This window comes from Homo sapiens, chromosome 11 (assembly GCF_000001405.40).
Source record: "Homo sapiens chromosome 11, GRCh38.p14 Primary Assembly".
Classification (NCBI taxonomy): Eukaryota; Metazoa; Chordata; class Mammalia; order Primates; family Hominidae; genus Homo; species Homo sapiens.
Window position 1 is genome coordinate 105,594,683 of NC_000011.10, and position 576,716 is coordinate 106,171,398.

At 36.1% G+C, this 576,716-nt stretch overlaps 4 protein-coding genes, 2 long non-coding RNA genes and 3 pseudogenes across 45 annotated transcripts, besides 12 other annotated features; 4 read left to right on the forward strand and 5 right to left on the reverse strand.

Moving 5' to 3' along the window:
- The first annotated feature begins 15,311 nt into the window (after nucleotides 1-15,311).
- Nucleotides 15,312-387,408, forward strand: GRIA4 (glutamate ionotropic receptor AMPA type subunit 4). 28 transcript variants are annotated; one of them, NM_001440383.1, is made up of 17 exons: nucleotides 15,312-15,341; nucleotides 16,226-16,403; nucleotides 17,594-17,752; nucleotides 158,299-158,538; nucleotides 267,342-267,526; nucleotides 292,837-292,890; nucleotides 303,587-303,745; nucleotides 309,132-309,299; nucleotides 310,515-310,619; nucleotides 315,753-315,863; nucleotides 324,030-324,236; nucleotides 329,717-330,087; nucleotides 332,059-332,257; nucleotides 339,040-339,287; nucleotides 371,265-371,379; nucleotides 379,628-379,762; nucleotides 384,893-387,408. In NM_001440383.1, exons 2-17 carry the CDS (start codon nucleotides 16,316-16,318, stop codon nucleotides 385,055-385,057), a joined length of 2,709 nt encoding a protein of 902 aa, NP_001427312.1. In that variant the 5' UTR covers nucleotides 15,312-15,341; nucleotides 16,226-16,315; the 3' UTR covers nucleotides 385,058-387,408. The 28 variants fall into 28 exon arrangements, 27 of the variants coding, with proteins under 27 accessions (NP_001427312.1, NP_001427315.1, NP_001427317.1 ...); NM_001440386.1 differs by lacking the exon at nucleotides 371,265-371,379 and adding an exon at nucleotides 377,232-377,346; NM_001440388.1 differs by lacking the exon at nucleotides 371,265-371,379 and adding an exon at nucleotides 377,232-377,346 and having other exon boundaries at nucleotides 324,030-324,215.
- Nucleotides 16,367-16,567: a silencer, noted in NCBI's record as "peak1445 fragment used in MPRA reporter construct". NCBI's record gives its function as "represses an SCP1 promoter by STARR-seq MPRAs in K562 erythroleukemia cells {active_cell/tissue: K562}" and the evidence as "EXISTENCE:reporter gene assay evidence [ECO:0000049][PMID:32103011]".
- Nucleotides 112,184-113,137, forward strand: HSPD1P13 (heat shock protein family D (Hsp60) member 1 pseudogene 13; annotated as a pseudogene).
- Nucleotides 124,934-125,043: an enhancer, noted in NCBI's record as "active region_5461". NCBI's record gives its function as "activates an Ori minimal core promoter by ATAC-STARR-seq in GM12878 lymphoblastoid cells {active_cell/tissue: GM12878}" and the evidence as "EXISTENCE:reporter gene assay evidence [ECO:0000049][PMID:35858748]".
- Nucleotides 125,054-125,103: an enhancer, noted in NCBI's record as "active region_5462". NCBI's record gives its function as "activates an Ori minimal core promoter by ATAC-STARR-seq in GM12878 lymphoblastoid cells {active_cell/tissue: GM12878}" and the evidence as "EXISTENCE:reporter gene assay evidence [ECO:0000049][PMID:35858748]".
- Nucleotides 158,422-159,621: an enhancer, noted in NCBI's record as "CDK7 strongly-dependent group 2 enhancer chr11:105623830-105625029 (GRCh37/hg19 assembly coordinates)". NCBI's record gives its function as "activates an origin of replication core promoter dependent on BRD2, BRD4, P300/CBP, MED14 and CDK7 cofactors, with strong dependence on CDK7, by STARR-seq in HCT116 cells {active_cell/tissue: HCT116}" and the evidence as "EXISTENCE:reporter gene assay evidence [ECO:0000049][PMID:35650434]".
- Nucleotides 205,226-205,729: an enhancer, noted in NCBI's record as "NANOG hESC enhancer chr11:105670634-105671137 (GRCh37/hg19 assembly coordinates)". NCBI's record gives its function as "activates a minimal SCP1, AML or CMV promoter by ChIP-STARR-seq in primed H9 embryonic stem cells {active_cell/tissue: H9 hESC(primed)}" and the evidence as "EXISTENCE:reporter gene assay evidence [ECO:0000049][PMID:30033119]".
- On the forward strand, nucleotides 229,952-230,088 carry RNU4-55P (RNA, U4 small nuclear 55, pseudogene; annotated as a pseudogene).
- On the reverse strand, nucleotides 372,485-385,004 carry LOC124902743 (uncharacterized). Its single transcript, XR_007062873.1, has 4 exons — nucleotides 384,898-385,004; nucleotides 380,446-380,619; nucleotides 379,576-379,725; nucleotides 372,485-373,864 (listed from the first exon to the last, which is right to left on the reverse strand). It is a non-coding gene; the product is annotated as an uncharacterized LOC124902743 (long non-coding RNA).
- Nucleotides 380,144-380,249, reverse strand: RNU6-277P (RNA, U6 small nuclear 277, pseudogene; annotated as a pseudogene).
- A 25,808-nt stretch (nucleotides 387,409-413,216) lies between the features above and the next one.
- On the reverse strand, nucleotides 413,217-427,605 carry MSANTD4 (Myb/SANT DNA binding domain containing 4 with coiled-coils). Of its 9 annotated transcripts, none has more exons than XM_047427709.1 (4): nucleotides 427,513-427,605; nucleotides 419,264-419,359; nucleotides 415,774-416,385; nucleotides 413,217-415,428 (listed from the first exon to the last, which is right to left on the reverse strand). In XM_047427709.1, the coding sequence occupies exons 3-4, from the start codon at nucleotides 416,233-416,235 to the stop codon at nucleotides 414,853-414,855; spliced, it is 1,038 nt and encodes a 345-aa protein (XP_047283665.1). In that variant the 5' UTR covers nucleotides 416,236-416,385; nucleotides 419,264-419,359; nucleotides 427,513-427,605; the 3' UTR covers nucleotides 413,217-414,852. The 9 variants fall into 9 exon arrangements, with proteins under 9 accessions (XP_047283665.1, XP_016873905.1, XP_011541324.1 ...); XM_017018416.2 differs by having other exon boundaries at nucleotides 427,154-427,605; XM_011543022.4 differs by having other exon boundaries at nucleotides 426,280-427,558.
- Nucleotides 427,080-427,199: an enhancer, noted in NCBI's record as "active region_5463". NCBI's record gives its function as "activates an Ori minimal core promoter by ATAC-STARR-seq in GM12878 lymphoblastoid cells {active_cell/tissue: GM12878}" and the evidence as "EXISTENCE:reporter gene assay evidence [ECO:0000049][PMID:35858748]".
- Nucleotides 427,530-427,639: a silencer, noted in NCBI's record as "silent region_3868". NCBI's record gives its function as "represses an Ori minimal core promoter by ATAC-STARR-seq in GM12878 lymphoblastoid cells {active_cell/tissue: GM12878}" and the evidence as "EXISTENCE:reporter gene assay evidence [ECO:0000049][PMID:35858748]".
- Nucleotides 428,030-428,099: an enhancer, noted in NCBI's record as "active region_5464". NCBI's record gives its function as "activates an Ori minimal core promoter by ATAC-STARR-seq in GM12878 lymphoblastoid cells {active_cell/tissue: GM12878}" and the evidence as "EXISTENCE:reporter gene assay evidence [ECO:0000049][PMID:35858748]".
- KBTBD3 (kelch repeat and BTB domain containing 3) lies at nucleotides 456,416-482,665 on the reverse strand. Of its 5 annotated transcripts, none has more exons than NM_198439.3 (4): nucleotides 482,630-482,665; nucleotides 481,825-482,025; nucleotides 464,183-464,427; nucleotides 456,416-459,773 (listed from the first exon to the last, which is right to left on the reverse strand). In NM_198439.3, exons 3-4 carry the CDS (start codon nucleotides 464,413-464,415, stop codon nucleotides 458,168-458,170), a joined length of 1,839 nt encoding a protein of 612 aa, NP_940841.1. In that variant the 5' UTR covers nucleotides 464,416-464,427; nucleotides 481,825-482,025; nucleotides 482,630-482,665; the 3' UTR covers nucleotides 456,416-458,167. The 5 variants fall into 5 exon arrangements, with proteins under 5 accessions (NP_940841.1, XP_006718830.1, NP_689646.2 ...); XM_006718767.4 differs by having other exon boundaries at nucleotides 481,822-482,025; NM_152433.4 differs by lacking the exon at nucleotides 481,825-482,025.
- Nucleotides 482,458-482,577: an enhancer, noted in NCBI's record as "active region_5465". NCBI's record gives its function as "activates an Ori minimal core promoter by ATAC-STARR-seq in GM12878 lymphoblastoid cells {active_cell/tissue: GM12878}" and the evidence as "EXISTENCE:reporter gene assay evidence [ECO:0000049][PMID:35858748]".
- Nucleotides 482,588-482,697: an enhancer, noted in NCBI's record as "active region_5466". NCBI's record gives its function as "activates an Ori minimal core promoter by ATAC-STARR-seq in GM12878 lymphoblastoid cells {active_cell/tissue: GM12878}" and the evidence as "EXISTENCE:reporter gene assay evidence [ECO:0000049][PMID:35858748]".
- On the forward strand, nucleotides 482,980-504,013 carry AASDHPPT (aminoadipate-semialdehyde dehydrogenase-phosphopantetheinyl transferase). Its single transcript, NM_015423.3, has 6 exons — nucleotides 482,980-483,211; nucleotides 484,785-485,010; nucleotides 495,875-495,996; nucleotides 496,634-496,795; nucleotides 499,901-499,972; nucleotides 502,061-504,013. Exons 1-6 carry the CDS (start codon nucleotides 483,029-483,031, stop codon nucleotides 502,223-502,225), a joined length of 930 nt encoding a protein of 309 aa, NP_056238.2. The 5' UTR covers nucleotides 482,980-483,028; the 3' UTR covers nucleotides 502,226-504,013.
- Nucleotides 483,008-483,247: an enhancer, noted in NCBI's record as "active region_5467". NCBI's record gives its function as "activates an Ori minimal core promoter by ATAC-STARR-seq in GM12878 lymphoblastoid cells {active_cell/tissue: GM12878}" and the evidence as "EXISTENCE:reporter gene assay evidence [ECO:0000049][PMID:35858748]".
- Nucleotides 497,054-497,313: an enhancer, noted in NCBI's record as "active region_5468". NCBI's record gives its function as "activates an Ori minimal core promoter by ATAC-STARR-seq in GM12878 lymphoblastoid cells {active_cell/tissue: GM12878}" and the evidence as "EXISTENCE:reporter gene assay evidence [ECO:0000049][PMID:35858748]".
- Nucleotides 504,014-517,776: 13,763 nt separating the features above from the next.
- LINC02719 (long intergenic non-protein coding RNA 2719) lies at nucleotides 517,777-537,434 on the reverse strand. Its single transcript, NR_135099.1, has 3 exons — nucleotides 537,384-537,434; nucleotides 525,032-525,224; nucleotides 517,777-517,941 (listed from the first exon to the last, which is right to left on the reverse strand). It is a non-coding gene; the product is annotated as a long intergenic non-protein coding RNA 2719 (long non-coding RNA).
- Between the last annotated feature and the right edge of the window lie 39,282 nt (nucleotides 537,435-576,716).

A 576,716-nucleotide genomic window follows, 5' to 3' on the forward strand; every position in this document is an offset into this window, starting at 1 on the left:
AGTTCTTTCTAAATCCTAGGTGATAAAATAGATTATTATATATTTAATTCTGATCTAAAACACTAATTATAGACAAAGATTGTCAGAATACAAAAATAAAACAAGACCCAACTATATGTTGTCCACAAAAAATCACTTTAAATATAAAAACAGAGCTAGGTTAAGAATAAAGAAGTGGAAAAAGATATGCCATGTTAACAACTGATAAAAAGAAATTGGGGACCAATATATCAATATCAGAAAAAGCAGACTTCAAGATAAGGAAAATTACCAGGGATAAAGACGGGCATTACATAATGATGAAGGAGTCAAATCTCCAAAAGTATTGTATGTGTATGCACCTAATAACAAGGCATTAAAATACTTGGTGCAAATATTTATAGGACCACAATGAAAAACAGACAAATTCATCATAATAGTTAGAGTTTTTAATGTTCCACTCTCAGTAACTGACAGATCCAGCAAGAAGAAAATCAGTAAGAATAAAGACGTGATCAGTACTATCATCAACATGATCTAATGGATATCTATAAAATAGTCTATCCAATAATAGCAGAATATACATTCTTTTCAGGCACACATGGAACATTTACCAATATAGATCACAAATGTACAATACCAATGCAAAATATTAATAATAGGAGAAACTGGGTGTGGAGTTTCTGGAATTTTTTATACTCTATAATTTCTCTGTAAATCTAAAACTATTTTAAAACAAAAATTACATTAAAAATGCAGATGAGAATTTTCAGTGTATTTAGAACTGTAATGTTCTAATAAGTACATTATACATGGAAACTCATAACAATGGGTTTTAGATCTCTAAAAATATATAAAAAATTAAGATTTCAAGTTTGTTACATATTTAGAAAGAAATGCAATTAAGTTACAAAATGTATTTTCAATACTAGCATAGATATCTTTTAATTAGCAAAATAGACAGCTTTGAATATATCAAGTGTTGTTTCTAATTATGTAATAAATTTCAATATGTAATATATGATTTAATTATATATGAAATAAACACTCAGAAAATATTTTGGTACCTGTTACAGTTTGTTTGATCCCTCCAATTCTCATGTTGAAATATGATCTCTAATATTGGAGGTGGGGCCTAATGGGAGAGTTTGGGTCATGGAGCCATATTCCTCCTGAATGCCTTGGTGCCTTTCTTGTAGTAGTGAGTGAATTCTCTAATAGTTACCACTAGAGCTGGTTGTTTAAAAGAGCCTGACGCCTCCCCTATATCCCCTATATCTTGCTTCTTCTCTCATCATGTGATCTCTGCATGCACCACCTTCCCTCTCCTTCTGCCATGAGTGGAAGCAGCCTGAAACCCTCACAAAAAGCAGATGTTGGCACTATGCCTCTTGTACAGCCTGCAGAACCATGAGCCAACTAAACCTCTTTTCTTTATAAGTTACCGAGCTGCAGGTATTCCTTTATAGCAACACAAAGGAACTAAGCAGTATCTCTATTATGTTGTTAACAGTAACACAAAGGGTCTAAGAGGTACCTGTATTATGTTTCTTAATTATGTTGGTGCTTGTCTTAATAGTAGATTTTAAAGACTAATATCAATGTTTATATATAGTCAAAGGCAGTTTCATGACTATCAAATGCTATGATAAAGAATTATGAAGGGCCTAATATTAACTATTAAAAAGCATTCAAGAATAATAAAAAATCTGCACAAAATGCCACTTAACATTTCAAGTTATTGTTTATTGCAATTCATTAACAAACCAGTCAATATACAAACTTATATAATGGCAATATAATTATTTCATGACAGAAGTCAGTGGTCTCCTGTTGACAAATGACTACATCATTGCAACATGTCCTTACCACTATGTTTAAGGTAGTATGTGGCTTAAAGTTTACCTGATTTAAATGTGAAGAGCTTTCTGTAAAGTTCACACTCCTTCATGTAGAAATCACAGTTTAGTATTACTCTTCCATGAAAATAATATAACATTCAGGAATATGAGGCAATGTGCCATCTTCTAGTACAATGTAAGTCTTCTTAGACTACTTCAGAGTATCTGAATTATTGAAGAATTTCAATCTTTGTATGTTTTTACAAGCCAGTACAAGAATTAATTTTTCCATAGACTAGACATGTATTATTCTTATACCTAGATTATTATTATACCTAGAGTGTAACCAAACCAGTGAAAGTAATTAAAATGCTTTTTTCTGAATCCGATAAATACACATTATATATTGTGTTCAGGCATTGCTTTACTTTTTGTCATTTATCTTTTATAAACAAAACCGTTGGCTGTTTGAAAATTTACAAATTGTTTTGCTGTGTAAAATATAAAGAAACCATCAAGTTTCAAGCCCTTATTTCATATTATATATTCATTACCTATTTGAGATTATTTAATTTCTATAGATACAGACTAATCAGTTTTAAATGGATTCTCACAGAACTGAGTTTTACCCTTATTATGTTTACAGCACTCTATCTTGTACTACAGTTACTTGTGAGTTTTATATCTCTAGGCAGGGTGTTTTTATGCACTTTGGTATCTTTCCCCAAAACACAGCATCTTCACATTGTAGGTGTTCAACAATCATACAAACTTTTGTATCTCTCTTCTCTTCTGCTCTCCCTTACCCTCCCCTCCCCTCCTCTCCTCTCCCTTCCTCTCTTCTTCTCTCTTCTTCCCTCTGTCCCTTTTCTTCTGCGAATAAAATGGAAGGCTTATAGGCTGTGGAAGTCTTATAGGTGTGTCATAGAATACTGACCTCAGTTTTGGGGATAAACAGATGATGATTGGAGCTTCCAGAAACTTTTTGGCCAGTCAAATCTATATTAAAGTAGAATTATCCATGTCTTCTCTAAGGGAGATTCAGATGAATTGGAGTCATTATCTACTGTCTCACAGGCAGTTAGCACATTGAAGGATAATTAGCACTCACTGCTCATCTGCAAGGCCCAGAGGACAACCACAAAAGTGATCCACTACATGGCTGGATCCACCACATAGCCAGCTGCAGAACATTGCCCATTACAGAAGAGGCCTATGAAACTTTTAAGAATTCTTCTAGATGCCTGTGGAGCTTGTAACTCAGCCCAAGGCACTATCAACTGAGGGTCAGAGGACAGGGAAGTTGAGTGGGTTTCCTAACAGGTGACTCTTCAATTGATCACCCCCAAATTTTATCTTCAGATACTCTGTCCCTTTGCAATTGATGTGCTTTGCAATAGCTTCACTTTGGCGGTGAGGTCACTCTTCCAACAATGCATGTGAGTTGTGTAAATCAAGACTCATTATTCTTTTAATACTCAACACGAGAAACTTTTATTACAGCCAAGATCTGTACCCATTGTTATAAGAAATTTCAATTTAAAGTTGTCAATTAAAAAGACAAATTGTTTAATAATCTCAACTCTAGAAAAGTGGTAAATAATTATACGAATCAGTTGACATTTTTATTACTAACTTCTGTAAACAGAGTTTTTCACAAATGAAAACTAACAAAAGTGTGGAGAAGTTAGCAAATAAAAAGTCATGAAGAATTCAATTTAGCCATTTGAAACATAAAACCTGATTTAAAGAAAAATAGAAGCAAAAATATATGCACAGGAAGCTCAAATTTCTTCTTAAAAACTGAAACAATTATTTTGACATTTGATACAAATTCATAACTCGGTATTTTCCTTATAATTTGCAGTTAGTTATTTTTATTTTTATTGTTTAATACTTCAAACACTTATATATCTATATCCAAGCCTGATATCGATGTCTTCAAGTACATTTCAATTTTAATTTCAACACCTCATGCCATAATCTGGAAAAGGTGAAAGGCCCTACTTCAGAAAGACAGGCTCTATCCCAGATGTTGCATGAGCTCTGAAGGAGCTTCCCCTCTTACCAGTTAAATGAATATAAACTGAAATGTCTTCAGCAGAGTATGAGGCTAGCACCTGGGTGCTATAGAAATGCAGAATACTAAGTAATTGCATTTAGCTGGAGAATCACAGCAAAAGTGAATACAAGAAGAAAAAAATGAGGGGGAATAAACATACAAAAAGAGAAGATAAAAGTTATTTTTCAGATAGAGAGAATGGTATGTTCAAAAATATAGGAGCAAGACATTTTTACTGAGTTTCATGCTGTCATCTCATTTCCTCTCAACTCACTACAACTAGATTTTATCACTCACTGATAAGCTTAAACTGCTTTTGGAACTTCATCAATAGCTTTTTATGATGAATGACCAATTTTCTGACTGTGTTACGTGTGATCTCTGTAGCATTTGGCACAGTTATCATTTTCTCTTCTGGATACTCTATTTTCACCTGAAGTCCCTGACATCATTTTCTCCTGGCTGTCTGCTTAGTCTGATTTCTCTTTAAGGTGGGCTTCTTCCTTTTGCCCACCCTAGTCCTCTGGAAAAAGTCCTAGGTCATTTTATTTTCCTATCCAACACCCTTTCCCTGAATTTCCTGTCCCTTCCATCTGGTAAGTGACCGCAGGTAGTCTGATCTGTCCCAGATTTACACATCTGGTCCACATCTCTTAGCTGAGCCTTGGATTCAAATGTTCTATTGCCAATAAGATGTATCAATTATGTATCTATCAAAGTAACGAATGAATCACAAAATTAACTGGTTTCTTACCCCCAACATTTTCATTTTATTATGTCTACATTGCATCAAAAACTCATTAGCCCATTCACCAAAGCTGGAAACCCAGCAGCCATCTTTTCTCTTGATCTCTAAATCCCACACCTAGTCATTTCATGCAGTCCTACCACTGCTCTCTCTGAAATCCATCTACTACTATGTGCCACTGCTTTATCAAATTATGAGAAAAACACAGTTTACGAAGTTTTAATATGCAGATTTACATTTTGGGGTAAGACCCCTGGTCCCTATGTTAGCCTTCCATATGTCCATCCATCATACATGAGTTTTTCATAAAAATAGTGGGATTCATACAATCTAAAAGGGTTAATAAGGATGCCTTAAATCATTGCTTTCAGCTTTTCTGGGCCGTTACATACTACAAGATGCTTTCAAAATGGTAAATTTCATAAACACAGGTCTTTAAATTCTAGATATTTGCCATTATTTGCAATAAGAAGCGGACTGACTATAAAAACCATATGACAACACTGAGGTTTGTTATTAATCTAAGGCAAATTACTTGAAAGAACTGGCAAGCTTAAGAAAAAGACAGTGTTCTGCATATGCTGACTCGTTAGGGAAAGTCATTGTCAGTAAGGTGTTATATAACAAAATTATGTATACATGTATATATTTTTGAAGCAGTTGTGTAGAAACAAATACTTTGTCCCTTTAAAGTATAGATGACATTTTAGCCATTGAGAAAATAACTGCTTTTTGGTAAAAACAATTCATATTATAAAAAAAGTCATTCTGAAAATGGATACTTGGGAGTTTATCTATCATCATGTGGTTTTGTTGCTGACAAAAATGTACATGTATCTCCTAGGAAACAAGTCCACTTAGTTGAAAAACTCAGGAATATAGTCTTCAAATAAACAGTTCCTGTATATTTTAAACCTATTACTAAAATAAGACTTTTGATAAGATCACAAGAGTAATTGAATGAAAATTTCAACACATCAGCTTTTAGCAATTAGTGTATAGGATTGAAAAATAAATGTGGTGACAAGGTAAACACAACACAGTAAACTTGTTCTAGTTGGATTTATATGTTTTTATGGTGTATTTTTCAACTTTGATAGCCATTAAAACCAGTACAAAACAAACTGAAATTATAACCCCATCTTCAAATATCTGTAGCATAAAATATTAAAGCAAAATTTCAGAATGAATAGAGTACATTTGATCACATTGCTCTCACAAAAACATCAATAAATAAAATATACAATAATATAAAGCATATAATCTTATTAGACTTTATTAAAGATTATGAAAACAATTAACACGAGACTAAGACATTTATCAAGTAAAATTCACTTAAAATACCTGTATTTTCTACATTTCAATTTTTATATTTGCATGATCTTATCTTCAAATACATTGTGTTGAAGTGCAAATATATATATATATAAAACATATATAGATGTAATTTATAAATACTGCTAAATATATATTGGGACATATGCTTATTTTATTTTACTATTGCAAAGGTGCAGTTAAGAATTTTGATACTACTATGCAATGTTCAACGTCCTTCATAAGATTGAGGTATACACAGATGCCTTGTGTTTTCTATGCCTATAATCTGTCTCACCCCAGTTCTAGCTTACTCTATGCATCTAGAATGAAAACTCTGCAAATGCCCAGAAAGTCTACCAGTAGAAAACATACAACCCCGCTTCAGTGCCTTTTCATAGCCTGTCTGATACTCAATTTTTCTGTCCATTTGATATGTTCCTTCTCTGCCCATGTTACCAGGGATTTTGCTTATTTGATATGGATTCTACCTCCAAGCAAGACAATCTGCATGCTTTTATACTTGTTCTAGAAGCATTTTAATTTGTTTGGTTTTGGGTTTTGTACATTTTCTTTTCTTTTTTCTTTTGAGATAGAGTCTCGCTCTGTCACCCAGGCTGTAGTACAATGGTGCCATCTCCGCCTACTGCAACCTCTGCCTCCTGGGTTCAAATGATTCTCCTGCCTCAGCCTCCCAAGTAGCTGGAACTACAGGTGCACACCACCACACCTGGCTAATTTTGTATTTTTAGTAGAGACAGGGTTTCACCATGTTGGCCAGGCTGGTCTCAAACTCCTGACCTCAGGTGATCCTCCCACCTCAGCCTCTCAAAGTGCTGAGATTACAGGCATGAGCCACCACTCCCGGCCCTACACATTTTATTTTCTCCAATTGCAAAGCAAACTTCACCCACTTTTCTCCATCAATCCATGAAACTTAATATTTCATTTGAAAGTAATCTCCCTTATTACATACTTAATATTTATTTTCTTAGGGTAGGCTTCATGTTCACTTTTTTGTGATTTTATTAAAATATATCTCAAGTAATATTTTACATTTGTACCATACGATCAAATATTTTACTTATGTGCAATATCTATCCCTACCCACAAAATTCCTATGAGGAATCTAGTTATCAATTTCATCTGTAGCTGCATCCCACCCACTATTTCAGAACAGTGAGAGATTAGTAGATATTATCAATCTATAATAACAATACATAAAAGCATAACCAATTTGATTTAGTATACATGCACAACAGATTACAATTTATTGGCTTTAAAAAGTCTGTATTTATCACTTATTGTGATGATTTTAAAGGATATATTAAACCATCAATATCAAAATGACCACAATAATAGCAACAATAAATTTTAGTTTGAATGATATTGTCTGGGATAAAAGTATGCAAAAGAAAATAAAAATCACCCAGAATTCTACAATCTCTAGAGAACCACGAATAATGCTTTCTCTAATATGCATGTGGCTTTATATGCAGAATAATATCATATTTCATGTAATTTTAAAATATGCTTTCTTACTAACACTATATTTTTTATTTCTTCCAGAACGAAAGTATTGAACAAATATTCAGATTTCAATGGTATATTTAGAGACAGTAGTATTCAGTACTTTTATAAATGCCTTATCTATAATCTCTACATTAGACTTCTAGGAAAACACACATTGCATGAGAGTTTCTGAAGGGTCAGGAAAGCAGAGAGGTTTGTGAGCAAAACCGTCTTGAAAGTGAGGTCATTATGGCTCCATGTTATTTCTGTTAAAAATGCTATGCAAAATATATTCAGTCACAGCCAAGGATATTTTCAAGGGAAGGTAGTAGGATAAGGTGTGACTAAATATATACAACTCAATCTCCTCAGGTGCTAGAAAAGAAATGGGGGAAAGGAATCAGAAAACAGGAGAGAGAATGTTCAGTACACAACTTAAACTCAACAAACTGAGATGAATATGATGAATAATAGGAACTTGGAGATGGAGGTGTGACTCTAGTGTAAATCAGTTTGAATTGTTTTAAGAACCAAGATGGTTATATAACTAGAGTGTCCACCTTTATTTTCTTTATTTAATATTTTACCCTTCCCAACAAAGTAAATATTTCCATATGAAATAAATAAATTTCCTTCCTTCGTCCCTCCCTGCCTCCCTCCCTCCCTCCCTCCCTCCATCCATCCCTTCCTTCCTTCCTTCCTTTTTCGAGATACAGTCTTGCTTTGTTGCCCAGGCTGGAGTGCTGTGGCGTGATCTCTACTCATTGCAACCTCTTCCTCCCAGGTTCAACTGAATCTCCTGCCTCAACCTCCTGAGTAGCTAGGATTACAGGCACCCACCACCACGCCAGCTGATTTTTGTATTTTTAGCAGTGACAGGGTTTTACCATTTTGGCCAGGCTGTTCTCGAACTCCTGACCTCAAGTGATATGACTGTCTTGGCCTTCCAAAGTGCTGGGATTACAGGTGTAAGCCACCGCACCCGGCCTAAAGAATTAAATACTATTTATCTAACTTTGTTACCATGGCATTGTGTTAATTGTCTCAGTAGTTACTGATATTTCTACAAAACTGTAAAAGTACATATTTTTTCCTTCCTAAATGTTGTATAAGCTTCAGCTTAAATCAGAGCCAAAGCAAAGATAACTGGTACAAACCAAACTCTTAGCTTTTCTCATACATATATATGAGAAATGTATAGTCCAAAAAGCACAGGCTCTATGCCAAAAAGATGTTGTTTTGAATTCTGCTGCACCATTGCTAGCTGAGTGACACTGGGCTGGTTACTTCATCCCTCAGAGCTTTAATTTTCTCATCTCTAAAACAAGGCAAATGCTATCTCAATTGAAAGATTGTTTTAGGAACTAAAAATTGCATTATTATATCATAGTAGTTGCTTAATAAAAGACAATTATAATCACTACTGTTATATTGTACAAAGTAAAATTACATTTAAAAATACTGAATATGTATTTTGTGAATGTGTCCAGTGCAGATGTTTAAATTGGAAAACATAATTTAATATTCACTTTACAAAATCTGAGATATCATTTAAAAGAATTTGATTATCCAAATAATTTTATTAATTTTCCATCAACTGCCTGAATATGAATCACGTTAACAAAATGACCTGTGACTCATTAGGATAAATACTGTTAACAAGGAGGAAAATGTATAGCTCAAAGCTTCATTTTGTGTCTTTTGTCAATTTATGTAGCAAAATACGTATTAATGTCTGCTCTATGCCAGGCTTTTCAGAATCTGGCTTTTTTTTTTTTTTTTTTTCTTGAGACACAGTCTCGCTCTGCCGCCCAGGCTGGAGTGCAGTGGCAGGATCTCTGCTCACTGCAAGCTCCGCCTCCTGGGTTCACGCCATTCTCCTGCCTCTGCCTCCAGAGCTGCTGGGACTACAGGCGCCCGCCACCACGCCTGGCTAATTTTTGTATTTTTAGTGGAGACGGGGGGTTTCACTGCGTTAGCCGGGATGGTCTGGATCTCCTGACCTCGTGATCCGCCCGCCTCGGCCTCCCAAAGTGCTGGGATTACAGGCGTGAGCCACCGCGCGGGGCGCCAGAATCTGGCTTTAATCAAACTCCTGAGCCTGATTGGCTACTAATCCCCATCATGATTCCTACCTTTGGCTACTCGTTGTTCAACTAATACACAATCACCTCTTCCCTTTGTCTGGAATGCGCCTCTGTTTCTTAGCTCATGAAAACCTTTCAGCCTTTTATAACCCAGTACAAATATTTTCTTTCCCTGATGCTTTAATTGACTATTCCTCTCCTAGAATAGGCATTGAGATGCAGAACCAGCAGTGGGATAGAAGTAGATTCTTGCTTAATATAATATGATTTTTGCCTAGAAAGAGATCACATCAGGTTTCTACCACCAAAGCAGGGTTTACAACATAATTCTTTGTACTCATTTCTATGTGTGTGTTTTTGCATATATGTCTATGTTTGCGATCCTTTACTTGTTGGGAACAAATACCGTGATGAATAAAACACTTTCCGTTCCCTCATGATACTGTGATCCACAGAAAATGTTCTAGAAATATATGGTGAATGGATGAGTGAAGGAGGGAAAGACTGCCAAGTTCTACTCAGTGACCTCTTTCAATTACAGTGACTTGAGAGAAGAATGAGGAACATAAAACAAGAAAAGTAATCTTTTTGGTGTAATGAGGATTCTGTAGTCCTGGAAGAGAGATAATTTATCAGCATTAAAGTCACGCACAATGTCAATCAGTTTCATGGAGAGACCATGTGAGGTAGACAGATGACAAAAGATTAATCAAGCAACTGCTATAGGGCAAGATTAGTGTGCTGATTTCATGCAAGGTTGACAGATAGATAAAAAGGTAAAGCAATATATTCTGTGAGGCACTAGGGTATTGTTCCTATTGCTGGAAAGTGACAGCAGCAAAATATATGAAAACTGGAAAGTATCAGCTTAACTGGAGAAAAATATATAGGCACTGAAAAAAACTAGGTTTTGCAAAGAAATCATTAAACTAGTAAATACACAAATAAATTTATTAAATTGTTGGTAGTCATTTGAATAATGTACTCACTTCTTTTAGGACAGAATATCACAAAAAGTGCCATATATTTATATTAATGTTTGTGAAATTTGATGTTTCCTAGGAATACAGATAACTAACAATAATAGACATGGGTTTTCAGTAATCACCAGTAGCTGAAAACAAAAATATAGTACCAAAAATTCAATTGTTTTTGGAGAACTTAAGTTTAGGTTTAATATAATAGATAAATGTATTTAACTTGGCTGTGGGAACTAGGTTTCTTAATGTTGGAGAAGTAAGGTACGGATAAGCAAGAAGGGAGATTAGAATGAATGCTGTAGTACTGAATTTTAGTTGCGAACATCGGTAACAACTCATTTTTAACTTAATACATAGATAGATGGATAGAGAAACAATTATAGGTATGTACACCAACACGGGTTATACATGTATAACCAAGCACTGTCCTATGTGAGAGTCTGGAAGCAATGACAACTCAGTAACAGTTAGCAACCCCATTGCTAGATCTTGGTTTTTAAATACCAATCTGCAATGAAAAGAATCAGGACTCCTTATTGAAAAGGCTCATACTAAGGCTAGGGCAAGGAATATAAAAGGTAATGTACAGACAGCTTCCTATAGTGACAATAAGGCTGGAAATGTTCAGAAAACAAAAGGATGGACATATATCAATAGCTCCTAATGTCCAAAGCTGGACCAACTTGAACAGCACAATAAATAACAAATAGCATAGTATCAGACTATATAACCCAAAGTATAAAATAAACCTAAATTATCATCAATGATAGACTGGATAAAGAAAATGTGATACATATACACCATGGAATACTATGCAGCCATAAAAAAGAACAAGAACATGTCTGTAGCAGGAACATGGATGGAGTTGGAGACCATGATCCTTAGCAAACTGACACAGGAACAGTAAACCAAGTGATGAGAACACATAGACACACAGAGAGGAACAACACACACTGGGGCCTTTTGGAGGGTGGAGGGTGTGAGAAGGGAGAGGATCAGGAAAAATAACTAATGGGTAGTAGGCTTAATATCTGGGTGATAAAATGATCTGTACAACAAACCCCCATGACTCAAGTTTACCTATGTAACAAACCTGCACATGTATCCCTGTGCTTAAATGTTAAAAAATAATATAAACACATAAATATACATGTGTCCACACTGATTTAAATTAATGACTACGTTTTTTCAAAATGGGAGAGAAGAGACGATGCTTCAATACAAAAATTTCAAGTAATTTATGTAGATACTCTCCCCTCGTGGAGAGTAGGATATAGTTAGTTACTCACTTCCAAGGAATACAGTATGGAATAAAAACAAACAAACAAACAGTTAATTTAGAGTGGATAAAATGTGCAAAAACACTTTAACCAACTGATGAAGGTTAATGTCACCAGTGACGTCAGGGGATATCATGGATTCCATTGTATGATGTGTTGAGAAGAGCATTTCACCTGTATGGTACTCTTTTCTGAAAATCCATAACCCCAGTCTGATCCTGAGAAAAGTATCAGGCAAATCCCAATTGAGAGACATTCTGCAAACACCTATCCAGTACTTATCAAGCTGTTGATGTCATATGAAAAACGAAGATGAAACTGTCACAAAACAGAACAAGGAGCTATGACAACTAAATATAATGAGGTGTCCGGAGCTAGATCCTGGCACAGAAAAATACTCTAATGGAAAAACTGATATAACTGTAAATAAAGTCTGGTGTTTAATTAACAGTGACATACCTGTGTCAGTTTCTTATTTTTGACAAAGGTACCAGAGTAATGTAAGATGATAACATTAAGGAAAACTGAAATTGGATGAAGGGTACAGGGGAACTCTCCGTAGTTAATTAGAAACACTTATGTAAATAAAATTATTCCAAATGAAAGGTTTATTATTAAAAATATGGGTTGGTTTCCTAGCATCAGATTTCTGATCTAAAGTACAAATCTGGTCATTTTGCCCCCTTGCTTATAACCGTTCATTGTTTCTCTGTCTCTATGAGACGAAGACAATGCTTCTGAGTGAGATGGTGCCGAGCCATCTCTTGCTTTGCTTTCCAGCCGCACTTCCACTACTTCCCCTCATATAACCTGAAGTCTAGTTTTACCAAGCTTTTAGCAGTGTCTAGAAAGACATAATTTTTCTCCACTTGATAATCCCTACAAACACATAGCAACTCAGTTCAATTTTATTTTTCTCTCTGTGAGTTCTCCCTGAATTCCCTCAAAGTCAGAGTTAGACACTCTATTTTGCTCACATGGCACTCTGCACCTCACTCTATAAGAGCCTTTATCACATTTTGGGGGGCAACTCATTATTGACAAGAGTTGCCAGTTATGTGCCAGAACTGTGTTGAAAGTTTACTTATATCCTGTCAGAAAAGAAATGTTAGGTAATATATCCAAGTCAATACAGCTAAGAAATTGAGGGCCTGTAATCTGAAACCAGTTACTAATTATTAGTCTGAAAGCCTGAGGTCTTTCAGGTAGAACACACTACCTTTCTGAATGCTAGGATTCTTGTAGTTTACTTTTCAGCTCCCAGACCCCTCGTCACTCCTTAAACTCATTAACACAGCAGGTTTTAATAAAGACAGCCCAGTCTCTGAAATCAGACAACTTGAGTCCCATCCTTAGTTATGGTTTCATCACTTACCAAGAATATAATCTTGAGAAAGAATCTAAATCTTTAGTTGGGTTACCTAACAAATGCAAGGATACCTAAAATTTTCTGTAGATCAGGTAATATATGTATGGCTTCAGCACAATACCTTGCACATTAGTGAGCATTCATAAACATTAAGAGTCTTCTAAGAATATCAGGGATTTTGTTTTGTTCAACTTTATATCTCAAACACTTGGAGAATAAATACACATCATAGGTGCTTAATATATAACTATTTGACATATATGTACATCTATATACATGTATATACGTATATAATATATGTATATATGATATTTCTATGTATCATACAGAGAAAATATATTTGATACATACATTTATAAATATATGTGTATATAATACAGATAAAGAGAGTTTAGGTTTAGAAAGTAAAATAGAGGTTTTAACTACTTGGGAAAATAGAAATTAAAAACAACTGGATTACTATTTTGGAAAAATATAGTTGTGTCATCTGTGGTTATATTAGTCCAGGTGTTATCATGACAGTTAAGTGGGGAAAAAAAACTTGTCCTGCATCTATATCAATGATGCTATTACATCATATGAAAACTGAAATCTTTCAATTTTGAGAAGAATTAAAGTTAATAATTGCCTCTGGATCAGGAAGAGCTTCACTAGTTACCCAAGCAAGTGATGAGTTTAACAGTTTGGTGGATTTTGAAATTTTAATTTAACTTGAATTTTATGTGTCATACTCTATTATCCTTTTTCAAGAGAAAACAGAATGCTATTATTCACAGCCTTGTTTTTTAACACAGAAAAATAAAAAAAGGAAAAATGCTTCAAATTTCACTTGACTTGCAAGACTAAAACTTCACAAACTAAAATGACAAATGTATGATTTGTAAAATACAGTTACAATTAGGTTTTTTTTTTCATAACAATCTGTGGTGAAATGTAACGGGAAAGCAGACACTTATTTTAAAGATGCAATTTTAAAAATAAAATTCAAAACTTAGGAAATAGAAAAGCACTCAAGTTTTAGCAGGGATTTTAAAATGTCATCTACAAACTACAAATACAGGTAATCAGTGACACCAAATAAAGTATTTTGAAAGAGTTAAGGTAATGTATATTTCAAAAAGCCGTTACCAGGCTTTCTGTAAGTCCCTTGCAAGAATTCCACTTTAAGCATTGTAGTCTCAAATATTATATCAGGCAAACCTAGGCATTTGCTATATTCTTTTTAAAAATTTAATGGCAGACATCACCCTAGGTTCCCTAACGTTTAAGGAGAACCTCTCCTTCTAATGATTCTCTCACACAGCTTATTGGAACAGGAGATTGTATTTACTAACTAGATCAGGAAATCTCAAACCATACAGAGGAAATCAGAAACCGGTCACTCACGGCTACCACAGTGACTGCTTCTGAGTGTGGTTCAAGCTCAGTCCAGGACAGGCAGATGAAAGGACAATCTTAAAGGTGACTCTGGAGAGCAAGTGAGACTGTAACCCCAAAACTTTCTAGGATAATTCATTTTCACTTCTACCCAGTCAAAACAACTATTGACATCATCACTGAAGTGCTTAAGTCTACCTGGAGGTGGCGTGGAGCAGAGTGAGCATTCCAGAGTCCCAGACAAGAGGAGATGTGCACGAAACACTATCTTCCTGTCAGACACCTGTGCCCACTGCCCCAAGCACTGCCCCTCTGGTCCTTCATCAGCCTTTGCGCTGTGTCCCTCCTGCTCCTGCAATGGGCCACAGCACAGAAGGAAAGAGTCCTCCGGAATGGGTGACTGTATAGAAAGCAATCGAATCTTTAATCACTTTTCCTACTTTACACTTCACGCAGTTCTTATTCCTATCCCTGCTTCATGCCTTTCCAAGAGAATGTTAGAGGCCTCTTTCAATTTTCATTTCTCAGTCTTTTCCCCATCCCGTTCAGTACCCTAAACTTCGTCAGTTATTTAAAATAACCTTTTACCCCCTCCTCCCCTTCCCAGGATGTTTCAACTTCTCTGGCTCTCTTCCCCATCCTTACCTCCTCCAATTCTTTCATCCTGGTCCTGGCCTCTTAAACCCGCCAGGGGCTGCCCTTTGCCTGTCTTTTCTCCTCCCATCCCTCTCTGAACCCTTTCACCTCATCCATTCCCTTGTCAGGCTCTCCAGATTCCCGGGCTGTTTGCTGGTGAGAAATCTTTGCTGCAGCGAGGACCGGAGTCCCCCGCGCGCAGCCCAGTGGCAGAAGAGGGCTAGGCTGAGAGGGAAGCCAGGACTGTAGGAGAGGGAGGCAGCCCGTCCTCCTCACGAACCTGCAAGGATGCGGCAGGGGCCTGGGGGCATGGGGAGGTACTAACCCCCCGGAGCCCCCGATTGGGGCTTGCAGACCTGGCCCGTGGGCGGATTTTCTGCCTAGCGCAGCCGAGAAGCAGAGGTGCCAGGAAAACCAAGAGAGGGGCGCTGGGGGTGCCCATCCCCAGAGTCGGTCCCTCTGCGAACCGAGGAAGAAAAGAGGAGGGAGTCAGCGAGTGGTCAGAAGGGAAAACCTGACACCAGACTGGCTCCGGAGCGTCCGGGAGACTGGGGCGCTCCGGTGAGCACCCAGGGGGTGAAGCCAGCCGAGCGGTGGGCGAGGGGCGTGCGGAGGGAGTGCGCGCTCGAGGAGGGGACGCCAGGAGGGCAGCGATGCTCCGGGCTGGTGCAGGCTTGCTGGGGGATGTCGGCTGATGCGAGCTGGAGAGCGCGTGTGGCGGCCGCGGCGCCAGTGTTTGTGTGTATGTGAGAAAGCAAGGGGCGAGCGCGAGTGCGAGTGAGGCAAAGATAGAGCGCATGTCTCATCCCTGCGAGCAGCCACTAGACGCTCCACCACCATCTTTTGCATGTGCAACATTTGCAGCCGGACAGAAAACCTCTCCCAGGGCTATGGAGACTGCGGGAAAAATCTGGCGGCTCGCGATGGATTGCTAAGGAGAACTAGTCATAATCTTAAACCACCGAAACCTCTTTCCTTTTTTTTCTTTCTTTTCTTTCTTTTCTTTTTTTTTTTTTTTTTTTGGTTGATTTTAATTTTAGCGCCATCGTCTTCAATGCTTCTCTGAACAGCCTTTAGGAAGAGTGCGAGAGAAAGAGAGAGAGCGCGCGCCAGGGAGAGGAGAAAAGAAGATGAGGATTATTTCCAGACAGATTGTCTTGTTATTTTCTGGATTTTGGGGACTCGCCATGGGAGCCTTTCCGAGCAGCGTGCAAATAGGTAAGGTGTGCTCCGATGGGGTGTGCATGTGGCTGGTTGTAGCAGATATCCGAAAGTGAGTTAAATGAGTTGCTGATAAGCAATTCAGGGAAACCTTCAGCAGTTCCCTTCCCCTCTGTTTCCCTCCTCTTCCTTTCTCTCCTTTGCAAAAAGACTTCCTCTTTAGTGCAGGTTCCGTTGGAATACACCCAGGGCAGCCCACCCATGCGTTCTCAGCCCATAGCCCTATTTCCACCTTTACCTATAGTCGCTTAAGTAGGATTGAAATAAGTTGGGGGAAAGTCTTCGGGGAATTTGGTTGTATTTTATATGATATTTATTTCCATCCCTTTCTCTAAAGCATAAAGTGATGTCGAGTTTGTTTAAAAAAGAAAAAAAAAATCCACTTCTTCCCATTCTGGACGCCGCAGCTTTCTTGCTATTACAGAAAGACACTGTTTGAGGAAAAAGACATTTCCACCCGCACGCCCTGCCGTTTCTTGCTACCAGTTAGCAGATTCCAAAGTTAGATCCCTTTCCTGGAAGCTTCTCCCCTTTTATTTTGTTTTCTTCTTGAAGCTTTTGCCCTTATTTCTCTACCTCGACTCTGTTTCCAGGGACACCCTCCATCCTTGGCTTTTCTTGCTATTCTCCTCTACTGTCTTTTAATGGGACGCAGCTATTGAATTTCTTCCAGCTAAGCCCAGCCTCAACACTGCATCATTTCTCGTGGACTGTGCATAAAACGGAGTTAATTAGGCTGAGTCCACGAGCTGGAGGAAAATAAAGTTCATTTCTTCTTTCTGATTTCCCTCTTCCCTGTGTGGCACTATATCCCTTCATTTCCGTATTTTAATGTAAATCTCTTTTCCGCTCATCTGCATGCATCTTAGAGAGAGCTGCCCTGAGGTGGCTGATGTAGCAGTGTGCTGGGAATCAGGGGGAGGGCAAGGGAGAGAAAGGAACATTCACTAAATGGTCTCAGAGGTCATTGTGAGCAAGACACATTAGGACAAGAAAAAGCTGAGCTGCTCTAAAGACTAAATACTAAGCATGCACCTTAGGGACAAAGGGCAGTCTCCCTAGATGTGGCAGGTATAGCTCTTTAATTGTATGTGCTTGTGAATGGCAGTAGATTTGACTGTGCTTGGGGTGGGTATAATGTTGACAAGAGGAAACAGTGAATGTGCTTTTCCTGCTGTTTTTAATAGGTGGTCTCTTCATCCGAAACACAGATCAGGAATACACTGCTTTTCGATTAGCAATTTTTCTTCATAACACCAGCCCCAATGCGTCGGAAGCTCCTTTTAATTTGGTACCTCATGTGGACAACATTGAGACAGCCAACAGTTTTGCTGTAACAAACGCCTGTAAGTAAAACATAAGCTATGAAAAATTAGAAGAGAACTGAAACCAAGCAATGGAGTCCTCTTCCTCTTTGTTATTTAATTTTTTTAGAAAGAATTTCAAGATTCCCACAGTTGCCTGGTTTCAGGACAAATCAGAGTTAAAAACAAGACTTCGTTTCAGGGATATTTAGTTGTTTTTTTTTTCTTTTCCTTAATTTATTTTTCTTTTCTTTCTTCTCCTCCCTCTCTTTGCTTCTTCCTGACTTTCTCTTTTATTCATTATCTGTCTAGATCATTCAAGTTAAATTTTCCTTTAACATTTTAGTGTTATTCCTATCATCCGAATGTCAATTTAGTGAAAATTGTACTCAAGCTAGTTTTTTATTCTTTTCCTTTGGTTTTTCTTATTTGCTTTTCACTTGAGTAAGCATAGGTCTTGCTTTTAAAGAAGAAACATGAAGACTATGGAAGGCTTGCTAATAGTGAGAAAAAGAGGGGAGTGGTGGTGTGGAGGATATATATTTGAGTCGGTTGGTTGACGCTGCAGATGATCTGGTGATGTCACTTGAGGCTGCCCTGCCCTTATATTCTGGGGTGTAAATGTCTCTTACTATCACATAATGCATATATCCTGTGGATATAACTCCATGAATCCTTACCTCGATGCCAAATCACATTAGGCTCCCATCCACCTGAATTCACCAACCAACCCAGCTTTATCTATTATTCCACACAATGAAACTAAACGGGTGACCTCACCTAATGCCGTAAGAAAGCAGTTGTACAATTCCTCCCACTCTCACCAGGACACTGTATAACTTAATGTAAAAAAAAAATACAATCAACTGTGCATGTTAGTTTAAAACACATTGAAACATGATCAGTCAATAGCAGTTGTATTGCTTTTTCCTTCTGGAAGGAAGTGCATGTTTCAAATACCTCCTCACATTTATATGCTAATTTACCACTGTTTTAAATTCATAAATTCAGATAATGACTATAGATTATTTAAGAAGTAGGAATAGTTTCTACATACAATTTTGCATGTTTTCACAGTTAATAAAATGTTCAAGCTGAATTGTAAAGCCTTTTTGTCATATCAAGCTGGGAACATTTTTATTTAAAATTCTTTCAGTACAAGAAAGTGTGCTGAACAAAGAAACAAGTGAAATTGAAAACAGAGTTTTTAAATTTGTCTGGAGGACATCTGTTTCATCAACTTAAATTATTTAATTTGTATGTGTTGGCTGTTAATTCATATAGCAGATAACATGATAAAATTTTCTTAATTTTTGGTGTCTCTTTAACCGTTAATTCTTTTTAGAACTTAGTTTCATGAGGAGCTTGAAGCATATGTCACTTTTGCAAAGTGAATAATTATATTATTTTTCAGGAAGGCTATAGGTTCTATGAGTTACTACTTAATTTTTAAAAATCTCTTGACATATTTGGTGATAAAATCAATATTGCATTAAAGCAAAAGGGTGTTATTTTTATTCAGAAGTGCACATAAATTAGAACAAGGTTTGTGGGTAGTCCTTTTTGTAAAATTTCTCAGTTAATAGTTTTATGTTCCAAGTTTTAAAAGGGATGTCAGCATTCTAAGTAGTTCTAAGGAAAGCATTCTTTTTAATACGTAAATATTATTTGTTTATTTAAATATTTTTCTCATGTCTCTCCTAAGATTCTGTCAATCTTACTACTTTTAAAAATAATCTATGATCCAAATACATGTGAAGGTACTTTATCAATAGTAATTATTTTAACATATTAATTATTATTATTAAATTTTGAAAGATTTCCTTACAAGTGGCAGATATATGTTTTATTTTGTTTCATTTTTACAAAGTAAGATCTTAAATATTCTAAAGTTTGTATTGTGACTTCCAGTAATGTAAACTATATGAGGCTAATCCTCTTTTCCTCCTTTTTGTTTGTTAACCTCATTTGGGATAACTGTAACTAGTATTATTTTATTTATGTAATAAAAATATATGTGAAATAAAGTGTTACTGGTAAAGTACTTGTAAACATGATAAATATTAGCAAGTTGCATACAGAATTAAAAAGTAGAAAAAAATATGAAACGTAGAGTATGTTATTCCTTAACATATAAGGATTGAGAAAATTGACACGAGTAAACTTTAAGTCTGTTTATTTAGAATCCAAGAATAATACAGTATTAGTGATCTAATATTTGTTATAATCACATACAATTGATTTTGCGTATGTTTAAAAATTTTTTAAGAAAACAAATTGTAAATAAGGAGAGAACATTTTCTAGCAGAGAAAAGGAAAGTTATTTTGACAAATGAGCATGCTGAAAATCCTTAAGGCAAATCTAAGCAGAATTTGGGAAAAAATCAATAGTCAAGAGTGTGGGTCAGGTGATTGGTGTTTGTTGAATGGACTGACCGAGAGCATACAGACTCGTGATTTTCCAATCTAATTAAAGGTAAAACGTAAGCAGTAAATATAAGGCAACCTCATTTATCAAGCTCTATGCCTTTGAGTACAAAAGGGTAAAAATAGGTCTTGAAATTTAATATTCTAGATAATTAACATGAAACTTATTCCTCACCATGATACGGACTGGATTTTTAAATTTGTCATGTTAGATTAAATATAAAGACATAATATGTGGCTGGTTAAGTTTATTTTAGTCATGATTTTTCTACAGTGGCTCCTTGTAAAACTGGAGGATCTGATCTGTCTGTGAATAAGGGCCATTAAACAGTATATGTTTAATTATTTTGTGGAATGTATACTCAAAAAAAACACAAAGAATAAAGCGTGTTAGTTATCTAGGGTACAGCTTATTTAATGCTGGTTCATCTGCCTCAAAACTAAATTAGTGCTCTAAGAATACTATGGTAACATAAACTATTCTGTGTATAGAGTTTACATGCTCATAAGTCTAAACCTGATTAACTTAAACTTATAATTTTTGGTATAAATCCCACATTCCTGAGGAAGGAACAATTTTGGCTTATAGTTTATTCCAACCATTCTATTGTTGGAAAGTCACACTTTGATGAATATTAAACTAAAATTATATGAAATACAGATAATACAAAATTATGACCTATTACAATAACAAAAAAAGTGAGTGTAATAGCCCTTGTAGTCAAATTTCAAAATGTAATTACAAGTATACATTTTTTTGTGAGGTATCCAAAATATGAAGTATGACGGAATGGACATTTAAAAAATAAATTTAATATAGGCAACTTTCTTTAATTAAAATGTCATATTGTTGTATCACAGGTAGATAACAGAATAGTTATCTTTGCAAACAAAAATGCTAGTTTAATTGGATATGTCCATCACAAAACATTTGAGATAACCCAAAAGCTGGCTGTTTTCTCATATTTTTTCAATAGTTAATGGATAGAGATATTTTGATTTGGAGGATGAGATATGTTCAGTTTGACCAAGAGTAATAACAAAAATACTAAATTAGTCCATCTCCAAATTTTGCAAAAGATAAATATATTTTAGTCATTTTGATTGTTAGTTTAATTCAGCTACATTAGAAATCCTGTAAAAGAATCAGCCCTTTAAAAAGGCAGTCCCTGTCCAATATAATCCATAAATATTCAGATTCTGAAATGAGTCATTTAAATCTCAGATGGCAATAAGAAGTACTAATAGAATGGATCAAGTACTCATGTATTATCGTCTTGGTGAAATAATAATAGAATTTTATAGACTGTTTAAAACTTTTTAAACTTTGATAGAAAGGACTAATTGATTAATATTTTTCTTATTTTAAAGTGATTTTTTTATCTTGTTCTCTTTTTCTAGCTAGAATCATTTTATTCAATTGTTTACAAGATAATGGATTGAAAAGCTGTAAAAATCACAAATAGAATCAATATTATGCCCTAGTAATGATGAAAAAGTTTCTTTTTTAAGTTAAATATTAATTCTGTGTGGCTGATTTATTTGTGGACTCTAAGTATCCAAAATGAGCAGTACTTTACAAAGTACTTGTAAAAGTATACGTAAAATAGAGTTGTTTAGTTAATTTAAATACATTGAAAATATGACACTAAACCTAGTAGGCTCTGCAGGATTTTCCACTTATAAAGTAGGTACTTAATAAAAACTCACTGAATTTAAGTGTACTAAATAATATAATATTTTTTTGTTTAATTCAACTATGTTTAAATATTTTTGCACGTTTTCTTTTCCAGGATCATGAAGCCCTAAAAAGGCATTCTAAGAGTTTACACTGGACTAATATAATAATCTTAAACATGCTAAAGATAAAATTCTGATGATTTGACTTGCAAAGTTGTTAGTAAAGAAATACTAGAATTAAATACTATTTGACTTTTGCCTATATTTAGGAAAATGAGTGATGTGACTCAACTGTGACTCTCATTAGCTTTTCTTATTTTGAATTGGTAGCAAGCTTCTAAGTTGATTTCAGATAATTCTTTAGTTTTATATTTTTTCTCTCTTACCTTAATTTTTCATCCTGAGATTGAGAAAGATATGAGTCATATTCTTATAGTTTTTCTCTTTCTTAAGTGATAGGATGATGCATAATTTGTATATATTTGATGTATTTTAGAGTTGTCGTAGGATTAAGCTTTCATAAAGCTGTCAAAAAAACTCCTAATTTTTTTTCAATCTGGAAAGTGTTATTTTTCAAGGAGGAAATATTTTACATCCTGGCATTGGGAAATATATATATATACATATGATTATATATATAAAATCTTATTAGAGCAATATTATTATTCTGGATTTTAAAATGAAGGATAAATAATAATACACCTTACACTTTATGACAACCATATATTTTTTAAAACTATATATGTGTGTGTGTATATATATTTATATATCTTTTCATATATATATATGATTTTATTTAACCTCAAGCTAATCTTACAGTGAGACAGTCTAAAAAGAAAGTAATTATGTTCTAGATAAGACAGCTTCGGTACAAAGGAGTTACTTTACTTTCTTCCAAAGACTATCTAGTAATAGACTACAAAGCCAGAGCTTGAACTAATTCTTATACCTACTATCCTAGTGCTTTTACCGGAAGGCCATAAGGGTGTGAAAAAGATAACATCTATATTGAGCCTGCCTGAATTAAGAAAGAAAAAGGAATTGCCATTTATCATTTCTCTAATTTAATTGCAAAATTTTGAAGAAAACAGGGCAAGACAGTTCTGGGCAACTTATTCATGAATCATATGACAGTGAATGATACAGCAAAGGCTGAAGTCATATTATGTAATGAAGCCATTCATTCATTCATTAGATAAGATAATGAATTATCCATTTACTCATCAAACATGTTTATCAAGAGCAACTCTATTCAAGACATTATGCTAGCAGCTGGCAACACAAAAACTTATAAGAGTAGTTGCTGACCTTAAGGAGCTGATAGCCCAGTGGGAAAGAGAGACAAGTCAGTGATTACGGTAATGATTACAGTACAATGTGGTAAAGTGCTATGACAGAGAAACATTGCTAGGAGAGAGATGGACACGGAAATGGGAAGGATAATTACATCAAACTTGGCATGGCATCCTAAGGATGATATTGCCTGATCTGGGTGTTAAGATCTAGTCGAGTCATTTGAAAAAGAACAAGGAAGGAGAGCATGCCTCGTCAAAGGAGTAGTGCACGAGGAGACACCAAGTTGTGGGACAGCCAAGTGTCTTTGAGCCATTGAACATGGATTAGTCTGGTAATAGTATTGAATGTGAGGAGGGGAGTTGTGCTAAGGGGTGAGACTTTGTAGATCTCAGAGGTTATGTAGCTATGGTCAGGACACTCTTCTGAATACAAAGAGGGACCCATAAATGATTGGAACACAATAATGACATTAGCAAACTTATGTTTTATAAAGAACAGGCTAGGTTGCAAAAGGGAGAATCAATTGGAAGAGGACAAAATAGGTACAAAAGACCAGTTGACTGAGTCTTAAAGTAATACGATTTACAATGATGGCTGCTGAGTTAAAAGTGGAAGCATGGAGGAGAGAGAAAAGCACATAGATCCAACGCAGAATTTTTGATGGAACTTAGTGATTGGTTGGATGTCTGTGTGGGAGGGTGCAGGGGAAGTGTGGTAAAAATAAAAGATGTTTTTTCAGCCTTCTGGCTTGGGCAAATGTTTAGATAGTGAGTAAAGAAGCAACACACAGAAGGAGCAGATCTGAGTGGGGAGGGTGACTATACAATGGACTTACTGATTTTGAGGTGTTAAAAATACATCCAAAGGGGGCTGTGCAATAGAGATTTGGACATGTGTGTCTGGAGCTTTTGGGTTCAGTCTGAGCTGAAGACAGATGATCAGTGAGCCTTGGAGACTTGGAAGTGAATGAGATCACCCAGAGAGAGCAGAAGCAGTGCCAAGAGTGCTGAAAGTCAAACCCTAGGAAGAACCAATGTTTGAGGGGAAGAGAGAGGAAACAGGTAAAACAAAGAAAGCTGAGGAGAAGGGGTCACAGAATTCAGAGGAAAATGAGGCAAGAGTAATTTCATAGAAGCCAAAAGATAGGGAACCTGTCAAGTAAACAGTGTTCAACCTCGTTGACAACTGCAGAGTTTAAAGAAAGAATTGCAAGGATAACTGTAATATCTTCAACATAGGTTTTTCCTTTTCTTTTCAGAATGTTCTTTTGTATATGACCAGAAAAAAAAAAAGCAACCCCATAGAGATTCTAATACATAGGTTTTTGGATATATTGGCCTAGAATGTTCTTCTTTCACTTAGAGATATGGAGAGATAATCTCCTCTGGAGTTTTGAGCCAGATGAGTTTGAATTGGCAGCCTGATAGTGGGCAAGTTACGTAACACTTCTGAGTCTCGATTTCCTAGTCTGTTAACACAGATAAATCACATATATCACACATAAATTTTATGAATATTAGAAAATAATTTGGAAAATATTCCACATGTAGTTAAAAATCAGTTATTATATCTGCATTTCATTTTCTGTGTCATATGGAAATTGTATGTCTGAGCCAATTTTAATATTTCAAGTTATTTATATTTTAAATTTATATTTTTAAAAGGCATTTTAAATAGATTTTTTGATATTTCGTAGAAAATTTTTTGACTTCTCACTGAATTGTTAATTTTAAATCACGTACAGAAGTCTAAAGCCATATTTGTCAAAATTATTTTTAAGTCTTAAGAGAGGGTAAATTTATCTAAGATCTTTGGGCCATTCAGAGAGAGGATTGTTTCACTGATAGATTAAAGGAGGTCAATGAATTCTCCTAATTTTATGCAAAATTGTGTGTACTTGTGCACAGTGTGTGTGTGTTTACAGAGACACAATCAAACTTTTGAACAGCTTCTCAATGAGTTCCAGTCACAAAAAAGGCCCAGTACTTCAGCCCTAAAGGAGCCACACATAAATTAGATGAACAAACAGCTCTTCATTCCCTATCTTCATCATTTTAGAAGCAGAATAGATTTTAGCCTTGAAACTAACCAGGAATTTTTTTTAATGAAATCCATCTCTACTACCTTCTTCCTTAACATAGAAAATAATCAGTGTGTCTAAGCTGGAAAACCCCTTGGCTTTGTCCTCTGCCTCTCGCATTGTCATCCTATAATTTTTATTTATTCTCTTACTATCCAAAGTGTTACATATTCTACATCAGCTCTTTCTATTTTCATCACCATTTACTTTTCCCTACCATCACCACTCCTGGAACACTGTGTTCTTGAAGGTCATCAGTGACTTACAAATTAGTAAATCCAATTGTTATTTCTTATGCCTCGTTTTCTCAGAATAGTTTGCAGGATTTGACATTGCTGACAACTCCTTGTTCTTTGAAACTCATTCCTCCTCTTGTAATAATAATAACTACTATAATGGAGTACTGTGTGCCAGATTTTGTGATCTCAATTTTTACAAAACTCAGAAGTAGGCATTATTATTATTTTATAGGTGAAGAACCTGAAGATTTGCATAGCTTAGAAAATTTGTCTAAGACCTCAAAGTATCCAGGGCATCTGAATTTAAAGTCAGTTTTCTTAGCCAATACAGGATTTGCCTGCCATTCATACCACAGCATCTTGATCAATACAGTATTGACAAAATACCCAACATTCAGTGTGACTGTCGCCGGTTAACCTTTAATTCTGATTTCAAGATGTTTTTCTTAAAGTTACCTCTGTCACAACTTTTACTTACCCCAACAAATATGGACATATTGATTTTTCTATGTGGTTTGTAACGCAGCACAAAAATTTCAGAATCCAAAACTGTAACACTCCCATTACTTTATATTGCCAAATTCATGTCATAAACACAACCAAGTGTAAAAACGACTAAATGACTCTTTTAACTGTTATGTAAACAGTGTTGGATGCTTCATTAGTTGGCCAGTCTACATATTTTTATAGAAAAATTATTTGATTTCAGGATAACTGCAGATATTCAAAACTATTTTCCAGAATGCTTCATTTAAATATTTACTGAGCTATCAAGTATTTTCTTTCCATTTTTTGGGGGGGGTCATATTTTTGGATTTCAAATAAATAGGGTGATGACTGTCCTAAAGAACACCATGCTATCTCAAAATTGCTCATTTTTAGAGCATCATCAGGTGCCTCCGACTTAAGAAAACTGTTGATATTGTCAATAAAAAGTTTAATGTTATGTTAGAAATAAAAGATAAAAAATATTTGAGATGTATTCCTTCTTTCAATAAGCCACTGTTTTTCCAGAAATAGCAGAAATTATACTATAAGCTATAATCACTATTTGCTTATTTTTGTTGCTGATATGTTTATTCCAAAATGAGCAGACTTTAAATATATTATGCCCTGTGATTTTCCCATTTTTTATATTTTTATCTTAAAACTCACACATACTTGTAAAAATTTCAAATACTTCAGAAATCTTAAAAAGTTAGAATATTCCTTAATCACAACACTTGGAGCTAATCAGACTAAACAGTTTGCTAGGGATCTTTCCAGACTTTTTTTTTTTCTGTATAGACCTAGAGAAACAGATATTACTCTAAACATAAGCTTCTAATATGTATCTAGAAATAAAAGTATTTAATAAGATAATATTTTATAGCTATATCTTATTAATGGTTTATTTCTGTTAATCATAAAAGGTATTCTTTTGGTATTTAAGAACTGCTTCATTTTCTTATACTGCTGCATAACATGCCATTGCATGAAGTTTCTATGATTAATGTATTCAATCTCCTCGGGATCAATATTTAGATTATTTCCAGGTCTTTGATATTACAAACTAAACAACAGTAAAACTTCTTGTACCTGAGTGACTATTCCTGCAAGATCAGTTCCTGGAGGTAAAATTGCTATATCAAATAATTAAGATTTATGCTTTTAATGAATATTATCATATATTTTCAAAATTTATTTAAATTTACAACAACCAGCATGTGAGAATAATTTTTTTCTATGACTTGCCAACAGTGACGATTATCAGTTTTTTGAATCTTTACTTGTCCTGAAGGGTGAGGATGATTTCTCATTGCTGCTTTAATTTACACATTTTTGGTTAATTGAGAGGCTTAAGACAATTTTATTTATCAGATCTGTGTACTTCTTTCTCTGTTTTTTTCCTTTACAAATGTTTTCTTTCTCGGTTGTGAGAGTGTTTTACATACTATAGAAATTAACCCTTTGTCATATACGTTGCAAATTATTTTTCCACTTTCCCTTTGGCTTCCAGATTCATTGATGATGTCTTTGGCCACACAAACATTTAAAATTTTTGTTTAGTCAAACTTGTGACTCATTTTCTTTATGGCTTCAGGGTGTTGTGTTAGCATAAAAAAGGCATTCCTAGCCTTACAACTATAGAAATATTATTCTACATTTTTTCTAGCATTTTTATAATTTTTAATTTTATATTTGTAACACTAACTCTTCTGGAATTTATTTTCTTACATTAGAAACTGATCTTTGTGAGGTTTTCTTGTGTTATTTATTTGCATAAGCTGCTCTTTTAAAAGTGCTTTGAACTGCTACATTTGTGCAAAACTGATGCTCTTTTTTGACTGAATTTGAGCTTGGACAGAAATTCTGCTGTTTATCTTCTGAAGTTCTCCTATTTGTCGTTCTTCACTTATTTACCCCTTTCTGATAGTCTTGCTTCTTCTATTATTTCCTTTTTTTTTCTTTCTTCTGATTGTCACTCACCACCTGACCAAATCCCCATGCCTCTACCTCCAAAGTACATCACATTTTCACTTTCTCCATCTCTATTTCACCCTCCTTGTCCAAATCAATGGTTTTATTTTAATTTTTTTACTTATATAAATTTATGAGGTAGAAATGCAATTTTGTTACATGTATAGATTGTGTAGTGATGAAGTCAGGGCATTTAGAGTATGCTTTACCTGAATAACGTGCATTGCACTCATTAAGTAATTTATCATCATCCACCCTCCTCTAACCCCCCCATTATTCAGAGTCTACAATGTCTATTAGTCCAAACTCAGTTGTCCATGAGTACACATTGCTTAGCTCCCACTTATAAATAAGCACATGTAATATTTGATTTTTCTGTGTCTGACTTGTTTCACTTAAAATAATGGCCTCTAGTTCCATCTGTGTTGCTGAAAACAACACAATTTCATTCTTTTTTATGGCCAAGTAGTATTCCATTGTATATATATATATATATATATATATATATATATATATACCATATTTTCCTTATCCAGTCCTCCAGTGATGGACACTTAGATTGATTCAATGATGTTGCTGTTGTGAATAGCTCTGTGATAAACATACAAGTGCAGGTACCTTGATAATGATTTATTTTCCTGTGTATAGATACCCAGTAGTGGGATTGCTGGATCAAAGGGTAGTACTATTTTTAGTTCTCAGACTGAAAGTTGTGCTAATTTGCATTCCCAATTGGCACTACTTTAATAATTTCATAATTAATTTCCTGCTTCTGCTTTTTACCTTTCTCCATCTACTTAACATATTTGAGCCGGGGGTACCCTTCTGAATTTATAAATCAGAGACTGTTTCTTTTGTACCTAGAACCCTCCAATGACTTTTCATTGCTTTAGAATAAAATTCCAACTCTTTACCATGGCCCTGCATGAACTGACTCTTGCCTGCTTCTTTGTCTTGTTCACCATTCTGGGGTCCACTCTGGTCTTCTTTCGTCTATGCCCTTGTACCTGCCATTCCCTTTTATTGGACTCCTCCAATACAGTTATTTGCCTAACTAGAGTTTTCTGAACTTTTAAGACTCAGGTTAAATGTCACCTTCTCAGAAAACTTTGCTGGCTAACCTCTGTAGCCAAATTTATCCCACACCAAAACACCAATCACTCTATATCACATTGCCAACCTAATGATCATCTTTTTTTTATCACAATCTGTAACTATTATTTCCAAATATTTGTTTACCTATTTATCATCCATATTCCCCACTAGAATAAAAACTTTCAGGGCTGTGTCTGACTTTTTAAACGTCCTGTCCTCATAACCTCTCACAATGGTTGATGCAAAATAGGAATCGGTAAATATCCTTGAATAAATGAATGAGAAATACATGGTGAGTTTTCTCTTCATTCATCTTTGGGGCATCCTTCAAATAGCTAACACTTTTCCTGTGTTATATTATCGAAAAATCAAGTAAAGAATATGAAGACAATGGGATAGTAGATCCAAAATAAATATTACATATTTTGTTTATCATAAACATTTTTTCTCATTTGTTTCCATTAAATTTAATTTAACATATGAGCTGAGTATAAAGAAAATATATCCTAGAAGAAAGAAGTTAGGACTGTTAATGCTAATTGACGTACATTGTGCTGATCAGATTGCATTTTGATAAATTTAAATCTGGTAGAAGATAAATTCTAGGTGCATATAACATTTAGTGTCTGCTGACAAAAGAAATTCAAAATGCTGATACAAACCACTTTCAAAGTAGGAGAAAGCCCTTTTGGGAAGCCCAGGTGAACTAGCAAGCACACTCAGGAGAATCCCATCTGTTCAGACATTGGCTGCTTCCTCAGTACTTCTTGGAACTAGGAAGCTCTTGGAAAGAGAAGGTTAGAGTCAAATGTATAATGTTATTCCTTTCAGTTCTTGATCATCTACATTGCACCTTCTATGGTAAATCTCATGAGCAATTTGTTAGTTTCCATAACCCTTTATTCCCTCCTTATTTGAAATTAGGTTATCCTTGGTTAATTACTTAATCTTTAACTATGTATACAGTCTTACCTAGGCAAGTTTGAAAGGGAATTCATCACTTTTTGTTCCAAAAATTTAACATCAATACAAAGTGATCCCTTTTTTCCTCCCCAAAAACATGCACGTCTCCTGCTTTCTTAATGGGAAGTCTGTTAAGTCAAAATGTTACTTTCTTTTCTCTGACAACTAGGAAGCTCATTTCCAAATTTACTATTTAGTAATAACATTACTCCTCATTTTAAACAATTTTCATTGGTTTTACATCTTTGATTTTTCTAAAATCATATTATAAATGTATATGTATAATATATGCATACAAGTATTACATATAGAATATATATACTTTTAGACTATGCACATTATTTTTGGAAAGTAGCACAGAGATACTGTGATTATAAATTTAAAAATGTGTGATATCCCATTCAACACAGATGTTGGTCAGATTTTGCTTAAATAATCAAATTTCCTTTTTGGTAGTCTCTGTATCTTGTATATGCCTTGGAAGATAGACAGAGAGAGAGGCAGACAGACATATATAGACAGATAGATAGATAACCTGTCAACACTGTTAGACTGTGACTTCCGTGACAACGAGGATGATACCGTACTAAAGACTCTATCATGAAGGCCTATTACAGTGTCTGGAACATTAATGTTCTGTACTCATATGTTTGCAGACTGTTTGTTGGAGGAAGTAGGGGAGAAAGAGAGAGAAACTGTTTCTTGATTGGATATCTATAACAACAAATTCTTAGCCAGAATTGAATAACACAAAACAAATCTGGTTAATTTTCTTATGACTCACACTCGTCACATTTTTTAAAAACAGGTATCACACATCCTTTTAGTGATTTCCCAAGCTAAGTAACATTTCTTTACATAACATAGTTTCTAAAACCTTTAACATCCAAATTTTGGCATTCTGGATGTCCCCTGGACTTATTGAAATTTTGTTAAAATATAATAACTTAAATTAACTCACACAATACACCCCTGTTACGATCAGTATAGAATTAAACTCCACATTCCTGACACTCATGATTATGGCCTGACCTGTTCTGTCTGGATGGGAATATTACTTCCAATTATTTAGGCATTGTACGTATAAAGAGTTGTCCAAGATTATGTGGGTCTTAATTATTCAGTTACATCATTATATTGGTTCCTGTTAAGTCTATGCTCACACTCTGCTCTTTTTTCCACACAAATTGCTACAAATTAACCTCTCCATAGAACATTTTTAAAAATTCACAGTTAGAAATATTTCTTATGTTCACTCTTAAATTTTAATTTGTTTGGAAACATCTAGACCGTCCTCAATCTTAATTCAGCTAGCTATAAACTATTTTTAAATTCTGTGGGACTCTTTACTATATTATTATCCATATTGCTGATTAAAATGCAGAAAAGGTTGTGGTATAGGATAGATGTGGGATGATGCCAGGATATGAATCAATACATTTTAGGTCCGTGTGGGCAGTTACATGTGGATTCTTTTAAAAATAATTAATTTGATCAAATTTCTCCATATTGTCCACAACAGTTGCCATTTCACTACACTGGTACATTTTTTAAAGTAAAACAAACATAAGGGCCGTGAAATCTTGCAGAAATATTTCAGTGCAACTACATTGGATAAAGGAGAGCACACATACACACATACACACACACATACACCCTGCATTCAGATTGAAAAGAAATGACAAAAGATATACAACAGAAAATTCACATTGGAATAAATAAATAAGCCCAGTAAACAAACTATAAAGTATATTTAACCTTAATAGTCAGAGAAAATCAAATTGAGATACACAATTTTACATAATAAATTAGCTAATTTTGGTGGTACAGATGAAGAGAATGTTAAGTCACTCAAGATATCTGGGACATTTAAAATTGATACAAAGCCTTTGAAAATCAATTTGTAACAATTTATCAAAAGCCATTGAAATTGTGAATCATTTGACCCCATGAATGTAGGAAAACCTCTAAACACGAACATTTCATTAAAGCATTACCTAGCAATATTTAGTTGGGGAATGGTTAAACTAATTAACATGCAGCCAAGCTGCTTAAGGAAGTCTGTTGATCATGAGAGTTCTCCATCTGACTTGTGCCAACAGTTCTAGATTCAGGAATTTTTTATGTAGACTCTTTATATGCTTTTATTTTTATTATTTTGTTTTATTTTCTTACAGAAGGGGCAGGGTCATGGTAGAAGGATGTTCTAGTCAGATGCAAAAAAAGATGTCCTCAAAATGTAATACTGATTTATGGAGCTCATAGAGCTAGTTGAGTAATTTTTTAAAGCACGAGTTATTTAGAGGAGCATAGATATTCCACACCAGTCCTGGCTAATGTCCAGGTAAAGATAGGTGCATTGTTTGTCTTGTGCAGATATTTGGAAATTCTAGTAAATGAATGATACAGGAAAACACTGCTGTTCATTTTACCCCAATGTTTTGTATTTCCTTTTCTTCACCTCTCATAGGTGTTGGGGGGAAATTCAGAAATTATGTGACAATCTGCTTAGTCTTTGAAAGACGCATGAGATTCTGCTATACTCTAAAGAGAAAGAAAAATATTTCAGGTAGAGAGAACAGCATTACAGGAAAAAGTGTAAGGTGTATGGATGACATTGGAGAACGATAATGCATCTGGAGAATAGAGTAGGGGTAGGGGGGATGGCAGGTAGGTGGTGGAGTGGAGGGGTTGGGAGAGGGACTGGACAGCACTGCGAGGCAGGGAGGGGCCTTGTAAACTGCCCTGGAGGATAGGATAAGGATGTTATGCCATATTCTTCCACAGAAGACAGCAAGAATTATTTTAAGCAGTCTATAACATAATTATGTTTGTGTGTTAAAAAGACTTCTAATAGCACGGTTCATCATTCATGTATATAGCAAAATGTGGTTCCTTTCCCATATCAAATACACTAAGAAGCCGTTTCCTAGACAAGGAATGTTATTTTGTTACTTCAGTTGCTGTTTGTAAGACCCATTTTGGTATGTAATTCTGCTCACTGTTTTTCAGCAAGAACTGTTAGTTCTAGCAACAAATACTTAGCTTATCATTGCAACCATGTATCTTCCGAACTGCAAACCAAGTCGGTTATAATAAACAGGTTGGAAAAGAGCTGGCATTTGGTGGGAGGAAAGTAAACAAAACTTAAGCACCTTCTATAATATGCATAGAGGCAATAAAATCTCCCTACAGATTAATATAGATGCCGATAGAACACTATATAGTCTACTACTGATTAAATATCAAGCATCCGCCGCCTTTTTAAAGTTATTCTTGATAGAGGTTAATTATTTAATTTAGTTGGCACAAATAAGAATCTGTACTACAACCGTGACTTGCCACTCAATCACATATTACAGAGTAATAAAAACTTGTTAAAAAATGAGTTGAACAATTGCAAGATTAAAATAATAATTAGTACAATTACCATCATATATATGTGTGTATGTGTACACACACACAAACACACACACACACACACAGAGCCTGCCAAAGGGAAAAATACAGTGAGATAGTAACATAAATAGTTTGCAAGATATGGTTATTCCTTCTCCTCAAAATAATGATTTATGAACTTTCATGTGCATACCTTTGCCCACCATTATTTGCAAATTTATTTCTTAAAAATGAAAATACAGCAAACACATATAGAGTTCAGAATAACTTTATAAATCACTATATTTGTTATGCATCATATATCAGATCTTTCATGTACATATATAATATATACATGCTGATACGGTTTGGCTGTGTCCCCACCCACATCTCATCTTGAATTGTATTTCCTATAATCCCCATGTGTCGTTGGAGAGACCCGGACGTTGGAGTTGAATCATGGGAGTATGATAGTAAGTGAGTTCTCCTGAGATCTGATGGTTTTATAAGGGGATTTCTCTCTTTGCTCGGCACTTCTCTTTCCTGTCTTCATATGAAGAAGAACGTGTTTGCTTCCTCTTCCACCATGATTGTAAGTTTCCTGTGTCTCCCCAGCCATGTGAAACTGTAGTCAATTAAACCTCTTTCCTTTGTAAATTACTCAGTCTTGGGCAGTTCTTTATAGCAGTGTGAGAACAGAATAATGCACATGCCTTTAGCATTTTATTCTTTATTTCACAAAATTTGCTAATGATTGTATGTTATAAAAACAAAGTCACTGTGAAAATAATCCTCATTTAACAGAATTGATAAAATCACAGATTAGAAAACAAGTTTCAATATTTTTATTGAGAGGACATTGTTGCTAAAATAGTATTTTATTTTCAAAAAAGCAATGTCTTAACCTCTTTATATTTAGAAAACGCCATCATCTCAGCCCAAAATCTCTTCAAGCTGATAAGGAACTTCAGCAAAGTCTCAGGATACAAAATCAATGTGCAAAAATTATATCGTATCATATTTTAAAGGGCCAGTCTGGGCAAGATGGTGTGAAACCACTTCTCCACCAAAAAAAAAAAAAAAAATTAGCGTGGCTGCCACTGCTATATAGTCCCAGCTACTCAGGAGGCTGAGGCAGCAGGATCCCTTGAGCCCAGGAGTTGAAGGCTGCAGTGAGCTATGATTGTACTCCAGGCTGGGTGACAAAGTAAGACACTGTCTCTAAGAAAATAAACTAAAAATAAATAAATAAATAAATAAATAAATAAATAAATAAATAAATAGAGACATTTTCCATTTCCATTTAGTGATAGTAATACTCTAGATTTTCAAAATTATTAGACTGCAGGCAATGGGCTATTAGGCAGAATAGCTAAATGATAAATATTATTATATGGCTACTAAACTCATGATTTAGAGATTTTTAACATATGGGAAATATGTAAGATAATGGTGAGGGAAAAAGATAGGTTCTCTTTTGATTGCAATTTCAAAAGAACAATAATATATAAAAGAGACTGAAAAAGACTATACTCAAATGTTGATAGTGATTATTTTTCTTTTGTGTTATAATGCAGAATTTCCATTTTTAACGTACACTGTTCTAAATTTTTACATGTTTACAAAAAGCATATATTAACACTTTTCTTGATTCATAATATCTAAATAAAAGAAAATGTGGTGATTTTGTTACAAAATGTTGAATTTGTCTTGCTGTGTCCAAAGGAACAGATAAACTAAGGGAATCTTTTGGCATTTTAGTCTTTATCAGCGTTTGTTGTCTAAATATCTTGCCCACTTGGTAATTGCCATGTTTGATCTCTTTGGTTACATACTTCCATTAATTTAAAATGAAAATAAGCTTTAATGAACTAAAATTATCATCATTACATTTGCTTACTATAGCTCATTAAAAAAGCCAAGAAAATTTGTGATTACAAGCATTTGTCATCGTCAATTGAAACCTGTAACTTAGCAACCATATCTTATTTTCAATTCTGTATAAAAGACAGTAGCTGCATGAGTGAGCTGGTGGCTCTTGGCCATCTGGTCACTTTCTTTAGGTAGTTTTTTCTGACCACCCCAGATTGATTTAGGCTCCACTTTGCTATGATCTCAAGGCACCTTGGACTTACCCTACTACGTGATATTATTATTTATTTGCACTCCCCACATTGAATGACTGGAATGCTATTGTATTTGTGAGTAAATTCCTAGTGCTTGACTCATGGCTCAATGCCTGGCTTATAATAGCATTAAATTAACACCCACTAGGCCAGGCACAGTGGCTCATGCCTGTAATCCCAGCACTTTGGGAGGCCAAGGTGGGTGGATCATGAGGCCAGGAGTTCAAGACCAGCCTGACTGACATGGTGAGACCCCGTCTCTACTACAAATACAAAAATTAGCCAGGCGTGGTGGCATGTGCCTGTAATCCCAGCTACTCTGGAGGCTGAGACAGGAGAATCGCTTGAACCTGGGAGGCCAAGGTTGCAGTGAGCTGAGATCACGCCGCTGCATCCCAGCCTGAGAGACAAGCAAGACTCCTTCTAGGAAAAAACAAAAAAAACAAAACACCAACTAAATATGTAGATATGAAAATGAAGGGATTTAAGGATTTATGGTTATATATTAGTGTTTTAAATCAATTTTTGAGTACCCAAGTAAGGCATTAATGAAAAAAATGATTAATAATTTTTTTTAAAAAAATTTTAAAAATTAATTAAAAATGGAAAACAGTTTTTTATGGACTTCTCCATCTGAGTAGGTGACTGGTGAAGGATCATAAAGATCATTACTCATTCAAACACACTGCTTTCAAGATTTAGAATCAAAGAGTCCTATAATGAGAGTCTTCAAGTGAAAGGGACAGTCATACAAGCTGTCCTCCATCCTCCCTCTGAGTTCTTATGTCTCATGTGGATAATTTCACTTGAATTATGCTAGGATGCCTGTCCATGAACAGGGACATCACAGCTCTTTATTTAAAATTCTCGTCTAAACCCCAAAGATTCTTTCTCACTTCTACTCCCCACCTTGTTTATTACAAAGTATCTAGACTTACTAAAATCCTCTCACTTTTACCCAAAGACAATTTTTCTGTGTCTAAAGTAAGATTTCACTCTAAGGACATAGGTCTCTTTGCTCCTAAGTAGCTCACAGTCTAGTGAAGACCACCGAAAATCTCAGTGCAATGTGAAAAAAGCTGTGATTATATTGGGAAGGAGGCAGCCAGCCCCGCTGGGGCTAGTGCATGTATCTATAATGTACTTTAAAAGATGTTCTCTCTTTTCATGAGCCAGAGGATAGCTTAAGATAACAGAAGAAAGAAAAAGACTGTCCATTACCCAGACTAATTTGATTAATGAAGTAAAATTGGACCGATATACTTAGATGTCAGAATTTATATGGAGAGAAATGAGCAATTAAATAAAACAAAATCCTTTGGCAGCCCCAGATTAGACTCAACAACTGTGAATCTGAACCACTCATATTGTCTCATAGATAACAAACTATTTATCACTTCTATATTCTATATTCCTTATGCATCTGTGTGTGTTTGCTACCAAGTTATTTGCCCCTGTTAATATGCAGCTTCTTTAGTGTTCAGTTGTAACTTTAATTAACTGAGTGTTCACTTGGCAACTGTCTTGCTTTCTTTGCTGTGCCACACACTTTATTGAAAAAAAAGTCAGACTTGATACTGGGCCTTACAAAGCTTATTATATGCTGGAAAGACAGAAGCAACTTGTTATGAATAAGGTGATAAGTATGTGTTAAATCAGAAGGTGTTGTGCATTGTATCATAATTGCCAAAGAAATACTATTAGGAGGGGCCAGATTTTATAAAAATAAGACTTAATAAAGTGGAGTTTAATCTTGAATGAATGAGGAGGTCAAGGAGGGGTATAAAAGAGTGTTGAAGAGAGCAAATAAAAAACCCTAAGCTACAAAAAGGGATGAGGTGGCACAGGAAAGCATCTCATTGGATATGAATGAATAGTGTTGGAGGGAGGGAAAACAGGAGGGCAAAAGCCTAATTATAAATTCAGGACTTTAGAAGCAAATAAAATAAAAGTTTGAATTTGATAACAGGGATGGTTTGGACAGGGGATTGATAATTCAAGAACCGTAATTCTGTCATGGGTATGCAGTATCAATTTAGAGAATAAAGAGGATAGACACAAGAAAGTGAAATGGACTGAATTAAAGTCTTACTCCTCTCTCATCTCTTATAATTTCTTACTGTTTTGGGTTCTCTTCAGTCTAAAGTTTTAGCTGACACCCCATCTCATCTCCACATAAGAACCTCTACTCCAAATATGTCTGTTTACACTTCCACTTTCCCAGTTTCAAAGACCATAGCACTGCTTTAATGTCTGTCCCCATTTTTTTCATTTGTAGAAACACTTCCATTCTTCCAAAATTGGCTCTCTGGTGTAGAAGAGCATAGCCTCTGCAGCAAGGCCTGGATTCAGCACCCAGCTTTGCTGTTCATTAGCTATGTGAATTGTTGACAAATTAATCATCCTCTTTGAGTTTCAGAGTCTAAGTTATAAATTAATGGGAATGACAACTTGCCTTGATTTTACTAGAAATATCTAAAGCAATGTGCATTAAAATACATCATATACAGTGCTTAGGGGCCAAGCATTGTGGCTGACTATAATCCTAGTGCTTTGGGAAGCTGAGGCAGGCAGAACACTTGAGGCCAAGAGTTCAAGACCAGTCTGGGCAACACAGCGGGACCCCGTTTCTCCAAAATAATAAATAATTAAAAAGAAAGAAAAAATTTTGTAGAAAGTGTTAAAAGTGTTTAGGCATGGACCTCTAAGCATTAATATAACCACAGTAAACACAGAAATAATAATTTGTATCATTCCCTGAGCCAAGCCTCATGTATACAAAATAAAATGCACATTTCAATGGCTGATGGAGGTGAGAGAAAAGGGGTCTTGAGAATTGTAACTTGGGAAGATGGTGCTGTTCACCAGGAAATACATATGAAATAAAAGGTCCTAAAGCAATATTATGAGTTTGTTTTGGAGCTGACTGAGTTAGCTGTCAAGTGTATCATAGTGTGTTATGTTTTATTTTCTGTTACAAGAAAGGTAACTTCTATAGGTGCTCACTAACGACTCAATGAATTAGTGCCATTTGAAAAGATGAATTTATTATGCCATTATATGGATTTCTGTTTGAAAATGAACTTAAATTCAAAAGATTCATTTTTAATGTGCATGTGTTTCACAGCTGACAATGTTGGCATTTCTTAGAAGATTTATACATATTTCTACATATTTATTTTTTGTCAAATTCAAAGAAACTAATTTTGAAATGTCAATTTACAATCTGTTCAATAGACTATGAGCTTCTTGAGGGCAGAGTCTATATCTATTTTTCCTTTATATCCCCTGAATATAGTTCATAGCACAGTATATTTGTTGTAAACCCTTAGTAAAAATTGTACTAAACCCTTAGTAAATATTTCTGAATGCAAATGTGCATTATTATTCAAGCTGTGAATCTGCAGATCAAGTGTAATTGCACTGGAGTTTAGAGACTATTAAAGAAAAACAAACTTATCTTCCATGACCATGCTTTTTTATCAAAGAGTCTATAGATGTAACTCATTAGAATAACTGAAGGCAAGTTTAGGAATCTCTAGAACCACAGAAACACAAATTCTACATTCTTAAGACCTGTATTTCAGACTTAGTTAAATAACAATATCAGAATCACAGACCTGGAAGAGACTCTCTGAAATCACATAAATGACAACCAGTTTACTATTTACAAAACTTTTCCATTAGCCTATCCTAATGGAGCCTCAAAACGATGCTGAGAAAGAACTAGAAATGACTTGGAAACTGAGACTTTTAGAACTAACCTGGTGCTTAGTGCACTTATGTTAAAAACAGTTTCTTCCACTTCCCAGATACCAAGACATTAGGCGGGTTACTCAATCTTCCTAAGTCTCAGTTTCCTGATCTGCAAAACAGAGACAATAGTAGTAACCAAAAGGGCTGCTGTAAGCTTTTGAAAAATTTGCTTGTGGCCAGGCATGGTGGCTCATGCCTGTAATCCCAGCACTTTGGGAGGCCGAGGTGGGCAGATCACGAGGTCAGGAGTTCAGGACAAGCCTGGGCAACATGGTGAAACCCCGACTCTACTAAAAATACAAAAATTAGCAGCATGTGGTGGCACGCACTTGTAGTCCCAGCTACTGGGGAGGCTGAGGCAGGAGAATCACTTGAACCTGGGAGGTGGAGGTTGTAGTGAGCCAGGACTGTGCTATTGCCTTTGCACTCCAGCCTGGATGACAGAGAGAGTCTCCGTCTCCAAAAAAAAAAAAAAAAGAAGAAGAAAGAAGGAAAGAAGGAAGGAAGGAAGGAGAAAGGAAGGAAGGAGAAAGGAAGGGAGGAGAAAGGAAGGAAGGAGAAAGAAAGAAAGAAAGGGAAAGAAAGAAAGAAAGAAAGAAAGAAAGAAAGAAAGAAAGAAAGAAGAAAGAAAGAAAGAAAAGAAAGAAAAAGAAAAAGAAAAACTTGCTTCTAAAGTGCTTAACATAGTATCTGCTGCATATACCAAGCTATTCCTATGAATACTTTACTACTTGCCAAAGGACCCTCGACCAGAAATCAGACTGTAACCCAAGTCTCTGTTTACAAATTATATGATTTTTACCTATTTAACTAAACCCATGCTTAAGAGTTGGCCATTTTCAAATCTTCAGATTCTAACAGTCCCCAAATTTCCTAAGTTGCCTGTATTATTTTCTGGGTTTGCTGCATGATTTTGAAAATAAAACATTGTCAGTTATATTCTAGGTTTAGGTGAATGTCAGAAAAGCTTTAGAAAATCCATTCTAAAAAGTACACATTCTGTAGAGCTTGCACCAATATTTTATGAAATGATTTTAGGGTGTGTAATTTGGGAGCGGTGTTTGAGGATTATGGATACCTTTGTCTATGTAACTATGATGATAACATTTCACACATGTATAGTACTTCACAGTGTTTCCAAAACGAGGCACTAATAAATTCGGTGATACACAGTGTTTCTGGTAAGTGTATTGACAGTTAAAACTACAACTTTTCTTTCCTAAATATTTGCAATAAAATATAGTAGTCTTATATTTAAATATTCTCCTCTAAAATAATAATATTAGAGACTTTAAATTATCTTTAATTTTCCTTGGAATACAAAATGGTACTGGGGAAATTAACCTCTCTGTAGGAAATTAACTGCCTAAGAGTAAAATAAAATGTCAGTATTTGAATTACAAGCATACTAGGAAACTTTAGCTTAAATATATAATTTGTGACTTGGAAGAAAAAAGTCAGGATTAGAAGAAGAAAGACAGTGTAAAGATCTGTCTTAGTGCTGATAAATGGTAGCTCCATAGTAACTGCCAAGCATAAGAATATATATTATATTTTTCATTGGTTTTACTTGAGGAGAAGTGGCCAAATAAAATTGAAATAGGAATGTAGAAATTACACTTTTGATAAAGGGAAATACTCCGAAGGACATTTTTAAATTTCTGTGGGACTCACAGGGGTGAGTCTTGTCCTGGATTCATGCCATTTCAAATAACTAGAGGCATGAGAAGAGGCTGCTCCTGCCCGCCTGCCCGAGCTGTGGCCTCAGTCCATGCGGAGCTTCCACCTCTGAGCATCCCAACCAAACAGTCCCTTTCAGTGACCCTCATCATCAGTGCACTGGAAATTGTGTTAGTAATTAAGGACAGACTTTGGCCTTGAATATTGAGCAATATGAACACATTTTCACTTAGAATTTAAGTATCACAGTAAATCCTAACCTCATATATTTTAACTGTTTTCTATAAATCTTATTCTGAAATAAAAATAAGGTACTCAATGTCGTTTAGAAATAGGAACTTATAGAAGATAATCTCTGTAGCACTGATAAGGAATGCTGCCAGAAAACCTAGAGAGCTGAATATTTCATATGAACTCAGAGGCAGCATTGCCTCCCAATTCTGTTTCCATGCATGTGTGCTGGAAGAACTCAAAACACTTGCTTTTAGTTATCTAGTGTATTTATAATCCATGAGCATGAAACAGATTTGGAATACAAAATAAGGAGCTTCCAATACAAAAAGAGTAAAAGACAAGTACCTTCTTGCTTTTCATCAGTTCAGTTCTTATTAGATGATTTTTCAAATTGGATGTCTAATAGTATAACATTTTCATGTTTATTAAAGACAGGTATTGTTCATGAAATGTACATTTTAAGGCAATGGGGAATCAAAATTGCAAAAGTGGGAATAGTATAATATTCTATACTTCTCTCATAATTTCCCATCACTTTCATTTTTGTCCCTCAAGAATATCTTGCCATTTTACATTTTGTTCAAGGTCAGACTCTTTTAAAGTTCAGAGTGACTTTTTATTCAAAGTCTCCTTTACTTTCCTTACCCTACCTGACACACATACCAAATCAAAACATTGTATGTTTTTATCATTTTCTTTTCTCCATAGACATAATCACCCAAGTGATCTCTACAATTCCAGGCCTAAAATAGAAAGGATTTCCACCACCTCTCCCCTTTTTCCCTTGTGTTCCCAGGTTTTGGAAGTCCATTTTCTAAAGTCTAGCCTCATTTAATGCAGCCATATGGTGATACTTCCTCACTGGTGTGACAAGGTCATTGTTAACATATGCTTTGGAAAAAAAGGATGCTTATTTAATCCATGAGCTGTTTGTAAAGGGAAATCATAAAACGATGGCATGGAGTGACAGTGTCCCTCAACAGCGAACCAATTCAAATAAACCACAGAGGCAAAAATGCACAGGTCTAACTGCACTTGGCTAGAACTGAATCAGTGCAGTGTATGTAGCTACCATCAAACCATCCCATTCCCCTCAGTCTGATGTGTTTGAATTTTACCACATAATCATTCAATCTGCTGCCTTTTCAGTTGGTTTTAACAGAACAATTACCTCAGCATGTTGCAATACAAAATGATTTTAGTGATATTGTTAATCTAAAATCTCAAGTAGGGGACAGAGAAGAATTTAGAACGTTTATAAGATTAAAACTCTACCAAATGCCGTTTAACTTAGATATTTTGTGCTCTCCATTATTGTGGAAAAAATAACCATTTAAAAATAGTTTTATGAAGCTAGATAATTTTAATGATATGAGGTATGATTAGAAGCTTTGTTATCCTTAACATTGGAAGTGGAAATACATAATTATGTTAATACATTTCATGATATTAACAATAGAATTCTACACCTGTCACCTTTAAACAATCCTTTTGCTTACAATAACATTATATACAATTTTATTATAATATAATTGCTATTTAAAAAGTAATGCTTTTAAGTTGGATTGAATTTCTCTGAGGAATAGTATCACTGGATTTAGTGCACATTGTGTAAGATGAATTATCTCAGGAAATAGGTTTGCATTTGTTAGCACAATTTTTTGTAAATATTCACTGAGTGTCTACCGTATGCATCATACCATACTGGGCACTGCAGAGAATTCAAAGAAAAGTCAAATAAATACTCTGCCCTCATGAAGTTTCGAGTGTAGTAGGAGAAATAAAACATGTAAATAGATAGTTAACATGTAGACTAGAGAGTGGTAAATACCTGCCTGTTTTAGGACATGTTTTAGGAGAGTGTCTCCTGCATGTTTCAAGGACAGAGAAATTTCCAAGCCAGGAGAATATGGCAGTGCATCTTTGAAACCTAAGCAGATTTTTAATAACTCATATTCGAGGGCTATTATAGCATATTTTTACTTTAACAAGTAGGTAAGAGAAAATGCAATTTGAACATAAAGATTCTTAAAAGCTAAGCCCAGGTGCAAATGACCATGAAGGAGGATGGCTTATCACCGATGAAAAACTGGTTGCAAGTTAACATAGATAATCTGAGTCTAAATTCTTTTTTAATTTCATTCATTTATTTTTAAATTGACAAATAATTGTGTATTTTTAATCGTGTACAACATGATGTTTTCTAAATTCTTATAATGGTATATTTTGCTACTAATATGTTTTGTGCGTTTGAACTAATGTCACAGTGTTACCTGATAGATGACACAGGTTGCTTTTTCTGATAGAACTATAGTAGTTCTTAATGCTGGGATCTGCAAGAATGCGATTATGAAAAACTTCCCCCAAAGAAATCCCAAAGTTGTCAGCTGGAACACTAATGGAAGCCATGCATGGTGATTGATGTTAAACCAAAGTAGCAGGCAGGTCATGCTGATAGGAACAGTGAAAGATGGAGTGAAAGAGATGGATCAGAAATATTGTGTTCAACTACAGGCTAACAAGGCCTGGAGCATCCACAAACAAGGCCCAAAAGCAGAGTGTAGTTGCAGCTACCCTGAACCTGCTGACAACTGGATTCTCTAGATCATATTGTTTTATTCCGTAAGTAATACGTACATCACTTTTAAATAAATATGATCAGGGCAAAGTAGTGATGTTTTCAAATACAGATTTTTCTCATCTGGAATCTGTGCCTTACGAGGTGCGCGTGTATGTGTGTGTGTGTGTGTGTGTGTGTGTTTTCTCCATACTAGTTTCTCCCATAGCAGTGCATATTTGCACTCCTTTTTAAATAACATATATGACAATTTAGCATTTTTTATTAAAAATCACTATTCTCCATTTACTCTATTTCAATGTCTCTTAATTGATCCTAGTTTTTTACAATTTTGCCTTTATAATACCTCAAATTTACCATCATTCTTTCACTTTATCTGTACTCTTAGGGAATTACTTTATTTCTTTTTCTATCTTTCCTTGAATGATCAGAGCTCACTGTCTCTTCCTTCCTCTTGCTTTCCCAAGATAACATTTATTCTTTGTTTTCCTTCCTTATCATCCTTAACTTTTTTATTAGTGAAGTTGCCGACAAATCCTTTTCTATTACCTAAGCTATTTTCAAATCAGTGTAGTACACACGTAGGAGACAATCAGCAAACATTTCCTTAAATACTCAATATTTCAGTAGCATGTCTTCATTTTCTCTTAAAACGATGAACCAACCAAGAAAGCAAATAAACATAAAGCCAAAAATGCATCTTATTTCCCTTTTACTTGGAATGGGAATACTTACTTAATCACATTAACTCCATGGGGAGGAGAGAATATTCATGCTATGTCAGATCTAATTTAGTGTTCCTTCTCTTTCCAACTCTGAATTGAGCATTTCTGCATTCATTAAGTTCACTGATTTACTTTTGGGATAAAAGTAGAAAGATAAAGTTGGTGAAGGAACAAGTACAAATGCAAAATATATTTTAAAATTCTTTTTAAACAGAGGGAATTAATTTCATGACTATAAGTTAGTTTTATGACAATATTTGAATAATAGCTGTAAAAGGGATCTGAGGTCTCTTGCCATATGAAGATCTCAGCATCGCAGTCATATTTCCTATTCATGACTAGAGTCAATTATTTCTCGTATGTCACAGTATTTTTGAAAATAGAAATAATATTAAATGAAAAATTCCAAGAATTTTTTCTAAGAAAAGTTCAATATATCTTACATATTCAATGTAGTATTTTATTTCAAAATCATACCCTGTACATTTTTAATTTACAATGATGTTGCTATCATACTTTTCACATTAAAATAAAACCATGATCATTATAAACTAATTAGGAGGTATCTATAAATAATGTTGTTTCTTTTACCAGGAAAATTAAATTACTTTCCTAAAGTGACATGATGCAGTTTCAACACAGCTGAAATTATTGATCTGTATCTTTTTAGTTAGTGTCCAGTGTTCTTCCATTGTTCCATAGTAACCTTACTGATATAAAAGTAGTAACAAATCATAAACTTTGAATAGAGCAGTAAACACTACACTTTTCACAGCCCCTTTTACAGATTACATCTTAATTTCCGCTGAAATATGAAAATGACAATGAATACATGTTTCCTATTTTTTTATGCTGCTTATATCTTGGCAGCATTTGTCATACTTGTAATGATTTTTTAAATCAGTAATAAATGATTAATGGGAAAAATAGGTAGATAATATTTTTATTATGAAAGCATCAACATTTATATTAATTAATAACTACATTTCAGCTTTTGAAATACAATCTAGTTCATTTCTGACAAATGATCTGATGCAGATGTTTCCCTAACATTCAGAAAAGGAAAATAAAGGGAAGACATTTGCTTACTTAAAAAGCTAGATGTTTCATAAGAATTTCAAAGCCCAAAAATGCAAAACAAGAAAATTAATTTTAAAATCTCATATTTTTCTTGTATTCTCAGAATTTCTTAGCAACACATTTACACTTTTGTGTTTATTTGGATGTATATTTTTAATTATAAAATTAACATACCTGGGGGTAGACAATTTGAAAAATGCGGTTATAACAAACAAAACAATTAAAATAATAATTCTACTATCAAATAATAAAAATGCACATACTAATTTTACTATTTTATAGACACTTAATTATAATATATATTGTTCTATTCCAGATTAACATTTTATTCTAGGCATTTTCCCATTGGATATTATTCAAAAATACTCTTTTAATTACCAAGTAATTATTTTATGAATGTTAGTAATTCATGTTTTAAATGTTTTTATTTTTTCCAGTGTTTGACAATTTTAAGTAACAATTTGACCACATTTCTACTTATTTCTATTTAATATATTTCTATTTTAAAGGTTCTTGACATTTACTGTGAAATTGCTTTCCAAATGGACATATGTGTCCACAGGCAGTGTATGATGACATCCTTTTCATCACATTGAATATTGTTATGCATTTTAGAATTAGATAACTAGTCATAGCTAATTATTTTCATTTTGTTTGGCTCTCTTTTTAATATGTTTCTCAATATTCCATTTCCTTTGCTTATTCTTTGGTTTTCTATTCCTTTAACGTGTAAAAATAAATTACATTAATTTGATGTTCTGAAGCCTCAAACAGAATATGTTTTATAACATTATTCTTAGCCTAATTATTATTTTTTATGATAAATAACTATGTTTACAATCATGGAACATTGCTCTATAGCTATTAATGAGCACTTATAATGTTTATGAGAATGTTTATCCAATATTTGTCATAATTTTGAAGAAAGTAAAAGTAAAATAAAATAGAGCTTTCATTTATTTTTTAGATCTAGAATTTATATTAGCATTTAGTGAGTAACTAGTAAGAATAATTATTACCCTCATATGTTAAATAAAATTCTGAAATTATCAACTATATTAATTTTAATCTGAGCACTACAGACATTAGACCTAAGGGCAGGTCTTAAGTTAAACTTAAATTCTTCTATTGCATTCAATTTTTGCCGTCACTCACCATAGCCACTATCTTCTCAGCCCACTCTTGTCACTCATGCTCCTTATAGCAGTTACTGTAGCAGAAACTTGGGAATAATTTTTCTGCTTAATGACTTAGCTAAGACTAGAATATAGAGTGTATAAATGGAAACAGACCTGGCAAGTAAGACATCTCTGATTTGGAGGATATATTTTTTAGTCTACAAAGAATCCTTGAATACATCAAGATAGAGCATATCTTACAAACATATGGGCAACCATATGACATCATCCTGTGTCACTACTAGTTTTGGTCATGTGAATCCAAAGGGCCCTTTGGTGATGTTACTCACCAATACACTTCCCAGTCATATAAAATTAGATACCTTCCCATCCTTAACCACTTTTAGTAGAAAGAATGCCCTTCAGTCCACACTGTGTTACTAGGCCCAAAGCAGTGTTACTAGTAGTCTATTTCTTACAGCATACAAAACTGCTCTGTATCAGTTTGCCAGGGCTGTCATAACAAAGTACCACAGACTGTGGCTTAAACAACAGAAATAACAAAGTAGCACAGACTGTGGCTTAAACAACAGAAATTTATTTTCCACAATTCTGGAGGCCGAAAGTCTGAGATCAAGGAGGCAGCAAAGGTGGTTTCTTCTGAGGCCTTTCTCCTTGGCTTGTAGATGCCATTATCTCCCTGTGTCTTAATATGGTCTTCCCTCTCTGCATGTCTGTGTCCTAATTCCTCTTTTTATGAGAACACCAGTCATATTGCATTAGGGCCCACCCTAATGACCTCATTTTAACTCGATTCTTTAAAGACCCTGTCCCCCAAATACAGTCACATTCTGAGGTACTGGGAAGTTGTAACTTCAATGCAGAAGCTTTAGAGGCACACAATTTATCCCACAACATGTCACTTGCAAGACTTGCTGTGCTGTTGCATATTTAGAAAAGGAAAGGTGGTCAGTAGGCAAGCTGAGAACACATGTTAAACTGCATCATTCATGGATCTTGATTGAAATCCCTTATTTATGAAACAAGCTTGTATGTACACTTTGAGTCTGTTAAATATTATGGTGAAATTCCATTTATGCAGTGGGTCACACCCAAGACTTCCTGAAAGGTTAGAGGTGACCCTTGCTCCTAAGTTGGGGCCTAAATCTTGGCAGTCATAAAAAAGTATTTCTTAACTAGGCTATATAATCAACATTCTCAATTTTAATGAAAAAAAAAAAAAAAAAAAAAAAAAAGGCTGTCGCCAGCACCTCTTCTCACACACTCATCTACCCACCAAAGTTCCAGAAAACACCAGATGTATCTAATTGGTCTAGACTACATGTCCTAGATCCTGAAGTTGGGACTTCTGTTGGACTCGTATTAATACCAAATAAGTTTGCTTGATATTGTTGAATCAAGTACACATAGCTTAAAATCTTGTCTATGTTTAATTCTATTGCAAAGCCTTGTCCCCCACATACCATAACTATTCAGGTAAATTTATTTTTGTGAAAGTATAGCATGATGTCAGTCCATTCTGATACTGCTAATAAAGACATACCAGAGACTGAGTAATTTATAAAGGAATGGTTTAATTGACTCACAGTTCAACATGGCTGGGGAGGCCTCAGGAAACTTACAGTCATGGCAAAAGGAAAGCAAACACAACCTTCTTCACATGGCAGCAGCAAGGAGAAGTGCTGAGCAATAGGGGGAAAAGCCTCATAAAACCATAAGATCTCATGAGAACTTACTATCATGAGAGTAGCATGGGGAAACCACTCCCATGATTCAACTACCAACTACTGAGTCCCTCCCATGACAAGTGGAGATTATGGGAACTACAATTCAAGATGAGATTTGAATGGGGACACAGCCAAACCAAATCAAACATCTCATATCTTATATTTTATTTCAGCTATAGATCATAGCTCATTACAGTTTTCTATATTCATCATTCTATCTGTTTTTTGCTTTCTGAGAATATTATGATAACATTCAAGGAAGTGACATCAATGTTAAGATCAAGAAAAGGAGAAGATCCTATAGGATTCCTTAACATTGTTTTACTTTAGGAAATAATTGTCATCTATCAATTGTCAGCACCTCTAGGTACAATTATTTAACCAGCTTTAAAGCTGACTCTCTCATCTATTTTTACCCCATGTTTCTTTATGATTTACTCAGGGATTTTAAAGACACTCTGCCATATGCTTTGCTCAGGTGCTGATATCCTTGGCTCTCTTTCGTTCCTGGTCTCCTACAACAGTAATGGTGAGAATTAGCCTCATGAGACTAGTGTTAAGACTACTCAGTGGTTATAGAAAAGGGGGTAGTGGTTCTTCTAACAAAGTGTTAGATGCAATATTCCTGCCTCAGGTTTTTAAATTTTTTTTGGTGGTGTTGTTTTTTGTTTTTGCTTTTTTGAGACACAGTCTTGCTCTGTCACCCAGGCTGGAGTGCAGTGACATCATCTCTGCTCAGTGCAACCTCTGCCTCCCAGGTTGAAGCGATTCTCCTGCCTAAGCCTCCCCAGTAGCTGGGACTACAGGCACAAGTCACCGTGTCTGGCTAATTTTGGTAGTTTTAGTAGAGACAGGGTTTCACCATGTTGGCCAGGCTGGTCTTGAACATCTGACCTCAGGTGATCCACCTGCCTCGGCCTCCCAGAGTGCTGGGATTACAGGCATGAGCCACCACTCCTGGCCCTTGCCTTGGTTTTAACTGAGTTATCAATATGATTGACATCAGATATCAGAAGAGTATGAGAAAAAACCAGCATAGAAAAATTTTCAAAGGAAATTATTTACTACCTGATTTTGAAACAACTCATCTAATTTAAGGAGAAAAAAAATGTGTGGTGGGAGAAAGGATTATTGAAAGATTTTTTCGGAGAAAGTGACTACCATGCTATGAGGTCTCATGCCCCTCTTTGCTGTCCCAAAGCCACATCAAGCTCAGTGGTCTATAATTGTTGAGTCTAACACTTTATCTTTTTAGGCCAGGCACCTTTGGCTCGCGCCTGTAATCCCAGCACTTTGGGACGCCAAGGTGGGGAACTGCTTGAGATCAGGAGTTTGAGACCAGCCTAGCCTACATAGTGAAACCCTGTCTCTACTAAAGATACAAAAAAAAAAAAAAAAATTAGCCTGGTGTGGTGATAGGCGCCTGTAGTCCCAGCTATTCAGGTGGCTGAGGTGAGGGGATTGCTTGAACCTGGGAGATGGAGGTTGCAGTGAGCTGAGATCGTGCAATCGCACTCCATCCTGGGTGAAAGAGCCAGACTCCATCTCAAAAACTAAATTAATTAATTAAATAATTAAAAAATACCATTTTTATCTTTTTAGAAAATCAAAATTGTATTTGAATAGTTGAAAAGGGATTGCTAGGAAATACGGTAAGGGCACATTGGCATAAGATAAACCTTAAAGAAATTTTACTTATGCTGAGAGTTAGGAAATGATAGCCCACACTGTTACATCACAATATGTAATTTTAAATAATAGGTATTATTTTACTTAGGTGAAAGAGAATAAATAGTAATCTTTAATATATGTGCTCCTGAATCGATAGGAAGGAACAGTGTATAAGAAGCAAGTAATAAGTTTCTAGAAGGTCTTACTAATTCCTTCTATTTTGGAAGTGGGAGGCCTGGGAGCTAAGCAGTGCGTGACTGGTAGGAGAAACGAGAAACTTCCAGCTCTTGACCTCCACCCCACTCCCAGCCAGACAATTGCAGGTGCCACAGGGCTGAAGAGGCGCAATACGACCATTCTATTTTGGTTTGCAGATGCAGCTTCATAATCAGGAAGGGTGGTGAGAAGGCAAAGCTGAGCCAGAAAAGAGATGGGTCGGGGGAAAGAAGTGAAGAGATAAACCTTGTAGCTGCAAAAAGACACTTTACATAAGTCCCATTAAAAAGAATTTGTGACACAACAACTATCTTGCTAGAGTGAGCTACTTGTGCCAACACTGAAGAATGACAAAATTCAGATATGCTCCTTGGCAGGGGAGTCAACTGATTTGAAAGGAAAGTGAGCAGAAATAACAAACCCAGAATGCAGCTGTCTCTTGCCTCAGGGCCTGCTTATACCCTCCTTCAAGCAGCTGAATAACCAAATAAAGCAACAAGTTCAAAGATTACAGAGAAAATTCCGACAGCATCTGTTTCAACAGGGAGGGGAAATCAAAGACAATTCATCAACACTATTTTGGGGCAATTAATAGGAATGGGTGGAATTGCCCAGATTAAGAAGTGAAGATTATAAAAACAACAAAAGCAACAAAGAATTTTAGGGTAACTCTACAAAACTTCCTTTAAAAATGACAAGAAGGACACCACTGAGTAGAATTAGCATTTTTAAGTCAATGAATAAAAGAAAAGGAGGATACAGTGGAAAAAAATAGCACACAATGTAGAGCTGCAGAACCAGAACAAAAGTAATGACAGATAAGATATTATAGCCATGAAAGATAGTGTTGATCGAACATAGAAATAATTTTCTGAAGACAGATAACCTAGAGCAGAAAAAATTTGCAGAAATGAGTACAAGAAAGCTTATCTTGAACAAAAGTTCAATCTCTACATAGAAAGAGTTTGTTATATTCCAGTGAGCTGGTTAAAATTGGGGTAAAGAAAGATTTCCTAGAAGCCATGAAGGAAGAAGAAGGAGATTACCTACAAGGCAAAATAAAAAATCAGTATGGTCTTTGACATTTTCCATTAATATTAGCTAAGAGATGGTACTGTGATATTATGTACAGGAATTGAGGGAAACCCATATTAGCTAGGAATGTTTACCAAGCAATGTGCTTACTTAGATGTGAAAGCAATATCAAACATGCAATAATTTGGAACATAAGTCACCTATCACAGTCTCTAAAAGTAGTACTAGAAAATGTATTTCAATAAACAGAAAATTTGGTCAAATACAAAACTTAGTAGGAAATTTATCGTATTGAAGATTCAGAGGAAAATATAATTGTTTACACAGTAATTCAAGATGGACGTGGTGGCTCCACCTGTATTTCCAGCACTTGGGGAGGTCTAGAATGGAGGATTGCTTGAGCCCAGGAGTTCGATACCAGCCTTGGCAACATAGTGAGACTCTGTCTCTACAAATAGTTAAAAATTAGACAATCACCCAATAGCCATGGAAATCCTAAGCAAAAATAACAGAGCTGGAGGCATCACACCACCTGATTTCAAACTATACTAAAACTGTAGCCCTATACTACAGGGCTACACTAACCTAAACAGCTTGGTACTGGTACAAAACAAACAAATAAACTAATGGAACAGAATAGAGAACTTAGAAATAAGACTGCACACCTACAATTATCTGATCTTCGACAAAGCTGACAAATATAAGCAATGAGGAAAGAATTCTCCATTCAATAAATGGTGTTGGGATAACTGGCTAGCCAAATGCAGAAGGTTGAAACTGGACCCTTTCCTTATACCATATACAAAAATTAACTCAAGACAGATTAGAGACTTAAATGTAAAACTGAAAACTATAAAAACCCTGGAAGACAACCTAGGCAATACCATTCAGAACATAGGCTCCAGTGACGATTTCATGACAAAGATGTCAAAAGCAATTACAACAAAAGCAACTATTGACAAAAGAGATTTACTAAATGAATAAATTAAATGAAGGAGCTTCTGCACAGAAAAACAAACTATCAGCAGAGTGATCAGACAGCCTATAGAATGGGAGAAAATATTTGCAAACTGTCATCTGACAAAGATTTAATATCTAGCATCTGTAAGGAACTTAAATTTACAAGAAAGAAATAAACCCATTAAAAATGGGCAAATGACATGAACAGACACTTTTCAAAAGAAGACATCCATGCAGCCCATAAGTATATGAAAAAAGCTCAGTACCACTAGTCATTAGAAAAATGCAAATCAAAACCACAATGAGATGCCATCTCATACCAGTCAGAATGGCTATTACTAAAAAGTCAAAAAATAACATGCTGGCGAGGTTGGGGAGAAAACGGAACACGTATACATTGTTGGTGGGAGTGTAAATTATTTCAGCCATTGTGGAAGACAGTGTGATGATTCCTCAAAGATCTAAAAACAGAAATACCATTTGACCCAGCAGCCCCATTATTGGGTATATATCCAAAGGAATATAAATCATGGTTTTATAAAGACACATGCACATCTATGTTTACTGAAGCACTATTCACAACAGCAAAGACCTGGAATCAACCTAAATGCCCATCAGTGACAGACTGGATAAAGAAAAATGTGGTGCACATACACCATGGAAAACTATACAGCCATAAGAAAGAACGAGATCATGTCCTTTGCAAGGACATGGATGGAGCTGGAGGCCATTATCTTCAGCAAACTAATGCAGGAACAGAAAACCAAATACTGCACACTCTCACTTATAAGCGGGAGCTCAATGATGAGAGCACATGGACACATAATGGGGAACAACCCACACAGGGGCCTTTTGGAGGGTGCAGTGTAGGAGGAGGAAGAGGATCAGGCACGTGCCTGTAGTCCCAGCTACTTGGAAGTCTGAGGTGGGAGAATTCCTTGAACCCTGGAGGTTGAGGTTGCAGTGAGCCATGATTGTGCCACTTTACTCCAGACTGAGTGACAAAGGGAGCCCCTGTATGAAAATAAATAAATAAATAAATAAATAAATAAATAGTCATAAATTACTAATGATTATTGTTGAAAAATGGAACCAGGTTTAATTCTGGAAATAAAAGCAATAGAGTATAAAAATAATATCAAATTATATATAACTCACTGTTACAAAAATGTGTTTACAAAAATACAGATTAGAAGATAAATGACATAGTGGAGGAAAGTATGATAAAAGACACTGTGGAGAGTGGAAGTCGATATAGTGAGATAAATAAGCATGTCATCTAGAGTTTTTAAGGTAACTAATTTATATTTTTTCCAAAAGGAAGTAGGGAAATGGCTGAAGAATACACAACTGTGGAGCAAAAGATAGAAAATTTTAAAAATATTATGGAAATAGAGAAAACTTAAAAGTATAGAATAAGATTATAGTAATTGGATATTTACACAATAATAAATATTCTATTTTTAAAAATTGGATAAATTATTTAAATATTATTTAAAATAATGCTTTTTATAGTATATAAAATAATGCTTTATACGCTAAAGTTTACACAACCAATTTGAATGCCTCAAAGAGTTTAAAGATAAAATATTTGCAAAGATATCAATAAATGCAAAAAGAAAAAAATTTGCAAAGATATTAATAAATGCAAAAAGGAAAAAAAAAGAAAGAACTAGGAAGGGAAGGATGCAGAGAAAGAAAAGAAACAATCTGGAGAAAGAGAAATCGAGAGAGGCTAAAAGGTAGAAAATTGTAATAATAAAAACCAACAAATGAGTGCCACTATTCTCAGCATTTGGCCTATGCCTGATAACTCATGCAATCATTTTAATAACATCTAAGATAGGTACTTAGGTTGGTACAAAAGTAATTGTGATTTTTGCCATTACTTTTAATGACCGAAACCAGTCATTAAATAAAAATTACTTTTGCACCAACCTAAAATTACTGCCGTTTTACAGACTGTGGACTAGAGAAGCTAACGGATTTTCTCAGGGTGACCTAGCTTATGAGAAGTAGGACGGAGGTTCCAGCTGGGGCCATCTGGGTCCATTGCTCATCACCTTCACTGCCACACTCATGCTATTGTGCCTATCAAACAAAGCTGATGTTAATGCAGAAAAACATTAAATAAGACCAAAAAGTTCCCTTGCTACTTACAACTCTATAAATAAGTCACAATGAAGTTTTCATAAATAATATATCAAACTTTGTTATTGACATATATAAAACAAAAACCATAAGATATCTTAGGAAGAAATCAATAGAAATGCATTAGTAGTAATATATTATAATAGATCAGAGAGTTAAGTAATAAAGGTATAATATATTTTAAAAGACAATTAATTATTTTGTTTATCTCAGCTAAATATCTCGGAGAATGTTTCAGCATGTCCATTTATAAGATCTTTCAAAACTTTGATATAGAATGTGAATTCATTTAGAAAACAATGTGTGCCATTAAGATTATTTCATCCAATTCTTGGCTTTTGATTTTGTCTTAAATGATGTTTTTACCATTCCATTGTTCTCAATTCTATTTGATAGACAAGGTTTAAGATAGAGCCAAACACTTCAGCTTTCTCTTTGATCTACATTAGTACTGGCCTATACATATAACCTTTCTTCTTTGTTGTATAACTAAAAATAACTTATGCAAAAGCAACATGCCTATTTCATAACAAATTAGTAATTCTTTTAAAAGGATAAAAGTCAAACTTTATGAGATTTCCTTTGTGGACATTATTGTACAATACTACTGCGAGTTTTAATTGGCTTCATCTTTCAGAAAAATAATTTTATTATATTTATCAAGAATTTTTAAATGTTTATAACCTTTGATCTGTAAATTAATGACTATCTCAACAACACAGAGGTAGATTTGAGCATTATTTTTAATATTGTAAATTATTCTAATTTCACAACCTAAATGTTCAAATATACAGGAATAATTATTGAAATAATGAATCTCCCATAGAATTGACTCATATAATACACTAAAGAAATGATGCTTACAATTTTGAATTATCTAAGAAAATAGCTTTGAGAGAATATGTTAAAACAGAAAAATAAAATCAGAACCCAAACCAACATGTGTATAATATAATTTCAACCACATAAATAATTGTCTGAAGAAAAGGCATTTAGAAAATAATGTGCAAAAATATTCATTGAATGAGTGTTGAGGGAATAATTAAATGATGTTTCATTAAACTATTCTACATTTACAAATGTTTCAAAATTATAACTTGAAAATGGCAGAAATACTTTCTTTTATTGGTTGTTGCAAGTCTCACTTCTTTTGGGGTTCATCCAGTCTTCATTTTTATGTGGAGGCCTTGAAGATTGTAAATCTCAATGAGGGTATTTTCCCAGAAGAGAGTGACTATCAGATAAATTAAAGCAACTTGTCCTATTTCCATGCAGTGGGAATTCCCAGTATCTACCTTATCCTTAGGCTTCCTTATAATTAGAGCAGCTCTCTGAAAATGGAAAATAGGACACCAGTGGTGACAATGTGTAAAATTTAAATATTTTATTATGTAACAACCAAGAGTCTGAAAAAAAAAATGTTTCCATGATTGAAAAAGACTTGACAACAACCTAAAACTCTTGAACACATCAAGACAAGGAAAACAGTTTAGATTCTAATCAAAGTGTTTCAACTTTTGGTGTGCATAAGAATCTCTAGTTAGGAAGGGCAGACACTTTTTAAAAATATGAATTCCTGCCCTTGAGTCTCTGCAATTCTGATCCAGTTGGTCTAGTGTAGGGCAAAGGAACTGGATTTTTTTCCTGAGCATCCCAAGGCTATTTATGCAGATGGTCCATGAAATACGTTCACTTTAGACTTTCAAATGACAAGCTGGCTTTTCCTGTAGAAATCTCAGATGAAGATTGTCTATAAATATTCTCACTAAAATTAGACAACACGTGAATAATAAGAAAATTATCTCTAACAGGCCCCTCTTCTAGCAAGATTATATCGGTCAACAGGGTAGACCTCAATATGTTAAAGTAGGTGGTTGTTTGTGCAAACATTTTACACTTTAATCAATTGAAATACGTGATTTATAGCAAATCTAATCTTGTAACTTTTCTATTTACAAAATGAAATTTCAGGGAGATCAGTATCTCATGGATATCACTTGTCAATTTTCAAGTAACTTATTAAATACAAGTGAAATCTACTTAACTTTGGTAAAATAAAACTTCACAAAAGATGAATTTTTATGCCTAATTTATAAAGTCACTGAAAATACCAGTATAAAGTGGCAATCAATGTAAATACTTTTTTTCAAGTAATATTTTCCTTAAATAATGCATACTTTGATTTGGCTCATGACCTCTTCGAAGTCTACAACTGTATTAGGTAAACTGAAGCATTTGTGCACTTATTTCTGAATCTGTGATTCCCAAACCTGCATTAGCATCATCTAGGATATTTATGAAAATACTCAGATATATCAACTCAGAAACTTTGGTGAAGAAATGGAAGACATAGTAAGACGGACACGGGAATCTCTCTCCTCTCTCATTTTTTAGAGAAAACTTTTCCAGATAATTGTGATGCTCAGTAATGTTGCAGATCACTATTTGGGATGTAACTGGCTGGGTTATGCCTGAACTGTTGGAGTCCTTTCCTAATGAAGACCTATCTTTTGGCTTCATTAGCCACTGGAGTGCTTTTCAAATACACTCAAATTGTTTATGACACTGTGATAACACTTTATATTGTCTCCATATCACTGCACTGTTTTCCTCTGCACACTTCTGCTTGAGGTTCCATTACTTTGGCTCAATATATAGTAACATTTGTAGTAGCCTATTGTCATTTATCATTCCCATATCAGCTTAGATGTAATGAGAATTGCTTCAATGCCAAAAGAATGAATAACACTGGTCCCTGAGCTAATTAATGGGACTCTGTCACTTGCTGACCAACACAGTACTTAAGTATTGCTGATGAAACAGGTCCAAATACAAAGTAATGCATTTTAAACACCTTTAACTTAATTTAGAGCTTCATATACTACTGGAGCCAGAGTTGAGTGTTTCAGAAAAGTGAAGTTAACTTTCTGATATTTTACACTTATCAGGCATAAAGACTCCTTTTCTGTAAAGGGTCATTAATACAGTTACTGAAAAACCCTTATGCCTATAGAAAGGGATTGAAATTTACTGATATTTTATGACAAACATTCAGCATTTTCATTGTATTAAGAAGAGGACTCAAGGATTTTTTTAAATCAATGAGTAATAAGGATATAAAACATAATTAGGTTCCAAGTCATTCTAAGTTGAAGCAGAGAAGAATAGAAGAAAGAAAATTAGAATTGTAGAAGATTAGAAAGCACAGGAACAAGAACATACCGAGAAAGAATGAGAAAATGGAAAGAAGCCCATCAGATCCTTCTCAAGCTTTTTATCTAAACTGACTCGAGGTAGGCTGGGCTGAGTAGAGTTTTCTATTTTAACACAGGCTTCCAGTGTAACCAGTAAGATGAGGACACTCAACTTTGACTCTTAGGATTTTTTTAACGGAGTTTCTTTTATTTGTGGTTAATCAGAATGAAGAGAATAGAGTAGCCACCCAATAGTTTTACAAAATTGATTTTCCAGATGATGTGAAGCTATCAACTAGAGCTTTCTGCCTCTTCATTTCAGATAAGTTGTGGCCTTTTTTATTTTCCAGGAAATTGGGCTTCTTTTTTATGACAATATTTTATGACTCATGCTGATTCATACATGTATTCAGGGTGTTAATCAATCAATTATGCTACACCATAGTATCCCCTTATCTATAGGGAATACATTCCAAGACCTGCAGTGGATGCCTACAGCCAAGGATAGTACCAAACTCTCCACATACACTATGCTTGGATTTATTTTTCTTCTTTACAGTTTCACAGATGGAAGATTTGTTCTTACTCTAGATCTTAGGAACCTCGGCATACATTTTTTTTCTTGCTTTATTTATTCATGTTTGACACAGAGTCTGGCTCTGTCACCCAGGCTGGAGTGCAGTGGCACGATCTTGGCTCACTGCAAGCTCCATCCACCTCCTGGGTTCATGCCCTTCTCCTGCCTCAGCCTCCCGAGTAGCTGGGACTACAGGCACACGCCACCACACCCGACTAATTTTTTGTATTTTTAGTAGAGACGGGGTTTCACCGTGCTAGCCAGGATGGTCTCGATCTCCTGACCTTGTGATCTGCCCGCCTCGGCCTCCCAAAGTCCTGGGATTACAGGCGTCAGCCACCGCACCCGGCCTTTTCTTGCTTTATTTATTTGAGCACTTTCATCCTTTTATCTGACGGTAGCACACTTTCCAGCTTCTCTTTCACATGAATTGCCAGCATCACTACCCTTGCACTCTGGGACTAAGTAACATTAGGATGACTGGAACACAAGCACTGTGAAACTGTGACAGTCGATCTGATAACTCAGAAAGCTACTGAGTAACCAATAGGCGGGCAGCATGCACAGCATGGTGACTCTGGATAAAGGGGATGGCTCATGTCCCAGGCATGACTGAGCAGGAGAGTGCAAGACTTCATCACATGGCTAAGAATGGCATGCAATTGAAAACTTATGAATTATTTAATATTTTTCAATTGTCATTGACAACAAGTAACTGAAACTACAAAAAGTTAAGCCTCAGATAAGGACGGACTGTTGTACTGGCCAACCAATAAGGTTATATTAGGGTGAACGTGAGCGAGTGTTTTTCAGAAAAATATTTCTGGGTAAACATAATAGGGTCAGTGCTGTGACAGAAATGTTCCCAGGATGTGAAAATTCTTGGCTGTGGAAAGAAAAATCAGGAAAGGAAACATGGAGTCAAGGAAAGCATCCTGGGGAAAATCCTGACTTAAGTCTTGAAGAATGAATAAAAAGTGAGCAGGTAGGAAGGTGGCATGAGAGAAGCATTTTGAGTTAGGCTTTGTTTTTGCTCTAGAATACAATTAGTTTGTGGGGGAAAATGACCTGAAAAAATAAGAACAGTAAAAACAAATAAAGAAAATGTAGTATGTATATGCAACGGAACACTATTTAGCCAAAAAAAAAAAAAAAAAAAAAAAAAAAAGAAAACAAAAAAGAAGAAGAAGGAAATGCTGTCATTTGTGACAACATGGATGAACCTGGAAGACATTAACTGAAATAGGCCAGGAATAGAAAGTCTGTGAAATCTGAGAAAGTTGAATTCATAGAAGCAGAGAGTAAGGTAATGGTTAGCAGAGGTTTGTGGGATGGTGGGGCAGTGGTGGTGGGGCTGGAAAGATGTTGGTTAAAGGCTACAGGATTTCAGTGAAATAGGAATAAATTTGGGAGATCTATAGTACAACATGCTGACTGTGACTATAGTTAATGACGATGTATTGTATTCTTGAAGATTGCTAAGAGTGCCCCCACTGAAAAAAAAAAAGGTATGTAATGTAACGCTATGTTCATTAACTCAATCTGGCCACTCCACAATTTATAATTTAAAAAATAATAACTTAAAAATAATCGTAAGAACAATACTTTTTTATCTATAATATTATGTGTATATTAATATACTGTTAACATTTTGAACTGCACACACACACACATAATGTTAACTTTCTTATCTTCTTATCCTAGCTTTTTGGGTGGGATTGACAGTAAAAAGAAGAGAAAATGATTACTGTGTCAATCTGGTATAATTGCTGGCTACTCAACTCACAACAGCTACACCAACAGGAGAATAAGTCTTTCTATGACATAATACAGGAGTAACCACCAGATAGATCAGCAGAAGTAGTCTGCATACATTTCTTACAATGACTGAGAAAGTTCACAGGGATGTGACAGGTCTGAGTACCTAGTAAGTCCCCAAGTAGCAAGTCTTGGTACACAGACTCCTAAATACAACTTCAGATGAGTGAAGTTGGTCTTCATGTTTTGTCCTCACAAACCCCTCTCAAAAACCTCCTCTGTTCTCTCCCAAGGTCAAACTACCCAGATCATATATACTTCTGACCCTAATTTCTGTTTATTTAATTTGTGTCTGCTTTACTCATCCTGATATCATTAATAAAAGAATGGGTGTTTGAGCATGGCAACCAGGAGAAGGAAAACCTTGTAGAGACCCTTTTCTTAATTGTGACTAAGGCAATATCCACATAACATAATTCTCCAGGTAATCTGTCCACAATATTACCAACACCCTCATTTCCCTTGCAACACAGTTTTTTAAAAGTATTAGAATTATACTTTATAATTTTCTACATTATACACATGATTATTAGTGTGATTCGAATATAACAAAGTTCTTTGTTTCATATCATCATTTTGGATATTATCACTTGAGGAAAATAACTGCATTTTGAAGACTTTGAGTAGTTACATCTAACCTTTTTGTATAGTAAGGGATAGTTTCTTTTTTTTAAATTATACTTTAAGTAATGGGATACATGTGCAGAATGTGCAGGTTTGTTACATAGGTATACATGTACCATGGTGGTTTGCTGCACCCATCAGCCCATCATCTACATTAGGTATTTCTTCTAATGCTCTCCCTCCCCTAGTCCCCCACCCCTCAACAGGCCCGGGTGTGTGATATTCCCCTCCCTGTGTCCATGTGTTCTCATTGTTCAACTCCCACTTATGACTTATGTGGTGTTTGGTTTTCTATTCCTGTGTTAGTTTGCTGAGAATGATGGTTTCCAGCTTCATCCATGTCCCTGCAAGGGACAGGAACTCATCCTTTTTATGGCTGCATAGTATTCCATGGTGTATATGTGCCACATTTTCTTTATCCAGTCTATCAGTGATAGGCATTTGGGTTGGTTCCAAGTCTTTGCTACTGTGAATAGTGCTGCAATAAACATACGTGTGCATGTGTCCTTATAGGAGAATGATTTATAATCCTTTGAGTATATACTCAGTAATGGTATTGCTGGGTCAAATGGTATTTCTATTTCTAGATCCTTGAGGAATCCCCACACTGTCTTCAACAATGGTTGAACTAATTTACACTCCCATCAACAGTGTAAAAGCATTCCTATTTCTCCATGTCCTCTCCAGCATCTGTTGTTTCCTGACTTTTTAATGATCACCATTCTAACTGGCGTGAGATGGTATTTCATTGTGGTTTTGATTTGCATTTCTCTCATGACCAGTGATGATGAGCTTCTCTTCATATATTGGTTGGTGGCATAAATGTCTTCTTTTGAGAAGTGTCTGTTTATATCCTTTGCCTACTTTTTGATGAGGTTGTTTTTCCCTTGTAAATTCGTTTAAATTATTTGTAGATTCTGGATATTACTATCTGATATTTTACAAACCTGACAAAATGAGCAATGGGGAAAGGATTCCCTATTTAATAAATGGTGTTGGGAAAACTGGCTAGCCATATGCAGAAAACTGAAACTGGACCCCTCCCTTACACCTTATACAAAAATTAACTCAAGATGGTTTAAAGACTTAATCGTAAGACCTAAACCAATAAAAAAACCCTAGAAGAAAACCTAAGCAATACCATTCAGGACATAGGCATGGGCAAAGACTTCATGACTAAAACACCAAAAGCAATGCCAACAAAAGCCAAAATTGACAAATGGGATTTAATTAAACTAAAGAGCTTCTCCACAGCAAAAGAAACTATCAACAGAGAGAACAGGCAACCTACAGAATGGGAAAAAAAATTTGCAATCTATTTATGTGACAAAGGGAGCATTTCTTTAAGGCGTTTAGATTTTTTTTGTTTGACTTATTTCCCTCAAGGTCATAGTATTCGTAGTGAATGTAGCTTTCAATAATCTTCATTGAAATGATCAGAAATATATGTGTTTAACATATTAGTGATGTTTTCTTTAAGAAACAATATCAGTATGTGTTTCATATTCATAATTTTAATAGGAATAAACTTTTATTTACAAAGACAAAATGATATGCTGGAATGAGCTAATGGGTGGAAGACTGTCTATCAGAAAATATGTACTTATTAATTCAATAATGAACCAGAGAAAATAACATACATTAAAGGTACACTGATAATTGAATGAAATGGTTTAAAGTCCTGAGTATAAACTACCATATGACCTGTATATTTATAAAGATGGGTTTATTGCTCCAGAAAAAAAAAGGGTTAAACCAATGAAGTTCAGTTTTTAAATCTTTCAGTCTAATAAAGGCCCTAGAAAATCAATACAGAACCAAGGAAATAACATTATTGGATGTGGTAACCTTCAGTTCCAATAGTTAACTCCAAATGAACAAGTCTACACTAAGAAAATAATTATTGTTGATTAATATAACCTTAAGCTTTTCTCAGCCATTTTATCTGCAACAAACAAGCTTTTCAAAAGTGTACACTGCTTGTGTGATGGGTACACCAAAATCTCGAAGTCACCGCTAAGTAACTTATCCATGTAACCAAACACCACCTGTTCCCCAAAAACCTACTGAAATAAAAAATAATCATAAAAAACTCTAAAAAGTTAATATATTATTCAAAAATATTTTACAAATATTTTGATACATTTTTATCTTTCTTAGTTAACAAAAGAAAAGAAGTTATTCTTCAATGCACATTGGTCTTCTATTGATTTTCCCTTAGTGTTACTGGTTGAGAACTGCTAACCTTAATGTCATAAATGATCACAAAAGCTGGAGAATAGATGCAGGGGCTGGCTTATAATACTATCAGTGAAAGGCATTGCTTTTTAGTCTAAAGTATCTTTCCCAATCCCTTGGAAAATCAGATTAGATGTGTCTCTGATTGCTACAACACTTTTCAGGTTCATAATCAGTCACCTACTGATGGCACCCAGAAATGTTTCTGATTTTTATTTGATCATGATAGTACAATGTACTTTGTAGTCTGTATGGAATTAGAGGAACTCATGTAATATAAAAAGAAAAAATAAGATTCAAATATTAGTACAGATGGAATGTATTTTTTTCTTTAAAGGAGGTATATGGAAACTCTATTTTTTTCTCAATTTTGCTGTGAACTTAAAAATGTCCTAAAATATAAAGTGTATTTTAAAATTTTATATTTTATTATACCTTTTAAGTTACTTATCTGTGTGTACAAGTATTTTTATCAGGAAAAATTCTCATTTTTGAATATCTTTTCAGAGAAAGTGTTAACAGCATATTTCTTAAGTATAGTAGAATTTTTTTAAAGTTTAAGAAATATTAACATTAGTGTCATATTGTCTCACCTTAAAAGATGTTTCAGTGTCTGGTCTTTCCTCATTCCAATTATCAGTACTATTATTGAAATAGGTATAGAAATTAATAAAATACATATATTTCTAGTATTCAAATATGAAATATGCATTTAGATGAGTTTGCTGCTTGCCATGAGTTTATAGAATAAAGATAAGATGAATTTTTGTTTTTCATCCTGAACAGCTTTCTTCTTTTTAAACCTCTAATTTACATTGTAAACATGAATTTCAGAATAACAGGAACTGATCTTTAAACAGAGTATTTCAAATGGCCTGGAATTTATAAAATAATATATTGCATCATAAAAGAATCTGGAATGTGTATAGGAAAACTAAAGAAAAAGTCACTATTCTAGATAAAAAGAAGTAGACATGGGATTAATGGAGGTGATTTCTGTGGGGACATGAATCCAAATATAAGTAATATCATACAGAAAGAAATATACTCATAAAATACTCATAAACAAAGATGGAAAAATACTCATAAACAAAGTGGCAAGTGAGAGAAATTATTTTGGGAGTGATAGTTGACATTATCTTTACAAGAAGAAATGTATAGGGATATAAGACTCGGCTCTGAAAGGAGCAAAGACCTCCTTAGGTCTTTGTTGAATTTTTTGAGGAAATTTCTAAGAGATGTTATTTGTGAGAAAGTAACAAAATATAATGAACTAATAATTTTTTTCTTACATGTGAATGGAAAGGATAGGTAGGCGATTAGAACTCCTGTTGAAATTAAACTCTACATTTCCAAGTCAAGATGACAGACAGACTGAATCCATAGGTTAATCTCTTCTCCTTCCTAAAACCCCAATAAAATGATATTCAACTAGTAAACAGACATAAATCTACATTGATGACAATAATGGGATAAATTTGTCAGAATATTCTAGCATGTTCACAGAAACAAAGCTAAAAAGGAGTCAATGAACTTGGCCAAAGTCCAAGGAAACTCATGAAACAGAAATACCTGAGGGTTCCAGTGCATTAGTTGCTTCCTCACCCATCATCCATGTGGTAGCTGCGGGGATTGTCACCCAAATTTCACCTATGTCATCTTCCAGGTAAACTTGTTCTTATTGGCAGAGCATGGCTGTCACAAGAAGCTACAATGCCAAGTACTTACTTATGAAGACTCTCTTACATCTTAGGCATGCGATTTGGCTCAATTCTGAACAAGTGGAGGTGGAGAGATATTAAGAGACTTCTAGGAAAGGTTTATCTCACTGTTGTAAAGTGTCTCTGAAGAAAACATTATTTTCCTTCATTGCATTTATTATATCTACCCAGAATACCTGGAATTGCCACAGTTATTTGTGATTAGGGAACCAGCTTAATGCTGAAGTGAATTTATCAAGGATGGCAAAGAAGAAGGACAAAAATGAGTCTGTGCCCTAAGTAGCATCACTAAACTCATAAATTAACCCTAGAACAACATACCTCTATGTTTATAGATGGTCCATACTGTGTAAGCCACTTTAAGTGAATGTTCTTTTACTTGCACCCAAAAGCTCCTGACATACAGCTTAAACTAAAGCTTGTTAATTGACAAGCTCCTTCTATTTCCACTGAGTTCTAGTCAATTTTTTATTTCCTAATTCTAAAATATAAACAAATGGCAGTAGACACCAGACTTTTCAGGAAAGCCTGTATCATAGGACTGAAAGAACATCACAAAAATTACCACAGAGGAAAGAGAGAGATGAATAGAAGATGCACTTAAAACAAAAATTTCTAACTAATATTCTCAGAAAAATTCAATGTGATATCAAACAAGGTCATGATAATGTGAATAATGTAAGATACTACTGAAATTAAAAACAATGGTAAAATTTTCAAAATAATAAAAATATTAAAATTCAAAGTCAAAGAAAGCTTCCAAAAGTAGAACTGCATACAAAAGAAAAACCGTTAAACAAAAGAGGAGTCAGAGAGAATCAATTCAGGAGTTCTAACGTTTGGTTAATAATATTTCTAGGGGAAGGAAAAAATGAAGAGAAATTTAATTTGAAAATATAAGCACATAAAGATAATTCCCTAGATCTCAAGAATTTGAAATTCCAGATGGAAATATCCACTAGGTGTCCAAAACACTGATAATAAAATTAGAAATCAATTAGAACCCAAAGGATAAAGAGCAGGTGCTAAAAAGGAAAAACTAGTTATCTACAAAGAATGAGATTAAGAATAGCAGCAGAATTCTCATAAAAAGTATTGAATGTCCAATATCAGACTAAGAATGACATTACAGATCTAGGGACATTTTTACCCTAGATTTTTTTGGGCTTAGAATACTGTAAACAGTAAAACTATCAATCAAATTTGAGAGTAGAATGAATATATTTTCAGATATGCTTGAACACAGAAAATTTATGTTACAGATATTGTTCTTGGAAAATTTATTTTTAAAAATGAAGGTATGGGGTTCAGGAAACAAGGAGAACAATAAGATGAAGTCTCATGATAATTTCTCTAGAGAATTAAGAGTCTATATTGTAGGACTGGGTTTTCTGAAAGAGACAGAAAAAAAACAGTTCTTAACACATAATGTAATATTAAACAGATAGGGATGGGGGGAATCGACTATTATGCAGGCAAAAAGTTGAAAGAAAAAGAATGTCCATGAAAAACTCCAAGACATATCTATATATCTATATCTCCATATATAGATACAATTGCAGTCATTTGATACTATTTGTTACTGAAGTGAGAGAGGTTTCATTATCATAATAACGTAAACATGACTTACTTATTTTCAAAGTTTAGGATCAACCTGTAGATAAGTTTATAGAGAAGGTAAAGAAGACCTAGCTACAATTTCTGAAGAGAAAGTATGTGTTCTTAACCTTGACTGTATAGAAGAAAAAATTCAAATTTCAGAATTAGAAAGGTGGGTGTGAAAAACACTGAAGCAAACGCTAGAAGCCCTAACACCAATTTTCAAAGTGGAAGATGAGATATTTTCTAGTGTGACATAATAAGGAATTAAATATATTACTTAATGATACATAGATTATCAATAGATACCTTAGAAAGATGAAATACTATGTTAGCAGGGTCTGGAGAGAAAAGCATGGGTAGACAAGAGTTGTATTTATATCTATTACAGTAATAAGTTATGCCTTCAATTGATATACATAGAAAGAGAAGTATAGGAGTATTATATAGAGATATAATAACATAAAATGAGTATTGGTTTGTTTAATGAGGTACAGTCACTACCCCCTAGAAATTGCTCTAGATTGATACTGAAGACACAAAACAAATAAACATAATACATAATATTATGTAGCCCTTATTTGGATTTTGATTCAGAGTTTTGGGGAAAAATTCATTTTGAGATAAGTAGAAAAATGTGAAGATGGGCTGGATATTAGATGAAATCAAGAAATGCATTTTGTTAGATAAGAAAAAGGCATCATATTACATAAGAAAATGTTCATACCTTTAAAGAAATTCATGGTTAATTTTTTATACATGTTGACGTATAAATTGATGAAAAAAATTACATCTCGACTTTGTTTTTAAATAGTCCAACTGAAACAGAGAGAAAAAGAAGAGGAATAGATAAGCAGCATGGTAAATTCTTGGTATTTGTCAAATTTGGACGATGGAATATGAGGTTTACACAAATATTTTTTGAGCCCACTTGTCCCTAGGGAACAGGACTAGAGAAAGATAGGCAAGAGATTTTCCTTGTCATTATAGAACTTTCTACATATTTTTTGTTTTTTCTTAATCACGCTTATATATTTCTATGAGGAAAGGAAATTTAAAATGACTATATTTTTTCCACACAACCACTAATGAACTGCAAAGTTGGATTAATAAGACCTTCAATGAAGAAAACTGTGTGTGTGTGTGTTTGTGTGTGTGTGTGTGTGCACATCAAATGAATGTTTAAGAATATAAACTCAACAGAAGTTGGCACAGTAAATGAATGCAATGTGGCAAAGCAGGCAAGAACTAACAAAGCAGATGACATTTTATTTGAGTCATAACGTAATCATTGTTGATGCACTTATTGACTAAACTAGATTAAAAATTTGGCAATTGAATATGTTATTGTATTTAACCCTTCTAAAAATATTCATTTTACAGGTGAGAAAACTGAGTTTGATCAGTTGATTAGCTTGTCTGAGTGCATGTATCTCTAACTGGCAAAACTGGAAGTTAAACCTAGGTCTGCCTGTTTCTAAACTATAAGCTTTTCCACTGATAAAAAATAACCAAGATCAGATAGAAAGGAAAGGAGAACTGCATTCCATGAGGCAGAAAGGCATGGAAACAGATACAGAGGAAAAAACACTGTTAGTCTTTGGTGGGGAGAAGGATAGGGTGGGAAGCGAGAATGTCAGCAGACCAAAGTGGAGAGTTCAAGTTAGAGACGAAAAAGGAATCTGTCAAATCAGTAAGAAGAATCCATAGTGTGCAAGCAACAGCAATATATAACTATTGAAATTTTAGAGAGAAAAATGGTTTTACTTCTTTACTCATTCTTTACTCATTCTGAAGTGAAACTTTGAGACAGATGGAAAATAATATGTAACAAAGCAAGTGTTCGATCACAAAGGGGGCATCCATTGCAGAAAGATCTATTGATTAAAATAAATGATGTGGCAGAAAGCTACACATTTCAAAAAAAGCCAGTGGTTAAAAAGCAGAGACAGTAAGTTCCCAGGCTGAGACTGAGGTTTTCTCAGAGTTACTGAGAGCAACAGAAGGGCCCTCTGTGTTCTTTAAACTCCATATGTAGACATCATTGTAGCGACACTCACACTATCTCTGACACCAAATTACAGCCATGACACAGAGAGTAAATACATAAAATAAGAGTATCTCAAAACCAGTGAATGGGAACAGTCTTGCCAAAAAATAATCACGACAGATAATCTAAAATATCCTTGTAGCCTATCTTTATAATTGAGTTTATAATAACTATAAACTCATGCCTCTGAAAATAAAATGTTTTAAAAAGGACAACTGTCTTAAAAAATATAACTTTATATCAAGTTCATTGATTTATATAACTTTATTACCAAGTTCATTGATTTACTCAAGCCATTTTTAATTTAGATTATATATTCAAGGTTCATAACATTCCTAATTTAAAAATTAAGAAAATTAATTATAAAGCTCACAATAGTACGTTAGTTCAACAACTAGTTCTCATTTTAGTTATCAATAACTGGGATTCTCTAAATTCATCTATTTCTTCAACAGACATTTATTGCACATCTACTATATTCCAGGTACTGAGCTCTACAGATAAGTAAGGCACAGTCATTACTCTCAAGGAACTCATAGTCTCACGGGGAAAATCAAAACGTGAATATATTTTAAAGTGACAAGTGCTGCAATAGAAGTATTTCCAGCATGATACTTAAATAGAGACAATGACAGGACTAGCTTTAATAAGGGAATAGGGAAAGGCTTTGCAAAAGAAATCTAACATTTGAAATTCCATTTCTTAGAGGAACTAGATGATGATGTGGATGACACCAGGGAGAAAGGTATTCCAGCATTAAGGAGCAGCACTTAGAAGAACATAGAGAAATAAACGTTTTAAAATGACTCAAATATAGGGAAACTTTCAAAACTTTATATGGCTGGAAAGTAGGGTCCATTTCGAAGATGACACTGAAGTCAATAGTCCATTTATATAATAATAACATCTTCCTGGTGTATAGAGCAGAGTTTTTAAAGTATAAAAGCAGACTTTTTAAGCTATGTAACAGTGCTCAACTTTTCATTCGTCTTTGTGAACCCTCCATAGTAGGTTAATGGAAAAATAACTTTTGGAGATAGATGCACTACATGAATGTGGGCCCTTACTACCATGATAATAATATTTACCTTGCAGGGTTGTCAGGAAGATCGAAGGAAAAGCTATATGTATCACTAGTAGGAAAGAGTGTGAGCTTATTCTATTGCTCAACAAATAATATGTTGAGTATCTAGTATGTGTGATGTTGTTGAGGGATGCCGTGAAGAATATAACACAGCCAAGGTGTTGATTTTATGGAACCTACATTCTAGTCATGTGCGTGATTAGGAAAGGTCTCTCATATGAAGTCACATCTTTAGCTGTGATATAAATGACGGGGCACTGGATAAGTGGAGGTCAGAAAAAAGAAGTGCAAATGAAGGGCCCTAGGATCAAATGAACTTGCCGAGTTTGAGAACAGAAAGAAAACCAATGTGACCAGCAGTAGGACAGAGTAGCTGGTGAGCAAATGAGAAAAAGGCATAAGAGATCCAAGAGGTATGGGCACAAACAGACTTTGAAAATCAGAATAATGTGTTTGATTTATATCCCAAATCGGGATATAAGCAGGAAAATGACATAATTTCATGTATAAATGAAGGAGATAACGTTAGTTCTATTAATGGTACTTTGTAGCTTTGACACACATTGCCACTAACATTATCTAGCACTGTTTTGTGTGGTAGAACCAGTAGTCATTTCTATTTGTAAGATAATTTACTGAAAACAACCAATTACAAATCTTATTTTTTTAAACTAGTGTGATCTAATTATTCTCCTGTGAAAGACAGCAATGGCCAGTCTTCAAAAGAGAAATCACTTTTGGACCAATGGTTAAATCAGAAAAAATGTCACGGGATCTCAAATATAATTATTTTTGCAGATTGAGAAATATGCTTAGTTTTAGTCTTTTGGGTTTTGTCTTTTTCTAATATGCACCTCACAATAGAATCAATTGGGTGATTTCCATTTTGTTTAATGATGCCCCAAGGATCTAAACATTTGATTCTTTTTCCAAAAGAATAAGCAATTATAAGAAACATTTTCAATTAATTTATTCAAATTCAAACTGGCACTATTTGTGAGAAAATTTGGCAATATTTGGGAGATAATTCTAAATGAATTAATTTGAGGTAATTTGAGGTAATGACAAAGTACCTGACCATAATTTGATTTACCAAATATTTTAACTTTAGCAATTACTAAAAATGAAAATACACTCTTATGAAGAGTTTTTTTGAAATTCTCTTCTCAACTTTTCCTATTAGCATTCAAATACAAAATTCATTTTATGAGAGTCAAATTATTATATAAAGCAAGTATTTGCCTCAATACTTTTTTCAGTACTGTGTACCAAACATCCTTTTCAATATTTAGGGGTACTAACTTAAGACAATTACCTTATGAGAAATATACTTTTATTCCCATTTTACGTAAAGAAACTGAGCCCCTGAAAGTTTAAGTTACTTGTCCTAATTATATAGATACAAAGTGACAGCAAAAATTTTGACTCAGTCAGTCTGCTTTCTATCCCAGGTTTCTCACCATTAGCGTATCCCGGAGGTTGCACTGGCCTTCGAGAATGAGAGCAGTGCAGGACCAGAGAGGATACTGCAGGAAGCCAGGGCATTTTATGAGGCACTAGGAGCTGAAAGTACAAGGAGCCCAGAAAATAGGAAGCACAGGTGTAAAGTGATTTCCCTGCATTTAACATCTAAACAAAGCTATTAATTAATTCCTGTTTTTAATACAGCCAAAATAAAAGGCACAAAGGACTGCTAGTTTCTCAATTATCACTGGAATTAAAAAACTTTCTCTTTGGGCGTAATTTATGCCAAAATGACCCCAGGAGCATTCAGATAAAATTAGGGAGATATTATTATATCACATCTATTTGTGAGACACTTCCTTCAATGAATTTAATGCTCATAAAACATTTCACAGAAAGAAATACCAAGCTTGGTCTCCATTCCATTAATCAAGAAACATTTATACTTGCTTGCTTGCTTGCATGTACGTGATGGATGATTGTTGTTGCCCAAGAAGGATACTATTCATACCTTTCAGCTGGACAGGGAATAACTAGTGATCAGTCAAATGAAATTCAGGTATTCATCAAAACCATGTGCCTTTACATCTTATTTTGAATTTGTATTCTTTTAATGTTTTTCTGTATAGAGGTAAAGTGATAGCTATTAATAGGTAAGGCTGTGTACTGAAATAACTTTAAACCATGGCCTCTGAACCATTGCTTCTCTTTCTCAAAGAAAACAATTTTAAAAACCATTTTAGTTAAATATAAAATTAAGATAATTTATAAATTTCTATTGATTGTACCATATTATTCACTAATCCTTTCATTCAAACAATATATTTTGAATACTATTATATAACAGGTACTATGCTTACAATAAAACATATTTCCATAAATGCTTATGTCCTTTTTAAACTATTCCATGGAGAGGTAAGGAAAAGACAAGTAAATTACATTTTATCAAAGATGCTATCTTGTAGATATGAAAATGAGTTTATTCCTTCATGGTTTCTGGATTGCCTGGCTTTAAGCAAGATATTCTGGAAAACCTAATCTCTCTTAAAAACTATGAAATAATGCATCTATTCAACTGAAGTAGTGTTTGCATAAAGTAAACTCTTAGTAAATGATTATTATATTTATTGCTTTAATATAATTGAATAATTAAATTACTAAATATAATTCCTTAATATTTGGTGATGTGTTGTTTTAATCTTTTTTGAAGTATTTATAAAAGAATAGCTAAATACACGTTGTGGTTAACTTAAGTAAATCATACATACTGGCTTTCTTTCTTTTTTTCAACTTTTTAACCTGATCATTGTTGTGCCTTGCATGAAACATTATTTAATTCTCTCCTTTGTTTGCTTTTGCTTCTGAGCATCTCCTTTGCCATTTTTTTAATGCTTGTTTTGGTCACGTTTAAATTATGAAGTTCTTAAGTATCTTCCTAAATTAACTACCTTTTATCTCTGTGGGGTTTTGCAGCACACGGTCTGTGCATACTCTCAAGATCACTCAGTATCTTCATTTGTTCTTGTGGAAGTGTGAATGGGAGGCATGAAGTGGTTCCTACAATGGATTTCCTAATTATATGTTTAAATCTGTTCAAAATCACAACATAACTACACATATTCAGAGCCAGTTAAAATACACATTCTGTGGACAAGATAATTCAACTCAGAAAAATTTTTAATTAAGAAAAACAATTATGTACCCTGTGTTGGATTTTGTATGCACCTAGCAAGGAAAAAAATATAGCAAATTACCATTTACGAAGATACCCTATATTTAATCTCCTCTGGATTTAATGTTTATTAGAGGTTATTATATAACTTACTATGGTGATAAACACAGTAAGAGATGATAACTAAAAAAGTTACTGGATGCCTAGAAATTAAAAGGCCCAAAGGGAGATGAAGATATCAAAGACGGGCCTAATCCATTTCATTTGAGAAAATGGTTTTGAAAAATAGCTCAAAAAGAAATGAACTCGTTTCTTTTCAGTGTTTTTAGTTATACAAGTTATTCTTATAAAATTTCAAAATATTAAAAGAAAACTAATATCTCCTTTGAGCTCTCTTCCATCCTAGTTATCTCTATGCCTCCCCATTATTTGTTTTACTTTTCAAATACAAGAGGATTCATAAACAACCTGAGTACAACTATAACGCTCAGAAAAATTTACATTGATCAGCAATTTGTGTCCCTCTCATTTATCTATTCTTTTTATTCACCTTTATTGAGGTATAGTTGATAAATAAAAATTGTATGTATTTAAAGTACACAGCTGAATGTTTTGATATATGTGTACATTGTGAAATGATCATGGCAATTAAGCTAATTAACATATCTTTTATTTCTCATAGTTGTCATTTTCTTTCTTTTTAATTTTGTGGTGAGAACTTTTGAAATCTACCCTTTTAGAAAACTTCAAATATATAAAACATGTGTGTTATATATGTATTATATATAGTCACTATGCTGTACATAAATCTCCAGAACTTTTGAATCATGTATAACAAGAATCTTGTGCCCTTTGACTAACATCTTCCCATTTTCCCCTCCCCTAGCCCATGGCAACCAGCATTCTACTCTCTGTTTCTATGAATTTGACTATTTTAGCTTTGACATATAAGTGAGATCATGCAGTATTTGTCTTTCTGTTTCTGGCTTATTGCATTCCAAGTTCATCCATATTGTTGGAAATTGCAGGATGTCCCTTTTTATGACTGAATAATACTCCATTGCATATACACACACACACACACACACATATAATATATATATATATATATATATATACTATATTATATATTCGACATTTTCTAAGAGGGTAGATCTTAATACATATATCTATACATAGACATAATAGAATATTATTCACTATATGAATAGTTTTAAGAATTATTATATATTGTATATATATAAAATATTTTAAAAACTATTCATCCATTGATGGACATTTGGATTGTTTTCATGTCTTGGATATTGTGAATAATACTACAATAAACATGGAAGTGCAGATATCTCTGCAAGGTACTAATTTCATTTCCTTCAGGTATACACCCAACAGAGGGGCTGCTGGCTCATAGGGTAGTTCTATTTTTAAATTTTTGAGGAATTGCTGTGCCATTTTTCATAATGACTCTACCAGTTTATATTCCCACCCACCCATCAGTATACAAAGGTTCCCTTTTCTCTACATCCTTGACAACACTTATTATCTTTTGTCTTTTTTTTTTTTTTTGAGATAGAGTGTCGCTCTGTTGCCCAGGCTGGCGTGCAGTGGGCTTGCAAATAGTTTCTCCCTCCCATCATTTGCCTTTTCACTCTACTGATTTCTTTGCTGTGCTGAAGTCTTTTATTTAGTTTGATACAATCTCATCATTTTATCTTTTTTTGGCTACCCATTTAGTTTAAAAGGTATTTAGACATTAATTCCAAATTGACTGCTTTAATATTGACGACTTTCCTGAGCTCCATGTATCTGTCTCTAACCTTCTGCTGGACATTGCCACCTAGATATCCCAGACATCACAATGTTCAAAAACCCCTCACCCCTCTGCCATTTGCGGCTTTCTTAGAGTGCATACCTTTCAGCAGTGTGTGCAGAAAAGTTGAAGTCATTTTTATAGTATCTCCCACAGTTGCTACCTTTAATCGGTCACCAAATCCTGCTTGTTTCTACCACGACTGTCTCAATTTCTCTCATAATCTGTCCCTTCTTTTCTGCTCTTACAACTTCTGTCCTAATTTAGACCGCAATTTTTTTCCTGGACAATTACAATAACCTTCTGTGTACCAGCTTTACACCAGTCTCTCTCAACTTTAATCTCTCCACACCACAGTTAAAATATTTTTCTAATGTATATGTAAATGTGTATATATAGAAATAGTCATATACTATGTCATATACACACAATGTTATATTCATATATCATGTCATATATATATTATATCTTTTTGTTTAAAATAAAACAATACTATAATTTCCAAATTCACCCATTTAGGATACACGATCACATCTCCATGCTAATCTTCCTGATTTGGAGTATTTCAACCACATTTTTAAACTAACAAATAAAAGATCAGGTTCTCTTTTCAAAATCCACCTCATTTTTACGCACAGATAATCTGTGTTCTCACAGATCTGTTGTAATCCTCTATCACACTTTGTGGTTTACCTGTTTGTGTCCCCAACTCAGATCTGGACTTCAGAGACTTTACACATATGTATAAATTCTCCTCTATATCTCAGGTATGCAGTAGCCTGCCAGCTCATATTAGGTAGGTACTATTTTGTGAATAAATAAACACTGTGTGTCAAGGTATTCCATATGTCACATAATTCTCTATTGTCAGTTTTAGTCATTTTTAACGAATTCCCTTAAGCTAAACCAAAGAGGTAAATTTTGCAAAGTTGTTTCTGCAGGCTGCTGATCCCGGATGGATACATCTGTAAAATAGACATATTTTAAAACAGACATCTAGGCTTCTATACCCAGTGAGAAAATTATACAGAAACACCATGTGGGCTCAGAAAACAAAGGATGTGCATTTAAAATGTAGGCTGTCAAACCATCGCCTATTCTTCCCTTTAGACTAGATGGCTGTAGTAAATGTAAGGTATAACACAAATAAAAAAATAAATTTTATTTTCCAGAATAAAAGAGTAATGAGAATATACCATTTGTTGAGGAAATTTCCTTCTAGATTCTGGGAAAGTAATCAAAAATCTTAAGATGTATTGTGCCTGTGTATTCAAGGAGAGCATATACAGTACATAAAATCTTCTGCTGTTTCCTTCTTATGTTGGTTTATTTTAAGGTAGCTTAATTTCCATGGATACTTTACTGTAACACTTTAAAATGTCATACATTTGTAGAACACTTTAAAGTCCAAAAGGTCTATTTTCTAATTTTGTTTCATTTTAATAAAACAGAGGCCCTGGGAAAGAAGCCTATGCATTGTCATACCTGTTTTCCAGATAAATGCAGAAGTGTTTGTCTAATACCACAGCTAAGAAGTGGTAGATGATCTAGATCTATTTTAAGACCAGTTCTACTTTATCAAACTATTTTACCTTCTCAGCAGTTACAAGTGCATGCAACAAACATAATTTTGGTGATAAAATCTTCAATTCTAAATACCTGGGTATATTGCATGCATAAGTGTATTTATTGTAAATTTCTCACATCCTTAGCTATAGTTTGAAAAGCTGAACTGGTAGTAACTAGGGTATCATGTCAGCTAACAGTCATATCAGTATTTGGGTTGTAAATAAAGAAACATAGGTGGGATCAAAGCCAATGCCTTCTGTATTAGCTTACTGTGGCTGCCATAACAAATTACCACAAATGTAGTGCTTAAAACAGCATCAATTTATTATCTTAAAATTCCAGAAGTCTGGAAGGGGTCTTACTGGGCTAAAATCAATAGATCAGTAAGGCTACATCCCTTTCTTGTGGTGGTAGGAGTCTGTTTCCTTGCTTCTTCCATCCTCTAGAGGCTACCTCATTGCTTGGCTTGTGGCCCACTTCCTCCATCTTCAAAGATGACAACATTGCATCTCTCTCTGCCCTTTTTCCACACTGAGTCACATCTTCCCCTTTTACCACAGCTGGTTGCTTTTATGGATTCTTGTGATTACATCAGACCCACCTGGGTAATACCAGATAATTTTCCATATCTCAAGGTCTTTAACCTTAATCATATATGCAAAGTTTCTTTTGCTGTGTAAGGTAACATATTCACAGGTACCAGGTGTTAGAAAAGGGACTTCTTTGTGGGACCATTCTACCTACCATGGCTTCTTATTAAAATAGATGAAGAAATAGCTTGAGGAAAAAGGAAGAGTTCAAAGCACTGTATAGAAGAGGTGGTCAACAGAGGTTTCATTTTTGACTTTGATAATAGATCAAATGAGTTTCAAAATAAGAATAACTTTGGGGCTGGGTGTGGTGGCTCACACCTGTAATCCCAGCAATTTGGGAGACCAAGGAGGGTGAATCACCTAGGGTCAGGAGTTCGAGACTAGCCTGGCCAACATGGTGAAATCCCGTCTCTACTAAAAATACAAAAAATTAGCTGGGTGTGGTGGTAGGCACCTGTAATCCCAGCTACTTGGGAGGCTGAGGCAGGAGAATCGCTTGAATCCAGGAGGTGGAGGTTGCGGTGAGCTGAGATCACACCACTGCACTCCAGCCTGGGTGACAGAGTGAGACTCTGTCTCAAAAAAAAAAAAAAAAAAAAAAAAGAATAACTTTGGAATTAATTTTATAGTCAATATATTATGGGAAGAAAAATTTTACAAGATAATCATTTACTCTTAAGGAAATGACTATTAATATTAGTAACGTTCTATTCCATTCTTACAGTTGATATTTAGGCTGTCTGTTAAAAATGTACATTCCCAGACTCCACTCACCCCATGTGCTGACTTAGGAAGCTTTTGATAGGGCTTATAAGTCTGTTTTTTAACAACCACAATCAGGGGATTCTGAGTGCTGTTTCCGTTTGCTTTCACATTTCAGGGAATTCTGCTGTGGTGATTATTTCTGCAGTGCTGGCACTAGAACAGCTTAATCACTCTCACTGGTATTTGAACCTCTAACTGTGGAGAACATTTATCATTAAAAACTGACATTTTGTATGACATGGCACAAAATAGAATTTTAATTGAGGGTAAATAACATGGTGAAAGGTTATAAAAATAAATTTTAAAAATCAGTTACTGCAATTCTTGTGCCATTTCAGGATTGCATTCAATTAAAATGAGTTGAATAATCACAAGTTTCATTTTTTATTCAAAAGACAGTCATTGATTGCCCACTGTACACATAAAACTGGGCCAAGTGCTATGGGAAGATCAAACAAGTATTCTCTGTAGTCACACCTTTAGAAAGCATATTCAATCATATCCATTCTGCTTCAAAGCTAAGGCAAGAACACTTTATTTATGTTAATGAGAAAATGAAGTTAATATAACTCTCAAGTTACTGAGAAAAATTAGTTTCAATGTTACTGTATTCAGTTTACTATAAATATACCACAAGTAGAAGGACACTTTCTAATGATAATGTTAAAAATCTGTCTATGAAACTTTCCCAGACAAGTCCAGTGGTCCCAGCAGAAACAGTTTAACTTTTGAATGTAAAACTTAGAACAATTTTCCAATGTAGAGCTCAGTATTAATCCGTATTTCCAACAATGATGACTTCTTCAAAGCCAAGTTGTTTATAATTGTGTCTTGCTGCATTGGCACCTTTCATTTTCACCCAGAGACCCAGCCATACACACAATTTACCTGCAAGTACTGTAAGAAATAATATGTGTGTGTGTTAACCTGAGGATTCAGTATTTTAAAAACAGAATTACTTTTCCAAACTTTATGACTTTTACCAATCTAAAATTACAGTTATATTATTTCAGTTATATTATTTATTAAATGCAGGTATTCATTTAAAATTTTATTTTTAAAATTTTATTTTTAGAATATGACACATATTTCCTGATAGCCAAATTGAACTTTCGGAATTGAAAATTAGATGGGATAGCTCAATTAACTTCCCTGATTAAACCATTATAACCTATTCCCTATGCTCTTAGAGTAAACTCTAAACTCCAGATGTGGCTGAAAAAGTCTATACCATCTGGTTCCTATTCACCTCTCCAGTCTCACTGCATGCTACTTACCTCCACCCACCCAAGTTCTCATTCATGTTCTCATATCTGAATGCAAATTATCATCTTACCTACCTCAGTGCATTGTACTGCCTACATTGTCCCCACATCCTAAGTTTGTGGAAGGTAGAGCCCAAGAAGAAATTAACTAACAGAAGCGCTGTCCTCGGTGCTGAAACCATGGATTTGACTAAGTGCCTGACTTGGCTAGCTCACAAAACAATGAATAAATAAAGAAATGTAACATAAACAGTCATGTAGTAAGTGCTTAAATAGGGGGATGAGCAAAGTGCTATAAATATGTGAAAAAGAATATAGAGATCCAGATCAGTTATCCGAACTTCTAATTTAGATTGGCAAAATATAAAACTAGATTGAGCTTCTTTTAAATTGATATCAGGAAGGCAGATTTTTCTCTCTCTCAATTAAAAACAAACAGTTTAACTCTTTACTCCTCCTTTCTGTAGAACATGGAAATATCTTGTATCCACTCGCTAGCAATTTTATGAATTATGACAAGGTGGCAGATCATAATTTACTGCTCTCATTTTTTCCCACATTCATCTCACATGAAAGAGCTTTATTATATTTATTTTGAAGTTTCTCACATTTCTTAAAAATAAAATTTGGGCATTGAATTAACGTTTGTTTAATAAATTAAAAATAAATAAATATTTAAAACACAAAATGTATAAAATATCTATTATACTTAGAAATTTTATCATTGATAAGACTATTTCTAAAAATTAGCCATATCAATTTATAAGATCAATGGAATATAGATTCAAAGTCAAGGAGAATCATATTTTTAAATGCAAATGAATTTTAATGTGTTCCTGGGTATTTTTAATGTACTGAGATTCAAAGAAAAGAGTTCTTAACAATTATCTGCATATGTAATCAACTTGAAGTTACATTTTGCATATCAAGTAGAACTTGTTATTTGCCTGCAACATTTATAAAGCATGGAGAATGTGTAAATATATGTGGAACTGGATAGTGAGCACTTTTAATATGTATTTCTTCTATTTAATAGTGAAACATTCTACCGATTTATTACAATCATGTTTATGAAATATGCATATATCTCATTTTGGTAGCCTGGTGTTTTAACATTTTACCATGCAAGTAAATCAATTTCACAATGAATTTTAGCAATGGTTGATTAAATAACAATTTTGCTAAGTTGATGATTTGTGTGAGAGAGTTGCAGGGGAGGGGTGATTTTTAAATTTACTCAAATAGTCAAGTTTAGACTGCTGTAACTTAGCTACTAGATGATCTAGAAACATATCCGCCTCAGGATGATTTTTGTATTGGCTTAGTTGGAAGAAAAGCGATGGAGCAGACGGCCTATGAATATAGTAGTAACACTGTGGCCAAATATAGGCTATAGTATAATGCAGTCACTGAAAAAAAATTATTAATTACTATGTAGTTGGACTACATGACTTCCATTTACCCGAAAATTTGGAACTGTCTGAATAAGCAGTAAATCTAACTATTCTAGCAATTTCATTAATATATGGGTGCTACTATACACATTGTATTATTATAGTTATTACTACTGGGAATTAAAAGTTTGGATCCAGAGGAAAACCTACTTCCCAAGGTTTAAAAGAGGAGCATTGCAAGAAGAAAATGGAATCTTACTTTACTATTACTCTCTGATAATATAAAACAAACATTTTATTCCATGAAAAATAAAACAAATGCAGATTCAAGCAAGAAGTTCAGTTGTCAAATCAAAACCTTAGTAGTGATAGCCCATCATCTTACAGATGAAAATATTAACCCTCTCTTCTTAATCCTCAGAGACTTGTGAAGAATTGAAGCTATAAGTGCCTATGTAACAAGGGAAATCCCTGCATGGAGAACATTTTTTAAGTACTAAGAGAGCTCCTTGGGGAAAAAGTTCTTATAGTAGCTGACAGGCAGAGGGTTCATCTTCTTTTCAAAATTTTCATTATAGCTGAGACTCAGAAAAGGTAGTCAATTAAGGGCACATGCTTTGAGCTGATTTCTACTTTTAAGTAATTAGGTATGACTTGATGGTGAGGTAGAGCAAATTCTCATGGGAAACTGCTTCCCCCTCGTGCTGGTACTATCTTCGTAAAAGACTAACATTTATTTATAGGAAAAAATAGAAAATTTGGGGTGATTTTTGTGATCCAGTTAATTTGGAACTGAAATCTTCTGCACATTTTGAATTTCATCAAAATTTATTTACTGGAGACATCTGTTTATTGACATGGTAAACAAAGAATAGTTCCCAACATTTAGGATTCTAAGCATAGTTTCTTTGCCAGTAAATTTAATAAGCTAATTTCCAGCATTAGCGTTCCTCTCTTGCTTAAATTTTAATAGAAACCTTTAAGGTAGCATAATTTGACACTCCAAAATTTTTATCTCAGGTGTCATATTGCTCCCCAGTTGGAATTCAATGTAGTGTCTTTGACCTATTTTCTTAAGAACAAGATCTACAGAAATCATGAAACATTGGAGGCATTATCCAGTTACTCTCAGTGTTTCCTATAATCTTGAAATCAGAAAACCATGTCTCTGTAATGGTTGATTGCCTGTGGTTAGTTGGTAGGCATGGCTTACCAAGTGCTTTTATTACTTCAGAATCCAAATACACTTTTTAAAATTTGGGGATCATATATTTTGACAAATATGGGAATCTCTTAAATTACATATTTTGATATTTATACTACTTCAGTTATTCAGTTTAAAAGTGAAAAATGTAGACACATTCCAGATGTCTTGAGTTCTTTCATTTGTTCCTAGTCTGGCGTTAGTAATTCCAAGGATATAATTAGCTACTTGCGAAACATTACAATGTTTTCAATCCTTTCATGTTAGCCTTCTCACATTTATAAACATATTAATTTATTCAACAAGTATTTAATGAACACCTATGAATCTTGTAAAATATGTTAGGAACAGGGATATGCTAATAAATAAAATAGAGAATGTTATTTTTTAATTGTAGTGTGTAATAAAGTATCTTTAATATTGGAAAAACTAAGGAGTAGATTAGTGCTTACACTGCTGATGGATATATAAATTACTATAGAAAATTTATAAAGAGATTTGGTAACAAATATTGTAATTGAATAGGTATGAATATTTTCCAGGAACCAGCAGCAGTTGGTATCTACTCTAGAAAAATACTTGCCCAAGTACACAGGAGGCAGTTTCAGGATTTTACTGCAGAATTGCTTGTATTAGAGAAAACAGAGGAACAAACCAAATGCCCTTCCTTCAATAATGACTAAAAAAACTATTTTGAACTCATACATTCTAGTACTCTGCAACATTTGAAGGACTAGGAAAAAAGTTTATTTTGATTTGGAAAACATATTTGATATCTTATATGTTAAAAATTATAAAAAAAAGAATCACTATATCTATAAGGTATGTGTTTGTATGTGTGCAAATCCATCAGAAGAAGTCAGGAAATGTATATATAAATTGATAACAGTAACTTGTAAAAAGAACCGGATATGTTGGTGGCGACAGAAGTGAACTCTAGCATTCTCTCTCATGTGATAGTGTAATATTTGTATAATTTAAAATCAATAGTGAAAACAAAGTTCAATAGAATGAATTCAATTATGGAAGCATGCACAGGTTAACCATGAGTGAAGAAAAGGAAGTGACTTACTTTGGGTAGCTCTAGAAAGGGAAATAGTTCTTGTTACTGAATTCAACAATATTTATTGAGTCCGTACATAATCCTGTCTGTGTTACCTTCAAAAGTGTGTGTTACCAATTTATATCTTAGCAGAAGTTTTCATGGAGATATTATAGAGGATTTGTGCAATAGACTGCATAAGTCACATGTTTTTAAAAAGAAAAACATGCATTCCATTTGCATAATTCAATTACACTGACTACAGTATTTGTAAAGTACAAAAGTAGCCCTATATAATATTTTCAAATAAATAAATATGAGTGAAAGAATTAAGATAAAGTTATAACTTTCACTGTTTTCAAAAGAGTGACAACCAAGTGATCCATTTTTTAAAATTTTTATTTATCTTTAGGAATGTTGCAAAGTTAATAATTAAGCTGTAAACACTTAAAGACAAAGTACGTTTGCACAATCTCTCTGACTCTGTTTTGCCCTCTGGTCAATTAAAGAGAAGGTCAGAGTGATAATCACAGTCAAGAAATGCACTATTGATACTTGTAAAATTAACTGAGCAAATGGTTAATGGGGCAAAAATAATTGAGATAGCATTATAATTTTCCTGAACTAGGAAACATTCCTGATGATCTGTATGATCAGCTAATAAAATATCAGCAAATTAAGATGTAAAAAATGGGAAATAAGCAATGCATTAGAACTAGGAATTTTTTTCAGAAGGAATCTATAAATTCAAACAAAGAAGTAGTTTATTCATCTATCTCCTACCAAAAAAGAAAAGCCAAACTTAAATCAGAATCTGAGAAATTGCTAGATATTGCAACTATACTTTTTCATGTAATTTAGCCCACCACCTCTCAAACTCCTCATCTTTCATACCTAGAATTTCCTTTGAACTTAAAATTAGCACAGCCATGCAGAAATTTCAGTCTACACAGAAGATAATAGTTGAATTGGGATCTAAATGAGGATAAGCAACTAGCCATGCCAAGATCTTAGAAAAAGGGAATTCTAGATTCAGGAAATAGCAATCACAGAAGGCTAGTATGGTTAATGTGCATGAACAAAGTTGATATTTTCAAATGATCAGGTCACAGAGACTCTGTAGATTATGACGAACTTGGACATGTTGCATTGTGAAGCATATTTGTTTGTCTGTGTTTCCCATAAGCCTGTCTATAAGTTCCATGAGGGCAGAAACCATGTCCATCTTATCTCCCCATATATCACTAAGGCTTCACATAGTTCCTTGCATGAAGTAGACACTCGATAAATATTTGTCAGATAAAACAATAATCAACCTATTTTTATTTAATTTGGTGATCCCAACTATAAGGTTTTTTCAAGTATGCACTTTTAAAAAGATTGTACTATATGTATTTCATATCTGAGAGCAAGTTATATTTAAGCCAAGATTTGGGTCACTAATAATAAGAAAGTCCTCTATGAGTGTATGCAAAGTTGACGTGGGGGCCCAATTATGCCCCTACTTTAAGATAAATCTATTTCAGCATTGATTACAATGTTTTCCTTCTCACTTAGAACTATAATGCTCCTTACCCATTATCTTCACTGTTAGTAAGCAAGTATTTCAGAAGATTAAAGAGGGAGTAATAGCTGAAAATTGTTCTCACTTGTTTTATTCACTTTAATTCTGTTTTTAATTGGGGAAGCTAATGCTTTTCTATTTCAATTTTCTATTCATAAGTGTTACCTCATGAATGAAATACATTTTTTGACACTTCATGTAGGCAGCACTGAGTTTGTATTCTACACTTATTTAAGCAATCCTCATTACCTGTTGCTCCATGAATAGGTTCTATGTCTAACCTTCAAAATTTATCTCTAAATTTTAGTTTTCAAAATTAATTTCTGAGTGTTTTTCCAAAAAAGCTTCTCATTGAAATTGCCATTCAGTTGATGTTAGTGAAGCACATCAAGAAATTATGAGTAGATGAAACTCTGAATAAGTTATTCCAGGATAATTTTCTCAAATACCATTAAGGTAAAAGTATATTATTTGCAGAAATAAATAAAATAAAGCTAATGTTTAACTCTGGAGTGAAATATCTGAGGTTTTTCAGGATGAAGTGGTCATAAGTAAGGGGAGGATTATAGTTAATTTTCCCCCTGGAAAAGGTTCCAAAACTGAATCAGAATGCCCTAAAAAACATGTAAAAATTTTGTTTTGGAGATTCCACTAAGAATATCCTGAGTTAGTAGACGTATTAGAGTTCTCTAGAGAAATAGAACCAATAGGATGTGTATATATAGAAAAAAAATCTGGCTCACAGTTATAGCGGAAAACAAGTCCACAATCTGCAGGGTGGGCTGGAGACCAAGGTAAAAACCGACGTGGAAGTTCAAGTCCAAAGGTAGTCTTCTAACAGAATCCCTTCTTGCTTGAGGATATCAGTCTTTATTTTATTAAGATCTTCAGCTGATTGGATGAGAACCAACCACGTTATGGAGGACAGTCCCCTTTACTCAGAATCCACCTTTTTAAATGTTAATCTCATCCACAAAACACCCTCAGAGAAATAGCCAGAATAATATTTGACCAAATATCTGGGCATCTTGGCCCAGTTAAGTTGACACATAAAATTCACTATCTGAGTCCACCACATGAAAACTTGGCATCCATATGCATTTCCTTAAACCATATTTAATCTCCAAATATACGCAATAACAAAGCCATACTTTGGCCTAACATAATACAATTATTCTGCGTACAATTGAGCAACCCTTATCCCAGAAGAGAATGTAAAGTCCCTGGGTGATATTTACTGTTCTTGATATACTGCAATGAAATACTATGATATAAAGTTAACAATACTTAAATATTGATATAAAGCAAATGCATCTTATGTTATATGACAAGAGAATAAGAACAGGAAAAAAAGATTATACATATAAATATATATACACACACACGAACATATTTATGACAAAATAAGGAAGAACTGCTCATGACATAATTGTAGTTCGTATTTATAACAACCTTCTTTCACTACACATTGTGCATTGCCTTTGAGCTCAGCAAGATCCTCAGCTGGCTGTAGTTTTCATCTGGTGTGGTGACTTAAACCTTTATTCCTGAAGGGTTTGGGCCATTAGAATCCTCCCTGGATTATGTTGTAGTCTCCCCCTGACTTTAAACACAGGTTATGGTAATACTAAGAGATGCCCTAAGGGAGCACCTGTATTTTAGACCCCCATTTGGAGTAGCAGTTAAATCTCTCCTTGGTAGTCAGGATCAATCACCCTAGCCAGCACAATAATTCCTTCCTTTGCCGGTTTACCTAGAAGCATGAGGATTCCAAACTGCCTAAGTGGTTAACATCTAGTTTAGTTGAATCATTGCTATGTCACCTGGTAGTTGCATCCCTCCTTTTGAAAGTAAGACCTCTATGCCAGCAGAGTCTCGTAAGGACACAGGGACAGGATACAAACATTTTGCTAGTGGGTTACTAGGGGTATGGTGAGTGGTGCTGCTCTCATTTCCAGCTCTTTGTTCCTGGACCCATAAATCCTGGCTATAGGAGGAATAGTACCATATATTGGATGTTGATTCTGAGCATATACAGCCTCTTGAAGAACCTTGCCCAGCGCCCCAGACCTGCAAGGTTAATGCCTCATAGCTGGCACTGCAGCTGAATCTTCAAAAAAAGGTCATTTCTGAAGCCATTTTATGAAGCCAGCTGCTTGAGAATGGTGAAGAACATAGTAAGACTAGTGGTTTTTGTGTGTATGGGCCAATTGGCACACTTTATTTGCTACGAAGTGAGTTCCTTACTGGAAGCAATGCTGTGTGGGATTCCAAATATGACTGTGGTCTGTAATGGGGTCCTGGAACTTCTGTGCTTTTTAAAAAAATATATCTTCAAAATGGAGGTTAAGAAGTGACTCAATTTCTGATCTGTATTTACCCTCCTCCCTTCCCCAGTGAGGTTTCTCAGCTAATTTTCTGGCAGGAAGTATTGTTTCCCTATGAGACTGTGGGGAGTGATTTCTATCACCTTGTCCTATTTTACAAGTATCCATCTCAGGGTAGATGACAAGCCACAATTACAAGTAACTCACCTCCTTGCAAGCAGACATCTTCCCTGAGGCATTTATGCTCCACTTTGCTCATACATTACAACATCCTCCATACAGATTATCCCAATCACTCTGGACTCAGTGAATTCCGTGTGGACTGGGAAGCCCTCTCTAGAGAGGTTTGTAAAGTCTTAGAATCCAAACTCCACCCTTATAGTACTGGTATACTTCTAACGCCACATTCCTTTTACTGGAGTCTCCAGTGAGACCTGAATTACTTAAAATCATGGAGTAAAGAGAGAGCATATGATCCTTGGGGAGTTCATTTGACTTGATAATAAGTAGTTGAAAACACTATTTTGTAAAGCAAATAGAGATGTTGCGGGAGAAAACAATAGTTTTGCATGCACTTGTTGCTAAAATTAGAGATTTCAAGGACATGTCCTGATTCTTAGCCACTGAGGGATGTGAGGACAGACCTGGAAAGAGATGGGGGATGAAACAATTCAATTTGTTTACTGTTTTCTGAAGTTCATGATATTCCTTTTTTATATTTGTGAAGTGGCACTTAAGAAAAGTCATGAAGAAATGTGGCTTCAATTAGAAGCTCTAAGAAAACATGAATGCTTATGTCACACAAAATTCAAATATCTATATTTCTAAAACGTAAGCTCCATAAGATCAAGTGTTTTGGTTCATGATTAAATCTCAGTGTCTATCACTGTACTATCCAGTGTGGTAGCTACATGTGATTATTGAGGACTTTGGCTAGTCTGAATTGAGATGTTCTGTAAGTGTAAAGTGCACTCCAAATTTTCATGACTTCATATGAAAAAAACTTGTTGAATGCCTCATTAGTAATTTTTATATTGATTACATATGGAATTGACAATATTTTCAATACACTGAGTTAAATAAAATATTTGATTAAAAACAGGCCGGGTGCAGTGGCTTACATGTGTAATCCCAAACTTTGGGAAGCTGAAGCTGGTGGATCACTTGAGGTCAGGAGTTCAAAACCAACCTGGTCAACATGGTGAAACCCCATCTCTACTAAAAATATAAAAATTAGCCAAGCATGGTCGTGGGCGCCTGTAATCCCAGCTCCTCAGGAGGCTGAAGCAGGAGAATCACTTGAGCCTGGGAGGCAGAGTTTGCAGGGCAGAGATCACACAACTGCACTCCAGCCTGGGCAACAGAGCCAGACTCTGTCTAATATAATAATAATAATAATAATAACAATTTCATTGATTTCTGTTTTCTTGTTTGGCTACTAGAAAATTTGAAATTTCACATGTGGTTCACATTACATTTCTACTAGACCGTGCTAGCCTAGTATATAGTTTACACTCAATAAAAATGTGTTGAAGTAATGTTGAATTAATATCTTTATTTTATTTTACTTTTGAGATGGGGGGTCTCACTATGTTGCCTAGGCTAGTGTACAGTAGATAGGCACAGTTATAGTGCACTGCAGCCTCAAACTTCTGGTCTCAAGTGATCCTTCCACCTCGGCCTCCCAAGCAGCTGGGACTACAGACATGCACCACTGTTCCCTGTAAATGTTTTTCTTGTAGATCATTGCTGTACTCTTTCATCTAAAGAAAAGATGATGACAGAAACCAGAACACATTTAAGACAAATTTTCAAAAGTGTGATCAAGTCATGTTCCTTTGTTGTATTTGGAAGGCAGTACTTATGGTTTAACAACCTACCAGTGAGATTAAAGCAACTAGCAACCAACTCATTTCTTAGATAGAAGTATGGTCAGCCCTGCTCCTACTTACAATTCCAGTTATGGGTACTCTCCAACCCTGAGCACGAAAAGCAATCATGCTCAGATTTTTCTTTTTTCGCACTCTTATTTTAACCTACTGTTCAGATGGTAGTTAGCTCTTATGATTAATTAAGCAACACTGCAATCTGAAGAAGAGCAGAACTCGGAACCCCAATACTAATCTCTAGGAAATGACAGTTGCCTTTACAGTAATGAATGATCTGAACCACAGATGCAGTTGTCTTTAGCAAAAACCATATGCTTGAACCTATGATGTATACTCCTGGTGTGAGCAATGACAAAACCTTCTCCCATCGTGTAAAAATATCCCTTAAGCCATCTATTATTTTTGATAGGTCAAATACATTCTACTCGAAGGGGAAAAAAACTATCCTCTAATATTAATAGTACCTCTAAAATCCATAACCCATTTATAATTATGGTGAGCCTGGATTTTTCTAGTCTTAGAACTCTAAAAAATAAATTTGCTAAACTAAGGTTAAAACATTTAAGATGGAGTATAAGGAATAAAAATTCCATGATTTTTCTCTGTATACATTAAAATGTGTGTTACTTTTTTAGGTATTTAATGCGATTATGTTTAATAACAACTATACTTTAAATTTATATAGCACTTTATATTTTTCAAATATATCCTTGTATATGATGCCTCTTTAGATTATATTATATTAATAAATATTCTTAATTAATATTTTCTCTGTTTATATGCAGAATTAATCTGAAGCAGTAAATACCTAGTACTTTTAGCACAAGAAAATATGTTTTATTAAAAAATACATAATAACAGAGAAAATTTAATTACAATTAGAGCTGAGCTTAAACTTAACCAAGGCTCCTGAAGACTAGAGGAATGCTTTTTTCAGTGTAAAAACAATGTATAACTCATTTTTCAAGACATTTTTCAGGTTTTAATTTATGAAGCAATTATGAAAGATTTTCATCAAATAGTCTTTGTATGAAAATATTTAATTTCATTTGTTATTTGTAGAAATATTTACTCTTTTTTACTACTTCTCTGGTGTGGATAATAAAATGTTTACAATGTTAAGGAAAAAAAAGCCTTGAGTATCATCTCCTTTAGCAAGTAATACTCAATACATTTATTTGAGTATTCAGCATAATTTTGAACAATGCAAGGTTGTTCACTACAATACCCTTATGACAAAAGCAAAGCAGAGAGAAATGAAGTTTTAAAGTCGTAATGGAATTAAATGCGTAAAGCAGAAGATACAGAAGAAATAGAAAAAATAGAAATAAATGCTTTTTTTTTTGAGATGGAGTCTCTCTCTGTCGCCAGGCTGGAGTGCAATGGCGCCATCTCGGCTCACTGCAAACTTCACCTCCTGGGTTCAAGAGATTCTCCCACCTCAGCCTCCTGAGTAGCTGGGATTACAGGCATGCACCACCACACCAGGCTAATTTTGTATTTTTAGTAGAGATGAGGTTTCTCCATGTTGGTTAGGCTGGTCTCAAACCTCTGGCCTCAGGTGATCCACCCGCCTCGGCCTCCCAAAGTGCTGGGATTACAGGCTTGAGCCACTGCGCCGGGCCAAATGCATATTCTTAAATTGAGGGAATGCCAAGCAGAATGTTTCAGGCGAAGACAAGTAACAGAAGTATGATCGTGTTTCTGTCTTCAAGATGTTCTTATCTTACAAATATTATCAACGACATTAAACAGATGGAAAACACAGAAATAACACGATTTTTTCATGGTTCCACCAGGTATCAGTAACAACTATATGTAATTCCAATGTTCTGTATGTCAGGCATTTGTTTAGATGAATGAGTCTGATTTCATTTCAATTGCTAAAATAAAGTTAGATGAGATTATGTTGACTTAGAGTGACCACATTAAGACAAACCAACACACCTTGGGTGGTTTTCTTTTCTGAGTAAAAATAAGGCAAATATATATATATACATATATATATATATACACACCTTTATTTATTGACTATATATTATAATATAAATATATTTTTATATATTTATATTTTATATTTATTTTTATATATTAAATATATATGTATTTAAATCAGTCTTCCTCAATCTTATCTCAGAAGAGAAGAAAAAGAATTTGATTTAAATAAAACCTATTCTAAAGATAGGCACTTTGGAAATAAAATTAACTCTTTTAGAATTGTTAATACTGTTTAAATTGACGTATCAGTATTTTTAATGCCCTAGAAAGCAGTGCATTGACTGATGATCTCATGATGAAAGTGGGTTTTTAAAAATTATCCTGCCTTACTAACTTACATTGTAAAGATTACTTAACAACATTTGTTTCATGTATTATTTCTCATAAATTGTGCAAAGATTTGGAATTTGGAATAACTATTTGCAATGATTCCTCTTGTCAGTTAAAAGAAAAGTAATATTACTGGTCTTCTAGATAAAAAGGGACAATATTCCTGTTATGCCTGAGTAGTGGTATTCATGATTACGTAGCACATCTATTTATCAATTATTTACCACCTGGATTCCTTTAGGAAGGAAGGAAAGAAGGGAGGGAGGGAGGGAAGGAGGGAGGAAGGAAGGGAGGGAGGGAGGGAGAGAGGGAGGGAGGGAGGAAGGAAGGAAGGAAGTTAAAAACGAGACTCCTTAGGACGCACTTAGAAAGCTGATATATGCTCACCAGCTGCAGCCTATGTCTCTTAAGAAATGGATGACACTTCACCAAATTTAGATTACCAGCCCGAGCTCTAATTTTCAAAATAAAATACAAACTTTAAGTGATTTCATGTCCACACTTACCAGATTTTGACCCTGGCTTGAAATCACTGCCAAACTGGCTCTGTGACAGCATCAAATTATTATGTTAGATTATGTGGAATTTCCATTTTAAGGGTCAGAACTGTCAAACATCAGCACTTTCATGTAATTCAGTCTACTAAAAGAGTGCTAGTAACTGTGAGGTATATAAAGATTAATAAGATACACGTTTGAAACTAATTACTTTAATTATATAAAGGGGAGAAGATGTGTGAAAATTTATTATTTATATATGATCAGAAAAGTTTCAAGGTGAATTAGTTTGGATACAGAATGGAAGTAGGATGGAGGACATTCTATGAGAAGAGAAAGCACTGACAAATATATGAAGATGGAAAAATGCAGGGTATATTAGCAGGATTATAGGGGAAACATTAACCTGGTATGGATTACTTGTGCAAGAAAACAGAGGCATCAATCAAAAAAGTCAACAGTAGCCTGATGGCAAAGATCCTTAAAATTAAGTGAATACGTTTGAAATCTAGTATACAATAAGAAAACAATAAACATTTTTTAAGTCAGAAAAGTCACATTAAAAAAAAGAATAAGGCAAGGATGCGGATGTTGGAGAAACGGGTGGAAGACACTCAATACTAAGAAATGAAATTGAAGCTACTATAGAGGAATGCAATAAAGGCCAGGATAAAGATGATGGCAAAAGAGTTTCTTTTTTTCAACTTTTATTTTAGATTCAGGAGGTACATATACATGTTTGTTACCTGGAAATATTTTGTGATGCTGAGGTTTAGGGTATGAATAAGCATGTTGCCCAGGTACTGAGCACAGTACTCAACAGTTAGTTTTCCAGTCCTTGTCTCCCTCCATCTCTCCCTTCTCTAGTAGTCCTCAGTGTTTACTGTTGCCATCTTTATTTTTCTGAGTACCCAAGGTTTAGCTCCTAGTTATAAGTAAGAACAAGTGGTTTTTGGTTTAATGTTCCTGCGTTAATTCACTTAAGCTAGTGGCTTCCAGCTGCATCTATGTTGCTGCAAAAGACATTACTTCATGCTTTTTTATGACTGTGTAGTATTCCATGCTGTATAGGTACCACATTGTCTTTATCTAGTCAACCCTTGATGGGCAAGTAGGTTGACTGCATGTCTTTGCTATTGTGAATAGAGCTGCAATAATCATGTAAGTGCATGTGTCTTTTTGGTAGAACAATTTGTTTTCTTTTGGATATATACCCAGCAATGAGATTGCTAAGTCTAATGGTAGCTCTGTTTTAAGTTTTTTGAGAAATCTCCAAATTGCTCTCCACAGTGACTGAACTAATTTACATTCCCACCAACAGTATATAAGCATTCTCTTCTCTCTGTAGCCTCATCAGCCTCTGTTGTCTTTTGAGTTTTTAGTAATAGCCATTGTGACTGGTGTGGGATGGTATCTCACTGTAGTTTCGATTTGTATTTCTCTGATGATTAGTGAATGTGTAATATTTTTTCATGTTTGTTGGCTGCCATTTTGTCATCTTTTGAGAAGTGTCTGTTCATGTATTTTGCCAATGTTTTAATGGAGTTATTTATTGATTTGTTGAAGTTCCTTATAAATTCTGGATATTAGATCTTTGTTGGATGCTTAGTTAGTGAAATTTTTTTTCACATTTTGTAGGTTGACCATTTACTCTGTTGATAGTTTCTTTTGCTGTGCAGAAGCTCTTTAGTTAAGTTAGGTCCCACTTGCCAATTTTTGTTTTTGTAGCAATTGCTTTTGAAGAATTAGTTATAAATTATTTCCAAAGACTGATTTCTAGAATGGTGTTTCCTAGGTAAAAAAGAAGAATTTGAGAAACCATGTGAGAAGTCAATCTATAAGAATTAACACATGAGTTGCTCTCCTGTTATGGACATGTAAGGCGCTAAAAAATATGTATTTGAAAAAGACATAGATTTGGACCCCAGTGATCTTAGAGTGTAGTTAGGAGGATAACAAGTGTACGTCAATGTTTATTATTATTATTAAATTGCCTAGTGCTCCTATGTGCCAGATTCTACTGCAGTTATGCTATATAGAAGGCAGAAAGTAATGTGTTACTTGAAAGAGACAGATGCTGAAGGGGCTTCTCCTGAGGAAGAGACCAGGAAGATTCTGTGAGGAAGGTGAAATTATATTTGGGTCTTCAGATATTTGTAGACCTTGGACATATCAGGACTTGGCAACTGATCAGATAAAAGATAGTTAGCAATTGAAGAACTAAGGTTTCCTCCATGGAGAATGACAGTGCTGTCTATAGATATAAAGCATCTTGGACAGTGACATAGTTCTCAGAATTATGACGATGGGTCAGGCATAGCCATATTGCAGGTGAGAGATACCAGTGCAGATGCGGGGCTCTTAGTATTGAGAGAGCTCAGAGCTAGGCAGAAAACACTTGACACACTAAGATTTTCTCAATCACAGATGCTCAGTGTCACTATAACACATCATTTCATCTCTAAAATGCATTGGAATATAACTTATCCTTAAAGTTTCTAGATATGTTTATAAAGGCATGATTATCAATTTTATTTATCTTCACTTTCTCTTCATTTCCATCAACACCAATAGATGACTTTGTTTTTAAAGAAATGAAATTTTTAATCATGATTCAAGCATGACTTCATATATAGACCTAAGTAGAGAACAAAACACTGTGGCTATATGAAGAAACTAGGTAGTCCTCCTAGGTTTACATCTATCTCAAATATTCTCTCTCTCTGTCTCATATCTATATCTATATCTATATCTATATCTATATCTATATCTATATCTATATCTCTATCTATCTATCTATCTATCTATCTATCTATTTATCTATATGCTAACTGGCACATTTCACAGATCTTCAAAGTCTCTGGAAAAGAAGAATGAGAAAGATAGGTTAAAAATAAAGTGGTGGCTGGGCACGGCGGCTCACACCTGTAATCCCAGCACTTTGGGAGGCCGAGGCGGGTGGATCACGAGGTCAGGACATCGAGACCATCCTGGCTAGCGTGGTGAAACCCCGTCTCTACTAAAAAATACAGCAAAAATTAGCCGGGCGTGGTGGCGTGCGCCTGTAGTCCCAGCTACTGGGGAGGCTGAGGCAGGAGAATGGCGTGAACCTGGGGCACGCGGAGCTTGTAGTGAGCCGAGATCGTGCCACTGCACTCCAGCCTGGGCGACAGAGTGAGACTCCGTCTCAAAAAATAAATAAATAAATAAAAATAAAAAATAAAGTGGTATAGGAAATAAATACATACTTTCAACAATATATATTAAGCTACTAATATGCAACAGAATTGTGTTAAGTGATGCAGACATAAGGGTTAATGAAATAGAGAGGCATAGTTTTCATGGTGCGTACAATTTACCCATCATTCCTTCAACATAGCTGTCTTACACCCACCTGCTATGGTAAAGAGATTCTGTTAGCAGAGTGGTTGTTGGTAACGCCATAATATACAGATAATACGTCATTAGGTAGATGGTGGTGCTAGGAAAAAAAGTCTTACCGCTGTTTATATTGGAAGATCTGATCTAGTTTAGGTGATCAAGGAAGGCATTTCTGATGAGACATATAAGTTGACACCTAAAAAAAAATGGCTTATAGTTGATGAACTGGGGGAAAATACTCTGGCAGATGAAAAGCAAGGGCCAAAGAGAGAGAGTGGGGTAGGTAACAAAAATAGAAGATGAATGTTTACATTTAGTCCTAAAAATGGCATTAAACACAATATGATTATATGATATTAAGCCAATAAATATATTTTATGAGGAAAATGTTAAGTAGTTTAGCAATTATTCATGACCCTGGTTATTTGAAGGCATCACCAAGAAGAGATGGAATTTGGTGAAATTGGAGAAAGTGTAATTTGGCAAAAGGGAAAGTGTATTAGAGCAGGGGACAGCACTTCTGCTGTCACTTAAGAGATAATGAAAATGCTCAAATAGCCTTTGTCCAAACCCTCCTTTGCCTGTTCTCCGATGACAAAATTTAAGGCTTTGTGCCTTAGTGAAATGCAAATATCCTAGAAAAGCATGATGAGTTGTGTACGTTTTTTCTGACCCTTTTAATGACCTAGAACTTGGAGTCTCAGTTCTATTGTAAAACCACATGATAGGAAATTGAACTGAATTATGGATAAATTAAAGCCAGCAATGTACTTCTCTATAAACAGGCCCCTAAAATTCTCAGTGTCATAATTATTTTCTTGAGAACATTACACATTTTATTGGCCAGATATTACTATTATTTAGAGAATTAAATGATGATAGATACCAAAAAAGGACCACAATTAGGAACAAGGATTTCAAAAACACTGAACAGGACATTTAGCTTTCTGATTAAAACTCCTGGTGTAGTTATAGCTTTAATTTGATTTTATTCTCTCTCCTTTTCCTTAGTATCCGCAAGGCATGTAATACAATGCCTCTGGTGCAGTCAACCCAGAACTTTGTGGTTCAGAGTCCAGCCTCTCTAGCAAATGGCTTTTGCAGTGCAGAGCTTTGTGAGGTTGTAACTAGCAGATACTGGGAAGCACGATTATTTCTTACTTTGAAGCTTAGTCCATCTCCATTGAAAAACCATCAAGTTCCTGCTGGCAGCTTCTGGGCCACAAGTTTTTAATTAGTGCTTATCCTTATACCTTAGCTAACTCCCTTATCTAGGACCACCTTCTGCTGGTCCTGGCAGGATCCAAGAATCATTTGATTTCATTTTCCCTTAGTGTCTATACTTACATCTTTTTTTTCTTCAACGTCATAGACAGAAAGATTGAGAGAGTGAGAAGAAATGCAATGCCTTCCCCCTTCTTGATGCTGTAACTTTTCTGCCTTATTGGAAAGGGAGAATTCCTTGATTTCCATGGCAACTCTCACTGCTTCTGCCTTTAGCAAGTTTACTCTTACCTTTCCCTTATGTTTAATAATTTCCATTATTTCCTTAACCCGGCTCAAATTCACTTGCTCACACAAGCTACTCATTTTTGTTTTCTTTAAGGAATTGATAGTGTTTGGACAAACTTAATATTTGAACAGTCTTCAAGGTGTATGTGTTTAAATTTGCTGTGTATGGCTTAACATTTTAATTAGTAATCAGTCACTTATATCCTAGTAGAAATTAGCCAACTCTGATAGGGGTGCAGTACTCTTAAAAAGAGGGGGAGAGAGGGTCTGAATGGGGCTGTTGACATAGAAAAGATATTCCTGAAGCAAACATTCCAAATGAAGAATTAGGAATGTGCATAAAGCTTTCTTAACAATATGCTTACATCCGTGATGAAGATGTTCAAATAACAGAAATATGTAAATATCTGAAATAAAAAGATATGTGCATGCTCTCAGAACTTTTTAAGAGAACATTCACCCACCCATGCTGGGTAGTCATTTTCCTGCCAAGGATGGAGAATGATCTATGTGACCTTTTCCAGAGATTTTTTTTTTAAATTCACATTTCAGATTCTGCTCACTTTTAATAAAGGCAAAGTTATTAAGGAATCATAATCAACTTCAAGAATAAATATTTAAACTCCATGAGTTAATTGGCCAATCTTTTTCTTCTTCCTCTGAATGAATATGTGTCTTTTAAACTCAGTTTTCATTTCCTCATCTTTAAAATAGGAAGGGCCAGTTTTTCTTTGGATCCTGAGGTCTGGCCATTCTCTTATATGGAGATTAGTTAGAACTGGCCTTTTGAGACAGGGGGTGTGTGTGTGGGCTTGTGTGCGTGCAAACATGTGTGGAGAAGGAAGCATTGTTACGATTCCCTAATATAAAAATAGCTGATGATATCAATTTTCTTTAATATAAATAACTTTTCCTGAGTGAAGCAAGTGCAGAAAGCCAGGATCCTGTGGCATATACTTCCATAGGTAACAACAACCCAGTTAGATAGATTGATATATGCTTGATCAGAGTGACAAGACTGAACAACAACAAAAAAAATTGTTTCCAGAAAGTGGTTTTTAAATATAGGAAACAAAAATGAAGAAATAAAATAACACAGAAAAAAAGTTTCTTAGAAGACAATGTAGTCTGTTTACTTTGTACACTTTAGCCATAAGCAGCAATTTTCTCATGAAAATCTAATTTGAATTTTATAAAGGTATCTGGATAATAAGTAGTTTGCTTGGCTTAATTAAAAATTAGCTCTAAACAACTATGCCTCAGTTTCCCCATCTGTAAAATAAGATAACAATAGTACTTACCTCATAAGATTATTTTGATGAGTAAATAAGTTATTTTTTAATTAAAGTGTATTTTAAATGCCAACACATGTTAAAAAGTAAAAATGTGGCCAGGCGCAGTGGTTCACGCCTGTAATCCCAGCACTTTGAGAGGCCGAGGTGGGCGAATCAGGGGGTCAAAAAATCGAGATCATCCTGGCCAACATGGTGACACCCTGTCTCTACTAAAAATACAAAAATTAGCCGGGCATGGTGGCAGGCGCCTGTAATTCCAGCTACTTGGGAGGCTGAGGCAGGAGAGTTTCTTGAACCAGGGAGGCGGAGGTTGCAGTGAGCCGAGATGGTGCCATCGCACTGTAGCGTGGGCTACAAGAGCAAAACTCCGTCTCAAAAAAAAAAAAAAAAAAAAGTAAAAATGTAAATATATATCTCTATATTGTAAAACTATGCATTAAAGAGAACATGTAAAATCAACACAAATTAAGTAATAAGTGAACCCCATAGTGGTGACCTATTTGAAAGATGCAGTTCCAGGATGTAACAGAATTTAGGAGATATAAAAATTTGATTGGATTGATGATAATGATGATGATGACAGTGACGACAACAATGATGATAGATAGAATAATAGTTCCCATTTATTAAGAACCCCCCATGGGTCAGATCTGCATTAGGCACATTACATATATAATCATTTCCTCTTTTTTTTAAAAAAAAAAAGAAAGTTGCCATTAAACGAGTGATTTCTGGGTCTAAGACACCATAGCAAACATTATTATTTAGCGTGCTTACATTCCAGTGGGGCCTCTACTCTCAAGAAAACCAGTGCTATTGGAGATATGTTATATGAACTGGGACATGTTAAATATCACTGGAACATATGCTATTGCTTTACACTTCCATAGCTTCATTCCTGTTACTGGAGAGTAGCACCATTTTCAAAAGTGAGTAAGTCATAAGATCAACCTGGAAAAATCCATCTTAAGATGTTCCCCTTGACAAATCGAAAGGATAGCTCACCATACTTATTTAACTGCTAAGTTGAAAATAGCCATTTGTCTAATTATGCTTTTATATAACTTTTTGGTAACTCATTATTTCAACTTTAAAAGTCAAATTCTAGGGATATGGAATTGTGAAAGAAAAGACTTTGCATTCACAAGTCAGTGCGTGAATCGCAATCAGGCAAAAATACAGTGATCTCATCTGTAACACATAAACTGGGTAATTTTTTATTTATGAAGTAATGCAAATAACTTAATATAGATTACTACACTAACTCATAGTATACTTTACTTCAGTTAAATAACACCATTTTGGGCATTACTGAAATATAAATGGACGTGAAGCATGCAAAATAAAATTATGACATTTTGGCATACATTGTGCTTCTCAAAAAGAAAAAAACACACACGCTAGACTCTGAAGTCATCATATTCTGCTATTAAAGAGCTTGATCATATCTGCCTCAGATTTTACTGAGGGCATTGAAAGCTTCAGTTATCTTTGCACCGCTTTATGTTATTAATAGGTTGTTATTCTTTATATTTTAAGCAGCCAGTGATTAAACATCATAAACAAATAAAACAAAGGGGAAGGGTCAAATCAAGCCATCATTAATAAAAAAGAAATTAGACCAAAAACATGACTAATAAAGTTTGCTATTTACTCTCTTGCAAACTCAACTAATTGTGCATGTTATGAAATAGTTCTTATCTAGCACTCCACTCTTGCATCTGTTCAATATGCAGTTTTATCAGCAAACTGGCAGAAGACATCTGGCCAAGAGGAAAGAAAAACTTGTATGAGATTATGGATTTCTGAAAATGACTAATTTTTTAAAAATCTCTAGCAGTGGTTTCGATTGTGAAAATACAGTAAACCTTCCCAATGATTGATGCAGAGCAATCTATTTTTTTTTAAACTCAAGACTTTAAAAAAGGGAATGTAAATATTCTAGAGAGATGCAGGATCTTACTGATGGCCAGAGTAAGAATCTGGCATTTTTTTCCTGCATATTTACACAGGGCAGTTCTTTTTAGCATGTTATTACCCTCTTGCTTTGTAAATGCTGGTTTACATTTTTGATCATTGTAAACGCTAACAGAGCACAAGTATTCATATTTCTTTCTTTCCTTCCTAAATATGGATAATAGGCTCTATTTGACAGCACAGTTGGGATTAGAAATACTGTATGAAATATGTCTTGAGAAATATCTACAGCACAGAGATCAGAAAATTACAACCCATGAACCAAATCCAGCCTTTCATCTGTTTTTCTAGTTTTATTGGAACATAGCCAGGCTCATTCTATGGCTACTCTTAATTACAAAGACAGTTGAGTAGTTATGATTGTATGACTCAAAAAGCCTAAAATGTTTGCTATCTGGTCTTTAAAGAATTTTGCAAATTCATGATCTACAGCACCGTAGGGACTTAATAAATGGTAATTATTTTTAATTCTGCAACATTGGGGAATTACTTATTTTGCACGAACCACCAGTAACTTCCAATAAAGATACTTATTTTGAATAGGTAAACTAGCCCTGTCCAATAGAATGACCGTTATATTTTCTAGTAATGCATTTTTAAGAAGAAACAAGCTAATTTTTTTTTTTTTTTAGATGGAGTCTCACTCTGTCATTCAGGCTGGAGTGCAGTGGTGCATTCTCGGCTCACTGCAACCTCTGCCTCCAGGGTTCAAGCGATTCTCCTGCCTCAGCCTCCTGAGTAGCTTGGACAACAGGAGCATGCCACTATGCCCAGCTAATTTTTGTATTTTTAGTAGAGAGGGATTTCACCATGTTGGCCAGGATGGTCTTGATCTCTTGACCTCGTGATCCACCCACCTCGGCCTCCCAAAGTGCTGGGATTATAGGCGTAAGTCAATGCTCCCGGCCACAAGTTAAATTATCTTAACAATGTTTTATTTAAACCAATATTATTATTTCAACCTACGATATTATCATTTTAACATATAATCAACATAAATATTATTAATTATTTTATTAATACATTCTTTAAAATCTTCAAAATCTGATGTTTATTTTACACTTACTGCACATCTTAATTCAGATGTCAATTTTACAGTGGAAATATTTCATCTATATTTAAAGTTCCTAAAGTTTACTCTTGAAAAATTTGATTCATATATTTACGTGGTTCCAAACATAAATGTTTTTTAGAATGTTTTGTCATATGTTTTCATAAAGCTTTCTAATAACTAAATATCAAGGATTTTAAATTTAACTAAAGTTAAATAAAATTTAAAATTCAGTTCTTTAATTACACTAGCCACATTTCAAGTGGCTGCCATATTAGAGGCATTTTAGGCAATATAGGATTTTACTTATTTTTATTAATAGCAATAGTCATAACAGCTACCATTGACTGAGCACTTAATTGGTCACAAAAAATCTAAACAGATATGGAATCTGGGGACTCAAGTTAGCAAAGTAACATGTGCAAGGGTACATAGCTAGTTCAGTAGGAAGTCTGAACCCAAGATCTTATTTTAATTCACACTTTTTCTCCTATTCTGCTATGCAGACCCCAATGCATCTTTTACATGCCAAACCACTGTCTCTTTGCTTAATTTGAACTTAAAATCTTTGGGAAAAAAATTAAATATGTATTCTCAACTTGTGTTTTAGCCCTGCAGAACACTATACTTGGCCTCTCAGGTTTGTTGGTTTTGATCTATTTTGGTTTGTGTTTGAGAGGTCCTATTACAGAGCTTTTATATCTTCCATCTCTTCCCAGCTGATTCTCTTCCCTGTGGTGCTGGTGTCAGCCAGGCACACTACCCCATGGCCAGGCCCATGGCCTGGGCCTTCTGTCCTTGTCTTGTTGAGCTACTTATGCTTTTCATCCTGGAGAGAGAGAGAGTGTATGCGTGCGTGTGTGTGTGTGTCTGTGTGTGTGTGTGTGTCTGTGTGTGTGTGTGTGTGTGTGTCTGTGTGTGTGTGCGTGCGCGTTTGGTAGGGGGGTGGTTGTCTTGCTTTTCCAATTAGTCTTACTGTGATTCGAAAAGGGTAGCCTTTCCTAAACAATTCCAGTCAATCAACATTTCTTTCTTAACCTGCAAGGCACCAACCTCTGACTGCATTTGGAGCATAGCCTTGAAGTCCTTTTTTCTTTATATAGTTATATTTATTTTTGTTTGCTAAATGCCTGCTTCTTTGATAGGAGATGAGAATTTAGTTGCTATTTTTTTAAGGTTACTTCTTGGCTAGGAGCCATTACTTAAACCTGAAGATTATGGAAGCCAAACTCTAGAGGCTTGAGTATTCAAACTAATTTCTCTCAGCTATTGACATCTAAACACATAAAATATTGTATACCATTGTATTCTAGTCTCTCTTGGATCCAATTTGTATCCCCTTGTTAAAAAGTCTGTAAAAGGTCCTCATCCTCTCTGAAAAGAAGGCAAACAAGCACTTCAATGACATAAAAGACTCAATTCTTTGGCATTTCAGTTCTTCTGAAGAAATCTTCAATTTCCTGAAGGCATCAACCTCTCTTTTATGTTGGGACTTTTATGTTGGCTGCCCTCACTACCTGGTTCATTGATCACCCACCATATCTGCCCACCTCATCTTCCTTGGGTTCAGTACACTCAAACTGGTAAACTTAGAAGTTACTTCCTCTTTCAAGCTTCCCCTGAGCCCAAAAAGCATGTTACGTACTTGACCTTGGCTCACACAGTGGCCCAGGTGTGCCCTTAAAGTAGGACTTCTCAGTCTGTGTCATCATTGCCCATCTCTACTACTGGGTTTTGAGGACAAGGGCGATGTCTTATTCTCATTATCTCTATTCTAATGTATATCACAGAGGCTAACAACAAAATAAAACCTTAATAAATATTTACTGATTTAGTGAAACCATTTATTTTAAGTGTGTAAAATAAAATTAAGTTGTTATATATAGTCATTAAATCATATTTGGGGGCTTCCTAAGTGCATTCAGTATGTATCAAAGTGAATGTTGTCTATTAAACGTTTTTAAAATTTAATAATAATAAGCATTCTATTAAATACAATAGGCACACTATAAATAGCACTCCATCATTTGCTAGATACCATTTCTCATCTCTTACTGAAATTTAATTAATTGAAATGTTTGCACCTGAAAAGGATTTTTAAGGTTTATTTTATTCTGCACAAGATACACTATCAAAGAGATGTAAGAATAGACTTTTCCTGACATATTTCTTTCTGATTTTTTTTTTTTATTGAAACAGAGTTTTGCTCTAATCGTCCAGGCTGGAGTGCAGTGGTGTGATCTCTACTCACTGCAACCTCTGCCTCCTGGGTTCAAGCAATTCTTCTGCCTCAGCCCCCCAAATAGCTGGGATTATAGGCACGTGCCACCACCCCAGCTAATTTTTGTATTTTTAGTAGAGATGGGGTTTCACCGTGTTGGCCAGGCTGATCTTGAACTCCTGACCTCAGGTTATCTGTCTGCTTTGGCCTCCCAAAGTGCTGGAATTATAGATGGAACCCACCGCACCCAGCCAACTTTTCCTGATATATTTTATATTCTGAAATAGCTATTGTTTGTATTCTCTAGCATACTTGTTACTTTATTATTTTCTATTATAGAACAAAAGGAAAACAAGCACTTAAATGGAACACAGAGTGTGACTGTTTTGGTGGTATGAGAAAAGGCACTTAATGGTAGTTCTTCACCTGTATTGGAAAACAGCATGCCTTTGAAGAGCTGATGAAAGCTAGAGTCTCTCTCTCTCTTTCTCTCCAGAAAAAAAGCCTAAATGCATGTACAAGTGTATATGCCAAATTTGCCTACAACTTTAGGACTCTCAGGATTCATTCAATAAAAAGAGGTTAAAAACCCCTAAGCTAAAATAGGCCTGAAAAGAGCCTGACTCTGCTAAAAGGTGGGGCAAAGGTGGAAGGACATGACTGTGAAAGATGGGGAGGAAGCATGTGCTTTAGAAGAGAAGAACATGCAAATTTGCTTTTCAAAGAAGGCACAGGTGTGCTTTGCAAACCTTTGCAGAATGCTGTCTACCTTAGATGCTCCCTAACAAGAAGACCTGAATTGTTTGGAAGCCAAGCCCCTGTGCTCCTTCATACATCCACTCATTCACCCATTTAATTAAGATAGATTTATTTCGTTCCACTGTGTGCCAAGAACTGTGTTTAAGAGTGGGGGGAGGGGTGGTGCAATTGTGAAATGAGTGCAAATTGTGAATTGAGTCTTTTATGCCAACATGTCGTTTTCTTAGATGAGTCATGAGAGTCCTAAAATTGTAGGCAAAATGGGTACATATACTCATATGTGCATTTGGGCCTTTCTCTGGAGTGAAAGAGAGAGAGCCTATAGCTTTCATCAGCTTTTCAAAGGCATGCTTTTTTCCAACACAGGTTAAGAACCACCTTTAAGTGCCTTTTCTTATTTTCTTTTTCCTCAAAGTTAAAGCCCAGCAGTGGAGATGGCAATGATTTGAAACATGGCCCTTCCTCTCTATTTCTCACATATGCTACTATGTCATGCTAGAAATAAGGAAAAAGAGTCCATTCATTTAGAAGTTTCTACTTACCATGTCACTGATTTTGTACTCACTAGCTATTTTCACTTATTGTTATTGATACTACGTGCAAACAAATGAGGTTTTTAGTGACTTCTAGAACCATAACATATATATTAATTATGTTAATATTAAATGTCTATAACGGAAAAGTGTTAATGTGACATATAATTAATGTAATTATAGTGCAAGATTATTGTTTTAGGCATCATAATACTGCCTAAAGTAGGACTTATGTTTTTGTATAAACCTCATGAAAAACATGGCATCTTTTGGTTGCCCTGAAATTATTTATGCACATAGGAAAGTATCAAATTAAGATAGTAGTCATATGGCTTCAGTGGCACTCAGCTGGGGTCAGAGGCCATTTTATTAAAATTCTCTGGGCTATTCATTGGCACTCGGAGTTGAATCTGTTTCCCTGGTAACAATGAACTGCTTTGCAATGAGACACGAAAGGAATCAAATCAACGTAGAAGTAATTCTGGCCTCAAGTAAATTCCAGTGGAACCAAGGAAAACTTCTTGTATATAATCCATCAGAACACCAGAGAGAATGTGCATAAAAAATCACCTTGGAAAAGAGGACATAGCACTTTGTCTTCCACTCTCCTATTCATAGCATATAGCACATCATATTGTTATCTGTCATATTTGTTGATGACACTAGACACTAATTATGATCCACACGCAGGTGTGGCTGAAAGACCTATTTAGGAATGACAGGACTTTTCACTCTGCACATGTCATGATGATTCCTTAGTTTTGCAGCTGCAACTGCTAGTCGCAGAACATGCTGCTATTTAAGGGGCAGCCACTTAAGATAGGAAGTCAGCCCCAAGTCTTTGCACAAAAGAGCTACCCAATTGCTGAATATGCCATGTCAGTCTGGTCTGTGCTGCTGAGTTATCCTAACTTCCTACAACTATTTCCTGTTTAAGAGTTTATAGACTTTTCGTCAAGTGCTCATGTCTTCCTTTGTACTCTTTACTAATGCCGAAACTGACAAGCTATGTCTTCATGAATATCATGTAAATGCTGGGCATTTATTTTCTCTTTCAGTTATCTATTCATTCAGAAAATATTTATTGAGGATCAACCATGTCCCTGTTCCCTCCTCTGTGCTATGTGCTGCAAATAGAGCAGGAAGAGGACAAACCCCTTCCTAGAAATCTTTTGTAGGATGTCCCCAACTTGTTATTTGATTTCAAATATAACCTGTGAGTGGGACTGATAGAATTATTCAGGACACTAGCTGCACTCTCTATACAAGATCACATCACATGACCACATTGAAACTGGAACAAGATCATAGTTTCAGGCATTGTCAATCTTCTGTCATCTGGAGACGGCTGCAACATTGATGTCATTTGTTGTTCCAGTTCTTAATTAGTATTTTCTTTCAGTCCGTTCTGCCAGAAGAAATGTCATAACTTTTATCTTCATCTTGACACATTCTACTTTCTATTTTTTTTATTTCCTGTATTACGATGTAAGTTCCTTGAGGTCAAGGGCTATGGTTTTATTTATCTTTGTTTCTATTGCTACACCTTGCACAGAAATTGAAAGGTTCTACACTTATTTCCTCTGCTTGGAACACTTATCCCATGGACACGCACGGGGCTCTGTCCCTCAGCCCTTCACTCAGTTTAAACATCACCTTATCAAAGAGTCTTCCTAAACTACCCTACTTAAAGTAGTAACTACACAACTCTTTTATCCAACCACTACCCACACATCCCTTTCCCCTTACCCGGCTTTATTACTCTTCATAACATTTATCACCATCTGGCATACTTACTTGTTTATCACCTGTCTTCAACTACTAAAAGCCCCATGAAAATAGGAACACTGTCTGTTTTATTCACTGTTGTATTCTCAGCACCTGGAACAGTGCCTAGATCCTAGTGGGGCACTCAATAAATATTTGTCAATTGAATAAATATCTATGGTAAATCCACACATATTTATACTGCCCAATAAAGCATAGAGATGTGATATTTTATTATATGACACTGGTAATACACGAAGAGTGCACATAGGTGCCACCTTAAGCATCCCTCTGGGACGGTGACAAAACTCACATTGCAGAAACATTTTTGATAACCATTGACTTGATGTGATGCATTAATTATGTAGCTGCAGAAAGAGGGGAATGAGTCAGCTCATTTATGTGTAACACTTGAACCTCAGATAGGTGAACATATTTCCAGAATCCTACCATATCATTCTCCTCTTCTTTAATTAGTGAAACAATTGTGTTGGCAATTGCAAGCTGATGCCAGACACATATTGCTAAACCAGAGTAGATCATCCCTATTAGTAGTTCCAATCCCATGTGGCCCAATTATTTTCCTCCATATTTAAGCCTCACTGACAACAAAAGTGCTCAAATCCCATGTGACAACTAGGCAGAGGCTGGCAAACTTTCAATGAATCTATCTAATCCTGCATTGCATCTTTTTTCTTTTCCCTTATTTGTCAGCAGATGTCTATATACTGATGATAGCTTCCATTTACCCAGATGCTCAGGCCAGAAATTGGGATATTATCTTTAACTCCTCTCTTTTTCAGCCTTCAAATCCATGCATTCGAAATGCCAAGTCAGGTCTACTTTGAAACTCCTCTTCTTTTAATTCCCACCGACATTAAATGAGTTCAAGCCACCGTCAACTCTTATGTGGATGAATGCATTCCCTTTTCACTGCTTTTCCTGCCTCTGGCTTTGTTCCTCTCCAGTGTATTCACCTCACAGTAAACAAGATTGCCTTCAAAACTCCAAATCTATATTGACTTTTCTTTCTCATTGATATAAAGTCAAATTCTTCAGGTGTCATGAAAGGCTATCCATGAACATTTATGCCTCACTCACCAGCTTCTCAACCATCCCTATTCCTTTGAATGTCAATCATTCTGAGTTACCTGGTAACTTATGCTTGTTCTTGCCTCTATACTTGGTGAAACCTCTCTCCAATTTTGATGAGGCTTATTCCCCATTCTGGTTTAGTTTGAAAGTTTTTCTTGGTCTCCTGAGACCGACTGAGGCACTTTTCGTCTGTGCCCATTTATTGTGCTGTTGTCATTCCTTTCATAGGATTTGCCACACAGTGATGAAATTGCTTGCTTACTTTGCTTTTTTAACCGCTAGCTTACAAATATATCTTCTGTGCTTAACACAGTGCTTGGCATGTAGTCAATGTTCAGCATTATTTGTTGAATGAGTAAGTTCTTGACTGCAATGAAAGTGTATTTACACAGATTAAGATGATATGGGATAGGATATGTCTTCATATTACATCTACTTGGAAGTTACTTTTGGAAGTCCACAGATCTCTCAAGACAATCAAGGAGCTTTAGAATATGTAACTGCATGATTTTAAGTAAAGCATTTCCTTATTTTGAAGCACAACACATCTACTACGTATTGATCAAGAATGCAATTCCATTATAGGAGAGAGTGCATGTGTTCATATGAATAGGAAACAAGGTTTATTTAAAGTATTGGCTGTTACTTTCAGGAGGTGTAAGGCAAACACAATTCTAACCTCCTTAAATGCAATTAAATAGTGAGGGGAAATCATTGATTAAGATTGCACTTCCACTTGGCCTCTTCCACCTGAAAAGTGCTACTTGTTGGATGTGTGACAGCACCAGAAAATGCAGAAGAACAAATGAATAAGCATAATACACATTTAGACCTAATACTATGAAATTTTAAACTGACTTCATTTAAAGTTAGGTGTGTAACTTTAAAAGTAAACGTTTTAATTTATATATTTTACTGAATAGTAGATATTTGATCATAGTAATATACCAATATTTTTCTCTAGCCACTTGCATTTTTTTAAAAAACAGAGGCAGGATCTCACTCTATCTCCCAGACTGGAGTGCAGCGTTGCAATCATAGCTCACTGCAGCTTTGAACTCCTAGGCTCAAGTGATCCTCCTGCCGCAGCCTCCCAAGTAGCTGTGAATACAGGTGCTGCAACTACATCTGGCTAATTTTAAAAATGTGTTTAGAGAAAGGATCTCACTATGTTACCCAGGCTGGTATCAAACTCCTGGCCTCAAGAGGTCCTCCCACTTCAGCCTGGGATTACATTGCATTTGTGTATTAATATTTTTCCTAGTTGTTGAAGAGAAGCTATCTCTATCTACACTTTCAATGATAAACCATAATGTTTTATTAATTAAATATAAAATAAAGCAGCTGAAAACAGAAATAAATTCCCAAGTCATTGTGATGATTCTGGACCAATAATACTAGAAAACACAATGGTAAATATAAGTGTATGAAATTTTAAACACACACATATACATATCTATATAATTAGAAAACCAAATAAAATAAAATAATAATAATAGGCATAATGAAAAACCAAAGAATAGGAAATATCTACAACCAATGGTACCTAGATGGGAAAGGGCATGAAAAGACATTTATATAATAAAAAGATAAAAAATAAATATTAACAAATCAAAGTAATAACAACAAACAAGACAGATGGCATTTGATGTGTGCCAGACACTCTTTTAAGCACTTTTCACATATTAACACATGCAATCTTATAAGATATGCAAAATTATTTTCCTTTCTTTTTTTTTTTTTTTTTTTTGAGACAGAATCACTCTGTTACCCAGGCTGGAGTACAGAGGCATGATCTCTGCTCACTGCAACCTCCACCTCCTGAGTTCAAGCAATTTTCGTACCTCAGCCTCCCATGTAGCTGGGATTACAGGCATGTACTATGACACCCGGCTAATTTTTGTATTTTTAGCAGAGATGCGGTTTCACCATGTTGGCCAGACTGGGCTGGAACTCCTGACCACAAGTGATCTGCCCATCTCAGCCTCCCAATGTGCTGGGATTAAAGGCATAAGACACAGAAGATAAATTACTTGTCCAGTGTCAACTTGCTAGAAAAGTGATGAAATCTAGATTGAACTTAGGCATGGATTCTTTTTCACATATAATTATGTATTTAAAGTAAGAAAAATCAACCTATACTAATGTCAAGATGCAATAAGCACAAAACTTATGAGCAACCAGTTAAATAGTGACTTGTTATTGTTGCTTTAGAGTACAGTTAGATAATAAAACAAAAACGAGTTCATTCTATCTTCTGATTCATATGGTCATTCCTTATCATTTTATTCCAAATAAATAATTCAAAAACTTAAAAGATTTGTGTGAAGACATTATAACATATGTGAAAAGCAGAACTGAGTACAGCAGGGGTGGGTACTTGCAGTAAACTCTGAAAAATAATGTAGCCTTACCAATTGTAGTCCAGGGGAAATGTTAAATAGGTTGGAGACATCAATGTAAGGAAATTTATGTAGCCATAAAAACGATAGAATTCAAAACTAAAAACCAATAAAGAAAAGTGTTCATGAAATCACATTAGGTGAAGTACAAAATACAATTTTTTAAATACACTCTTATTACAACTATGTTAAAGCTATATAAGCCAACAAATAAATATTGGAAGTAAACAGGAAGACAGTAGTTATTCCACAATGGAGGTAAAATTATGGATTTTTTTAAATTCACTTTTTAATGTTTTAAGTTTTGTTAAAAATGACTTTTTGATACACTTTTACATAGAAAAGAGTTAAGACTATGATTTTATTTTTAATTTGCTAAACTGTCAAACCTATGACCTTGTACCCTTTCTGCATTAGACACCAAAGCCTAATGGGATAAATAATTAATAGGCAGGTTCTTATAAATTTTTATAGACTTAACCTATGTCATCTAACCTTTTAGCCACAGTACATTCAAGTGCTGGAAATGAGTTTCTTTGTTGAAAAGAAATACTAGTTTTTAACTGCTTTTGCAAAAATGTACATACAAGCAAATAGGAGGACTTAAAAATCTATTGATATTCTAGCATTATACAAATATCTTATATCTATAATTCATTATTCCTCTATGTCTATAAATATACTGAATGCTTATTCAATACAAATTAACATGTATAGGCTTTCTTTCTTCATTCAATGAGGGCCTACAAGGTACAAAGTTCTGTAGCAGCCACTAAAGAAATGGCCCATTCTCCCATGCTGCTTGTATTAGTCAACTTAAAACATCATTATTACTTAATTTCAGTTGTGGGAAGTGCTAAGAAGAAGTATAGGTTTTATGAGTACTTTTTAAAAGGGTGTCCAATTTAGAAATCAGGAAAGGCATTCTAGAGATAGTGACTTTGATGTGAGTTCTGAAAGATGGCTAAGAATTGACTAGATAAGGAGGTAGTGGTTAAGTACATGAGAGCATTACAAACTGAGGGAGTTAGATATGCAAAGGCCCTATAGAAAGAAAACTGGCCAGTGTGGTTATAGTCCACAGAGAAAAGAGAATGGTCAGAGAAATAGACATCTGGACCAGAAGACTAAGCTCTTGGTGGACCTAGCCAAGGAGCTCATTCTTCATCTTAATAAAAATAGAGGCTTTTGAAAGGTTGCAAAAAATGGACAAATTTGCATTTTTAAAAGAAAGACATGAGTGGGTGTCAGGAATTTCTTAAGTAGAACTCCTAAGAAAGATGTGAAAATACCTTTTACAATTAAAACACAAAAATTAAACATTCTAGAATAAACTTAAAAAGAAATGTGTAAGATTTCTATAAGAAAAATTTTAAAACATCCCCAAAAGATGCAAAAGTAGACTCGAATAAGTGAGAAGACATCCCCTTTCTTGTATTACATTATTCAACATTATAGCAATGTTTCTCCCATGTTAGTTTATGAATTTAACTCACTCCTTATAAAAACATCATCAGACTTTTTATGTAGTAAGACAAGTTGATAATAAAAGTTCATATGGAAAAACAAACATGCAAGAAGAGGTAGTAAAACACTGGAGAAGAAAACCCATAAGAGAACACTGCTTCTACCAGATATAAAAGTGCACTTCAAAGTTTCTATAATTAAAATAATGTGGTAACGGCACAATAATAGACAACAAAGTCAGTGGAATAGAACAGAAAGCTCAGATATAGATTCAAATACACATATAAATTTATTATATGATACAGGTAACACATTTGGGGCATCACTGGGCAAAGAGAGACTTTTTAATTAATGTTTGTGGGACAACTGGTTTACCATTTGGAAAAAAAATAAAATCAGTTGCATACCTCATACTATACACCAGAATAAATTCTAAATAGACCAGGAATCTAAATGTAAAAAAGAAAATTCAAACAAACAAGAAACTGAAGAAAGCAGAGGTGAATTCCTCTTTAATTTCATTATACAGTAGTGAAATATTTTGTACTTCTCAAAATCCAGAGGAGATAAAACAAGAATAAACCAACTACAAATTTAAAAACAAAAAACTAAAACAACACCATAAATAAAATCGCAGACAATTGATAAACTGGGAGAAAATGTTTGCAATGTGTAACACAAAGGAGTAATCTCCCCAGTACATAAAGAACACATAAAATTGAAGGAAAAAGGATCAATACCCCAATGGAAAAACAAGAGAAAGACCTGAACTGACGAGAGAGAGAGAGAGAGAGCTTACTCGAGTACATCCGGTCCCCCAAAAAGTTCAAATACAAACACAATTAGAGAAATAGTACAAATTAAAACAAGGGCAGTTCCCACCTATTACATGGGTAAACATTAAAAAGTATGACAACACACCCTCTTGGTGGGACTACGGGGAAACAGGGACTGTCACACATTGTTAGAGGCAATGCCAACTTGCACACCTTTTTGGAGAGGAATTTAACAATGTTTAATAAAACTGCATGTACATTTACCTTTCTATCTAGCAATGACACTTTTAGGAATTTACCCTGAATATACATTGCTAATACACATGCATGAGGTTATTCATTGCAGCACTGTTTGTAATTGCAAAATATTGGAAATGAAGTAAATGCTCATACATAGGAGAGTGATTGAACAGAATTTCGTACATCCACACAGTGCAGTACTAAGAAACTAGAACAGAATGAGGAAAACCTCTATAAACTAATACAGAGTAATATCCAAGATATTTAACTTAAGGAAAAAAAGCCAAGTGTAATGCATGTCAATTGTGGGGCCTTGCCAACATGAAGGGGATGGAAACTGCCCTCAAGGCAATGCTGTGCTGAGGGGCTGGAGGAGTGGCGAAGGGGGATGGGATGTGAGGCTTCTTTCTGTGTGCAGCCTGTGCATGTCTTGCTGCTGCTTTGCAGAAATGCTTCAATTACTTGCAGTCCTTTGCCAGATAAGGCAGGTGTCCAGTGCCCTGGTTCCTCATCTCAACTGGGCTTATGCCAATGATATAAAATTTGGTGCAGTTCCCTGAGCCTTAATGCTTCAAGTGTAGATTTTGTAGCTGTTACTAAGGGATGAAAGGAGCAGAGTGATTACTGAATAGAGTTGAAGAAGTTCCAAAGTAATAGAAGATGGTGTGATCATTGGAAAGTCAATTGACTTAAAGGATAAATATAAAAATATTGAGGCTAAACTTGTTCAAGATGTTGCCAATAATATAAAGGAAGAGGCCAGGGATGCACCATCACTGCCACTGTACTGTTGCCAATCCAGGGGAAATCAAGAGAGGTGTGATGTTAGCCCTAGATGCTGTAATTGTTCAACTTAAGAAGCAGTCTGAACCTGTAACACCCTCTGAAAGACATGTCTCAGGTTTCTACGATTTCTGCAAATTGAGACAACGATATTGGCAACATCATTTCTGATGCAATAAAAAAGTTTGGAAGTAAAAGCGTCATCACATAAAAGGATGGAAAAACACTGAAAGATGAATTGGGAATTACTGAAGGCCTTAAGTTTGATCAAGGTTCTATTTTCCCATGCTTTATATACGTCAAAAGGTCAGAGATGTGAATTCCAGGATACCTATATTCTATTTAACAAAAAGAAAATTTGTAGCATCCAGTTCGTTGTACTTGCCCTTGCAATTGCTGATGCTCACAGAAAGCCCTTGGTAATAATTACTGAAGATGATTATGGAGAAGCTCTAAGTACATTCATTTTGAATAGGCTGAAAGTTTGTCTTCAGATTATAGCAGTCAGAACCCCTGGCTTTGATGACAATAGAAAGAACCAGCTTAATGATATAGCTATTGCTACTGGTGGTTAAATATATGAAAGAGGCTAACAATAAATCTTCAGGATGTTCATCCTCATGACTTAGAAAAAGTTGGAGAGGTCATTCTGACTAAAGATGATGCCATACTCTTCAAAGGAAAAGGCAACAAGTCTTAAATTGAAAAATATATTCAGGAAGTAATTGAACAGTTAAATACCACAATTCATAAAAAGGAAAGCCAAAATGAGCATCTGGGGAAACTTTTAGATGGAATACCTGTACTGAAAGTTCATGGGACAGGTAATGTTAAAATGAATGAAAAGAAAGAGTTACAGGTACCTTTAATGCCAAATGAGCTGCTGTTGAAGAAGGCATTGTTCTAAGAGAGAGTTGCGCTCAAATTCAGTGTGTCCCATCCTTAGACTCACTAGCTTCAGCTAATGAAGATCGGTAAGTTGATGTAGACATTATTAAAAGAACACTCTGAATTCTTGCAATGATAAATTTTAAGAATGCAGGTGTTGAAAGATCATTAATAGTTTAAAAATGCAGAATTCCTCAGAAGTTGATTATGAGGCTATGTTTGGAGATTCTCCGAATGTGGTAGAGAAAAAAATTATTGATCTAGCTAAAGCTGTAAGACTGCTTTATCATGTGCTGCTGGGGTGGGCTACCAGCTAACTATAGCAGAAGTTGTAGTCATGGAAATTCCTAATGGATGGACCCTGGAATGGGAGGAATGGGTGGAGTGGGAGGACATATGAGAATTAGCATGTTCTAACCCTTAGACTGTTGGTTTGCCATTATTAATTAACCGATGAGAAGCTCAGGAAAGTGTCTGTCACAAATAGTTTCAGAGAAGTCATTGAAGAAAATGATTGAAGAAATGGCTGGCTGATGTTTAAGAAAATCACTGTAACCATCAGTTACCAGTTTCAGTGGATAACATAATAATGATTTGATGCCATCATCATCCAGATAACTTATTTTGTACTTTTGGACAAAAAGACATTTTTGCATTTTAGAAAAAATTTTAAAGGAGTAACAATAGTATGCTGTCCTTCGTGTAATAAAGGGGGAATGAGAAAGTATACATTCATCCACTCATCTCTTCAAAACAAATACCAGAAACAAATGAGATTTGTTATCAACATAGGGTGGCTGGGAATGGAAATGAAAGAATGTGAAAAGAATGATACTTCTTTCAGTATACTTTTCTGTAATACACTGCCCTTTATAACATTTCCTCCATAAAAACAACCAACCAGAATGTAGAGAGAAGCTAAAATGAAAAACAAATAATAACATATGAACCTAACTATATTACAAATAACTCCATGGTTATGTTGTTTATTTGTAATACAGTTAGGTTCATATGTTATTAGAGAAGAAAAGAACTTAGGTAATTTGGGAAAATATTATTTGATATTTTGATTGGTTACCATACCCAGATACGGTACACTAGTTAATAATTTTGTCTAAGTGTATTGGTTAGCAATTCTGTAACTACTTTATATGTATACCAACATTGAGCAAATAAGTAAAAATATTATGGATGATAAGGACCAGGTTTCCCACTGTTGGAGAGAGAAGTTGCAAATAAAAAAAAGAGGAAAGGCTAGAATAAGCACTCCTGTGTTGGGTTGAAATAAGAATGAGTTCATAGTTTTTAATATAGATATTTAATATAGACTTAATATTAATATTTAATATAGAGATTGAATTTTAGATGTTGAAGTAAATGTAGTAAATGAAGTAAATGTAGATGTGTAGATGTGTGTGTAAGTATCTACACATAATGTGGACATTCCAAGAACATTCCAGTAATGATGAACACACTTGGCATCCATTCTCCAATTAAAAAAGCCAGGGCTTCTTAGTAAAATGGCTGATTATATCTGAGGCAGGGAAAATATAAGATGATAAAGGACAATCTTGTGGTGTCAGAAAATAAGGAAATGCTTATGAAATGATTGGGAAAAGCATATGGAAAGGATTCAGGAGCTACAAATGAGTAGCTCTGGGACACCGTGAGTAAAAAAATTAAATAGTGGTCATAATGTGTTATTACCATAAAATAAAAATCAATGCCTATGAGCCCAAATTGATATAAGTAAATAAGTGAATAAATAAATAGATGGAGGAGAAGCTCCAGCTTTTCCATATGGTAAACTTCCAATGAATAATGTAGAAGGATGGAAGGGAAACAGAAAATCATCATTAGGTAAATATCACAGTCATAATTGCTGCAGGAAAGAATCATCAATGGATGCTAAAATTAATAGGTGAATGTATAATGAGAAACATAAATTTATATAGTCTCAAAGCATTTCTTCATAAAATGCCTTTTAATTATTAAAGGGAAAATAGTAACTTAACAGTGGAGAAACCTGGTGGACACCATCTTAACCACGTAATTGAAGGTAACACCACCAGTAATAAGACATACAGGCATGACATTCCTCCACACTGAGAAGGGTACAGCATCACTTCTGCGGTATTTCTGCCACATGCAAAAACATGAGACACCCAGGAGGAGGAGGTGGGAGGCAGACAGGAAGAGAGGGAAGAAAAAGGGATAGGTATTGGTGGAGGTTTGATACTACCACCTCCATTAAGATGTTGATAGTGAAGACAGGAAGATGTGGAGGCAGTACGTAGATTACAAGAAAAATTGTGAATCAACAGAATTTGAGGATCAGTATCAGATGAGAAACAATGGATTCTGAAGAGAGTAGAAGGAGGTTTAAGGAAGATACCCAGATTTGTGGGCTGATGTACAAGTGGTTGATCTTGCCTTGTATTAACAACAGGATAAATTGGAGGAGACAAAGTTTTAGGGATAATTATCCACTAATTTAAGATTCTCAATTCATCAGTACTGCAATCCCAAGCATGTAGCATATCCTTAGTGAAGTCTTTTATTATTTTATTTGTTTATTATTTCTTATTATATTATTAGGGTCAGATAATCAAATTATATCCACAGAGAAACTAGTTTTACCTTGATGAAATTCACATTTGCAGGCCAGCTTACCTTGCTGCGATACATGTCCTCGTGAGACCTGGGGTCAGGGTGTGAGAAGTTCTGTTCATTCTGGTTTAATCTCTGTAGTAAAAAGAAACACCTTTTCCTACTTCATAGGCTATCTCTTTGTAGATTAGTGATATGTAGGAAGCAGTAATGGCCTCAGGTATGTCATGGAAGAGACCCTTAAAATGAGTTCTGTTCTCACATTACATTGTCAGAAAAATCCCTGGCCCCTGAGCCACCACCACAGCAAGTATTCTATTTGAAATATAGAAAGAATTGCCACCAGTTTTCTCCTTTATTTTATATATAAATGTCAAAAAAAGAGACATGAGTATCTTAGATGTGAAATGTTAGGCATACATTTAGATATTTTCTGTTTGAAGTTTGGTAGATTTATTCAATATTAGTTTATATACAAAACATCTGGAGAAAGAGAATGGGCCTTGGACAAGCTAGTTGTGGGTTCAAATTTCAGTGCTGCCACTTAGCCAATAACAAGTCTGTGAACCCTAACAATAGGCATAAATTATTGAAGCCTCATTTCCCTAGAGTGTAAAAGGGAGTCAAAGACTTGACTAATAAAATTCATGGAAAATTAACTGAAATAGTTGCAAAACCAAGTATGGTATCCAGTATGTGTGTTTTCACAAAATGAATGGATGATATTTAGCAAATATTAAATACACAAATGGGTTATATTTTCATTTTTGTTTCCTACTATTTTATTAGGAAACAAAAACTAAATAAGGTAAGCCCTAGCAATAAAATCTCAGAATTATTTTTTTTCTTGGTGGAGCCATTAAGAAAAATTAATTAGTTAATTTGTTTGAAGATCGTAAATACCAAGGTAGTGAATCATTGCTAAAGCAAATATAATTATCATAAAAGTATACAATAATTTACAGATTAGGTGAATAAGTTTTAGCTATGTGGTAAGAAATATAATGTATTATTATTCACCTGATCTGGATCAAACCTAGTTGGGTTCCAAAGACAACATTTAAAAATATTTTTTAAAAATTATTCCTGGTGTATGATGTTCCCCTTCCTGTGTCCATGTGTTCTCATTGTTCAGTTCCCACCTATGAGTCGGGGGAGAGGGGAGGGATAGCATTAGGAGATATACCTAATGCTAAATGACGAGTTAATGGGTGCAGCACACCAACATGGCACATGTATACTTATGTAACAAACCTGCACGCTGTGCACATGTACCCTAAACCTTAAAGTATTATAATAATAAAATTTAAAAAAAGAAAAAAAATTATTCCTTCATATGATAGAACATACTGTGTCTGAGTTTGTTCAAATGTTTGCTCTGATTATAGAACTTGATTTATATGAATTCCATCTGTATACTCTCACCGGCGAAATAACCTGTAAATGAACCCAAGAGCGACTGATCTTTGAAAATAAAATACTCTCACATTGAACACTATCTCTTTGAGTGAAATTATGATGAAATTACATGAATGGTGACATAGGGAAGTGGAGAGGAGTTATTTCAGTTAAATCAACATTGATTAATCATGTTCCATGTCCAAGACATTATAAGTAATGTTGTGGCTACATCATTTTTAAAGTGTGGCACCTGTCCTTAATGTTGGGAATCAAGTAGGCCTTGAGGCTCAATTCCATTCTGGCTCAGGAATCTATCAAAATTATGATCTTGGGCAAGTTATTAAAACCTCTCTAACTTCCTCTTTCACCCTCTGGAAATGTGAATACCACAACACTTACTTTGTGAGAATTAAATGTAAAATATTGTTGAAAATAATTGGCAGGAAATAAATGTCTAAATATCTTTCTCTTTCTCTCTATGATAGAGTTTTTGAGAAGATTAAATTTAAAATCTTTAAATTTTGTATGTTTAAAATTTATGTATTTATGTATGTTAAAGGTTATTAATCATTATATAGATATATGAAATTGTTATTATAAATAAATATGTAAATAGGTACAGCTCACTGTAATTTATCTGGAAGGACAACCTCAACCAATGAATGCATATTTTGGCATTTGCTTTTTCATAGCCAAAATCTCATAGCAAGACAGTGGAAAACAGGATGGATTTTTCTCCATGGTAGAGAACTGATGTCCTTAGTTTAAATGAAACTGTGTAAAGCGAAGTCTCTGTGTATAAAAAGAGAAAGCTGTTGTTATATTAGTCAGATAGTGAGGATAAACTCAAGAAAAGTGAAAGGATCTATCTATATATAGATATAGATATATATATTCTTATTCATGCTTTGTCAGTCCTTTACTAATTTTTTATCTTACTTAGAATAATACCATATAAATGGAAAAGGGATAAGATAATGAAAAAGTTTCCCCAAATAAATGAAAATTGCAAAGGAAATTCAAATTTACTTTTCAAAGGGATTATTACAACATTTCAGCCTATCCTATTTTTTGTGCATAATTTTTAAAATTATGTTTCCTTGTTTCTTTTACCATGCTTAGTGAATCCGTTTCACATAGGTGTTTTGTTTTGTTTTGTTTTTGTTTTTGTTTTGCTTTGTTTTTGTTTTTTTTAATATAGAGAAAGCTTTAAGTAAATTGCCCATAAATAAATCATTGCAGCCCAGATTTAAAAGTACATTTGGCCTTAGGCCATTCCTCATAACTAGTGAAAGCTCAAAAGTATGAGCCCAATGTGGAAAAAAAAGAAAAAAAATATAAAGAGCTCAGCAAAAAGGATTTAATAAAGGGAAACCACATATTTAATTTAAATATCTCATACAAAGGCTGCATATTACCCAATGCTTTTAATACATGATGAGATATTGAATATCATAATGGAGATATAAAAATCTGCATTTATCTTTAGAACTCTAAACAAAACTCTTCTATTAAGTCATGGTAGGTTGATATTGCAGTATAATATAAAAAATAATAATTCTGAATACAGGCCAGGCACAGTGACTCACTCCTGTAATTCCAGCAATTTGAGAGGGTTAGGCAGGTGGATCACTTGAGGTCAGGAGATCAAGACCAGCCTAGCCAACATGGTGAAACGCTGTCTCTACTAAAAATACAAAAATTAGCTGGGCGTCGTGGTGCCTGCTTTTAATCCCAGCTACGTAGGACGCTGAGGCAGGAAATGACTTGAACCTGAGAGGTGGAGGCTGCAGTGAGCTGAGATTGCACCACTGCACCCCAGCCAGGAAGACAGATTGAACTGCATCTCAAAAAAAAAAAAATTCTGAAATTCTGAATACATTTATTTCTGCACATATGGACACATACTCAAAGGAAATTTATAAAATGAAATTACTTGTCAAAATGATGGAATTATGGGATCTTTTCCAGATTTTTCTTTAATGCTTTTACAGATAAAAGCAATGCTTAATTTAGAGAAACACTATCATGCATTATACATTCCAATTTTACCTGAAAGTTTTTGCCCTTTCCTGTGTGATTTGTGGGGATAAAAGCTTTCAATCAATTTTCAACTACAAGCTTTTCTACCTTGTACAAGAAAGTTTTTAATTTGGGATTGTTGTTAAATTACTTCAGGAACATAGTTCAGAAATTATTAATTAATATATGCTAATTAACAGCACAAATATTTTAAAGATGCACAAATAGGTCCAGAATGGAAATTTTAAAGTAGCTTGAGGCCATTGAAGTAACAAAAGGACAATTCAAAAATAATTAACAACAGACCCAGAGGACCAGTAGTGGGTACAGCTGCAAGGAAACACTTCTGTGTGTGCTGGCAGACTGTAGACCTTCAGCGGCTCTTCAGTGAGTACAGCTGTGCTCAGCTAATTTTGTTTGTTACCACAATAATCTAGAAACTACTAAACTTAGAGACGCTTTGAGGCAGGATCTATAGGATTTAGGTTTTACAAAATATATTGGGGGCTTGTAGGTGAGAATTGTGGGATTTATGCCTCAACTTCCACATTTATATTTATGGAAATATTATTTAGAGACTGCTTTGAGATATAAAATTAATGGTTTTGCTTCTCAAAACTTGATGATGTCAAGACTGTTTAGTAATTTTTAAACTAAAATATTATAAAAATTAACCAGAAATATTTTAAATTTTGAAAAACAAAAAAAAAAATCAATATATATAATTGAAACTCAAAGTTACTAGTGCAATTTTCATGTGAAAAAATTCTGCTAGAGAGTATGTATCATCAAATCACACTGTTTTAAATTTCTTAATATTTTAACAATCTGATATCACTTTGAGATAATTTGGTTGAATGCTTCCCTACAATAAATAAGTGAATAAGTCTCCATCATAAAATGATATATCCATTCTGTCTGAAAGTAACTATGACCTCAACGAACAGTTGATTTTGTTGCCTAAATATTATCATGCTTAAGACTTGAGTATACTTTATTATAAAACATCAATTATCTTACAAAATGTAATGGATTCATTTCTAGTAAAATCATCTTAGGAGATATATTTTCAAATAATTATATTATTCAGATTCACCAAGACCCTATATTGCTGAAACGAGACAGGCCAATAAAGATATTTATTAAATTATGATGACAACATCTGTTTTAGAAATGTAAATTAATTATACTGAACAGAATAATTATTTGATCTTTAGCCGTTTTAGGTCTTCAGTTGGGACAGACCCAGAAGAGTGTGTGTGTGTGTTCGTGTGTGTGTGTGTTCTGGCTGTTTCTGCAGGTGTCTCTGAGAGACTTCGATTAGTAAAGGGTCTAGGTTAGGTTCACTAATGTCCACAAAAGGATGACAGTCAAACCATCAGCTTTTCTGGTCTCCAGTGTAAGAGCTTCACCTTCAACCAGTAACTGTGAATCTACAGTCAAGGCCAGACTTGATGGCAATAACAATCACAATTGATTGCAACAAAATCATCATTTTAAAAATCTGAAAAAAACAGCGATTATATCTTATGGAGAATTTCTAAAAGTGGACTTTCAAATCAGTGTAAATCAGCGTAGTCAATAAACAGCAATCACTTATTTGCTACATGTTACCTTAGCATTCTGAGGAGTTGCCAATCATGACAATGGTCATAATCAAAAGATGCTGTAACCATACTATTACATCTTTTCATTACACTTGCTGAAGGCACGTTGTTGAGGACATTTTCTATTATATGACTACCTTCCCTATATTAAGTCTTATGTTTGAAACATCTTTTAGAATTTAGTACTAGAGATATATCTTTAACCTCCAACCAGGACCTGTTATGCTTAATCCCCACTGAAAATAAAATTATGTAACTGTCTATGTTTCCCTTTTTGTTTTGATGACCAAGAAGCCTACAGATAGATGTTGCTCTCTCATTAATAGTCAAATGATTAGTACAAGAAGTCAGACCAGGAAGAGGTCATTAATATCAATACAAAAGATTAAGAAAGGCTACAGAAAATACCAAATTTGAGCCAGTTTTTAGATAATAGAATATATTTGTGTATTAGACGAGCAAAAAGGATTTTAAAGAATGTAATTCTGTACTAGTTAGAATAGGCTAAGCTGCAGTAACAAAATGACCCAAAGAATTAAGGATGATTAAAGGAGAAGTCATAACTCTACAGTGGGTTTTCAATTCAATGGGGTTGGGGTTTCTCTCCACTTTGTCTTAAGGGACCCAGGGTCCCTTCATCTCGTGGCGCTACCATCCTTTAAAGCATCCATGTCATCTGCCTTCGGCTAACAGGAAAACAAGTACAAAGTACACACTGTAGGTGAAATGTGTCAGGCCTGAAAATGGCCCACGTTATTTCTACTCAATGCCCAACGGGAAAGACTTAATCACTCAGCTGCAACTAATTGCAAGTGAGGCCCAGGAAGAAGAGGAAAGTAGACATACAGGGCTCTGTTACAAACATTAAAAATAACAAACTAAAATGCAATTAGCCTTGGCATAGTAAAAAGCATAATTTTATATTAGACATGACTGTAATTTCCCTAAAAGTTTAAAAGTTTCTTATCCACTGCAACCAACCCTTTTTTCACATATGCAAGAACTTATCTATAAACACATACAGAGGTTTTGGAATGAATTGAAGGATCCCAGATTGACAAGAAACCATTATATCTTGTGGAACACATTTTAGCTACTATTAAATGTAAATTTTGCAATAACACAGAAGAAAGAAATAAAACAGCTCCTATTTACATAGTAAAGTAATATACTTACTTCTAGCTTATTTGATAATGTATATAATTCAAATTACTTTTAGTTGTTTTATTTATAACTGTATTCTCAAGTTCCTTAATTTGAACAATTTTAAATGATAATACAGTGGTTAAAATGGAATGAAAAATTTAGTTTCCTAAAATAAAATGTATCACAATCACTGAAAACCTAAATTATCTAAGTTGTAACACAGTGTGCTGTCCTATTTCTGATAACTCTGGTTAGAAAGCAATTGGTGGACAGTTTTGCAGAGACTCCTAAGCTACACATCATCACTGTACAGAAAACTCTATACATCATTAACAACGTATCAATGCAAGCAATATAATTCCCTAGAGAAGAATAGTTTGCACTTAACATCAATTTAACCATTTTCTCTAGACACATCCTATTATGAAGTTTCATAACTCAGCAGAAACATCGGTATGTAGCAGGGGGCAAACATTATGTAAAAGTGGGGAATGATCAAAAACTTCACTCTCAGATGGACTCTAATCTTTAACTAGAGAATATACTATATTATAATTTAAATTACCTCGATGCCTTACTTTTAGAAGAGCAAATTGTTCTCACGTTTTACAACTTGATAGGCAGTTGCTCTAATCCATAAAAAAAGAAAAAAGGAGAAACTGAGTCTTTGCCTTTTCTTACTCTCTGCAATCCTTATTATTCAGTGTTACATGGAGGTTTATCTTAGCAAAGTCCTCCGTGATAACTTATTCATTAATCTTCAGAATATCCCAAACAAGTGAATATTTTCCCCTTATGTTGAAAATGAGGTTAACATTATCTTCATCTCCATAGAATGAGTCACTAGAAAAGGTGGATTGGAGCTAAGAATTCCTGAAATCCCAGTCCAAGCATGTCCAGTTTCATAAACCACCTTTTAAAATTCATTCTTTCATTTCAGAGCATGGCAAGCTCCATACCAGCTAATTTTTCTCTGTGACTATAAATATACCATATTTGCCCTAAAAGCATAAAAAGAAAAAAAAAATCTTAATGGGAATTCTGCTCCTACCTAAGCCACTCTAGCAGTTATTTTCTTAGCAAACTCTTAATTATACGCCCTTAGACAACAAGAAATAAAGCTAAATCTCACTATCTCTCCAAAAGCAAGATTCTGTCTCAGTGAGACTCTTTAATTAATCCCATGATATATGTTTCTGAATTTCTAAAAAGACATTCTTACAAGTTTTTTTTTTCTTGGAAGGGAGGAATAGTCATTCCAGGGGAGAGAAGTACAAATTCCAATGGTAATAAATTTTCCCAACTTTCAAGTCGTCTTGCAATGACTTACAACAAAGAAAAGACATAACATAGAGTTAAACGAAGATTTTTAAGTACAGCCTTTGTTCTCTCTTTTTTCTTTTTTTTTATTTATTATTATTATACTTTAAGTTTTAGGGTACATGTGCACAATGTGCAGGTTAGTTACATATGTATACATGTGTCATGCTGGTGCGCTGCACCCACTAACTCGTCATCTAGCATTAGGTATATCTCCCAATGCTATCCCTCCCCCCTCCCCCCACCCCACAACAGTCCCCATGGAATACTATGCAGCCATAAAAAATGATGAGTTCATGCCCTTTGTAGGGACATGGATGAAATTGGAAATCATCATTCTCAGTAAACTATGCAAGAACAAAAAACCAAACACCGCATATTCTCACTCATAGGTGGGAACTGAACAATGAGGCTTTGTTCTCTTGAAAAAAGAAATGGATCATTGGTTGGCTAACAGTGCTCTAAAATTAAAACCAAAATTATTTACTATGGCTCACCTCAAACATAAGCCCAGAATATGGAAAAAGTAAACACTGAGTCTTAAAATATTTAAGGCTAGAACAACCTATGAAGCCAATGTATAGAATTAGGTGTGGTCACACAAGTATATAGACTACATGTGTAGCACTGACTGAGGATCAGCCAATTAAGCTCTTCCAAGCTTTCATTAGTGTAATTATTTTAAGGGGGCATGTTTAGATCCTTGGTTTAATTCACAGATGACTGATGCCTGTAATGGAGAGTGAGGCTCCAGACAAAGGTACCAATATTATCGTACCATAAGCACAATCTCCTCCCACCTCAGCTGTTGTGATGCTTTGCGTAAAGCAAATGTCAACAAATTTGATTCACTGGATGAATAAATGGATGGATATTTGAGGGAGGTGGAGAAGCATTCAAAGACCTTAAAACCCATATAAATTACAACAGAAAACGATTGCTGTCTCATGATACTACAAATAGAAAAGAATGAGGAAACTAATTTCAGTCCACTGTAGGTGGAACAATTACCTAACACATGCATTGGGTTCATGGTGGTAATGGTGGTGTCTCGACCTAGTTAAGGAACACCTCCTAAAAGGAGCTACTTGAAGGCCAAAGTTTACTGTTAATGTGGATACTCACGGAAGGAGAGGGAATGCACGCATGATTTTCCATTCCACTGCTCCCTTGGCAGCTCATTCCTTTGAGCTACCAGAGTATTGAAATGGAAAAGATTTGTGCTTGCTGAGGCTCCTTGAGCAGGATTCTTGTCAATTCCAATCAGCTGCTTACTTAGGAGTTTGGAACAAGCCAGGGGAAACAAGGTAGGGAGTCAGGCATGAATGAGCTTACATCAGAGTTATGCCGTGGAGCTCCAGATCTGAGGCATTAACACGAAGCACTTATTCTTAAAAAGCTGATCTCTCTCTCTTGTTTTTTTTAAATTTAAAAGGAAGGTGACTGCTGACATTTTAACTATACAGTGTTGATTTCTAGAATGGACAATCTGAGCTTCTTCAGGCATTCGTACCTGATCTTAGCACTCAATTTTTAAATTGAGAGTTCGGTAAGTGCTACAAAGAGTTCTATTTTTCACTCTAAAGACAGGGACAACTCAATAGGGTTCCCCATTTTCCCAATCACTCATTGTGTTTGCTGGACAGAATTGTGATTGGCATTAGGAACTATCGGAGCGATTAGGTAAACATAAAGTTGTCCCACGAGCGGCTGGCTATGTTTTGGGAGATTAAGATTCCCGATCATTGGTGGACATTCCTCTCATCAAATTAGTAATCTTTCTTTGTGCATATGTCTGCTTTAAATTTTCTGAATATTAGAAACAGGTCATTGGAGAAATCTGAGCTGACAAAATGCGTGTATAATTAAGAGCCACTTAGAGCAGCGGCTGAGCTTATGTAGTCCAGGATATGACACAGCAGGCAGCAGGACCCTACAGTCACTCAAAGCAGAGCTTGGTTTTTAAATAAACATGTATGCTCAGTTCATTCTGAAAACTAATGACTCTGAAGCCTCATGACTCATGGGGCTTTTCTCCGTGAAGTCCCTGAGTAAAGGGACATAAGTACATACTATAAAGGTGGAGGTCAGCTTTTTCTTTACCAGTGACTCAGATGCGTTCAGGCTCTATAGGGAAAGTCAATGATTGGGAAAAAAAAAAAAGCCTGAGTTGGCATGAAAATTTTTCCCAAAAATGGCGACTGAAATTACAAATGTGGTGAGTTTCCTTTTCTATACTGTATTTTTCACAGCAACTAACACTCTTACAGATCACATTTGCTCACATTACTGTAAAATATCCTGCCAATTGGTCTTTCACTCAGCCTATTTCATCATAAGATCCCTCAGCAGTAGTACTAATTATTGTATTTTAATTTTTAATGTATTGCAAAATGTATTCACTTGCCATCTGTGAAAAGTACCTCTTCTGCTTGTCTGCATTCAAGGGGTAAAAATGTGTCAATATGCCAACTTTGATCTCTAAACCAGTATTTTTTTTTTTTAGCCAAAAGTACTTTCCTAAAAATAAGAAGCTACCATTTTTAAATTGTGAATTTCCTCATAAAATTTCATGTTTTTTTTCTGGCTTTTCCCAGAACATGTAAGATGCAACTTTGCTGGGCCCACGTGTCTACATAGCAATCACTGGCAGAGCAGCAGCAAACAGCCTCAGACAGCCAAGCAGTTTGCAGCCTGCCAGGAGCTGTGCCACCCTTCATCATTGCTGAACTGTGGTTTTATGTATACAAGGAGACTTAAAACAAAATGGAAATCTTTCTTGTATCTGTGATTCTATCCAAACCGAGAAAAGAAAATATGTGGCCTATGAAATGATGGGTTTCTCAAAAGATGTGAAAATGTATATTTCTTGGTAGAAATGAAGAATGTATAAACAAAATATGTCCATAGCTAAAAAGCGCAATTTATGATGCCATTAAGGACCAACCAGTGTAAGAAAGGGCTAGTTCTTGACTTTACAGTCAAATTGCTTCAGTCATTCACTTTATTTGCTTGATCCCTTAGACGTTTATGTTATAAATTAGTGCATTAATACACGTCTTGCTTCCTTCATTGTCAAATGGCCATCCACATTTATAAGGAGTGTGCAAATGGGTTGAGTAGATAAATCTCCAACCTGTCATATCACAGAGAAACTGCAGGATTGTGCAGCATCACAGATTCAGGCTGCAGACCAATTGGCTGCTCATTCGGAATAGTGTCCCCCAGTCCCCCTAGGTATAGCAGGAATAATTAATATTTTGAGATTATTTGATTTAAGCTATTCAATACCCCATGGCCCCCAGACTTTATCTAATGTTTTAATAGAAAGGCTGTTGGTTCCCAGAAGTCAAGTGGGAATGGGGCTGCCTAACTTGATGAATATATGCTCATGGACAGTGTTAAGTGGTTTTGGGTCCTTCTTCCTGGGATCAGAGCCTTGTTCCTATATTGTGGCTTGCTCCCTATTTTTCATCTAGCTGGTCACACCATGATTTGGGCCCTATGTTTTGGGGTTTTTAATATCTACGCAATCTCTTTTGCTAATTAAAGAATCTTGAGAGATTCATTGCAAAAATAACTATTTTAGGAACGGATCACTAAGGAGGTGGAAAGATTTTGAAGAGGGATAATATTTCAGTTTTTCTGTTATTGGCTTAAGTTTATTTCCGAGTAGCACTTAAGACCCGAGAATGCCCCTCCCCTTCCTGTTCTCCTCTGCTTGAATTTTCATTTCCCTTTCACCTGTCTCCTCCATTCTCACAGACTGGCTGGGGAAATAATGAGATTCAAGGATTCTTACAGTTTAATTTTAATTATTACCATAACATTCAGGAATATGTTTTGTTGTTTACAAAAATGATCTCTGAGCCTGGACTCAAACAAACATACTAAAGGATATTCTATAATTGGATTTGTTTCATTGATTTTACATATATTAATAGTGCAAAGCACTGTACAAATGCCAAAGAGAGATTCCTGCCAAAGATCCTGCCCTAGCAGGGTTTGCAACCAAACAGAACAGAAAAACTTAATTAAACAAGCAATTACACAAATTACTTGTGCAATTATTAATCCTGAACTTTATATTATCTCCCTTCTGCGTGGAACATTCTTCCCTCAGCTATTCCCACAGCAGGGTAAATCTCATCCTCCCAGTCATCAATATTGGGCATGAGGAGCTTCCATGGCCTGTGATTGGACAGCAATTGGTCTTAGCTCAAAGACTGTTTGCTTTTTGTAGAAAAACCAGGCATTATCTTCCTGCACTCAAAATAAGGCTTAATTTTTTCTTGACTATAATGGTAGTAAATGTCAATTGCAGTAAATCTAACGCAAGCTGGAAATTATAAAAGAATATATATAAATCATATGTATACTTGTTCTCAGAAATAGCTATTCTTGATATCTTAAAACATGTTCTCTGTTCTCTTTCCTAATTTGAAATCATGTTTTATATGTAACTATGAAATTGTGAAACCTTTCCATAGTTAAAAATCAGATGGTGCTAATTTCCCTCTACTGCTATATTATTGAGGTAAGAATATTTCTGTATACAGACAGTCCCTGACTTTTTGTGGTTGGACTTAACCATTCTTCCACTTTATGATGGGTTTATCAGGGTATTAATTTCATTTTCAACTTATGATGTTTGTGAATTATGATAAGCTTATTGTTATGTAGGCTCATTGTAAGTTGAGGAGCATCTGGACTTACAGTGGTACAACTCAACATTTTTCAGTCTTACAATGGGGTTATTGGAGTAGTAAGTGCATTTTCAACTTATGATTTGTTCTACTTATAATCGGTTTGTGGAGACATAACCCAATTGTAAGTAGAGAAGCATCTGTACTAGGCTTTTAGAATCATTTACCAGAAGTTACCTGATAAAAAATTTAGGACTCCGCATAGGTAGTCATAAATTTGTTCCTTAAAGGTTGTACCAATTCATGTTTTTATCAATAGTGAGCAAAAGTTCCCATCTCATCATAACTTTACTGATACTACTATTTCTTTAATACCTTCTCTACTTTCTAAGGTTAAAATGGTAAAATTTAATGTGCTTTTCTGCAATTATATTTTAGTTTTGTTATACATGTATATACATATAATGGTATATGTATTTTATTAAGATGTAAATATACTCCATGTCCATTGTATTACATACATAAAATAAGTAAAAATTTAGATAAATATTTAAGATTTAATCTCTTCCACCAAATTTACATAGTCTAGGCATTTTTACAGTGAAATAATATTATCGCCAAACTAATAATCGCATACTAAAGATTTGTGACGTCTGTAAGTTGACTTAAGTGAATATTTTTTCTTTTAAATGATTTTTACTTAACTAAATATTTGAACTTTTAGTGATAATGAAAATCAGTTTTAGTGATCCCACAATTAATTCTAGGAAGAACACAACTGGACCTTGGGACTTGCCGATGGGTAAAGTTGAAGAAGTAGACCGCTGGCTAAAAAGGAAAGGGGGAAAAAACCCTCCTAATTACATACAAACATCTCAGCAGTGAGCAATCAATGAGAAAGGAAATGCTGGAAAAGTACTTGACATTTAAATGTCAATTTAATCAAATTACGCAATTTTAAAATGTAGCTGAGTGTAATGGGCTCTTTAAATTCTTTAAAACATTATTTTATTTAAAATGGTCCAGAGATTGAGCATTTAGCTGCCTTGAACTGTCGTTTGAACCAATATCCTTAAATAATAACTTACTGAATTAGGTCATTACACTTTTAAAATAAAAATATAAATTTTATGGTTTTTTTCCAGAATAAAATATATCAGCATATCTGATGTAAAATAACGATTGGTCAGCATTTATGGCAATTCAATGAGATAATGTTGGAAAGGACAAATTGGAGAGTTAGGATGTCTAAATTCTAGGAAGGAAAAAATTCAGACAAACATAATATAGGATTCTTACTTCCCTACTAATTTATTTCCCTTAATTTTGGCATGAATTAGTCTTAACCTCAGCTTCCTCGTCATCCTTGATCTAGACCATTCACTGGAGAGAGAACTAATCATTGCTCGCTTCAACTTCCTAATATATCAAATTTGTGTGCATGTGTAACTATGAACAGTAAGTAGAAAGTGATGAGAACAAGATACCCAGGGAAGTAATTGATTCAGTTTGGTCCTAAGGCTCAATAAAACTTGACCTCTGAATTTATAATGAACTCAATGCAGCGTCACCAACAACAAAACAAATAATGGACATTTTTCAAAAGAAGACATACAAATAGCCAACAAACATGAAAAAATGCTCAACATCACTAATAATTAGAGAAATGCAAGTTAAAATTGCAGTGAAATATCATCTGACACCAGTCAAAATGACTACTATTAAAAAGTCAGAAAATAACAGATGTTGGGAAGGATGCAGAGAAAAGGGAATGCTCATACAGTGTTGGTGGGAATGTAAATTCATATGACGTCTATAGAGAACAGTATGGAGATTCCCAAAGAACTAAAACCAGAACTACCGTTCAATCTAGCAATCCCACTACTGGATATTTACCCAATAAACATACAAGTGCAGTTGTCTTTTTTATATCATTATATAAATGATATGCACTAATAAGTTTATTGCAGTGATATTTACCATGGCAAAGATAGGGACAGAATCAATAACCTAAGTGTCCATAAAAGGACAATTAGATAAATAAAATGTGACATATATATATACATAGATAGATAGATAGATGGATACACACACACCATTATATATACACACACACACACACACATATATATATGTGCACACAAACACACACACATTGGAATACTATTCAGCCATGATAAAGAATGAAATCAATGAAATCACATCTTTCACAGCAATATGGATGGAAGTGGAGACCATTATCTGAACTCAAACAACTCAGAAACAGAAAATCAAATACTACATGCTCTCACTTATAAGTGGGAGCTAAATAGTGTGTATACATGGACATAGAGCATGAAATGATAGACACTGGTGATTTGAAAGGGTTGGGGGGCAGTAGGGGATGGTGATAAGAAATTACTTAATGAATGCAGTGTACATTATTTGAGTGAAGAATACACTAAAAGCCAAGACCATCACTCTGCAATATATCCCTGCAACAAAATTGTACTTATAGCCCTTAAATTTATAAATTTTTTTTAAAAAGCTGAGCTTTGAGCCTAAACACTAATAATGTGTCATATATTTTTCTCTTCTGGGTTGACAAATATAATTTTTATGTTGTTGAGGGAAAAAAACATTGTTTGATTACATTGTTGTTACCAAAATAATGAAGAGGTTGTCTATATGTTCAATTAAGAGCACCAAATTTAGAAATCAATGTTTGCATTTGAATCTCATCTCTACTACTTAGTCCTGTGAGCTTGAGCAAATCTTAATCTCTCTGAGCTTTAGTTTCTTCATTTATAAAATGAGGATAATCAATACTTTATAGGATTTGTATGAGGATTCATTCATATCCTGTTAAATATGATAATATATGTAGAATAATTAAATATATAGAATAATTCAAGCATTGAAACAGTTTAAGCATGCAATATTAGCTATTTCTCATCATCTGTATTCTTAGTAGCAAGCAACAAAATCTAATTCTGGCTCACTGAGTCAAAAATAAATTTATTAAAAAGTTCTAAGTATTCTCAGAATATTCTGGAGGACTAGATAACTAAATCTAGGACAAAAAGACATGAACATTGCACAAATTCACAACACAAACGTGAATGGCAAGTGAGGACACTCATGCCATTGCCTGGTTTCAGCCTTGCACATAGCATACAGACTCTCCCACCTGGAATTCACTGGAGCTAATACCTGATTATAGCCATAGAGGGCACCTATAATCATAGGTGTCAGAAACCTCATCATGTGTCGAAACCACATGATTTATTTGCAGGGGGGAAACTAATATAAAGAATCATTAATTAAAAGAAGGAGATTGGAAAGCAGGGGCAAGATGGCTGAATAGGAACAGCTCTGGTCTGCAGCTCCCAGTGAGACCAACACAGAAAGAGGGTGATTTCTGCATTTGCAACTGAGGAAACCGGTTCATCTCATTGGGACTAATTAGACAGTGAGTGCAGCCCATGGAGAGCAAGCTGAAGCAGGATGAGGCATCACCTCACCCGGGAAGCACAAGGGTCGGGCAACTCCCTCCCCTAGCCAAGAGAAGCCATGAGGGATCGTGCTGTGAGGGATGGTGCTATCTGGCCAAGATACTATGCTTTGCCCATGGTCTTTGCAACCCACAAACCAGGAGATTCCCTCGGGTGCCTACACTACATGGTCCCTGGGTTTCAAGCACAAAACAGGGTGGCTCTTTGGGCAGACACTGAGCTAGCTGCAGGAGTTTTTTTTCATACCCCAGTGGCACCTGCAATGCCATTGAGACAGAACCGTTCACTCCCCTGGAAAGGCTGAAGCCAGGGAGCCAAGTGGTCTTGCTCAGCGGATCCTACCTCCATAGAGCCCAGCAAGCTAAGATCCACTGGCTTGAAATTCTCACTGCTAGCACAGCAGTCTAAAGTAGACTTGGGATGCTCGAGCTTGGTGGGGAGAGGGGCGTCCACTATTACTGAGGCTTGAGTAGGTGGTTTTCCCCTCATAGTATAAACAAACCCTCTGGGAAGTACAAACTGAGTGGAGCCCACCGCAGCACCTCAAAGCCACAGTAGCCAGAGTGCGTCTCTAGATTCCTCCTCTCTGGGCAAGGCATCTCTGAAAGAAAGGCAGAAGCCCCAGTCAGGAGCTTATAGATAAAACTCTCATCTCCTTCGCACAGGGCACCTGGGGGGAGGGGCAGCTGTGGGTGCACCTTCAGCAAACTTAAATGTTCCCACCTGCCAGCTCTGAAGAGAGCAGCAGATCTCCCAGCACAGCACTAGAGCTCTGCTAAGGGACAGACTTCTTCCTCAAGTGGGTCCCTGAACCTGATGTGGAGACACCTCCCAGCAGGGGTCAACAGACACCTCATACAGGAGAGCTCTGGCTGGCATCTGGTGGGTCCCCCTCTGGAACGAAGCTTCCAGAGGAAGGAGCAGGCAGCAATCTTTGCTGTTCTGCAGCCTCCACTGGTGATACCCAAGCAAACAGGGTCTGGAATGGACCCCCAGCAATCTCCAGCAGACCTGCAGAAGTGGGACCTGACTGTTAGAAGGAAAACTAAAAAACAGAAAGCAATAGTATCAACATTAAAAAAAAGGACAACCAAGCAAAAACTCCATCCAAAGGTCACCAACAGCAAAGACCAAAGGTAGATAAATCCACAAAGATGAGGAAAAACCATTGCAAAAAGGCTTAAAATGCCAAAAACTACAATGCCTCTTCTCCTCCGAAGAAACACAACTCCTCGCCAGCAAGGAAACATAACTGGACAGAGAATGAGTTTGACAAATTGACAGAAGTAGGCTTTAGAAGGTGGGTAATAACAAACTCCTTCAAGCTAAAGGAGCATGTTATAACCCAATGGAAGGAAGCTAAGAACTTGGAAAAAAGGTTAGAGGAATTGCTGACTAGAATAACCAGTATAGAGAAGAAGATAAATGACCTGATGGAGCTGAAAAACACAGCACAAGAACTTCATGAAGCATACACAGGATCAATAGCAGAATCCATCAAGCGGAAGAAAGGATATCAGAGATTGAAGATAAACTTAATTAAATAAAGCATGAAGACAAGATTAGAGAAAAAAGGATGAAAAGGAATGAACAAAACCTCAAGAAATATGGGACTATGTGAAAAGACTATGTCTGATTGGTGTACCTGAAAGTGACGGGAGAATGGAACCAAGTTGGAAAACACTGTTCAGAATATTATCCAGGAGAAATTCCCCAACATAGCAAGACAGGCCAACATTCAAATTCAGGAAATACAGAGAACACCACAAAGATACTCCTTGAGAAGAGCAACCCCAAGACATAATCATCAGATTCACCAAGGTTGAAATGAAGGAAAAAATGTTAAGGGCAGCCAGAGAGATAAAGCAGGTCGCCCACAAAGGGAAGCCCATCAGACTAACAGCAGATCTCTACGCAGAAACCCTGCAAGCCACAAGAGAGTGGGGGCCAATATTCAACATTCCTAAAGAAAAAAATTTTCAACCCAGAATTTCATATCCAGCCAAACTAAGCTTCTTAAGTGAAGGCGAAATAAAATCCTTTACAGACAAGCAAATGCTGAGGGATTTTGTCACCACCAGGCCTGCCTTACAAGAGCTCCTGAAGGAAGCACTAAATATGGAAAGGAAAAACCAGTACCAGCCACTGCAAAAACAAACCAAAATGTAAAAACAGTCGACACTATGAAGGAACAGCATCAACTAATGGGCAAAATAACGAGCTAGCATCATAATGACAGGATCCAATTCACACATAACAACGTTAACCTTTAATGTAAATGGGCTAAATGCCCCAATTAAAAGGCCCAGACTGGCAAACTGGATAGAATCAAGACCTATCAGTGTGCTGTATTCAGGAGACCCATGTCATGTGCAAAGACACACATAGGCTCAAAATAAAGGGATGCAGGAATATGTACCAAGTAAATGGAAAGCAAAAGAAGCAGGGGTTGCAATCCTATTCTCTGATAAAACATATTTTAAACCAACAAAGATCAAAAAAGACAAAGAAGGGCATTACATAATGGTAAAGGGATCAATGCAACAAGAAGAGCTAATTATTCTAAATATATATGCACCCAATACAGAAGCATCCAGATTCATAAAACAAGTTCTTAGATTCCCACACAATAATAGTGGGAGACTTTAACACCCCACTGTCAATATTAGATAGATGAACAAGACAGAAAATTAACAAGGATATTCAGGACTTGAACTCAGCTCTGGACCAAGCAGATCTAATAGACATCTACAGAACTCTCCACCCCAAAGCAATAGAATATACATTCTTCTAAGCACCACATAGCACTTATTCTAAAATTGACCGTATAATTGGAAGTAAAACACTCCTCAGCAAATGCAAAATAACAGAAATTATAACAAACAGTCTCAGACTGCAGTGCAATCAAATTAGAACTCAGGATTAAGAAACTCGCTCAAAACCTCACAACTACATGGAAACTGAATAACCTGCTCCTGAATCACTGCTGGATAAATAACGAAATTAAGGCAGAAATAAATAAGTTCCTTGAAACTAATGATAACAAAGACACAACATACCAAAATCTCTGGGACACAGCTAAAGCAGTGTTTAGAGGAAAATTTATAGCACTAAAATGGCCACAGGAGAAAGTGGGAAAGATCTAAAATCCACACTCTAACATCACAATTAGAAGAACTAGAGAAGCAAGAGCAAACAAATTCAAAAGCTAGCAGAAGACAAGAAATAACTAAGATCAGAGCTGAACCTTAGGAGATAGAGACACGAAAAACACTTCAAAAAATCAGTGAATCTGGGAGCTAGTTTTTTGAAAAGACTAACAAAATTGATATACTGCTAGTCAAACTAATAAAAAAGAAAAGAGAGAAGAATCAAATAAATGCAATAAAAATGATAAAGGGGAGATTACCACTCATTCCACAGAAATACAAACTGCTATCAGAGAATACTATAAACACACCTATGCAAATAAACTAGAAAATCTAGGGGAAATGGATAAATTACTGAATATATACACCCTCCCAAGACTAAACCAGGAAGAAGTTGAATCCCTGAATAAACCAACAACAAGTTCTGAAATTGAGGCAGTAATTAATAGCCTACAAAGCCCAAAAATGCCCAGGACCAGACAGATTCAGACCCAATTTCTACCAGAGGTACAAAGGGGAGCTGGTGCCATTTCTTCTGAAACTATTCCAAACAATAGAAAAAGAAGGACTCCTTCCTCCCTAACTCATTTTATGAGGTCAACATCATCCAGATACCAAAACCTGGCAGAGACACAACAAAAAAAGAAAATTTCAGGCCAATATACCTGATGAACATCAATGCAAAAATCCTCAATAAGATACTGGCAAACTGAATCAAGCAGCACATTAAAAAGCTTATCCACCTGGATCAAGTGGGCTTTGTCCCTGGGATACGAGGCTGGTTCAACATACACAAATCAATTAACGTAAGCCATCACATAAACAGAACCAATATCAAAAACCACATGATTATCTCAATAGATGCAGAAAAGGCCTTCAATGAAATTCAACACCTCTTCATGCTAAAAACACTCAATAAACTAGGAACTGATTGAACATATCTGAAAATAATAAGAACATGTCTGAAAATAATAAGAGCTATTTATGACAAACCCACAGCCAATATCATACTGAGTGGGCAAAAGCTGGAAGCATTCCCTTAGAAAACCGGCACAAGACGAGGATGCCCTCTCTCACCACTCCTTTTCAACATAGTATTGGAAGTTCTGGCCAGGGCAATCAGGCAAGAGAAAGAAATAAAGCGTATTCAAATAGGAAGAGAGGAAGTCAATTCATCTCTGTTTGCAGATGACATGATTGTATATTTAGAAAACCCCATCGTCTCAGCCCAAAATCTCCTTAAGCTGATAAGCAACTTCAGCAAAGTCTCAGGATACAAAATCAATGTGCAAAAATCAAAGCATTCATATACACCAATAATAGACAAACAGTGAGCCAAATAATGAGCTAACTCCCATTCACAATTGCTACAAAGAGAATGAAATACCTAGGAATACAACTTCAAGGGATGTGAAGAATCTCTTCTAGGAGAACTACAAACCACTGCTCAAGGAAATAAGAGAGGACACAAACAAATGGAAAAACATTCCATGCTCATGGATAGAAGAATGAATATTGTGAAAATAGTCATACTGCCCAAAATAATTTACAGATTCAATGCTATTCCCATTAAGTTACCCTTGACTTTCCTCAAAGAATTAGAAAAAACTACTTTAAATTTCATATGGAACCGAAAAAGAGCCTGTATAGCCAAGACAATCCAAAGCAAAAAGAACAAAGCTGGAGGCATCACGCTACCTGACTTCAAACTGTGCTACAAGGCTACAGTAACCAAAACAGCATGGTACAGGTACCAAAACACATATATAGACCAATGGAACAGAACGGAGTCCTCAGAAATAACACCACACATCTAGAACCATCTGATCTTTGACAAACTTTCCAAAAACAAGCAGTGGGGTAAGGATTCCCTATTTACTAAATGGTGTTGGGAAAACTGGCTAGCCATGTGCAGAAAACTGAAACTTGACCCCTTCCTTAAACTTTATACAAGGATTAACTCAAGATGGATTAAAAATTTAAATGTAAGACCTAAAACCATAAAAACCCTAGAAGAAAACCTAGGCAATACCCTCAGAACACAGGCCTGGGCAAAGACTTCATGAGTAAAACACCAAAGGCAATGGCAACAAAAGTCAAAATAGACAAATGGGATCTAACTAAACTAAAGAGCTTCTGCACAGCAAAAGAAACTATCATCAGAGTAAACAGAAAACCTACAGAATGGGAGAAAATTTTTGAAATCTATCCATCTGACATAGGGCCAGTATCCAGAATCTACAAGGAACTTAAACAAATTTACAAGAAAAAAACAAACAGCCCCATCAAAAATGGGCAAAATATATGAACATACGCTTTTCAAAAGAAGACATTCATGCGGCCAACAAACATATGCAAAAAGCTCATCATCACTGGTCATTAGAGAAATGCAAATCAAAACCACAATGAGATACCATCTCACACCAGTTAGAATGGCGATCATTAAAAAATCAGGAAACAAGAGATGCTCAAGAGGATGTGGAGAAATAGGAACACTTTTACACTGTTGGTGGGAGTGTAAATTAGTTCAACCATTGTGGAAGGCAGTGTGGCGATTCCTCAAGGAACTAGAACTACAAATACCATTTGACCCAGCAATCTCATTACTGGGTATATACCCAAAGGATTATAAATCATTCTAATATAAAGACACTTGCACACGTATGTTTATTGCAGCACTATTCACAATAGCAAAGACTTGGAACAAACCCAAATGCTCATCATTGTTAGAATGGATAAAGAAAATGTAACACATATACACCATGGAATACTATACAGCCATAAAAAAAGAATGAGTTCATGTACTTTGCAGGGACATGGATGAAGCTGGAAACCATCATTCTCAGCAAACTAACACAGAAACAGAAAACCAAACCCCGCATGTTCTCACTCATAAGTGGGAGTTGAACAATAAAAACATATGGGCACAGGGAGGGGAATATCACAAACCAGGGCCTGTCGGGGGGTGGGGGACAAGGGGAGGATAGCATTAGAAGAAATACCTAATGTAGATGATGGGTCGATGGGTGCAGCAAACCACCATGGCGCATGTATACCTATGCAACAAACCTGCACGTTCTGCACATGTATCCCAGAACTTAAAGTATAATAAAAAATAAGAAGGAGGTTAAGTACTAAGAAGCACAGAAGAGGACTCTAAGCTGTCCAGTAATATCAAGTGCAAAATAACAGCTACTATCTCTAGGCTGAGGAAGCATGAACAATAAGGAATTAAAGAGTGGGGGAAGGCTCCCTGCCAAGGTTGAAATTTAGACTTAAAAGAGAGTGTGGCTACTCCAGGAGAGTGCAGTCTGCAAACAGCAAAGAGGTCACAAGCCATTGCTAGCTTCTAGAAGTGGCCTTCCTTTGCCTGGGGATGTGGGTGGCCCAAACATATCTATAGAAGTGCCCAGCGTTGAGTGGAGGGCGTGAACCAGCAGTAGCATTAGAAGCTGCTGTTGTGTGGAGAGTGTGAAAGTTTATATTAGCAGCCGTGTGTTTCTGGAGGGATGGAGATAGTTCTCATGGGATGAAGATGCCTACAAGCCGTCATGGTTTAGGGAGAAGTGTGGTCTGCTGTGGGTGCTGCTAGAACTCCTCAGTGTGAGCTACTGGACTCCTGCATGGAAAAACAATAATAGAGGACCAAACCCCAAAGAAGATGTCTTCTTGCTGCTACCACTTTGTGGGGTCACTCCAGTGCCTTCTATTGATGAAGCTAGGATTCTACCAGCTGGTGAAGCTGGATTTTTACACGATCCAATGCCAGTATCACAAAGCATGGCAAAGAAAAGTAGATTTGGAGCTGAGAGGCAATGAGGCAATAAGTTAATATCTGGCTCACAAGTTCACAGCTTAGTTGCCAGGGAGGCTGGGAAAACAGTATCTGGCACTTTCAGGCTCCAAGACTCATGAGGTGGTGAATTTCCTAAACATAGGCCAGTTTTTCAGATGTCAGGCAGCAGAAAAGAATGACTAACATCCATTACGCTATTATTAATCGCATAGCACTTTGCAGTTTATACATTCCTTTCACATTTATTACCTCATTTGATGTGTCTAAATGTCCAAATTGTGTATACCACACTTAAACAGCCTCTTTATGTTGTATCTCTTATATTATCTTCTTTCCCTGTGTCTAAATCAATGTATAGAAATAGATTAATTGCATATACAAACTCTCTTTGTCAGATATATCATATACCTGAAAGCATTATTGTTATTTTGAAAGACTTAATACATTTTCATACATTTCTACCTTGCTGTCACAAAGTTAAGAAAATAATTATAACCAATGTTATCTTTAATATCGCACTACTGGATGATGCCATACTTTAGAGAAGATACGGTGTCAGTATACGTATATACATAGATAGAAGTCAGTAGGCCATATAGATGATACATGTATGAAATTGTTGTTTATTTACCAGTAGACATTAATAGACTTCTACATAATATGGAATTGTTGGGAGATTTTTGTATCTTTAAGGATTTGTGGTGCCCATTCTTTAGTTTCTCTTTGGTTTCCATAGACGTCTATTCTTTTCTTTTTTCTTTTTGAGACGGAGTCTGGCTCTGTCACCCAGGCTGGAGTGCAGTGGCACAATTTTGGCTCACGGCAACCTCTGCCTCCTAGGTTCTAGCAATTCTGCTGCCTCAGCCTCCCAAGTAGCTAGGATTACAGGCGCCTGCCACCACGACCAGCTAATTTTTTGTATTTTTAGTAGAGACGGGGTTTCGCTGTGTTGGTCAGGCTGGTCTCAAACTCCTGACCTCATGATCCTCCCACCTTGGCCTCCCAGTGTTGGGATTACAGGAGTGAGCCACCATGCCTGGCCAGACATCTATTCTTATTCTGCTCATTGATAATCCTGCTTCAGCAGTAGTCGATACCCCTTCCATTTTGAAACACTTTTTTTTTATATTGAATTCCATGATATCACACTGTACTGGGTTTTCCTTACTTCTCATGCCTTTCCTGGTAAGGTTACTTTACTAGCTTCACTGGAAACATTTTTCCTGTGTTCATTTATGTTCCCATAATGATAACCATATTATCATTGGTCACTACATGAATACATATATATATTATATACATATATATGAATTCATATATATGTATATTATATATAATATATGTATATTATATATAATATATATATTTTATACATATATATATATAAAATATCTTGCCCATGGCCTTTAGACACTGACAGATCTACTCAATTGGCATTTTCCCTTGAATTTTCTCCAGGCATCTCAAACTAAGTATGTATAAAATTGGACTCACTAAACCTCCCACAGTTTACTCCACCTTGGTAAATGGTAAACACAACAGCATTCAGCCAGTTGCTTTGCTAGAGACTGAGATGTAAATTTTGCCTAACACTCATGTGTAATTCATCAACAAAGCCTATTAATTCTACTCACTAAATATGCCTTGAGTCCATGTATTTCTCTTGCTCTTCACAGCCCTTGCATTCTAAGCTTTCAACAACTTTTGGCTAGACTACTGCAATACCAGGATCAAGTTCCCTAGGATCCATTACAGTTCCATTTAATTAATTTTCCCTACTATAGCTTGCACTCTAAAATCATAAATCAGATGATTTCGCTCTCCTGTTTCAGAACAAGGTGGCTTCCCATCTTCCTTAGGATAAAGTCCAAAATCCACAGGGATACTTAACACTGTTCTCCAAGACTTGGTTTATTACTTCCTCTTCAGCCTTATCACTCACCACTTCCCCTCCCTCTCAGACACCAAACAAAATTGTTCAGCTTCTTTATAGCACTTTGCAATTTTCATTTATGTCTGAGATAGTGTTTTCTCTACTTTGTGACTGGCATACTCCTAGTTATCAGTCAATTTAAGTTTGCATCCTTATACTATCCTTTATTCCTTTATAAGCACTAATTTTATAAGCACTAATATTACTTATCAGTACTGGGTCAATGTAAGAGTGAGGATCACATGTGAATTCTCTACTGGGGTGTCCCCCAGCACCTGGCAGTGTCTAAGAGTAGATGCTCAATATTGTTGAATGAATAGTTGTTATAGCCACGATGATATTAAATACTATCATATAAAGTTCTAGTTTCGCATATTCTCAAAATCATGTAACATGCTTTACTTATTTGTATGTTCTCAGCCCCCAACAGAGTACCTAAAATACAATACGCAAATCAGCATATATACACTGAGCTAACATATAGCTACCTCAAACATGAAATATTATTCAAAAAATTAGCTTTCAGATTAAACCCTTAGAGACTTTCCACCATGAAATCAGTAAACATTATCAGAAAAAAAAAGAAAGAAAATCATGTTGCAAAAACAAAAATCTGCTTAGACTCAATATAGTGAACCATGGATGTTTGTAAGTGAACAAACAACTCGCTTGTCTTAATCAGCAAAAGAGAAAGGATAATAATTTATTAAATATGTAAATACTACTGATTAAATATTTGAATAATTAAAATGTGCTCAGACCCATTAGCAAATATCCACAGAAGTGTTCATCCTACTCTCTGGGTGCAACAATTTCATAAAATATAGTTTAAATAACAAGATACAAGGTAGACATTCCTTTCTCACAGGTCTCCTCTCCCTGTAGCAGCAAGAAATTCATTACATACATTTCTATTAATTTATAAGTAGGATCTTACTGTAAAATTGTTCCTTCTATTTGAATGGACTTTTTATCTCTACTTTTTATCTAAGCTAAGGACATCTGCTTTACTTTGTCAGTGTCTAAAGGCCATGGGCAAGTGACCTAATATCTTAGAGGTTTACTGTCTTCCTCTGTAAAAGGGAAGAATCCATCTAGATAGTCTCTAAAGTCTCATATAGGCATAAAAAGCCATAATCCGGGAAAGTTGTTTTCTCCTTGGCACTAGAAGGATACACACTTACATACTTAGACATACATTTTTAAACAGACAATAAACAGCTCAAATTTAAGAGCACCAGGTTAAAATGAGCACTGTAAAGATTAGAAAATTTAGTTTGGTAATATATGTGCAAATTTAAGTGAAGAAGGGGCAGCAATTGTCCCAGAAAACTGTCAGTTCTAGACAATATGCTTCCCAGAAATAAAATTTATCTTGACACACTCTAAAATAAATAAATGTTTTAATTGGTGGCCAATGCTTAAAAATTAGAAGAATATTCACAAATACTCAGATATAAAGATTCTATAAAAAATTCAGAGTACCCAGACACACTGGGCCTTTAATCCCTCTTGGCAACAATCATTTTGGGATGACAGTGGCACCCCTTGTAGTGGGGTAAGTACTCTCAGATTCATTACTGACCTCACCACCCTGCCCTCGGCCTGCTTCATTCATTTACATTACATTCCTAGGCCCTGTGGATGCTGTACTTTGCAGTCTTCATTTAGAGTAAATTAATGGTAGGCGGATATGAGAGCCATATTGAAAGAATAGTCATTCTCTCTCTCTCTAAAAATATGGCTGTATATGTTGGAAAATGTTATATTTGAAATACTCATGATTATTTATTCAGAATAATAACTGTTACTACACAATTTCCGAAAGTTATTTTCTTATGTAGTACACTAAATACTCAAGTTATTTAGAAAAATTTTAGAATCTCCTTGTATAGTATATATATAGTATACATGTTTGTTCATCTCATAAACACCTGATATAAGTTACTTTATATACATAATCAGACTTTATACTGCATAAATTATTTTACTTTAGATGCAATGATTAAACTTCTTTTTATTGTATTAGCTACAAAATAGATATAAATACATTTAAATTTTTTTTCAAAAGGCTATATTCTACTATAAAGTCTGACCTTTTGGTTTTAAGGGATTCAAACTATTCTAACATATGTTATTAGAAAAAATGTTACTTTAGTATAAAAGCAAAGAAATATATGCTTCAAGTTTTAATGCCTTTAAGATTAAGATTATAGTGATTATTGTACCAAGCCATATTCTATTCTACTATTACAATTTCCTAAAACCCAAAGCACTTACTGCTTTCATCACACACAAACACACACGCAGAAGCAGTAAGAGAAAATTATTAGTAGTATAATTTCAGTAATAAATCATGGTTTAATATAGGGAATTAAACAGCATTTTTATTGGATAGCATTCTATTCTGTAATATTCTAATAACAGAATGAAGGCGTAAGGAGCTTTATAAATCAGAATTTATTTAACTTTGAAATCGCTGGAAATGGTCTGAGAACTCAAAAAGCTGTATACTTGTATAACTTTAACAAGTAACTGGAGTAGTTGATTATTTCTGTTTCGTGTTGTCCTTCTTGGTGTACAGCCCAAATGTTTGAAAATTGTTTTTGAAATTTGAATACAGCCAAAAAATAACAACACACAATTAAATTGGCTGCTTTATGTCTTTTTACTAACATTTGACTAGTTCAATTATTATATTCTAGAAGGGGAAGAAATTGTTTTTACATGTGAATATTAACCATGCAAAAGTTTAATATTTCCATCTAGCCATGGTTAGCTGTAAATTCTGTTCCAGGATTTTTTGCAGGGGACTTTAGTAAGGGACAACTACAAAAATAAAAGAAAAAAAAAAGTATTGAAACATCGGTTACTGCAATCTTATTGTTCTGAGTTATATATGTGTTTGTCCTTTTTAAATTGACAGCAAAAACTCAGTTTGCTTTAAGAAGTGGCTTCTTAAGAAGAAACCAATTTTCCGTAATCCCTTAAGACCTACTCCTGTTTCCATGAAGTATAAGTATTCTTAGAGTGCCTCTTCCAGTAGCAATAAAGGTATAATGGTCAAAATCCCTTCAGCAGAGCAGGATGGAAGAAGTACTTAGCCAGTGATTTTCTTTTCAAGTGGTGGAATGAAATGAACATGAACTTTGGAAGCAGATGTAGGTTACAAAATTATTGTTCTTTCACCACTTAGATGTATAAACTTATATGAGTTGCATAAATTCACCAAATTTCATCTTTCAAAAAGAAAAGGGAAAACAAGAATACCTCCCTATAAGAATGTCATGAAGTTTAAAGGAGATAAATAATATAAAATGACTACTACAGAGTCTCACACACCATGGGTATATAATAAGTTCCCCCTCCCACCCCCCTGCCCTGTTCGCTTTCCCCAGCTAACTGCCTGGATGCCTCCCTCTCATGCTTAACACATGGCATTAGAATACTTGGATGGGTATCCTTGGTCTCAAGTACAGAGCAGGCAGTCTCATTGAATGAGTGGAAGCGAATTTAATGTGTAAGGGAATTCCAGATAAGTTGCATGTAAATTAACTTTGGTAACTTGTGTCATCTTCAATACAATGAGGAATTATTCATTCTGTAGATTAATTGGGCTAAATATCTTCATGAATCTCAAATACCTTTCACATATGACCTCTTGTTTGCCTCCATTCACTAGGTTGTTCACTTAGCAAATATTTATTGCCCACCAACTATGTGCCAAGCGTTAGGCTGAATGCTGGAGCAGAAAAAAAATAAAGAATGGTAATTAAAGCAGCCACAGTTCTTGCTACCACAGAGTTATGTGGAGTGGTAAACACATACATTAAACAAATGTCACCAAATTCTGGATCCAAAATAAGTGATGACACTTCAGTTATTCAGGAAGTGTAATACTCATGAGAATAGTTGTTTCTAAAACCCACTCAAATATCTGCCCAAATATTATTCCATTCCATTTTTAATTGCTGTTACCCACTTCCAAAATGCATTTAAATGATTTTCAGGAAGACAGCTGTGTCTCCTCCAATGACGGAATGCTTTCAACCCATTATTTAGACCCTTGAAAAAGTGTTTCTCTGGCATAAAAAGAATATTACTGTAATTATGTGACTCAGTTATATAGTACAAAATATAGATGATGAATCAAACGTTTCCATTAAAGGATCACTTAAAGGTAAAAATATATTCTAAATCCTTGAATGCTAAACAGTAAATCACTGGGTGCCTCTTTCTCTATACTTTGTTTCTTCATAATTGGAAGTTGACAAGTAAAAAAAAACAAAAAAAAAAAAAACAAAAAAAACCCAAAAAAAAACCCAAATGCACCTGTTTTGATTTAGATGCCTTTTAGAAATTTCTTTCTTCCTTTTCTCTCACCTTCCTTCCTTCCAAAAGCTCACTTATTGTAGCCCTTACGGTTACGGATTAGTAGTATAAAAGAGTGATGTGATCTTTGCAGCACCCAAATTACTGCCAAGGAAGCCGTCTTTACACTGAATGGAATCTTGCTCCTCGTGCTGAGTATTGCAAATAGCCTTCTGCTTATTCCTTTGTAGGCCTTGGAAGCAAAGTGAGCCATGTGTTTCCATTATGATGGCCTGACTCCGGAAAGAAATGTGCAAACAAGCCTGTATATTTTTACTGAGCTCTCAATTAGTTTAATTTAGAATTGAAATGTGCTTTTTAGCTCAGATGTCATAAAACTAAAGAGAAGCATGTGCAGGACTGTACAAGTGCAGCTCATGATTATATCTCATTGTGATCTTTGATGGTGCTGTCCAGAAGCAGCTTCAGAGAAGACATCTGAAACACTGAAAGTACTTAATTGATATATAATTAAAGTGAAATATTTTTGTGTAATTTGCATTTCAACTTGTCATTTATGGTGATTAGCTTCAGTAACTTTATGTACTGTAGCTAACCACTATTCAGAATTCTAAGAAAATTAGCATTTACATATTAATAACCTATGATAATGCCTTAAGGGTATAAATTAATGAATTCTGGGCCCAGCATGCCTATCCACCATCTGATTGAGCCTTTTCAAATCTGAACATGAGGAGCTTATCATTTTAACATCAAATAATTACAGAAAAAGGAATTTCTTGCCTGACTTTGTAAAGTTTTCAAATAAACTGTCAGTATTTTAAGAGAAATTATTTTTAACATCCAGAGGGCTAATAAGATTTATTTTAAAAGAAAGATAAATAGCAGCATTCTGAAAATCAACAGGTAAAAATTAAGTTAATATAGAATGAAAAACAAATATTCAGGACAGTCCAAGAGGCTGAGCAGTGAGTGTTTGGGAGAGGCTGCAAGACCTGAAATTAATTGTGTTTGACACTCAATTCTAGGCTCTACATTGCCAGATGCACTGACAACCTCATCACATTCTAGCTAGCAAAAATTAAATGTATGAAAATGACAACATAACATCACCCTGATAAAACAAAATAAAGAGGCATTTTGTGTCAAGTGTAAAGGAGAATGTCTTAACTGAGTTAAGATTGTTAAACAATTAATATATAACTATGATTATAATTGGTTTCTTCACAAAGAGTCATTATACTTCTTTGTTTTAATAGCTGCCAATTTTCAAAAACTGAGCTTTAATTAAAAACTATTGGTGAGTTAATGCATGGTCAAAAGGGGAGGAAGATCCACTGCAGAAACAGAAACTTAACTGCCAGGGTCAACTCAGCAACCTGAAAGTAAGACTTTTGTGGCTTTCAGCCAGTCATTCCACACTCTCTCATTCTCTTCCTTTCTTATTTCTTTTGCCATAAACCATGATATCATTCATTCTGCAAATATTAATTGAACACTTTCCATGTGCCAACTTTAGGGGCTAGGGATATGTCAGTGAAAAACAATCCAGTTACTTCTTCTTGTGGAACGTGTATTCTCCTACATAAAAGACGTAAATAAGCAATCAAATAAATAAGATAATTTCAAATAGTGGTAAGAGCTATGAAGAAAATAACTGTAGTAAGGAATGACTGGAGCTCTGAGAGCCTCATGACAGAGAGGAGTCAGAAACGGTCTCCCTGAGGAGTGGACAGTTTTGTTGAGAAAAGACTGGTGAGAAGTCCAACTATATGTAGATCAGGTGAGAGCAGCTACTGCAAAGGCCCTGAAGTGAGGGGAGAAGATAAGTTTAAATAGAAGAAAAAGGGAGAGTTTGGCTATGGTTAGTAAGCGGTGCAGTGTTAGGTGAGTTTAGTAAAGACAAAAGTCATTGTGGCTTTTAGATCACATGGGTATCACTCCAAATATGATGAGAAGCCACTGGAATTTTAAGTAGGGATGAGATGCAGTCTATTTACATTCTCTGTTGAGAGGAGCATAATTAGGGAGGAGGAAAACTGGTAATAGTTAGAAGAGTTAGGAGACTTGAAGCTGACTGGGCAAAAAATGGCAGCGTAATGGAGACAAAGGGAGTGAATGGATTTAGACATAGTTTAGATATTTTGGAGATAAATGATCAAGATTTTCTCATGTGTTAGATGTGGAAATAAGAGGAAGATAAGAATCAAGAATATTTTCATAGATAGCCATGTTTTCTGTTGGAATGGCAGAAAATAGAGAAAAGGTTTTGAGGGGGGGAAATGAAGGGTTCTGTTTTGACCCAGCTAAGTTTTAGGTGCAGAAGAGACAACCAAAGGGTGTGTCAAGGAAACTGTTGATATTTGAGTCTGAAGCTCATGGAAAAGAAAGGGACAATATGAAAATATTAACCATGGGAGCTTTGGAACATGAGTAATAGTTGAAGCTATAGAAATGGATTAGATGATCTAAAGAAACATTGTAGAAGAAGTGCTATTTCAATATTTTAAAATGGGTCAAGTGGGAAATGCAAGAGGAGGAAACATGGGATAAGCTGTCAGGTAAGAGGGAACTCTGGAAAGTATGCTTGTTGGGGAAGCCAAGAGAGGAGTGTGTTCCAAGAAGGGAAGTGGCAAAGTTCTAGAAATCAACTCCTCATAATTATTCCCTTTGGTCACCAGCCTTATCTGTGCCTGAAGAGTCATACATTTCTAAATTGTGGCCACTCCCAATTCACATTTTGAGGTCTGTCAATATTTATCCAATCATTTGTGTGTTTAATTTACTTTTATTGTGTATGTTTAAGATATATAACATGATTTTTTGATACATAGTGAAATGGTTATTTACAGAACCAAGAATGGTGGTTACCAGGCACAGGAAGGAGGACAAAACGGGGAGAAGCAGGTCAAAGGGTACAAACTTGCAGTTATGTAGGATGAATAAGTCGTATGGCATGAGGACTATAGTTGATAATATTGTATTATATATTGAAAATATGCTGAGAGTAGATTTTAGGTGTGTTCATCATAAAAAAATTAATTCACTTTGCTTGTTGTGTTATTCATTCAGTAGGGTTTTATGGGGCGTTTATCATGTGGCAGTTAGTGTGTTACATGTGTAGTACTGGACACAGCTGTAAATAAAATAAGCCTAGTTCCTTATCATAACAGTTTATAAGCTACTTCATGTGTTCTTGGTTAGTTTTTTCTCCAGCCTTCTGAAACAATTTGAAACTTGAACTACTTTCAAACCCCCTTTTCAAATATCACTGATTTGCAACCTTCCCTTGTAAATCAGTGCAACTATAGAGCTTTAAACCCCTACACATATCTTACCTAATCTTTGATTTATGAAATCTATGAAATGAGGTGTCTTCCCACCCACGCACCTGCACATCTCATTCGAGGCCAACCTTATATCTGTCCTTGACCCCATGTATTCTATCTTTCTGGAGCCTCATTTAATTAGTATCCCTTATCTCTTCTGTATCCTATCTTGCTCTCTACTGACTCCATTCCCTTAACTTGTAAACAAGCTCAAATTTCTCCTATCAAACATATTTATACACACACACACACACATATACATGTGTGTATATATATACAAGTGTGAGTATATATATATATGTGTGTGTGTGTGTATGTATATATATAGCCTCTCTTGATACCCTTTAAAGTCATATTCCTTTGCAGATACATTTAGCATTACATAATTACCAAAGCCCACATTTTATTGGTATCTAACACAGTTGTTACTGGAATGGTGAACCCAAAAAATCAGTTTTTTGTGTTCTGTCACCCAAGCTGGAGTGCAGTGGCGAGATCTCAGTTCACAGCAACCTCCACCTCCCGGGTTCAAGCGATTCTCCTGCCTAAGCCTCCTGAGTAGCTGGGATCACAGGCGCCTGCTGCCATATCTGGCTAATTTTTGTATTTTTAGTACAGACAGGGTTTCATCATGTTGGCCAGGCTGGTCTCGGACTCCTGGCCTCATGTGATCCACCCATCTCAGCCTCCCAAAGTTCTGGGATTACCGGCATGAGCCCTCAGATTTTTATGTTCTGTGTGCCTAAACTGGGTGCGCATATAAGGCCTCCATTTTCTTATCACTATGTTTTTGTTCAAGCAGTTGGTGTGCATTTGTTTACCTAACATTTCTAGGTATCATTTATCCCTGAGGTATTTTAAATGTGATTTCATTCAAAAATAGAAGTACAGGCACTGAAATCCCAAGGCATTTCTCTATTTCAGGGAGGTCATCTAGATGATTCAGCATATGCTTACACTACTTTAAAATAACCATTCAAATGTTAACAACAACCTGATAAAGTCTCCCAGACAACTCAGGGACTTCTAAAAATAAATCCTCAAACGCAAACCTGAAAAATCTTTCTCTATATTGTTTGATACTTTTGAGCATTCATTTCTTGAAAAATTCTACCTTCTCTGACTTCATCTGCCAGGTCTCCTATTCCTCCAATAATATCTGCTATTATTTTTGAAATGAATTGTTTTCCATATTTATATCATCAGACAAGAGGTTTTCACCGCACATTGTTCCTGTAGAATCTCATGTTGACTTTCACAGTCATTTCCTTCAAAATCTACATATTTAAACCATTTCTTCTTGCTCCACTTCATTTTCTTACATGCAACTACCAGCTAGACACCTGGGACCTCAAACTCAACATGTCCAAAATGGAATCCAGTGTTTTCTGTGTATTATAAAACTGTACTTCTCCCATAGTATCCAAGAAAAATCTTTCCAAGCTATCCAGGCTATCACCCAAGGTGATACCACCGCTATCCATTCATTCATTCAAGATACAAACAAGAAGTCATCTTTCTGTCTTCTTCTCCTCCCTCTTCTTCATCCTCCTCATTCAATAATTTATTAGATTCTGCCTATTTATCTCCTAAATACTTCCCAAATCTGACCTCTACATTGTATGCCTACCACATCTGCTTTAATTTGCCCTTTTATGATCTCTTTCTTGGCCTACTACAATAGCCTACTTACTGGTTTGTATGTCTTTAATTACTATTCTTCAGCCTAACTTCCACAGACAGGTAGGATTTCCTCCAGTCAGTCTTTCCCTCCACTCCACCCTCTGAGAAGTACCTCTTCCCTGTGCCTCCCAATTCCCTCTGACTGTTCCTTATTATATTCACCATCTTGGATTATCAGTTTAGAGCCCTGTCTTGTCCACTAGACTGTGAAACTCATCTTAGTGGGAATACTATTTTGTATTTTCTTTGAAGTGTTTAACACAGTGACTGAAATAAACTAGGCAGTATATAAACATTTTTTAATAGAGGAATGAGTGGTAGTGTTAAATCCACCTCTTTTTTGGAAGTGCATGCTTTCTACTAAAGAAGGAGAAAACACTAATAAGCACACTTTTGATACAACCTTAAACAATTTGCCCCAAACCAAGAAACAGTTATATTCATATCGAAAAATGCATAGATTAGTTATCCGAGTTCAGATATCTACAAGGCTAGGAAGTTAACATAAATACTTGAAGTATCATAGTAGTACTAATACGGAGTGGTAAGGCTTGCAGTTTGCTGAGGAATACATACCTCACCTCAAAGCATTCATATTCAATTGGGGAAAAAATGTAGCTGTCAAATAAGGCTCATCTCCTCTAGACCCAGGACTTCAAGGTGGTGACCCCTGCTGCAAGATGTACTATAAAAACCTTTAGCTTCTGTTACCTTAGCTCAGAAAATGATGACACTTAGACAAATGCACCTTATACATCACATACAAATTGGATAATATTAAAGACAAGTCAAAGAGTTTTAGTAGCTTTTTCTTTTCCGTTCTGCTCTCTTCCCATTTCCCAGGCCCAGTGTAACCACATGTTATGTGTTACACTGTTAATTTAGGGTCAACTTTCTTATAGTGCTTCTAGTTTTTATTGATTCCTTCATAATAACATTTTCCAGCTGCAGGTTCCAATCATCTTTCTGTTTCTATGGATACAGTACATTTCAAAAAGGGAATAGGTAAACCTTTTAATACATGAAAAACATTTTTTAAGTCCTATGCTCTAATCTAGTGGACTAAATAAGAAGAAAATAGAAACTCTGAAGAGAGACTTTTGAAATGTTAGATAAATTTCTGTAATCTCTCTTTTCTTGTGCTAATAACTAACATTTTTTCCAAAATGTGAATAATAGTAATAAAATAATAATAACGATATTAATAAATGAGGCTACATATGTTAAAATTCTTTATAAAGTTCTTTATGAAACATCTATGTTAAGTAATACGTTTGTTCGTATCACTGTTTGTTTTTAAATCTTCTGTCTAACTACTCTAACCCTTCTTGGTAGCAACAAGGGCTAGGAATATTATTACTCAAGGCAGCAGACTTTCACAAAGCTAACAACTTGAGCCACTTTGCCAAACCGGAGCAGGAGAATGTGTTTAGTTCTTGAGTTTCCATCCATGTAGTAATGGCCACTTTGTAGAAGAGGTAAAGTGACAGAAAAACACAAAACATCTACCATATCTACACCGACTAATCCAGAAGAAGAAGAAACACAGAAATGCAGTTCTAAGCCAATATACCCAGAACAATGCCATTAATTCACAATCCTCATAAGTTTACCTCTATCTGTTGTACAAAGTTGTCTCAAATGACTTCTTAGTTTTATCTGTAAAATATAGTTTCTATCTAGTTCATATGTTGTTCCAGTTACCATTTACATTATTTGTGTTAGTAAAATATCACTAATATGAGGAGGACTTTCGCAATCAAGGCAGTCAGGAGTGGGACTTGTGGAGTTCAGTCTATATTAAGACTTTTGTCTTGCTTAGCCTGGTTTTAACCTTGTTCTTAGCTTATCTCACTGATGTGCTTAAGAATGTAAACATTTTGTAGCCTCCTCTATTTTAGCTTGCCTGCCTCTCCTCAATGTTCTGCTGAGTATTCCTTTTTCCTACGAATTTACTGACTCAACACATCCTATTTCCGTAACTAAAATTAATACATTTCCCTCTTCCAATATTAGTAGAGATTTTTTATTAATACTACCCAACAATTATTGCTATAATTATAATATTTTCATAAACATTTATGCGATACGTTTGCTACATGTCTAATAATAATTATATATGTGTGTTTGCATGCTTGTGTGTGTGTGTGTATTGTAGGTAGGAAAAAAGACAAGTAATTGTATAATATTATTACAATATCCTAGTTATGAAGTAATAAATATTCTGAGACAATTATAATATATGAGATCATATAAAATGATACTATCCCTAAAAATATTATTGTGGTTTTTTAGTTTACTTGTTCATTCAGAAAATATAGCCCTTAGGAATATTAGATGAAAATCTCAAGAAAATCATGCTATTGTTAGAGATAGGCAACATCAAAAATAATTACAACAAATATTGTTATGAAAATTCAGGTTTGGCTTTTTTTTTTTAGAAGTGCACAGAGTATTATGGCAAAAAAAGAGGCAAGGTTGTTAATTCAGTTTAAAGGAATCAGGGAAAGTTTGCTGAAAATGAAATTTCTGCACTATCAGGATTGACAAGTCATAGAAAAGTTAAATATTTTAAGGGTTATGCCAAACACAAAGTTGGATAAAATTCTGACCTTAGACCACAGCATCTTACAAACAAAGGCAGCAAAGACCTCCAGTTCCATAGATTATGGATTCTATAACATTAGCATAATTATTAAGAACAATTAGGAGTATTAGATTTTTATAACTGATAACTTTTTCAAATGTATAATGAGTCTACAGGAAATTATATAAAATATCAAAGGGACAGAACTAAGAAACAGAAAAATTTAGACAACAGGAGCAGGTACTGTAGCTTCCCTTGGGGAGGTTTACATGGGAAAGTGATTCTCAAGGCCTTGAACCAACAATCGGCAAAAAGCTGGAAATGAGATCACCATACAAACGAGGATTCGTAAAGGCTACAGCATCAGTGAGAAAGTAGATGTAGGAAAAAAAAATCTGTTCCCTGGCTCAAAGAGTAATCCTAAAAACTTCCTGGCTTCCCTTGAGTTCTGCATAAAAAGTAACATACTCCCATAAGAATTTTGACGTATTTATCTGCTCTCAAGTGAACTTTCTGTTCAAATTTGTACTATCTGCAATTTCTAGGAACTCATAAACATAGAAATTCACAGACACATGTACACACACAAACACAGGTACATCACTTACAAAAACATATTGGAATAATTGGGATAAGTAAATGCAAAAACACTTTGGAGAAATATTTCTCCAAAACAGCCCTCTTAAATTCTCACAAATAGAGCTTTGCTGAAAATTAGTTCACAATTCAAAATTACAAAACAAATATGTTGACAATCCACTTTAAATACGAATTAGAACACACACAAAATAGTATCAAATTACCAAGGATTTTAGGCAATAGAAATATATGATAGAGGGAATGAAATGTTTAAGATGACTAAACACATGTGGAACTATAATACTGTACAACAGTAACACGTAAGACAGGAGGGCAATGTCAAAGTTAAAATGCTTAAATGTCTATGTATTATTCAGATGGAGTATGGAGATATTTACTAAAATCAGAATTTTATGTCAAGTATGAATATAAAACAAGAGCAACAACTGAAAGAATAAATATAGAATATAGAAAATTAAGAAAAGTTGACAAACCTAGTAGATAGTTTACTATTGGGAGAGATGTGTATTAGTATAAACTTGTGGAGAGAAATTTAGTGATATTGATCAAAACCAAAAAGATTCATACCCCTTATTTTATAATTTCACTTCTAGCAATATATCCTAATGAATAACCAGATATACATGAAAATGGTTATTATAAGAGCATGTTATCACTGCCAAAAATTAAAAACAGCCAAAATGCTCAATATTAAGCTCAACCAAAATGCTCAATATTAAGAAACGAAAAAACTAAACTTCGACACATACTTCAAACAATATTTATTAATATACAGGTCTATAAAATATGTATTGAGTGCTTACTGTGGGTAGGCACACTCCTTAATACTCCTAAGTACTGTACACATCTATTTTACTTGGTAGTTATTATTGCATAACAAACCATCTCAAACTGAATGGCTTAGAATAACAGTGATTTCTTCTGCTCATGATTTTACATTTGGGGCAAGACTTAATTTCTACTTCATACAGCATTGGCTGCGACAGTTTAACCGAGGGCATTTTTAAGATTATTTATTCCTAGTGCTGTTAACTTTGTTCTGGCAGTCAGCTTGGAACTTAGTTATGGCTGAGGTATTGGTTCCTTTTTATGTGGGCCTCATTACGTCACCTGGGCTTCCTCACAGCATGGTGGCTGAGTAAAAAGGTTGTCTATCCCCAGAGAATGAGAATGGTATTCTCAAAAGTCACACAGAATCACTTTTGTGATTTTTTTTTTTTTGAGACGGAGTTTTGCTCTTGCTGCCCAGGCTGGAGTGCAGTGGCCCGATCTCAACTCACTGCAACCTCCACCTCTGGGGTTCAAGCAATGATTCTCCTGCCTCAGCCTCCCGAGTAGCTGGGATTACGGGCATGTGCCAGCACGCCCTGCTAATTTTTTTGTATTTTTATTAGAGACGGGTTTTCACCATGTTGGCCAGGATGGTCTCAACCTCCTGATCTCGTGATCCGCCCGCCTTGGCCTCCCAAAGTACTGGGATTACAGGCATGAGCCACCGCGCCCCGCCCCTAGAATCACTTTTGTGATACTTTAATAGTCAAGGCAGTCTCAAAGGCCAACCCAGGTTCAAGTGAGAGGAAAGACTCCAATTCTGAATGGGGAAGTAGCAAAGTTCTAGAAGATAATGTGAAAAAGGAAGAAAACCATTGCAACCATTTCTCAGAAAATTCACTGAGGCGCAGAAGAGGCAAAAGACAATTAGGTACATGAATCTGGAATTCAAGAGAAACATTTGAAGTGGGTGGTACAGTTTGGGGGATCATGAGAACATAGATGGTAATTAAAGCCGCAGAATTGGATGATTTCACGCAGGAAATATATTTAGAATGAAAAGGCGGATCGAGAGAGAATTTTAAGGTGCACTAACTTTAAAGGAGCAGAGTAAGAAGTGTTCAAGGACACTAAGAAACGCCAAGAGAGAGCATAGTTGTGGTGTTAGGAATGCAAGGCAAAGAAGCATTTGAAAGAAATGTCCAAATGTGTCAAACATACCAGGGTATTCCAATAAGATAAAACCTAAACTCTAAGATTTAGGATGTAGTTAGTCGCTAGCAAAGTTGAAGAGACTAGTTTGGGTGGCTGGAAAATGCGGAAGCCAGGTAGATGAATTGAAAAGAGTGTGAACAGAAGACTCCTCAACTATATGGCTGTGAAACAGTAGAGAGATAGGAAGCATGAGGTCAGGAAAGTTCTTTGCTTTATAAAAGAAAAGAGTTGAGCTTGTTTAAAAGCAGTTAGAGGAACTTCTTAAGAGGTGGAAAACTGAAGATACAGGAGAAAGAGAAGGGCCATAGATGGAAGAAAGAACAGTGCTCTTCCTCACCATGCTGCAATGGTCAGTAAAATTCAGCACATCTCTTGGATTGATGTCCCATAACTTGAGAAACACTGAGCTAAGGCCGTGTCCTTTGATTTGTATGTGATATAGAACTACAAATCCTCACAAATTATATAATCATTTGACTTAGCGTGGCATCTGGAAGGTGGCATCTGGAATGAAATTGGGAATGAACCTGATGAGAAGACATATTTAATTAGTTGACACAATCAGGTAAAAAATGGAGTAGTATCATGTGTTTATTGTATGTCTCTATTTATATAATACATAATCCAAGTGATCTTGTTAGTGAAACAGAACACAGAACATGCACTTAAAATTATGACATTTCATTGAAAGTCTTATTCTGATTAGTGTTTATAACTTAAAATATAGAGCAATCTAATATCATTGCATGTATTTAGTGGCTAAGCATTAATTCCCGTTTATTTTGCCATTTTATGAAAACATAAAAATTTACATTTTTCCCTTTTATGTATTCTGAACACATTCAATTCAGCTTAGTTTACTTTCATTAATTTGTTTGAATTTATATAATCTAAGACATTTTATTGTTTGAATAATTATTTGTATGCTAAGCAACAATAGATGTCATAAGATTCAGCCAAGCAAAATTTTGATTCAAGAGTGTTTTCAAAGCTATATTATAATACTATATATGGAAATAACTGTATTTTAAAATTTGAATCACTGGACCAAATAAAATACTGCCCAAGGTATCATACTAACATAATAACATTGAATATTTGCCTGACAATCTATCCTCACACACACAAAACCCAATAACCCTCACTTGCTAAGCCTATGATCTAGACAAAATAGGAAAAAATAAATGTTTAAAAGAATAAGACTACAGCTGTAAATTTGCAAAGGGAAAGTAAAATGCGAGTGACAGAATACATCAGAAGCAAATTTATCAGCCTGAGACTATAGTTTCAAAGTAAGTATATATGAATAGAGGAAGAATGACAGACAACTATGAAAAGGAGAATAAATAGAAATGTATGATGATGCAAATGAACGAAAGCAGATAGAAGACGATAAAATATCAGAAAATATTGTTTGTTGAGGTCCAGTATAATAAATTAAAATATTAAATAGTATAGTGAGTACCAGAATAGTGAAAAGTCATAATGATTACAATGAAAACAATATAATAGGAATAAAGAGTAGATGGACTTTATGTATAGTACAATTGTTGTTTTTGAACTTGAGCAGTGTAGTACACTTTGGACATTAAATTTTATAGAGTCAGTTGTTCAATATTTAAAATAGATGAAAGCAGAAGTGCTCCTGGATTTTTGTGAGGGTGGAAGGGAAGGATACCAAGAAAAGGAGTCCAGCATTGCCCACCCAATGCTATCTCAGCAAAAGTCTTCATAAAAAGCTACATGAGTACTTCCATGGAATTTATGGGGTTCCTAGAAAAACATAATTTAGAAGCCAAAGCTTGAAAATCGTATGGTTTTCAAGTGGCATACTTTAAAAGATTATGTAAATATTCATTATATGCATAAGTTAAAGTACACGACTTGTAAATCCTGTTTGTTTACATTTTCTAGAACAAGTATTAAAATTTGTGTATAGTTTCAGCACAAACTAAAAGCCAGGATCTTAGGTTTGAATTCTACAGCTCTTCAATTTATTTTTGTCAGTAGAGTGAAATACAAATTAATTGAACCATGTTATTTATCATGTAAAGCTTGAGAGTTGGCCCTCAGTTTGCAAGAAAATCAGTAGAACAAAAAATATGAAAATATGAAGGAGCTGAGTAACTCCAGGTTCTAATGGTGTTAAATGTGGACCACTTACATACTTGCATCCAAAGCCTTGGTGGAACATTTACAGATTAGGGTCTGACGCAGCAACTTGATTTATTAGATCACTTAAGTTATAAGAATTGAATTAAGTTAAACTTAAGATGCCTGAAGCTTCAACTAGAAACTTCCTTATATCTTGCAAGAAAATTACAGCCAGTCACATTGTCAGAGCAAGACTTCCATGTTGGTCAGTCTTCTCAGAAGATCAAATTCTAGTTCCTTGGTGAGCATAGAATTAGTTGATGGTTCTTCTTTGATAGAATTTCTTTATAAACCCTAATATAATATCTATCAAAATAAATGGTATTTCTATTTAGAATCTGAATACCTCCTTTCTTGGTTTTGAATCAACTGTAGTATTTTATTCACTAAGACTTTTATTCTCTCATTAAAAAGTAAAACTATTTAACAACATAAATGCACATAGAAAACTGTGTTAAAATCTGCCTCTTATTAATCACCTTCTGTGTCTTCATAGCATAGCACTTTTACATAATTTCATTTAATTCTTGCCATATTATGTATTCATAGCTAATACAAGTAAGATTAGTAACTAAAATCAGAAAACATAAAAATTTTATAGACCTAAACACTTCTTAATCTAGCTACATAAGCCAAGAAGAAATAGGACTGTTAGCCATACATGATAAACCATAAGAATTTGGAATCCAAATAGATTTTCTTTATGGTACCTCCTTTGCGAGCTTCTGTCCCTTAAAATATAAATTGGAAAAAGTCACACCAATTTGGACCAGAAATCAGTTATGTTAAAAGAGTGATAAAAATGTGATTGAAAAAGAATTTTGAGAAGAATCTTTTTCTATTTATGATGTTGCTTCATGGTTTTGTAGCAACTGGGAGCATGGACCAAGAAAGGCAAGATGAGGCCGTGTACCTGTTTCTCTGGGGTCCTCTTACTTTATTTGGCTTGCTTCTGTTGGGTTTTGGAATTGGTTTGTCTTTGCTTTTCGGCCCGCCTACAACATGCGCAGCTGGCCCCAATTCATTAAGCCTCTCAGATATTCCAAGAATGACTTTCTAGCAGCCTAACGTCTGTTTTCAAACATGATTCAAGGAGACTCTAAGATTGTGATTAAAATGAAATTGCCACAGCAAGCAAATAAAAAGTAACAATTTAGGCGGAGTGAAAACTATAATCCAATTCAAGAATAGAAAATATATGCTTATAGTTTAGGCAGGAGGGCAAAAGGTATTATAAATGTTCCTTCAATTAATACTCAAAAATTTCAAGCGTATATAATTGTATGTTTGCATGTAGAAAAAAATACAGAAAATAATTTTGGACTTGTCACACCTAAAGTTCTCTAGCATAGGATTTGCCACATTATTATGGAAGGCCATATTTTTTTTATTTTAGTCAAATTTCCCTTTAATCCAATTGGCTTCTTAATGCAGAATTTTAATTCAGACCAGCTTCACTCAATGTAAGCCTTTGAGTACAAGCTCAATAATTCATTAATTGATTGTGCAATTAATTGCACACTTCACTTATACTCTTTATCTTATACTCCTGACAGATCCAATGATTCAGTGATTTTTATTTTTTTAATTTTCTAGAATGTAGACTTCAAAGTCAACAATTTGAGTGTGCTAATAGTTTGTGGTGTTTTCTTCCTCTTGTTTCAGTCTGTTCCCAGTATTCTAGAGGAGTATTTGCCATTTTTGGACTCTATGATAAGAGGTCGGTACATACCTTGACCTCATTCTGCAGCGCCTTACATATCTCCCTCATCACACCAAGTTTCCCTACTGAGGGGGAGAGCCAGTTTGTGCTGCAACTAAGACCTTCGTTACGAGGAGCACTCTTGAGTTTGCTGGATCACTACGAATGGAACTGTTTTGTCTTCCTGTATGACACAGACAGGGGTAAGTCCAGTTTCTTCATCTATTAGAGCAAAACTCTAATTTTCAATGTGAAATGGCCTTATATGACTTCGGTTTTTAGCAAATTGTTTGATCTCTAACATCACTAAAATCAGAAAATGGTTGATGTGTATTTTTATCTTGACTCTGGGGAAAAATTTCTAATTAAACGAGTTTCAGATTCACAAGGTTACTCCTGAGCAAACCATGCTCTGTAACTTCATTGAAATTAAGATAACTATGTGAATAAGAAAAACAAACCAAAGTGCTTTTCCTGCTCTCACACAACAATCAACAAAAAATAGTTCTGTGACCTCTGGTCACCAACATGTGTGGAGGTTATTCCCATATGCCAGCTAAGCGACCCTCCAGAGCACACATGTACTTCCATTCAATCCTGACATTATCTACCCAGAGTTACGTAGCATCAGATCCTACAGATTGAAGGCTCAGTCCCCCACAAGACTGAACATCACTTTGGAAGCCAACCAGCTATAAATTGGGGTTCCCGTGACCCTTCTCCTTGGGTTCAATTGATTTGCAAGAGCAGATCTCAGTGCTCAGGAAAAACACTTTACTTTCATTTCCTCCTTCATATAAAGGATATTACAGAGGATACAGATGAACAGACAAATAGAAGAAATGGATGGGAAGAGGTGTGGGGAAAGGAGTGTGGGGCTTCCATGCCCTTCCCAGGTGAGCCACCCTCCAGGAATCTCCTCATGTTCAGCCATCCGGAAGCCCTCCTACCTCTGTCCTTTGGGTTTTTATGAAAGCTACATTATGTAGGCATAATTGATTACATCATTGGCCATTGACCAACTTAACTTTCATGTCCCTCTTTCTCCCCAGAGGTTGGTGTATGGGGCTAAAAGTCCCAACCCTCTGATCCTGCCTTCGTCTTTTGGTAACAAGCTCCCATCTTGGAGCTATCTAAGGGCCCCCAACCACCAGTTATCTCATTAGCACACTAGAGACAATCTTCTGTCCCTAGAAATTCCAGGGGGTTTAGTAATAGTAAGTCAGGAAACAGAGAGGAAGATCAAATACATATATCATAATAACTACTTTTTAAAAAATTTCTGTGGTATTTCAGGTTCAGTTGTAACATAAATATGTTACTTTACTTCAAAGGCAAATGAGTTAATGTTTTGGAACATATTAAAATAATTGAGCCATAACATTGAGTTTGAAATACAAAACTCTAAGTGAGTAATTGAAGGGCCATGACGATGATAGAGGTTTGGCAATAAGACTTCTGCTTACTGGCAACCTTTCACTTTACCAGTTTTGAAAGATTAATAAGTGATCCCATGTCACCTGTGTGTGGGAGAGACAAGGTGAATAACTCACATATTGCATTATTAACAATCCATACATTTTGTTCAATGGTTGATATAGCTTTATTTTTCAGCTGGAGGAACAACTTAAGGAGTTGCCATGCATGTTTTCCAATTCTGTTTTTTATTTAGTGACTAGACTCATAGCAACATATTATATTTAAAAATAAGCATTAGGGGATCATCTGTGGATTCTGTCTTCAGGAAATTGTTTTACATAATCCTAACTCTCTTTAATGCTTAATATTCAATGTTTTGCTCACATTACTGCTACGGAAGCTTGTGGTATTATTTTAGAGGTTCCTAAATATCTTGTATCCAATATCTCAATAAATTTTGTAATATTATGTAAATTGTTCCTAGGAGAGATATATTTGGCAAAGCATAGAGCAGAAAATTTTCCTTTGGCTTGTTTCCTTTGGTCTGTTTTGTTTCTTGTTAGCATTTTTTTTACAAAACTATATTCTACATATTGCATAACATATTTTCAGAAACCTGGGGAACAATGTTCTGGGTGGTATAATATGCATATCCTGCTATTGCATGCTAATGCCAATGCAAGAGGTGATGAGGGGATGGAAAGAGTAGTATGTTTATGCAGGAGGAGAGATAGATCTTATTATTTTATTTCTACTTTTTGGGTTTTAGTGTATGCATGTCTTTTATTTTTAAACTGCCTTTAATCCTCTTGCAAAAAAAATGTTGAGATTCAGGTAACAGAAAAAGGAACAAATGAAGAGGAAGAGGCATGAAACACCTTTAAATGACATGCCTTTTATTCCCTCTAAAATAAGTCTCTATAAATCACTCCAGGGAACTCTCCCATTTTTCTTTTGGGTTCTCAACTCCAATACTCTTCTCCTCCATTTTCTTATTGCATTGGAATAAGAAATATTCTTTTGTTCTTTCCCATTTTCTCCTTCCTTCTTAGGAACCTAGAGTAATGAGTAGCTAAGCAACATGATTTCAGGCTCACTGGGAACGTCCGTCCTTTTCTTTTACCAGATATGGATGCTATGATAGTTAATTTTATGTTTCAACTTGACTGAGCTAAGGGATGCCTAGATAGCTAGTAAAACATTATTTCTGAATGTGTCTGTGAGGTTGCCTCCAGCAGAGCTCAGCACTTGAAGTGGTAGACTGAGTAGAGCAGGTAGTTCTTACTAGTGTAGGTGGGCATCAGCCAATCCATTGAAGGCCTAAATAGAACAAAAATTTGGTGGAAGGGTAAATTTGTTCTCTGTGCTTGAGCTGGATCATCCATCTTCTGCCCTTGGACATCGGTGGTCTTGATTCTCAGGCCTCTGGACTCGGACTGGTACTTATGCCATCCATCCTCTGAATTTCAGTCCTTAGGACTTGGACTAAGACGTCATTGCCTCCTCTGGTTCTCAGGCTTTCAGGCTTAGACTAAAATTTCACCACTGGTTCTCCTGATCTTACTGATTATTGGATTTCTCAGCCTCCATAATTGCATGAGCCAATTTCTTATAATAAATCTCTCTTTATGTATCTGTATATATTCTATTGCTTCTGTTTCTCTGGAGACTAATAAGATGCCTAAAAACCCTTAAACCCTAATTCATAAGTAATATAGGAGGATGACAAAGCAGATATCTCCAAGGAATATAGCATATTGACATCAGTTCACAACGAATTAAAATTACAGATACCAACTGCTTTTTAAAAATGTCTTTCAGATAGAGGTGGAATTGGGAAGGTCAGGGGTTAACTGTATACCTGTCAAGTGGATTGGTAGCCATCCAGAGAGAAGTGCTCTGTGTCTGGACTGCAGATCACAAGCACCGTTCTTTTCCTCATTTCTCCCCATCTCTGATTCCTAATTACCGCATTCCACCAACACAAATGTACCATTGATTTGACTACTTAAAATTCCCCTGGTTCATTTTTTCTTATTAAAAGCAAAATTAGAAACAATAGCAAAATAGTTAGTTTACATATAAATTTAGAAAAAGTAAGAATCTTTCAGGTTCTAAGCTTGTAGTATCCCAAGAAGAGATTTATCTTTAATATTTGACAGTACTAAACCCTGTTTTAATAACTCAGAAAAAAAAAAAACTTATGTCCTAACCAACGCCCCCCACCCAAAAAAATACAAAACAAAACAAAACTTCAAGTCTAAAACCGTCACTGGGATGAAGAGGAGTTTCCTTTTTTAAATCTTTTATGAAGACTCTCAGGAAAAAAAAAAATCTCATCAAGATTTACAATAATTTTTATCAGTCATCCAAATATATTTGCTTACAAACTCTTGTTACATTTATAGCCAGACTGACAGTCAATATTTACCTGTTGTCAATTACCAAGTATGAGGATCATCCATCCCAGCAGGAGAAGGAGAACAGCTAACTGTGTCTTTGGAGCATACATTACTGCCTTCCTGCTGGAGCCAAGCCAGTGGGAGAGCAAAAGGAGATACAGGTATAAAAATAACAATGGAGCTTCCTATGGAAATTCTCACTTGTAACTGAGGGAGAAATAACAATCAGAATCAGGCAAGGGAGTCCAACTCTCTTCAGAGCATCTCCTTTGGAGTCACTGCAACATTTATTACTTGCCTTCATTAAACCAGATTCCACAGGCTGTTACTGCTTTGGATTAGAAAGTGGAGAAATGAACTGAGGGGTAAGTGAACGTGGATAAAGGCACATAAATGAGGGTTATGTGTCCGGCTCCTTTAACTTGGTGAGAGGAGGCAAAGGGAGGCGTGTGCCTATCCCCTACCTCCCACTGTCCCGCATTACAGAGTAAAGGATTCGAGGGCAGATGCTAGAAGTCATCCTGAAGGAGTGATGAAATCTAACAAGGGGAATGAATCAGAACAGGGGCACCGAGCAAATAATAATTGATATGAAACTAAAACAAGGGTAGTCAAAGGAAGAAGAAAGCAGAGCAACTAGCAGCAAAATAAACAAAGGGTTGACAGAATGAAGAAATCCTAGAGATGAAATACAGAAGCCTGCAGAGGGTTTCCTGGTGCCAGCGGTTCATTTGAAGGGTTAAAGAGGCCTGAATGGGATGGCAGGGAGACAAATATGCAGACCTCCGTGAATATCTGTACTGGGTCAGTTTCGTTGTCATCACTTACTAGCTTCTGGACACACATTGTTGACTGACACATCAACTGGGTGCTGTTCTTCCTTCCCTATTTCCTTCCCATTGTCAGTATTCAGGTACTGAATATGAGATGAGAGCAGATGTTAATGAGACCTCTGGAAGCCCTGCTCACTGGAAAGGTGATGGTGCCCTACTCCATGGAAATTCAAAAGTCCAACAAACAAATTACAAAATAAGAGTATAGGAGTTCAAAAGTTCTGATTTTTTCCCCATGGTGATCATTTTAATGAATTTTTTGAAATAATAAAATTGTATAAAAATTTTTTGGCTGGGTCTGGTGGCTTATGCCTGTAATTCTGACACTTTAGGAGGACGAAGTGGGAGGATCACTCAAGGCCAGCAGTTTAGGACTAACCTGGACATCATAGCAAGACCCTGTCTCTACAAACAATATAAAAACTAGCTGAGCATGGTGGTGTGCACCTGTAGTCCTGGCTACTCTGGAGGCTGAGGTAGGGAGCATCTCTTAGCCCAGGAATTCAAGGCTGCAGTGAGCTATGATTGGGCCACTGCATTTCAGCCTGGGTGACACAGGGAGACCCCCATCTCTTAATTTTCTTTTTTTTTGCTTTGATAGAGCCCTGAGCATATGCAGAAATTTTCAGTTGAGTTAGTCAACCACGTTCAAGGACTAAGGAAAGAGAACATGTTCCTTAAAAATCTTTAGACTGATGAAATGTGGTTATAATAGTTTAGAAATTTTCTTATATGAAAATAAGGCTGTGTAGGTTTTCTTACTGGTTCCTTGTTTTCAGTGGCCCACAACTTCCTTAAAGCAATAAATTTGCAAATGAATTATGATCTCCTGACAATATATATTTTTAAATGTCATTTATCTGAAGATATAGAGGAAAAGATCTTTTTAAAGCTCTGATGGAACACCTTGCCTCAAGAAAAATTGCCTCAAAGAATTTTCCCTTTTACTACAAAAATGAAACAAATGTATACAAATGATAATGTACAATTAAGGTTGAAATACAGTATGAAACCTATGTCAAAAGTATGCTTTACTTAACAGATGTGCTTTATAATTTATTCATCATGTTATAACAGGTATTGTATCAGAACTATGGAAAGTAGTAACTTACTATTTGTTGCAATGGAAGAGAGTTCTCAGATACAACGTATAAATTCCTTAGAGTTGGACTTATGACATACAGGCCAATATTTTGATGTTAAATGGAAATTTTCTATTTTATATCAAATAGAAATTTTCAGTTCTATAGCACAGATGTTGTCAGTAGAGGACAGTCATAATAATGCAATGTTAAGTGCCTGAAATCAAATACCAGTTTTACCACTTATTACGTGGTTGACCTTGAATAATTTCCCTAATGTCATGAGAGATCTCAGTTTTCTAGTGTGAAAAAATAGTATTAATAATCAAATCTACTGGGTCACTTTGTGTTTTATATAAAGTACTTATAAGTTCCTGGTATTAGTAAAAATTATATTAAGTTATAACTATCATTCTTTTATTACCATCATCATTAATATGTTAGTAATTCATCCTTAAACTCTAATAAATATTTATCATTTTGATATTCTTGGTCATGAATCACGGTGTTTGGTTAATATTTTATATTATGAGATTTAAACCTTCATGCACATTTCTGATTACTACTGCTAAATTCATGAAAAAACAAATCAAAATATAAATTCGTGATAGCTTATTCTCTTTTTCCTTCGCAGGCATCCCTTCCTCTAATTGCCCCTAAAATGCTGACATTTATGTGGGTTCTGTCCTCAGCTACTTTGACTCTGTAAACTTCTTCAATACAAACTACATATGTCACATTCTTAATTAGAATGATTTCATGACTTCTCATTACTCTTCATATAAAGTCCAAATTTAAAAGATGCTCCACAATCTGTCTCCTGATTGTTTCTTCCATCTCATTTCATAGTCCACTTCTCGTGAAATACCAAGATCCAGAGAAAATGGTTTTTCCAAAGATTTGTGCACACTAAGTTCTTTCTCTTGCCTTGACAGCTTTGCAAATGTCATTCCTTCAGCCTTTTTCTTGGGTAACTCTTATTCACCATTTGGGTCTGAGCATAACTTCCTCTGGAAGTCTTCTTCCACACATTGATCTTCAAGTGAGTTAAATCCCCTTCTGTGCATTCCCATAGCATCTATATTATCTCTGTCAAACACTTCATTCTAACTATTTGTTTAATTATGTCTTCATCATCAGGCTTTTTAAGATTTATCATAGTAGAGACTCTGTCTTGCTCATTGAACAAGAATAGTGCCCCCATACAGTCACACTTAATAAATATGAATGAATGAATCATATGGTCTCAATTCCACTTATATAACAATGACTTCAAAATCTGTATTTAGAACTCATTCCTCTCCCCGAGCCAGACTCATTTACGTAGTAACTATTAAATATCCCATTTGTATCACAAAACTCATTATTTCAAGAGTGAATTAATGCTTCTTTTGGTTCATTGCTTCCTTGCTTCTTCTGGTTCATTTTCTACCCTAGAGGGTGACACATGCTACTAATACAGGAGCCTTCTTTACTCCATGTTTTCCCTTCAAGCAACCGTATCTAACCAATCATTAATCCTGCCAAATGTGTATCACCTAAAAATATCCTAAATGCATTTCCTCCTCTGCATTCTAACTACTGCTGCCCTTGTTCTAGGACTCCACTCTCCCACATCAACCAACTTTTCTCCTTGGCCCCAGTACTGCCCTCCTTAAATCCAACTTCTATGCACTTGCCACTGTGAACTATCTGATAATAATTTTTTTCTTGCAATGTTGTTCCTTAGTGACCTATAATTTATATTTATCCCAATGTACTTGACAATTTTGTAGCAAGGTTATATTGGCCTTCTAAACTATGATGCAGAACATGACATATTTTTCTGTTTTCTGGATGAGTTTGCATAATGTTTAAATTAGTTTCTTCTCAAAAGTTTAGTAGAATATGCCTTAAAATATTTGTGTATAAGCTCTGTAAAAGCTTTTTAACCAATGCTTCAATTCCTTTCATGATTCTAAGGCCTATTCATGTTTTTTTTTCACTTCTCTTTCTATCATGTTTGTTAAGGTACATAATATGCATTGTTGTGAAGTACTCAATGGATTCTGGCCAGAAAACATGTTTTCTGATATTAATGGTTTGAAACCCTTTGGGATTTTTTTCATGTTCGAGTACATGGTCAATTTTAACATATTTCATAGGGCTTTAGAAGAATATTTATTTCTGATTTTTAGCTGCAAGGTTCTATATAATCAAAATGCACTATTAAGATTGAAATACAGTGCAAGACCTATGTCAGAGGTTACATATGTTCAAATATTCCGCATTTTTATTAAATTTCTGACTGCTTAACCTAATTGAGAAAAGTACAAGGAAATCTCCCACCTTGGTCACAGATTTGTCAATTTCTTACTCTAATTCCATAATTTTTTACTTAATATGAGATATACTTTGATACAAAATATTTTGGAATTTTTAGCATCTTCCAGGGAAATTGAACCATTTTTAGATTAGGTAATGAACGCCTCTCTCATTTGTCATGCTTTTTGTATTGAGGTCTGTTTTTTCTTCTACTAACATAGCTACTCATGTTTTCTTTTGGCTCATATTTGTCAAAAGTGTATCTTTTGACATTTTTTAATTTTCAATTTTCCTGCATCCTTATTTTTTAGGCATATCGTTTTGGTGCCACAACTGCCATTATGCACTAAGTACTTTACTATGTCTATTAACATATTTAATTTTCCAAAAACTTTAAAGGGAAATATTATCCTGTATTATTCTTGAGTTTAAACACTTTGAGAGTTTAAATAATTTGCCCAAACTCACATAGCCGTCAGTGACAGAGCTAGGACTCAACTGCCTCTGTCAACTCAACTCAACTCAACTCCAATGTGGCAGTGAAAAGTAGCCATTGACAACATATAAATAAATGAAAAGGGCTGTGTTCTAATAAAACTCTATTTATCAACACTGAAATTTGAATTTCAAATAATATTTATGTGTCAAAAAATGCTAATCTTCTTTTGTCCCACTCTGCTGCCCCAAACATTAAGAAATGTAAAAACCATTCATAGTTTACACTTTATACAAAGACAGGCAGTGGGTCAGATTTTGCCCATCGGCAATAGTTTTCAATATGTGTACAGATTTCCATAAAAGACTGATACATTCTTTAAATATTGTGTGATTATTTAAAAGGTTAACCTGTGTTAAATTGAAAATTCACTAATGTGTTAGAAGCAGTTTCCTAATTATATGGATAAACAGTGTTACTACCCATGTGTGAGCACATACACAACCCCCGAAGAATCTTTTGAGAAGTCTTAATTTTTTTTTTTTTTTGAGACGGAGTCTCACTCTATTGCCCCAGCTGAAGTGCAATTGTGTGATCTCAGCTCACTGCAACCTCTGTCTCCCAGCTTTAAGCGATTCTCATGCCTCGGCCTCCCGAGAAGCTGGGATTACAGGCAACCGCCATGATGCCTGGCTAATTTTTGTATTTTTAGTAGAGATGGGGTTTCACCATGTTGGCCAGGCTGGTCTCAAACCCCTGATTTCAAGTGATCTGCCCGCCTTGGCCTCCCAGAGTGCTGGGATTACAGGCATGAGCCACCACACCCGGCCTGAGAAGTCTTAATAGTTAAACTATAAATTGATACATTTTTGTTTAGAGTCGGGTAAAAACGTTGCTGACAATTGTTTTCTGGATGGTTTTGCCTCTAATTAGTGAGTGATTAGAATATCCTTCTGATCCACCACAATATTAGCCAAATCTCTATCCTTTATAGTGCTTATCTGTTTTGGAAATATTTACTTGCCACAGATGTTTTTGTGTGTTTTGAGGATTTTTTTGTGTCATAGATTGATATGGTTTGGCTCTGTGTCCCCACCCAATTCTCACCTTGAATTTTAATAAGCCCCTCTTGTCATGGGAGGGACCTGGTTTGAATCATGGGGATGGGTTTTCCCCGTGCTGTTCTTAGATAGTGAATAAGTCTCACGAGATCTGATGGTTTTATAAAGGGAAGTTCCCCTGCACATGCTATCTAGCCTCCTGCCATGTAAGATGTCCCTTGCTCTTCTGCCATGATTGTGAGGCCTCTCCAGCCATGTGGAACTGTGAGTCAATTAAACCCCTTTCCTTTATAAATTACCCAGTCTGGGATATGTCTTTATCAGCAGCGTGAGAACAGGCTAATACATAGATCAACTGTTTAATGCATCTTAACAGATTATACAATAGCAAAATGTTATAAAGAGATTTCAGAAATCAATGACGGAGATGAGATTGTTGAATCATATTGAGGAGTCATGTTTCAGTGCTTGGTTGGTTTATACATGGTGCTAACTTAAGTTGAGTAAGAGATACAAAATAAAAATATAGCATGGGTAAATATTAGGTTCAAAGGAGTAAGAGAGTTTAATACTGTTTGAGGAAGGAAAAGAAGGGTCTCAAGAAATATAATTTTCTAGAAGAAATGGGAGTGAGAGGAGAAAGCACTCCAAGTAGAGCAAGTGGCACAAACCAAAGCAAGGAGGTGAAAAAGTTAATGGAGTTTTGCAGAGGATAAGAAGTCTGGTTTGATTAAAACCTTTGGCACGTGGGATGGTATGGACGTGGAAGTTGGCGATGTGGGTGTGATGACAGTGTTTCACTAAGATGTCATTAGCGTTCTGTGTTGGTTCTGTACCACTGTGTATTTATTTAAGCTATTTTTTTAAAGTCTGTAATGTAAATAGACTCATCTATTTATGGCAGAATAGAAAGGATCGATTGAACTGATGACAATAGCCCTAAAGATTTTTATTGTTTTTTTCCTTCATATGATAACATCTACTGTCTGGTAACAAATGCAAAGATTTTACTATCTAAAGACCGTAGTCACAAGCATAAAAAAGACTACATCCTTATCCTTTTCCAAGGTTTCTTTTAAGGGTTTCATTCTGTTTTGATAGATGCCAGGTTAAGATCATAACAAATAAGCATCCTCTACAAAAGAAAAACAGCTTAAACTCCTATCTGTACAGCGGTCTGTCATTGCCATTTGGAAGGTAGATGAAAGAATTTTGTGAGAGACATTCCTCTCTGGACCTTTTGTGTGCTTTCCAGATGATACCCTGCCAAAAAGGATTCCATGCCATGGGTATTTGATGTGAGTACACATTATTCTCTGTCACTTCATTGGGAGCCATTTAGCTCTTATGAATTTTAGCAACGGGTATGTCAGATTTCTATCAATTCTCACTTTAAAAAGATTTGAACTATGACTCATTTAAAAAGCTCTTCTATTTGTAAGAATCTTAAAATACCCAAACACAATCTTGAAAGGACAATTCAGAAATAGTACATAGAATCTGAAAGTAACACTGAAATTTTGTCACTGATGCATTCCAAGAGATTATTTTTTCTGTAATTTAATGTTTTGTTTTGTTTTGTTTTTGTTTTTTGTTTTTTTGAGACGGAGTCTCACTCTGTCACCAGGCTGGAATGCAGTGGCATGATCTCAGCTCACTGAGACCTCCACCTCCTGGGTTCAAGTGATCCTCCTGCCTCAGCCTCCCGAGTGGCTGGGACTACAGGCGCCCACTACCACGCCCAGCTAATTTTTTTGTATTTTTAGAGTAGAGACAGGGTTTCACCATGTTGGCCAGGATTCTGTAATTTAATATTAAACATGATGAATTATGTTAATTCCTATTTGCATTTTGACCTGAAATGTTTGTTATTTGAATCATTTTAGTTATTTCATGTTGTGAAGTTTATATTACCTACATTATTTCTGCTTTCACTCAATTATATATGAAATAAATGGTATAAGGAACCATAGAGTCTACCTGCCTATTCAGTCTTAAAAATACCCTTCTAAAGTAAATTTATATCAGAAAGAGACCCCCCTACTCCCACCCTGGAAATCTATATTGATTTACGTAAGAACTATATATAATACATTGAAGAGTTAGCAGATTTTAAATGGCCAAAATGGCTGTTGAACTAGAATGACAAGTTTGACAGTGAGTTGTGTTCTTCCCTATTGTTTATGTTACCTTCACATTACTGTAGCCAGGAAAAGGCAGGTAGTTTATAAAAATAAACAGGAAAAAAAAAAGCTTTAGAGAGGGAATTTTTTACTTTTTTAAAAAATAGTCCTCTTAGCAACACCTAGACTGGAAATTATTGTTTCTTGTCTAAAAACATGGGAACAAGGTAGATTTACCCTTACTAGATCCAAGAGACCAATTAAAGACATGTAGTTGTCAGAATGAGGTCAGCACTACCCATTGGAGCAGATGTTACTGTAGCCAAGTAGCATGTGACCAGAAGTACATGACCAAATTTGTACTTGACCAAAGTACATGACCAAGTACATGACCTTCAGCCATATGTCTATATGGGGTCTAAGATTTGCCCTCAGAAGGAAGACAGCATTGATGCCGTATAATATCAAAAAATGAATTCAAACAGCAGCCCAACTTAGCAAAAGCCATTATGCAGCTAAACTCAGTACAGATTAATACAAAGTGTAAAGTGGAACAGATAAAGAAATAATCAGAGTTTTTCTTATCTGATATAGAGAAATACTCCTATTCCAAACTATAATTCTGTACACAGATATTTAGATTAAAAAGCCATAGAGCAATCCTTTAAACAATAACAACAGTAGAATTGCATCAACAACAATAGCAAAGGTTAAAGTATGTAAGAGTCATCTACATTAGACAAATCAGAGTGAGTTTGAAGAAGCCCAGATGCCAGCATATTGAAATCACTGATGAGAAAATGAACAGCTAAGTTGAAGCAAATGTGGAACGGATGATGCTGAAGCCCATAGATAGTACCAAGTCTGAGGCTTTGCCTTTGGGCATTCACAATGTCTAGTTTATCAGTAAACTTCAAATCTTCCTGGGTCTGAAGGTTTTCATTCCAAACCTTTAAAACAGGGGCCAGCTAACTACAGCCTGTGGACCAAATCTGCCCAACAGCCTTTTTTGTAAATAAAGTTTTATTGAAACAGAGCCATGCTCATTTATTTACATTTCTTTTTATGGCTACTTTCCCACTTCTACAGCAGTACTGAGCAGTTGCAACAGGCACAGTATAGCCTACAGTATTTTCTAGCTGGCTAGCCCCTAACTTGGAGGAGCTTGCCAACCCTTAACTTAGAAACTTCATTGAAAAAATGATTACTTCAATAGAATTGTCTTATGTGAAAAAGATTATGAGGTTTGTGTTTCATTACTAAGAAAATGAAATTTGCATAGTATGAAAATACCTTTTCAAAACTATTCATAAAAGCAACTCAATAAATATATGTAAAGTTTATTTCAGGATTTACACAAGGGGGTGACTATGGATGCCATGGAAACAGTACTATAAATCCATAATATAAGTGTAGGTATTTACACTACACCTAACAAAGCATTAGTTTTCATATCTTTAACAATAATGATTAAATATTGCTTTCAATTACTGGATAAATAGAACTCAAGCCTTTCTATTTAAAGAATGGTATTTCCCATTTTTCAGGCCACCATAGAATTGCAAGCCTGATCAAATGTGAAATATCAAACTAGGGATTATGCTTTCATGTAAGAGATATGTCTATGAAGAAAAGAAAATTATTCCCCAAAGGCATCTCAAGCATTTAGAATTTTCTACTATTTATCTATGCATGGTAGTTGAAGTTAATCTCTACATAAAATAATGGATTTTCACTTATCTCAAGTCATAATTTTTGTTTTGTTTTCTACTGCCTTATATTTTGTGTTATTGATATGAGCTTTGGACATTAAATTTGGAATAATTGCAATGTAGTAACATTACTTTTTAACTTTAGAATGAGTTTAGACTTATTTCTAAAATCTTGACTGGGCCTGTGTATATGGCTTAGTTTTGTTTGACAACTTACACACTTACTAATTCAATTAAGAAGTGAACTAAAGGTAGAGGCACCATCATCTTTAAGCTGGATTGTTAGCAGGTTTCTCACTGACCATCAAATTACCCCTCTGCTTGAAGCTGCCCAGTGGCTTCCTAGCTCATTCAGTGTAAAATCAAAGTTCTTATGATGGCAAACCAGGAACACCCTATCCCACAGCCTTTGTGCATGCTCTTTGCTTTGCCTGGAATACTCTTGCCACATGTGTAAGAAGACCTCACTGCTTCCCCTCCAAGACTGCTTAATGTTACCTTCTCAATGTGGCCCTCTCTGATGAACACCATTCTCCATCCTGATATTCCCTATTGTCCTTTCTTGCTTTATTCTTACCTACAGCACATTTTATCTCCTTATATTCTATTACCCTTCACTTATTTAAGGTAGGCTCTGTTACAACAAGACATTTGATTTGTTTATTTGCTGCTGTATTCTCAGGATCTAGAATTGTACCTGGCCAACAGGAGGTGTTTCATATATACTTGTCAAATGAAATTTGATAAGTGAATTTAAAAATGGGGAACAATAATGATGAAAGCAACAAAGGACTGGAGCATGTGTGATCACTGAATAGTTATGGGGGAGGGTGGTCAGGAGCTTCTGAGGCCCGCTAATGAATGATCAGGAATGCTTGTTCCCTAGGAAATGCATGGAATTCATGGAGTAGCTGAATTTTTGTCACTTAGTAAGTTGTCTATACTTGAACAAGGAAAATACGTATGTTTTATTTTAGCATTTAACAGTTAGTAACCATATAAGAAGTGTATATTATGTTATTAAAGATGCCTAAAAAGGAGGGGAAATCTCTAGCATGTTTTGTTCTAAATTTACCAGGCTTAGCCCAGTATGTTTTGATGACCCCTTATGTATGTTTTGGAGAAATAAGAATCATATGCCACAAAAATGCAAACTGAAATAAAAAACTATGAGCAGGGAAAAGGAGTGATCATAGATATTATGAAAAAGTTGCTTTTAAGTAATATCTGAGGTTCTTCAAGAATTTATAATCTCATAATAATAGCAAGCACTTATATAGTACATCCCATGTGAAATACAGCTCTAAAAGCTTTACACATATAAATGAATTTAATCTTTATAGCATTCTAATGAGGTAGGTGGTATTATTTCCATTTTTCAAACGAGAAAAATGCGACCCATAGAGATTAAAAACCTCATCCAACTTCACACAGGGAGTGGCAGTTCCAGGCTTCAAGTGCAGGCAGTTTGGATTAAAAATCTGTGCCCTTAACCACAACATTATGCTGCCGATGAGGACCTCTCGCTTTAATCTGAATCAGAGTCAGCCAAAGAAAATAGTAGAGTAAGCAGGTCCTAGACAGTTAACACATAACATTATACAGCTATGGGCAGTCCCAACAGTTCCTGAAAGGATTAAAAAAAAGAGAACCAGTCACAGATCCAAATATTTCAGCTTTAGAAATTTATTTCAGCATGGACATCTGAGTCCTGCAGCTGCTGTGTATGGTCTTTTGTGTGATCACAGGTGTTGGCTGTACTATGAGAGCACATAATGGCAGATGACAAGGCAAGCATAGTAGGGACTGCCAGCCCCAGGAGGTAATGCCAAGTTTAATACTGAAAGTAAAACATATGCATGTGCCAGTTTTCTTCTAAATGCATTTATATTGAAGAAAAACAAAGCTATCTTCTAAAAAAAAACATCTGTGTATGGATAAAGGATGATATTGGCATAAAAATAGTAGCACTTAAAAATTAAGATTTGGTTTAAAAACTGGAGAAAATAAAGTGATAAAATCAGGCAGTCACATCAAGAAACAATCATTTGAGGATGAAATCAACAACAATCAGCAGCTACATATTTCAAGTTTTGGAAGTCAAAGCATTGCTTCAGTTTTCACGTAAAAAAAATCTTTCAAAAAAGGAGAAGAAATAAATTATACTCAGTACCTTTTCACAAATAGAACTCACCTGCTACTTTTCTATTAGCAGGTGGCTTATGTGAATCAGTATGAATGAGTGACGTTTTGGGGAAAGGGGGTGTTTGTCTATTGAAATTTCACACATAGTAGGAAGGTGAGGGCCTTCCTACTATGAGTTAAGTTGTTCCATTGGATTAAACAAATGTTCATAGATTATTTGCTATGTGTACCATGCTGGGAAAAATCCATATATAAACTATAGACTTAGCAAAGAGAAAACAGAACACAAATCTCATGAATGTTAAGCATACTAAGTAAGTAACATAAGGGAAGTACAAAGAAGACCCCATATCAGATTTGAGACTATGGTTCTAAGTAGGAGGTAGAATTTGAATTAGTACCTAAGACTTAATATAGCCTTTCAATTAGAAGAAAGGAAAGGCATTCCAAGGAGAGGAAGTTGAAATAGAGTAGAAGAGGTGAAAAGCTAGGGATCAACATTCATGGAAAGTAGTCCACATTGTCTGAGACACATGCTCAGTAACTTGAGAAGCTTGAATTCTAGTAAGAGAATTATGAAGCAAGGGTCAAGGACTAGGTCTTGGTCTGGCTCTCCAGACCTGGGCCAGTGACTGGCATATAATAGGTGTTCCATTAAAGTTAGGTGAAATGAAATGGCAGGCTTCTGTACAGATAACCATACAGCAATGTAAAACTGTGTTCTGATTGAGGCACATGCAAGACTGTGCAGAGTTACAGAAAAGGCAAATCATTTTGCTTAGAGAGTAAGGGGAGGCTTCAGAAAGGGTAATATTTGGGCTGAGTAGATCTTAAAGACTAAGATTTCCAGATGATGTGGAGGAAAAAGGGTGTTTCATAGAGAGAACAGTGTACCCATGAGTATGATATATTATGCAAATGGTAAGTAACTCATTATGGCTCAAGAAGAGAGGGAGTGGAATGGAGGATACTTTGAGGGAGAATGGGGCTGACAAGTTTGTTTGGGACACTTGAGAACAGATAATGTCAGATAGTGAATATCCCACCTGAAAATTTGAATTCTGTGCTCTAGATGGGGGGCAGGGGGTACCAAGAGTTATTTTAAAGTACCCATAGTGACAGGACGAAAGTTCGTCTTTCAGAATTATAACACTAAAGCAGTATGGAGGATGAACCAGAGGTGGGAAGAGTCTGCAGGCAAGAAAAACTAACCAGGAAAGTCACAATGTGACACATGAACAAGTGAAAATGAGCATAGTAAAACCCACATATGTAAATGCTAAGTAGGTGTCAATTACATGAGTCATCAAAATAGCCTGGCTTTAGTCAAAGTTTATCATTTGGATTTGGAGCCAAATCTTATTTTAGAGATATTTTTCCCCTAATTTAACTTAAAAGTAACAGAAACAAGATATAGACTACTAGTTACTTTAACTCATGGATTTCTACACCTACTGTATATTTCCATATGTACTAAAGGTGCTAGTAACAAGATCAATGCTACATTTTCCTTATGTCATAACATATCCTTTATATTACTTTTTGGTGTGTTTAAGTGATACATACATAGAATATGGATGATTTAGTGCTCTAATTTGCTATTCAACTTTATAGTCCCCCTAACATCGTGATGCAAGGAGAGTTTCACCTGTGGTGACACCTTGTTTGTATCCTAACGTCCCCAGTTTGAAAACAGACTTTACTTGTGGGTACATTTTTATTTGGTTGTTTAACTCTGCAGAATTTTGCAATTTTACAAGGGAAGAAAATTCATTCTTAAAAGTCTCGTGTTTAATATAAGAAATGTGTTGGTCAATATCTTTTTCCATTTATGATGCATATTTTTGCCAAACTATATATTTTCTTTCTTAGTTTCTCAACATATGTTTGTGTAAGTTAAATAAGTTTGGATACTTGGTCAAACTTTCTCAGCCTTCCACTTCACTCACCCAAAATAAACGCAAAATTTATTTTAAGCATTTCAATATATGGTTTAAGAATATCCTCCCATTTAACATTAGTTTTAAATAAACCAAATCATCCAATTTCCTCCTATTTTCCAGTTGCCAAGTAGTTCTGGAGAAAAGCAAAAAACGGGATCACTTTGTTCCATTACACTGACTGAGACTCTCATTTCTTCTGAACAATTCTTCTACCTATCCCTAGTTAAAACCTACTTTTCCCCAAAGCCCATATTCCAAAGATTTTTCCAATTTTCACAAATATCAGCTGGACTTTCTCTACCCTTTTAATTCTCTATGGATTAGCCTATCTTTACTAAGACCATTTAACATAAGCCCTTCAGTGTTCTAAAAACATCAAAATGCTCTGAACATTCGTCCATCCATTCCCTCCTATGTTCTTCCTGCCATCAAGAAATAATTATTCCCTTCATCCAAGGCTGACTCTCCAAATGAGACCATATTTTCTTTCATAGTCGAAGATGTTTTTCTTTAATTATGTGTACTCCCTCCTTAACCTTAAGTTTCTCCTCCTCCTCTGTCTATACACATGACTACACATATCCAAAATTTCCCCAACCTATGAACAATCAAATACCCTCTATAACTTGTACTCTCTTAAGCCACTATGCTAGGTTTTTCATTGCCATATTCATTGAAAGCATACTCTACAAAGCTTTTTCTGCATCTTTACTCCTTAATCCTTTGCCATTCTAGTTCTATCCATGCCCACTCTACAGAATTTAACCTCTTCAAAAACTAACCTTCCTTTGTCCAAAAGCTATTTTGCACTATTTTTTGAAACATTATGCTCCTATGATTATGTTCAATATTTCATGTTTTCTGCCTTATATCCCTGACCGTAGACATAAGTATTCTCTATATTCAACCCTTATTACTCAACTCTGCTCTGTCAACATTCTCTTTGGGGACAATGCTATTTTTGCCCTTGCCCTAACTAAGATTTTGATATGAACCGTTCCCAAATCCCTGTCTCTATATGAGATCATGCTGGAGCTTTTGTCCTTTTTGCAAACAAGTTTCTCTAAGAAGGTATAAGGGACATTTTTTTGTAAACCAGATATTGATTTACACAGTGTATATATGTTCGCTTATTCTTAGAAACTATGCACTGAAGTAATTAGGAGTAAAAAGTCATGATTTATGCATTTTGCTTCAGAAAAGAAGTACAGTTGACCTTTGAACAATATGATTTTGAACTACACAGGTCCATTACATGTAAATTTTTTAAATAATCATATTGGAAAATTTTTTGATTTGTAACAATTTGAAAAAACTTGCAGATGAACCATGTAGCCTTATATTTAGGCATGTTGTGAATGCCTAAAATACATGTAAATACTAGTCTATTTTATCATTTACTACAATAAAATATATATAAATCTATTATAAAAATTAAAATGTATCAAAACTTACACACACACAGACTGTACATAGCTCCATTTGCAGTGGAGAGAAATGTAAATAAACTTAAAGATGCTGTATTAAATCATAACTGCATAAAATTGACTATAGTACATACTAATCCACTGTAATAATTTCATAGCCACCTCCTCTTGCTAATGCAGTGAGCTCAAGCGTTGTGAGTATTCACTTGAAGCGACATGTGATGCTAATCATCTCTACCTAAACAGCACAACTCTCCACTAAATTGCCTATTGCAGTAAAAAGAGATTATTCACGATTCTCCATCATGTTTAGTGAATACCATAAACCCTGAATAACGCCAACGTACCCGTGCCACTGGCAATGCTGGAAGTGCTCTCAAGAGGCATAGAAATGTCGTGACATTACAAGAAAAATTTGGATAGCTTGATATGTTCCATAGATTGAGGTCTGCAGCCACAGTTGCTCACCAATTCAGACAGACAATTCATCTTCTAAACAGACAATGTAAGCTTACAGTATCGAGAAACACAGTACAATGTGGTAAATGTATTTTCTGTTCTCTATGATTTTTCTGATAACATTTTTTCTCTTTATTGAAAGAATATAGGATATAATGCATATAACATATAAAATATGTGTTAATCAATTTTGGAGGGAGTTAAAAGTCATACTCAGATTTTTAACTGAGTTGGGGGTGGGTGCCCCAACCGTCACGTTGTTCAAAAGTCAACTGTATATATTATCCATAAAATGCACACACACATACACAAACATACACACACACACATATTTGCATATACTTATATATGTTTGTGTCCCTATTAACAATAGGTAAATTTGTGTAAAGAATATATACGTCTTTCTTGTATTATATTTATTTTTAAACTTTTCCATAAGTTAAAATTATTTCCAAATAAAAAATTATGAAAATGTGTGGGATGTAACTAAAGTACAGAAAGAAAAGAAAATTTCATAGCTTTGAAGACATTTATTGTAAAACAAGAAAACTAATACAAATAAGCTAAGCTTTAACTCAAGAAGCTAAAAAAAGAGAGCGAGGGAAACATCTCAAGTCTAAACACAGCAAAATGAATTCAACAATGCAGATGAGGAGAGAAATGAATATACATGTTTACAAAGCCACAGAGAATTTTAAGCTACCCATTCATTGCTAAATAGTGTCAATTTCCTCCTCCACCTTCCCCTACTCCTCCTTCTCATTCTTTTTTTAAAAAATTATTGACTTTATACATTAAATGTGCTTTTCTCCGTGTTTGTCTATTGAAATTTCACCTTCTTACAAGTACAAGGTACAGGTCCCTTCTTTGTCCTTAAGAGGGAGAAAGAAGAGACAAATCTAAAAGAAACATAGCAATGGTTCCAACCAAGGGGTTGAGCATCTATTTAAGAAAGGAACAAACAAAATAGCAGGTATATATTAATTTTCTATAAAACAAGCAACTAAATTGAAAAGAATTTAATGAACTGGCTTTATAATAACTGAATTCATAATTAATATTTAAATCTATAATGTTTATCCATGAACTAATATAATATCAAATCCACACATATAATTAAAAATTATAGAGTTTTAAAATATTACCCTTGGTTTATACAGGAGTATCATTAGAAGTAGCCCTCCAGCACGCTGGGCTCTACGCATCTCTGTTCTTACTGCCAGCAAATCTGATCTACAGAGTATAACATGTATTTCCCAAGCACAGACAAAGCAAAAGGAAAAGGGCTAGGCAGGAGGTAGGGACACCAGCTGCTGGGGAAACAAGTCTTCAGCAACCTGGCTTGTGAGCCAATCAAGGTTGCTAAGGTAGGTCCTGGGCCTAAACAGGGTACATTTCCACCTGGTTGGGGAGAATAAAATGACAGATACCAAAAATTAACAAGATAATCTATGGTCGATAACAAATTGATACAATAAACCATGAATTCTCTAAGAATTCAAAGAGGGCAAAAAAAAAAAAAGTAAGAGTATAATTAAAGTAATAAGTACTAATAAGTAATAAAAATATCATTAAAATATGGATATATGGGATTTGAATATTATACCTAATGAATTTTAAGATATAAAATTAATTATGCTACAAAGAGAATAAATTTTTTTGTATATGTTTTATGGAACATTTATAAAAATTGACTATATATTAAGTACCATCAAAATTAGTAGATTACAGAAAAGTAAAAATTATAGAAGCCACATTTGCTAGTATAGTGATAAATAAATATATGCTAATAGCAAAAATTAATCATTAGAAACAAAGATTTACATAAATATATTTTGAAATATAAAAAAAGAGCTTGAGGCAAAGAGGAAATCAAAAATTTAATATAAAACTATTTAAAAATAATGAAAAGAAACCAAAATAGCACTTTAAATAATGAATCACAGCCATACTGAGATATAAATTTATAGACTTAAAAAGTTTATTAAATAGTAAAAGATAAAAGTAAATCTACTACATGTAAAATAAAAACAGCACTTAAGATTTCTAAGAAAAGATGGAAATATGAAATAATAAAAGTGGAAATTGAAGGAATAGGGAAAAATGTATATCTTAATTTCAGGAACTTGTTTATTCAAAAGGCAAATATGTTTTAACATTCATCTTGAAGTAGTATTAATGTTTGAGGCTAATAAAAAGATGTAAAGGCATATTGGTGGTAGGAGAAATGTAAGCAGGGAGTAGGTGCCTTCTTACCAGATGTTACAATTTATAAAATAAAAATATTCAACTCTATTCCTGATCCAAAATTTATAGCCCTATCAATAAAAGAGAATAAAGAAATGAATTATACTTAGGGATTTAGTACAAAATAAGGATGACATTTCAGGTCAGTTTGAAACTTTTGTATTACACAATAAACAGTGCTTAATCATTTGGTTATTTGAAAAAATAAAATTAAGTCCCTGCATTTTATCGACTCTCACAACACATTATCAATATATATTAGTTTTCTATGGATGCTGTAATAAATTACTGCAAAGTCAGTGACTTACAACAGCACACATTTATTCTCCCTCAATCCTGAACGTCAGAAGGAAAAATTAGTTTCGCTAGGCTAAAATTAAGGTGTTCGCAGGGCCAAGCTCCTTCTGGAGGCTCTAGAGTAAAATCCATTTCTCTGCCTCCTCAGGCTTCCAGAGCTCCATTCCTTGCATTCTTTGGTACTTGGCCCCTTCCTCCATCTTAAAGCCCAGCAGCCTAGCATCTTCAAATCTCTCCCAGCTCCATCTTCACATGCCTTCTCCTCTTGCATCCCTCTTACCAGGACAATTGTGACGACAGAGCCACATGGACAATCCAGGATAATCTCCACATCTCAAAACCCTTCATTTAATCACATCTCCAAAACACATATTTTTCACATAAGACAATATTCACAGATTCCAGGAATTAGGATCTGGATATTTTCAGGGACCATTATTTAACTTACCATACAAAATAGTAAATATTGACATGTAAAATCTGAAGGCATGCTAAAGATACTATATATGCTTATTTATTTATGTAATGATGTATTTATTTGGCCAAAGGAGATATGGCTAAGCACAAAAACAAAGGAAAAAATTTAAAGACAAAAATAGGCCTGAAAAAATTTTAATTTTCTGTATGAAAACAAAATTAACAGGCAAATGACAGCTAGGAAAAACCATTTCACTATATATGACTGGAAATAAATATAAAGTTTAATTACAAATCAACATGAAAAAATAAACCAAATTTTAAAAACAGACAAAAATATAAGCAGTCATTCCATAAAATAAAACATATGAACAGTCAACAGGTATATAGAATATTTTCAACCTTATATTAAATAGTTAAAAAGGTAAAATATTGTACCCTTGTCAGAAAGTACCTCTTTCTAATAATGACACCCAACTTTATCAAGCATTTAGAAAATAAGTCCCCTCAAATATCATCAATGGTGACATTAATTTTCTCAATCTTTTTTGAGAAAATTTTGTAATACAGACTAAAACCTACATTAAGAACTTCCATTTGTTAGAATTTTGTTGTTAAAAAAAATCTGAAATTTGCATAAAGACATACTAAAAATGTAATGTAAATAAATATATTTATAATTTTTAATACAAAAGTAGATGCTATTTATTGAATACTCCAGCATATGCCAGCTTAGTATTTTGGAAATAGTACCTAACAATTTTATTATAAAATTATTTTTCCCATTTCGAAGATAAAGACATTGAGATTCAAAGAGGCTAGGGGAGTTGCTACAAATTACATAACTACTAAAGAATAAATCATTGTACACAATACACTAAAGATTGTGTAGTTTCATAACAAAATCTGCTCACTTCATTATGATGTTAGGGCATTTATTACACTATTATTTATGGCAGCAAAAAAATACTTAAATATGCAACATCTGTATTTTAAAATCATATTTTACCAACATACTATGTAGAAAGGAATAATCGTATTTTCAAAAAAATTATATGAATATATCAAACTTGTTTCAACATTATTAAGAAGAAAAAATAGAACAGTATATTCTTTGTGACATATGTATGGAAAAATAGATAGTAAACAGAGAGATTGATTCATAAAACAGATGGTTTATATTTGAATTCCAGGTCTACCACTAACCACATTGGATTATTACAGAAATCAAGTGAGATAATTCATGTAAACTGTTTAGCGAGTGCCAGGTACATAGCAATGCTCAACAAACACATATATCTCAGATCTCACCTGCAGTCTCCCTAGTCCCTGAGGTCTAGATAGAAGTTCCTTGAACCACCATTTCCATGGTTTGGAAAGTCCCAAAGATTACTGCATTTAGTGTTGCATCTCTCCCCACATAGCAGAGAGCCAGATGTGAAATTCCACCCTCACAAAGCATTTGTGAGTAGACTTTACTGAAATGCTTGGGGTCACAAACAGAGGTAACATCAAGCACCACCAGTTTAAAACAAAAATTCCTGCTGCCTTTTCCTAAAAAGTATTTCTAATCTCAAACTGCATTTTGGATAAACCTATACCAAGATGTTCTACTACCATGACACTAACAGGGAGTTCCCTTGGCCCTGCATGCACGTGGTACCCAGTTTTATCCAGGGAGAAGAGTGTGACTTCTTCTTGGAGGTTTTAGTGCCAGCCAACACCAGCACATAAACACACACACACTCATGCACACACACGGAATGTTATAAATGAAAACCATGCTCCAAACGTCATTAACAGTGCTTACTTCTGCAATTGAGATTATGTAAGTGATTCTAATTTTTTTCTTCATACTTTATTTCACAATAGAGTTCTTCTTTAATGAACAGGTATTGCTCTTAAAATCAGGGGAAAAACATGTTTTAAGAGAAAAAAAGTTGGTATGAAATAAATCTAAGAAAATATTCCTTCAAAGTGGATGATTTTTATTGTCATTTAGTTATATGCTTCAGTTAGCTAGAAATTTTTATTTACATGAGATGATTTGTGAAATTACCCAATAATGTCAGGCAAATGACAATATTCGAATATATCACTCCCAAATGAGATGAAACATTCTATGTATTTAATATTTATGTGTCTTTCCTTATATTCTTATATTTTATTTAAACAAAAGCTATAATCATCTTATTAAACTAAGTCCCATTCATTTTAACACATGACCATTCAAGAAAATCTTTAAAATTGTTTCAATGGTACCTAAAATAATAGATTGTTCAAACAATATATCTTTTCTATAAAAAATTTTGTGGATCTAGATACCATCAAGATGAAGCCTAGGTTCATGGAAATATGGCAGAGATCCTGGAAAAGTTCAGCTTTTCCATTCCATTTCACACACTGAAGTGACAACCGTTCATCTCAATCATTTTAATCTTAAAAATAATAGATGCACAATAACAACCAAAAAAATCACTTTTTATAATTATTCAGTTGAAACTAACAGAAACCCACTACAGCTAGCACTCAGGGTTACATCATAAATAGTATGTTCAAGAATGCAGAGACCTCAGAAAGAGACAGAGATCGAGAACTGAATGAAGAACCATCCGGGCCAGACAGTAGGACCTTTTTGGTCCTACTTCTTCATTCTTCTACATTCTTCATATTTTCCTACAGTCCAGCTTCCCTGTATTGCAAGGGGGACTCAAAGATAGTCACTTTGCAGATACTGATTTAAATACTGAGATTAAACCAAACTGAACTGAACCAGGTAAAGTCCTTTCCATTTTTATTCCAAATTTCTAGAAAAAAAAATTTAATTAGCTCAGATTTGGTAAAGAATTCTCCCTGTCCAAACAACTGAAGGCAGTGCTTTCCTCATGTGTAGTTTTCACCTATGCTTTTAAAGTCCTTCTAGCTTTTGTGACCTAGTATTATTTTATTATAAATACAGGGATTCAGTTAATGGATTGGACAGTCAGGGAAGGGGATCATTGCATGCTATGCACAAATCCCTAAACAGATCCTTGATGATTGCTTTTCTAGTTTAGTAAATGAGCATAAATAAAGCATTAAGAACACCAAGTACAAGGGGGGCTGGGCGCGGTGGCTCACGCCTGTAATCCCAACACTTTGGGAGGCCGAGGTGGGAGGATCACGAGGTCAGGAGTTTGAGACCAGCCTGACCAACATGGTGAAACCCCGTTTCTATTAAAAATACGAAAATTAGCCGGGTGTGATGGCGTGCACCTGTAATCCCAGCTACTCAGGAGGCTGAGGCAGGAGAATTGCTTGCACCCAGGAGGCAGAGGTTGCAGTGAGCTGAGATCAGGCCACTGCACTCCAGCCTGGGCGACAGAGCAAGACTACATCTCAAAACAAAACAAAACACCAACTAAGCATAGGAAGGCATTATTAAAGATTAAATCAGTGTTGTATAGTATAGATAGTGTAGATCTTTTTTTATTATTATACTTTAAGTTTTAGGGTACATGCGCACAACGTGCAAGTTTGTTACATATGTATACATGTGCCATGTTGGTGTGCTGCACCCATTAACTCGTCATTTAACATTAGGTATATCTCCTAATACTATCCCTCCCCCCTCCCCCCACCCTACAACAGGCCCTGGTGTGTCATGTTCCCCTTCCTGTGTCCATGTGTTCTCATTGTTCAATTCCCACCTGTGAGTGAGAACATGCGGTGTTTGGTTTTTTGTCCTTGCGATAGTTTGCTGAGAATGATGGTTTCCAGCTTCATCCATGTCCCTACAAAGGACATGAACTCATCAGTTTTTATGGCTGCATAGTATTCCATGGTGTATATGTGCCAAATTTTCTTGATCCTATCTATCACTGTTGGACATTTGGGTTGGTTCCAAGTCTTTGCTATTGTGAATAGTGCGACATGAAGGACCTCTTCAAGGAGAACTACAAACCACTGCTCAATGAAATAAAAGAGGATACAAACAAATGGAAGAACATTCCATGCTCATGGGTGGGAAGAATCAATATCGTGAAAATGGCCATACTGCCCAAGGTAATTTATAGATTCAATGCCATCTCCATCAAGCTACCAATGACTTTCTTCACAGAATTGGAAAAAACTACTTGATATTCCCCTTCCTGTGTCCATGTGATCTCATTGTTCAGTTCCCACCTATGAGTGAGAATATGCGGTGTTTGGTTTTTTGTTCTTGCGATAGTTTACCGAGTTAGTGGGTGCAGCGCACCAGCATGGCACATGTATACATATGTAACTAACCTGCACAATGTGCACATGTACCCTAAAACTTAAAAGTATAATAAAAAAAAAAACAACAAAAAAAACTACTTGAAAGTTCATATGGAACCAAAAAAGAGCCTGCATTGCCAAGTCAATCCTAAGTCAAAAGAACAAAGCTGGAGGCATCACGCTACCTGACTTCAAACTATACTACAAGGCTACAGTAGATAGTGTAGATCTTATCTTGTGCTTCATTCAAAGGATCATGGTAAGCTAACTATAGAAGAATAAAATGTACATTTATATATAATATCTCACATATATAGATTATTATGAAAAATCAGTCATTTCCATTTAATGGTAGTTATGTCAAAGCTATGGAATCTTTCAGTGGGGGCATATCACACTGACTAGAGGAATTGCTTTAAAGGGTAAAAGTATTAAGATAGTGGAATTGTGGAACATTAAATAGTTCTCAAAGAGATAATTGCAACACACTGAACTTTAGGTGTACCCTGACTATCTGCTACAGTGGTCTCCTATGTATAATCTTCCCCCACGCTTTTAAGCCCTATTTTCGTTACCTAATGCTATTTCATTATTTAGAATGTACACTTTACTGCCTACTAAGAACAGGAAAAAAGGGGCCAAATTTATGGAATATTGATATGATTGACGTGTGATGCAGGCTCTGTTGTTAGTGCGGGAAAGAAAGGCAACAGACCTGAATAATAGAAACATGAAATATGCCAAGGACCCTGAGTATCTAATAATCTGATGAATTAAGTATAATCTCTATTTTCTATAATGGAACTATTATTCAACATCACAAAGTATAGAGTACCTATTTCTGTCAATATGATCTGCATTCATGCAGGTAAATTCACTGGTTCTCTACAACACTGCAAAAGAAATTTAGCTCACATTTCACATTTTACTTTAAATGTTGCCCATAAAGATTTTTTAAAAATCTTATTTCATTTTTAGGTATTGTATACAAAGGAGGACAAGACTAAAACTAAATATTCCAAGATGAATAAAAATTTTAATGTAGATATAAAGAAAAAAATTATTATTGCTGAAAGATAAAAACCTCACTAGAAGTAATGCCACTGCCTTTTTGTTCTTATTATTTTCCAATTAATATATGAATTTGTATTAGAAGTTTTACAAGATGAAATGAAAGAAAAATAATCGTAACCATATCATAGCCATAATTCAACAATGAAAATCATGCACTTTAGTCTGCAGGGAACTTGGCACACTCCAAACACGAACACTTCTTGTCTGCCTTTCAAAAATGTAATCATCTTATTCCTACAGGTTTGATTAAAGTGACAAAAGAAAAATAGCAGGATACTGTTGTGTCATGCCTTTCTTTCACACACACACACATATCACAACTGGAGTCATTCAACCTCTAGCTCATGTCACTATTATCTAATTCATCTTTTCAGTTGCCATTTAGACTGACTCAAGTTCGCACAGTGAAGGACAAAATAATGACTAGACTTTTAAATTAGTTTCAAAACTGATCCTACATTCAAACTGCTAATAACTTCTGATCTTTATTTATACTAATTTATTTACAGGAACTTGAAAATTTGCATTTGTGTTTCCTAATTTAACATTTGCCACAAAACCCTTTGAAAATGTTAACATTAGTCAGATGTAATACATGTTTTCCCCCAGGACCCCATTCTGTCATATTGTTTCCCTGGTGTGTCTACAGGCCCACATCACAACCTGAAATTCTCTCACACAATGCTCCCATTCTTTTGTACAAGGACTCCAACAGAAGCATCTTATCTGTGGATGTCCTAGTTGTTTTACTGCCTTTATTTATTCATATATGCTCTTGTTCTTTTCTCTCCCACAATTTGAAGTCTAAATTTTGTGGGTTTTTTAACCATAAGTTACGTTTCTACATAAGTAAATTGCATACCTATTTCCTTTTTATTTTGATTCACAATTTCTGGGGTACATTTTATTTTATATTTTGATAATTCTGCTCATGGAAAACAAAAGGGAATGCATCTATATAGAGTACGTCTTAGTTCTTAAAGAAAAAAATTTACCTCATTGGTATTCGTTCAATTTATAGGTCGGTGTAATTGAATTTACAGTTCTTTTAACAATCATTTACAAACCCCACAAGAATCGGAGACACAAAAATATGCAGTGCAATGTCTGCTTACTTTTAAAGTTATAGTGAACGCAAGAGGAAATTATACCCAGATGGCCTAGAACAAGTGATTAAAAAGACACCCTACCACCACCCAATAAAAAGAGGCATTTATTTCTTCACTGCAGATTTGTTTATTTTACAATTAACAAAAGGGTATTAGGCTTTTTGAGTAATTTTGCTTAAGGATTCAGGGGAAACAGTACCCCTTTGTTAATTGTAAAATAAACAAATCTGAAGCAGAAGATGGTGCCTAGGAAAAATCTTGTTTTCCAAAGCATAGATGAAAGCTTGCAACCTGTTCCTCTTGCTGAATTTGAGACCTGTACAATCAGCTCAGGGGCGACACATTTGGCCCAAGTCTGAGTTTTCTTATCTGTTTCCTTACCAATATCCCTTGAGCTGATAGTTCAGACATCTTTCCCATAGGGAAATATATCTAGCCTGTGCCTCATTCCCTAAGAATTGTTCTAGATATTTACTAATGAATCTCACAATTAATCAGTGTTAACTTTTTAATGAATAATTCTGAGTAATGTGCAACCTATCGAGATATGTTTGGTGTTAACAGTGTTTCTTAGAAATGAAATTCAATTTTCAAAAGTTTTCATACTAAGAAATCCTCAGCTTCTCTGAGACTCTTAAAATGTGTGCTTTTGTTTCAATCATAATAATAGAAAATTACTAATGGCTTATTAGGAATCCTCTTAAAACCAAATAATACATGATTTCAGTGTTTCTGTAACGGTGTAAATTTTCATTTTCCATTACGCTGCATCAAACCATTAAGCAAAGTTATAGAGTTCAGTTTTTAAGGTGGTTTTTTCACATTAGGCTCCACGGAATGCTGGAAGTCTGAAGATACTCTCTGGGGTCTGTGATTTCTCAAGTGTGAGAAACACAATCTTAACCTGAAGACTGCATTGAACAGAGAAAGGGGTGTGGACTTAAGCACTATTATAGGTAAATTTTTGTGTGCCTCTCAGATCCCACCAAGGAACTGCCTCTTCCTCCTCTATGTAAGACCAAGATGACAATTCACGAACAGAAGAGCAATGCTAGTATGCTATAAGAAGGTCAAGGGCTTTGGGCTCAAATAGACCTGGCTCAGGTTTGAGGTCTCGCTTCAGCATTTACTGGCTGGTTTCTCAACTTTCTAAATCTCAAGTAGGTTGGAAGATTGAGTGAAATATAAAATACATACGTACATACATACATACACACACAAACAAAATAATAAATGTAAAGTTTTATCAATATGCAACTCAATATCTGGCCCACCATAGCTGTTTAATAAGGGCTATGCCCCCTTTACTCTAAGATGAACTTAAAATTGTAATCTTCTGAAACTAAATTTTATGTTTTTAACTTGAATAATTCTGTGCTACCCTGGAAGAAAATTAAGAGTAAAATAATTCACGGAGAAATGTATTTTACTATGTCTCTTTTTCTCCCCAAACATATAACTGTCAAGGAGGAAAAGAAAATATGCATATTAGCTTTACCACTGCAGTAAACTAAAGACATTTTGAACTAATCTAATAGGAACAATTTAATGGATGCAGTTCTCAAACACTTGGGAAAGTTGAAATACAAAATGAAGGGAACACAAAGTCACATAATCTCATTTCAAGAGTCACTTTCAGTGTTAGCCCCACACAGCTGTTACACTGGGAATTATCCAATTGCACACAGATAGATCTCTTTCCATTCATTTGGATAATTCTGAATTCCTTTCAGAGGAAGCATAATGCCAGTGCAGAAGTATAAAGACTCAATAACGGTCATCCTAAGGAAGGATTCAACCAACCAGAACAGCTGCTCATCAGAAACACTGCAAAGCTTCCTTTATCGTCCATAGGTTTCTTCCTAACATAGTTGACATTTCAAAATACATTGGATATTTTTCACTCACAGACAGTATTAAAACATTTTATGAACTACACTTTTCAAAAAATGACAGACCTTGAAATAAAAAGAGATAAAACAGATTCTGGATGTTATTTGTGTGTGTGTGTGTGTGTGTGTGTGTGTGTGTGTGTGTGTGTATGTGTATGAGTAAAAATCTTATCAGTTTGTCATAATTGAGGCTGAAAGTTCAAGAGACAGAATTATTTTAAGAAAATGCACCAGCACCTAGCTTCACAATACCCAGTGATGTAAAGCTGCATTGAAACAGATGAATCACTTGAGTATAGATTTAAATGTAACCGAATTATTAGACCAGAATAGACTTGTTTGTAAGCCTATTTGGATTTATATCCTGACTTTGCTTCCTCTACATATGTAGCTGGCCTTGGATTGCTGAATCTCCTTGTAGCTTAGCCTCACAAGTAAATGGAGACAATAATAGTACTTTCCTGACATGGTTGTTTTTGGAAGATTAATAAAACCCACCTGTGAAAAATGCTTAGAACAGTACCTGGGTCACTACCAACACTGTGAAGGTTATAGTTGTCTTAAGACTAATAAGTATTATTGACTTTATCCTAGAAATGTGCAGAAATATGTATTCCTATATTGTTTTTGCAAATTAATTGCAATACAATTTAGTGGCCTTATAACCAGAATCAATTTGGGAGACTTTCAAAAGCAGTTTCTGTAAATCCCTCATCATTTCTGTAATTTACATACAGATTTGATCAATAGTGAATATTCACAATTCACTTTTGTTAATAAAATATTTAATTCAATATTCATCCTTGAAAGGAGCATTTCATTATTATAACTGCCGTGAGTGCAGGAGTCTGGCCTTTCTCATCTTTGAAACCCTGGTAGACAGCAGAGTGCTGGGTCCCTGTGGGCCACTCAGCCAGTATGTGCTGCGTGAATGAGAGGTATTTAGCAAATAGCAGATTTTCAGTAAATAATGAATGGGCTTGGGCTCTTTTGTACAAGCCATCTTTTCTACTTTACCCTAATAAACTATCAATTTTGCACAAGTATGCAAATTTAAAATTTTACAAGTCTTTTTTGCATTCAAAGTTCTAAACCTACTATCCTCCTTAATTAAGCATTTTGTGGGCATAAATAAGATGTGTTGTAAGAAAGGGACCTGTTAAAGCAAAACATAACCCTTTTGCAAAGAAAAAAATATTTTTTAAAAAGGTCAACATCACTTATTGGAAAGAGTACAGCCATGATTTGTAAATTAGAGATTCTGATTCAGTGGATATAGGATAAGGCCCAGGAATCTGCAGTCTTAGGCATCCTACGTGATTCCAAATACCAGGGTTTGGGAAACACTGAGGTAGCAATAATAAAATCTACCATGTATTAAGCCCATGCAGCGTTCCAGCTACTGTTTATATGCTATATATAAATTAACTAATTTAATCCTCCAAAACACACTTGTGCCGGATTTCAAACCCAGGCAGTCTGCCTCCACAACCTAGGTTCTTGCTGGTGCATACTATACGTTATTGGGGCTCAGATAATCAGAGACATAAACTAGTCTCTCTGAACTTCAATTTCTTCATTTGCAAATTCAAAATTTATTTATTTAGGGTGAAAAATAAATGAGGTACAATCCATCAATACCATATTGAAAGTGTTTTGCACGTATATATAAATATGCATATATTGATAATTGCTATTAGATTGATCAATTAGATCAATCTGAGAGACAATATATTTTATTTCTATTAAATGAGGAATAAGCAAGGCATTACAAAAAAGAACAGAATGAAAAATGGTAAATAAATAGAACACCAGTTAAGATTTATTTAGATGATTGCTATAAAGTACCAATGGGCATCAATTGTTTCTTGGAAAATCATCACGATCAAACATTTCTGAAGCATGAACCAGGCAGATGTTGATGTACCTTAAACTTTTAGTGTTTTCCAAACCATGGTCCTTCCCATGGGAACTGACATTATAAATCAAGTGATGTTTATATCTTTAAGGTTATATGAACATTAAAAGTTACTTGTATTATATTTGATATTGGATAGACGACATTTCTAAACTGATATTATCTGCTTTTTACTCTGGTACTAAAATCAGGTAACTAAAACAAAAGGAAATGGTGGCAAACTCTTGGTTTAATCTGTATAAATTGTCGATAATATCAATTGACTAAGAAAAAAGTATTCATGCCTAGAATGAAATATCTGCTATTAGGCTGGGGGTGGTGACTCACACCTGTAATCCCAGAACTTTGGGAGGTCAAGGAGGGTGGATCACTGAGGCCAGGAGTTCAAGACCAGCCTGGACAACACAGTGAAACCCCGTCTCTACCAAAAAATACAAAAATTAGCTGGGCATGGTGGCCACACCTGTAGTCCCAGCTACTTGGGAAGCTGAGGCAGGGGAATCGCTTGACCCCGGGAGGTGGAGGTGGCAGTGAGCCGAGATCGAGCCACTACATTCCAGCCTGGGCGACACAGTGAGACCCTTTCTCAAAAAAAAAAAAAAAAAAAAAGGAAAGAAAAAGGAAGTATCTGCTATTGACCAGCAATTTATGACAATGTTTTGTAAAATATCTATGCCCACATTATGACTCTTAAGATCACATTACCGAGTTGAATCTTCTATTCAAGAGGATTATCTCAAGTCATAATGAAAGTGCGGCAATAAATTGTTTCTTTTAGGTTTATTACAACAAATTTCAACTGGATCATTTGAACAATGTAGATGTTTACATCTCAGTGTACTATTGATTTGTGGAACATTTAGCTTTCTTATTCTTGAATTTCTCCTTGTGTGAGTTCTTTAGTTGAAAGATGACACACTAAACAGTATCCAAGACTGAAGTATAATCATTTATTCATTTAACCTAAAATTTTCATGTGTTGATGTTATATTATGTACTATGCTAGGTTCCGGGAATTAAAAGATAAATATTACATAGTACATAACCTAGTCTTTCCCTTCTAATTCAGTGGAGGGAAAAATCTTTCCCCCAGAAAGGTTTTTTATTAAACGTGTATGTGTGGTATTTTTGTTTTTTGGGTTTTTTGCTTCTTTGTAAGGTAAGCTTAAAAGCGATTTTGCTATTACTCTGCAGGAGAAGCTCCGTTAGAATCTTTAATTTACAAAACAGTGGTTTTAATTGAACCACTAGCAATTATACTGTGAATTAGACTGCAAACATGCTATTATAATGCATCTTGGACTTTCAGAAAACAGAATTGGACTCCCATAAGCAAAGAGAGAAATCTCCTTCAGTGAGGAGGTAAACAGAAAGCTATCAGAGCCAACACTCACCCCCATGGAGACAGGCATTGTTCTCTGACTCTCCCAGCTTCTCCTCAGAAAGAGCTGAAAAGCACTCTTTCTTAGTGTACATTTTAAACTTTACGGTGATTTCCATCCCTGCCATTCTGGTGAAAGGAACAGAGAGACTATAACCTGGTAGGCCAAGCCAAAGACAACTAATTGAGCACTGATCTCTGTTCCAGTTCAGAAGTGTTCCAAATTCATTTTTCTGTGTATAAAGAAGTCTAAAGGCATTTAACTCTATGACAAACTCATATTCAAATTAATTAATAAATTATTATATAAACCTTTATAATGTAAATTTGAGCAATAGTGATTATTTTTCCCCAATCAATTAAAGTACATAAGGCCCTACTGTTTAGGTAAAGGCTGTGTTAGACCCTCTGAAGCATACAGAAAACGTAAGATACTGTTATAAGTCAGAGAATTTAAAGAAATCCAAGACAGGGGAAACATTTTGTAATCAACACAAGACAGACTAAAAGCAGTCTAAAAGATGTAAAGAATTCCTTTTTTTTTTTTTTTTTTTTTGAGATGGAGTCTTGTTCTGTCGCCTAGGCTGGAGTGCAATGGAGCGATCTCAGCTCACTTCAACTTCTGTCTCCTGGGTTCAAGCAATTCTCCCACCTCAGCCTCCTGAGTAGCTGGGATTACAGGCCTGTACCACCAAGCCTGGCTAATTTTTGTATTTTTTAGTAGAAATGGTGTTTCACCATGTTGCCAGGCTGGTACAGAATTCTTGTACAGAATTCTTTACTTCGAGTTCAGAAACAAGAGAGCTGATGAAGATGGGGGGAATCACATAAGTACTATTGATATCACACAAGTTTAACATTTAAAAATTTTGCTTAACTACTGTTTGTTTCTACATAAAAAGATGAATCATTACAGTTCCTTTAGTTTTTGGGTTGTTTTATTATTTGTTTTATTAGCATTACTATTGAAAATATAGTATCTTTTGTATAATATGATCCTATTCAATGAATAGGAGTAGATTGACTGCCCATTACAAAGAAGAGCTTCTCCCCTCAGATGAAAGATAGAAAGGCATGTGGATTTAGTCAAGGTTTGATCAGTAAAGAAAGTACTATTGTTGACAACAAAATAATGTTCAATTAGAAAAATGAACTTTGAATGACCACATCTCCCAAAATGCTGTATTTGCAATATGCTGTATTACAAAAAGGCTTTCAAATGTTCTAAATCAACCCATAAAATGTTATGTGATTGTTGTAAAATTAAGATAACTAAGACATTTTATTATTAGAAAATCAAAAAAAACAAAAGATGTTGGCATGGATGTGGAGAAAAAGGTATGCTTATACACTGTTGGTGGAAATGTAAATTAGTACAATCTGTAGGAAAAACAGTATGGAGATTTCTCAAACAACTAAAAACTATCATTTCACCCAGCAATCCCACTACTAGGTATCTATCCAAGGGCAAATAAATCTTTATATTAATAAGACAGCTGCAACGTATGTTTATCATAGCACTATTCACAATAACAAGGTCACTGAATCAACCAAAGTGTCCATTAATGGTTGACTGTATTAAAAATATATATAGTACATATACAACATGGAATACTATGCAGCCAGAAAAAAAGAACAAAATCATTTCATTATAGCCACATGGATGGAGCTGGACACCATTATCCTAAGTAAAATAATTTAGAAACAGGAAACCTAACACTGCATGTTCTCACTTATAAGTGGGAGCTAAACAATGAGTACACATGAACATAAAGATGGAAACAACAGACACTGGGGACTCCAAAAGGGATGAGGTTGGGGATAGTGAGGGTTGAAAAGAAAAGAAAAGGCTTTCCACTGCTAGTCAATATCTCCGGGACTGGTTGGATGAAAACCCAAAAATGGATCCTGAAATAAGGAGATTCAACTCTCCCTTGAAAAATCTTATAGTTCTGATAAAATATATTTATATGAAGACTAGGCAGTGACATGAAAATCACATTCAAAAAGTTGAATAATTAATGGTGGAATCCTTAAGCCACAGGGAATTAGGACTTAGGACTAAATTGTCTACAACCAAAAGTACAAGTTAGACATTCCTAGTGACACACAGGTAGATAAAATAATTTAATGGAATCTACCCTCATTCTGAAAATAAAATCTGACCAAAAGATAAAAAAGCATGCTTTTTTGGAACAGAGAACATAAATTTTATAGCATCACAGATAGAACTGGTAAAAACCAAAAGGCAAAAAAGGCAGCAAAAACAACTTAAGATGTTAATTCTTTGATATGATGAACTATAGATCTACAAAAATAGTAGTCATATGCTTCCAAGCCATTGGAATTGCAATTATAAAAGACCACTGAGGGTAGAGTCTCATCAATGGTTACAGGTTTATATTAGATCTCAGACTGCTGAGAAAGCTTTCCAAGATGATTCAAGCCCCCATTGATTTTTATCTTCTCCGAACTCATCAAGAACATAAAAAGTCTAACACCAATTATAACATTTATGTATGCCAAGCAAAATGCATATTCAAATAAGTGTTCAAAGTGTTCAGAGACAGGTCATGTATGTCCTCCCGCCCCTCCTTTGTTCTTGGAGCATAATCAGCCTTGGTGCTGGATCTGAAGGGCCTTTAATTAAAGTGCCCTGTGACCATGAGCAGCTCTACCTCTTTAGGCATCAGTTTTTCAGCTGGAAAGTTATTAGAGTCAATCATACCCCTTTCTCACTGCAGTTCCAACAATCCAAATTCTTTTATCTTATTTCTGTTGACATTACTTAAAAGAAAAACACTAAAGATAATATTTTGATGTGAAGTGAAATTTAAGCTTACATAAGCACATTCTCTAAGTGGATGTCTTTAAATTCATTATTGCTCAGGGTGACTTTACTGATCAAAAGAAGCAGCACCAAAAAAATTGCTAAGTGAAGTCATTGTGGTACTCTTAACAGTCCTAAATGTCAATTTGAAGAATAGGCTGCTTCTTCTGAAGCACTCCTATTTAAAATGGAATGGACAGCAACACTGATGGATGATCAAGGCAGTCTGAATCACACAAGGGGACTTTATGCTTCTGCAAGTGAGAAGGAAAATGCAGAATTTTTTTTCTATCACTCTCACACAGCTATGAAATGCTGTTTGCTATTCAAAATGCAAAACTGCCAACCAAAATCTTAGAGAAGATAATCCATTCTTTCCTTCCACCTGCATTGGTAAGCACAACAAGCTGGGTGGGAACTTCTCCAAATTTTTTTATTCTGTCTCCCTTTGTACATTCTTTTACTACACAAACTGTGTTCTCTAGCTCACCTGTCAGAGAGACATCTGTTACCTTTATAGAAGCCAATGCACATTGCTGTGTGTCACGCTTTAGTAATTCACTGCCAATACTAGGACAAATCTTTTTACAAAGCTTTGTCTGAAAACTCTCTTTTGATCCATCAGTCACTAGGGGTACATGTGTTGCCCACCCCTCAACTTCAGACAACAGTGGCAGGTGATCTATGAGCTTAGTTGTCTTCTCCCATGCAGCTAAAATGACACACTACCTCCTAGCTCCCTTGCCGGTTTTTAAACTACCCTGGCAAGCACGGAGAATTAATAACAAAACATGAAGCATCCCAAATGTAACCTTAATGCCCTTGTGCACCCATTCTTCCATTACTTTTTCACCTTTCTGCCTCAAGCCAGGGAAATAAAAGGATTAGACATAATGCTATAAATTTAAAAATAATGGAAGTCTTAGCACAGGTTTGCAAGACATAGAATTATCATGGTACTACTGACACTTTAAATGTAATGATTTGATATATCAGAAAAGTTCTTTGAGATCCAGAAAAGATGAAGAGAAGAGCTAAGTCTGGAAAATGCGAGTTAAAATAATGGATCATTATATGTGGAAGCATATATCCTTCCATTTCCTTTTTATGTGGTTTGATTATTTGCTTTCTTTGCTGCCCTGAAGAACCTTGGCTGTCCATTGCAAAATGCTCTTCGTATTGACAGCATTCTACTCTATTTATCATCATGCAGAGCCTGTGTCAGCAGATCCAATGGCCTCTCTGAGTGTGGCCCTCCCACTGGGTAGATGATGAGCTCGGCTGATCCATCCCTGAAAGTGCTGAGGGAGCTTCCAGCACAGATGGCCTTCTTGCTGATCATGTCTGAGGGTTTTGTTTTGCTTTTTTCCCCCTAAATTGGCTCATTTAATACAAGATACATGAGAGGCAGTTTGGTCTAAGCCAACAGCAACAACGAAAAGTAGAATTATGAATTAGAGTGCTGCTTTAAAATCAAAAGACAATCACCAAAGTAAAGATATTGTCTGTCCACAGTGGTAAAGAGAAATAATTGTGATATGCATTTATATTCATATCAATACTAATATGTCCAAACGAAGTGTATTTTGTTGGTTGGTCTCAACAAAAAACAATGATTGTGCATTTAATGCATAATGTTCTTCTATAGAGTTGTAAATGTTTTTCTAATTAATTTTTTAAGTTGAAAAATATTACAGATGCATTATACATGTGGGGCTTCCATATTCATCGTTAATGAAGATTACTCCCATTTCAGTCCTCAATTCTTAGTGATTGTTTCTCTTACCAGTTTCTAAATGTGCCATGGAGTGCCAAGTTCTAGTCCTGTTCAGTCTTCTCAACTACATAGAACATGTATCTGCACAAAAACATGGACCTGGTAATATTAGCTACTCAGTGATTCTTTCAACTGTTCAAAAGGAATGACCTAGCTCAACTTATAGAGAATTTCTCATCATAAGATAGAGAAAAATAAGGCACCTGAGTGTCCAAAGCACTCAGCAATATGAATTTGAATGTCCATTTGAAGTTAACATTAGAAATTTAATACTAAAGTGAATTACACGTGGGCAATGTCATGAATGCTGTATAGCATTAAAGCTTAGTAAGAGGATTTATTCCAGGATGACAAATAGGAAATGTAGAAGGGCTGGGGACGTTCTCAGGGAATTTCATGTAAGACAGTTTATTCTCATGGATCTGATCTAGTGTTGACTCAAATGAAAATAGAAGCAGCAATATCACTTACCCTTAGGTAGCTGAATTCTTTTAAAATATGTTTTATAAATGCCACATGTCAAAGATATTAGAAAAAAATTTCAAGAATGCCAAAGCATAAAACTATACTTGTTTCTTCTCATAGGAAAAGCAGGAATAAAATAATACTGAACTTCATAATGACTATTAAGCTTGTAACATAAAAGTAAACACCAGTTTGTGTAATATGATGAAATTTACAGAAAGTACAAGAAATAAACGAACATCAAGAGCTAGAACTTAAATTATGTTAAAATAGTTTAAGAATATTCAGATATAAAAAGTCATTTGCAAAAGGGGTGGTCATAGTCAAATTTGAAATTTACTTTGCCTAAAAGCATTGTATAAGAGAGTTCCAGTGAGAGAGGTACTTTTGACAGTAACAGTGAACACAAAATCCTCACACCTTATAATTAAAATTTTTATATATTTGTATTATAAGAAGCACCATTTCTTCAAGAATAAATTAGGTACTTTTTCATGTGGAAAACAAACACAACTTTTAGTCATAACTTTGATACATGTTCCATATACCACCCAAAATTTTGCATGCCTTACCTTTATATTAGAGAAGTAAATTTTCAAAATTAGCAACACATACTTTTAACATACCTGAAGATATTTGCTTATTTCTTCCAATAAATATCAATAAAAGGAATGGCGGTTATACATATCATTATTTTTAAAACTATCAGTTTAATTTTAATTTCTAATTAAAATCCTTATCTAAGTTGTTCAGTTCAATGAAAATAATTTAACAAATTTAAGACACTGCCTTCAACTGGCTTATAGTTTAGAGCAGGAGACAGACCCTAAATGAGTATTTAATATTGCATCTGGGCACTTGGTCTGATCTATGCCAGTTTGCCAACCAGAGTTTGTCCAACATACAAGACAGGCTGCATATGATCCCTACTATATACTCAGAAATTGAATTATTGAGATGTTCAACAATACACTCAAAGGCATTTCAGATTCTCAAACTTTCCCTATATTCTCTTATTTAAGGAAAAGTGCACAGTGTAAACAAGTTCTTATGCCAGCAGGCTAATCTCATAATTTCATTTAAAATACTTTGAGTCAGTTCAAGAAACATTTATAGAGAACTACCAAATGCTGAGCACTATGCTGACTTCTGGAGATGTAAATAAGATGGAGCTACCACTCTCTGGGGGCCCTAGATTAGACAAGGCCGATGGAGTGAGGTCCAGAAAGTCTCTTGAGTGCATCCACAAGTCTGCACCATTTCCCTTGGGTTTCAAAACTGTGGACAGCGACAGGGATACTACACAGACCCTATTCTACCACTTCCCCAGGGGTAAATAGAGGCAAAGGGACAATACAGGTCAAGCACTAAGATTATCACATCTAGGGTTCCTGCTAGGTCTGTCTTCTGCTCCATCAGAGAAGAGACCCATAGAATCCCACAGCAGGGACTATTAAAAATGCATATAATGTCACTTTTTAAAGGGCTCTGAGAGCTCCACAATGCAGGACTCTATTACCTCTCTTAAAGTGGATCTTTAAACATTCTTAATAAGGCAATGGATGTTCACAGATTTGAAAGCCTCCCATGAAGCTGTTCCTCCCACAGGAATTTGGAAGCAGTGATTCAGCGGGTGCAACAAAGTCTCTGCTTTTCTGGAGAACTTTAGCTCTACCAGACACAGGGTCATGGAATGTCTGGTAGACATAGAGCTTAGGGGAAGGAAAGTGGGGATATCAATACACAGGCAGAGAATGTCACTCTTGCCAACTGTCCAAAAATAGAGATATGCCCAACATGCTATACACAGGCAGAGAATGTCACTCTTGCCAACTGTCCAAAAATAGAGATATGCCCAACATGCTATTTGAACACCAAAGGATGTTTGGAGGATTCCTAACCACAATGGTGAAGCAGTGTGGGGAAGAATGGAGAGAACTCTTCACAGAGTAAGAGATATTTTAATCTTGAAGAGTTAGTATTTAATCAGGAGCAGTAGGCACTCACAGAAGGAAGAATTGCATGAGCAAACACAAAGAGATGTGAGAATTATAATTCTGCATATCTAGGAGCCATAAATGTAGTCGGCAGTTATGATAATGTCTATTTTAAGGGTAATGACAATCACTCAATTTCTTAAATGGTCTCTTTGTCCACCAATTAATTCCAAATTCCAATGGCCGATTAAAAACTATCTTATTCGGTGTTTGTGGGCACTTATTGATCTTAGAAGAAGACAAAGCAAAAAGAGGAACATTCATGTTTATAAACAGTCTATGAAATGCTAGAGACTGCTTTCCTTTTCCAATGGAGTGAAAACCCTGTGATACAGGGTTTTTGGCTTGTTATTCACAGCTCTATCTCCAGCAAATAGAACAGGAACTGGTGTATATACACACATATATGTGTATGTGTGTGCCGGGGTGTGTGTGTGTGTGTGTGTCTGTGTGTGTGTATATGTATGTATATATATATATATATATATATATATATATATATATATACATATACACACACACACATATCTGTCTCTCTGAGATATATACATATCTATCTATATCTATCTATATATATCTCTCTCATAAGATATATACATATATATATATAGAGAGAGAGAGTTATGGTTGTGGTTATGGTTATATGGCTATGTAGTAATAAATAGGGATTCAATGATAAGACAGATCTGAGACCTGTCCTTACAGAGCTGACATTCTAATCCAGGGGTTTTAATCTTGGAGATGGAGAATTGTAAACTTCTAGATAGGAAAAAAAATTACATCTTAATTACATCTTTAGTTTTCTTAACCTGAAACTCAAATTTAGCATTTAAATTATGAATATAGGCCATAAACCACCGAGGTATTAGCAGTACCTGTGACTTTGTGAAACATTAAAAATCACAGATAATTACATACCACATTCAGTGTTGCACACATCTGAGAAGACCATTTTTACTCATAATGATTTTGAAACTGTTATTGACACACCATTAGGTTTTGTTATTTAATGCATTAATAAAGAATCAGGTATCTTATCATATCACAAATTTAGTTTTAATACTTTGAAATTGAATTTCAGTTACATGTGTATACATGTGCCATGCTGGTGCGCTGCATAACTGGTTACTTTTGTTGTCTGTGTAATTTATTTCATACATTTAAAAGCGTAGTTCTGAGAAAAGAACTACAGACTTCACCAGAATGTTTAATAGGTTAAGGATACCAGAAATTGTTAAGCACTCCAGTCTAGAAGGCAGGAAAGAAATTAATTAAACAAGAGATTATTAAATGACGTGACAAGTGAACTGATAGAGGAAGAATACGATGTTATCACCATACACGCACATAGTAGTTCAGAGTGGTCTTCTAAGGATTCATGGAGAAGTCATGCCTTGGCTCCCCCTGAAAAACTTGTAGGAGAGTATGAAACATTCAAGAAACTGAAGGAAGTTTATTACGAAAGGAACTAGAGTGTGAATGTGTGATGTGGACGTTTGGGTGCAGGAGATGAGGGGTAAGAGATCATCTTAGGCCAAGTGAGAAAAGACTTAAAATAGTTTGCACTTCATTCTAAGGGTAATGGAAAGCTAGTGATGGGTGTTAACAAACTGAGAGTAAAAGATCACTCTGGAGAGAACTGATTTGGAAAGGGGTAAGCACTAAGCCAGGGAAAGCAACACTTAATGGTTGTAATAATTTGAGAAGATCAGAGATCTTCATTCTTTTTAGAAAAATAGAAAAATGAAGAAAATCAACATGGTGCTAGAACATCGATGCTTATTATGCATTTATATTCAACTTTATTACTATATTATTGTTGTTATTGGCATAAACTTTATAGCTGTTGCCTAAAAATACAATACATTTATGCTTCTTTCAGTGGCTTAGATAATTCAAAGTAAAATAGAGGAAGTAAGGTAGGAGCTTCAGCAAATGACAAGTGGCATTTTGGCTGAGAGTTCATGCAGGAAAGATTGCCAGTCACAAATGCCTGCAGAGAGACCCATTTCTAATCATTATCCCAAGCTTTCAGTTTTGACGTAGTGACTTCTTGATAACCTGTATCATTTTAAAATATATTTATATCAGGTGCTTCCATTTCAATTTTATCTTCAGCCAAACCCTCTCTTTTCTGTACTGTTCATTCCCCAGGATGCAATTCAATATTTTCATTGATTCCATCCAACTTATCCATTATCCTAAAATCAAATGCAGTACATTTGGCAAGACTGTCCAAATGTTTTGCTCTCTCTACCATGTGTTTATTTATTTGGGTACTTTCTATTTGATCAAATCTTCAATCTGTCATTTTTCTTTTTCAAACCTTGAATCTGAAACATGATACAACTTTGATATTGATTATATAAGTTGGCAGCAGTTAGTGAGATTTGGAAACCATGTGAGCTGGCCTCTCAGAGCATCTAGTTTCCACTGTAACTAGCCTCATGGATATAAATTCTCATTTTAGTCATACATTTCCAAAATTTGATAAATACTGTGTCATTACTGTAATTACCCTCAATCAGTCCCCTTTTGTGTAGGATGATTGCCATCAGTGTTCTGGTTTCTCCATCTTCCTGTGAGGTGCAAAAGAAAACAAGTAGACCATAGGTAGTGAGTAGTTATCTGTAGTTTATTCATATGGGAAACTAAGAAAGTAACATTAAGAAAGAAAAGTTATCGTTTTGCTAGAAAATAAAGTGGCCCCTTAAGTAAATCCAGGAAAATCTATTTTTCCATAACATTTAAAAGATTAATACTTTCAGAGCTACTGACACTTTTCTAAACATCTCAGAGAAGGTTTTATCATTAGCCTTTCTTTTCTTTACAATGTAAACTTTAATGTTGTATTTTGGTAATGAGAAGAAAGAAGTCCAAAATAAATCCAGGGACTATACAGAAGGCACCATATTAGAAGCATTGATACATAAAAATACCGCTGGCCAGGCATGGTGGCTCATATCTGTAATCCCAGACTTTGGGTGGCCGAGGTGGGTGGATGGCTTGAGCTCATGGGCAACATGGTGAACCCCCGTCAATACAAAAAATAAAAAGTCCGGCATGGTGGTGCATGCTTATAGTCCCAGCTACTCCAGAGGCTGAGATGGGAGGATGGCTTAAGCCCAGGAAGTAAAGGCTGCAGTGAGCCGAGATCACGCCACTGCACTCTAGCCTGGATGACAGAGCAAGACCCTGTCTTGAAAATAAATAAATAAATAAAACAAATGAAAAGAAAGAAAAAAAGGAAATAGTATAGCATTTGTGTTTAGGTGAAAAACAAGGCGTAAGCAAAGCCCGCTAACAATACAAGGGTATGGAATTAAGGTTTATGAGTAATGTACTCCTTTTAGAAGAGAATTGTGGTGTATGTGTAACTTCTATAAAATCAAAGTATTTTGGTTCCACAAATATAAATAATCAGGAAGCCTGATTATATAGTTAGCATTCGGGCCTAAGGTTACACTCTAGCTTTCAAATTACCACGCCCTAAAATCTCAACTCTCATGTGTTTTTCTTGGAATACCACCTGCCATATTAAAACTTATTCCCCAATTTCACCTCTAATTCATTCTAGTCACTCAAGACTGCAGTGTCCTTCCCATCTGATTCTTTGTTCTCATAATCTGGCTAAATGTCACCTTAAATCAACTTAATCGTGCTACCTTTTCTGAAACTATAATGAGTTTCTTTGTGTCTTGTTCATTTCTCTTTTGTAGGACTTGTAATCAGTACCACACCATTGGCAAGTAATTGTATGCCAAGTTCTGTTGTTCACTCTTGGCTTTATGTGCTCTACAACAAGAGCATAAACTCCATAACTGCTTGCCTTTTAGGGCCTAGCACAGAGCTCAATGTATTTAATTACTTGATTGCTGATTCAAATTTAAACAATGGAAATTACATACATTTTTGGAATGAGCTGATGCCAAGTTTGAATTCTGCCTCATCTATGTATTCATTTATTGAGCAAATATTTATTGAGCACCTACTATGTGCCAGGAACTATCCTAGATTCAGCAATAATAACACTACTAAAATCAATAACAATATGCATATATATAAAACCACACATAGACATAAACACACACACATACACACACACACATGCACAAGACAACACTTCCTATAGCCATGAAGCTTACATTCAAGTAATAGAAGTGGACACTTAAAAAGATGAATTAGATAATATCATAACAAAGAAACATAAGTAAAGCAGGGAACAAGGATATGAAGTATAAGATAAAGGAAAAGTTGAATCACATGAGAAGGTATATTTAACAAAAGACCTGAAGAAGGTGAGGGAGTTATTCCTGAGGACTTCTGTGGAAGAGATTGTTGGGCAGGAGGAACACCAAATGCTGATACCCTGAGTGAGCAAGCAGCTTCTTTACAGTGTTTCAGGGAGAGTGACAAAGCCAAAGTGGGTGGAAAGAGGGAACAAAGATAAAAAGAGGAGAAAAGGATCTCAGGCAGGTAATGGATGCTACATTTCTTGGAACTTTGCAAGCTTTCATTCTGACTAAGAAAAGGAGTGACATAATCTGACATATTTTAGGATCTGTCTGTATACTAATTAAGAATGGGTGTGGACAGAGACACAGAGGCCGATTAGGAGACTGTGGCAATAATCTAGATGAGAAGATGGTTGAACTGGCACTAGGAGTGGTGAGAAGTGGTTGAACTCAGAATATGTTTTGAAGGTACAGACAACAGGATTCTGAATGTGACAGAAAGGAAGGAGCCAAAAACCGTGCTAAGCTTTTTGACTCTAGCAACCAGAAAACAGAATTGTCATTACTGAAATGAGAACAGAGGAAAGAATATTGGTGGGAAGTCAGGTAGTGCTCAGGTTTTAACATATTAATTTTGAAGTGCTTATCATTAAACCTCCTACTGAACATATGAAGTAGGCAGTTAGATATGTTGGTATGGAATTCAGAGGAAAGTTATTAGTATTAAGATGGTATTTAACTCATCCCCAGAGAGTGTTAGTTCATAGATAATGAGAGAACAACAAGAGAAATCCAAGTTCTAAACTCTGCCCTATGGCACTCTGATCCTTAGAGATGGTTGAGATGAAAAGGAACCAACAAAGAAACCGAGAACAAGAGTAGCTAGAGTAGCTAGCAAGGTAGAAGGAGAACTAGGTGAGTATGTTTAGATGCCAAGTATCAAATGGTTTTAAGGGAAGAGTGATCAGTGTGGTCAAATGCTAAGGAATGGCCACTGGATTTAACAGCATGGTGATCACTGGTGACCTTCTCAAGAGCAGTTTCATTGAATAGAGTAAAAACCTAATCTGAAGGTGTGCAAGAAAGAGCAAAAAGAAAGAAACTGAGGATGGCAGGAATAGAGGACTCTTTCAAGTAGTTTCGATGTCAAGAGGATGGGAATGAGTCAGTTGCTGGAGGGAAAATGGGATTAAGATGGGAGAAATTACAACGGGTATAGGGTGATGCAATAATCAACAAAGAAGATGATGATGCTGGAGACAGAGGAGAGACTATCTGGAAATGTTCTTTAGTAGATAATAGCAGATGGAACCCAGGGTAGACATAAAGGATTTGGCCTTAGGATTCACTCATAGTAACTGAATATTATTATATTACTATTTTATTACTATTTAGTTACTGTGTGGAATATTTGCATGAACAGATATAGTGGTAGGAATTTTTAGAAGTTCTCCTATGAAGGCTTCAATTTTTAGATGAAGCATGATTCAAGGTCATCTGCTGAAATCAAAGATGTAGAAAAGTTGAGGAAAGAGAAGAAAGGATTAAAAATCATCTAGCAAATTAAGAAAGGGAATGGACTAGGAACATAGAGTACAGTTACCAGGGATCATTTAGTATTTAAAGGCAGAATAGTTTGTTTCACTTTCTCTAGTAACATTCAGCTGTTAAGACGTAGGCTCAGAGTAACAAAGAACTGAATTTAAGCTGGATTGGAATTTTGCCAAATGAATGTGATACATTGGAGAGGGCAAAGGAGTTGAGGGTTTATGCGTGCATGATTATGATTACCCATAAATTTTAAGCTGGCTTAGAAAGCAAGAAAACACATAAAGACAATGAAAGATAGAACAAAAAAAGTAGGTCCAATAGATTAATGGTTCTAGTGGGATCAAAGGATTCTTAGAGTATAGCTCTAGAGGCAATTGGTCAGAGGGTAAGTGATTGAAATGGAGATTATGGAGAACTGCAGTTTTTGCCAATGTCAAAGGTATAAACATGAGAGTGAGTGACTACAGTGTGAAAGGGTGAAATCAAGAGAAATGACAAAGAGGAAGTTACACATAGCTTATGTAAATATTGAGACTACCATTTACTAACTAACTTTTAGCAAGTTATATTTTCTAAGCCTCAGCTTCTTTATAATTAGAATGAGGACAGTAATTGCCTCATTAGCTTAAAGTGTGGCTGTGAAGACTCCTAATGATAATGTGTCAAGGTACCTATGCCTTGGAACACTCAGTCTAGACTTTTCAAATTATGTCAAATTTAAATTAGGGGACAAGGATTGTTTCTCAAAACAAAAATACATAAAATTAATATAGACTAAATATTAAGAATTGTTTCAGCATATTTAAATTCAGACATGACTAATCAATTAAAATAATTGATGCATTCTGAATGAATAAGAAGTCAAATATTTATTCCTAAATCATCTTCTTCATTTATTTCCATAGTAAGCAAACTGTCCAATCTCGTTTTAGTTTTGCAGCATGCAAGACTCATCTAAGCCACTAATTTACTTCTGCTACATTAAAAATTTTAATTTTAAAAATAACTTTAAGATTCATTCTAAGATATAAATAAATAAATTAACAAGGTTTTCTTCCATGAATGAGCTTCTTAATATTAGCCTAGAATCATAAAACACATTTAAAATATAGGATAGGTGCTTTTTAGGAGATAGATATTATACAGGAAGTCAACTCAGAACCTAAATCAATTAACATAAAGTATAAATTAACTAAATACAGCATGGTATTAACAGTAACATAAATCTAACTTTCCTAGTAATTTATCACAATAGAAACATTAAATCCTAATAAAATTGAGCTATTTTGTTCAGGAAAACCCAGAATAACAACCTTAGAGAATGAAATTAGGAATAAACTAAGGATTTGGAAAACACAAAATCTTATTTCTTAAAACTCAGAGAGAAAAAAGGAAGAAACTGTATTTAAATGTATCTACCTGTTGAAATATTTAAATATTTAATATTTAAAATGATGAATCAATTTAAGTATGTGTGAAAAATACAGAAAAATTAGATTGTGATATTGAATGTTAAGCCTCAATAAACTTCAGGACAACAAATATTGAAAAACATGCAGGAAATTAGGATTATAAGAATGTAGGTTTTATTTTAATAAAGATTAGAAGTAGAGAGAAAAATGAACATTTTAACAGAAAAAATAGAAAGTAATATGTTTATCTGAAATAATTACTTTCTGAATAAAAAAGTGCCAAATAAACTTTGAAGAAATTCAGAAATATCTCTAACTTCAGAGCATAAGTGAGTTCCATTAAAGTTAGAGACATAATTTTTTATTTCAACTATGTTATTTTTAATGAGAAAAATCTTCCAATTGAAAACTTTGAGTTAAAAATAATAGCCACTACCATTTACTACCATTTACTGTCTACAATGTACAAGTACTATGCTCATTGTTGGTGAGGTCAAACTAGGGAAAAAAACTGTAGAGAAGCTGAATTTGACTAAAAATAAGACAGGATTTTCTAACAATAAGTGTTATAATGAAAATGGAATTGAGTTCCTTGGTAGATATTGTGCTTCTGATCACTGAAGGTATTCAAGCAAAGATTTCATGATATCTAACTAAAATACTTTGTAATACCAAGAAGAGTATGACACCTAGAGATGAGTCACAAAGGAAAAGACATGAAGGATAGCAGTATCACAAAGCAAGGTTGAAGAAAAGGCCAGCATCTGGGATGCCAATTTGAGCAGGACATGGCAGTAATTACTGGAGATCCAAGTAAGGGGATGAGTTAACAAAGGGCTAAATTGGCAGGCAGCCTGACTGGGTCCAGATGGGCAGATGCGGCCACATCAAAGAGACTCATCAGTTTAGTCAGTGACCCAAAGCAAACTTATAAGCCCAGGGCATCTGAGTTCTAGAGGCTGGTGGTGAGAGAAGAGAGCAGAAGAACAGAAATTAGCCCAAAAGAGGCTGGAATTCAAGAACAAGATTTCATCTGCTGGTAGAACACCAAAAGCAGAGCCCGCCTGACAGTGCTGGACCAGGAGATGTTGAAACAGAGCTTCCTCTATGCATTCCTATTTAAGAACTGAATCAACCTCTCAGATTTAAAACCATCAGAAATAACTAAGTACTCACAATATGAAGATGAGTAGTTATACCTTGATAACAAATAAAATCCAAACACTTGATTAACCTCTTCAATGACCTAGCTGTCAAGATGTAGAAAGTATTAGTTAATTGAACTTTGGGCACAAAATGAAGAAAAGATTTTGAAATGCAACCAAGCTTAATATCAAAAAAGTAATTTATAACTATTAAACTTCTCAGTCTATTTTCTCACTTACTCAGCAATTTAGTGAATCTATTGAAAAGTTTTCTGGATATTGCTTACTATTCAGTTCAAAATTTTTACAAATAAAAATATTGAGTATTTCTTTAATGTTTGGCAAGATTTTTTTACAGGAATATAGAATACATCTCTTCCTAGGCTATATCCTACAAGGTAGTTAATTACAAAGATTATGTCATTGAAAAAAACAACATTTATTTTTTATTTGTTTATTTCAAAACATATTGTTATACTTTTAAAATTTACATTAGGTTTATTTCACTTACATTAAGAATATAAATATTATAGATATTATGTAATATTTTATACACATATGCACACATATATACTAAAATCTTACAATAGTGCTATTCAATATAGAATTTAATTAGGTATATCTTAAATTTATCTTTGACTTAAATCACAGTAACTAACATTTGAAATTTTTAGGCAAGACCTTTCAACTCAAAAGAAATGTGATCTACCAGGTCACAGGAAATATAGATATGTCTACTTGTCTTTTATTACATTAATATCTCCGTGTTAAAATGTGTATTGAGCCAAGCACACTGCTTGTATAAAAATCACTTATTTTTATACATCTAATGGGACTGTTTAATGGGACCTTTTCATTTACCATTTCTTAGACTGTTCTTATATATAGTATCTCTGTTAATAGTTACCAAATTCTTGCAGGAGGCAAGGGAGATATTAGTTCCATGTTAGAGAGAAGAAGACTGCAGCTCTGAGAATTTAGGTTATTTGCCACTATGAAATTTAGATATTCTCTTGGCTAATGATATATTGATGTTCACCTGTATAAATAAATATATCTTCAATGTGCATATATACATATAAAATTTTATATAGATGAGAGTCTCACAGGTTACATTAATGTGCTTCATAAGGTGGAACAAAAGTTATTAATTATACATATTAATGTGAAAATTACATTACACTAAAAAGTTAACTCTTTTAACTGTATTAAGGCATAACTGAAGTAATTAAATCAATAGGCTCTTCTGAGAAATATTTTAGATCAATGTTCATGAACAGATCAATAAATTGATGTGCTATTTCTATCATAATTCCATTTTTAATTAGTTAAGCAACACACATTGTATATCTTCCAGATAAAGAACACTTCATGAGCTCCTAATGATCCTTGCTTAGAACCTCAAAAATGTAGGAAAGGTGGCCGAGTTCTCAAAGTAAGCTTCTGATATAGTTGGTAAATTGAATAGATAGGTGATTCTGATTGGTGCTATACCAAAAAAAAAAAAAAAAAAGAGAGAGAGAGAGAGAGAAGAGCCATGATTACTAGTATCTTGGAGGTTACAGTTGAGACTAGCTCTCACTTTTACATTTGACCTTTCTTAGATTTGAAAAAAAACAAAAGGTAAATTTGAAGAGGAGAAGAATGAGGAATTTGGGCATAGAAAATTAACAGACCTGTTCATTTGCTATATATGATTGGAATTTTATTGTAGGATGCATTATTACCTACTTATGCTTGATGCTGCATTTATTTAACATGCAGATTGGTAATCTAGTGGCTCTCATTTATATTACAAACAGAAAATGTTAACATCCTAATTGATAGATTTACATGATATGACATTTCATCATAGTTTTTCTTAGCCTTTGAGGCATATAAACCTGATTATTAAAGACATGTTATGATGTAAAGCTGTCTTTTTGTTTTCCGTAATAAATAAGTGTAACTTCATGAACATCAAATGTTCTTGCTTCCAATTTATTAAAACACACAAACACACATGCACACACACACACACACACACACGCACTAGACCACTGGACCATCCTCAGGAAATGACACATATGACACATCTCCATGTTAAAGGAAAAAAGCAGAATCCCCCACTTAACAAGTTTATAAAACTATGCATTGTATTGAAAAAGAGATAAAATGAATTCTAGTTAAGTTGTATACTCCTGCACAGAAAAATGACAGTAGACATAAGGCAGCCTTGATAAAGACTGTTAAAGTTTCAAGAAGGTAAATAAGTCACAGCTAACAATAGTTGGTTGGAATGAAGGGAAAAATTATTATAAAAATAAATTTATTTTATATGGATGATTGCACAATTTTAAAATTCTGAGAGCATGGTGGTAGCTGTTGGTAAACTAATGCCTTCATTTTTTAACCACATTCCTTCTCTTTTTGGAATGGTAGAAAAGCATGTTTTACTTGAAAACTATTTCTGTATGAAAGCCACTGGCAAGTTGTATTAGATGTAAAGATCATTGCAGTGGGATTTTCAATTAAATGACTGGAACACAGCAGTTTGCCTTTTTTCCAAAGAGAACATAAAAATGACTGCCAAGAATAAAAGAAATAACTGTTGATACCTATGAATATATAATATAAAAATAGGCTTTGGAGAATCTCTGTATCCTCATAAACTAAAGCAACTAATCTCAGGGACTATGCCCTCTTAGACACATAATTTTATAATTTGAAACAATTTTATAATGGACTGAGAATGTATGCAAAATTATATGCATAATATTTTAAATTAACACTTTGTTACATTGGTTATTTTAAGCTGGCCTTTCCTTATTCCATTTCTGTAATACCGACTTTTACTATGATATTTATTTGGGAATGAGTAGGCTAAAAAGAAATCAGAGTACTGTTCTACAGACACTCAGTATTAGCTAATTAATGTGACTCATCAGTGAAAAGATTGATTCGGCAATAGAATATAGATAGAAAAGGCGAAGCGATCATCCATAATCTAGTAAGGCAACTCACTCACCCATAACTGCTGGTTAAGAGGGAAAACATGAACAATTAAGTCTCTAAAATAGCTTTCCAATCAGTCAAAACTTCCAAAATGCCCAAGTAGTGTAAAGACCAAGTGGAGAGCAAGAAATCAGGAAAAAAAAAAAAAAAAAACAAGCCACAAAAAGAAAAACCCATATCAGAAGCCAAATTTTGGAATAACTAAGGCAAAAGGCATTAGCCAAAGTCAAACATCACCATAAACTAAATGACTGAATTAGCATAAAAGCCAAAAACAAAAAATTCAAGAATGCAAAAAGGTTAGTATAGTGATCAGCTGCACTTCCCTCTGGCTCTGGACTTTCTTGACCCTAATAATTGCTAATAGCTTAGGAGGTTATCCCATCCATAGACATTTCCATTTTAGTAAGGATTTATGAAATTTTAAAAGCCTTCTCGACACAAAGTGTGTATTCTACTATTAAATGACAAAATGTCAGATTCTGTGAAGTTATTTTGTGGCAGACAGCCTTCCTTAGTAACCCATAAATGTGGCCTAACTGGAAACGAAGGGCTTGACTCAAGATCCCATTTAATCAATAAATTTAGAAGAAAATATAATTAGATTAGAGAGGCCTTAAAACAACAAAGAACCAAAGCAATCTGTAATTGCAGAAGAGAAATTCAAAGCTAGCCTGATTTTATAATCCAATAAAAGTAATTTGTATTTTTTTCTTGTTCTCTTTAGACCAGTAAGTGTAAGCTTTTGTTTGTTTTAGTTAAAACATTTAAACTTCCCATTAAATAAGATGAACTGAATTCTTTGTTTGTTTGTTTACCACCATTTTCTCCAATATCCTACAAAATGACAATAAAAAAGAAATATAAGTGGTTGAGATATGTTCATATCCCCACATAATGGGAATAGGAGAACAAAATTGGGGGGCCAGTCAAGCAGAGAGATTTCAGGTATTTAATTTAGCAGAACAGAGGAAGCTGATGGCTAGATCAGAACAGAGAGATAGAACAAAGGAGAACAAACAATTCAAATCACAGAACCCATCAGAAAAGTTGAAGAATGGAGGTACCAGTTTCCTTGAAAAGAAGACCTCTGGGGCTGGAAACAGGTATATTGATTGAAAATGTATTTAAAAACTCAAACTCCCCATTTCTTTCCTAAGTCAGGTAAATGGCATTTGCCCACCTCTCATCCTGTACAAATCTGAGTGTTTACTTTTTGAGGAGAACAAAGCAAAGATATTCCAGACTTGCAGACACAAAACAGTTTAGAGAAGATGTGCCATGAAGAAAACAGGCTGTGAAATGAAATTTTGTATATTGAATGGTACCCAGGTCTTCTAGTGAGCTTTTTAGTGCCTTATTTGTAAATATTAGTGCACAGCCACTGAGAAATTCAAGAAAAGTGCCCCAAAAAAGTCCGAACACTTTAACGAGATAAGAGATGGTGCTACATATGCATGAAACAAGAACAGGAGACCATAAAAGGGAATATTCAAAAAACAACAAAAAAGATAGCTCTTGAAAATTAAAAAAAGATAACAAAAATAAATATAAAAAGGAATTGAAGTGTAACATTGACAAAATATTTTAGAAAACTAAAGACAAAGGAAATATAGAAGTGAAAAACTTAAGAGATATTGAGAATCAGTCCATGACACCAAATAGTCAAGCAATAGTAATTCCTAAAAGAGAAGACAGAAAACTAAAAATTTCATAGACTCTAAGGATAAGAATTTTCAAATTGAACAGAGCCATGGATGGCTCAAAACAACAAATGAGGGAAAAATCCTTATTTATGTCATTATGTAATTTAAGAACACTGGGAATAAAGAGTAGCCCCTAACTGCTTTCAGAGAGGGTAGTAAAATGATCTAATACAAACAATGGGAATACGATAACATTGTGTATTTAACTATCTCAAAATTATAACAATTTTATTAGAAGCATAAGAATGAAAGAGGGTAAACAGATATGAATTGTATGGAATCTAGATAGCTCAGTCCTCATCTTTTATGATGAGATATCAATAGATAATGTTAAACATTGAAAAAGAGTCAAGATATAGCAGTACAAGTATATTTTGAACTTACACATTTAGAAATTTATAAAGAAGTCAAAACCATCAGAAACTTCTAAGAGTTTCAAGTGCTTACCTCTGAGGAATAAAAATTGAGGTTACAGAGGAAAAATCTTTTTCTTTCTATGCCTTGCAGAACTAGCTGTCTTGATAAACTGGTATCAAACTTGATAACTTTGATTAATTTTCATTAGCAGTGTGTTTTGATGTCAATTTCTGCTTTGGTTTTTATGAAGATCAAAGAGACCTATACATATCCAATTATTTTTTTCAGCTCTGAGAAGTTGTTTGCTTGTGTTTTTTTTCTCCTTCTCTATCACAAATTCTTGGGTTTATCTCTGTCCATTATTATTCAGACTCTAGTTACTCATATAATAACTCTCCATATTTTATCTTCTACTCTAATCATTTCTGCTCACATTGTCTGCCCTTTGCTTACTTCCTTCATGTTCTGAATACTTCTCATAGTTACCTTCTGTTTAGCTTCAAATAATCTGTACAGCCTGTTACCTTTTACTGTTTTCAATGTTAATTTTATTTGATCTACTTCAATTTTCATATCTCAATACTCTCTTTTGATTCTCTTATTCTATTTAATAGAAAATAGCTATTTCTAAAATTTATTTCTTTGTAATATATTAAATCTGATTAAAGAGATAGATCCTACTCTGCATTTCATAGTGTTGTTCGTGTGTGTGTGTTAAAAATCTTTTCCATTGATCTAATATTATTGTTCTCTATTTATTCATCCATGAGATGGATTTGTTGATCTTTGTTTTGGGGCTCAATTAATTTTGAAGGGCTACTTTAAAACACACCCCTAGAGTCCTGGTTGAAATAAATTAAAATGCTACTCATATCTAGAACCAGAGAGAGAAAAGAAAGATAAACAATAATATGGGTGACTTTTAATGTGGCCCAGGTACTTGAAGTCCTTTCTCCCTGGATCCAAGGTTGGAAGGCAAAGAGAGAAGAGAGAGAAAAGGCAAGTATAGATCAATTTGCACTGGGAAGTTATGGTACTAAGACTTTTCAGAATTTGTAATAATCTTCATTCTTTTTTATTATTGTGGCTTGATCTAAAATATTTTAATGGTGATAAAGAAGTTGAGGAATGTCAAGGTCTTTGAGCATACCTGTAATTCAATCCTCTTTCCCAAAAGTTGTAAAATCAGATATACAGACAGATCAGATCCACAGACAAACAAATTCTTTAAAAACTGATAGAGATTTTGATCAAAAATATATTTAAGTCCATCTTCTCCCTAAATATAAATAAGTACATGGCTAACCTGTCTCACAAGTAGTAAAGTGCAGATTCAATCTATAAATCCCCTGAAATTTAAAATAACTGCTTTTCTAAAAGTCTGCTAACTAATAAAAATAAAACATTAATAACAAAGCAGGAACAGAAAGATCTACAGCTAAATTCCTAACATGACGGCAAGTGTAGAATTTAATGAATTCCAAGGAAAAACAAATAGCTTCACACATATTTAAATTTTTTTATTCAGGTAACCAAATAAAAATGCAGTTAGGTCAGTTAGTCATCATTTCTAAGTTTTTATTTATTTTTGAATATAGTATGAATTTTATTTGATAATTATTTGTTAATAGTGGTTCATTAATTGTGACAAATATACCTCACTGAGGTAAGATGTTAAAATAGGGAAAACTGGGTGCAGGGTATTTAGGAACTCTCTGTACTGTCTTTGCAATTTTATGTAAATCTAAAATTTTAAAATAAAAAAATTTAAAGTTAACCTATATTTTATTCTAACTCACTTTCTAATCTGTTTTTATTTTCATAGCTACATAATAGTTTTACATATTTATGGGGTACATGTGATACTTTGATACAAGCATACAAAGTGTAATGATCAAATCTAGGTAACTGGGATATCCATCACCTCAAACACTTATCATTTATTTGTGTTGGCAATATTCCAGATTTACCCTTCTAGTTATTTTAAAATATGTAATAAATTACTGTTAACTAGAATCTCCCTATTGTGCTACTAATATGGTTTGGCTCTGTGTCCCCACTCAAATCTCATCTCGAATTGTAATTCTCACATGTCAAAGGAGGGACTTGTAATCCCCACGTGTTGAGGGAGGGAGATGATTGGATCATGGAGGCAGTTTCCCCTATGCTGTCGCGTGATAGTGAGTGAGTTCTCACAATATCTGATGGTTTTATAAGGGCTCTTCCCCTTTACTTCACTCTCCTCTCTCTTGGTGAAGAAGGCCTTGCTTCCCCTTTGCCTTCTGTCATGATTTTACGTGTCCTGAGGCCTCCCAAACCATGCAGAACTGTGAGTCAATTAAACCTCTTTCCTTTATAAATTACCCAGTCTCAGGTAATATCTTTATAGCAGTGTGAGAATGGACTAGTACAGCTACCAAACGCTAGATCTTATTTCTTCTATCTTTACTGTATTTTTGTACCCATTACCCATCCCCTCTTTATCCTCCCCTCCTCACTACTCTTCCAAGCCTTTGGGAGCCACCATTCTTTTCACTACCTCCACAAGATCATTTTTTTTAAACTCCCATATATAAATTTTTAAAGCAGTTGCACAGATTTAAGGATAAGGTTGTTATCTGATTGATAACAATTCATTGGTTTCTACTTTTTCTCAGTGTGTTCCACTGATCCATCACTGTTGACCTATAAGGATTGGGAAGCCTTTCATTTTGTTTTGCTTCACAGCTTTCATCTGTCCAGCATGGAGTTCTACTTAAGGTCTCCATGTTAGAACAGCTTGTCTCCTTTGAACCCAAACAAATAACATCCATGTATTAATTTTCTACCTGCAATAATAGCATGACAGCCTTGTTGTGGGTGACAGTTGCAATCACTTAACTTAGTTTTAGCTCTGGGAGATAGCTTGCCAGTTGTTCCCCTCTTTCTTTTTTCTCAAAAGAGGTGAAAGAGAGGGAGAAGTAGTTCTTGACCCAAGAGACAGGTTTAGTTGCTCTCACTAACCATCTGGCCACTATTGGAGAGGACCTAATAGACTCCAGGCAATGACATTTGCCATGCAAGTCAGTTTAATGAACCTGCCACAGAAAGCCCATCTTTAAAAAGCCACCCTATTAGGTCCTGGAGGCATCAGTCCTCAAGAAGGCTAAAAAGGGTGCACATCTCTGTCAGTAACAAAACATAACCAAGCCTCTTCTTGATGATGGGTTAGGGGGAAAAGAAAAGGAAATTCCATGAGGAGCTTTCTCAAAATATACCTGACCCCGACCTTCCTCCTGAGATACAGCTGAACTACTAAAAAGAAGTTATATATAAATTGTAAAGCCTGCCTGAATATTCAGATAATCCCCCCACCCCACCCTAGCACCTTTCAGAGTTTCACCTGACTCCTCAAGTTAGTAGTAAGCAGACTTTTGGCATAAGCCACAAAAAGGGTAAGTTGTAGGTCGCCTTCTCCAAAATTATTTTTATGAGAAAATGTAATATCTGCAACTGTGTTAAGCATTTTTTTTAAAAAAAACTATTATTGATTACTGCTTATTTTTTTATGGCTACGATTTCTGAAGCTGTCTAGCATGTATGCAATCCTTATTGTAGTGCTACAATTTTTAGCAAATTTATATGCAAGATGAGTGGAGGGAGAGGGTTGAACTATTTGGGAGCGATGAGTTGCATTTTTACCACAGCACAATTCCCCTTCCCTCAGTTATAAAATTAACCATGCAGGCATTCTTTATGTAGTTAGAGGAGAGAGAAAGCCCATGATCAGCTGTTAAGAGGGCTGCAGGGAACACAGCAGCACAACTGAGATTCGAGGGTAAGGAAAATGTATTAAAAACACATTGTGACTTTCAGATGTCCTTCACCAGTCTTAGACTATAGAAGAGATATAAATGAAAACTCTTACTGCAACTTATCTGGAAGGCAGAGGCAGACAGAGAGACCTCTAATCCATCTCTTTAGTTCCTTTTTCTCTCACCCCATCTCCCACATTCTTTTGGCGTGGCAAGTCCCAAATGTCACATCCCCAGAGGCAGCCTCTGGTAGTAGCAGCTTCGAGGTCCCATCCTGTCAGTGAACGAAGGGGTGACTGGAATTGCTCAGTCTGGGGAGGATTTTCTTAATGCTCATCCACGAATAAGAAAATGGCATTGTCTACATGTTTTAATGTTTTGAAAAAAATGAGACTGGGGTTGAGCTGCCCGACAAAATGCAAGACACCCAGTTAAATTTAAATTTCAGATAAACAATGCAGCAAATTTTTTGGAAAAGTGTGTTACAAATGTTGCATGGGACATATTAAAAAATATTTGATATGTATCTGAAATTCAAATTCACCTGAGCATCCTGCATTTTTACCTGCTATACCTGGCAACCTTCAACTCAGACCACATTAAAAAACTAGGCCATGACGAAGCAGGTAACTGACATTCAGGGTTTGTACTCACTTTCCAACTGTTAAGTGCTTTCTCTGGGCTCGAATTCACAAAGACCAGCACCCTTGTGGTACCCATTTGATCTGTTCCTACCCCTGAGTTTCACCTCCTCCCCTCTCCCCCATGCTTTTTAGGAAAGGAATCTGCAGACCGTGATTTTAGAGTAAGATGCTCCATTACTGCACTCAGGGCGGGTGCCTGGAAGGCTGGGAGAGTGCGAGCAGGAGAAAAGAAAACAGACAAAGCAAATTTTCAATACCTCGCATCTTGCCAAGGATGAGCTCTGTTTAGTTAGAACATATTCATTTTTTTCACAAAGACCTTTGAGTTCCTTCAGGGAGCCAGCATTCCTTTGTTTTCTCTGCATGATTGTCCACTTGCTGGTGGAATCCCTTCTCAATTTCTACCTGTGTGTCTCCACCCTTCACCATGTAACATATAAGGGTTCCTTTGGCTTTATTTGATATGAATTTATGGGTAAACCAGGTTTGGTGAATTTGTTGTGAATAGTTGGCAATGAAAAATATTATTCCACTACCTGGGACCATCTTCTAGTGTGATATCATAGTGGTCCATGTGAGGGCTTGAAAATCAGCCACACCTTGATTTGAGTCCCTTTTCTGTTACCTACTACCATCTTTGTCTTTTTAGGAAATTAACATAACTTTTATGAACCAAATTTTTTATCTTTGAAATAGTAATAGTAGTGACTTAATTGGGTCTTGGAGTGCATTAAAAAAGAATATGAATATCAAGTGACAAGCAGGATGGGAACACAATGTCCCTCTTTCCCCTCCACTTCCCCATAGGGCTGTATCACAAATAGTTAATATTGTTAACCCAAATTAGAACTCTGGGCTTCTGAATCATACCCTACTCGCTAAATCATTCTGCTCATAAATAGAGATATTTTTATAGATTTTGGAAGGGAAGATTATGAAAAAGGGCTTTGATTCTTACTTAAAAGAAAGAAATTGGCCTAGCATGGTGGCTCACGCCTGTTAATCCCAGCACTTTGGCAGGCCAAGGCGGGCGGATCACGAGGTCAGGAGATCGAGACCATCCCGGCTAACATGGTGAAACCCCGTCTCTACTAAAAATACAAAAAATTAGCTGGGCATAATGGTGGGCACCTGTAGTCCTCGGGAGGCTGAGGCAGGAAAATGGCGTGAACCTGGGAGGCGGAGCTTGCAGTGAGCCAAGATCGTGCCACTGCACTCCAGCCTGGGCAACAGAGTGAGACTCCATCTCAAAAAAAAAAAAAAAAAAAAAAGAAGAAAGAAAAAATTTAGGAATGACCAGCTGGTCTCCTCATCTAGGCTGGGAAATAAATACCACAGTTATCCTGAGGAGTGAGACATGCCATTTTTTATAAGGGTAGAGGGAAATGGGGGAAGGAAGAGGAATCATAAAACTACCTCTCATCTGTTCCTATTCAGACAATGGAATAACTGAAGATTCTTAATAAAGAAGATTTCATCCATTAATTTGTTTCATATTTAGCAATGCTATGTAGAGTTTGAAATATTTTCAGGAATTGAAAAGTGGTAATAAAATTGATGTAAAGTGAAGAAAATTTCAAGGAGGAGACTGATATACAGACAACCCTGCTTGTACTTTATGAATGACTCCAAGTGGATAAGCAATCAATATTTTCCCGTGAAGAAACATGGTGTTGGGACACTATTGCGTTGCTTAGTTCCAGTTCTAACTAGGCTCTAGGAAAGCCCCTAACCAATAAGGGTGGTAAGTGGATAGGTTCTGGAGTCAAGAAATAAGGCTTTGAATAAGTGCTCTGCCACTCACCAGGTATGCAACATTTGGACAATTTACCAAAACCCATCTAACCCCTCATTTTCTTATTGGTATAAAATAGGATTCCAGTAGTGTTCTTCTCTCCTCAGAAAGTGCTGAGTGCCTAATATGTGCTTGGCTGTGTGCTCAAAGTGCTGAGGATACATGAACAAAACAAGATAGACAATGACAGATCATAACAGCATGAAAAAAATAAATAAGAGGACATGAGAGAGACAAACTCTGTCTCATGAGAGAGAGAGTGGGCGGTTGCTTTAATAGGTGGTCCTGGAAAGCCTGTCTTTCAGGTGATATTTCTGCTAAGATCCGAATAGAAGAGAGAATCAGTCCTGCAAAGAACAACAATAGCAACAACAAAAAAAGGCAAAAACCTTCCAGGGGATGAAACAGCAAGTGCAAATGTGCTGAACCAAAAAAGAACTTGATGTGTTGCAAAATGAGCAAGGAAGGAGGGGTGTGAGTTGAGGTCAGTGAGAGAATCAAGGCCTTTAGCACATGGTGAAAAGTTCAGGTTTCATTTTAAGTGCAAAGTAAGTCCATGAGGATTTTTAAAGGGATGGCATGATCTGATTTATACTTTTGAAAAATCACTGTGGCTGCTATGGGGGAAAATGGACATTAATGTCTGGTACGTAGTGTCAAATAAATGCTAGTAATTAATATACTATTATTTATGTAATGGTACCTCTGCTACACATTATTGTTGATATTACTATTGATTCACACTCAAAGTATTAATGAAAGTGTCCTGTGTATGACGAGCCTGTGCAGAAATTAAAATGATATGGCAACTACTACTAAGTAGGATAAGTTATTCTGCAGCAAATGTTGTTTGTGTGTAGGCTTGAGCAAGTTAATCTCTATGAATTTCAGTCCTTTGATTTGTAAAATGGTAATAATAGTAAAGCAATTGTAGGATCTAAATGAGAAAACGTATATAAAATGCGTAGTAGAGTGACAGATAGTAGGCAAATAACTAATATTACCCATTATTACCATTTTAAGTGTATACAGAAAGGGAAAAAAAGAATTGGCTACATTTTTTAGCTTCAGACTCTTAAGAACATGAAATATATACAGAAATAAATGCATAGCAATTAGTATGAGCATCTATTCTCTTACAATCCTGTATAGCCCTTTCCCTTATTCCTGTCACTATAGGGAATCTCTTCCAATTAGTTCATGGAGAATCCTTACCAAAAATGGGGTAGATCTTATTTTCCTATAACCACAGAGGTGAATATATGGCCCAGAGTTGGACAAACTACAGTGTTCCCTTCCCAGCCATAGTGATTGGTTCAGAGTAGGGCATGTGACCCAAGCTTGGCCAGTCAGGGTCTATCCATGGACTTATCTGCCACAGCAATAAGAAAAGACTGTTGCTTTCCTAGAGTGGAAATGCAGATAAGTTGAGTCTAGGGCTACCACTAGCCCTTTTTGCTTATTGAGAGATAGAGTGACAGAGTCCTGACAACAGTATTTAAGGCTCTGAACCAAACAATACCTAAAACCAGCCTTCCTACCTGACATCTCCAGTTACATGAATCAATAAATTCTCTTTTTGCTTAAACCGGTATGATGAATCAATGATTCTTGTCTAATAGAACCATGCAATTTAAGATCAGTTCTGGAAGTACATTCATCCATTTGGGGCACAAATTTGCTGTTCCCCAAAACAAATCCTTTACTTGGTTTAGGAAAAGGGATTGAGAAATAGTGTTAGGTGCAAAAGAAGTGTTGATAGTTAAGACTCTATTATCTAATGGAAAGGTAGATGGGAATGTTTCCCTTCCCAGAGCCCTGCTATTCTTCCTACTTTTCATCTGTCCTCTCACCTGACACCCGAATGCCCTCATGTGTTGGGTCACCTTCAGTTCTGAGAGCTTTCTGAGTCTTTTATGCTGCCTAGTCCATCTGCTGTTGATGCCGCTCCAGCTGTTACTGCCGAAAGCTGAGTGCAAAACTTTTAAATACACTGCCAAGTATGTTTAAGGGGTTTATATGAATGAAAAACGACCAAAAAAAAAAATGTGGATGAGTCCTAAGAGGATTTCTTCTTTCTCACTTCTAAAGCATTAACAGAGTTTGGAAATAAAGTCTGCTATACTTAAGTTCTCAATAAATATTTTAGGAAATCAAGATAGCTTCAAGAAATGTAAAATTTTAAGGCCTTACCTTCTTATGAAATCTCACAGACATTTCATATGATTTAGTTTAATACTGTGTCAAGATATTTATCCATTTATTCAGGCAGTAAAGCTACACATTTCCAGGAATGAATTTAATTAAGCACAACTCTTCCTTACTGCCTAGCACCCCTCCTTTAATGCTTACCATGCTTTTGACCCCAACTCACACTCTGCATGCACGTGAGATAGCATGACGTAACAAGAGGCAGCACAGTATAATAAGAACATATGGGCTTTGGATTTCCTATTCCCAGATCTCTGCCCACACGTCCTAGGTCTATCGATCTTGGGCCAGGCACTTCACTTCTCTGTGCATTGGCCTTCTCGTCAGGAAAATATTACCTATCCTGTAAAGTTGTTTGTATTTAAAAATAGTATTAATACAGGTGTGTTGTGATATAGTTTGGATATGTGTCCTTGCCCAAATCTCATAGTGAAATGTAATTCCCACTGTTGGAGGTAGGGCCTAGTGGGAGATAATTGGATCATGGGAGTAGATTTCTCATGAATGGTTTACCACCATCCCTCTTGATCCTGTTCTCATGATAGTGAGTGAGTTCTCATGAGATCTGTTTGTTTAAAAGTGTGTACTACCTCACCCCTCGGTCTCTTGCTCCTGCTTTCACCATGTAATGTGCAAACTCCTGTTTCACCTTCTGCTATGATTGTAAGCTTCTAGAGGCCTCCCCAGAAGCAGATGCTTTCTGTACAGCCTGCAGAACCATGAACCAAATAAACGTCTTTTCTTATAAATTACCCAGTCTCAGATATTTCTTAATAGCAATGCAACAATGGCCTAATACATGATGTCTCATAGTGTCTTACATATTATAATAGATTATTTCCATCAGTAGCAGAGTATAGTGGTTAAAAGCTCAGGCTCTGTCTGGGTGCAGTGGCCACACCTATAATCCCAGCAAGTTGGGAGGCCGAAGCAGGAGAATCACTTGAGGCCAGGAAACTGAGACCAGCCTGGGCAACTTAGTGAGACCCCATGTCTACAAAAAATAAAAATAAAAAATTAGCCTGGATGGTGGTGCATGCCCATAGTCCTAGATACTCAGGAGGAAGGCTGAGAAGGGAGGACTGTTTGAGCCCAGGATTTCAAGCCTGCAGTGAGCTATGATTGTGCTACTGAATTCCAGCCTGGGTAACAAGTGAAACAGAGTGAAACCCTGTCTCTTTAAAAACAAACTAACTCAGGTTCTGAAATCCAACTGCTGGGGTTTGAATCCCAGCCTCTTCACTTACTAGCTTTGTTGTATTAGGCAAGTTGCTTATCCTCTCAAAGCTGCAATTTCCTCATCTTTAATGGGGAAATATTGATAGTATCTATCTTGTTAGTGTGCCATGGAGATTAAATGAAATGTTGGTAAATCATCATTTTTCTCAAACTTACTCAGTGAAATAGTAGTGAATTATCACAAAAGCAACATTCTAGTTATAAGATAACATGAAAGGGGAATTAAGAATTTTTGAGTATCTAGTATGGACCATGGCTTATGACTAGAGCAGTGAAAAAACTTATTGTGGTGTTTACACATCTGCATTCATATAGCATTGATACAACATTTGGGTGCTTTATAGTAATAAATCTGAAAACTAGCTCAGTGTTGTGGCCAGAGTAAAGTAATAGTTTTTAAATTTTTTTTTCTATTCATTCCTTTACAACTAGAGCAAGATGTGTCAGGTGTATCATACATTTCCAAACATTGTCATGTAAAGAGGACACTTTAAATTTTCATTAAATCTCATAGTGATAGTTATAAATGATAGGATAAATTCCATTTCAAAATAATTACCAATATTTTCTGTAAATTCAGTAGATTCTTGTAAGATTTATATTTTGAATACATTACAGAATATCGTACATTATATATAGAGAGTATTTCTTGCCTACTTGTGCCTTCTAATTAATCTTACATAGTAACAAAAGGAAGATATTTCTAGTAGTGAAGATCAGTGTACGTGCAGAACCATATTATTACAACATAGGAATCTGTAAGCACGATGAAAAACAGCCAAAGGACATGCATCAGAAATTAAATCCAGTGGAAAATATGGCAATCATTTTAATTTACTGAAGCAAGCACCTACACAAAGCAAGAACACAGAGCAGAGATAAAAATGCTGTAGAATAGAGCTCAGGAAAGTAGTGTAAGAAGAAAAATAAATGGAAATAAATGTGGAATTAGAAAGACAAAGGAGAATGAACATTGCTAAAAATACAGCATGGGTCATAAAAAGTGACCAAAATAAAATAGGTAAAGAGTTTTCAAGGATTAGATAGCAAATTACAGGTATAGAAGAGAAGACAGGCACAGGAGATCCCCAGAATGCATAAATTGAGTCCCAAGTGTTGGTTAGAAAAAGGTGATGTTTGGTTTGAAGACTAATGAGCTAGAACTTGCCTGTGCCACCCTCATATGCAAATGTCCCACAGACTGTTGGAAGTGCAGGTCTGTTACTCAGGGAAGAGATGAATGCTACCTCACTGATACGTTTGTTTTTACATTCAGAGAGTGGCCTGGGTAACCTACTGCACAGCAAAATAACCTGCATGCCTGGCTGGTCACAATTCCATCCATTATAACCACTAATACTCACAGGTAAAGAACGAATCTTCATCTTGCTTGCTTACTATGTTATTTTTCTCCAACTATTCAATTAATATTTTATTACATATAATAATAGCAACAGAGATAATTCAGATGGATAGCATTCCCAGAATGTTCACAAACATCCTCTAAATAAAGCTTTTGTCACCTTAGAGCATAAAATGCCTGCCTAGAGCAATTACATGACAAATACAACTTTCACATACTGACATCTTCCCTTCCTGTGCACTGGAGAGGGCATAATGGGAACCAAATGGCCAAAGGGCAAGGAATAGGACAGAAAAGGCAGGCACAGAAGGGCTTGAGCTAATAGCCAGATATAAGTAACCTTTACTCCATGATGCTGACATCCATTTAATATAGGCCTCTGAAAATTGCTAGCAGTTTGATATGGGATTTTAGAAGTCATATGTTTTGAAACTTAACTAATCCCTTGTTTTTAATTTAATTTTTATGCATGTGTAACAAAGTCAAGCTACGTTAATTAGGTTAAATTTCATGACCACACCTTTTATACAAGGAAATCAGGACAATGGAAAACAATTTTTCTCTTCATCTTTCTAAGGTACATGGATTAAGGACTGAAAAAGCAGCCATTTGGGTTTGGACACTGTCAGTTTATTTTAGTATATAATTTGTCCTTTGAGGCATGGTGAAACATTTATGATTTCAAGAACTAGGGCAACTAAAGGTGGAAAAGTAGAAATGGCTCTTTACTTATTTATGTGCATGCTCTGATTGAAAGACATACAGGGAAGAATCTCAGAACCTGTGGTCTAATACCATACTATCTGATTTTGGATCCTGGCTCTAACTCTTACTATTTTTATGACCTTGTGTAAGGCAGTTAATATCTCTGTACCTCCATTTCCTCATCTGTAAAATAAAAATGATCATGAGCCTATTTTGGTGACAATTAATTCTCATAAATCACTCATAACAGTACTCAGCACATAACATGCACTCAATTAATTTTAACTCCCATTAATTGCATCTTTACAAGCAATCAGAAAATTATACTTTCTTACTGAAAAATACAATCTTAGGTATCGTTGACAGTGTACCAAAAATTCAGTTAAAGAATACTTATATTTCATATCCATAGTTCAAATATAACATTTGTGGGAGTTTCTCTACTCTCTGAGGGGTGATAGGCACATGAAACGCTCCTGGGTAGGGGGTAAGGGTAGATAAAATTGCATGAAAAGTCTTACTTTATAACATGTATACATTATCACACATTATTATATTTAAATCTCTCAGCAACACAATGAAATAAATAGGTATTACTATTATCTCTGATATGCATTGAACTGTGTTCATCTAAAAAATGATATGTTGAAATTCTCACCCTCATTACCTCAGAACATGAACTTATTTGGATGTAGAGTCATTGAAGATGTAATTAGTTAAGATGAAGCCATCCTGGAGCAGGGTGGGCCTCTAACCCAGTGTGACTAGTATCCTTATAAGAAGATGGTTATGTGAAGATGGAGATACACAGGAAGAACACCATGTCACCACAAAGGCAGAGGTTGAAGTTATACTACTCCAAGCCAAAAAATGACAAAGATTGCGGGAAAACCACCAGAAACTAGGAAGAGGCAGGGCAAGAGTACCCTCCAAGCTTCAGAGGGAGCATGGCCCTTCAGAGGGAGCAGACTTCAGACTTCTAGCCCCTACAATTGTGATACAATAAATTTATGTTGTTTTAAACTACCCAATCTGTGGCACTTTGTTTCCACATCCCTAGGAAACTGAAATAATCCTCTTTTCACAGATAAGGAAACTCAGGCCTAGAGAGTAAGATCACACAACTAGTAGGTAAAGGAAACCATTTTTGCATTCAAAGCACAACTTTTTCTATTGAGACATCTTGTCTCTTTCCATCATTCCTTTGCACACTGTTCACTCCAGCCGTGCTCTTCATAACCCTTCCTCAAACATGCCAGTCATGGACCCTCTTTATCTTTGGTCATAGGGAAAAAATATATATTTATTTGTCGGCTCCCCCATGCCAGGCATCTCACTGGGCAGTTTTCATATGCAATGTTCTCTCAGTCTTGCATATGAAATGAATTTTCTGCCATTTTTCCTACATGAAAATCCTCATTCTTCAACTGCCAAGTGAAATTCTCCAAATCCATCAAGCTTTCCATCTATGTTGTCAGAATTATTTTTTTTCTGTTTATTTCCATTGATCTCTAATTATTTATTATTCCATTTATCTCTAATTTTTGTTTGTAGGTGATTCATAGTCTATAGCATTCTGTCAATTTCACTGAATTTTAAGATCTTTAGAGACAGGGTCAGAAATGTAATAGCCCTTTAAGGAACAACAGACAAAGTCACTAAAATTTTTACTTAGACTCCACAATCTGAAATGTAGCTTTTCCTGATTTACATATGCCATATGCAATCTTTGTCTTATTTTCCAAACCAAAAATTGGTCAGCAGGCTGTTAAGAACAGAAGAGCGAAAACTTCCCTGATGGTATATGAGGCCTGAACGTTTATTAGTTTTTGTTATTGTTTTTGTGTTTAAATTGGTTCTCTATTTACTGTACCATTGACCTCTCTTCCTCACTCTCATACCTTCTGTTCAATTTGAAATTTCACTGAATGTTTAGACATCCAAAACTGAGAGCTCACTCAGTTTCAACACTCAATAAAAAGGTGAGATAAAAGCTTAAATTTTCATAAAGTAAAAGTCAAAATTTGTACTTTAGAACATGGTTTCAGAAAATAATAACAACAATATAGGAAAACAAAGGAAAATCAAAATCTGAATGATTTAGTTAAAATTGTATTGAAGCAATTTGATTTTGGCAATATTGTTCCCTCTGAAGAAATTGTAGGAGGGGGTATTAGGTCGTTCTTGCATTGCTATAAAGAAATAACTGAAACTGGGTGATTTATAAAGAAAAGATGTTTAATTGGCTCATGGTTCTACAGGCTGTACAGGAAGCATAGTCCTGGCATCTGCTTGGCTTCTGATGAGGCTTAAGGAAGCTTATAATCACGGTGGAAGGCAAAGGGAGAGCCGGTGTCTCACATGGCAGAAGCAGGAGCAAGAGAGAGAGGGCGGGGGAGGAAATGCCACATTTTACAACCACCAGATCATGTGAGAACTCACTTATTTCAAAGACAGCACCCAGCCATGAGGGATCCACCCCCATGACTCAAACACCTCCCACCAGACCCCACCTCCAATAGTAAGGATTACAATTCAACGTGAGATTTGGGCAGGGATAAATATCCAAAGTATATCAGAGACTCTTCATAATTTGAATTCTGTAAATTTCATTTCTTGTTCATAATTTTCCCATAAAATTTATGCTAAAAAAATTCTTAATACCCACACACACTTAACACATTATGCCAGTAACTGGCACAAACCATGACTTATCATATTAAGCCGAGTCAGGCTGATCTCACTGCTGCTTCGAGGTACCCATAAAATGCAGCAGAACTACTGCACATTGCAGGTGAGCTAGACTCTGCTGCGCTCGCCACGCAGGTTCCCAGAACCGGGAAAATCCTTTTGCTGTAGAACAATTTGCGTTACAAAGAGATGCTAATACCTAAAGCATAAGTGTAACTGAAATGCTTAGCTTTAAGCCAGGCTGTGCCTTTGTAGACGTAGGGTTATTTAAACTCCTGTAGCATCTTTCTTCAGAGTAATGAGGAACTTGACAAATAATATAAATATAATTTCATGACTGGCATGCAATAATAATCAAGATAAAGTTTAAATGCCAGGCAAAAGACATATAGCTAGGAGTGCTGCCCAATGCCTACCCCAGAGGAAATCAGAGTGGCTCTTTGAGTAAAAGAATGTGAAGTTTCTTTTACTCAAGACCTTTCTGTTTTCTTTCAGTTTGATTTAACAGAATTATGAGGGGGGAAAAATGAGAGGAAGTCAGACACACACTATAAATGTTTATACTTATGCAGGTCAGTGTCACCAAGTAGGTTGCAAAGTCTTAGGAGGGAAATTTGTTCTCATTACCTTTACATGTCTGTAACACTTAGCATAATGTCTGGCATAATGTCTGAGCAATGGTAGGGTGCTCAGGGAATGCAATGATTTTTCAACCCAAATTTTCCTTTTACCATATTTGTTCATGTGCTTCTTCAATTATATGTTCATGTAATTTTACTTAAATTTTGTTTTGCTTTGGTAATTGAGTAATTAAAACAAAGTATGGTGAATTGGAGTTTAATTATCCTTGTGGTATGTTTTAATATCTTCTTAACATAATAATAGTATAATGCCAGTTAAGAAAGTGAAACCATCTGGAAAAAGAAGATGGGGTTAATATGTCACAAAAGTATATAATAAAAATTGATTTTCTTATGGGAGTGTATAATATTTGCAAGGCAATTATTTGCAAGGACTGAGTAGAGTGTAAATGTTGAGTAAATGTATTTTTGGTTATTACTCTTTCTGCTGTCTTTAATACAATTGATGCTTCTGAACATTTCTTCTTCTATCATGTTGTAAGTACTGAGTTCTTTTCAGTATGTATTTATAGCCTCTTCCAATGTTTTCTGCTATTTTAGAATGATAGTGGTACCAGGCAATATATTAACTCTCTTAGTTCAATCCCATTTCATATTTCCCCATTAATCTTGTTCAGGATTTCTGTCAGGATCTTCTCAAATGCATTGTGATAAAGCAGGATTCATATCACTGCTTACAAAACTTCATTTGGAATCACAATATTTGTTGGCAGATTCATGTATGTCTCCCAGTGGATTTAACCAGAGCTAGTTCTGACTTATGGAACACAGCTTGAATTACAGAAGCCACTATTTACAGACCGAAGAGGTGGATTTCTTTTTTTTCTTCTCTTGTCATAAACATCCAATTTCTTCTACAAGAACAGGCAAGAATTCTGCGGTTAGGTTCTTGTGGAAAAAAACATAAGGTAATAAGTCAAAAAGAGAAGAAAAAATACAGAAAACGGGACAAAACATGGATAAGAGGCTTGAAGAACTGCTGATGGGAACCCAAGAAAGCAGGTGGTGGAAAGGACATTTTGCAGAATTGAGTGGATACAGCTGATGAAAAGAGTGGTGTGGCATTATCCCAAGATATTGTGGTTACTGCTATCTTATCTGAAACATAATAAATAAATCTAAAATTAAATGTTTCTAAGTCTTGGCATAATGAACAAAGTATAATAAGATCTATGGATATTGCAATTGGGACTGACAATGGAGTTTGATGCTCCAGATAATTATTGCCTTCTACATGGTTTACATCTAAAGGAGGTTTTTGAGACGGGATTTTTTAATTATTAATGCATGTTTCATGGGCTGAATTGTATCCCCCTCCAAATTCATATGTTGTAAGCCTAACCCCCCGTACATCAGAATATAATTGTATTTGGAGATGATCCTTTTGAGATAAGATTAAGTTAAAATGAAGCCATTAGTGTGGTCCCTAATCCAATTTGACTGATGTCCTTATACAAAGGGAATTTGGACATACAGAGACACCAGTGGTGCATGTGCACAAAGGAGAGACCATGTGAGGATGGAGGGAGAAGGCAGCCATCTGCTAGCCAAGGATAGAGGCCCCAGAAGAAACCAAACCTGCTGACAGCCTGATCTTGGACTTCTAATCTCCGGAACTGTGAAAAAGAAATCTCTGCTGTTTAAGTCATCCAGGCTGTGGTGTTTTGTTATGGCAGCCTTAGCAGACCAATACAGTAGGCATATAGTTTTAAAAGTCAAACAGTTCAGTTAGGCTTAAGAACATCCCACAGCCTCTGGTTCCACCCCCTGTTCATCCCAATTCTCACTCTCAATGGCAACCACTTTCAGCTGTTTTAGTTGTTTCTTATGGTGTATACTTCTTTATTCTCAAATAGCATTTTATACTATTTCTTAATTTTTTATTAAACAATATCTGACTTCCTACTATGGAAGATGAAGATGTAGCTCCCCAACAGCTTATTCCACTATCACAAAACACACCCACCTACACGTGTTGCTTCCCCAATATTCACAATAGCGTTGCATCACAATATTTAGTGTTCTCATTTCTATGCCTATTTAAATATTATTTATAGTTGAGCCATGTAGAACAACGTGATTATATTTGTACCATATGTTGTTCTCCCTGGAGTTAATAATTGCCTCACAGAATGTACATAAATAGCTTTGCGCAGTGGCAGTATCATAGCCAGTGAGGTTTATCTGAAGCACGATTATTACTAATTGAAAACAGAATGTGCATAAATAACAAGTCAGTTATTCCTCCAGGAAGATCTCGCAAGAAATCAAGGCTAGCCTTATCTTTGAAGTATCTCCACAATCATCTGTGGGGTACATAATCTACAGCCGGAGATACTTAAGGCTTTTTATTTTGTGCCTGGTATAAGATGGCAGATGTGTTGCCACGGCCAGTATAATGATGCCTCTAGGGAGCAACGGTAGCCATCCAGGAGGTACAGGCTTGATCAGACTTTGATTCCAGTCAGTCTCATCAGAGAATGGTCTTTTCTCCATTGTTAGTCACTGAGGTCAGTGAACGACTCAGACACTTCAATCAACAGCCACAGTTTGTTTACCCTATTTATGGTCTCAAAGATGGATAACATTACTCTTCCAGTCTGTAGTTTTCCAAGTGTCGAACCAAAAAGCTAGGCCAATGGAAATCACCCAAGAATCAGTAAAATTATAACAAGATTTATCAAGGGGAATATTGGCCAAGACTATGAGAACAGCCTTGAGTTCTGCCCACTGAGCCAAGTGGCCACATTCATTTTTGATTTTGCATGACTGGCACTTCATATGTACAGCTGCAGCAGTCCAGGGGACATCACTGGGTTTCAGCCCAGCTGAACTATTATTGAACCAGGCCTAGGCATTTATGGGAACTGCTAAGCCAGCAATGTGGTTCAGGCAATAGAGTGCCTCCTTTTTACCTAAAGCTCAGATGCTGCTGGGTTCAGGCCAGCTACGTTCTTGAATAAACATTTCTATCCAACAATTGAGGCTTGCTTGTCTTTTCCACCTTTTAACACAATTGAGTCCAAGTTGACTTACCCCAAAATAGAGACATTAGGCCAGCCACAAGGCTTCTATGCCTCAGATATTCAGTTTCAGCAAGAATACAGTAATTTACAAGAGCATGTACCTGGTATCTGCATCTAAGAGACAAAGATCTCCAAACCCCTTAGGGGTGCCTCTGGGTGAAGGCTGTCTCCTTTTGCCAGAGGATCCAATTGGTAAAAATCATCAGTCACAGTCATTTAGCTCAAGGGGTCGTTAGGTTTGTGAGACACTAAAGGTACTAACACCTCTCTATTTGTGGCTCTTTTGAATTGGGAGATCCCTTATGATATTTATGAACATTCCTAGTACAGGCATACAATACCAATTATATATTCTGCGTGGAAGCTGCAAAAATAGTACATTAAATTCTCCCAAAGAAATTGACTCACAGCACCACTTTAGCTTCCCTTTCCATGGTGAATTCCATCCAAACCCCATAGTTGAATTTGGATGTCCCCTCTCCTAAGCAGGACCAGATGGGCTGGTGGGCCCCGTATCCAACAAAGCCTTAAACATTTGATTCCCTTGCCTCCCCAGCATACTCAGACGTGTGTGTATAACCTTCAGTTCCCCTTGAGGACAAGCTGGCCTCAGCCCTGCCCCTAAACATCTTTTTCCTTAAAGCAGCTGAAATTGGGGTAGCATGGGATGGAGGGGATATGGAGTGGGGAGAGAGAGGTTGCAGGGAGAAAGGGGTTCTATGCCATGAAAACAAGGCATTGCTCTCACTTTTCATTTCAATCTATGCAGCCACTAGACTTGTAGACTTCTTTGGGTCAGTTTCTCATTCCCCATGGGACACCTGCATCTGATTACAAGCCAAATCCAGGGCAGTAAGAGCCTGACAACTAGTCAATGCCTCATCTATGGTTTCCAACTGGAGCTTGTCTGTCTTAGGGACATCTATCCAAGAGGGACAAAGCTTCCATACAGCAGCCAATATTCACTGCAAAAATATTCTTAGATATTTTATTGTCTTCTCTGAATGGATCCAGGTTTGTCATGATAGATTGCAGGAGAAGCTGAGCCTTTAGATGGCCTTGCTCTTGACATTCACCTTTAACAAGAATTGCATGCTTCTCTCATTTTCCAAGCAAATCAGACTAAGTTCTTAAAATTGATTTGGTTTCGGAAGTCACATATTTCTCGCCTTTCTCACTCAGCGAGGGTTTGCGATTCTGGAACTGTTTTCTGATAGGGAAAAACCTCTGCCTACACAGAGTGAATCTTCATAATACTTTTAACAGTTGGGTCTACGAACATCCAAATTGTCAAGGAAGTCTCCTGTGCGAAACAGAGTTAACAGCTAGGGCACTATATCGGCAGCTGTCTTTGACCCTATTTCCTATTCTTTGGTCAGCAACCACCACCCCAGTTCCTTCTCATTAATAGGCAATAAAGTGGAGAACCTTGTATAACCTGGTTGACATATAGGTTAGTCAACATCTTTGTTATTGATACCTATGGATTTTTTTCCAAATTCTATTAATCAGCTTGTGAGACCTTCATCCTTCCTCATCCAGAAAGTCCTACCACTCACTGTTCCAGGTGCATTGCCAAATTGTCAAGAACTGTGATGGATCTCAGACTTTACACTACTGACAAGCTAACAAGTTATCCTGGCTCCTGCTCTAAATCATAAAGTGAAAATGATTTCCACGCTTGGGTAATTCCATAGTTTCTACTTCAAATCAGCAGTTTCCAAAAGTATTTATTCAGACTAAGAATCAAGAAAATATTGTCATAGTAAAATAATATTTGTTATATATGATACAATATCAAATCAGTGACATTACTTTAGTGGAGATTTTTAAATTATGTTGCTGATTCATTACTATTAAGCAGAATAGAAAATATTTAGAAGAAAAAAAACAGTAAATTGAAGGAATAACCTGAAGTTGAATTTCTATTTCAAAAAATTTTCTCATGTTAAATAAACTTATCTTAAAATAAATCTTCTTCATTTCAGAGGTTTACTAAAATGTTCTATAATTTTATTTTACAGTCAGAGGATGATAGAAAAGAGAATGGTGTGGATATTCTGGTACCACCGTCATTCATAAAAGGAAAAGATAATGAGATCTAAAAAAAACTGTCAAAATTTTCTTCCATTCATCAGTGCTGCAGAGCTAGAGAAGAAATAGAGCTATGCAGTATAACTGCTGATTATTTTATGATTTCATCACCAAAAGAACAGAAGAGAAATTAATGGGGATACCAAATAGGGAAAATATGCATTTATTAAGTCTCCTTACATTTTATTATACTATATAAATATTTTTAAATCAACAACTTCTGGTTAAGTCAATAGACTATCAACTAAATTTGCTTTTTATGTATTCAAGGATAAAATAATTAAGCAGATTCTGCCAAACACTTGACATGTTTCTGGTATAAAGTAGAATTTTAGTGCACAATATTTAAAAACCATGTGGCAAGCACTTTTTATATGTAATGCTTTGTTAAGATACTATCAGTGGGAACAGGGCAGTTTTTTCAGTAGAATTTTTATTGCCATGCTATTTTTAGTCATTAAAGATAGGTCCACAAGATCTTATTCCAATCTGACAATTGACATCACAATGTGAATTAAATCAGTTTAGTCATTTTTAAATGCAGCTGAAGGGGAACAGCTCTGGATATTTCAAACATATTACTGTTTCTCTTTCACAAAATTTAATTTGTTTCTTAACTGAACTAGAGCCTCTGGGCGTTTGTAGAGGGAAAATAAAACCTCCAAGACTGTTTTATTCTGTATAAAAGCTGCTGTGCTCAGAATGAACCCGGAAAGACATTTAAAGGTGAACAAATGACATAGCCAAGCATGCATTTCTTATGATGCAGTAGAAACCGTAGTTGGCACATTAACCATCACTACCCCTGTATGTGGTATGTATCCAGATAATTTCATATGTTGGAAATGCTACCTAGGCAGCACTGGCGGTTCCTACCTGAGACAGCTAATACAGGGTATTATCTGAGGCTGCCAACATGGATGAAAATTATACTTTGGAAAGTTTGCACTTAGTCACAATGCAAAATGAGGACAGATTTAAACATGACATTTTGCCAGTCAGGAGACTTTCTAGAAGATGAAAGACTGGTGAAATAAATCTCAATGTTTTCATAAAAAAAAAAAAAAGAGTATGAGGCTTTCAGACTTTCACTCTTTGTGAGGCCTGTGATTTGATTTTCCATACATGGTGTAACAAAATTTTCAGGAGGCAGTAATACAATTACTGGGAAATGGGTTAACTGAAATCCTCATAGCCTTATATCTTTGAGGACTACTTCTTATTCCATGGGGTGTCCCAAGATATAACTTTTGACATGAGTTTCCTATGTTCAGCTACTTGAAGCACTCCAAATATTCAGAGACAATTTTCAGCCTTACCAGAAAGAATGGCTTGCTGATATTAAAAATTAAAAACTTGAAAATAGAGAGGAGAGATAGAGTTCCCAGTATTCCCAGACAGACTTGCAACAGGCAAAGGGGTTGTTTATAGAATCATCTAACAATAACAGCTGCTATTTATTGTGTGCTATATCCAGTGATGTATACACACACACACAAATAGACTGATAATCTCTAATTCTCAGCAGTTCCTATTATAACCCTTTTACAGATAGGAATAATGAGGCTCATTAAGACTTAGTAATTTGCAGAAGACCATCTAATCAGTAAGGCAGAGAGCCTTGAACTGAGGATATGTCTAAAATGAGGAACTGAAACATCAAGTCCCTTCTGAGCTGACACCCCAACTTCCTGACAATGCAAGATCACTGACTAGCTCTTTAGCAGGAGTTACATGGAGTCAAGAAAAGAAGTATCTCCTCATGTTTCATCTTCTTACTCAGCCAGTCTGCCACAAATTGAGGAGACTTCAGCGGATGGCTGTGGAATGATTTTAATTACCACCCTTACCTGCCAGTGACAAAAGTGGCAAGGACTGCTAGCTTCCAGGAACAGCCATCGCAATTGTGTTTGTGAAAAGTGAAGGGACTTTGCCAGGCAGTTTAAATTGAAACATGATCAACTACCCACAGAGAGTTAGTCCTAGTGCCCGAGGGACCACTTAAAGTGGCCTAGCTATAAGAAGACATATTCCTCCACACTATGTCGACATATACTAACAGAGGTGCTGGTGTCTGTTTGGGGAGAAGTTTGCAGAAAGGGAGAAATGCATGTAATCCATTGGGACTGGTTCCACTTTCTGTAGATGATAGAAATTGAAGAGAGAGAAGCAGAAAGCTATTTTATCCATATATAAGTTTAAAATTATAGACTCAAGGAAAGACAGGCATAGGGAGGGCTGAGTTGGGGAGGCATGTGAATGAATGTGAATTGGAGAAAGAGAAAATGTGCAGAAGAGAGCTGGAAAAGTATAAAAATAGAAGCCTGCAGAAAATTATTTTGATCACTATAAAACAAAACTAACAGACTGATAGACCTGGCTAAAATCTAAGCAGTTCATAAATCTGATACTGAAAGGACTGAAAGGACATTTTCAAAATACTACTTTGATTCTCTATTGCCTGCTGCATGAAACTCAAACCCCTTAGCTTAACATCAAAGATCTTCCAGTGCTCTTGACAATTACGCCATTCTGTATGCTGAAAATTTCACTAGTAAGTTTTCTAAATGGGCAGTGAGGTGACAGACTTGTGTTTTAGAAATATCACTGGTAGCATTATGGATTATTGATGGAATAAAATAGGAACCATGGACAGGGTGACTATTTGGGAAACTAGTGCAGTGGCTTGGTCTCAAAGATGATGAGGATATGAACTAAAATAGTGAAAGTGGACGTGGGAATTGTGCTGGACTTGGATTTCAAAATGCCAACTAAAATTTATTAAAGTTTATTCAAATACAGAATATTTTGTCTCTAGGCTATTTATGTAGAACCTGGAGGCTCCACTTAAGATGAAGACTTGGGAGGAGAAAGACAGACTTTTCTCTGCTGGCTGGCTCATAGCCCCTATAGAGTTGATGATGGCACTAGCCATGTAGATGATAAGCTAGATCTCAGCAGGTTTTCTGGTCTTATACACAAGTGAGCAGATAGTAGGTGGTCTACTTATGAAATTTCAAAGTGGAAGAAATGTTTGAAGCTTCTCAGTCATGGATTCTATTCCTCACTTGCAGTTTTATCTACTCAATTGGACATAGGCATAACACATAAAAGGATAGGCAGAAGCCTGGCTTAAGAGACCTATTCTCCACCCAGGCAAAGGGCCTGTTTGACTCATCTCTGTGGCCTTCCTTTCAACTTTTCTATTATTTCTCTCACTGCCTTAACAGGTAGTTTTGCTGAATATTGCAGAGAATTATTTTGAAAACCATTTCAACCAAAAGTGTACATGTCACTTTTAGCTAGTGATCTTATCTGTCTTTATCTTAGACTCCTAAGAGAGGTGAATTATACACACACGCACACACACACACACACACATTTTTTATTTATCTATCAACCATGCCAAATGTGGTAACTTTAAAAAGCATTTATTATTTCTAATGACTTTTTGTGATGACTTGACTCAGCTGAGTAGTTCTGCTCCTGTGATGATGGCTGGGTCTATACTCATTTGGGTACTTGACTGGGATAGAATGTCCAAGATGGTTCATTCATATGCCTGGCAAGTTGGTATCAGCTCTCAGCTGGTATCTCCACTGGGTCTATTAACCAATATTCCTTTTTTCTCCTCCTTGTGGCTTTCTTAAAGCATGACATGTACGTTCCAAGAAGGAGTGTTTCAAAGGATAAGTTCCAGTGTGCAAGCACTTAGCAAATCTTCAATTGCATCTCTCTTAGCTCCATGTCATTGGTCAAGACTAGTCACAAGGCCAGTGCAGATTAAGGGGAAAGGAAATAAGCTCCATCTCATGACATCAGGAATAGCATGAGCATACGGGAAAAGGACACTGTTGGGGGCTATCTTTGGAGATGCCTTACTAAATACACACACAACACTCATTTGTATGCAGTGTTAAAATGTGCATTTAAAATGAATACAAAAATCCTTCCTGTGTTACAATATTCATACATAACAATTCATGCTCAGAATATTGTCCCCATACTCATCACGTAAAGGGAGAAACATTATAAAGTGTCGTGGGTATTAAAGCGAGTGCCTCTGATAAATTGTGGATTGTCCACAGACTCTTCTCTATTGTAGGAAATCAAGGAATGAGCAACCATTGAGATAGGGGAGCAAGTGGTGGAGCTTTTGGGAGGGTTGCAATGCTCAGCTCTGCAGGTTATGCTCCGCATAGCATTGGCTTCATTCTAAGACGCCATCGTATGAATGACACCCTTCAGAGTTGTGCAGTGCAAAAACATCCACCATATCCCTGGCTCTGTACTTTCTAAATGGGGACACTGAGTAAATAGCAATGTAAAACCCAGGAGAAGTAAGCGTAGCAGAGAAGACAGTGAATTCCACCTTGGACATGCTGGATTGGAGGGGCCTGTGCAACTTCCAGACTTAGGTATGCGATGGATAGTAGGAAATGTTGATTTGGAGCTCAGTAAGGCCGGGGAATCAATGAAATCATCAAAGTAAAACAGGTTTGGGAAGAAGAGCCTGAAACAATAACCCTGCAATGTATGCAACCGAAAAGTGAGATCCAGTAGAGCATTCTGAGAAAGAGCAGTCAGAAAGCCACAGCAACTTGACATATATCTGCTGGAATGAGACAGAGCAGTAAAAGCCATTTCCTTAAAATGAATGCAAAGATGTCTGCTTAACACAGGGTGATTAACTTTCTATTACTGTCTTTACACAAGCTCTCTGAGGGTCTCCCAGAGACAAGGTGTTAATGAATGGAAAAGCTGCTTTTTCCTTCTCACTTTCTCCCTGCTGTGGAGCATCTAGGATGACTTTAAATAATGATAAGTTTGCCTTGTGTAGTGCTTTACAGTTTACAGAGCATGTTCACTTACTTTATCTAATTTGTTCTCTGCTGCAACCCTCTGAAGTACGCAGGGCTGGTATTAGTATCTTCATTTTACAGATGAGCAAACTGAAGCCGAGAGAAGTGATTATTCCAGAGTGGAACTGTCCTCCGACTCCCAATTCAGTTCTGTTTCCACTGAGCCGCTCAACTATATTAAAGATCAAGTCCTTGCTTTTCATTTGTCCATGGAGATACCTGTGTTATCTAAATTAGGAGTTTTCTGTCTTACAGTTATCAGCCTTAGCAGAGAAGATGTGGCAGAAGCTGGGACTCAAGGGTGGCTGACATTGTCCTTCGGCATTTTTAGTGACTGTATTCCACTCCTTCTCTTTCTGGTGTACGGCTTTCAGAATATAGGTTATTTTTTTCTCAAACAATGAAGAAAGGTAATTGGTGATCTCTGCCTTGAGTAATGCTATTGAACAAATCTTACAAGTATGAAATTTAACATGCTTTTTTATTGGTAGAAACAGCTCTCGTTATCTTTTAAATCCCAAATTTATGTGACTGTAAATCATCTTTTTTTATAATTTATCATTACTGTTTCCTTCAAATTCCCACGTCTTTTGGCAAACCCCTTTTTCAGCACTCCCTTATCAGAATTTTATTCTGAGAGCTTCCACTTCTTCACGCTGTATTTCTATGCAGTTTTCCTTTCTTGTCACGCATACAACAGATCTTTACTGGATGCTTATTAGGTGTGAGAAACCATATAAGTTTCTTGGGTTACGATAGGGTTATTATCCAAAAATAACCAGTGCTAATATTTGATGAACATTATTTCACCTGTCTCCCTCCATCTCTCTCATACGTACACATGTATATATAAACATATTCTTATGCTATATCTCAGTCCTTCCATTTCTTTGTAACATCTAAATTATTCAACATAATTATTAACCTGATAAACCAATCTGTACAAATATAATGGAAGATCTATAGATGATATAGATATAGATACAGACAGATACAGATGGTAGGATGGAAATAATTTTGCAAAAGTGAGTTCAAAAAATAATGCTATTTTTATATATAAAATAAATAAGTATTCTACCTGAATTTATTAGAAGTAAAGGAAACTGGAACAAAGGGTTAAGCAACTGATGAACTTCAAATAAATTCCAACAAAATATATTTCCCACAAGAGTCCTCTAATATTAAGGAAAGAAAACTGTAAATAATACTAAGAGGCCAGAGTCATTATAGTTGCTTTTGTTTTAGTCTTAACTACATGTTTCTATTTTTTAAAGTGCAGATTGGCTATGTGCTGTCAAAAGTGTGAAATAGAGAGCCCTTACATGTTCTCCTACCTATCCACAACCATATTCCAGTCCTGTTACCTTATTATTTCTACATGTTCAATATATGTTATATTCATATTGTTTTTCTCTAGTCATAGTTTCTGGCTGAGTCTCAACTGTTTATTTTAATGAAAGTAATGTTCACCTACAATCATTTTACTATGCCTTTCCATTCCAGAATATTTTATTTTAATTCATTTACTGATTATTTGGATTATGTCAAGACAGTCAATGAAAGGATAGTTGTTGTAAAATGTGTTAATTGCCATGACTTTAGAAACACACAAAATTATGTGGTGCCAGGGACATCTAAGAATAAGTTGTAATTAGATAAAATGAGAGAATTGACAGAGGAGCTGACACAGTTCCAGAAGTTGTTCTCTTTATGTCTCCACACTAAAATACATAGAGATACATAAAGAAGATATCCCTACTCCATATCTCAATCCTTTCATCTCTTTTTAATGTCAAAATTACTCAAGATAATGAGTATTAATATGGTAAATTAACCTGTGCAAGTATAATAGAAACTCAATGAAAAGCATTTAAGGACATATAGGACTTGGATCCCAAATTATTGCATGCCACTCATACATCTGTCCCCATGCATTACAAAGCTAAATTCCATGCTAAAATCAGCCCACACATTACATGAGTACAGCCTCACTAAACAGAGTGTCACTTGGCAGCATGCTGCTACATTTTGACTCCACTAATTAAGTGTGTTTTTGGAGAACCATGCTAGCATTCTCTGTGGGAAGCATACTGGCATTTTAAGGATAAGAGGACAGAAAAGGTCTTAAGTGAATCAAAGAAGTTATGGAAAATGTGGCTTTCACCAGAAATATGCAATGAAACATAGAGTTATTTAAAGAAGGTTTCAGATGTAAGTATTACTGTCCTGCTACAAAAAGACTTTTTTTTTTTTTTTTTTGCTACCATGCTGTGTGGCATGAGCCAATAAGTTCAGTTCCCTGTGGGTTCGAGCAGACATCTAGGCCTAGAGCATGCCTGCAGCAAGTTGATGTACTAACAAAGAGAAAACCTATTTAGGCTGACTCTTTAAATGTCAGCCTGCTGCAAATAGTCTTCAATAAATTTTAACATCACCCTAGTAAATATAGTTCATTAGTATAGTGTATTTGATTCAAGAGTTTCAATCAATATATGTATAAGATCAGGGAATAAGTAAGATTTTTGATTTCTTATATTTTGTTATAAATACAAAGTAAGCCCTACTTTTGAGAAATGTGAATATTAAGTTGAAATTCCCAAAGAGCTGAAATATGTTATTCTTTATTCTGTGTTTCTTGTTACTTATTCAATAATTTATTTCAATATTTTATTTAATGTTACTATTAAATTTTATACTTAATTATTTAAAAATTGAAACAGTAGAAAGAAAAAATTAATTATATTGCCAACTTGTAAGTAGAGATTTTCTTCATCAGTTAAAATATTCTATGATCAGTTGCACAAAATTTGACTTATACGTGAGTGGTACAACCATTGAATGGCATAGTCTTTACTAATACATTTATATGATATTATAAATTATACAAAGGTCGAAATCTGTGAAAAGACAGCTAGATGTGATATGATTTATATTTAAACAATACCATACCATGGTTTTCTTTCTTAGCCTATATTATAACAAATAACAAATTAAGCTGTGAATGCAACAGTAGGCATAATCAAATGGTATTGAAATACAGCCATGTACACCTAAGATCTGCAAAGCCATGGATTTTGTGTGTGTGTGTGTTTTCTTTCTTTTTCTTTTTATCATTTAAAGCCATGGATTTTTATTAAATGATTATCTCACTAAAATTTGTGATTCATTAGCAATTTGGCTAGGAGGATTCGCAGGTGATACTTATTAAACTACATTATTTTTCATGGCTTTTAATCAACATGAAAAAGAGTGAAAGTCTTTTGAAAAAGCAGAGAAACCTCTGGTGATAGTTAAGAGAGTGATGTCATTAAAATGGAGAGCTAGAAATAAAGTGGGTCACAAGAAAATGAATCAACTAGCAGATATATACTAGTCATTTGAGAAATCTGGCTTAAAAAAGGAGAAAATAAGACAATAATTAATTGGATAAGAAAAAGAAAGAAAAAAAGTTTATCATGATGAAGGGTCTTACAATGTTTGAGGATAAAAGCCAAAAGCCAATAAAAGAAGATTTGGAACATCATGGAGAAGGAGGAGATAAAAGTAATAACAAAAATATATTGTGAATTAATAAAATTTCAGTTCAGTAATTGCTTCCTTAGCTTTTCTCCAGTAAAGAGTTAAGGCCCCTAAGCTGGTAGAAATAGGCTCTTAGAAAAAGGAAAGAAAATAGTCATAGAAGCATGGGGATCTTCAATTATCTTGTATTCCTTTCTCCCTTCTCCCATCAGACCCCAATCATAGAACAGGAAGATAAAAAACAAGAAAGTACTGGGTGCTGACTTGCTCTATTTGACTCACTTATCTTGCTCAGGGGGCAAAAGGAGGGAAATAATATTGGCACCACGTAATTTAATTTCAATGTGAAGGCTATCCATAGAGAAGCTTTCATTTTGAGGTGGCTTACTTGAAGGTTTTAGCCATTCCACTGAGAATAATCATGAAGCGATACAGTAATATGAGGAGCATAGCCTACCTGATAGGTGGAGCTCTAATCCTCACCATCATGCCATCTGCCCTCTGTATATTCTTTTTGTCCCTGCCTGGACAGGCATTCTTCCTTCTCTTATGTACACTTTCCTCCCCTTAGGCTTCAACCTCAGCACACTTGTAGATAATACTATCTGTACCATCATATTAAGTGAATTCTCAAACTTTATTTTCCACACTAATCACATGCAGAGCTTGTAAGTCCCACAACCAAAGTTTCTGATTCAATAAATCTGGTATAGAGCCCAGAACTGTTCTTTTTAACAAGCACACTAGGTGATTCTGATGTGGATGATTTAAAAGCCACACTTTGAGAAATAGTCTTAAATGATATTGTGCAGGGATGAATTTACTATATGTGTGTATATTTCTTCTAATACTGATGGCTTTGATTTTATATTTTATGTGTATGATAACCCAATCAACATTTTTATAGTAGTCTTGACCTAGCAGCATGTATTAGTCCATTCTCACACTGCTATAAAGAAATACCCAAGACTGAGTAATTTATAAAGGAAGAGGTTTGATTGACTCACAGCTCTGCATGGCTGGGGAGGCCTCAGGAAACTTACAATCATGGCAGAAGGGGAAGAGGCACATCTTACATAATGGCGGGCAAGAGAGAGGAGCATTCGTGAAGGAGGAACTGTCAAACACTTATAAAACCATCAGATCTCATTAGAACTTACTCACTATGACAAGAACAGCATGAGGGAAACCACCCCCATGATCCAATCACTTCCCACCTGGTCCCTCCTTCGACAAGTGGAGATTATGGGGATTACAATTCGAGATGAGATTTGGGTGAGGACACAGCCAAACCATATCACAGTAGGATGGTTCAAGAGTTAAAATTAGTGCTTCCTCATTAGTGAGAATGTACCCACTATATCTTAGAACCACTATGAGTCTTTACATGCTGGATCCAAGACCACAGCTGGAGTCAATGACATTGGAAAAAAAGGAAGCATACCTGGTCCCTTCATTACTGAAGAAAGAATAAGGAGCACAGTGTAGATTTAAGTGTTCCATGGTGCTGCAGATAAAGGAGGTAGATCTTTCCAGATGTTCTTCATTTTCTCAGTGAAGTGGAACAATAAGGCCAACTGCTGAAGGTGAGATTAGTACAGGAAGGGGGAGAGTAGATTTGGAAATCAGAAGGCAAAGGAGAAACACCGTGTGGAACTCAATGAGGATTTAATGAGGTTATTTCATACTACTATAAAGTAACTTCTCTCAGTGTGAAGAATTTTTTAAATCAAGAATTCCTGAATTTTCCATGATTTTAAAAATTCTATTATTATATTTATTGTTTTTATCAATTAAGACAAAAATATTGAAAATATGAGTATTGGCATGTTACAGTTACCAAATAAGAGCTATTATTGTGTCTTGTAGTGCTAGGTGAGGAAACATGACAAAATAAGGAATTCTATTTCCATTACACTTATCTTTCCAATACACTCCTAATGGGACGAAAGAGATAACACCCACTCTGCTCCTCTTATTTGAAGACACTTTATTTAGATTGGTTTCAAAACTATTGACCTATTTTTGGCAATTTTTAGATTTATACTAAGGTTTTGATCATTAAAATAAAACTGATAAAAAGCTGGTTACAATGCTCAATAAAAGAAGATAAAGGTAAAAAAAGAATTATTTAACACTAGCATTATTTTCTAATAAAGATAAAGTCACCTAATCAAATAACTGTGCTTCTCTTTGTGTGAGTTAAAATAATGTTTTGTTTTAAATTAAAACCTGGAAATTCCATGTCTGCAAATTAAGCGGTAACATCAGTCTTTTTCTACACAATGATGTAGCATGTGTGTTTTATTTCATTCTGTATAGAGTAATGGAGTTTCTTCTGCTGTGGGGCTTGCAGAACCAGCCCACTACTTTATAGTTACATACATTATACTCTCATGGCTCCCAGGTAAATGCCTTACTGCAGAGTTCTGCCTCTGATCCTGCAGAATGATATAAGGAAATTGTATCAAATTATATGTTTTAAAACAATTTGGCCAACATTTGAAAAGTTATTCCAGATAATATTACTATATTTGAAATTGCTCTTATTTCCTTTGGTTAGTAGGTTAAAATCCCTGAGGACTTTTATTTATTTTTTAAGCAACAAATCTTTCTTTCCATAAATTGAACTAAAATGTTCTGCCATTATAAACTCTTGGACACAAGCTTTTTCTCATAGACGCTATTAAAATCTTCAATAACCAATTTACTACCAACAAAATTGGTTAGATTGGCTACACAGATGCAGAAGAGCTGACACCCATTTGACTCTTAAAGGAGTCTCTAATCTGCCTGAGGCAGGATTGCTACCTCGCAAGTCAACTCAGGGAACTACTGGACTGAAGAAGATGCTGCCTCTCTCTTGGAGGCAGTATTAGTCACAGCATAGTGACTAATGACACCCTGAAACCTGACCACTCCGTGAAACTGACATGCAAGCTGCTGCTAACACAGCTTACTTTTTTGAGAATTTCTCTGGATCTTGCCACCCACTCTATTTCTTCAACTTTCTCAGTGTCTTCATTGCCCTCCACCTGTTTAGATGCACAGGGCCTTCATCCACCCCCATCCATGCATGCACCGGCCCCCTCTAGCTTTCCCTCTACTGCCAAGGCTGAGTTCCCTTCCTGTCTGACATTATGAAGACATACATTATATGACAGTTTCTACTAACTCTGGAAAATGAGACAGGATATTGTTGCTGAGCACTCAAATTCCATGTACTACTTTCCACTTTGTATGGAAGATGTTTATGTACCTGTCATCTTTGTGGCTATTGAGTAGGATACCTGCCTCCTTTGATGTACTGTGAGCTGTTCATAGGCAGGGAACATATTTACTCTTCTTTGCATGTCTAAATCCCTGATATGCCTTCCATTATGTTTACTGAAATAATGAGCACCAAGGAAATACTATTCTCTCAATTCTCATTTCTATTCTGACAGTGACTTCCTTTTTTTTTTTTTTTACCTTTTTAGATCATGTAATCGCTATCTCATTTTATTTTGCTATAAAATGGAAAAACGTTACTCTTCCTTACAAAACACATATTTCTGTGTGTTTTATCAAAATCTTTTATAAGCACAACCAATAATTTCTGAGAATTAATGGATTAATGGTTAAAAATAAGAACCCCAGCCCAAGAGGTAGAGCTTGCAGTGAGCCGAGATTGCGCCACCGCACCCCAGCCTGGGCAACAGAGCAAGACTCCGTCTCAAAAAAATAAAAAATAAAAAAAAAGAACCCCAAATTACACACCTAATTCTAGTTCTAGTTCATTAATAGTGGCTGATACTTAATTCTTATAATCAGCTTCTCTAGTTAATTCTCTAATTAATTATAATAGCTTTGTTATTATATTATAAAGAAATGTTTCCAAAGTATATTGTTAACCATAATAAACTTTTTCTATTATTCTATTAATTTTGTTCTTTTACAAAATTTTATTTATAGGTAAAGGAAAAGTAGGCTTAAGCCTACCTTATCTAAACTTTCTGCAAATGCTGAACTGGCTAAGTCTGCAACAACTAGATCCTTCTAGATTGTTTATGTTACTATTACCAAAGTGAAGTTATATTGTCTTATAAGTTTATACAAATCAAAATTATTTTAAAACAATTTGACTAATATTTGACAAGTTATAACAGATAATATTACTATATTTCAAATGATTCTGATTTCCTTTGACTACTAGGTTAAAATCCATGAGGACTTTTACTCATTTTTTTAGGCCATACATTTTTCTTCCTATAAAGTGAACCAAATTTTTGGTCATTATAAACCACTGGACACTTGGACACAAGGATTTTCTCACTGATGCTATATAAAATCTTCAATAACCAATTTCTACCCACAATAAAGCAGGTAATATTGTCACCAAAACATTTATTCTTCTGTACTGGATACATCTACATGATTTTCATTTAGAATTCTGAAACCGTCCCTCAAATTTGACAGCATAACTCATGGGAACTTTATAATATGGCAGGGGAACACGAACTGACTTATTTTAACAGAAATGTCCAAATATATCTGCAGTATGTGTGTGAGGCATTTTAGAAGGCACCCTGTTGTGCTGTATAATATTGGTGGCACAGTGCCATGCTGTCATAGACTTAAAAGGTTTGAGAAATGCGGTTTCTATACGATATTATAAGACTCTCCAGAATTGCTTCAGAGGCTCTCAAACAATTTCAGAATTCCCTCTTTAACTTTTATTAAACTTAAAATAGTACAAACATCTCACTGACTCAAAATATGGTGAAAAATTGTGCATTTCTTAGAAAGCTACAGTCTCCTAAAAAAGTGGAATCTGAACTGCTTCTCCATTTTAGTGTTTATATGGTTTCAGAAATTGTCTCTTTTCATCTATTATTAACCAAAAGGTTTTGACCTTTCTTTACTTTTGTAACTTTTTCATAATCAACTGCCCTAAATCCTCAAGAACTTTGCTCTTACCTTCCATGACTTAGGGAAAGCTCTAACAACAAACAAACATATTAGCCTGTATAGAAATGGCTCCTTATTTATTTAAAAGCCCTACAAATTTGAATTTTCTTTCAGTCTTCTTTAAGCATTTGGTTTGCTCCATGGCAAAATTCAGATGATTAGCACTTCTCTATATATCTTAATGGCTTCTCTTTCACCCTTGTTTCTCTCTGATATGTTTCATCACTGAAAAAGTCACATAAGTCAACATTCAAACACCTGAACCGAAGATAACGTACAGAGTGGGTTCTTCAAAAAAAAAAAAATTCTTAAATCTTTAAAAAATTATTTTCACTTTTGTTTCTACATCTAATATCCTCATCACTTTTTCTTAAATGTTTAGTTTTGATATTTGATGACAAAATTAAGACACAAGCGCTGTTCTTTGTGTGACCTTGTGGGCAGAAGGGGCCAGTTCAGCCTGTGGATGATTGGCACTCCTTCACAGCAGGACTGTGGGCCTGGAGTCCAATGCCCAGCTTTCTTACTGATCCACCTCCCAGAATTGGCAGGGGAGAAAATCAGGATAGTGTGGAGCGTTTTCTGGGAAGCTGGGTTTTTTTTTCATTTGAAAAAGAGTTTTTTATTCTAAAATTATGTCTTTCCTACTTTTCTAGAATTCAAGTGTTTCCTTCATAAATTATGCAGATTGAGATGGTGGTTATAGGTTTTGTACATTTTCTTGTCATCCTGACTTGTTAAAATAAAGACTTGGCAAGTCCAGATGGGTGCCTCCATTTTTGTTGTTGCTGTTGATCCAAAGACCGTGGAGCACCTGAGTCCAAAATCACACTGAGATCTCACTCCAGTTCGGATATGCAGTCTTCCGATTTAAACAGGTTGTCTTATTCTCCCCATAAGAAGCTAGAGATATCATAAAAGAGATTCTTACTTCTGTGCTGTGAATGTCACAGCTAATAGGAACACAAACAACTGTCTTTCTCTCATTGAATTAATATTTACTGAGTACCTACTATGTACTAAGCATTGGGGGTATAAGTGGGGTGTTTTTTAATTTTTTAAATTTACTTTTTCACATCAAGTCCCAGGGAAGAGCTCATTGAGAAGTTACCATCTGAGTGCAACATGAAAGGGGTGAGGGGAACACCTGGTTTTCTGGGGAAAAGCATTCAAGATAGAGGAAAGAGCATGTGCAATGCCCTAAGGAGAGAATATACCTTCTCTGACTGATGAATGGCAATGAAACCAGTTTGACCAGAATAGAGTGAGCAAGGTGCCAAGGACAGGCGAAGGGTGTCCAAGAAGTAGAGAGAGAATGACATTGTAAGGACTCTTTCCTTTGCCCTGAGGGACATGGAAAGCTATTGGAGGATTTTGAGTAGAGGTGTACCAGGATATGACTTTAAATTAAACACGATTAGTGTGACTGCTATGATAAGGACAGGCTGAGAGGGATCTCGGGCCAAAACAAGAAGAGACCTTAAGAAACTACTGCAGTAACTGAGGTAAGAGATGATGGGACTTGTACTAGGACAACAGCAGCGAAGCTATTGAGAAGTTTCCATGTATATGTTGAAGGTAGAACCAAAGGGGTTTACTGACAAGATTAAATGGTACTTTCCTGGCACACGTTGATACTGAACCACTTTTCACATTGCTCAACCACCTAATACTTTGACTGTCAATTTGTTTAAGTAGATCACGAGATAATCATATCATGAGTCTCAGCCCACACACTCTTAATCTTTTTAAAAGGTGTGGCCGCCATTGATTTTAAAGGAGAAATGAAAGAGTGAAAGCAATACGATACAATAAAGATATCTCTTTCCCTGAAACACACAGGAAAGTGAAGTTTCAGGTCTGCTGAGGCTGAGATCAACCAATTGGTGAAGGACTCAAGAATTCTTACTGCATATCTGTTCCTGGAAGAATATGATGCTAAGAGAAAAAGAACCAAATTTTTGAATGACCTGTAAGTGCCCTGTTAAAGGATTCATTTTAATAGAAACTCAGAAACTTATTTTGCTCTTTTTTTCCTTTGCTCTATTCTGCAAATGGCTCAAATCCTCTTGAAGACTGTTGACTTCCTCTAACTTTTCTCTGTCCTGAATTCCCCAAGGACAAGGACAATGTCCTCAGAGCCGTGAAAGCAGTTTTGTTTTTGGGGTTTTTCATTTGTTTGTTTTTAAGATCCTCGCTCTTCCAAGCGCTCTGCCTTGGGCAAACCACTCTGGCTCATCCTTTGTGTTCACATCAGGAGTTTGATTAAATTGTCACTATGATTCCTCCCAGCTGAAAAATGCTTTGATTCAACATGGATTAGAATTGGCAGTGGAATTTGCTTGCCTAATAGGGTCACTTGATCTTCAAATCTACACTTTATGTTGTTTTATAAAGGATACTACTGGGTTTATTTAAAGTTTTAAATTGGTTTGAAACATATAATAGGCAATAAATAATAACATTCAATATATAACTTATTAGAGCCTATCTTTGAATACTCTCATATACCTAAAAATTAATTTGGCTCTTCAGGAATAAAATCCAATTGATACATTCTGTCAAACCAACTGTATCACCTGTTTCAGTCTTCCAAAACCAGGAAAGCCTTGATTGCTCTCCACGGGAATTTCAGTGCAATTCCAATAATCTTGGATTCAACATCTCACAAACACTGGAGATCTAGAATCCTTTGCTCTCAAACACTTGATTCCAGTTCCTGGCCCTCAGTTCTAGCTATCTCAGAGAATTTCTAGTAGTTTCATAGGTTTCTGAAATAAAATGGAAGTGCTGGGACGATCGTATGTGACTCCTCAGAAGCATAGATATTGACCTTTGGCCAGATAAGGATGAGAAAAATGATACAAGAGATTCAAGAACTGCCTGGATACTTAAGACCTCTTGATGGATAACATCTCTGGACTTTATGTGACCTCCTCCATTGGTCGCTTTTTTTCTGTCAATGCTTTTCGCCAGCTCTCAGTTACAAAAAGAAGAGGAATTTGAAGATTATGAACTGCTTGATGGCAGTGTCTTATTTATCTCTGTTTTCTAAGACATAGCCTGGTAACTGGCTCCTGCATCTTGGGTTACCTACATAGTCCTGGTTTGTACCTGATATCCTAGTGTAATCTTAACAGTGCCCAATGCCCCCTTTCACTCTTGAAATTGTCTTGGTAGCTATGATAAATTGTACAGTCACCCTACTTATAATAAGCAATCAAAGTTAAACATTGTTGAGCTAAAAATTTAATGAAATGGATATAACCTCCCCTTCCAATTTCTATAAAGTGACCAACCCAATATGAGTGAGTTTGTGATACAAGTCACCTTCAGACATACTTGAAAAGATTTCAGATTATTCTGTGGACAAATAGTCCATTATTAAATATGCCAAATGGTTTTCTTTTCTACTCCACTCTGACCTCACCATGTTTCAAGGACCTCTTCAAATGCAATATTGAGACATAGTAAATTATGAATTCTAGTGAGAGCTATATTTTACAGCTGTATATTCCAGACCCTAAATGCCCTTGCAGGGAATAAAATGAAAATTAATGAACTGAAGAGCAATTGTAAAACAGGACCTTTGCATTAAGAACAAACTATTCAGTAACAGCTTTTAATAAGGTAAATATCCAACCACAGCATAATGTAGTCTTTGTACATTTTTAGGACTTATGTCACTGGGAAAATATGTTAAGAATTATTTCTCCAAAGATCCTAAAAGTTTCAGGTAATGGTTCCTTTATCTAGAATTTTTTATTACCATCATTAGTGCTATCCAGACTTTATTACTGCTGCTGCTGCTACCATTACTGCTACTATTACTATTAGTACTACTACCACTACTGCTACTACTATTGCACACACACAAACACACTTACTATTCTGTGCATCTATATATAGAAACCTGTGTTTCTCTATGCAGGCTTCTGCGGTTTATAGAAGACAGTAAACAGGAGCAGTATGGCACAGCGGGAATGTAGGTGATTAAGTAAGACTGCCTAGGCATGTGTTCAGGCTCTGCTTAGTAGTTGTGTGACCTTGGTCAATGTTCTGGTAATCTATTGCTGTATAACAATTTACTTCCACATTTAGTGACTTTAAACAACGACCATCATTTTATTATTACCTCACATGGTTTTGCAGGTGAGTGGGCTTAGCTACTTGATTCTCACTCAGGTGTGTCTCATGAAATTTCAGCCAGATGGTCACTGGGGTTGACTGATGTCAAAGACTCTCTCATTCATGTGTCTGGTGGTTGGTCATGGCTGTCAGCTGGAACTTCATCTGGGGTTATCAGTTGTTAACACTTACATGTATTCTTTGCTGTGGCTGCTTGGGCTTCCTTACATCATGGTATGTGGTTCCAAAAGCAACCACCCCTAGGGGACCAGGAAGAATCTATTGGCCGTTATGATCTAGCCTTGGAAGTCACATAGCATCACTTCCTCAGCAGTCACTAGCCTGCCTGGAGACAAGGAGAGGGAACCTTGACCCCTGCAGTTCAGTGGGAGGAGCATCAATGTTACATGGTAAGAAGAGCATGTAGGAAGATAGATTTTGTTGTAACCATCTTAAAAAACACAATCTGCCCCTAGATTTGCTAATCCTGTTTCTTCATCTGAAAAAAGTATGGATAAAAATACCTATCCCAGGCCGGGCACGGTGGCTCACGCCTGTAAGTCCCAGCACTTTGGGAGACCGAGGCGGGTAGATCGCGAGGTCAGGAGATAGAGACCATCCTGGCTAATACGGTGAAATGCTGTCTCTACTAAAAATACAAAAAAATTAGCCAGGTGTGGTGGTGGGTGCCTGTAGTCCCAGCTAGTTGGGAGGCTGAGGCAGGAGCCTCAGGAATGACGTGAACCCGGGAGTCGGAGCTTGCAGTGAGCCTAGATCACGCCACTGCACTCCAGCCTGGGCGACAGAGAGAGACTCCGTCTCAAAACAAACAAACAAACAAACAAACAAAAACTATCCCATAGAGTTGTTTTGAGGAAATAAGAAGTGTGAAGCCCTTAACAGAGTACAGAGTAAACACTCAGTAAATGTTTACTATGGTTCATGTAGTTCCTTCTTAGAGAAACAAAGTGTTTTTATTTGTCAAAGCAAAGAAGAAAAATAACTGATCAATAAATATTTATGGTGTGCTTATCTATACAATTAATAATAAGAAAAATTTCCTGACCTAACAATATTTAAGTATTTTGGAAATCTGCATATACCATTTCTTGTGGTATATATAGTATTTCTGTGTCAATAATTCTAAAAATTAGAAAACTAGTATTTGGAATTTGGAAAGCAAATTCATTTTCAAATTGCTGATTATTTAAAATTTTATTGCATATAAATTGTTTTGACAACACCTGTAGTTAATTTGGAAGAAGTGAGGAGGAAGAGGTATTGATTAAAATGACTTCAGAAAATATTTACATACATATTCATTTCTTAACTCCTTGCAAAATGGATCTGAGGTGGCTTAATATACAATGAATGCATGTATACATAATATATTTTGTAATGAACATATATGTAATTACATATATGTAATTCACACACATATGACTATTACACACATAAATATGTACAAATTATTTTAAAAGAAATAGAAGCCAAAGCCATGAAAAACAAGGAAAAAACAACTTGCAAAAACAAGGGCTGATACAACAATGATAACTGAATATAATATTTGCTCTGAACTTCTTGGTAATCAGTGAGGAAAACAAAATTATTGATGTGTAATTCCTATTACCACAAAAAATATTTAGTATACCAACTCTCCAAGAAGGATCATCCTAATGATGGAATCATAAAGAAAAGTTAAATGTGAGACCTTTTTTGGAGAACATTGGTAAAAAATATTTTCTTTAAAGAGCTTTACAACCAACACAGAGACTGTCTAAATACTGTATCTTATTGCAAAGAGTCTCAATAAAAGTTGAAAGAGTAACATTACTGTATACCTTGTAACCCAATTCTGCAGGTGAGGATGAGCTGGTGCCATCCAATAACCCATTAGGGCAACGGTCCCCAATCTTTTTGGCACCGGGGACCGGTTTCCTGGAAGACAATTTTTCCAGGAAAATTGGGGGGATGAAACTGTTCCACCTCAGATCATCAGGATCTTAGATTCTCATGACGAGCACACAATCTTTTTGGCACCGGGGACCGGTTTCCTGGAAGACAATTTTTCCAGGAAAATTGGGGGGATGAAACTGTTCCACCTCAGATCATCAGGATCTTAGATTCTCATGACGAGCACACAACCTAGATCCCTTGTATGTGCAGTTCACAATAGGGTTCATGCTCCTATGAGCATCTAATGCCACTGCTGTCCTGACAGGAGGTGGAGCTCAGGCAGTAATGCTCCCTTGCCCACTGCTCACATCTTGCTGTGTAGCCAAGTTGCTAACAGGCCAGGGACCGGTAGGGGTCTGCAGATCACGGGTTGGGGACCTCTGCATTAGAGCACAAGCTATAGTGTAAAATATATCAGCAACTTAAGGGGAAACATATTCCATAAAAAACCTCTTTATCTCTAGCATTTGATACAAAGATAGCAGGTAATTCAAGAATACATTTAATGAGAATCTAAAATACTGCATTTTTTTTGTTACTCACTGAATCAACATCCATATGTTTTAAGAGCCAGATGGTGAAGTGGCAGGATAAGACATTTTATTTTGAATGCTGAAAAATTTACAGAAAAGGTAATCCTACCTCCCTATGGAAAGTTATTTTTAGACAAAGCTAGAACTTCCCCAAAAAGCAACTTTGGATCTGTCAGGTAGAACATTTATATAATTGCTTGATTGTGACCTTAAAGTTCCAAACCATAATGGAGAAATATTAGATTTGGAAAACTTTAATTACTGGTGTTGAAATTGACCCATTCAAACCACCGAAAATCCCTGTAGATGGCCCTATAGAATATTTGGTTCTGGACTTTGTAACTATCTGGTGAGCCTGCCAGAATAGGTGGCTGGAAAATATACTCCATGAGATTTAATTAGTAGACTTGCTGAGCAGAATTTTGTGGAATTAACCAATTTAATTTTGGATAATGTCTTCCAAAAATGATAATTTTGACATCTTTCATGTCAAGTAAGCCATTATTTGTGGCAGCAATTGGATGGCAAAAGCCTTTGCTTTTCAGGCCACGTCTAGTTGATTAAAATGGTTTCATTAGCATAATGGAGAACATTTGCTTATTATTTGTTAAAAAAATAGCCTTTGTCTAAATGTAAAAGAAGTCAAGATCACTAGGGTACAACTAAAATATGAGAAGGGACAGCAGGCAGCACTTTTTTGTACTCTTTGAAATTGTAAACTCTTGTGTTAGAGCTTTCTTAATATTAAAAAAATTAATTGAAAAAGATTGTAAATATTCAACATGTACAACGTGATGATTTAGAATAAATGTACCTTCCTAATTTTTGGCACAACATTAAAATATAGTTTATTTTAAAGTGGTCATTTTAGAAGATGTAAGGTTAGAACATACACTTTTTCTGTCCCCAGAGTGTAATGAAAGCATAGTGAAAGTTACAAACTGTCTCATGCAATTACTGGAATTTACATTAAAGTGGGAAAATAACCGGATGGGTAGAAAATTAATACCTATGCATTTCTTCTACCAAACATATACTGCTTTGAGCTCAAAGCTACATCAGTTAGTTGCTATCCTGGTGGGAAACTAATGGTGCACTCTAACTGGGTCATCAAAAAAGTGCTTAATAATGCAACTGCTTTTAAAAGGTGTGGGCAAGCTTTAGGGACACCAACAAGAAAAAAGATGGTGCCCCATCTCAGAGGTAGCAAGAGCAGGGAGTCTTCACCACCATAAGTCGGAACAGGCAAGGAAGGTGAAGATGTGGTTGTGTGGAGAGTGCAGCTGTATGGAGAATGCTGAATGGCAGAGACTAGGGCCTTTATTTAGGGATTCAGTCACCCCCACGTCGACCTGGCAGGAAAGGAATCATGTAAAGAATACCTGACTTCCTTGGGAGGCCAAGGCAGGTGGATCACCTGAGGTCAGGAGTTCGAGACCACCCTCAACATGGCGACAACCCGTCTCTACTAAAAATCCAAAAATATTAGCTGGGCATTGTGGCAGGTGCCTGTAATCTCAGAAACTCAGAAGGCTGAGATAGGAAAATCACTTGAACCTGGGAGTCGGAGGTTGCAGTGAGCCCAGATTGCGCCACTGCATTCCAGCCTAGGAGACAGAGTGCTAGACTCCATCTCAAAAAAAAGAAAAAACAAAAGAATACCTGAATTCCCTCTTCTCCCTTTGATATGTTGCACATGATTCCTTTTAATCAACTCAACTGGAAGCCAAAGCACACAGCTGCAGACCATACTGGTCAGCCTCTTCTAATACCAATACAGAGCAAGGTCAGGCAAAATAAAAAGTGGATGTGGATCTGGATGGACAGTATCCAGCTCAGTTCTGAAGGAGACACCTAGTGTAACCTCTGAGTGGCAATGACCAGCATAATAATAAATCTACAGATCTGGAATATATACAAGTTTGCCTTTTGTAAAATGAATAGCTAATTGAGGCATCAATTGGAGTGGTCAATTTGGCAATGACGCTGAACTACCTATTTAAACAGATTAGCAGCAGCAGCACAGCCAAAGTAGTTTTCACTGTCAGGTGATGGATCAAATGAGGCAGGACCAGTGCAGAAGCCTCAGATAAGGAGAGTGCTAAGCTCTATAAGCTTGGAAGCAGCTCTCCCAGGACTATTAAGCCAGTATAAATAGAATTTCATACAACAGTGGTTATCCTTTTCTTTCTGCAAGCTTAACTACCAAACATATAACATAGGCATTAATATCTCAAACTTTACAGTCATAATTAGCTCTAAAAAACAACCCTAGGATTCTTTACTGGAATTTGTTGTTCTCGGGTTTTTTAAGCCAAATTTATTAAAAGGATTTGAACTAACAAATTACTTAATGTATTTTCTGTGTTCTGTCACACTGCAACTAAACTTGCCAGTTTTAGAGGTATGATACCAGTGTTTGCCCAAATATGTATAACAATTTAATTCACCAGCACAATTCATTTGATTGTGCCTATCAGTTTCATGAAAGTAAACTTCGAAAACCTTAATGAGTTTCTACCAAAATGTCGGTGGCACACGGTACCATTGTGAAAAAAAAGCAAAGCAAAACTGACTAATTGCCACATTGTAAATATTTGATGAAAAATAAATAACTTGATCTGACTTCTCCTCTTGATAATACAAACTTGGTTCCAATTTGTTACAGTTATATAAGTTATTGTAGACTTTTTTTGCATTCATTATAATTCTCAGGCAAATTTATTCTAATTAAAATATAAGTACTTTTTGGCTTTACCATCTTAATACCTATTCAGAAAACTTGCCTACATTTATCCCTGCATCAATAAAAGTTATTCTATACCATAATTCAAACTTAATTTGTGAAATAGTCCTATGGGGTTTTGTGACTGTTTCTAGAAGGGAAGAACTTGGGCAAGCATATAGATAGATCTAAGTAGTAACTCAAAAGCTTTTTGACTAAAGTCAACCTAATTCTACGGTTTAATGTTTGATGTCCTTACAGAGAGAAGGCAGTTGATAGTGTGTCCTGAGCAGTGCCGGGACAACATCATTAACCAAACTGGACCACAGGGCAGCACTCACAGGGTATTCTGAAGAAAGAAACTGTGTTCATTATTGTAATCTTTGCAATGGTTCTAATGTTTGGGCTAGAGCTACCAGAGACATTTGGGGAGGGGAGAATTGGGAGAAGGGGGCTTTACGTCCCTGTGAACTTAGAGTGAAAGCAGCAAGCATACGCTCAATGTAAAGAGCAGAAGCCACCACACTTCTTGGAAATATCATTGTATCCAGCAGTGCTTCGTGGTCAGGGATATGTCTAGGTCAAAAATGAATCCTTAATAGGGGAATAAAATTAACCCAAACTGAATGGAATTAAGTTTGCATTGTATTATAGACCATATCATGAGGAGAATAAAAAGCAGACTGTAATATCAGACAGAATGAGGCTTTACCAATTAATAGCTACATGCTCTTGGCCAAGAACTTAACTTCTGTATCATCAGTTTCCTTTATATAAAATGAAGATAATAAAACTAACACCATGCCAATAAAGCACTTAATACAATATTAAAGGTCATGGATTTGTCAGGCCTTCAATAATTGTTATTACTATTACCTTTATTATTATTAGGCTTGATCAAATGGGAAGGGATATAGAAAAAGGGCAGAATTTTTACCCTTGTCATTTAATTCAACCTAATTCCCTCTTGTTGAGCTTATTCTTTCCTTTGTGTGAAAAAAATAGGGAAATCAAAATGAATAAAAGCTAGTCTCATACTTAAAGGGAAGTAGACAGGTAAACTAGCAATTACAGTTATAATTTCACATCCCTGAGGTTAGTGACAGGCACGCTGTATACTTAATACTTTCCAAAGTAGCACATAGGACTTATTTAATAAATGATTTAATTAATTCAGAGTAGCATGAGCTGTAATTACTGTACAAACAGCTAGGGAAATGTAAAGAAAAAAGACAACAACCCCACATGGATGAGGCCAGAGAAGGCTTCTGAAATGGTCTGAAGCTGAAGCTGAGACTTAAAGAAAGATTAGAAGTTGCCAGTGAGTGTAGGGCATACAGACTCTCTTAGCGCAGGGAATAGCCATTGCATTCCGTTAAAGGCAAGAGAGAATCTGGTTTATTCAGAGAACCACCAATCTTCAGTATGAGTTGAGTGGCGCATACCTAAGAGACACAGTGAAAGATTGGTTTGGGAAGATAAACATCCATCCCTCCTGTCACCACTCCTGGTCATTTCTATTCCTCCTTTCCCTTATTTTCCTTCATAGTACTTACTACCTCTTGTCCTTCTATTATAAATGTATTTGTGTATTACTTCTTGTCTGCCTCAGCCACTGGAATGTAAGCTTCATGAAGAAAAGCACATCCTACTGTTCCATTTCTATATCGGCAGCCTCTGGATCAGTGGCCTGAAATGTAGGAAATGCTCAACAAATATTCATTGAGTGAAAAGTGAAAGAAGAAATAAATAGAGAACTGCTCATGAAATGTCTTAAATGTAATATTTAGGAAGAAATGTCAGGATTGGTGTGGGATGAGGGTGAAGCTGAGTAATGAGTCTGAGAGAATCTCTTAGGTTTCTGACTAAAGTGATAAGTAAATGACTAATGACCAAATACGGAATTTAAGAAAAAGAGCTAGGTTTTTGTTTTTCGTTTGGAGGGAGTGTGGGATGTTGAGTTATACATTATGACTTTCCCAGAGTTGTAGGGATGAATTTCTTTACCTATGAAGAATCCGCAATCTACTTCCCTCAAATGAACAGCAGCCTTATAAGTTACTCCACAGTGGAATGAAGCTGATTTTTATTTACAGCTATAGAAAAGATTATCATGACTAATAAAATCCTACATTAATCTTCTTCATTACATAGAAAGTCAAAGGTGGAAGATTAAGAAATTTAAATAACCTGCCTCAGAACCACAGAGTTGAAATGAGAAACAGAACGTTTGCCGTTAAAAGTAACAGAGGCTACCACTGATCCCATCATTTGTCACCTAGCATGCTGTTCAATAAATCACTCTGTATTTAGATAATCACCTCAGTGTCATTTCTCCACTAAAGAAATTTAATAGTGAGCAATCAAATGTATTCACTCTCAGTCCCTGACATGAGTTTACAATTACTTCCTAGAACTGAGCTAGTCTCAGTAGGATATAAAAATTAGGCGAATCATATGGTGAATACTTACTTCATCCTGTGTTTTTTCCTGCTAGGAACAGAAATTGTCTCCATAATTGTATGCAAATCCTTTCACCAGAATCATCACAAGAAAATTATGTACTGCTACTCCTGCTCTAAAGAAAAGACGAAAGTAACAGTTTAAAATATCACTTTCAAATCAACCAAAATGAATGGTTTTGGCTTTGTGTATAAAAGCCAGATCCAAATTAATATTATTTACAGTACACAGCTTGGCATGTGAATATAACAAGCTGATACTTAATATGTTGTGTAACACTTCTTTGAGTTTCGTTGCTAGTGATTGCTTTTATGATTAATTAATGAGATCTGTTGGACTCAAACTTCAACATACGGTAGAATAAATTAATTGCTCTTTTAAGAACCAGAATTCTTTGGACAGCACTGGCTATCTTGCACCCTCAATTAATGAGTCAGTTTTGCAGGTTAGCTCAGGATTTGTTTTTATGAACCAAAAATATTTCTGTTTTTATCATTTAGAATGGAGTCCTTTCTGAAATGAATTTCACACTTACTTCAATCCTAAGTTTCTGAAGCTTATTTTAGCTCTTATTAATGACTCAGGATGGTTGCTATAAATAAAGATTATGAAAATTGGAGATTACTATTAAAGGCTACCTTAGGATATCTCTAAAGGTATTCCTGCTGAGATATGTGGGACTCTGGGCTTCTACAACTCATGACCTCTCTCTGCCATTTGTAGAGTTGTAGAGTTTTTGCATTTACTTGCCACATTCTTTCAGGACCAAAATGTACAAAGTATAAATTAAGTAGTTTTCAGCTCATTCCGATGTCAGTAATATTACTTATTATTCATTCAGAAGCTATCTCTGGGATGAACAATAAGACATTGCTGATATTTGACTATTTTTGATCAGCAGAAATGAAAATGTCATATGGCTCCACCTGATACAATGAAATATCTCCTGGCTCTTATACAGATAAGTACAGGATTGGTGGGGTGGGGGGAGTGTAGAATTTAGAGAAAAGCAAACAATCAACACTCTCCTTTCTTTCCACTTTTTCTGGAGTTGGTCTAAGTGACAGGAGATTTGGCATTATGCCTGTATTAATTTCAGTAGTCTCCTATTTGGATTCCCTGTCCTCCTTCTCTTTCCACTCTTCGGATGCATCATTTCCACTATATCAAACTAGCATTATAAAAGCAGTTTTATAAATCTGTCTCTTCTCTGCTCCAAAGCTTCGAAGGTTTCTACTGTTTCAGTATTGTTTCACAATGATCAGTGGAGTAATTTCTAAACTTTCAGTATTTAATTATCCAAAACTATTTATCGAGTCCCTTTTAGATGCCAAGTCTTCTTCTAGGCACAGTGAACAAAACAAGCCTCCTGACTTCATGAGCTTACCTTTTAGTATGGGAAAGAGACAATAAACAAGGTGAGTGAGTAAAATCTAGAGTATATTAGGTGGTGGTGAAGTGTTGGGGAGAAAGTAAAGCAGAGAAGAGGAATAGAAAAGCACAGGATGAAGGAGCTGAAATTTTAGATAAAGTAACCCAGAACGGCCTCACTGAAGAGAGGGCATTTGGGTAGAAACCTAAGAACATAAAGGCAAAACCCTGAAGACCCATCTTGGGGAAAGCACAGCAGGGTGAAGCCTGAGCCAGAGCACCCCTGGCAAAGCAGCCAGATGTCTGGTGATGTTTGAGAGCAAGAGAGCAGTGGATGACGTCAGTATAAAGGAGCAATTGGAGAGTTTGGACCTGTAAGTGGTATGATCTGGCTTGCCTGAAAAGTTCCATTCCTGAAGCTATGCTATGAGTAGTGCAAAGCGGGCAAAGGTGGAGGAAATAAAAGACATGTAAAGAGGCATTTGCAAACAAGAGGCTTGGGCCTGGGTGGAGGCAGTGTCGGTAGGAAGAAATGGCCAGGTTTTTGATATATTTTGAAGGTAGCCTTGACAGAATATGCTAAAATACGAGATGTGATTGTGAGAGAAAGAATGGAATTAATGGTGACTGTGATTGAAAGGCCTTCACATCACAGCCTCATCCTTCCTTGCTAATTTCATCGCTCTCTCTGCATGCTGAAGTGTGGTGAAAAGTCCCTAAGCTGGAGAATGGAAGACTTGAGTTCATTCACATTTCTGCCACTTAGTGGGGTTATGCTTTGATGTAAGTCACATAAATTGTTTTTATTTCTTCACCTTTATGGTGGGGATAATATCTACTTCACAGGGCTGTTATGAGGTTCAACTGTATTGTGAAATACTAATAAAGCATAATGTAGTTTATGAATACATTACTCCAGCAGCCTGCTCTATTAACTATCAATGATTAATAATTTATTAAGCATTCTCCAAGCTCCTGCCTCTGTGCCTTTGCTTTATGATGCAGCAGCTCCTTCCTCCTCACCATCTTTATTCATCAACCCTTTCCATCCTTTAGGGACCATACTACAGTCCAAGTCATTCTCTCCATGGTGAAACCCCCTTTGAAAGGGTCTAATCTTTTGCTTAACACTGCTTTCCCAAGGTATCGCAATATTGAATAGGTTTGACACTCAAAATTATGTCTTACATACCTTACATGCTTAATATTAGACAAAGACCTTGTTTGAGTGCCTGTTAACTCACAAACATATATTTTAATTCCCTTATAAAAATACAATGGTTGTTTTTACACACATTGGAACTGTGAGCTTTATATAATGTGATATAAAAAAGTATCAAATCAGAATTATAAATTTTATATAGTGTGATATATAAAATATATAGTAAAACAGATAAAAGAAAAAGTTGTACTTTATGAGCAAAATAATAGCTATATAGTAATTATGCTAGATATTTATTCTGATTGGAAATTAGTCTTTTGCTATTTGAGTTTAAAATTATTCAAATTTTTCAAAAATGCTTTACTTAAAATAGAAACACATTGCCTTTATTGTAAAAAGATGTTTGTGGAGGCCCACAGTGCTAAGAAGATAAATAATGATGGAGGCAAACTTGAAAAGAGATCAGTGTATTCATAGGGAATATTCAAAATCTACAGATTGTTTCTAGAATCATTGATGTCTATAACCAGAGAGAAAAATGGGTTTCTCAGACCTCTGTCATAATTTATTATACTACTTTGGGTGATGAAGGAGGTGGCTGCAAGGATAGTTTTCATCAGAAGTCAACTGACACCTGAAATCCAAATGGAAAAATATGTGCTTCTGAAGGTCAAAAAAACCCTAAGAGTTCAATCTGAAAATAGAAGTAGAATGACCACCAGTAGAATAGATAGTAGTCTGACTCAAATCATCTCTCTATGATTTATGTGTCATTAATCACTAAGCTGATTTATTCTGTATCCTTAATCTAGAAACTATTCTCCTTCCTCTGCATGGTCCTAAATCTGGCCCCCATTACTTCTCACCTGGATTACTACCATGTGGGTTCCTAAGTGATTTTCCCATTTCTGTGTTTCCCACATCCATTGTATTTTCCACACTTCAGCTGTAATCATCCCTCTAAGACACATTGTTTTGTCACTCTTTTCTGAGAGTCTATGAAGTAAAACCTAAATTTCTTTAAATGATAGAGAAAGCTCTTGTAATATATCCCTTGCCTGTTCACCTCTCCAGTCTTAGAAGCTCTTTCCACAGCCCATGCCAATTCTCCACATATCCCTTCTTGTCCTTCCAAACATACAAAATAAACTGAAGTTTTTGAAGCTTCTGAATGTGACCTGCTATGCAAGATAAAAAGTATATTCATACAGTCTTTTAAGGAGAGTTTCCTGAAGCCTCCACACAACCGTTCCACTTATAACCCATTGCCCACAACTTAGTCACAGAGCCATATATCTAGCTGAAAGAGAAGCAAGGAAATATATTTATTCTGACTGTCCATAGGTCCAAGTTAAAATCCCACTGCTTTGGATGAAGGGGTGAAGTAGTAGTAGAGAACCACCAACTTACAGACTCTACGACAGTGCTTTAACTTTAAAGATTTAAAGTATCAAATTTTCTTATAAGATGTCATCTGAACTAAATATGAATACTAGGGAATCAGAAGACAGTAAATGTTAGTGTCAGAAAATGCCTTAGGAAAAATCTAGGACCCAGAATAACCACCTTTAACAATGATTATTATCAATCCATCTTTGAAGATGAATTCTCTACTTTTACTCTTGAGTGTTTGTAGAAAAGGGAAAACTCAAGACATTCCATCTTATCTTGGGTTTACGTGAATAGCTTCAGGCTGTAAAAGTAGGAAAATCTTTGCTTATTTTTAGTATGCCCTTTTTGAACTACGGCATAAATAAATACTATAGTTACAGCTGCAGGTAATTTTACCCAAGCTACAATGTTGGTTATTCCTCCATGTACTGAAACCTGGGAGTCCAGACTGTGGCCTTTGAACATGTTATTTCAGTACTAAGCTGCTTTGGAAAGAGTCCAACCTAAATGGTTATTAAATCTACTCTACAGTTCCAGCATGGTGGCATTAAATGCAGTGAGGATTACAGAATCTTATTCCTTTCTTGACTCAAATCAATAAGTGGCGTTAGACACACACAGACACACACACCTTTCTCCTTGAATCCACCAGTTTTGGATACTGACAAATTGTGCCAGACCAGAGATATTGATGATGTAGCAGCAAGAACCTCCATAGCAATTTACAAGATTTATGAGGGAGGCTTTAATTTAACTAACTACAAGCTGCTGCTATGCCCCTTGCCATGTTCCCTTTTCAGGCTCAGCAACCCCCCATGGGACAGACCTAGTCTTCTCCTTCCCAAACCAGTTCCCATAATCTAGATGTTTCTCTATCCCATATTCATCAAACTGGCATACCCTTCATCTTATTACTTCATTATTCTGATGATATTCCCTGATTATTTCCACATTCTCACCTCTTCCCATTTTCTCCTCAATTTCTCAATCTGAAAAATGTCTTCTATATCCAGCATTCCATTAACCCTGCTCATGCTAAGTGCACCAATGACCTTCTCATTGAAAAGCAGAATGGACACTTTCTAGTTCTCATCCAAGTAAAGCTTTTTCAGGGCATATGGATAACTCTTTCTTTTCTAAATACTTTCTTCCCTGGCACAAATGTATTCTGCTTCTCTTTCTGCTGCTCTGTGTGCTGACAGTTAAATAACTCTTGCAAACAAAAACATCAAATAAATAAGCCCAGCTATTGTTGTGAGTAGCAACATCTCTGAATTGGTACTCATGCAAAATAGGTCATTATCCATGGATGATGTAATAAGTGTTGACATGTAAGGGTGCAGTAGCTCAGGACTGCTTACCTCATTTTGATTCTATTTAACATAATTGATAAAATCTTTATGTGATATCATAACACTTAAAAATATTTTATATGTAATTGACAGTGTTCTTTAGTAACTATGAAAAAGCCCTTAATTACTATTATAATCTAATAAAGTGATTATGTCGATGATATGCTCTGCTATTCTAAAAAATTATTTTCATTACTTTGAATTTATTTATATAATGCTGTGTATTTTGCATAATGGATAGTTTACCTATCGGTTTTCCTAGATAGTAAATTCTTTGTAAAGACAAGAATCACATCTTTATCTTTTGTTTCACCTTTGTATTTCACATTACCTATCTTTTTAAAAATGTTCTTATAGGTACATAGTAGCTGTGTATATTTATGGGGTGCATGAAATATTTTGATACAGGCATACAGTGCATAATGATCACATCAGAGTAACTTAGTATCCATCTCCTCAAGCATTTATTCTTTCTTTATGTTATAAACATTCTAGTTATACTCTTACAGTTATTTTAAAATGTACAATAAATTATTGTTGACTTTAGTCACCCTGTTGTGCTATCAAAGACTATATCTTATTTATCTTATCTAACTATATTTTTGTACCTATTAACCATCCCCATTTCCCTCCTCCCTCACTATCCTTCCCAGCCTCTGGTAACCATCATTCTACTATCTCCAATAAGTTCAGTTGTTTTAACTTTTAGCTCCTATAAATGAGTGAGAACATGGGAAACTTGTCTTTCTGTGCCTGGCTTATTTCAGTTAACAAAATGTCATCCAGTTCCCACATCTTTATCTTGATATAATTTATAGAATTCTGTATGTAGTAGGTTTTCAGTAAATTATATAGAATTAAAATGTTAGACAGCTTTTTAGAGTAGAAGCAAGATTTAAAATATCCTTTACAGTAGTGAATTTCCTGTTAACTACATGATATTCATCTAAAACTGCAGTATTCATTCTTTGGCCAACAATATTATACTACAAATTTTCTAATACCTAGGAGATGCAAATCATAGCCAGATGTGGAAATAGTATGACTTGACTTATGATTATCTAGTTTATATAACAACTAAGTTACATAATCATAGATTCAACAGCAGTATTTTATCCTAGTTACAATATATTTCCAGCTATGTTAGCAAATAAATAAGACACTCACATCTGAATATCAATGAATAATAAGAGAGCATATTAGAATCAAACATAGCTTATAAAAGAGTATGATTTTAGCCAAGCTCTGAAACTATTACTGCATGTCCTTTGCACTGCAATGAAAGGATGCCATTTATTTCTGACTATGATTAATGGGGCTTTTTAAGTAACCAACTTTCTTTGCCATTCAACAAAGATTGTGTCCTAGGGTTCTGTCTGATTCCAATTCTAGTGTCATTTGTAAATCTAAAAAATCAGATAATGGAAGGCTGGATTTGAATTATAATTTTGTTTTTAGAGTTAGTCCTTCAATTTGTAAGGTAAGTGGGCATATCTATAAATTTCATCAGAAGGTGTGTGGCTCCACATTCTGTAAAAGTCATGTCAGCAGGAGAATAACAACATGGATGCCTAGTCCTGACATGAAGCCTGACAGCCAGAAATGCAGCAATATTTAGAGTATCGTGCCAAGCTGTGAATTAAGCCCAGGGAGAAGACTATTTCTATGTGTGGGGGCCGTTTTTATTATTTTTGCAACACTCAAGCAAACAAAAAAAATCTTAGCATTATTCTGGTATGATGATAAATAAAAGGAGAAAAAAGAAAAGTAATACGTCAATTGGTATTTTTAAAAGCATTCATTTTAAGTCGAAGAACATGTTCATAGGTGTCAAAAAAAGATTTAAAAGAACATTGCCTCAGTTACCATCAGAGCATAAGCCCCTGCAACAGAATAAATGAGGCATGAACATATATATTAAGGAAGGTTTCATGTCATCACGTTACATATGTGTCGAATGGGAAACAAGAGAAAGAATGCTGGGGTTTTGGGGCGGAGGATCTAGGTAAGATTTGAAAAGATAATTACTGGCACGCATTACAAAAGGAAAGACTAAATGGAGCAATAGATATACCAGAATAATTATATAGTAATTAACATGCCCTCTTTCTTCCTCTTCGGGGAATTTTTTTTCATTTAGATAAAAATGAATCCTGACTGCCACAGTATTTCATTTGGCAGGATATCAGATAATTTATATTTCAAATATGATCTCATCATCAGTTCCATCTGTTGATCTTAACTGAGCATCAGTAATGTTTGGAACTCTGACATGTAGAAAACATACCTGAAAAAATTCAAAATCTCTGAATCTATGAGACTCACATACCAATTAGAAAACTCAACAAATATGCCCTAATCTTCCAAGTGCGGTATACTCGTTTTAAATCTTCACTTTTAATCCACCCAGCTCTCTACCCAATTCCAGTATCACAGGAAGAAGAAACTACAGACAGTTGCTATAGAATGAGCTCAAATAAGTGTTAGACTTTGTTAAAGAGGACTAGAATATTCTGTTTATGCTAAACCATAAAGTGAAAATATAACTGACTAACAGGCTCTGATCCTAACCAATCTTAGTGTATGGGATATTTATAAATTCAAAGAATCTTTTTTTTATTCTTCTCTCACATTACAATTCAAAAATGAGAGATGGGGCTGGGTGCTGTGACTCACGCCTATAATCCCAGCACTTTGGGAGGCTGAGGCAGGTGGATCACAAGGTCAGGAGTTCAAGACCAGCCTGGCCAATATGGTAAAACCCTGGCTCTACTAAAAATACAAAAATCAGCCAGGTATGGTGGCACGCACCTGTAGTCCCAGCTACTTGGGAGGCTGAGGCAGAAGAATTGCTTGAACCCAGGAGGTGGAGGTTACAGTGAGCCAAGATTGTGCCACTGCACTCCAGCCTGGGCAACAGAGCAAGACTGTCTGAAAAAAAAAAAAAAAAAAAAAGAGAGATGGAAAAAAGGCAGGACAATCAAGACAATATTGGCCTGAAGATATATTGCATTTCCTGAAGAAATGCAGGAATTATGAGTTTACAGCTTCTGCCTTAACCCAGGTGCTTGGACCAGGTGCCTTCCCTTCCACATGCAGAGAGAACTAGATCAAGAACAGGGTGAAGACCATTCATTTTATTCTCTCATGGCAGGCTGTCTTCACGTAATAAACACCCCCACCTGCATCAGTCTTGCACGCTCCTTCTCAACCTTCAAGACCCAATTCAAGTTGTTTCTCCTCTGTGGTATTTTTCCTTGTTCCATCCAGACAGCTCTAACCAAGCTTTCCCTTGGGCCAAGCCTTTACCTTGAGTCCGGCTACACACTTTTTAAAACTAAGTTTCTGTTGTTTATTTGGTCATCAGTCTCTTACTGATTAGGAGTACCAGTGCCTCACCTAGTGGTTATTCAACTGATCCCCAGTCTATATCATTCACCTGCTGAGAGAGGAAGAGTTAAATAATGCCTCTCTAATATGCACCTGTCCTCATCAACAAATAAAGCACCGAGAATAATGAGTCCTCAATAAATACTGTTGTACTGTTTCTTTTACATCTTCTCTTCCATAGTTGAACCAAAAATGTTGTACTACCTTGTTCAAGGGGAAAGTCAAACAGTTGTTCAAAATGAGTTCCATCTAGTGAGTAAAATAACAAAAAGGGTTTATGAAATTGCTATTGACTACAGATGGTGGTGGATTTGGTTTGGGGTTTGTCTCATCAAAAAAATGTCTACAGCAATGCAATGTTCTCCAGTAAAGAGATTTTGAGAGCACAAGGTATGGTGTTGCTACTTCATTCAATCAACATTTTAAGAGATTTTGTTGCCATGACTAAAGAAAGTAAGAATAAATTATTCAGAAATAACCACACAGACTTTAAGTTTCTAAGCATTCAGTATATTTTGGAACATAACAGTGTTGATATAGGCTCAGTACCTGCATACATCATTAAAGGGGAGTAAAAGCATGTTTTTAGTAACTTTTTTTTTCCCCAATAGGATACTCGATACTCCAAGCTATTATGGAAAAAGCAGGACAAAATGGTTGGCATGTCAGCGCTATATGTGTGGAAAATTTTAATGATGTCAGCTATAGGCAACTTCTAGAAGAACTTGACAGAAGACAAGAGAAGAAGTTTGTAATAGACTGTGAGATAGAGAGACTTCAAAACATATTAGAACAGGTAAGTCCTAGATTTTATATTTTTAACCTAGACCCTATACAGAAAAATTTAACCTTTGATTGACTTGTCCCCATCAACATCTTCTCCCAGCTTTTAATTTGGAGTGTGAGGTTTGAGAGTTTTCATTCCATGACTATCTTCAGGACCAAATCACAATCTTTTATCACCAAGGACCTTTTTGGTTCTTAAGTCTCAATGTATTTAGAAAGCTATTTCTCACATATTCTTAAGACTTGAATGAGTGAAAGACTCTGTGTGAATCTTGAAGAGCTCTTGGCCTCCAGTTTTCGAAAATATTAATGTTGAAGATTAATCCCATCTAAAAATAGTACAAAAATTCTAAATTTGTGGGTGCACCATTTTTAGAGGCACACTTACTTTAGAGAAGTGCTACATGAGAAACAGCAACATAAATTACTAAAGCAATAAAATAAAAGAAAAGTCAGTGGAATACTGTATATAATTTAGTGGAATACTGTATATAGCATGTTTTCTGCTAGGTATTATAAGTCAATACATTACTACCCCAGTGGAGATGGTTTTCAACTCTCCTCAAAATGGAAAAGTCCTTGAATAAATGTTTCAATAAATATTTGTTGATTTGATTTGAAGCAGCCAGGAAAAGATTAAACTGAGCTTTGCCGTTGTATTAAATGATAGGAAAATATCATCAAATAATGGATAACATCTGCCTTTCCCTACCCCTGCAGATCATGATAAAGCTTTAAAGGCTCTTTGGCCAAAATTGCAGTGAGTGAATGCCATCTAGTGGTTTTAGAAATGCTTGCTCATATTATCTACAATACGTTAGTTCAGCCAGACATGGGTAATATAATTTTTTGTTGGTTAGTTTTTTACATATAGCTTAACTGCATAATTATATGACTTGATTTCCATTAGTAAACTTGCCAATTTGGAGGTTTATTTATAGGAATAACTTTAGTATTCAATTGTAAGAATGAAAACCAAAATATATTTCAGAGATTCAGCTTTACTATTTGCAGGCAAGGGACTAGATGTCTTCAGTTTCCTTCCTCAACTATATTAGCATTTGTAAAAGTGAAAAGTAAAAGAAAACAAACAAACAAAAATGTTGTATTGCTAAAGTCTAAAGAAGCCAGACCATAAGAGGAAATAACAGAGTATTTACTTCCTGTCGTCCCTTTGTAGAAGAAAAAGCTAAATATATATATATATATACTGAAGAAATATATATGTTATTTTGGGAAATATTAATTAAAAGCCTATACATTACTCGGGCTTATTCCTAAGAGAGTCCAAAAAATTTTTGAAGTTGTAGCTATTCAATGTATATGAAATTTTTAAATGGTTAGTTACAGAATCCAAGAAAAATCTTTCTTCTTTCTTAAGCAATACAGCCACTTTACCTCCGACTCCCATTTCCCTCCCTCCCACTCCTGCCCCTGTATTGAGAGTTTGAGTTGTTTGACCTGAACAACTGAAGCTTTGTAAATAACTCACGATGAATCCCACAGAGCAGCCAATTCTAAGAACTGCCTGGATTGCCAAGTTCCTGTCAGAGGGTGAGTAAGGCTCAGAAAGACCCTCCACTTAGCACCTGTGCTTAAAAGACCAAGTCTGGAGGAGGCAATTGAGTGCCTAAAGCACACTGACCCATTTCAGAGGCTTAGCTGGTTTCTAAGAAGAAAATTGGCACACCTGGGTGCTTTGGATAAACTCTGAATAAGCCGTAAATGAGCTCCTGCTAAAGAAACTGGACATCTTATATATTTTTTGTCATATTAAAGAAATTAGAAAACTTGAGTGTCTACCTTTTCTATTCTTCTTGCCAAATTCTAAAAGGTTTCTTTTCTATCATGGTTGCATGGTAATAATAATAATAATAGTAAGAGAACTTTGTCCATTTAAAATGCCTCTCAGGTATAAATCTCATAAATTGCAATAAAGTCTACTGCATTGTGAGAAAATAATGTACTCTTAATTGTCCTATAAAATTTTCCTCCAAGAAAAGCTGTGTTTTTATTCTGAACATGCTGTTGTTGTTGTTTACTATCTGTATTTTAATTCCTTGTAGCTCTAAATGAAACAACTTTCAATGTTTTCTTGGTTTTACTCTTGGCTCTTCCACAAGAGCTAATCCATACTTTGTCAGGGGTTTGTACGTGTATCTTAAGACCCCTGTGTTTCAACATCCTTTTTCATAAATTAAGATAGCAAAAGAAAACAATTTCAAAAAACCAACCAAAGCATTTTTAAAAGGTAAAAAGTTAAATGCTAAATAATCTTGATTAGAAAAATGCCTTTGAAAAGGTGGACTTTTCTCAGAAGATGGTGAAATTAATACAATGATGATAAAGTTCTAGAAGGATGGACACACTTCATATTAGTAAATTTCTATGGCCGGGCATGGTGGCTCACGCCTGTAATCCCAGCACTTTGGGAGGCCGAGGCAGGTGGATCACCTGAGGTCGGGAGTTCGAGACCAGCCTGACAAACATGGAGAATCCCTGTCTCTACTAAAAATAAAAAATTAGCCGGGTGTGGTGGCACATGCCTGTAATCCCAGCTACTCGGGAGGCTGAGGCAGGAGAATCACTTAAACCCAGGAGGTGGAGGTTGTGGTGAGCCGAGATCGTGCCATTACACTCCAGCCTGGGCAACAACAGTGAAACTCCATCTCAAAAAAAAAAATTTCTAGAAGGATGGGCACATTTCATATTATGGTAGCATGCCATCAATAATTACTTCATTGACATCTTAATTTGTATCAATTTGCAAAAACATAATAGAAATAGTTCAGACAATATTCTCTCAAAATATGTTAATGGAAAACTGTGGTTATAGAAGCATTTCATCTTCTATACATGTTTTCCAAATTATTTTATGACATGAACTAATTCGTTCTTATAAATGTATTGCTATTTAATATAGTAGCTAGACATATACTCATTCAAGCATTTCAAAATATGAGTTTAAGATCAAGTATTTGAAAATATGGTTTAATGTACACCATAAGAAAAAATGGAAGAATGTATGTAAATATCACCCACTGAGTCATTTAAGAGAGTAGAAACATATTGAAACCACAAAGTTAGATTTATTTTGTTCATATCAACACCAATCAAACAAATTGGAATTTTGGCTCTCTAAATCCAATGAGCAATTTGGTCCACTCATTTGCAGAAACAAGCCTTGAAAAGAAATCTAAAATGAGAAGTATTTTTAAGTGTTTGCTGAATTTGTGATGAATTTTTTATAGAATATTTTTACTTAAATTGCTATGAGTTTGAAAGATATTATAAATATCATTGTGGACCCTAGCTTTATTCCTTTCACCTAATTTTCTTCCTATAACAAAAATATCAATTATTTTGTAGAACAGCTTGCAATAGCTTCATGTAGCTGGAATCAAAAGAACCGTTTCATATCAAAATAAGAGATTTATAGTGGGAGTCTTTTATTTATGATTTTTACATGTATCTATTAATTTTAAATTCTGAACTCTATTACTTGCAAAGAGTCCCTATGGATTCTACCTAATAACGTTATCAATTGAACATTGAAGTGTCAGACTTTGGTTCACATGTTTAACCTAGTAGCAAAAAAGCAACAACAAATCTTATCTTAACTCTTTTTCTGGTAGCCAAAGTAATTGAGCAAAATGGCACTTAAGGCTAGTGGTTGCTCACACATTTTACTCCACTGTGATAAAAACCCAAGGGTCCAGCAGCTAGATTTGTGTGTTCCTGTTAGTGAAACCCTATTCCCATGAACTCCCAACTCTGATCCTCTGGAACAGAATTATCCCAATGGGTAGTTGGATGGTCTGCACTCATCTACCTCTTTCTTTGGTCAGTTACATTATATCTCCCAAATTATGATGGTTCCAACAAAATGAAAATGAGTGTTTTCATTCTCTGAGAGATGGATAAGAAATCTTTAGTTGTTTATTTTTAAAACGTAAATGGAATCACTAACCACCTATGATTCTTCTCGTTCTCACTTTAAATAAGGACAGTTGAGCTGAGATGATCTTGAAAATCCTTGCTGTCTCTAAAAGTCAATAATGCTGTTTGCAGTGAAGTCTTTTTGATGATTTGTTTTATCCTAAAGCAATGTATAATTGTATGCATGGGATATACCTTGAAAAGAAGCGTGTATTAATAGTAAAACTTCAGTCAGGTGACCTTTTCTGGATATTTATTCATTCTACAAACATTTGTTAAGTCCCCACTGTGTTGTGTGTGTGTGTTTGTGTGTGTGTGTGTGTGACACTGCATATGCAGTGTGTGTATACATATATAATACACATACATATATATACACACATACATATATACGCATATGTGTGTGTGTGTGTGTATATATATATATATATATATATATATATATATTCAGGTACTATGCTCTGCTGAAGATACAGTGCTAAGCAAAACCGATACATTTTCTGCTATGGTTAGTAACTCCTGTCTGGTTAACTAAGGTTTAAACCAAAAGTATTTCCTAAAATCCTACTAAAATATATGATTTCTTTTAGAAATACATTATGTAGAAAGTGATAAAGGATCTTACACTGCCTTGGGGGTTTTGCTATGGATGCCAGTTATTATTAAATAGATGAGATATCAAAGGCATTTGATAGAAAACTAGAACAATATTGATCCTAGTACACATCATGGATGTATTTAAGGAATCTAACCAAGTATTTATCAGGAAAAGATAGTAAGGACTGACCTTAGAGTATGAAGTAGGTATTTAACAAAAGAATGGAGAAAAATGTCTCTACAGTTGACTCACAGGTATCTTAAACTGCTTCTTTATCATGTACCCCAGATTTAATTGGAACCCCTTTCAGCAGTATTGCCACTTTCATTATATGAAAGGGAATTTAGTGTCCCATCAGACACAGTGTGAATCTCGGATTACTGACAAAACCAGTGACCTTCCCACACTGTTTGCAAATCAATCAAAAAAGCCTAAAAGCCACGGCTGACCTCTCAGAGGCTTACTGTGACCAAAAGAAGCCAATAATCCTACCTCAGGGCAAGATCAATGAGAAAGAGAGGAAAATTTCTCAAACCTAAATGAGGCCATTTGCACATAAGAGATGAAATGTGGACATGATCCCAGTTAACTTATTCTAAACCCAAGGCTGCCTACCATGTCTAGTACCATCTAAGTGAGATGTTAGGACTCAGAATTTTTGGCAAATGGTCAAATGCATGGCAATACTTAGTAAAAGCCTATTTATCTAGAGTTTTCATTTACAAATTTTCACAACTCTCAAACATCAGGTATCGTACAAATCTAGAACTCTGTCAGTTCCCCCGGACTCCCAAAAAGTCTCTATATTGAATAAAGCATTAAAAGGAGCTGAAGGCTTAAACAGCCTGCCTCTGTATCCCATAACTGGTTGAGTCAATACCTAAAAGGAAAGGAACATTTTTGTTACTGGCTAATGGCCATGAGGTCAATTTTTTGTACCAAAGCCAAAAAGCAAAACAAAACAAAACCCTCAAAAACAGAAGAGACAGAAGAAACAAAAAGAAGCACAATAAGAAGAGGAAAGATAGCTATAGTTATAAGGAGGAGGAGTCATTACAGGAGAGATCTCATAATTGGAGATAACAGCTTTGATTATTTGAATCATCTATATAGGATTCAGTGGCATACACTCTGACAGTAGGAATGAGCCAACAACTGTAGGTGGGACAGCTCTGCACTTGACACCTCATACATTCATTCAACGTCTGCATGCCAGACATTGTTCCAGGCACTGCAATGCGTGCTGTACAAAGGTGAGCAACTCATGGTCCTTACACAACATTTACACTCAAGCTGGGAACTCAGAAACATGCATAAATAATTACAAAATAATTTGATGGCTTCAGAAACAGAGATATTACAAAAATGTATGAAGAATCCAGAAGATGGGGTAACTAAGTATAATCAAGGCAGTCCCAAATGTTTCACAGAGAAAAGAAGCATTTAAACTGAAAATGCACTGGATCTTTCCAGCCAGAGAAAAGGGGTAAGGGTATTCCAAGACAGAACGAACTGTAAAGGAAACGAGATCTGAAAATGCTCAAAAGGTAATCAAGATTGGTTTGAAGCAAAAGTAGAAGCTGAAACGGAGCAGTAGACAAAGTTGAAGCTGTAAAGATTGGAGGTAGCAGAAATGTAGATTCCTTGCATTACACCAGTTTAGTTGTCTATCTTTCCTATTGAAATCTTATCTCCATCAGGGCGGAGTCTATGTTTATTGTTACCAATACATCCCCTAGTGATGATAGGGGTTCAAACAACAATTGTCGAATAAATTGGAAGTCTAAATGAGCCTCACTTGAAGACACAGGCAGGAGACACATTTTGTACGTGTTTAAGGGAAGTCTTCAATTACCTGGGAGGCTTTCTTGTCCAGAATTTCACCTGTCCAAGATTATGGGACACCTACATGTCCCAGAGTTTGTTGTACAGGCTGAAAAAAGCAAGAGTTTTATTTCCATATATTAAAGTAACAATGGGTGAGATGCAACAGGAACAAATCAGGCACTCACAGAAATTACTACAGCAAAGCAGTCATATCAGCAATTTCCCGCACTGCAGTACTGGCAGAGCTTGCTGCTTTGCTTCATTATAAAGCTCCTTTTGCATATTGAGCTTTGCTCAATCAGGATCTACAACAAAGTAAGAAGAAACTCGAAAGATGTGAGGTTTTGCTAAGAAGGTGAATTTTACTTCTTTAATATTACTATTTAGCAGAACTGATTCGAATGTGCAAGTCCTATTATGATGCACTAGGTTTGTTGTTTTCATGGAAAACAGAAACACCTTTACAGATCTGCTGGACTAGTGCAAATGGAATTGGTGGGGGTTAGAAAGGGGTGTCTAATTGTCTCCTAGCAACTGTTACCATGGTTGCAGCCATACCTCATTTTCTTATAAAGTAAAAAATAGGATAAAATAAAAGGCAAAGTGAAGGAGCCAAAGGATATAAGTTTTTTCAAGGAAGAAGAAAAATATGATTGTCAGAATGCAAGTGCTTTTGTCTGGGAAGAATCATGAATTCTACGATTAGGTTAGGTTCAACTAAATATGTTTTAGTTGATGCTGCAAGAACACTTACTGGAACAATTTCTACTATTGTTTTTGACAGAAACATCCAAAACTTCAGCTTCTTTTACAAAGATAAAGGAAAATCTGCTTGATAATTTTAGAGGTATAAAATGAAGTAGTTTTTCTAGCCTTAAATCAAAAGCAGCTGCATACAAGTATCTACTGTGGTTTAGGGAGAGGTAAGTTATATTCCTCATTAGGTAGAAAAGAGAGGATAACATCATAATTATTTCAGTAGAATTTTGCATCTACTCCTCAAATGTTTTAAATGTTTAAAAGGCAGTGAGATTAACAAAAAGGCAGCAAAACATTCAACAGTACCTTTGAGGACCCTTTTCTGAGTCTTGTAAACATCATAAACATAACTACATTTTTATAAATTATACAGTATTTATATTAAACAGTTCAGTAATAAAGTGTGCTCTCTGCCAGCAAATGAAGTGCTACATTGTTTTATCCACTTTGATTCAGTCAGAAAAGTAATGGAACAAATTCATTTCTAAACCTTCCCTCAAGATTAGCCACCTAATTGGACACTAGTTCCCTGCTGATACAGATTTTCTCCAATCTCATATACAACTTGTGACAAGTTTAAGATTAGAAGGAAATAAAGTAGTGTAATTTTTACCAAAATAATAATGATAAGGTTCACATAACCACTGGTAAAGATAAAAATGAAAGACAGTTTAAGATTGGATATAAGAAATTTATTTTCCATTTTTTAAAGTTTTTTCCCAGGGCCATATATACCAAAGAGTTCTATTATTCATCCAAAGTCTAGACATAATTTGCTTCCGTATTTGACTTAAAGTTTTCTTTTTAAAACCACAGAACTCATGCTGGGGATTATATATATAGTGTGCATGTGTGATGAAATATATATATTCTATATTTAATATATATTCTGTTTTTATAATTTATTCTAATTCTTTTAGAAATTATTCTAATTTTATAATTAATTTTGTGTTCATAATATAATTATATAAATATTGTGCAGTAACACAAGAGAAACAAATTTTCTTGTCTCTGCCCACCACATTCTATTATTTTCCTTTCTTATACCTGTACCACAACACTTATCCATTTGGTCATTTATTTAACACACATTTATCCAGTACCTACTAATTTCCAAGCACTGCATATAAGTTACATCAATTTTAGTCGATGCTGTGAAGGAACTCTGAATGCAAAGAAAAACAGAAGAACACAATCAAATAACGCAGCACAATGTGGAAAGGTACAAAAAAAAAAAAGACAGAAGCAAATTATTGAAAGGGGAGTTTGAATTCCCCAGGCAGAGACGCTGGGAAAGAGCATTCAAGGAAGATGGCATGTGTGAGAACAGGGTAATAGGAGAGAGCTTCGTGTCCTGGGAAAGAAGTGAATGTGGATGGAGCCTAACCACAGAGGGTATGAGATTGCCAAGGCAAATTAAAGGCAGATTATGAGTGGCCTCATGGGCTTTACTAGGAAGTTTTAAATTCATCATTGCATCATAGATGTCATCGGATGTTTTTAAACATGATTGACGTCGTGTTTTAGAGCCATAATTCCGATGACAACATAGAGAATGAACCAGAAAGAAGGTAGAAAGCCAAGTGACTGAGCAGTGTACCTGGTGACTAAGGAGTGTAGCAAATAAACAATGATACTTCATCTGTAGACTATATTTTTTATAGTCACATTTATACCAGTGTATAACTTAATTTGTTTGACATCTACTTAAATATTTATTGAGTGCCTGTTATAGGTCAGGCCAGGCATATCCTCGGCTTAGGAAAACCCCTGCACATTGCAGTTTATATTTTAGTGGGGAAGCCACACAATAAAGGAACAAATATATAATGCCATATAGTGATAATGAGAAATTATTAATGTATTAAATTTGTTTATTAAATGTCTAATTTGCCAAACACCATTTTTGTTAAGATTTTAAGAAGTGTAACTAATCCAAGTAGGGTTTTTAGAAAAATAAATTTGTTTTGGCAATTTTAATAGTATTGCTAGTCAATATGAATAATAGCCTTTAAGTTTTGACTGGCCTGTGGACAAATATAGGCAAAATAAACTGAGCTTGCTATGCAAAAATTACATACCCACAGCAAATAGGTCAATCTAGTTTATTAGGGAGAGGTTTTTTTTTGTGTTTTATTTCTATAGTTAGACCTTTGGGATTTTTAAAATAATATTTATAATAATATTTATTTTAATAATATGGGAAGTAATCATTTTAACAAATGTAAATATGTCTAACTGATTTATAAAGACAGGGTATCTACTTACATCTGTGTCTTTATGAATCCACTTCAGAGGAAGCTGGTTGTCTATTACATATTTGAAGTATAGCATAACAAAGCCCAAATAAACTCAAATGTGAAAAAAAAATCTGCTGAAATAAAAGCAAAGAGAATGACTTTGAAGTCATATGACTTTCAGAATTAATCACAATTTCATGTCAAATATAATTTAAAACATGCAAATGTAAAACCCTGACCAAAAATGGTATTAGCTGAAGTTATTTAATATTGAAGATTACTTCCAAAATTATGAACTGAACATATTTTATAGTCTAATTGAGTCATTTTTGTGGGTATAGATTATCAACACTGAAGGGAAATAAGAAAATGATGCTAAAGCAACATTTATGTTTATGCTAAAGCAACATAAAGTCAGAAATGTATGTGAAAGTTAAGGAAGGAGGTGAGTGAAAGATAATGCTCTAGGAAGAATGTCCTTAAACAACCTTTTAAAACTGCTCTACAGAACTGCATACCCTAGCTATTGAGACTTCACTGTACATTAGCATATTGAAGTCTCTAAAAATTCCTATGGCAAAGAAACCTCTTAAACCTTATTTAACCTAGTGTTCTTTGTAAAATTGGCTGTAAAACACTTTGAAGCCACTTCTTTATAATTTATTTGCCTTGTATTCATCCAAGAAAATAAAAGAAAACTTGATTTAAGAAAAATGAAAGAAGAAAGGACATTCAGATGATATTATCTCAAATATAATAAAGAAAAGATATATAACAGCAAGGGGCTAGGGTGAGAACATCACATATTAAAAGAAGCCTCCCAGAGCCAATGGCTCACACAGTCCTCTACACTGGAGAATCACAGAATCATAGACTCTCAGGTTGACTGGTTCTTAGAAGTTCATCCATCCTGTGAACAAAATCTTCACCAGGTGCTTATGAATTCCACAGTTGAACAATTTCATCTTCAACATATTTGACGTTAAAATTCAGCAAGTATTCCTCCCTAATGATATATCCCTTTGAAACATTCATAACAGTATGTGATATTTGAAGATAACTTTTATTCCCATCACCACCAGCCCCATCAAGTTTTCTTTATAATTCAAGAATAGATATCTACTCATTGATATGTCCAATTAGAGACATCTCAAGAAATTAGATATTTGACTTTCTGGTTAAACAAAATTAACTGTATATACTACTACTTTTGGAATTATCATGTTCAAAAAGTATACCATAAGATGTAAATACCATTGAACTATACTGTGAATAGTTTAATTTTTTGTATATAAATGAACTGTAAATTTTTATTTTTTAATTTACTGAGAATTTTTTCACAGGAATATCTTAGATTGAACATGGTGTATCTTTTTTTATTTTTTTAAGTTCTGGGATACATGTGCAGAATGTGCAGGTTTATTACATAGGTATACATGTGCCATGGTGGTTTGCTGCACCCATCAACCCGTCATCTACATTAGGTATTTCTTCTAATGCTATTCCTCCACTAGCCCCCCACTCCCTGACAGGCCCCAGTGTGTGATGTTCCCCTCCCTGTGTCCCTATATTCTCATTGTTCAACTCTCACTTATGAGGGAGAACATGCAGTGTTTGGTTTTCTGTTCCTGTGTTAGTTTGCTGAGAATGATGGTTTCCAGCTTCATCCATGTTCCTGCAAAGGACATGAACTCATCCTTTTATGGCTGCATAATATTCCATGGTATATTTGTGCCACATTTTCTTAATCCAGTCTACCATTGATGGGCATTTGTGTTGGTTCCAAGTCTTTTCTATTGTGAATAGTGCTGCAATAAACATACGTGTGCATGTGTCTTTACAGTAGAATGATTTATAATCCTTTGGGTATATATACCCAGTAATGGGATTGCTGGGTCAAATGGTATTTCTGGTTCTAGATCCTTGAGGAATGGCCACACTGTCTTCCACAATGGTTGAACTAATTTACACTCCCTCCAACAGTGTAAAATTGTTTCCATTTCTCCACATCCTCGCCAGCATCTGCTGTTTGACTTTTTAATGATCGCCATTCTAACTGGCATGAGATGGTATCTCATTGTGGTTTTGATTTGCATTTCTCTAATGACCAGTGATCAGGAGCTTTTTTTCATGTTTCTTGGCCACAAAAATGTCTTCTTTTGAGAAGTGTCTGTTCATATACTTTGCTCACTTTTTGATGGGGTTGTTTGTTTCTTGTAAATTTGTTTAAGTTCCTTGTAGATTCTGGATATTAGCCCTTTGTCAGATGGATAGATTGCAAAAATTTTCTCCCATTCTGTAGGTTGCCTGTTCACTCTGATGATAGTTTCTTTTGCTCTGCAGAAGCTTTTTAGTTTAATTAGATCCCATTTGTCAGTTTTGGCTTTTGTTGCCATTGCTTTTGGTGTTTTAGTCATGAAGTCTTTGCCCATGCCTATGTCCTGAATGGTATTGCCTAGGTCTTCTTCTAGGGTTTTCATAGTTTTAGGTCTTATGTTTAAGTCTTTAATCCATCTTGAGTTAATTTTTGTATAAGGTGTACAAAAGGGGTCCAGTTTCAGTTTTCTGCATATGGCTAGCCAGTTTTCCCAGCACCATTTATGGAATAGGAGATCCTTTCCCCATTGCTTGTTTTTGTAAGGTTTGTCAAAGATCAGATGGTTGTAGATGTATGGTGTTATTTCTGAGGACTCTGTTCTGTTCCATTGGTCTATATATCTGTTTAGGTACCAGTACCATGCTGTTTTGTTTACCATAGCTTTGTAGTATAGTTTTAAGTCAGGTAGTGTGATGCCTCTGACTTTGTTCTATTTGCTTAGGATTGTCTTGGCTATACAGCCTCTTTTTTCGGTTCCATATGAAATTTAAAGTAGTTTTTTCTAACCCGGTGAAGAAAGTCAGTGGTAGCTTGATGGAGATAGCATTGAATCTATAAATTACATTGGGCGGTATGGCCATTTTCATGATATTGATTCTTCCTATCCATAAGCATGGAATGTTTTTCCATTTGTTTGTGTCCTCTCTTATTTCCTCGAGCAGTGGTTTGTAGTTCTCCTTGAAGAGGTCCTTCATATCCCTTGCAAGTTGGATTCCTAGGTATTTTATTCTCTTTGTAGCAATTGTGAATGGGCGTTCACTATTGATTTGGCTGTTTGTCTATTATTGGTGTAAAGAAATGCTTGTGATTTTTGCACTTGATTTTGTATCCTGAGACTTTGCTGAAGTTGCTTAACAGCTTAAGGAGATTTTGGGCTGAGAAGATGGGGTTTTCTAAATATACAATCATGTCATCTGCAAATAGAGACAATTTAACTTCCTCTATTCCTATCTGAATACACTTCATCTCTTTTTCTTGCCTGATTACCCTGGCCAGAACTTCCAATAATGTGTTGAATAGGAGTGGTGAGAGAGGGCATCCTTGTGTTTTGCCAGTTTTCAAAGGGAATGCTTCCAGCTTTTGCCCATTCAGTATGATATCGCCTGTGCGTTTGTCATGAATAGCTCTTATTATTTTGAGATACGTTCCATCAATACCTAGTTTATTTAGAGTTTTTAGCATGAAGGGGTGTTGAATTTTACCGAAGGGCTTTTCTGCATCTATTGAGATAATCATGTGGTTTTTGTTATTGGTTCTGTTTATGTGATAGATTATGTTTATTGATTTGCATATGTTGAACCAGCCTCACATCTCAGGGATGAAGGCGACTTGATCGTGGTAGATAAGCTTTTTAATGTGCTGCTGGATTCGGATTGCCAGTATTTTAATGAGGATTTTCGCATTGATGTTCATCAGGGATATTGGCCTGAAATTTTCTTTTTTTGTTGTGTCTCTGCCAGGTTTTGGTAACAGGATGATGCTGGCCTCATAAAATGAGTTAGGGAGGAGTCCTTCTTTTTCTATTGTTTGGAATTGTTTCAGAAGGAATGGTACCAACTCCTGTTTGTACCTTTGGTAGAATTTGGCTGTGAATCTGTCTGGTCCTGGGCTTTTTTGGTTGGTAGGCTATTAATTACTGCCTCAATTTCAGAACTTGTTATTGGTCTATTCAAGGATTCTACTTCTTCCTGGTTTAGTCTTGGGAGGGTGTATGTGTCCAGGAATTTATCCATTTCTTCTCGATGTTCTAGTTTATTTGCATAGAGGTGTTTATAGTATTCTCTGATGGTAGTTTGTATTTCTGTGGAATTAGTGGTGATATCCCCTTTATTATTTTTTACCGTGTCTATTTGATTCTTCTCTCTTTTCTTCTTTATTAGTCTAGCTAGTGGTCTATCTATTTTGTTAATCTTTTAAAAAACTAGCTCCTGGATTCATTAATTTTTTTAATGGTTTTTTTGTGTCTCTGTCTCCTTCAGTTCTGCTCTGATCTTAGTTATTTCTTGTCTTCTGCTAGCTTTTGAATTTGTTTGCTCTTGCTTCTCTAGTTCTTTTACTTGTGATGTTAGGGTGTCGATTTTAGATCTTTACTGCTTTCTCCTGTGGGCATTTAGTGCTACAAATCTCCATCTAAACACTGCTTTACCTGTGTCTCAGACATTCTAGTACATTGTGTCTTTGTTCTCACTGGTTTCAAATAACTTATTTATTTCTGCCTTAATTTTGTTATTTACCCAGTAGTCATTCAGGAGCAGGTTGTTCAGTTTCCATGCAGTTGTGGGGTTTTTAGTGAGTTTCTTAATCCTGAGTTCTAGTTTGAGTTCACTGTGGTCTGAGAGACTGTTTGTTATGATTTTTGTTCTTTTGCATTTGCTAGGGAGTACTTTACTTACAGTTATGTGGTCAGTTTTAGAATAAGTGTGAGGTGTTGCTGAGAAGAATGTATATTCTGTTGATTTGGGGTGGAGAGTTCTGTAGATGTCTATTAGGTCCACTTGATCCAGAGCTGAGTTCAAGTCCTGAATATCCTTGTTAATTATCTGTCTCTTTGATCTGTCTACTATTGACAGTGGGGTGTTAAATTTTCCCACTATTATTGTGTGGGAGTCGAGGTTTCTTTGTAGGTCTCTAAGAACTTGCTTTATGAATCTGGGTGCTCCTGTATTGGGTGCAAATATATTTAGGATCGTTAGCTCTTCTTGTTGCATTGATCCCTTTACCATTATGTGATGCCCTTCTTTGTCTTTTTTGATCTTTGTTGATTTAAAGCCTGTTTTATCAGAGACTAGGATTGCAACCCCTGCTTTTTTTTGCTTTCCATTTGCTTGATAAATCTTCCTCCATCTCTTTATTTTGAGCTTATATGTGTCTTTGCACATGAGATGGGTCGCTGAATACAGCACACCGATGGGTCTTGACCCTTTATCCAATTTGCCAGTCTGTGTCTTTTAATTGGGGCATTTAGCCCGTTTACATTTAAGGTTAATATTGTTACATGTGAATTTGATCCATCATTATGATGCTAGCTGATTATTTTGCCCGTTACTTAAAGCAGTTTCTTCATAGTGTCAATGGTCTTTACAATTGAGTATGTTTTTTGCAGTGGCTGGTACCAGTTTTTCCTTTCCATATTTAGTGCTTCAGCAGCTCTTGTAAGGCAGGCCTGGTGGTGACAAAATCTCAGCATTTGCTTGTCTGTAAAGGATTTTATTTCTCCTTCGCTTATGAAGCTTAGTTTGGCTGGATATGAAATTCTGGGTTAAAAAATCTACCCTTTAAGAATGTTGAATATTGACCCCCACTCTCTTCTGGCTTGTAGGGTTTCTGCAGAGAAATCCACTGTTAGTCTGACAGGCTTCCCTTTGTGGGTAACTCAACCTTTCTCTCTGGCTGCCCTTAACATTTTTTCCTTCATTTCAACCTTGGTGAATCTGACAATTACGTGTCTTGGGGTTGCTCTTCTCAAGGAGTATCTTTGTAGTGTTCTCTCCATTTCCTGAATTTGAATATTGGCCTATCTTGCTAGGTTGAGGTAGTTCTCCTGGATAATATCCTGAAGAGTGTTTTCCAACTTGCTTCCTTTCTCCTCGTCACTTTCAGGTACACCAATCAAATGTAGGTTTGGTCTTTTCACATAGTCCCATATTTCTTGGACGCTTTTTCATTAGTTTTCATTCTTTTTTCTCTAACCTTGTATTTATGCTTCATTTCATTAAATTGATCTTTAATCTCTGATATCCTTTCTTCTCCATGATCAATTCAGCTATTGATATTTGTGTACGCTTCACGAAGTTCTCATGCTGTGTTTTTCAGCTCCACCAGGTCATTTATGTTCTTCTCCAAACTGGTTATTCTAGTTAGCAATTCCTCTAACCTTTTTTCAAGGTTCTTAGCTTCCTTGCATTGGGTTAGAACATACTCCTTTAGCCTGCAGTAGTTTGTTATTACCCACCTTCTGAAGCCTACTTCTGTCAATTCATCAAACTCATTCTCTGTCCAGTTTTGTTACCTTGCTGGTGAGGATTTGTGATCCTTTGGAGGAGAAGAGGCGTTCTGGTTTTTGGAATTTTCAGCCTTTTTGCACTGGTTTTTCCTCATCTTCATGGATTTATCTACCTTTTGTCTTTGATGTTGGTGACCTTCAGATGGGGTTTCTGAGTGGACGTCCTTTTTGTTGATATTGATGCTATTCTTTTCTGTTTGTTAGTTTTCCTTCTCTAACAGTCAGGACCCTTTTCTGCAGGTCTGCTGCAGTTGGCTGGAGGTTCACTCCAGACCCTGTTTGCCTGGGTATCACCAGTGGAGGCTGCAGAATAGCAAAGACTGATGCTTGTTCCTTCCTCTGGAAGCTTCATCCCAAAGGGGCACCCGCCAGATGCCAACTGGAGCTCTCCTGTATGAGGTGTCTATTGGCCCCTACTGGGAGGTGTCTCCCAGTCAGGAGGCACAGGGGTCAGGGACCCACGTGAGGAGGCAGTCTGTCCCTTAGCAGAGCTCAAGCACTGTGCTGGGAGATCCACTGCTCTCTTCAGAGCCAGCAGGCAGGAATGTTTAATTCTGCTGAAGCTGTGCCCACAGCCACCCCTTCCCCCAGGTTCTCTGTCACAGGGAGATGGGAGTTTTACCTATAAGCTCATGACTGGCACTGCTGCCTTTCTTTCAGAGATGCCCTGTATGGTGAGGAAGAATCTAGAGAGGGAGTCTGGCTACAGTGGCTTTGCTGGGCTATGGTGTGCTCCGCCCAGTTCAAACTTCCTGGAGACTTTGTTTACAATGTGGGGTAATGGCAGAGGCCCTTCCCTCCACCAAGCTGGAGTGTCCCAGGTTGACCTCAGACTGCTGTGCTGGCAGCGAGAATTTCAAACCAGTGGATCTTAGCTTGCTGGGCTCCGTAGGGGTGGGATCCACTGAGCTAGACAACTTGGCTCCCTGGCTTCAGCCCCCCTTTCCAGAGGAGTAAATGGTTCTGTCTCACTGGCATTCCAGGTGCCACTGGGGTATGAAAAAAACTCCTGCAACTAGCTCAGTGTCTGCCCAAATGGCTGCCTAGCTTTGTGCTTGAAACCCAAAGTCCTGGTGGTGTAGACACCCGAGGGAATCTCCTGGTCTGCAGGTTGTGAAGACTGTGGGAAGAGCGTAGTATCTGGGACAGAATGCACCATCCCTCATGGCACATTCTCTTACAGCTTCCCTTGTCTAAGGGAGGGAGTTCCCTGACCTCTTGTGCTTTCCAAGTGAGGTGACACCCCACCCTGCTTCTGCTCACCCTCCGTGGGCTGCACCCACTGTCTAACCAGTCCCAGTGAGATGAGCCAGGTATCTCAGTTGGAAATGCAGAAACACCTGCCTTCTGCATTGATCTCGATGGGAGTGGCAGACCGGAGCTGTTCCTATTCGGCCATCTTGCCCAGGTCCCCGGTAGTTTCATTTTTAATTGATTACTTTGAGCTTGTTGTACATAAATAAAATTACCTATTGGACTGAGTTGTATTTGCCTTACATTTGGGATACGTACATGAACTGTCATTTTCAATATACATTTGGAAAAGTACAAGCTACACAAAAATAAATCCAAGTTATTTAAGCTTTTCTGCTAATTTGCTTTATTATGCATATATGAAGAAACTGCAAACCCAGACTAGGATGCATTAAAGTTTACCTGATAATTCTCCACCTGTGTGTCCCTGTCTTAGCCCCATACAAAATGGAATTAGGAGTACTTTGTATATATACTGTTATTCAAATCAGCAATATGTTCAGACAAGAGATTATTTGTAAGGAAAGAATTGTGTCTTTGTTTCATTATGAGAAAGCTTGGATTTCTCATAAACAGGTTTGGTATTCATCAATTATCTAATATGATAGACAATGTTATTCTCACAGGTATATATTTTATTCATTTTTCTCTTATGAAAGATATATTAACATTGGCTAAAAATAAGTCTGAATTCCTGTGGTCTAAAGAAGGGAACAGGGTGTAGTGAAAACAGTATGGAAACTATAGTCAAAAGACCCAGCTGGAGTTCCAGCTTCATCACTTAATGCCTATATTTATTTAATGTAATTGTTTATGAAAGGAAGGAATTACCCCTTCCACCCCTTCTAATAATTCTACATCTTATTAGAACTATATTTATATTGTTTCTTACAAATGTCTCCTTAATTTAAAAAGAGCTTGCTTCTAATGGTTCTTTCAAGCTGTTACATGTGCTTCAAACTCATAATCACAAATGCCATACAATCATTTACACCTCTTTGCAAATATTTTAAATCACTAAATTAAAATGTTATTAAATCAAAATGGAGCTGTGCTAAGAATTGTTCATAGTTGAGATGATGAGAATCTTATTATCCAAGGCTTGTAGATGTAGAATTTTAGAACCACCATGATAGGCAGAGAGAAGGATATACTCTACAAGTGCTTTTCAATAGCCATTGGCAGTTCCATGGTGGGATAAAGGGGTGGCATGGAACGAACACAGGACAAGGAATCAAACAGCTGAATTTCAGCACTTGCTTTTCACTCTATAGTTCTAGGACCCTATCCAAACCATATCTCTTGTAGGGCACTCAGTTTGCTAATCAATAAAATTGGGGAGAGATGCATATAAAGTGATCTAAAATCTGTGACCTGAAAGGATGGAACTGAAGGTCATTTTTTTTAATATTTGGAATAGTCAGAAAAAGAAATAATAAAAAACCGGTACTAAGAATGGATATTCACAAGTGAAGACATTTTGAAGGTGAAAATTTTGTTAGAAATAGAAATAATTTACTAAATAAAGACACTGAGTCATTCCTATTAGCCTATGTGAGACAGTAAACCTTTTTCAACAGTTTAGATATCCAAATAGAGGTATGGTATCTTATGCAACCTGAGTTTTTAATAATACCTAGAGAGTAAGTATTTAAATATAAATATAGAATGATACAGAGATGAAAAGCTTGGGATCATTAGCCAACAAAAGTATTTTTTTACATTATCAATTCTACTACTACAATGGTTTACTTGGAGACTGTCATAGTTGATTTCCCCCAGAGGCTGACCTTAAAACAAAGATCTGTGTGCACACAGTTTGTTTGGGAAGTAAAGAACAGGCTGGAAGAGGAGTAGAGAAATTTAGTCAATGAAAGATGCATTTATCAAGCAAATTGCCATCTGGGTGACAGGGGGTTAATTCCATTTGGAATGAGTGTAAACTAATTACTGGAGGAGGCTAGTGTAGAACAAACACTTAGGAATCATGTCATTTGTTGGGCAAGGGAGTTGGAGTACTTATGTACCAACTCCTCTCAGGAATTGTATGTGGGCTGCTGGGAAGGAGGACATTAATGCTCTGGCACTTCTAAACTCTTCCTTCTCCAAGGGCAATATCAGCTCTGTAGACCACAGAAAACCTACAGGCAAGGAAATTCAGGTGCTGGCAGTTGGAAGGTGAGCAAGTATGCATTGACATGACAAGGAAACAGATGAGGCAAGACATTGATAGTGTCTATTATGGTGAGTGACCATAGAGACATCAGACTGTATGGCTTTACAGGACTCTGTCACCCAAAGGACCACCTTATCCCAACATCTTTCACTGAAAGTCAGTCAGACTTTGCTAGGAACTTCCAGTGACAGAGAGATCACTACTTTGAGAGGCAGCCATTCCCTTTATGGGAAACTCTTCTTTCTCTCTCCGTCCTCCAAAAAAGAGTTCTTCCTAATTAGAAACTTCCATAATTTCTGACGTCTCCAAGTATAGAAGAAAATAAACACACACACACACACACGCCCCTGCATACACACATACACACACAGACCTACACACAAATTTGTACGTGCATTGGTGTATCATTTCCTTTAAAATATCTGATAAGAATTTACATTACCTAGCCTCCTCCTAAATCTCATCTCACACAAAACAGCCTTAGTTTTTTGGGGTCTGAAGTACTTTATTTTTCCCACCCCATTTTACATCACAGCCCTGAAACTGAAGTCCTGCTGTTATCTTACAAGGTTGTAGTTTAAGTCTGTTGTTTGTTTGCAAAAGACCCTTGCCTTATATTTTTCTTTTGATGGAACTGAAGTGATACTAAAGCTTTTGTTTTTATCTGCAGTAAAATATTTTAAAGCATTTTGAAAATCAACATTTGGGGAACATTTGGGAGTCTGGAATTTCTATAGAAAAAGAAGACTAGTGAAAGTGACTGCCCTCATGACAATAAGTTGTCAGTATCATGGCCCTAACACCTCTGAATATGTTGTGCCATTTTCTCCATGTCACTGAATTCTCTGGAACATGAAAACAACGGAGAGAGGAATTTCCAGTTGACTTATAAGATCAAATTAAGAGAAAAACCAGTTATTTCTATTCTAGTGTGCCACTGCATGTCTTTAGTTTGGAAGACCATGTTCAATAGAATGATCACAGCCTGGTAGTAATAGTTAGAAATAATATACAGCAACTTTTATAGAAGGACTCCTGAGTACTTTATAAACTATTGATATATAAAGGATTAATGTAAAATCTGATTGTGGATTAAAGGCCAAACTATCATTAATTTGCAAGTCTCAAATTGACCTTAATATGTTAGTGTTTCTGACATTTATATCCTGATTAACTTCTTTATTCATTCCTTGAATCAATATTTATTTAGTGTCTATTCATTCTTAAAAGTCTGCCTTGTTCTCTTAAGCAAGTGATATCACTTCTTGAAACCCACTGCGTTCCCCTTATTCTGCTCTGTATTTTAGTCATTTCTGTGTGTCTCTTCCCCTTATGAGATAATAAACACCCTTGTAACAGCAGCACTGACAGACTTATCTTTATAATCCTTAAATCTCTTAGCCTTAATCGTATAGGTAGGAAGTACTCCATTGGCATTTGTTGAACTAAATTGAACTGAAAAGTGAAGTCAATATGGAAAAGTGTCCTAATTCATTTTCTCCAACTTCCATCAAAGACTAAGGATTTGGAAGTTGCATTCTTGAAGATTGGTTATGCCATAATTTGTTAATAAAACAGTTAAAAATTACAATGTTTGTACCTGGCATTCACCTTATTAATATGCATAGGCCTGATTGCCTGATTATAGAATTTAATTATTTGACCAGCACCATGGATATTCCTAAACAACTCTCTGCTTCTTAAAAAACAAAAACAAAAACAAAACAAACAAAACCCCACACACAGGGAAAAAAAAGTAATGACAAGAATCAATTAGTCACTTCTCTTAAACACGTTATTTTGGTAAGGATTATCATCGTTGAGAGCGTATAATTGATCCTTCCTAAGCTATTCTACAGAACTCTAAACAGACGATCATTATTTTTAGTCTAGTTGCACCGTTTCTTTTTTTTTTTTTTTAATACTTTTAAGTTCTAGGGTACATGTGCACAATGTGCAGGTTTGTTACATATGTATACATGCGCCATGTTGGTGTGCTGCACCCATTAACTTCTCATTTACATTAGGTATAACTCCTAATGCTATCCCTCCCCCCTCCCCCACCCCACGGCAGGCCCAGGTGTGTGATGTTCCCCTTCCTGTGTCCAAGTGTTCTCATTGTTCAATTACCACCTATGAGTCAGAACATACAGTGTTTGGTTTTTTGTCCTTGTGATAGTTTGCTGAGAATGATGGTTTCCAGCTTCATCCATGTCCGTGCAAAGGACACAAACTCATCATTTTTTATGGCTGCATAGTATTCCATGGTGTATATGTGCCACATTTTCTTAATCCAATCTATCATTGATGGACATTTGGGTTGGTTCCAAGTCTTTGCTATTGTGAATAGTGCTGCAATAAACATACGTGTGCATGTGTCTTTATAGCAGCATGATTTATAATCCTTTGGGTATATACCCCGTAATGGGATGGCTGGGTCGAATGGTATTTCTAGTTCTAGATCCTTGAGGAATCGCCCCACTGTCTTCTACAATGGTTGAACTAGTTTACAGTCCCACCAACAGTGTAAAAGTGTTCCTAATTCTCCACATCCTCTCCAGCACCTTTATGCAGCCAACAGACACATGAAAAAATGCTCATCATCACTGGCCATCAGAGAAATGCAAATCAAAACCACAATGAGATACCATCTCACACCAGTTAGAATGGTGATCATTAAAAAGTCAGGAAGCACCGTTTCTTTCAAAAATATAAAATATGCAGATTGTCTTCCCCTACATTTTTCTGTCTTTAGGAAAGGCCATAATTAATTTTGCAACCAACTACTCACCCTGGGCATTGTTTTCCCATGACAACTAAGCCAGCCACACTTGTGTGAACACAGTTCCATTTTATATTCCTATCTTTCAACTCAAACTGTTTCTTTTCCCTATTTATATATTTTTTAAAAAGCAATTACATAGGAGATACAAGGTTTGGTCTGCACCCACAGTCAACTCATTCAAATTTATTCTTTACAGAAGATACTCTTCACTTTTGTTGAGATGATGAAAGCCATGTGAAACCACAACGATGACACTGTCAGTTTTACACAATCATTTAAAAATAAACAACACCCTATTTACAGGACACCACTCAATGGATTGTAAATCGAATTTTTTCACAAAGAAACTAAGGCAATGAGAACTTCACAGCGTTTGTGCAGTACATTTGTTTTTTTCCCAGCCAGGATCTGGCTCAGCAGAGATACTGATGCCTCTAGCATCACCAGCCAGGTAAATAAATCTCCAGATCCCTGCTCCCCAAGCTCTCAGTTACCAGAATGTTGATGCATATGGAGCTCTGCAAGACCTTTTGTGCCAGGAATTTTGTCCCTTTCAGTTCTTTGTGGTATTATAAGTCCTCACTCTTTGAAAATGCGTTGTATAAGCTTTAATTTATTATAGTTTTTTGCTAAACAATCTTGAATGGACAATGAGTTCTTTATGGAGACACCCAGTGCAGAATTTTTACTGATTCCACATCTTTTTAACATTTACAAGTATTTCCACTTAAAATGGATTTTTAAAATTAAACTGACACATTTTTGACTGCAGTCACAAAGAAATCACAAGCTGAGAGTGTTAAGAAATAAGAGGCAGGGTGCGGACAGGGGCTTAGAGAGAGTGCAAAATGGCTTAAATAGCCACACCAGAAGAACGTATAGTGAATCAGCAAGAGATAAATAACGGATTGCTGAGTGGCAACAACCCCTGCTGTAGCCAAATAGCAGGAATCTGTAGTAGACTCCATAATAGAATATGCCAATATGCCATTTCGTGGCTGAGTGGCATCAAGCATCCTCCTGATAATTACCTTTTGCACAAGCTAGACTGGAGATTCCCAGAAAATAAGATGGCTCCATCCTGCTCCACCCATGTTAAATCACTCAAGTCTAGATTGCCCAATATGACACCTAATTCAGCTATTTCATAAACCGAGCTTTCTCCACAATCCCATCTATTTGTTGCTTGTCCTCATCTTCATGGTAAGATTCTCAAGGAAAGTTCTATTTTAGATAAATTGTGGACTAGATAAATCTGGCAATATAAAACATGGAGGAAGGTTATGTAAAATATTATAAATGCATAGCTGAACTTCCAAGACAGTAAAGAAAATCTTCAGGGGCCAAGATGACAGGCAGCTGTGATGAAGGAAATTGCCAGATTGGGTAGGCTGATTGGTCATTTAATGCTTTCCCAAGAACAGAAGCTTTGGGTTCAGTCAAGTCAATACATAAAGCCAGACCAGTGAAGGGCAACAGCCCAATAAAAGGGTATAGCTGAAAAAATTCTGTCCCCTGTACAGAGTCAACTAAGTGTTTTCTGCCTTGGCCTAGGCTTAGTTTGGTGAGGAAAATATCTTCCTTGAGAATCTGTCGTCACAGCCTTGTTCTTGAGGCAGATTGTATTTTGAATTTACATCATATACTGTGGTCTGGGAATCTAGAAGCTGAGAACTTATCATAAAAGTGGCCTCAGGCCAGTGATACCAATATTGCAGTATCTATTAGAAGCAAACAGAAAACATCTTTGAAGGATTATTTTAAGAGATATTGGCAGTGAATTTCCCAGGATTGTTAAAGGGCAATCAGCCCTCATAGTCAGGAAGTACAACAAATCCTAAACAATATGAACAGAAATTAAAAAGTAAAAATCTAAACAACTTGTACTGAAACTGGAGAACATTAAAAATAGAAAGAAGGTCTTGAATGCAATCAAAACAAAAACATAAGATCAGCAGAAATTTTATTTCACCAATAGCCATGTATACAAAACTCTTTTCCAGCACAATTCATATGTTCTGATCTTATTTATTTATTTATTTATTTATTGTTGTGGGTACATAGTAGTATATATATTTATGGGGTCCATGAGATGTTTTGATACAGGCATGCAATGAGTAATAATCACATTATGGAGAATGGGGTATCCACCCCCTCAAGCATTTATCCTTTGTGTTATAAACAATCCAATTACACACTTTTAGTTATTTTAAAAATGTACAATTAAGTTATTATTGACTATAGTCACCCTGTTGTGCTATAAAACAGTATGTTTTATACATTCTTTCCAGCTATTTTTTTCTGTACCCATTAACCATTCCCACCTCCCTCCCACCCCCACTACCCTTCCCTGCCTCTGATAACCATTTTTCTACTCTCTATGTCCATCATACATTCTGATTTTAAAACGGTTTTCCTACATTTCATACATAAGTCACTCAAGTACACAGAATTATTTTTATGGGATAATAAAATGCTTAAAATAATTTAATTTTTGTCTTTGACAATGAACGTACCTGAAAATTGTGGCTTTCACTGTTATCATTGACGACACCAGTGAAGTTACAAAGCTGCTCATTAGTAACTGAAATTAGATTTTCTCTTGTTGAAGGAATTTTCAGTTTTTCAGAGAATGAGAGTTGTAATCTCTAATGCAAAAATAAAATTGAACTTTGAAAAGATCTCTAGAATTTTTTTTAAAAAAAGATGTTTGAGTTTCTAATTTCCTAAACATTTCTGAAAACATTCTCAGAAAAAAAAAAAGAATCCAACAGAGAGAAAAGCTTTTTGATTTTTTTTTTCTTTTTGTAATTATAAGAAAACACTACTGCATTCATATACAGGTGAGAATTCACTAAATATTTTCTGGTATTAGAGATGTCTATAAACAGAGATTGTGCCTTAGAAAAACCTTGCTTGCTACTCAGTCTACTCATAGATGACTATTCTTACCCTATTAAGACACCAAGCAGCCTATCTTCCATTTTTATAAATTATCAATAAGTGAAGTACATCTAAATTCTTCGGATGAAAATCATTTTCAGTTTCTATGTTGATGTATTCTCATGAGAAATATATGTAAATGTTGGTTCATAGCATTGTCATTCTTTTTAAGGAGATTATAATAATTTTCTGAACGAGGTTGATAGAATGTGATTTAAATAAAAGTGGTACTTTTTACCACTTATTCTGAATATGGCTTATCAATTCTTCTAACTATAGTACGTGACTTTTATTTTTTAAAAAACTATCATTTTCCCATCATGATTCTACATGGAATTATGCTAAAATAGATAATAATTTTAAAATAATATTTCAGTGAATTAAAATTGATTTTCTCTTATTTGCTTATATCTTCACAGATTGTAAGTGTTGGAAAGCATGTTAAAGGCTACCATTATATCATTGCAAACTTGGTAAGAACTTCTTATTTTCTACTTTTCATAAGAATTGCTCAAGCACACAAGATTATTTTAACTGTGCCTTAAATAATGCTTCAATAAATAGAGTACATTACTTACTAAGCTTTTAATAACACATGATATTTTATTACAATGATCATTAAATTTCACCAGTAGAATTCAATATATTTTTATGCAGATTAGCTTGGTATCTGCTAAAGAGACCTTTAAAAGAAATGATAATGGTTACTTTGCTACGATACCACTTGTCAAATTAAATAATTTTCTCTGTCTAAATGATAAATGCTACTTTATAGACAAAGATAGCCAATATTTGGATATTATAAGAATGATCTAAACTAATAGCTTATGTTCTCTAATTTTAAGAATAACTGTATATAATGGCTATATAAGCAAATCTTTTAAATGGGAGTAATCCAAATTTTTAAAAATTATGTCAACTTTTCACATATCATATAGAAATGGCTAACAAACAAGATACACATATTTTTATGAAATTCTTAAAGGTCTGAGAGAAATCCTTTTAGATATCTTGGCAAGGCTCATTGAATATGTCTTGTTAACCATGTAGTGTAGGGGGTAGATTATGTATGGAGCGGCCCAGCCTCTCTTGCTTTATTATAGAGTACCATTTGCCCTAAGGGCCTGATTCCCAAAGTGATTTATATTGGAGAAGTTAAGGATGTTTTCTCCTTTTTTTTTTTTTTTTTTTTTTTTTTTTTTGAGACGGAGTCTCACTCTGTCGCCCAGGCTGGAGTGCAGTGGCGGGATCTCGGCTCACTGCAAGCTCCGCCTCCCGGGTTCACGCCATTCTCCTGCCTCAGCCTCCCAAGTAGCTGGGACTACAGGTGCCCGCCACTACGCCCGGCTAATTTTTTTTTGTATTTTTAGTAGAGACGGGGTTTCACCGTTTTAGCCGGGATGGTCTCGATCTCCTGACCTCGTGATCCGCCCGCCTCGGCCTCCCAAAGTGCTGGGATTACAGGCGTGAGCCACCACGCCCGGCCTCCTTTTTCTATTTTTATGACACTTTTTTTTAATGACTATCTTGCGCTTGAAACAGGAAAGAAACTAAAGGATGCAAAAGAGATTCAGATCTACCCATTCTTTCCGTATGGCAAGTGGACTGTCAGACTTTGAGACAGGAATTTTCGGTCTTTAGTGAACTGGGTTTGGTTGTGGATCTGAGATATTAAAATACAGCAAAATACTGTGAACCATGATTATATTGTGTTTCTTAGATAAAGTATAATCTTGCGACTTAATGGATTATCATGAAAATACTGAGAAATTTTGACTTGTCTTTTTCATTGCTTTTTAGTAGGCTGTTTTAGTAGAGTGTTTCACTATTTTTTATAAAAATATAAAATTTAAGACAAATATATTCTGATATTAATTACTATAAGAGAAAAAAACTTAGGATTATGAGATAACTAAGTACAGTGAAATGTACAATGAGACTCTAATGACTTTTATAGCAAATAGGTTTTGTCATCTATTCTTACAAACAATAGAATTGAGGGGAAAAAAATCAATGTGTTATATGTAGATTATCATTCCAGAAATGAGTTGCTGACATTGGCAATTAAAATAAATAAATCAATACAAGATGGAATGAATTAATATTTGTAATACTACAAAGGATATCGTAAACAGCCCTAGGAGATGGCAGTGTATTTAAGTTATCTAGCGTTCCAGTATATGAAGTAGAAAACCATTTTTGTTTGCAGTAGGGACTAGAACCATCACTTTCACTAAAAATCAGCAAGTTTTATTATATGTGGTTGATATCTTTGTAACACATGATTAGATCAGTGGCTGCCATGGACATACATTATAATACAGTGTATTAATATGGATTCTATTGACTTATTCATTTATCCCTAAAGGACTATTACTTATAACACTAGAGTAGTTTTTATTTTATTGAGCCAATCAACAACTATTTTTGAGAGCTATGTGCATAAGATTCTCAAATGTGAAGTCAATCCAGAATCAAAATGAAAAATTACATCAACATCATACTTAAGGTTGAAAGACTGAATGATTTTCCCCTAAAATCAGGAACAAGATAAGAGTGTCCTCTCTCACCACTTCTATTGAACGTTGTACTGAAGGTTCTATTACAGATATTTAGGTAAAATCAATAAAAGGCATCCAGATTGAAAAAGAAGATTATATGTATATAAAAATACTAAGGAATCAAAAAATATTTATAGAACTAGTAAGTTCCACAGGGTTGCAGAATGCAAGGTGAATATACAACAGTTTATTGTATGTCTATATGCTAGCAATAATATTCTAAAAATTAAACCAAGAAAATATTTCATTGATAATTTACAATTACAATTTACAATTAATGGAGAACTGCTATACTTAAACCAACTCATCAAGGGTGATTTAACAGTATTAGTAAAAAACTGATTTCTACAATAACAATTCTTACTTGTGATGTTTACAAATATTCCAGAATATTTAAAATATTCTGTAGTCATAATGTAGAATATAAAAGCAGAAGGTATGAAGTCCAACTCATATTTACCAAAAAGAGAACAATGAAATTCAGCAGACATCAATATGGGATGCATGAAATTGGGTCATGAATTTACAGACATGCATTTTTGTAAAAGTCAAGGACCTCCCTTATTTAAACAAGGTTAACTCCCTGGAGAAACTGAGTTTAAATATAGGTGTTCTTTAGATTCTTTAAAAATGATAATCTTTTAAACCAAGAAACAAAGTAAGGAATGTCACTGAAATATTGGCTTCATAATGGTCTTTAAATTTTTGAGCTGAAATACAGAAAGCAGATTTCATGTAATTAAACAAAATAATAGGCAATTTCTTTGTGAATAAGGATGCAAATAGGTTATGAATGCTCTCTGGCATTATTTTAAATTGTCTTGTCATTAACTACAAGTTGAACTTTTCTTCTTCAATTAACAACCATTCAATCTCCTTCATCATTCTATCCTGATAAAATGAGAATACATTGATGTATTCTATGCCCCTCTGATCTTAGCTTTTGGAGCTATTGCAGTGTACTGGCATCTCACCTCCAACCAGGCCAAAAGAAGTAGAAATCCTTTCCCTTAATACTCAAGCCTGAACCTGCAGAAGGTCCAAGAGGAGCCACAGGGAGCTAACATCATCTGAACAGCATGAGCTATGCCTGATATCTAATTGAATGGGCATGCCCCTCCCTGATTCTTGAAATTTCTCTGATTATCTCTGCCACTATATTTAACAATTGCACATTAAGTGTGAGTAAAACTTGCTAGAAATGAAAGATTGCTGCGATTCTTTTTTCTTTTCTATGTCCTATATGGGATTTGTATGTAGGTGCATGTATGTTTTATTAAACCCATCATCTAGAGGTACTGGTGAAAGCGTATGATATCGCAATAGGTTAAGCTCTGTTCCAAAAATTTCCCAGAGAAGTAGAGGCAGGAAAACCTTATCTGTCAGTTGGTTTATCCTAGTCTGTTTCTTAGAGATTCAAGTAAGAAAATTGCTTCCCTAATTTGCCCCTAGACTTTCTCTTTCCTAGTTCTTCTTTCATTTAGCTGCCAGTTGTTTTTTAAAGACAAGTATGATGATATCGTTTGCTTAAATCTTTGATTGGCCCCAGGCTGCAAATACAGTAAAAGACATCAGATTTTTCATGACCTGATTCCCCATGGGGTTTCCAGACTTACTTGCTAATACGTGTCTCACTTCTCCTCAGAGTTTGGATGTCTCTCCAAATGACATATTGTCCCAACTCTGAGTCATTGCCCCAATTTTTACCACCATCTTTCAGAGTAAGCATTGAAAACCTAAGCACTGCTCTACTTAAATATTTTAGGAAAAAGGATTTGCACTCTTGAACTTAATGCACAAAGCCCTTTAAGATTTTATCCCTACTTGACCCCACAGTTTTTCCCACTCCACCCCACAACTATCCCTTCTTCAGACCAAACTAATTCCCAGACACCTAATGCTGCTTTCCTCTTCCCAGTTTTGTTTAGGCTGTTATCTCTATCAGGAGGTGTTTACCCCACCCAATCCTAGTCAGTGGTTACAATTACGTCTAGAAAGCTATCCCTAAATATCCACTTTGATAGTCCCTCCTCTGGGTTCTCAAACTACCCTGTGTACTCATAGTATAGAACTTATTCTTGTTTTTTCATTTATCAAATTATTATTTTATAACCCCTCTGTAACAGGTACTGTCCAACATCCCACGGCACAACTGCAAATAAAACACTGCAAGCTCACTGAAGGCAGGAACAATGTCCCTTTTGTTAACCTTATGAAAGAGTCCTTATCCCTATTCTTTATCTGCTGAACTCCTGCTTATCCTCTAGCACCCAGCTTATGTTATTGTAATTGTTTTTGTTATTATAATTGCTTTAATTTGGCCTTGAAAAAGATTTTTAATAGATACAAAAATGAGGTTCAGTGTAATTTACCCAAGATCTCGCAGATCTGAATTCTCAAAGAAAAGTTTGAAGCTCTGGCCTGTCTGATTGCAAAGAATAAATACACAAAAAAATAAATAACTTAGGGAATAATGCCACCAAGTGACCATTTACTTAATCATCTCCCACAGCACCCGTCAGGGGGACCTAATATTAAACACATTGCTCTGTATTGATATTCACTCCTCTACCAGTCAAATAATTTAAATATGGCCACCAATAGCAAAAAGGAACAGTTGACATTTGTCCCATTACCAAGACAAATTCTTAGAATCTTGTTCTCCTTTAGATTTTTTATTTAAAAAGTATTATTTAATTTACATCTAGGAGAACACCTGGCTCAATCATTAAAAAGATATAAAATTACAAAATGTTCTGGATATATAATTAAAGATGAACTGAACCTATTTCTTACCTATCCTCCACCATGTCACACACATATACCACTCACGCCTCATTCAGAACATAAAGGAAATTAAACATTAGGATACAGAGAGCAAAGTGACTTGTTTGCATTTAGGTGTTTGATTAGTTTCAGAATGGAGAGTAGACATGCTTCCCAAAATTTGCAGTCTAGCACATTTTTATTGACGTGCAGTGACCCTAGTTAAGATTCCATCAACTTGGCGACATTGTTTTACTTTTGTGCTTCCCGTTTTTTAACTTTTCTGCATTGAGCATGTCTGACTCTACCATCTATCTACATGCATATGAAAAGTACATACTTTAAGTCAATTTCTTAACTAATTTTTACAACATGGTAAGCTAGCAATTCCCCCATTCTATTTGACATTCCTTCCATTAATTGCACCAGAGCTATCTCAATATAATTTAGTCAACCTACGAAACTGAAATGCAAAATACAGCAGAAATGTTACCTGAATTAAGTAGAACTTAAAGAATAAGCATTTATTAAACAGTGATGATAGACCTGTAAATTTACATAAATAGTCATCAGGATATCTGATACCTATAATTTTAAACATTTTATTTTCCCCCAAAAGATGTATGAACTACAAATAGAAATTAAAGAAAAACCAAGTTGGACGTTAATCTAGAGAGTGGTAATTAACCATTGTGAAATTCAAGCAAAGTAGTGGCCCATTTTAACAAGAGAAAGCCTTTCCCATGATCTCCCCCTGCCCTCAGAGACTTTATTTACTGAAGTCACTTAACCACTGATTTCTTCCTGACTATGGAGTGAATAATTTTATTACAATGTTGCCCAGGAACTCTCAGATCCACTGTATTCTTTGGATAAAAATTGAAATCAAAATGGCCACCAAAATAAATGTTTCTGAGAAAACTGCTTCACTGTCTAGATCCTATCAATTTTCTATATGAAATTGTAAGAAAATATATGAAAGAAATATATGAAAGAAAATATATGTAAGAAAATATGTATGAAAATATATGAAAAATATTGCCTGTACTCAAAACAGACATAGCTGAAATTAACTGAGCCACCCACTATTCATTGAAATCATAACTGACAATGGTTTATAATCAGACATGGCAATTTTTCCCTTTACTTTCAGCATAAGAACAGGATGGACTCGAAAATGTGAACTATTATTTATCAGCTAGACTTTACATCAGATGATTTTTCTGAAGGCTGCAGCTTTGCCTCTTTATGCTGCAGCTGTGGATAACGCTATGAAAGAAGGTTTGGCAGACCTTCTATTTCAGCCATGTTTGAAAGAAAATAATAATGTCATCAATTAGCAACTAATGCAATAGTTGAATTACTGTGGCTTTTAGAAAACATTGGAATCATTTGCCTGCCTGTGGGTCTGCCGTATACTCTGATAGAAGCAAACCAATGTTCAACTGACATTTTACTAGCTGGAGATTGATGGACAGTGTTTTTCCCATTTCAGAAACATAGGTTTACTTTCTGGCGTCTAGTTTCTTTATCGACAAAATGAGAATGTTACTGATGAGCTGTCAAATTAGTGGGCATATAATAGGCATGAAATAAATATCTGTTGAGTGAATTAATTGATAATAGTGATCATTTACTGAATTCAAACCAGATGTGCTGGATACCGTAGCATTCTCATTCTCATTTTGAATGTGGAAGGTATAAGGTTAGAAAGTAACAGATGTGGAATTCAAAGTGTGGGCTTTTCGAGGGGAAACAGTATTACACTGCCTTTCCTATAGATATTATGATAATTAATAAAATTTAAAATACCTCTGTGTAAGAATATGCAGGAGTATAAGGTGAAAAAGACAAACTCAAGAGGTGGTTTGTATGGCTGGAATCTTAGCTCTACCATACATTTGCTGGATGGCTTTGAATAGCTTTTCTTCACCCCCCCGAGCCTGTTTTCATATATTTAGGATAAGGCCAATAATAGGATCTATCTCATAACCTTGTTATGAAAACTAAACTAGATCAATAATCTGTGTAATACGCTTAGCACAATGCCTGGCATATAATAAGCTCAGCATATAATAGCTGTTAGCTCGTATACCTGGGCCTCTTGACAGCAATTTTTGCTCAGTTGCCAGTAGACTGATATATTTTTTCGTAGATAGCCAAACAGCAATGCACATATGTTGGTTAGGAAGACAATCTACTTCACTATAAAAGAAAAAGGAGGAGGAGGAGGAGGGAGGGAAGAGGGAAGGAAAGAAACAAATAATCTGAAGATCCCAAAACCATAGCCAAGGTGCATTCAGAAGGACAAGCAACTCCAAGTCCTCATTACTTCTTACTCTAACTGCAGGATTATTGCTACATATTTTTTTTTTTTTTTTTTTGAGACGGAGTCTCGCTCTGTCGCCCAGGCTGGACTGCGGACTGCAGTGGCGCAATCTCGGCTCACTGCAAGCTCCGCTTCCCGGGTTCACGCCATTCTCCTGCCTCAGCCTCCCGAGTAGCTGGGACTACAGGCGCCCGCCACCGCGCCCGGCTAATTTTTTGTATTTTTAGTAGAGACGGGGTTTCACCTTGTTAGCCAGGATGGTCTCGATCTCCTGACCTCATGATCCACCCGCCTCGGCCTCCCAAAGTGCTGGGATTACAGGCGTGAGCCACCGCGCCCGGCCTATTGCTACATATTTTATTCCCACCAAAAAATAAACAAAACACTCTCCTTCATTCCCTCAGCAAATTGAAGCATATTCACATTTGCAAAAGAACCTTTACTAAATACTAAGAGAAAACAAAAAGAAAGCAATTACAAAAGCTACGAGCTCATGCGTGTGTGTGTGTGTGTGTGTGTGTGTGTATGTGATTTACTTTTCTCTGAGCTAATACCTATGGCTTTATTAATTCACTTCCTTAATAGGCTTTTTGCTCTCTTCTTGCTATTATCTGTTTTACACTTTTTATTGAGTGTGGATTTTTATAAGGTACCTAAAATAGTGGCAATAAAAGGGAGCCAGGTATAAAACAAAGGTGATAAATGGGTAGATATATAGATGGAAGATAGATAAAAGACAGATAATTGGTAGATAGGTGATAGATAATAGATACATGATAGATAATGGACAGATATAGATACATACATACATGGATAGATAATAGAAAATGTGTACACAATAGATATGATACATGAGAGGGATGGAGGGAGGGAGGGAGAGAGAGAGAGAGAGAGAGAAAATAAATAATTGTCCAGAATTTTTGAATCCTTGATTACTACCTCTAGGCAAGAAGGGATAGTATCCTTACTTCCCAGCTTCTTCGCTCCATCTGGTGGACACCATCTTTTTTCCTACCACACAGGAGTCCATGAATGGCCTATCTTGTGCTCTTCTCTTGGACTACCATTTCTCGGGGCACTTAGACTGATTCCATGACTTTACTATTGTGAATACTGCTGCAATAAACATATGAGTGCTGATGTCTTTTTGACAAAATGATTTACTTCCCTTTGGGTATATACCCAGTGGTGGGATTACTAGGTCAAATGGTAGTTCTATTTTTAGTTCTTTGAGAAATCTCCATACTGTTTTCCATAGGGGTTGGACTAATTCACATTCTCACCAACAGTTGCAGTTTTTATTTTTTCCCTTTTCTCCACATCCTCACCAACATCTGCTATTTCTTGAGTTTTAAATAATAGCCATTCTGACTGGTGTGAGATGGCATCTCATTGTGGTTTTCATTTTTTCTCTGATGATTAGTGATGTTGAACATTTTTTCACATGTTTGCTGGCTGTTTGTATGTTGTCTTTTGGGAAGTATCTGTTCATGTCCTTTGCTCTTTTTTAAATGGGGTTATTTGGTTTTTATTTGTTGATTTAAGTTCCTTATAGATTCTAGATATTAGTACTTTGTCAGATGCATAGTTTGCAAATATTTTCTCTCATTCTGTAGGCTGGCTATTTACTCTGTTGATTGTTTCTTTTGCTGTGCAGAAGCTCTTTAGTTTAGTTAAGTCCCATGAGTCTATTTTTGTTTTTGTTTCATTTGCTTTTGAGGTCCTAGTTATAAATTCTTTGTCTAGGCCAATATCCAGAAGAGTTTTTCTTAAGTTTTCTAGTAGGATTTTTGTATTTTCACATCTTATGTAGTCTTTAATCTATCTTAATTTTGGTATATGGTGAAAGGTAGGAGTTCAGTCTTCTGCATAGGGCCAGCCAGTTTCCCCAATATTATTTATTGAATAGAGTATCCTTTCCCCTTCTTTATTTTTGTTGACATTGTCAAAGATCAGTTGGTTGTAGGTATGTGACTTTATTTCTGGTTTCATTATTGTGTTCCATTGATCTGTGTGTCTATTTCTGTACCAAAACCATGCTGTTATGGTTACTATAGCCTTATAGTATAGTCTTAAGTCAGAAAATGTGATGCCTCTGGCTTTGTTCATTTTGCTTAAGTGGCTTTGGCTATTCAAGCTTTTTATTAGTTCCATATGAATATTAGAATTGTTCTTTCTAGTTCTGCAAGAAATAATGTTGGTAATTTGATAGGAATTGCATTGAATCTGTAGATTGTTTTGGGCAATGTAATCATTTTAATGATATTTATTCTTCCTATCCATGAGCATGGGATGTTTTTCCATTTTTAGGTGTCATCTATGATTTATTTCATCAGTGTTTGGTAGTTTTCCTTATAGAGGTCTCTAACCTTCTTGGTTAAATGCATTCCTGGATATTTTGTATGTGTGTGTGTGGCAATTTTAAATATGATTGAGTTCTTGATTTGGTTCTCAGCTTCAGTGTTGTTGGCTATAGAAATGCAACTGATTTGGGGGCATTGATTTTGTATCTTGAAATTTTACTGCAATTGTTTATCAGACATAGTAGTCTTCTGGAGGAGTCTTTAGGATTTTCTAGGTGTAGGATGACATCATTAGTAAACAGAGATAATTTGACTTCCTCTTTTTCCTATTTGAATGCCTTTTTTTCTCTTTTCTGATTTTTCTGGCTAGGATTGGAGGTACTATGTTAAATACGAGTGGTGAGAGTGGACATCCTTGTCTTGTTCCAGTTATTAGGAATAATGCTTCAAGCTTTTGCCCAGTCAGTATGATGTTTGCCGTGGGTTTGTCATAGATGGCTCTAATTAGTTTGAGATATGTTCTTTTGATGCCTAGTTTGTTGAGGATTTTTATTATGAAAGTATGTTGCATTTTATCAAATGCTTTTTACTGTATCTGTTGGGAGGATCGTAAGGTTTTTGTTTTTAATTCTTTTTATTTGGTGAATCACATTTATTGCTTTGCATATGTTAAACCATCCTTGCATCCCTGGAATAAAACCTACTTGATCACAGTGAGTTATCTTTTTGATGTGCTGCTGGATTTGGGGTGCTGGTATTTTGCTGAAGATTTTTATGTCTGTGTTCATCAGGGATGTTGGCTTGTAGTTTTCGTTTTTATTGTGTCCTTGCCAAATGTTGGTTTCAGTATGATACTAGTTTCATAGAATGAGTTAGTGAGAAATAGGAGACTTTTTGATGCAATCATATTTATCTCCTGTATCCCCCTTTATACTTCATAAAAGGCAATCAGAGGCATTCAAGAAATACTTGATTTGAACTGAAATAAAAACATATCTTTGTCTCATGTATTGGATTTTGAATTACAGAATTTAACAGCTAAATAGACATAATTAGATTTTCCACATCTTTTATTATCATTTTCCACATTTTTAGCCATTGCTTTATTAAAAATCTTTTAATATGTATAGGTTATTAATTTATGTTACTATTGAAGAGCTGCCATGTATAATAAACTAAATTTAACAATCTTTTGTATTAATTTTTATAGGGATTCAAGGATATTTCTCTTGAGAGGTTTATACATGGTGGAGCCAATGTTACTGGATTCCAGTTGGTGGATTTTAATACACCTATGGTAATCAAACTAATGGATCGCTGGAAGAAACTAGATCAGAGAGAGTATCCAGGATCTGAGACTCCTCCAAAGGTATTTGTTTATTTTTATCTACTGTATTACTGATAGTTTCAAAATTTAAGATGAAAAGTTTATTATACAGTTTTTCCATTAACATTTTGCCAAACATAGTATGGCATGGGAAAAAAGCATTTTGTCCTTATAACTGCCTTGCACATGCTCTTAATAATTTCTAAATTTCTGTATTTAAGAGTAGAGTTTCTAGACATTAGCTCAGGCAGTTTACTATTATTATTACAGTACTATACATATGAATTTTCTTTCAGAATTAAATTTTTTTTAATTGTTAACTAAATGCTTCAAATGTGAAAGAGCATCCGTAACTTTTCTCCCACACAGAAATCTTCATGAAGTGATTTAAAATGAGTAGGCAAATTAGGAATTTAGCAGAAATGTAAAATATACAAGCTTCTGCAAAAGTTCTTTCAAATTAACGTGAAAAATCAGGTTGTTTTCATTGTTTTCTGACTGAAATTGTGAACATATGCTATTAATATTTGCTCAGAAAAAGCTGGTAAATTTCTGATCATAAGCATATTTGATCAAACTAAACAGATAGATGACTTTCTTAGACCTCATGTTAAATTATGGCATAATGTTTCTTAAATTCCAACTTAGTGGTTTGAGCCCCTACCTAATAAGGCACCATCATCATCATTTGCTAATCTTTTACTTACAGTGTATTCCAGTAAAAAGTTTTATGTATAATTTGGAAACTCAAGCCTAGAAAAAACAAGATCTAAGGCTAGAGGGCCTCAGCTCTGCTTCTATTTTCTAATTATAATATTTCATATTGGCTATGTCCATTTCTTCTCTGAAATACTGGAATTTGGCCAGCTCAGCATACCATCTTCACTGCCTTATAAAATCACAGAATTTCAAAACAGAACATTAAATGGATGTCCACTATGTGTCAAGCACTGTTGTCCAATCCTTTGATTTTACAGATAAATACAAGCAAATTATTAAATGGATTTGTTAGTTGGCTGTCCTTGAGTCAGGGACCAGGTTCATGGAATACACAGGATATAATTATTTTAATGTCTCCTATTTGATTATATCCAACTAGACTTGTCTATGCTATAGCTTTGTTCTCTTTGTTATATAATCCTCTCATCCTTCACAACTCTTGGCATGATGGTAGGCATTCAGTAGCCATTTAATAAATAAATGCAGTACAATTAGTTCTTATTATTCACAGCAGTTATGTTCTATAAAGTCTCTTTAAATACTGAATAAGTAAATATAGAACTATTGCTCCAGGGGAAATATAGGGTTAAGTTCTGCTAGCCTCTGGTTACAAACTTTTTGTCAACTATTCAGTATATAACCTTGTTTTATGGGTGTTTGTGTTTAAAGAAACCTTATTTAATGTATTGTTGGTTCATGGACATTGAACTCCTGGCCAACAGCACCATGGTTCATGCCCGAATGAAGCTTATTTAACATGCGCATTTTCTCCATAAGGCACATCACAGCCTTCTTGCACTTGCGAACACTAAACAGCACATCAACACTATGCTTTTGGGCCATGTTAAACAGTGAAATCATCAGCAAAAAGCACAAAACTGCAGAAAACATGGCACTAAATAGAACACAAAAAGGACACTTGTTTACAGTATGAGAGCAGAAACAAGGAAACAGTGTTTCCTTGTTCAGCCACAGCTGGGACCTTGTGTGTTGGGTTACTCAAATTTTTCACCACTCTATACAGTTCCACAAATAACCACAAAAGTGCCACAAGTATCGATTTAAGAGTAACAAATAAATATTAGCAAGGAGGAAAATTTGAAAATTTAGAATCCACAAATAATGTGGATTGATTATAATTAAAGTGTACTCTAAGTGTTTAATTTTTCAACCAAGATTAAAAGCATGACTTCTGATCGTGTCACTTCCCTGCTTTAAAAAAATCTCCTGGAATCAAGGTTTTCCATTCTATAGGCCAATCAGGCCTTTCCAAGTGCATGATCCTCTGCCTCCTTTCTGATGCTCCAGCCAATGTGAGCTGCCCTGCATTTCCCCACCCTTTATCACTCCCTGTGCACGTGCTTCTACCTCAAAAGTCCTCCACCATCATGTCTACCTGTTGAAATCCAACCATCTTCCAAGGCTTTATCTCAAATTCCACTTTCTCTATGAAATCTTTTCTTTTTTCTTTTTTTTCAGGTTGACTTATTTATTTTTTTGAGACAGAGTCTCTCTCCGTCACCCAGGCTGGAGTGCAGTGTCGCGATCTCGCCCCTCACTGCAACTTCCACCTCCTGCGTTCAAGCGATTCTCGTGCCTCAGCCTCCTGAGTAGCTGGAAATTACAGGCCTGCCCCACCACACCTGGCTAATCTTTGTATTTTTAGTATAGACGGGGTTTCGCCACGATGGCCAGGCTGGTCTTGAGCTCCTGGCCTCAAGTGATCTGTCCCAAAGTGCTGGCCTTACAGGCATGAGCCACTGCGCCTGGCCCAGATCTGGTATTTGATACCACAGCAGGGTGATTACAATCAACAATAATTCACTGTACATTTAAAAAGAACTAAAAATATATATATATATATATTTTGTAAATGTGATTCCTTTCCCCCTTGTAATCTCCATAGTATTTGATTGGGCAATTCTCATCAGGGATTTCATATAATTATTTGCACACTTACTGTTTCACTCCTATAAACTCTCTGGGGCAGTAACCATCAAATACTCATCTTTGTAGTCTTCATGATTCCTAGCTAGAGTCTGGTACATTTTTCAAAGAGCTCTCAGATATGATATGAAATTTCATCCTCATAATAATCACAATAGAGAGTCACTATTATCTTGTTTCATTTCATTTTGCTCTGTTTTATACTCCATAACCAAAAAAATGTGCTTCACATTCCCATAAACCTGTGTCACAGAATTAAAATTCATCCCAGTTCTTTCTTCTCTAAGTCCATACTTTTTCTACCGCACTATGATTCTGCCCAATTCTGTCTTGTTATCTATAAATCTTAGTAAATAGAAATCATTTCATCATTCTAATCACTTATCAGAGCAGTAAATAACTATAGGGCACTATTTACCCTGCCTAAAAATGAAATGATTAGTAAGAATATTCTAGGTGCCACCTAGAACTTGTCAGCCCCTAACTGTGGATTCCTGGATTATAGCACAATAAGACACATAGAAAAGAATTATATCTTTTGAAAAGGTAAAACTGATTTAAACTACTTTTTCTTTCCGTCTATCAGCTCTATGACCTGTCAAATCCCAGGTCTTTGCCACTCTGGCTGAATGTCTCCTTTGCTCTGCACCACTCTGTGTGATACCTGCTCTTTTTTCTGGTTCACATATTTCATAAAAATAAACGAACTTTTTAAAACACAAAAAGTGCATTTGCTTTTTGGTGCCATCTCTTCTCAGCTTCTTTCTTCCTGTTGAAAAAGTGGCAATATTTTTCTTTTTTTCCTCCTTTGGTCCTCAAGTACTAGCATTGCATTTTTCTCTTGCCCTTTGTGACTTAGGCAAGATTCATTTTATTTCTCGTTTTTATTTTCTTGCCTTACGAAAAAAAGATGATTTGATGACTTTCTCTACTCAAAGATGTGTTGGGTCAGGCAGAGAAGGAGCACATTCAGTTTTGGTGTAGTACCTTGCTTAAACACCTTAATTTTTCTCAGCTACCCCATCCCAATCAATTGTGAAGGGCACATTTATCCAGAAGCTTGTTTTATCATGTCCTGGGGGAATATATAGGAAAGCTCTTAATTTACATGGTTCTTTTAAATCCTTCTAATACAAGAGTTATATCCTATACTATTGAACAGTTCTTTGTTAGAATTAATGCTCCTTATTTTATCCATGTTTTAGTTTTTCTCTTCCCTGTAATGGTGGTTGCTATGTCTCATGGCCGTGTTGCCTAAGTTTACTTTCTTTTCTTTTCTTTTTTTTTTTTCTTTCTGAGACAGGGTCTTTATCTGTCACCCAGGCTGGAGTGCAGTGGCACAATCATTGCTCACTGTACCCTTGACCTCCTGGGCTCAAGCGATCCTCCTCCCACCTCAGCCTTCCAAGTAGCTGGGACTATAGGTGCACACAACCACGCCTGGCTAATGTTTTGCAGTTTTTGTAGGGATGGGGTGTGGCCATGTTGCCCAGGCTGCTCTTGAACTCCTAGACTCAAGTGATCCACCCACCTCAACTTCCCAAACTGCTAGGATTACAGGTGTGAGCCACCATGCCCAGCCCTAAGTTTACTTTCTACAATTGGAATTTCAAATGATTTTTCTTCATTTGAAAGCACAAAATCAAGGAGATCATCCTCCACTTTCTACAGCACAAATCTACTGCTCAAACAGGCATGGAAGGTGTTAATTATAAGGAACTGACCATATGGAATTTCTAAAGGAGATAATGTAGTTTTTGCCATGATTAGTAGTTAGTAGTTGATACTATTTAGCACAGTGACTAGTACATACCCATTTTTTGAATAAGTAGATCTGTCATGCTTCAAGAAAATTGTGCCCCATTTCCATGTGTTCAGGAATTTTCTAATAAGTCTCTACCACAAGCGATCCCATGTTGATTTATTTTTATATTTAGAAAACTACATTTTTATCTCAATCTTTCCTCACTTTTTCCCCTAATCTTAATAATCTTTTCTCAGAGGTGGGGGGAGCTCACTCTTTTCTCAAAGAGAAGCAGATGGTCTACCCTTCACATCTCCACTTGGATCCTAGGTTATATTGAAAACTTTGACCCTAGGTTAACGAAATGACTTTGCCTTCCTGTGCACCTGCATTGGGTGTGGTGTGGCAATATCCATTCCCATTTAGCATAGTCACTGATGCATACACATTTGTTGGATAAGTAGATATTATTTCTGGCATCATATTTCTGAATAACAATAAACAATTCCACTCATTCTTCTGGGAGACTGAACAAAGATAGATACTTCAAGTCCATGAACTTATATTAAATCTCAGGGAACCTTGCTAGGCCTTTTGGAGCAGGAAAAGATTAAGAGGCCCAGCCCTCCTGGGGTTCAACCACAGAAACCGACTACAAGGCAGATTACAAAGCTGCATTAGCCTTTGATACATTAGCTATTTGTACTGGGACACAACAGAAAGGCCTTGCCTAGGGGTCTTTCTTCTCCAAATTGATGGAAAACTGTTTTATTGGAATTTCTATTTTTCAGAATGGTTTTTCTCCTTTTTAAGTCAGGATGATAAGATTTGGTATACAGGCTTTATATTAAAGCAAGAATAGAAATTTCTGAAGCTAGAGTCAATTAATTATCAGTAATTTAACCATCCTTCAGACAGAATGGTGCTTTATGTCATAAACTTACAAAGACCCCAGACCATTTCTGGCACTCGATAAGATTTTAACATTTACCATTATGTTCATTTTCATTTGGTTAGTACACCTCTGCTCTGACTTATGATGGAGTCCTTGTGATGGCTGAAACTTTCCGAAGTCTTAGGAGGCAGAAAATTGATATCTCAAGGAGAGGAAATGCTGGGGATTGTCTGGCAAATCCTGCTGCTCCATGGGGCCAGGGAATTGACATGGAGAGGACACTCAAACAGGTAACTCACAATTTTATTTAAGTTCAATTCATTTCATGGTCTTGTTTTAACTGAATGTTCAAAAAACAGACTAATTTATCCAAGCACAAATACATATTACAATTGCTACTTAAATATATCAAGCCATCATTTTTGGAACATTTCTACATAAAATACAAGGTAGAATCTTGCTGTTTACATTTTATGTGGATGCATAATCAGGATAAGCTAGGTTATGTTGCAGTAATAAAAAACCCAAATCACAGTGACTCAAAACAACAAAGGAGCTTTGCTTATTCAGACACACGTTAGATTAGCAGGGGCTCTTGGCTAATTGTAATCACTCGAGGACGTAGGCTTGCAGAGCAGTTACCATCTTGAATTCTGCAAAGGGAAATGGATAGTTGGGGGCAGGTTTCAAATTGGCAATTAAATTCTGTGGCTTGATAATATCACCTGTCCTGCCTATTTACAACTCATATGTCAGAAAGAGTCTCATGGGCCTAGCTAACCACAAGGGGTTCAGGAAGTATAAGCCCACTTGGGTCCTGGAACATACCAGAACCAGAAATAATGACTACCTCTGGAGATCTTTAAATTGCTTTGTAACTTTGGATTAAGTAGTTTATTTTAGTCTTTTATAATTATACTAACACTATTTGTTCAAATAATTAAGGTAATATATACATATTTAATGTTACATTTTAAATGTTCTGAAATGTCACAGGTTCAAAACATAGGTAAAAGCAAATTAAAAGGAAATTTGGAATAAAATATATTTCAATATTTTCAAAAATGTCCTTATACTTTTTGCTTCTTATATCTTAATTTTAATATTAGCAAGGTGAGAATATGATCTGGCATAAGTATCAGGGTTATTTAATCCATTTTGTGGATATATAGATAAAACTGAAAAGTAACCATAAAAAATTGCCATTCCTATAAAAATACTTTACAATTGAGGGAGGATTCTTCGACTAAAAATGGAAACTTTATAATAGTAAAAACAAATAAAACATATTCCTCTTCCAGGGGTATAGCAAAATTGCTTATACATCCCTTTGATATTCCTATTTCAGATGCTATCCCAATAGCTCAAATACCTAATGGCATTTCAGTTAGTTGGTTATAGTTTATAGTTCTACTTTTTTAAGTAGTTATAAGCCCAGCAGATGAAGTTAAAATTCCTATAAGTGAAATTGCAAGTGAACACGTGTGGTTTTCTTTTTCACTTAGGTTCGAATTCAAGGGCTGACAGGGAATGTTCAGTTTGACCACTATGGACGTAGAGTCAATTACACAATGGATGTGTTTGAGCTGAAAAGCACAGGACCTAGAAAGGTGAGCCACGATCAAACTGAAAAACAGAATTCTCTGTTTCTTAGTTTGTATGTAACATTTTAAAGGTGTACAGAAGAAAGATGGCTGAACATTTCCTTTTTTTGTGAGTACTTACAAATACTTTAGTACTTTCTTTATAATCAATGCTGTGATAAATGTGTGTGTCATGTAATTGTATTTAGTAGTGTGCCCAAGCTGAAACAAACTAATTTATACACTGTTTATATCTCTTATCCAAAATGGATGCAATATTTTGGGTGGGGTTAGCAAAAAGAATCCCACAAAACAAAATTGGCTCTGCAGAAGAGAACACGAAGCAGTAAAGAGACATAAGCACCTCAAGGTAGTCATTTATGAAATTATTAGAGCAAGTACAAACAAACTACTTCTAATGGGTGAACATATTTAGAATAGGCTGGGTGTTCTTGAAGTAATCAACTAGATAAATTTCAATGACCAAAAGAGAAAGAAGATGGATGGTAAGATTATTATTAGGCTGAGAGGGAGAGAAACATCTAAGTTGTTCAGGAAGGTGCTGGTGCTAGGTTCCTGGATTTGGGAAGATAATTATCTAGTGGTAAGATGTGAATAGGTATAGGAGCGGTCTTCCCAGCATTCAAGTACTTTATACAGTGCAACCATACAGCCCCACCACAGTAATTGGTTATAAGTGTTTTGTAGCTAACTCATGTAATTTTTAACATTCCTTTTATCTAGGAACTAGGATGTTCAGGGAAACAGATATTCAAGTTAACCTTATCTAAAAGCTGTATTTGGCTGTTTAAAAAAAAAATTTCCAAAATATATTTTCATGTTTTTATGTAATGATAACTGCAATTTATGAAATGCCTGCTGTGTCCTAAGCACTGGACTTGGTGCTTTGCATGATTCCATCCTCATGACAAACCTATAATTTGAGTAGTAGTATTTCTCTTTTTTTCAAATGAGAAAATTATGGCCCAATAAGTTATCTTATCCAAAGCCTGTAAGTGAGAAAACATATTTTACTCTTAGTATTTTCTCCCTTACTGATCTACATAGGAAGAGATGATTTCCTGCTGGAGGAAAACAAAGAAAGGAAGGCTGCATGGAGGAGGTGGGATTTAAAATTGCCAGGATGTTAGAGTTTGGATAGGATGAAATGGAAGGGGCAACAACCGAAGAAAGGCTTGGAGGCAGGACCATTAAAGTTAAGGTGATATATGGAAAATGGCAAAGGCTTTCCCAGTTGCGTTTTGCTTCAGTCTACAATATGGGTGTGCTTCTGTATCTGTGAGAAGTTTGGAGCTGCCGTGAAAACCATCTCTAGATTTCCATCTTCTTAATGGCATAGCCCTCGTGCAGGCTGCCAGCTAATACGTGGTAAGCTGGAGCCTACCTGATCCAGATCAGGAGTGGCAGGAGATGGATGGCAGCCGGGGGGCCCAGCTGCACCTCACAGCAGGCTCTTCTAAGGAGATTGACTGAAGCAAGGGAAGGAGATGTTAAGAACAGCCCACTCTACCAGCACACAGCCAGCAACAAAAAAGAGGCAAGTTTTCATTAGAGATCCTCTGCTAGCTGGGGAGCAGATAGGATATTCCACAGGCCCCTAAAAATGTTAACAGGTGGACAATGCTAAATGCTAACAGATGGACAAAGGTAAGACTGGCTCACCTCCTTGCCACACACCAGACCTTGCAAAATTTGCCATTTAAACAGAATATTTTAAAACGCAAATGACAATTACTTATTTTACAAAACTATAAGTGCAGAACATCAAATCATTCTCTATAAGAGAAAGAATAGTGGAAAAAGAAAGCTGGTGCTAACTAGCAGTAATATGAAGTGGGCTATTCATAGTACTGAATCTTTTCATAGCCTATTGAACCATGATGGTAACAAAAATTAAGACTTTTCAAAGAGAAACTTAAGGAGTAAGTTGGGAGAGTGATGAACAGTGCATCTTCACACCCAGCTGACACTCATCTAAGGCTCTTAAAAGAAATATGAAGTATAAAATGGTGTAGACTCATCTATCTTCTTTTTTCCATGGCAACGATCAACTCGGGCATTGTGTCAGGAATATTAAACTTAAAAATGAGCTACCATGAGAGACACTATGCTGGTGAAACTAGGCAATGTGTCTGAGAAGTGAGCAATCATTCTTGTAAATTGAACACTTGCCAGCAAGGGAGCTATCTTTGAAAACAGATCAGAGAGTCAACCCATCAGTTTGTCTGACTTCTGCAACAGGAAAACTGATAGAGAGTCTCATTAAGCAGAAGCCACAAAGCTCTTTCTGAAGTCCCAGCTGCTAAGTACAGCAGAATCTTCTTATCACTCCAGTGACCCCCATCCAGGGCTCCAGAGGGAATGCTCCAGAGCTGCATGGTTTCAGAAATCTTTAATTGTAAAAATTTCATGTATTGAGAGCACATTATATGCCACACACTGTAATGGAAAATTGATGTGCATTTTTATATTCAATCCTCATGACAACCTAAAAATAAGATATATATTTTTTTCTCCTTTTATCGAAAAGTAAGGTTCAAAGAAACTAAGTAACCTGCTCAGAGATGCTCAGCTAGAAAGAGGTGGAGCTGCAGTAGAAACCAAAATTCCTGCAGCTCAAACCAAAATTCCTGAAGCTCTAGAGCATCACTCAAGATCTTGACTCAGGTTTCAAGATCTTGAAACATCATCAGTCCCACTGCCTATAAGGGTTTAGGGCTGGTGTGGGAATTAGGTCAGATTTTTCAGGGCAGGTCTGATCAAAGCAGCTCTCCAAGGAACCAACTTTGAGTAGAACAGGAGCTCCTCACAGCCGCTCAGTCCCTATCTGTTCTCTATGTTCTAGGCCAAGATCATCCTAAATACAGACACATTTTCTCACATATCTTAGTATAGTTACATTTGCATACAAATCACCTTTAGGAGTCCAAAGAAGGTGAATATTTTTCTGACATCCCTTATCAATTTAGTGATTTAAATGCTTCCATATTTTTGCTCTAGCATTACAAAACCACTTTTCACTCACTTTTTGTCTATAGGAAAAATATCCATTTCCCTGTCTAATTAAATGAAATCAGTCATGGGAAAAGTTCTTAATAAAATGCAAAACGCTGTGAAGACTAGAGAGAGAAATTCCATCTTCTGTGAGGTCTGGGTCCAAACTTTAGGATTCCTTTCTTTAGGAACTGACCCCTCATGTGGACTTACTTCTAAATAAGCCCATGGTCCACATGAAATCTACCATTAATTGGTCCCATATCACAAAATATGACTTTCTCTTTTTTTTTTTTTAACCAGAATTGCATATAGGTATAAGGCCAAAAAAAAAAATAAAGTTTGCTTATTATTTTAATTTGCCAGCACTTCTGAATCATTTATCTTTAAAAGGAGAATAACTGCAAACCCATGGTTTAGTTTTTAAATGCAAAATGTCAAGGTCTTGCCAATATCTAGGTACTCTCCAAAAATGTATCCCAGATCTGTGATTCTCTCTGTTGTGGAACTCATTAATAAAGAAAAATTGTCTTTCCTGAAAATTGGCTGATGAGATCTTCAGGGTGGGTGCATTTTAATGGAGTGCTAAACTGTAAAACCCCTTTTCATGTCATATAACTGTCATGTGGAAAGCAGAGTTAACAAGAATCAACTGACTTAAGTACACATAAGAATTGAGGAGAGGGTGGGTCTCAAATATATACTTGTTTTAAATTAAAAATTTCACATAATTATTAATAAATGTCAATCAGAGATTGATTCACAGGGACTATTGAAAAAACTTGCTGAACTTATAATTTTGGATCAAACCAAGAAGTGTAGCAAGCCGTATTAATAAAAAGTCTTTTTCTCCATCTGTTTTGTTATTGAATTATATATGCAACACTTGTGAATAATCTAGTGCCTCTTTCTGACACGTTAATGCTTACTCTATTTAAATATGCTCATAAATACTAACATGGCAGTTGAGAAACTTGAATTAGGCAAGTGAGACTTCCAAAACATATTAGAACAAATAGTGAATACAGACCAGTGAGCAAATGCATACATTTTATTGGAGACATGAGTTTTATCAACTGAATCAAGAAATTCAAGAAAGAAGTTTGTCACGCATTAAATGAACACCCATTTTAGAAGGTCGCATAGCATAATAGCAAAGCATGTAGACTTGGTGTCATATAGACCTGAGTTTTGAATTCAGGCCCTACTAAAGTGTAACTTTGTGTAATTTATTTAGCCTTCTAAAATGAATCCTCATCTCTAAAATGTGGACAATAACTGCCCCTACTCCATACTGGGTATGTGTATTAACTTTAAGACGTATACTTTTAAAAAGCATTGAGTACATTGTCTGCCTCAGAGCAAGCACTCAATATGTAGTAGCCATTATTATTGCTTAATGGTCTGCAAAAAACAAAGAATCCTAAATTTCCATTAAGATCCCATTGTAGCTTACTACTTTGCAGAGTCCTTAAGTAATTACTTAATTCATTTTTAGGAAAAAGTGTTTGACTTCTAAATAAAAAAAATTTTAAATGAAAAACATACAAATTTAAATGTAATATTTGAAAGCGAAAACACTGACCACTAATATTCATCTCTGATGTAGTTAGCATTTCAAAAAATGGTAAGATTGTTACCTAGTGGCTAGGTTATATCAAACCCAAAACCACTCCTGTTTTGCTTTAAAAATATACAAGTTTCTTTTGCTTGAAAATATTCTGTACATGTTCTTCTTAGAAATCTGGCTATTCCCTTTACTATACAACCTGTAACTTTATTGATAAAGCCACACAAATTAATTTAGGGGGCACCAGTCTATCTCACTAGAGGAGGGGATCTGCATAAAATAATGCACCGTGCTCATATTCCTTTTGGAATCACCATTCCCAATCTCTTGGTCACTCCACTATTGTAAACAGTAAATTTGCCAAACATGTAACAAGACAGGATCCTTAATACCAGGAAAACTGACTCATGAGCAAGTAAGAACACTTCTGAACACTTTTTTTTTTTCTGTTGGCTTTTGTTTTGTTTGCTTACATTTGTTTTGTTTGCTTACCTATTCATACCCTTCATTTTTCTAAGAAGAACTAGAGTAAATGCTTCTAAAATATGTTTTCAAGCATGTTCTCTATTTGGCAGGTTGGTTACTGGAATGATATGGATAAGTTAGTCTTGATTCAAGATGTACCAACTCTTGGCAATGACACAGCTGCTATTGAGAACAGAACAGTGGTTGTAACCACAATTATGGTAAGTGTTGGTCTATGCTTTATGGTGTTCCGTTTTGTCCACAGGCAATTTTAACTCCCCAGCGACGGTGAACAGGGAGGGCAAAGCTGACTGTTAGCAATGGTGACATGGGTGTTCTGATCCACAAAATCCTATTGAGGCTTTGAATAGGTTCATCCTAAGCTTCGAGTTCATATAGTACTTTTATTTGTATTATCTTTTGTCACATTGTTGTTCTTGGAAAAATGCTCAGATGTTAAAAATTGAGACTGTCAAACTCTAGTTGGAAATGTATGAAATGCTAAGACCCTAAAGCACAAAACAGTGAACATGCCAAAGGTCAACCACCAATCACATAAATATATCCAGTAGTAAACATATTATTATTGTTACTATGTTTTTAAAAAGTCAATGTAATAATAATTAATAGTGTTTAAAATTATAATTTTCAGGTAGTTCAATCATCGGATAATGATTTGTATTGTCTGTTTACAATAGTGAAGATGTGACTGTGAAGATTTTAATGAGCATGATTTATATAACTAAATGATTTAGGAATTAATTTTGTTTTATTTTTATTTTGAATGAGAAAAGGGTTTTCTTCCACCGATTATTTTTCTCATTAACCAGTGAGAAGTACACATTATAGTTTATTGAACTTCTAAAAATTAAGAAGAATACGATTGCTTCATTTGGCCACATCAAAAAATGAAAAATCCTCTAAATTTTAAGGCTGCTTTTTCAAAGAGATTCTCATGAAATTACCTTTTAAATAATAGAATATCTTATATATTTTTCTCTTCTAAAGTCAAACATGCCCTTTAAAGTCAATGCTAGTCAAAAGAGATCAACAATCGGTGACCTTTTCTATCTCATTTAAAGTTATATATACTCAGCTCACGTCTCTTTAGGCAAAACATATTTTAAATCTTTATGGAAACCTTACTCTAAATACAATGGAAGTATTTTATGTAATTTAGTTTTTAGCTTTTGTCATTTTAGTTTCAGGTTTTTAGTAATGTTGAGTTGTTCCCAAAAGTGATATTAAGGTTAAAGCATGAAAATGCCAGAGAGAAGCCTTCATATGTTGTACTTAGTTTTAACTGTGTTGCATCACCAGTCAGTAATTTAATGTAATCTGACAAGCCTTCAGCAGAAGTTTATGATTTTAGAATGCAAACCAACCAACAGCAGTTTTTGCGTAAACTTTCTAACTTAATTGTGTAATATTTGCATGGGACTTGAAAAGCAATATATATATATATATATATATATATATATATATGTTTCTTTTCCTAAAAAAGACACAGTAATGGAAAGTCATACTTCAGTACAGTCCTCCTCTTTTCAGCCTCTGATGAAGAATCCTATTTTAAGAAATTGATCAAGAAAGAAAAGAGTTCCGCGCTGTTCGACCATTCCTAACTAAGGCTCAAGTCTTGTTCTCCAGTGTAGTAAATTTAAGCTTATTTTTCATGTGGGATTCTTCTTGGATGACCAACTCTGGACTACCAGAAAAAAAAAATTTTAAGTTCTGTGACTTTTCTGAGATACTAGAACAAAAGAAGAATTAATCTTCATCTTTCTCAAGAAATAGATGTTGACAAAGAATCACTTAGCGATTCTGACATATCAATTCCCCTATCTTGAAATGAGGTCACTGTATGTAAATGATGGAATTATATCACTCCATTTCCAAGGGTAGATTTTCTATAAGTAAATATCTCGGAATTTGTGTGCTTGTTTTCTGAATATATACAGTTGTTTTCTTTAAAGATCTCTTGGAATTTTGCCTGTTCTGTGTGAAATAAAGTGTTTTAATGTGCATTATAGGTATGATATAGAGAATCTCCTTTCCATCCTTGTTACTAAAGGGACTGGACAAATAAATCTTAAAACCAAAATACTGAATTAATTTTGCAAGCATGGCTAGTTTTTAGGAAGCATGCTATCAAAAAAAAAAAGACTAAAAATGACTGAAAAAATCCAACTGTTTTATATATATATAAATATATATATATTTATATATATATATAAAGGATATTCTGTAAAGTTATATGTTGTTTGACAGTAAAGCCATCAATATTTTTGCTATCAAAATAGTATAATACTAGTATCTTTTTGTATGAAAATGTAATCTTTATATAAATAATACCTCTGATATTTGCAACTGCATAATCGTTCAGTAATTCAAAAAGACATACTAGAATCCTTTTTCTGAAAGTGTTCCTTCAATTTGCTTTTGTTGAAAACGGTAGTCCAGGACCTATGATATCCCTCCACTTCATTCATTATGAAAGAAATCCCTTGTAGATAAACAAGATATTGGCATCTGCATGTAATTATCCCCAGATTCAGCTGAAAACTCCCAACACAGATGGAATTGGCTAGACATTTTAATATATGTGATACCTATATCTAGATATAGAAGGCTGAGAGTGAGCACTGGATATAATTCATTTTGATTGAAATTGATATGGTGTTATTGTTCTTCCAGTTGTCTGTCCTTTGTGTATGTTCTTATTTATATGTTGATACACTGTAACACTATATGCTATTGCTAAATAAAATTGATTGAGAAATTCAGTTATTCATAAATATTTATTGAGCGTCTGCTATGTGCTAGGCACAGTTCTAGGCCCTGGGGATATGTCACAGACAAAAATCCTGCACTCAATGAAACTTATAGTATATTGAGAGAAAGCAGACCAGAAACATAATTAAGAATTATATTAGCTATCTTTATTAAATATAATGTAGTGTTAGCTTTTATGGCTGTTGAAAGTTATTTTTTCTTGTAACAGTGTTGTATATCTACAATGTGATTTTCATTTTAATAATGAATTTATTCTACCTGAATATAATCATACTGAATATACCACAGCAAAATCTAATAGAAAATAAAATTAATATCATCATTTTTATCTTTAAGTCTTGTTGACTAAAAATGTTATAAAATCAATAAAATTTATAAGACTGTGACCATATTGATTTAACTTTTTGTATTAAAAGTAATCATTTCTGCAAATAACCCAAAGAAGCCAAATCTATTCCATGTGGTTTGGATAAATACAGCAATTGAGGGAAAAGCAGTTTACAGTAGATCTTGGGAGAAGGGAGGGTGCTGTTTTCCTCTGTAATCTAACTACTTTCTTGGCTATTGAACTCTCTGGAAAAGGGGAGATAATACAGTGATGTTTCAGACAAGCTCCTTTTTTCCCCAAAGCTTTACTACCGAAGTTAAGGGATGCTTATGATGCATTGCTCAACTACAAAGATTTTCTTACCATCTCATGAACACAACAATCCTTTAGGCAAATTTTCCATAAAACTAAATTTATTCACTCCAGTATCAGAATTATGTTACAAACCTAAAAGCAATTACCCTTATCACACATGATCTTTCCAGAGGTTATTTTTTGTACTTTTTATAAGATGTTTGATATTTTTTCTTCTCTATGTAAAATTCTGTAGATGCACTATACATATATATGTGCATTATAATAACATACACATGCATATTTATATAAAATGTATTATATATATATACAGACATACATACAGAAAATTAAAATGTATTTTCTTCCTTATACAAAATATTAATTTTCCTATTTCACATCACTCACTGAAGAGCTTATAAATCAGTTAGTTTTTAAATAATTTTGGCTAAATTTAAATTTTTTCAGCCATTAGATTTACTAATTTTTTTTCTGAATTGAATAATAATATCTTAATTTTCACTTTTAAGAATTTTATCCATGGGATAAATTATCTACATCCATTAAGATTTTTTGGAGAAAACCAAATATCCACATAGGAAACAACATTGGTTAACACTGATCTCATTATTTTATCAACTTTCAATAGTAATTGTAATAATTATATTTGTAATGTTTAGAAAATTTTGAAGCCTTTCTAATAAATATTTTGTTTCGATAGTTCCACTTTTGCTAAATGCAAATAATCCAGAAAAATCTCCTTGGTAGGAAAATTATATTTTATTGATTAAAAATCATCATAATTAATTTACATAAATACTTTCATAAACAAGCCCTAATGTAGCAGCTTTAAACAGAGAGTGATTTATCTCCTGAAAAGCAGAGCAGATGTAGAACCCCATTCATTAGAGAAGCTATCTTAATATACAACTCATATTCACTAAGAAGTAATACATTTTAAATAACTTTTAAGAAATTACTGTCCTGCAAAGCACAGTAGTTGATAATAATCATGGCAGGTTGTATACATAAGACAGAAAAAAGAGGTTACTCTATCCTTCTGATCATTCCATTTTTATTCAAAATTGAACACTTGGGAATTCATAAGGCTGTTTTACAAAGATACCCCACAAATCCTCCTTAATGATTTTCTGGAATTTATTATATTGAAAAGATTTTGTATTTTCTTCCCCCATAGTAGCCCCCTACCTTTGTATTAACTCTAATATGAAGTGTTTGAAGAGCTACTTGCAGACAACTTGCCAGATTGAGCATGGGGGAAATGAGGAGGTTGGGCGAATGTTGAGTATTTGCTACTCTTTTGGACTTGACATGAAAGGAAAGCAAAGCAAAATGAAACACAGTCAAAGAAACAGCAGAGCTGAGCAACCATGGGAGACATCGTTCAAGGAAAGCCTAGCCGTTCTCTCCTTTAAACCTCCCCACCTCCCTGGGTGCGATCATGTCATTTCTCTTATGCTGTCTGCATCACTCATCTTGAATCTCAGTAATTGTTTATGCCCCTGGATAGGCAAAAAGTCTAACTGCATTTCTAATCAACATCTGCAGTAAGCTGAAGCCTTTTCTAGTCTTTGTTGGTTTGCTCAGCAGGAAAACAATGACCTGATGGACCCCTGCTGTCCAAAATAAAAAAGAAAGAAAAAACTGAAAAAATGAAAGACATTAGATAAATATTTTCTCAAATAGACATGGGCCTGCTTCAGAAGAGATAACCTAGCGCTTGTTAATATTTACTTTCCTTTAGAAAACCTGAATCAGAATTTCTAATAAAATTACTTTATAAAGATACTATTTAGGAAACACTGATAGGCCAGGATATCTTTGTATTTATTTAGTGCCTTCTATATGCCAGACACTATGAGAATACATTGAAAGGTTTTTATCTACACTGTTTACATAGAAGATCATATGAAGAATTTCATTAAATGAATTTCATAAAAATGCAGAAATGCATTTCTTTAATCTTGTTCCCTAAGTCATATGAAATCTCAATTAATGATATATATTTTGATAAATGCAATAAGCGCTTCAAAATTTTCCAGATATTTCATTAAGTCATATGGAATCTCAATTAATTGCACATATTCTGATAAATGAAATAGCTTCAAAAATTTCCAGATATTTCAAAATGTAGGGTCGGCCAAACTCAGCGGCTCACACCTGTAATTGCAGCACTTTTGGAGGCCGAAGCAAGTGGACCACTTGAGGCCAGGAGTTTGAGACCACCCTGGCCAACATGGTGAAATCCCATCACTACTAAAAATACAAGAATTAACCGGGAGTGGTGGTGTGCGCCTGTAATCCCAGCTACTTGGGAGGCTGAGGCAGGAGAATCGCTTGAACCCGGAAGGCAGAGGTTGCAGTGAGCCGAGATCGCACTACTACACTCCAGCCTGGGTGATAGAGCACAGCTAGACTGTCTCTCAAAAACAAAAACAAAACAAAATATCAAAATACAGGGTCAGTTCCCACCTCTTTCACTTGTTAGTTCTGTGAAATTGAACAACTGGCTTAACCTCCCTGAGTCTTCACTGTCCCATCTGCAAAATGGGAAATGCCTACCTCAATGTGCCAGTGTCAAAAGTAAATGAAAAGACATGAAGAACTTTACATTGTGCCCGATACATAGTAAGCACTAAATAAGTAAGAGCTACCATTGTTTTTCACTGCTATATTTTATTATTGTTCCCCACATCTTATACTCCTTTGCCATTATTACAAAAAAATTATAGTGACTTTGATTGCAAGAGATCAAGGGGCACACTTGACTTATTTTTGTGTCCCTATCACCCAGCAAACTGACTGGCACACAGTAGCTGCTTAATAAATGTTTGATTAAATAACAAATATGTAGTTTTTATTGAAGTAAATTGTTCATTATGTAATGTAGAGGGCATTTAGCAAATTAGATTATAAATACTAGCTAGAGAAACTTGCACACACAAACTAATACAGTAATATATGTACTTGAGTACAAAAATTCATGTGTTCAGATATTGCAGACACTTGTGAATTGACCTTCAACTGTAGTACCAAATGGAGCCTTTGCTATACCCCTTTTGAAAAACTCTCAAACTTGTTACACTTACAGATAGTAGTTGTACAGCCATTTCAATCTGAATTTAAGCATTTTGCATATATGTGGCTCTTGCTTTTTTCTAAGGACGCTTCCATATTTTAAAAAGGTTATTTTAAAAAAAAGAGAAAATATAAGAATTAGCTCCTAATAACTATTAATATTTTATAGCATATTTTAGAAAATAATAATGCTTTGCAACAATTCACCAATTTTATAACCACAATTCACCAATTTTATAACCACATTTGCTAAACTCTTTATATTTTCACAATGTTTTCCATAAACTACTGCATAATTTTCATCTATCTAAAGAAGAGGCAATTGGATGCCTTACTTTTATGTGTGGAAGAACTTTTTACCTGATTCCAGGGTTAGAATATTCATCAAATTAAAAAAAGTGGGAGGTTTCTGGGTCATTTAGCCATGCCAACCTAAGGCAGGATTTAAGAACACAGTAGAAGGACCAATCCTGGATAACTGCCCACTGTAGAATTATTTAGGGCATCTCTATGAGAAAATAAAATGTCCTATAATTCACATGTTTTATTAAATTTTTAAAAGGGGTTCTACATTTATGAAGTACTTAAAAACAAAATCAGAATTAGTGTAGGTTGCCATGTTATTCATGCAAAGTAAATTACCTTCTATTATACAGTTTTAAGAGCAAATTCAACTTCCCCAATTATGAACTTTCTGGGGAAAAAGAAAAGACTTTTATGACAGATTACCAAATAAATGTTACAGTACAATTTTATAAAATATGAATACATTATCTCAATAATGTTGTAGCCAAAGGTGGTCACTCCTTGTCTGCAAATGACTGGAAAAACTCAGATGTGACCAGGGACTCTCTCCATATTATGTGTTCACCAGGTTTATCTTTGGTTGGTGGCTTTAGGTGCCACTTACAAAATCAAGTGCTTTTTGCTAAAATGTCTCTTTAGTGCATGTCTTTTAATGGTTTGGTTTAAGGGTGTGTGTGTGTGTGTGTGTGTGTGTGTGTGTGTGTGTGTAACTGAAAACCGTCCAGTAATTATTAGCCACTGATAAACTTTTTCATTTTATCAGGATTTTCACCATAATTATTCATCAAATTTTCTGTCTCACTTGCTTAGAAAACTAAATGGGAGTATCACCTCAAGTGTATGCTCATTACAACTGGAGGAAAATTATCAGCATCACTAGGGAAATGTTTTATAATATAATTAAATTTCATGGAGCACAAACCATGCTTAAAGCCAAAATACTGGACAACATTAGGAAAGCAGATTTAATGCAAATAACTATTTAAGAATTTTTTAACTATTGATTCATTTTTTCTTTGAATGATAGTGTACCAAGTGCCTGCTCTGAGACAAGCATCTTGCCAAACACTAGAGATCAAAGAAAAATGACGTAACCTTTTTCTTAAAGGAAGTCACAGTTGAATGTGGCTAAATAAGATGCAGAATATGGAAACCTGTGACCTTGAATTAGTCTTTTATGAGGTGAAGCTGACTACTGAATAATCTTTAATTTCATGAAATATTTTAGAAATACTCATTTCATTGCCAAAGAATATAATTTATGCTTCTTTAGATAATTATTAACTGGCACTTCTCCCACCACAGTCATAGTGCTAGGTTTTTAATACTTTCTCAAATGGAAATTTAAAGATTTCAGTTTTAGTATCCAATGCAAAGCAATTTAATCTCTTCTAAGCATACTTATATATTCATCTGTTTTATTATTGACTTCTAGCTACACCAAATCAGTATGTGTACCAATACTAAATACAATCTTTTGTCAAATTCTGAAATTGGAAAGTTACATAAGGTTTTTCAAATGTTTTATAATTTCTCCTTTACAGTTCTACTTCTCTCATTATAGGAATCCCCATATGTTATGTACAAGAAAAATCATGAAATGTTTGAAGGAAATGACAAGTATGAAGGATACTGTGTAGATTTGGCATCTGAAATTGCAAAACATATTGGTATCAAGTATAAAATTGCCATTGTCCCTGATGGAAAATATGGAGCAAGGGATGCAGACACAAAAATCTGGAATGGGATGGTAGGAGAACTTGTTTATGGGGTAAGCAAATCAACTTATTGAAGAATTTACTTACATACACCTGAAACTTCTTTTCCCTTGGGCACATAACAATTTTTAAACGTCTATTATTGTTTAATTTGCAGCAACATTCCAAGAGGCACATACAGTGTTTAAATCTTTCTCTATTTTATTAATAATGCAATCCACAAACAATGAGAAAAACTGACACTTGGTAAGATCAAAATCAGAAAGAAGATAAAAATTCAGAATATACAATCCTAGTTTTTTTAATTGACTTCAGGATCTGGAGTGACTATTCTTTTAAGTTTGATGCTGCCATGTATAGAACTACAAAACAAATATAATAGTAATCTTGTATTTGATAACTGTAGGAACAGGTTTCCTTCAACAATATAAAGATGGTCATTATTTTAGATAGTTATTTGTACCTCCATTGTTTGTAATTACTCATAGATATCTTTTAAGTAATTGGTGAGGCAATCACTATATTACTTTATCCTCTATTAAATATTCATCAATAATGTCAGATTCTCACAATTCTGCTGAACACAGTAAATTTAAACTTTATGCAGTGCCATCATTTTTTATAATAGTATACATAGCAAAACACAAAAGCCAGAATTTATTCCAAAGTGGGCCTCACATGAAAGCATGTTATGCGCCTCCCTTGAGTGTACCTGATATTGAGTGTACACATTCATAGCTGAAGGCAAATACAACATAAATGTTCCTGCCTGAATCAGAGCAATATCAAGATCAATGTCTTCAGCTACCACTGTAAATGTCAAAATCAAACTGGCAATTATCACATGCTAGTGATAGCACAATATTTCAGAAGTCCAGAAACTAAATCTGTAGCTTGTAGGAAACTCTATTCATCGAGTAACCAATGAAGTAACACATACTCGAAATGTAATATGAAATTTCCTAAAAGCCAACTTATATTTCACCTTCAAAATGTAGTCTGATTAATCCTCACAAGACCCCTTGGAAATGGAGAATTACACAGACAGTCATCTTCTTCAGAAAACAATAAAGATAGAAAGATTTAGAACATAACTGAAGTCCTAGGAGGGACTCACTTTCCAAGCCAAAACTTCAATTCAGAAGGCAAAACTGCCTTCTGATAAAAAGGCAGACGATTCTGCATCTTGCCTTTTAGACCATGAAGCAATGAACATTCTTTGTACAGTACAGTAAAGCAGCTAAAACCTATGCAGAATGAGGAAATTGTTAGACATTATGAAGCAATTGGTTAGTTTTATATCCATAGGAAAGAATTGCTGACTGCTTAGGTGACCCTAAATGAGAAAAAAAAATGCAGTTTAAAAAATAGCAAAATGTATTTTACCACAGAGTTCATCGACTGTTTCATATTGAGCTTTAAATTCCAAAGGAAAAGGGTTTCTAAAGCATTTGTTCTTTGGTTAATATTTTAAACTTTTGATACAGTAAGCATAACTTAGATGTTAACAATATCGAAGTTGTTGGAACTACTGTAATTCATTTCCTTTAGAAAACACTCTTACATATTTCATCTCAAAAAATCATACTTGGATTACCAGTTAGTTATGAACAGCATAACTGACGTGAGTTACTTTCTGAGGCATTTGTCATACATCTCTTCTCTGGAGTCCCTACCCACTGGGCAGCCCAGACTCGCTCTTTTGCAAGTGTTCTGACCACATTTCATTCAGGGAAAATTGTTTAAATAATGAAAACAAAGGATATGAAGGGAGTAGCATAATTAGTGAAAAAGTTATGTCAGTCCTATACATGTCACAATAACAAAAAGTCCCAAAGTTATGCAGTTCTCAAAGAGACAAAAGATAACATAATGGTTATTAATATTATATTCATATTCATTCCTCAGCCAGTCTGCAAGTGGTTAAAGACTCCAATCTCTGATGCTTGAGTTGTCCACTCTTTTCCCAAAAGGAATCTTCTTCCAGGTCTCTTACACACTCCACAGTCTAGGTACTTTCCATTTTGGTGTCTGCAAAGTCTATATTGTTTCTCAACGTTTTTTTGTTTGTTTGTTTTCCTACTGCAAACACATACATGAGTGCCTGGTTCCCAGGGCCCTAGGTAAAACTAAATCCATTCTCTTCTATAGAACAAAGTCTATTATATCTAGGTGATTAACTCTGCAAAATTATTAAATTTGGATTCACTATATTTTTTTACTTTACTCCTTGCAAACTTTGTTGCTATAATTGTAATGAACAGATTGTCTGTGAGGCATTTACATGTTATCCAACACACCATGTGTGAGACCCAGAAGCCCAGAACCTCTCTCACACTCAGGTCCTTTTTGCTACCATGCCTGTGCACTAAAGCCAGCTCACCCTGATTTCCTGCAGTGTGCTGCTTCAGGGTCATTTCCTTGGCCTCTACCACACTTGGGTGTGTGTGTGTGTGTGTGTGTGTGTGTGTGTGTGTGTGTGTGTTTTAGTCCAAGGGAATAATTCTCAAAGCACATTCCATGGTCCACTAGCACCAGAATTACCTGTGGAGACATTTTACACACTCAATTTTGGGAATTACTGAGAGGTCATGAAACAATGCACATGCAACATCCCCGATGTTGGCAGAGGAAGCCCATGTGTAACCTATCTCTACTAGTCTCTTTCTAGACTCTCACCTATCTCTAACTTTTTGAAAGTGTCCCTCATTGGACATGGATGTCACCACCTTCATACAACGTTCACTTTCTATGGCACTTAGTTTTCTCTTCAGAAAACACCTGTATTTCTCTTCATGTGTCTTTTTAAGGCTTCTTCCCTCACTAGTGGGAACTTGTGTAAATTAAAAATTTCAGAAGATACCTCACAGAACAATGTAGTATGTGAAAGGAGGCATTTCAAGTAAGTGAAAAGATGTGTTATTTATTTATTCCTGTTGGTACAGGAGGATGACTACTTGGAGAATTAACAATTTTCTAACACTTCATCATGGAAGATACCAAAAAGTGATAGGAGAATTATAGATACTAGAATAAAATACATAATATTGATAGGAAAATGATTTTTCTAGAACATGAAACCAAAGGCTGAAAACACACACAAAAATAATTTTATATGGCTACAACAAAATTTAAAACCTATGTATTGCAAGAAAAGACCTTGAATTAAGTTATGGAAACAAAACAATTGATGATTAGGGAAAAAAATTGCAACATATATGGGAAATAAAAGTGAATATTTTAAATACATTTTAAAGTGCTCACAAATTAGGAAGTAAAAAAATGAATACTCAATATGGAAAAGTGGGGGCAGATTATTACAGTAATACATAAAAGAACAAGTAGCTATTCGTTTTATAATAACAAATTCAAATTAGTACAAGAATATCTAATTTCCTTCCAGAAAATTGGTGAAGACAAGTAAACAGAACTTTTCTGAGGTTTAAAGCTGAACATGCCTTTGCATAGTGCTGGGGATGGTAGAAATTTGCATAATCTTTCTGAAGAAAAGTTGGGCAAAGTACATTATAAGCATTAAAAAGATTATTACTGTTTAGACCAGCCATTCCATTTCTAGAAATTTATCTTAAATAATTAAAGCATGTGTTAGGATTTGTCCTCAAAGATGTTCATAGCTTCACTGTTTTAAATTTTGTAAAGCTGGAAACAATATGAATATCCCTCAAACTTAATAAATGATTGAGTACATTTTGACATTTTTCCAATAAAGCATTTGCAATCATTAAAACTTACTTTTAACTTGTATACTGAAATGGAAAAGTGTTCATTATATTATTTGAGAAGAGAAAAAGAATTGTAAGATATAATGTTCTACATTATTCCTTTTTAAAAGAAATTAAAAATACTCTTCATAGAACAAAGTCTCTCAGAGTATATAGAAAGAAAAAACAAGAGTAGGTGATGGGAAAAGATAACATTTCCTAATGGGCTGGGTCATACTAATAAAATAATTAAAATATACTGATTTTTCTACAGCTAGTTCACATATCACTTATGTAACAAAAACTATATACATAATGATAGCTATGGGGAAAATAATAACCTTCCAGCAATGGTCTGACTCTTGTATATATGGGCTTTTATGATTTGAACAAAGTTTATTCCCTCTTGAAGGCATATGTGGTCAATTCTCAGTCACCCAGGGAGACGTGACTAAAACGTGCCTTCCCCATTCTAACCCCCCAGTTGCCCTTGTAGCAAGCCCTTGGCCACTGTATAGAACCAGGAGCCTGAGGATAGGTAGGAGTCATTGCAAGAGTGGCAGCCTCTATGTAAGAATTTGTATGTCTGAGCATGTTTCTGACTCCATTTTAATATCAAGTATATTCCTTTTAAAATAAACAATCAAAACTCCCTTTTATTTGTAGATCATGCGACAGTTTAGTTTTCACACTACACTTGATTTCATTTGATTTTAGAGGTGGGGTGATTGACACTCTACACCTTATTTCACTTGATTTTAGAGGTGGTGGTGATTTAATAGAAGCAGCCCAGGCTCAAATCCCAGAGCTGCCATGATATGTGAATCTCCCTTCTCTGAATCTCAGTTTCATCATCTAGACAATGATAAACATATGATTCTTATGAGGAGTAAAAGAGAAGCTATTCAAAATATTTAGATCAGCATCAGATCAGCATCAGCCACAGAATCCCTCAATAAATGCTCACTATTACCTTATTAAGGCTTCTAATAAATAATCACAATAACGTTATGAGGTAAACAGGGAAAAAGTATCCTCATTTTATAGCTGTAGAAACAAGCTCAGAAAAATTGCTCAAAATGACAGAACTCTGAAAATGGAGGCTAGTGCCTTATGATTATAATACCTGAGAAATGAATCTACTGTTTTTCAAAATCTTTTTTTAAATGAAGATAAAGAAATCAAAATATGTGAATAGCAAGAAATAAATGCCAATTTCCAGATTTTTGTGTGTGTGCTGAATTGGAAAATATCGTCAAACAACGGATTTTCTTTTATCATACAAGCACAGGCTTTATGATCTGTTTACTCATAGCTGGAAAGGAATAAAAAAGAAAAGACTGTTTGAAATTTGCAATTCATAATATTAAGGGATGGCCAAGTAATGAATCAGTGGCAATGCTCCAAATGAAACAGAAAAGGCTGCAACATAGCAGCGTTCCTGGCCAGGAAATTCACAAATTCAGCCATATGGAAAGACTGTCAAGTCTCCTCTGCACTGTCCCAGATCCTTAAAGACTAATACAGTAATTTGAGTTCAAGTTATTTTTGCTTATCCACTCTTACTCTGTTTTCTATCCTTTTATCTAATTACTGGAACATATTAAAATGTTTTGTGCAATTTAAGTAATATCTTATGAAAAAATTATTATTCATGTTTGTGTCTATCACTAGGCTTATACATTGTTGGCACTCCAAAAATAAATGTAGAATAAACGCATGACTGGTTAGCTTTAAATGGATCATTCCAGTGCTAATTGCTTCATGAAATTCATTAACCTATGTGTCTCCATGTGTTTTTTCTCTTATAGAAAGCAGAGATTGCTATTGCCCCTCTGACAATCACTTTGGTACGAGAGGAGGTCATTGACTTTTCTAAGCCCTTCATGAGTTTGGGCATATCTATCATGATCAAAAAGCCTCAGAAATCCAAACCAGGAGTGTTTTCCTTCTTGGATCCTCTGGCCTATGAGATTTGGATGTGCATAGTCTTTGCCTACATTGGTGTCAGCGTGGTCTTATTCCTAGTTAGTAGATTTAGTCCATATGAGTGGCACACAGAAGAGCCAGAGGACGGAAAGGAAGGACCCAGCGACCAGCCTCCCAATGAGTTTGGCATCTTTAACAGCCTCTGGTTTTCCCTGGGTGCTTTTATGCAGCAAGGATGTGACATTTCACCCAGGTTAGTTTCAAATCTCTTAAGTTCTTCACTGATTTCCCAGTAATTCTAAATGTTGTGCAGATTATCTCTCTACATGTTCTTTTCCTGAAGACAGAGGACTATTTGAAACACAGAAAAAGACTTGCAATTCCCAAATAGCAATTTCTTCCAAGTTAGCACAAAATATGGATATATCATAAATATTAACTTTCTCAATAGCAAAGAAACTATGCAATCCATCAGAGCTCTCAAAAATCATTTAGTATTAATATTTCATTCATTGGTTTGACAAATGGAAACTGGAACCTAAATTATAGAACAGGAATTCATTTCCATTTTGTTTCCTTTTAAAAAACAAACACTTTTGCTATTATTGCAATTTTTTCCTACTATTGTTGTTGTTGCTCATTTTCAGAAATTAATGTTGGACTTAATTCTTATCTCACATAGCTTAAGGGAGATACCTGGAACCTGAGTCAAGATAGTAGGTACCAGATATACATTGTTTTATATAGCAATGCATAAATTAGCTAAGCAATAGGCAAAAAGCCAACCATGCAAACACTATGCTAGTTTTATGGAAATGTTTTTCAATATCTGTGGAGTCATGGCTCCCTTCCTTTGGATACCACTAAGATATCATTTAACCATTATATTCACCAAAAATGCAGGCTTCTTTTGCAAGAAAAAATGCCTTACTTTTCTCATAGAGAAAGTAGCTGAAGGTATGAGAAGAAAAGTATTTACTTTAATTGTTGACTATATATTAGCATCACAAATATATGGATTTCTTTCTTTATAGAAATGTATGCTTTCTCAAAAAAGAGGCATTTTGGGCACAATGCAATTTGTGTTTCTTAAGACCTAGGAAAATTATAAATATGTTTAAATTCCAATAACATAGGAATCTGACTTGAAAACTTTCAATTAATGAACTAAAAAGAAATCAAAGTAAGTCAAGCAATGGCTTTTAAAAGCCAGGATTAAGCAAATATTAAGTTAAACCCAATAGGTGTCTCTTTTATAATAGCAAGTATTATAATAAGGGAGTATTTTAACTTTGGAAATGCTATGAAAAATATGAAATCATTCTTCAAGTTTTAAAACAAATGTTTTACAACAATTTGCCCCAGGAATTTTAAGTAGTTTGATGGTTACAATAAGTGAGTTCAATGATGAACATTCTCTGGATTTTTTTACTCACCCCCTTCTCACATTTGCTCTGCACTCACACTCACCCACACATCCTTGATACCAGAGAAAGAGTGAAAAGAGAGAAAATCGTATATGAGTGTGTAAAGATAACTTTGAGACATGGTTCAACCTCCACTTAGCTCAGGAATGGACTATCAAGCAAACAAACAAAAAAAGCCTCAACTATGGTCACTTCGAGACCAATTCTAGACGCTCTTCGGGTCCAATCTCACCTTGGCCTACATCCCATCATCCTGGCAGGGCTCTGACTGAAGGTAAAACAAGTTATTTCCTTTAGTCTCAGAAAGGTATTTACAAACTTGCATCAAATCTAAGACTGCAGTCACTGTTCATAGGTATTGCTAATTTATGTACCACAAACAGAGAAACAATGCTGCCAATTAAACCATGATACTATATTTTATCTCATCAACCATAGGCTGCATCCTAATTTCAGAGATGCTAAGAAATGAGGGCAGGAGAGTATTAATGAATTCAACTAAGTATTCCCCTTGAGCAGCTGAAGAAAAGCTATTAAGTTTTACATTTCTGCCATTTTCTTTAAACAATAAAAAGGAAATGGTTGTCATATTTTCAGTGGCATTTATATATTAAATACACCATAGAAGACATCAGATTATACAGAAATTCAGAATCATTCTTGAGCAGACTCTCAGAAAATAAAACAATACTTGGCAATTGTTATTTTTAAATATGCATGGTGAATTGACGGTATTTCTTTTCTTTCTCTATGTTGGTTAAAGAAAGGAAAATGTGCATTATTTTATCCATGTTTAGATCCCTCTCAGGTCGAATTGTTGGAGGTGTTTGGTGGTTCTTTACACTCATCATTATATCATCTTATACTGCTAACCTCGCTGCTTTCCTGACGGTTGAGCGAATGGTCTCTCCCATAGAAAGTGCAGAAGACCTGGCCAAACAAACAGAAATTGCCTATGGAACACTGGATTCAGGATCAACAAAAGAATTCTTCAGAGTAAGTTAAGGGAAAAACTAAAAATGAAATGTTTATCATTTTGAAATTCAGGCAATTTTTCCAACAATTATACCATGGGCTTTAGCTATTATAAGGTTTACAAACACAATAGTAATAGCTATGTTTAAGGCTAGTACTTCTAACTGGATTTTATAATCACTTTAATTTGCAAAAGGTAATTGACTTATTCATATTGCAAGAGGAACACTCTCTAAGGCATAGTAACAATGAAAAGGTAATTAAAACAACTTTATAACATAATTTATCCAAAACATTCCAATGTTGATAATGCTATGATAATATTGGATCTGGTAAGATTGGATTTATGTCTGCTTTTGGGCTGAGAGCGTAAAAATGAAAACTTGACGTTTGAAGAATACATTCAACTTGCTGCGTTTGAAACACAAAACCTTAATTGCAGATTATACTACTTATATGAGTTATATTATTCTATAACCTATTCTGTAACAATGAACTTCACAGCAACATATTTGCTTTCTCACAAGGTAATAACAGCAAGAACTTTTCCATTCTAGGCCCCTCTCTAGGACATTGTATGGCATTTAGTTTGTGCTGATTTCTCTGCTTTGCAGATAAAAATTTTCCAACTGATATAATTGTATTACATATATGGATACATGTATAATTGCATTATATATATGGATGTAATTGCATTGTATGTCCCTTTGACCTTCCATCGGAACAATAGAGGTTTTTATTTTAGTTTTTTTTAGTGTTTGTTCCATTATGGGGATGAATTTTTTTTATCAAAAAACCCTTTTTCTAGTCTTTTTAAATCCAGAGCTATACATTTGGTAATGTCTGATAACAGATAGGCATTCATTTTGTGACTTCAAAACCCAAAAATTAAAAAGTTCGCCAGAGTGACATTTTTATGAATATCGAACTAGGTAAAAACGAACACATTTTATATTTATGTCAATTGTTTAAACACTAGAATATTTAATAGCATAGAAGACAGAACATATATTTTATTACTTTCTAAGCTTTCATGGGAAAGTAGTAATAGCTCTTTGTTCGTGCCTACATACAGCACTTGAGAGATTACATTTCCATTTTAAATGTATTTATTTATAATCTTCTCACTCAATTCAGCTTAACAATTATAAACAACAAAATGTGCTACTCCTTAGGCCAGCTTTAACTTTTGTATACTTGAATTTCTGTAAGATATTTATCCTTTTTAAAGAAAATTTGATTATAGTATCCTAATATACTTTAGATGTTTACATAATATCATATCAAGAGCAAATCACTCAAAAACTCAAATTCATCCCTGGGCATTGTTTAGAAAAGAAACCAGACAATGAACAATGTACTTGTCAACAATTTGGAGTATTATTAGGTATAATCTAAGATGTATAAGTTAATTACAAAACACTTAATAGATTTTCTTAAAACTGTAAGTAATATTCATGACAGTAGATTTGATTAACAATAGTCTATGGATAAACTTGATTAAACAAACTTTTTTTAACTTACCTAGCACATCCCTATTTCTACAGCTTAATAATAGAAACATTACTACTCTAATGTATTTCAGCATAATTTCAGTACCGTGCTGCCGGTTTATAACTGCTCCCATCCATATAAGTAAGCACGTAAAATTTAACGATTTCGCCTAAAAATTACTATGTATATGCACCAAAATAAAATACAAGTTTGTGCTATCATTTGCACTTTACTGAAAATTGATGACTGATTGTCATTTAAATAAAGACATTATTTGCAGGCTCATCATTCTGCCTTGAGTGATAAAGGGAAGAAGAAATGCTATATTGATTCTGTGAAAATATTTCAAAAGTAACTCACTGTAAAGCTCTTTAGCATTAAGCACACTGAAAATGTGTATATCTAATCTTTATAAAGTTACAAATGCTTAAATTCAAAGAACTGGTGAGGTAGATAAGAGAATATATTAAGAGAAATATAAGAATGGGGAAACCTGCTTCCTAGATTTATAGTCTTCCATACAAACTGTGCAAGCACCATTCCTTGTTTCCTTTCTCTCCAACCCAACTTCAGTTTTTAAATTGGAAGATTTTTATAATATAGGTATCTATTGTTGCAGAACATTCTGAACTCTAATGGGACAAGAAAATAATTTCCCCTGGCAACACGCTTTCAGGAATGCATAAATTTGGGTTCTTTGATAAAAATCTCATTCATTTCCTACCCTGTTTGCTTCCCTCCTCTCCCATACATGTTGACCTGGTTTAAATAAACCATTTGTCTGATGGGCTGAGGAAACCAGAATGTGAAGGGTATTTTTGTACCTGTCAAAATCATTTTCTCATAGGAACACAATAATGGTACATCTATCAGCTCCACTAGGCTGCCTCAGGCAATGACCTATACTCAGTGCTTCAAAAAAATGCCACAGTTATAATCAACTGAAAAAAGAATTAAGCCACAGGGGAAAACTACATCTGAATTCAACTATTGCCTTGGTTTTGCCCCATTATGAAACTTTATATACTTCATGTTTTATGTGCCATGGTGAGCCTAAATATAGAGGCATTTAAAGAGTCTGTACTTGTCACTTAATGCCAGCCTCGCTGTTTTGGTACTTTCACATTATCACACACCTGACTTAAACACAGTGATCTTCATTTCAATGCAGTTTTATCCTGTGCCTGTCTCAGTCATCAGTGAAACTGTGAATGCATAAATGATGTGCATTACTATCTCAGGGTTTATGATATTACCAAATAATGCATTGATGAGCTGTCACTAGAACATCAGTCTTGCCAAGTAAGCTACTAGAAGGGGAAAATAATTCACCGGATAGCAATGTAAACATTAACTATAACACATGACATTTGTACACAGTTTCTATTAGAAGCAGAAATGGTGGAATACTTAATTTAGGGAAAAGTAAAAGGATAGCACATTCTTTTAATTCCAAGAATTGTTTTAAGCAATAAAACAGTGTTTTAGATCAGATAGTTCCCCATGCTTTGAGTTTCACAATAAAGATGAAATAAATCGATCTGAGATTAATTTTCTAATTTCAAACAATAATGACTTCTATCTTTTCACTTCCCACACCACAGTTTTTAAACAGACACTACAGTTGAAGGTTTTAGGGACTTAAATGTTCCTTTATCACTGTACTTGATACAGTGACATTTGATACAGAGACCTACTGGGCTTGCTGGATCTGCAGAAATTTTCTTCATTTTAGCCTGTCTCATCAAATTTATGAATATTTGCTTGTCCTCACTCCTTAGCAATCACTCTCTTGCAGTCACAGATAAGGCACAGGGCTATTACTTCCAGTCCTACGCCCCTTGATTCCCCTTCATCCCATTGTCCTGTGTATATGATCTTATCAGAATCAGATTTTCTAAAGATTAGCATGGTGACAAACCAGGCTAATTTCTTTTTTCAAAAACTTGCTTTTATCTTTCCATTTTATCTGTATTTTTTCATTTCTAGTGTACTAAACCCTCTTATATTTAGCATAGCTACTCTGTGGATTCCTCTTTCTTCCAGATTTTAGAGGGATTAGTTCAACTTATTTTGCATTTAAGGTATACATAATTCAATGTATTTAAACAAATGCAGCAGTAATTTTCCACATACTAATATATAGAAATGGACTATTAAAAAGTAAAAGATACTTTATTCTTTTTAAAAAGATTTATTTGCTTTAATACTATGCTGCATTCTATAGTTAAGTGATCTCTATAAATACCAAACCCTAAAAACACACTTTTTCCATTTTGCTGTGTTAGTTTTGTTTAACTGTCCTATTCCTTTAATAAACCACTTATTTGTAACTGGAAAGTTGCCAAGTAATTAGCATGGTTTTCATATTCTTAATAAATTCCATAAAATAGCTCAATTAAAACAATATTCACACTGATTTTATTTCTTCTGTTTTCTATGTCGTGTACATAGTAAAGTATACAATGTATGTGGAGCTCTATACCTTTTTGGGTGAAACTCTCAAGTCAAGATTTAAATATATTTAAAAAGTAGTTATATGTTTAAAGGAAGTTTACCAGTACTTCTGTAAAAATTAAAATTATCAATATAGATATTGAGGGACAACCTGTATCAAGTGAATCAGAGAGGCAATATTTTTCAGAACTTGTAAAATGAAAGAGTTTGTTCTCTGGAACAGAACTCTATTTTTAGAGATGGAATGAATGAAGCATGGCAACATGGCATTCCTAGTGGATTCTGTACTTGAGGATTTGGAATCCAAGTACTCATCAGTCCTGGAAGGATATAGAATCACTGAAATTTTCTAATATGAGGATTCTGTTGCCAGAAGTATCCTGTCATTGCCTAAATACACACACACACACACACACACACACACACACACACACCAATCTTCATATCATGAGATATTTTTTCAAGTGTTAATAGCATAAAAACATTATAAAAAATACTAAAAGATGTCAATTTCCCACCTTGATATTTATCAACATTTGAATATAAGTTACTGGCCAGGTGTGGTGGCTCACGCCTGAAATCCTAACACTTTGGGAGGCCGAGGCGGTGGATTACCTGAGCTCAGGAGTTCGAGACCAGCCTGGCCAACATGATGAAACCCCGTCTCTACTAAAAAAATACAAAAATTAGCTGGGTGTGGTGGCGGGTTTCTGTAATCACAGGTACTCAGGAGGCTAAGACAGGAGAATTGCTTGAACCTGGGAGGCAGAGGTTGTAGTGAGCCAAGAGCATGCCACTACATTTCAGCCTGGGTGACAGAGCAAGACTCCATCTGCCCCCTCAAAAAAAAAATGAATATAGTTACCATAAAATATCTTTTTCTTTGGTGTTCAAGTTTGCAAATCAGTGATTGTGTGGTTTATTAGTTAGGTTTCTTGATTACTTATTTCCGAACTTATGAAATCAAAAATTTGAATCCCACTTTTATTCATTTATTTCTTTGTCCACCTGAATAATTTGTCTTTGCCCAGGTATTCAAGTTATATGTTGATTAGTAAAGAACTGCCTCTTGTTGAATTCTATATTTTGGTAAACAAAGGAAGCTCAATGTAAATAAATGTACACACTACTCAGCACTGAGCCTCACACAAAGACGTAAGTCTGAATGAGGTCTTCACTTTTTTTTTTTTTGGATTCAGATACAAAATTGCAGCCCCTTGTTATTGAAAACAAATGCAGTTGCACCAGACAAGATTCAGGCTTTTCTTTTCTTTTTTTCTTTTTTTTTAGATGGAGTCTCACTTTGTCACCCAGGCTGGAGTGCAGTGGTATGATCTTGGCTCACTGCAGCCTCTGCCTCCCAGGTCTGAGCAATTCTCATGCCTCAGCCCCCTTAGTAGCTGGGACTACAGGCATGCGCTGCTATGCCCAGCTAATTTTTGTACTTTTAGTAGACACAGGGTTTCACCATGTTGGCCAGGCTGGTCTTGAACTCCTGATCTCACATATTGAACTTTATGATCAGGTGATCCACCTGCCTCAGACTCCCAAAATGTTGGGATTACAGTCTGAGCCACGGCACCTGGCCAGTGCTTTCCTATATTAATAAATATATCTTTTGGAGACATTTCAGTTCACTAAAAATGTGCGAATGAAAAATTTAATGCAAATGCAGATAACAAGAAAAAGGACCTGGGTAAATTAAGTAGTGAGAGTAATGTATTAATAGATAGAGCTCAAGTAGACAGAAGTAATTTACAAATATAAATAAGTTTCTTGGCTGGAGTCAAGGGGATTAGAATGACCAACTCCCTAGAACACAAAATTGGAAAATAGGAATCACTTCTCTTTAAAGTTCAATATATGTTCTATTTGAAAATTTTCTCAGAAAAAGTCTAAAAATGTTTCAATCAACCTAGAGTTTGATTCTTGTGTTAGGGATATTTGGTTTGTAAGCTATACCAGGTTTTGCCTCTTCCTTTGGTGTTCAATTACTGACTTGATATGGACTGTATTTTTGTATATATCTTACTAGAATCATGTACACTAAAATTTGGGGGCATGAAAAAAGATAAAAATAAAATAACAGCCAGACATGGTGGCTCACACCTGTAATCCCAGCACTTTGGGAGGCTGAGGCAGTAGGATTGCTTGAGGTCAAGAGTTTGAGACCAGCCTGAGCAACATAACAAGATCCCATCTTTAAAAAAATTTTTTTTTTAATTAGTTGGACATGGTGGCATGCACCTGTAGTCCAAGCTATGCAGGAGGCTGAGGCGGGAGGATCTCTTGAGCCCAGGAGTTGTGGGTTACAGTGAGCTATGATCATGTCACTGCACTCCAGTCTGGGCAACTCAGGAAGACCCTGTCTCCAAAAAACTCTAAAAAAAAATAAAATAAAACAACCCTCCTTGTTTGTTATAAATAAAATACAGTATTAAAAGGAATTTTACAAACTTGAAATAAAATCTTAGCTTTTTTTAAGTTTACCATGAATGTGATATAAAACATGATTTTAAATGTTCAAGTCTCTTCATGGCAGTCTACATAGAAAAAAACAGTAATAGATTACTATTTAAGCAGGTGAGTGTGGTAACTGTTATGGTAAGAGGTTTGGGCTTCTTCAGATATCACTTTTAAATGTCTATCATTTCCATGATTTCCTTAAACAGTGTTAAAAGGCAGTTTTCCTATTTGAAAATAATAATATTACTATTATGTTACTCTGTGGCAAATTGGAGTTAGAGAGCAATGGAAAGATACTAAAACGCTTTATTCTTATCTTGGTTCAGCGAATATTAACATGTTGTTCCCTTCTTTCCTGTATTTAATTTTATTTTAATTTCCTCCAGAGATCAAAAATAGCAGTGTATGAAAAGATGTGGACCTACATGCGATCAGCAGAGCCATCAGTATTCACTAGGACTACAGCTGAGGGAGTAGCTCGTGTCCGCAAATCCAAGGGCAAATTTGCCTTTCTCCTGGAGTCCACTATGAATGAATACATTGAGCAGCGAAAGCCATGTGACACGATGAAAGTGGGAGGAAATCTGGATTCCAAAGGCTATGGAGTAGCAACGCCCAAGGGTTCCTCATTAAGGTGGGTGGAATAGTATAACAATATAACATGTGTTGTTATAGTATTCCACCTTCCCTGATGTGCCTGAGAGAATTATTTTGTTTTGTGTGTGAACATGGTATGTTTGTTTGTTTGTTTTCTTTTTCTCCATTTCATATATTTTGGTCAACAATCAGGTAATTTTTTTTAATTTTGGAATGATTAATCCTTGTTGACATATATCTTTGAAGGCCATATAAAAACCAAACTGGTTGAACACTAGCTGCTTCCAGTGGGCCTAAGGCATGGGTAGCATATGCTTCTTTATATCTCATCAAATTTTTTTGGCCACCAATATCTACACTACCATCATGTCAGTGATAATTCTACATTTTATCATTTTTTTTTAATTATGCCTGGCCACTAGTCTCTGAGTAAGAAGAAATTAACCTTTTTCTAGCAAACCACTTTTTTTCCATTTCAATATTTTATTTATTATGGCATCTTTCTATTGGAGATTATCTTGAGGTTGTATTCATGCTAAGTTTGAAATAACATCTATTTATAAAAGCAATCACAGTCAGAGGAAAAAATGAGCTCTGGTTTTATAGTGCTTACTCAAGTCACACTCCTGCCTATTTTAAAGGGAGTGTGGTGTAAGTAAGATCTGTAAAATTAGACCCAATGGCAATCCAAAAATGCTTACAGATAGACCCCTGAAATGTGGTTAATGAGCAAACCATTACATGTGTGGATTAAGTGAGACTTTCATTCTTATGGAAATATTGGTTAAATCTGCCCTTTTCATCCTTTTGGTCCTGGACATAGAAAATTCACATGTTTATGTCCAGGAGGCAGAATTTCCTCTTTTCCTTAAGCAATAAAGGCTGCTGTTGAATTGATGGGGCTGGATCCCATCAAAAGTGATGATCGACAAATTACTCTGGTCTCAGTGCTGCTTAGGAGAAATGTATACAAAGCACAGATTCAAGAGGAAATCAGAATCTTTGCCAAAGGACTTAACCAAGAACCTGATCTTAAAAAGTGATGCCTCTGGTAAGCCATTGAAAAGTGAAGGTAATGAGACCTGTACTATTGCCTAGTACAAATGAAAGCAATATAAATATTATACTTGTTTTCATTGGTTTCAAAAGGGTAACTGCAATGTGCTTTGATATGTGTGTTGGTTTGGGAAGGGTTGAGAGAGATATAAGAAACAAACACCAGTAATGGAAAAGGTTGTGTTAAACCAATATATTGTGTTTGCAAGCAACAGTGTAATAATTAGTGAGGGGTTTTATAGTATGTCACAAAAAGTACAGCATTAAAAAGAGGTAAAACAAAACTAGCCAGTAAAGACAAATTTGGTTATGGACTGTGGCAATTCTGAAGTCAGACTTATTAACATACATTCCATATGAAATTGAAGAAATGTGCAGGGAGAAAGCCAAACAAATAAATTATCCATAATATATTCTACCCAAAAACAATTTCAACTATTCAGAAACTTAAACTGGCATCAGGTTGTTTCATCTTTGAGGGTTTATTTTGTGTGATGCAATATGAAGAATATATAATTTCAATGAGGCCAAGTAGTAAATAAATCTCTGTTGAAGGCGTGGTTTTTGAGAGCACCTTAGCGTAAATAATTTTTTAAAAATAGGAGGGAAAAATGCAATGGTGATTGATATGTAGATCAGTGTTCAGACTATTGATTACATTCACTGGATGTCTCTCTTGCACTTAATTAATTCTCTGTGGATATAGCTGCCTTGTCCTCTGTCTTGTGTCTACTGATAAAGTCAAGCTTCAGGGACTGAATTTGGCCTTCAGTGACGGGTTTGCCTGACTCCCATTAATGGCAAGAGAGTTCCCTCTTAAATGTGCCACTTTGTCAAATCCACACTACAGGGATTGTTTGGGGAAAAGCTGAAGGGCTTCATCTGTCCAGAACTGTATAATAATCACCCATTGGCTTCCCCCTCTTTTCCTGTCCTTCCCTGGACCTTGTTAATGAGGCAATTGTTAAATTCAGCTTCCTGGATGGAGAGTTTGTTTATGCACTTTGTTTTATATATGCCACAATTTCCTGAGCAAGCTGGCTCCTGCCTGCCAAAACCGCAGTCATTTTGTCCTGCCTTTGAGAACACTGGAAGGGCACTGAAGGCTGACCAGCATGCACCTCACCCCACCTCCTCTCTGTCTCATCCTCAGCCATCTAAGCGGGAGACTCATCAGGCTTAAATTCTCATTCTTATCCAACTAGGATTCTTCTGCTTCAAATGAGGCAAACTAATACAGAGATGGACTAATAGTCACCTTCTGTATAAATGATTTAGTTTGTAGAAGCAAATTCAAAATAATTGTATTCATCAGAGCAAGGTCGAGAGAACATACCTGTATCAAAGTCTTTGAAACCTTTCTGTCTTATTCAGTTCTGTAGAGACTTAAGTCTGTTTTCCAAAACAATCTATCTTTTTTTAATCAGGTCTTTAGGTTAATAGTTCTGGATGTAGTGAGACTTTTGTATTGCCTTGTCATTAACAATGGCTTTCTCACAAACTCTGCTATTCAGATTCATTAGGCAATGTCAGACTTTAAGCAAAAGAAAACAGTAATCTGTCCTTCTATTTACACTTAAACAGAGAATGCAGACAAATGACTAGTTATGTTCCATTGGTCTAGGGAGTTTTAAATTTCCAGGTCTTGCTGTATGTTTAAAGTGCTTCAGAAAAATATGTCACAGAAAAGAGGAGAGAGTACGATATATAACCAGAATTGAAAATTAGGACTTGGGTATTTAATGCAGACTTTAAAACAAATGCAATAAGGATCATCTCAAACAGTAGATCTGTAACTGGACTGAAAAATATCACAGCAATGGTGACTAGCACCTGTCCTTACAGTAGAGAATGATTTACAGAGCTCTTTACCGTTCAGACTTTATTTCAGACTAGTGTTTGCTGGACATAACACAATTAAATTTAAAACCACTGATCTATCACTTACTAATAACAATGGCCAGAAATTGTTGGTTTATTGTATTTTGATATAGATTCTCCAGTTCTCAAGTGACAGAACAATTCCAGGTATATTGATCTGGAATCTTTTTTTCACATGCACAGTACAATTTATACTTCTATCAGTGCCATGGTTTTCTTTCTCCTCCCTTTCCCAGTCCCCTTGGCAATCCGAAACAATTGTGAAAACCTTTCTCTGGTTGAGAAATGTCCAAAGATTGTTTTAAAATATACAGTTTCGATGGCATTGCAATGGAATGTAAAGTTTAGAAGAAAGAGGAAGTATATTTATTTTGACTTTACTCTCAATACTATCAACACTATCAACTTTAATATACAAGTTGATTATAATATAGACATCTACTATACTATAGTATTTATGGTATAATAAAGTTGCATACATTACTGTCAAAATACTATCAACTTTGCTACAGTATCCATACTACACTGGTTACTAGACTATTGACTTTACTATGTAATAAATAAACCTGTTAAAGGTTCTTTGGAGCGAATCATCATTCGGTTGACATAGATTTACTATTAAGTAGCTGTTAGATGAGAATAACCCTTTTAAAGATATTCATAGTATCTAGTGTCTGTAAATACCTCCGGACAACAAAGCAGTGAGTCATATCTGAACACTTCCTCTGGCGCTTAGAATGATTTGTATACTTGACCCTAATGTTTGAAGCCAAGTTAAAAACTCTAGTCACCTATACTTTTATTATTCAACAGTGATAATTCTCATCCAAACTTTGCCTCCTCTAAAGAGGTTTGTGGAACTGTGTCTAAAGTAAAACAAATGTTCTGTCACTGAAAAAAAATAAAAATAAAAAGATGCTTTAAAAGAAAGCAGTTCCAATAGAACTTGCTTCAGGGGGTGAGACCTGGAAAAAATGAGGCCCAGTTGTACTTGGCAATGCCAAATTGCAGGAACCCATGGCAACAGGAACCGATCCATTGAAACCAAGCACATCATGTTTAGGTTACAACAGGCAACTCAGAGCCCCACAGCAATAGCACGGCAGGGGGAGGAAATACTCAGCATGGGAATTAGAATACCACATCTCTCATTGGACTTTTCCTTTCAGTATTGAACAAAACTACTGGCCTCATAAGACACTTGGCCTTAGCCTAGATCTACATTGGAGTGAGTAGAGTTCTATGTAGGTCAAATTATTTTTCTTCCACTTTAGAGAATTTGCTGGGGCAGGTGTATTAAACTTAGTATGCAAATTCATGTGTGAAAAATGTTATTATCCTAAGGAGCTACTTTCACATATAAAATTTGTGGGATATATACTTTAGTTCAGGAGTACTTAGAAGGTTTGTGAAGTACTTAGACGGTTTAGGAAAAAGCAGTTTGCTGGATATTTTGTGTGAGAATAATATTTTAGTCTTTTTTTGGTATTATAAACAAGTCAACTGATAGTATTTAAAGTAGATACTAGAAAAACGTAAACGTACAGAAATCTAAAGCTGAGTACTGAGTATACTTTGGCCTCAAATGAAGAAACTTTTAACATGCGTTGTGGAAATTAGTTGCAGTGGGTTGGTACACAAACACATTTATTTTAACTATTATGAAAAGAGATATATCTTTGCTTATGAATACCCTTCATTTTTAGTGCCATATTAAAAGATGCTATAGATAACTTATTTTTTGTAATCCCATTATATTTTGAGATACAGTCTGTTGGGCTAAGGATTAGACAAACACACACAACAAAAATCATTTGCATCTCTCAACATACACACACAAGCACACATAAATCTTTTCTGAGATATGCTTACAAGAGCTACCTAGTTTGCTATTAAGTATACTGGTGTTTATTGTGTGTACCAAGTATTTTGCATTTACAAACTAAGACATCGCATGGTAAAGGTATCAATGCCACTTGTGTCCCAGGGAAAAATAATTGCACAATAGAATCTATATACTGCATTCCTCTCTTTCCAGATGTTCACTACACTAGGAAGGATGAAACTTACCAGGGCCATTTTGAATTCTAAATTTTTCATTTAAATCCTTCCTATTTAATTAAAAGATAACTAAAATTACAACTCCTCATGAAGAAGGAAACAAACGTTGCTTTTTTTCTACATTTCTTTAAGACTCACAAGGCATTATACATGTTTGTGATTCTTCCCATTAGTTAAAAAAAATGCTAAAATGATTTGCCCTCAATCTTTTGACAGTTCATTCAACAAATGACTCCTGAGTGGGTTCCAACTGAGAATTTATCAGTATTTTTTAAGTCGTTCATTCTTGAGATGCTTTATAGCAGCCTGAGTAGGTAACACCAAATTGAAAAGTTTCTATATTCAAGGGTTAGCCTTTTGCTCTCCTTACCACTACACTTAGAAGTTGTATTTTAGTAACTTTCCTGAGAAAATGAGTAATTTTTGGCCATTTTAGTTTCTCCCACTTCAAAGGGGATCAAATTTGACAAGATAAACTGCTACCAAAATGTTTGGCAGTTTACTTAGAAGTAACCAAAGTAGATATGAATGCACGAAGCTTCCGTGCTATTCCCTTTCTATTTAATTGGCCTTGATTTCCTCATTCTAAGCATTCTCTGGACCCATATTTAAATTCTCCCAGAAAGATATTTTTTTTGTTTCTGCTGTGCATACTATAGATTCTGACCATGGTGGCAAAGCTACTCTTCAGCCCTGTCTATACTAAATTATTAAAGAAAATATGTCAGATTAATTACTCTCCACTATAGGATCTCAGGTTATAGGATCATGACTTCTATAAAGTGGCTTACATTCAGTTCACGAGTGGCTCTCAATTTATCTTCAGAACAGCAGCAAAAGTCAAGTGACATATTCGCTATTGTTGTTGTTGTTTGCACATCATTTGTGTTGGCTTCTATTCTCCAGATTGACGTTCCTAAAGGAAAGAGTGCCAGGAAGAAGGCACCCTAGGTGGCCTCAGCACAGGCTGAGCAGAAGGAGGAACCATTACCTTCTTCTGAGAGACCTTAACTCTTACATTCACTCTTACAACAGGCCAAGAAGAGAAGCATTAAAATCACACCGCAGTGGATTCCTCCCCTTATGATCCCAGGGCCCTCTTAGCTGACAGCGTGGTGGTAGAGTACAGAAGGACTGAAGAACAGAGGAAGGCACTGGGCACAGTGGCTCACTCTTGTAATCCCAGCACTTTGGGAGGCTGAGGCGGGCAGATCAGTTAAGGTCAGGAGTTCGAGACCAGCTTGGGCAACATGGCGAAACCCTGACTCTACAAAAAATAGAAAAATTAGCCAGGCATGGTGGTGCACCTATAGTCCCAGCTACTCGGGAGCTGAGGCAGGAGAATCACTTGAATCCAGGAGGTGGAGGTTGCAGTGAGCCAAGATTGCACCACTGCACTCCAGCCTGGGCAACACAAGATCCAGCCTGAGCAACAGAGAAAGACCCTGTCTCAAAAAAATAAAAATAAAGAATAGAGGGAGGAAGTAGCTCTTTATATTTGCAATAGGTAGACGTGGAGAATATTTTAGACAAACACATGCAGGCACACAACACAGAGCTTTGGAGGGAGTTATGGTAATCAGGTTTACCATAAAAATCCAAAATGCCTATAATACAATACTATAAATAGCTCACTTTATTGTGGATATATAATCTACCCTTCAGTGAAGAATTGTATATGATGCTGCTTTAATGCAGTTTTATGCTAATGATAAACATTTACTTGGTACATCATAAGTAAATAATGGTTTTCTGCAAAACTGAAAATGTACTCCTTTGTTTCAGCACAGCATATGGGAAAGCACTCATCCACAACTTTAGGTGTCATTAGCTTCCTTTTGTCTCTAAAGATAGCATCAATCAAGATGGGGCTACTTTACGATTCACATTTAATTTAAAAAAAAGATAAAATAGTTTGGTAGTCATTTAGAATGAGCTGGAGAATAGCAATGACTCTGGTTTAGAATTATATTCTATTTTAATTTCACTAAAAATTAAAAACTGTAGCTCATTTATTTTAACATTTGTTCCTCTCCAAAATAATCAATCACTTAACTCTGTTTTCAAAATGAAATAACATACATCTGAGATAACTGACACAAATATACAGTATCGTACACCACCTGACAACATCAGAATAGAAAATTGCCATTCAGCTCTTCAAAAAACCTAACCCTAGTCCTGAGCCTTCTCAGAAACAAGCATTATGTTGGTTATGAGAAGATTTTGTAAATAATTTTTATATTAACAGAAGTTAGAAATATTGTGAAAATATTGTTTATCCTCCCTAGCATCAAAAAAGTCTTTTTTTATGATTGAATGTAGTTTCTTTTAAATGAACAAATTTCATACTTCATGAAAATCTAAAAATATTTGTTAACAGATGTCTACAGAATGAAATATACTTTCAAAAACTTTGTGAAGCCATTTTAATATACACCTTTAACATCACACAATTCAAAAATAAAGAAAATTTAAAGACACAACAACATCCCTAGTTCTAACTCCACCTTTCAATGTACACAATGCTGAAGCATTAGAGAAAACTATCATTTTAAATACCATCAACCACACAAAGTCGTATTATATCCTGTTGAAGTAAACTAGATTTTATTGAGCTTTCTTTAATTTTTTTTTAATTCTGGTGTACTCAATGAAGAAATTGACCCACAGATAAGTTTCTACAGAAATGTTAAAAATTCAATCTGTTTTCTTTAAGTGCTAAATATTTGGGAGTTAGCCAGAATAAGAATTCAATTGGAGTCAATCAAACAAATGTGACACAAACAGCTTCTGACTTTCAAAGGCAATATGAGAGTATATAGCCCCCTTTCTGTTGTTGCTTCACTACACAGAGGCCTATATAAAAACTGGCAAGAGCTACCAACAGGGCCTCTGCTGTTATAGAAGAGTGATTGTTTTGTATTTGGTCCTGATAGATAAGCGGCCTCTGAATATTTCATTTTGTAATAATAACAGGCCAAAATCCTATTAGTAACTAAGAAAAGACATCATCAGCTCCCTAGTCCCTAAATTCTCATCTTTTCAGGCATTTGCAACTAGAACCACAAAAAATCATAAAAGCATTATCAGCAAGTATACCTATTTTGCATTGCTAGTGCCTTTAGCATAAAAAGTAAATTTTTTTCTTAAAAAGCATGAGGAAATTTAAAATGAAACCGTGTATCCAGAGTCCTAAAACAGTCCCCTAACCTTTGGCTTATATCTGAAGCTAGTCAGAGGTAAATAGAATTGAATAGGACCCAGGAAAAGTTGACTTCAGATTGTCTCCCAGAGGAAAAATGGCACAGGACTAAAACAAAAAAAACAGTTCATTTCTACTAAGTGATACAGTAATAATATTGTATAAGCCATAGAATTAGTTAAATACATCATTTAATTTTCTTTCCAAATTGTCCACTTTTAAAAGATTATGCTTAAATTTGGCTCATATAAACACCAAAAATTACAGAGCAGCATATTTAAGTGAAACAATAATAGTACAGTTCAGCATTATAGTTTTTGAACCACTTCCACATATATATATATTTTTCACATGGTATGTTAAACCCTCTTATGATGTCGTTTTATTATAGAGGAAGGAACTGTATAATACACTTACGGTGACTTGCCCACAGTCCTACAGCTAAGACTAGAAATGAGATCTTCTGACAATCTCCGGTGCTCTTAAGGGAAGAGAACAAAAAATGACTTTTTAGTATAAACATAGATTCACTCTGAAAACTTACTAAACAGTTTTTGTGATGCTTTCATGCTGCAGTTTTGGCAACACATAAATTCAAGGCATATTGAAAATATCCACATAGAGTTCAACTTCCATAAATTTTAGCTTATTTTAAAAACTAGATAAACTCTCACTGAGTTGAAAAAATTATGTAGCTTTCAGGTCAACACAAAGAAAGATTTTACAATTAAAACTGCTTCCCAAAAATGGGGGGAAATTGGCTTATGATCCCTGACATCCAACTTATTCAAGTAAAAGTAGAAGAGATTCTCACATCTCCTGGACAGGAAACAGTGATGTTGACATCTCTATTTCCTTCCCACTTTGAGAGTCTGAGATTCTGAGTCTTACCCTAGGCTCTCTTTAGGAAAACAACAAAATTCTCATACCTCTTTGAAGTTGCAGACACTTAATAAGACGGAGAAAAAATTCACCCTCAGAACTTCTATAAAAGCTCAGCTGGTTTTGGAATTTAAGTAAGTCACTTCTTTACTAAATAGCTGCTTTTATTGCAGCATATCTTCGTTGTGAAATGGAAAACTATTTAAGGAAAGCACTCCTCTGTAAGAAACAACATAGCAAGAAATAAATGCAGGTCTTGTATGCCTGTAAAAACAGACATTCAAAATTGTATGCTGACATCAAATGTTTGGCACGGTACAAATCTGACAAAATTCATTAGATTATATAAAAGGAGGAATAAAACAGCAAAAGTGAAGCACAGGCCTATAAAAGGACTTGTTTTGATTTTTTTAGAACAAAACTTCTATTTCCATATCTAGGTATGATTTTAAAAATTGATCCACATAATGTGGTAGCCTGTGGTGTTTCAATATGAAATACTTGAGAAGGTGATTACTAAGGGCATCGTAACAACCTTAACAACTTCAGCACTACCTAATTTCTTTTTCATTTTTCTCCTCATCACAAATAGCATTCACTTTACGCCCTGAAGCATGAAGACTTCACAGCCACTGTAATTTTACCCAATCCAGGCAGTATACCTATAGTTATTCTTATTCATAGATTCCCAGATCATTTCTAAATATAAAGATATTGTCTTCAAAACTCTGTCATATAAGTGACTACCATGGATGAAATAGGTGTTTCATAAAATACAGTTTACTTTTTCCCCCCATTTTAAGCACAGCTTTACCATCTCTGCAGGTATTTGTTTCAGAAAAACAGGAAATGCTCTCTCTCTCTATATATATATATAGGAATTTATAATGTTTCATAGATAAAAGGGCTGGTTTGTCAAAATAGCCATTTTTAGAATATTTATTAAAAACAATGAATGAAGTTAGAGTACCAAGGAAGAACACAAAGGAAACCACATATATTATAGTTGGAGGAATTATATCATGCCATATTTATATCATCCAACTTTACAACGATTAAAGTTCACAGGATAAATCTAATACTAAATAAATGGTAATAGTAGTAGATGGAGACAAGATATCATTGTATAACATAGAATCTGTCATAAAGTGTTTTTTCCCTGCACATTTTCATAATGGCTGTTAGAATAATGATTACAACATCCCTCATTTTGATGTCTCTGGAATATACTTTGACAAACTGAGATTCCAAAGTACATCCATTATCTCACCTGATGTCATTTTACTTGATGAAGAATTTTAATAAGTTACCCAAAGTTAAATAACAATAGCACATGATCTTGTATGGGTTCAGGCTCATTCTTGGTCTCCACTCTCCTTCATGTCTCACAGAATTCAATCAATTGTCTGGTATTTGTTTTTTTATGGGAGCCAATCACCCACCATCTCTGAAATTATGCCAAAGGGTAACTAGGACCTGATTCTAAGCTCTGTTAATTAGACAGTAGCCTCAACAGAGATAAAGTAATTCAAATAAGAAAACACCATATCAGAGACTACATAAATGGAAAAAAAAAAGGAAATAAAAATTTAATAACTACTATGTAGCACACCCATATATACTGGAATTTGATCCCCCTAACTCCTTGTAGTTGTTGCTTTTATCTTCATCTGGACAGATGCTGCTGCTGCAACTCGGGTTAAATAGCTGATGAGTGACAGAAGTGGAACTGGAGCCCATTACTGCCTAGGTCCCAAGCCCATGAGCCTCTCACTATGTTGCCTTGTTTCTCTCCAAATTCACAGAATCCTACTTAGAGACAAATTAAGAAAAAAAAAATCTCATCTTTATTCATCCTGCCATTTCCCATTGTGAAAAAATACAAGCACATAGTGTCTGATAATATCCATTTCTCAGATGTTTTTCTAGCTCTCCCAGCTAATGACCATTTAATTCCTTTTTTATTTTCACAATAATTATTGTTCATATCAGATTTAGTATTGCTTCAATCATGGTGCTGCTTGTAGCACTATCATTTTACTCTCAAAAAACAAAAGAAGGTCAGGGAGATGAGCTGAGAACACCCCAGCATACCCCTTCTTCCTAAGGAACTCCAGGTGCCCACCATGATGCGCCCTCCATTATTCACTCCAGCTGAAAAAATTACCCAAGCAATGCCCTTCTGTGAACTCCTACTCTAAGCCAATCTTCAAGGTATTAGAGCTCTCTGGCAAGACAGACTGAAGGGCAGACAATATTTTTTTCCTCTTCCCCTTTGGCTTAATTCTTAAAATGGGTTTTAAATTCAATTCAGTGAAAGCCCCAGTATATCAGACATTTGGTAGTGTCTTGTGAGACCTGAGGAAAGGGTTGACCAGAACTGAACTTGACTTTAATACAAGACCATGTTCTATTATTGTTTAACTTTGGGTATTTCTCCCCTAGGAGGAGGACAGAGGAGAACTAACCAGCTCCAGGACCAAGGTAAGAGGGGAGTTTTCTTTCAAAAGAATGGCTTCCATCCATTTGAAGGAAACCCCTCCCCCACCTGTTTTTTAATCCCTTTTTCTTTATACATTTATATTTTTTAACCCACCAGCATAAGGAAACCAGCTTGCCACTTGTGCGTAATAGTTATTTGAACATTCACTTACAAATGGTATAGCAGGAAAAAATAAAAACTTTCACACAAGTCATATCAGTTATATGCTAATGCATTTATGTTTTCTATCTTCATTAAATATTAGTACTAGTCTTCCATTAAGGCTTAGATACTTGCATAGGCCTTAGAAAATTTTTATCAGCTGTTAATTTCTCTATTTGTAAAATATACATAGTTACTATCAGCCAAACAATAGTGCTCACAAAAATATCAAAACTAAAATCCAAAGCATTTTTATACAGAAATATATCATTAAGAAAAAAATAATAAAATTAACCACTAATATCATTTTAATGATATATATTTGGAAATATGATCAGTCTGGACTTTTGGGTTGAAGCTATACAAACTTAGTGAGATTTTTAAGGTGCCATAGGAAAACTGTGGTTAGAAAAATAGGAGGAAAGGGAGGAAATATTGTGTTGAGCATCATCTCTCCATGCTTATACACCCTCTTCCCAGGCCTCTTGTGTATTTCTTTTAATGGTTTTCACTATAACCTCTCACTTTTTGTGTTGTTGTCCATAGAAATCATTAGTATTTCCTGACTTTGGTATTCTCTTTCAAATTGGTCTTTCCATAGAGGAAAACCAAGAGGAGAAACAAGTGAAAGAATTTAAAGGGGCGGTGCAGTGGCTCACACCTGTAATCCCAGCACTTCGGGAGGCCAAGGCAGGTGGATTTCTTGAGCCCAGGAGATTGAGACTGGCCTGGGCAACATGGCAAAACCCCGTCTCTACAAAAAAATAGAAAACAATTAGCTGGGCATGGTGGTGCATGTCTGTTGTCCTACGTACCCAGGAGGCTGAGGTGGGAGGATTGCTCGAGCCTGGGAGGTAGACGTTTCACTGAGTTGTGATCATGCCACTGCACTCCAGCCTGGGTGACACAGCCAGACCCTGTCTCAAAAAAAATAAATAAAAGCTAAATTAAAAAATAAATTTAAAAATCTAAAAGTTGAGCTCGAAAAAGAAAAATAGACCATAGGGATTATGAAAGGCACCAGCTTCTAGATCCTATTCAGCAATAATTATCTGTTATCATTTTCCTCCAAAGAAGCTAGATCTTGTGTGACTCAAGTAGATTTTAGGAAAGTTTTAAGATCAGGTAACAGGGACACTTGGGACTCAAGAAGAAGAAAATTTTAGGAAGGGAGAAAAAAATGTACCAAAAAAATGAGAATTCAGGCAATTTGTTGCCAAAAAATAGTCATCGTCTTCCAGTAATACAGGTCTACCATTTTGTTACAAACGTGTTTAGAAGCCTTGCAAATCCTTAAAGTTGGATTGTTAGAGCATGTAATGAAAGAAAATCCTTTCCAAAGGATACATTTTTGTTAGAGGTTATTGTTTTCTGAGCAGGAACAATAGTGGCTATGTGATTAGGAACTTACATGAAAAGACTCATTCAAACTAAGTAATTCATTTTAACATCAAAACATAATATCTATTTATGTAGATAAATATATTATAATGGTCATCAAATCCAGAAACTTAAGCATTAAACTTTTAGCTCATGGCATATTTTGTTGACTGATTGTCTGATATAACCTAATTTTGACTTTCTCTCTCACTGACTTCTTTAATGAAAAGTACAGGATATATTTGAATCACATTATTTATTCTTAATTTATTTATCCTGAATTTTAAGATGCCAGGCATACGGACTCTCCACTGAAGCAGTCATACAAAAGAAGGAAATTGTCACAACATTGTTAGTGAGCTCTTTATGTGTTAGAATTTGATGTTTACATGGACATTTGTTATATCAGGAAGATTTGTTGTACTTTGAATTCTTATAAAATACTTCATAGAAATCTCACTCAGGGAAACAATTGGTGGGAGTTCTACAGTGACTTAGCTCTTTTGGATAACAGAGCATTGAAATGACAGCACCACTTCTCTGTTTTGTTGCTTAGTAAAGTGAAAAGCATTGATTTATATACTTGCATTCAATTTATTAAGTATATTTAAAATAGTTCATGAAAGTGTCCAAACTAATAGCTTAAGATACCCAACTTCTGACAAGTAGCAAATAACTGAATGACTATGTAATATGTGTAATATGTTCCAGTATTAACACCAATAGAAGCAAATGTAGGTGAGACTATTTTAAGAATTTAAATTTTTTGTCACTTTTTAAAATTTGAATTGTTTAAACAGTGGGTGTTAGAATATATTTCTATTTTGAAATATGACTATAAGCCCTGTTGCTTTCAAAATAAGCAGCTTTGTATCTTCACTTAGAATCTCATAAACTTAAAATATTTACAGACTCATGGATTCAGAATTCTTAGGCTTCAACTATTTTCAGAGAGTAACAGAAAAGCTACAAATTCTCACAGATGTGAGCCCCCATGTATCTGAACTTTGAATAAAAAGCTCAGCTTCCTTTCATTAGCTTGTAATCTCTGTTTCTATAAGAAGCACTCTTAGTTTGTAATCCCTATTTCTATAAGCAGCACTGTTTTTACTCAAGTGTCTTCTCTACTTTGTGTTGCTCATCAGCCTAAACAAAATTCAGGCCAAAAGCTCTGGTAGGTTAAGCAAGATCAATTAAAACACATTTTAAGTGATAAGAGCAACATCCAAATACTGACCTCCTGCTAAGGAACCTGAAATCTTAAATGAAAGAAGAAAGTTGGAACTTTTTATTTTTAAATTTTTACTCTCAAGAATTTAATGGAAAATTTATAGTCTTTGTATGTGAAGTTTAAATAGATACATGTGGTGAGTTAAATACATATTAAAATATGCAGTGAAATAAATCTCAAACCACAGTTGACACTTAATATCTGTTGGTAATAAATGTAATTTTTAATTTTTAAAATAAAAATAAATTATATTATTCTAAGAAGTAAATTTAGTAACAGAATAATTTTTCTTTCTTTCTTTCTTTTCTTTTCTTTTCTTTTTGTTTTTTTTTTTTTTTTTTTTGAGATGGAGTCTTGCTTTGTTGCCAGGCAGGAGTGCAGTGACTGCAGTGATGTGATCTTGGCTCACTGCAACCTCCGCCTCCCGGGTGCAAGCGACTCTCCTGCCTCAGCCTCCTGAGTAGCTGGGACTACAGGTGTCTGCCACCACACTGAGCTAAATTTTTGTATTTTTAGTAGAGTACTGGCCAGGATGGTCTCGATCTCTTGACCTCATGATCCGCCCACCTCGGCCTCCGTAAGTGCTGAGATGACAGGCATGAGCCACCACGCCTGGCCAACAGAATAATTTTCTAAAGGTGATGTGTTTTCTTGGCTAAACTTGAATAGAATTGATTTATAAAAATCCATTATGGAGGATTTTTATCTTGAAGTTTAGTTAAGAGTATCACATTTCCCTTGATATTAACAACAAAGTTGCATTTGATTTTATCATTTAGTGTTCTTTCCTTGTCTGGCTGCATAAAGTGAAGGGCAACTGGTTTATTTTAGCTATCTATAATCTCACTGAAATATCTTCTAAGATTATTTTGTTTATACAGTGGATCAAATTGTCAGCCATTATTCATAAAGATAGCTAATGTCAATAATATGTTTATGTCCGCTTGCCAACACTTAATAGACAGTTTTGAAGTGTTTTGTTTTAAAACACACTTCATATCAGGACTTCCCAAAATTCATTAGTTGCCTTAGTTGAAGGATTCCCTTTCGTTTGCCCAGAACACTATTCTTTTATTTTAATGGGTTGCTTGCAAAATAGCACGAGGTTAATTCACTGTTATATCACTTCTTATGTAGTTCTTGCATAACAACTATAATCATTGCCCTGCATTAGGACTGAAAAGAGTATAAAGTACCCTAAAACACAGTTGTTACCCTCCAAGAGAAAGAAAAGATTTACATAGATCGTGTTGTAATGTATGACTCAAAGGAAATATGAGTACTCAGATACTAGATCTTATTATTTAAAGAAGAAAGAGATAAACAGCATCTACAGTATCTGTGAAATACCTCATAAAGAAGATTCAGATGTATTAGTTTACAAATATTAGCAAATGAATAAATAAGTCAGTGAGTGATTACTGGAAAATGTTAAGAAATTCAGAAAGGCTAAGAGAAGGGAAAAAAGGAATTCCTGGTGAATGTTCTAATATGAGTTTGGAGTCAGTTCTGAATAAAATATAGTTAGGACTATAAGGAAACTAACCTGGCTGAAGGCAGAGAGAATCAGCTTGGAGGATTAGTTTGATTAAGAGACTAGACTTCTGTGTTAGACAAACCCAGCTTCCTATTTCACTTTTGCCATTTACTAGCCAATCAACTTTAGGCCTCACTATCCTCATCTGTAAAATGGAGATGTAATTCTACCATACGGGATTGTTGTGAGGATTCAATGAGAATCCTCTGTCTGGCTAAATAAAATATAATACAGTTATACTTTAAAAGAGTATGTAAGCTGAATTGTTGAGAAAGCTTGAATGTCAGAAAAGTTAGAATAATATCTTGGAGGCAATCATGAATTTGTGAAGATTTTTGACAAGGCATTCTAAAAAGCAGTGAAGCAAAGTTATTCTGACTCTGGGTAGCAGAGAATGGATTGAGAAAGCCAGTGGATCTGGTCTTGGGTGATAAAGGCTTCAACTAAAGTGATGCCAGTTTAATAGAAATGAAAATATAAATATGAGAGTCACTTGTCATAAAAACAGTTCTTAATGGATAATTGGCTAGAGGAAAGGAAGGGAAATGAAAATTCAAAGATGAGACTGAGTTTTTGTGGTTGGGCCTTGTTATTTTGGTATTCATTTTTACAGTCCTATTTCTTCTGTGTAAAATCTCCTAATTCATTATACTGAAGCTTCTATATGGTACTGTTCTTGGGACCCAAGATTACATGTCTCAAAAGATTAGAACTTAAATCAATAAGAACTTTGTATGTATGAAAAAAAAGACATTTTAACTTTGGAAGAAAATCTTACCATCTAGTTAAATCAAGTCATTTCATATAGATATTGGTAATGCTTTTCAAAGAAAATTATCTACTACCCTTCCTTCTTGGGTATTTAGGCTGTATCTGTTCAGTTGACAAGACCACCTGCCTTTCAAGTTTTTTCTCAGCTCAAGGAGTATTTAGCCTGAGAGAACTGAAATTGCCATCTTACAATGGCTTCCAAAACTTAATCAGGCATAGACCCTACCAAGCCTGACAAACTTCCCAGGAAAAAGAAAATTTCCCACAGAGAGCCATAGAAGGATGAATATATAGTTTAGCTATACAGGGAAGAGTCATGATAGGAAACCAAAGGTATCCTGGTACTGTAGGAAGAACACTGGACCAGAAGGCAGAAGACCTGTGCCCCAGCTGGACTTTGATGGACAAGTCACCTAACTTTCATTAGGCCCCAGGGACTGCATCCTAGGGCCTAATAAGAAGGATGGGCATAACCTCTAACCTACATTTTGATTCAAAAATTCTGGGATTCTAAGTCTTTAAAGCAATTGATGAAAGTTTTTAGGAGTCAGCAAAGAATGGGAAAAGTAAAGATGATCTGTGGACCATGGAATGGAATTCTGGAAATCACATAAGGAGATGAAGAAATCAAGAGTAAGAGACAGTGGGGGAGTCCACACAGCAAATCCTGGTCCAGGCAGGGCATCTGCATGAAAGACACAGTACTGTTGAACAGCTCACATGCTGTTTATGTAACAGAGACCAGTTCTTATATTTTAAAATTATATTTTACCTACTTTAAAGCAAATTTACTTTAGAATAATAATAACCACAACTTGAAAAATGAATGCTATTCAGAGATAACTTGAAGAACTTCACTAGCTAGGCATGGTCTCATTTGAAACAAAGCTTTCATATGTATAATTTGAGCACAGTGATAACAACAAGGGAATGGCCTGAGGCAGGGACTTTACTGAGTATAGTCTCAAACACCCCAAGGCCACCACAAATAAATAAAATGTGTGGTATGAAATATGAATAGTTGATATTTTCTCAATATTATATAACTGAAGGCATCTTTTCACATTTTTTTTTAAATTTTTATTGGTTTCACATTCAGTATTTAAAAATGGGAGTGGGTATGGTGGCTCACACTTGTAATCCCAGGCAGGTGGATCGCTTCAGCCCAGGAGTTCGAGACCAGCATGGGCAACATGGCAAAACCACATTTCTACAAAATATACAAAAATTAGCTGGGTATGGTGGTGTGCACTTGCAGTCAATCTTAGCTACTCAGGAGGCTGAGGTGGGAGGATCACCTGAGCCTCGGGAGGTCAGGGCTGCAGTGAGCCATGATCATGCCACTTCACTCCAGCCTGGGCAACAGAGTGAGACCCTGTCTCAAAAAATAAAAATAATAAAAAATTAAAATGTTCTGCATATGATGCAACTGTACAATGATCACAGATTGAGGCTAGTACTTTGGAAATCCCTTCTCAATAAATCAGTCTTAAAACCTCTGCTCTATTAACATTCTGAGCCACCAGGTGTCATAGAAATGTTTTTATTTCGCTTACCTTTAATAGACAGACTTAGAAGTCATCACTATTTTTAAAATAAATGTTATTCGAATTTAGAACAGATATATTTTTAATCTGTGTTCAAGTTGCCCTTCCAAGGTCTGTGAACCCCTGAAATTATGTATAAGTCTGGGGTTTTGTAAGTTTTTGCATTTCTTCCTGAGAAAGTATTTGTACTTTCATTGAATTCTAAAAGAGAACCATGACCCAAAGTAGGTAAAAAAATTCTACTCTGTGACCTAAAATTGACAAAATCATGAAGCTAAGTTTCATGAAATATTTGTAAATATTACCTAAAAAATACTCAACACTAAAAATGTAATTAAAATTTTCATTGATCAAACTCCCTAGCTAATGCTCTGGCTAAGTTCCTGGGAGATATCCTAACAAAAATCACAAAGCTCCTTCAAGGAATAACATTCCTCAGATCCATGTCTCAACTAGAAATTAATCATGCAAATTCCAATGAACATGCAATTTAGAGACAATTGCTGGAATCCAGACAAGTATCTGTGTAACTTGTTCAGCTCTCCTTGACTCAACTTGGAATATGAAATACAAAGGTTTCCACACTAACTTAATTACATATATGTCATCTAAAACCCAAACCAAAGACACTAAATCCTTCCTTATCAAAGTAGTTTTCAAGTGCTCATTGCAAATCATGCTGGGTCTGAATTGTCTTTCCACTTACAAAAATTTTTCTCTCCTTATTTTAATATTAAATTCCTGATCAATAGTACCATTTAATGCAAATCTTACTTGTCATCGCATAGGCAAACTGGAGTAAAAATTCAATATCTTTTCTAAAAACTTTTTGCATATATATGTAGAGCAATCTAGCCCAAATTCTGCCTTTGGAAATGAGTGCACAAATCCAATGAAGCAAAAAGAGCCTTGTGCTTGTCTACTGGAATGAATAATTTGGGAAGAAAAGTAATAACACAGCTACAAGTTAAATTGAAAACTTAGTGGAGCATTGATAATGCTGAAAACTGGCTACTCTTCGAGGCTAAATAGTTGATAAAGGGTAGAATTGCGAATGCAAAAGCCTTTCCTTAAAATTAGACATATTTAGTTCTTCACTCTTCATCATTTGACAGCCTATTGATTCTTATTTACTTTTTGTGTTTTCTTGATTAATAAAATAGTCATTTTTTCTCAGTAGGTCATTAATTGACTTTACACAGAGTTCTGGGGTTGTTGTAAATTCTCAGCTTTTTTGCTTACTTGCTCCATTCACCTTTATCTGGAAGATGTCATTAATTAAACTACAAAAGTAAATCCTACATGATATTTGCTTCTCTCTACCTATTTCATCTTGTTATATGGAATACGCATAGAACTTTTGTGAAAATACTGACAATGCAGCTATATTTAATAACAGAATGAATAGTCTATGTAGAGTTGGTTATTCATATTTCATGAAATTACTATTTTCTTATTAGCATGGTTCTGGGAAAACTGTAGCACATATACATGTATACACATACACACACACACACACATATATATACATACATACACACACACACACATTTGCTGCTAACAAAGCTTAAATCAAATGAGTTTTCCAATCTGGAATTTTAGTTTGATTTCAAGAAAGGTATAAAATAAATATGTAGCATGATAGAATATAAAAATAAATTGTATTTTTTAACTCCTACAAACAAATAAAAAAAAAAGACTTTTTCTTAGGGTCTCTAATACTTGTTAGGGAAAGAACATAGTTGCTAGCCATAAATCTGTTTTTCTGAAAACAGAGATATAAACTCTTTCTTTTTTTGTAAATAGCACACTAAGCAGGACTCAAGGCTATTCAGTCACATTCATTTAATTCAGCCTAAGGGAAAAGACTCACCTTGTCTATATAAATATGTGTGAAACAGCAAGTCTTCTTTCTAGGCCACTAAGAGTTCTATTAACCTCCTGTAGCTCCTGTCTGATGGGGTATGTCTGCTAATTGATGCATTGCTCATACTTCTCTGCCTGACCTGTTCCCATCAAATAAAGTAGAGCCCTCATAGAAGCCAAATACATCACATGTCCTCCAGCCTGTGACTAGAGGGACAAAACCAACTGAACCAAAGCAAACCACATAATGAGGAACAATAAATGTTTTTCTAAGAACTTTAAGAATAACCCCTAATTTATATCTCAAATTTTATTTAATCCAAAATAGAGTATATTATTTGGCTTGAATAAAACAATTCCATAAGGTATTATATTACAAAATAACTGAAAGCTTTGTTTTTTACTAATTATTACAGTATCACTTTCCACTGCCCAGAAAATTTTGGGTGTGTGGGGGCATAAAGAACAAATGCAATTTAAGTTCATCATCATCTTACACCCAGAGATTGTGATTTGTTGTATTTTCTTTCATATTCTTTTCAATAATCAACATTATGTATATGTATACTTATATATAAATGTATAGTTTATTCTCAGACTAAGATCAAAATGAACACACACTTGTTTCTTTTTCTGCTTAACATTATACTATAAGTACTCCCTCTTGCCATTGAAATTTTTTTAATGGTTATCAAACATCAATCATATGGATCATTGGTACTTATCAACACTATAACGCCAGAAGCTTTGTAACATATGGTACCCCAATTTAGAAAAACCTGATACAGTGGGGGTTAGGTCTGAGCATGAGTATTTGCAATATGCAGTTATTATACTCAAGTCAAAGTTGAGACCACTGGTGTATACCAAAATCTCCTTAATCTTCCCTCTTTTTGATAGGTATATTGCTTTCAATTTATATATATATATATATATAATGCCATATAAAATGTTATATATATAATGCTATATATATAATGTTACATATATATAAAATGAGATTTATCATAAGTCATTTTGGCAGCACCTTTAATTTCTTAGGATTGATTGCTCTAAGGGGAATTATTTAATTAAGGGTGAGAATTGTTTTAAAGCTTTTGTTGTATAAAGCCAAATTATTTTCTTTTTGGTTTTTAATTCTTTTTTTCTCCTTTTTTAAAAATTTCATCTTTAAAAAATGGGATATATGTGCAGAACGTGCAGATTTGTTACAAAGGTATACAAGTGCCATGATGGTTTGCTGCACCTATTGACCCGCCCTCTAAGTTCCCTCCCCTCACCCCCAACCCTCCAACAGGCCCTGGTGTGTGTTGTTCCCTTCTCTGTGTCCATGTGTCCTCAATGTTCAACTCCCACTTATATGAGTGAGAACATGTGGTGTTTTGTTTTCTGTTCCTGTGTTAGTTTGATCAGGATGATGGCTTCCAGCTTCATCCATGTCCCTGCAAAGGACATAATCTCATTCCTTTTTATGGCTGCATAGTATTCTGTGGTATATATGTACCATATTTTCTTTATCCAGTCTATCATTGATGGGCATATTGGTCGGTTCCATGTCTTTGCTATTGTACACAGTGCTGCAATAAACATGTGTGCATGTGTCTTTATAGTAAAATGATTTATATTCCTTTGGGTATATACCCAGTAATGGGATTGCTGGGTCATGGTATTTCTGGTTCGAGATCCTTGAAGAATCACCATATTGTCTTCCACAATGGTTAGACTAATTTAAATTCCCACCAACAGTATAAAAGCATTCCTATTTCTCCACAGCCTTGCCAGCATCTATTGTTTCCTGATTTTTTAAAAATCACCATTCTGACTGGCGTGAGATGGTGGTACCTCATTGTGGTTTTGATTTGCGTTTCTCTAATGATCAATTATGTTGAGTTTTTTTCATATGTTTATTGGCTGTGTAAATGTCTTCTTTTGAGACGTGTCTGTTCATGTGCTTTGCCCAATTTTTGATGGGACTGTTTGTTTTTCTCTTGTAAATTTGTTTAAGTTTCTTGTAAATTCTGGATATTAGACGTTTGTCAGACGGGTAGATTGCAAAAATTATCTTCCATTCTGTAGGTTGCCTGTTCACCCTGGTGATAGTTCTTTTGCTGTGCAGAAACTCTTTTTTTATATACATACTTTAAGTTCTAGGGTACATGTGCACAATATGCAGGTTACATATGTATACATGTGCCATGTTAGTGTGTTGCACCCATCAACTCGTCATTTACATTAGTTATATCTCCTAATGCTATCCCTCCCCGCTCCCCCCACCCCACAACAGGCCCCAGTTTGTGATGTTCCCTACACTGTGTCAAAGTGTTCTCATTGTTCAATTCCCACCTATGAGTGAGAACATGTGGTGTTTGGTTTTCTGTCCTTGCAATAGTTTGCCCAGAATGATGGATTCCAGCTTCATCCATGTCCCTGAAAAGGACATGAACTCATCCTTTTTATGGCTGCATAGTATTCAACGGTGTATATGTGCCACATTTTCTTAATCCAGTCTATCATTGATGGACATTTGGGTTGGTTCCAAGTCTTTGCTATTGTGAATAGTGCCACAATAAACATACATGTGCATGTGTCTTTATATCAGCATGATTTATAATCCTTTGGGTATATATGCAGTAACAGGATGGCTGGGCCAAATGGTATTTCTAGCTCTAGATCCTTGAGGAATCGCCACACTGTCTTCCACAATGGTTGAACTAGTTTACAGTCCCATCAACAGCGTAAAAGTGTTCCTATTTCTCCACATCCTCTCCAGCACCTGTTGTTTCCTGACTTTTTAATGATTGCCATTCTAACTGGTGTCAGATGGTATCTCATTGTGATTTTGATTAGCATTTCTCTGATGGCCAGTGATGATGAGCATTTTTTCATGTGTCTTTTGGCTACATAAATGTCTTCTTTTGAGAAGTGTCTGTTCATATCCTTTGCCCATTTTTTGATGGGGTTGTTTGATTTTTTTCTTGTAAATTTGTTTAAGTTCTTTGTAGATTCTGGATATTAACCCTTTGTCAGATGGGTAGATTGTAAAAATTTTCTCCCATTCTGTAGGTTGCCTGTTCACTCTGATGGTAGTTTCTTTTGCTGTGCAGAAGCTCTTTAGTTTAATTAGATCCCATTTGCCAATTTTTGCTTTTGTTGCCATTGCTTTTGGTGTTTTAGTCACAAAGTCCTTGCCCATGCCTATGTCCTGTATGGTATTCCCTATGCTATCTTCTAGGGTTTTTATGGCTTTTAGGTCTAACATGTAAGTCTTTAATCCATCTTGAATTAATTTTTGTATAAGGTGTAAGGAAGGGATCCAGTTTCAGCTTTCTACATATGGCTAGCCAGTTTTCCCAGGACCATTTATTAAATAGGGAATCCTTTCCCCATTGCTTGTTTTTGTCAGGTTTGTCAAAGATCAGATAGTTGTAGATATGCGGCATTATTTCTGAGGGCTCTGTTCTGTTCCATTGGTCTATATCTCCGTTTTGGTACCAGTACCATGCTGTTTTGGTTACTGTAGCCTTGTAGTATAGTTTGAAGTCAGGTAGTGTGATGCCTCCAGCTTTGTTCTTTTGGCTTAGGATTGTCTTGGCAATGTGGGCTCATTTTTGGTTCCATATGAACTTTAAAGTAGTTTTTTCCAGTTATGTGAAGAAAGCCATTGGTAGCTTGATGGGGATGGCATTGAATCTATAAATCACCTTGGGCAGTATGGCCATTTTCATGATGTTAATTCTTCCTATCCATGAGCATGGAATGTTCTTCCATTTGTTTGTGTCCTCTTTTATTTCATTGAGCAGTGGTTTGTAGTTCTCCGTGAAGAAGTCCTTCACATCCCTTGTAAGTTGGATTCCTAGGTATTTTATTCTCTTTGAAGCAATTGTGAATGGGAGTTCACTCATGATTTGGCTCTCTGTTTGTCTGTTATTGGTGTATAGGAATGCTTGTGATTTTTGGACGTTGATTTTGTATCCTGAGACTTTGCTGAAGTTGCTTATCAGCTTAAGGAGATTTTGGCCTGAGATGATGGGGTTTTCTAAATATACAATCATGTCATCTGCAAACAGGGACAATTTGACTTCCTCTTTTCTTAATTGAATACCCTTTATTTTCTTCTCCTGCCTGATTGCCCTGGCCAGAACTTCCAACACTATGTTGAATAGGAGTGGTGAGAGAGGGCACCCCTGTCTTGTGCCAGTTTTCAAAGGGAATGCTTCCAGTTTTTGCCCATTCAGTATGATATTGGCTGTGAGTTTGTCATAAATAGCTCTTATTATTTTGAGATACGTCCCATCAATACCTAGTTTATTGAGAGGTTTTAGCATGAAGGGCTGTTGAATTTTGGTCAAAGGCCTTTTCTGCATCTGTTGAGATAATCATGTGGTTTTTGTCTTTGGTTCTGTTTATATGGTGGATTATATTTATTGATTTGCATATGTTGAACCAGCCTTTCATCCCAGGGATGAAGCCCACTTGATCATGGTGGATAAACTTTTTGATGTACTGTTGGATTTGGTCTGCCAGTATTTTATTAAGGATTTTTGCATTGATGTTCATCAGGGATATTGGTCTAAAATTCTCTTTTTTTTTGTTGTGTCTCTGCCAGGCTTGGTATCAGGATGATGCTGGCCTCATAAAATGAGTTAGGGAGGATTCTCTCTTTTTCTATTGATTGTAATTGTTTCAGAAGGAATGGCACCAGCTCCTCTTTGTACCTCTGGTAGAATTCGGTATGGTTTTGCAGTGGCTGGTACTGGTTTTTCCCTTCCATATTTAGTGTTTCTTTCAGGAGCTCCTGCAACGCAGCCCTGGTAGTAACAAAATCCCTCAGCATTTGCTTGTCTGGAAAGGATTATATTTTTCCTTCACTTATGAAGCTTAGTTTGGCTGGATATGAAATTCTGGGTTGAAAATTCTTTCCTTTAAGAATGTTAAATATTGACCCCCAATCTATTCTAGCTTGTAGAGTTTTTGCTGAGAGGTCTGCTATTAGTCTGATGCACTTCCCTTTGTAGGTGACCTGGCCTGCCTCTCTGGCTGCCCTGAACAGTTTTCCCTTCATTTTGACCTTGGAGAATCTGATGATTATGTGTCTTGGGGTTGATCTTCTCATGGGATATCTTAATAGTGTTCTCTGTATTTCCTGAATTTGAATGTTGGCTTGTCTTGCTAGGTTGGGGAAGTTCTCCTGGATAATATCCTGAAATGTGTATTCCAGCTTGTTTCCATTCTCCCTATCTCCTTCTGGTACTCAAATCAATCGTAGGTTCTGTCCTTTTATGAAGTCTTGGAGACTTTGTTCATTCTTTTTCATTCTTTTTTCTCTATTCTTGTCTGTATGTCTTATTTCAGTAAGGTAGTCTTCAAACTCTGATATCCTTTCTTCCACTTGGTCGATTCGGCTGTTGATACTTGCATATGCTTCACAAAGTTCTCATGCTGTGTTTTTCAGTTCTATCAGGTCTTTTATGTTCCTCTCTAAACTGGTTATTCTAGTTAGCAATTCCTCTAACCTTTATCAAGGTTCTTAGCTTCTTTGCATTGGGTTAAAACATGCATTTTTAGCTCATCGTAGTTTTTATTACCTATCTTCTGAAGACTCCTTCCGTCAGTTCTCTATCTGATCTTCCATCCAGTTCTGCACCCTTTATGGAGAGACGTTGTGATCATCTGGAGGAGAATAGGCACTCTAGCTTTTTGGGTTTTCAGCATTTTTTCATTGATTCTTTCTCATCTTCATGAGTTTGTCTAGTTTCGTTCTTTGAGGCTGCTGACCCTTGGATGGGGTGTTTGTGGGGGACTTTTTGTTGTTGTTGTTGCTGATGCGGTTGTTGCTTTCTGTTTGTTTGTTTTTCTTTCAATAATCAGGGCCCTCTTCTGTAGGGCTGCTGCAGTTTGCTGGAGATTTACTTTAGGCCCTATTCATCTGATTTGCTCCTGTGCAGGAAGATGTCACTCAAGGAGGCTGGAAAGCAGCCAGGATGGCTGCCTGCTCCTTCTTCTAGGACCTCTCACCTTGAGGGGCACCAACCTGATGCCAGTAGGATCGCTCTGGCGATAGGGTGTCTGACAACCCCTGTTGGAGGGTCTCATTCAGTTGGGTGGCACAGGGAGCAGGACCTATTCAATGAAGCACTTTGTCCCTTGGTGGAGAGGGTGTGTTTTGCTGGGGGGAGACCCACCCATGTGAGCTGCCCGATTCCTCAGAACTACCAGGAGGAGAGGCTAAGTCTGCTGGTCCGCAGAGACTGCAGCCACCCCTGCCTCTAGGAGCTCAGGCCCAGGGAGATGCTAATTCTGTCCCTGAGCCTCTGGCTGGAGTTACTGGAGATCCTGCGGGGAAGCCCCGCCCACTGAGGAAGAATGGGTCACGATTAGGCCTGAAGAGGCACTCTGGCTGCTGACTGCCACAGCCGGTGTGTTGAGCTGTGGGGACAAGTCTTGGGAGTGGGCTGTGGGGACAAGTCTTGGGAGCAAGCTGTCCAGCCTCCCTGGCTCCAGCAGGGGAAAAGCACAGCCTGGAGCTATAGAAATGGGTGCTGCCCTTCCCCCACCCAGGTAGTTTAGCATGTTAGGCAATTGTGAGTCCCAGTACTGGCTGCCGCCCCTCCCCCAAGGAGCTGAAACAGCTTCGACAGCAGGCAGCAGCAGCTGGTGCTGGTTGCCCCTCCCCCCGGGAGTTCCGTAGGTTCAAGCAGATTCCAGCTGAGAGGCTGTAAGAATCTGCATGTTCCAAGGTTGGGACGCTAGGCCCCAGTGGCGTGGGTTCGCGAGTGGGACCTTCCCATCTGTGGGTTGCACAGTTCCATGGGAAAAAGCACAGTTTCCCCGGATGGGTAGCGTACTCACTCACCGCCTCCCGTGGCTGTGGAGAGGAGGTTCCCCTTCCCGGTGTGGGCCACCACACCACAGTGCTCTTCCTTCTCTCAGTGGGTCATGCCAGCCTTCTAGACAATTTTGATGAGAGAGAGCCTGGATACCTTGGTTGCCTGTGAAGGATTCACAGGCTTATTATGTTTTTTTCCGATGGAAGCCTCTGAACGCCACAGCTTCCAGTCAGCCATCTTGGCCCCGCCCATCCGATCTCCAGTTTTTAATTCTATCATCAGTGAATGAGAATGCCTGCTCCTCTTATTAAATCCTCGACTATACAAAGCATATCTTTACTTTTATCTTTCCTATTATGAATGGTGAGAAATGAATTTGCATTGCTTTAATGCACATTAGTTTTACTCCAAATAAGGCAGAATTATTTTTATATGATTTTAGTTTAACTTCAAATAAGGCTGAATTATTTTATATGATTTAAATTTCTTGCTGCATAAGTTATCTATCCATGTTTTTTGCTGACTTTAAAGGAATGTTCTTATTTTTACACAATTTCTTTTTGTCACACAATTTTTAAGTGTTTTTAAACTATATTAAGATTTATTAAGGACTATGAAAAAACCTCTCAGCCTCATTCAGGTAAATATTCTGGACATTTTAACACTTGATATTTAAATTTTATATAATGTAGTATGAAGAGAGCACTCCAGTGAAGAGGTCACAGGCCTTTTTGGGACCAGAAGTGTTTTGGATTTCAGATTTTTTTGGATTTTTTGAATATTTGCGTTACACTTACCACCAGTTCAGCATCCGTAATCTGAAAACCTGCAATCTAAAACATTTCCAAAAAACATTGTCTTAAGTGCCAACATGATGCTCAAAGGAAATGCACATTGTAGCATTTAGGATTTCGGATTTTTGGATTAGGGATACTCAATTAGTATAACTAATGGATACTTTCTTATAAGGATAATAATCCACTAACACAATTACACAGTAGTTAAGACAGATAAACTGCATTAATTCCATATACTATTGCCATCATAGCCAACAATAAAGTGTTCATCCTATTAAGTGAGATGGAATTGAATGTGTTTAAACCAGACCAAAGATAATACTGCAAGTTATTTGTTCTACAAACTACATATGTCCTGAATATCTTGTGGGCAGACAATGACTAAATCTAAGAAGCTGTATCATCAGTCCTTTAGAACAATGTTCACAAATCCAGGAAATCAGAAAAATAAAACTAAACTTTACTAAAACTTTTTAAATTTGCCCTGTTTACTTAGGTTGACATTTTATCAGATATACACTTTAATACCTCACCAACAGAGAAATCATACTGTAAGAAATATGATCTAGAAGTAAATATGAGTGAGGCATAAAAGTAAGCATAAAAGCATATCCAGATCTATATAATTTAATGATAAGTTATTTGTGGAGGGGTAAAGAATAAGCAATAAATGTCTTAGGCTGGATTAAGCATGCTTTTCACAAGGAAATCTTACTTTGCACTAGATTAATGTGCCCAAAATTATTAATAATAAATGGAAAAAATTTACATATGTTAGTTCCCATAATAAAGCTTTGGTTTTATATGACATTTCAACAAAATTCTCATTAACAAAAGTAAGTCTTAAATGCTAGGTTAGTAAAGTATGGATTTTCATAACCTAACTCATTTGAGGGAAATTCCAGGAATAAAAACTTTTGGAAGTTTTTCAGAAGTCCTGGAAGTTGATCAAGTGAGCATTTTCATTCTAGGCCCGAATCAAATTCCCTGTCATCTCATTACTATGAGAAAAGCTATTTGGGGAAGGGATTTTCTCACCTAGATTTTCGCTAAGGCATACAAGGCAAAGGCAAACACATTACCTTGAACCTATTTCAGTCTATGCAACGTCATTGTCAACACATCTGGTTCTCCAATATGGTTTAAACATCTAGAAAAAATGTGGTCCCTTATTGCTTTTTCCTCCTCTTCTATTTTTTAATGGAAAGCAATTCATTTCAACTGACTTTGCAAAAGCTACATTTAACGCAATAAAGGGAATAATTAATGTAAGAAATAGCTAAAAATATTTTTCTTCTACACTTATCTGCTTGGCAGATCACTATTACAGTGACACTGATATACTTAATCAGGGCAAGAATACCCCTTAGAATCAATATGAGTTTGTGACATCAATTTTGAAGTCTATGTCTGAAATATTTGAAGGGGATTTCAAAAAAATAATAAAATGTGCTGCAGCGAGTATCTGCTTTCTACACCCCTCATTTATCTAACTTCTTATGGCTTCCTTAGCCTTGTTTATTATTACTTCTTCAGGATTTCACTTTCTTCTTAGCTTGACAAAAAGTACTTTTCAACCTAGTCCAGTAAAATGAGTGAAGTAATTATATACATATATATGTCATTGATGATTTTTATTACTAATAACATGTAGAAGTGATTCATTCTATAAAATAGAACAGATGTCCAAATGGTCATTATATACGTGGTTTATGTTAAAGTTTAAATAGCATTCTAAGGAGCCCTTTAGACCTAAACTTATTATGTGAGGGAATTACATCTTTAGTTAGACAATTGTAGAAAACCACAGACACTTTTAACATGCACGGAAATCTTGAAATACTATCTCCAGATATTGATTACAAAATGCCTTCCAACATGCATTATTAAAGAAAGGTAAATTTCATATATGATGGTATTAAGTGGACTCTATTGAGGGACCACATGTTTCTGGAAGGAAACCATGTAGATTAATTGTGAACTGGGTAGTAACTTATCTATTGGTCCAGTGTATAAAATTACACAAATATATGGATAGCAGTGTGAAACTAAACTGTTTTTACATGGCCTATTAGATGGTATTAGAAAGACAATGTTTTAGAATAATTTTGTAGAAAGCTTGATTCCAAACAATTTTCTCAACGTAAAGCTTTTTTTCCTTATCCATTCCTTTATTTTGCTTTTTAGTTTTCTATTGTGCTGTGAAACTGTCTTTGGATATGGTTAATAACCCTGTTAAATAACCCTCTCATGAAATAAGTTTAGTTTTATCAGAGGAATGGTCTAAATCAACACAGAAAATAATTGGAGTATTACTTCATTTTTAAAAATCTTCATATGAATGTTTAAGGCTAAAATAAAATGGATTATAAAAATAATTTTCTCCAAAATAGAGAATTTTAGTAGTTAACCTTAATTTATTGAAAGACAAATTTAGTTCCTCACAGACACAAAATAAATTAAAACAATTCCTTTTTTCCCAGCAGAATTTTTAAAAAAATAGATGTCTCTATCTTCATTCCTACATTTCAATCTGGTCCTTTGGTGATTAAACTAACAACTTGATATTGTCACATTAGGAAGTACATGCATTATTTTACACCACTAATGTGGCACTTACTTGGAAATGTAGGAGTAGCTAATTATTTAATTAGCATTCAGTAAATGGGCAGTCTAATTCTTAAGAAGAGTTAATACTAAAAACTCTTAAGTGTGTGGTTTACTTATGAGAACTGTTTACTCTCCAAGTGGATCAGATCATCACAAAATGGAAAAGCACGTTGTTGACCTGAAATAATATGAACAAATTTTAAGACAATAAACACTTTAGTAGGCTAATTAGTGGTAAAATATGCAACACTTTTTATTAGTTGGCTAAATGTCATTTTGCTTGCAAATCAATTATTCAACTGCTATTTGATAATATGGTTGCTTTATTTTACCTATAATTCATTTGCCATTAAGTAATCACCAAACTCAGTGTTTATAAAATAGCATATCACAAACGTTACCCAAATTCCCTCAGCATATGAGCCACTCCTTAAATTTAACAGAAATTTTATTAAATGATGGAAAAATCTCTTGAAATACCTATTGGGTCATTTAAAAACTGTAACTTGAAAGCAGGAAAGAAACCAAATGTATGGGAGGCAGAAGCCCATGACATGTTTTTTTTTGTTTTTTTTTTGTTTGTTTGTTTTTGTTTTGAGACGAAGTTTTGCTCTTGTCGCCCAGGCTGGGGTGCAATGGCACAATCTTGGCTCACTGCAACCTTTGCCTCCCAGGTTCAAGCGATTCTCCTGCTTCAGCCTCCTGAGTAGCTGGGATTACAGGTGCCCACAACCATGCCCAGCTAATTTTTGTATTTTTTGTAGAGACAGGGTTTCGCCATGTTGGCCAGGCTGGTCTTGAACTCCTGACCTCAGGTGACTGACCGACCTCCGCCTCCCAAAGTGCTGGGATTACAGGCGTGAGCCACCGCACCTGGCCCATGACACTATTTTTTAATCCTCCTAAAGAATAGCCAAAATAAGCTCCCCTATTTCCCTTTAGAGAAAAACATGGAGGAAATCTAATCTAGTGGGTTTGTTTGCAAAGTCAGTATCACATGCAGCATGACATCCTGGGGTTTAATTACTTAAACCGTCAAATTGGATATGTAATCCTAATTTCCAAATAGCATTCAATGCCTTTAAGAATTAACACAAAATTTAGATGTAAGAATTTTTCCCTAGAGCTGCTGCTGTCTCTTGACTACCATGTAGCTTCTAGTCCATGAAGCAAATGATCAGGAAATCCTAGATTCTGCGAACAACTAAATCGAGCACACTAAACCCACATAAAAAATAAAGGGAGTAATAATTACTCTTTGTTTTCAGGGAATCAGTAAAGAAAAATTAGTGGCTTGTTTGATGGTTTGTATATGCCATTTTGTTTTTCCTTGTGGGAATGAATTTTAATTTCATTCTCTTTTGGATCATTGGCATTCTTAGAGGCAAAGGAATTCAAGACACAATTCTTTCTCAATTACTAGTAAATTCCCGTTTATTACTGTTTTGCCAAAAAAAATCCATGTAATTGATGATGAGATCAGTTATTTGACAATAAACGAACTGTGAAAGTGAACAGCACCAAATACTGCATGTTTAATACATTTGAAATTAGTTACAATTGCCTTTGGTTTGGACTCCAGAGGAAGGGGCTGCAGGATGGTAAAATGAGAGGTTTATTTAGCGTCTGGGAGAAGCTTATAAAGAGCTTAAGTCCTCATTCCTTCTAACATCTTAACAGCTGTGCAGTTTCTTACAAAATATGTTTTATCGTTTCAAGAAATGCTGTTAACCTCGCAGTTTTAAAACTGAATGAACAAGGCCTCTTGGACAAATTGAAAAACAAATGGTGGTACGACAAAGGAGAATGTGGCAGCGGGGGAGGTGACTCCAAGGTTAGCCTCAATGTCACCAAAAGCGGGTAAACAGTATGTAAAGTAATAGGTGCATCTGCTGGGAGACTTATGGTTTGGACCTCCTAATACCAGTCGAATTGCTAGTCCAGTCCCTTCGCAAACTTACGTATGCAGTTACTGTCAATGCAAAAATATTTGCAACCATTATCAATTTAGTGACACACTAACAAACCTAATGAAAATAGTCACTGAAAATCTCTGCCTTTGAAGAAGTTGTGGATCAGACGTTATAAGTCTATGAATCTCAATTTTGGAAAGTAGGAAGGGATGTTAAGTTTCTGAAACAGCAAGTTAGAGAAGAGAGGGGAGGGAGCAGGGCGGTAAGCCTGTCTTGTTTTTTTTCACCATTACTTTACCAGAACTTCTACCAAATATTGCTTAGTATCAGCAATAACCTGACTCCACATAGACCTGTCTAGGGTGCCCACTAAAAAGTTTTCTCCATCTAAACTCTCAGGTTCTATTCAAGTTAAATAACAAATCAAAGGCTGTCATATGAACTACACATTTTTTGCCTTCCATAAATGGATCAAATTGCAAAATGATCAGGAAACAAAAATAAAATCAACTCAGCTTTGTCTTCACTTCATATCTTAACTCCAGCTTCCTAAAATAATAGTTTTTTTTATTTCTAAGCAATATCTAAAGAACAAAAAAGTAGGCAATTAACAGAATATGCTAGTGTCCCAGAGCCCTTCTTCACTATATATCAGTATTTTTAGACTTAAAGAAAACAGTTCATGGATGGGAAATTTCTCACCCGATCTAAAAAGCCTTTCAAATTAAGCTCACTTACATCTTCCCATCTAATAACTAGTTCTATTGCAGCAGGAGGAAGGACAAACTTTTGTCTCCATTCTAGGCACTGTCTTAAGGAGTAATAACTTATTTTATATTTTGGAGCTCCAACTGTCTGAAATTTTCTGATAGTTTTCATAAACATATAAATATATACATAGAGAAAAGTATTAAATTTTATACTAATAGCCTAGCATTCTTTCATGCAAATTAGAAATACCAGAAAATATCATAGAATAACACCAGAGAAAATAAAAACAAAGATATTCTATTCCATTAGAAAAAATTTAGTTTTCAAATTTTTATTATCACAAATACAGGAGAAGTAAAACACTGCTTTACAGATAAAATTTTCCACAAATATAAATAATGAAGTCCCATTTTAGCGTGCATTAAAGATGTTTTCTGGAGAAAAATAAGCAAGCATAACAGAAACATATATATGTTAGAAAAATCTATGTAACAAAAGTCATTCTAATTTATTGAAATGAACTGGACAACTCAGTCAGATTTAATTAGCTTGTATCCAACTCATTGTTTGGTACATAATGGACATTTTTATTTGTTGGACATAAATATTTGTTGTCCAAAAGAATAAATTTCTCTCTAACCCTGTAGTTTCCAAAGCCGAATTGCTTCTTCTTATAGTTATGCAGTGACATTACTTTCACCAAACATGAACTACAAAATGTTTTAGAATGAACGCTATTTCAAATTTTAACAAGTAGGTTTCCAAAATGTTATAAAAAATTAACATAAAATGTTCTCCCAAAATGAAATACATTATGTTTTATTTTTTCCTCCAGGAATGTGTTTGTATACCAAAAAAAAAAAAAAATCCACGTAGGTTGTTATTGGTCTAAGGTTTATCAAGAGAATAGATTGTTGCACTCTAAATGTTAATAATACCCTACTCTGCATTTGTCATACAAGATGATATTTTAAATGGCCTGACCTAACTTAAATCGAAATAAATTACTAGGAGACAGTTGTTGCTTTTTCATTTTCATTTTGTACCTTTTTCAGGTGACTGATTTTCTTTGTAAACTTACCTTACCCCTCCCATTTGGCCTGATCTTCATCAAAAGATGTAAAATAAGGAGAAAAAGTCCTGAAGTGAGAAATGCAACTGACTCTAAAGCCTTTGTGTGTAAAACTAAAGCAGAAAAGACCAATGCTGCCAATTCAGTGCAGAAGGGAAAATACAGAGAGAACTCAGCACACACATGCTGAAATCCTGGCTTAGCTGACCTTCAAATACAGAATCTTGGTAGGAGAAAACTAACTATCCCAACAGTGACTCATCTAATGAAGAAGGGAAATATGGAAACCTGTACCACACATGGAAAGGTTTCTGTGAGAGAGCTGACTCACTTGTCATTCACAGGACTGTAACCTCTCCAGCCTTCCATTCAGCAGCAAATTATTAAACTTGTGTTTGAATGGGGCCATGTGCCAGTACCTGTATAGAAACAGAATTACCACTGTTCTTTCCCTCAAGGAGCTCATGATTTAATATAAGGAACAATTAGACTATTTGGGGTCGCTGCAGCAGCTTCCCTGTCACACTCCAGGCCGTGCAGTAATTAGCATCCCCACTCACCTGACAGCCACTCTCAGTGCTGTGAAGTTCTGACCATAGCAGTCCTCAGCCAAGAGGCTTCACCTTGAAAGGTAAAAAATTAACAACAGATATGAAGAACAGGGTCCTGCATCTTACACGAAATAAATTAAAGCAGAAATGCATGACTTGTGGGGTACAAATTCCTTCATTTGAAAACTTGATCCTTTGATGGTGTTCATATGAGTTAATATTATTGTGATATGGTCCTGTTTTATGGTCATAAGAAATTCATACTCAATCTTGGGAATAAAATAGCAAAAATTTACTACTTGACAATGAATGAGCCAATTTAAAAATATTGATTGCAATGTCTAAAATGTATTCTCCACTTTGGTTAACCTAGTATGGTTTAGTCAAAGCACAAACCATACAAAGAATTTTAGGCCAATTTTTATGCCAGTTATTCAATCCTGGTTCTAGTTAGAAATTTTGGCAACAGCTGCAACCATCAATCACCCATTATTACAGTTACAAAATTATTTTTTCTGTTAATTCTATACTTTATTCTGCTTCTACATGTGTAAAATATGCACACTCATAAATGTGGATATTCATATAAAATTATTTTGTAAGTGTTATTATACCAAATAATGCTTTCTCTAGGTATTATATTTGGTCGTGCACTTCCTGATAATTTGGCCCTTTGAAGAATACAGCCCATTTCTGACTTTGATAGATGCTATACTTACAAATAAGCCACTTTCCTCTATCACAGCCATGACAACCAATGCAAGAATAAAGGAATTAGTACAGAAAATATGCATTCATCAGCAGGAAAAAATGGAAAGGAAAAAAAGTTGTAGTAAACAAAAAACACTAAAGGAATCTAGCCCTTGGAGAATGACTCTCCCAGTAATGAATTCCTTGTTCTGATAGTCCACCAGTTGAACATTAATTATGGTTAATACTAAATATCTTATATTCAAAGTGTTAATCTAATCCTCTAAAACCGGGTTACAGGTGTGAAATAGCAGAAAGGATAAAGAGGCCAGAGGGAAAAAGAAGGCCATAGGAGAAAAGACTGCTTTAAGAGGGGAGAGAGAAGCCTAATGCAGTCTTCATCTTATTCACAATTTTGCCTTCAATTGTCCCTTCTTGAAGAAACTTAAAGGAAACTCTCGAACTTTCCTCCAGTTTTCAGCACTGAGTCCTCCTCCTCCCAGCCCACCCCATTCAAGAACTGAAATATAGGATAATATAGTTTAGCACCCATGTGTTACAAAGGCTTTGGGGAGCTTGCCTGGGGACCTAAAAACCCTTAGAGTATCAGTTCAAGAAAAAAGCTTGCTCTGGATTCAAAAATCTTGCTCTGTCATTTTTCAAATTGAGCTACTTTATAGAGCACCTACTCTGAGTCAGCTACTCTGGAAAATACCATTTTACAGAGATAAATGAGATGTGACTTCTGCTCTCAAAGGATTTGCAGGTCACTAGCAAACCCACAGTTGTGGTTATTGTAACAATCACGTCACAAATGGGGCTTGGGGGTCAGGTGCAGAGAGTAGTGGTTGGTATGGATAGGAAAACCTAGATTAACTGGGTTTAAAATAACCAGGCACCCCAATTAACCATAATCCTCAACTCACCCCACCCTCAAATTCAGCTTTTAGTAGAAAGTATTAAATCATGCTCATGTCAGATTTTAATCCAAAAAACAACATAATATTCTAGGATCATGGCAAATATATATTACTTCTTCAGTGGAACAATGAACCTAAGCCATACTAATATAACATTGAAACAAAATTTAAATTATATCCTGAAACCATATAAACAAAAATAAAAATTTGTATTTTAGAATTTTTTTCAAAACTAACCATACAAAAAAAAATGGGTTTTAGTTTAACCAGAAGGCCCAATTAACTAGAAACATCATTTTGTGAGTCTTCTGCTATTAATATTTTTAATTGCAAAAGCTATGAAATCATACTATCAGGAATCCTGATTAGGCTACTGCCTCGCTGTGTAACTTGCTGAATTAAGCTCCCTGTGCTTTGGTTTCCTCATTTGTAAAATGTGAATGATGTTAGTGAACATGAAAAATGCTTTTAACCGTGCCTGGTACATAGTAAATGCTCAGTAAATTTTAGCTGTCATGATCACCATCATTCTTAATGCATTTCCTAGTTGTATAGATAGGTTTTTGGAATGAATTCCCAATAAATGCATGTCTTGTAACTCCAGATGCACTCAGCATTTCCTAGAAGAACTGAGGCGCATTAGGGGATACAACCAGGCAAAATGTCCAGAAGAATATGAAAAGTCTGTCTTGGGATGAAATGAAAAACCAATAAGCCAACAAAATGGTAACAACAAAAGATCCTGAAACTTTCTGCTTTCCATTCATCATCTTAGCCTTCATATTGTAATATGGGAGTGAAAACGGAAAGAATTATTAAATTCCTTGGAATATTGACGCCAGGTAATGACTGATGTCCTCCTCCCTGAAACTCCTAATATAATATTTAGTGTTGAAGGAATCAAAGATAGTAGAGGAGACAAATAGAGTCTCTAATAAATATAAATAGAGTCTTCTTATAAGAGGAGTTTGTCTATTCAGAAAAATCTTGGTTACCTCTAACCTGTCTGTCTTTTTTTGTTGCTAAGAATTTGTGGAATATATTATAGTCACTTCACCTTGTACTTAAAGTACATTAATATGCTTTAAGATTCAAGATAGATGAAAAGATAAATAGATGATAGATTCAAGATAGACAAGATAGATGAAAATTGCTTCTGGTGATATTATTTATGTTAAAGACTGCAATTTAGAAGGAAAGTATCATCATGGGCTTACGCTTTAAAATAATTATTTACATATTTTTCTCCTGATGACCTTCCTCTGCATAAGATGGTCTTTTGTAACACTGAAATCACCCACCTTTTTCAATTAGGTTTTGGATGAAAGCGGTCAAGAAGTCAATTTAATGATGGATACTGTAGACATACTTTTATAGCATAAAGTCAAATACCATAAGCTGAATCATAATGCATGCAAGCAATGAAATCAGTCCTACCTAGCTTCTATTTCAGTCTGTCTGTCAACCTGCAGCCACTTCCTTAATTTTGAAAGAGAACAAAAAGAAGCTTCTGGATTTTGAATGGCTGCCACATTTATGTGGGGAAAATGGTAAATGTTCCAGAAACCCAACCAAGGCCAATAGTTTTGGATTCACAGTAATTGCATACATTTTATTTAAAAATCCTCCCTAGCAGTATGTGCCTGTTACCTAAAGCGATGGAGCAGGCCCCAGTTTTATGTCTGATTCTAAACCTGGGCCTACAGTACAAGACATAGCACCTACTGTGGCCTCTGCTCTGTCACTTTGCCATGCGATTCTAATGTAGTTTTACTTGAATAACATAAAATAACATATATAATGTTATTTATGTTATTTTCCACGTGAAGAACTCCTGTAAACCTTGCCGTTTTGAAACTCAGTGAGGCAGGCGTCTTAGACAAGCTGAAAAACAAATGGTGGTACGATAAAGGTGAATGTGGACCCAAGGACTCTGGAAGCAAGGTCAGTCGCTGCAGTTCGGGGCCTCCTCTTGTGTTCACAAAGCAGTAAACGGGAGCAATTGTCAAAAGTATATGGAAACCATAAAAACTGAACATTATACACTCAACCACTGCCTAAATTAAAAGCTAATGTCATAAATTTCAACCATAGGGATGGTCTTCCCAGGAAACTGCAACCTGCTCCCCAATATTAAGACTTTTAAATTAAATTAAAACTGCAAAAATTCTTAAATAATAAAATTCCTTTTACATTATTCTCAAACTTACGTACCACTCATAAAAGTAGTGTTTTTTGGGGTAGTTTTTTTGTTTGTTTTGGAGGCAAAGACTTCATGAAATCATGTTATTTCAAGAACTGATATATTCTCAAAACAAGAAATCAGTAGTAAACCAGAAAAAGGAGATTCTAAATATTAATTAAATGCTTACTCAGAGGTTCAGTCTTTTGTCACCATAGTGCCAAGCATTCCACTTTAGTTTGAAGAACCTCCATTATATTTCTGTGCTGATAGAGAAACAGAGTGAACCTTTCAATTCTACTTGCCCAATTGAAATTGTTTTAATTAATCAATGTTTATGAATAATATTCTCAAGTTCTAAGATCTCTTAATCATAAATTCTTTTTTAAACAATGCAGGAAAAAAATAAAAAATGCAGGAACCTATATTCCTAATTCTGTTGAGTACAAATAAAAGTAATGGAAATAGTTATGTTTTTATTTTTTAAAAAAATTACAAGTTTATCAGTGAATCTAAATACCTACACAAGTTGATAGAATATAGTAACAGCACCTGAAAGCCAGAGCTGAAGTTTCTTGGAATCCCCTTTTATTTCTTTCTGTATCTTCTTTAAGAAAGAAAACAAATTACTGGATATTCTAAGATATTAAACATGTGACTGCTTTAAATAGGAGAGCCTCAATTAATTTAAGGAGACAAACTAATGTTAATGAATCCCTTTCAGGCCTTATCCCTATATTTTAATCATTTCTGTCTGCCCTTTAACCAGAGTGGAATGAGACAAGCTTGGCCAGATAATTAAACCATTACCTGAAATCCTGATGTAAAGTCAGACAAGTGCAAATACTTAATGAGTAATTATTTTGAAAATGAAGTTACCCTAAAATGTTTGGCCCAGTCAGTTGATGTTGTGACTAAGGTGACAGTGTATATAGTGCATCTTTTGAGTTAAATACTCTCCTATAAAACTCGTTAAGGGTCTGAATCACATTTTGCACAAAACATACTGCTGAGAAGATAATGACTACAGGGCATCCTTCAGGTAGTCTACCAAAATACTTCTTGCAATAACATTATGTAATAAGCATATTTATAATTTATTAAACAATTTTGAATTCTTGTTACAATTTTAGTATCTTCCAATCATAAGAGTAGGACTTAGGGATTATTCTGGATTTATTACGAGATTATATGTATACTGAAGCTCTGAAGAATAAATAATATCTCTAAAATATTAATGGACTAAGCATTTTTAAGTGGGAATTATATTGTATTTTTAATTAATAAAAATAATTATAGATTCATCCATACATAAATAACTTATTTCTCAATTGACCATAATAATTTATATATTTTTTAAAGTTATCTTAAAAAATTACTTGAGTTACACATAGATAATTATTTCTAAACAGTATATAATATGCAAAAGTAACATTTTCCATGAGATTTCCCTTGTAGATGTAACTGAAAGAACAAATAATGTGTACCTTGGCACATTATTTGCATGTATTTGGTAAATTAATGATGAACAAAATGTGAAACCATCAGCTCAACAACTCCTTAGTTGCTCAACTAGGAAATGCGGAGTTGGATTTATTCAAGAGAAATCTCAAACATTAAAAGTATATTCTAATAGAAGCAAAGCTAAAAGACGTCCCCTTTCTCCCATAATTGGATTTTTAAACCTGTCATTTTCAAACTTAATAATAATAAGCCCATTTCTGCCACTCTATGTAAATATATAAATGCTTATATAAGGCTAAGTATAATGGTTTTCATTGCATATTTAATAATGATAAAATGTTACTGATTTCATTGAATGTAATTAGATACAATTTGTTGATAACTATTATAATTTTACTTCTCCCAAGAGCTATAAGATTTATGTTTAAGTCCATTAGCCTACATCAGTGACTTATACTTGTAAATCATTTCAGGTTAAATTAAGCATTTACTTTCATTGGCTTTTTGGATTTCATGTGTTCTTTTACCTTTTGGATGTGACATTTCCACAGTTAACTGAAGTGTCTTTATCCCCCCTAGGACAAGACGAGTGCCTTGAGCCTGAGCAATGTAGCAGGCGTCTTCTACATTCTGGTTGGCGGCTTGGGCTTGGCAATGCTGGTGGCTTTGATAGAGTTCTGTTACAAGTCCAGGGCAGAAGCGAAGAGAATGAAGGTGGCAAAGAGTGCACAGACTTTTAACCCAACTTCCTCGCAGAATACCCAGAATTTAGCAACCTATAGAGAAGGTTACAACGTATATGGAACCGAAAGTATTAAAATTTAGGGGTAGGACTTAGGCCCGACTACAGTGAGTGGGGGATGCATCCTGTGAACGCAGTGTTGTGACCTGTCTGTCCAGTGGTGGTATTGCTTGCTTCTAATTAGAGCTTTATATTTTTGAAAACTTCAGTGCAAATTGGTTCGGTTTTCTTTGGCTGCAGATGTACTGTTTGAAACTTTATGTTGCCAATAGATATCTGCATTGCAAGGGTCAGAAAGATAAAAACAAACCAGAATTGCTCTGTGAAATGATTTAAACAGTATATTCTACCTGAAATTTGGGGAAAATTGGAAATTAGATCTGGGCTTCCTTGCACATAGACTGGGCAAATCTTTTCTGTAACAGTTCAATTTTAGGGTAGGTGCTAAAAAATAAGCACAAAATCTGTTCCAAGTGATCAAAACCCAGACTGTTGCCTATTTTTGACAAAGTCATATTGTTTTCTGAGGACCAATACATGTAAAAACTCCAAGGTACAGAGTATGTGCTCAATGAATTTTGGCTCCTCTTCTAATTTGTTTTACATTAGCCATCATTCTACATTTTTAAAACATGAAATCCCACTTTTTATTTACCTGATGGTAGTCCTTGAGCCAGACCTTTAAGGAAGAGTGATCATCAGAATTTTGACTACAATTCACATTTATTAGATGAAATTCAACTTTTATGCTCAAAGTATCACTAAGGTAAATAGACATTTTAGGCAATACAGCAGTTTTTCCATCAGAGACGTCAGCAATATTTGTGTCCTATAGGAAAGATTCAGAAAAAGATAAAAATTGCAGTGAGTCATTACAAACTATTTTTTTTTTCATTTCCATTGCTTTTAAGCAATCCAGGTTAGCCCCACTTACTCACATCCTCTCATCATGGCATAATAAAAAATTGTAAGCATTCAGTAAAATATAGGAGTTGGAGATTTAAAAAAAAATCTAAATGTCCACTTCTTTCCTCTAGTAATAGGAAGTAGCTTTAAAATAAGATCTGAAAGGATTTGTTATTGCTCTTCCTAAAATCAGGACTCTAAAACCCATTTTCTAAAATTATCTATAATAGCTAAGTGAATAGGCTGCTCAGTTTCATTACAATGATAAGTGAGTCTTTGAACTTCCAAGAGATATTTGGTACTTGATGTACCCTAGAGTCAAAAACCCGATATACTTTCAGTAAGATGTACATCTGAGTTTACACCAGCTAAACACGCTTGATTTTTTATATTTATTTATATGAAAGCTTTTGAAATACTTGTATCTTAAAGCAAAGAGCCAATGCCATCCCTTTTTATCAAGATCTAATTGCTTTCATCCATAATGTAGAAATTAGTGACTGAGTACAATAGCACATAGATAGTTCCAAAACGATTCTTTCCAAATTTTGTGAAAAAGAATTAAGAACTAAATCCTCAATTCACTCGATCCAAACATTTTTAGCATGTCTTATGATAGCAAAACTACAAAGTGGGATAATATCAAGGTGTCTTAGCCATTAGAGGAATGCTTTCATCTTAATGTTTACAGAGTTGATGAGAGACTTTTTTCAAATTGAGAAAAACAATACTTGATTAGTTTTCAGAGCCAATTATTTGGACTGAATTCTGAGATGAATTTTATAAGATGTCCTTACTAGATTTTGTTAACAGTTCATTAAAACTGACTTTTCTTTGGCATAACAAAGGCACTCCAGCCATCATCAGCAAGGTACAAGGGTGGGGAAGCAAAGCAAATAAAAAAAGAGTATTAGAAATTTTTAGAAATAAATGCTGTGTATGCTAGTTCATTTCAAAGTTCAGGGAAGTTATTAAAAGGAGATGTAAATTCCCACGTCATATATATACAATTTACATATAACATTGTTTTTGGAGTCACAACTTGAAATTGAATTTCCTTACATGAATTGCCTTTAGAGGTAGATTTGAACATTTAAGACAAAAAAATTTCAAATAAATAGGAAGCATTCATTGGACATTTTAAAAGACAGTGGCATTTGGGATAAATGAAATAATCTGTGCCTGTCAAAACTTATAAGTAAGCAGTTTTTATTGTACTCTCAAATTAAAGGAAAACTTTCATAAACTCTATGACCATAATTATGGAAATGATTGGTAATTCAAAAATAATATTGCCCCAGAATCCCAAAAACAAAACTGGCACCTTCAATCCATGGTAGATTCTACTAAAAAGTGATCATCCCTCAAGGGAACATAAGCCACAACAATCCAACAAAACCCAGACCATATGTAAAATCACTAGAAAGTTTTCCAGTTTGAGGAACCTCAAAAGGTTCACATCAAGATGAATAGAAATGGCATTTTATGGAAGATACAGATGATGTAAGTATAGGAAATAAAAATGCTAAAACAGATTTAAAGAAAAATAAGTCAAAGTTTTATTAAGTAATACACTTCATTGCATTAATCTATAAAATAGGAGGGTGTATTTGAGATTATATGGAATTGTTCAACCTTTGGAAGTTTTCCTTTCCCCACAAACATGATCAAGAAAAGGAAGAAAACAAAAACAGATTTTTCTGGCAAAAGCCTTCTGTAAACACTTTTTAAAAATTACCAGGCTTTTATTAATGGTATTTTAGTATTTCCTCTTGAAGAAAAATTAAAACAAAGCTAAACTAGTGGATTTTAACAAATAATTGTCTATTTTACTTAACATTAAATGTTGAAAGGGAATCTAAGGAAACATATTCAGACTTTGATTTTGGTTTTGTTTAAATTTAGTGATTAGTAGATACCTATGAATTCTCTGGAACTACCTTTCCTGAATCTCTTGTTAAACAAGAGGTGAGTGGTTTGGAGACTCTGAGTGGTTTGGGGACTCTTTCAAAGATTTAAGATGGGCTAATACATTGGTTTGGATTAGACTCGTGGATATTCATTTTTCTTGTTTTCATCAGCATATGACTTTATCTAACTAATATAAACTTCCTAAATCTGCTCCCAAATTGTTTTCTTTAGAAGATTGTGGAAAATGCCAATGCTGTAACTGGAGTATTCCATATAGTTAGGCACTCACTAAAGGGTTCTGACCCCCAAAATGTCCATCTAAAACACATAAAATGGAAAAGATTACACTAGAAAGTTATTTAGCATCTTGATACCAAGTCTTGTCTTATGTTTCTTAAATACATTTTGTTGCTAGATTTTCTTGATATAAATAGTCCTGCTTTGCTAATACTTCTTTTTATACACACACCCAAAACATATGTACTTTAATATTGAGTAGGAAAACATTCACCTCCAATAACACAGTCTCCCCAGAGTCTCACTTCAAAAAACAAGACTATTGCAGCCATGTACACATTTTAGTTCCCTTGGTGAAATTATTCTATATGGGTGAGGTTCTTGATTAAGGGATTCTTTCAAATGCTCAAATGGAATTGAATTGTTTCATTTCTAACTTTCTCACTGGTGCAGTGAAATTCAATTCTGTTCAATTTAAAATAGTGGGCAATGTATTCATTTGCATTTTTAAGGTACAATTTACATACAATAAAACCTACCCTTTTTAGTGTACAGTTCTGCAGGTTTGATAAATTATGAATAATTTTAGTATATTATTCTATCAGTTTCATTTACAAGAAAGATAAAAAGTATCTTCCTATATAAGGTCATTCATCCACTCAACAAATATTTACTGAGTGCCTATTATGTGCTAAATAAAAGACAGAAGGACTTTGATTTCAACGGACTAATAGAAGATAATCAAGTAGAAGTGTTGTTTTTCTCTAAAATCCTTGTTATATTTCCTTGATTTCTAAATATAAAAACTATACATGTTTCTGTGAAGACCATATCCTGAGTTCTGATTATGATGATAAGTATTAATTTTTAAGACTGTTTACTGAAACAGAACTGTGAGATTGACCTTGATTTTGTCATTTATATGTCATTACTAGCAATTTGACTTCAACTTTCTGAAGTTTTCAGAGTAACTGATCTGTAAACATTTTTACTCCACCAGTTTTTAAACTAGTTACTAATTTCATTACTTAATATATAATTATTCTAATATTTAAGCTCCAGGGCAGAATAAACACAGGGATGGAATTTCCTAAAGATTTGGATAAACTTGAATTCACAACAGGGAATTAGATACATGCTGAGTTGTGAGTTATGAACTAAGTCATAACAAACTCAGGGAATCACTCCTTTACCCTATTTTCCTCTTAAGTTATAATTCTAGCTACTAGAAAGAATTTAGACAGTGAATGAACAGTAATGAGACTAACATAATAACAGTGCCTGTTTCTCCTTTGTGTAATGTTATCTGCTATGTAATGTGATAAGGAGCAGGAATTTACTGATTTCAGATCCCTGACTCTATAACCTCAATATGGGAGGTTCCCCAGTCATGACCATTCAGTAGGCTTTGAAACATATCCCTTTTCAGTGCACCCCTTTTAAATACAGTTCTTAAAATATGAGCCTTAGTGTCCATAATAGCATAGAGTGAACTATATGTCACTAATTGTGCTGTTCTGGGTCATGTCTATAACTGGTGTGAATGAATGAAGTGTCTGTGGATAGGTCTGTGTTATAAAACAGGAAGATCTGTCATGAATAGTCTATACATATCGTTTGTTTAGGTACTTCATTAGTTCTGGTAGTTTAATCCTTGCACTGTAAAGACATTTCATGACAAGGAAATACTATTTAAAGAATGTTGTCAAACATAAAAGAGCTTTTAAGCTCATCCAGAAGTACTAAGATATACAGTGCAGCAAGTTAAAAGATGTTTCCTGCCCAGATTTACTAACAGTAGTTAAATATTATAATTTTAGAATTAGTTTTTCCACAAGTAGGACCACAAACTCTAGACAGATTCATTCTTCGGTGTAGTTAAGCTTTCCTTTCCCTGGATAAGCAGTTTTCATATGACCAAAAGAACATGGAAAAAATGCAGATGTCTAATTATTTATATTTCGGTGTTTGTTGTGGAACATATTGTTGAAGAAACAGAAATATGGTAACACTCCGCGTTCTTTCTGCTTCCTTTCCATGCAACCCAGCTGACCTTTTCTGAAGCCATAAGAAACAAAGCCAGATTATCCATCACTGGGAGTGTGGGAGAGAATGGCCGCGTCTTGACGCCTGACTGCCCAAAGGCTGTACACACTGGAACTGCAATCAGACAAAGTTCAGGATTGGCTGTCATTGCATCGGACCTACCATAAAAACCAAAAAAATAATTGAGTGCCTTAATTAAACTGTTGGTGACTGGTGGAAACGCAGCCCTGAGGGACACGCCACGCGCGGGTCTTTGCTAAACCAATCCTTTGGCTGAGAGCGGGAAGTCCGTCCTAACGCGCTGGCCGGACATCAGCAGCAGCAACGTGTGCATGAGCTCAGCTCGGAAACCCAAACTCAGATTTTATATCAGGAAAACTCACAATTGAGGTTTTTTTCGGGGAGTGGGTGGGGGAGGGATCTGGGATGGGTGTATTAACAGCAACAAATTTCATTCGAGTGGACTCAAAAACTAATCAGACTTATGAGTTAGCGCATTAAACTGTGAAGTTCTTGCTCAGAAAGGCCTTTGTCTTCACCGGAAAGGATAAAATAGTTGTAGAAGTCCGTGAACATGCTAACCTGTGTCTCCAGAACATCCATATAGTCCATGGAAGAAAATCCAGCTGAGAAAACAAATCACTAAACTGTGATAAGAAAATAATGAACAAACATGTAAAACCTGTGGGAAAAAAAAATAAAGGAAGTATGTACACTTACTTTGGAGAAAACAAATACTGAAACATGCTTGCTTTTTAACTGACGTAAATTCAGTAGAGGACAACACAATTCTTTTTTCTAACCATCTTAGGGAACAATACATTGCAATAATTGATATAAATGCCATCACTGTAATAAACTTTAGAGACTTTTTTTTATAAAAGTTGTTGGTCATCTTCTTGTTTGCTGTAACCTTCACTATGTCACATGAGTCGATTCACCGATTGCATTTGTCTCACAACCAGGAAGAAAAGCAAAAGGAAGAAAACGTTTAGGTTCAATCATCAGTCTGCGGTGTAGACTCGAAAGAGATGACAGGTCACTCATGTTAATGGTATTATTTATAATCTCATTCTGTGTACAACATTGTGGTTTTTGTACCCACCAAAAAGAATAAAACAGCAGATGTTCTTACAATATCTACAGAGCTTAAAAGTTTTTTCTTATCGTTATAAAAGTTATTTGAGAAATTATAAGACTATAAGAGAGATTGTATTAGTGGTGGGCCATAGTGGAAAATGTAGCTAGCCCTCATTATTTTTTGCATACTAAGCTACCCCTCCTTTTCAGATCTTTGACTCATTAACAGATTAAACTGTCAAAGATGGAGTCTTTGAGTTGGGGAATGAATCACTGTCCTAACAACAACATACCTTGTAATTGTGTGTTGAAATTTTACTTGACTGTATTTTGCTGCATAAAATTATGTGTCTCTTGGGCTTCTTCCCTTATTCCTATTGTTCCCTTTAAATCATATGAAGGCATTCATAATAGCTTGGGGTAGATAACAAATGAAGAATTAGTCTTTGTTTTCAACTGGAAATTGTAAAGAAAATTATACTCATGTTTATTTATAAAAATCACCTTATGTATGAATTAAACTAACATGGTTCAAAAGAAGGTTTGGTTCATTTGAAATAATAAATAAGTACTCTAATACAGATAAAAATCATGTACTTAGGGTATTGGCAGAAAGCACAAGTTAGGATGATTTCAGAAGTCTGGCCTTGAAGGATGAGTTGAGTTTTAACAGGAGGAGAAGGTGTTAAGAGCCATATGAGTGAGCAGTGGCCCAAAGCCATGCACATCAGTGGCTCATTTAAGGAATGAATGCCATTAGATGGGCTACTGAGAGTACAGGGATATTATGGAAGATAAAGTTGGAAAAGCTGAAGGATTGATTTTCTTCCATCAACTCTCAAGATCCCATTCGCCATTCAATCTCTGTGCTGCAGTAAGAGCAATCTTAAACAGTATAAATCACACACACACACACACACACACACACACACACACACAAGTCCCTCAGGAAAAATTCCAAGCTCTTGAGAAGATCACATGAGCCCCTTCATGACCTGGCGCTTGCTTATTTCTTCCAGGACTTCTCTCACTTCTATCCAGCTATTCCCGTCAGCAAATGAACCTCCAAAGCAGCACATGGAGCACTGCATAGACTATTTCCTCAGTGCGTAACTCCTCCCTGTCTCCTCTTTACCTGAGTAACTTGTACTCATCCTTCAATACTCCAACTGAATTTTACTTACCCTGAAAAGATTTCCATGGCTATCCACCACCCCCCTGCCTGTGAGACTGAGTTAGGTGCCCTTTTTCATGTCTTTCCCCCATCACGGCACTTACCATACTGCGTTGTAATTGCCTGTGTACTCGTCTGTATAACTACTAGACTGTAAGCTCCTTGAGGGCAGGGACTGTGTCTATCTTGTTCACAGTTGTATCCCCAGCACCCAGCACAGTGCCTGGCATATTGTAGGTGCTTAATAAATATTTGTTGAATGAATGAGTGAATTGAATTGAATTAATTTAATTAAGTGAAAGCAGAAAAACAGCATCTTTTCCTATTGACAGTCTCTAGAGTATATTTTAGGTAATATGGTCCCCAACTTAATGATCATTCGACCCATGATTATTCAAGTTTATGATGATATGCATTCAGTACAGTACTCGATAAGTTACATGAGATATTCAACACTTAGTAATAAAATAGGCTTTGTGTTAGATGACTTTGAGGCTAATATAAGCGTTCTGAACACAGGTAAGGTATGCTAAGCTAACCTACTGTGTTCAACAAGTTAGATGTATTCAATGTATCTTCAACTTATACTATTTCAACTGAAGATGGGTTTATTGGGATATAAACCCATTGTAAGTTGAGGGGCATCTGTATATGGTGAGCCAAATGAAACTTGCAGGTTGGCTGATTTCATAGTGTTGTCTATGTCACTGGAAAGCATGGCTTAAAAAAAAAGTTGATCTGATAAATATTCTGATCAGATAAGACTATACTCCATGTAATTGTATATAGTTGTGGAATCATTTGTTTAGCTGGATAAACTGTTTAAAAAAAAAAACAAAAACTAACACAGAACAGGGTTTTGGCATGGTTTTTAGCCATACTTCCAAAGGTATCTTTCATTTAAGCCTCAGAGTGGATTCATGATATGAAGTTAGAGAGTTATTTCTTATAGTAAAGAATAATTGTGGCCAAAACAAAATTGGGATTGGGATTTTCCTTCCATGTGGCAAAGAACAAGGGTTCATTTGATTTTTTCTGAATCTGAAGAAAATGGTAGGTTGAGCAAACTTCCATTGCATAAATACCTGTTTTTTAGCCACCTGTACTGACAAACTGGAAAGTGTCATGAACAACAAAGTAAGTAAAAAATACAGAAAATATATAATATCACTAAAGAAAATTTTTGTTAAATCACAATGCCTAGTACATGGCTTGAGGGAAAAGGTTACTTAGGAGTTTCATAGTCCCTCATTCTCAAGTATAAAGACAGCTCATTCAAGTAATATACCGTTATGATTTCCTTCTCAGAGTTTGTACATTTCACCAACACTTCTGAAGTTCCTAAACATTTAGTAATGGCTTAAAGCTGTGTCTGTAGAACATTATTTGTGCAGTTGGGTAGGTCTGTAGTCATAGGCAATCAATGTTTCAATAAATGATTTAATGAACTGTTTGACTAAATGAATAAAGAAATGAATGAATAAAGACCCTCTAAAGAATTTCATGATCATTCCCCGTAGGAAAACTTCTGCCAGCTCCTTAGAGCTAATTGCCAACATAAATGGGAATCTTTCAGCATTTTTTTAAAACAAAGAAGGGATGTGGAACAATTTTGTTCACAACTGGCTCAATCTAGAGATTTGCCTAATCCTTTGGCCACCTTAAACTGATGCAGTGTCAAACTTCTAAAACAGGGCATTTTAAAAATCCCATCTGCCTGAGATTTTCGCAGAACCATACTTCCCACCAATATTCTGTTTTTACATCTAAGCACAGTCAGTATCAGCCAGCATCTTTAAGCTTCCAAGACTACCATCAAAGTAGGTGACTGCAGGCTTGTTGGGACTTGCACAGGAACGGGTGACACTAACTTGAGATTTAATGAAAACCCTGAGGCTTGACCCGGTAGGTCTATATCCATGTCATCCTTGGTCACAGCTTCACATCTAAATCGTTCCATTAATTTCTCTGTGTCTTGTCCGCATTTTCCTCCCAATACTCTTCTGTACTTTTCTTCCTTCTCCCCATTCATCTTCCCACCACTTTTCTCTCTCTCTGACTGTCACCAGTCTCCCTAGGACCCTCATATGAAGTAAGGAAGCCCTGAACATCCTCAAGTTCTCCCCAGAGCACTGTCCCATCTCCTGATAATACCACTCCATGTACCACAAGCCTAGAAGGAAAAGGAATGTCAGTCCTTACAATTACAGCCCACATATAAAAATCCTTCCCCGTGAATGTTCCCAACACGAAGAAATGATAAATATTTGAGATGATGGCTATGCTAATTGCCCTTATCTGAATACTATAAATTATATATATATCAAAACATCACTATGCACCTCATGAACATGTACAACTATTGTCAATTAAAAATTAAAATTAAAACATGACAATAGGCAAAAAAATTTCTTCTCATCTAATCATACTGTCAAAATGCCCTGCCTCCTTGTCCATTTTCTCCTGCTGACTTATCTGTAATTGCCCCACATTCATACATGATTTTGGCATTTGGCTTATTCTTCCTGTGCACCCCAAGTTCTATTATCATCCTAAACAACTTCAAGGTCAGTACAGATGCTTCATCTAACCCTTAGTCCTGCAGTTCTTTGACTTCCCATGGGTCTTTGCCTCTATGCTATTTGCACCAAAGGAAATGCATCAGATCTTGTGATTGTTTACCTTCTCATCTTGCTTCAGATGATGACCCACTTTTCTTCCTTGCACACGCTAGTGACGGAAAAGAGTGGCCTTTAATCCACTATTGAACTCCTCTACTTGGCTATGTCACTTTACCAAAATGTTCTTCCCAAGATCACCAATAAATATCTTTAGCCATATTTAAATAAACACTTCAATACGGAACAAAATCAAATTGATCTCTTTATGTATTGGCATGGATGATACTATTATATTCCCCCTAATTCTTATTTATTTCTTCTTAGTCTATTTTATATTCCCCATTTCCCTCAACCAGTCCTTACATGTTGCTATTACTCAGGTTTGTACCCTTTGCCCCCTTCTCTTCTTATAAGAATATTTCACCTGGTTGATGTCACTATTATCAAGCTGTCTACAGTCACCTATACATTATCAACAACGAAATCTGTGTCTTCCATTCAAGCCTTACATACTCAGTTGCCTACTGTTTATCTCTTTTTGACTTCTCTATTATAACATATCAAATTTCCTCATTTTTCACTCTACATTCCCACCTCCTCTTGTATCCCTGTTTCAGTGAGTGGCATTAGCATTCATCTAATCTCCCAATTCATGAGAATCATTCCATAACCTCTTTTCTTCCTCATTCACACATCCAATCAATCAACATCTTAAATTCCCTTATCTTTCATCTCTCCTTTCTCTGTCCCATACTCATCATCCATATTATGACTGACTTGATTCAGGGACTCAGAATATCTCACCATTATTACTACAACTATCTCCTAATAGGTTTCCTTGCTTCTTGTTCACTTATATCCCCCTCTAATTCACTTCCTACATGGCTGCCAGAGTAATTTTCCTAAAACATAAATATGATCCTGTCACATTCCTGATTAAAATAACTCTATAGCAAATATATGAGGTCTGTCAACATCTTCAGTGTCGTCTCTCACCTACTTTCCACTCCAATAACATTAAATCACTCACAGCTCCAGTTTCCAGAATGCTTCATCTTCTTCCCCTTCTAAGTTTTGCCAATTTTTCCCTCTACCTGAATTGCCCCTATTTCAGAAAAGATTTCCAATTATAATCAACAAAATCTACTCTAGCTTAGTTAAGCAACAAGTAAATTTGTTAATGGAAATGAGATAGTTTCCCAGATGAGTGAAGACAGAGAATCAGTGCTGAAGGCCAAGTAGCCAAGAATGATACTCAAATCAGGCCACTGATCTGCTCCCAAGCCAAGTCCAACTAATAGTGGACACATATATCAAAGTTGGCAGGAAGTACATAGAACATGAGAACATAGAACAGTGCTGCTAGGACTTCTTTTTCTACTGCTTCTGAAAGTGCGATGCCTCTCTAGTGTACTCTATCACTCTATCACCTCCGCAGGAAAGAGCTCCATGCATGGTCTCTTTCCAATTCAAACCTCAGGTAGGAGTATCTAACTGGTGGAGCTAGGTCACATGCCTATGACATAGCAAAAAGGGAGACCAAATACTTGCTATTACTAGAGAACCATAATGTGGAATATATACATAAAATTATTCAAAAGAAGCTGAGTGGGCACAAAGTGTTGCATATGTCGTTTTTCCTTTACACCTAATTTCTACTCATTCATCAGGAAGCATTCTAAAAACCACCTCTTCAGGTAGACATTCTTGATTCTCTTAATTTGGAGATCCTTTTCAAAAAATTTCCCTAGGTCCTATGTTTACCTCCATAATAGCACTTATACCACTGTTACATGATTGTTTTATAAACTTCTCCACTCTTTGGTTCCACAGGCAACAATGAGTAGTAGAAAGAACAAATTATCAGCATTAGAATCAGACAAAACTAAATGTGAATCCTTGTTCTGACACTGACTCTCTGGCCTCTGGAAAAAACCTGTTGTTCACATACAAAATAGGAGCAATAATACCTAGCATTTGATGTTGCTGTGAAGTTGAGAATAAATGTTTATAAATTGCTTATCATAGTAGCTGGTAATAGGAGCTCAATAAATGAAGCTATACTTATTTCTTTCTGTAGCCCTGAGCTTCAGCTTCTAGGAAATAAAACACTTCAAAAATGTCACTTTTGCCCTAACAATAAGAAAAAGCCTAATCATCTACAAAATTATATTTTTTGGTACAAATCAGAACACTGCTCATGGTGACCAAGTAAATTGAATTCCAAAGAAGGACAAACCCCTTCAAAAAGAGATGAGCTACACAGTTTCGCAACTGGTACAGCAGAAAGGAAGTGGGCTGTACTGGCAGTAACACAAGTGGGTAAGAATAATTCAGGTAAATATTAACAAATTCTTAAAGACCAAGTGTTGGCAAGTTTGTCAGTTTGAAACATTTGAGGTTGCTGAACAAAGAGAATTTGAATTCACTTGGAAGCTCTTTCTCATGACCCTCGACTGGATGATTAGAAGAAAGATTGGGAGCAGGGTAGGAGACCAGAGACTTCATTGGAGGGGCAAGTGTGCAGGAGGTCAATAGCAGCTACTGGGATACTCAACATGCCTGACTTCACAGATCCTTCTCTTCCACAAAGTCGATGGCTTTTTAGGCTACTGGAAAAGGAGCAACAAATTCTTTCATCTTCACATCACAGACAAGGAACCATTGCCTCTAGAGAAGGAATAGAAGCAAAAATTATCTACCCCTTGTAGAGAGGCAGGAAACTGTCATGGGCCCAAGATCCTATACTTATACAATTCAGAGGGATACTATGATGGAGAGAGGCAGATAACTCCCATCAAAGATCAACCACAGTTTTCCTTCCAGGAGATGGAAGGGTAGAAATACTGAGAAAGTCCCATCCCTGAGGATAAGGTGAAAACCGCCTGCCTAAGACTGAGGCTGGGCAGGCACAACAGAAAATTCTAGCTTGCTTCCAATACAAGCACAGCATTGATTAACAAACAACACCTGTCTACTTCTGAAATGAGGGATAGGAGCACAGCAGAATAGAGGCCTCCACTGTGACAAAGGAGTGCAGGAATGAAGGCAGGAATAAGGAGCAAGAGAAAAAAGCTCTTGCAATTCAGCCTCCACCTTAGGCACAAGGTAACAACAGCCTATTACTAGATGACTTCGTAGCCATCACTGAAAGTGATGCTAGCAACAACAAAACCCAAACTCAGCTCAACCCCTAACTAGATTTACTCACCTCTCCCCAAAATTAAGTCCTTACAAAAAACGAGAAGTGTCATTTACATATGTGTTGTATAGTACTCACCTCAGTCCCTATTGCTTTTCTCCTACTAAGTCCAGTATTTAATTTTTAAAAAGTTTGGAAAGCAATAAGACACACTTTGGGAGGCCGAGGTGGGCGGATCACGAGGTCAGAAGTTCAAGACCATTCTGACCAACATGCTGAAACCCCATCTGTACTAAAAATACGAAAATTAGCAGGGCTTGGTGGCGCATCCATGTAATCCCAGCTACTTAGGAGGCTGAGGCAGGAGAATCACTTGAACCCAGGAGGCGGAGGTTGCAGTGAGCCGAGATCACGCCACTGCACTCCAACCTGGGCGGTAGAGTGAGACTCCATCTCAGAAAAAAAAGAAAAAGAAAAAGAAAAAGAAAAGAAAACCAACAAAACAATAACTCATTGTCAAGAAATAAAGCAATAAGTAGAATCATACTTAGAGACCCAGATGTTGAAACTATAACACAGGGACTTTTAACAAATGCTTTCATCAGAATTCTGAGATGACCTCTAATGATGCAAGCCCTTCTTCTCTTCTTGAGTGTGAATGAGGTTTGTGAACATGAGAGCGTATCACACCTGTGATTATGATATGCTGTATGAGAAAAGATTTTTTTCAGATATTGAGGTCCTTAATCAGTTTAGTTTACCTAAAGGGAGATTATCCTAGGTGGGCCTGACCTAATAAGGTGAGTTTTTAAAAGGAATTCTAGAGGTTCGAAACAAGAAATCAGACAGATGTGCTGCTGTTAGTCTAAAAGAGTGGCATCTTATAACCTGCCATGTAATGAGGATCTGCGTGGGTCTAACACATATGTAAAAGTAAAATTGATAACAATTGCATAAAAAATGGGAAGAATTGAAATTACACTATTTTAAGATTCTTGCACTACATAAAATGACATAATATTATTTAAAGTAAATTTGATGAGTAGAAGTATATTATAAACCCTAGGGAAAACACAACAAAAAAATTCTATTATAAAAGGCATAACTTATGAGTTATTACTGGAGATAAAATGGAATCATAAAGTAAAACTTGAAAGAAAGGATGAAAAGGAAAAAGGAGCAAAGAAACTGATGGACAAATAGAAAATAACTAGCAAGATGATAGATTTAAATACAACTATATTAATAATTATATTCAATATAAATGGCCTAAACATTCCTATTAAAGACAGACACAGCAGTTAGAAGAAAAAGCAAGGCCCAGCTATATGTTCTCTATAGGAAATCCACTTAAAATGAAACCAAAGCCACAAATATAATTTTGTAAATGCTTGATTCAAATTACTGAATGAACAAAATTTGTAAATGTCAGAAAAATATAACATGTGAGAAAAAAATTAAATGGTGAGAAGGTACAGAATCTGACCAAAGTTGTGGACGTGCATATATCAACAAAATTTTACCTAAAATTTAAGATGACGCACAAGCATCCTCTTGAAATCTATGCATATATGCTTCTAGCTACATAAGGATTGCAATTTTATCAATAATATTTTCAAAGTCTAATTCTTTGTTTATTTAATTTGCAACTGAATTTTATGTTGCAACAAATGAGGTAAAGAACTGAGGCTCTAAACTTAGTCAAGAGTTTACTGTGTGTAGTTATGCAATAACTCAAAAACACTAAACTTCTGTGGTTCTCTGCTATACAATAGACAGCGGAAAAAGTATTCAAGCCTGATATTTACATGATTGTTATGTATATATTGAGGTGAGAATAGTTACAGTTAATTATTACCATTTAACTGTTAAATGTATGTGTTAATGTAAGTGTATGAAACAAATTGTTTCATAGTGTTTTAAAACATTCACTTATTCAAAATGCATTGGTAGTAGATAAGAACATTAAGAATGTGTTATTTATTTGAATAAACCTAATTCCTTTTCCAAGGCCAGGATTAAGATGAGGTAAATGTAGTATTTGCTTCAAGCATAAAATTTAAGGAGGAGCCAAAAGACTCAGTATGACAGAAATTTAAGCTTCTGAGTCTTTGTTTATGCAGTGTCTTCTAACTGAAATTTCCTCTCTGCTTTTGTGTCTTTGCTAACAAATTCCATCTAGGACTCCGTTCAGGAGTCACTCATTCTAAGACTTTCCTGAACTTTCCTGAACTTAGGAAAAACTGGCCCTTGTACATGCTTTTATGAGATCATTTATCATCTGTCTACTCTAAATGCATTCACTGTAAGCCAAATCAAAGGCAAAAACTGTTTCATACAATTTTGAAACTTCTATGCCAGAACGGGCAACCAGGAGCACTTTACAAACACTGAATGAAAGAAGGGAGGGAAAGAGAGAAAAAGGGGTAGAGAATGAGGGAGGGACGGGTAGAAAAAAATAAGGAGTCATCTAATGAGAAAGAAGGGAATGGATCATCATCTGATGAGAAAACACCTGGAGTAAATTTTGTTTAGGTTCTCTAGCTACATCAGTTAGGACTATTTCAGTTTTTTTTTTTTTTTTTTTTTTTTTTTTTGAGACAGTCTCGCTCTGTCGCCAGGCTGGAGTGCAATGGCGCATTCTTGGCTCACAGCAATCTCTGCCTCCTGGGTTCAAGTGATTCTCCTGCCTCAGCCTCCCAAGTAGCTGGGACTACAGGCGCACACCACCATGCCCAACTAATTTTTGTATGTTTAGTAGAGACAGGGTTCCACTATGTTGGCCAAGATGGTCTCGATCTCTTGACCTCGTGATCTGCCTGCCTCAGCCTCCCAAAGTGCTGAGATTACAGGCATAAGCCACCATGCCCGGCCAGACTATTTCAGTTTTAAGCAACAGAAACTCCAACTCAACTAGCTTAAAGCAAAACCAATACAAAGAGAACAGACATATTCTAAAATTACACCCCAGATTTAATTTATGGAGTTATTACTAAGTGACAACATAGAAAGGCCAATATCACTGAAAAATGTGTATTACTTGCATTTCCTGGAAGAAGACGGCATGCCACAACACACCACGCCAGACTTAAGAGATGCATAGGGTTTTGGTCAGGAAGCAGAAGCAGTAATGAGGGTAAAGACCAGGCCACAGCCCTTACTGTCATTTTCATGGAAAAGGCAAAGCAGGGTGGGATGAACAGTTTAGGATTAATCAGTTTGAAAAACTCAAGTGGGCTGTAGGCCCACCTAGGTGGACTGTGGTTATCTAGTATCTGGCTGTGAGTTGATTTAGGGCAGGGGAAATACAGTCATGTGTCACTTAACAATTGGAATATGTTGTTCTGAGAAATCGGTCATTAGGCAATTATGTCATACGAACATCATAGAGTGCGCTTATACAAACCTAGATGGTACAGCCTGGTACACACCTAGGCAATAATGGTAGAGCCTATTGCTCCTAGGCTACAGACTTGTGCAGCATGTGACTGTGCTGAATGCTGTAAGCAATTGTAACCCAATGGCATTTGTGTATCTAAACATATCTAAACAGAGAAAAGGTACAGTAAGAATGTAGTATAAAAGATTTTAAATGGCACACCTGTATAGGGCACTTACCATGAATGGAGCTTGCAGAACTGGAAGTTGCTCTGGGTGTCAGTGAGTGAGTGGTGAGTCAATGTGAAGGCCTAGGACATTTGTGTATACCACCACAGGCTTTATAAACACTGTATGCTTTGGCTACACTAAAGTTATAAAAAATATTTTTCTTTCTTCAACAACACATTAACCTTAGCTTACTGTAATGTTTTTACTTTATAAACTTTTTTCATTTCTCAAACTTTTTGATTCTTATAATAACAGTTTAAAACACAAACACATTTTACAGTTGTACAAAAATATTTTCTTTCTTTTTATTCTTATTCTATAAGCTTTTTCAATTTTTAAAATTTTTTTGTTAAGAACTAAGACACAAACACACACATTAGTCTAGGCCTACACAGACCATCAATATCACTGTCTTCCACCCCCACATCTTGTCCCACTGGAAGGTCTTCAGGGGCAACAACAGGCATGGAGTCGTCATCTCCTAGGATAACAGTGCCTTCTTCTGGAATCCCTCCTGAAGGGCCTGCCTAAGGCTGTTTTACAGTTAACTTTTTTTTTATAAGTAGGAGTACATTCTAAAATAATGATAAAAAGTATAGTATAGTAAATGAACTAGTAACACAGCTGTTTATTATCAAGTATTATGTACTCTACAAAATTGTATTGCTAGACTTTCATACAACTGGCAGCGCAGTTATTTACAACAGCATCACAACACACATGTGAGTAATTTGTTGTGCTATGACATTAAAACTACCACGTCACTAGGGGATAGGAATGATCACTTTCATGGTAATCTTACAGTATCACCATGGTGTTTTTGCACGGTGTCGGAGACAGTCTAAAATGTCTCCTTATCCTGTGCATGACTGTATTGGTTTGGTGTGTGAGACTTAGATAAAGGAGGTGGTTGAGGCATATAGACATGGGATTGGTTTGCATATGAAAGACCTGCTTGGCTGAGTCCTTTGCTATTTCTAATAATTGGCTAGGCCTGGAAAAAGCAGTCTCTCTTCAGTCAGAAAGGCCAAAAATACCAGAGCATTAAGAAAACAGAAAAGAATTTGCAAATATTTTCTCCCATTCTATAGGTTGTCTGTTTACTCTGTTGATAGTTTCTTTTGCTGTGCAGAAGCTCTTTAGTTTCATTAGGTCCATTGTCAATTTTTGGTTTTGTTGCATTTGCCTGTAAGGTCTTAGTCATGAATTCTTTGTCTAGGACAATGACTAAGAGAGATTTTCTTAGGTTGTCTTACAGAATTTTTGGAATTTCAGGTCTTCCATTTTAGTCTTTAGCCCATCTTGAGTTAAATTTTGTATATGGTGAGAGGTAGTGGTCCAGTTTCATTCTTCCGCATATGATTAGCCAGTTTTCCCAGGACCATTCATTGAATAAAAGGTATCCTCTCCTCATTGTTTATTTTTGTTGACTTCGTTGAAAGTCAGTTGATTGTAGGTGTGTGGCTTTACTACTTTGTTCATTATTCTGTTCTGTTGGTTTATATGTCTATTTTTGTACCAGTAGCATGCTGTTTTGGTTACTATAGCCTTATAGTATAACTTGAAGTCAGGTTATGTAATGCCTCCAGCTTTGTCCTTTTTGCTTAGGATTGCTTTGCCTATTCAGGCTCTTTTTTGGTTCCATATGAATTTTAGAATAGTTTTTTTCTAACTCTGTGAAAAATGACATTGGTAATTTGAAAGGAATTGCATTTGAACCTATAGATTGCTTTAGGCAGTATGGCCGTTCTAATGATATTGATTCCTCCCATCTGTAAGTTTTTCTATTTGTTGGTGTCATTTATAATTTCTTTCATCTGTGTTTTGTGGTTATTTTTGTAAGAGAACTTTGACCTCCTTGGTTAAATGTATTTCCAGGCATTTTATTTTTGTGTGTGGCTCTTGTAAATGGGATTGGGTTCTTGATTTGGTTCTCAGCTTGGACGTTATTGGTGTATAGAAATGCTCCTGGTTTTTATATGTTGATTTAGTATCCTAAAACTTTACTGAAGTTGTTCATCAGGTCTAGGAGTCTTTTGAAGGAATCTTTAGGGTTTTCTAGGTGTAGGATCATGTTATTAATGAACAGAGATAATCTGACTTCCTCTTCTCCTATTTGAATGCCTTTTATTTTTTCTCTTGCCTGATTGCTCTGGCTAAGACTTTCAGTGTATGTTGAATAGGAGTGTTAAGAGTGGACATCTTTGTCTTGTTCTAGTTCTTAGGAGAAATGTTTCCAACTATTGCCCATTCAGTATGATGCTGGCTGTGGGTTTGTCATAGGTGGCTCTTATTATTTTGAGGTAATAAGGTTACCTCAAAGGCACTGAGGTTCCTTAAATGCCTGGATTGTTGAGGGTTTTCATCATGAAGAGATCTTGGGTTTCATCAAATGCTTTTTCTGCATTTACTGAGATAATCATAGGGTTTTTGTTTATAATCCTGTTTATGGGTGGGTCACATTTATTGATTTGTATATGTTGAGCCATCCTTGCATGCCAGAAATATGTTCATTATTTCGGTGATGGGTTCAATAGAAGCCCAAACCCCGGCATTACACAATATATCCATGTAATAACCCTGCACATGTACCTCCTGAAACTAGAATTTTTAAAAAAGAATACAGAAAATAAGAAAATATATAGTTAATATTATTGTTGTGTTGAATGGATCCCAAATACACAAATATTCAATCTAAGAAAACAGAACTTGGAGAACTTCATAAACTAAAAATTCAGAATTATTTGATAGTTCCAATATTGAGGTTGATCCAGCAGTTCAAATGATGTCATCAGGAACCCACTTCTCTCCTCTCCTCTCTGCCTTCTCTGATAGGTTCTACATAGAGGCTTCCTGAATGTACCATTCAATGTAGCAAAATAGTTTAATATATGTCTTTGGATCTCTCATCTCCATGGGGAGCTAAGATGTTAAGGGGAAGAATTAAAGCTTCTCTTTCTCAGAACTTCCAGCAAATACCTTCCCATGCTTCATTGTCTCTGAATGAATTATGTGCATGTCTCTGAACCAACCAGTTGGAACCAACCAATTCCAAATAGAATATGTGAAAAAGCTTAAGCCCATCATACACTACCCCTAGAGCTCAGAGTCAAGTCAGCCCCACTCGGATTAAAAAGATGGGAAACACAGTCATTCCTAGAAGAAAATTAGTAAGCCGAGGAAGGAGACATGGATGCCAAGCATCCCACAAAATGCCTGGTAATTATAATTTTTCACATTGCTGGCACCAGTACTTCTATCACAATAGTAAAAGATTCCAGATGCCCCTTCCTTACAGGACAGTCTAGCACAGCTTTACCCAAGTAGTAACTCCACTCGTATGGAGATGTTTAGAAAACAATATAAAATTTATTCATGCATATTTTACCAAGTAGAATGGACAAATATTACCAATATCATGTTGGTACTTTAGCTAAAGCAGTGTTGACAAAAAGAGTCAAATGCTGTAAAATATTTAAATAGATTTATTCTGAGCCAAATGCCTGTGACACAACCTTCAGGAGGTCCTGAGAACATGTGCCCAAGGTGGCCAGGTGCAGCTTGGTTTTATACATTTTAGGGAGACATGAGACTTCAATCAAATACACTCAAGAAATACATTGGTTTGGTCTAGAAGGGCAGGACAACTCGAAGCGAGGGTGCTTCCAGCTTATAGGTAGATTTAAAAATTTTCTGGGTGACAATTGGTTAAGTCTATCTAAAGACCTGGGATCAAAAGAAAGGAATGCCTGGGTTAAGAGGTTATGGAGAACAAAGTTCTTATTGCAGAGGAAGCCTTCAGGTAGTAGGCTTCAGAGAGAATAGGCTGTAAAATGTTTCTTATCAGACTTAAAATCTGTTTTGATGTTAATGATGAAGAGGTATAATGAGGCACATTCGACCCCCACTTCCTGTCATGGCCTGAACCAGTCTCTCAGGTTAAATTTTAAAAGTGCCCTGGCCAAGAAAGTCCATTTAGATGGTTGGGGGGCCTTAGAATTTTAATCCTGGTTTGCAGCAGTCTTTCATATCAAAAGTGATAGTATTTTAGTAGCACACTTGAAGTAAACTGGAAAATATTTAGAGGCATCTATATAGGACTTGGTGGAAATAGTTAACTCCATTTTCTCTATATTACATAATGGTAATAAGAAATAAAAATAAAAATTACTATTGAATAAATTTGTTCATAACTTCCAAATAAAATATTTTCCAAACAACTTTATTGAGAAACTTAAGCTTGTTTCTGTAGCCATAACTTTTTTGAAATCAGATTGTATACTTAAATGACTACCCACGATTCAAGACAAAAAAGAGATAATCTCTTGAAATTCTTGATAGATGACATCAATCAGAAATACTATCTGCACAAGTAGGATATAAACATTTAAGTCATTTTTACAGCCATTTTAAATTATACAACAGCTGAAATTATATTTAAAGGATATAGTACAGCTTACTTTTTGTTGATGAATGTACTATTAAAAATCCTTGGCAAAATGTGAATGGATTTGAATCCCATCAAATTTTTTCATACCAAGTATTTTAAAATAATGATACTCTATTTTGGAGAAGACACATGCTGCATTGGAGCAGTCACTCTGAAGCTGGCATGAATGCCATTAAAAAGCACATGCACCACAAAGGTTCAGAGGACTGATACATGAGGACAGAGATTCTTTGCTGCTGCTGAGGTATGCTTTGTAGAGCTGCCCTCTCCCATTCCCATTTGCCACCCACATATACCATGGCAAGACCTTGGGCTGGGTGCAGTGATCCTTGGGCATCTCCTCCAGCAGCTTCTCAGGCTTCTTGTCCACAGTGGGCAGTGAGATTCTCTGCAGCTAGCTACTGAATAGATAATCAATGGGTGGCTGATTAGCTCAGTTGGTTACAGCATGGTGCTAGTAACGCTGAGTAGATATTCAAACCTCCTTGGTCTCATTCCTACCACTTGGCAGAGCAGCAGGTGCCAGGTGAATCAGAAGAAACTATGGGACTTACCTTTACGTCATGTCCCTGACAAGGCATCTTCTAGTTTGAAGACTTTCATTGCCATTTCTAGGGCTGAAGCACATTTGGAATCTATTCATAAACACCTATTAGGAAGCACTGCCATGAAAGTGCAAATTGCAAAATTCCCACTTCCGGCCTATTGTTGGTAACAATGTGGTGAATATGTTGTATAGTCAGGCAACCCATCTGTACCTCTCTTAGCTTTCACTCCCGATTTCATGTTACTTTCTTCAGGCAGGAGGCTGCTGAGATCTGTGAGTGATTGGGTGTGGTAAGACTTCTGCCTCCATTGGGGTTCCTTTAGAAAAAACAGGGTGGTCCACTGGAGAACAGCTAGAATCCCAGGAGTGATTCCAGAAGGTAGGAAATCCCAAGAAGAGCTTGGACTTTGGGGTTCTGTGAACTGGAAGGAGAAATTTACCAGTAACCTTATGAATGTGTTAGATGGCAGTGACTCCAAAAGATAGAGTATAACCTGAACAGGTGGCCTGAGTCTTTCCAAACTTGAAGCCGGGAAAGTCCAGGGCAGCAGCATCTTCCAGGTGATTTGGGCAGGACTGACAGCCTATCCTTATCACACAGAACCCCTTTTAAGTATTCCTGCATTAGGAATATATTAGCAGCAGACAGGTACAGCAGCTCACACCTGTAATCCCAGCACTTTGGGAGGCTCAGAAGGGAAGATCACTTGAGACAAGGAGATCAAGACCAGCCTAAGCAAGATAGCAAGACTTTGTCTCTATATAACAAAACTTTAAAAATTAGCCAGATGTAGTGATGCATGCCTGTAGTCCCAGCTATTTTGAAGGCTGAAGAGGGAAGATTGTGCCCAGGAAGTCAAGGCTGCAGTGAGCGAAGATCACACCACTGCACTCCAGCCTGGACAACAGAATGAGACCCTGTCCCTTTAAAAAAAGGAGGAGCAGGAGAAGGAGAAGGAGGAGGAGGAGGAGAAGCAGAAGCAGAAGAAGAGGAGGAGGGGGAAGGGGAAGAGGAAAAGGAAGGGGAAGAGGAGGAGGAAGGTGAGGAGGAAGAAGGAGAAGAAGAAGACAACAAGAGGAAGAGGAAGAGGAAGGAGGAGGAGAAGAAGGAGGAGGAGGAGGAGGAGAAGGAGAAGAAATAAAACTAGAAACAAGGTCAGAGCGTCACTGAATCATCAGAGAAAAAAACAACTGCCTATCTGAGGAGTTCCAGAAGGCAGAGAATCAGATTGAACAATCATAACACGTCTTGTCAAATAGAACTACTGGAGGAGAAAAAGAAACACATGTATTTCTTAAAGTTTTTTTTTAAAAAAATGTTGAGATCCAAGTGAAATAAAATATTGTTAGATGGAAGCTACTTAACTCATTTATTCAATAAATGAGTTAATAATGTATGATGGGCCAGGCACTCTTTTCAGCGCTTGAGATAAAGCAATGAACAACACAATTAAAGATCCTTATTTTTGTGAAGCTTATAGTATAGCAAGAGAAGACAGACAATACATGGTAATATAATACATAAGTAAATTACGTGACACATTAGAATTGACAATGTTCTGGAATAAAAAGAAGAGCAAGATAAAAGGGATTGGGACTGGTGGGGAGAGGGACAGTTTGAAATATTAAATAGAGTGGTCAAAATCAGCCTCATTGAGAGGGTGACATTTTAACAAAGACTTGAAAGAAGTGTAGAAGTAAATCATACAGATACATGAGAGAAAGTGTCTTGCAGGCAGAGTGAATGGTTAGTGCCAACACCTAAGGACAGGGCATGTCCAACATGTCCAAGGAGTGAGAAAGACACCAGAGGGGCTGCCTTGTTGTGAGGGGAAAGAATAGTAAGATACGAAGTCAGAAACGAGGTGGGGGACCGGATCACACATGGCCTTCTAGGCCATTGTAAGGCTTCTGCCCTTGCTTGGTAAAATCCAAAGCCCTCACAGTGGCCTAGAAGGCCATGTGTGATTTCGGATGAAGATTAAGCATTCAATTTTGCACATATTGGATTTGAGATGTCAACTAGATAGGCTAGTGAAGATGAATAGGCACTTAGATAATCTAGTCCAGAATTCAAGACATAAGTCTGGGCTAGAAATAAGAGAAAGATCATCTAAGAAAAACCCAAATCCAGAAAAATCACATGATTGCATACATTTTTAAACCATTTTTATGATGAAAATTTCCATAAAAAGTTATGAGAAATGAGAGAAGTGAATATACATAGTATTTTGGAAACAGATAGTTAATATACCTAATATACTTTTCTAAATAATTAAAATTATAAATTGAAAGGAAAAATTATAGTCAATTTATACATGCAAATATGCTCAGCATCACTAATTATCAAAGAAATGCAGTTGACACCAAAATGAGATACATATAAGATTTTCAGTACTAGCAAGGATGAAAATAAGTTTCTAACACTATTGTTGGGAGTTCCATATTTGCATGTAACTTGACGATATAAATTAAAAGTTAAAATACATATACTCTACGATCCAGAAATACCACTTCTAGAAATTTAACCAACTGTTCATATTTCCAAGGCTGTAGATATGTATATATATAATTTTATAAACATAGCTTTGCTATTTCAATGTTCATTTTACACTAGCTCTACTGTAAAGTATCAATCCTCCTAATCATCATCATGTAAATGTCCAGCCATAGGAAAAGAGCTTAATTCTGTAATTAATATTCATAAAATTGAATTGTACAGTCATTAAAAATAATGAGGTACATATCTACATGTACTGACCTGGAAAGATGTCCACAATATCCTTCTTTTACAGATGAGAAAACTAAAGCTCAAAGAGGTTAAGTAACATACACAAGGCCACTCTAATAGAAAACAATGGCTCTGGGATCTAAGCTGAGTTCTTACTCCATGGTTTATACACTTGTCTCTAGTATGCACTGCCTTAAATTAAAAAATAAAAAGTCTTAGACGAGATCAAGCTCCTTTAATAAGTATAACATATTCATTACATAAATCATCTGTGCTAGGCACTGTGCTAAGTACTAGAAACAAAATTATGAGCAAGACAGAGGAGGCCTTTTCTCTTACGGTATAGAAATGCAACTAAATTATTTTTCTAAATATGACAATATTGCTCTCAAAAATTTTTTGGAAACAAATTAGCATGTTTTTCCCCACTGTTCTATTATTTGGTTTTAATTATGTGGAATTTTTGTGTAACTATTAGTTCAAGAAGCAGAGTATGATATATTCAATTACAATGCCGGAAGCTAAGAGCAAGCCACATTACATCCTCCTAAATCCTGCCAACAAATAAAATAGAAAATAACAATAAGAGAGATGGTACTTGTGACAGAGACTGCTATTGTCCCACAAAATCTATTTTCTCCTTTCAGAATAACCAAACCCTTGTTATCTGGGCACATATCCTGGATTAACCAATAAGTGGTGTCTTCATAAGGAGAGGGAAATTTGGAGACAAGGATACACACAGAGAAGAAAGACATGTGAAGACAGCGGCAGAGATTGAAATGATACAGCTGCAAGCCAAAGAACACTCTTGCCAGTAACCATCAGAAGCTAGGAGAGAGGCATGGAACAGATTCTCTTTCAGCCCCCAAAAGAACTAACCCTGCTGTCACCTTGATGTCAGACTTCTGCCCTCCTGAAATGTAAGAATAAATTTCTTGTTTTAAGCCGTTCTGTCTGTGGTAGTTTGTTATGGCCACCCTAGAAAAGGAACGCATGTGATATCGAAGTCTTTCCACTGGACAGTTCCAACCTCCCTTTGGCCCTCCATTCATGCTCAGTCGATAACCTTGCTTTTGAGGAAGTAGAAGCCATCAGACGGTAACTTCCTCAACTTCTGGACACCAAACTTAAAACCTATACTCATCCTCTCTTATCCCTCCTCGAACAAGGACAGCATGGTAGCAAAAATAGTAGTGATTAAGGGTGCAGGTTCTGTAGTCAAAACGTTTTGTTTTAAATCTGAACTCATCAATTGCCAACTGTGTAATTTTGGGTAAAATATCTAATTTCTCAGTGACCCATAGTCCTCTTCACACCCCACCTCAGATCTGATGTATTTATCACAGTTCTCCAGAGAAACAGAATGGACAGAATATATATATATATATATATATATATATATATATATATATATATATATATATATATATGTATATGTGTGTGTATGTATATGTATATATGTGTATATGTGTGTGTGTATGTATATATGTGTATATATAATACCATATATATATATATGGGCTCATGCAATTGTGGAAGTTTGCAAATCTGAAATCTGTAGGGCAAGGGCAGACTGGAAACTTAGGCAACAGTTGATGCTGCAGCCTTAAGGGATGTTGTGAGAATTAAATATGATAGCTAAAGGAATTTATTGAGTATATAGTGCTAAATAAAGGCCAGTTAGTATATTTTGTTATTAGTTGAGCCTATAGAATTTGTAAGTAAGCAAAAGTAAAAAAAATGCTTAAACATTGGCAATCATATGTTCAGTGTATTATTACAATGAATGTAGTCCTAGGGTAGTTCTTACTCTTATTAAAAGAGAATCTGTTCAGGTATTGTCTTGATCTCATCCTCTTCCACCTTTTCAGTCTCACATGACCAATTATCTCCTTTCTTGAGTCTTCGACTTCAGCCCATGTATCTGATTCTTTGCATCATTGCATAAATGTGCTCTTATCTTGATTATATTTGCAAACACTCTATTTCCAAATAAACCCACATTCACAAGTACCTGGTGTTTACGGCCTTAAGATATCTTTATGGGGACACAGTCCAACCACAATACCATGGTTTCAGAGAGATGGAGCTGTGAATTTAGAGTAGCACCAATCTGCCTGGGTATGAATGAAATTGCAGTCATCTAATCTGAGCTGAGAAAGGATAGTTGTGGTAGGAGAACTTGGAGGGGTCACTGAACTTTAAGCCCTGAGGATGAAAAACATGTGCAGCAAACTAGGAGGATCATAGATTTTAGTCACTGAGCTGGTGTTTGAGTTCATGGTCATGGAGGAGCAGTAGTAACTGGGCCCAGAATAATACTGTAGGACAAGGACAGGTGAAGTGGAAGAGATGGAACTGATGACAAAGATGCAGAACTAAGTAGCCAAAGCTCTCAGATTCTACGCTGGGACACTAGTTTCCTGGGAAATTCCTAGGATGACCAGCGTGAAGAGGAAGATGAGGCAGTTGTTAACAAACAAGATGTGAGCAAAAAGAGTAATGAAAAAAGGAAGATGGCTTTAGCCAGTCAGCAGGTATCAGTTTCAAAGGTAGTTTTTAAAAAATAACAGAGAAACAGTAATCTGGAAATACCATGGGGAGCCAAGAGGACTCAAAACCAACAACTGACCCAAGTCTCATAGGGTGGCACCACAGAGTATATACTAGGCAGGTAAGAATTGAAGTATTTGCCATCCTACTCATTTGCAAAATCATCAAAAACAACATTGTATCTAGATCAGGACACAGATAATCTTTAATGGGAAAGAGAATCCTCTGCACAGTACAGTCTTCTCAGGGAATGCAAAGCCAAGCTATGACCATGCCTGGTCCAAGTATGTACAGTACAGCCAAAGAGCAGTCACAGAACACACATGACTGCCAGGGCCCACTGCTATGGTTTAGGAGCAGTTCTCAGGCAAGAGGGGAACGAGTCATAAGCTGGACAGACCGGTGTTGACTTTAACACTTGTATTCAAAAAATTCCCAAGGAGACTTTGAAAGACATGATACCAAGTTTATATGATAAAATATTCTAATTTTGTTCAGTGAAATTCATTTTGATACTTTTAAATTCTGGTAAACAATAATAGAAATGATAAAGCCCTTCCATCTTGCTGACGTTTTATGCCACTAAATGTCACTTTAGAATAGAAAATGAGAAGGTGAAATGGGCCGGTGGCTCACACCTGCAATCCCAGCACTTTGGGAGGCAGGAGAATTGCTTGAGCCCGAGTTCAAGGCTGCAGTGAACTATGATTGCACCACTGCACTCCAGCCTGGATGACAGAGCAAGACCATGTCTCTAAAACTAAAATTAAAAAAAAAAAAGAAAAAAGAAAATGGTAAAGTAAAGAGTGAAAGTGACATGATCAAAGAAAAATACAGGGAGTATTTGGAGAGCAGCTTGACAAGCACACTTAGTTATGATGGCAGGAGGAAATCTTTAAAGGGTAGGCAAAGGACATTTGTGGACTTCATACTTCTCCTGATTCCTTACAAGAAAAACCAGTAATACCTCCATGCTGCTTTCCAGTTTTAAACTGCATTCTCATATGTTATTATTCCAAACATGGTGAGTGTCAGACAGCACACATATACTGCATGTAATACAGACAAGAACAGTGAGGCTCAGAGAGACTGACTGCCCCACATCTGTCATCTGAAGTGGAGCTGGGGCTGGACCTATGGTTTCCCCTGAGCTTTGTTCATCTTCACTACTTCATGTCCTGTCAATTCTCAGGATGTAAGAAAAGGAGTACTTTGGTGTTGCGGGAAGTCAGGGACCCCAAACGGAGGGACCGGCTGAAGCCATGGCAGAACATAAATTGTGAAGATTTCATGGACATTTATTAGTTCCCCAAATTGATACTTTTATAATTTCTTACACCTGTCTTTACTGCAATCTCTGAACATAAATTGTGAAGATTTCACGGACATTTATCACTTCCCCAATCAATAGTCTTAGAATTTCCTATGCCTGTCTTTACTTTAATCTCTTAATCCCGTCATCTTCATAAACTGAGGATGTATGTCACCTCAAGATCCTGTGATGATTGCGTTAACTACACAAATTGTTCGTAAAGCATGTGTGTTTGAACAATATGAAATCTGGGCACCTTGAAAAAAGAACAGGATAACAGCGATGTTCAGGGAACAAGGGAGATAACCATTAGGTCTGACTGCCTGGGAGCTGGACAGGACAGAGTCATATTTCTCTTATTGTCGAAAACAGGTAAGAGAAATATCGCTGAATTCTTTCCCCAGTAAGGAATATTAATAATTAACAGCCCTGGGAAAAGAATGCATTCCCAGGGGGAGGCTTCTAAAATGGCCGCTCTGGGAGTGTCTGCCTTATGCAGTTGTAGATAGGGATGAAACATGCCCTGGTCTCCTGCAGAATCCCCAGGCTTGCTAGGATTAGGAAATTCCAGCCTGGTGAATTCTAGTCAGACCGGTTCTCTGCTTTTGAACCCTGTTTCCTGTTAAGATGTTTATTAATGACAATGCATGCACAGTGGGACATGAAACTTTATCAGCAATTCTAGTTTTGCCCTGGCCTTGTGAACTTGCCCTGCCCATTCACCTTGTGATATTTTATTGCCTTTGAAGCATGTGATCTCTGTGACCCACACCTTATTCGTACACCGCCTCCCCTTTGAAAATCGCTCATTAGAACTTGCTGGTTTTGCGGCTCAGGGGGCATCACAGAACCTGCCAACATGTGATGTCTCCCCCAGACACCCAGCTTTAAAATTTCTCACTTTTGTACTCTTTCCCTTTATTTCTCAGACCAGTCGACACTTAGGGAAAATAGAAAAGAACCTACATTGAAATATTGGGGGCTGGTTCCCCCGATACTTTGGGAAAGCTATTCTGGAAGTATAACAGAGGGAGGACTGGACAGGAAGAAACTTGAGAGGTTGCTGGAATACAGGCTACACATGCCTCCATGCTAAGGACTACATGTGAGATTGAAGGAGGCTGTTCTGAGGCATCAGCAGGAGAAAATACATGACTTGGTCAACAACTTGTATAGAATGAAGGCAAAAGACTCAAAGATACATCTAAAATTTCCAAGCAACCTGATACAAATGGTGTCCCTGCAGAGAGAAGATGATTTACAGGTATGAGAGAAGACAGCTAATGAATTTGATTCTGGCATGCATTGTGTATTTGGGGAAACGAAAATATACAGGGTGAGATGCTTATAACTTACAAATTTACAAGATTATAAATGCTTGTAAATTTATATTTCAGCTCAAATGTTGGAACTGGAGATTTTAAATGAGAAAGAAAATGACATTAAGAGTTGACTGACTATATTTCAGTTTATTTTTCTAAAGATGAATGGGTCACATCAAAGAAACAAATGGTAAATAATAAAGGGTATTGATAAAGTTATATGAATGTACAAAAATTCAAATGTTATAATAATTGCCATTTCTTGTTTCTTTTTAGTCTTAATTCAAACAGCACAGTCTGAATGCCTCTATCTACAGTGGTAAATTAATCTGTGATTTCAGCATCCAACTTTCCTTTTTAAAAAGAGATATGTTCTTCTCCAGCTGTGTCCCAGTCATACATAAGCTAGATCCCTTTCAATATGCATTGGGAGAAATTTTCAAAATGATACATTTGGCAGACAATCCTCATCTGGATTTTAATTAAGGCCCCATGCAAAATGCTGCCGGGCATGTATAAAAAGGATCTACACATGTCAAAAAGAAGTTACAGGTGGAAACAGGAAACAGGCTGGTAGTTCTCTGAGAGCTTTAGAAATTATAACTTCAGTTCTGATGATAGTGACTAGAAAGCCCTGATAAATTAAAAATTAAATATTTTATAAATTAAATTTACTTTTGGGAAAGTGTAATGTTAACACAAATGTAGAGCACAGTAAAAATCATTTTGGATTCAAAACGAAAATGTTAAGGACAGAGAGGTAGGAAAAGGTATCTATTCAAAATAAAATATTCTGGAAGCATTATGATCTGCTTTTATATACAGGATAGAGGTGACAAAGCATGAAGAAGTAGAAAAATGAGCAGAGAAGCAGCAAAGTAATATAAAATGGACAAATTAGGCAGAAAATGAAAGAAGTGAAGCAGAAATTCCCTTCAATTACAAAGACTAAAGTGTTTAATTTAGAAGAAAAAGCCTGAGAGAACACTGTATATTTCTTTTCTGCAAATTTATGGTCCCTTCCTTCTCCTAAACCAGCCATTTCTACAAAACAGATGGGAAGGTGCTCCTTACAATAAGGATGCCCATATCATTCAAAGTCCTTATCAGGGCACTTTTGTCTAGAACTAATGCTAAATGAGATAGGATATCACAACCACTGGTATAATCAAAGTATCCCAGGCAAACCAGAGTGAAGATGTGGTAGACTGATTGCAAAAATGGCCAGAATTCCTCAGCCCTCCCTGTACCCCATTTTTTTTTTTTTGAGATGGAGTCTCACTCTGTTGCCCAGGCTGGAGTGCAGTGGCGCAATCTCGGCTCACTGCAAGCTCTGCCTCCCAGGTTCACACCATTCTCCTGCCTCAGCCTCCCGAGTAGCTGGGACTACAGGCACCCGCCACTATGCCCGGCTAATTTTTTTTTTGTATTTTTAGTAGAGACGGGGTTTCACCATGTTAGCCAGGATGGTCTCGATCTCCTGACCTTGTGATCCGCCCGCCTCGGCCTCCCAAAGTGCTGGGATTACAGGCGTGAGCCACCGCACCCAGCCCCTGTATCCCATTTTTACCCAACTTCACAGCTCCTCTTATCAGTAGGTGGACTCTATTCCCCACCCCTTGACTCTGGTCTGGCTCTGTGATTAGTTCTGGCCAATCTGGTGTGGCAGAAGCATAATGAAGTGCTAGTTCTGAGACTTGGCCTTGACAGCTTGAACACCTCTGCTTTCTCTCCTTTACTCTTGCCACCTCCATTAGAACAAGCCCAAGCTACCATGGCTATAGGATCAAACACCATAGGGAGAGCTTAGCTCCACCACTTACCACCCCCTGCCCTTCTGTTATTTAGCTAACTCCAGAAGTTGAACCACATAGCCAACCTGCAGCTGACACTGAGAACCCAGCCAAGAGCAAAACCGCTCAGTTAAGCTGCACCTCATTTCCTCTAAAATTTTGAACAAAATAAATGGTTGGGGTTTCCAGCCATCAAATTTTTGATCAGTTTGTTACACAGCAATAGCTAGCAGATGCACTCACTATGAGTGTGCCTACCACCTCAGAAGTGCAGCAAGTGTTTCCTACTGGAATGAACCAATCCAACCCATCTGCACCTGAAGCAGGTTAAGAAACCCAAGGCTCTTCAACCAAAGCCCTAGAAGATATTATGCTTCTTTTTAGTTTCTCATTTCTAGGCATTTAAGACTGCTCTATCCAAAAATAATTATTAGCTATTTTCATGCTTTCCCTAAGAAATTAAAAGCTGGCCAGCATGGTGGTTCACACCTGTAATCCCAGAAGCTTGGGAGGCAGAGGCGGGTGAATCACTTGAGGTCAGGAATTCAAGATCAGCCTGGCCAACACAGTGAAATCCCGTCTCTATGAAAAATACAAAAATTTGCCTGGCGGCTGGGCGTGGTGGCTCACGCCTGTAATCCCAGTGCTTTGGGAGGCCAAGACGGGTGGATCACGAGATCAGGAGATTGAGAGCATCCTGGCTAGCATGGTGAAACTCCGTCTACACTAAAAATACAAAAAATTAGTGGGGTGTGGTAGTGGGTGCCTGTAGTCTCAGCAACTCAGGAGGCTGAGGCAGGAGAATAGCGTGAACCCGGGAGGTGGAGCTTGCAGTGAGCTGAGATCGCGCCACTGCACTCCAGCCTGGGTGACAGAGTAAGACTCTGTCTCAAAACAAACAAACAAACAAAAAAATTCACCTGGTGCGGTGGTGGTGGTGGTGCTTGCCTGTAGTCCCAGCTACTCAGGAGGCTGAGGCAGGATAATCGCTTGAACTTGGGAGGTGGAGGTGCAGTGAGCCAAGACTGCGCCACTGCACTGTAGCCTTGGTGACAAAGTGAAATTCCATCTCAAAAAACCCTGGATCTCAAATCCAACATTAATACCATCTTTCATTTAAGTAGCATTTTATAGTTTATATACTTCTACCATTTTCTTTAAAAAAACAAAACAAAACAAAAAAAACTATGTAGCACAGGCAGAGTAGGTATCATGCCCCAGTTACAGATGAAACCAAATTGAAGAGCAAGTTAAATGCCTTTCGCAAATAGCAAATGGCAAAGCTACAATACTTATAACTATACCTACAAACTTTCACCATTCCTTTTCCTTAGAGCTCTTATGCTAAAAACTTGGGTCAATATTAGTATGTAATTTTTAAGAAAGATGGTTAATTAAATCGATGAGGCTTTTTTTTGTTGTTGCTGTCATAAAAGTGGAGATAACATGATGTATTAGTCCGCTTTCATGCTGCTGACAAAGACATACCCAAGACTGGGTAATTTATAAAGAAAAAGGTTTAATGGACTCACAGTTCCACGTGGCTGGGGAGGCCTCATAACCATGGCAAAAGGTGAAAGGCATGTCTTACATGGACACAGGCAAGAGAGAAAATGAGAACCAAGAGAAAGGGGTTTCCTCTTATAAAACCATCAGATCTTGTGAGACTTACTTATTCACTACCATGAGAACAGTGGGGGAAACTGCTCCCATGATTCAATTATTTTCCACTGGGTCCCTCCCACAACACATGGGAATTATGGGAGCTACAATTCAAGATGAGATTTGGGTGAGGAAAGAGCTAAACCGTATCACCTGAGTTAGATCTCAAGGGTTCTTTTGAGGAGCAAATAACATATGCAGCATACATAGCTCAATGTCCAGTCCAAATGTTATTTAGGCCTCTGTCCTCACTGACTGTGACAGGGCTCTCTTCTAAGCTTGATAACCTCTACCCTTAGAGCACTGAGTATCATCTGAAATTACAAATTCTCAGATAGTATAGGCAAATTTATTTCTATGGTAGAAGCATTTATTTCAGATATAGAAAAATAACACTATTTCAAAGTCAGAGTAAGTAAACAGAAGTATATTTTTTCCTTGCATACCCATCCTCAAATGTCAACACACAGTTTCCAGCCATTCTTACAAGGAACAAATGCAAAATTAAAGTAATAACTGTCAACAGAAGAGCTGTATTAAAGCTACGTATCAACCTTGAAAATCAGAAAACACAAAGTGATCTAGTGCAGTGATTCTCAACTTTAGTGTGTATCAGAATCACTTGGATTGTGGAAAAAGCACCTTCAGAGAGCTGAAGGAAAATCATCAGGTCAAGCAAGCCCTTGGTCTCAGAATAAATATCAAAGAGACTAAAGATACGTGCTTTGTTCCTCAGGGAAGAGGGAAGGACAAAATATACTACAATATAGAAGATCAGCCATTTACTCTGTGTCACTTCTCTGAGCTTCACATTCAGAAATAACGACAGATACAACTCTCAAGAATTGTTCTACATATTAGGTTAGATAGTGTAATAAGTGCTTCTCCAATCCATAATACATACCTACTATCATTATTTCAACATCATTATTATTTGATACGGAGTACATCTTCCCCACCTACCCCCTACTCCCAAATGGCTGCTATTACTTATTTTAAAAGTCAAACAATCAGTCATTGGGTTCAAGCTCATGGACTACAAGTACCATTTTTATACTGGTATCATTTTTACTAGCTTCAACTATTCACTTATAAGATTTCAGTACATTACTGAAATGACATTTTTGTACCCAAACTAAGACAATGACTGAAAGAAAAGGAACTAAAGCTTTAAAATTGCGTCTTGCTTCTAAAGCATTAATAGTGAGAAAAAGAATTCTTTTCAAAGTGACCCATTTTAGAAAATTTCTGATGTTCTCTGTATTGTTTTCTGAATCTGAGAAGGCTATTTATAGATGGAAACATGGGAATAAAATACCTATAATCTTCATCACTTCCTATATTCAATATACTACACAGTAACATTTCATAGTTAAAGTTTTTGGCCATTTAAGTACCTACCCACATAAATATCTGAGGTTTTAATATTCTAAAACTATAAAACATAGCTATAGAGGTACACAGTTAGGCTAGGACAGGGTTTCTCAACCTCAGGACTAATGATATTTTGGGTTGGAAAATTCTTTACTGAGTGTGGGGGGGTGTTGAGGAGGTATGCATTGCACAGTAGCAACCTTTTCCCCACCCCAGTTTTGACAACCCAACATGTCTCCAGACATCACCAAATTGGTCTTCTGAAGGCCAAAATCTACCCCAGATGAGAACTTCTGGGCTAGAATTTTATATGGACATAATTGTAAACTCTGGGTACACAGACAATACAAGACTCTATGTAATATTATAAGGTAAAGAGTCCAGCACAGTAAGTTTCTGCTATACTGTTTACGCTAGGGCACAGCTTTTATATACTACTTAGGCATACAGTTATCCACATATAACTTTTTCCTACTGAACACTGACATTAGACAAGAAACCACAGCTAATCCAGCAACCATCATTATATCACCTGATATGAGAAAAATCTAGAGTTTTCAAACATTTGCTAAATGGAAGCCTGGAAAAATCACTGCAAGTGTCCTTCTTTCTGAATTCGAAGTCTGTCTTTCTCTACCTGTAAGCGTTCCTTTTCAATCTGCAGCTTCTCAGATTCAAACTTCAAAAACTGCAGCCTATCCTTTTCCAGTTGCAAGCGTTCTCGCTCAAGTTTTAACTTCTCTGTTTCTATGTCCTGTGGTTGAAGCATGGATTTTTCTCCTTGACCAAGTTCATTTTCCAAGGACGGTTTCTCTGAATTGACTATCTGTAACCTCAACTTTTCTCTTTCAATCTGCAGCCGCTCCTTCTCTAGCTGAAGCCGCTCATGTTCCATGTCTAAATGCCGCAGCCTCTCTTTCTCGATTTGTAGGCGTTCCTTTTCTACCTGCAGCCTTTCGGCCTCGATATCCAGTCGTCGTTTTTCCAACTCTAGTTTCTGTTTCTCAATATTTACGAGCAAATGAGGCTCATCATATGCAGATCTAGATGGTGTTGAGTTAAGGGTAAAAAACTCATCAATGTGGGGGAAATCGGGAAGTTCATTTTCTCTCCTGGAATCTGGTATGACGGATGACAACATTTCTTCCTCCTCCTCAATTTCAAACTAAGAGCAAAGAGAAAAGCAATTTTCAGTATTGACTTCTACTTTGTGGCAATTTGTCTAAATATTTCTTAAAAGCTTTCTGCGTCGTTTGGGGAAAAATACTTAATTTGAATTTTGAATATCATTTACACTGAATTACTTGATGTCTGTAATACATATAACCTAGGTAATTATATTTAGGTGGGAAGAAAAGTATTAACGATGTAAAGAGAAAAGCAGAATGACTTGTTATGTACTATTTTTAAATAAGCTTGAAAATCTTGGAATGTGTTAACAGTTCCTGAACAATAATCTCCCACATCAGAATTGAAAAGATTAAAAGAGGGTACAGAGGCTAATACTTACTTCAGGACTCTGCGGATCCCTTTCTTCCTCTTCCACCTTGACCTCAGTTAAGGATCCACCTGCATCCCTGAAATCTGCCACATTTTGCCAGTCAAAATTTGCATCATTTCGGAATCCAATCTTTTCATCTATCTCTTCAGTGAGAGAGTCATCCAAATCAGAGGAGGGAAGGGGAAATCCTGAACCAACCAGCTTAATGTTGGCCTTCATCCTCTTTCTCTTCATAAGTGCTCGCCAGTCAAGGTACCTTCTTTTCACCTCTGTCCCTGTCCTCTGTTCTCCTTCTCCTACAGCATTCACACACTGTGCAATCTCTTCCCAAGCCATTCGCTTCATCACATTAATTGTTGTATTGAGCTGCTTGGAAAAAATGACTTCTTTCCTTTTCGTAATTTCTTTCAAAAGGGTCTGAGTTTCTTGAACACTAAAATTGCTTTTCCTTTTTCTTTTCAACTGCTTCATTTTCAATTTCAATGCAGTTTTTATGGTAAGAGATGTGAAAACAATTTGAGGAATGCTGCAAAGCACAAAAACCAGGGATAATTCTTTGCTGGCCCTTAGTTCAAATCATTGTCTTCCATTCATCTAGTGGCAAGGCAGTCTGGATAATTCCTAAAAGGAAAAAAGTACAAGCAATCAATCAATCTGCAACTTCTACAACATACTTCAACCTAATGAACTATATAATTTTTAAGAGAAACAAAAAACAACCCTCTAAATATAGCTTAAAATTGTGTACTTCTTTATCTTTGCCAGTACTAACATAGTCCAAATTGCCGTTTTCTCCCCACTGGTGTGCTGCAAAGGTTCCTAACCAGTTGCCACTATTCATTCCTGACTCCCTTCCTACTACTTCAGCTCCTTCTCCCACAAATTCTCCCTCTCTCCTCCAATTGCACTGGCCATCTTTCAGCCACCTATTCCTGTCAAACTCTTTCTTAGTTCAGGGCCTTTGTCCACACTGTTCCTTCTGCCTGGAAAATGGATTGCTCCCTTCTCGGTCTATTTTATTCCTCCTCGGTCTACTTTATTCCTCCTCATCCTTTAGCTTGCAGATTAAGCATCCGTTTCTCAGGGAAGCCTTTCCTGACAAATCAAATTACTCCAGCATAAAATTTGCAGGACTCTTCCTAGACTGGATTTTATACTTGTGCTAACATACAGCTCAGAGTCTGTCCTTTCCCCAGTTCACTGCAAAGTTTCACAAGGGCAGGGATGTTTCCACTGGCCATCACCTCCCCAGAGCCTAGCAGAGATTCTGGCACATGGCATGCATACCATAAATATGTTTTGAATGAATGAAAGAGTCGATTTGCCAAAATAATCATTAGTTTGAGATATCTAAAAGAAAAAGTACACTTTGCAGAATAATTTTAGAGAAAAACTGAAAGGCTGAGCTGCAAAATCAATAAAACTCAGAAACCAATTTGAGACAATGTAATCTGATCAAATAAATGCCAACTACCTACATTTTACTACTTCACAAATTCAAACTCATTTTAAGGTTAATAAACCAACACAGAAATCCTAAATTTCGAATATAATTTCCTGAAACAATGAAAGTATTGTAGGAATATGACAAAATTAAAGGGGTAACAAAAAAATGGCAAGGATTTTACCCAGCCATCCCACCTAATTAATCATGTAAGTAAAAAGATCAACAAAAAAGATCAACAAAAAAAGATAACCAAAAAAAAAAAAAAATGATCACTCAAAAAGAAAAAGGAAAATATCACCAAAAAAATTTTTTAGATTCCTAAACCTTTCAAAGACTAGTGCACATTGCATGGTTTGCCCTTGTAATTCTGTTCCTCAAAGCTCACCCCATCCTCCCCTCCCTTAAACCACCAAACAAAAGCCCCTAACATCAAACAAAACCAGGCTGGACTATATTTTTGTTTCTAATTAAGGCTCTTAATTATGTGCCTTTCTTTGGAGAATTTCTCAGCAGTACTTTGTATTTTTCTGGGCCACTTTAATTGTAGAGTTGAAGAGCACAATAGGAAAGTACGTATACTTGGAGTCTCCATTAAATAAATTTTAAAATATCCATGTGGCAATATTTGTATACAGATTTTGAGTGGAAAAGATCCTCTCTTGTAAGCATTTCTTTTAGATACGAGACAATGTTTCTCCAATTTCCAGAATCTCAGGTTGTCAGACTGTCAAAGAGGGTGTACCTGAAACTTGTCAGAAATGTAAACTTTTTAGGCTCCTCTCCAGACTGGGAACTCTCGAAGTGGGACCTAGCAATCTGTGTTTCAATAAACCCTCCAGATAACTCTAATGCACAGTAAAACGTCTGTGCTAGACCCACACTAGTAGAACAGATGATTCACATGCCTCACTCTCTTATCTACCTTGAATTCAAGCCTTACATAAGTGCATCTGGTGGAATCTAAAGCACATCCACAATCCTCACTGCAATGGATTGGGGAAGTGTAGTTTTTGTGCTAGCTAGCCTTTGCATTATCAGAAGGCATACTAGGAGGCTGGAACAGATGGTGAGTGAGTCAGGGACTCGATTGTCTCATAGCGGCAGAAAATGAGGTCATCTACCAAAAAGGTCCCAGTGTCTCACACAGTATAGTACATATTGCTTTATTAATATTGATTCAACTGAGGAGAATAATAATGATTCAACTGAGGGATAGATGTCAAAAAAGCACTTTGACTTGGAAAAGAGATTTTAAAAGATGTAAGGGGAAACAGGGCTCAGAAAGAGTAAGGGGTACCTTACACAGACCATGCTGTCTGACTTCAAATTCACTCACTGATAACTGCTACAGAGCTGACTTTTCCTCCCCTACAAAATGTGAAATGGGATGACATTACTAAGATCCCTTCCAGCTCTATCACTGTTTGACCTTAAACTTTTCCTGTCAATATGAAAAAAAGTATCAAACTATCCATGAAGTTCCAAATCCTGTCATTTAAACCCCATCATAACATTAAATGGGAGATACCAGCCTTTCTATTTATAAAACAAGATCCAGAGAGGTTAATTTGCCCACAACACAGCTAGTTAAATGGCAAGACTTACTACCACCAGGTTCCCTCACGTCACATGTACTTTGACTTTATTAGCAGCTTGTGATAGCTAAACCTTAAAAATGTGTTGTTGCCCAGGCGCGGTGGCTCATGCCTGTAATCCTAGCACTTTGGGAGGCTGAGGCGGGCGGATTGCCTGAGCTCAGAAGTTCAAGACCAGCCTGGGCAGCATGGCAAAACCCCGTATCTACTAAAAATACAAAAAATTAGCTGGGCATGGTGGTGCACACCTATAATCCCAGCTACTCAGGAGGCTGAGGCATGAGAATCGCTTGAACCCAGTAGGTGGAGGTTGCAGTGAGCCGAGATTGTGCCACTGCACCCCAACCTGGGGGAAACAGTGAGACTTTGTCTCAAACAACAACAACAACAAAAAAGTGTTGCTAAGGTAAGTTTTGAGATGTCATTTAGTAAAAGATTTTCAAAAGGAGACTCTTACCTATGTGGAAGGTCCAGATAAAATTCTTTCAATCGGTTACATTTCCTCTACCTCCTGTTAAAGTAAATTAGACCGGAGACCTGGCCTGAAGAATCCCTAAGCAGACAAAACCAGTTAGGCCTCATAAGAGACTTTAACCTTGCTTCATTTGCAAACATATGCAACACTTAACTTGGGCTATTTTTTTGGTAAATATCGATATTTTTTAAAAAAGAAACTTAAGACTAAGCAATCAGAAGCTGTCAGCTAACTTATGCAACTAACTTATGTAACCTTCCAGCAGGATAGGTCAAATTAGACAATCTTATAACTGTAACCAATCAAATATTTACTTTGTTTTACTTCTGTTAGACCTATAAAGCCTCCCCGCTTTGTGTTTCCACTGCAGAGCCCCCAAACCACTTCTGGTTTGGAGCTGCCTGATTCAAGAATCACTGTTTGCTCAAATAAACTTGTTAAAAGTTATCATGTCTCAGTTTACCTTTTAACACATGGTTTCTTTTCTCTTACTCTGTCTGCCAATTTAAACTTTTCATTAGTGTGAAAAATAGTTCTACTCTAATTCACAATACAAATAGTATCTTCTACTGAAGCAAAAATATAGCAATTAAGCAAGGCTAAATTGAATAAGAAAATGCACATCTTTTCTATCATCTTTTCTCTTTTAGACTGAAAAGTGGATGCTAATACCTTATTTTTAAACTTAATAACAAAGCATTTCTTATCACCATTGCATTAAACCTTTATGCATTTTTCCTTTTCAAGCTCTTGGTATTCTTTCTTCAGCTGACTTTGTACGTGTCTAATAACATCAACAAATATATGCCCATCACCACATCTTTGTTTCCAATCACTCATGTGGAATAACCATCTCCTGAACTGCCACTTGCTGCTGAAATAGAGGTCAGAAAACTAAAAATTCAAAACAGCTGAAATGAACTCTCAAGAAATCACTGTCAATTTCACATACCCACAAAAAAGGGCAACGTATGCAAAAACAAAAGAAAAGAAGACTGCAAGCCAACTATTTCTAAAGTAGACTTATAGACTTTGAAAATTTCTCAAGAGAAATTTAATAATAAAATTGAAATCCACAAAATTGGAATGTATAACCAACAATAGCACTCTTGATACTGCCCTAGAGATATACTCCTCTTACAGTCAAATGTAAACCTTTATCCTCTAGAATATAAGCAAATAATATAAGCAAAGTTTATCTATAAATAGAAACATCAAAAGAGGTAGTGTGTGTAGTAGTTATGAGCACAGATTCTGGAGTCAGACCACCCGGGTTAGAGTCCTGGCTCTGGCAATTCCTAGCTGTGTGGCCTCAGTTACTTAACTTCCCTATGCGTAATTTTATTTGTAAAATGATAATAACATTACTTCATAGAAATCCTATAAGGATTAAAGGACTTAGTCAAACAAAGAGAACAGTTCCTGGTGCACATTAAGCACTATTATGTATTTGCCACATCAAAGGCAAAACATTTAAATAACTTTGACAAAAGGAAACAAAAATGTCACAATAATATTGGAATTGTTTAGTTCCTAAGTTGAGGGATAGGTCCCATGGGTCTTTATTATTATGCTTCATAACATATATACTTACATTAGGAGTGTGGTGGAACCTGCCCATGAGAGCTCTCAAGAATCAATTGCGGACATCTCTTTGCAACTCCACATTCAGCCATGTCATGTTAGGAGCTAAAAATTGGCCAAGACGGCACTTACTAATACTACAGAATTGTCAAATTAGAACTTTTTTTTTTTTTTGAGTGGGCAGAGAGCTGCTTTATTAGAACACTCCAGCTATATTATTTTTGTGTAAATCAAATATTATCTAATAAATAAAAGAAAATGAAATGTTTTAACATCTGATTCCAAGGCAGTTTAGTGAACACTGTAGAATGCTTATAATTTTATTTTATTTTTAGAGACAGGGTCTCACTCTGTTCCCCAGACTGGAGTACAGTGGCTCAATCATAATTCATTGCACCCTCAAACTCCTGAGCCCCAGTGATCTTCCCGCCTCAGCTTCCTGAGTAGCAAGGCAGGTGCACCACCATGTACTACTAATTTTTAAAGCTTTTATATAGACAAGGTCTTGCTATGTTGTCCAGGCTGGTCTTGAACTTTTTGCCTCAGGTGATCCTCCTGCCTTAGCCTCCTAAAGTGCTAGGATTACAGGTGTGAGCCACCATGCTGAGCCTAGAACACTTAAATAATTTTAGAGGATCACATTTAATTAATACTCTGGCCTAACATTCCTATGTAATTCAAATTATCCAATAGCTTGGGCAAGCATTCAGCTTTCCTCTAGAGGTGACTAAAAATATTCATGAGGTACCATGTTTATAAGCCACAATATAAAAAACTGAAGCAAAGTGATTTACACACATCATTAAACCAGCCCCAATATGCTGCTTCTTAGTACCCTATGTTGCAGGACAAGTGAAAGAATTATTGGTCAAAACTTGGCTTTTTCCTTCTACAATCTGCCCCACCTCTAAGGACCTAGGAGATAGTCGCCCATCTGCTCTAAAAACAGGATCTTCAATACCTGGCACTGTGCCTAACAAATAGGAGGAGGTAAAAATATGAACTCAAAACAAGAAAATGATAAAGGGATGGGAAAGGGTATAGAAAGAGAAACAGAAACTAATTCAAGGAAAGTAAGTCAGGAAAACTGAAGTTTCCATAGGCACACAAAGCATATGCTTATAAGAAAACAGAAGCAAGTCAACATAGGCAAGAAGCAGTTAGCCTGTAAGTGAAGAACAGATGTCCACCCTATAACTACACTAAACAATGAGACAGTTAACAGGTTATTCAAAATTCTGAAGAAAAATCTTCAGCTAACAGGCTATATTGCTAGTCAGGCATATTGACCAACCATAAATAGGTTATCAAGGACATTAAAAAAAATAAAATCAGCACATTTTATGTCCTCAAAAAACAGAACAGAGAGCCAAAGATATATCACATCCCACCAAATCAAATGCCTACATGTGATAAAGATAAATTTTGGTTTCCAAAATACACAGAATGTTTCAGAGCATTTACATAGCCTTTTGAGCCATTTAAAAATCACTATCACATTTTTAAGGTAAAAGCATGGTAAAAATAGAAATATTTATCAAAAGGGGACTGGATGAATAAACTATTAAGTCACATAATGGAATATATGCAATAAATGTCATGTTAGAGTATGGATGTCTTAGCACATAATCCCCACGTAGATGCTATAGTTGATGCAAGCCAACAAAATTGGCAAAGGAAATGCATCTGTCTGTGTGTGTACATGTTCACAGATCAACTTAGGAACATTCGCAGACACAGAACATCCTATGCTCTACAACAGGTTCATTAACTCTGTCTACCACCAACCTGGGGATCATGTGCACAGTCATTTCTGTCTCAGCCATATGGCTGCTTCTTAGCCCACAGCACATTTATTTTATTTTACTTTGAGGTGATCAACATTATATTAAAAATCTACTTATAAGAAATTTTTATTATAGAGAACTACATTATTTAAAGTCCCATTTTTTTAAAACAGCAAAATATACATATAGTTAGAAAATCTAAATAAGAATGTAAATTCACAATGAAGTGAAAAATTTCTACCACCAATGTAACTACTATTAGCAATTTCTTGAAATTCTTTCCAGAAAAATCGTTTATAATAGTATGTAAATATTTATGGACAAATTATATGTATTACATGAATACATACTAATTCCATCACATACATTAAAAAGCTATGTCTGTTGAAAATGTTAAGCGATAAAAAAATTTAAGAGAATTTACTGAAAACAGAGAAATGACGTGCATATGAATGATTCTAAATGACAAATGAAGAGCCGAAGTTGGAATCCACAGTGAAAAATAATAAGAAATGAAGAAAAATTATACAATTGAAAAACATTTTTTAGATGTTGCTAGAGCTGTGTCTCTCAAACTATAGCATGTATATGAATCACCTGGGAACCCCATTAAAATGCAGACTCTGATTCAGGTCTGCGGTGGGGCCTGGGATTCTACATTTTTGACAAATGACGTCCTCGGACCGCATCTTGAGTAGCAACAGTCTAGGCTAGAGTGGCACTGTTCAATAGAAATACAATGTAATCTACACACGTAATTTAAAATTTCCTAGTGATCCCAGTGAAGTAAAAATGAAATGAAAAGGTGATTAATATTAACAGCTTTTATTTCACTCCATATGCTGTATAGTCAATATATTATTTCAATATGCAATAATATAAAAATTATCAATGAGAAATTTTCCATTGTTTTCTTTCGCTGTCATTAGAATACAATGTGTACTTTACAGTTACAACATACCTCATTTTGTATTAGTCACATTTCAAGAACCCAATAGAACATGTATTTAGTAGCTAATCTACTCAAAAGTGTAGGTCTATAGCACATCAAAATAACCTAAAGAGCTTTTAAAAATACCTATAACCAGTTCCCATCTCTGACCAATTAAAACAATCTTTGGAATGGGGCCGGGCATTCAGAGTTTAAAAGCTCTCCAAGTGCTTCTCATTTGCAGCCAGGATTGAGAACCACCCAACTAGAGAATCAATGTTAAGAGTTTACTTGGTGAAATATGTACAGAAAGGCAAGGCAGAGAGCAAATGGTGTAGCTCCTAAGAAACTTCCTTTAGGAGATTATTAAGAAAAGACCTCATCTGCCACAAAAGACTTAAAATACAGACAAAGCTGGTTTATTTATGGAAAAATATGCCCAAGAGAATGTTATGTCAAATGCAAGAAGAATATGCTAGTTGTAGGACCAATTCACACTCCTATTTGTTGGAAACACATCAAAAGAATGAATGAAAGCTTAGGTGATTTAGATATAAGAAGAAAAGGACTGCTCTCTTGAGAACCAAATTTTCTTCTAAGTAGAATGTCTTTAGACCCCTATCCATATCTCCATTAGGAAAAATTATGACTGAATTAGTAGTATAAATCAGGAACATGCATTATTAGATGAATTAATTAGGACACTGTGTCATTCAATAGGTATATACTGAGTGTTTAAAACCTTTCAAGGCTTTCCATTGCACTTAAGAGGTAAGTTTACTTCCCTTGCTCTTCCTCTCTTCCTATTGTAAACCCTATCTGAACCCTACCTTTACACTTTCCCATCTACCTTTTCTGGTCTTATCCATCACCTCCAGTACCAACTCCCAACCTACTTTCCCAATCCACCTTCCTCATCAAACATGTACTCACATGTAGGTGGCACACAAACACAATACCAGTCATTTTCAAATCCCTCTAAATTCTAGATCAGTGCTGTCCAATAGAAATGTAAGAGCCCTATATGTAATTTTAAATCCCCAAGTAGCCACATTAAAACGGTAAAAAGAAACAGGTAAAAGTGAGTATTTTATTTAACCCAATATATCCAAAATGTTATTTTGAAATATAATCAATATAAACAATTATTGAGATATTTACATTCAATAATGTAAGGCTACTGGCTACCATACTGGAACAGCACAACTCAAGCCATCATGGTCCCTGACCTTGGACTATCACACATATATTTCCCCAGGTCATCTTCCCCATTTCCATGGTGTCTGCCTTTTCGTCAGGCCAATGCCTACTCATCCTTCAGCACTCTTGTTTAAATGTCTTCTGTTCCAGGATCTCTTCACTGTTCCCATTCACCTAAGTCTGATGTCCTCCCTATGTGCTTCCACTATCAGCTTTATTACACCACTGATTTACATTAGGAGCAATAAGAGATCAGATACGAATATATTATTCCTGCTATCAAATAATTTGCAACTTAGTAAAACACAGATGCATAAAAAAAGTACATAAACAAATTGTAATGAAGTCTGTAACCTGAAGGTTGTGAATACAGACTACCTAAGGCTGTATGCCAATTCCACCACTTAACTAGCTCTGTGATCTCCAGCGAATTACTTAACCTCTTAAACTTGTTTCTTCATCTATAAATGGGAATAATAGACTAATACTCGTGATGTTTTGAAGATTAAAAGAGATAAACCGATTAAGAAGTTTATCATGCCTAAGACATAGTAAGCCCACAAATGTCAGCTATTATCCATTGCCCAGTACAGTATCTGAATGTAATTAACAAATATTTCTTCACTGGATGAATAATGCAAATATACAAAAACTACAATAAAGAAATACTAACAAAATACTCTGGATATTCATAAGAAAGACAAATCTTTGATGGGATCAAGGAATGTTTTGAGTCAGAATCAGCATTTGATTTGGGTCTTATAAAACAGACTAATGAGGGACAGAAATAAAAGAAAGAAGTATCAGGAATTAAAGCTGGAAAATTAGGATAGTGCCAAGCAGCAAATCTTACTAAGCGAATTCTGGCTTAATAAGACTATTATTTGCTAAAAATGAACTGAAAGAGACAAATATAACTGTGAAAGTTTTTTGAAATTCAAGCAGGCTACCATTAATATGGAAGAACTGTTACTGTAGTAACATATAAATATATAACCAATATAAGTATATAATAAAAATGATTGAAGTTGTCGAGAGTCCAAATTTATGCAGATATCCACCGTAAGATTTTGCTCTTAGAATCTGAGATCAATTTAGAAATCGCATTGTTGTAAATGTATTGGTACATGGTAGAAATAGCAGTCCTTTTGAAGTACCACTGAGTCAATATATTTTTAAAGTTTGACAGCAGCTGTTGCTATTTGCAGGGCCTATTTTTGACCAACAATTCCTAACTCCATATCTCTAACTTACAAAGTGGTATCCCGTTGTCCTGACTGATCTATTCTGAACTGATGAACTATTTCATTTAATCAAATGGGCTTTAATACATTTTTAACCTGACTGAAATTGATATTGGGATGCACCTTAGATACCCAGTCTTGGCTTAATTGTGTGAAAATCTTCTTCTAAAACCTTGATATTTTCTGATTAAGTGCAAGAAAGTGCCAGCATTGATGCATCTTGAGTTGTTGAAGTTCTGTAGATATGCTTACCTGGATAAAAGCCATTTCCAGAAATGTTTGTCTTCCTGTCCTCTCCTTTATATGCCGGTATCCAAGTAACAGAAGCTTGGGTTTTCTACCATCCATTCATTCCCCAATAATTTCCTCAAAAAATACTTACTGAGCTCCTACTGTGTGAAAGGCACTATTTTTGGTGCTGGGGATATAACACCTCATAAAATGTGAAAATATGTCATTTTAGATGTCAAACACTATCCCTTTTCTATTGCCTGTCATCGCTCTCTTAGCAGAAAGGATTCAACAGCTGCAGTCTCTAAAACTTACAAACCTTCTATGCCCAATCACAGAGAACAGCCATTTTCTAAAATCCCATTTCACAATCGTTCTTCACTAGTTGGAAACAGGAATGAGATGTAGTTCACTTACGTAATCCTTGTGAAGATGATGTACTGCCAATGGCATAATATAACCAGGCAACTTTTTACAAGCACTAAAACTTGAGAATGAAGTTCCTAGATACTTCATGATAAGTCAGAATTAAGAAGTCTGAGAAAAACCAGACGGCAAGTTCCGGATCAAAAAAATTTGAGGGTAAATTAGTTAAGCAGTTCAAGAAGAAAAGCATCACAAATCTACAATATCAAACCCTACCCAAATTCTCTTTAAAGTGTGGCTTTCCCCTCCCCTATATTCTTATAGGGGATTCACTTCCCTGCCAAAAAGTATGTTCTTCTCTAAAACTCGTGGTAGGTGCATAACAAGTATACTTATGGGTCGACGGTTATCAAAGTATCTTTCACCTCCCTCCCGCTGCCTCCTTTGGGACCGTCCAAAAAGAGCCCCTGGGAAGAATCGAGTTAGACTGGGCTCCCGGAAGGCCACCCAGGGGAGCAGGGGCGCGCACCTGCCTCGGCCACAATGATGAGGTTGCTGCTGGTAGGAGTCCCGGTGGGAGTCGGGGCAACCTGGAAGATCTCCTCTCTCTGGGTATTAAATGAGAGTCCCGACTGAGTGCCCAGAAACTTCTGCAGTCTTGTTTCCGTGGCCTGGGCCCTCCCCAGCCTCCCCGGTCAGGCGACAGACGCGCGTGGCACTTCTCCCGAGCGTGCAGTCCCGCTACGTCGCAGCCCTTGGACCAAACCCGGCAGCAAGCGTTGCGCCAATTGCCGCTGACCCCTCCGGGACCCTACCCACTGCGAGGGCACCCACTGGTCACGGAGCCGCCGCTTCCCTGGCCGCCTCCTCCAGCATAGAACCGCTCACCTGCGACCCCGGCGGCACCTCCCCACGGTCGCCCCAAGGGGGGTAGGAAAAAAGATGCTTCATTGATCCCCCGCCCACTAACTGGGCCCGCCCATCTCCCGCCACCCCAATGGCTCATATGGCTGCCGCTCATTTGATGAGTCTCATCCATTGGTTAGAATGGTGTAGCCATTCTGGCTGAGAGCCCGCCCTAGGCCTGGCCTCACAATGGGAATCAAGTCCCAAACCGGTTCCGGGTTAGTGCCCTGGAATTCCGCCCCCTCGTGATTCACCTCCCTGTCTGTGCCCCGTCTGTGGCGCGCAGCTCTGTCAGTCAAGTGGACTCTAGGAAGGGATTGGCCCCTAGAGATCCGCTTGCTGCGCTGTTCCAACTGATTGGGGCACTGGCCGCTGCATCTCCAAACTCGTCTCTTGTCCTTGACCCTCACCTGTTAAAAGGGCAAAGAAGAAGTAGGAAACTTGTGCTGCTCCAGTCGGGTTCTTAGGCCAGCATCACCTTCTCCTCGACCAGCTGCGACCTAATTGGCCTCAGCCATTCCTCTAAGGCTGCCCGTGCCAAAGGTCGCTGGTGACTTCCTTATGGCTAAATCTAGGAGTCACTTCTTAGTCCTTATCATACTATATACTTCCCAGAAGACATTTGAATTTTTTTTTTTTTTTTTTTTTTTTTTTACCATTCTTCACTGTTTCCCCAAATATGTGCTTCTGCTTTCTTCTCTCCCAGTCCTCCTCTATATTCAAGTTTGCAGTTGCTTATTTTCTGCCGTCTCACGTTCAGGTGTTTGTGATTAGTGCACCTTTCTTCCCGCTGCCTCTGTCCAGGCCTCTGTGGACTCACCTGAATTCCATCAGTAGCCTCCTAGCTGGTCTCCCAACATCCTGTCTGCCGGACTGTAGTTCATTCTTCACGTTGTAGCCAAAATGAGCTGCTTAAAGTTTTTTAGTGGAATCTCACCACTGGTGATACAGTACAAACTCCTTATCGAACCTGAAAAATAAGGCACCTACTTTTCCCTCAACCTTCATCTCTCGACATTATACCCACATTTCTTCTTCCTTACCCCATTCCCTTTGCTTCTTTCAGTTCCTGAACTCTACAGTGGCTACTGGGAAGTCAGTTTGCATTGCTGTGTTTCCTCCCTGCTTCTCCGCTATGCCTAGCATTCATTTTTAGAAATTCCTTTCTAAAGGAAGGCTTCCAAAATTATCTCCATTCACCCTCCCTCCACTTCCAAGTATTCCCTTCCCTGTAGGTTTGCCAGATAAAAACAGGACGCTCAGTTAAATTTGAAGTTCAGATAAAAAGCAAATAATTTTTAATCTGTCCAATGGAATATTTGGTATCCATATGTTTATTTGCTAAATTTAAAAAAATAAAAATTTTTGTTTACTAAATCTGCAAGCCTACTTCAGCGAGCTCTCATCACGGCCTTTCCTCTGACAGCACTTCCCACATATTTTATGTGGGTGGGGCTTTTCTTGTTTACTGTTGTGAATAACACAGTGCCTAGAATGTAACAGACAAAAAAGATTTGGTAAATAAATGGTGGAATATTCTGGAGGAATGGTGCATCCTTGCTGGATATTCTTGGAGGAACTCTCCCATAAAATAGGAAGTAATTATGAAATATGCTCTTTAAAATGTAATGATCAGATTGATCTTACAGATTGTTACTTATGACTTTGTCAGTAAGTATAGACATGTTTGTCAAAGAAGCATGTCTATACTTTTGCCAAAGTAGATCAAAAGAAACTTGTAATTTTTGGAAAAATACAAGTTGTATTTTATAATTTTGGATTTTGTTCATGGTGGGTGGTGTTTTTTTGATGAGTGCAGTGAGAAAGTAAGATAACTAGCTATCCCCATCATAACCAGACACTATCAGTTCTGTTCAGAACCTGTCCACCACTTGACTCTGTTTATTTACCTCAGTAATGGGGACAAGAATGGTGAATCAGTATTAACAAACTTTTGCTTTCGTATCATGAACTCTAAGCTTTCCCCAATTAACCTCAGTCTCTTTGCTAATTGAAGTATCTTTTCCAAATACCCTCACTATTTCCTCTCAGCTACATCTTGTCTGAGTGGATATGGACCAACAATGAAGAATTTGAAGGTAATCCATAATGTGTACTATCAGTACTCCATGATCAACCTGTTTGCTGATTTAATTTTTCTTAAGTCCAGGCTAGAGATTTGACCCAAAGATACTTACACACTTACTTTACAACTGTGCTGTCCAACTGTGATAGCCAGATGAGTCATTGGAATGTGGCTAGTACAACCAAATAACTGAATTTTAATTTTATTAATTTTAATTAACTTTAATTTAAAAACTGATATTTGATTCAAGTTACTAGATACTTCTATTTGGAAAATTTGGGTTATGTGTATACTTTTTCAATTGTAAACTTTTTGAAATCTAAATATAGATCAAGTATTTCTGATTTAAAAATAGTGTCTGAATTGAGATGTGCTGTAAGTGTAAAATATATGCAGGATTCCAAGATTTAGCATGAAAAAAATAAATATCTCACTAATAATTTTTGTGTTGACTATAAGTTGAAATTATAATTTTTGCATAATTAGGTTAAGAAAAATATATTATTAAAATTAATTTTACCTGTTTTTAAATTGTTTCCAGCTTTATTGAGGTATGATTGACAAATAAAAATTATATATATTCATGATGATTTGATATACATATACATTGTGAAATGATTACCACAATCAATACATCCATCACCACACATAGTTACCATTATTTGGTGGGGGGGGGTGGGGGGGGGAGGTGAGGGCACTTAAGATGCACTTTCTTAGAAAATTTCAAGTAAACAATATAATATTAACTATAGTCACCATGCTTTATGACAGATTCCCATAACTTACTCATTTTATAACTGGAGGTTTCTTCACAACCCCCAGCCCTGGCAGTACCATTCTGCCCTCTACTTCTTTGAGTTCTACTTTTTTTTTTTTTCCTTTTAGAGACAGAGTCTCACTCTGTTGTCCAGGCTGAAGTGCAATGGAATGGTCATACCTCACTGCAGCTTAGAACTCCTCGGCAAACGTGATCTTCCCACCTTGCTAGGACCCCAGGCATCGCTGCCACATCTGGCAATTTTTTTTTTTTTTTTTTGGTTGAGACAGGGTCTCACTGTGTTGCCTAGGCTGACTAGAACTTCCAGCCTCAAGCAGTCCTTCCACCTCAGCCTTGCAAAGTGCTTACAGGTGTGAGCCACTGCATCTGAGTAGAATTCAAGTTTTTGTGATTCCACATATAGGTGAGATCATACAGTATTTGTCTTTCTGTGTGTGGCTTATTTCACTTAGTATAACGTCCTCTTGATGCAAATGGCAGAATTTCCTTCATTTTTACGGCTGAATAATATTCCATTGTGCATATGTATATGTATATGTATATGTATATACATATACACACCACAGGTTCTTTATGAACTCATCCATAGATGGACACTTAGGTTATTTCCATATCTTGGCTATTATGAGTAATACTGCAATAAACATGGAAGTGTAGATATGTCTTTGACATACTAATTTCATTTCCTTATTAATATATACCCAATAGTGGGGTTGCTGAATTGCTGAATTGTATGGTTGCTCTATTTTTAATTTTTTGAGGAACCTCCATACTTGTTTTCATAATAGTTGTACCAATTTCTATTCCCACCAACAGTGTACAAGGGTTTTCCTTTTCCCATGTCCTCACCAACACTTGTTGTCTTTTTAAAAACTAATAGCCATTCTGACAGCTATGAGGTGACGAGTCATTGTGGGTTTGATTTGTATTTCCTTGATGGTTAATGATGTTGATCATCTTTTCATATACTTATGGGCCATTTGTATGTCTATTTTGGAGAAGTGTCTATTTAGATTTTTTTGTCCATTTTTCAATCAGGTTATTTGTTTTTTTGCTATTGAGTTATATGAATTCCTTATATATTTTGGATATTAATCTCTTACCAGATATATGGTTTACAACTATTTTTATTCCATAGGTGCTTTTCCATTTGTTTCCTTTGCTGTACAGAAGGCTTTAAGTTTGTTGTAGTACCACTTATTTTTGCTTTTCTTTGTGCTTCAGTGTCTTATCCAAAAAATCATTGCCAAGACCAATGTCAAGGAGATTTTCCCCTATGGTTTCATTTAGGAGTTTTAGAGTGTCAAGTCTTGTATTTACATCTTTAATCCATTTCAAGTTAATTATTGTATGTGGTATAAGATGAGGGTCCAATTTTATTCTTTTCTATGTGGATATCCATATACAAAAGTTTTCCAACACCATTTATTGAAGAGACTATCGTTTTCACATTGCATATTGTATATATTCATTGACACCTATATCAAAGATTAGTTGACTGTATGTGAGTGGATTTATTTCTGGCTTCTCCATTCTGTTCCATTGGTATGTGTGTATGGTTTTATGCTAGTACCATACTATTTTGATACTGTAGCATTGTAATACAGTTTGAAATGAGGAAGTGTGATACCTCCAACTTTGTTCTTTTTTCTGAATATTTCTTTGGCTACTTGTGTTTTTTTATTTTTTTTAATGAGGCTAATAGAAAATTTGAACTTTTATGTTGATGTGGTTTGGCTGTGTCCCCACCCAAGTCTCATCTTGAATTGTAACTCTCACAATTCCCACATGTCTTGGGAGGAGCCCAGTGGGAGGTGATTGAATTACAGGGGTGGGTCTTTCCTGTGCTGTAATCATGATAGTGAATGTAACAGACACTCAAAAAATATTTGGTTAATAAATGATGGAATATTCTGAATGAATGGTAAATCCTTGCTGGATATTCTTGGAGGAACTCTCCCATAAAATAGGAAGTAATTATGAAATATACGCTTTAAAATGTAATGATTGGTGTAAGCTTACAGGTTATTACTTATGACTTTGTCAGTAAGTAGAGACATGCTTGTCTCTACTTACTCATGAGAGTCTCATGAAATCTAATGGTTTTAAAAATGGGAGTTTCCCTGCACAAGCTCTCTCTTCTCTTGTCTGCCACCATATGAGACATGCCTTTCACCTTCTGCCATGATTGTGAGGCCTCCCCAGCCACATGGAACTGTAAGTCCATTAAATCTCTTTCTTTTGGAAATTACCCAGTCTCAGGTATATCTTTATCAGCAGTATGAAAATGGACTAATACATATGTCTTTCATTTTATTTCTATCAATTGCTGTTCTAGACTGCCTGGCCACAGTTTATTAAAAGTCTCAGACTGGGAATATAATAAACTAAACTATTTCTATTTCATTGCTTATTATGTAACAAAAGAGAAGTAAAAATATCACTTTACTTCTCGTCTCCAAATGCAGTTTAGTTAAGAAAAAAAATAACTCAGCGAACATGTTATAACCCCTGTTGTACAATAACTATGCTTATTGGATTTTGCTATTGACTTTTTCCATTTTTGCCTTTGCAAATGCTGTTTTCTCTTCCTGCAATGCTCTGCCCACTCTTTTTCTTGTCCTTATGACATATTCTTATTTTCTTCAAAACTCACTCTTCCCTGACAACCTTAGAACAGATCAACTTTTCAATTTTCATAACAGTTTTAGACATATATATATGTTCTATTTAGATATAATACTGTACTTCTTACCTGTTTTTTTGAGATGGAGTCTTGCTCTGTCACCCAGGCTGGAGTACAATGGCATGATCTCAACTCACTGCAACCTCCGCCTCCCAGGTTCAAGCAATTCACCTGCCTCAGCCTCCCAAGTAGTTGAGATTACAGGCACATGCCACCATGCCCAGCTAATTTTTGTATTTTTAGTAGATATGCGGTTTCACCATGTTGGCCAGGCTGGTCTCAAACTCCTGACCTTATGATCCACCTGCTTTGTCTTCCCAAAATGCTAGGATTACAGGTATGAGCCACTGCACTTGGTCCTTTTTACCTTTTTATCTCCAGCACCTAGCATATTACCTGGCACCTAGGCTGGCAAATATATATATGCTGAATTTAACTGAATACTAGACAAAGTAAAACTCACTCTGTTTTGTTTTCTGTAGTGTTCCATCAAAGCACTTACAATTTTTGTTACCCATCAGGTAAATTACAATGGTTTGTAAAATAACATTGAAAGCTTTTCAACAGCAAATTTTGTTTCTGAAAAATTTACATTGAGTGGAAAACCAGTATGGTGCCTATAGAAATTGTTGCAATTATTTTCCTTTAGTTTTTTTGCCCCATATAAATGGTAAAAATAGGAAATGTTGGGACATTAGTTATGTTTATATGATAATCATTATAGCAAGAAGTAGGGATGACAGATTGAAGTTTCAAAGACCAGTCTGCTATCTTGAGAAGTCATATGGGTCCTGTGCTTGTAAATCTGCGCTTGCAATTTAGGACATGTGTCCTAATGACTTTTTATTTGGAGCTCATTTTGAAAAATCACTTTTGGTATATCTCTCCTGTTTGATAGTCAAAAAGGCCTCTTGTAGAACAATAATTTTAGTATTTCTGTAGTATGATCACCTGTTTCTTTGAGTCTCCTAAACAATGAATTTTATTTATGCAAAATAGCCTATGTTTTACATCACCCCACGCCAAATGCACCCTGAATATTTAGTGAAAATGGATCCAGCTGTCTTTGTATGATGATGTATCAACAGAAAAACAGATGCACACATTGTTAGTAGTAAAGACTATGCATGTTGTTGTCTCTATTTGAGAAATTACGTGTCTTTTTGTAACTTTGTGTTTATTTGCATGTATTCTTGATTTCCTTTTTATAAGAATTTCACAGATTTTTTTAATTGGAAGCTTTGCATTCACTGGCCAGTTCTCTTAACTCATTTAATAAATATTGAATATTATTCTGTGCCAAGCACTGATTTATGGCCTTCACATGTATTAATCTATTTAACTATTATAACAGTCCTATGTGGGAAGACTAGTAGCATTCTTCACATTTTTTCGATGAGGAAACTGAGGCTGAGATATTAAGTATCTTTCCAATGTTGCACAGTTAGTAAGTGGCAGAGCTGGAGTTTAAACCCCCGTAGTCTGTGCACTTAAAACCTCACACTTAAAATGATGTGATTGATACCTGCAAGGAGATTACTTTAAAAGTGACTAAAAGGCTTGAAAGGTTTTAGTGGAGTAGAAGGACAACAGAACTCCCTTCACAATCCACAGTCTTTTTTCTAACATTTGTTGACTATGATGTAAGCTGTCAAAGGAAGGAATCTTGTTGTTAATCTTTATTTTATCTCCAGCACCTAGCATTGACCTTGCATTTACTATTTATTACCAAAAAAAAAAAAAAAAAATAGAATTCAGGTTGTGGAATAGACAATGATTACATAATTACTTAGAATAGTAGCCTTACTCGGTTAATCCATCATTGTTTAGCAGCTGACTGAGAGCTCTTTCATCCCACATTGCTCATTGCTTTTAATCCACTTCTTTATCAATCTTCATGGTACACTTAGCCCTAAATACCAAAGACTGTGTTGCCTATAAGCAACGTTCTTGATTTTTTCTTCTATTTAGTTGATTCATGGAGAGTAAAACAGTCTGTGATCAATACACAATAAGAGCAATGCAAATGTAAATGGAATCCTAAGATTGCTAAGAAAAGTTGCCTTTCATTTAACTTATGTTGAACTCATTTAAATTTTTTAAATGCAAGAGCTATGATTCCTGGTAAGGCTTTCTGGGTTGTTCAGCAATAGAAACAATATGTATAAATGTTTTTTTCTGAAGAGGAAAAGGCAAAAGAAACAACAATCCCAATGCCTTGGGTGGCTGAGGCAGGAGGATCATTTGAGGCCAGGAGTTCGAGACCAGCCTGGGCAACATAGTAAAACCTCATCTCTACAAAACATTTCGAAAGCAGCTGGGTGTGATGGCGTGTACCTGTAGTCCTAACTACTCAGGAGCCTGAGGTGAGAGCAGGGGGTGGGATCACTTAAGCCCAGGTATTTGAGGCTACAGTGAGTTATAATCAAGTCACTGCACTCCAGCCTGAATGGCAGAGCAAGACCCTGTCTCTTAAAAAAATAAAGTAACATAATACTATTCTGGTTCCTGATTGTAAGTTTAAAAGTAGATGAGAATATAATGCATTTAATGTAATATATGAAAGCCTATCAAAACCCCAAGAGATATTTTTACTCCTTTTTTTGTCCCTTAATTGCCAATTATTCTACTATATTTCATTCTAAAAAGAAACAAAAAAAGATTATGCTCTTCCTTCTGCAATAATATTGGATGTTAAATTTTAACAGGTCATAAATGAAAGCTGTTTTTATATGTATTTAAGATAAAAGGCTGATTTTTAATAACAAAGTAACTTTTGTTCTACTTTATGGATTTTTCCTCTTTATTTTTCTACTTTTTAGGCATGTTTTTCAGTTTGATTAAATGCCGCACAGTGTGTCTCATGTTATCTGTGTCCTAGTGCTAGAAGACATTCTAATACATTTTGTGTATTGATAGTACTGGCTCTCCCTCCTTCTTGGGGGATGAACAGGGCTTTATTTTAATACAATTTGGAAATGGTGTCAGAATTCAAGGTTTTATTACTATAGCAACAGAGAATAATGGAAAAACTAAATGTCAAACATTCGATGTTGCCATAGTAACAATCAGTTGCTTTACCAGATATATTTACTATTCCATTATGGTCAGTTTTTCAAATATGCTTATCCACGTGAATGCTCGAAAAGGGAAGAAAAAGTTCAGAATCATTTAAGAAAGAAAGAAGCTCCTCAAGAGATGAAAGTAATTTGTTTCACTGCCCATTATTTAGTAAGAAACTCACAGAATCCACGAAAAAAGGATATAAAAGAAACAGAAATTCACATTTCTGTCCTAATAAGTATTCTTTCTATTTGCAGTCAGAGAAATTGAAGCATGGAGTTTAAGGCATGTCTATTTTGTCATTTCATGCTATTTCAAACCATTTTCTCAGAGCTTCTGAAAATAAGGGATTCTGCCATATTGAAATGGAAAACATTTTTCCTTCTTAAGCAATGCCATTGAGGGCACATGCCTGCCAAACAATTGTACTGACCCTAAAGAAACTCCTTAAAGCAGGCAATAGTTTATTCTTGTCGATCTGATTGTCTTCCTTTTCCTTTCAGAAGCCTCCTCCCCTTGCAGACAAAACATTCTCATTATAGTAACTCATCAAGACCATTACTGCTATACAGCTTACTAGTGACCTTGTTCCATACCTGTCTCTTCCTTTTCCCATAATTATTTTCACTAGACTAAACCCAGGGAGGACAGGGGTGATGCTCATTTTCACCATTGGAAATGTAGTTTTTAGCACAATGCCCAGCACATTGTAGGACATAATAAATATTAGTTGAATGAATAAACTTCCATTAAAGGATATCCTTTGTTTTAGTCTCTCTAAGGCTCTACCGGATGACTGAAACACTAAACTCAAGGTATTTTGTAAATAAGCAACAATGGCCTAATGAGTCACTTTTTTCAAAGTAGAAACTACTTTAGAAATGACTGGCATTTTCTGATTCATCTGGGAGGTGGTTGTTGACAAGTCAAGATGCACTTATTCTATGGATACAATTTGCTAAATGGTAGTTAAGTTTCTGGATTGACTAGCAAAACTATATGTAATGCAAACTGCTCCTTGGCTATAAATAAAATAGTATCACTTTAATAGTTTCTAATTCCTTTCATAAAATTATTTCAGTTCTTCAAAATGAATTGCCATCTCCAATTCAGGATTTCAGGAGCTTATCTCTACCAGCCAAGAATGGTAGTTCTGGCAACAGGAAACATTCCCACGTGCCACTAATTTGTGGCTAATTATACTTCTATGGTAGGAAGGATAACATCCCCTGAAAGATGTCTAAGTCCCAATTCCCAAAACATGTAAATATGTTACCTTATATGGCATAATAGACTTTTCACATGTGATTGAGGATCACGTGATGGACAAATTATCCTAGATTATTTTGTTGGTCCAATTTAATTGCAAGGTTCCTACAAGTAAAAGAGGGAGGAGGAAAGTGAGTGTCAGAGCAATGGCTGTGTGAGAAGACTCCACCAACCAGTGCTGGTACGGAAAAGGCAGTAAGAAGCCCATGAGCCAAAGAATAGGGAGAAGCCTTTAGAAGCTGAAAAAGGTAAGGAAATTAATTTTAATCCAGTGACTCCAATTTTGGACTTCTGACCTCCAGAACTGTAAGATGATAAATTTGTGTTGTTTGAAGCCACTATGTTTGTGTTGATTTGTTACAGCAGCAATAGGAAACTAATACAACTTCCAGATCTATTTAAGGGAAACGAGCTTTCAAAGAGCAATGGTTCTGAGATGCTTTGGATTTAGCCCACGTAACATTGAGTTACAAACTCTTAGCTCACCCACTACAGCTATCTTTATTTTCTAGTGAGCAAAAGAACTCCAATCATATTGAAGAGGAAAAAACTAAAAATAATAATGAGAAATAGCAATCATAAAAAGACAAAAAAAAAAGCAAAAGTAAAAATTGTACAAATACATTAATTAATAAGAATCAAAAACCCCAACCAGGTTAAATCAACATGGATGATTCAGTAATAATTAGTTTTTCTCTGGAAAATTTTGGGGATTCTAATGATATGCATATCCATTTACGCAGAGGGACTTTGAGTGTTGTCAAGCATTTTGTGCAGTCTGATTCTAAGTGACCTCATGATATGTTAGTTTCAGTTTATGAGCATCAAATTTTATTATCCCTTAAAGGACTCCCTTAGAAGGTTACTCAGAATTTGTCCTTATCAATACAAAAAATTAGTCTTTGAAATAGACTTGTAAGAACTAAAAAAATAGCCCTTGGTTTGGAACACCTCCAGTGCAAACAGTAGGAAACCAAACTTTGAGAAACAGCGCGTAATCATTCTTCCTGCAAGTCTTGTATAATGAATTGGAGACAAAATCCCACTGTGGCATAAGATAAAGAACTATAAAGAGGGGTTGAAGGGAGGTAGGAAAAAAAGTATTTAACATGTTTATTCTCAAGAGATGATCACACTCATTAGGTAGATCACTGTAAAATTATTCTTTTTCTTGGGACACTTGGGTTTGAGCTTTTATTTTTTATTTCATCTATAATCTTTCCAAGTGTATCTCTATAAGATAAGGAATACTATACCATTATTGCACCTTACACAAATGACAATTGTTACAATTGAATCTAGGTATTAGTTACCTTACCAGATAAATATGTGGCTGTGATGTGCTTACATGCTGTATTTTCCAAAAGCTTTATAGAGAACTGACAACAGATATTCCAAAGATTAAGATGGGAATCACTAGACACACAGGAGTAGAAGTGTCTCCGTAGGGTAATCTAGTTCAAATAGCTGAATATTCGGATCCCATTACCCCAACAGCACTAAACTTTTCTAGCTAAATTTCTTTGGATCCTTTAATTAATTATCATAATAAGATTTCAAGCCTCTTTACCCTTTGGGCCTTTAGAATACTTCTAGTGTTCTACCTCTTTTCAAATGTAATACACAATATTCTAGACATAAAAGCCGTATTCTAAATGGAAACTCCTGTGGCAGAGTAATCAAATGATCATTTTTCTTCTTCTGGATATTAAACTTCTATTAATGAAATCTAAGATTACATCAATCTCTTGATTATCTGTTTTGATTGTCACATTTATTTATTCAACAAAAATTTATTGGAGGCCTACTATGTAAACAAACAAAAATCCCTGTTCTTACAGAGTTTACTCTCTATGACCTATATCATTGACTTATAAATGTATAAAATCTAAATTTACTTTGAACTTATTTTGAAATATACTTCTAAGATTCTGCCAGCTTCACTCCTGCTATAAGTCACTGCTTTTCCAAATGGTGTCTACTTCTCTGTTCTGACAACAGTTTTCAAGATTTTATAGCTTACCGTGTGTAAGAGTCACCATTTTTTCACGATCAACAGATCTTCAAATAGAAATATTTTTATACACTTTTTATACTTGCCATTTAACTAAAAATTATTTATGAAAACCATAACAATTGAAAATGAGCAGGACTACAGTGAAAAACCTAGAAAACAAGGCAACAATAACAAGAAACTAAATGATACAACTTCAGCACTTTTAGAATGATGAAAAAAAAAATATGCACAAATACAGGAAGCCAAGCATTGCCTTATAGTTAATTGCCAAAATGATAGCAGTGCACTGCTGAGGACAATTATTAAGAAGCACATCACTTGGCATTTTCTGTGTTGGCCATTTGATTATACTTGTTTCCATTTGTGCATGTGGACTTTGGACATTTTTTAAAATTATGCTGCAAAGAAAGCCAAGCATGTTTTTTTTTTGTTTTATATGGTGAAAAAAATTGTTTTGCAGCATCACTGACTAAAGTAATAACTGTTATTTCAAGGCACTTTTCAAAAGCATGAGGCACTACTTTTGCTGGGAAGCAAAGATACCTAGGGTCATTTGACAAACTAATCCGTAGGGAATTTCTCACAGCTAACAAAAGAAAGGGTCTGTTCAAAATTCTAATATGACTGGTTGTGTTTCTCCCTCACCCCCAGCTCTAAGCAGTTTTTAAAACTTTGCTTCTTCAGTGCTTTTAAAAACTGCTCTATCCTATCTCCTCTGTGTTCAGGTGCTCAACATCTTTTGCCTATATAAAGGAATGATCCCCCAAATAACTCTCCACTCCAATCTATCCCCATTTGCTCTTCTGCAGATTCTCATCTTAAAGCATAGATCCCATCTTGTTTCCCTCTTCCTCAAGAACCTCTTATCCTGCTTCCTGATGTTCTTTTCCATACCAACATCTCAACTTCTGAGTCTTTACAAGGTAATTTCCATTTATATTTCTTGACACCAACAGGCAGGGGTTCTTTATTCTCTGCCTGTACCTTTTATCTGGGATTTTGTTCACACAGAGATTTTTGTCTAGTGTTATTGTTTGCTTAGGGGGAAGTTGGGGGGCAGAATGGTGGGGTCTATATGCTAGGCTGCAATACTTGCTAAGAAGTGGGTGAGTTTCTGTGCCTTTGGCAGGAAAGTAGGTTATTGTGTCTTGGATAAGCACTGAAAGTTGGCAAAAAGAATAGACAGGACAGTGGAGACTGCCTGACAAACAAACAAACAAACAAACAAACAAACAAAACTTCAAAGACAGCACAGGAGGAGGGGTTTATGTGGGAACTGGTGAAGGAAGAGCAGACAGTTGAAGATCTGGTTGGGTAGCAAGCTGGGCCTAGTTATACAAATAGGTGTCAGGTTCACAGCAACACAAGGACTTATAGTAGAGGCTATATAAAAGGTGAGTTTTGACCATTTCTCTATGCATAATTAAGTGAGCTTGGTTCGTAAGAGCAGTATAAGATATTGCCTATTCATGGCTGAATTAGAAGTTTAATCAGATAGAAATATTTTAGCCATTAATATACATGTTTAAAATCTCATGCATTGATTGATTAGTTGTTGTTGTTTTTCCTATCAAGCAGTTTTGTGTAGTGGAGACATCATTGGATGTCGATTCAAAGAGGTTTGAGTTTGTGGAAGATTATATATTGCGAAAATGGCTGCAATATCTCCCATCCCCCTCAGTGTTCTCCTGCAAAGTGGCTTTGCCACTCCCCAATCAAGAGGAGTCTACTTCTCTTTCTTGAATCTGCACAGGTCCTGTGACTATCTTGACCAAAACAAAAAGAAAAACAAACAAACAAACCCAACAACAAAAAACCAGCAGAAGTAATGCTACACCAGTTCAGATATAGCCCTTAGCTGGCTTGGCAGTTTCCACTTTGCCCTCTTACAAAGCAGCCACCATATCAGAAGTTTGGTCACGCTGATACTACCAAGCTGTCAGAATCCCATGCATTGTGGATAGGTCCTAAAGGAAAAGATGTCACGTGGTGAAGAAAAGATGCCGAGAAGCACTGAGGCAGCAGACAGGTAAGTGAAGAAACCACCTTGGAAGTTGAATCCTCACCATCTGCCTCTAATGCTTCATAGAACATAAACAAACTACAAAGCCAAATCTTTTTGGAATTCCTGATCCACAAAATGGGGAGGGAGGGAGATACAATGATGGTTCTAAACCACTAAATTTTGGGGTGTTTTGTTAAACAGCAGTGGATAACCAAAATAGGATTATTGTTTCATTTCTGTCATTTAGTAATCCAGTAACTGAAGTTTTTCACCCACATCTATAAAATGTAGACATTGATCCTGGTCTGTCTACCTCATGTACTTGCTGTGATTTTCAAAGAAGATAAATAGATGGAAGTATAGTGAAGGCAAGATATTATTACTGCAGCTTGAAAAATCTCTATGTCTATAAGACTGATTTGTATGTGTCCATTACATGTTTTCATTATCTCATGATGGTTCTTTCCAATTGTAAGCATGGATATTTGAGATTAGGTAACTGTATTTAATTTGCAGACTTTGAGATAGGTTTCAATTTAGGCGGAATATCTTTTTATTATATATATAATTTACACTATTATGTTGTTCTGATAATATTTTAAGCAATTGCTAGCATTTTCCCCTCAAATATATTTTACATTACAGTCAAATATGATTAGAAAGCATCCCTACATTTTTTAAATGATCAAAATGATTTTCCAATCATTTGAACAAATCACAAAGCCTTACAGGAATTCTATGGCTCATTGTTTCTTGACTAAAGTAATTTGAAACAGGAAATAAAAATCAATTCTGCTTCTTTAAATAATAGAAAAGCTAAGGAGAAATTAAAAAAGCAGTAAAATAATATTGGCTGTTTTTATTTCTATAGAGCAAGCATATTTTAATTTACAGTCAGCAGAGAGACTCTGCAAAATTGGTCAATAATGTAGTTGGGTCACTCTCAAACTTGGAGGCATTCTGGTTAATGAAGGAAGGGCTCCCTTTTCAATTATAATTCCCAGCGATAATAACCTTATAATGTTGAACAAAGGCTAAATGTGTATTTCTTCTAGTAATAAAATAGAAAATATTGACCAAATAAAGTATCAAAACTGTGCTACTTCCAAGCATGATATCTTGGAATTGAGTGTTCTAGTCAATTTAATAATCTAGTTAGTAAAAATTTTCATAGAGAGACAATGGAGTTTCAAGAAAATAGGTTCTATTCTAAGCTCATCTTCTTACTAGTTGTGTGCCCTGGGGCAAGATATACAACCACCTATGCCTCAGTTTACATTATCTGCTGCCACATAAAATGGAGATTATCTATATGATTAGGGTTATGATGGTTAAGTAAGAAATAAGTGTAAAGTACCTATCATTATGCTTTATGTCACAGAGCTTTAATTGGAATTTGTTGCTGTGATATGTATCCTGTGGACAGAATTGGCCCCATTGCTGGATGTGTTGCTAATAGCCTTGACACTTCTATAACCTCTGTTATCAGTCCTACTCTTATTACTTGTTATTGCACCTGCTGGGTTAGAGGCAGAACTTTTCTTCGTCAGAGGCTCCTGAAAAGATATTTTAGGTTTTCTTATAATCCCTTTTTCTAGATAAGCTTTCCTTGTGCTTGGTTAGTGGAAACTTGAATCCTGCCTCCAGTCCATTTCTCCACCTGCCCACTGTCAGAGAGCCATGAGATGTCCTAGTCCTGGGCCAGCTACTGCTGCTTCCTCTGCACCACCTGATATGGTTTGGATATTTGTCCCCGCCCAAATCTCTTGTTGAATTATAATCCCCTGTGTTGGAGGGGGCCCTAGTGGGAGGTGTTTGGATTATGGGGTTGGATCCCTCATGAATGGCTTGGGTCATCCTGTTGATGATAAGTGAGCTCTTGCTCTGAGGTCATATGATATCTGGTAGTCTAAAAGTGTGTAGCACCCCCCCACACACACTGTCTTTCTTGCTCCCATTCTTGCCATATGATATGCCTATTCCCCCTTTGCTTTCCACAGTGATTGGAAGCCTCATAAGGCCTCCCCAGAAGCAGATGCTGCTGTGCTTCCTATGAAGCCTGCAGAACCATGAGCCAATTAACCTTCTTTTTTAAATAAATTGCCCAGTCTGCCGTATTTATTTGTATCAGTGCAAGAACAGCCTAACACACTACCCATTAGACACACACAACACTTCTTTGAGACTCATAATTCTAGTGTCTCTTGTTTCACAGCCCCAAAATCTGTAGATGCATGTGACCAGGACTTCTAGTGAGCTATCCCTCCTCATGCTAGACTTTCCAGTAGGTTCAGTCTCTTTACTAAAGCCTTTTGGGACATTGCACCTAAAGGTTTGGATTGCCTGTAGATGATTTTCTATGTGAAATCATTCTTTTTGTACCTGCTGGTCTTGCTGAAGTCACCTACTGCATCAAGTCAGAGGTCAGATCTGTGGCTAGGCTTACATTGAGAATATCATATGGCTAATGCAAACTCAGCCTAGGTATATAATGCTTCTTCTTTGATTTACATTTCTAACATGGTAAAAGAAACCAGGACAAAATGAGAAAAGAAAGAAGAGTGCCTTGAATTTTACTCCATTTAAGAAAAAACATTTCAGCAAGTAGGCCACATATATTTGCATCTTTAAAAAATTAAATCAATACAGTAATCAAACAAAAATCCATTAAGCTATGAAACAGCAGAGCTACAAATCTACGTTCTTTTTAATGAATGCATTTAATCGTTAAGGGATAAAATGTTCAAAGGGAAAGCCAAATGTGTCCTTGGTTTTAAATAGATTTAACCTTGAAAATACTATTTGTATATTCAGCCTCTACCGCTAAAAAGAAATTATTCTCAAAAATGCAATTTACCTTACCAAAAAAAAACCCAAAACATTAAATACTGTTTTTGAAAATGCTGAAATATTAAACATTCACTGGACATCCACAGGATGGACAATACTCTATTAGGTACTTTTGGACCACGGTAATTTTAGTTAGAGCAGTTCTTGTCCTCAGAAGGCTTAGAATGAAATAAGGAAAGAGGTGGGTGAACATTAGATATAGTAAAAATATGTTAATTTAGTTAATATTAAGTATAAAATTTGTTAGATCATAAATTAACTACTATTTTAAAATTCTTACTTTATACTGTTCTCTATACCTTTAAGTATGCATCCTAAGTTAAAAAGCCATAGAATTTTATTTGAAAAGAAATATATAAAGTATCATAATTAGAAAGAGAATCAGTCTTCAAAACTAATCCTTATATGATACTATTCTGTGCCTGATACTATCTAAAGGGTTCTATACATATTAACACTGAATTCTCATGATGATACTATAATGAAAACACCACTATTATTCCCATTTCTCAGAGGAAGAAACTGATCACTAAGATGATAAACAACCCTCTGGCTCCTTGTACCAAATTCAGGTAAAAGAGGAATGACTTGTTCAAATCAAAATAATTTCACATTGCAAAATTGATTTTTAAAACTTTCAAATATTCACAAAAACAGGACAAATGAAAGTGTAGGACAAAAAAAAAGGAAACCCAGTAGTTTAAAGAAGAGTTTTGAACTGAATTTTGAAAATAAAATTTTTGTTATAGGCATTTTCCTGATTAAGTACCTGCTTTAAGCCATTATAGACTAATATATTAGCAGGAATTAGTTTATGTCAGAAAAATAGGATAAGGAGAGAAGGCCAGCTGGGCATAGTGGTGCATGCCTGTAGTCCCAGCTACTTGGTAGTTGAGGCAGGAGAATTGCTTGAACCTGGGGGGCAGAGGTTGCTGTGAGCCAAAATTGCACCACTGCACTGCCAGGGTGACAGAGTGAGACTCCATCTCAAAAAAAAAAAAAAAAAGATTTCATGACAAAGACACCAAAAGCAATTTCAACAAAAGCAAAAATTGACAAGTGGGATCTAATTAAAGAGCTTCTACACAGAGAAATAAACTCTCATCAGAGTGAACAGATAACGTACAGAATGGGAGAAAATTTTTGCAAACTATACATCTGACAAAGGTCTAATATTCAGCATCTATTAGGAACTTAAACAAATTTACAAGAAGAAAAAGCATTAAAAAGCGGTCAAAGGACATGAACAGACACTTCTCAAAAGAAGATACACATGCAGCCACCAATCATATGAAAAAAAGCTCAACATCACTTGTCATTAGAGAAATGCAAATCAAAACCACAGTGAGACACCATCTCACACCAGTCAGGATGGCTATTATTAAAAAGTCAAAAAAGAACAGATGCTGGCCAGGTTGTGGAGAAAAAGGAACACTAATACACTGTTGGTGGGAGTGTAAATTAGTTCAACCATTGTGGAAGACACTGTGGTGTTTCCTCAAAGACCTAACGACAGAAATACCATTCGACCCAGCAATTCCATTACTTGGGTATATACCCAAAGGAATATAAGTTGTTCTGTTATAAAGACACATGCATGTGTATATTTATTTTAGCATTATTCACAACAGTAAAGACGTGGAATCAACCTAAATGCTCATCAATGGCAGACTGGATAAACAAAATGTGGTACATATACAACATGGAATACTATAAAACCATAAAAAAGAACGAGATCATGTCCTCTACAGGGACATGGATGGAGCCGGAGGCTATTATCCTTAGCAAACTGAATCAAGAACAGAAAACAAAATACAGCATGTTCTCACTTATAAGTGGGAGCTAAATGATGAGAACACTTGGACACATAGAAGGGAACAACACCCACTGGGGCCTATCAGAGGGAGTAGGAGGAGGCAGAGGATCAGAAAAAATAACTAATGGGTACTAGGCTTGATACCTGGGTGATAAAATAATCTGTACCACAAACCCCCATGACACACATTTACCTATGTAACGAATCAGCACATCTTGCACATATACCCCTGAACTTAAAAGTTTAAAAAAAGAAATATGCAAAAAGAAAAAACAATGTTATATGAGTCTAACAATTCCATAAGAAATGTATAAAACCAATGAAGTTCAAATTTAAAAAATGGCAGCCAGTGAATTGTATCTTTGTTGTTTCTTCACCTTTTACAATATGTCTTTACTGTTTGCTATGGAGTCTGTTGAAATCTGTGCTGTTTTGTGAATTGCTTGGACCAACAGAATGCAATAGTAGTGGTATCTGGGACTTCCAGGGCCAGGCCTTGAGACCCTGTAGCTCTGTTTTCAGTTAGAGGGAAGCCAACCACCATGGAAAGAAGTCCAGGCCATCCTGCTGAGGAGAGGGGCCCTAGAACAGTGCTTTCCAATAGATTCCTGTTATAATGGAAGTACTTTACATTGTCCAGTGTGGTAGCCACTAGCCACATGTGGCTATTGGGCACTCCAAACATAACTTGTAACTGAGAAACTAAATGTTAAACTTTATTTAATTTTGATTAATGTAATTTTCTATGTAAAAGACATACATGGCTAGTACTTACCAAATTGGTAAGTGCACCCCAAAGGAAAGAGGTCACATGAGGAAAGAGGCCACATGAAGAACTAACATGTCCAAAATGACTGCCAGCAACAAGGCACCAGATGTGAGAGGCCTCCAACCCTAGTTAAATCTCCTAGCTGACACCAAATGGAACAAAGACAAGCTGTCCCTGCTGAGCCCTGCCCAAATCCCTAACCTAGAGAATCACAAGCAATAAGATTGTTTTCAGCCATTGAATTTGAGGTATTTTGTAATTCAGCAATAGGTGACTGATATAGACATGGTGACTGCAACAAGGTCCTGCCATCCTAATGAGGACCTGTCTGGTGGAGCCAACTGCCTTTTTCCAGGTGATATCTTATGTGTCCATTCAAACTATGATGCTGTTATTCCACAGAAATGTTGACTGCATGTAGGCCCCAGCTTAAGAAATTAAGGTGCTTGAAATAAAAGATGCAAGGAATCAAACCCATTTTCTCTTATTAAGCATCAGGACCTTCATATGCAGGTTTCAAAGAGAGGTCATTATCATGGGAATGGAAATTTATAACAACAAAGTCTGGGCTCCAGCCACTGGATTTGAGTGTTTCTTCTTTGTTCTCAACAGAACCTGTAAGTCTGGATCCCTCCTACTCTCCATAAGATAGCCTTCCACCTTTTTCTTCTCAAAGACACAGATTGTCATAACTCTGGACGTATGTAAGTGTAGCATATGTAAGGCCAGAGATGTTAGCTGAGCAGACCAGGGCTGAGGAGTGACAGTTTACAGCAACTATTGATATGACTCCTCTTGTAGAATCACTAATTTCTCTCCTTCAACTGTCACCTTTTTTACTGAATTCCTGACTCTGCATTGTATAAATGTCCTCAATATTCCTGGTCACATGGCATTTTTACTACTTGACTCCTTGCCTCTGCTTTCTTTTACTCTCCTGGTGATACATTAATTACATTTTCAGGATCAAGGAGAAATACTAAATAATTAATGAGAGGAATCTTTGTATACAACTGGACTTTTTAATGATTGACTATTCTTGTTTTATAAATATTAATAAGCTGACCTCTGCACACTTTCAAGTCTGATATTATTTTGGTGAGGATATATGATGGTGAAACAAGTGAGAAACGGTATTCTCATTTAGCTTATCAGGTGAAAAAATATTAAAGTAATACCCTGTGTGATATATGACTGCTTGCCAACATAAAACATTATATATGGCTGGATGCATGTACCAGGGTAGGAGATTATTGAGAAAAAAACTTTTGGATTTTGTTCATTCAAAAATGTATACATCTCCTGCATTGCACTTTGTGAAAATAAGTTATTAAATATATTAAAAATTCCTTGTAGGCTGCTAAGATCTCTCACCCATTTAATGACCACTCTAGGCTCTGTAAACTGATTTTCTAACTCCCCTACTCATGGGTGAGCAGGAGAGCTGAGCTTCATGCTTTGGCTGTCGTCAGTCACAGAAGCCCCTGTTGATCTTGAGAGCTGTGAGTCAAGGAGCAAAGGGGAATGTTCATCTGGGCAGAGCAGATGTGGAAGCTAAGGAACTTTTGAAGGTTTAAGGTCCTGGGAGAGCATGGAGAACAAAAATGGGGCCAAATTGAAAGTGTTAGCAATAGAAGCCAGTCAAAATCAAGAGATTCACAGAAACAGCAGGATGCTCAGTGAGTCAAAAATAGGAAACACACTGGTTTTCTTGCCATAATAATCCCAAGCCTAGTATAGTGACAAACACAGTAAAAGCTCAGGAAATTGTTGTTGAATGAATTAATTAATAAGTGAGAAACTCATGGTTGAGTCTAAGAGGGAATGTTTAGAACCAAGTCAAAACTAAACTGTGCATTAGGCAACGTTTTACTTTGTCACACCAATTTCTTTACCAAGGCAGACTTGAGTGACTTTCAGATTTAAAATTTCATCCCTAATTGAAGAATGAAAGACTGTGGTAGCATTTGGGACAGTTAGGGGAAGATGGCTTCTGTTGAAATCAAGGAAAAAGAGACAAGAGAGACAAAATATTTACTGAACACTTTCCATTTGCTAAGCATGTCACATGCATTATTTTATTTAATTCTCACAACACCATTTTGTGGGTGCTTCAATTCTCTTACCCAGTTTTATTGATAAAGAAACTAGGGCACAGGATGTTTAAGTAACTTGCTCAAACTGACTCTATGGTGGAACTGAGATTCAAATCCAGACTTGTCTGATTCAGAGCTAGTTTCTCAACTATTAACCCAGTGTGTTGCCCAACTTGCCCACCAAAAAGAATTATTTGCAGTGCTTATTAAAAATTTGGATTCCCAGGACCTAAATCTAGAACTTACTAAATCAAAATCTCCAAGAGTGAGGTCCTGCATTTGGTACTTTTAGCAGGCACACCCCCAATGATTGACTGATTGATTGATTGACTTAAAATTTTTGTAGAGAAGGGGTCTCACTGTGATGCCCAGGCTGATCTCAAATTCCTGGGCTCAAGCTATCCTCCCACCTCAGCCTCCCAAAGTGCTGAGATTGCAGGTGTGAGCCACTCACTGCACCGGGCCATTATTTTTATTTGAATTTTGAGACCTGGCCTCACTGTGTCACCCAGGCTGGAGTACAGTGGCACAATCATAGCTCTCTGTAACCTTGAACTCCTGGGATCAAGTGATCCTCCTGCCTCAGCCTCCTGAGTAGCTAGTACTACAAGTGTGAACCACGATGCCCAGCTAATTGTTTTTAAACATTTTGTTTCTGTAGAAATGGGGTCTTGCTATGTTGCCCAGGCTAGTCTCGAATGCCTGGCCTCAAGCAATCATCCCACGTTGGCCTCCCAAAGGATTGAGATTACAGGCGTGAGCCACCATGCCTGTCCTAGATGATTTATTTTTGAAGCAAGTCTGAGGAGCATTGCCTAACACTGCATGCATGGTAGACATTTACAAAAGTATTGGTTGGAGCTTCAATATTTCATTTATCAATGAAAGAAATGTAGATGCTTTAAACTATTGAATAGTTTTCTTTGTAAAAATTCTTAGAAACAAGGGTGCATATTAATTTGTTCTTGTAAAAGAAATTGAATGGAAGAATACTGTGATAATATTTTACTCCTTCAGGAATACTGAATTCAAAAGGTGAATATTGTTCGTAAAAGAAACACAAAATTTACTGATTTGTTAAAAGGTTGTTTTAAAAGGAGCTATAAATAGTTTGAATTCCAATTAATGTTTAATAACATAAAAGGGTGGTTAATCTCTAAAAGGAAAAACATTAAAGGCTAATTGGATTTTTAAATCTGAAAAGCCCACAGGGAAAGGCTTTTCTTGATTAAAAAATGTAAACTCATTTTACAGCACACATTTTGGTCAGGGTTAGGAAAGGGTAATTAACTTCCCATGGAAGATTCACTAATTACCATCAGAGCAAAATCAAGTTAAACAAGCCCTAAACTTAGAAGAAATGCAAAAATATTTATTATCAGGTGCAGCAAAATCTAACACTGTAAATACTAGGATAATGTATTTAATATTTATGCCTAAATTATGTTTTAAGATAGCTCCCACAAATTTCTTAAGTTTTTCATGAATATTATTAAGTTGGCTATCTTAGGTTTAGGCTCATTAAGCTTTATAAAAGTCTTTAAAATTATAAAATTTAATAAGCACAAAATCACTATAGCACAGATTTTATAAAAAGCGGTAATAAAATATTCAGTTTTAAATAATTCATGTTCATTATGTAGACTGGTCTAGTGCCACATTGCCTCAAAATTCAATATTCTGAATTCGTTTCAAAAATCTCAAAACACTTTATAAACATTTTGAAACTTTTTACATCCATAATGGAAAGAATATTACATTTTTAGAGTTATTTTCACTGGAAAATATACATAGAAATCAATTAAAATCTGTATATTAGCTAAATAATTACAAATAGTTTTCAACAAAACATATTTTGTTACTTACATTCTAAATAGATAAGAGCCTGTAGCCCAATATTACCTAACTCTTGTTGATTGGAAAGCGGACAAACTGCTATTTTAAATGCTTTTCACAATTTTTTGTAAGAATGGAGACTGAGATTTGTCATTGAGGGGCTTCTGTCCTTTTTTCTACTGAGTGAGAGGAAAGGGACTAATTCAGGTGGGTTCAGAATTTCGGGAAAGTACTTCAAATGCCAATGCATCAGACTGCAATGATTAATCATAATGTTTAATGACTTGAAAGCTTCAATCAGGGCCTGTGAGTATTAAAATGTTAACTAAGAGAGGAGACCTTGATTTGAGGAGAGCATCTCCAACAAACTGGCAGGCCAATTCCCTATGATATTCTTAAGTTTTAAAATAAACTCTGTTAAAGGCTTCTGCCTGGGGGATTGAAAAGAAGGAATGGGTCTATGTTTGAAAGCAAAGTGACCTGCAGAAAGTTGGAAGCACATTGAAGATTCGAGGTATTAAGGAAAGAAGTCTGGAGCAATGCAATTGGAACAATGACTAACAAGTAAGCACCAGACCTCTTCGGAAATTTGGAGAAGGCAAGTGGCCTTATGCAGTCATGTGAGATGGGGACAGAATTCACTTTTCAAGGGTTAGGTTCCCAAGGGGGAAATCTGTTGCAACCTGGGCCCTAGTCTGTAGGAAGGACTTGGGAGCCAATATCACTTAGAAATCATAGCTCTTCACAGAGGACAACTAGACACATGACAGAAAATGGCCCTGTCCAGAAATAAGAAAAAAATCACAGGAACTGGAATTAAGAGAGCATCTGTCCAATGCAAATGCATTAAAAGCCCTTTTGAGGTACTACTTTTAGTCTCTCAAACTTTGGCTCCTTCACTAGCTCCTCCCATGAACATCTGGGTATATGAAGTAGATAGGTCCATACCCTGGCAGCTGACTGGTCCTGGTATGCCTAGTGTCCAGTGAGGCAGGGTTGGGAATTTCCTGGCCCTGCAGATTTGGCTAACTTCTGCTACTGTCATCTGTGGCCCATGGACATTTGGTCTGTTCTTAGCTCAGTCAGGACCTGGAGATCTCTCTCCATTGTGACTCACCTGAAGACTGGTTGTCACTATATTCATTTCAGACCTAGTTTTCCACCTTGAAATCTATGTTGCTGGACATACCCCAGCTACAGAAGCCCCTTTTGATAATCCTCCACCTTCACCACCACACTTTTAGTACCCCTGAGACCATTAAAGCCACTCAGAAACCCAGAACACCTGGGAAAGGAGAGGCAAGAAAATGAGAATCCTGGCATTCACCTTTCTCCACTTCTTTTATTTGCAATAACAATAAATTCAGACAATATATTTTTTTCTGAGATACATTTTAATAAATTAATTATTTTATAGAATTGAAATGTTTTACTACATGTTAACATGGTTAACATGGACGTCTAAATGCTAATTTTCGTTCTCATAGCATATGCAAAACCCCACATTCCACTAACAGAGAAATGAAGTAAGTTGCGTGTGCAATGTAAATAGCTTTGGGCATTATTCCCCTGCCTGAGTGGGAAAAAGGTCATTAACACTATTATGCTCTTGTAGGAGAAATGGGAAATTTGCAGTCATTGTTTTATCCATTATTGCCTTTGAAAAGAAACAGAATTAAATATTATAATGAAAATTCACTGAAAACAAATACTCCCCAAGCATTAAAAAATTAAGTGGATAAATGACTTTGAATCTATAATTTCACTTTCAAGACCCAACAATACATACATAACTATACAGTCAACTATAATATATACATGCTCTCCAAAGATTGGCAATGCACTTGCATAGTGCAATTTTGCTCTAAAAAATGCCTTTGATTAACTTTTCCATTTACTGTACTACAAAAACTAAAGTTGCATAAACTACCTAAACCAATTTTCTCAGATACTTTGAACATAAGCAAGATTAATATTACAAATAATTAGCATGTACATTAATACAGTACAATGTGGTAGCATTCTAAAATGTAAAATTCTAACATAAAATAATTTCCTTTTCATATGAAAATAAGTAAAAAAATACAGATATACCAAACTGATTCAGAAACAACTAAGATATATCTTGATTCACATATTGGCTCAATATAATATCAGTTTATTGGATGCTTTATTATATGACAGGCACTCTGCCAACTGCTGGGCCCAGAAATGCTGAAGATGTGTCCCTATCCCTAAGAGTTTCCAGTTAAATGAGGAAGACAGACATATAAAGAAATATTTATACTACAATATGACACTCATTAACAGAAGACTGTACTCTGAGTTATTTCAGGAATCTTGTTACCCTTGACACCATCAGCACAATTTGTTGAGCTAGTTAGACTTTTATGGTTGGGAATGTCAAAGTTAGTGAAATGAATAAAACTATCTGACTCATAGATTTATTTAATTATGGCCTTGTTTTATGAAAATATCATGCTCTATCCAAATGGACTAGCTGCACAAATGAATCTCCAAATTTAGATTGTTATTATCATAAGGCTGGTCAGTATTGATTTGTGAGCCTATTGTCCTCTCATTCACCATCAAGGGTGTGACTGCTTTGGTTTCTACTTTTTGTATAGTTTCTGGAGTTTTCTTTAGTGTTTTTAAAAGTCTTCAAACCATATCTAATGACAAATTGACTTATGAAAATTTGGCTTCATAATTCCTCTCCCAGAAAATACAGTTCTGATTATGTTGATGGGCATGAGTAGGAAAAGGGAGACACAGCAGGACTCTAGCTCAAGTGGGATATATAAGATTTAAAGAGCTAAATGAGGGAATGACATGTCTGAATTATCAAGCACACTGAGAATAGACAGGGAGGCAAGGTCCATACAAGAAACAGATTCTGCAACACTGGTCAGGCTCAATCCACCATAAAAGCAATAGAGCTAGTAGGACAGATTGTCTGAGATAACTGTACAAGGAGATACATAACACCAGCTATTGTGGGAGATGTTAAAGTGCCAAGCATTTGAACAAAAATAAAAATGAGGCCTTGATTTTGGAGGAATGGAAGACATGGTACTGGTTCAAACACTTAAATGACTGGCATGTGAAGATAGCAACCTAGGACCAAGGCCTGGAAGTTATTACAGGGAAGCAGACTTGTTTTCAGTGTTAGGAAGAATTTTCTATTAGACTGTTCAAATGTGGAGATAGTAATTCTTAACCACTGAAAATACCCATTTAGAAATTGAAAAAAAAAAATGCATGTCAGGATGTTTTAGAATTTAAAGGAAATTTCTATAGCAGGTTTGGAAGCTGCATTAGCTTCCAAGGTTATTTTCTAATTTGAATGAGTCTATGATTTAGAAGAGCTATCTTTTGGTAAATGTATAATAGTATTTCCCTGTGATTGAATTCCCCATTTTGATATTAAATTTGATCAAGCATCAGTCATCAAATATATTTTATAAACACATCTAGATGTTTAAGACATATTCTTTCAAATTATATAATATTTAACTAAAATTACTACCTTTGCCAATATAAATACTATGCAGGAAAATAATAATTTAGGAGAAAATTGTAGGTACTGATCTTTCAGTTTCTACTCATTATAAAATGAACATACCTCTATGGCAAATCAAAGGAAAAATCCCAACTAGCAGCTCACTTTAAATGTCAGCACCATTTACAAACTTTTCCTAGTTAAAAAAAATTATCTTGAATAAATACATAGTTCCAAAAATGGTGTAGTTTTAAGACTCAGTTTCTATTGAAAAATCTTGAGTATCAAGAACCACTGAATCAAGTTATTCGCAATGCCTAAAATGCTAAATAAGTTGGAGGAGAAAACATATATCAGAAATGATGGAGATTGAGATATGTAAATAGAATGTAGAAATCTTCGGTCATGCTCTTTCATATAGGAAATTATTGAGCTAGTGATCTTCCATATGCCACAGTTTTGGGTAACTGGTCTCATTCTAAAGTCTGACTTTATAAAGTTGTTTCTTACACTGGACAGAAATAAGCTCCCTATAATTTTCAGCCTTTGTGTTTAGGTTGCCATTCAGAGCTGCCCCCTCAGAGAACATTTTTGAGATTTATACTTTCAATTCTAAATAAGAATTTCCACAACACTAGATCCAATTAAACTGAGCATGATGATCTTAAAGTAACATTATATATTCAACTACTTAATCATTACATTATAATATTTATTGCATTCAAATCTCAAAATGTAAACAGATATATCCCTCTGTGCTTAATTCTGATTTTCAAATGGTATACCTTGAGCTAATAAGCACATTGAACATATATTCAATTGCTCTTCTTGGTATCTGAGAAATACAGAATCATATTGCAGCATGTGGTCGCTCTTGAATATTAATCTAGCTTTCAAGGGTAGCACGTAATGAATATTGCTGTGATAATGACCTCCTCCACTCCCCAGACCAGAGCTGATTATGGGAAAGTAGTTAGCTTTGATTATGCAAATATTCCTCATACTACTTAGTTTCAAAGGGTGTAGATGAACAAAAGTTGCTCCACATTTTAGGAATGTCCATTAACTTTGAATTGATCTCATGTTTTAAACATACTCTTTTTTGTATTTAATAATGCTGTATACCTACTTTAAATTTTAGAAGACATTACAATATTAAAATATTTTTGGCATGCATAATGCAAATGTAGTGGAGCATGACAAAGATAATGGATTTAGAAACGTTAAATAGAATTTTTCCACAGGAATGATAGCAATCTGAATAATAAGCGTAATTATTTTGTCTCTTGCACTGTAGCATTGGCTGACGGATATAATGAAAGGAAAACAGACTTTTAAAAACACTAAGGGAAGAGCCCATAAAAGGATGTTATTTTCTCTTACCTAACCTCACAGACAGAAAAAACAGCTCCTTCTGGAGGTACTGAGAATAGACTTGAGGGATCACTGAGATTTGCAGGTCAGAAATCCAGAAAGGAGGGTGAGGCCAGAATAATATATATGGTTCTTAGACAGTGAAGCCACAGTCATTAACAAGACCAGAGGATATAACCAGACTTTAGTCATTGCTCCTGTGTGGTTGAGTTCCTTGAGGGCTTTGAAGACACAAAACCATTTTCCCATAAGGCAGATGGATCAAATGAAAGTGCTATCTTTATAAGGAGAGGCCAAATATGAAAGGAGAGGAGTTAGCGGAGCAGAGTCTAGCATAGATTGCTATGGTGATCAGGAAAAAAAAAACAGTAAATAAAGAGTAGGAGGTTTTTGATTAGACAGAGTATTTTCCTTGCAGTGATAATTGGTGGAGAGAACAAAGGTACAGAAGTAAAGGGATGGCAATCACTGAAAATGATTAAAAAGTAACCCACGGTAATTATTTAAAAAGAAAAAACTAGGGCAGAAAACCTTCTGCATTAGAAAATGTATTAAATCAAATGCAGAGGAAGCCACCTAGGCTTTGATAACAAGAATGTTTCTGGAAACATTAGCATAAAGCAAAGGCCAATCAGAACAGTAGTGGAAATCAAGAAGATGATACAACAATGAAGTAATATCAAAAAGGGATTTGATTTTGGGTTTCTCCTTTCTGAAATAGATGAACAATTCCTAAAGTCAGTGATGAAAACAATATTTATTTTAAACATACTCTATTAATATATATCCTTAAATTAACAATTCAGTAAATGCACATATAGGCTACTCACTGTGTTATGGTCTTTCTCAAATAATTTGTTTTCAAAGCCACACACACACAAACAAAAGCCTCCACTGAATTTTCCTTTTTCAAATACACAAAGTTCAGAGCCAACTACTCATGTGCTTAGATAAGAAGGCCACCAATAAATACGTCATCTAATCAGGAACAGTCCTTGATTTTTAAACTTCATGAAAATGTACTCTGATATTCCATTCTGTTTTGAAAAATACATTTGGAACTTATCGTTGCATAAATTTATATGATAAAATAAGAGAATCTTCATTTAGGTGTATTTCTACTTAGGAACACACTTTTAAAGAATGTGCACATTTGAGAAAGATTAACATTTACAACTGAGTGTAGAAAACTACATTTGGTTCCAGAGAAGTACAATCTACACATTACCTGAGATGTAAAGCAGGGGTCTTAAAACCCAAAATGCCTTTATCTTTTAAACTGATTAAAGAAACATATACTCTTGGAAGGCAGAATCACCTACCTGAGAACAATGACAACAGTACCCTTACATTGTGTGGGTTAAAGATCAAACATCTTAACAGATGCAGGTTGTGAATACTATTATCAATACCAAAAGCCAAGTCATTTTTTTTAATTTAGAAAATAATTCACTAAGAATAATTTACTGAAGTAGTAAACCAACATAGTGCTTTATAGTTGGTATACATCATCACAGAAAATTGATATGGTACTAATTTAAATCCTGAAATGTTTTATGTAGCTGAAATTTGGATAAAGCTTAAGAAATGCCATAATAATGATCCACTTAATTAGAGGTCAATTTTCTATGTCCTTAATTAGGCTGGAACCTAGCAATGATACATAAAAAGTATTTTAGTACTGCCATCCCAGAATCCAAAAATTTCCAATTGAGGGTTACATGTTAACATAAACTCAGGCCAGGTGTAACTTAGAACTACTAATTAAATCCAGAATGTTAATTTACTAAGATTGAACCAGAAAATGAGAGGGGGGGAGGAGAGAGAGAGAGAGAGCTAGAAATTGAAACCAACTGACATTGAAAACTAATCAGCAATTTTTAAAGCATTTAAGTAACTGCTAATGGCATTATAACATGGTACATTATGCTTTTAATGAAAAAATGAGTCATTAAAAAAAGTTAAACTATGTTTAGTGTACTATTTATAAAGCTGGGAGAATTATTTCTGAACTAAAAAAGGGTAAAAAGGGTACCTAAAAGAAGTTAACCAATCATCACAAATGATAGGAATTCAACAACTCATACCCGCAGTAACAATATTCTCACCTCTGATTTATTTTTTACTTCATATAAGATACAGTGTAATTCATTTTTACTCTCTCTAGAGGTTTCTCCCATCTAAACAGTACAAATCTTTTATGGACAGAGTACTTTAAAAATCAAAGTGTCAGAGTCTATGATTTGTAGTTTCATGTGAAAATACTAAGTATTCTGGATTCCCCAAGGTTAAATTATATTCAGTATAATTTTTGGTAAAATATATTTTGTATTTTAAGTTTTTGGAAACTGTTTATTCATATATGGTGTACATACATAATAACTAAAAGCAGGAATGTTTTATTTCATTAAGATGTATAGATCTTTTTACCTATCATTTTGGTTAACAAATTTACTTTAGGTTACTAGAACTGGACTCGTTTTAGAATGTTCAAGCACATAGATTAGAAAACCATGGGTCTCTGTATTTATTAAACTGAATCACCTGGCAGTAAAATTCTGTTAAGGCTCTAGGCATTGGTGAAACTTCTTCCCATTCAGACCTGTTGCTGTGGTAGACCTGCACTTCATCTGTGATTTCATCTGGTGCATAATCACCACCTAATATATAAATTTTATCTTCAATTCCAATTGCACCTGCATTAAAGCCTGCACACTCAAAAGATCCTTCGCCTTTCCAAACACAAGTGTCTGGACAAAAACTATAAACCTTATAGGTGGAAAGGTCACATATATACAGTGTACAGTTTACTGGTACAGCTTTAATTAATGTTGCATGAAAAAATTGCCCAAACTCTGCTACTAGTTCAGACCACTGATCAGTTGTAGCATTGTATTTAAAAAAGCAATCAAGTGATGGGTTAAAAGCATCTGTAATCTCTACCTCTGATCCAAGAACATAAATTACATTTTGGCATGTGCTTGCTTCTGGATAGTATATGCCTCTGGGTAATGGGCTAACAGATATCCATTCTTTGGAAAGAGGATTGTAAGATTCAACATCTAAGAGACTTTTAATGTCCCGGGATCCTCTAGTTTTTCCACCTATGACAAATAATCTATCGAGAGCCATAACTGATGTATGCATGGTTCTTGGTGTTTTCATAGTTGATACCAAGAAGAAATCATTTTTCACTGGACAGTAGCACCAGGTTTGATCAGTGGCATCATGATATGACTCGGCAATATGCAGTCGAACCGTTCGACAACATTTCCCTTTGCAACCACCTGTCAAGAATATTTTCTCTCCGTAACTCGAAAGACTAGATCCTGGCAAATCAATCAGGTGTGATTGCGGCAGTATTTTCCATGAATCAGATTTAATGTTATAGCAAAATGTATATTGATTTTCTCCATTTTCCTCAGTTTTGTGAATGAATATGTATTTCTCAGTTGTGGATGGTCGAGCATCAGGGAAGAGTCCACCAGAACCTTGCACACACTTAATTGCATCCATGATTATGTCAAAACAGTTTGTGCTTTTGAGTAAACTCTCTTCATTGAACAGACAGTCCTGAAGTGTCTCCTCAGATAACTGATGTAATCTCACTTTTTCAATCAAATGAGGCAGATACTTTTGCCTTGATTCTAAGTTATGTTTAGTCCAACTAAGGACAACTTTCAGTACCATTTCTTCTTCAGGAACATTTAATTCATCTGATTCCAGACATTTCTGTAGTACTCCAAAATTCATCTCTAAGAAATCACTGGATTTAAATAATAAAGAAAAGTGATGTTGTACAAAGTGTAATGCATGATCAAACAAACTGGTGGAGCCATAGCTATCTGATATAGATAATAACTGTAAACAATTGACAAGATTAATACTTTTTATTAAAAAGTCACTGCAAGCTTTGGATAGGAAGGAAACTTGAAGAAATGATGACAACTGGAAGAACATTTCCACATTATCATCTGTTATTTTTGTTTTTCCAGTATAGGCATAATCGAGAAATGCTTTTACTGCCTTGGAGGACAAATTAGTAATGGTAACACTTCCATCATCTCTTTCTTTCATGTTTACTTCAAACATAGCCCTGCAAAAATAAAGAACACAGAAAAACAGCAAGAATATTTTATTCCATAATTATTTTCAATATTACCTTAAAGAGGTTTCCTTACTCTTGACTTAAATATATTTATAAAAGCATATTTTAATTGCCTCCTAATTAATATCTAGAATAATTATATAATATATTATTTATCTGCCAACAAACATATTACAAAATGCCTATATTACAAAAATGTACATTACAGCTGAGCTATAGCAACTAATAAAAAAAGACTATAAAAAGATTCAAATTTTGTATACTTGTTTATTATTAATACTATTGGGGCAAAATCTTGCTGATGGCCAAATTTCTTTATTTATGGATTAATTAGTAACAGCTGTGCTGGTGATAACTAAAATTACTTAAAATATAATTATTTAGGGCTTAGGATTTAAAAGTGTCTTTCAAATTCATCTTTGATTTCACATTAATGAAACAGAAAAGAGTACAGTAAGATACCTGATGTCTCCAATGACTCTATTGGGTGGGGAAAATTCACCAAATAAGATACATGTCTAAAAAGATATTTTATATAGTTCTTTAGGAGAAGGGGAATGTGATTTCCTAAAACTAAACAATAACAGTGTACCACATCAAGCAAAAAGGTGAAAAAAAGAAAAGTTTGGTAATAGGCACTGAGAGATAGAGATAGGCCCTCAAATTTGAATAATTAGACCAGCTTGAAAGTTCTTCATAATAAGTTTTGTTTTATTGCTACATGGTAAAGTTGACAGAATCTAAGGAACTGAGAATTTCTTTGGCTCAGTTTAGGTAAAAACATAAATTATTTGGAAATGTATGGGCATGGAACAAAATGTATTTTACTATTGCTTCTGGTTTAATAATGATTTGTATTTGTGCCAGTATTGTCCAGGATGTCTTTCTGAGCAGTGTTCCTAGTTGCCCAAAGTATACTAGGGGAAAACCAATTTACTTATCAGAGTCTACTCAAGAAGGTAATGAAATCTATTTAAAAAGTACAACATCCAACTGAAAAATATGAGGGGACTTGCAAAATGTTACACATTACGCAGGGATTTTTAGTAATGTATATCAATAGAAATATTAACCTGTGATAATAATTATATGGATTATTAAGACACCTACAGCAGTTTAGGATAATATTAAGAGTCCATGTAGCCCAGCTGGCTATATGGTCCATAGGGCCCAGCTGCCAGTGTATGTAGCCACTGCCACTTATTAGCTGTGTGGCCTTGGGGAGGTGACTTAACTTTATTGTGCTTCAAATTCTTCATCTGAAAATGCAGGTACTGGTAGTATCTATGTCATTGGGTGCTGAGAAGAATAAATGGGTTAACTGATGCAAAGTATTAGCTTTTATTGGTATCATTATTTTAAAAAATGTTTTCTATCAGATTTGATGTATTTATAATTTACTATCGGCTTCCACATTTTCTTTGAGAAGACACGTGTAAGATTATATTTCTATATTTCATTCTATTAATCTTAGAGTATCCAGTTAACATCTATCTCCAATTTACCATCTTATCATAAAGTATGTATAAAACATGTGTGATTCCTTTTCAATTTCTTGTCTCCAATGACATTCCATCTCAGTAATAATTTTTGTTTTCCAAAAACACTGTAAGAGGGATATTTTCATGCATTGTGCACTTTTCTGACATTTTTATTTTACATTTTCAGTATTCCATTGAGTGAGTTTGATCATATTGTGAATTAGCAGCATTATAGGAGAGTGTAAATTGTCAAATGTCTATTACATATGTACATATTTTAATGTGAATTATGTACTCATTTAATAAAGTACTATATGTAATAAAGGATCTGATATTTTTGTTATTTAAACCAGGTAGAAAACTTTAAAAATACATTGTTCTAACAGTAATTTTAAAAACTAAAAGCAGACCTATAAAAAACTAGCAGTAAGCTGAACAAAGAAATATGTGCAAAAATTATATGTAAATTGAATAAAAAATAGCATCAAGAAGAGTGCAGGTCCATAAATTGAAATGCCTACATAAGAGTATTTTATTAGCATGAAAACATCACAGGGAAATCAAGCTGTGTGTTCACACCAGATTATTTATATTTTTGCTAGGTTTAGAAATAATAATCATAGCAGCTAATATTAACTGAATGTAGTAGGTACGGTGCTAATTATCACTTATATGTTATTTCATTTAAGCAATATAATAATTCTATGAGTTAAGTCCCATTTTTATAATCCTACTTTTTTACAAATAAGGAAACTGAGGCCTGAAGGAGTTAAGTAACTTGCCTAATAAAACATGTCTAGTAAATGGTAGAGCTTGGATTTAGATTTAGGGCATATGTATTAAGAGGCCCACTACTTAACCACTGTACCACACAGCTTCCTGTGATGAAGAGGGGACCTGAAGGATATGGGGGCAGAAAAGAGTTACATGGAAGAAAACTTAGGTTATAAGAGAGGAGGGAAGACACTGGTAGAAATAAGAATGGCAGAGTATAAGACAGTAAGGGCCCCAGGGAAGTTCAAAGAACAACTTTGATTAACTGAGAGAAGAAATAAAAAGAATAGATGAAGACATATAGTCAAATTAGGCAAACAGCTAGTTCAAGACCGTTGTAGCCTCCATGGCCCCAGTAAACTGTGCTGCAGTACTAAGCCATTGCTCCCAATTTCAAAGCAAGAGCCCCTACAGGAACAGGTGTTTAGCAGGAAGTATGTATCAGTAAATGTTTGTTGAATGAAATCTAGCTTGTAAGATTTACTCTAAAGGCAATAAGGATGAGATCTAATTAGATGGTGGTAAAAAAAAATTAAGGGTTAAATTGAGGATTCAAAACAGTATAAATTAACTTGCATATAAAATATGCATCTTAGTATTTCTATATCTTAAACCTTATTTTTTAATCAAGTTTATTGGAGATTTAAACCCTGCTTAATTCAAATTAAAATTGCTTCCACAAATGAACATAATGCAAAATATTGCAATTAGGATTTAAGTTTATTGTAGTATAACTAGGAAGGCTGAAGATCAGGGTTTCACCAAAAGGGGCTTGTCTATTGACCAAGAAGCCTCACAGGATAGTACTACCTTGATACAATTAACACAGTAATTGCAAGGTCATGTGTCTGACCCTTAACTTCGCAGAAATGGAAATCTGCTGTCATCATAGTGATTACTGCAGTGTTATGAATAGGACATTCTCTTTAGGGTGATCTACATGGGAAACCAAATTATATTCAGAAGGTTGCTTAGAATTAGAACAAGCTGAGAGCTTTCAAGAAATGCCTTATAGCTAAGAAGTACTTTTCCCTAATATAAGGAGAGGATGAATTTGCTAAGGAGAGGATAAATTTTTAAATCGGTTAGACCCTCCTCTCCCCGTAATACATGAATACAACACAGGACGGAAATTTTCTTTTCTCGCAGAGTTATTTTCTTCAAATTTTGCTTCCATTTTTGTTCAACCTGTCGTCTTCTTTTTCTAAAATAATACAACACAGGGATCCCCCAAACAAAGCTGACACCATCAAAAAAATTTCTTCTGTCCCAGCGTAGTTCAAGGGATTAATGTTCCAGAGAACTTTGGGAAATGCTGACCTGGGAAGACCTATACGTTAAAAAAAGGTAGTCTTAAATTCTCTCCTACTAAAAAATCACGGCCCAGCGCAGTGGCTCACACCTGTAATCCCAGCACTTTGGGAGGCCGAAGTGGGCGGATCACGAGGTCAGGAGATTGAGACCATCCTGGCTAACACGGTGAAACCCCGTCTCTACTAAAAATACAAAAAATTAGCCGGGTGTGGTGGCGGGCACTAGTCCCAGCTACTTGGGAGGCTGAGGCAGGAGAATGGCTGGAAGCCGGGAGGCGGAGCTTGCAGTGAGCCGAGATCGCACCACTGCACTCCAGCCTGGGCGACAGAGCGAGACTCCCTCTAAAAAAAAAAAAAAATCATTAGTTAATCTTGGTTCTAATTAGGTTTTTTGTTTTTGTTTTTTTGAGATGGAGTCTCGCTCCATTGCCCAGGCTGGAGTGCGGTGGCGCGATCTCAGCTCACCCAACCTCAGCCTCCTGGGTTCAAGCGATTCTTGTGCCTCAGCCTCCTGTATAGCTGGGATTACAGGCGCACGCCATTGCGACCGGCTAATTTTTGTATTTTTAGTAGAGACGGAGTTTCACCATGTTGGCCAGGCTGGTCTTGAAGTCCTGACCTCAGGTGATCCGCCCGCCTTGGCCTCTTAGGGTGTTGGGATTACAGGCGTGAGCCACCGTGCCCAGCCTAATTAGGTTTTGTTTTTGTTTTTTTTTTTAGAATTAAAAATTACTGTTGCATGTTCTTGTGGGGAAAAACTTGAGTGCAGTATAAAATAGAACTTAATTATCCAAATCATAAAATCTGAGGCATAGACAAGGTAAAGTACCTGAAAAAGTCACTGCATGCTGCTAACACACAACGATGACACGGGATTATTTCATCTTTCATAATTATTTTGAAATCATAAAAGACATTTTGTTCTCTAAAATTCTGTAGTACACTTAAGATTTTTTGTCCATGATCTTCTGATACAAGGAAGTTGTTTTTCTTCTCAGATGGAATTCCATTACATGTGCTTCGTTGATTGAAAGCATATGAATTATCCATAGCCAATTCCATATGTCCTTAGAACTAGAATAAAAACAAAATCACCGATGTAGTAGAGACCTAATGCAAGTTTCAGACTCCAAAATTCGCCCTCTTGATGGCAAATACACAAAAATAACCACTAAGAAAAATAATAAGACAGTAAAACTTGTTTTAAACATTTGTTTTCCTGACATTTAATATTAAATTCCTTTTGAATTTTCATAAATGTTGAGCTCATTGGAATAAAAGTATATTTTTCATAAGGGCTAACATTGAAGGCTATATAATTGTGTTAAATAGCAAAATGTACAAGTTGTATAAATAGCTTATATAGGATTTCACTACATGATTAATATTATTACTATACATAAGAGGTATTATTTCTAACATAGTTTTGAGTATATGCCCAACACAATCCCCCTCCTTTCCAATCCATTCTCTTCTGGTAACAAAGTAGCTGTTAAAATGCTGATCTTGGACCATAGACTATATGCCTTCTGAGGTTAGACTTTTACAAGATAATTGGTTGAAAAAGATCAGTGTTAGATTGCATTAATTAGTTATGGCTTTAGTGAAGAAGAAAAAGGCAAGCACTTTTCCAAGTTGGGCTATTTAAAAGTAGAAAGGAAAATCACATATATCTTAATTAAGAAAGATTTTTTAAACATGAGGTCAGAAATCCAAGATAGGTAAAGATCAGATAATTGTGAATATCATGAACTGCAAATTCAGCTCTAAACATAAAAGTTGCATCATCAAAAGCAAGGAAGTGGGAAACAGAAAGGAAAAGAGGATTGGGAACTTGGAGAACCAGAAAAATAGAAAACCTTGATTCGACATTTCTGTTCCAGTTATCACCCTAAAATTAGTGGCTTAAGACAACAATTTATAATCTCTAATGGTCCTGTGAGTTTAGGTGATGATTCTTGCTTGGGAGCTTTCATACAACTACAGGCAAATGGCAGCTGTGGCTGAAGCCATCTGAAGGTCTGACTGGGTTACATGTCCAGTATGGTTTCCTCATTCACGTTTCTTATGATTCAGCTGGGACGGCTAGAAGAGAGGGGATCTTTCTTCCTTTTTTTGTTTTTTTTTTCTGAGAACACTTAAATATTTATTGATTCATTTAAAAAGAAAAAATTTGATATAACTATATTCGATATATCTATTTAATACACATATTCATATATATCCATTTTATATACATACCTATGTATATAACTATATATAACTACAAAAATATATAAATGGATAACTGTAAAATAACTATTTTCCAAAACAAAAAAAAAGTTTCTTGAGAAGGGTTACATTGTTTTATATTTTTGCAAATCTCTTTAACATCTGGCTTAATGGAAGACAACTAGATTCTCATATCTGCTTCTTTATTCAATCTTTTGTGAAGCTGTATACCATGTGGGCACACATTTACAACCATCTGATCTTTGACAAACCTGACAAAAACAAGCAATGGGGAAAGGATTCCCTATATAATAAATGGCCCTGGGAAAACTGGCTAGCTGTATGCAGAAAACTGAAACTGGACCCCTTCCTTACACCTTATACAAAAATTAACTCAAGATGGATTAGAGACTTAAGTGTAAAACCCCAAACCATAAGAGACCTGGAAGAAAACCTAGGCAATACCATTCAGGACATAGGCATGGGCAAAGACTTCATGACTAAAACACCAAAAGCAATTGCAACGAAAGCCAAAATTGACAAATGGGATCTAATTAAACTAAAGAGCTTCTGCATAGCAAAAGAAACTAGCATCAGAGTGAACAGGCAACCTACAGAATGGGAGAAAATTTTTGCAATCTACCCATCTGAAAAAGGTCTAATATCCAGAATCTACAAGGAACTTAAACAAATTTGCAAGAAAAAAACAAACAACCCCATCAAAAAGTGGGCAAAGAATATGACACCTCTCAAAAGAAGGATATGACACTTCTCAAAAGAAGACAGTTATGTGGCCAACAAATATATGAAAAAAATCTCATCCTCACTGATCATTAGGGTTTTCTCTTTCTTAATGCACCCTCTCCAAGTGGCTAGCTGGTGCTTCTTCACAGCATGACAGTCTCAGAGTGGCTGGGCTTCTTGCATGAAGCTTGGTTCTCCCAGAGCGGGTGTTCCAAGAGGCCTAGGTGGAAGCTAGATACTGGAGAAGTAGTCCAAATTGTCCTACAGCATCAATTAAGGCTCCATTCCAGGACCAAGACAATCTACTGTTGTGCTATGCAATACAGTAACCATGAGCCATGTGTAGCTATTTAAATTACTTGTAAGTAAACAAAACTAAAAATTCAGGTCCCTCATTGCTCTAGCCACATTTAAGTGGTCAGTCATATGTGGTGTGATGAGTGACAATTTGTTTGGGACACAGAGTGCCCACATTTTTGGTTAAACATTACTTCTGGGTATGTCTGTGAGAGTGTTCTAGATGAGATTAACATTTGAATTGGTACACTGAGTAAAGCAGATTGTCCTCCCCACTGTAGATGTGCCTCAGCCTGTCTGTTGAAGGTCTGAATAGAACAAAAGGCTGAATAAGAAAGAACTCTTTCTTTCTGCCTGACTTCAAGCTGGAACTCAAACTGGAACTATACCATCAGCTCTCCTAAGTCTCCTGCTTGCTGACTACAAATCTTGGGTCTTCTCAGCCTCCATAATCACATGAGCTAATTCCTTATAGTTTTTCTGTCTGTCTCTCTCCATATATATATATTACAAACACATATACAAGTATATAGTAAAAATACCTATACATATGTATAGTACAAATACATATACATATATGTGTGTGTGTATATATATATCCCTTTAGTTCTGTTTTTCTGAATAAGTCAGATTAATACATCTGCCTAGTGACTACTATATTATACAAAGCAAATATAAAACATTCTCATCATCACAGAAAGTTCCACTGGATAGCCATTACACTGTGTGGAAAAATAGCGTGCCTGTGTGAATGTGTGTGTGGCTGTGGAGGTGTGTATGTGCCTGTGTGTGCAGGAGAAAGTAATAGGTTGTAACTGGCAGTACTGCTGGAAATCTAAGTGACTTGTAGAAATCATTTTGTGTGTAGTGTTCTGAGTAACTATGAATAGGGAGACATATTAAAAATGAGAGTGGGTATCATGGAGGAAGAGAGATAATGAAAGGCTTGGAGGTTATTTCTGAGGAAAAGGAACTAGAGAAAACAAAACCAATGTGATGGATGAAGATGAGGGCAGAGAGAGAGAGCAAGAGAGAGAGACAGTGAAAGATTGATTTATTATAAGCTCATGTGATAATAGAGGCTAAGAAGTCCCAAGATCTACAACTAGTTAGCTGGATACCCAGGAGAGCTGACAGTACAGTTTCAGTACAAGTGCAAAGGCCTGAGAACCACAACAGCCAATGGTGTAAGTTTCAATCCAAAAGCTGGCAAGCATAAGACCCAAGAGGAGTCAGTTTTTCAATTTGAGTCCAATGGCAGGAAAAGACTGATGTATGTCCCAACTCAAATAGGCAGGATAAATTTCCTATTACTCAGTCTTTTATTCTATTCAATTCTTCATTTGATTGGATAAGGCCCACCACACAGGAGAATCTGCTTTACTTGGTCTCCTGATTCACATGTTAATCTCATCCAGAAATATCCTTACAGACACATTCAGAATGTCTGACCAAATGTCTGGGCACCAGATGGCCCAGGCAAGCTTATAAATGAAATTAACTGTCACAACAGTTCAAATCTTGACTTAACAATGTTGATAACATATGACCTAGGACAGAAAAAGAGTATTTCAAATTACAGTGAGGCATAAAGACAATTATATATGGCTAATGTCCCAGAACTAATTCTTTACCTCACAAGGCATCTTCATAAGTCACTTGTAAGACTGTTTTTAAAATTATGCATGTTTTCTCTTCTTTTCTAATATTTATAAAATACACAGATATGAAATATTAGTTTGTATAAAAATCATACATCTTCCCAAGAGTGTGATATAATGTTGTTAAATAAGATGGCTATTAGCCTGAGGTTACCCTCTGTAGCCAGCCCTCTTATGTAAGAGAACTGAAACTTAACTTGGAAACATTTATTGTAACTGACTTAAAAACCAAAAACCAAAAACAAGCCTTAGCCAATCACAAACAGCCAACCAACCTGCTGGTTACAAATAGGGAACTTCCATCAGACAATATCCAAATAAGGCAAATGCCTAGCCATAGTCAATCAGGTAATTTCTCTACTTTGTTTCCATGTTCAACCTATAAAAGCTTGCTGGTCACACTGCTGGAGTGGAGCTCTCTGAACCTCCTTCAGTTTTGAATGCTACCTGATTCATGAATTGTTCTTTGCTCAAACTCCGTTAAATTTTATTTATCTAAAGCTTTTATTTTAACAATGCGAAATGAAAGAAAAAGTAGGGCATTAGAATCAGGCTTGAGTTCCAGTGCTGGTTCAGCATTTACTTGTGACATATTTGAGGTAAATAACTTCTAATTTTTTATTATTTTCATCATTTGTAAACTGCAGATAAACTATATCTATCTAGTTGTGTTGTTGAGAATATTTTAAAAAATACATAATTGGCCGGGTGCAGTGGCTTATGCCTGTAATCCCAGCACTTTGGAAGGCTGAGATGGGCAGATCACATGGTCAAGAGATCGACACCATCCTGGCCAACATGGTGAAACCCCTTCTCTAATAAAAATGCAAAATTTAGCTGGGTGTGGTGGCGCATGCCTGTAGTCCCAGCTACTCGGGAGGCTAAGGCAGGAGAATCGCTTGAACCCGGGAGGTGGAGGTTGCAGTAAGCCGAGATCCTAACACTGCACTCCAGCCTGGTGACAGAGAGAGACTCTGTCTCAAAAAGAAACGTAATTTAGCATATAATGTGTGTAAAATAAGTGGAAGTTAAGGCTTATTTTCTAAGAAACTTAACAGAAAAGACAAGCAAATCATTTCATTGACATTAATCAATAAGTTTACACTTATAAAATGGTGGAGGAAGGGACAAGAGAAGCAGCTCTCTAATAATTCCTAGGGCATAAGAGCGAAGTTGAACACAAGCGCTATCATTGCAAAGGTGTTTAATCTGGAGTGTCAGAATCAAAGGAAATAATAAAGAATTGGTGGGAGATTTGTGCCAGCCTCCCTAACTCCAAGATGATGAAAACAAATGTTTAAAAGAAATAGCCAGGGACCGGGAGTGGTGGCTCACCCCTGTAATCCCAGCACTTTAGGAGGCCGAGGCGGGTGGATCACCTCAGGTCAGGAGTTCAAGACTAGCCTGGCCAAAATGGTGAAACCCCGTCTCTATGAAAATACAAAAATTAGCCGGGCATGATGGCAGCTGCCTGTAATCCCAGCTACTCGAGAGGCTCACCGAGAGGATCGCTTGAGCCTGGGAGGCAGAGGTTGCAGTGGGCCAAGATCATGCCATTGCACTCCAGCCTGGGTGACAGAGTGAGGCTCTGTTTCTAAATAAATAAATAAATATAAAAGGAATAGCCAGGAAGTATTTATACTATGCAAAAGGGCACGCAAAGCAGATAAACAGACAATATGATTGAAAACAGTCTATACTAGTTTGACAGAAATGTGTTAAAGCTGTGCAAAGGATCAAGGTGTCTTCTCAGTGTCACAGTGTAGCCAAGATGTTACTCCTGGTCTCATTCTCCAGTCTAGTGATGAGCTCGGGCATCCATAACCTATAATAGTATTATAGGGAATCTCTATGGCCTGTCTAAAATAACTACAGAATCGGGTGACTCAGTCCAGATTGCCTGGATGCCCCTTGGAATCGCTCTATATTTTCATCCACTAAAAGATATGTATTTAAATCCCTCTAATGTGATAGAAGAAGTTAGACACTGAGGATCAAAAGATAGGTTATCTCCTACAACCTTATATTCCACTGGATTTCTAAAAGTTCTCTGGAAGATTAGAATAATAGATGTTGGCAAGGATATTTGATCAACATGGAACATTCTAAAGCAGTAATTACTACCCCATCCTCCAGGCTATCCAGTAGGGGAGACATGGGGAAAAGGATGTGGGGTAGATACTGAATATTTTTTTCACAATGGTTTTGTTCAAAAATACATAATAATTTTCGTATTTTTAGTAGAGACGGGGTTTCACCATGTTGGCCAAGATGGTCTTGATCTCTTGACCTCGTGATCCGCCCACCTTGGCCTCCCAAAGTGCTGGGACTACAGGCGTGAGCCACCGCGCCCGGCCTGTTTTTGTTCTATACATGATCGATATGTACACATGTTATCTGTGGAGCACTTGCTACATACCCAGTGCTGGTCTAGATGGATTGAAAATATAGTGGAAAATAGAATTTGTGAATGACACAAAGTGAGCAAGGTATATGGTTGAGGAAGAATTCACATGGAACAGTGAGAGAAATGGAGGAAAACCAGGAGAGGCAGTAGAAACTAAGGGAAGAGAATTTCAAGTATGAAGTTGTCACCTATATCATCAAAAGGTGATGGGAAAAAAGTCACTGATAATTTGGGGTAAAATAGGGAGAGAACGGATTAGAGTGGAGTTAAGTGGAAATAATGGGCACAATTTATAGACATTATTCTTTTAAAAAGTTCATCAAGGCTGGGCGCGGTGGCTCATGCCTGTAATCCCAGCACTTTGGGGGGCTGAGGCAGGTGGATCACCAGAGATCAGGAGTTCAAGACCAGCCTGGCCAACACGGTAAAACCCCGTCTCTACTAAAAATACAAAAATTAGCCAGGCATGGTAGTGGGCACCTATAATCCCAGCTACTCAGGAGGCTCAGGCAGGAGAATCGCTTGAACCCAGGAGGCAGAGGTTGCAGTAAGCTGAGATCACACCACTGCACTCCAGCCTGGATGACAGAGCAAGACTGTCTCAAAAAAAAAAAAAAAAAAAAAATCATCAGGTGGGGCCTAGAGGAGCATGTAGATACCAGGAAATTTTGTTTTGCTTTGGTATAGATGGGAGAAACTTGTGCATGTTAATAAACTGAAAACAAAGGGCATATATGGAGGGAAATTTTGACAATGATCACAACAATCTAAATTCAATATCTACATCCACATCATACAGCAAAATGTTTTGGACCTTTAAACCAATAAATTGGAGAACAATACTATACAGCAAAACTTCTATTTCTGTTGACAGGTAAACACTGATAGGCAAACAAATGGTTCCGTTTCTAGCCATTTATTTGTTGTTTAGTTGTTTAGTGATATAATAAGAATGAAGGTACCGGGATTTATCAAAAATAATTTATACAGTTATTTCATCCAACACTCATAATAATCCTTTAAGATTGGTATTAATAATTACTTTTTCAAACAGCAAATTGAGGCTCAGAGATTAAATAACATGCCTAAAAACATAAAACTAGTAGAAACATGCTTATTCCACTAAATGTCCATGTTATTTCCAAAATGAATCATTCTGACCCTGGATTTTAATATCAAATGAAAGCTCAGAAAGCAATTTTAGTGCTCTTTAGATCCAACTATAAATGTACTTGTCAAAAGTTACCACAGCAATTTAAGATCATTCTTAATAAGGATGACATACATGATAATACCAGCTAATATTTGGTGAGCCAGTAAGCTGTGCCACAGAGTTCACATAGTATTTGATTTGATTCTTAAAAATATAATCCCTATTAAAAAAAAAAAAAACAAAAAGACTCTGCTTCCAGTAAGGTTTAGATGTATCTTTCCCTATTTCTCCTGCTAAGTACAAAAAAAACAAAAACAACAACAACAACAATAACGAAAAACCCTGGAGGTATATATAAATATAAATAAACATATATATACATACATATGAAGACAAATAAATGAAGATGATGAAAAGTGGAAAGATGAAATCAGACTGACTAGTGATCTGAGGAACAACATACTGGTGAGTTCCCTGGGTTTTCCTTTTGCCTAGTATGTTCTAGATCCTACAAAAGCTGCAACCCTGATACACCAGTGGGCACACACATAAACAGCCTCCAAACTGCCCTCTTTAATCACAGAACCAGAAAAGGAGCAACCTAACAAGACAAAAGTTTTAAGGAAATAACCACTCCACCAGAGCAGAAGACCACACAAAAAAATTCTGGCTCTATACCCACCCAAGCCTGCAAAGGTACAACGGAGAGCCTAGAATTTCACTAATGACAGGCTATAATGAGGTGCTTCTATCGTTCTCCTCCTACTAGAATGATATTGGAGAAGGCTAAATAATCACTAAAACATCTATGCAGGCCAGGCATGGTGGCTCACACGTGTAATCCCAACACTTGGGGAGGCCGAGGAGGGCAGATTACCTGAGGTCAGGAGTTCAAGACCATCTTGGCCAACATGGTGAAACACCTCTCTACTAAAAATACAAAAATTAGCTGGGTGTGGTGGCAGGCACCTGGAGTGGTAGGCTCCCAGCTACTCAGGAGGCTGAGGCAGAAGAATTGCTTGAACCCGGGAGGCAGAGGTTGCAGTGAGCCGAGATCGTGCCACTGCACTACAGCCTGGGAGACAAGAGCAAAACTCCGTCAAAAAAAAAAAAGGTCTATTCAAAGAGATAACGTTCATAAGTCACTATAGCTAAATCAAAATTAAATTCTAAAAAAAGTTCAAGTAAGCCACAGGAGACAGACAGAAAAAACAGAAATAAAAACAGAATAAACAGAAAACAGAAAATAAATTACAGACTTCAATACTGACGTTGCAATAATTGCACTAAATGTAAGTGGTCTACATATACCAATTAAAAGATAGATTACCAGAGAAGATTAAAAAGTGACCCAACTTTATGCTTCCTACAAGTAAATTCACTTCAAATATAATAAGTAGGTTGAAAGTAAAAGGATAGGAAAAGATATACTATGCAAGCATTAATTAAAATAAAGCAGGCATGGCAATATAATTACAAGATAAAGTAGACTTGAGGAAGGGAAAGGAATATTATGTAATGCCCATCCACCACCGAGAAGACTAGCAGTCAAAAATATATATGCACCAAATGATAGAGCTGTAAAATATGTGAAGCAAAAACTGATAAAACTGAAAAAAAAATAGACAAATCCACTATTATAGCTGGAGACTTCAACACTCTTCTCTCTAAAATTAATAGAACTAGACAAGAAGTCAGTAAGCATATAGAGCTCAACAACACCATCAATCAACAGAATCTAATCAACATTTATAGAAAACTCCACCTAACAACAGCAGACTACATATTCTTTCACCACGATGAAATCAAACTAAAAATCAATAACAAAAAGATAACATAAACATCTCCACACACTTGGAAACATAATAACACACTTCTAAATAATCCATGGATCAAAGAGAAAGTTTCAAGTGTAATTTAAAACATACATTGAACTGAAGAAAATCTAAAATACAATATATCAAAATGTGTATGATGCAGCTAAAATAGTGTGAGAGGAAAATTTTTAGCATTAAGTGCTTACATTACTACAACTCACCCAATATGAAATATATAATTTGAACAGCCCTGTAACCATTAAGGAGATTAAATTTACCAAAAGTTTAAAGAAGAATTAATACCAGTTCTACACAACTTCTTCAAGAAAACAGAAGCAGAAGGAAGACTCCCAACTAATTTTATGAAGTGAGTATTACTGTGGTACTCCAGACAAAGACGGTACCCAAAACAAACAAACAAAAACCAAAATCCCACACTATGGACCAATATACCTCACAAATATAGATGCAAAAATTGTTTAAAAAATATTAGCAAAAAATCAGCAATATATAAAAGGAATTATACACTATGGCTAAGTAAGTTTATCTAAGGATGTAAGGCTGTTTCAATATTTGAATACCGATTAGTGTAATTTATCCTATTAGGCAGCTAAAGAAGAAAAAACACAAGACCATATCAACTGATGCATAAAAAGCATTTGAAAAAATACAACACCCAGTTATGGGGAAAACTCTTAGGAAAAGAGAAAGAGAGGGGAAAAGTTCCCCCTTCTCAACTTGGTAGAGAAAAATCTACAAAAAACCTATAGATAACATTATGCTAAATTATGGAATGCCTTCCCCCTAAGATGAGGAAAACAGCAAGGATGTCCACCCTTACCACTGCTATTCATCATAGTTCACACTTATTTAGAAGTATATTATTCAGTTTCCAAGTGCATGTAAGCTCTAGCAAGCACACTAAAACAAGAAAATTCAATAAAAGGCATATACATCGGAAAGGAAGAAACAAAACTGCCTCTATTTGCAAATTCCAAGATAGTCCATGTAGAAACTCCAAAGGAATCTACCAGAAAAAAACCTCATAGAACGAATCAGCAAGTTCAGCAATGCCACAGGACACAAGAGCATCACACGAAAATCAATCATATTTCTATATACCAGCAATAAACACATAGAAACAAAAATTAAAACAAAAACAAAAATTAAAAGTATAATAGTTCAAAAAAAAAAGAAGTGAAAGAAATACTTACGTATAAATCTAACAAAACATGCACAGGACTTGTATGCTGAAAAATATAAAATGCTAAAAAAAAAAATAAAAGAAGACTAAAATGGAAAGACATGCCATGTCTGCAAATTGGAAAAGTCAACTTAATAAAGATGTCCCCTTAATTTCCTCCAAACTGATATAAAGGTTTAACACATTTTTTATCAAAATCCTGGCACAATTTTTTGTATATACAGATGAGATTACTGTAAAATTTATATGTAATGATAAAGAAAATAGAATATCTAATACAACCAAAAAGAATAATAATGAGGGAAGTATCAGTCTACCTGATTTCAAGACTTACTATAGCTATGGTAATCAATACTGTGTAATATTAGTGAAAGGAGAGACACATAGATCAGTGGAATGCAATACACAATTGAGAAGTAGCCCCATACAGTACAGCCAAGTGACTTTTGACAAAGGTACAAATGCAATTCAATGGAAGAAAAAGAATCTTTTTTAACAAAAAATGCTGAAGAAAATGGATATCCACAGGCAACAAAAAAATGAACCTTGACCTATACTTCATACTTTATGTAAAAATTAACTCAAAACGGTCATAGATTTAAATGTAAAATATAAAACTTTTAGAGGCAAATACAGAAGAAAATCCTTGCAACCAGGGTCTCATTAATGAGCTCTTAGACATCAAAAGCATAACACATAAATGAAAAAAATTAATAGATTGGATTTTATATCAAAATTATATTTTTCCTCTGTGAAAGTCCCTTTATTTAAGAGGATGAAAAGACAAGCTATGAGCCAGGAAAAAAATATTTGCAAACTGAATCTAATAAAGAAATAATCTATAAAGAAATCTGAAAACTTACCAGTAAAAACACCAGACAATTCAATTTAAAAAATGCGCAAAAGGCACAAAGAGATATTTCACCAAAGAGAATATACAGATGGCAAATAAGCACATGAAAAGATGTTCAACATCATTAGTCATTATGGAAATGGAAATTAAGACTGCAATAAATATCCCTAACCATCTATCAAAATAGCTAAAATAAAATATAATGACAACACCAAATGCTTGAGGGCTTGCAGAGACACTGGATCACCCATACATTGCTGGTGGAAATAGTTTGGCAGTTTCTTAAAAAAACTAAACATACACATACCATATTACCCAAGAATCATGCTGCTGACCATTAGAAATAAAAGCTTGTGTGTGTGCAATAGCCTCTACATGTTTCATAATGCTTCATTTGTATAGCCAAAAGCTGAGGACAACCAAAATGTTGCACAATAGGTGAAAGAGTAAACAAATCATGGTACATCCATACCGTGGAATACTACTCGCCATTAAAAATGGATGAAGTGTTGATACACATAATTTAGATAGGTTACAGGAATCTACACGTGAGAAAATTACAAGAAACTACACACACACATTGTACTAATGTCAAATTCCTGGTTTTGATCTTTTACTAGAATTATGTATGCACCCATATGGGGAAACAGGGTGAAGGGTACATGGAAACTCTATCTTTACAACTTCTTGTGTAATTATTTTAAGATATTAAAAGATAACAAAAGATCAATCAATTCAGAAACTATTTTGATGTTCCAGCTTTCTTCTTGCTCAAAACATAGAAAATGCAAATAAAACATAATTATTTAATTGGTATAAAATCATTCCTCTGTATTGTAAAATAAGTCGGAAATAAAACAGTAAAAAGGTGACTAAAGGAGATACTTCCAAAAGAATAAAAACTGTATTTCTGCATAGTGGCATAGGTCCTGAGAATATCAATTTTTAAAACTCTAACCACAAACACTTTTTAATTAACTTTACTGTCATGAAAATCATGTATGTAATTTAGATCTTGTGTTGGATTAAGTCAATTATTGAGCCTCATGGTTCATGAATAAGTGGACCACATGATGTAAACACAAAGTTATTTTTATTTCTATAAATAGTAACAAAAACAAGTTTTACTTGAAAATTTCAACTATCCTAAAATAATATAAAGAATCACAGATAGCTATTCACTTTTATAACACTGTTTTTAAAAAAAGTCTGCCATGTATATTCTATACAGAATGACAAATCTAAGGAGCTGAAAATTTCTATTTCTTAAATTTCATTTGAGTAAATCCTACTTGTATAAGTGTATTTTGCAAATAACAAAGAATATGACATTTGCAACTAGAGAAATAGTCCTAAATGGTTCATCACTTATTAGTGACTCCTACTTAGGCTCTCTGAGGCTTTGGCTTCCTCATCTGCAAAGTGGACACACCTATGACACTGGACTGTTGTGAGACTTAAATGATACAATGAATATTAAGTTAATATCGTCAAATTATATGTAAATATTAATGATTAAAATCAATAACATTATTAACAGTTAAACAATTCTCAATTCTTGGCAAAAGATTTATAAGGCAATTATTTTTCTTCAAATATTCTTCAAATTCAATTATGCTATTTCATTGATTTTAAGACACAAATTTTTTCACACTTATCTGAAACTGACAGGCATCTTAAAATCACTCTGGTTGGGTAGTAGTCATGACATATTTGTCATTACATGTGTATTAAATTTGAAGAATGGATATCAGTGTGTTGGAAGAAAACCTTGGAGATAATAATGGACATTGATTTAAGAAATGATATATCACTAATGCTCTAAACAGAGAATGATATTATGAAAATAAAACATGGACACAGAGACTCTGAGTTGAAAATCAATGAAAAGACACTTTGAATGTTAAGAAGTTTTAGGAATGCCTCAGCCAATGAATTTTGCTCATATTGTTCTTTGTATGTAGGTGCAAGGGTGTTATATGATTTTTTTAAAAGGGGGCTCTTTGCATGAGTAGAAAAAATTCTTAGTGATAAAGAGTTGTGCCATAGTTGGCATTTTTTTTCTTAGTAGTATATAAAATAGTGTACTTTTAAGATTACACCCCAGCTTCAATGAAACACCTTCCTGCCCAAAACACTGACTCAATTTTTAAAATGATTGTTATTCTTTTTTTTAAAAGCCTTCCATTAAAATTTGATTTAAAGAATTGAATGAATAAAGGTAGAAGAGTCAAGCCTAAGAACCAAGCCTTTGATAAAAAGTAATGACAAAAATCATATGCCACTTGATAAAAGCAGAACGTTAAACTAAAGCTGTGCTCTGCCTGATCTGGGCTTTGATTTCACTGGGTCCTACAGTGATCTTAGTTTCGTCACTGATGTTTCAATATACAGCATGATTTCTGGCCTATTTTAGTAAATATTTATTATAGATGCTAAGTATATGACAAGCACCGAATTAGGCACTAGAGATATAAAGAGAATAAAAGACAGACATGGTCCCTGCTTTTTCCTTGTCCAGTATCTGGTGAAAATGACATAATAAATAAAGTAGGCAAATAAATAATTATACATTTTTATAAGTACTGTGAAGACACAAGTAGGAAGTGGAAATAAAAATGAACAATGGGGCATTCAATTTCAGACAATAACAAAAGGGGTAACAGGGAACACTTATACAGTGCTTATAATGTGCCATGCTTTGTACTATATTTTTTGTTTGTTTTTTTGAGACAGGGTCTTGCTGTGTCACCCAGGATGGACTGCAGTGGCAAGATCACAGCTCACTGAAGCCTCAACCTCCTGGGCTCAAGCAGTCCTCCCACTTCATCCTCCTGAGTAGCTGGGATTTACAGGCGTGCATTAGCACACTCAGCTTTTTTTTTTTTTTTTTTTTTAATTTAGAGATGGGATCTCACTATGTTACCCAAGTTGGTCTCAAACTCCTGGCCTTAAGTGATCCTCATGCCTCAGCCTCCCAAAGTGCTGTTGACTACAGGCATGAGCCACCATGCCTGGTCCCATGCTATATGTTTTACACATACTCTTTTAATCTTCAAAAAAAAAACTGGATAAAGGAGATACTTATCTTCATTTTACAAACAGAGAAAACAGGCTTTGATAATTTAAGTAATTTGGCTAAGATCATATAGCAAGTAAGCAGGGAGTTGGTATGTGAACTCAGTTTGGCTCAAGAGCCCTTGCTTTCAGCCACTACAATATTAGGGAAAGCCTTTCTGAAGTGTCATTTGAGAATTGAATGATAAGAAGGTAAGGGGTTGGTGGAAGAAATCACATATAAAGCCCTACAGGGGTAAAGGAGTCCTTCAGTTTTAGGAAATTAAAGGCGGCCAGTGTGGCTGGAGTAGTTAATGAAAGGAAGAGGGTTAGGAGATAGGGCTGCAGAAGGCAGTTGCTACCTCAGTCAGGATGCTATGGGTCACAGGAGCTGGGATTTTATTCTAAGTGAAATAGGAACGACTGATTACTTTAAATTGGACAGTGACATGACATCATTTTTTTAAAAAATATTTTTCTAGCTAATATGTCAAGAATGAATTGAAAGGAGGTAAGAGAAGTAGGGTCCAAGTCATTCATTTATTCAACAAATATTAGACAGTTTATGGAGTAACAAATATTGTGGCAGGTACTATTCTAGATACTAGAAATACAGCGAAAAACAACATAGACAAGGTCCTCTACCCTGGAGTCTACTTTAGAATGCCGAACACCCCCCCCCACACACATACCCCTTCCTTCTCATACATTAAGAGCTTCTCCCACCCTACTAGACATTTTCCATTAGCATGCAAATTCTAGTATCTTCCATCTTTAAACAAACATCAAACAAAAATCTGTCCTTTGACCTTTTATTCCCTCTAGCTACCATTCCATTTTTCTACTTCCTAAATCCAGAAAAACTTCTTTAAAGGACACTCTGTGGTAGCATCACCTCCAGTTATCGTCTCAACCCACTACAATAAAATTCCTTTCTTTTACTCCATTAAAACTGCCCTTGTCAATGTCACCACACTACCATCTTGAAGGTAAATTCTCACTTCTCTCTCCTCATCTTATTTCACCTCTTAGGATAATTCACACTGTTAACTAGTCCTTGAAACACTCGTCTTTTAGTTTCTGTGCCACAACATTCTTCAGGTTTCCTACCTTGCTGGCCTCTCCTTCTCAGTCTAATTAGAGGGCAATGTAACATAAGAATTAAGGGCATAGATTTCTAGATTTAGCTCTGAAAGCAAGTTGTGCTTATGGCATAGAAGACATTGGAAGAGAGTGCTCCCCTTTCTCAGGCAGGCTAGAAAACTGATTAGTATTTCAGATGAAAAATGATGGTGGGTTATACTAGATTGTTAACAGTGGGAATAAAGAGAAATAAATGGATTTTTCTGTATTTTAGAAATAGAGCCAAAAACACTTGGAGATGGATTGGATATAGGGAGTCAAAGAAGAGCAGCATCATGGTTTCTTCCTTGAGAAACTGGTAGAATTATGGAGCTATTCAAATAAGTCTTGGGGGAAAAAAGAAGGGTTTGAGGTAGAATAAAGTTTGTGACCCAATAAAAAGTTAGTGAGTATATCTAAAAAACACCTAGACTTAGAGATGATCTCATCCGATGCCTTTCCATTGAAATTAATACATGGAAGAGGTTATGTCACACATAGGATCCTGTGTGACCAATGTCACACAGACAATTGGTGGTAGAGCTGGAAATAGAATACGAGTCCCTCAGAATCCTGCTAAGAAGCCACAGATCAGCACCAAGCAAGATGATCATTACAGACTGAGTGAGCCCCTATTACTTTAGTCCTCTTCTTCCCCTGACCAATGCAGTAAAAAATATTTTAATAAAATTGTTGGGTTCATTTAATATAGTTAAGCAAGTTATGAACTGCATATTTATATTTCCTTAATAAAAGTGAGGGAAGTAAAGGCAGATAGAATATAAAAAGCAGTGTTACCCTTGACAGTAATAAATCTATTGTGGAGTCATTAATAACATTTACTCATGTATACTATTTGTAAAAGGTATACATGACATTCCCTCTCAAGTACTGTACATTCTATTTTGCAAGATAACACACATGAAAATAATTCAGGACAATAGGAGAGACGTCATAAGGCAATACTAGAATAACTGCCAAATGAATTACATAAACAATACTGTTTTGGAAAAAGGTACTCTGAAGTAGGCCCTAAGAGAAGGTTTAAGCTAAGCTCTGGAGAATTTGTAAAACCACACAGGGAAGGGGATTAAACAAACCTATAAAATATGTTCACAGGGTGATAGGTTTGGGGCTGAGGTTTGGAAGTGGAGAGAGTAAGCTATTTTAGACTAGGTGAACAGAGACATTCTGTTTGGTATGAGATTTGGGCCTGAATGATACAGAGGAAACAAGGAATGTGATAATGGGAGAAGGGGAGAATATTCTAGATTCTAGACCAAGTACAAATAATCCCTACGTTACTGTCTGTGTATTAGGCTCCATAGATCTAATACACAGAGATCTTGCTCGATGGTAAAATAATGGGATATGAATTCCTGAATTTAAACAAATTCTCTTTCTGAGCTCATTGTCTCCATCAGTAATAACTAGTGCACAGAACATGTGCAATAACGTACACAGAAGTGTTTTGGAAACAGAAACGTAATGTATCAAAGTTATAAAAATCAGTTTAAAACGACAAGAAGGAAAGGTTATATGATTCTTAGTTAAAAATGGAGAAGTGAGTTATGATCATTGCTGATATGGGTATTAGTATCACTTACGTATCTTTACACTGTCTCTTATTGTACTTTTTATGCGTATGATTTATTTGCCTTACCAGATTGTAAGCTCCCTGCAGCTGGTAAGCAGATTTTCAACATGGCAGCTGACACAGGCTTTTGGTTAGCTAAGATGATATATTAAGCCAATAATTCGTTTTACTGTCCTTTGGGGATCTGAATTTGTGTGTGTGTGTGCTCAGAATCCCATCTACTTTCGAGGGATTCGGGGGGCTTATGATATCACGAAAAGTTAATGAAGACAAGTATAGATAAAAACATAATAGAACCCATCTTAAATAGGACAGAAATCATAGGCAGGTAATTGTGTTAATTACTACCGCTGGCCTTTGGCTGATATTTCCGGGCAGTCAGAGGAAGAAGGAAATCGGCTGAATCCCGCAGTACCGCACTTTAATCGACCTCCAGGTAGTCATTTACAGTCATCTGCAGAGACCAACTTTTCCCTGGACCAAAACCTGCAGGGCACTTGGATCGCGTGGGCTTTCATACGAGAGTCAACAACAGCCTACACGGAACAACTAAGGAAACAGACATACATCAATATGACCCTTCGCAAAGTCTGAGAAAATAACTGAGCAAAGTTATTTACTTGTTTCTGTTGCTGTTAGAGCAAGGACCTCTGTCATGATGGAAACACTGATACCTCAACAATGGAATCCTGTTTTCTCGCTAGTGCTCTAGCCCAGGCTTGGCAATAGCAAAACAGCACCTGGGTCGCTTCATCGCCCCAAATAAACAGCCAGCATTAGCTCAGCTGCTCGCTGGCAGCCTCGGATCCAGGCGGGGTCAGTGTTGCGCACTGGGGATAGTGCCTCTGCTCGGCCTTCGGAGGGAGGGTTTCAGGTAGGCTGCTGCTAAGGGTCGGGAGCGTACTGTGTGAGGGTGGGTCTTAGGCTGATGCGGATGGGGGCAGGGAAAGAAGGAACTCAGGGCTGATGCGTTGCACAACTGCAGGGGGCACCACTGCAGACCCCCTCCTAGAGATGGAAACCTCTCGTGCCCCGTACACGAAGCAGCTGAAGCCAAGGACATTCTCTTCTCTGTGGGTCACAGGGGCCAACTCAGACCCTGAGAATAAGGGCTACCATCCCACTCCTCCCTCAGACCCCGGAGCTCACCCACCTGCAACTGCAGTCTCCGAAGTCTCCACCCCAGTCTCCCTGCCTCCAGAGGACTGGTTGCGATTGGCCTGCACCGCTGTCCCGTTAACTCTTCCGCAAGTGTGAGTGGCGTAACTGTCGGGCTCTTGGCCTTGGTCCCGCCCTTCGCTCGCCTCCGAAGCCTCGCCTACTTGACGTCATACAATGCCGCAAAGCGCAGGGCTGATCTCCGTCTCCGCCCCCAGCTGCTTTCTCCGAGAGGAGGTGGCTGAGTCGGGGGCGGGCTGGGAGGGCTGTCGGTGGGCCAGTCTGCGTAGCGACGGCCCGTCCCCTGCGCACGGACGCCGGGAAGAAGGGGGTGGGGCCACGTTTGCGTCCGCGCCATCAGGCCCGAGATAGCGGCGAGGTCCGCTTTCAGTGTATGGTTTTCCCTGCCAAACGGTTCTGCTTGGTGCCATCCATGGAGGGCGTGCGCTGGGCCTTTTCCTGCGGCACTTGGCTGCCGAGCCGAGCCGAATGGCTGCTGGCAGTGCGATCGATTCAGCCCGAGGAGAAGGAGCGCATTGGCCAGTTCGTCTTTGCCCGGGACGCTAAGGCAGCCATGGTACTACAGGTCTTTTTTGGTATTTAGAGCCTAGGAAGCAGATCTTGGGGGAGGCGGGCCGGGCTGTGGAGACCCGACACTCCCGCGCTGGCCGCGACCCTCTCGCTGTGGAGCCTGTGGCCGGCCCGGGCGACAGCAGCCGGCGCTGCGGAGTTGTGGGCGACGCACGGCCTGGTTTCCACGGCCTTTGTAACCGCCTTGGAGGCCGCGATGGCTGTAAACATTATCTCTTTCCCCTTGTTATTTCAAATGGAGACCCTCCTAAACCATGAAATAAGTGTAGGGAAGGCCGACAAAATTGGGTTTTTCTGTAATGAATGTTTTTATGTCTTTATCTTTAAATGTTATTTTTTTTTGTTTGTGTGCGTTCATAGCCTATGCTTATTCTGCCTGTTAAATATCCCATCATTCTCCAAGGACTCCCTGCACGTGGTAGGCCCTAGAAATTATTGACAGTATGATTTAGTTTGTAGCCCTGCGCTCCCCGGGATTGAAGCCAATGAAATTGAAGCCAGAGAGGATACCTTCCTCACTAGATGCCATGGGAAACAGTATTTTACGTAGATTTATTTATTTTAGCTATGTATTTTGAAGCAACAAATGGAAAACTGGATTTCAAAACAAGTAATCTGTACAATATGGTGCAATTTGAAACAACCGTGAATTACCATCATTTAAAAGACAGTCCTTTCTTAAAAATGTCCCATATTGAAACACTTTCTGTTTGAAATGTAGACTAGTTGATAATTTTTAAGGCACATTGGTGAAAATTTTTTACTCATTTGTAAGGAATTGTAAAATAAGCTACATTTAAAAGCCTGCAGTTTTTAAAAGTCAGTGTTAGAATTGAAGAAGAAAAAAACCTGAAAGATATTTTTAAAAATATATACTTTGTCATCTTATATTCTTGTTTTTTTGTGTGTGTGTTTTTAGTAATTATTTAAAAAATAATAATTGGAGGTGGGAGAGAGCAGAACAAGATAGGTCATGCCTTGCTAATTGTTGAAGCTGGGTGATCAATATATGGGATCTAGAAATACATATGCACAGATGTAGGTACAGTAGGGTTGCTCACTGCAGAGTTGTTTTTGACAGCAAGTCTAGAGCCAGCCTAAAATGTCCAATAAAGGGGAAATAATATTATGAAATATGCTACAGTTAAAACTGCATGGACCAGACGTGTGTGTACAGACATAAAATACTTCCCAATACTTATAAATTTAAAGCTTATATGTGGTAGAATACTGCATAAGTATAATCTCATGTTTGTGTTTATATGTAGAGTTAGCAAAAACATGTAAATGCACATATATTTAAATACAGAAAAGACTGACAGGATGCCAGCTGTTAACTTTGGTCACTAGCAAAGGAGAGGGAATTGCTAAGGCGGGCTTTAACTTTTTATCTACTTAAGCATTGCTTAAGTCTTAATTAACGTGTGTTTAATACTTAAGTATTTTGAAAAGTTTTAAAAATGAAAATTTTAGAAACCAAAAAAAAGTACTATTGCATACAGTGTGCTTGTATCTTTAGTAGACATCAGTACATACCAAATGTTTTATGTACTTAACAGGCTGGTCGTCTGATGATAAGGAAATTAGTTGCAGAGAAATTGAATATCCCTTGGAATCATATTCGTTTGCAAAGAACTGCAAAAGGAAAACCAGTTCTTGCAAAGGACTCATCGAATCCTTACCCGAATTTCAACTTTAACATCTCTCATCAAGGAGACTATGCAGTGCTTGCTGCTGAACCTGAGCTGCAAGTTGGAATTGATATAATGAAGACTAGTTTTCCAGGTAACGTTGCATTTTTCTAGTATGGCAGTTAAGTGTCTCGATGCCTCAGTTCTATTGCTATTGAGTAATCTCAGGCCAGGAGATGTATTAGAGATATTTCAGTTTAGGGAAAATGTGCTTAGTACACAAAGGTAATGGAGAGCATAAATCTGAAAAGGGTATATTTCCATGAATATTTACAGACTTACACATAAATAATAGATTATCCGTTACTGGGGATCCATAACTTTGCCTAGAGGTAAAGTGAAATATTAAGTGAAATTTTTTTTGAATTATACTTCAATTTATTTCACTTAAACATTAACCACAATTTTTCAGTTAATTGTTTGTTTTTTAAAAAAGAATCTGAATAGTAAAGTACATTGTAGTCCTTATGTAGAGATAACGTATACAGTTGACACATGAACAACACAAGTTTGAACTGCATGGGTCTACTCATGTGAATTTTTTTCAGTAGTTGGCCCTCTGTCCCCATAGATTCTGCATCCACAATCAAACGTGTATCAAGATTCAGTATTTGCAGGATATGAAACCTGAGGATGTGGAGGGCTGACTTCATATATGCAGGTTCCATAGGGCCGCATGCGCAGATTTTGGTATCTGAGGAGGGTCCTGGAACCAGTCCCCAGTGGATACCAACGGGCGACTCTTTGTTCTGCATCTAAATACATCTCTTTTTAGCCCATTTATGTAAGTAAAAATGAGGAGCAAGCATTATTAAAATATTTAAGTTGCTTATATATTGCCTTAGAAATTTGTTAGTGGTGGCTTTAAGGACCACTAACATTTGTGGTGAAGTTGAATGTACCCAGGCAATTTAATACATACTAAATACAGGTTCTCTTAACTGCTGTATATTTGTCATCATCACTAACATTTAATGAACACTTAACCACGTGTCATGGCATTTTACATAGTGCTTTAGACATATTCTGTGATTTAATTCTCTCAACTACCCTATGATGCATATACTGCTATTTTTAAAGAAAATAAGTAACAGGCTAAGAAGAAAGCTATTAATAAAAGAACCCACATCTTCCTAATTTCATAGTAAAACTATCTAATCTCCATACTGCCTGCACCATATGTGGTTTGAATATGTGGCTCTCTCAGTCTGTAAGGCTTGTATTAATTTTATCTCTCACTCCCATTTCTGCATAGAGAACTCCTATTTACTTGTTAGATTTCACCTTAACCTTACTTTAGGGAAGCTTTGTGAGCCTTCAATCTAAGCTAGGTTCTTTTGTTGTAGGTTCTCATAAAATATATTTTCCTTATTCCAGTAATGTATCTCAGTTGATTATTCATCAGGATGATTGATTATCTTTTCCTGATACTTAAAAGCTGTGTGAGAGCAAGAACCATGTTAGCCACATCAGAGTTTGATCACTATCACATCTCTTAGTACCTTGCCTAGCATGTAATAGTAAAATATTTGTCAAATGAATGAATAAACACTGTGCTGTTAGAGTATAGGCTTCAGTGTGGTTGTGAATCTCTTCTCCCTTTTGCTTTTATTGTCCTTACCTTGCATTTTCCTACTAGCTACTCTTTCTCTTACCTGCTAATAAACCTTTCCAGTACAACTCTATTCTCAGGTTTGTTCAGAACAAGGCCCTACTAGTGATTTTGGAAACCTTATAACAGATTGTTGATCTGATTCCCTGGATAAGATTCCAGGAATTTTGTTTACCTCCTGAAACTGTATGCTACATTTTGTATGATATGCACATGTGCATTTTTCTTGGGAAAGGATCTGGTATTCAACAGGGACATAGGTGGCTTACTCTAAAAAAATTGCTGCTATAGAGGATTCTTAGCATGGGAATTAGCCCATATATTCTTGTAGCTTTCTGCTGTCATTACAGGAACTTTTTCTAAAATCAGAAATGGAAAGGCCATTGTTTTTTAGAATGCAGTCAGCACAACTACCTGGTAATAATTGGCCCAGTGGGTTGGTATCTGCTTGGAAATGATACTTCTGAGAAACAGATTTTGTTACCAGTTAACTTGATGGGCAGTGTTGGCTATGGTCAATGCTAGATAAACAAGTAATTAATAACTGAAGCTTTTAATAAATGATGGTGTTCTCACTCATAGATGGGAATTGAACAATGAGAACACATGGACACAGGAAGGGGAACATCACACTCTGGGGACTGTTGTGGGTGGGGGAAGGGGGGAGGGATAGCATTAGGAGATACACCTAATGCTAAATGATGAGTTAATGGGTGCAGCACACCAGCATGGCACATGTATACATATGTAACTAACCTGCACATTGTGCACATGTACCCTAGAACTTAAAGTATAATAATAATAATAATAAAAAAGAAAAATAAATGATGGAAAGACAATTGAGCAAAAATTTAAGATTTAGTTTTCCTGTTAATTGTGTTATTAGACCTCCCCCCACCAGTTTTTTTTAGTTGATCTTACTTGACTAATCACAATGTCTAGGCCTTTTCCTTTTCTTTATTTTGTTGTGAAAAAGCTGTTGCTATGTCCAGTAACACAGAAAGGAAGAGAGATTTTCCAATTGTCACTAGTGTTGTTACCATGCTACTGATTCCTGAAGCATCAATGGACACAGCATGATTTCTTAATGAAGATGGGAAGTAGACACTGATTTGCTTCATTGGAGATTCTTTGAATTGCTCTACTTATTGTAGTAAGTGAGGAGATTGAGCAAGGGATTTTTCCTAAGAGTCTTGCTAAATGATGCTAGGCAAAACTTAGGAGAGCAGCAAGGAAAGTACTCTGTTTTGTACTAGGCATTGTTACTAGATTGCCAACTCTAAAGACAGAGTTGGCTTTTGGGGGTTATCATTAGTGCATTGAAAGAGTCAATTCCATTACTCTGTCTTGTCCTATAGGTAAGAATCCACTAGGAACTCAGAGAGTCTTTTTCTTTCATGGTGCATTAACCATTTCTGCTGAGTGCAGCTCATTTCCCTCCCTCTACCTGTTCTCCCAACTGTTGCTGTGGACGTGCAGGAGAGAACATACCTAGTATATAGCCTACCATATGCCAGGACGGTACATTCTTACTCTTAGGAAGAATGGTGTTTTCCTGGTCTTCATCTTAATTTATTACCCTCTTTTGGAAAATTTTGGTTGGTTTTCCCTTTGTTTTCTAATTTTTTCTACCATTAAAAGTGTTTGAAGTGATAAGCATAAAGGGTAACTTTTGAATTGTTTAGTTTTGTGACCATATTTACAAAGTAAGGCAAAATAAAATAGACAAAATACATAAAAATTATGATTGAAATTTGGGAAAGGACCAGAATTTTCCCCCTATGGTTTTACATGTTCGTCTTTACATTTTTAAAATAAACTTTGCTGGACTTTTTTTTTTAAATGCACTTGGGATTTAAAACCTGTAAGTAGTTTTAGAAACTCACACATCACTTTGTACTCTGAATTCCTTACTGGAAAACCAAGTCTCCACCCTCAAGGAGTTTTCCTCCTTCCCAGTTACAGGTCGGTCTTTTTCCTTTGTCAGTAGGATTTGATTGTGTAACTAGTATTTATTGAGCAATTCCTACAAGTGTGTGACACTATATTAGATGCCTAATAGGTATTATTTCATCTTTGTAAGACTAGTGCGTAAGTACTACTGTTATTTTATATAAAAGGTTAAGACATTTGTCCAAGTTGACTTAGCTAAAAAGTAAAACTTCATATATTTAACCACTGCTCTCTACAGTATATGGCCTCTCAGTATGAGATTTTATTGATTCCTATTAAAAGAATTTGCAGATACCAAAATATGAAAAATTCTGTGAAACTGGGTTACATACATTTAAAGTTGTTATGGAAGAACTAATGACTAGGAATATGAAAAATATAGTAAGGGTCTTGCCTTACCAGTTTCAAAAACTTGTGTTAGTCATTGTAAACTAAAAAGAGTATGGTACTAGCGAAAGAATAGACAACTGGAAGAGTTAATCTTAGAGCCCAGGATATATACATATTTCAATTCAGTGGATAAAAGATTATTTATTAAATGGTGCTGGTAGAATTGGTTAGTCATGTGGATGTAACACATACTATATACACCAATTTGGAGGAATTAGAAATTTAAAAATAAAAAAGTTTAAAATTTTAGGACAAAATATAGTTGACTATGATGTCGAGTTGCAGTAAATCTTTTTATGAATTCTTTTCAAACGAGACAGAGTTCAGAATTTATCAAAGAATGGATATTTAAATTTAAAAAAATTATATTCCAAAAATATAACCAAATACAAAAGATAAATAATAGAATAAGGAAAATTCTTATAACAAATTTGGTAAGGTGTCAATATCCATAATATATAAAGAGCTTCTATGAAGTGATTAGAAAATATTAATAGGCACGTTACAGAAGAACAAATTCAAGCAGTCAGTAAGCTATTACCTTAATGATTAGAGTAATGCAAATTAAAGTAACAGTGAGGTGCCCATCAGATTTGCAGAAAATTGGAAAAAAAACACTTAGAGCTTGTGAAAATGTCGGAAAAGAACAATCATATAGATGGAAACACTAGAAATTGCTACAGGCTTTTTGGAAAATAATGTTAAAATTGAAAATACACATAGTCTTTGATTTAGCGATCTTGTTTATAGTACTCTATCCAAAATATTTATGAATAACAACAAAACCTGAATGCTGCTAATAGAAATTGGTTAAATAAATTAATGGTGGATGCATTCTGCAGATAATTATTAGCTGTAATAAAAGAATTAGTTAGGTCTATATGAACCTGAAGGGACTTAGAATATATATATATTTAATATTATAATAGAGACAGGGTTTCTCCATGTTGCCTAGGCTAGTATTGAACTCCTGGGCTCAAGTGATCTGCCTGCCTCAGCCTCCCAAGTGCTAGGATTACAGGCGTGAGGTGTGAGCCACTGTGCCCAGCCAATATCACATCATAGAAAAATATATATAGCAGAATCTTTTTTTTTTTTGAGACAGAGTCTGGCTCTGTCGCCCAGGCTGGAGTACATTGGTGCTTGGCTCACTGCAAGCTCTGCCTCCTGGGTTCAAGCAATTCTTTTGCCTCAGCCTCCAGTGTAGCTGGGATTCCAGGCACCCGCCACCTGGTATTTTTAGTAGAGACGGAGTTTCACCACGTTGGCCAGGCTGGTCTCGAACTTCTGACCTCAGGTGAACTGCCCGCCTTGGCCTCCCAAAGTGCTGGGATTACAGGCGTGAGCCATCACACCTGGCCGGGTTTCCATATTTAAACAATATTCCCAGCTGATAGACATATTAATGTTTGGGAAATTCTGTATTGGATGTAATTTACAGAACTAACAAAAAGAAAAATTGTAGCCCATTTACCATTTTTTATGAGTGATATTATCAGAAAGTCATTGCCTCACACTATAACAAAATTAAAGTTTTATTAACACTTTTGGTTTGTTTGTTTTTTTTTGAGACAGTCTTGCTCTGTTGCCCAGGCTGGAGTGCAGTGGCGTGATCTTGGCTTACTGCAAGCTCCGCCTCCTGGGTTCACACCATTCTCCTGCCTCAGCCTCCAGAGTAGCTGGGACTACAGGCACTTGCCACGACGCCCGGCTAATTTTTTGTATTTTTAGTAGAGATGGGGTTTCACTGTGTTAGCCAGGGTGGTCTTGATCTCCTGACCTCGTGATCTACCCGCCTCGGCCTCCCAAAGTGCTGGGATTACAGGCGTGAGCCACTGCGCCTGGCCAGTTTTATTAACACTTACTAGAACACAATGTAATTGTATATTTGAGCAAACTTCTGAAAGATGGCTTTTGAAGCTTAAAATAATAAACCACTAAGTCAACAGATATGATTTCATATTAAATCATCTTTCACAAACCAGAGAATATATTGGTGGCAAATTTGACAGACAAAGGTTAATGTTGTTAAGATATGAAATGCCCCTCTAAATATCGATGGGAAAACCACTTAAGCCTTACTTGATGAATATAGGAAGGACTTTATAAAAACAGTTGACAAAAGAAGATACACATTTAACCATGACTTTGACAACAACCTCAGAGCTAATATTTATTAAGTACTTGATAGTTCCAGGCATTTTACATGTTTATTCTTAATCTGCCCAATTCTTTGTCCCAATTTTACAGTTTGAGAAACAGCCATAGAGATGTTAAGTAAATGTTAAATAAATAACCCACAGGTTGAGTATCCCTAGTGGGAAATCCACAGTGCTCCACTGAGTTTTTCCTTTGAGTATAATTTTGATGCTCAAAAAGCTTTGAGTTTTATAGCATTTTGGATTTCAGGTTTTCAGATTAGGGATCCTCAATCTCTAGCTAAGAAGTGATGGACCAGCATTTGAACATTTGACTGCAGGGACATAGAATTAAAACTCCGAAGGGTACGCGAATGTGTGTGCTTATGTATAATTTAAATTGTATCCATGTGTATATTAGTTTCTTCAGGCTGCTTAACAAAGTACCTCAAACATGGTGTCTTAAAGTGACCGAAAGCTCTTCTGTAAGTTCTGGAAGGCTGGAAGTTAAGGTGTCAGCAGGGCCATGGTCTCTCTGAAGGTTCTAAGAAAGAATCCTTCCTTGCTTCTTCCTAGTTTCTGCTCATTCCTAGCAGTCCTTGGCTTGCAGTTGCATCACTCCAATTTTTGCCTTCACCTTCAAATGACCTTTTCTGTCTCCTCTCTGTGTGTCTGTCTCTCCTTGTAAGGAAACCAGGCATTGGATTCAGGGCTCACTTTAATTAGGTATGACCTGATCTTAACTTGATTACATCTATAAAGACTCTATTTCCAAATAAGGTCACATTCTAAGGTTCTGGGTGGACATGAATTTCAGGAGACACCCTTCAACCCAGTAGAGTCCATTCTCTGGCCCCCTGCAAAATTTATATCCATCTAACATACAAAGTAAATTCACCCCATCCCAGCATTAGCAATTCTCAGCCCATTCCAGCATTAACTCTAAATCTCATGTAAGTGTTAATATCATCAACCCAAAAAGTGGCAGATCTCATCTCAATCATCTAAATCAGCTATGTGTGAAACTGGAGTATGATCCTTCTTGGGGCAAAATTCCTCTCATCTGTGGACTTGTGAAAGCAGAAAACAAGTCTTCTAAAAATCAGTGGTAGGAGAGGCATAGGATAGACATTCCCATTCCAAAAAGAAGTTCGAAGTAAAAAGGGGTCATTGTTCTCAAACATGTTCCAAACCCAGCAGAGTAAATTCATTAGGTTTCAAAGCCTGAAAATAAAAGGCTTCATGCTCTGTCCTCTTGGTCCTCTTCTTCATTCTCTGGAGTTCTTCCTGAAAGGATAACATTCGCAGCCCAGTAGTTCTAGCTCTATCAGCCTGTTTCTTGCCTCTGTGTGTTAATACCTATATGTGTTGGTAAACAATGTAAGAGCAACTGAAGTTTAGGACTGCCTAAATGGTGAGTTTCAAACCTAGGTTGACGTTATTTCAATCTAGTGCTTTTTCTGCTGTACTCCACAAATTGAGGGCTTAAATACATCCTTTGATAGTAACATGCAAGAAGCTTTGTGCATGTAGTTTGTGAAACCTATATTGGCAGCTCAGATATTTTTGTGTTATTCTAGGTTTTTGTCTGGATAAGTTCCTGGACAAATGAGCTGATAAGCATTACGGTGTACATACTAACTCATATCTTAGAAGACTGTCACTTCTCATAGAAGCAAAATTATATATAATTCTATTATATACAGTTTAGTACTTAGAAAGTGAAACTATTACAATTTCTAATATGATTTATTATCTAAGGCTAAATTTTGGTACTTTGAAGCAAGCACGTAGATGGGCATTGCTTAACTCCCTTCCACTTCCCTCAAAAATGACCAGCCCATTTTCCTAAAGGCTGAGGTAGTTATATGTATATATTTGTGTATACATATTGGTGACCTTGTTTTGGAGAGGGATTAATGTCGTAGGCCCTGAGGTTCTGGATTTTTTTCCGTAGGCCTGAAATAGTTGCTCAAGGCATTGGATCTAAATGATTTTGTTGTATGTTACTACTGTGTTTAAAATAAAACATTAGTTGCTGGGTGGTCTTGATTAGTTAATCATTCCAGAATACAATATCTAACACTGCTCTCCCTAATGATCAAGCTATAAGATGGAAGATCAGGTTTTTCTAAATTTGACTGATGATTCTCTGTGTATGTAATGGTATTATTAGAACTTGCCAACGTATGTGCAGTAATTGTGCTGTCTTCAAATAGTTTAAGGGACAAATTCACTGTTCTTCCTACCGATTTTTCTTTATTCCAGTTTCCTAGGTAAACTGCACTTAATACTTAACACAATATTTGCCCACTGTATATCCACCATAATGCCACAGTGTGGCGCTGCTGTGCTTTGGCCGAATATTTACGAAATCACCTTTTCCTATTGCTGTCAAATTTTTTATTTTGTGGACTAAATAAGATGCTCTAAAGTATATGAAAACGCACTCGTATCGGATATTTTTTGGCTGTACATAATGAGTTATGTGATTGCTTTCTAGTGATTGTGCCAGATTGATTGCCTTTTATGTTAATCAGTTTTTTAATAGCATGCTTATTTAAATTTTTTTCCTTGATTGCCCCATCTTATTTAGTTAAAAATCAGAAGGCTTCTTGGAGGTTATAAAAATAAAATTTGAAGAAAGCAGCAAGCAGAATGACACTATAGATGACAAAATGCGTATCTTTTTAAATGCAGATTTTTTGGACATTAATCTGTTAAAACTACAGTTTCACTCAAAATATATAATGCAGGCTTCCAAACCAAAAATAGTTTATTCCTCCCATTATTGTTACATATGCTGTTTGTGCCAAAATCCATTCAACAAGAAACAGTTTTTGATTTTTGTAGATATAGTGTTCCCAATGTTTAAAATTTCCAGATTTACTTTTGTTACTTCAGAAGCTTTCTGTCTTTACTTTCTTTGAAGTGTTCTTTAAGATGTTACTTATCAAGCCAGTATGTACTATTGATGCATTGAACAAAAAAGTTTTTATTGAGGGGCTTCTATTAATGTTAGTCTCAGGAAGGTGTTGAGGAGTAAACACCAGACAACAAAGGGATCCATGGCCCCAAAAGGGGTAAGAATTTCTTGCCATTGAACTCTTAAGATCACAATTTAATATTTCGGTGCCTAAAAATGAATGAGGATTCTTATTTTGATCCATAGTACCACATATCAGCAACAGGATCGGCAGAAATACTTCCTGATGAACTAAGAGGAGACTATTTTGACTCTTGAAGCGGGAGTACTGGGAGAATCATAACTATTTCATGACAGAACCGATTTTTAATATACTCTACCCTTGAGATGATTGTGGGAAAGGTATTTGGTTACTGCAGGAGAAACTGTAAACTCTCTGTGAAGATAAGGACCATGTCTGTTTTGCTCATCATGCGGTTCGTGGTACCTAGCACTTGTATGCTTTTAGTGAGTGATCATAATGGAATTCTAATTGTTGAATTCTCATAGAGAGAATTAGTGATTAAATGCCAGTGAAGTATTAAGGGGATGTTCAACATCTTCAACATCTTTTTTCTCCACATATTTATTTACATAAGAAATGCCCATAGAGTGTGTGGTATCAGCTATCATAAGAATTGTGTTAATCATTTGAGAATGTCAAATTTTGGAGTTGGTTATTTTAGAAGTGGGAATTGGAGTAAGCCCATATTAACAGAATCCACAAAGGGATTACCTTCAAAAGGTTTTCTGGAAAATAATGTAATAATGAACTAAGGATACAGGGCAGAAGAATATTTAGGAAATAATTTACCATATAATAGTTAACATTCATGTATACACTTAGTAAATGTTTGTGGTTCACTTACCTTGGAACAGGCTCTCTGATAGGCCCATTAGGCTGTAAGTATAAAAGGCAAGAACAGTGATCAATTTACTTTTAATATTAGTTGAATATGTATTTGTGTAAATATTTATACATATTATGCATATTTATATAAAATGAATGATGGTAGAAAGTTTGTGCTTGGTGGTAAAGACACACAAACACATAATTTTAATGTTTTGGAAAATTCAGTACCAGAGGCCTACCATGAATTTTAACATGTATCTTACCCCTTGGTTCTGGGAATCAGATCCTTTGAGTTGTATCTTTTGTCATTTATTTTTAGAATGCTATGTAATATTTTGTTATCTATGAAATAGTGGCACTAAAGATATATTTCAAGTTTTTAAAAATGAGCTTATTTTGCAACTGCAACCACGAAAGAGTAATGAAAATCTTTTTATTTGAATAAGTCATATTAGAAAACAAGTTGGAAAACATTTTGAAGAAGGTATTAATTTTTTAGCCGTGGCAATAATGTAGAATAAAAGAACAGTTTTCAGCTTTCTGCTAATTTTCCAAAAATTGTAATAAAAGAATTATTCCCTTTTTTTCTCTGTTACATAACAAAATAAAACTTTAGAATAATATGGCTCTACTTTAGGAGTATTTTAATTGGGCTTCTGATAAGTATCCTTTTATATAAGAAATTTCCTGTTATTTAAAATTTATAACAGCTTTGGCTGCTAAATTTTATCAAAACTTTTTGGGACATATATTGATACAACCATATGGTTTTCCTGCTTACTTAATAATTTACAGAATATCACCAATTCCTGTTAAACTACTCTTATATTTCTGGGCTAACCACTGCTTGTCATAGTGTGTTTACTCTTTTAATTTTCAACTTGCTTTGACTTGCCGAGATTTTGTTTAGGATTATTTTAAATGTATTCAAAAGTATGGTTGCCCTTTAGATCTTTGGGGGGTGCTGTCTTGAACAGTTTTAGTAATAGAGCAACTTTTTATTTTTTAATAGAACTGCTATTTAATTTTTTATTTCTTAATTGGCAGGTCGTGGTTCAATTCCAGAATTCTTTCATATTATGAAAAGAAAGTTTACCAACAAAGAATGGGAAACAATCAGAAGCTTTAAGGATGAGTGGACTCAGCTGGATATGTTTTATAGGAATTGGGTATAATTCTTTCTAATTTTGAAAGCAAAAGTCTATAATGATTCCATTATCTTCACTTAAAATCAGAGTCCTTGGTTACCCAGTAGTGTCCAAACAGTGCTTGAAGTAAATGGGTGATTGCTTGAGAATTTTATGGTTTTTATGCATATGGTATTACATTATAATGACATTTCATTTTAAGAAAATTTAACCTATATGTAATGCTCAGTTAGAAAGTACTTACTTAAAGCTAAAACAAATCATTACCATTGATAAATAATATTTTCTGTCATAAAGGAACTAATACACATGAGGTCCTATATAACAAACACTGATAATATATACTACATGCCAGAAGACATTACTTCAAGCTCTAAGTTAGTTAATTTAATGTACATAACATCCCTATGAGGAAGGTATTGTTATCATCATCGCAGGTTACATACGAGGGGATACAGGCACGGAGAGCTTAAATGATTTGCCCTAAGATCATATGGATGGTTTGTTTTCATGCTGTAAGGGTTTTTTTTTAAAAAGGTTATAGCTATATAGCCATAATGTAGTATAGCATTGAAACTCCCTATCTTTTGGACCTGTAGATTCTATGAAAAATTTTTGTCCACCAAATTCTAAGAGAAAATGTCTTTCTGTATCTTAGGCACTTAAGGAAAGCTTCATAAAAGCCATTGGTGTTGGACTAGGATTTGAATTGCAGCGGCTTGAATTTGATCTATCTCCATTAAACTTGGATATAGGCCAAGTTTATAAAGAAACACGTTTATTCCTGGATGGAGAGGAAGAAAAAGAATGGGCATTTGAGGTAAGAAATTTGTTAGAATTGTTAAAACTAAGAATTTCTATTTTTTATGCATGTATGTGTGATTAATTTGGGTAAGCTAGTCACTGAATTTGGACGCAACTGAATCCAGTCCTGCTGCTCTGAAAGTGAAATCAGGGCTACTATGAGAGCATGTAACATTTATACTAATACTTGAAAGAAGTTGAAAGATGAGTCATTGTGAGTTCAGTACGGGAAAGGAAAAGAGGCTCTGACAAGGAGCTTTGCATGTATGAACAGCCAAACGCAGCCACTTTGGCTGGGCCATAATGAGGGTATTTAAGAGAGATTCCAGATCAGGCTGGTAGATCCTACAAGGTATTGATCAAGTTAAATATTTTGGTTTCTTACTGTATTTTGTTTCTGTCACTGGCAGTTCCTGGTTGCTAGTGAGAGAAGCCAACACACACAGCCAAAAAACCCCCCAAAACAGTATTATAGGTTACTAGAGTGATTCAGTAACTGTCCCCAGTATTAGCTAGAATTAGGGGATGAAATATTTAGAGCTCTTTTTGTCTCCTAGTTTTGCCTTTCTCTACATTTTGGCTTCAGTTTTCTCCCACCCATGTTTCTCATTCTGTACACCAGCTTTCTCAGCCTCTCTGGTCTGCATGACAGAAAACATGGCTCTTGCATGTAACATACTGTTGCATGTAACAGTTTATAAACAATTTACAGTTTAAAAACCTAAACAAACTGGTAAACTCACTTTCTGTTCCAAGCCCAAAAATCCTAGAGAAGGGATGCCCTGGCCTAGCTTGGGCTAGTTGTTTATCTCCAGACCAGTCATTATACTGTGATTGGTCCTGCTTGTGTCCAGCAAACGGGCTATAGAGCAGTTCTCTGACTTACAAGATCATCTGTTGAGATACTGAATACTAGAAAATAAATGAGATGTTAAGTTTGAGATACCAAACATCTAAGTGAAGATGTCAGATAGGTGAATGGAATGGAGGGCTGGGCTAGAGGAAAAAAATTATAATCATAATGGTTATAAGTATAACCATTATGTCAATGGTAGTTGAAACCATGGATTTGAAGTTGAAACTGTGAGATTACCTAAGGAACAGCTATATATTGAATCTATGAAGAGAGAAGTGGAAATTGAAACCACAAGAAGTTAGAAGTAAGGCCTAGAATAGAGCCCTGAGAATATATATGGTCCCCAGTTTATGATGGTTTAACTTTTTTTGACTTTATGACAGTATGAAAGTGATAATGCATTCAGTAGAATTCATATTTGCAGAACCCACGCAACCATTCCTTTTTTCATTTTCAATACAATATTCAATAAATTACATGAGCTATTCAGCATTTTATTATAAATGAGGCTTTGTGTTAGATGATTTCGCCCACTGTAGGCTGATATAAGTATTCTGAGCACATTTAAGGTAGGCTATGCTATGCTATGATGTTTGGTAGGTTAGGTGTATTAAGTGCATTTTCCATGTAACCATATTTTCTTACAGTGAGTTTATTGGGATATAACATCATCGTGAGTCGTGGAGCATCTATACTAATATTCAAAGGTGAATTTGTGGAGGGGACTGATAAAGAATGACCAAAATGGTATAAGAGAGTAGTGTTGGTATCCAAGGACAGAAAGCATTTTGAAGAAGAGAGCTGGGTCAATAACTGCTAAGGACTAGATGTGGTGGTTCATGCTTGTTATCCCAACACTTTGGGAGGCCAAGACACTGCCTCTACAAAAAATTTAAAAAATGAAAGTTTCAAAACAGTATATCCATTAGTTAACATTCTTTAGTGTCCAACTATCAATTGTTAGTGTACATACACCTCTCATTATACATTAAGCATGATTCTTATTTATTGAAATATTCAATACATATAAGAACTATATCTTATATGCTAAATTTCTGAAAAATTATTTTAGATATTTTTAAATTTGTACATTCCAGTTACTTTTTTCTTGTTTGTTTAAAGAGAAAACAGAACAGGGCTACATAGCAGACTTACTTTGCGATAACTTTGACATAGTAAATCTTCTGATACTTAGTCTTATATTTTTCCTCTTTAAACATATCTTAAATTTATCCTTACTGAATTTCACTTTATGCTGACTTGGGTACCTGAAGGTATGAAGATAGGAAGAAGAAGATAAAAAATGAAAAAGCTCCCTAAGTACTATTTCTAATTGTAGTTTCTTCTGACGTTTTATGGAAGAATGCTTTAGTAAAGTGGTTTTTCAGTGAAAAGTTTGTTCAGCTTTTAAGTGTTTACAATTTTTTCTGGTAACTGCTTCAATATATATTACATTTTAAAGTCCCCTTCCCCTTTGTCTCATATGTAGAGGAAAGTAGAAAATTGCATATTGGTTATGTTTTACCTATAAATTTCCACCATGATTTTTCATACGTGATAGTATGTAGTTTACTAAATGCTTACATACCAATGTTGCAACTTGATTTTTTTTTTTTAACCTTGTACTTTATTATACATACTAACATCACCAGTGAAGGACAGATAGCTGTCAAGTACCTCTAGATAGGGCACATCACCTGTGTAGTATTCTGGTTGAGAATGCATAACCTAATCCACTCATTAAATATCAAACAAACCCCAAATGAGCAATATTTTATTAATAAAAAGCAGATTTAGGGAATTTGTACTTTAAAACGTTAATGTCATAAAAAACAAAAGAAAGGCTAACAAGACATGACAACTGAATGCAATACTTGTCCCTACTTGCCCATTACTGGGCTCCTGTTCTGGAGGAGGGATATGCCACAAAGGATGCTATTGGATTAATTCACAGAATTTGGAATACAGCTAATAAAGTATTGTTTCAATGTTAAACTTACTGACGTTATTAACTGCTGTGGTTATGTAAGAGAATGTGCCTACTAGGAAATACATGTTGAAGTATTTAAGAGTAAAGGGCCAGCACATATGTAACTTCTAAAGTAGTTTAGCGGAGGTGGGGAAATATATATATGCACGCGTGTGAGTGTACGTATATGTATATATATATAGAGAGAGAGAGAATGAGATTTAGAAAATGTAAACAAAGTTACATCTAGGTTTACATATTTTATAATCTATATTTATTTACCTTTTATCTTTCAGGAAAGCAAAATAGATGAGCACCATTTTGTTGCAGTTGCTCTTAGGAAACCCGATGGATCTAGACATCAGGATGTAAGATTTTAGGATTTCTCTTTTTTCTAAATAGCATGAATCAATGTTAAGTTTGCTCTTTATTGATGGAAATAGTCATTTGCCTTATATCAGTTTAGAGAGATTTTTTTAAGATTATAGATATAGTAGTACTCTTTATTAGCAAATATTAAGATCACTAGGGATTTTGTAGAAACATTTTTAAAAAGCAGCTGGGCATGGTGGCTCACACCTGTAATCCCAGCACCTTGGGAGGCTGAGGCAGGCGGATCACCTGAGGTCAGGAGTTCCAGACCAGCCTGACCAACATGGAGAAACCCCATCTCTACTAAAAATACAAAATTAGCCAGGTGTGGTGGCGGGCGCCTGTAATCCCAGCTACTCAGGAGGTCTGAGACAGGAGAATCGCTTGAACCTGGGAGGTGGAGGTTGCAGTGCACCAAGATCGCACCATTGCACTCCAGCCTGGGAAACAAGCGAAACTCCGTCTCAAAAAAAAGAAATGTTACCCGCTTCTTCACATTCGTATACGCTTAAGTATTACAACAAAAAAAAATATGGTAGTACTATCATGCTACTCATATTTCCAATAGACATTCAAGATTATCTTAGTCATCTTAACAGTAGTTTATTTCTTGGTGAATTGGGGTTGTGTTGAATGTAAGAGTACCACGTTGAAGGTTGATGAGTAATGGAATTACCTTGCAAATTGAATCCACTCCTCCTTTTAAAGTAATATCCTGAATTATTCCCAAAGTTACAGTGTCAAACATGTAAGAGACCTTGTGTCATATTGTGGCATAACATCAGTTTCAATTATTCAGCCACAATGTTTTTATACTTTCTTATCCTATTACCTGGTAAGCAAGTGGGGGAAGAACTTAGGGTCAAAGACTCTTAGATTTCATATAATTGTGATTCTGCAGAAGTATTTATTTAAGGAAAACGTATGTTTTAATGAAAACTACATGCATTCCATTATTTTTAGTAAATCAACATGAAAGAATGTAGCATGATCAATATATATGCATCGTTACTTCCACAAAAGTAGCTCAGGCAACACACCAAACCTTTGATAGATTAATCAAAGGATTACGAGTTCTCCATAGATTATCTTCCTTAAAAAGGGATGGCATGTTAAAATTGACACCTGTTATCTGAAGATGTTCTGACCCAGGTTACTCGTCCTTCTGTTTTTAAATCTCAGCTTCACACTCCCTGCAAAAATACCTTTTGTTTTCATAGAGCTTTATAATTGTTGAAACATTTGCATATTCAGTACTTTTCATTTCCCTGGACAGAGCCTGTTTAGGCAACAGTGGCATGTTGGGAAGACTAGAGTACAATTCACAAAATTGGGTTCTAGGCCCACATCTACCATTTAACCTATGTTTTGAGCTTGGACAAATTGTTTGAATTGTTTGCTCTTCCTGAGCCTCAGATTCCCCATCCATAAAATTAAGATAACCGTATCACAACATAGCTATGAGACCAGTCATATAAGTACTGGACCTTGACTTGTTAAAGCGCTATACAAAACCCAAGTACTATTTATACTAGATGTGTAGAATATTAAAGAGGGTCTGCACTGGGTTCAATTGTGAACAAGGGCTCTATCTCAGAGAGTAAGATACAGTTTAAATTTAATATTGAATAAATAATTTCCTAAAGAAGTATACATCTCTGTATAGTTATGGCAGTTTTATCAGACCCACCTTTTAGAGTAGTATTTCACAAAAGTTCACTTTCTCACTCACCTCTATCAAAATAACCTGACTGCTCGTTAAAATTACAGATTTTGATATCCCTTCTAACTGATATGTAGTAAATCACACTTTTTGGATGTGGGGCCCAGTAAATCTACATGTAAAATACCACAGGTTTTTGTTATATAAAAAAGTTCAAGAATCAGGTTTTCTATTTCATTTTTTTTTGATTTGTTGTATTGGCAACACTAATATAAGAAATACAAACAATGTTCTAGGAATCCTATGTTGTCATTTAATACTACTGAAATGTAAGTTGGTCTTACTTATTTTCATGATTATGAAATTGATCATAAGATTAACATGCAATATAACAATAAGGTAATCTGCTTTTGTCTTTTAGGTTCCATCTCAGGATGATTCCAAACCAACCCAGAGGCAATTTACTATTCTCAACTTTAATGATTTAATGTCATCTGCCGTTCCCATGACACCTGAAGATCCTTCATTTTGGGACTGTTTTTGCTTCACAGAAGAAATTCCAATACGAAATGGTACAAAGTCATGATGATTCCCTGAGTAACAAAGGGAAATGAAAACTGTTTGTGATCTTCCGTATTCACTGAAAAATAAATGCTTGTTTAGTATCAAATTTTATTTCACGAAAGTTTTTTTAAAGAACAGAAACTTTTCCAATTAAAAAAAAAAAGCAGACTTCTGGTTCAAGATAGCTCACTGGAATACATGTTTACCTCTTTCTTTCCTAAATTGCATTGAATTGATAGGAAGGATGGCGGAATCTTAAAGTGATACATGCTAACTGTAGAAAAAAATAGAAAATGCACATAAGCAAAAGGAAACATTTAAATGCTATCTTTCAAAGATAACTACTCTTAAAACCTTGAGTATCTTTTCAGACCTTTTTCTTGGCAAATGAATCCATATTGACATATTTGATTTTTTTAAAAACATGGAAACGTACTGTTTTGTAAATTCTTTTTAACTGCACATCTACTGTTCATAAATATACCTCTGTAACATAACTTTTTGTGGTTCTAATGTACTCTGTTGTATAGCTAATACAAGTTAGGATGCTTTTGGCCAGAGGTAACAGTGTCCAAATATAATTGGCCTAAGTAACCTAGGAAATTGTTTGACATAACACAGGGTTCAGGGGTGTCATTAAAGACACACTTTTTTTGCCTTGACCTCAGTTGGTTTGTTTTGCCTTAGGCTATTCCACCTCTCGATCACAAGAGCTGCTGCTATAACTTCCAGTTTTACATCTTTGTAAAATTGTATCTCAAAGGCAGAAAAGGCCATTTCGTCTCTCATTTGTTTTATCCATGAGGAAGATTTTTAACAAAAGCCTCCAGAAGATTTCCCCTCAGTTTCCATTGACTTAGATCAGGTTACAGAGAAAGGCAATGTCTGACATTTTTGGTCTCTGTTAGAAGTAGACTCTGTTGAAAAGAAAGAAGCTAAGCTAGGTGTGAAGAATGGAATTGGAAGCCCACTGCCTTCCCATAAGAAAGGTTTACCATAATTTACTCACTTTTTTCTGTGTTAGACATTTTGATTATCTGCAGTTTATTACTACAAGCAGTGGCAGAGTGAATGTCCTTGTACATTTTGAGTTACATGCTTAATTATGTCCTTGAGAAAGTTTCTAAAAGTGGAATGATTGGTTTGACTGGTTCATAGGGCTTTAATTATACAATTTACCCCTCTAATTAGTACTATATGTATGTGACTTCCCTCCCCCTGCCAGAATACTCCTTGGTCAATTGTAGGTATTCTTTTTGGTTTAATTTTTGCCAATGTAATTAAAAAATGGTATGTCATTTTTAAAATTTGTATTTCTTTCATTACAAATAAGATTGTTATGTCAGTATTGTTATTGGCTTTTCGTATTCCTCTTAACGTGAACCGTCTGTTCATTGTTTTTACCTGTTTTCGTTTTAGCAAGTAGTACTTAATTTAAAGTGTGAACTTAATATATAAGATGCCAGGACCATCATATTGATGACAAAAATCTATTATGTGGTTGTAGTGCATGTCTTGGAGTTAAACTCTTAAGTATCAAGAAGTAAAATAATTTCATTGTTTCTGTTACTAACATTAAAAGTGTGCAAATTGTATAAAATTAGGTACTTCGATTAGTAAAAGAAAAAAATTTGAATGTTTTTTTTTTTTATTTTATTAAGCATGCCCAGTTATGCCAAGCATAGTAAATAAAGGTCAAGTAGCATTTATAATAGAGGAAGTATTGTTATCCCTAGCATGAGTGTAATGGTGATATGAAAAACTTTGTCTTGTCATTATAATAATAAAAAAATGAACATTTATTATGGAATTTCTATGAGCCTGACACTGTGTTGGATTTGTGTTTTTTAGTTTTTAGTTTTTCTATTACTTTTAATCAAAGTTTCATGTGTACACAGCTTTAAAAAATTGGATAGATCTGTAAGATTTTTTTCCTAAGGAAAAAGGCCATTACTCTGACTTCTTCCATTTCCTGTCTCCAGGGCAAGCCCTTTCAACTCTTTTAGATGTTATTTTTTTTGTTATTTATTACCATGTCTCCAAATGACATGCTTATATTGCTTTTACTTGATTTTTTAATTTTAGGCATTGTTTCTTTGATTTTCAAAATAAAGCTTCCCTCTTCTGCTTCCCAGCATTACACATTCCCTTTTTATCCCCTTTTCTCCTCCCAACATAACAATTCAATGTTTACATTGTTGACTGTGATTACACTAAGGATATGTGTACATTATTGAGATTATGTAACTGCTGTATACAGCTGAGTGATGTATTATCCTTACCATATACTAATTTCTTATTTCCTTTAGTTAATTGACTGCATAGATTTCTACCATATGTATGAATATCTTCTCTATATGTTCAAACGTAACAATGATTCCATCAGTTTCTTTCATCTTTTAAAAAATCACTCCTAGAGCAATCTGCTTTGTCCAAGTTGGACTTTGTGCCTTCTATGGCTGGTGTACAGCTGTAATCCTGGGATCTCCTTTACCATGATCCTGGGGATTGTCTCTCCTGTGTTGGATTCCCTGTTCCCCATTTGCTATCTCTCACATCTTAGATTTACTCCATTCATGTGAAATAGCTTTTTGAGAACAAAGTGGGCATAGGAGTTACATTTTTTGAGACTTCTAAGAGGAAGGGACAGTCCTATGCAGAGTGGTATAGGGATCTAGTTGTTTCTTAAACCCATTATCCTATCCCCCTCCACATGAAGCTCTTTGTTAACGCTGTATTCATATCCACTTTTTCCAAGTATTTGATGGCTGCATTTTGCTGAGTTTTGTGCTGGGCTGGCACATGCTGCTTCATACTCATGTCTGCTGGGTCCAGTTATAACATACTGACCAATGTATGGCTTTATTGGTCTCTGTTAATGTGTTTCCTGCATAGGAACTCTCATAAATTTATTTTTAAAATGAATCTGTATATTTGTGTCTCTTCCATTTCAGACTCAGAAATTGAAAAGATTTGGATAAATTTTCAGTTAAATTTTTCACTATCAAAATTAGAATTGTTACCTATTCAGAATCTGAAACTCAAAAACCAGTTAGGTTTGAGTAACTCAACAGCTCCTCACTAGTGGAACTATTACCATCTGAACTTGAGGACCAAATAGATTTATAAATACACATATGCAAATATATCTTTGGTCAAAAATATTCCTGAAAACAACTCCAAGTATCAGTACGTTTAAAGAGGATATGAAGAGAGCTAATGAATGATGGATTTCATTTTTATGGGGGAAATAAATATACCTTCATAGTATTTGTGAATTTGGGATTGGCAAAGGTCTTTGGATGTATTCCCAGTTTATCAGTTAATGTCAGGTAACTGCTGTATATGTCTTATGGTATTTATATTAGAAGCTATTTTGCATCTTAAGCACTCACATATCAGGCTATTTAATTCTTATAACTCTATGGAGTTGTATTGATGGGGAAAGTAAGTTACTGAGTTCTTGAACAACTTACTAAAGGTTATATATTCATTGAATACTGAAGCTTGTTATTTGATCAGAGTTAGGCTCAGATCTTTAGATCCAAAACCTCAGTCAACCACTATACTTAGTGGTGTGCTGGTAAATATTTAACAACCAGCAATCCTGGGGCAGGGAAGAAGAGACCTTTATATGTAGCTTTTGCTTATTCCATGAAATAATGACGTGTAACCAACACCTAGGTTTAGCACATGTTGGCATTTTGTCATATTCGCTTCAGATCTTTTTTCCTCTCATTTCAGGAATAAAACAAATGCAGCTAAAGACTTCCTACCCCCTAGTTACCACCCCTTCATCTTTCCCTTTCCAGGGATAATCTCCAATATTTGTAATTTTATGCTGTTATGCGTTTACTATTTGTATGTATAGTGTTTTGTGATTAAATCTTACATTTCCCTATTAGGATTGAAACATTAGGATGGAATCTCTTTGTGTGCTACTTAGAAGTAACAACAGTGTCAGAATAATTGAGCTCACTTAAGCCCACACTTCTCAAGGAGTATACATACTTAGGAGTAGGCACTGGTGTGTGGTAGTAACTCATCAAAAGATAGCAATTGGTCATCTAGAGGCATTCGTTTTATCTGAAATTTTGGAAAGAATCTTTTCATAATAAAAGTATTACAGACATTGTAAGTAGCATGCAAATTTGCCTGTATTTTAAGTAAAAAGGTGTGGGGCTTCAGAGGAATTTTCCTGCCCACGAGTACATAGTTGCTGTTCTTTTAGGGTCATTTTTGAATGAAAACGAATTTCATTTTGAATGTTTTTCATTTTGAATGAAAAAACATTGGAAAGGAGCCAGCATTAGAAGGGGAAAAAAGTAACATTTGTTGAGTACTTAAGCAGTAGAGCCCAAATCTTGGTGTGGTATACCCCTCTGCAGGTCACCTTTAGGGGACTGACCGTGTTGCAGGTGTAAGACCACTTTTTTACTATCCTAGAAGCCTTCAGCAATAGGCAAGTGAAATCCCATAAATTTGATGCTCCTGATAGTTCCATGAGTGTTTTCGGTTGTTACTTAGCACCCTTTAAAGCTCTTCATGCTTTTTCCAGTGTTGCATGAGCAAGAAGCCTGCTAAACTAGTTGTTCTTTTCCCCTCTAAATCCACTATCTTTCACCCTTCACTACCGCAGGAAGCTGACTTCTATGTACCTTGTTGGCCAGGCTGTCTTTTCCTTGATCGGGTTTTGCAAATAGAGGTGGGGGAGGGTATTAGCAGAGGACTAGGTAGAAAGGGAAATAGGATGATTATCCACTTGCCTTCCTGCCCTGCAGTGGCTTGGAAATAGCTGTGTTCCTCAGCATCACAGCTTCTGACATAGCCTTCTCCATATATACATCTCATGGGTTCAGGAACAACTTTTCCCTGCCTTTTCATTTTAGAAGTAGAAAGATCTTGCTCTTGCTTAGCCTAAGCTGCTGCACCATCTCCATAGATTTTTGTTATTCTTGCCTACACCCTCTTTGATCATTACTTTTGGTTGTGCCATCTGTTTCCTGCTACAACCCTGACTAATACAGTAATTTGTACCATGAGTAGTCCTGGGAAAGTGGAATTCTGGAATTGGATTGCTCACATATTTGATGTATATACAAATAACTTCCTTGTCAGGGAAAATGGATGCTTATCATTGGTGGCAAGTGGTGATGTCACAATTGCTTACATCATTACTAGTAATGTCATGGAGTCATGGAATACAAGTGGAGTACAGTGTTGGAAGATCAAGGGGCTGTGGCACATAGTCACTATGGTCATGGTAGAGATTACAGAGATCGTTAGGAGGACTGGCTCTTTTGAATGTCTAGAGCATATACACAGGGGAAAGGACAAATTGAAAGCAAAGGGAAAAATTGGGAAAAAAACAAAGCATCACAAAATCTATGGCAACTCTAGGGGAATATCTTGTATTTTGTAGATATAGCTAAGACTCAAACCTAGAGCTTTTATTGTAAGGGCTGCTGAGTTGTAATACCAATTACTGGCCAGTACTGGGTCTCACATGCTAAGGTAAGGGCATTGGTATGGAAGAAGTGGGGCCTTCAGAAATGAGATGGGAACATTTGGATCGCCACAGGAAAGGCTGAGAAGCTTAAGCCTTTTACATTTCCCTGAAACTTTCCTACTGGCAGAGGCAGCCCCATTTGTCTGAGGGGGAAGTCTTACCTCCTGATACAGTTTCAGATGTCATGTTGAATTCTAATCCCCAATGTTGGAAGTGGGGCCTGGTGGGAGGTGACTGAATCATGGGGGCAGATTTCTAATGAATGGTTTATCACCATCATCTTGGTGCTGTCTTTGTGATAGTGAGTTCTCGTGAGACCTGGTTGTTGTAAAGCAGGTGGCACCTCCCCCTCACTCTCTCACTTGCTTCTGCTTTCTGCCTACTCCCCCTTCACTTTCCTCCATGAGTGTAAGCTTCCTGAGGCCTCCCTAGAAGCTAGGCAGATGCCAGCATCATGCTCCGTGTAAAGCCTGCAGAACCATAAGCCAATTAAACTTTTTTCTTTATAAATTGCGCAGTCTCAAGTGTTTCTTTATAACAACACAAGAATAGCCCAGTACGCATCTCCACTTGCCCTGCAAAGGAAAAACAGTGTATCAATGAATTCACCTGAGATGGTTCTCTCATAAGCAGGTATCAGTTAACCTCAGGATTTACATCCACTATCCATCTTTACTTTTTGGAAAATAACAAATACCCTAAACAGAGAAGTATAAGATCAGGTCCGGAGGAAGGGCCTATTCAGAAGAGTTGCAGAATATTGCCACTTTGCATTGTAGGGATTTGGAGGACAGAATAGGAGTGGATTCTAAGGGTATTTGACCAAAAGGGGTTACATCAGATAAGGCAGGCATACTCACAGAAAATGTGAGTTAATGTGTTGGCCTGAGAATCTGGGAATGGTGATAAGTCTGTCACATTGGTTAACTAAAACCTAAACTCAGTGGTGGCCTACAGTCAACTGTGTTGAAATGTTAGAACTTTCCTGACTGAAAGAGTCCAGAGTCTTAGGAAGACAGGAATGCGGATCTGTTCTTTGCTAATCTGCTCATTCATCCTCTGAGGGATGGGCTTAGAAGACCATCACTTCACCAAGGATGTTTTTTTAAATCCATTAGTAAAGGAGTACCTTGAAAAGCCTTGTGGTATCATCTCTGTAGATCAAAGATGCTGCAGTGAATTTAGGTTACTTGTTTTCAATGGGAATAATGCGATTCCAGAATTGTTGAGATCATGAGATGGTACTTGAGAGTAATAATCAAAGGGTCTTGTGCCACAGGGGTTTCTGGTGATGGTTCATTGATCACAGGGTCTCTAGGAGTAGATTAAATGGGCAGCCTGCAAGGATCTGTTTGACACATTAACAGAAAATTTCTAGGTCTGGTGGACAGACACTTGACTGAAATCACTGTGAGGATGATCCACTGCTGCTTTAATTTTTTAAAGAACTTAGCCATTTTATAGACTTAGGATCTCTTAATGAAGGGGGTAGCTAGATCCTTTTGACAAAGAATCCTGCAATGCAGTCACAAGTATACAAGAGAAATCTTCTCCCAATCTTTTCTAGGGACACCTGTGTCCATTTACCATGGTGATTTTTCACCGGGGAAAGAGAAATACGAAGAACTTCTGGGGCCTGTTAGATACTGGTTCTGAATTGATAATAGTGAGCCCAAACTGCGTCTGTGTTGCCTTGTCAAAGTGGAAGCTATAGACATCAGGGAAAATGCAGTCTTGGCCTGAGTCCATCTCATAATGTGGTTATTTCCCCAGTTTCACTTGAATAGTGGAATAAATACACGGTTGTCTCTCAGTATCTGTGGGGGTTGGTTGCAGGACCCCCCTCAGATACAAAATCCATGGGTGCTTAAGACCCTTATATAATGGCATAGTATTTGCACATCCTAAGCCCATCCTCTCAGCTACTTGAAATCCTCTCTAGATCACTTACAATACGTAATTATTGTTGTACTCTATTGTTTTCCTAATGTATATTATTTTTATTGTTGTATTGTGTTTTAAATTTTGAACAGTTGTTGGCTGAATCCACAGTTGCGACCCCTACAGATAGAGAGGGCCAACTGTACTTACTAATTTGCAGGTGCCCCACATTGGTTCCTTTCCCTGCGAGGTGAAAATTGTGGTAGCAAGGACCAAGTGGAAGCCCCTAGAACCGCTCATCCCTGCCTCCAGCTAAGGCAGTAAGCCAAGTAATACTGCATCCCTAAAGGAACTGCAGAGATTAGTGCCACAATCAGACACTTGAAAGATGTAGAGGGGTGATGTGGATGTTTTCACTCCAAACTTCCTAATTTTCCCTGGCCTGGGAGTGGCATGGATGCTGTTCTTGTTCCTTAGGTACACTGTCAGACAATTCTCCTTCCTTCCTCACATCATCAATCTATGCCACCCACCATCTCTTAGTGCAGTCATCTCTTCATCCAGTGTTACTTGCCCACATCCCCATTGAGCTTACCTGTTTGGCTAAGGCAAAATATTAGTCTTGGGAAATGACTGTAGATTATTGAAATTTAATCAGATAGTGATGTCAATTTTGGGTGTTGTTACTGGAACAAGTCAACACAACCCATGGGACCTCAAATGAAATTGTTCACTTAGCAAATGCTTTCTTTTTAATTCCTATCAGCAAAGAAACTCAAAAGCAATATATCTTCATATGACAGAGACAGCAGTCACTGTTTTGTAGCTCTCGGGTTCTCTATCACAATGTAGTCAAGAGGGGCCTTGATCCATTACACTGATAGCATTCTGTTTTCTGGTGACCTTGGTGGTAAGACACATGCATGCCAGAAGATAGGAGATAAATGCTGTAAAAGTTCAGAGGCTTGACATAGGGAATAAAGGAATATTCCCTCTAAAATGAAAGGGGTTGCATCGTTTTGCACCAAACACAATAAATAGAGCAGCATAATGCTTGATGAGCTTCTATGAATTTTTGAAGGCAAAATAACTATGTCTGATCTGTTGCTATAATCCACTTACCTGGTAGCTCCTAAGGCTGCCTGTTTGGAGGGGAGCCATGTATCTGTGAAAATTCTGTCAGGCCAATGGAGGCACTACAAATGTAACAGGTAATTTTACCTCTGACCACTGCTTACCTTTATGTTAGTTCTTCCTCATCCTCTCAAATCATTGAACATTCCAAATCTTGGTCCTCATAGCTCATCACTTTTCTATTAATACTTATTCCCTTGGTGATCTCATTCATTCTCAAGCTTCAAGTACTATCCATATGCTGATGCCTCCCAAATATTTAATGTCTGTCCACACCTCTCAAGACCTCTTACCTGCCTCCAGTCTCAGATTTCCAGATGCCTACACATGTCCTCTTGATATCCACTGGTAGCTTGCACATAATACGTTTGAAAGTAAGTTCTTACTAGGCATTCCCCACCCCTTCTTACCCAAACCTCTACCATCCCTGGGATCATTTGTCCCTCTGTCCTTCTGTCTTCCTCCATCTCAGTATATGGGATCTTCATCCTTCCAGCCACTTGGACTCAAATCCATGGAATCATCCTCTTTTCTCTCCTACTCCACACATATGCTTCTTTCTTATACACAGTACTTGAGTACTTCTTTCAACACACAATACTTGAGCAAAACTGTCAGTTCAACCTTCAAACCACACCCAGAGTTGGACCACTCTTCACCATCTCCGCCGCTCCTCACCTGGTCCAGGCCACCACTGCCTCACCTGGGTGATTGCCACGGTCTCCCCAATGGACTCCCTACTTCCAGTCTTTCCCCCTTCAGTATATTCTCCGCATTGCAGCCATCTCCCTCACAGTAAAAGCCAGAGTCTTTCTAACAAGCATAGTAGCCTACATGATCTGGCCTCTGTTGCTCCCTACTGTACTATTCTCTTTCTCATTCTCATTTCCTACTCTTATTCTCACTTCCTATTAGGTCGGTGCAAAAGCAATTGCAGTTTCAGACCGTGAATTTTAAATCATTATAACTAAGCTCAGACACATCTTTATTAATCAAAGTAGGAACCATTACAATCAACACAGTTTTGCCAGTGAGAAATAAGTTTATTCCTGTAGCATAAAAATCCATGCTTCAGGATTTGACAAACTCTTGGAAAGAATTTTCTGCATCCTGCTGGTTCTGGGAGCGTTTTCCCTGCAAAAAGTGGTGGTTGGTTGGCAAGAGCTCAGGTGAATATGGCAGATGAGGCAAAATTTCATAGCCCAATTTGTTCAACTTTTGAAGCATTGGTTATGCGATGGGCAGTCAGGCGTTGTTGTGAAGAAGAATTGAGCCTTTTCTGTGGGCCGATGCTGGCTGCAGGAGTTGCAGTTTTCGATGCATCTCATCGATTTGCTGGGCATAATTCTCAGATGTAATGGTTCTGCAGGATTCAGAAAGTTGTAGTGGATCAGATGGGCAAGAGACCACCAAACAGTGACCGGGACCTTTTTGTTTTGCAAGTTTGGCTTTGGGAAGTGTTTTGGAGCTTCTTGTTGATCCAGCCACTGAGCTGGTCATCACCAGTTAACATATAAAATCCACTTTTCGTCTCACATCACAATCCGATCAAGAAACGGTTTGTTGTTTTTGCGTAAAATAAGAGAAGACACTTTTAAAAACTTTTTATTTTCAGTTAGCTCATGAGGCACCCACTTACTGAGATTTTTCACCTTTCCAATTTTCTTCAAATGCTGAATGACTGTAGCATGGTCGACGTTGAGTTCTTCGGCAACTTCTTGTGGAGTTTTAAGAGGGTTCGATGGTTGCTCTCAATTGGTCGTTGTCAACTTCCAATGGCTGGCCGGTACACTCCTCATCTTCAAGGCTCTCGTCTCCTTTGCAAAACTTCTTGAACCACCACTGCACTGTACATTCATTAGCAGTTCCTGGGCCATATGTGTTGCTGATATTGCGAGTTGTCTTTGCTGCTTTACAACCCATTTTGAACTCGAATAAGAAAACGCTCGAATTTGCTCTTTGTCTAACATCGTTTCCACAGTCTAAAATAAACATAAATAAACAGCAAGTAATAAGTCATTAGCAAAAAAAAAAGCGAGAAATGCCCGTTAAAATGATATATAACATAACTACATTTATTTAAGAATATATTCCAATATCAACAGCGCAAAAACCACAATTACTTTTGCACTCAACTAATACTATTCTCCCTATCTTCACTTTACTGCAACCACACTGGAATCCTCCCTGTTCCTTGAATATACTAGGCACAGTCCTACTTCAGGTCTCTACATTTGCTGTCCCTTTGTCTGGAATGTTCTTCTCCCAGATACTCGCATTGTTCACCCCTTACTTCCATCAGATCTTTATTTGACAGTCATCTCCTTAGTGACTACCCCCGGACACTCTAAAATTGTACATCATTCTGTTTCCCATCCCCAACACTCCAGATCTAGGTTCTCTGCTTTATTTTCCCTGTGGGGCTTAACCACAATCAAACGCACCATACATTTTAGTGTCTTCATTATTGTATGTCTCAGCTCCAGTCCTTGCCAGACTATAAGATCCAAGGAAGACAGGGATTTAAACTAGTTTTGTTTACTCCTATTTCCCCATGGTCTTATAACAGTGCCTAGCTCATATAAAGGCTCAATAACTATTTGTTGAATGAATGAATGCTGTGGTTTTGTTTTAGTTGTCTAGGGCTACCATAACAAAGTACCACAGACTATGTGGCTTAAACAGAAATTTATCTCCTCACAGTCCCGAAGGGCTAGAAGTCTGAGATTAGGGTGTCAGTAGGGTCGGTTTCTTCTGAGACCTCTCTCCTTGGTTTGTAGATGACCCTCCTCTCCCCCTCTCCCTGTGTTTCTGCATGGTCTTTATGTTGATCTGTGTCTTCATCTCTTCTTACGAGGACACCAGTCATATTAGATTAGTGCCCACCCTAATGACATCATTTAACCCTAATTACCCCTTAATTATCTTATGTCCAAATACTGGCACATTCTGAGATACTAGGGATTAGGACTTCAACATATGAATTTGGGGTGACAAAATTCATCCCACAACATGTCTCTACCCCTATGACATAATTATTCACTTTCTCAGATGGATTATTTATTTCCCCATTCTCTCTATTTGCTCACATAATGCTAATCTCTTTCTTTCTTTGCCAATATTCCAATTTTCAAGTACAGTCATGCGTTGCTTAATGATAGGGCTATATTATGAGAAATGTGTCCATTAGGTGATTTCATTATTGTGTGAACATTATAGAATATACTTACACGAACCTAGATGGTACAGCCTACTACACACCTAGGCTATATGGTAGAGGCTATTGCTCCCAGGCTACAAATCTGAACAACATATTACTGTACTGAATACTGTAGGCAATTATAACATAATGGTAAGTATTTATGTATATAAACATATCTATACGTAGAAAAAGTACAGTTAAAATATGGTATAAAAGACTAAAAGTGGTATGCCATTTTTAATGGTACACATTGTATAGGGCAATTACCATGAATAGAGATTACAGGGCTGGAAGTTGCCCTGGGTGCATCAGTGAGAGAGTAGTGAGTCAATGTGGAGTCCTAGGACCTTACTATCCACTACTGCAGATGTTATCAACACTATACACCTCGGCTACACTAACACTATAAGAAATATTTTTCCGGCCGGGCGCGGTGGCTCACGCCTGTAATCCCAGCACTTTGGGAGGCCGAGGCGGGCGGATCACGAGGTCAGGAGATCGAGACCATCCCGGCTAAAACGGTGAAACCCCGTCTCTACTAAAAAATACAAAAAATAGCCGGGCGTGGTGGCGGGCACCTGTAGTCCCAGCTACTTGGGAGGCTGAGGCAGGAGAATGGCGTGAACCCGGGAGGCGGAGCTTGCAGTGAGCCGAGGTCCCGCCACTGCGCTCCAGCCTGGGCGACAGAGCGAGACTCCGTCTCAAAAAAAAAAAAAAAGAAATATTTTTCCTTCTTCAATAATAAATTAACTTTAGCTTAGTATAGCTTTTAAACTTTATAGACTTTTATGTTTTAAACATTTTTACTCTTTTGTAACAAAACTTAAAACACACACATCGTATGCTCTACAAAAATATTTTCTGTTTGTATCCTTATTCTATAAGCTTTTCTCTATTTTTGAAATTGGGACTTTTTTTTACTTTTTGTTAAAATCTAAGTCGCAATGCACACACATTAGTTTGGGCCTGTACAGATTCAGGACCATCAATGTCACTGTCTTCCACCTCCACATCTTGTCCCACTGGAAGGTCTTCAGGGGCAATAACATACAAGGATCTGTCATCTCCTGATAACAATGCCTTCTGGAATATCTCCTAAAGGGCTTGCCTGAGGCTGTTTCACAGAAGTAGAAGGAGTAAATTTTAAAATAACAATTAAATGTATACTATAGTAAATACACAACCCAGTAACAGTCATTTGTTATCATTATCAAGTATTCTGTACTGAACATACTTGTATGCACTAGACTTTCATACAACCGGCAGTGTTGCAGGTTTGTTTACACCAGCATCACCACAAACACGCGAATAATACATGGTGCTGTGAAGTTACAACAGCTATTATGCCACTAGGCAATAGGAATGTTTCAGCCCCATTATAATCTTATGAGGCCACTATTGTATATGTGGTCTATCATTGACCAAAATGTCATAATCTGCTACATTACTGTATATATTTCTATATTTATTTGTATAAAATCTCTGTCTTCCTTCCACCTTTGGACTCTTAAGTTCCAGGCATTCTGTTAACACTTGACTAATATTCTTAATTTAAACATCATAGCCACACTACAAAGTAAGCACCGTTACTTGTATTTCAAGAATGTAAAATCTGAGGCCCAAGGAAATTAGACAATTTTTCAGAGGTCATATTAACTCATAAATGATGTCATTCTGATTTTAATTTAGTTTCCACAGACTCAAAAGCACATTCTTTTATATCTATACCACATTGTCATCAAGATGAATGGTGAAAATCATACTTCTGCCTTATATGTTGTGAGTGAAGCTGCCCTTGAAGGAAGTCTCCTGTTTCAGGAAATGAGATTAAGTTTAGATTCTGAATAATTATCCCCATAAATTGAATTTGGATGTTATATTTATATTTTTTACTACTGCAATTTGTATAGTCCTTGATGATCATTTAAATTTATTCTGCACAATTTAACAATTAAAAAATATTAAAAGTTGTTTCCTTATGAAAGTGTCAGAATTACACAATGAATTAATAATGTTGAAGCAACGGCTATAATTTTATACTAAAATGTAAAGGAAAAAGCCATTGCTTTTGTTTTTTTTGTTTGTTTGTTTTTTGTTTGTTTGTTTATTTCATTGCTTTTGTTAAAACAGTGTAACATATGTTCTTGATAAAAATGCCAGGGCTTTATTGGTGAAAACCGTAGTAGGCTTTGAAAGCCAGTTACTTATAATTAAGTGAATATCATTGTCTCTTTGGGTGTAGATGATTGTTTAAAATAGAAATTTTTTTATTGATTTTATATTTTAGAAAGAGCTTTGCTTTAAAATATATATCATGTTGGCAATGAAAAACTTAATTCCAGTGGATACCAGTTGTGAAATCATTAAGTTGATAAAAAAATAGCTGTCCATAATTTTGATATACAAATAGAAATACTATAGGTCATAGTGCAACTACTTATAACTGTTGAACTCTGGTTTTTATTTTGCATTTCCAAACAAACTGTTGCTCAGAGTTTGTGGATGATGATCTAGTGGCCATTTAATGGTAGTTTTTAAATTGGTGTCAAGAGGTGGAAGGGCAGAGATGGTGCTTTCATTGACTCTTAAGTATAAGGAAAATGTTACTGGTTTTTTATTTCTGTGTATATGAAGCTCCTAAAAATAAAAGGTTAGAGCATTTTATCCAAATAAATATCTTTTCAGAGCATATGAACACTGTGAAGGAGCTAAAGACTTAGATAATAATCAATACCTGTGAAATCTGATATTAATTTAGGGATTTAAAATAGACCTGTAGACAGTGAAACATTTGCAGTGAATGATAATTGAAACAAAGAAATACTCTGAATTTTCAAGTATAAATTCCTGTTGTTTTCCTAGGAACCCCTCATATATAAATGAGTGCAGTTGGTCATGAAGTTGACTGAAAACATTAATCACTTAGTAACACGGAAGAGGTAAGCATAATCTGATGAAATTCGGTTTATATCATTGTTGGAGACCTATTTTATTTAACAATCAAAGAATTAATATGAGCCAAGCTCAGTGGTGCACATCTGTAGTCCCAGCTACTCTGGAGACTGAGGCAGGAGAATCCCTTGAGCCCAGGAGTTAGAGGCCAACCTGGACAATATATCAAGACACTCTCAGAAAAAAAAAATTTAATTTGAGGTATTTTTCTTTTATTTGAATATTCAAGATAAAGCTGTGCATCTTGAAACATATGAATTAAAGCCATTTTAAAGCTGAGATAGGCTAGAAAAGCCTTATCCTGGAATCTTAATAAAGGTAGTCATTTGAGAAAGAAAAGTGTAGATGAATAAATACAATCCCTTGAGGACAATATTCATGTGGAAAAGAATTTCCAGATTTGTAAAAAATAATGGCATGTAATTTTGCGTTAAGGACACAGCATTCCTGCATTTGTATTTGCAGAAATCAGTGTTCAAATATCAAATACATCATTTGTCAAAATTGCCTTTTGCAAAACTGACATCCTTTCAACTTTGGGCATGATTAATTTACTAAGGGAAAAAATACTTACTTCTCCCTGGACTTTAACCACATTTGTATTTAGAATTATCATTAAAAATGGTATTTCTCAAAAAAAGTTGACAGGTCAAGATAGATATACTCATGTAGCTATCAAATAGAAAACTGTTCCCAAAGCAATTATTTCAATTTTATAGAAAAAAATGACATTTTCATTCCTAGTTTACTTATGTTTTATCCCAGTCACTTGTATTTCATACTACTTTTAGGGTATGTGTGAAACGTGCAGTATTTGATCACTTAAAAGCCTAATTTAGGAGGCATCAGCCAGAAACAGGTGCAATATATTGCGTCCAAAGTAATTGTGCAGATTTTTCATCATGAGAAATGGTTGCTTTATTTCAAATAGATTTTCTTTCCTCTTTTCTCTATTTCTTACATGCCATGTTGTAAGAGAATATTTTCTTTCTGCTGACCTTGAGGCAGGGCAAGAACAAACTTTTCTTTCAGAGCACAAGAGTTCATTTATGTGAGGTACCTAGGAAAATTAAGAAAGCCAGTTAGATAAGCTTAATGGGAACTCATGATGGGTTCAGATTTTTCAACATTTCTTTAGGAAACTTTTTATTTGCCAGTTTCGTTTTACAGGGTGAACTATATGTCCTGATTCTAAGAAGACATTATAGGTACCAACACATGGTCTGTATATCCACCAATACAATTTTCAGTCTGTCCTGTTCATACTTTCCAGAACTGTCTTTCTTGCAAACCAAATTAAATTGTGCCATTGTCTTCCCTGAAAAACAGGGTTTTAGCTCTCTCTTATCCTGTAGGTTCAAGTATAAAGTCCTTAATATGGCTTACAACACTCCAGTTACAAACCTCCTCCAAATCTTCACTTCTCAACTTTATTTCACTATTCCACTCCTTAGGTATACTTGCTCCTCATTGACTTTCAGACCCCTAAATCCATTTACCCTCTGCCTTTTCTGTACTTGTCCTTCCCAGCTGATTGCTCTCATTTCAATTCATGACCCAATATTAAATGGTTTGTAGTGCTGCCCCACAATCATTCCTGGTCCACTCACCCAGATAACTTTTCCATACTTTCCCTTCTCTTCTTCAATTTCTAATACATTCTCCATCTTTGCTTTTTGCTGATTACCTTGCTTCCTATTCCACTGAAAAAGCAGATGTCTCGGAAGAGAATTTCCCCAAGCTTCCTCCATCACATCCACCCACCTTGCTACATCTGTGCCCAGGCAGTGTGCCTTCCCTCCTGCCACTAGAGAGGAATGTCCACACTCCTGTCTAAGCCCAGCCCCTTGATTTGGACACTAGATTCATTCCCTCTACTCCGGATGGTACTTTGGAAAATCTCACCTCTTTGGCACATCAATTTCCCGTCAATTATGGCATCATTCCCAGAAACATAAACATGTTGTTACTTTTCTCATCTTAAAAAGAAATCCTCTCCTTTTTTCACCAAACTGATGCTTTTTTAAAAAGAGAAAGAGAGAAGAAAGAGAGAAAGAGAGAGAGAAAGAAAAAGAGAGAGATAGAAGAAGAAAGAGAAAGAGAGAGAAAGAAAGAGAGAGAAAGAAAGAGAGAGAGAAAGAAAGAAAGGAAAGAAAGAAAGAAAAAGAGAAAAGAAAGAAAAGAAAGAAAGAATCCTCTTTCACTCCATCCTTCCCTCTTGGATACTGTACCATATTTCAGTTTCCCTTTTCTGCAAAAACTGGAGATGACTTCATCATCTACAGTTCTTCTTATCTATTATAATAATTCTAAAACCAACTCAAATCAGGCCTCATTGACCACTGATACTTCTTTTTTCAAAGTCACCAAAGACTTCCATGTTGCTAAGTCCTTTGGGCAGTTCTCAGTCCTCATCTTACTTGACCTATCAGCAGCATTTAACTCACTGTAAATGCTTTCTTTTTTGATACAGCATCTTCACTTTTAGGATACTACTTCAAGTTTTTTTTTTTCTCATTGGTCAGTTTTTCTCAGTCTCCTTTGCTAATTCCATTTATCTCCCCAAACCCTAAATGTTGGCAGGTCCTAGATCCAGTCCTCAGATCTCTACTCTTTCTACACTCATTCTCTTTAAATACATTTATACATTGATTATCACCAAATCTATGTCTCTGGTCCAGAGCTCTCCCCTGAACTCTAGGCTCATATATCTCTCTATTTGACATCTTCACTTGGACGTCTAAAAAGTATCTCAAATACATTATGTCCCAAAATGAAATCTTCATTTCCTTAAAATCTGTTAATTCCACAGTTATGTCTCCATGGTAAAAATAAATTCTATTTTTTCAGATGCTTGAGTTAAAAATCTTGGAGTTTCCTTTACTCTTCCCTTTCTTGCATACCCCACCCTCACATCCAATCTGTCAGCAAGTACTGTTGGCCTTTTATTTGAAATATATCTAAATCAGACCACTTTTCATCACCTCGACAATTACCACTGTGGTCCAAGCCACCATCATTCTTCATCTAGAATGTTGCGACAGCCTTGTCAGTTGTTTCCTTATTTTTGCCTCTCTAACTCACTATTTTATTTTTTAATACATAAACCAGAATGCTTTTTTTTTCTTTTTTAACTTAGGTCTGATTATCTGATTCCTCCACTTAAAAAGCTCCGTGGTCTTCCAACTCTGTTATATTAAAAACCAAGATCATGCCCTTGCTCATCAGAAAAATAAAAAAAGGCCCCAACCCAAGGTCATTACCATGAGCCTAGTGTGCCTAATTGGATTTTGGAGGCAACACATTCCTCATTTGGGTGTGTTACTCCAGCCCATTTATCGAATGACCCAAAAAGCTGCCAGTTTTGAGTGGGGTCTAGAACAGGAGAAGTCTCTGCAACAGGTCCAGGCTGCTGTGCAAGCTGCTCTGCCACTTGGGCTATATGACATAGCAGAGCCAATGGTGCTTGAGGTGCCAGTGGCAGATAGGGATGCTGTTTGTAGCCTTTGGCAGGCCCCCATAGGTGAATCATAGCAGAGGCCTCTAGGATTCTGGAGCAAGGCCCTGCCATCATCTTCTGCAGGTAACTACTCTCCTTTTGAGAGACAGCTCTTGGCCTGTTACTGGGCTTTGGTAGAAACTGAACGTTTGACTATGGGTCATCAAGTCACCATGCAACCTGAACTGCCTATCATGAACTGAGTGCTTTCTGACACATCTGGTCATAAAGCGGGATGTGCATGGTAGCATTCCATCATCAAATGAAAGTGGCATGTACGTGATTGGGCTTGAGCAGGTCCTGAGGGCACAAGTAAGTTACATGAGGAAGTGGCTCAAATGCCCATGGTCCCCAATCCTGCCACCCTGCCTTCTCCCCACTAGCCTACACCAGTGGCCTCATGGGGAGTTCCCAATGCTGAGGTGACAGATGAAGAGAAGACTAGGGCCTGGTTCGCAGATGGTTCTGCATGATATGCGGGCACCACCTGAAGTGGACAGCTGCAGCACTACAGCCCCTTTCTAGGACATCCCTGAAGGACAGCAGTGAAGGGAAATCTTCCCATTGGGCAGAACTTCGAGCAGCGAACCTCATTGTGCACTTTGCATGGAAGGAGAAACGGCCAGATGTGTGATGATATGCTGATTCAAGGACTGTAGCCAATGGTTTGGCTGGATGGTCAGGGACTTGGAAGAAGCATGATTGGAAAATTGGTGACAAAGAAATTTGGGGAAGAGGTATGTGGATGGGCCTCTCTAAGTGGTCAAAAACTGTGAAGATATTTGTGTCTCCTGTGGGTGCTCACCAAAGGGTGACCTCAGCAAAGGGGGATTTTAATAAAGTGGATAGGATGACTCATTCTATGGACACTACTCAGCCTCTTTCCCCATCCACCCCTGTCAACACCCAATAGGCCCATGAACAAAGTGGCCTTGGTGGCAGGGATGGACGTTACACATGGGCTCAGCAACATGAACTTCCACTCACCAAAGCTGACCTGGCTACAACCACTGCTGAGTGCCCAATTTGCCAGCAGCAGAGAACAACGCTGAGTCCTCAGTGTGTCACCATTCCTCAGGGTGATCAGCCAGCTACTTGGTGGCAAGTTAACAACATGAAATGATTATATTGGACCTCTTCTATCATGGAAAGGACAGTGGTTTGTCCTAACTGGAATAGACAGTTGCTCTAGATATAGCTTTGCCTATCCTGCATTCTATGCTTCTGCCAAGACTACCATTCATGGACTCATGGAATGCCTTATCCACCATCATGGTGTTTCACATGGCATTGCCTCTGACCAAGGCACTCACTTTATGGCTAAAGAAGTACAGCAGTGAGCTCATGCTCATGGAATTCACTGGTCTTACTCCATTCCCCATCATTCTGAAGCAGGATGATAGAATGGTGGAATGGCCTTTTGAAATTACAACGCCAACTAGGTGACAATATTTTGCAGGGCTGGGACAAAGTTCTCCAGAAGGCTTTGTATGCTCTGAATCAGCATCCAATATACAGTACTGTTTCTCCTATAGCCAGGATTCACAGGTCCAGGAATCAAGGGGTGGAAGCAGAAGTGGCACCGCTCACCATCACTTCTAGTGACCCACTAGCAAAATTTTTGCTTCCTGTTCCCACAACATCACATTCTACTGGCCTAGAGGTCTTAGTTGCATTGGGAGGAACGCTGCCACCAGGAGACACAACACTGATTCCATTAAGCTAGAAGTTAAAATTGCCACCTGGCCACTTTGGGCTCCTTCTACCTCTGTCAACAGGCTAAGAAGGGAGTTACAGTGTTGGCTGAGGTGATTGACCCAGACTATCAAAATGATATCAGTCTTCTACTCCACAATGGAGGTGAAGAAGAGTATGCGTGGAATACAGGAGATCCCTTACGGTACCTCTTAGTGTTACCATGACCTGTGATTAAGGTCAATGGGAAACAACAACAACCCAATCCAGGCAGGACTGCAAATGGCCCCAGACCCTTCAGGAATGAAGGTTTGGTTCACTCCACCAGGTAAAAAGCCATGACCTGCTGAGGTGCTTGCGAAAGGCAAAGGGAATACAGAATGGGTAGTAGAAGGAGGTTAGGCATCAATACCAGCTACAACCACATGACCAGTTGCAGAAACGAGAACCATAATTGTCATGAATATTTCCTCCTCCTTTTGTTAAGAACATGTTTGTTCATGTATACACTTGAACTAAAAATATCTCCATCTTATTTCCTTTCTTTTTCCTTTATCATGTGACATAAGCTTTATTGACTTTATATCAGCATTTAAGTGATGTTAACTTTATGTAATAGTATTTGGGTTGGGGATTGGTGCACTTTCGGTTATACAAAGAATAACTGTATTATATTAGGTGTAATTATGACCTTATTATTGTCTTTATTTGAAGATGATGTATGATTTCAGGACACGTGTATGGGTTCAAATTGACAAGGGGAGGACTTGTAATGGTTATTATAGTCAACTTGATTGGATGGAAGGATGCAAGGTATAGTTCCTGGGTATGTCTATGAGGGTGTTGCCAAAGGAGATTAACAGTTGAGTCAGTGAACTGGGAGAGGCAGATCCTCAATCTGGGTGGGCACCATCTAGTCAGCTGCTAGTAGCGGCTAGGACGAAAGCAGGCAGAGGAACGTGGAGGGACTAGAATGGCTGAGTCTTCTGGTCTCCATCTTTCTCCAGTGCTGGATGCTTCCTGCCCTCGAACATCAGACTCCAAGTCCTTCAGCTTTTGGACCCTTGGACCTGTACCAGTGGTTTGCCAGGGACTCTCGGGCCTTCAGCCACAGACTGAAGGTTGCACTGACAGCTTCCCTACTTTTGAGGTTTTGGGACTGGCTTCCTTGCTCCTCAGCTTGGAGATGGCCTGTTGTGGGACTTAACCTTGTGATCATGTGAGTCAATACTCCTTAATAAACTCCCATTCATATATACATCCATCCTATTAGTCTTGTCCCTCTAAAGAACCTTGACTAATACAGAAAGCATACATTATCTGGCTCCCTGCTACCTCTTTGACATTATCTTCTATCAATCCTTCCCTCCCTTACTCTGCCCCAACTGTACTGGCCTTCTTGCTGTTATTCACACACACCATGCAAGTTTCCACTTGTGAAACTTTACAAAAATCTTGGAAAATCTTCCCCTGGTTTGCCAGTGAATTGAATCCTTACCTCCTTCTGGCCCGCGTGAAAATATTAGCATGTCAATAAAGCCTTCCCTGGCCACCCTAACTACAATTGCACCTTCTTTTTCTAATTTCTATCCCCCATTCCATTTATTTTTTTTTCTCAGAGTTATCATCATGATCCGATATATTAGTCATTTTACCTAAGTATCTTGTGTATTTATCTGTCCTTCTACCCCTATTAAATATTAACTCCATGGGGGCAGAGATTGTGGTCCGTTTTGTTCATGGCTGTATTCCTTTTGCTTTGAATAGAGCCTCAATAAATATTTGTTGAAAAATTAAAAACCTTCATACTTTTATATTTTCTCTTCTTTTGGGATGTTTTGAATGTTTGTTCAAAAATTTCTTTTTTTTTTTATTGAGACAGAGTCTCTGTCACCCAGGCTGGAGTGGAGTGGCACGCTTTTGTCTCACTGCAACCTCCGCCTCCCGAGTTCAAGCAATTCTCCCGTGTCAGCCTCCCGAGGAGCTGAGACTACAGGCACATGCCACCTAATTCTTGTATTTTTAGTAGAGACAGGGTTTCACCATATTGGTCAGGCTGGTCTCGAACTCCTGACCTCAGGTGATCCACCCACCTCGACCTCCCAAAGTGCTGAGATTACAGTGGTGATCCACCGCGCCCATCCTCCTTAACAATTTCTTATTCTTCCTTCTGTAGTAAAGCATTCTACCACAGAGATCTTTGTTTCTTATGAAAGCAGCTTGCAGCTGCTTTTAGTAAAATAATAGTACTCACTAACATTTATATTGTGCTTACTTACTTTGATCTAAATGCTTTATCTGTTTTAATTATAGGTAGTATAGCAACCCCATGAAGTGGGGCTATTACAATGTCTATTTTACAAATGAGTTGACACAGAAAGTTTAAAATTATTCAGATAGTAAGTGGTAGAGCCAGGATATCTCAAATGCAAGGAATCTGGCTCTAAAGTCTTCACTTTGAACCACAGTGCTATACTGCTTAGAGATAGAAGTTCATTGTTAAGTAGGTCTTAAGGACCCCTCCCTTCTGTGGACGAGGTATATAGACATTTTCTTTTGATTTATGGAAGCCAGCGCCTCTTAGCATTGGAATCAGAGTGTTCTTGAAAAGGGTTGGATAAATAAGAAGCATGTGGACATTCCAGGAAGAAGAAACTGAGTTGGGATTTGGTTTTCTGGTGGACTAGGATGTTCCTTACCAAAGCTCAGTGACAGAGAAAGGTGACAATTTTTATTGCAATTGTGAAAGTCAGGACTGGAAGTAGTTTTGAGTTGTGGGAAGGAGCAAAGAGTTGGATTCTGTTACCATGATGCAGCAAATCCTGCAACTAGTTCTGACCCAGCCACTTTGCTCTCCAGGAAGCAACTGGACAGGTGAACTGAAAAAACAGCTCAGAAAAGTCTCAAACACTTTGGGCCCATTAGGGTGGGAAGTCATTTGAATCAAACACTATACCTTCCTCAAATAGCCTTTAGAGCCAGCTTCCTCCACAGAAGTGCTGCCGTCCACACTCCCTTCTTCAGGTCTTGCCTTTGCTCCTGAAAGGCTTTGCCTCACAGCTGGCTACCCAGTCACCATCCTCTGAAATGACAGGCCCTCTGCAACCTGAGCAACCTCACCACTCTGGGCCAGTTCTGTGTTCTGTGTTCTGTGAATATAAATAGGTGAAAGGATGAGAGAGCACTGATCTTCAAGGACCGTTTGCATTTGGTTATACTACTAATGATGCTTTCTACTGTTTTATAAATTCAAGTTAATTGATTTAACATATACAAATTAGATGCCTACTTTGTATAAAGTAGGTCTCTTCTCAGAGCATAATGCTGGGGAGTGGGTTCTTCCACCCTCAAAGGGTCTTTACAACTGTGATAAGATGCTGCCTTATTCCCTGGAGTAACCACCGAAACCCCATGCTTCCAACACTGCCTGCCAAAGTCAGTTTTAAAGGTTCAGTTGCCATGAATTAGTTAGCAAACTGGGTTAGGGCAAAACTGGTACCTACTCCCCCTTTGATGTGTAAAAGAGGAGAAAATGAGAGTTGTGAAGTTAGTCTGAATTTCTTATACCTGATAGATGGTAACTCCAAGCATGACACTGCCAGGGACCCATTAATTGCATTTTAATGTTCAAAACAGGTGGTCAGGTAATACTTCAAAACCCATCACAAATGTTATCGTGTTGACTTCTTCATGTTGTATTTTGAACTACTATTTCAACATTTCCTTGCCTGGATCAAAATATGTATGTTTGTATTTATTGATTGATCACTCTGTCTCTCCCCACTAAACCATAAATTCCTCAAGGGCAGAAACCCTTTCTTGTTATCTACATAGCCTTAGACCTGGCTGTGCCTTACACGATGGGACTCTAAATAAATGCTTGATAATTGAGTGGATGAATGAACAAATACATGAATGGATATGTAATAATTTTTTTGTCAGATTAATGTTATTACTATCGGTTATACATTTAGTTTTAACAAAAACTTTATAAAGAAATGGTGTCTTGTATTAAAAGAGAGATTTTGTCGCAGATATTTTGGGGTAATCACTTTTATTTTATATTTTTTGAAACAGAGTCTCACTCTGTCACCTAGGTTGGAGTACAGTGGCATGATCTTGGCTCACTGCAACCTCTGTCTCCTGGGTTGAAGTGATCGTCCCACCTCAGCCTCTTGAATAGCTGGGACTACCAACATGTACCACCATGCCTGGCTAATTTTTGTATTTGTTGTAGAGACAGGGTTTTGCCATGTTGCCCAGTCTGTGCTCGAACTCCTGGTCTCAAGCAATCTACTTGTCTCAGCCTCCCAAAGTGCTGAGATTACAGTCATGAGCCACCACGCCCCAGTGATCGCTTTCTAAAAAAATAAAAAAAATTTTTTTTGTAGACACGGGGTTTCCTTTGTGGCCCAGACTGGTCTCAAACTCATGGCCTCAAGTAATTCTTTTGCTTGGGCTTCCCACAGTGCTGGGATTACAGGCAATTATAGGCATAAAACACCATGCCCTACCTAAAGAAAACCTTATATGTTTAAAAAGATGTTTCCTTTATACAAAGTAGGCATGTAATTTGCATATGTTAAATCAATTAAGTTGAATTTATAAAACAGGAGAAAGCGTCATTAGTCGTGTAACCAAATGCAAGTCCAGTTGCTTTCCACTGGCAGTGTTCAATTAACAAGAGCGAGGTCTAGTAGACACAAAGTGACCTTATTCCAGAGCTAGCTGAGGCGAGGTAGTATAGGCACCTGCCTTGAGGGCACCACTTCAGCTTTCAGGGCAGAAAGCAGGGTCTTTAAAGGGGAACTTAGTGTGAATAGCATGCAGGGGAGTGAGCAAGGAGGTGCCAGGTCTACATGACTTGTTCAATGTCTTATTCATTGGGTGGTCTGGGTGGTGCGATCACAGGCAAAGGTAGGCTGTAAATTAGGACTTGTCTGGAGGCAATCTCGCAGTAGGGGAGATAGCTCTGGAAGTGCCTGGTTTGTTTAAAGACTCCTCCCTGGAACTTCTGAGTAAACACGTAGATAAACTTGCAGTGCAGTAAGTGCCTAGTGGAGTGAAGGTAAAGGTTTTAATTGCATTCCTGAAGAGCTAAGTAAAAGGTGAACAAACAGGGAAAAGGAAAAGAGGTTGAAGATAATTTTTAGGAAAATGGGGTATTTGGTTACCGTAGAAAGAGTAGAGCTGATTGTAGTCCCATTTTTGCCACTGACCTTACCTTGAATAAAGAAGTTAACCTCAAAAGTCCCACTGGCTCATATATACTACAGTTTCATGAATTTATAAGTGGAAGTAAACTTTATATCTACTCTTCAATGAAATCACTGAAAAGGCAAATAAAAACATGCAACCACCTCAAGGCACAGCCCATTTTTCTAAGAAGAGAAGAATTTGAGGAATGATCGCCATTAGACTTCCTTGGAAATGGTTTATTTTGCAATTGTGGCACTAACCTCAGAAAAAAACTATTGTTTGAACATTTGACTCATTATTCAAAAACTCACATACTCTCTTATTATTTTGAGATACGTCCCATCAATACCTAATTTATTGAGAGTTTTTAGCATGAAGCGTTGTTGAATTTTGTCAAAGGTCTTTTCTGCATCTATTGAGATAATCATATGGTTTTTGTCTTTGGTTCTGTTTACATGCTGGATTACATTTATTGATTTGCATATATTGAACCAGCCTTGCATCCCAGGGATGAAGCCCACTTGATCATGGTGGATAAGTTTTTGATGTGCTGCTGGATTCGGTTTGCCAGAATTTTATTGAGGATTTTTGCATCAATGTTCGTCAAGGATATTGGTCTAAAATTCTCTTTTTTGGTTTTGTCTCTGCCCGGCTTTGGTATCAGGATGATGCTGGCCTCATAAAATGAGTTAGGGAGGATTCCCTCTTTTTCTATTGATTGGAATAGTTTCAGAAGGAATGGTACCAGTTCCTCCTTGTACCTCTGGTAGAATTCGGCTGTGAATCCATCTGGTCCACAGCCAATATCATACTGAATGGGCAAAAACTGGAAGCATTCCCTTTGAAAACTGGCACAAGACAGGGATGCCCTCTCTCACCACTCCTATTCAACATAGTGTTGGAAGTTCTGGCCAGGGCAATTAGGCAGGAGAAGGAAATAAAGGTTATTCAATTAGGAAAAGAGGAAGTCAAATTGTCCCTGTTTGCAGATGACATGATTGTATGTCTAGAAAACCCCATTGTCTCAGCCCAAAATCTCCTTAAGCTGATAAGCAACTTCAGCAAAGTCTCAGGATACAAAATCAATGTACAAAAATCACAAGCATTCCTATACACCAATAACAGACAAACAGAGAGCCAAATCATGAGTGAACTCCCATTCACAACTGCTTCAAAGAGAATAAAATACCTAGGAATCCAACTTACAAGGGACATGAAGGACCTCTTCAAGGAGAACTACAAACCACTGCTCAAGGAAATAAAAGAGGATACAAACAAATGGAAGAACATTCCATGCTCATGGGTAGGAAGAATCAATATCGTGAAAATGGCCATACTGCCCAAGGTAATTTATAGATTCAATGCCATCCCCATCAAGCTACCAATGACTTTCTTCACAGAATTGGAAAAAACTACTTTAAAGTTCATATGAAACCAAAAAAGAGCCCACATCGCCAAGTCAATCCTAAGCCAAAAGAACAAAGCTGGAGGCATCACACTACCTGACTTCAAACTATACTACAAGGCTACAGTAACCAAAACAGCATGGTACTGGTACCAAAACAGAGATATAGATCAATGGAACAGAACAGAGCCCTCAGAAATAATGCTGCATATCTACAACTATCTGATCTTTGACAAACCTGAGAAAAGCAAGCAATGGGGAAAGGGTTCCCTATTTAATAAATGGTGCTGGGAAAACTGGCTAGCCATATGTAGAAAGCTGAAACTGGATCCCATCCTTACACCTTATACAAAAATTAATTCAAGATGGATTAAAGACTTAAACGTTAGATCTAAAACCATAAAAACCCTAGAAGAAAACCTAGGCATTGCCATTCAGGACATAGGCATGGGCAAGGACTTCATGTCTAAAACACCAAAAGCAATGGCAACAAAAGCCAAAATTGACAAATGGGATCTAATTAAACTAAAGAGCTTCTGTACAGCAAAAGAAACTACCGTCAGAGTGAACACGCAACCTACAAAATGGGAGAAAATTTTCGCAACCTACTCATCTGACAAAGGGCTAATATCCAGAATCTACAATGAACTCAAACAAATTTACAGGAAAAAAACAAACAACCCCATCAAAAAGTGGGCAAAGGATATGAACAGACACTTCTCAAAAGAAGACATTTATGCAGCCAAAAGACACATGAAAAAATGCTCATCATCACTGGCCATCAGAGATATGCAAATCAAAACCACAATGAGATACCATCTCACACCAGTTAGAATGGCAATCATTAAAAAGTCAGGAAACAACAGGTGCTGGAGAGGATGTGGAGAAATAGGAACACTTTTACACTGTTGGTGGGACTGTAAACTAGTTCAACCATTGTGGAAGTCAGTGTGGCTATTCCTCAGGGATCTAGAACTAGAAATACCATTTGACCCAGCCATCCCATTACTGGGTATATACCCAAAGGATTATAAATCATGCTGCTATAAAGACACATGCACATGTATGTTTATTGCGGCACTATTCACAATAGCGAAGATTTGGAACCAACCCAAATGTCCAACAATGATAGACTGGATTAAGAAAATGTGGCACATATACACCATGGAATACTATGCAGCCATAAAAAATGATGAATTCATGTCCTTTGTAGGGACATGGATGAAACTGGAAATCATCATTCTCAGTAAACTATTGCAAGGACAAAAAACCAAACACTGCATGTTCTCACTCATAGGTGGGAATTGAACAATGAGAACACATGGACACAGGAAGGGGAACATCACACTCTGGGGACAGTTGTGGGGTGTGGGGAGTGGGGAGGGATAGCATTAGGAGATATACCTAATGCTAAATGATGAGTTAATGGGTGCAGCACACCAGCATGGCACATGTATACATATGTAACTAACCTGCACATTGTGCACATGTACCCTAAAACTTAAAGTATAATAATAAAAAAAAACTCATATACTCTCTATTGTTCAAACAGATCAAATTCTACTTCATAGATAAGTTGAAAAGTTCGTGAGATCAACAATGAAATAATAACACAACTGTGGCCTGACCTGGAGAGCTTTCAGGACCCAGAGCTAAACGAATAAAATAATATCCTGGTAAATTAGACATTAAGAGGACAATTACATCTTACTACAGTTGTGTAAATTTGCTGAAAATACCATAATAATGTAACTTTAGCTGATAGGAAATATTTTATAGCATATTTCTAACATGTACTGCATATAATTTACCCCCATAAAATCTTATATTAATTCACCTACTGGCATTAATTACATAATTATATTAATTAATATATTCTGAAGCTAATGTTATGCTTGATCAGATTCAAGCCCATAGACCTGTGCCCTACAGCAAATTGGATGCTACTAGTGCAGAAAGCAGAGCACAAGTGTGGTGTGCCCAGCAGGGCTTAGAGTTTTAATTAGATAAATCAGAGAAATCTGAATTATCTGTCACTTTGAAGTGCTTTTCAAAGCAAACCTCAAAAAATGCGCCTTGCAATAATACGATTTGGGGGTCAGAAAGTCATGTATAACTGGGCTGCTAGCTTTGCATTAGAGAAGAAAAATAAAAAGCTCCAGTTCTAAGAACTGTCAGGAAACGGGGAGAAACAATCGCAGCCCTCTGCAGTACCTGGGACATTTGGCATAAACTGATGCTTATCAATGTCTACCAGCTGTAGAGAAGTGGTTATCAAACTTTAGGAAACGTTTGGGAAGCTTGCAAAAAATGCAGCCACATAGTCCGCATCCTCAGAGATTCAGATTCATTCAGTGGGGCTGGCATGGGGTCAAGGAATCGGTATTTTAAACAGGCATACCCTTAAATGGCAAATTAAAAAAAAAATAAGGTGCTTATTTCTCTGTAAAACAACAGTCGTTTGTGTGAACTGTTGGTTTTCCCAGAAGAGTAACAAAATCTTTGTTGTTTTCATCACCTCAGACTTTAAGGGCATTAGGTTTGTAGCCATAATGACCTGCACGTGTATTTCAGACCTCTTGTTCTCAACAGAAAAAATCCTTCGCTTTTAAGTCATGTCTTGTTGTCTGCTCAGATAGAACTTTTAAAGGATGATTAAGAAATTTGAGCTAACTTGCCCAGCTCAACTTTCCTTCCAGTTTTCAATTTTAGTGTAGAAGCAAAGTTTATTTATTTATGTGTTTGTTTATCCACTCACCATTTATTATCTAATGTATGTGAGCTATGTTTTAATCACTGAGTATAAAGATAAATAAAATGGTCTCTGTACTCAAGGAGTTCATAATCTCTTAATGGTGATATACATATAGGTAAATAAGTTTAATAAAGTGTTACTGATGTCATTATAAGAACATATGCACAGTATGGTTGAAAACAAAGAAGCAGGTCAACTCTCGCTGGGTGGGAATAGAGTCCTGAGGGAGCTACATGAAGGAGTTTATATTTAACCTGATCTTGAAAGTGTTATTTGATGGGCTAATAGGAGAGAGAAGTGATTCTAGGCAAAGGGAAGCAGCAGCAAAGGCTCGGAGGTAGGAAAAAGAACATTGGCTCTCTGTGTTGGATGTGGGTGGGTTAGGCGGAAGACTTAGCTTCTAAGGTTCGTGAGTTATCTGCAAGGAGGGCTACAGTGAGATGTGAATGGTAGGTAGGGTGGTGGTCATCAACAATTTATTAGGCTAAGGGATTTGAATTTTATTCTATACATGATGGGAAGCCATTGGGAAGATTTAAAGTAATGGATTACTCGGATGGTTAATAAAGCTAGAATTTCATGAGTCAAAAAAGGGAGATTTAGTGGAACTGTTAGTACAGATGCTTCATCCTTCTTATGTACGTGTTATCTGCAGATAAGTAAGGTAAATTTAAAAACTTGATGTTTCAAAAAGAAGATGAGCTTATTTATTGACAGTCAATCCTCTCATTGAGAGAATCACATAGAAGTGACCAAGTCACCTGTTTATCATTTTCCTCAAACATGAGATTGGATGTTTTAAAGAACAACCTTGTGGCTCCATAAAAACTTTCAGAATTATTTGCAAAGCCCATAAATCTTAATGAGGCTTGCTTCAGAGATGAGAAAAATTCGCATAAATTGTTTAAAAATAAAAAGCCATCTGCCTGCCTAAAGATTAATTCTAACCCAGACAATACAGCTGGCTCAGCTTTATGTCTTCTGTACTTGAATGTAGAAAGATATTGGTAATACATTAGTGCTCAAACTTCAAGCTATTTATTTATTTAGACTTGAGCATTGAAAACTCAATACAAACTATTAAGATCCTGTAAATGACATACAGCCAGGTGTATTGTTATTTCGTCAGACTTGTATTAAACTCATTTAGTTGGTTGATTTTTATACGACATTATTGTAAAGCTAGACTAGCATTCGTCATCTCTATATGCAGATACTCTATGAGAAACAATTCAAAACTCCTGTTCCATATTCTTTGCTCACAATGCCAGCATAGCTGAAACTACTTAACTTAAATTGTATAATTTAAAAAGAAATTCTGTGTGTGCAATGTGCATCCTCAGGATAAAAAGATAAAGATAAACCTGAGCAGTCTAAATGACGGCTCTCCTACTAAGTCCTGCTGCAGAGAATACATGCTGAGAACGCTCCCAGGGCTGAAGACTTGAGTCCATTTTACAGCTGGGGAAGGAAAGACTGGGGAAGTAAAAGTGGAGTTTTGGCTTCAGGGTGGTAAGATGTTTAAGAGACAAAGCTCTTATTGAATGAAATATTTATTTGTCAATGCAAAGTAGACATCCGCACGATTAGCAACCCTTTTTATGGTGGCAATGCTATCTAACACATTAATCTAAAACTTTGCTTCAATATTTGACTGATGGTTAAATGAGTAAATAAATAACGTGAAAGGGAAGAACAAATGCAGATTGTATGCCAAGTTAAAGTTTACTAGCTTATCAACAGGTTCATTTCAAGTGAGACACTAACAATACCAGTATAGAGAGGAAGTTTGACATCTAAACTATACACTCTGAACTACAAAGATGATTGTTGGAAGTTACCTGTGCTTTTGAGTAAACATTTGAGATTTTGTTTAGAGAATTTACTTTAGAAATATGCTTTTGTCGAGCTTTCTGTGCATTCTTCCTTTTAACAAAATGTTTTGTATGTATTTGAAACAGATTATTAATAAGTTACAAGGCTTTGTGTGGAGTTTGATTTGTTGGCCGCCGGAGATGCTCCTGTGCTCCCTGCTATTCACCAGAGTTGATAGCAGAGTTGATAGCATGTGTCAACTGGTTGGCACATGTATTAAGACTCAGATGCAAGTGTTAGAAATGTAACTTTATCTAGTTTGTGCAAAAAGGAGAAAAATAAGCTCATATATATCTGGGAAGATGACAGGAACTAACATTTTAGTTCCTGTTTTTTGCCTACTATGTGTCAGGCAAGAGCCTATACTCTAGAATCCGACTGCCTAGGTTCCAATCCTGAATTTGTACTACTTAGCTGTATGAGTTAAGGCAAATTATTAATACTTTCCCTCATTGTGCCTCAGTTTCCTTATCTATGAAATGGATATTCTAATAGTACATACTTGACATTGTTGAAAGGATTTAATGAAGCAATATGTGAAAGTACTTAGAATAATGGTATTATCATTTCATTAATCTTGGCAACATCCCTGATGAGGAAAGAATCATTAGTCTCATTTTACAAAAGAAGAAACAAGCTAAGAAAAGGTAGTAAGTGATTTGCAAAGGGTCACATAGCTTGTTGGGATGCAGCTGTCTTTCCACTCTCTATGTTGGCTTCTGATCCATGAAAATTGTGTCTTGGAAAGATTAATTTGGGGATGAACTGTCAAATGAATTAGAAAGGAGGAATATACTGTGGGAGGCCATAGCAATGATCCACCTAAAAACTCACAAAGGTCTGGATTTGAATAGTAAAAGCAGGACTCCATAAGACAGAATGAATTTGAAAGATATTACCAAGATAGAGTTGTTAGAATTTAGCAATAGATGGACTAATAACGAAAAAATGAGTTAAAGGTGCTGAGGCAGGAATGTGTAACCAGAGGCTAACTGTGTGTGGAGCATGACATTAAGGTAATGTAATGACATTAAGATATTCAGTTAGGGCTTTCTTTCAGTGAATGAATGAATAACAATTAGACTTTGAGTACAAATGTCGGGGAGCATTGTGTTATAGGGAACTTTAGAAGAGAAAGCAGGTTTGGAAAGTAGGCTGGTAAGCTTCATTTTGGATGCATTCATTTGGAGAAGTCTGAAAAATATCAGAAGGTTCCTGGCAGACATTCGAAAATATGAAGCTGGAGCTTAGGTGAGATTTTGGAGCTAGAGATAGAGATGTAGGAGTTAGCTTGGTGGATGTGGATTTTGAAGCCATATGATGAATTAAGATTTCTGGTGGAGAAAAAAATCCAGAAGAGAGATAAGGGCAAGAAGGAGGAGGAGGAAGAAGAGCTTGAGGTGCAGGCTGCACATGAGCAGTTGGAGAGGGTGGAGGGAGCCAGACATAACCTGGAGACAAGCAGGAGTGCCCAGGGACCACCACAGAGAGCCGGGAAGCACGAGGTAGAGGGTGCACAGATGGGAAGTGAAAAGGTCATTTCCTAGAGTCGTTTCTATATAGCAATGGGAATGGAAGCAAGATTCCACTGGGTAGAGGCATTAATAGGCTTTCCTGCTGTTGGGAACCTCTCCTTCCAACTATGCCAGATTCGAAGAGTGGCCTGGCTTTTGCCAGGTTGCGTTTGCTCAGAAAAACACAAAGTGCTGCTGCAGCCAAACGCACACTTTGTTTTTGTGGGGGTCTTGGCTTGAATTTTTGTTTTCTTTCACTCTAATGAACTGGTTGGGGCTTAAGCTGGCTCAAGTTGGTCCTCTGCGCCCACCCTGGCTCCTCTCAAACCCTGAAGGAAACCTTCCTCCCAGATAATCATTTTACACCTCATCTTACTGTCTGAAATTGACCAGAGAGACAGATGAGAAGCCTAAAAGGTAGGCAGACACTTGTTGCCCATCCCTTCACCCTTGCCATCTAAGGCTCATTTTACCATTTTTGTCCTTGTCCAAATGCTATCTCCTCTCGAACAGTGAGGCAGGAAGGAAAGTTGTGGTTAGACACGTGTGAGACAAGAGGCAAAGGTAGTTTGATGATAGAGACTCAGAGTTGACCAGAGAAAGTGTTAAAGAATGTTTCCTAGGATGGGGAAAATTTTAACATATCCCTGAACTGTGTGGAAAAAAATAAAAACTAAAAGAAGGCAAATTCAGTCTGGATCATGAGCATTCTGAGTTTCCGAAAGATACCCCTGTGTGTTAAGTCCATCAGAGCTTTAAAGTGAAGGGCTGTGGTTCAGGAGAGAGGACAGGCAGTAATTTTTTTTTTTTTTTTTGAGAGACGGAGTCTCTCTCTGTTGCCCAGGCTGAAGTGCAGTGGTGCGATCTTGGGTCACTGCAATCTCCACCTCCCAGGTTCAAGTGATTCTCCTGCCTCAGCTTCCCAAGTAGCTGGGACTACAGGCATGGCCCACCACGCTCAGCTAATTTTTGTATTCTTAGTAGAGACAGGGTTTCCCTATATGTTGGCCAGGCTGGTCTCAAGCTCCTGACGTCAGGTGATCTGCCTGCCTCGGCCTCCCAAAGTGCTGGGATTACAGGTGTGAAACATTGTGCCCAGCCCAGGCAGTAATACTCTTTTAATTGCAAATCCCGCATTCCTTTCTCCATCATCAGTACCTGCTGACCACATCCCCATCTCCCTTTGCAGTTGCTATGACACTATTTCAGGCCCTTGTTACTCCATTGAGACTAAGAGTTATTTATTTCCCTTTCTCCCAGTTATTCTTTCTCCTTTGCCCTTTTACACACGGCTCCAAGATTAACCTTTTGGAAATTCAGCTGCAATCCCATCACTCCCCAGATCAGTGGCTGTGGAGCACACTTACAAGATTGGAAAAGCCCACATAACTCACACACAAAAATATTCTTCTAATTTCCTGGAACTGTTTTTTCCCCCATCACCTGCTAAACATTTATATAATGATAAAGACCTGTTTTCCATCTCCCCCCAACCAATCCTGCAATCCACAATAGTTGAAGTGGTCGGGGAGGCAGAGCAGCATTTCTTTTCTCTTTAGTTCTGGTGGAACCAATATTTTTTCTTTATACATAAAACAATTCATTGTTATACATGAGGACATTTTACTCAGTAGAATGTTGTTGAGGTTGTACATAATGTATATTCATTTTTGTAGCAATGCATTCATTTCTATGCATTGCAGTTCAATGGAGCAGCACCAGAAAGAAAGAAAAAAAAAACCCACCATCCTTAAAGCCATTTTAACAAAATGTTTTAAATTATGTTTCTTTGAGTTAATGGTTTGAAAAGAAAAATGGGGAAAGTACATACATTTTACTAGAATGAGCCATCAGAGATCTAAATAAATGAACCAAATGAGTTTGTTTGAATGCTCCCATTCACATAGGATTACACATTCAAATAAAACTGTACATTTATTTGAATATGTAATCAAGGAGTTAAACATAAGTGACACTTATTTCTAAGTGTAGCATTCCTGGTTTACACATGTGAGTACCTCAATGTGTTGTTAAAAAGCAGAAAATAGTTCTTTCTATATGCATTTTACGCAAATTTCAAAGCTATTGTTATTGTTTATCAGCTTCATTGCTCCTCAGGCACAAAGACACTTGCACATATTACCAGCAATGCTGCTGCCAAATGGAAGGCTATATTCAAGTTTCTCAAGTTGTCTGAGCCTTTGGGAAAGTCAGAGTTCATTCATTTCTTCATTTTTCATTTGACAAGTCACTATGCTAGGTGCTGAGTTACAAAGGTATTTGAATCATCTAGGCATTTTAAAGTGCTTATCTCTACTGGTTTCTGTACTATTAGTTAGGATAAATTGTCCTGGTTCATGACCCAAATGCTTTTAGGTTTCTGATCTTTTAGGCCACCCTTGGTTCTTAAGGAATAGTGAATGTACAGCATGATGCAGGCAAATGCTCATGTTAATATGATGTGGCACATGAGTACAAATGGGGACTTACAACGTAAATATTAAAAGAGTTATTAACTAAACTAACAGAGTGCTATGTAAATTACATTCTATCCTCCTACCTTGTTCCTAGCTTCACAATGGCTGAAAGACCAAGTTTGAATTTAGGAATCCTTAGTTCCTCTGGGTTCTATGCTGGAATGTGGCAGCACTGGATGTATGGCCCCTACCCTCTGGCTGAGGCCTGCGGCCTGCTCCATTCTTTGCATACCCTGGGCTCTGTCATGTATCACAAAGGGTTTTACATTCACATGGGTGGATGACATTGTCAGCACATCCAAGCTCTGTCCATCTTGTATAAATAGTTGCTCTGGACCTAGTGAAGACCAATGAAGTGAGCACACTCTGGAAGCAGTTCTGGGCTGGTTGGGAGGGAATTTTGCAGTCCCACATACCTGGAAGGTGGTCTACAACAGGGAACGTGTGAGATCTGTCCCCTTGGTCTTACCCATGGAGGAAGGCAAGAGCCTTCTTCCTATATTACTAAGTGATCTCTAGACTGCCGGCACTTGGCTGGACAACTTGTGGATGACTTAAGAAGGACTTCCCTCCTTCTTAATTATTAAAGATGTTAATACTTAAGGTGTGTTCACACCTTTCCTACAGGTGCCTTTCTGGTCCTGCTTGGCCTTTTTAGCACAACCATAACTTAACCTGGGAGCAAGAGAAAACAGAAAATAGTATAGAGGAAGAAGGCTCTAACCTTTCTTTCTTCTACCCAACTCTACCCCAATGGTGGTGACACAGATCTAGCATGAATGAATAATGTCTGGAGGAAGGCTTTGTGTTGGCTTGAGTCAGTCAGTGTGTTTGTGGTCCTCAGCAATTACCGTGCAGTAGGACACAGCTCTTTCAGGACCCAGGGGTCTTGATGACTGCTGCCTAATCTGTTCTGTTATTTCTGAACAAAATGTGGAAAAGGAAGGTGGAAGGGTGGAGGGGAAGCAACAGATGGAAACATGTTGCTAGAGAATTACAGCTACTGAGAGATTTTCAGGATTAAAAAAGAAGTAGTTTAATTTGAATATTGTTTAAAAATAATCTGAGTTGTCAAGAAAGAAAACACAGTTGACTAAACATTGATATTGAATATCTGAATGATAATAAGAAATGCATATACAGAGCTATGTAAAGCAATGCAAATATGTCAACATGACAAAAATTTGTGTGAGTAGGCGACATGAATCAGCAACATGATGATGATAATGATGATGATGATGATTATTGACATTTACTGGGTGGTTACTTTGTGCCAGACACTGTTGTAAGGGACTAGTATATAGTAACTCATTTAATCTTTATAAATCCCTTGAGGCAGACACAATTAGTGACCGAATTTTGTAGATGACAAACTGGGTGTAGAGCTGTCTAGTAATTTGGACAAGGAATACAGGTGGTAAGTGACAGAGCCAGGATCTGACTCTGGAGCCTGCACTTCTAACCTCTACACATAGAGACAGAACTATCATCATCACTGAATTAGGCTACAGTGTGCATTTTTGTTTTGTTTTGGTATGTTTTCATTTTTTCCTATTACATAAATAACAGAATGGTGACATATTTATCAAACAGTTGATTTTTTTTTCTAGCTTATCTCTAAGAGTAAATTATTTTCTTTGGGAAGGTTGGGTGTGCTGTGTTGCTAATTTTGTCCCCACTGGATGTCCTTGAAGTCTCTATTTTGACCTTGGCCCTTATTAGATCTTGGGCTGGAATGAGTGACTGAGATCCCTGAGCTCTCCCTAGTGGTTAAAGTGTATAATCAGACTAATTACTGGAAAAAGCAGTTTGAATAAAGACAATGTGTTTTTGAGATAAGATTAAAATCCAGGACTGAAATATTGACACAATGGGAAGAAAATTGGCTAATGAAAAACCATGACATTACTTATTTGGTACACCATATAAAGTAACTGCCTGACAGACAATAGTTGTGATATTTCTTCCTCTCTAAAGAGCAGATGATGATGATTTTAAGGGCATATATTTTTCTCTAATCCAGATTAATATTTCTGAAATAAAGCTTCTGGTATGTCATTCTCTAGCTCCAAGTGCTTCAAGCGACCCCTCATGCTTATGGAATTAATTCCATAATTTGCAACTCTTGGCAAAATATACCTTAAACTTCTTCTGTTATGGGAAGTTTTTCTATCTCCCTTCATTACTTTATACTTAAACCAAACGAAACTTTCTTCTTACTCATCTCTGTTGCCATTATTTCCTCACCTTAAAATACCTCTCATAAGCCCACTCTTGTCTTTACATGTTCCAATCTTACCCACTTACAAGGTCCAGCTGAAGTGCTGGCATTTCCATAAAAATGTTCCTAATTTCTCAGATGGAAATAATGTCTTTCTCCTCTGAATTCTCAGGTCATATGTTTGTTTCTTTTATTACAAATGTCATTTTCAGCCTTGCATGATACATCATTATCATCTACATTTTGTTCTCTTGAGAACTGAACATATATCCAAATCATCCTTATATTTGTCATCGTAGTTTGCATAACACCTTGCGTACATTGGATATTCAAGTATGTGTCACACTGAAGTGAGTGAGTGACTGTGAACATATGTTCTAAGATCATATTTGAAACAGATTTAAGTCCTTTTGATTATCTCATTAATTGTGAACACATTACAGTGGAGGCTCTGGTGTCACCTAGGGACAACTGCAGAACAAAGGCACTCGTTTCTCTAGTTTGGAGTGTTAGCTCTAGTGCTGGCTCATAGCAGAGCCCCTTCCCAGGAGCCACCTCACCCAAGGCTATGACCCTTCACTGAGGACAGCTGGCATTCAATGACTGGTTAAGGTGGGGCTCAAATGACCTGCTCTCCTCCCTACATTTGAGACATCTCTAAAGAGTCTTCCAGCTTTGAAGTTCCCCATGAGATTTACTGAATCCTCAATTGCAACTGAATTCACAGTTCATTTTTTTCTATGTCCAGTCCTTATGGAGGTGGTTCCTGATAGAATTTCCCAGTTAAGTTTCTTCTATTCAAATCTCCAACTTCTATCTCAGAATCTGTTTCCTGGAGAACTAAATCCAAAAGACATATTTATCTTCACTGGATTATTTTCTAGAATACTTTGGCCTCATTCAGATGTGACTTGGAATAGGTTTGAATCCTGCCTTTATTGTTTACTAGGTCTGTGAAATTGGAATGTTAGTTATGTTCTTCTACCAGTTACAATTATGTTCAGTGGCATATAATGAAAACCCTAAATCAATGCTGGCTAAATTATATTAAGAACATCTTTCTCTCTCATACAGGAGAAGACAAGAAGTATGGTACAGAATCCTTATGATTGGGCATAAACCAGCTCTGATCCTCTAAGGTGTGGTCTTTGCCTTAAAGATCCCAAATAGCTGCTGGAGTTCCAGCCTCACATGCACTAACAGAATGGAGAAAGCAAAGAATGGCATGATCCCACCTTTAAAGAACACTTCCCAGAATTTTCTAAAAATCTTTCTTTATATTATCATTGACTAGAACATAGTCATATGTCGACACCTAACTATGTCTAAAAAATGTAGTCTTTCAATCACACCCATGGCAAAAGTTTTGTTCTTTATAAAATGGTTTGCTATAAAGAGTTAACATATATGCATTATCTGGCATAGGTGGTGGCCAATAAATGGTCCCGAATCCCTCCTTTTATATCACAGTTATTTATTTTAATATACACTTAGTATTTTCATACACTTAGTATAGTATTTTCATAAGGCAGCATTATAGCCAAGTAAGAAGCACTAGAAGCTAAATATCAGTGAGTACTGTTTGTCAAAACCTAATAAAAGTTGTGTGACTTTGAGATCTTTGAACCTTCTTCTGCTGTTGTCATAATAGAATTGTGATATGATTAATAAAAAGATGCCAATAAATACTGGTAACTAAAACAACTCCTTTTAATGTAGGTCAAGGATATAACTAAGAACATACAGATGCTACACAGATCAGTAGAGACAGCCACAATTCTAGCCACAGGGGCAGCTGTCAATGGTCTTCAGGGTCCCACCAAGGTGCTAACAATGATACTATCAGTTGGGACAGGAATTTTGCGTGAGTAGTATCCTCTACCTTTCTCTCAGACTTTTGCTTTTTTAATCCTGCCTCTCTTGACTATTCTGTAGATTCCCAGCTCTTCTTCTGCTTGCCAACAAGATGTATATAACTAGTAACAAACTCAGCATATTCCTGAGTGCTTATACAGAGGGCAAATCAAAGGTAACTTTCCAAGGACCAATTTTCCAGGTGTACCTGTCCCCAGCATTTCCTTTCTCTAGCTCTCTAGATTGGCTCTGCCAGTTTTGTCAAGCTGATCTGGGAAGGTTATATACAAGGGTTCCTGGAACTCTTCTATAGATTTTCACTCTGACTTTCTCATCTTGGCTGTCATCTGTCCCCATTTAACATCAAGGTGAGGAAAATCACATCCCCTACATCTCTGCACTGGACAGAGTTTGAAGCTCCTAATAATAAATTGTGATCAGTACATAGCTGCTTTTCTGTAAACTGTAAAGGATTTTATGGCTGTTCATGAAAAGCTACATCTATCTTTCACTTACTGAAATCAGTGTACTGCATCTCAGAATGCTCTTGATCACACTGGATTTGTGGATATTTCTATCTGTGAATTCTGATTTGCTTTACCATATTTGAGACCACTGGGATCGGATTTAGTGTTTTCTCTGTTGCCTTTTAAATTATTCTTTCCTTGAGACCTAGTTGCATCTGAGGTTCTTTATAATTATTCTAAGCCAAAACATAGACACCTGTATTTAAGGTAATCAGGAGCACTGACACCTACTCAGGGTAAAATGACCCCACTACAAAGTCACATCTTGATGGCACATCTTGATGGAAACCAATGAAGTTGGCTTGGTTCTCATACAGAGTCAGTATGGAGTATGGGAACACCACTTGGCTTTGTCATTGAAAAGACCTGGTTCTGAATCAATCCTTTGCCACTTTTCAGCTCTATTAAATTAATCTCTCTAAGAGTACTCCTTAGTATGCATAGCATTGCCGTAAGGATTAAGTGAGATATATGATGCCCAGTGCATAGTGTCTGACATAGTAACCACTTGACAAAGATTAACTTTTATAATTTTATTTATTATCTATAAAAAGAATTTCTTCCATTTATAGCTTTCTTTTAAAATATAATATTATAAGCACATGTTAAGCCCAACCAACTCTTATTTTGTGTGGCATCAATGGAGGTAATTCTCTAGTCTATTGACATGAGGAATTACTCTAATGTTTTTGAGGTGACTCATTCTTACATTCCTTGCACAAGCCCTCTTCAGCTCAATATTACTATTTTTTGAGGGCACTTTTGGATTTAATTAAGGTAATATTATTTTTATGTATCTTTTGTGTACATTTATAAATGAAACAAAACTATAATTTTATTTTCTTGTAGTGTCCATATCTGACATTGAAATTAAGATTACTCTAGCCTAATAAAAATACCTAGGCAGAGCCCAGAAATAAGACTGCACACCCACAATATCTGATCTTCGACAAAGCTGACAAAAACAAGTGATGGGGAAAGGACTCCCTATTCAATAAATGGTGCTGATATAACTGGTTAGCCATATGCAGAAGATTAAAACTGGACCCCTTTCTTACACCATATACAAAAATCAACTCAAGATGGACTAACATTTAAATGTAAAACCCAAAACTATAAAAACCCCTGGAAGACAACCTAGGCAATAACATTCAGGACATAGAGCTGGCAAAGATTTCATGGCAAAGATGCCAAAAGCAATTGCAATAAAAGCAAAAGTTGACAAATGGGGTCTAATTAAACTAAAGAGCTTCTGCACAGCAAGAGAAACTATCAGCAGAGTAAAAAGACAACCTACGGAATAGGAGAAAATATTTGCAAACTGTGCATCTGACAAAGGTCTAATATCTAGCATCTATAAGGAACTTAAACAAATGTACCAGAAAAATAAACAAACAACCCCATAAAAAAAGGGAGCAAAAGATATGAACAGACACTTTTCAAAAGGAGGCATACATGCAGCCAACAAGCATATGAAAAAGAGCTCAACACTGATCATTAGAGAAATGCAAAACAAAATCACAATGAGATTCCATCCCACACCAGTCAGAGTGGTTGTTATTAAAAAGTCAAAAAATAACAGCTGATGGTGAAGTTGCAGAGAAAAGGGAATGCTTATACTCTGTTGGTGGGAGTGTAAATTGTTCAACCATTGTGGAAAGCAATGTGATGATTTTTCGAAGAGCTAAAAGCAGAACTACCGTTTGACGTAACAATCCCATTACTGGATATACCCAAAGTAATATAAATCATTTTACCATAAAGACACATGCATGCATATGTTCATTGCAGCATTATTCACAATAGCAAAGACATGGAATCAATCTAAATGTCCATCAATGACAGATTGGATAAATAAAATGTGGTACATATACACCATGGAATACTATGCAGCCATAAAAAAGAATGAGCTCATGTCCTTTGCAGGCACATGGATAGAGCTGGAGGCCATTATCCCTAGCAAACAAATGCACCAACGGAAAACCAAATACCACATGTTCTCACTTAGAAGTGGGAGAATACGTGTACACAAAGAGAACAATAGACTCTGGGGCCTACTTGAGGGTGGAAGGTGGGAAAAGGGAGAGGATCAGAAAAAAATAACTACTGTCTACTAGGCTTAGTACCTGGGTGACAAAAGAATCTGTACACCAAACCCCTGTGACATGAGTTTACTTATATAACAAACCTGCACATGTACCCTTGAACTTAAAATAAAAGTTAAAAAAAAGAAAGGGTAAAGTATAAAGGAAAGAACATGGCCTTTATCTTAATTAGACAGGTTTGAATGACAGTTCCATCACTTACTATCCATGTGTCTGTAGACAAATCACATAAACTGTCTAAACCTCAATTTCTTCATATGCAAAATAAAACTAATACAAACTTACTTGTGAAGCTATTGTAAGCATTAAATATTAGGTTGGTGCAAAAGTAATTGCAGCTTTTGCCATTGTTTTCAAAAACCACAATTGCTTTTGCACCAACCTAATAAAATAATGTTTAAAAAGACAGTAAAGAATTTTTTCTTGAAAATTTTATAGAATTTATCTGTAAAACTAAGATACCGTGAGTTTTTTTTGGAAGGAGCAGTCTTTGATTACCATTTCAATTCCTTTATGACTGCTCTGTTAAAGTCCTCTTTTTCTTGCACCAAGTTTGCATTTTATACAATTTTAAAAATGTTTCCATTTCACTTATATTTTCAAATTTATTAGTGCATAGTTGTATATAATTCCTCCTTATTTTTAAATCTCTGCTGTCTCATTTCCCTTTTTCATATTTACTTTGGCTTATGATCATCTTTTCTCCTTTCTCTCTTACTTAATGTTACTATGTGAATACTTGTCTTATTATATTAATCTTTTTAAACAAACAGCATTTGGGCTTGCTATTATTCTGCCCTCACATTTATTATTTTCTTCATTCTTATTTTTTTGGATTTGCTGTTTTTCTTTGTTCAACTTCTTGAGATGAATGCTTAGTACTTAAAACCCTGTTACAATGGAAAATTTCAAGTATATATAAAGGAAAGAGAACAAAATAGAGAATCTCCATCTACCCTGCATCCAGTGTTAACAATTAGTCCTGGACAATATAGTCTCCTGAGTACCCTGTTCCACTTCTCCCCTTCCCACACAGTGTATTATTTGATTTGCAAATATTTATATGTGAATCTCCAAAAAATAGGGATTCTTTTTTGAAAAATAACCACAATCTCATTATTGCGCTTACAATATTAATAACTGAGTGATATATTACTAGTAATTTTCCCTAGTTATCTCAGAAATTTTTTATAGGTCATTTGTTGGAATCAGTATTGAAAAATGTTCTATACATTGCAATTTGTTTTATCTTTTAAGTTTCTTTTGATCTATGTATTCCTTCTCAATTTTTTTCTTATATTTGTTGAAAAATTAAATTTTTCCTATAGTTTGTCTTATATTTTCATTTGTTTTATTTTTGATTTTACATTTGGAAAATTAGTTTTTTAATTTAATTTTAGTTATAATTATTAAAACTAATAGTTGCAAAGCCAGTTTTACAAAATGAGATATATTAAAATAAGTTTGGTTTCCATCACTGTTTATTCCACCTTATTAGTTGTATTTCCTTATAGGTAACCATTTAAAAAAATGTTCATATTTTATCCTTCCATTAAAAAAAACAACATATAAGTACTCTCTGGTCTTGCTGATTGCATCCCTGTGGTGTTGCTTAATTTGTCTCTCTGTGCCCTGCAATTCCTGTAAATTGGGAGATAGATCTAGGACATGCATTCTCAACAGGGGTGGTATCACCCTTAAAAAGTGAAAATTGGTTCTTTGAGGGTAAAAAAATGCATACTCTTTTTAGCCATATTCCCCTAATTTTAACGTATATCGTTTTCATAATCACCAACATCAAAACATTAAATTTCCTATGTGATTTTCCTTTTTAGGAATATGCCATTTAGTTTTTTCTAATGTATAAATTTTAAGCCCTATTTTGTTTTTATTTTCTAATTAAATATTTTTAATAAATATTTTCTAATTTTTTTTTTTTTTGAGATGGAGTCTCTCTCTGTCACCGAGGCTGGAGTGCAGTGGTGCAATCTCAGCTCACTGCCACCTCTGCCTCCTGGGTTCAAGTGATTCTCCTGCCTCAGCCTCCCAAGTTGCTGGAACTACAGGAGCATACTACTTTGCCTGGCTAATTTGTGTGTATGTGTGTATTTTTGTAGTGACAGGGTCTCACCATGTTGTCCGGGCTGGTCTTGAACTCCTGACCTGAAGTGATTCCCCCACCTCAGCCTCCCAAAGTGCAGGGATTACAGGTGTGAGCCACCGTGCACAGCATAAATTTTAATATTATTTTATTGCATTATGGTCGGTATATATAGTCTGCATAATATTAACGTTTTTGCTTTTATTGTTGCTTCCTTTTTGTCTCAACATATGGTCTACTCTTGTAAATACTTCCTGAGTGCCTTATTTTTGAGTATAGATTTCTTTTTCTCCTTTTCTGTGTGTGTGTGTGTGTGTGTGTGTGTATTAGCACCCATATATTTAAAATAATGTTCAAATTCTTGAGATCTGTTCATTTTTGTCTCTTTCATCTACCAGTTTCAGAGATAGATGTGTTAAAATCTCCAATTACTATTTTTCATTTACATATTTTTTTCTGTTTTTATGTCAATTGCTGCTTGAAATATTTTGAATCACCCTTCTTAGGTGCAATGATGTTAATAGGGGCATACCATCTTATTCTATTGTTTATTTTACCAGTATATAATGTTCCTTTGTGCCTTTTTTGCCTTCCTGATATTTTGTGAGATATTAATATTGATTTCTTCTGTTCCCCAATCTAGTTCCTTCTTAATTTTCTGACCTCACCTTCTACACCTTCCCACTTGTCCAACAAACTCCTGTCTTACCGGCTATTCCTCAAATGCATTAGGCATCTTCTAGCATGAGGGTCTTTGCACTTGCTGTTATCTCTGCCTGGAGTATTCCTCCATTGGGCTCCACATGTGGGTTTGATTAACTGTTATCTTTTCAGTAAATTTTCTTTGATCATTTTATTTAAAATTGCAACATTTTGTAGATGGCATACACTATCTTTTTTTTCCCCTGTTGCTTTTTCTCCATTGCGTAGCTCACCACTGGATATACTGATGATTTGTTACATCTCTTCTGTAGTGTTCTGATAAGTAAGTAACAATGAGGAAGGGGCCTCAGGTCAGATAGGGCTCCAGGTGGGGAAGAACAATTAACAATTTTTCTGAGAGATGGCTAATCACAAACAACCTGCAGGCACAATGACCTCATTCCACACGTAGCCCCAGCAGCAACACCTTGTTTCATACTTAGCCCTTCCAGCACGACCCTATAAAACTTCCCTCCAGCCCCTGCCTCTTTGCACACAGCCCCCTCTCTGCTGTGCTGCCTGTTGCAACCTTGCAACATATTTTCAAACTTTCTCTAATAAATCTGCCTTTCTTTACCCATGACTGTCTTGGTAAATTTCTTTACCACCCATGACACTGGCCCCAGCTAGTTGCACCTGAGACACTTTGCTGGTCCATACAGTGACTATATGAAGACCTCTCTTCCTATGTGGGACTCTCTGCCTTCTCCCTTTCTGTTTTCCAACTCGGGACCATTAGAGGACAGAGCCTAAGCACAGAGACAACATAAGTTCTCCGGCCAGGGCTACACTCTGGTGGAAATGAAAGGTGTCCATGTGGAAGTGTCTGACTGCCACCACCTCTTTGGGTGAGGGACCTAGGTTTATTTTCCCTTTTCAGCCTTTCAGCAGCCAGCCTCTAATAACCCTTTGGCAACCGATGGTAACTGGCCAGGTCTGGTCTCTGGTGTTGCCTAAAGGCCAAAGGGTGAAGAGGTTTGTCTGCCTTGCCTAGAAGGGAGGAAGACTCTCTCCCTAAATGAAGCAGGGTCGTTGTCTGGGGTGAATACCTGGGGTTTGTCATCTCATACCAAGGGAATCAAGGAAGCAGATGCAAGAAGTGGGTTTAGGAGTGGAGGTTGAATAAACAAAAGAAAGACAGCTCTCTCCCTTGCAAGAGAGAGGGGTGCTCGAATGGGACTTGCAGCCCACAGCAGAGTGAACTGGATTTTATACACGGGCTAGAGGAGATAGTGTCTGATTTAATTAGTGCCCACAGATTGGTTTGACCAGGTGTGACATTTACATAGCATGCAGGGAAGCTGGCTACCCCACCCTAATCTTATTATGCCAATGGGCTTTCGGCTTGACTGGCACCATGTTGTCTGCTCCTTACTGTACACGTGGCTGGCAAAGAGAAGGGAAGATGAAGCCACCATTTTGATCATGCCTAGTCCCAGAGAGCTTTATCCTATTGGCACAACTGCCAGCATTCACCCTGGCAAGCTTCCAGCTTGCTTGTCTATGTCTGCAGCTCGATTTTACAGGCTGCTCTTTGTTAGAAAAGAAAATAATCTGGGGGCTCCTTTTCATTAAAAGGAGAACCTTACCAAGGACTTTCTTACCTTTACTATCTGCCTAAGTAATTTCTTTTTAACTCCTATATCACTCTCTTTTCTGGTTTAAACTCCCTAACCCCTATGTATGATGTGACTGGCAGCAGTAGCTCATCCAGAGCAAATTCACACAAGTTTTAGGTGACTCAGACCCTCTTTCTTACTCTAAGTTTTCCCATGAAGACAGCCAGAACTCCTGCTCTGGCTGCTCCTTCCCAAATCAGGTGACCTCAAACAGCCTCGGAATGCTGAGTCTCCCATTTCTCGTCCCCTCTCCTGGGTTGGCATCAGGCTGAGTTTTTCCTTTACCCTTTTTCCTCATATCTGGGCTGATCACCTAGCGTAACCACGTACCTGGACTGGCCATCTAGCATAAAGGCTCCAGCACCAAGAGGTCCTTCCGAATAGGTGGGACACCTCTTTAGAAAGTGCATCTGAGGTTGGGTGTGGTGGCTCACGCCTGTAATCCCAGCACTTTGGGAGGCTGAGGCAGGTGGATCACAAGGTCAGGAGATCAAAACCATCCTGGCCAACATGCTGAAACCCCATCTCTACTAAAAATACAAAAATTAGCTAGGAGTGGTGGTGCACACCTGTAGTCCCAGCTACTCAGGAGGCTGAGGCAGGAGAATTGCTTGAACCCAGGAGGTGGAGGTTGCAGTGAGCTGAGATCGCACCACTGCATTCCAGCCTGGTGACAGAGTGAGACTCTGTCTCAAAAGAAAAAAAAGAAAGTAAGAAAGTGCATCTGAGTCCCTCAGTGGACATATGTGGAACTATTTTCCTTGATGGGACATCCCAAGAAAAAGTGCGGTTTGTGTCTCAGTGGGCATTAGCCCCCAGCAGCTCATTATTTTTCAGTCCTACCATAGGAAAAATCTTGTCTCTTCCTTCAGACTCATCCCTGGGTTGCATAATAAAACACTGCGATAAATTTGACCTTCTGACTGTCAAAAAGAAACACCTAATTTTCATGTATAATACAGCATGGCTCCTATGCATAAAACCCTCAAAATACCCTCCTCAATCTTTTATAACTGAGAGCAGAATAAGGAGGACAGGTCTAAGAAGAAAGAAAAATGCAGTGACAGCTCAGCTGTTGGCTGCTTTACAATTCCCCAGCCCCCTCCAAGTTGACCTAAGGACACTCCTCCAGGTAACTGCCATCAGTGCAGAAGGCCAGGCTACTGGAAAGCAAACTGCCCCAATGAAATAAATGGGAAAAAGTCCCACATGGCTTGCCCCCATACCACAAGCTCAGCCACTGGAAACAGTACTGCTCTGAAGGCTGAAGGACCCCTGAGACAGAATCTCAACCCCTGATGGCCTTGAGCTGAAGGGGCTCTCTGCTTTAGCTGGCTTCCAAATCAGACATCATGATCAGCAAGACAAAGCTAAGGGCAACTCTGGAGGTGGCAAATAAAATTATAAATCTCCCTTTTGGGTTAAAGAACTGCCTATTCTATCCTAATCTTCTCTGAGCAACTTTCCACCAAATCCTGTCAGTTACTGAGGGCAAGTTGTATCCCCTCCCTCGAAAAGAAAAAAATTTTCACCCCTTTGTATTACTTAAGGGACCAAGTACCATTCTCCCACCAGTCCCTGGTAATGTCTCATTACCCCAAACCCCTTTGGGGCAAACATTTACTTTCCAAGATGGGTACCTGCTTAATATTTACCTAACCTTTGAATTCATGTTTCCTTCTAATAGCCCTTTTCTCCTGTGAAAGCTACCTAAATCTTTAACCAATAACTTGCACCTATATAGTCCTATTTCAGGGGTTTCAACACAGCCCATACTTACTCAAACAAGTCCTAGCAAAAAATCTGAGCAATCTCTTGAGGGGGGGTGACTTCTATAGTACGTAGATAACCTCCTCATTTGCTCCACCTTCACAGAGCTCACACAGCATCATGCGGTACAAACCTTAACTTCCTAACAAAAGGAAAATAATTTTTGTCTAATTTAAAGGTTACTTAAAGGCTATATATAAAACAAGTTAAAGGGAATCAGGAAATAAGAGAGACATAAAAAATGTTATAAAGGTAAAGTGATATTCTTGGTAAAAAAGGTTATAAATAAGAGATTTTATATGAGAAAGAATCTTCTAGGATAAATTCTTGTCTTAAAGTAAAATGACTGGTTGTTTAAAAAGAAGGATGTTGGCCAGATGTGGTGGCTCACACCTGTAATCCCAGCATTTTGGGAGGCCAAGGCAGGCAGATCACCTGAGATCGGGAGTTCAAGACCAGCCTGACCAACATGGAGAAACCCCATGTCTACTAAAAATACAAAATTAGCAGGGGGTGGTGGCACATGACTGTAATCCCAGCTACTCAGGAGGCTGAGGCAGGAGAATCGCTTGAACCCAGGAGGTAGAGGTTGTGGTAAGCCAAGATTGTGCCATTGCACTCCAGCCTGGGCAATGAGAGCAAAATTCTGTCTAAAAAAAAAAGAAGGATGTTTAGGACAAGTCATAAAGTCCAAGCATGTCATAGATGGTCTGCGTAAGTTGTGAGAAGGTTCATGAAGGGGAATTTATGAGAGGAATTTTACATGTGATTAAGTTGGTTATAATTGAAAGGAGATTATTTAGGCAGTCTTTCTAATGATGATCCCTTATATTAAAGCAAGGTTTTCTTAAGGTATTAATCTGCTCTTAATAAAATTGTAAGAAGTTTTATAAGTGTTTCTTTAAGCAACTTCTTAGTATCATATCTCAGAAGTTCAATTTTTGTAGTGTTCTGCTACTTTCAGCTTTTTCTCCCCTGGATAAGGCCTAAGATAATAAATCTCTTCAGTTTTTGTCAGCTCCTGTAACTTTTTCCTCTAATTCTAACTGTTATTATGGCTTAAGGCTAAAATGTTCCATCTTGAAGGTCAAAAAATTAAGCAATTTTTTCCTCTAACATAATTCTGTACCGTGGCTTTTCTTGATATGTCTAAGTTCTCAATGTAATAAAAAGTAAACTTCTCGTGTTGTTCCTAAGAGTCATGTCTTCCCCTGCTATACTCATAACCATGAACACATTCTTCCTGTGTCTAATGAAATTGAAACATTTTTTAATCAAGTTTAACTTCCAGGTTATCTAAATGGGCTTCCAATAAGGAAAAACAGCCACACTGCAAAAGACTTTTTTGCCTTTTCGGTAACTGGGTTAAGAAACAAACTTTTATCTTCTAGAATTCAGCAGTTTCACCTTCAAATGATGCTGCAAACAGAATATCAGTCCCCCCCAATTATGCCTGCTACCTTTGCAAATCTCTCCTAGATTCAGCTGGACACCAGTTTTGCCTTGACATGCTCCCCTTCTCTGATGAGTCCCTTCTTCCAGCAAGATCCAATATCCTAGGTCCCACAGTCTGGGACAATAACACACAAGGTCTCCTGACAGACCACCAACCATAGGTAGGGTCAACTCTAGGCCCCAGGCCAGCAGGAAACAGTTGGAAGGTTAGACATCCACCCCAATACCAAAGATTTGTCATTGTTGTTCTGTCAGGGGAAGAATGTAGAGTCCTGATAAGATAAATAAGCAACAACAAGGAAGGTGCCCCATGTTTGGAAGGGCCCCAGGTGGGGAAGAACAATGAACAATTGTTCTGAGAGGTGACTAATTACAAACAACCCATGGACACAATGACCTCCTTCCATACATAGCCCCAACAGCACCACCTGGTTCTGCATGCAGCCCCCTCTAGCAAGACCCTATAAAACTTCCCTCCAGCCCCCGTCTCTTTGCAGATAGCCCCTTCTCTGCTGTGCTGCCTGTTGCAATCTTGCAACATATTTTTTTACTTTCTGTAATAAATCTGCCTTTCTTTACCCATGACTGTCTTGGTAAATTCCTTTATTGCCAACAACATCAGCCCTAGCTAGTCACAACCTGTGACATCTTTTCCCACTAGAACGTTTATCTCCATGCAAGCAGGGACTTTATTGACGGCTGCCTCCCCAGAGACCAAAACAATGCCTGTAATATTGAAGGTACCCAGTAAGTATATTCTGAACAAATAAGTAAATAGGTTCAGAAGCTACACATGCTAGAATCTTAAGGTCTTGAGCTGGGAAAACTGAGAAATGGAGGACAAGTGATACAATATCTGGGGTCAAGAGCCAGATGTAAGAGTAAATCTGAGTTTGGGCACCAAGCATGCCCTGTAAGCCTAGGGTGATTTGTAGTATCCACTGCCTTATATGGCAAGATGTGTTGCCCTTTTTTTCTTGCTGTAACAGAATTTTGAAAACTCAGTTTTCTGAACATAATTGTATGGCAAATTATAATTACCCTAAAGGTGTGTTCTTGATTACAAGAGAGGAGCAAGACCAATGTGAAGAAAACAAGATTAAATCAATTTGCAGTTCACTTTCAGGAGAGTTAATTAGGACATGAGTTAATTAGGTCTATCTTAAATGGAAGGTAAATCTTGTTAAGTCATGTTATAAAAGCTCCAGCTTAGGTTTGTTTTTGAAAGTATGTGTGATGGTTAATTTTATGTGTCAATTTGACTGGGCCATGAGGTGCCCAGACATTTGACCACATATTATTGTGGGTATGTCTGTGAGGGTGTTTCTGGATAAGACTAACATTCGAATTGGTAGACTAAGCAAAGCAGATTATCCTCACCAATGTGGATGGACTTAATTGAAGACGTGAACAGAACAAAAAGTCTGACTCTGTTATAAATAAGAAGGACCTCTTCCTGCCTGATTGCTTAAGCTGAAACATTAGTGTTTGGTCTCAGACACTGAAACATTGGCTCTACTTGGGTCTTGAGCCTGCTGGCTTTTGAACTGGAACTCACACCAATGGCATTCCTGTTCTTAGGCATTCAGACTTGGATGGAACTACTTATCAGCTTGCTTGGGACTTAGCCTCTATAATAAATGTTTTTGGAGAACCCTGACTAACACAGTATGGAAGCAATTACTGGATTTCTATAGCTCTTTAAAAATTTATTAGAGCTGGCATGTAGTAAAATGCTTTATAGATATTTACATGTCAGATAGGAACATGTAGTGAAAAGAGTATGAGCTTTGCCAATATAAGCTTCAGAACCCATTCATTTATTTGTTCAAAATATATTTATTGGGCACCTTCAATATTTCATATCTGAGTTCCAATTAACTCTACCATTTACTATGTATCATTTGACAATAAATTTGAATTTTCTGCATGCCCAATTTCACATCTGTATAATAGGGTAACTACCATAATGGTCATTATGGGTCATGTGAATGTCAAAAGTGAGTGCTTCCAAAAGCACTTGGGATGGCACTAGACATGTAGTATCTGGTGTTAGTGGTAAATATTTATTGAAGGCTTACATCATATGTTTCATTGTTTATCCTATATTAGGGTATGGGTAGACTTAATATCACCCTATTCTACAGATAGGGAAACTGAAACACACTTAGGTAATTTACTCAACATCACAAAACTAGTAGGTGGTAGTGCTGGGATGTGAACTCAATGTGACCTTAATATGTGACCTCCAGAGCCCATATTAACTGCTATACGATTTGGCTTCTTGCTAGAAATAAATGCTAATTTTCTTTTCTTTCCTCTCTTCCCATCCCCCACGCATGCCCCCAGCCCCTACAACTTATGAAATCTGCAAAAGCATGTTAAAGACCATGTCTGTGTCTTTTTATATTGTTGTGGTGCCTGGCATAGTGCTTGTCTGTTACCCAACATATGCCAGTAAACTATGGGGAGAAGATAGGGAGACAGTGTGGTCAGGAGAGAGGCAAGATCTACATTGTCCCATTTTTCTTGTTGTTGATACAGGGTCTAGGATTTAAATTTCCTTTCTGATAGGCTCTATCATTAAACGTGTATGACTTGCTTAACATGACATCGTGGCACATTTTCAAATACTGAAGGAAATAGCTTCTTTTTATTAATACGGAGCTAGATGAAGAGGACTTAACTATCTACTCTCCAATTACACTGACTATGTTTTCATTTCATAGAAATATGGGATGGCTAGTTTGTAATTAGTCCTCACTGACTGGGAGCTGTTATGCAAAGTGGTTAATGTTGCTGTTTTCCCTTGGGCCTTTTGTAGTTTTCTTTTGGATCAACTCTTGGACTTGGGTATATTAGAACCAATGTTTTTATTTCACCATTTTCATTTGTAGAGCACATTTTCTTTTAGAACAATTGCTTTCATTTTAAAATGTTTTGAGTCAGTTTAATAAGAATCTGAGTTACATTGCACTTGTATATGAGCTGTGGAGTTTTAACTTGATGGCACCATGGGTAAATTTAAAGTAAAATGTGAAGCCTTTAATGGAGCTCACAACGTTTGATGACCTTAGTCCCCAGGAGAGATTAGATTTCCCAACTGACACATTTGTGCTTGGCATGGGGATGTGAATGTGGTTGGAAGATAATATTTCCTTATGTTTATTGTCCAGTTATTTATTTATTACCTTACAGGTTCAGATCTAATTTTACTGATATTAAATAAGTTTCCATTAAGGGCAGAATAAACAATGAAAATTTTATTTATTTGCTTATTGTTCAGATCATCATAGTTTGGAAGATTTAAATTAAGAGAGGGGCCAATTCTACATTATCAATTCGAATAGGTCATTACTACGTATTTTGGGATTTCTGGTAGTTTGGTTTTATAATACAAATCTTTTAATTGAAAAGTCAAGAACAAATGAGGGTCCTCAGTCATGGATTCAATTCATTCAACTAATAATATGGTGAATAAAACAGATAAGATATGGTGAAAAAACCCAAAGACATTGGCTATCTGGGCTAAGAATTGCTACTACATTCTGCTCTTGAGTTCCCAGGAAAAGTGTACCACATCTACATATTTGCATTGTGTTTAGAAAATCTTTGAAATGCTGAAACCTGTTTGCTTATAGGACAAGCTAATGAACTAGCTTGGCAGTGAATGGAGAAAAACTTCAGTGAATACAGAAGTTTCAGAATTCACGAGACAATGGTGAGTGTTATTAGGGGACACAGGAAAGCCATATTGACCTTTTTGTGCAGACGATGAGCAGAAGTCATGGATGTCATGAAGACAGCAATAATTTTAACAGAAATAGGTAGCTATCAACAAATGTTTTTTATATATAAATTAGCTGAACATCCAAAATTCATATGACATACTAAATAAAGAGTGTCTTTCATTGGAAACAAATAAAATCACCTTAAATTAAAAATGAGAGTCAATTCTCTATCAAAATGCAGAAATAGAAATGGAAGTTAAAGTACTAGTTTTGGATGTTGAATTAATAACAATACATAACTACAATATTATAAAAATAAGAGACAATGTAATATAGTGGAAAGGGTGTTAGACCTAAAGTCTGTTAAGTCTGTGTTCAACCCAAATTCTTTCACTTGTTATCTCTGTAACCTTTGGAGAAGTTTTTGAACATATATGCATTTCCTCATATTTCATGTGTGTGTGTGGTAAGTTAATGTATAAGAAAACTTTTATATTACTGATATTTAATAAATGTAAGTTTTTTTCGTCTTTCTCCTTCCCATTAGTTAGAATGCATATCATTAGGCAGTGGGAGGATTCATTTTGTAATGAAAATGGTATATTGATAAGGGTAGAAACTCAATCATGATCCTGCCTACACTATAATTAGAAATCACATCTGAGGAAAAAAAACAGTAAATTATTATGAATCATTTTGGTGCTATCATTGGTTTTAGTGTAATTGTTCATTAAGCCTTTAAAATTATTAGACCTTGTTAATTAAAAAGCCTTTCCTGAAGTGCAATGAAGATGCTTATTCACGTCAAATGATTTACAGTGAGATCCCTTCTAATTACAGATGCTACAGCTTCATTTGCATAGTTGAGATAGTTAGCTTCCATACACAGCCAGTGCTCACTGTATCATGAAGTGGCTCCAGCATGCCACTTTAGATTAAAATGTGCTTTTGAAAATTAATATTGGGATTGGCAAAAGGAACACTATTGGGCTAGTTTTGTATTAAATCTTAGCCACATGCAAGATTAGTGTTAGAAGAGAGGAACACAGGTGTCAGAATCAAACATTTTTTATTTTGCTATGGGGGCATTGTGATATCCCCTTGACCAGAGAGGAGAAGAGACAGTGGTGAAGAGAATACTGTCTAGTTAAGGTGAATGCTGTGCTAACAACTATGTTAAATGATATTCTGTTTTTTAGCATAAAAACTGTAACAGCTGATATCTTAGCAATGTATTTGATCCTATTATTCAAATGATGCTTTTAAGACATTTTATATCCTCATTTATAATTTTTAATGAAAACTGCCATTGTAAATGGGGCAGTACATACACCAACCATTGAGAACCTCTTATCTGTCAAGAGCTATGAATCACAGAGCGGGAAAGAAGTCAAATTTTGATCAAATAAAAATATGAAGTCATATATTTTGATTTTATAAAGAAAAAATATAAAAAGCTAAAATCATTTTCTATTAGTATAAATATTAATAAAATGCTATTTATCATACAATACCAAGTGATATTTTTAGGATAATGTGCTCTATGGAAGTATACAGATGTCTCTTTCTTCTATTCAATATGTATTAGTATTCATCTAGAAAATATATATATATTTCATCAACAGATATATTTCACATATTTCATGATATATATATTTCACATATATTTATTATATTTAAAGCAATAATATATTTATAATAATAGTATATATTAAATATATATATTTCATCTGTTGAACAACTAGAGATAAATAAATACCAAGAAAAGGCTAAACATTTTGGGAAAATGTGAGATTTTATTACGAAAAAAGATCAGATTTGAGCCTGAGGAAGAAATAGTACAACTGTCCTTCTCAGGCGTTACTTTTTATTGTACTAGATAATTAAGATCAAGGCTTTTCATTAGCTGATCTGTTTTCTTGCCATTGTGTCAATATTTCGGTCCTGGATTTTAATTTTTCCTCAAATAGACTTAATCAGTTAATCAAACTGCTTTTTCCAGTAATTAGTCTGATCATACATTTTAACCACTAGGGAGAGCTAAGCAGTTTCAGTCTGTCACAATTTCAAGGTGATAGAGGCAGGAAACAGCCAAATGCCTAGGCAAATAGGGAAAGGTCCCTGGAGAACCTCCAACCTGCCCACATCACTGTGCGTGGGAGCTTGCATAAACATGCCTACAGTGAAAAATTCCATCCATTAACACATGAGCAATAAGGAAATTAAATCAGTATGGAGTGGCTCAGACTAAGGGTCTGCATGGGCACTCGGGGAATAGGGTGGAGCCACCAGGAATTTCTGCCTTATGCTGGGGAGGAGCCTGGCCTCTTCAACTTGTGTGTGGTGCCCTGATACTCATTTGTGAGGTGGAAACCTGCATGCAGGACCCCTGTTTGTGTTGAGAGCTTTCCTTTTGCTAAATGAATTCTGCCCTCCTCACCTTTCAATGTGTCTGTGTGCCTATTTTTTCCTGGTCGTGAGACAAGAACCCAGATTAAGCTGAACCAAGGAGCAAAAAATCCTGCATCAAAGGTGTGAAGAGAACCCAAATATATATTGCAAAAATGATCAATTCATCATATGCTTCTGATATTTGTACTGAGAGTTGGTGAATCTAGTTACAGGGAGATGGATTAGACAAACCAAATTGACCAATAGTTTAAAAATAACTGGTCTGTACTCTTCAAACATGAGTGTTAAGAAAAACAATAAGACTGAAGAATTAATTATTCCAGATTAAACCATGATATGACAAATTCTGTTTCTGTCCATGATGAAGTAAAGGGACTGGATTTAACTTTCTGTCTTAAACTACTAGAAAACTTGAAAAAGCATATAAAACAACTGTTTTCAGACATTAAACAACTGGAAGCATAAGACCATGATCCCTGAGAGAAAAGAAACAAATGAGGTTAGCCTGATGACTACACTGGCATTTTGGCTAGAGGCACATTCTTGAATGTGTAGCAAGGAGGGACATTCTAAGCAGATCATAATGGTCTCTTGTGATGAGATGAGGATCAGAGTTCAGGCAGTTTGAAGTAGCTGGAAGTTTCAGAGGAGAGCTCTGACAAGGAGAAAATTATACCAGAAAAGAGCTCCATAAATCTGCAAAGGGGTTTTTATGAGTCTTTGCTAAATACGCATACATAGGATAAAATTCCATGAAATTGGAAAATAAACCGACTAGGAAATTGTGAGCTAAATGTTACCTAAAACTGATTCAAGAATGGAAATCAGGTATTCCTTTATAGTAATGCAAAGAACAGACAAAACTGTTAAAAGGATTAAATGAGTTAGGTATGCAAAATGTTCAGCATAGTGCTTGGTGTATGTAGGGTTGCCAGATTTAACAAATAAAAATACAGGATGCCCAGTTAAATTTAAATTTCAGGTTATCTAAAATTGGACATAGTTATACTAATAATTAGTCATTATTTATCTGAGATGGAATGTATCCTAACAATTATTCATTATTTGTCTAAAATTTAAATTTACATGAGGACTCAGCTTTTTAACCTGGTAACCCTGTACATACATTAAATGCCCAATTAATGTTAAACAATGCTACTACTGCTGCCACTACCACCTTGCAACTGAAATTAATTCCCAACACACTGCAAAACTAAAGTGTTAAGAAAATTAGGCCTTTTTGCAGACCTTTTGAGGTGATTATTTTTGTCCTACCTTGAGCCTCTGATATTACCGACTACTCTTACTTGAAGTTCTCTCTTCTTGTGCCTTTGGGACGACACATGGTTTTGATGCTCTTTTGATTTTCTTCCAATCACTACAATGCTTAGGTTCCTTCTGTGTCATTGTTTTTCTCTTTCTCCCACCAACTGGCATTGTAGGCATTGCCTAAGGCTCAGTCTTTGTTCTTTCCTTATTTCCTTTCATTCCTTTTTTTTTGAAAAGCACGGCTTTTCTCATAGTTTTAGTCGTCACTTTTATGTTGATCTCTATGTCATCCAAGCTTCAGTACTGCCCTCACCCTCCTGCTTTGAGCCTGGATGTCCAGCTCACTACTTAAAATGTCCGTGTAGTCAACACAAGGGACTTCAGGTCCAACGTACACAAAATTAAACACTTCATCATGCTTCTCAATGGCCTCTCCTTCCAATTTCCTGAGTTTTGTACTAATATTCTTTATTTTTGACTTTTCTTTCTTCTTTAATCTTTACAGGTAATCAGTCTCAATTTGTATGGTTTCTTTGGGTAGTGGAATGAAAAAAATGCAATTTGAAGTCAAAATGAACTGCAACTACTTCTGCCTTCTGGGTTTTTGTGTGAGTTTGGGAGGGAACTGTGGTGAGAATTGGCACTATATATTTCAGGGGGAATGTAAATATCTATACTGCTTCCTTTCATTTACAGAGGCTTTTGGGTATGAAAAGCAAGGCACAGCTGAAACTTTAGTCTCTGGTAGTTTGTTTATTTACAGAATGGTAACACTCAGAATTGATGAACTTTTTTTTTTTTTTTTTTGGACAGAGTTTTCCACTTGTTGCCCAGGCTGGAGTGCAATCGTGCAGTCTCGGCTCACTGCAATCTCTGCCTCCCAGGTTCAAGCAATGGTCCTGCTTCAGCTTCCTGAGTAGCCGGGATTACAGACACTTGCCACCATGCCAGGCTAATTTTTGTATTTTTAGTAGAGACTGGGTTTCACCATGTTGGCCAGGCTGGTCTCCAACTCCTGACCTCAAGTGATCCAGCCGCCTCGGCGTCCCAAAATGCTGGCATTACAGTCGTGAGCCCCGGCGCCCAGCCTGAACCTTGATTTTTAACAGATCTTATTAATGAATGTTCGGTTATGCAAATGCAAATCCAGAGCTGAGGAGTGGGTGGAAAACAGACATTTTCTATAAAATAAAGGGTAGGAATTAAGAAGTAATAGAGACTCAAGGGAGTAAGGGATTTAGGCAACAAAGTGGGAAGCTGGAGTCTCCAGAGAAAGTCTCCTAATGAAGAACCGTGGGTGTCAGGCTACTTAGAACTTGTCGGAGCATGGCTGTCTAATGTTTAGTTTAAATGGCTTACTTAGCAGCACTGTATAACATCATTACTTCAAACCTTTAGCAAAGTCTTTTTAATACAAAAATATTCAGTGTTGAGCTGGGTCTATATCTGAATTTCTTTTCTTTTTTTTTTTTTTCTTTTGAGACGGAGTCTCTCTCTGTTGCCCAGGCTGGAGTGCAGTGGCACAGTCTCGGCTCACTGCAAGCTACACCTCCCAGGTTCACGCCATTCTCCTGCCTCAGCCTCCTGAGCAGCTGGGACTACAGATGCCCGCCACCACTCCTGGCTTATTTTTGTATTTTTAGTAGAGACGGCATTTCACCGTATTAGCCAGGATGGTCTCGATCTCCTGACCTGGTGATCTGCCCACCTTGGCCTCCCAAAGTGCTGGGATTACAGATGTGAGCCACCATGCTGGGCCCTATATCTGAATTTCTATGAAGCAGAGACAAAAAGAAGCCACAGGGGTTTGAAGATGACGAAGAGATTTCACCCAAAATAGGGAGCCAAAAGTGACCACGTGGGCCCTTAGAAATGTACAGAAACTTCAGGAAAGATATTGAATTTCCTATATATTGAAGTAGCCTAAACCAATTTCATCTAAACCTCAAAGGACAAGGTGACTTTAGCTGCCATTTGGGTTACATTCTTTTCTTCTTTTTTGAGACAGAGTCTCACTCTGTTGCCCAGGCTGGAGTGCAATGGTGTAATCTCGGCTCACTGCAACCTCCGCCTCCCAGGTTCAAGTGATTCTCTTGCTTCAGCCCCTCCAGTAACTGGGATTACAGGCACCCACCACCATGCCTGGCTAATTTTTGTATTTTTAGTAGAGATGGGGTTTCGCCATGTTGGCCAGGCTGGTCTCAAACTCCTGACCTCAGGTGATCTGCCTACCTTGGCCTACCAAAGTGCTGGGATTACAGGCATGAGACACCATGCCCAGCCATGGGTTATATTCTTTTAACAGACTCTTAGAATCTGTCTGTTTCCACTTCCACCACCTCTAGCAAATGAGGTGACAGCCATTGCCTCCTGATGGGTCTCTTGGTCTCTGTTACTTCCACTTGTACATATCCATTCTTCTACCAATCTTCCATTTTGGTTTTAAGGATTCTAAGTCAGAAGTTCTTCTACCAGTTAGCTGTGTGACTCTTGCCATAACACAGGAAGATTGATAGTTAATTCTTGCTTTTCAATACTATGAATTTCTTTAAATGATGTTGGATCACAGAACAGTCACATACTGAAAGCTCTATATTTTGCTTAATTATAAACATGACTTTACTCTTTATCGCCAGCAGATGGGGCCAGGGAAAAGATTTCGCCAAGATTCCAAATGCTGACGTTTCTTTGAAGCAGCTGCTTTATCTCAGGTTCTTACACAATCCTCACAACAGCCCTATTAAGTAGAAATTATAACCTGTTTTACAATGGGAAAGTTGAGGCTGAGAAGGTTAAGTCATTTGACCAAGTCTGCATGAGTTAGTAAGTGGCAGAGCCAAGATTAGATCACAAATCTGACTCCAAACCCCATGCTCTTCCTATACTGTGTTTCCTCTCAGAAGAAAAGGAGAAGAAAAATGCTTATTTCAGCTATGTTCCCTAGATAGCAAAGCACTGAGCATTTTTGGAGATTGCAGGTGAATTGATGATTAAGCAAATTAATCATGAAAAAATGAAGTGTAAGGATTTTTAGCAGAGTTATATGAGCAGATCAGTGAAACGCAAAGTAGCAATAACCAGGGACTCTATGTTCTTGCCTTTCTTAATTCATGAAGTTATTGTAAGAACCAAAAGAGAAATGGACCCAAAAAAAGCACAACAAAAAGTATACTCTCCAAATATGGGGTTTAATGATTTTGGTTATTATTGTTTGCAAAATTATCCTTTGGATCCTATTTGTGCAGTGATTTATAATTGATTTTTTTACAGAATGTTGGCTTTTCCTGGGGAAGCGTTTACTAGCTCACTTCATAAACCTGACAGCTGCAGGCAGGTGCAATGCACAGCAGCAGCAGCAGCAGCAGTAGGTTTGCACTTCTGGGAACAGCTGGAAACTGGGAGGAGATTCTATCCAGATAGGTACTATGGAAATACAGATGGCAGAATCTGACAAGTTCTGGTGGAAGGTACATACACTTAGGCTTGAATTTTAGGCAGAATTTTTTGAGGTAATGACATTTTATAATAGTAGACAGGGAAGCAATCACCACTGAACTCCATCTCTGTCCAAATCCTGCAGTGTACAAATAATAGGTGTAATAAAGATTAGACAGCCTTGGGGAGAATTGGATATCGTGCAAATAGAAGCAGTTTGAAAGTAGTATTACTTTTCCTTTGCAAAAGCAGTATACGTCTATTTTTTAAAAGCAAGAAAATTTATATCGATCAAGTGAATGTCTCATTTTCCAATTTTCATCTTTCCCCACAATCCCTCTGCTAAAAGTTTGTCATGTATTTTTCTCTCATTTTAGCATATTTTCTCTCTTAAATATATGTATTTGCTCTCTTTCTCTCCAAATACACACACAATATGTATATGGATTATAAATGCATATATTTATGTATTATAGTTCATTTATTATATATAATGTGTATATGTATTTAAACAAAAATTGGACTCCTACTATAACTCTTCTGATTTTTGCTCCAGCCACTTACTCTATTGTGAGCATTTTTCTGCATTAGTATGTTCAACTGTACCTCATGGTAAAAGCAATTTCAAAAGCTAATTTAGAAATAGTGACAGAGAGAATATAAAGTAATACTTTGCAAGGGCTGCTGAAATAAAGAAGCAAAAGGAAATGAGTGGGAGAAATGGCAATGAATAAACAGAATGAGTTGGACAATTGTTTCTATCTCTTTATCTCTCTGCCTCTGTATGAAATACTCAGTTTTTTATTTACAAGGTGAAGTGCCTCAAGAATAAAAGTTTGATTCTCATAAATCTTTAGATGTAGTTGTTTTATGGTTAAAGAAATCTTTCATATAAATGGGCTTAGAGAACAAATAGAAAAAACACACAGGAAACTAAAAGCCAGCAGTTTCTTTTGCTGTGTAGGGCCTCTTGCTAGAACCAACCAATCCGTACAGACATCACTTTAGAAATGGGATTTATTTATGTTATTGCTATTATTTTGCTCACAGTTAAATGGAAAAGCATACTGTGAGTTTTGCTATATAAAAACAAACAACACTGCTGGAATGTATTTGACATATAGTGTTTCTGCACAAGAAAACTTGCAATGATAATTTTCTTAGAGGGAGGACTAATGCTCCCAGAGATATTCTGGATGGAGTTGAGTTTAGAATATATAAAAGGTCTAAGAACTAACATAATGTTAAAATAGTTCTTAAAAGAGGTTTCTATGTTCGCCAAGTGAAACAGCAAATTCAAATGCGTTTTCAGTTTCTACACCTGGAAATAACTCTAGAGATAAGATTAATGAGGTGTTGGAATTAACAGGGCAACATAAGCAGCACCATTGGCCCCTCTAAATAATAGCCTCCTTGATTTGAAGGGCAAGGCCAACTCTCACGTACTTGTTTGCCTTCCAGAAATCTCTTTTTATGGCACTTCCTTAATATTCAACAGAGCTCTCAAAAAGAGTTAGGGATCATGAAGAAATAAATGCATTCAGCTGAGTTTTCAGATAATCTATTGAACTAGTAGGGGGTGGAATATGATGGGGATGTGGGTTACAAACAAAAAACTAAGCCAGCAAACCAACAGGCAATCAAATCATCCCTGCCCAGAGAGCACTTATAATCTAGCTGTGGAGAGCAAGCTAGCAGAAGACTAATTTTTAAGTACAGAAGGCTATTCAACTCCTTGAAGACCAATATTAAGATTTGGGATTAGAGAATATTAAATTTTCATCTTTCTGGTGCTGAGTGTGGTGGATAGATTCTAAAGAGGCCCTTATGATCCTGCTCCTGCCTTCCACACCTTTATGTAGTCCTCCTCTCCTCCTCTTCCTCCAAGTGTAGAAGAAATCTGTGACTTCCTTCTAAGCATTAGAATATGACAAAGGAAATGAGATGTGTGGGATTATGCATATATGGTTATATTAAATAAGATCACAACTTCCAGGCTAGGTGTCCCTGGTGGCTCATGCCTGTAACCCCAGCACTTTGAGAGGTGAGGCAGGCAGATCACCCGAGGTCAGGAGTTCAAGACCAGCCTAGCCAACATGGTGAAACCCTGTCTCTACAAAAATACAAAAATTAAGGCCGGGCACGGTGACTCACGCCTGTAAACCCAGGACTTTGGGAGGCCGAGGCGGGTGGATCACGAGGTCAGGAGATTGAGACCATCCTGGCTAAAACGGTGAAACCCCGTCTCTACCAAAAATACAAAAAAATTAGCTGGGTGTGGTGGCACGCACCTGTAATCCCAGCTACTCGGGAGGCTGAGGCAGATGAATTGCTTGAACCTTGGAGGTGGAGGTTGCAGTGAGCCGAGATTGTGCCACTGCACTCAAGCCTGGGCAACAGAGCGAGACTCTGTCTCAAAACAAACAAACAAACAAACAGAAAACCACAAAAATTAGCTGGACATGATGGCAGGTGCCTGTAATCCTAGCTACTCAGGAGGCTGAGGCGAGAGAATCACTTGAACCCTGGAGGCGGAGTTTGCAGTGAGCTGAGATTGCGCCATTGCACTCCAGCCTGGGTGACAGAGCAAGACTCTGTCTCAAAAATAAAAAATAAAAATTAAAAATAAGGTCACAGCTTCCAATTTGTAAAGAGACCCTTTCTTCCATGCTGACTTTGAAGAAGCAAGCTTCCATGTTGCTTACATCCCTATGGACAGGGCCATGTGGCAAGGAACTGGGAACAGACTCCTACAAAGAAGAAACTGAACCCCTCAGTTTGGCAGCTTGCAAGGAACTGATAGTATTGCCAAGAAACATGTAAGCTTAGGAATGGATTCTTCCCCATTAAAGCTTCAGATGAGAACACAGTCCTGGCCAACACTTTCATTGTAAAGGACACAATTAAGCAATGCCTGGACTGCTGACTCATAGAAACTATGAGACAATAAATGTGTATTGTTTTCAGATGTGAGTTTGTAGTAATATTGTTCCATAGCAATAGAGAACTGTACATTGAAGCATAAAACTTATAGGTTGATACCTGGTATCACCTAATTGAATCTTATAAACCTTTCCCCACTGTAAAGGGAAAAATAACTCTAGGGTCTGTACGAAATTCTCCCACTGCCAGTGTAAACTTTTATGTCCTTATTTAGAGATTCTCAGTAGTTTTTCCTCTGTTTGGATAAGTAGCCCTACCTGTAGCACTGTAGCACTGAAGAGTTCTATGTTGCCACCCAACCATGACTTACTTGGCCAAGGGCGATGTTTTCCAGGCCAGTTAGACTTTTTTTTCCAGGCATATGGAGTTAAGGTGAAAAGGCAGAGTTCGTAAGACGGAGTGAGAATCTGGAGCTGAAACGTTGTGTAGCATTGAAGCCAGAGTAAGGGTCATACAGATTAACAGTTACAAGTGAGCCAAAATCATGGCAGAACAGACCAAGGAGCTGTTTAGAGGCCACTGGCCTTCACAGAGAAGACTGTAGCAAGACACAGGAGGAAGTGGCGATAAGGACCTCTTAGAGAGACAGAGAGACAAAGCAGGGCTTGCTGGTAAAGTTTGGTTTCGTTTTCTGCAAAAGAAAAAGGAAAAGGAAACGGAAAGATTCTCTCTTTCTTTGCATAAACTCTTCCTTTCTCTAACCTTGCAACTAAATTACACATGATCAAAGGATACTGTTTAATTTTTAGATTTACGTTTTATTGTTATTGTTTTAAAATCAAAATGTACAAAAATCTCCCTCATAATTGTGTTTCCCATCTACGCAGTCTCTGCTTTCTATAAACAAAAATATAATCCTAAGCCCCCCACAAAAAACTGAATGGACCTCCTCTGGGCCAAGGGAAACCTGAAAAGCTGAATTCCCAACCATGATGGGAAAGGAGGTCAGACATGCCTCGTTAAACACCTTCCCTTTTGGAGTTTAGACACAACTGACCAGTGTTAACCTTAAAACAGAGATTATAAGACTGACAAAACATACTCACTTTAGCAATAAGATTCCAAATTCTAACCTGACTCTGGTATAGCATACACATGACAGCAGACCCTGAAGGAAATAAAAATATTTTACCCCAAAATATATTTCTTTGACATCTCTTGAAATAGTTCTGTAAAGCAGCTTTTGTGGGGGAAATTTGTATCTACAAGAATCTCCTTCCCTTTTAAGCCCTTTCCCTGACACAGGAGAGATTAAATGAGAGTATGAATCCTTTAAGGCCTGAAAAGAGATATTTACCGTTTATTTTCTCTGAAATTTGCTACCTGGAGGGTTCTTCTACATAACAAGAGCCTTGGTTTCCCAACCCCTCTTATCTTAACTCAAGCGTTTCTTTCTACTGACTTCTTTAACCATGGGCACACTTTCTTAGGACCTCCTGAGAATGGTCCCCAGGCCATGGTCACTCATATTGGCTCAGAATAAATCTCTTTAAAATATTTTGTAGAGTTTGCCTTTTTCACTAACATTTCCACACCCTCATGAAGATTATTAATGTCACCAGTCTAGCATTTATCCTTCCAGATATTTATGCATATTCGGTAATTGCCTGATGGGTTCATCTTGTCCACGACCCAGAAAATTCAGGGCACAGAGAACAGTAAGTTTTTATAGCAAAGAAGGAGTTTAATTAATGCACGGCTAGCAAAGTGAAACATGGAGTTTATTACTCAAATCAGCCTCTTTGACAACTCAGAGGCTAGGGTTTTGAATGGATAATTTGGTTGGCAGGAGACTAGGGAATGGGTGCTGCTGAGTGGTTGGGGATGAAATCATAGGGTTGTGAAAAACAGTCCTTGTGAGCTGAGTCAGCCTCTGGGTGGGGGCCACAGGACCAGTTGAGTCTTGAGTCTGGATCCAGGCGAAGTAAATCAGTCATCAGAATAAAGAAGTCTGAAAAACATCTCAAAAGACCAATCTTAGGTTCTTTTTTCAATCTTAGTGACCAATCTTAATGATGTTTTCCATAGGAGCAACTGAGAAAGTTACAAATCTTGTGACCTCTGGCACAGTAAACAATTATAGAAAGGTGAACTATGCCCACAACTTAGCTGAATTCAGACCCCTCCTTTAATCCTAATCTTGTGGACTTTCATTAGTCTTACAAAGGTGGTTTCAGTTCCCAAACAGGGAGAGAGTCAGTTTTATGGAGGGACTACTAGCATTCTTGCTTCAAAGTTAAACTATAAACTAAGATCCTTCTATGGTAGCTTGCTTCAAAGTTAAACTATAAACTAAGATCCTTCTATGGTAGCTTGGCCTATGCCCAGGAAAGAATGAGGACATCCGGCCTGTGAGGCTAGAAGCAAAATGGAATCAGTAATGCTAGACTTCTTTCACTGCCAAGTGGTTTCAATTCAAGCAAAAATATCTTTTTTTCCCCTTCTTTTTCTTAATGCAGTATAATTTATTTAGCTTGTCCCTTATTGTCTTTTTTTACTCTGGTTGCTCATATGATTTTTTTTAAACATTTAATTTTCACTATGATGTACCTAGGAGTGGATTTCTTCATTTGATATGCTTACAGTTTGCCAAACTTGAATGCATGGTTAATGTCTTTCATCCATTTTGGGAAATTCTCCAAAACTATTTCTTCCTATTTGTCTGGAGTCTAAGCAATTGCAAATCTACAAGATCTTTCTCTGTCTTCCAGAACATCCTCTATGCCACTACTTACTGAGCAAAAGTCTTGTGGAGAAAAACTGGTGTACAGGAAAAGCTAACCCTGTGTTTGGAGCTTCTTATGATTCCAACCAACTGTGCCAAACAACATGCAGCCAGTAAAAGTTCAGTTGGTTTCAGCCTGTCTCAGCAAGTCTGCTGCTGAGACAAGGTTGCTCTTCCACTTGTCCGTGCTTCCCTACTCCTCAAATATGCCCTTGGAGATAAAAGTGACCATGGAGATTTGTTCACCTAAAAAGGTCTTGTTCCTTTTGCTAATTTATTTAACTTCTTTGTCTTCACAGATCCTCAATAACTTTAAAGAAAAAAATAGTTCCCCTCTTTCCTTGGTGTTTTCTCATTGTTACCACAGGATGATGGCTTTTTGCAACTGTTGGGGCTCAGAAAACAGTACTCGCAAATGAAGGCCTCAGCAGCAGCCTCAGAAGCAAAAGATTTTCTCTGATGTTTTCCTGTCTTCCTGTCTCTCAGTCCCATTCTCCCCAGAGGCTAGCCATAAAAACTAGAATCTCTCTTCCCCAAGGTATGCCATAGAAACCGAATCTCCTTTTCCTCAAAGCCAGCCAGAAAATCTAAAATATTCTATCTAAAAACTGTCCTTAAAGAAATTATCTGATCTAATTTATTTGACTGTACGTCATATGAGGTCTTGACTGTAGGTCAAGACCCGCATTTCAGAGAAGATCCTGCCCATACACAGAAGGAGGGAGTATGTGTTCAAAGAGACCAAGAAGCAGCTAGACAGAGAGGCCTTGCTGGGTTTTCCCACCCATTCTATTATCGTTGGATCACACTCTTTTTGTCCAATCATATTGCTACATGGCTATCCATATTTGATTGAACGTAAGCATAAAAATGGACAATTTCCCTTGTATCTTTGCATCTTCATTCTGAAGGGTCCCATGTATACTTATTAAATAAGTTGGTATGCCTTTTCTCCTGTTAATCTGCCTTTTGTGAGTTAATTTTTCAGTGAGCCTTCAGAGAAAACTCTTCCTTGGCCCCCATACAACCATTTACTGTTAAGTGTACATAGAGCTTCTAATTCTTTTTGACATTTTTCATTTAAATTTAATTTTGCTTGCTTTTAGCTTTCTATAGTGTATGCTTCTACTTTGCTTTAATTATTGGTCTACTTCATTTTGTCTCCCTCAGTTTTGTCTTTATTTCTGTGATGGTTTTATTCTTTTTTTCCTCCGTCTGTTTCCTGAGCTTTGACAGTCTGTGTTTTATCTTTTATTGCTTCCTTTCTCTTTGCTTTTCCTATGCTTTTTCTACTATTTCTCTTAGCTCTTAAATCTTAGCTTTTTACTTCTTTATCTAGGATAATACCTTATAAATATGAACATATATTGTAAAATATACGTTTAAATTTTTAACTTCCTTATGATGACTGGTTTTTCATGCTTTGTGTCCTCTTGTGTTTCCTCCTTTTTCTTTCCTCTTTTAGGGTGGGTTCATAGAGATTCTGTGCTGGTTGCTATTTGATTGCTCATTTTTGGAAAAAAGTGAACTTTTATATGTTTACCTGAAGCTCATACCAGGGCTATGTTCCAGGTTAGTTGAAATAATCTTCTGAATGATTTTATGTGTAAGTCTGTTTATCCTTTACTTCTTCCCAGTAAACAAATATACGGTTTATGAGATGTTTTTTTCCACAATAAAAAGTCTTATCTTTACCTCTGTCTGTAAAACATATGGGTTCCTACAAATATGACTTATTTATATATGGTTCTTCCTATAGTCTCACCTTCTCTGCTTCTTAGAAATAAACGGGTACAGGGAAGCTTCTGCTCTTCATTTTTCATTTTGCTTCTCTCATCACAAGCAAGAGGCTAGCGTTTACGTCTCTGGCTGTCCTCCTTTCCTTTGCTTTTCTGTCCTTTGGGATGCTTATTTTGCTTATCCTTTCTCTGCCTCTATAGATTTTCTTTTCCACTTCCTCCCACTAACATATTGGCTTTATCTTTATGGTTTTTGACAGCTTGCTACAAGTATTTTGTGTTTTGGGGTTTTAGCTTTTTCCTGTTGCCACAAAAGCTGGGTGAATGATTTTGTTTCTTGTTCTCCTTTTTGATTCTAAGTGAATTCCAGGAAAGAAAACGGGAAAATATGGATTGTAAGATACAATCTTCAAAATTGTGATTTCATTATTTATTGAATGTCTTCTATGTTTCATGTTCTTTCAAGTTGGCTTTCACAGCTGGTGGGCATATTTTTCAGGCGCATGGTGCAAACTGTCAGTGGATCTACCATTCTGGAGTATGGAGGACAGTGATCCTCTTCTCACAGCTCCACTAGGCAGTGCCCCAGTGGGGACTCTGTGGGGGCTCCAACCTCCCATTTCCCTTCTGCACTGCTATAGCAGAGGTTCTTCATTAGGGCCCCACCCCTGCAGCACACCTCTGCCTGGACATTCAGGTGTTTTCATGCATACTCTGAAATCTAGGTCAAGGGTCCCAAATCTCAATTTTTGTCTTCTGTGCACCTGCTGGACTAACACCACATGGAAGCTGCCAAGGCTTAGGGCTAGCACCCTCTGAAGCAATGGTCTGAGCTGTACATTGGCCCCTTTTAGCCATGGATGGAGTGGCTGGGACAGGGCACCAAATCCTGAAGCTGCACACAGCAGGATGGCCTTGAACCTGGTCTGCTAATCCATTTATTGCCTCCTAAACCTCTGGGCCTGTGATGGGAGGGGCTGCCGCAAAGGTTTCTGACATGCCCTGGAGACATTTTCCATATTATCTTGGCGATTAACATTTGGCTTCTCATTAGTTATGCAAATTTATACAACTGGCTTGAATTTCTCCCCAGGACATGGCTTTTTCTTTTCTATCACATCATCAGGCTGCAAATTTTTCAACCTTTTATGCTCTGCTTCCCTTTTAAACTTAAGTTTAAATTTCAGATGATCTCTCTCAAGTTCAAAGTTCCAGAGATCTCTAGGGCAGGACAAAAGGCCTTCAGCCTCTTTGCTAAAGCATAGCAAGAGGGACCTCTGCTCCCACTCACAAGAAGTTCCTCATCTCCATTTGAGACCACCTCAGCCTGGACTTCATTGTCCACGCAATTATCAGCATTTTTGTCAAAATCATTCGACAAGTCTCTAGGAAGTTCAAAACTTTCCCACATCATCCTGTCTTCTTCTGAGCCCTCCAAACTGTTCCAACCTCTACCTGTTACCCAGTTCCAAAGTCGCTTCCACATTTTTCGGTATCTTTCTAGCAGTACCCCACTCTCTATGGTACAAATTTCCAGTATTAGTTGGTTCTCACACTGCTATAAATAAACAACTGAGACTGGTCATTTATAAAGGAAAGTGGCTTAATTGACTCACAGTTCAGTATGGCTGGGGAGGCCTCAGGAAACTTACAGTGATGGCAGAAGGGGAAGTTGGTACATCTTACATGGTGGCAGGTGAAAGAGAAGAGTGAGCAAAGGAAGAACTTCCAAATACTTATAAAACCATCAGATCTTGTGAGAACTCACTCACTATCATGAGAACAGCATGGGGGAAATCACCCCCATGATCCATTCACCTCCCACTAGTTCGCTCCCTCAGCACCTGGGATTTGCAATTCAAGATAAAATTTGGGTGGGGACACAAAGCCTAACCATATCAACATCCTTCCCCTCCTTACTTTTATCCCTTTGATCTCTTCTAGCCTTCCAGGCCCTTGAAGAGGCCATCTCACATTTGTAAGCACTGTGTGAAGCTATGCCCTCTATACTTTTCAAAATAAAATATCTAGAAGGCAAACAAGTCTTTCTCCTCCTTGCCCTAATCAGGGTATAATATTGGTGGTTTATTATGCTAACAAAATCAATTCTTATTCACATCCTTCAGATAAACAGATACTTATGTGGGATTAGATATGCAGGGGATTTATTGTGGAAACTCCTTTGAAAGATAAAGTGGGAAGGAGGAAAAGTAGGCAGAGAGAGCCTTCAGGCCATGATCCAGGTCTGAAATCTATGAAAAGAGAGAGAGAAAAAAAAATTGGGTAGGAAAGGTCTCAGTTTGTGACACCTTTCTGAGAAAGTTTTGGCCATGTTGATAAAGAGATCCTGAGTCAAAGTTGCTAATGAAAAGAGTCCTACATTGGGCATAAACAGGACAGACTATTTACCCTCTTAGACTCAGCCTTGGCTGCAAGCAGCCTGGTAGCAATGTGGCTTCAGGGTTTATAGGCAGCCACTCTGATTCTTGTGACTCCCTACTTTCAAATAGCTGACTTAGCTCATGAAGACAGTTTCAACAGTCCTATAATTTCATCCCCAACCAATTGGCAGCACCAATTCTCTAGTCCCTTGCCTGGCAAATTATCCTTAAAAATCCTAGCCTCCAAGTCCTTAGAGAGGCAGATTTGAGAAATATCTTTTGTCCTGCTGCTCAGCTCCCTTGTGATAATCAAATGCTTTCTCCATTGCAACACCATTGTCTCAGTGTATTGGCTTTTCTGTGCAGTAGGCAGGAAGAACCCTCTGGGCCATAACACTATTCATAAAATGACATCCACTTGCAAGGGGAAAAACAAACATATATTTAAAAAACCCTGAAATCTAAATTTTTACCTCTATGCTATTTTACTTTACTAATGAGAATTAACTTATTAAATTATTGGGAATTAATAAAGAAGTATATTTGACCTATCACAAAGGGTAGATAGAAAGGGTCTTGGCAGTTTGTGTGCTTCATAGTTTAGGGACCAAGGGAAAACTTACCCTTCACCCTCTGAAGGATTGCTGAAAAATCAACTGATAAAAGACAGGTTAATAGGAGAAGTGGCACACAAATTTATTCACATGTATATGGGGAAGACTCACAGAGTGATTACTCAACCCCTCAATGGGGTGCAGAAGCTTCCATATCATCTTGAGGCTACAGAAAGAACAGGGGCTTGGAGCATGGCCAAAACCAGGTGGTAAATCATGTTTTAGTGGCAAGACAGGTTATGAAAGGGGGAGAAGGTGAGGCCTACCTATGAAAGTGGCCTTATATGTAGGTGAAATCCCATAGGTAGGAGCCCTCAGAGAGAATGAATGGTAAATGTTTCTTTTAGACCTTTAGGGTGTCAGAGTGTCAGTTAATCTTTCCTAGATCTGGACAAAGCACAGCCTCAGAGAAAACCTGGCTGCATCAATGAAGATTCTCTACAGATGCAAATCTTCCCCATAAAAGACAGCTTTGCAGGGCCATTTGTGTTAGCTGGCTGTCTGAGAAGCCATCTCAAACTATGTCAAAGAAGTATATTTTGGGGTGAAATATTCTGATTTCCTGGAATAGTAAAATGTTCTGTGAAAACATTTTCTAAGAAGAATCTTCAAATGGCTCTTGGTGAGACAAATCATATTAGCACTTAAGCACACATTTTTCTCCTATGAAGATAAATACCCTAATTTTATCTCATTTATCTAACAGTGGGAGTTTCCTTCCTAGTATGTTTTGTTTTACTGATATTCTTAATTATTTAAGAATTATTTCACTAGTTTCTCAATATTTCCATTTTCACTTGTATGATTCTACAGAATGTTATATGTTGTTTTTAATTTTGATTTTCATCTGCCTTGAATTTTTGCACCTTTCTAAATTTTATTGCTTACTACCCATTGGCTAAAATCTGTATTTTTTTTTTTTTTTGAGACAGGGTCTCACTCTGCTGCCCAGGCTGGAGAGCAGTGGCATGATATCAGCACACTGCAACCTCTGCCTCCCAGGTTCAAGCGATTCTGGTGTCTCAGCCCGCTTAGTAGCTGTGATTACAAGCATGACCCACCATGCTAGGCTAATTTTTGTATTTTTAGTAGAGATGGGGTTTCACCATGTTGGCCAGGCTGGTCTTGAATGCCTGGCCTCTAGTGATCCACTCACCTCGACCTCCCAAAGGTCTGGGATTATAGGCATGAGCCAACACGCCTGGCCTAAAATCTGTATCTTTAATGGCTGTCTATGACAGTGACTTCTGCCTATGTCTTAGGTCCTGCTTCCAGCCATCCCCTATTAAGCACTTTATCTTTCAACAACATAAAATTGCTCATGTTTTCTCACATCCATTTTAGTGTTTTATGTCTTTGCTAATAATGTTAGCTGCATAGGCCCCTGTCCTTGACCCTCTCCCCCTTTAACTCTTTGTCCTATTTTCCTCAGCTAACTAACTCCAAATCATGTTTCAAACCTTAGTTCACTTGTTTCCTCTTTCCTAAAGCCTTTTATGATTTCCTCATTCTGGGTAGGGGCTCTGCCTCTGTGTTTTCATGGTAACCTTTTCATACTTCTGTCTGACTTCTTTTCTTTTTTTTTTTTTTTTTTTTTGAGACAGATTCTCGCTCTGTAGCCCAGGCTGGAGTGCAGTGGCATGATGATCTCAGCTCACTGCAACCTCTGCCTCCCAGGTTCAAGCGATTCTTGTGCCTCAGCCTCCCGAGTAGCTGGGATTACAGGCCCCCACCACCATGCCCAGTTAATTTTGTATGTTTAGTAGAGATGGGGTTTCACCATGTTGGCCAGGCTGGTGTTGAACTCCTGACCTCAGGTGATCCACCCACCTCGGCCTACCAAAGTGCTGGGATTACAGGCATGAGCCACTGTACCCAGCCTGACTACTTCTATGTCATAAAATCATTTATTATGTGCCCATCTTCCTACAATACAAGCAAACCGCCTGGGAACAGGAATCATGTTCCATCCATTCTACATTATCCTCCTAGCAATGTATCTGACACATAATGCATGCAAAATAAATGTCTGTAGAACGGGACTCCAGTTTCTTCTGCTCCCTTTGGTTTAGAATATGTATGCCCCTGATATTTTAGGCATTTGCTTTTTTCAACATAGAGTGTGTTACAAATTCTGGCTAGCTTGGGGATGTTATTATTTTAACTCTGGCTAGTGCTTCATGTAGTCATTTTAGTTACCATTTTTAGTGGTATCTCTCTATGTCAAACAGAGAGGTCTTTAGACTTGAAAATTATTGAACACCATGTGGTAAGCTCTACATATGAAAGAAAGAGATCTGACTGTACAATAACATGAAAAGCAACATGGTTTAGTCACTAAAGTTGAAACCATTCCCACAGGGTTGACAATAATTGCATGCCAGGTCCTGGCCAGAAAAGATATTAATACCTATAATTAAGCATCAATCAGGATACACTTTGGCTCACTTCCTTGTTGCTGAATGTCACACACCACTAGATACTGCCCATCTGCAACCTCATTGTTCCTATAGATAGGATTTCTGATAATGGGGGTGTAAGACTGTTTGGGAATTGATTTGCATTCCCATTGTTCCTACAGACAGGACCTCTGTCTGACCTTAGAATCATAAGGCTTTTGTTTAAGGACCATTTAAGATGTTTCTCAGACCCTAAATTTCAGCAACCAGTTTGAAGACCCCCACAGATGAATGCGATCAGCATGAAAATGCTGCTTTTCCTGTCCTTGTCCCATACGTCACCCTGCACTCTTCAACTAATCAATGACCTTCACACTTCGGCCAACTCCAAACCGTTTATAAACTCTAATTATACATTTCTCAGGGAGATGGATTTGAGGTTTCCTCCCATCTCTTCATTTGGTGACCCTACAATTAAACCTCTTTTTCTGTTGCAACCCAGTGTCTCACTGTATTGACTTGCTGTGTGCATCAAGCAACAAACCTATTATGGTTACAAAGGGAGGAAGCCTTGGATTTTAATACTTTTTCTGCTAAGTACTGCAGTGCAACTTTAAGAGAATTGCTGGGCTCTTTCCATTCCTTCTATGTAAAGTGAAGATCCTAGTGTCAGAGGCATTGGAACAAGAGCAGCTCCATCTTAAATAGGAGCTGGGTAAAATGAGACTGAGACCTACTGGACTGCATTCCCAGATCGTTAAGGTTTTCTAAGTCACAGGATAAGACAGGAGATCAAGACAAGATACAGATCATAAAGACCTTGCTGATAAAACAGGTTGCAGTAAAGAAGCCAGTTAAAACCTGCCAAAACTAAGATGGCAATGAGAGTGACCTCTGGTGGTCCTCACTGCTACACTCCCACCAGCGCCATGACAGTTTACAAATGCCATGGCAACATCAGGAAGTTACCCTATATGGTCTGAAAAGGAAAGGCATGAATAATCCACCCCTTGTTTAGCAAATCGTCAAGAAATAGCCATAAAAAGGGTAACCAGCAGCCCTCGGGACTGCTCTGTCTATGGAGTAGCCATTCTTTTATCCCTTCACTTCCTAATAGACTTGCTTTCACTTTAATCTGTGGACTCGCCCTGAATTCTTTCTTACTCAAGAGCCAAGAACCCTCTCTTGGGGTCTGGATTGGGACCCCTTTCCTGTAACACTAGCAAACCACTTCACAAAGTATTTTTGAAGATGAATTCAACCAACTGACTGGAAAGCCTCCAGCAAGGGTATACTTACTGAGAAATTTTCAACACAAATGTAACAAAATAATTCTTTTTTTCTATTGATAGCCACTGATTCAGAAATGTTCCAGAAATGGTATAGTTAGTGTCTGGGTATTGGGTAAACATTA

Bases quoted from the DNA above. Each gene is read 5' to 3' on its own strand.
- GRIA4 (NM_001440383.1), top strand. From the start codon at position 16,316: ATGAGGATTATTTCCAGACAGATTGTCTTGTTATTTTCTGGATTTTGG. The intron at 17,753-158,298 runs GTAAGTAAAACA...CTCTTGTTTCAG, and splicing joins TTTTGCTGTAACAAACGCCT to TCTGTTCCCAGTATTCTAGA. The intron at 309,300-310,514 runs GTAACTCACAAT...TTTTTCACTTAG, and splicing joins TGGAGAGGACACTCAAACAG to GTTCGAATTCAAGGGCTGAC.
- MSANTD4 (XM_047427709.1), bottom strand. From the start codon at position 416,235: ATGAAGCAGTTGAAAAGAAAAAGGAAAAGCAATTTTAGTGTTCAAGAA. The intron at 415,429-415,773 runs GTAAGTATTAGC...CTTTGCTCTTAG, and splicing joins GGGATCCGCAGAGTCCTGAA to TTTGAAATTGAGGAGGAGGA.
- KBTBD3 (NM_152433.4), bottom strand. From the start codon at position 464,415: ATGGAATTGGCTATGGATAATTCATATGCTTTCAATCAACGAAGCACA. The intron at 459,774-464,182 runs GTACTTTACCTT...TTATTTTTGCAG, and splicing joins GCATGCAGTGACTTTTTCAG to GGCTATGTTTGAAGTAAACA.
- AASDHPPT (NM_015423.3), top strand. From the start codon at position 483,029: ATGGTTTTCCCTGCCAAACGGTTCTGCTTGGTGCCATCCATGGAGGGC. The intron at 495,997-496,633 runs GTATAATTCTTT...TCTGTATCTTAG, and splicing joins ATATGTTTTATAGGAATTGG to GCACTTAAGGAAAGCTTCAT. The intron at 496,796-499,900 runs GTAAGAAATTTG...TTTATCTTTCAG, and splicing joins AAAAAGAATGGGCATTTGAG to GAAAGCAAAATAGATGAGCA.